This window comes from Canis lupus, chromosome 13 (assembly GCF_048164855.1).
Source record: "Canis lupus baileyi chromosome 13, mCanLup2.hap1, whole genome shotgun sequence".
Classification (NCBI taxonomy): Eukaryota; Metazoa; Chordata; class Mammalia; order Carnivora; family Canidae; genus Canis; species Canis lupus.
In genome coordinates, this window is record NC_132850.1 from 48,707,775 (window position 1) to 49,284,490 (window position 576,716).

General features: G+C 36.2%; 1 protein-coding gene and 1 pseudogene across 8 annotated transcripts; one reads left to right on the forward strand and one right to left on the reverse strand.

The window, feature by feature from the left end:
- Window positions 1-37,492: 37,492 nt before the first annotated feature.
- IQCM (IQ motif containing M) lies at window positions 37,493-466,204 on the reverse strand. Of its 8 annotated transcripts, none has more exons than XM_072773562.1 (15): window positions 465,918-466,204; window positions 421,079-421,112; window positions 404,174-404,279; window positions 403,530-403,615; window positions 395,084-395,166; window positions 392,994-393,261; window positions 353,889-353,979; window positions 349,402-349,496; window positions 302,707-302,822; window positions 276,450-276,508; window positions 251,323-251,521; window positions 239,548-239,692; window positions 226,884-227,018; window positions 131,482-131,643; window positions 65,563-65,903 (listed from the first exon to the last, which is right to left on the reverse strand). In XM_072773562.1, exons 4-15 carry the CDS (start codon window positions 403,546-403,548, stop codon window positions 65,803-65,805), a joined length of 1,473 nt encoding a protein of 490 aa, XP_072629663.1. In that variant the 5' UTR covers window positions 403,549-403,615; window positions 404,174-404,279; window positions 421,079-421,112; window positions 465,918-466,204; the 3' UTR covers window positions 65,563-65,802. The 8 variants fall into 8 exon arrangements, with proteins under 8 accessions (XP_072629668.1, XP_072629663.1, XP_072629665.1 ...); XM_072773564.1 differs by having other exon boundaries at window positions 421,079-421,228; XM_072773563.1 differs by lacking the exon at window positions 421,079-421,112 and adding an exon at window positions 445,800-445,934.
- Window positions 466,205-505,135: 38,931 nt separating this feature from the next.
- LOC140602230 (heterogeneous nuclear ribonucleoprotein M pseudogene) lies at window positions 505,136-506,994 on the forward strand (annotated as a pseudogene).
- Window positions 506,995-576,716: the final 69,722 nt, after the last annotated feature.

The window sequence follows — 576,716 nt, forward strand, 5'->3', positions numbered from 1 at the left end:
TGCTCCGTGTTCCCGTGTCTTGGCCTCGGGGTCCCCTTCTGATTCCAACTGACCCAACTAGTTGTAGTTCAAGTGCTCTGAGCGTGAATTACGAATGGCCTGCCTTGCCCATCCATCACCTGGACTCTGCAGGCCACCTGTATGTGTCAGAAGGAGGCAGGCTGCCCCTTGCGAGAGCCTGTAGAAAATAACACATCCAAGAAAAGGATGGCTTTCTCTGCATTTATTTTGTTCAGTCCGGTTCTGGGCTTTCTGTGGGCCCACATCGGGCCCAGACAGCTTTCCTTTCTTTCTAGCCAGTGGGGAAGTTTGGTAGTCAGAAATCCTCCGACAAACACAAAATGCAATGAGAGAAAAGAGTCAGAAGAAGTCTTGAGTCTGAGTTCTACTTGAGGATGTGAGCACATTTATGCAATCTGGACCTGCATATTCATCTAATGAATTCAGTTTGGAAATCTGGCTCCTACTGCTACTTCCTAAAAGAGATGGAGTGCCAAGAGGGTAGCAGCTGAGAGGGGAGGGACAGAAGGCTGGAGAGTGGGCGAGACTAATTGGTCTTGTCACATAACACAGATTAGATTATGTCTGCCTATAACTAGGAGGGGGAAGGGATGTTTAATCACTGTTTATACCAAAAAGATATAAAGCCGAGCAGCCTCAGAGAACCAGATGCAGGGATAGAAGCACAAGCTTCTTGACAAGAAAACAGGAAAAACTGAGTGCGAGAAAAAAAAAAAAATTAAAAGGTACCACATTTTGCTCTTCAACGAGATCAGGTAATCGAGAATCAGAAGAGCAGAGTATAGTCTGATGGGAATCATGGAAATTTTTGAGAATTCACCAAGGACAGAAATTTACCTTCCTAACCTAGTCAATAGATTTTTTTAACAGAGAGCAAGAGATGGCTGGAGTTGCAGAGGAGTATTCTAGCTCCAAAGATCAACCTTTCAAGGAAATGGAAGTAAATATTCTAATACAAATAACTAATCTAGTTGACTGTTAATGATTCCTCTCTGTCAATAGAGTAAGGTACCTCAGCATCTCTATTTCAGAATTACTATTGTAATTCAAGTTACTGGGTGCTCTGCAATGTAAAACTGTATTGTTTTGTTAAGATCTGTTTATTAGTTAATTTATTTATTTATTCATTCATTCATTCATGAGAGACACACACACACACAGAGAGAGGCAGAGACACAGGCAGAGGGAGAAGCAGGCTCCATGCAGGGAGCCCGATGTGGGACTCGATCCCAGGACCCCGGGATCCTGCCCTGAGCTGAAGGCAGATGCTCAACCACTGAGCACCCAGGTGCCCCAAACCGCGTTTTTTAAGACAGTACTCTGGAGATGAAGCTCAGAGGGTCCACCCTGAGCACTCCCTCACGTGTTCTCACTGCTTAAGGGACTACTGCATATTGGGTAAATGAACAGAATTCCTAAAAGAGGAAAGCTGAGGTATTTTTTGCTTACCCTTTCTTATCTATCTGTTCTCCCACCCCATTCTTTCCCTTCGATCTTTCTGACTCTCCTTTCCTCAGATAGTTTGTGCCTTTCTAGCAAATTCCAATTATTTTAATAAGAAAGCATGAAGAGGAAATAGAAAGTGTTGATCTGTGACTAAAAGTTTTCTTCAGATTAGTGTAGGTTCTATGACATAACCTCTTCCTAGACTGTGGGACTCGCATGAAATAGATATTTCCCACAGGTCATTCTCTGTGTTGCCTCTGGCCTCAGACCACAGTTAAATCAGCCCCCCTGGGTTTGTCTTACATACCACATCACATATCCCAACACCCCTCATTATTAAACCCAGCTGTGAGCTAACTAATATCACCAAAATAGATTCTTTTCTCTTTTTTTACTGTTGGGAAAACATACCCCAGAATCAGAGCTTCCTGTAAATATGTGAGCCTGTTCTGCCACTTTACTAAATATCTGTGGCTTTATCATGGGAAGTTTTTATTTAATTGTTGGAACTGGTTTGTCATATTGCATTGTGTCAAAGAACTTAAAGCTTTTTTCTATTTTTTTTTTTTTTTTTAAGGCTTGGAAGTGTTTTTTTCTACTCTATAAATCTTTCCAATCTTTTCTTTCTTTTTAACTCACGGTTGCTGGATATTCATTTTCTGTGAAATTATAATTAGTGATATATCTAGAAAGAATAACATTGAGTTTTGTATTGCACCTTTCACACTCGAGTTCTCTGCAGATGTTTTTCGCAAGATGAATGATAAGGTAACAAAATGACTGTGAAGGCAAAATGCATCAGCTCGTGAATGTTCAGAAATGGCTCACCTATGAGCTCAAACTGGAACACTTCTTTCTGAAAGGATATTGACCAGGAAACTCAAGCAAGGAAGATTATTATGTTTGCTTTTAGAAATAAAAGAGAGTAGCTCTAGCTTCTAAACTTACATTTATCAGGATGGGAGGAAGGGAGGGAATGTGTAGAGAAAGGAAAGGATTCTGAGGGTACTGTGGGAGGGTATTGGGCCTTTCCATTAGTTCCTGGAAAATCCTAGGTATGTCACAATAAAAAAAAATCCTCTAAAAGTTTTTGAAAATTATTGGAATTATTTTTTTCAGGCACAATGGCCAGACACTGATTTTAAAGACATCAGAGGAACACCTGGGTGACTCAGTGGGTGAGCATCTGCCTTTGGCTCAGGTCATGATCCTGGGGTCCTGGGATCAAGTCCCATCAAATCTCACATTGAGCTCCCCACGGGGAGCCTGCTTCTTCCCCTGCCTATGTCTCTGCCTCTCTCTCTATGTCTCTCATGAATTTAAAAAAATTCTTTCCAAAAAAAGGCATCAGAGTTGTCTCAGAGATCAGAGTTGAGGAGAAGTAAGCTTCCCTTTCCTTGTGGCCTTGTTGTCTACTAAATTTGGGGGCAGTATTTTAATCAATTGCTCTGATAGTTGCAGGTGAGTACAACATGAATAATACTGAAAGCCTGTGACCTGTGTGGTCCCTTAGACCTACAGTCATCTCTGTCATTAATCATGTAGAATCGTTTGTTTTATTTGTTCTTCTATGTGACATCTTTCCATTCCATTAAAATAAGTAAACAATGGCCTATGTCTTTTGATATTTAAAAACAATAGTGATTGCTGCTAATGTTATTGAACACTTATAATTGTGATAGTGAGGTATCTGTCTGCCTACCTACCTATTTTTCTATGTGCATATCCATCTATCATCTCATTTCATCCTCACCACACTTTTATGAAAGTAGGTGATAATATCTCTACAATAGTGAGGAAATTTAACGTTCAAGGGTTGAAAAACTCCCAGGGTCATAAGACAAGTATGAGATAGACCAAGATTTGAACCGTCATCCTCATCATTTTGACTATAAAGTCCATACAATGATCTTGCTCTCTTGCTATATAAATTGATTTCATGTTATTACATTGTCATCATTTGTGTCCAATAAGCAAAGGAGGCAGAAGTTACTAGAAATGTTGAAATGAGGTGAGCTGTCCTTTGTTTTACTATTATTCACTTGTCATTTCTCCATTTCTGGTCACTCATTTATGAGTAAATTCTTACCCTGGTAATTAAACCAGATAAGTTACCAATAGGGTCATAGGATTTTGCTTTGGTACTTTTTGTTTGCCTAGCATTCACATTATTCTCAGAGAAAATTTTATGAGTGCTCTGAGATCACCCTTCACAGATGTATCTTGTACAACTGAGTGCCAGGTTTTATTTGTCTGAAGAGAGAGAACTTCAGTCATGATAAAACTCATAAGAGTAGCTAGGAATATTTCCTCAAAGCAACAACCTAAAAGATTGAGCTCAAGGCCTCTAAATCACAATTTTGTGATGATACTGCATTGTGTATTTTTTCAACATTGAATTTATCTAAACCTTATTCTTTACAAAATGGCTTAAGGCAACTTATAGAAGAGACACAATAGCAAGCATAATAATTTGGGGGGAAAAAAAGAATCAGCAAATAAGATATAAGGAAACGAGATGAAGACAGGTAGTCTAAATAACAGGATTAACTCAATTATACAATAGAACTCCAAGTTCACCTCTGAGCTTCCTGGACACCACCAGGACAAGGAAGCATGATGAATGTCATTGTTATCTCTGGAAAGCATATGTTTTAGGTAATACAATTGAGTACATGTCAGCCTTATTATTAACTTTTCTTTATTTTTGCATCTTTATTATGTCCATTCCTTCATATTGGTTTTTCTAAGAAAACTGCTAGATATGGCTCCAACTTTTATAATCCCATATATTATGGGATTATGGGATTTGGAAAGAGCCCAAATTACTTGAATTTGCAGTAACAGGGGAGTTGTTACAAAATAAACATTCATTCTAAAAATAAATAAATGAATTTAAAGTATGAAGCTACATTTCTGATTAATTCTGTTGGGCCATCAATAATAGTAAAGCCCACTAAATACATGGTTAGAGATTATAAAAAGAGAAATATAGTCATCTATAAAATAATGTAAATGAGCTGATGAGGAAAATTTGACACACTGAGAAGTGGAAGCAATCTATATTGATTATTGACCAAATTTTTGCTCCCTCTTGGAGCAGTGTACCATAATATCAAACTTCACAGTTATCAAAAAATTATTTATAGTTCTGAAAAATGTCTCCATCTAGAACTGGATACCTCAGGTAGCCACTACAGACAACATGAAATATATTTAGAGAGACTGCCTTTCAGCTGTTTTCTACAGCTTTTTTTTTAAGTCAGAATTTTACTTGACACTGAGTTGTTACCAATCCAGATTCTAGCTGGCATTTTTGTAACCCTTGAACCATTAAATAAATCATAGTCTTGCTACATTAGAATCCAACACTTCAACAAAATGGTTCCTAGACTTTCCTGGTACATACTCTTTTTTTACATTTAATAACAACAACAACAAAATCTATAACAATTTTCTTTTTATATCATTTTATAATAATTCTGAAATTAAAATGTGTATTAACTTGTTCCTGATTTGTGGTATTATGGGTATTGTATGCAGAAAAAAATACTATTTTTTATGATTGAGAAGAAAATGACAGACAAGAGGAGTTCATGAAAAATCCAAAAAACACAGATATTTACTACAATCAGATAAATCAACTACTTGAAAGTAAGTCAGTAATTTTCTGCACAAAAATTTTTATAAATTTGCCTTCTAATTTCAAAATTTGAATTGTGTGTGATTGTACTTTACGTCTACTTATTTTTTTAATATTTTATTTATTTATTCACTCATGAGAGACACACAGAGAGAGAGGCAGAGACACAGGCAGAGGGAGAAGCAGGCTCCATTCAGGGAGCCCAACGCAGGACTCGATCCCGGGTCTCCATGATCACACCCTGGGCCAAAGGCAGGCACTAAACTGCTGAGCCACCCAGGGATCCCATGTCTACTTATTTTTAAGAACTATCATAGATTCACGTGTCTCTTGACACATGAAAAGATGCTCAACATCACTCATCATCAGGGAAATACAAATCAAAACTATAATGAGATATCACCTCATAACTGTCAGAATGGTTAAAATTAACAACACAGAAAACAACAGATGTTGGTGAGGATACAGAGAGAAAGGAACCCTCTTACAATGTTGGTGGGAATGCAGATGGGTGCAACCGCTCTGGAGAACAGTATAAAGCTTCCTCAAAAGGTTAAAAATAGAGCTACCCTATGACCCAGAAATTGCACTACTAGGTATTTACCCAAAGGATGCAAAAATATTGATTTGAAGGGCTCCATGCACCCTGATGTTTATAACAGCAATGTCTACAATAGCCAAATTATGGAAAGAGCTCAAATGTCCATTAACTGATGAATAGATAAAGGAGTTGTAGTGAATATACATACATATATATGTGTGTGTGTGTGTGTGTGTGTGTATACACACACACACACACACACAGGAATACTACTCAGCCATAAAAAGAATGAAATCTTTCCATTAACAATGATGTAGATGGAGCTAGAATGTATTATGATAAGTGAAATAAGTGAGAGAAAGATAAATGCCATATGATTTCACTCATATGTGGAATTTAGGAAACAAAACAGATGAACATAAGGGAAGAAAGAAAAAAAGAGAGGAAGGTAAACCATAAAACAGACTCTTAAAATAGAGAATAAACTGATGGTTGCTGGAGGGGAAGTGGGCAGAAGGATGGGTTAAATGGGTGATGGGTATTAAGGAAGGTACTTGTTATGAACACTGGGTGTTATATGTAAGTGATAAATTACTAAATTCTACTCCTAAAACCAATATTACACTATATATGAACTAACTAAAATTTGAATAAAACTTGGAAAAGATTAAACAAAAATTATTAATACAATCTTTGTTAATTTGGTGTCATACAAATAGGTGATGAATCTAATAAATGAACATGAAGCAATGGGGTATTCTTTGGAGCCAGAGTCATTTCCACATTGCTTTCGCACATAAGAAAACCAAGATTGTGGGTGGATATGTTGGACATTTCACTACATTCTTGGAGAACTCCATTTATATAAATGGTTTGATGGGAGAGAGAACTGGGAGGCTGCTTACCATGTAAGAGCTCTGTTAGTTATAGTTCCTCAAACTCCTCACTTTTCTTCCCTTTAAAACAAAGATAAAGATAACTTCCAAATTTAAAAAATACTTTATATGTATATGACATATATATGACTTATATGACTTTCTTGGCTCATAGAGCTAGTAAGTATGTTCAACTCCGTTATCTTTCTCTCTATATTGAGTTAAAATGGCCTCTTTATCTTCCACTTCATCATTCCAAATTTGCTCTCTGGAGCTACATTATATAAGCGTTACTGGAAAAAAAACTGTCATAAATGTATCCCCTATACAGTAAACAGAATTACATGTTTAATTGACATGTCCCTCAAGTTCTCAAACTAAAAGGATTTTTCATTCATTGTCAGGGATAATCCTCTATGTCTGCTCTAGGCAAATACACCAGAAAATTAGATGTATTTTCTGGATGTTTGCAGATGATGCAAAAATTGTATCAAGAGCACACCTACCTGTGACTTGAATTGCATTTTTAGCATCATTTCTTGATCACAAATGAAGGGGCAAAAGAAGATTCTAAAAAATCATCAAAAATGTTTTTTGCTCAGACATACTATCATGTATAAGTGATGCAAGATTTGATTTAGGTAGCCCAGTAAAATAGATTTAGGATAAATAAAGGGCTGTTAGGAAGAGACTGCTTTCAACTATCTACAAAATTGCTTTACATCGATAGCTTCATGAGGGCAGGAAAATCCTTTTTAGGCAGTGTATTCTAAGTACCTAGCAGGATGCCTGGAAAAATAATAATTTATTAATAATAGTTAAATAAAAGGAAGCAAGATTTTAGAAGGAGAAGAGAACTTCCTATTATGCCTTTTTCTCTGCAAAAGATATGCTCCCATTCAGAGACAGGTCAGGCTTGAAGTTTAGCTGAAAGATGCTTTCCAGGGAACTCAAGATGACCATTATGATATCTAACATATTGTTCAGATTAATGGTTGTCAAACTTTTCCTATAAAGATCAGATAGTAAGTTTTCTAGGCGCTGAAGCCCAGACAATACATTTCACAGCTATACCGCTGTGCTGTGATAGTACAAAAGCAGCCACAGACATTAAGTAAATGAATTGGTAGAACTGGATTTGGCTCATGGGTACACTATAGTTTGCCAACCTATGATCTAGTTATGTATTACTTTCTCCCTATTTCATTTAGCAATGTATCTTTTTAAATTAAAATTATTTTATTTTTTATTGTGGTAATGTACACATTATAAAAAAATTACCCTTTTAACCATTTTTAAGTGTGCAGTCAGTGGCATTAATACATTAACATTTTTGTGCAACTGTCACTGCTATCCATCTCCAGAGTTTTTACATCATCCCATATTGAAACTCTATACCCATTAGACAGTAATTCCCTTCCTCCCCTCCTCCAGCCCCTATAATGACTGCTCCACTTTCTGTCTCTATGAATCCAACTATTGCAGGTGCTTCAAATAAGTGGCCTCATACAATATTAGCCCCTTTGTGTCTGGCTTATTTCACTTAGCATAATCTCTTCAAGTTTCATCCATGTTGTAACATGTGTCAGATCGCATTCCTTTTTAAAGACTCTATTTTTTAAAGCAGTTTTAGGTTCACAGCAAAAATGAGAAGGAGGTACAGAAATTCCCCATATACTCCTGCCTCCTCACATGCATGGCCTCCCTCATTGTCAACATCCTCTATCAGAGTGGTGCATTTGTTACAACTGATGAGCAAGCCTACATTCAACATATCATCATCACCTGAAGTCCATGCTTTACATTAAGGGTCAGTCTTGGTATTACACATCTGATGTGTTTGATAAATGTTTGGGTGGCATGTACCTATCATTTTAGTATTATATAGATTATTTTTACTGTCCTAAAAATCCTCTGTGCTGCACCAATTCATTCCTCCCCCCTCAGTCCCTGGCAACCATTAATCTTTTTGCTATATCTTTAGTTTTGCCTTTTCTAGAATGTCATATGTTATGTATCCACGTACATCATACTTTATGTAGCCTTTTAATATTGGCTTCTTTAACTTAGCAATATGCATTTAAGGTTCCTCCATGGCTTGACATGGCTTGGTAGTTAATTTCATTTTAGTGCTGAATAATACTCTATTGACTTGGTATATCACATTTTATTTATCCAGTCACCTACTGGAGAACATTTTGGTCACTTCTAAGTTTTGGCAATTATTTTTTTTTTATATTTTATTTACTTATTCATGAGACACAGAGAGAGAGAGAGAGAGAGAAGCAGAGACACAGGCAGAGGGAGGAGCAGGCTCCATGCAGGGAGCCCGACGTGGGACTCGATCCTGGGTCTCCAGGATCACACCCTGGGCTGAAGTCGGCGCTAAACCACTGAGCCACCCGGGCTGCAGTTTTGGCAATTATTAATCAAGCTTCTATAAATATCTATGTGCAGTTTTTTTTTATGTGGAAATACATTTTCAACTCATTTGCCAGATTGTATGGTTAGAATATGTGTAGTTTTGTACGAAACCGAAACTGTCTTCCAAAGTGCCTGTACCATTTAGCATTCCCCCAAAAAATTGAATAAAAGTTCCTCTTGCTTCACATCCTCACCAACATGTGGTACTGCCAGTGTTTAAATTTGTTTTAGGGGAAGCCTGGGTGGCTCAGCAGTTTAGCACCACCTTCGGCCCGGGGCGTGATCCTGGAGACATGGGATCGAGTCCCACGTTGGGCTCCCTGCATGGAGCTTGCTTCTCCCTCTGTCTGTGTCTCTGCCTCTCTCTCTCTCTCTCTCTCTCTCTCTCTCTCTGTGTGTCTCATGAATAAATAAATAAAATCTTTTAAAAAGTATTAAATTTGTTTTAGGTTAGATTCTAATAAGTGTCTAGTGGTATCTCATTGTTTTAATTTGCATTTCCCTGATGACATGTGGTGTGGATCATCATTTCATATGCTTGTTTGACATCTGTAAATATTCCTTGGTAAGGTGTCTTTTAAGGTCTTTGGCCCATTTTTAATGTTTGTTTCTTATTATTGTTTTAATATTCATTCTTAATTCTTAATATTAATTCTTTAATTCTTTGTATATTTTGGAGAACAGTCTTTTATCAGTTGTATCTTTTGCAGATATTTTCTCCTTGTCTGTGGCTTGTCTTCTCATTCTCTTGGCCATGTACTTTTAATATATTTTTTTAAACATTCCAGTTATATCTCGAGGGTACCATAAGAAATTGAGGGAAGAATGCACTTCTGGTTAAGACTAGAGCAGCTCTTCCTGAGCCAGTATGGAGATATCAGTGACAACCAGTAAAAGATCACAAATGGAAATAGAAGTCACATGAGTAAATTGAGGCTATAAAGTCCAAGCATCACATTTCCCTAATACTAACTCTGAAGATTTCCCTTAGGTATTTCAGCACTTTTAACTGATTGCAAAGCGTTTACTGGGGTTCTGTTGTCTGGTAAGATGGAAAAAGCACATTCTGCCACTGAATGCATAACAAAACATGGACAGAATGCATGAGCAGCTATTTGAGAACTCTGAAAAGTAAATAGTAACAGGCAGATTGGGGCAGGGGGTGGTACATAATTCTAAGTGCCATAAATCACCAGTGATCTTACCATTTTTTGTCTTTGATATCTCCATACCTGGTCTCAATGTAGCCTGAAACCCAGAAGTGGACATTCTCACAGGCAGAGAGAGTTCCAGGAGAAGCTGTCAACATATGGCTTGCAGGATGGTAAAGAGATCTTTTAACAGTTAAAGATAGTGGGATAAAACCCCCTGTGGTATTGTGGTTTTTTTTCTTCTTTCTCTCCTCTCCTAATTCTCAAGCAATCCAGTGTGACTGGTGGTGGCAGTGGAAGCAACAGAAACCACGATGCCTAAGGGAAGCACAGTGAGGAAGTAGAAGCTTCCTTACAAATCAGAGGAGATTAGGCCCCATGAGAGTGGGGCAAGCACCTGCTGCTTTTTTTCTTGCTCCACCTTAATGCAGGAAATGATTACAATTGCAGGAAGTATATGACAGAACTGGGAAAATAAAGCCCCAGTTTTCTGGCTGAACTGAAAAGAAGAGCCCCAGAGAGCCCAAAAAGTTCTAGGGAGGTCACATAAAGAAAAAAGTTGGGACAGTGACCAGAAAAAGTAGTTTATGAACTTCTAGGAACACTCCCAAGATGTACTTGTATAGCTTTAATATGTAATAACATAATGTCAACTTTGAGAACTGAACTGCAAGGTAGACCAGCACCCAGGACTCAGAATGTCTGCAGGGTGGAACATACATAGAACAGATCCAAATAATACTACAAAGACACTAACAAAGGAAGTGACATTAAGACTACAACTCCCATAAGGCAACCTGAAACCAACCAGGTCAATTGTCAACTGAAAGATATCAACATTCTTCTGAGACTTAAGCAAGACCCAGAGAATCCTAGCATATATTCACAATGTCTAAGATACGATCCAAATTTGCATGGCATATGAAAGACCAAGAAAATATCAATTTGTATGAAATGGCAACAAACAGATGCCAACATTGAGATAACACAGATGTTGGAATTATCTAACAAAACTTTTAAAGCAAATATTATAAAAGTCTTCTAAGAAATAAGGTAATATTAAAATGAATGGGAAGAGATCAGTCTCACCAAAGAAATAAAAGATATAAATAAGAACCAGAGAATTTTAGAGCAGAAAAATAAATTTTGAAACTCACTGGATGGACTCCATAGCAGAATAGAAAGGACAAAACAAAGGGTGAACTTGAAGAAAGATTAATAAAAATTACCTAATATGAATGATTTTTAAATTATTGGCCAGAATCTCATGGACTTGTGGTACAATGCTAGAAACTTTAAAATGTGTGTCATTGAAGAAACAAAAGGAGAGGGAAAAGAGCATTATTCTGCTTAGTATTTGAAGAAATAGTAACAGAAAACTCCCCAAATTTGGAGAAAGACTTAAGCTTATGGATTTAAGAAGTACAGTCCACACACAGATGCTTTATAACTAGACTTCCCAAAACTAAGGGCAAAGATAAAGTCTTGAAAGAAACCAGGGGAAAACACTGCAATACTTATAGCGCAACAATGATGTGAATGCCCATACTGCTGATTAAAAAAACAAAATGGACTCTGGAAGGAACTAGAACAACAGCTTTAAAATGCTGGGAGGAAAAAAAAGGATTTTATCTCATGCAAAAATATCCTCCATAAATGAAAGTGAAATGAAGACATTAACAGATGAAGGGAACCTAAAAAATTTATTGCCAGTAGATCCAGACTAAAGAAGTTTCTAAAGGAAGTACATCAGAGAAAAGGAAATAATGCAAGAGGGACAGGGATGGTAAAGAATAAAGGAATCACAACAGAATGTAAATAACTGAGTAAATATACTTCTCTTCTTTACAGTTCTTTAAAATGTATATGATACAGAAAACAAAAATTATAACATTGTTAGATATGATTTTTAATGCATGTAGATGTCATAAATAACACTATAATATCATAAAGTGGGAGGGTTAAAGGGGCCTAAATGGTGTTAAGTTTCTACATTCTATTTAAAGTGGTAAATTACTGATTATAAGTTGACTGAGAAAAGTTAAGTATGTATATTCTAGCCACTAGAACAACCACTAAAATCCTGTACAAAGAAATAGAGTTGAAAAAGACAATAAACAGAATACTAAAAATATTGGTCAAATAACCCAACAGAAGGTAAGAAAGAAGGGCAGCCCAGGTGACTCAGCAGTTTAGTGCCACCTTCAGCCCAGGGCCTGATCCTGGAGACCTGGGGTTGAGTCCCACGTCAGGCTCCCTGCATGGAGGCTGCTTCTCCCTCTGTCTGTGTCTCTGTCTCTCTCTGTGTCTCTCATGAATAAATAAATAAAATTTTAGAAAAAGAAGGTAAGAAAGAAGACACAGAAGAACAAGTAAGAGAAGGAAAAAACACAAATCAGATACTTAAGTGATAGACCCAAGTCCAAACGTATCAAGAACTACATCCAACAAAAATGGCCTTAAAAAGCTAATAAAAGACAGAAATTATTAGAATGTATTTGAAAAGAAAAGATCCAATTCTACGCTGTGTAAAACAATCTACTACTTCAAATATAATTATATAAGCAGGCTAAAAGTAAAAGGATAGGAAAAGATATACCATACAAATATCAGTGTAAAGAAAGTTACAATGGCTATGTTGATATCAGATAAAACAGACTTCAGAGCAAATAAAATTATCAGGAACAAAAGTGAACATTATATAATGATAAGTAAATTTAGTAAGAACACATATTGATTCTAAATATTTATGCCACCCAGACCAAGCTTCAAATTTCATGAAGTAAAAAGTGACATAACCAAAGGGAGAATTAGACAAATTCACAATTGTAGTTGGAAATTGCAATATTCCCATCTCTGTAAGTGACAGAAAATTATCAAGGATAGAGAAAAACTGAAAAAACACCATCAACCAACTGGACCTTTTTTATAGTTATAAAACACACAGCTAACAACAGCAGAATACTCATTTTTTTTTCAAATGCATCTGGATTATTGACCAGGATAGATCATATCCTGGGTGATAAAACAAATTTTAACAAATACAAAATGATTGAAGCCAATTATGGTTGTGTAACCATAATTGAATTAGGTTAGAAGTAGATAACAGAAAGCTAACAGAAAAATTTTTAAACATTTGGATATTAAGTAAGATATTTCCAAATAATCCATGGGTCAAAGAGGAATCTTAAAAATATATTTGAACATATCAACGATTGTGAGAGGCAGCTAAATCAGTGCTTAGCTTTACATTTATGCATTCAGTGCTTATATTGAAAAGGAAGAAAGTCTTCAACTTAATAATAAGCTTCTACTTTAAGAAAAAGAACACAATATATCAAGCAGAAAGAATAAAATAAAAAGAAGAAATCAATGAAATTGAAAACAAAAGCCATAGAGAGGAAAAAATCAATGAAAAGACAGCAGGTTCTTTAGAAAAAAATCAATAAACTTGATATACCTCTATCAACTAACAAAGAAAGCACAGAGACACAAATTACCAATAAAGGAGTAAAAGAAGTTATATCACTACAGACTGTGAAGACATTAAGAGGACAGGGAAAGACTACTACAACAAATCTACGCATCTAAGTTTAAAAACTTAAAAGAAATACCGATCTTTGAAAACTACTAACTCCCAAAACTTACCAAGTAGAAAGAGATAAGCAGAATCACACTATAAATATTAAAGAGATTAAATTTATATTTTAAAACCTTTCAAAAAAGAGACCTCTGGGCTCAGTTTCCCAAGAGAATTTTACCATATATTTAAGAAAAAAATAAAACCAATGCTGTAATGCTGCATTATCTCTAAAAGAAAATAGAAAAGGTTAGAATAACCTCAACCCAATTTAAGAGACCAGCCCTCCCTGGTGTAATTAGAGGAAGACCAACAGGAAAAGGTAATTACAGACCAATAGTTCTTATTAACATAGATACAGAGATCCTCAACAACATATAAGCAATTTCAATCCAGCAATATTTCAAAAGAATAAATACCACAACCTAATGGAATTTATCCTGGGAGAGCAAGACAGTTTCAATATTCAAAAAGCAACTGATACAATCCACCATATTACAGTCTAGGAAGAAAAGCAATGTGATTATTAATTGATGAGGAAAAAACATTTGAAAAATTCCAGATTCATTTATGGTAAAAATCTCTCAGTGAATTAGGAATACATGGGAACTTTTCACTTGATGAAAAGCATCTATAAAATAACTACAGATAATTTCATACTTACAGATGAAAGATTGCTTTCCCACTAAGATTGAGAAGAAGGAAGATATTTCTACTCTCATCAGTCATAATCAGTATTAAACTGGAAGCCCTAATTAGTTCAATAATTCAAGAAAAAAATTGAAAGCCATACAAATCAAAAATGAAGAACTAAAACTGCCTTTATATTCAGGCAATGTGACTGTATACATTTAAAACCCTAAGGAATTCCTTAACCTCCTAAAAATAATGAGTTTAGCTAAGGTATGAGGTAGAAGGCAAACAAAAAGATCAATTGTGTTTCTATATTTAATAAACAAGTAATTAAAAATAATGCCAGGGACTGCAGCTTCAATAAATGAAATACTTAAATATAACCTAATGAAACTGTAGTGTATCTATCTATATGCTAAAAACTACCAAACACTGATGAAATAAAAAAAAAAAAAGACCTAATTAACAGAGAGACATTCTGTGGTCTTCAGTGAGAATTGACATAGGGGCACCTGGCTGGTTCAGACAGAAGAGCATGTGACTCTTGATCTCAGGGTCATGAGTTCAAGTCCCATGTTGGATGTAGAGATTTCTTAAACGATTTTTTTTTATAAAGAAGAATCAACATAGTAAGGGTGCCAAATTTCTCCAAACTGATCTATAGGTTTAACACAATTCCAATCAAGACCTCAGTAGGACTTTTGATAGATACAGACAAATTAATTCAAAAGTATATGTGGAAAGGCAAAGGAGCTAGAATATCCACAGCAATTTTGAAAAAGAAGGATAAAGTTGGGGGAATCATGGGAATCATACAACCTAATTTTAAGACTTACTATAAAGAGGCAGTAATCAAAGATGTGTTATTATTGAAAGGATAAACCTATAAATCAATGAGACGGGGTGGACAATATACAGACCAACATAAGTATGCTTACTTATAAATGTAATGCAATGAGGAAAGAACAGTGTTTTTAATAGTGTTAGAAGAATTGTATATCGAATGAAAAATAAATAAATAAAAGGACTCTACCTAAACCTTATACTTTAAACAAAAATTAGCATGTAATAGATTATAAATCTAAATATCAAACATAAAACTATAAGGTCTTTTTAGGATAAGATTTAGAAGAAAATCATGTGAGGCAAAATCATTTAGGCAGAGTTCTTAGACATGACACCAAAAACCTGATATATCAAAGAAAATATTGAAAAACAGAATTTCACCAAAATTAAAAATATTTCATTTGTATAAAAGAGACACTACTGAGAGAATGAAAGATAAACTACAGACTGGGAGAAAATATTTGTTAATTATATATCTGGAATATGATTTGGGTTCAGAATATGTAAAGAACTCTCCAAGCTCAACAGGAAAACAATTCAATTTAAAAATAGGCAAAAGAATGGAAGTAATACTTCGCCCCCAAAAATAGCCTTCCTGGAAAATTATTTGCCTGTTTCTTATAAGATTAAACATACCTTTACAATCTGAGTCATAAATCCCACTCCCGGGCATTTAACCTAGACAACTGAAAATTTATGTTCGTACAAAAACCTATACACAGATGCTTACAGTCCTTCTATTTATCACAGGCCCAAACTAGAAACAACCAAGATGTCTTGCAACTGATAAATAGATAACCAAGTGGTGGAACATTCATATAATGAAATGCTATTCCTAACAAAGAGGCATGAACCCTAAATACACAATACTTAGATGTATTTCAAAGGCATTATGTGGAGTAAAAAAAAAAAAAAAAGTCCCTATCAAAGGTTATATGTAGTATGATTCCATTTATATGACATTCTCAAAAACACAAACTACAGTCCTGGGAGAGGTTTTGACTACATAAGGATAACCTGCAAAATTTTTGCAGGTTTAGAACTACTCTATACCCTTATGGTGGTATAGAAGAGGAAAATAATCTTTTTCTCTACCCATCTTTGGTCCTCCAGGTGAAGCCCTATCAATTTGACTGGCCAAAGACATATTAACAAATATATTAACATGTACATAGTACATGTTCATGTGGGAACATCTAGTGATGAGTAACCCAAAGGGGTGGTTAGAAATGGGGGCTTAAACTCCATTTTAGGCTGAACAACGGAAATGGGGTTTGGGGCTTCTGAGCAGGGAAGCAATTCATGGGAAGGTGGTCAGGAAAAGTATGGTAAATGGGGGTTCTTTAGTAAGACTTGTTAAGCAGATGTTAGTCAGTGCCTTCTCCATCTGTAAGAGTTCTCCTTTGATGAGTTTTCTATTTTTTTATAGTTTATTTAAATTCCATTTGCCAATATATAGTATAATGCCCAGTGCTCATCCCAGCAAGTGCCCTCTTTAGTGTCCGTCACCTAGTTACCGCATCCCCCCACCTCCTTCCCCTTCTGCAACCCTTTGTTTGTTTCCCAGAGTTAGGAGTTTTTCATGGTTTGTCTTCCTCTCTAATGGTCCCTACTCAGTTTCCCTCATTTCCCTTATAGTCCCTTTCACTATTTCTTATATTCCCCATATGAGTGAGACTATATTGTCTTTCTCCAATTGTGGTAAGTCTTCTATTGATGAGAGTCCTCCTCTTCCTGCTATGGGAGGGAGAGATATCTTCTACAAAAGAAAATTTCCTGTATAAAGGTAAATTTCCTTAATAAAAGGAAAAGTTGTGCCCTATTTTTAGAGTTTTCCTGAACCTACTGGTTCTCAATGGCCATTAGCTCAAAGTAATCCATATGCCAAAGAGCCATATTTTGGGATGGCATATTCTGGTACCCTTCAAGGATGATGGTTCTATAAATCTATACTTATGTTAAAATTCAGAGACTTGTACACTCTATAAGAGTATATTTTTAAATATACTAGTATATGTTTTAGTTTGAGCAATAAAAAATATTTATAAATATGAAAAGCACATTAGGAAAAAGTAAACTTAAAATGTGAAAGCAATTTTGAGTCAGAAGTTCTTCATTCTAGATCGCCATCCAATAAATCACCTTCAAATAAATTCATTGTTAATTCTTCTGTTCCAAATCTGTTAAATGGGTATAATAATACCTAACCCAACTTTCTGGACAGTGTGGGTCTGTTTTTTTGTCTGGAGTCCCATTTGTGTTCTTAAAAAGCATTAAGAATGTCAAAGGATTTTCATTTATATGGGCTATGTTTAGTATTTACAATATTTAAAATTAAAATGAGGAACACATATCAATATTTATTAACTTATTTTAAAATAACAACAAATACATTATATATTAACACAAATAATACTTTTAATACAAATTATTTTCCAAATCAAAGAAAATAATAAGAAGAATAGAATTGTTTTAAATATTTCTAAATCTCAGCGCACCTGTGTAGCTCAGTCAGTTAAGTGTCTGCCTTCAGCTAAGGTTATAGGTCCTGGGATCCTATGATCAAGCCCCACATTGGGCTCCTTCCTAGGTGAGAAGTTTGCTTCTCTCTTTCATTCTGCCTCTCCCTCTGCTTGTGCTCTCTCTCTCTCCTACTCTCAGATAAATAAAATCTTAAAAGGATATATTTCCAAATTTCTTCATGTACAGCTTAATGGAAGACAGCTAGATTCTTAATAGTTTCTTGTCTCTGGGGCCTCTAGGATCTCAGACCATGCTCTGGGAACAACTGCTTTACAGAATAGGAGAAAGAAATACTCAATGAATCTTTATACACAAATAATTAATGTGTTTTAAACCGGTATGTGTTGTAGATTCCTAAACAGAATGGAAAGTCATTTGTTTCTATATGAATGAGAACACATGGAAATTGCCGTAGCCCAAAAAAACTAAAATCTTCTCTGACCCCAAATCCCATACACTTTCACTATACCACATTGCCTCTCAAGTGCCTTGCTAGGGACATTACAAATCTTGAATATTTTGCCCCACTCTGTACCGTATTGGAAGATATATTAAATACTTCTGGAATCATTCGATATTTTTACAGCCTAAAAATGCTATTCTTATTTAGCTTGTTGTTTTCCCATTTTCCTCTTAATTTTTTCCCCTAAATTAATGTCTTCCCAAATATTTTCTGAATTTTTCTGAATAACAACAGCTGTTCATTCCCAGGTTGGCTATGACCCCAAAGCAGCAATGGCACCAAGCCAATGTTCTCTCCTTGACAGCATCAAGAAAATTAACATTTTCTGGATTCTTCTTACTGCTAGGTCCTTTTCATATTTGAAATCACAGGAAATGTTAGAAGAGTGAAGTTAAATGAAAATAGTACACCTTCTGGACTTTTTGCTTTGGCATATTTAAGAATATTGGAATGTTCCAAATGTCATTAATAAAGAATATATCTGGAAAAAAAGAATAGTCTAAATGTTAATATATATTATAAAATTAAAGAATTTGAAATGTCCTTGAGAGACTATTTTATTACTGACGTGAAAATTGTATCAAATTGCTGCAAATATTTCTCATCAAAGGAGAAAATTCACAAACTTTCTAAGTAGCCCATTGTAATAGTTTTTGCTATATAACACCCTACTTCAAAATATATTTTTTTAGCTTATTATTCTGTGAGCCATCAATTTAGGCTAAGCTCAAATGACTTTTTTTTTTAAGATTTTATTTATTTATTCATGAGAGACACACAGAGAGGGCGGGGGAGCAGAGACACAGACAGAGGGAGAAGTAGGCTCCATGCAGGGAGCCTGACATGGGACTCGATCCCAGGTCTCCCAGATCAGGCCCTGGACTGAAGGCAGTGCTAAACCACTGAGCCACCCGGGCTGCCCTCAAATGATTGGTTCTTCTGGGCTCAGCTGGCCTCATGCATGTCCGATCAGGTGGGCAATTCATTTCTGCAACACTAGGTCTTCCTAGCATGTTAGCCCACCCACTGGGTAGTTAGAATTTTGCAATAGAAACAAAGCAAATCATCACAATTCACTTGTAGCCTAGACTTGTACACTGTCACTGATGCCATATTCTTTGGTCAGGGCCAGTCTATTAGCCAGAGCAATCTTCAGCCCAGATTAAAGGTGTAAGGGAGTGGAATCCATCTCTGAATGGAAAAAAAAAAACTGCTAAATAACATGGCAATGGTATGTTTATAGGAAGGAGCATAATACAACCAGTTTTTCAAATAATCTACCATACCCATTTTATGACATCCAGAAAGCTACTCTGTCAACTTTCAGCACAAGAAAGAGATCATAAAGATGTGGGGGCAAAAATAAGAAAATGTACGGGAAAATATCTAACTATATACAAGGAGGGACACTTTTGTTGGTGGTAACAGAAAGATGGGGAAAAAAAAGAAAAAAGATGGGAAAAGCTGAGTGCTAAGGAAAATAAACAGCACTTTGATCTCCATTGTGTAGTTACATAGGGTATAACTAGGAGTAATGGAGAGTGAAATTGAGAAAAAAGAAAACTTGAGCAGACATCTATACAAGTTCCAAGAGTAAAGATGATTATTATTCTATAGAATAATCTTGCAGACTAAGCAATGTTTTGTGCATTGCATAAGCACTTGAGGAAAGCCTGTAAAACCACACTTTTTAATTCTACAAGGAAGAAACTTGCTTTATAGACTGTGTGTGTGTTTCACCTTCTCCCATTCTGTACTTATCTGCTGATGTCACTGATTACAGGTCTGTGGACAGACCCTCATCAAGTCATACCTGGTATGCAACTCAGTCAGCCACCCTGCTTCTGTCCTTTCTCCTTCCTACAGCAATACTGAGAACTGAATTCCAAAAGTATCATCTTGGAATTACACTCTCCTGAACAGTTTAGTGTTTCATTGTCAGGCAATGATCATTAATTCAGCTCCTATCACATGCTAGGTGCTGGATAAAAACTGATTTGTTATATAAAATATCATCAACTTCTAACTTAATAGCTTCTTTTTAACCACTTCAAAGAAGTTTCTTATCTGTTAGTGAATTGAGTCTAGGAATTGGCTGCGCAGATATTGTCCTCTCCCTTCTATGCATGTGGATACTAAGGCACTGTAAAATATATGGAAGTGACTAAGGCCATGTAGCCAATTATATGTCCAGTTCCCCAAATTAGAAAAAACAAACAAAGAACAAAAATATTAAGACTATAAGGTCTGAGGCAGAGATGAAAAATATAACTTATGCTATTTGTTCCATTATACCTGGTCAAAATTGGATCTTCTAAATCATCTTTCACTTACAAAATACTTATGAATAGGGGAGCCTGGGTGGCTCAGTTGGTTAAGCCTCTGACTCTTGGTTTCAGCTCAGGCTCTGATCTCAGGGTTGTGAGGTCAAGCCCCGCAGAGCCTCAGCATGGAGTCTGCTTGAGATTCTCTCCTTTTCTTTCTCCTTCTCCCTCTGCCCCTCCCACCACTTATTGTCTCTCTAGCTCTCAAATAAGTAAATATGTAAAATCTTCAAAAATATACTTATGAATATGAACCATCCTCCCATGGAAAATGTGGTTCTTCCTTCTACAACTTTCTCCTCTCTTCAAGGTGGTCTTTAACACTCACCTCCACCAAGGAATTTCCTAGAGAATCCTTGGTTACAAAAAATATTTTACACTGATAGATTGAATTAAGAAAAAAAATGGTCCTATAGATTTTATTTGAACCTCACATGGTGGTTCTTGTGAGTGGTCATGTTTTAAAATAAACATCCTTTTCAGATGAAGGATTAAGTCTGACTCTGGAAAGTTAAGGGATTCTCAAGGATCATAGCTAGTGGAAGAGTCAGTATTATCATTGGAGAAACCAGGGAATTTCCTTCTACAGGTCACTCATTGTGGTTTCCCCTTGGGGCCTGTGAATCTTTCTATACATCATTGCATATTCCTTCTGTTTTTACAGCCTTTTATTGGAGCATGCTCTCATACCGCCTAGTACGGGCTTAATTGTGCTCCCACTCTTTGAATGTCAAAGTGACGGCCCTCAGTACCTCAATGTAACCATATTTGGAGATAAGCTCTTTAAAGAGGTGAATAAGTTAAAATGAGGTCCATAGAGTAGAACTCTAATCCAATATGACTGATGTCCTTATAGAAAGAGGGGGAGATAGCAGGGCTGTGCATGTGCAGAGGACACAGGGAGAAGGCCACCATCTTCAAGCCAAAAAGAGAGACATCAAGAGAAACCAAACCTGCCAACACTTTGATCTTAGACTTCTGGGCTCCAGAACTGTGAAGATGTACATATCTGTTGTTTAAGGCACCTAATCAGTGGTATTTTGTTATGGAAGCCTGAATGGACTCATATATCTCCTTAACCTGAGGATGGAGTCATGCTTCTTCCCACTCCTTAAATATGAGTATGCTACTTTTATGAGAGGACTTTTCTCATTTCCTGGCAGCTTTTGTCCCAGCATAAAAGTCTGAGGGCTTCCCAAGATCTTTAGAAGTCAGAAAGAAAATATATAAGCTTTTGCTATATTATTCTTTCTTCAAGATAAATCCGTCAAATGATCTCTGCACTAAATCAACTGTAAGAGGTTTTCAGGTAAGGAGAGAGAAAAAAAAAATGGAAATCTGATCAAAAGAGTGTTGTTTTTCATGACTTTCCTGTGGCTTAAGGCTCTCAGACTAACAGAGATGAAGATCTTAGGTGTCTTTTCAATATTTAAATGCTTATCTGGATCTAGGAAAGCGTTGCTGAGGTGGACTGCATCTGCTACGTGACTACAGTAACAAAATGTATTGCTGAAATAGAATCCGTTCTTTCCTCCCTATGTGCCTTTTCTCCTTCATCCTGGAGGCATGCGGTCTCACCAGCAGGTTAGCCTCCAACCGAACGACAGAATATGCAGGGTGAAATGCTTAGCCATGCCAGGTAAAGTCTCTGTGGTTCTTCTTGTTTTCTACCAGTGTCTTTATTGTTTCCTGATCATGTTTGAAGGGCAGCACTGACTTCTTTTTCCAGCCTTGGAAGGACTCGATCATTTTCCTAAAGAACGAGTTTTAGAAATACAGGGAACAGATGAGACATGGTGTAATGGTTCTTATGGTATCAGAGCTCTGGCAAGGGATTATAGGGGAAATAACTCAAACCAATGCCATTCACACCTGCCAGATTTTTGGTCAAGTAATGTGCCAAATATTTGACAGAATAGTGATGAATGAACAATGAGAATGTTTAGAAAATATTAAAAACTGCTTTATTTTGAGAGCCGCTCAGCACCCAGACAAAACATAACTTGATACGTTAGAGCCACAATTTAGGAAAAAGAAAATCATACACCTACTGCTCCTCAGGCAAATATTAGTAGCACAACAGATTGAAGTATAGGTACATTCCTTCTAAGGAACCTATGGAATTTTGGGCCTGTCACAGCTGCATTTCTGATCTGATGTGACACTCAATTCCAGGTCTCTTGTCAGAACTTCAGGGAAACAAAAATTACTTCAGAGGACTGGATCTGTAGGAGTTCTCTTTGGATCTGACTCTGCAAGAACTGGCCAAGATAAATCCTGTATTTTCTTGCAACAAACAAATTCCTCTCATGTGACATTATAATTGAAATGGACTTCTAGACTGCATAGGAATCAGGACCCTCTTCAGAACTTAGAATCAAATCCCAGACTTCCCCAAGGACCAAACCAGCCTCTAAGGCTGGTGGGTGGAGGTGGGTTGGAGGTGAAGCATATCTTTCAACCTATGCCAAAGCAGGAAAAAAAAAACCTCAGTCAAGAATCCATCCTACAAATACCTATAAATTTATTTTTCTATGCTGCATCACTACTAAACCCTAGAATGGCTAAACATTTGTCAGCTGAATTCACTTCTTTGCCCTTCATGGTTATCTTGTGGAGGTAACAGATAAGAAGGCATAGCATACCTTCCATCTGAAATCTAACATTCTTTCCGCTCTCTGCACCTCATCAATATGGAGAAGACTATGGTGTCAGACGGAGGATTATGATCTGAAGGGGAGGAAAATATGGAGCTTGCCCTCTCTGCCTTAAAGCTTCAAAGTGCATATAAATAATTCAAAACGTAGATTATTAACTTGTTCATAAAGTTAACTTTTGCTAGAAATCCAGTATGCCAGTATAAATGAAAGAACTTTTTCTCAAAGAGAATCAGAAAACATGGAAAACATAGAGCTCTATTTTCAGACTGATTTTCAGCAAAGAACTTTTAAAGCTTTTTAGCTACTTTTTATTATAAAAGTAATGCCTGCTTCCTATATAAAACAACATTTGAGACAATACAGAAGAATATACAGAACATATGATATTCTCCTTTCCCTCTGCTCTCGTTTTCTGAATTTAATTCTCTAGAGAAAAGAACTTTTAACAATCTGATGTATAGCCTTATGCAAATATTTGTGAGTTTAGAAATATACATCCCATACCTAGTTGAATTACAGTAGTTAGATTATACAACAGAGAACATCCTATTACCCTACTTAGTAATTCACCATGGACCTTTTATAAAACAGAATATATAGACCTACTTCATTATTTTTAATCACTGCATAATATTCTAGTACCTGAATTGTAGTAAAACTTATCTAACCAATCCCTAAAGACGAAAATTTAGGTTTTCCCACACTTACGCTTTTAAAAGAACATAAATACTATGCCCATGTACGCAAGCATGTGTTATATGCTGTTTTCTCCTACAATTCTTATTCCTAAAATTGGAATCCATAGTTAAAAGGGTACCAGTGATTAAAATGTTGACATATGTTGGGGAGCCTTGGTGGCTCAGCTGTTGAGCGTCTGCCTTCAGCTCAGGGCATGATCCCGGGGTCCTGGGATCGAGTCCCACATCGGGCTCCCAGGATGGAGCCTGCTTCTCCCTCTGCCTGTGTCTCTCCCTCTCTCTCTGTGTCTCATGAATAAATAAATAAAACCTTTTTAAAAAATATTGACATATGTTGACAAATTGCTCCAGAAAGTTGCACTGAACCCAGCAGTGCTGTATAAGAGTACCTAATGCCTTCATTCTCACCCACACTGGATAGTACCAGTCATTTTGTCTTTTGCCAGTCAAAGAGGTAAAAAGTTACATCTCCCGGTTATTTTAATTTGTCTTTGTTCCATGAAGTTGAACACATTTTATTTGATACTGTGTCTTTATATTTCCTGTTCTGTAAGTTGCCTGTACATATTCTTTGCCTCTTTAGAAAAATGTTTTTTTATTTCTATATCATACTGATATGTAAGAGTGAGCTCTTTCTACTTGAAGGATGTTAGCTTAAATTTTATGTACTATATCCTGTGAATAGATTTTGTTAATATTTTGGGAGTCTTTCTGTTCATTTACAAAATTTAAATTAGGATGTATTAAGTGTGAATCAGTTCCTTTCATTGTGACTTCCAGATTTTGTGTCAGGCTCAGGAAATTCTTCCAAGATTATCATAATATTCGTTTGCATCTCATCCCAATATTTCTATGATTGCATTTTTAAAAAGACATTTAAACCTTTAACTCATCTGGAATTCACTTGGGTGTTAAGCTTTGAGGTAGGGATCCAATTCTATTTTTAATAGCTATGTTACTGTTCAAACATTAGTGACTGAATAATCATATCTCAGGGATTTGCAATGCCATCTTTCTCACATAGTGTATTCTAATAAAGGTTTTAGCCTATTTATTCATTAGTCTGCACCACTGGATTATCTATTCTTTTATGGGTACCACATTATTTTAATTATTGTAGCTTTATAAAAACTTTAAAATCTGATATGAATATTTCCTCCTGACTATTCTTTCCAAATTTCTCATCTAAGTCTCAGATATTTATACATCTAGATGAAATTTATGAAGTTTAAAGGAAGCTATGTTATGATTCACACTGGGATTTCATTTGCTTTATAGATTAAGAAGAATTTATATCCTTAAATCTTCCTATGCAAGAATAAAGATAGTCTCCCCTTTAAAAGACATTTCTCACTCTTATAGTTTATCATTTTTTAAAAGAAGTGCTGTATATTTTTCTAATATTTCTAGAGGTTTTTTGTTATTATTTCTTTACCTGGAATATATTTATTCAAACATCTTTGATACCTGCTTATTGACATTTGTAAAGTAATTTTTAACTAGTTCTCAACTAAACTTCTAAAATAGAGTCCATACGGGGGTTTTTCCCCTCCTGGCATGCAGTCATAATATAATTTGCAAATAATCTACCTTCCTTGAATCTAAACTCCAAGAATGCAGCCCATCCATCTTTCCATGGCAGTATATCCTAAGAGCCATATTATATGGCTGACACCTAATAGGCTTTCAATCAACATTTGTGGAATAGAATGGATGAAATAATGTGTTCCCCTTTGTAGCAATGTTTTACATGTTTCTTCATTAATCTTAAACACTACCAATTATAGTGGGTATCACTGTTATATTTCTGACTTTAATTGTAATATATCAGCTGCTTCGTTCTTTATCATGACACTTGTAGTTGGCATACATATTTTTTCATGTGAAGGAAACTTCTATTTATTCCTATTTCTCTAAGAGTTTTTCTTCTTGAATCAGGAATGGGTAAAGAAATTTTTCAAATGTCATATCAGCATATGTTGAAACCATCATTTGTTTTTTTTCTCCTTTGACTTATTAATATGCTGAATATTAGTAATGCATTTTTAAATATTGAATCAGTTTGGATTTCTGGACTTAATCCCAATTGGCTATGGTGAATTATTCTTTTAATGTACTGCTGGATTCTATTTGCTAATATTTTATTTAGGAATTGCATCAATATTTCTAAGTAAGATTGGTCTTTAGTTTTCTTTTTTGTACTTTTTTTAGATCAGCATTATGGGCTTAGAATAGAAATAGAAAAGGAGTCAGTTTACTTCCTTTGTGTTGTAGAACATTTTAATAGTAACCAATCAATTCTGACTTGGAGGTCTCCTTCCCCCAGTTCTGCTTGTCTGAGGAAGAGTTACCCTCAATCCTTCTAGGGGAAATCTTCCCTTTCCAGGTTTGGGCTATTGTTCCAGTATCTGGTCCTTCCAGGTTTGGCAGTTTTTGTAGCTTCTGCCCTCCTTGATCAGAAAGCTTCTAGAATGTGTGTACTGTGTGTGTGTGTGTGTGTGTGTGTGTGTATTTGAGTACTAAAGACATTTTCCTTCCTTGTTTAGACCAAATTTGAATTTTGTCACATGATTCTCCATTCTGTGTTCCACATGTTTATTTTTATCACTCTTGTTGGTATAAACATGTACTGCATATTATAAAGATACTGATTAAATACTACGCTTTTGTTATAATTAAACATTTAAAGATATATCCACTGGAAAAGACTATCACTCAAGCTTTATTGTAATAATTTTGAAGCACTATTGGTTATCATTCGAGAGGGAGGTACAAGGTAAAATCAGAGTGGGATGATAAAAAGGTGCAGTTGTTAGTTTGCTCAAAATTCTGACATGGTCACAATATCTAGAGACACTGTTAAAGAGACCACACTGTTTAAATCTATGGTTTGGGACAAACTCTCCCCTATGGCATGCAGCAGGTAAGGTGATGCTGGTTTCTGGTATTTCATTATGTCAGAATACTGATGTGTCATTAATATCAAAAGAAGAGCACTTTTGTTGCTATAATACTATTTTGATTTTTTTTTATAAATCCAAAATCTAGATGATTTCTGCCTTAGAATGCCTCTAGAGAGTTATATATTACATGAAGTTTCACCTGCAAGCAAAAGTATATTCCTTCAAAAACATTCTTCATTGTTTAAAACATTTCCAGTGCATCTTACTGTTTTTATTCCAAGTATTTGCATTACCAATGAGACTGAGCATATTATACTTATTGTCTCTTTCCATTTTTTTGTGAGGCCAGTTTGGGTCCCTTCTACAATTAGAATTCCTTCCCAAAGAAGCCCACGGAAAGAGGATTTAGGAGAACAGTGTGGAGAAGGGATAAAAGGAGGGCTGCAGGGCCCAAATCAAGTCCTTCCCCTGATGCTTGACCATCTTTTCCCCCTAGAACTAGATTCTTTCTGCTACTCTTATTTTTTCCGTGAGGACTAGACCTAATCTCTAGGTCTCTCCCTTCCAATGATAATTTATTTTAACCAGGGCTTCTTTTTAATCATCCAACTGAGTTATACTCAGGCATGAAAGACAAAAGAAATTCAGCCCTAGACCCTGTGTTCCTTAGTGGAAATTGCTTCTGAGAAAGCAATATAGAAGACTATCACTATATAACTTCATCTTTTAAGGTAAGTATGAAAAGAGTAAGCTATTTTGTTCTCATATTAAAATCGCTAAACACTTTGATGGACAAGGCCAAGTATTAAGCCTTTTAAAAATTTCTCTTTCTTGGGATCCCTGGGTGGCTCAGCAGATTCAGAGACTGAATCCCACATCAGGCTCCCTGCATGAAGCCTGCTTCTCCCTCTGCCTGTGTCTCTGCCTCTCTCTCTCTCTCTCTCTCATGAATAAATAAATAAAATATTTTTTAAAAAGTTTATCTTTATTACATTCTCCAAACAGTCTATATTAATCAGTAAAATCCTACAGTGATTACAGTGAGTCTAAGAGCACTTTCGGAGGGTGTAAAATACTGTAGGCAAATGTAAGCACAAAAAAAGCAAGGGCCACAATATTAATATCAGACAAATGCGCTTAGCAAAAGAAACACATCTCTCCTGCAACTTTATTCATGGATGATGTGATCTAAATAGAAGATGTAACTGTTGTGTAACTTTAGTAAATCCTCAAGTGTAAATAAACAAATGAAACCAGAAGAACAGGACATGTAAAGTATGAGTGTTATCAGAACCAGGGACCATGGTGGGAAAAGAAAGGGAAGAAGGAGAGATTGCAATGATTTGAATGAGAGACAGCAGCATCAGTGGACTGAAAATTTTACTGGTCTGGTGACCAGTCCCAGCAGTATGTTGAAACCTCACAGGATACTGTCTGAACTTTATTCAGAGAAGAATGCAACTGTTTGTTCATATGTGTGATGAATGAGGATAAGTTGACCTGAGTATGAAAGGTAAGAGCTAGGAGAGGAGTAATATAGATGTTAGTGACAGTGGAAGGTTAATGGTTTGGAAATGACAAAGAGGAGCAATAGGAAAGGAAACCCCACCCCTCATGACCAAAAGGAAGTGAGAGAATAAAGTGCTACCACTTGAGATGTCACCTGCAGAAGCTAAGTCCTCGGGGTCGAGGCAGGTTTTTGGTGAGGCATAAGGAGAAGGAAGCACACAAAGAAACAGTTGAGATATGAGGAAAAACTGATAACTCTGGAAGGATAGTTTCAGGGGACACAGAAGAGGCCTGTGAGATTTGCAGAGACTTGGGACTAGATCCATAAAGCCTTATAGGAAGCAAAGGGTAATGGCTAATGTCATAGGAGTCAAAGTGACAAAATGACACAGAGGAAACATCTGTCAATTTAGTCTCATTTTGAGAGAGTGGAATCTGCCTGAGGCCAGAGGCTTTGGCATTTAAAAATATCCAGTGTCTGCCATAAACAAGATCACTTATTCAATATTAGTGACTTAAAATCATAATCATATGGAAAGCTAAAAGTATTTTCAACTAATTCCCTTTTACCCATGATTGACCCATTTGGTTTATAATAGGTATTGTGATATCATAGAAAGATATGTGGTCTCAGTTCCCAGCTCCTTTGTTCCCAAATACTAAAACCCTTGGAATTTCCTGAGCAATAAGAGTAACAGAATTGTCACATGTTCTAATGAGTCTGCCCTTGGCAGGCCTCTAGACAGCCTCAGGATGGGCACTAGTTACCAGAAACACTAATCCTTGATTGAAGTTTGGAACTTGCAAATCCATTCCCCAGCCTCGGGAAACAGGAGAGGGATTGGAGATTTAGTTTATCATCAATGGCCAATGACTTAATCAACCATGCTTACCTAATGAAATCTCCATAAAAAACCCTGTGTGACAGGGATCAGAAGGCTTTTGGGTTGCTGAATGCTTCCATGTGTGGGGCTGGTGGTACACCCTGGATCCACAAGGTCCTATGCTCTAGAGCCTTCCAGACATCACTCTTTGTACCTCATCCTCTGGTTTATTCGTATTCTTTTTAATAAACTGGTAAATGTAAGCAGAGGGTCTTCCTGAGTTCTGTGAGCTGTTTTGGCAAGTTATTGAACCTGAGAAGGGTCATGGGAACCTCTGACTTATAGCCAGTCTGGTCAGAAGTACAGGTGGCCCAGGACTTGTGGCTGACATCTGAAGTGGAGGCAGTCTTGAGGGGCTGAGCCCTTAGGCTATGGGCTCTAATTCCAGGTAACTAGTGTCAGAATTGAATTGACTTTTTGACACTGTGTTGGTGTCAGAGAGTTATAGAAGTGCTACTGAGAAACATCATATATTTGATGTCAGGAGGAAAAAAAGCAACTCTCAGTTACTCTTTTATTGTTAGCCTAAACAACACAGAATGAAGTAAAATGAAATTGAATTCCAACTCTACTGAGATATACTCTCAAGTATCTCCTACACTGAAATTCAGTCATATATTGTCATTCCAAAGTCAAATAGCAATAATTGTGACCACAACGGAAACCTAACTTTATGTGTGCCTCGTATTGTCTAAGAAACGACAATCTTCCTTTCTCTATATCCTCCAGATAATTTTTGAACTATTCCCAAGATTGGACTTTCTACTTAATTTAGCTTGTAAACTTCAGGATCATTTTGAGGTCAAGCTTGTTAGGATGCTCCTATTGAAATGAATAGCATTCCTAGACTGTGCTGTAATACTCCAAAATATTATGTGAGGAAAGAAGTTCAGGGTATGTGCCGACCATGTAAGCTGCACACGAAATAAATGTGTCATTGATTTTTATTGCAATTATGGGATGAATTTCAACTGATCAACAAGGATAGCTGTTTGAGACTTTGAACATCTTTCTGATAAGAATTTTAAAGGAATGAATCATCTCTTTATAGTCAAAAAATAAGACAATACAAAAATTACTTTTTCCCTCAGAATTTCTTTTTGTAGATTACACTATAGTTTTTCATTGGCATAGACGTATGCTATAGAAGTAAATAAATATCTCATCTTTGTCCTGTTTCAATTCAAATAAATATTCTGAACCAAGCATGATTCTCAGATACTTTATAGTAAAGAGTTCTGAAACATTCATCCATTCTTCTATCTCCCTTGAAAGTAAATAACATGATAGTTTTAACCTACATTGTTGATGTGAGATATTTTCCTCAATCTTTCCTATAGAGTAAATTTGGAAATAGAGGAAAATTTTGAATTTAGTATCTTCCAGTTACAACAAATTTATTAAATACAGCTGATAAATGCCGATGTGAATCTCTTAGGATTAATAGATGATTTTAGAAGACATCCAAAACTTAAATCTATTATAATCCTATATAATCAATGTGCTAACAAAAAGTTTCCCTATGACAAGCTAATTATAGAAACTAGAATTATTGAAAATAGAAACCTTTAGCATGAGTATCTTTAAATGATCAAAAATGTTTCTACTCGTGTTATTAACCAATAACATATACTGAATTATCTGAGCATTGTTAAGAATTAGTCAATGTAACCTTAGAAGAAAAAAATTATGCTCATTAGCGATGGTTTTACATTAAAGAAAGAGAACTGAGGTGCTGATATAACTTTCTTAATAAATAAGATACCTTTTCAATCTCTATCACCTATTTCTCCTCCCCTATTCTATACTGAATTTCAATCTGTAACATATGCACTTTAAATGTGATGCCAGAGATATGTGAATATGTGAATAAGTGAGCAGGTGTTGCTGTTAAAATTAGAAAAAGAAAATGGAAAAAAAAGGAAGAGTTTATCACATCTCAATTTACATTAGCATAAAAACACAATGACATTTATGTTTTATTTGAGGTGGAAGGGTCATATGGAAATTTGACTTATGACTGCATTGCTCACAACTATGTGAATTAGTAGAATTTAAAGCTTAATGTGTATCAATGGACACATACCAGTTTCACTGTGAAAAAGAAGAAAAGGTATTGGTATCTTCAAAGGTATCTTTAAAAAAAAGAACAACAGCAACAGAAAAGAAAAAGCTAACATCACAGCACAGTTTAAAACAGTAATTATCTCTCATTAGCAATTGATATTATATTACATCAGGAAGTGAATTAGACTCTCTGAAGCTCTCTAAAAATATTAACTTACTGAATTCAAGGTAATCCACAAACTGTTGGATATATGCCCAGGTGCTTTTGGAGGGCAGTAGAATTCTGAATGTAAGAAATAACAATGCAGTCATGGCAATTTAAAAAGCTGCAAGTTATGGGAATTTAAAATCAAATACGAATTTAAAACTAAACTAAAATTTTCTTTAAAATGTCACAATGTGAAACCTTTTATTTATTTTTTTTGCCAGCATATTGACATTTACATTTTCATATAAAATCATTTTCTCTACATAGTATGTTACTCTAAGCAGCTTTCAGATAAGGTGATCTCATTTTAAAATGCCCCATGTGGAACCCACAGAAATCCTATACTTTCATTAGTTTGCTTGAAGAAAATTAATTTAATAATTTCAATATACAAAAGGATACTGTTCTGCTTTTCACAGAGAATCTGATACAATTGGACAATAATATCAAGATAATCAGGATGGGCCAACTCAATGGAAGATAGTTGGTTGTGTTTTCTTTTAATATACAGGACTTCCATTGATACCAGATCCAGCAGCTTTTCAGAAATGCATGAAAAACTCGACAAATGTAAATCAGGTTTTCATATAGATCCCCATCAAGCTTGGACCGTGTCCAGAATTCAAGCTAGTATTAATGAATAAACTATACTGTATCTAACAGCAGACAGTCTTGCTCAGTCAAGCTTGCTGAATTTTTGTCTTATGCAAAATGTCAAAAATATATCTTTCCAATATGTGCCCACTTTATTAAATACTAGCTCAGGAGCGCTGACTCCTCTCAACCATTCCAATCACCAATCTCCAAGTCTTAAGACTTTATCAATCATGTTGAAATATTTTTTTGTTCAGTACTATTTTAGAACTTCTTCCAAAGGGTCAATTTGTTTTTCTTTCTTTTGGAGAGAGAAAGACTGGGGTGACCACAGAATGGTGAAGAAGAGCAAACAAACTTGTATTACCATATCCTATCAAACTTTATGAATATCTCCATGACACGACACAGAATAATAGATACTTTCAAAAGGTGGCATTTGCCTCCAGATAACACTATTTAAAACAGGATATCCTGGTCTCTCAGTCTCCTGACAAGAACTCTATTTGGATAAAATAGACCATATGTTTTCCAGGATGGAAAACAAAGACATAAAGGATTTGGTGGGAAGTTATTAGACATTCCTCACAAAGATGAAGGAAAGCAGCAGAAATGTCTTAGAGCTGCACCCTGAAGGAGCGTGTCACAACAGATTTAGGAAATGATAATCTGAGCCACAGAGAAATATTTAGCTAGTGGAAGGGAGAATGCATTTTCCAACCATGAAGCTATTTAACATTTAGTTCTGTGGAGCGAAAAGTTTATAGGGGAAATTCTTTGGCTTCCCTGCTAAGATAATTCCCTGAGGATGCCTCTTCAAGTCTTATCTTAAAATACACCACTGAATCTTGGAATAGTAATGATTTTCATTACTTTTATGGGTATTTGTCAATTTTTTTCAAGTTTGAGTATGTGAATTATTTATTACCCCCAAATAATGAGGGGAATATTCACAGATACTATTTAACAAGTATTCCTTCATTCTCAATTCATTTAGAATAAACATTTGCTTGGTACTATTGCATATGTAATCATGAAGAGGGATAATATTAGTAAATTAAAAATGACTTCTACATCCTGAGCATAAACATGATTGTACTAGTGATTCTCATTAGGTATTTTCATCTGATATTGGTAATGTACTTGTTATCATTACTAATCAATACCATAAGACCTTTATTTCTTAAGTAACAGTTATCAAATGACTTCTACCTATTGAGCACCATACGAGGCACTGAAGAAACAGAGTTGATCAAGTAAAATATCTATGAAATACAATATGTTTTATTTTTTTAAAAGATTTTATTTATTTATTCATGAGAGACACACACACACAGAGAGAGAGGCAGAGACACAGGCAGAGGGAGAAGCAGGCTCCATGCAGGGAGCCTGACGTGGGACTCGATCCCGGGTCTCCAGGATCATGCCCTGGGCCGAAGGCAGGCGCCAAACCGCTGAGCCACCCAGGCGTCCCTACAATATGTTTTAAAGAGCTAAAGGTGATAAATAATCTGTCTATAAGCAGACATTTATTAAGTACCTAATATGTTCCAGAAACTATGGCTAGATGCTAAGAATTTAAAAATGCATAAGAAAGAAAAATTGCTGCCCCACAGATCATACAGTATAGTTCAAGAGGAAATCAGTTAAGGATAATTGCAATGAAATATGATAAATTCTGACAAGGAGGTGACGATTACTAGTAGGAGCACATAACTGGCCAATCAACTTAAGGCAATCAAGGAGTAAAGGCCTCCAGGAGGAAGTGTCTATCTAGGTTGGGACCTAAAGAATTATTGGCAGTTACAAGGTTAAGGAAGAGTGGAAAGGGGAAAGGGAGCATAACAGGCAGAGAAACCATGTGTGAAGATCCAGAAGAGGAAGGATCTGAAAAAAGTGTACCATGCCAGAGTGTAGTCTTTAAGAGTGGAAGTGACAAAAATTGAGGATAGAGAGAAGCAGGGGCCAGATCCAAAGGACCTGGATCACTACCTTAATGGGATTGGTCTTCATTTTAACATCAATGAGGAATTATTTCAAGTTTTAAGTATAGGAACAATTCATCAAACTTACCCTTGGAAATATTACAGGGACTGCACTGTGGAGAATGGATTGAGTGAAAAGCAGAGAGATCAATTAGGCTTTTGTAACAGTAATTCAGGTAAGAATAATGATGGTCTGCATTAGGGCACTGTGGATGGAGGGGGAAAAAGACAAATTTAAAAGATAGAAGACGTGATGGCATTTCTGAGTGATAAATGTGGAGAGAGAGAGAGAGAGAGAGAGAGAGAGAACGTGAAAGAGGCAAGGCTAGAGTAACCCTAATTTTTTTTTTATTAAGGCCACCTTCCAGTAGGAAGGTGCCAATCATATATTCAAGGAATCCAGAAAGAGGAACCACTTTAGAAGGTGGGAAGGTGGGAGTTGAGTTTTGGATATGCTGAATTTCAGATGCATGTAAACCCTCTGTGTAATATCTAATAGGCAAATGGTCTAAAGAACATGTAGAGAAGCCTAATTTAGAAGAATGAACTTGACAGTCTAGTATTTCAATCCAGTAGAGTATGTGATCATAGAAGCCAAGACACAGGGACACCTGGGTTGCTCAGTGGTTGGGCATCTGCCTTTGGCTCAGGGCATGATCCCAGGATCCGGGATAGAGTCCCACATTGGGCTCCTTGCATGGAGCCTCCTTCTCCCTCTCCCTGTGACTCTGCCTCTCTCTGTGTGTCTCTCATGAATTCTTTAAAAAAAAAGAAGAAGAAAAGACACAAAAGTGCCTCAATAATAGTAATCATCAGAGACCTGCAATTCTCTCCCTGTGAGCTTCCCTTGCCCCTGCCCCTGGGCCTGTATGTAGGGCAACTCCAAGGTGTCAAAGAGGTAACATCCACCCAAAAAAAGTCTGTCAGCTGATGCTATATAGGAAACTGGTGGGTAAATACCCCAGTCTGCTTGTGCCTTTTTTGCAATCTGAGGTTTGCTCTACACACTGTCCCAATGTTCCCCAGTGGAATTAAGGTCTGGCCATTCATGGTGGCAACACACTTGTTAACTCACCCTTCATTGCTTCCCTCTCTGATTCACCTCCCCTCCCCTCCATTTGTGTTTTCTGAAATCACCTGCAAAATCAACTACTTCCACTCAGTTCCTTGCTCAGGATCTGCTCCTGAGGAACTAAAACTCAGATGGCTGGTACAAGAATTTGTCTTAGAAAACAGTGTCTCAATCACGGTATTCTGAAATTCCGTCATTTATCAACCAGATGGCAATTAAGAATACCATTGCCGGTCATGACATGGATGTAATTCCTGATATTGCTGTTGCACCATAATCACAAGGCTCTCATGTCAGGTGAATTGGAATGGGTACAGATATAAGAAAATGCACTGACTTATCCAATACCCCTAACCTCAAAAGATAGGGAGTCTATGGTGATTATCAGAAGTTTAAAGTATGTGGACTGTTACTAAATGCAATAGATTGCAACTCCATCCCCTACAAGTTTCTCATGCAAAAGTCAGAATTACAGTACCTGGTAGAGTTGCTGAAATTAGAACATTGTATGAATATGTTTGAGAAGCATGAACCTGCAGACTTCTGAAGTCACTGAACTGGCAGAAAAGGATTCTCATTTCTTTACTAGGGAACACCAGTCTCCCTTCATTACAGGACATGCAAATGCCTCACCTGATGGAGTTGCCTCACATGATGATGCTTGGCCCCTTGAAAATCTACCCCCTCCCCTGGGGTACTTCTGGACCAATAACTAGAATTAAGGCTCAGCATTACCAGGGCTGGGGGGTGAGGAGTAGTCCCTGATTTGGGTGGGAAAGGATTATCACCAAAGTAGCTTTGGGATCCGCCCAAAACATACTGGAAAAAAATAGGAGAATATGCCTGAGAACAGATATAGTGAATGATGGCCCAATGGGTGCAGATTAGAAGATTGATTAGTGGAGAGTTCACTGATGTGGGGCACTTTATCTTGACTCAACATTAATGACCAGACATGGTCATTTATAGCCAGTTCTAATAGCCTAGTGGTTTGATTCTTCCAAGAAAGAACAAATGATGGTAATTGAGGTAAGGTTATCAGAACCTCTCTGGCAGAGTATTAAGGAAGAGACCAAAAGGCTTAAAGAGGAGTGTATGCTAGAGTGGACTTATCCTAGAAGATACAGAGATGACTGCTTTCTACAGAACAGCTGAAGAGAGTATCCCTTTACTCAAATGATAAGAAATAGGTTAGTTGGGGGAGGAGGCGGCACCGGTATAATTAAGAAATCCAGTGGAGACTATCCCTTGTAGGACAGCTAAGTAATTGATACTTAAGGTACCAATGATGGTGATAGGACTCTGGGATAAGGGAGGCCAAGTAATATTATTTAATCATTGAAGGCAAAGTGGATATAACTGCCCTTATGTGCAGGAGATACCTACACATACCTACAGTTATGACAAGTAGACCATAGTGTTTTGAGAGGCAAAGGGCCTCTAACAAGGGTGTTGCTTAACTTTCAAAGCCAAGATATATCAAGAGCAGGTGAGCAAAGTCTGTGTCAGCCAACAGAATAGAATTGTACTAGCTACCAGACATGAATCAGACCCAATGAACATTGACTAAGGGGAGGCAGGGTCTCCTTCAGGAATTATCTTGCCCTGCTGGAATAAGTATGTACAGTATCTATTCTCCAATTCTTACCACCCCCCAACACACACACACACACACACACACACACACACACACACAAAAGACATACAGACATTTACCAGAGGAATTGTACCCATATATTTCAAGGATTGTTAAATAAAGGGTATGAGCTAATACTGGTAACAAGAGGATTCAAGAGATCCTCATGACTCCTTATCAGAGCTGGGTCTAGGGAGGTAAGGTGAAACATGGAGTCCATGAACCTGCTCAGGGGTTCATTTCCCTGGCATCTGAGTGCACAATCAGAATGGATATAATTAACAGTTTTCAGAACCCTCACATCGGTTCCCTAACCTGTAAATTAAGAACCATAGCAGCAGGTAGAAAAGCAGCCAGGTAAAAGACTCTGAAACAGCCCACGCCCCAGCTGACATCATAAATGAGAAGCAAAACAGACCTTCAGTGAAGTGTCAGAGATCATTGCCTCCTTCAAAGATTTTAAATAATGCAGAAGTAGTGGTCCCTATCATATCCCCCATTGAATTCAACAGTGTGGTGCTTTGAAAAAACAGATGGATCATGGCAAATAGCTAACAGCTGCAAACATAACTAAATAGTGGCCACAAATGTAGTTGCTGTGCAAACGTGATTTTGGATATAGCTCATAAAACACTTGGGAATGTTCCCCTGAACCATTTATCAAGTGATTCAGAATCTAGATAATCTATATGGGGCCCAGAGAAAAAGAAATTTCTGCAGCAGATACAATCTGCACTATATACAACCCTTCTCCTTGGCCACATGACACAGAAGATTCCACATTATTAGAGGGAGTATCCATGGTGGGTAAGGATGCCATGTGGATCTGCCAGCAAGCCCTGATAGCAAAGTCACAATGTACTCCCCAAGATTTCTGGATCAAAGCCATAATGCCTATATAGAAGAACTATCCAATGTTTAAAAAGTGACCTTAGCATGTATTATGCCTCAGTAGAGTGACTGTGGAATTGGAGCTTCACATATGAGCCAGACCCATCAGATTGATGGACACAGCAACAATCCATTATGCAATGAAAACATCATATTTGGGGTTGGATTTAAGCACAGAGGGCAGAAAAAAATCAGTTACATGAACAGGTGCCCACTCTCATGTAACTTACCTCAGTTGCACTTAACTCTTTCTCTTAACTCATACCCATGGCTTTGTCGAGGATTCCCTATGACTAGTTGATGGGAAGGGAAGGAAAGAAAACCCTAGTTTGTTTCACAGATAGACTGGCTTAATATGGCTGTGAGAACCAAAATTGGACCACAAATGCACTACACAGAACCCTACTCAGCAGTGGCCCTGAATAACAATGGTAAGAAACAGTATTCCAGTGGGCAGAGCTTCAAGAAGTATACTTGGTCTTCAGCTGTGTGAGTTGTGGATATACTTGAACTGCAGCAAATTGCTTGATGGGTTCATTCATCAGAAGCCCTGTGAGGAAAAAGATTGGAAAATCAGAGACAAGAAAGTCTAAGGAAGAAGCTTGTAAATGAACCTAGGGGAATACACATAGAATCTGCAGTTCTTTGTGTTTCACAATGATGCCTCCTAAACTTCTCTAAAGAGAAGGTACTAAGCAATCAGGTAGGCAAAATGACTTTTCCTATAGAAGTCATCCAGCCTTTGCTGTGGGCCACTTCAGTTTTTGTACAATGGACTTATTTTTTAAGATTTTTTATTTATTTATTCATTAATGACAGAGAGAGAGAGAGAGAGGGAGAAGCAGGCTCCACGCAGGGAGTCTGACGTGGGACTTTATCCTGGGACTCCAGGATCAGGCCCGGGGCTGAAGGCAGTGCTAAACCACTAAGCCACCTGGGCTGCCCCAGCACAATGGACTTATGAACAGAGTAACCATAGTGGCAGAACTGGACACTATGAATAGACCCAGTAGCATGGACTGCCCTTCACCAGACTAACCTGGTTACTGAGCAGCTGAATAGCCCACCTTTCAGTGACCAAGGCAAACACAAGCCTTCAATATCCCTCAAAGAAACCAAAGAATCACTTGGTGAAAAGTTGACTACTTTGAACCACTTTCTTCTCGGAAGGGGTACAGATTCAGAATGATTAAAATTAAGTTTCTGAGTATGAGTTTTTCTTCTTACCTTCACTGTCTTAGCCAGCCCTACTATCTAAGGATTCACAAATTATCTGATTTATTATCAAAGAGAAACATTAGCTTAGACCAATTCTGTGGGGAACAATGTGTGATAGTGGGAACATGAGTATGGAATCCCTTATTTTATGATGTGATGACCACATCACCCTGAAACAGCCAAATGCAAACATTTTGAAATAGTCTTCTAAAGGTACAGCTAAAATGCCAGCCCACAGATAACATCCTGGAAGGTTAGGGTCCTGTCCTTCAAGATGTAGCCTATATTTTAATGTAGCCATTACATGGTACTGCATCTTTGAAATATAGAGCATATGGGCTGGGAAACAGAGAGTGGAAATAAGAGCAGCTCCTGTCATCACTCTCCATGACCCACTAGCAGAGATTGAGTCTGGTTCTCAGAAGGAGGATATTTCCACAGGCAACAGATTAAAGACTCTACTAAATCATTTTCAGCTCCTCATGCCAATAGACCAAGTAAGTGAAGAGGAAAGTTACTGGACTGCCAGTGGTCTCCACTGTAATTATGTAAGACAGGGCTGCTACCTTATCATGTATCTGCAAAACAGTATATCTAGAAAGTATATGTAGAGGTTGGGAAATCCATTCACCAGGACCCTTGCATAGTAAGGAGATCTGCAGACCTTGAGTGGAATGAAAGAAGGAACAGTACATGACAAGGTCACGTGTTGGAGAATGGAGGCAGAATCATGGAAGGACCAAGGAGTATTCGATCCTTTACTCCTAGGGAAGATGCAGCCATTAGAGGACATTGAGCAGAACAGTGATATGGTGTGACTCACATTTTAAGGGGATCACTGTGGGAGCTATGTGGAACATGGGCTTTAGGGTGATGAGGGCAGAGGCAGCAAGACAAGGTAGGAGGCTACCGCATCCCTCAGACGAGAGGCTCTAGTAGTTGCACAGAGTGGTCAGTCATCAGATTCTAACAGACTCATTAATGAGGTGTAAAGCATTGGGCTTAGATCTAAGGCCACTCAGTTTTGTCACTGATTCTCCAATGGGAAGCCTTGTCACTGTTTCCAATAAAAGGACTTCTATTAGGGATTCACAGAATAAGCTACATTACGTCCCACTGCAGTTAGTTCCCAGACTAACTGATATTTATATTTATCATTTTTTATTCCCTGTCAGAATGGGTAAAATAAAAAAAAAAACTCAAGAAACAAGTGTTGGTGAGGATGTGGAGAATTGGAGCCCTCTTTCACTGTTGGTGGGAATGTAACCTGGTATAGCCACTGTAGAAAACAGTATGGACGCTCCTCAAAAAATTAAAAGTAGAACTACCTGTAAGCTAGTAACCAAGTATGTACTGGATACTTACTGAAAGAATACAAAAACACTGATCCAAAGGGATATAATACACATCTATGTTTATAGCAGCATTATTTGCAATAAGCAAATTATGGCAGCAGCCCATGTCCATCCATTGACTGAAGAATGGATAAAGAATATATATATATATATATATGTGTGTATGTGTATATATGTATATATATGTATAATGTATATATATACACAATGTATATATACACACACAATAAAATATTATATATTCTATATGTTACCATTGGCAACAATATGAGTGGACCTAGAGCATATTATGCTAAGTGAAATAAGCCAAAGAAAAACAAATAGCATATGATTTCACTCATATATATATAATATAAAAAATAAAACAAATGAGCAGAGGAGGAAAAAAGAGAAAGAGAGAGAGAGAGAGAGAAAGCCAAGCCAAGAAATAAACTCTTAACTATGGACTAGGACAAACTGAGCATTAACAGATGGGAAGTGGGTGTGGGATGGGCTTAATGGGTGATAGGGATTACGTAGGGCACTTGTGAGGAGCGCTGGTTGTTATACATAAGTAACGAACCACTAAATTCTACTCCTGAAACTAATATTACACTATATGTTAACTAACTGGAATTTAAATAAAAACTTAAAACTGAAAAAAGAGTACACTTGCCTTGATGAGCACTAAGTAATATATGAAAATATGAATATATGTAGAGTCACTATGTTGTACATCTGAAACTAATATAATATTGTAGTTTAACTACACTGTAATTAATTTTTTAAAAAAGCAATCAGAAGAAACAGTAAACTATTTGAAAGTGGTTGCCTCTGCGAAGCTGGAATCAGGGATGCAGTGGGAGTAGTCCCAAGGACTAATAAGTCTGTAGTTCTATGTAAAAAAAAAATGTATATGTATTATTTTGAAAAATATTATTTTGAGATTGCTGATATTTGTCAGTTTTGGCCTATAAAAATGGCAATTGCACATGGTTCAACTTAATTAAAATAAGATAGAAAAAAATTTAAATAAATAAGTAAATAAAACACTGAGCAGAATCATAATAGTTTTCAGAATCTTCCAAAAAAACTCTGCCTTAGTCTATCTTGTTTGTACCTTAAAAGTCATATAGAAATAGCGCTATTGTTTTAATTTAATCTATATTGTGTTCTTGTATAAAAACCTCATTTATAAGATTTGACCTCCGTTTATCACTTAAATTCAAGTAGAAACAAATTTGACCAAATGCCAACAGAAATATACAATTTCATTTTATTCTAGTTGAATTTTCTTTAGTCCAGTTATAAATATATTATTTTATTTAATCACCGTGATGCTTTCTGGTAACCCTACATTAGAAAATATCTGTTGAGTAAAAAACATTGCTTAGAGAAGTCTGCAAATGGCTTTGTTTCCTCCCAGTAAGAGTTCATTGTAAGATCAAAAAGTTAAAATATCTCTTTTTTATAAATATAAAAATTTGCTAATTAAAGCAGAGAATCTGTTGAGCCTCTGTTAGTCCCAGAAGAAAAGCTGAAAATGCCTGAGTTAATATACTGTGACTACGAAGCTTAGATACTATTAACAAGGAGGAAAATGAATATTATTTTAGGCCACCATCCATTTTTAGTAACTATATTTCTAGCTTTTATTTTCCTTATTGAAAATGTACGTTAGGATTTGATGTCCTGGCCATGGTGTACAGAATGCTAATACTTTCTAATTATAGACTGTTTCCTGAAAATCGGGTAGATGCTGCAAATACTGTCCAACAATCTGCACCTACAGCATAGCCCTATTAATTCAATATTGCTGAGAAGGCAAATGGTCAGTGGAGAATATCACTCAGCGTGGCTATTTTGTCTTACTTTTGATTTCCTTTTTAATAGATTCCTCTGACTGAACACTTTCAATTATTTTGTTCTCAAATTTCTTCAGATTCAGGTTTAAAGAACTTTTGAAAATTTAAGTATTAGAATCTTAGAATTATCTCTTCCTGAATATGAAAATCTCAATGGACATTCATAAGAAGCAAGAGTAAGAATGTAAATCAGATTAGATAAGGCTACGGATAGGCAAACTATTATGGCCAGGAAGCAATGAGCACAGTGGAAAAAGCAGAGGCTTTGGAGCCAGCCCATGAATTCAAACCCTACTTTGGGTACTTTAAGTTAAGCTACAGTTGCCTCATTTCTTGTAATGTTATTATAATAACAGCCTAACCCATAAGAATGTTGTGAGGAACAATGATATCATTTCCAGTACATCTCTGCACCTGGTAAGTTCTCAATGAACAGTAGCAATTAAGTAAATTATTCCATTAAGTTTACTTACATTTTTCTTTTAGATGACTTATGGTTTTCATCCTAAAATCAATAATTCAGTGGGACAAGAACATTAAAATTACACACAATAAACCTATCATGGTGGTGATAAACGTTTCTCTTGGTTGAATAAAACAAAACAAAATTCTGCTGAATTCTGTTGAAATTTTTACTGACCAAAAAGTTTTAAATGAGGTTTTGCAAAATGTTGCAAGTACCATGGGGCTATAGTGGAAAAGTAGCTTTAGCCTTAAGGTAAAACTGGCGCTGCCAAAGGAAATGGGAGGCAGACTGTCCCACAGAGGCTTTCTGGGGAGACATTCATTATGCCTGATTTCTGAATGGTGCAAGGGATGACCATCTAACTTTCATCCTCAGACATGTACTTGTTATGCATAAAATGTTTGAGAGTCACAATTGCTGAGATATAATTGTGGTAGCTGGTAGGGCTATTTTCTTTGAAAGTTGTCTTTACAACATTGCAGAACAAGTTGAGATGACTCTAATAGTCCATAATTTGTGTAGCTGACTTACTGTATCTTTGAAAGTTTCAATTCAGTTCTGGAAGAACTCTACAAAATTAGATGTATCTCCCTCCTTGTCTCCAAATCACTGTATATGACAGAAACATGATTTTATCCATCTTTCGAGGACAGACTCATATGAAGCAGTTCATGTATAAAATTGAGATGCCAATTTATTAATTTACAATGAATAATCTCTTCAATGAAGCTAAAATATTCAAAATCCTACATGTAGACCTACATGCAAGCCAAATGCATATTAGAAGTTTTCTTAGAAAGCAGAAATCAGACCAACAGTAGTTAGACTAGTGGAAATATACCATATGAATCCAATCTTTAGCAATAGGTTTCCTTGACTGCATATTTCCATTGACCTATTGCCCCAATGGCTCTGCTCTCTGCTCCCATCAGAGCCTTTAGAGGAGTTTCTAGAATTGTCACAGCTTGCTCTCTCCTCATCCTCTCATTCTTTCTTGAACCCACTCCAGTTAGGCCTCCATGTTGCCAAATCCAACAGTCAATTCTAGTCTACTCTAACTTGATCTTTCAAGGGTATAAAAACTATGTAAAACATAATGACGACATCCTCCTCTTCAAGCATTCCTGCACTGTTTTCCCAGCCATAACACTCCTGGCACCATACTCCCTTGGTTTTCCAACACCATGCTGATTCTCAAGGACTTTTTAAACTTCTATTTTGAAATAATTTTATATTTTCAGAAAAGTTGTGGAATAATATAAAGAACTTCTGTACACCTGTCACCCAGATTCACCAATTGCCAACATACTGCCACACTTTATCATATTCTCTCCCATTTATTTTTTTCCTCTGAACCATTTGAGTATAGATGAGAGACCACAAGTCTCTTAACTTCTTTACTTCTCTGTGTAAGACCTCAGAACCAAGATATATTTTAACATAATTATAGTATAATATTTAAAATCAGGAATTGTAATATTGATACAATACTATTCAGTATTCTACATTAGAATTAATCAAATTCACCAGTTTTCCCAATAATATTCTTTATAGTAATTTTTTTTTCTGGTCTGGGATGCAATCCAGGACCATGACTGTACTTATCTGTTATACCTTCTTTAATCGGGAACTCTTCCTTAGACATATTTGCCTTTCATGACATTGACTTTTTGAAGAATATCAATTACATTACAGAATGAGTTTTCCTCATGATTACATTTAGGTTTGCATGTTTGGTAGGATTGTTATGTAAATGGACTGTGTCATCTTCAGCACATCTCATGAGGAGATACACAGCATTGGCTTGTTCCATTAGTGAGAATATTCTCTCTGATTATTTGGCTAGAGTGATATCCTCCAAGTTTCTCCCTATAGAGTTACTACTTTTCTCTTTACCATTAATAAGTAATTAATAAGGAGATACTTTGAAACTCTGAATATAATCTGCTTCTCATTAACTTTCAACTTCTAGTCTTAGCATTTGTTGCTGATTCTTGCCTTAATCAATTATTACTATCATGGTTGCAAAATGGTGACTTTCTAGCTTCAACTACATTTATGAGTTGGCATGCAATTTGCTTTCAGGCAAAGCTTCCTATTTCCCCCCATCTCTTTAGTTAATCATTTTTATATCAGTATGGAATCATAATTCATACTGTATTTAATGAGTTCATTCAGTGGGTTTATCCAATCCACCATTTTCATAATTTGTTTGGCTGTTGAAATTGTTCCATCATTTGAGTCCCTTTTGGTAAGATTTTTTTTTTTTCTATTGTCTTGGCCTAGCCACACTGTGGTAATTTAGGGTTAGTCCACAGCTCTGGTTTCTCTTCTGTGTACTCATTCTGGGTAGTCTCATCTAATCCAATAGTTTAACCATCATCTTTACACTGAAGACCTTAAATTTATATTGCTAGCCCAACCCTGCCTCCTGAACTCTAGATTTGCATTTCCAATATCCTACTTCATTCTCTAATATCTAATAGGCATCGAATTTAAACTACTCTCCAAACCTGTGCACCACTCCCCTTGAGTTTATCCTATCTCAAGCAAGTACAATTCTCCTAACCAAAGCTCAAACTAAAATTCTTGGAGTTCTTCTTGACTCCTTTGTTTTCTTCACATCCCACATCTACCTATCAGCAAACCCTATTTAGCCTCCGGCTTCAGAGAACATCTACTACCTGTCTGCTTAGCATCACTTTAATTGCTCTCATACAAATCCAGGTAGTCATTATTTGCCACCTAGATTATTGCAGTAGGCTCCTGAATATTCTCTGTGCTTCCACTTTTACCTGCTTTCCACTATCTGTTCTTCAATTACGACAGAGATCATTTTAAAGTGTATATTCTGGCATTCCTGTGTTCAAAAGCTTCTTAATGGAATCATATTTGTTCAAATTGAAATTCAATAACATAATTATGGCCTGTAAGGTTCTGCATAATGTGCCTGGTGATTATCTGTTTGACTCATGCCTTTCACTCCTGTCTTTCCTCAGTACATTTCATCCATTCTTGTCTCCTTGCTCTTCCTCCACCTTTCCAAGACAGATCATGCCTCAGGACCTTTGCATGTGCTGTCTCCTCTGCCTATATGCTTTCTTTCAGATGTTTGCATGGTTTTACTTTTTTCCATCCTTTAAGTATTCACTCAGATGCCACCAAATAGGCTATTGCTGACAACTCATCAAAAATAGTACTCTTGGGCAGCCCAGGTGGCTCAGTGGTTTAGCGCTGCCTTCAGCCCAGGGCCTGATCCCTGGAGACCCGGGATCGAGTCCCACATCGGGATCCCTGCATGGAGCCTGCTTCTCCCTCTGTCTGTGTCTCTGCCTCTCTCTCTCTCTCTCTCTCTCTCTGTCTCTCATGGATAAATAAATAAAATCTTTAAAAAAATAGTACTCCTGTATCTATTCATTTGCTTTTTCCTTAGCACATTTCACCACATGATATATTTATTTGCTCATTTTTTCAAAACATTTGTCTTCCCCACTAGAATGTAAATTCTGAAAGCAGAGACTTATCTTACTTATCTTTATTTTTCAATGTTATGTTTTCTTGCCTATTGAAGAGTGTCTCACACATATTAGAAAATAAAAATGTGTTGAATTAATGAAAATGTTGATGTTATTCTGCTAAGATAGACTTATAAAACCCTTTTTAGAGATAGTCTTGCTAACATATCCAAAATTCCTGGTGTTTGCTGGTGCCAAGTCTTCTACCCCAGGACAGACTTGCGTGGCACTACCAAAATTATTTTCCTTCTTCTGTGCTTCTTGGGGCCCCCAAATTTCTGCCCCACTTCCTGAATGCATGGCACAATGTTCTCTAGACTGGCTGATACATTTAGTCAGGTTATAGTTTTGTCTTGCTGGCCTGACAGTCATTTGGTCTATAAAATGATTTTGCCCAACCATGGTCTGTGATCTTACACTTTAACTCTCAAAAGCTAACCTTGATGCCTGTTTTCCAAATTCCTGGTGACACCACATTATTGCTTTTTGTTCTCAAACTCACAAATTGTTCCTTGTGAACTTTGCTTACAGAATCATTTCTCACATAGAAGAACTTGGCGAATTTTCCTTATACGCAATAGCAGCTCTGGTTTGGATTTTGTTAGTTGGGTTGTGTTACATACTATCTAATGAGAATATCAGTATACATTGTTGGAATCATGACATTCAGAGTCATGTTCTTGATTTTCTTTTACCATAGATATAACAATCTTTACATATTATTTAGTGTCACTTATGACAATTATTATACTGTACTGTACTCTACATCATATACACTCATGTTTACATGTAAGACTCCAAAAACCTTGTGGAAAGAGTAAAAATTTCCACTTTTATAGATGAAGAAATGGAATCTTGGCAGGCATAAGTAATTTTTCCCAAGACCATTCAAATAGGACTATAAAAAAAAGGTCTACTTACATTCAAACCCCATTCATCAAACTCCAAAGCCTGTTCTTTTACTACTATATCATATTATTTCTCTCAACATACCGAGTAAAGAGCCCTGGCTCTTTATAACTGTGACCTCTACAAGCAACCTACCAAATATTCTCGTTGCAAAGTTGCTTTCTTTTGAGTGCCTTTAACAAGTGCCTGTGGATTCTTGTTAGATATGATTGAAGCACTTTACACTCTAAGCCAAGCAGAATGTATAATATATGTAAGCCTCAAATCTGCCAATAATTCTGGATAGGTTTAATCTTTATCTACTTCTGCTTTTCTTCTAATGGATTGATACAGAGCAGCAGTTCTCAGCAAGGGGTAATTTAGCTCCCCAAAGGATCTTGAACAATATTTGGAGACATTTTTGTTTATTACAACCACAACTACTGACACCTATTAGGTAGAAGACAGAGATGATGCTAAACATCCTATACACAGAACAACCCTCCATTATAAAGAATTATCTAGCCCAAAACATGGAAAGTATTGAGGCGAGAAACTTTTTGTTTTTTAATATTTTATTTATTTGTTCATGAGAGACACAGAGAAAAAGAGAGAGGCAGAGGGAGAAGCAGGCTCCACACAGGGAGCCCGATGTGGGACTCGATCCCGGGACCGCAGGATCATGCCCTGAGCCGAAGGCAGACACTCAACCGCTGAGCCACCCGGCATCCCGAGGCGAGAAACTTTAATCTAGGTCAGCCAAGATAACTCAAAAAGCCCAGATGTTAACAACAGGATTTGAAGTTCAGACTCTATTTACTAGCTTCCCTAGACATTAGCTATTTATCCACAAAATGAGAATAATAATATTTACCTGGCATAGATTACTGTGAGGTTTAAATGAGATAGTGTCATATAAACATCTAAGAATGCTGTCTGACATGGGGCAAACACTCCATATATATTCATTATTGTTACTACTGGTATGTATTCTTTTTACCTTTGTGCCAGACAAGTGAATGCTTCTGTTTTTCCTTGAAGGATGAAGGGGATAGCCTTGCCCCCCCCCCCCAAAAAAAATTGCTTCCTTTATTTAGGGAAAAACTGAATTTTGATGGTTAGTAGAAGTACTTCTTTTATACCACACCATGTCTGCTCCAAAAATTGAGCATCTGTGATCACTTTACACTTTTTCTGATCCTTTCTGTGAACTAGCAGATTGATTTTTAAGCTTATCCTGTTGACATTTTCAGTTCCTAGGAAGTAAGACATTTGTTTTTCTCTCAGCTTTGTCCCTGTGGATAACTCTACCCTGATGGCACCCATCTTTTAGGGATTTCAACAATCCCCCAAATAAACCTAAGTCCATATGCTAAAGGGCCTAAAAAGAGTCAGAAGTGTGATCAAAGGAAATTGAAACTTTTGGTCTCACCACTCCCTTTGGATTTTCTTTTTGTTTGGTTTTCTTGAAACTTCAAATTTGCCAGGGAACCAATTTTCTTTCCTTCAGGTTAATGCATGTGTTCTCAATAATATGAGAAATTGGAAGAAAAGGTTTGGGATAGAAAAGGTTATTACTGGAGAATGTGAGAGGATTAACTACAGTGAAGGAGAAAAGATACTTTAGCCTAAGGGATTTAAAAAAATTTTTCTCACTCTTATGTTTTAATGTGTGGGGAATCCCATTTTCCATGTGGGAAGATAATTTGACAGAAATTTAGGCACAGATTAGGCTGAGATTCGAATATTCCTAAATGTTTCCACTGTCTCAGTCTGGACTAATTGTATGGTCTAAGCCTCAATTAATTTCTTCACCATGTCATGAAGATAATAATATATTAATAAGATAATTTTGAGAACTAAGACCACCTTTCTGCACGGACCCAATGCATAGTAGGCATTCGACATTATTATTATTTTACTTTTCCAATATTCCTTTTTGCTCAGAGTTTCTGACTCTCTTTGGGAGGAGGAATCCCTGGAATGCTCCAACACAGAAACTTTATCAAAAAATTCTAATAGCTTAAATTCTGATGTGTCAGGTTTTGTTTTTTGGATTTTGTTTTTGCTTTGTTTAGTTTTTATTTGGTGGTTGTTCTTTTCTCACAGCTCTCTGATATAGAGCAAGATAAAAGATTTCTGTTGTTATTTTTCAAACTAACTCTTCTTACATACAAATATTTTAAAGAGAAAATTCTAGAAATAAATTTTAAGCATTTATTTGTGTGTTGGAGTCTAGACCAGATAGCACTGCAAGTCCATACTATAAACTACCCCATCTAATCAAAGCACACAGGAATGATAGAATATGTGAAAAACAGATTAACATCTTCCTGTACCAGCTGTTGAATAGCTACTCAGAGAAATCAAGGGCTGAGGTTATAAGCCTGCTGGGCTCTAAGCCCTGAAGGATGAAGAGGTCACTAAAATTTGACTTTGGAGGGGTAGCAGGAGCTAGAGTAGGGTGGACAAGCCTGTACTAGGAGACTGAAGAGCTTCAAGAGTCTTGTGTTGGGGGAAGGCACACACACCAATCCAACAACCCAGACTGGAGCTAACTAAGAATCGGTAAACAATTGGATCTGTGACTGCTCCAAGATCATTTATATTTTGCTGTCACTGTTAGTCCAAATTCTGTACCTGATGAAATGGAGGTCACGGTAGGCAATCAGAAAATAACCAATGACTAAGAAAGAGGGAGAAAAAGAAAAAGGAACAATAAACAGAAACAACTCCTACTAAGAAGAGTCTGCATAACACAACACACAGGAATGTATAGAGAGCTGATACTATGTAACAATCAACAAACTCAGTAATAAGGAGATGGATTAACTAGCAGAAACATTTTTTAAAAATTACTTGTTAGTGAGACAATAGGAAAATATAGCAAACATATTTTTAAAAATACTTTATGAAACAAATTAGGCTGGTGTGAATCAGTAATAAGTTGCGGGGGGAGAATAAACAGATATATAAAAGAACCTGTTGCATAAATTTGCAATTGAAATATGTTTATTAATTTTTTAAAATATTTTACTTATTTATTCACAAGACACAGAGAGAGACAGACAGAGACACAGGCAGAAAGAGAAGCAGGCTCCATGCAGGGAGCCTGATATGGGACTAGATCCCAGGACTCCGGGATCACTCCCTAGGCTGAAGGCAGATGCTCAAGCACTGAGCCACCCAGGCATCCCTATTAATTTTTTTTAATTCCATGGATAAAATAATACCCTAGAATGGAGGGGCAGTTATAATTACTAAATTGGAATATAGACCTGAGGAATTCTTTCAGAATACAGCTTTGGGAGATAAGAAAAGTAAAAGCACAACAGAGAAAGTAAGAGACACAAAGGGTACATGAGACACTAATAAATTGAGGTCTCATAAGTTTCCCAAAGGAGAGAATAGAGGGGATGACAGAGAGGCAATGTCTGTTCAATGTGGCCAAGATTTTTTCCACCTTTGAAGAAATATGAAAAATGTACACATAAAGCCAAGCCAGATAAATGAAAATAATTACTCTAAGACCATATCTCAATGAAAGTATTGAATACTGAGAACAAATAAAGAATCTGATGAGCCTTTGAGAAAAATAAAAATATTATCTACAAAGGAATGACAGATCTACAGCAATGATCTCATAAAAATAAATAAAAGGTAGAATATTATAGAATAAAATCTTCCAAGTACTGAAGGAAAATAAATACCAATTTCACATTCTAGACCCAGCTGAAGTACCACTCAAAGGAGAGAGAAGTTGAAGACATTTTCAGATATTCAGCACATAGAGAATTTATCACCCATAGGATTCCATTGGAGAAACTACTAATGGGTACAATTTAACCAGAATAAATGTTAATCCAGAAAGAAAAATATTACAGATGTTGACAAAATATATACCATGAAAATTACTGGTTTTTTGGTCAAAATATCTACAAATCTAGAATTCTAAAACTAAATTCTGCACAATGAAGAGTTAAATTTCTCATTCAGGAGAATAGAAGTAATGAAAACTCTAGACATATAAAAATGTATTGGAGTATATATGCTAATATATTAATAAACTAGTAATAAAACAAATTGATCAATCTAACAGAAGGCAGACAGGAGAAAAATCAGGAAAGGAAAAGTATGATAAGGGCAGCCCCAGTGGCACAGCGGTTTAGCGCTGCCTGCAGCCCAGGGCGTGATCCTGGAGACCCAGGATAGAGTCCCACGTTGGGCTCCCTACATGGAGCCTGCTTCTCCCTCTGCCAGTATCTCTGCCTCTCTGCCTGCCTCTCTCTCACTCTCTCTCTCTCTCTATCTCAAATAAATAAATAATTTTTAAAAAGTATGATAAATGGAAACACAAAATATTAGAAATAATTCCAAACTCAACAGTCTAAAATGTGAAGTGAGAGATTTTTAAAAATTATATCATACCTTTGAATACTACAATAATCTAAATATCATTAAATTAAAGATTAAAAATTAAAATTACAAAATATTTGCAATGAATAACAGAAATATTACATATCAAACCTAATAGACACAGCTAAACATTGGTTAGATAGAAATTTTAGACAAATGTAATTATTCCAAAAATGAGAGGTATTAAAAACAAATTAGCTACAAAAGCTATAAAAAAGAAACAAACAGATTATCCCTAAAGAAGGTAGAAATAAGGAAATAAAAGAGACAGGAGCAGAAAATAATGAAATAGAAAAAATATACATAATCACAAAAGTAATAGGATGTTGGTAAAAAGACTAATAAACAACCTCTAGCAAGGTTGATGTGAACACTTTAATTTGTTTAATCCTCATAGGAACTCTCTATGGTAGGTACTATTAAGACCTGGTACAAGTAAATATTAATATAGAAAGGAAAAGAAGAACATAGCTATAAATGCAAGAGGTACTTTACAAATAGTAGCAAATTCTGAGGACAATTTTTTTCAAGGACATTGAAAATTTGTCAATGTCAATTACCAAAAGTAATTTACAAAAAAAAAAAAAAAAAGACAAACCTCAATGCCTATTTTAAAAAATGAAACTGAGGTCTACAATACCTCGCTCAAAAAAGCCTTTAGTAAGCTGAGGCAACCTTACAGAATCATTTTATTAATTTCAAATCCTATCTTATATAAAAAGTTTTACATAATAGAGTTAGGGAGAGATTAACAAATTGGCGTCAGGAAGCTAATGTAACTTTGAAAATAAGACCTGATGGAGAACTTAAGAAAAACCAAAATTATAAATAATCGCATGTGGTAATATAGATGAAAAAGTCCTAAATATAATTTTTGTGAATCAAATCCAGCAGTGTTAAAAAATACCTTGTAGCCAAGGAGGATTTCTCATAGGAACTCAAGAATGATTCAACATCAGAAAATACTGCAGGAGTGCCTGGGTGACTTGGTTAGTTGAGTGCCCCGCTTTTGATTTGGGCTCAGGTCATGATCTCAGGGTCATGACATCGAGCCTCATGTCAGGCTCTGTACTGGGCATGGAGCCTACTTGCAATGCTCTCTCTCTCTCTCTCTCTCTCTCTCACACACACACACACACTCTCTCTCTCTCCTCCCCTTTGCCCCTCTCCACCTCTCGTGTACATGCATGCTCTCTCTCTAAAAAAAAAAAGGAAAAAGAAAATACTGCAATGTAATTCACACATTGACATTAACATGACAAATGAAAAACTAAGGAAAAATATGTACATATATATAGTAAAACTTAATATGCTCATTCTTCATGAATACAGTAGCATTGCCCATTATCACTCATCATTTATTATTATTCATCATTGTGCCAAAGTTCACAGTCAAGGAATGGCTCACAGAAAAATAAATGAGTAAAGAATAAATAAAACAATTATTTGTATACAGCATATTTATCAATAAAGAGGATATATGATTTCTAAACAAACAATTTAGAGCTCACAATAAAGTTCAGCAAGGTGGTTAGACAGAAGGCCAATATATAAAATCAAAAGGAATGGGCATGTTTTAATATATTAAATATGTAAAATAAAGAACCAATAACCAATTAAAATTATAACAAAATGATACTGATTATAATAGCCACAAAATTATAATGTACCTAAGAAAACACCTAACAAAAATATGTAAGCTTGTATTTATTTCCTGCGGCCACCTTAACAGAGTAGCATAAACTAAATGGCTTAAAATAACAGAAATTCCCAAGGATCCAGAGCCTAGTAGTCTGAAATCAACGTGTTGGCAAGGCCACACCGCCTTTAAACTCTCAAGGGGAGGATTCTTTGTCCAGCTCCTGGTAATCAGGCTGCTCCGTGGTTTGTGCTGCGTACCTCTAATCTCTGCCTCCATGTTCACGTGGTGCTTCCCCTAACTGTGTCTTCACGTGGTTGTCTTCTTATAAGAACAATCATACTGGATTACTGTCCCACTCTTTCTGTATGACTTTTTTTTTAACTAATTACATCTATTATGACTCTATTTCCAAGTGAGATCACATCTTGGGTACTTTGAAAATAAGAAGTTAAGATTAAGGGGGTTTAGATTTCACCAAATATTTGCAGGCACACAATTCAGCTTATAACAATCCCCAAATTCAAACTATTAATTTGTTTATGATTTATGTATTTATTTGTGAGAAAGAGAGCAGGAGGAGAAGGGACAGAGGGAGACAGAGAATCCTCAAGCAGACTCCCTGCTGCAAGGAGATCCCCAAAGACAGGGCTTGACCCCATGATTCTGAAATCATGACCTGAGCCAAAATCAGGAGTCAGCGCTTAACTGACTGAGCCACCCAGGTGTTCCTCAGACTATTATTTAAGGTAATGGAAGTCCCGCATCAAAGACCCAAATAAAGAGACCTTTAGAACAACCTGATTTCAAATTGACCGTCAATTCTCCTGATTACTTGGCTCAAGCAAGGAAAACTGCATGCTATGGGGAAGTGAGGAGGGGATGCATATGATGGCTTAGACAGGATTTGGGCTTGAATTGGTGATTTGGGAGGAAGCCTAAGGAAGTGAAGGTTTTCTCTGGACTGGATGATGTCAGAAAGCAGAGGTAATGGCTTAGGGATTGTGGTTTACTGGCGATCAACTTTATCTAAAAGGTGTGAAAAACAAGTAATTTTGTAACTGTCAAATAAGTAACATTCACACCGACCTGGGAGGGGGTGTTAGGTCATCTTTGTGGTTTGCGCGGTGTCCTTATTTTCATCTGTGTCATTACATAATTGCCTTGTTTTGGTCTTGTTCCATCACAGGCTCAGTGACCTCATGTGATGTGGTTCTGTGACATATTTGCCACCATCCAGCTGTCACCCACAGTCACCAGCTGATGGCTATTTTAAGCATCATTCCTTCATCTCACCTGAACTAGTGATGAACTGTACCATGATCATGAATGAGGATATTATAAAGATGTCAATTTTACCCAAATAATTGATGAAATTAACTTGGAGAACAAATAGACACAGTAAGGAGGACTATGGCAAATTGAAAAGTGCATGCTCCTGGCTAAGAGCATTAGCATTTTCAAAAGGACAAACAATTCATCCTTGGAATTGATTCAATCTCCATTCTATAATTAAGGTGACCACACATTCTAGTTTACTCGAAACAGTGCTGACTTATACCTATTGTCCTAGCTTCCAAATCAGTTAGCATTTTCCCCAGATTTTTCATTTTTTTACTGAAGAATTAATTTCAATAATTATATTAAAAATAAGCCAGAATGAGATTGGTAAACCTCCCCTGCACACTTCTGGCTTCTGTCATAGCTATCATCTGCCAGTATGTGATGTGTATGTGCAGCAAATAGTCTCATTCAATATGGGGTTAGTTCCGGAAGTCAGTCTTCAGTGCCCCATCTCTCTTTTCCAAACGTTTTTTCATAAGTAATACAATTTACATCTTCATTCAAGGACAACATGCAGAGTATTCCCCAATAAAGCAAAGTGTGTGCCAACAATGGCTGTTAGAGACAGCAACTTCTTTGGGTATCCAGTTACAGTAGGGAAAGGTTTGGGGGTGGGGAGGTTGAGTATATTTTTATTTACTAGGGATGCTCATCAGAGTGGAAGCTCCTACCATTAGTCTTACAGAAATGTAAATTAAACTCAGTTCATTAGTTTTAGCAATATCCTGGCTTTTAATATTATTTTCCTGCTTTATTGAGGTATGATTGACAAATGGAATTGTAATGTATTTAAAGTATACAACGTGATGATTTGGTATGTGTTTCCGCTGTGGAAGGTTTCCCACAATCTGGTGGGGCATATATCTGATGCCACCGCCTCTGCCAGCTACATGGTATACCAGACAGTTGTGCTCGAACCCCTGTCAGAGTTTCCAAGATGTACTGAATTTCCAGACCTTGAGTTGGTGGAGTCAAGTAAGAAATACAGCAAGCTACAGGTTAGGTGTGAAGTGAAGTATGTACAGGAAATGGAGACCAGTCACCAATAAAAAGTAGAGTGTAGCTTTATAACTTACACTTATTTTGGTAGCATATTTTCTCTCCCATTTTTTTATTCAATCACTTATATATTATTATGGATTCACAGAGGGTTTTTTTAGCCTTAGGGTTAAAATTCAATATTATTAGAGTTTGTTCTAGAATTTAGAATTTGTCATTCTAAAACATTACACTTTGCTTATTTGTAACTTCTAGGCAAGTGAGAAGCTTCACTCCCATGATCTGCAATGCATTTACCTCTTTGTTCATGCCTGAGTATACCTGTAAAATCATTTCGGAATTGTTAACCCATATCTTGTATAGTAACATTTTAATTTTGCAACAAACATATTTTCATAGCCATCAACTCAAGAAATCTTTAACATTCATCTACAAATTAAGGACTGAATTTATTTCTCAAAAAATTTTCTAGGAGTTATTTTAAGATTATACCCAAAGATGATTAACTTAAAATGTACAGACTCAGAAGATGCCTTTAAGTATAACACCATGAAGTAGGACATTTGTTTGAATTCATTACTAAATGGATTTTTGCTTATTTTCAAATCCAATGTTTCTTTCATATTATCTCCAAGTTAAGTGATATCTATTAATGTGCTAACTCTATCAGCAGAAAAAGACAATACACAAAGTGTATTATATTAATATAATCATATCCTATAAAGGGGAATATCATTTAAGGCAGTTGTAATGCTAGTATGATTTTTTTCATGTTTCATGGAATTACAGTGAAATGGGTTTTTTCTGGAATTCCATTCTCTTAAAGGTGAGGCATCTAGTATTTTTTTAAGTGCTTTAGTAAATTAAGTTAAAAAGTCCAATATTGAAAATACAGTTTTTATATTTGCAGTGATAACATCAATATAAATTTTATGAAGAATGGGATTATGGTAAAAACAATGCCCTTACAAAATTAAGAAATATTTGGGGCAGAAATATTCTAAGAATAGGTTGTAGTACACACACAATTCAGACTACATACCAATAATTGCCCCATTCTGAAATAGAAGCTGCAGTTGTGGAATTTCACACACACACACACACACACACACACACACACAGTGACCTGAGTTAGGGTTAACTATACTACAAAGTTTGCGGACAAAAACAAGATTGAAAAAAGCCATACTTCAGCATAACAGTATGTATTTTCTCTCACTGCTGCCCATCATCAACCTGATTTCAGAAATGTTTTGCTTTTAAAGAACTACTTTGTAAATCAACTCTGTGAGTCATCTAGATTTTCTTCATTTTCTTCAAAATCAATATGAAATCTTTACTAAAGACATTCAACAAAGGGAGTTATCAAAAGATGCTGTCTTTGAAAGATTTTATTGAATTGCACTATATCAGAAAACAATAGTAAACAAGAAGACACTGACATTTATTCATATAAAAGCAAGAGTAGCTTAAATGATATATAAGATTTAATGCTGAAATTCTATAGTTTTGCTTTGGAGTATCTCAACTGGTAGGAACATCACGTTATTGGAATTCTAACATATAATTGAAGAAGTTATGTTGTTGAATGCAATGAAACTGACAAAAATGCCTATGATTTTACACCATCTAAAGTTGATAAAACATTCAAAAATCATATTAACATATTTGATACACTTTCTTCATGTACAGATGTTAAAGAATGGACTCTAACTGGAGGCTAACTGAATATCTGCGAAAATATTGGGGTTGAAATATTTATATATGCTAATACAAAAAATTTTATGCTTGAGAATGTTCTCCATTTAGCAGAATTTGCTCTGAGCTTACCAGATACCTTGGCATTTTTAGTGTTCTCTCAATTAAAAATAATATAATCCACAGAGAAGTTTCAATGGAAGGTGTCCATTTTAAATTTCTTAACTGTAAAATGCAACTTAGAAGTCTATTCCAGGCAGTTTTATGGAAAAAATAATAAAAAGAATGAGACCACATTTGAGAGAAATACCAGTGGCATTGTATTAAAGAGCTACAGCTAATTCCTTAAGTATGTGATTTTAAAATGTGAATTAATTCTGAATGAGGATCCAGTCATTGCCCTGACTGACACCATTTTGCCTTCAATTTATTCTTCTTAATTGCTTTGTTTTCCCCTCCAGCTTACCTGTTAACTCTAGGAGGGACCCAGAGGACAAAACATCCAGCCATGGGAACTGAAACTGCCCCCTCAAGCAATAAGAGCTGCCCTGAAGCCATCAAGACCCTGTGTGATTGACCCCGAGACAATGATCAACCTAACCTTTGCTGCCCGGCTGCATATACGCATCCATCTTTGTTCCTCATTTTTCCTATATAAACTTAGCCATATTCACAGCACCTAGCTCTTAGGACACTAGTTTGCTGTCTTCTTGGCATTGGCCTCATGGAAATAAGTTGAATAAATCCCTTTTTTGTTTCACCACCACTCATCTTTCTGCCTTTAGATTTTGTCAGTGGCAAATGGTTGAACCTCATGTTTTTGGAATCTCTGGTGCCAGATACTCTTGCACCTGAGGGCTCTGGTATCAATACTAAGAACAATCATGGGGCATATCTTCTCTTTAAGGTTCAAATAATCAATTAAAAGGTGTTTTGGTATGTTGCATTAAGGCATGCAGACGTATGTTATTTTTAAGAAAGAATTTTAATTTTGAAAATAGTCTTTAGAAAATAGTCTTTAATAGAATTATCTTTTGGTCTAACAAAATTAGTTTGTGGGAAAATAAATAATTTTAGTTATTTTTGGTGCCCCTGTTACTATCACAATTGTCTCAATTTAGATAACACATTTTTTTCGTCAGCCTTTTTGTAGTTGGCTCCTGTCTATGTATTTGCCAGCGTTTGGTGTAGGATCAAAGTCTGAAGCCTTTCACATCTCAGTAAAACCCTTGCTAGCCTGTTCAGGTTGATTGGGCAGCCTGGTGTAAATTCTCTTAATTCAATGAACCTTTCTCAAAAACTTGTGCTAGATTTGGGGATGTGGTATAATCTTTGCTCTCAAGAGTCTTTTTTTTTTTTTTTTTTTTTTCTGGTGAGTTAAAAGTTAGGCACATGAGACAATTCATTGAGACCAGTAGAAATTAGTGCAAAATAACATTAGCAAGAACAAAAATACATGGTGCAAATTCATACTGGTAGAAAGGAATAAACGCCCTAAGGATGATGATTTTCTAGGAAAGGTTGAAAAGGGAGCTCTAGATGACTGGCTAAATTTTGAGCAGACAAGGAGACAATGGGAGAGGTGCCATGAACTAATGGAGGAGACTTTCTTTGGGTGGTCTCGGAGACAAGGCAGTAAGGTATTACAAGTAGCACAGAACACAAGGGTAAGGCTTGAACTTCAGCTGAGAGTCTGAAGAGTCAGGAGCAGGGGTGTATATATAAGACAGACCCGAGTAGGAGGGCCATGCATTGCTAGATGGATTGGAGAACAGGACACCATTTATTGCAGAAAAGTCAGAGACATATCAAGAAATCTAGATTAGAAGTGATGACGTCCTGACCTAGCAGAATGAATGAGAATGTGAAAAGGGACAAATCCCAAAGGTGTTTTGAAGAGAAGGTAACTGGCAAACAATCTTACATAAGAAATATGAGTTTTTTAAGAAATGCAATTCTTTCACCTTTGACTCCTAGACTTTGTGTCGGCTAGTCTTGGAGTCAAGATTAAACGAGGACTTTCCCTCTATTAAAACCTGAAATAATATGCTGTAGTGATAGAATCATCTAGTCACGATGTGTAATAGGAGGGTGGCTCACTTAATACCAGTCCTAACAGACACACAAAATAAAACTTCTAATAGGGTTTTTTTGTGTTCAATGAAGTTAGTAGTAAACCTTGACATAAATGTAATCAGGACGCCCCTCCACTGTTTTGCACAACATCTGAAGCTCCCAGCATTAGACACTCACAGGCAGTTGACAGGCCTAGTTAAAATGCAAACAAGGTAATGCATGAAGCCATTAGGATCCATTAACACCTTGAACCAATTTAATTGATCAAATTAGCTAACCTATTCTAAAGCGTGAAGAAAAGAAGGAAGCAAGCAAGGACAGCAGTGAGATTTTTTATGTGGGAGAGGAGGGAAGACCAGAGAAGTCAGAAGGCAGCATCTGTCATTTGAGATGTTGCCTGGTTTGAGGCTGCATTCTTTCTAGAAAATTATCTTCATTTTGTCTTCTGGGGTGGTAAGAAGGAATATGATAAAGAAGACTGGCTCAGACATTAAATTGCCCTGTGACCTCACTTAAACTTTTATTTTTAAAAATGAGAGCTCTAGACCATTTAAGTAATGCCCACTCCAGCTACTCAATTATTATTATTTTTTTAAGATTTAATTTATTTATTCATGAGAGACACAGAAATAGAGGCAGAGATATAGAGAGAGGGAGAGACAGGCTTCCCACAGGGAGCCTGATGCAGGACTCAATCCCAGGACCCTGTGATCAGGCCCTAAGCCGAAGGTAGATGCCCAACCACTGAGCCACCCAGGTGCCCCATCCAGCTACTCAATTCTATAAAATAGTTAGATTTTATCTTCACAGGATTTTTTGATTTGGTGATGTTTTCCTTTCAGTATAAGGGAGTGTTATAAATAAACTCATATTTTTATCAAGAATATCACCTATTTAAGATTCTGAAGTACCAATGATGTTTCAAAGACGTATTTTCAGATTCTTTTACAGATTAGCCTGATATCTTGGTTTATGATGAAAATCTATAGGACCTATAGTTGTATAAGGCAACATCAGTCTTTCTTAAAACCATATTTTACTTATTACAGAGTCCCAAAATTTCTGTTCCATTAGTCATCTAACTATATTCTACTTCCAGACCAACTATTACATCATCATCGAAACAGTACTACATTTACAAATAGTTTAGTCTTTAATATACATGTCAAAACGCAGAAAGATTAAATTGATAAATCTCCTCCTATTCCATCACTTTCCATTTTCGTGGATCATAAGCAACTGTCAAGCTTCTGGAGTTTCATCAAATTATCATCCTGCTATCAAAAATAAAGTTACCTTTCTGATATCCTTGGCTTTTCTTCTATAGAGAATTACTTATAGAAATACTATTTAAGATATCAAATATGTTTTCAACTAAGATGAAGCTGCAGTTATATGCAGGGGAAAAGTGGAACTGGGATTGCTTGGGACAATGTGACATGCTAGGAGATTGCATGTCTGGCATTTATGCCTATGTAGTACATCCAAAATGTTCATTTTGAAAAACTCATCTTAAGTTTTAAATACCTTTATATTTGACTAGCATTATTAAGAGGGAAAGAAGGAAGGAAGGAAGGAAGGAAGGAAGGAAGGAAGGAAGGAAGGAAGGAAGGAAGGGAGGGAGGGAGGGAGGGAGGGAGGGAGGGAGGGAAGGGAGGGAGGGAGGGAGGGAGGGAGGGAGGGAAGGAAGGAAGGAAGGAAGGAAGGAAGGAAGGAAGGAAGGAAGGAAGGAAGAAAGGAAGGAAGGAAGGAAAGAAAATATATGGGTCAGGGTTCTCAATTTCAGATGACAGGACAATAGGAGCTATATTAATCAGAACGAGATTTATTAAGAGAGATAGACAACTCAAAAAATTGTTGCTATTGCAGAAGAAACAGATTTCAGCAGTTTCGTGAGTCACTCTTTGTATCACCCCAGGAACAGGCTTGCCAAAATCAGGAAGTCTGAACCAGGAAGCTACCCTACAGTCACTGGCCTCAGTCCCACCAGGCCAGGTCACTGCTGTGAGTTATTCTAGCAGGATAAGTAAGTGCTTGGTACTTGCTCTTTGCCCCTACCCAACTCATTTTCAAAGCAAAATTTTGTATGGGAAGGCTTAAAATGTAGCTTTTGCATGATGATGATGATGATGATGATTACTACTATTACTGTTATTATGTTGGAAACGTATATTTCACAATGTAGAATACTAATCAAATGTGCAGAGACTGCTCGAAAAAATTGGAGGAAATACAAATTGGAGAGTCTAATGTGAAATATATTTAAGAACTCCAAAACTAGAATGTTTAAGTATTTATTCCAGAAAGAGATAACAATTTTGAAGGGAGGAGGCTTCAGCTAGGACTTTCGATTTTCAGCAAATCTATTCAGGATTTTGGTTCTTTACATTTTCTCTCTCCCTTTCCCTCAGCTGTTTAGAAATCTTTTAGAATTAGAATTTTCATTATTTCCCCTATTTTAGAGAGAGAGACAGAGACAGAGAATGTGATCAGGTGAGGAGGAGTGTGAAGGGCAGCAGAAGAGGGAAAGGGAGATAGAGAATCCCAAGGAGGCTCCAGGCCCCGCGCAGAGGCCAAAGTGGGCTGATCTCTCAACCCAAAATCAGACCCCAAGCAAAATCAAGAGTTGGATGCTTAACTGACTAAGACACCCAGACACCCCAGAATGCAAATTTTTATTTCTTCAATATTCTTACCATTGGAATAAAATAAATTACTTCTGCAATGATAAGTCAGTCCCACACCATTTTATTGGTTTTCTTTTCTTGATTATTTCTATAGAAAAGTTTGGAAATGGTACAATTCTGTGTCTCCCTCCATTGCTCTGCAAGTATTAGTTTCTGGTAGCTTGTTTCTCCAGACTGGAAGTGAGTGATCTTTTATATAAAAAGAAAGGTTCCTATCAATAAATTACTGAAAACTATTTACTTGACATGATTTTTATTTGAGTAACAAAACCCAAACAAAATAAAACTCCAAATTCTTCAACTTCAGGAAAGAAAAACACATACCTGAGGAATGAAAAAAAAGTTTTCCTTTTAAATTGATGCTAGATGCTTGCAGGATTCTTGATAAATTGCAAGATCAATATTGGGAAACAACAACAACAAAAAAAACTAGATTATTTGCATATCTTTATAATAGAATGTTAGACGAGAATGATGACAATTCACATTAAGCCATTTGAAATTTTTCTTGTTCCCTAAAATAATGAGGAATGCAATTTAATCCCTTTTCTTGGGAAGCCCTGGTGGCGCAGCGGTTTGTCACCGCCTGCAGCCCAGGGCGTGATCCTGGAGGCCCGGGATCGAGTCCCACATCGGGCTCCCTGCATGGAGCCTGCTTCTCCCTCTGCCTGAGTCTCTGCCTCTCTCTCTCTCTCTCTCTCACTCTCTCTCTTTTTCTCTCTCTGTGTGTCTCTCATGAATAAATAAATAAAATCTTTAAAAAAAATACTTTAAAAAAAATCCTTCTTTTTGGATATAGAATAGACTGGAATTCCTAGCCCCCTTGAATTTCAATGGGGCCAGGTAACAAGTTATCTCCAAAAGAATGTGAGAAGTGAGGTGTTCAAAGTTCAAACTGAAGAAGTTAAGAAGAGGGTATGCTTTCTCCATTTTCTTTCTTGTCTACTGGCTGGGTGTAAGACTGCAGTAGAGGCCCTAAAGAGTGGCAAAGCTATTAAGATGGAAAAAGCCTGAATCTCTGGAAGACTTCATGGGGCAGAGTCCCTGCTGACAGGCTGGCCAGTGAAGGAAGCAAAAAAGATATTATTACTTTAAGCCAATGGGATTTTTAGGATTGTTTTTCAAAGCTGATAACCTACCCTGACTGATACACTTCTTTGAACACAGTGTGCTTTGGGAGAAAGTAGTTAATATAAAAATTTGGTCTACCTACTGTTGAAATAAATTTCTAGGCCCAAGATGGAGCCACTCCTGCCTGGGGTGCCATGTCAGCAAACTGAAACTTAGATAACTTTCGTGTCCCTGTAAACGCTCCACTAGAGCAGAGAAACGCAGTGTATGCTGTCAGCCAGTCCCCAAATGCAAAGCCAACTCTGGGCTTTATACTTATTTCCTTGTCCTTTCTCACCCCCAACAAGGTTGACTATGTGGCCCCAGACAATATGCCTTATTTTTCTCTTCCTTGTTCTTTATTCTTTGTCCTGTAAACACCTCTCCCCTTCCACCCCATTTTATGGTTCTCTGAATGGAGATGATTCACTTCACGAAGGGCTTAAGTTTATATCAACTACATTGCCCTCTTTAAGCATTTTTTCACACTGATCAAGTTTCCACAGTTCATACTTAGGCAAAAGTATACTGCAAATACCAAAGCATTTTGCAAATTTAATAAATGCTTGTTATTAACAGCATTAATAAAAATAGGAATAGTTATGGAAAATTCCGTATTGTAGGTATGTGTTTTGGAGTGGAAGCTGGGGAAAGGAATGGATAGACCGAGAGGAATCCCCTGAAACCTGACTTTCCTGAGGTAGTCCATGCTGTAGGATCAGAGCTGCATTATTATTCTAGTAGCTGAACTTATTGAGAAAAATATAGACTCCTAAGAACGTGTAAAACATAAGACATAGACAACTTAAAAGACATAACAAACCTGAATCTTGACTTTTCATTGTTTCTGGATTTTTTTTTTCTTAATGCACTTTGATTTAATTTGGCTTAGCTATTTTAAAGATTGTATTACTCTAGTCAGAAACCGTGTTTTAGAACTCAGCTGGGTCACGGGGACTTTCTCACCACTCCATCCTCATTTGCAGTTTTGCTATAATAAAAGCCCTAAATATATTGCTACTGTCTAGACGTTTTATCTGAAACAAGTGTCCTTTGTAGTCTCAGAGGACTTTTCTATTTTATTTCCAGTAAATCAAAGTCTGTGAAGAGCTTCGGTTCTTATTAAGACATACCCTTCACAGTCCAGTGACTGCCAACAGTGGCAAGCCATTGACAGTTCATTTACATATAAGTGATGACTTCCATCAGGTAGTTGGCTCAAAAACACAATGGACATTTAGAGCATATCCAATATTTCTTGTTCTCTGATGAGCACCAAGTGCCAATTTTTATATGGAAACTGACTATTGAAAAGTGAAGGCTTCTTTTCCCTGACCTTACACTGTCTTCTGCAGCTCTAGAGTGACATATTGTCACCGAACTTTAATGTAGGATCATACCTCTAAAAGACATTCAGTAGCCCTACCTCCTTTTGCTAAAAATCAAGAATGAGAGTCAAATGTAGGAAATATGAGAGAAAAACGATCATCACATTTTATTAAAGGAAAACTAAACTTCTATATCCTGACCCCAATTGTCATAATCATAACTTAATTTCTATATTTTATTTTTATAAGGTAACTTTGATATTTTTGTATTAATTGCTTTCTCTTATAAATATATTTGCCATTTGAAATAGTGACACTCATTATGTAACACTCATTAGGAAATCCTGTATCCTAGGTGCCTTCATTGTAATTCCATGCCTTTGTTCCCCAATTTTTTTTTTTGAATAGTGGTAGCAGAAGGCTAGCCAAATTATTATCCTAATAATGCTATAAAAAGGAGCAGGCTGATGATCTGTTACCATGCTGGAATCAACTCATGTGTGATTTTTTTCCTTTTTTTTTCTTTATTCTGCACTTTTCAGCTTTTTTTCAGTATTGAAATAAAGAAAAAATGTTTTTCTTTAAAATGAAACCCTCTCAATTACCAACAGAGTAAATACGGATAATTTAATTTCACAAATACACTAATGTCTACATTTGAGCTCATAACTGCTTTTTTTCCCCCGTCAAATGTTTTACTGCAAACATTTTCTCGTTAGAGGATCAGCATGTTTTTTAATCGAGCTTGGTTCTGGTTTTGGTGGAGCCCTGACTTAACATGATTCTTGTAACTGGTTTTTCTAAAGATTTTATTCTAATAACTTCCATATGGATTCTACAGTAAATTGCATAAAGTAGCCTGAGAGAGATTTTGTTCTTAAACCAGAGTCGATTACAGAAGTAATAGATCAGCAGCTAGAACTGAAAAAATGAAGCACATGTAGCTCCTGCCTCTGTTCATGTCTAGTCTCCATGTTAGTTATAGGTTCTGTTCCTTCAGCTATCCTTCAATTGTTTCTTCAAACCCACTCATAGAAGGAGGGGGTGGGGGATGGAGGGATTGATGGATAAGTGATGGATAGGTAGATAAAATTAAATTCAAGATTCTTAGGAAACTAGTGTTAGTTGCTTTGCTTCAAATCTTTTCTTAACTAAGGCAGGTAACTTAGGAACACTATAGACAGACTTCCGGTTTTTCACTTGAGTAGGGAATGAGAATAGGGAAAAATAATACTATGAATACACTAAAAAAGTCATATAGTTGAAAAAACATTTTGAGGAGTCATTTCCAAAAACTGTAAGTGCATTTTTAGAAATCAAAGTCTTAAAGTTTCTTCGTGGCATTGATTGGTAATGGAACAAAAGAAATTAAAGTCCAATGAAAGGAATACTTGACACTATGTGGTTTCAACTTCAGTATGATAAAACGGTAGCTTTTAATGAAGAAGATCCAATGAATGGCTCATCCAAAGATATTTAGGAATTATAAATTGAGTTGTTGGAATCCTTCTTTTGATGTCCAAAGATGCTTGTCATTTTTTCCTGGTGATAATTAATCCATGGCTGATGTTAATGTATCTCTTTGGGTAGATAGGTTCAATTCTTAAGATATTAAAATTGTATTGAAACATTATTCTTCTTCTCACGATAAATGTTGTCTCATTTTCCTTTCTCTTATAGATCTGCATACTAACTTTCCAACAACCTGGATGTTAGCTCTTTTGAGTATTGGATGTCCATTCACTATAAAACAAATATATAATTGTATTAATAAATTTTTAATTAATATAACAATGTGCCATGTTTTTGAAATCATAAAAATCACAGGAAATAAATAATAGTTGTGCTAGAACATTGAAAAGGTATGACTTGGACACATTTCTTTCAGGTGTATTACAGTACCCTATATATCATGCCAGGATTCTCAGCAAGAGTTACTCTGAGACAAACAGCTGAGAGAAAGGATAGCAGAACCTGGATTCCATCAATATACAGCATATTGGGTTTTTTTTTTTTAAGATTTTATTTATTTAAGAGAGAGAGAGAGATAGGAACAGATGCAGGCAGAGGGAGAAGCAGGCTCCATGCAGGGAGCCTGATGTGGGACTTGATCCTGGGTCTCCAGGATCACACCCTGGGTTGAAGGCGGCGCTAAACTGCTGAGCCACCTGGGCTGCCCAATATACAGCATATTTGAAATAAATTAGATGAAACATGTATTTGACCATAAGAGCAACAGTATTGATTTTTTTTTTTGGCAATACAATATACTCAGTTCTGATACTGATATTCAAATCGATATAAACCACTGTTTGTACAGATTTCTTATTCTAGATCCATCTTTAGGTATAAAATGACTTTCCAAATGAGAAATAAAAGCCATAGATTTACTGTGTCCACCAATTATACACAGTGCTAATTTACAGATAGGGCAGTCCATTTTTGCCTGACCTACCATTATTATGAAACAAAAACATAACTAAAAAATAGTTTAAGTTATAAGAAGAACAATCCACATACCTAAAAGGAATTTAATGACCTGATGTGTTGTAAAAGAAAAATCAGGGCATTGTTGCTGTTTTTATGTTTAACTATATTGCCATTAGACAAATAGCAAGGCTTATAACAACAAAACTAAATTATACTGCATTCAGAGTATTTATAAAATAATTAGTAATTATCATTGCAACTGTGATCATTGGCAACCACAAACTGGTGTTCTTATCTAGTAGTTACACAAGATAAGCACGTTAATTCTAAAGATCAAATCTTAGGATAAAATGATTTCCTACTGTGATTTTTTAAAAATTATATACAATACCAAACACACATTTCTTCAGACAGAAGGTATTTTAAACAGGATTTCTCAAAGTAGGTAAAATAGAAAAAAAAAAAAAGTGAATATAATAGTCTAAGCTCTTCTTCTTATACATTTGTCAGTGAGTCCAGATTTAATACTTAATCTTAGTTTCCTTATTTTTGAAATGGGGATAATATCTATCTTGTTTGGTTGTTAAAAGGATCAAAAAAAAGATATATGTGTAATAATAATGTATTAATATTGACTCATCAGTTATAACAAATATACCATACTAATGCAGGCTGTTAATAATAGGGAATGGGAAAAGGAGGGTTGCAGGTGAGGGAGGATATGGGAACTTGCTTTACAGTCCATCACTATTTTTGAAAACCTAAAATTCCTCAAAAAAATAAAGTCTATTAGTTTATTTTTTAAAGTCTATTAGTTTAAAAAAGATATGCCTGACACTTCATAAATATTTAAAATATACTTGCTGTATTATTATTTATTTATTTTTAAATATTTTATTTATTTATCATGAGATACACACACAAAGAGAGAGAGAGAGAGGCAGAGACACAAGCAGAGGGAGAAACAGGCTCCATGCAGGGAATCTGATGTGGGACTCGATCTCGGGTCTCCAGGATCACGCCCCGGGCTGAAGGCAGCGCTGAACCGCTGAGCCACCCGGGCTGCCCCTTATTATTATTTATATCATGATATTATAATAGATAAGCTTTATAAAGGTATTTCACTAATAATTGTGTGAGATGATAGAAAAAACATATATGGGTCTCTGTCCCTGGTTCTTGACACAGAGCTCCTAAAACCCTTGTAATTTTGTAAGCGGTAAGAGCACTAGGAGCATTTCTTGGTCTAATATTCGGTCTTTGGCCCCATCCCTGACACAAAACTCCTAAAAGTCTTGTAAATTCTCAAGTGATAAGATCACTAGAAGCATCTTTTGTTCTAATGAGGTGACTCTAGATGAGCTCCTGAATGAGGAGTTGTCACTGGAAAGAATAAGCTGTGATTAGAAACTTGGAACTTTCAGTAACCCCTTCTGGAAGAAGGAAGAAAGAGGGTCTGAAAATGAAGTTAATGATAGATCATGCTTACTTGAGAAAGCCTCCATAAAAATCCCAATAGTAGGGCACCTTGAGGGCTCCTAGGTTGATGAACATGTCCACACCAGAGAGTGACTGTACCCCAACTCTGTAGGGACAGAGGCTCCTACATTCACAATCCTCTCAGATCTCATCCTATGTATCTCTTCATCTGGCTGTTCAACTGTGTCCCTTATCTATCCTTTAATAAACTGGTAAGCAGTGATCCCTGGGTGGTGCAGCGGTTTGGCGCCTGCCTTTGGCCCAGGGCGTGATCCTGGAGACCCAGGATCGAGTCCCACATCAGGCTCCCGGTGCATGGAGCCTGCTTCTCCCTCTGCCTGTGTCTCTGCCTCTCTCTCTCTCTCTCTCTGTGACTATCATAAATAAATAAAAAATTTAAAAAAATTCTAAAAAAAAATTCATTAAAAAAAATAATAAAAAAAATAAACTGATAAGCACAAGTGATTCCCCAGGGCCTGTGAGCTGCTCTACTAAATTAATCAAACCTAAGGAAAGGGTTGTGGGAAACTGATTTCTAGCCAAGTTGAACAAAAGTGGGTAACCTGGGAACATACTTCTTGCAATTTGCATCTGAAGTAGGGGGCAGTCTCTTGGGACTGAGCCCTTAACCTCTGGGATTTGATGCTATCTCCAGATAGATAATGTCAGAATTGAATTACCTTATGGGACACCCAGCTGGTGTCCATTAATTACTTGTTGGTGTGGGAGAAAGAAAAAAACTCAACACTGATAATCAGAAGAATATTGGTGATCAGAAGTTGGATTGGGAGCAGAATCCTAAATTGTACAACCCATTACTTCACAAATATTTCAATTAAATAAAGAATCATTTAATTTTAAAGAGAATAAAAATCTAAGTATATGTGATATATTTTTAATATTTCAAAGTAAATATTCTTGACCTTCATTTTTTCATGTGGCAGAGAACAATCCTTTTGATTAAAAAGAGTCAAATCCTGAATCAATTATTATATATATTTCAGCTGCATTGCTAAGCTGGCAGAGAAGGACGCCAAAAAACAAAGTAGAATCAGTAACCGTAGTAGATATTTGAGAGCCAAAATCAGTTTTGTTTTGTTTTGGTTTGTTTTCTTTTGGTCTGAGGTTTTCTGTAGAACCCTGGATACCTGAGATTCCTTCAGCCTTATGAGGGGAGTGGGGACAGGGGATAAAGCACAGGGTCCACCCAAAATAGAGAGTTCAGTGGGAGACCACAACCAAGTTCAGCTTGGACCCCAGAGGGATACAGTATCAGACTAGGCAGGGTGAGGTTAAGAGAGAGAGTAGAGGGAAGGGGAGGGAAGAGAAGGGGAGGAGAGGGGAGGGAAAAGAAGGGGAGAGCAGGGCAGAGGAGGAATGGGGAAGGGGAGGGAAAAACAGGGAAGTGTAGGGAATGGAAGAGAAGGGAAAGGAAGGGTAGGGGAGAGGCGGGGAGGTGAAGTGAAGGAAAAGGAAAAGAACGCTTCAAGGAAAAACTGCAAACAGCCTTTCTTATCTCTGAGGCTGAGCAGATAAAGAACCCCAAACCTGGCCCTGGTTTGATGTTCCAACTCATGTCACCTGTGTGTTCAAAAATATCTTGACAAATCTAGAGTTTGTTGGGCTCCAAGAATAAGAGAAAAACCTCTATAGAAGAAAACAACTTCAAACAAGGCTTTTAAAATATCTCACAAAAAGCAAAGTTTTTAAACACCTATATGTCACAATGTTGTTTTAAATGGAAAAGCTGATTATAAAGTAGTATCTACAATGTGATCCCAGGCTTTAAAAAAATTATGTGCATATTAAAATGCCTATAATAATAGAATATTAATAGCGAGTGAAATGATAATTTAGCTTTAGCTCTGTTCACCCATATTCTCAACAGTAGATATTATATATGTAAAAATAACAATGTTAGAGATTTTCAAGTTTCTATATTGAAATATATGGTATGAAGTCATTTTTTAATGTAGATAATGAATAAATAATCAGAAGTCAGATATCTTTGTTTACACTTCAACAATTTAAAGAAACGATTTCAAATTGGAAAAATATTCATATTAAAAAGATAGTATGCTAAAAACATGCATTTTGTGGACTGGATTTTCAGACAAGAATACTAAAATTTTATCACAGATTCAAAGTATGCTTTGTCCTCTCTTTTCTCTTCAACCACCTCTAGACTCTCATGCTCACAAGTCTATTTCATTATTTCTCATACAATCTCTCCGACCTCTTCAAGGTTATGTATTATTCTACACTATTGGCTACTTCTCATGAATGCTTCAAAATGAATCTTCATAGAGCAACTTGGAAAGAAAATGAATTGTGTTAAAAGTAAAATATACATTTAGGTCATTGAGTATCCGTGGAGCCCTATTTCCACAGGGTCATGCTAAGTGCTTGGATGTGACATAGAGGGCACCAGGTGAGACCTTTCTGAGTCTCCATTTCCTAACTGCAAACAAACCAAAAACAATAAACAAAACCCCCTGCAATTATTATGTTACTCGTAGAGATCTAGTTAGAAAAAAAAATGAAAGCAAGTTGGTATCATGGCCCTGCCCACCAGATGACTATCATAGTCAATAACATATAGCAAAAATAGAGTCCTAGATGACAAATAATTCAGGACTTACTTGACTAGTTATATTTGATGTCAGTATACAACACACGTCCAAGTGTGAAACTACATTTTGTGCACCGTAGGATTCAAACAGGAGTGTGTCCACAAGACTGTCAGAACAAATCCTCCATACATCTTTTTGCAAAGAAAGACCAAGAAATCCTCTTGGGGAAAAACTCTTAATTGAAGAAGAGTTAGCTATTTTCTTCTTTATCAAATAAGACAGTAGAAGCTGCCTGGGATGGGGGTTTTCACACACTCTGCCTTGCTTCTTGCTAAGATGATTTTGCTTTGACTCTCCACTCCCCTGTTCCCTATCCTCCCACCCAGGGAGACTCTGGCCTATAGATTTGTGAGAGCAAGACCCCAGGGAGAAAATGGCAGAGCTGAAAAAAGGTTTTCTTGCACCACATCCTAGGGTGCACAGGACCTTGGTGCTAAGAGGGAGGGGACAGTGGTACCCAGTCCAGGAGAGAAACTTTCTCCTTCAGCAGGTTAGAACCAGTACAGCAGGGCCTGAACAGGTGCTGATGGAAGGGCAGCAGGTAGACACCTTCACCAGGCTTCCTGCACTTCAGAGCGATGGCAGGATGGGGAATGCTGTTGCCGCCTATGGTGGCATGTGTATGAGCACACGTGAGATGTCCCAGAAATAACCACAGTAGGTGGACTGCCTTCAAAGAACCTAAAGGTTGCATAAAAGCAGATAGAAAATTCTGTGTGTGAATACATTTGTACATGTTACTTCACATATAGTAACCACATATACATATGTGTGCATGCACGTAGTTGGATATGATTTTGAAATATCAAAGGTTTGCTTCCCACTATTCACTGCTCCTAGCTCCCGCCTCTGCCATTCAGGCAACAGTGATGGCTTCCTGGAGGGTGACTGAAAGTAAATCACGTTTACTGACACTTATTGTTTCTGATACTTACCTATTCTGAAACAAGGAAACAGTTGTAAATAGCTAATAAATATTGCATTCTTAAATATTTGAACAGTCAAGTCCCTCTTTGTAATCTATAGGTGGAAAACGTATAGCTATTTACCAAACATCTATTTCAAATGAAGTGAGGAACTTTGCAACTCTCCACATATGCACTGCCCAACAGCAGAATAATCCTAGAACCAAAAGGACAGTGACATTTCAAGGAGGAGTTTTTATTTTTATTTTTATTTTTTATTTTTAAAGGGTTTTTAAAATTTATTCACGAGACACAGAGAGGCAGAGACATAGGCAGAAGGAGAAGCAGGGTCCCTAGAGGGAGCCCGATGCGGGACTAGATCCCAGGACCCTGGAATCATGACCTGAGCCAAAGGCAGAAGCTCAACCAGTGAGCCACTCAGGTGCCCCATCAAGGAGGAGGTTTTAAAACACAGAGTAAAAACAGTACTTTCAAAATAAAGGCTTCTACTTGGAAGAATACAACTTTGCTCAAAATGTACAGCATTTGGGATATCCACGACACCAGAATATGAAGATATTAGCACATGGAACCTTTTCCAATGTCCAGAGAATAGGAATTGGACTAGCAAACTGGGGGAAACAAAAGAGAAGCTACTGATGCTTTTCTGAGAAAGGGCCAGGCACCCTATCCCCTTGTACCTTGCCCTGAGGAAATGGAAAAAGGGAAATCTCAATGACACAAAGCACATAGTTTGTGGAAAGATTTAGGAGTAAAGGAGTTTTGTTGAAGGGGCTGCTATCCTTTTGAAGAAACCAAGTGGCCAATATGGTGGTGCAACAGTGGCTGTGGGGAGGGTCTGGGTGTTGGTTGGACAGCCTTACAGAACAAATAGCAGCCCACCATGGTGTAGGAGGGCTACTGAGATTGCTGAGGTTCCCACGTGGGCAGGGGACTTCGGAGAAGACTGGCTGGCCAAAGGAGGCAAGGTCAGGACAGGGAAGTGACCAAGCATATGCACTTCTATGGCAGAGACTAAGGCCAGATGCCAATGAATGATTCCCAAGGTCCAACAGGCAAGAGTTAGACCTAAGGAGGCCAGCAAAGAGCAGAGATCACACAGAGGAGGTCTCTCACAAGGTGAAAGATGGGACAGTAGCCCTCTAAAGTGGGGGCCTGGCACAGAGTAAATAAGAATCGAGGACACAATTTGATGGTAAATATAAGAAATAAGCACAGCAGAAAAACATGAAAGTTAGAGACGTAGCTCATAGAATACTAAGGAAAGCAGTCTGATTACTAATAGGAAAATCTTTTTTATGTGAAAGACTTGAGTATGAAACTCTTCTTACTGTGCAATCAGAAAATAGGAGTTTCACAGAAAATGATATCAACCCACTGAAGGGGGAGAGGGAAAAGGAGCTGCCCTAAGTAACTTGAGAAAACAATGTTTTGACTGGGAACTGGAGGCTAATGACAAAATGCAAATGGGTAGATGCAGATGGATACATACAGAAATAATTATGTTTACAAACTTGGCTTAGTACTCACATCTATATTTCCTAGATCTGCCTACTGATGGAGGCTGGAAACCTTAGCAACAATGAACACATTCAGTGCCCAGATTTGGGTTTCTAAAGACTCTTCTTCAATAAAAAGAACCAAGGGGTGGGGTGCCTGGGTGGCTTGGTCAGTTAAGCAGCAGACTCTTGATTTTAGCTCAGGTCATGATCTCAGGGTCCTGAGATGGAGCCCACTTAAGACTTTCTCTTTCCCTCCCCCTCTGCCCCTCACTCTTCTCTCTCCACACTCTTCCCCTAAAATAAAGGAACCGAGTCTTTGGAGAAATGTCTAGTTCTAAGGTCAGGGCAGGGGCAATACAAGATGAGTCTGCAGAATCTTGTAATGCCAGAAAGTAAGAAAGTGCTCAGATAACAAAAGGATAGGGGTATTTCAAAAGGACTGGAAATGAACTTGAAAGTACACCCAATGTCTAAAACTGGAACAACTTGAACAACAAAAACAAAGGAATGTAGTATTAGATTATAACTCAAAGTATAAAAGAAATATCATGAGTATATGTAAATAAATGATTGAATATATAGATGGGGGAGGAAAAAAACTTCATTACATAACAATTCTTCCTAAGTTATGTAGCTATCCCCATTTCCCAGAGGAAATGTTTCATTTCCCTCCCAGACCTCCTTGAGTGTGACCTGGATTTAGTTATGGGATTTCAGACAATAGACTGCAGAAAATGGGTGAGGGGAAAGTCACTAACAGTGAGTGGAGAAACCTGACAAACACTACCTTGGCCAGTTGATCAAGGTTTATATCACCAGGTTAATAAGGCATATTGCAGCATGTTCCTGCTAATATGGTGTGATGAGAAGGGCACTGCACCTGTGTGATACTCTCTCAAGATATGCATAACCTCAGCATTTAAAAAACAATAATAATGAGAACCAAAATAATAGTTTCCATTTAATGTACATTTATTCTTTGTCAGGCACCGTGCTGAGTGCTTTACTTATATTATGTTAATTTATCTTTCTACCAATGCTGGATGCTATCACATCATTATAGGACACTAAGACTCATAATACTAACATGTCTTATTGGGCGACAGCCAATTTTTGATCCACATATGAATATATATAACTATATAACTCAGTGAAAACCATAGCACTATTTAAATCACTCATTTTTAAAACAGCATACTAAATTTTTTAAAAGATTGACTGATTGATGATTGATTGATTGATTGATTTAGGTTGGGGGAGAGGTAGAGGGAGAGGGAAAGAGAATCCCAAGCAGGCTCTGCGCTGACCACAGAACCAGATGTGAGGCTTAATCTCATGACACTGGGATCATGATCTGAGCAGAAACCAAAAGTCCATTGCTTAACCGAGTGTACCACCCAGGCACCCCTGTTGCTTGCCTTTTTATATGCTTGTCCTGTAGCTTCAAAATATCGGTAATTCACTTCTTTGTGTCCCTGCATTATCTCTAAAAGAGTGTCTTGCAGATTAATGTGTTCAATAATTTTGATAATATTTTTGTTTTACAAAAATGACATTGTCTTATCCATATTTTGCTTTCTTCATTCAAGAAGAATTCGTGGAAATCTCTCCAAGCTAACTAGTATAGCTCTAATTCATTATTTTAAGTGGTGTGTAGTATTCTGTGATACGAATGCACCATAACATTGCTTTATGGTTTAGTGTATACTTTGTTTTTCAATTTTCCCAAATAAAAAATGCTTAAAATAAGCATGCTTGTTTATTTAGTAGTGCTTTCATTTCCATGTGATAGATTCCTCAAGATGTAGCATAGTCAAAAGTATGAATATTTTTAATTTTAATTGATATTGCTCACATGCTCTCTAAAATACTATGAAATTCATATTTCTACCAGCAACATGTGACATTACTTCTTTGCTCACAATCTAGCCAGCAATAGCAGTTATTATTTTATTTCACATTGTTTTAATTGTGGCCAGTCTAAAAGCTACTGATCTACTTACTCATTTACTAGAGACTTTGAGCAACTTCGCATATGTTAAATGGCTGTTGAATTTTTTTTTTTTGTGAATGGTTTCTCTACATCTTTTGTCTATTTTGTTATTAGATTATCCTCTTTTTTTATCATTTATTTATTTATTTGAGGGAAAGAGAGAGCATGCACCGGCAACGACACGTGCGTGGGTAGGGGGCAGACAGAAAGAATCTTGAGGCAGACTCTACACTGAGCACAGAGCCAGATCTGAGGCTCAATCCCATGATCATTGAGATCACAATCCCATGATCCATGAGATCATGATCCCATTCAAAAATCAAAAGTGGGTTGCTCGAGGACAGACCCAGCCAGGCACCCCAAATTTTCCTCTTTTGCTCAATTTTAAACAGCTCATCATATTAAACCTTTGTCTTGTAAAATGCAATTCCATTCCAAATCAATTTCTAAAATAGATTTGTTTTTCTCATATATTTTTTTAATTTTTAAAAAACAAAATCTTCTGCTTTAGAGTCTTTATTGAATATCTTTCCTGCTCCTAGCTTGAATACACAGTTCTCCAGATTTCCTTAAAGCTTGATTAACTGACTGACTGATTAGTTGATTGATTGATTTACACTGGTTGTTAAATTTTCTCAATTGCTTATTTTACTATCTATTGATAATACCATATAATTTTTCCCTAAATGTGTTTATATAATAAACTATAGGAATAGAATTCTGACTTCTTAGTATGGTGTCATCCTTATATTTGGAACAGAATGTGTTTGGACTTAGTGTGTTATCCTTTAACAGATGGCTGGGACAACTTCCCTTTTTCCAAGTATTCAAGCTTATAATGACTAAGATAAGGTATGCCAACCACTTCCACCTTGTTAGAAACTTTCTTTGGATCTTCCGGCCCAATAATAAGAAACCCTTCAGCCAGGCTCATATAATAGTGGCCAGGACTGCTTACCTGAATCTCACCCTCTGCCCAGTGGTAAGTTGATATAGCTTCAAAGCAAAGACATGAGAGATGAAAATACAAGAGCAATTTTAGACTTTTCAATTGGAAATTCTTTGCCATATTTTTTAAAGGTGATAGAAAAAGACAAAGTGATAAAAGCCAAAGACTATACAATCTGTGTAAAAGGCACAAATAAGAAATTTCTCAGGATCCCTGGGTGGCTCAGCGGTTTAGAGCCTGCCTTTGGCCCAGGGTGAGATCCTGGAGTCCCGGGATCGAGTCCCATGTCCAGCTCCCGGCATGGAGACTGCTTCTCCCTCCTCCTGTGTCTTTGCCTCTCTCTCTCTCTCTCTCTCATAAATAAATAAATAAATAAATAAATAAATAAATAAATAAATAAATCTTAAAAAAAAAAAAAAAAAGAAATTTCTCCAAGCCGAGGTAGATCATTTTTTTCTGGAGGAGTAATGGTGGGGAATAAAGGCAAGATCTTAATGTTCTGAATAACACGAGATTAACAATAAGGAGGAGGCCCACCCAGAAAACACATCTTAAAACCTAGAAAAAAACATGTACAAATTTATTTTACCCTAGATGTTTTCCATAACTCAGTACGTTCCTTGACCATAATTTGTTTTCCATCTCCTTACCAAAAGGAATGCTCCAAACCTGAGTGGCCACCACCAGCCACCAGTCTTCAGGAGACACTAGGCTCATCAGAGGCCCTCCCCTCCTGGCTGTAGCAAGCAGAAGCAGTTGGGGTCTTTTATATTAAATCAGCAAATCATCAAAAAAGAAGTTGAAAGAACCCCACTCTTTACTATCCAAGCCACACACAAGCCTTCCTGACACCCTGTAGCCATGGGCCTTGCACCAAGTTGAAAATAAACTCCAAGCATCCAACAAAACAAAACAAAAAATGAAAGTGGTATGGTATCACTATAATAATCTATGAGGAAAATACTCAAGTGTTTCTTTATTCATTTTAGTCTACATTAGGACAACAGCAAAGTGAAGATTCAAATCGCTGAATTGCCTCTGAGAAGAAACAATCACAATAAAATTAAAGTTTCCCAATATATGTGCACAATGGAAAAAGAGCAAAGAAGGTTCAAACCATGTGTTATAATCTATTACACTCTAATTGCAATCCAATTGATCTTAACAGGATTTAGATAAGGACATTCAATGGACAAACTTTTCAAAGCAGGATGGTCAATATCTCACCAAGAAGTGATAAAAATTCTTGTGACATTTTTAGTACAGAGCTAAGAGCATGAACTTTGGGATCAGAAAAACAAAAATTCAAATACTGGCAATTTTAACTTAGCACCTTGTGATCTTAAGAAAGATGAGTTTGCATTTCTTCATCAAAATGAAGATAGCAGTACCTACAGTACCTACTTCAAAGAAATAGTATAGAAATTTAATGAGAAAATACACATAAAGCACTTGATTCAGATTTAAATGTATCATAATTTCTTAAATTGTGTCTGTTATTATGCCCTTCTTTTCTTTTTTTTTTTTTGTCCTCCTCCACTGACTGAGATGGAGATTTTTTTCACCATCTGCCCTATCATATAGTTATTTATTTATTGGGTATTTTGTTGTTGTTGTTGTTAGTATTGTGTGCATTCCGTCTGAACGCCACTCCTAGCAAGCAAACAACCCTTTTCCAATGGACCACTATAGTATTTCCTCTAACTTTTTCCTACAGACATACTCTGTATTTACCACTGATGTGCCTACATTCTGATGTGAAAATCACTGAAAATATAATTCTTCCTTCATTCCTAATTCGTTTTCAGTACACAATGCTACCTCCCCCACGCACATACATACACCCATTAAATTCTGAGGAATATAAATTCTTCACTCTGTTCGTTCTTCTTATATAAATCAGATGATAAACCAAGAGGTCTAACAGAACAGCCCAATCTTCCCACTCTCTTACCACCTCTCCCTCTTACATGGGCATAACTCTGGAAATCTTGTCAAGACTCCTGATGGATCGCTTCAAATTTCCTTCTCCCAGACCTTGAAGCTAGGCAATGGCACATTCTGAGTAAGCATATTTATTGACTATATAATCTCCACTCTGGGTCTACAGCTGTGAAAAGGCTTAGAGTTGGGTAGGTTCAGAGTAAATATGCTCACAGTTATATTTTACCACTAGATGTCACTCTGTCACATCTAAGCAAATGTGGGGCCACTTCCCACTACCAAAATGCACTGCAGTCCAGGCACTTGTCCCATGCCTGAGAAATAGCTAATAGTAGCACTGACTTGGCTGCACTAGAAGCAAATAATAAAGATTACTTTCCAATGTAAGACCAAGGCTGGTTCTACGTATCCTCTGATGAGGACAGAACACACATATCTCCACCAACCATGACCTCATTTGATAGGTCTCCACTTCCAAAGGGCTGAGGTACACCGGCAGTGTTCCTCTCTCCAAGAGTGTTGAGCTTTCCAAGCACCATCATGCCAGAGGCTGATGGGATCACTTCTTTTATCCGATTGTATTGTATTGGTTTCACAAGCACCAACTCAGATGGGTGTCTGATTTTATAATGAAAACCAAGGTTCATCAATATATCTATACCATATAAAGCTGCTGCACAAACATGATCCAGTTGTTCCTCATTCTCTAAGATTCGTTCTACTGTTGCTGACAAACCATGGAAGCTAATTTTCAGGCTGAAAATCCAGCAACTATTCCTCAGTAAGCCACCTCAGAAAGAATTTTGTGGCACTGCGAATATGAAAACCCCCAGTTCTAAGCCTTCCAAATTCACATTTGCATTTCTGCTTCCAAAGATGGCCATGCCTAGACATTTAACAACATGTTCTACCATGACCAAGCCTTTTTCTCCATTTACACTTCTCATGAATTTCTCAAGTTTTTGTTTAATTGTAATTAATTATAATTAGTCTGAACCAATGATTAAAAGCAACAATAACAAAAATTTTCCTTAATTAAAAATTCCACAGCAGTGTGCACAATTTCACACTCTCAGAGATCCACATTTACCTGACATGAATATTCTCTGAACAGAAGGTATTTTTGTTTGTTTGTTTGTAAGTAGGCTCCACACCCAGTGTGGAGCAATGCAGGGCTCAAACTCATGACCCTGAGATCAAAGCCTGAGCTGAGATCAAGAGTCAGATGTTTAACCAACTGAGCCACTCAGATGCCCCTCAAAAGAAGAGTTTTTAAGTCCTTCAGAAACTAGGTCTTCATTGAGACTTAGTTAAAACTCATGTCCCATTGGAAATTTAATAAAGTACTTCTTTAGACTTCCTCAATTTAGTAAATTTATATGATGCTGAATAGATTTGCTTCTCTCTCAGGCATATCTTGTCTTGAGCATGGCATTCTAAACAAAATTATAATTGGCACAAATTTGGTTTTCTTGACATCCCTCTCCTTTATGCTATTTTTTTTATCAGAAAAATAAAAATGGTGAAATGTACTTTTGGCCCAAGTACAAAGTAATTTTAATGTTGAGTAGCAAGATGGATTGAAAATTCTAGGTTACAGAGCCCACAGTGTAACTCAAATATAAGCCAGGGATCCATGTGGTTACATTTCTGGCATAATCTAAGGTAATGATGAAGAATTCCAAATTTTACTCAGTCTCATAATAAAATGTCCCAAAGGTAGCTTCTTAAAATTATTTTAAAGTAATCTTTAAACATCTTTTTTACAGTGGACACTTTTACACATCCATTTGAAACTCCCTTTAAAAATGTACTCTCAAAAAAAAAAAAAAATGTACTCTCTCAGGGTGCTTGGGTGGCTCAGTCGATTGAGTGCCCAACTCTTGGGTTTGGTTCAGGTCATGATCCCAGGGTCCTAGAATCAAGCTTAGCGTTATGCTCAGAGTTCAGCACAGAGTCTGCTTTTTCCTCTCCCTTTCCCTCTGCTCCAACTCCCATCAGCTCACGAATACATGTGCAAACACACTCTCCCTCTCAAATAAATAAATGAATTCTTTAAAAAATATTCTCTTTGTGTGTTTCTCTACTCGACAGTGCTCCCCAACACCAATCCTATGAATCTTTTTGGTCACTATCTTCAAAATTTAACCACATATGGCAATTCCTAAAAAAAAAAAAAAAAAAAAAAAAAAAAAAAAAAAATCTATCCTTCTATCTCTCTTTCAACCAAACATCAATAAGTGTCCCCATGGTCATGATCTTTCCCTATTTCTCTTCTTCTATTCCCATGCTGTTAATGTATATATGCTTCTGATATGCTGTCCGTACCTTACAACTCTACCTCCTTCATGTATGTCTCCAGATGGCATTTTTCATCTACTATGATTGATTTTTTAGGCAATAATCAGTCTATTCCCTCCCCCATCTTGAATTTGGGAGAATAAAATACTCTTAACATTGTAATTGTAATTGCTAATGTTTTAATGGTTGTATAGATATGGAAACCCAGGCTTAGAGGGACAAAGTAACTTGCCCAATTAAGAGGTGGACTGTGAATTGAAAACTCAAGTCAGCATTACCTAGAAACCAACTCTGGGTTATAGTGTCTAGGTTCAAATCATCAATCTTTAGCATACCATCAGTGTGGCCTTGAAAGAATTTCTCTATGCTTCATTTTTTACATTTTTTTAAGTAAGGATAATGACCATATTGCTATTTATAATTGTTGTGATGGTTAAATGAATTAATGCATGAACAAAACACACATAGTAAATGAGTTAAATGAGTAAAATGCATAATAAATACTAAATTTATTATCATTAACCACTATACTGCATTGCTTTCAAATCCAAAAAATATTTTTAAAATAAATGTAAGTTTATTAATCAAAATAATATAAATGAGTAGTCTACAACTCAAGTTGTAAATAGGGAGATAATTTGGCTTATTTACCAAAGGAATAATTCACTAACCTCCCCTTCCATGTCAGACACTTTAGTAGTTAAACCCTCGATTGGAGTTTGAAATATGTAACAGATGCTTAATGATGATAATGATGATGATGCTAGCAGTAATTTCTAACATTTATTGAGACTTGCTGGGCACTAGGTGTTTATTTGATGCTATGGTAAGAACTTTAATCGTCCTCATTCACAAATGAGGAAGTTGAAGCTAATAGGTTGAGTAACTTGTTCAAGATCAAGAAGGTACTAAATAACAAAGTTTGGGCTTCAATCCATTGAGGTAATTACAGAGTTAACAGAGCTCAAAGCTCACAATCAAAATACAATTGAATACTACATAAATTTTCAGATAAATATGTTTCAATTATTTGTAAGTCTAACTGTATTTCTTTAATTTATCTTTACATTGCATTATATTTGATTTTCTAAACTGAAGTTGTACTATTGGTCATCAGGTCATAGAATCTGTTACTGATAAGCTTTAGGAACAAAAAAAATTATTTGATATAGAATGTTCCATGAATCTTAGAATAAAAGGAACTCCAGATGATGTGCCTGCTAAACCTATGGGCATGGAGAATATTATTATATAATATAAATTTAAATGTAATTTTGCCAGGAACTCTGTAACGAGGCTCCAGATTAGAATGGAGAACAGAGCCAGAAAGGTTAATAAGTCACACAGACAGATAAGTGGCAGAATGGAGATTTGAATGCAGGTTGGTTTTTCTGATCACAAATTTCCACGGAACCAACTAGCCTTCCAAAGTAGTTATTGTTGCTTAAATTTTCCAGTTATGACTTCAATTGTTTTTCTTATACACAAACCTAACTTTAATAAATCAATCTGTAATCATACCCTCAAATCATCTTTTTTCCTTGATTTATTCTATTGTCACAGTTCCCTGGTTTTGAGAAAGAAAATTAGTGGTGTTGCACCTAGAATTTTTATAAATCAGCATCTCCTGTATTGCTAGTGAAAAAATTACACATATTATCCATCAGATCATATCTGGATAGCATATGAATATTGTGTACCAGTCTAGACAGTTTCATACCCGAGACTATAATGCAATCTGTGTCTATAAGATACAATAAGCAGAGTAGGTTTATTCTGTTTCTTCTCAGAAGGACTGCAAAAACAAAGTCCTTGTGGTAAATCCTCAGAAAGAAAATGTTGACTAGACTGATAATGTAAAAGCAAATTCAATAACTAAATGTAAGATGTTTTCAAAAATATCCTGGATCTTATTTTGTGTCAGACACTGTTCTAAGCACTTTATGTGTACTATTTAATTTATTTCTTATCACAACTCCATGGGACAGGCACCAGTACAACTTCAATTTTATACAGGTGGAAACTGAGGCACAGAAATTTTAAATAAATTTCCCACAGTCACAAGGTTAGTAAATCCTACTTCTGCACTTCAAACCCAAGCAGTGGACGTGAGGGGACTGACTTTGATATGCAAGAACAATAGCACCAGCAGTAAGAGCATTGAGTCAGACACCTAGGTAAGCACTTTGCATGTATTTTTTCATTTATTCTTGATACCAACCCTATGAGATGCTACCATTATAATTCCTATTTCACAGATGAGAAAGCCACAGCAGTTAAATAAATGTACAGGATCACCTAATTACTAAATGATGAGATCAGGATTTAAATCTAGCTAGTCAATGGACTCTGTATTTTTGCCTTTTGTCTGAATGCTATCTACATACATATTTTATTGATACATACTTATATTTTATACAAATATTTTACATACATTATGATCTTAGCTCCAGGAATTTAAATATAAAGTAATTACACACAAGTATTTATAAATACTTTCTGTTCTTGGATATTGACTCTGCCATGGATATTGGAAACTGACTTCTCCCTTCAACCTTCCTTCTAGATTTAGAGCAACTGGAAATAAAAACTTTATTTCTGACATGTCCTTGAAACTAATACTCTGGGTGTTATCTTCTACCAATTAGCTACACTTTCACGGGATTTGGAAGGTAAAAAGGGTTGTGGAGATTTTTTTTTTCTGTTTTTTCACCTTCTGCTTGCAGATAAAGTTAAAAAAAAAAAAAAAAGAAAAGGTGAGTTGGTTCCACTGCAGTGTTCCAAAGATTATTATGTAGATTCCTGAGTGACCAGAAGAATTTAGAATGACAGCAGCAATATTCCTAATTTCACAACCTGGTTTCTGGAATAGCTACTGGATGTTCTTGAAGTCATAGCTCCAGCGGCACTGGTGGGTCAGGCCTTCATTGCTCTGAGAGCCATTCCTAGAAGTCCAAACTAAAATCCACCCCTTTACCCTCCAATGATTTCTACGGACTTAATTTATCGTATCAAATCTATTTCTTCTTAAAATATATGGAGTGCTTTCATTTCCTCTGCGGAGCCTTGACTGGTACAATATTCATTGTGTGAACTGTATGACTGCTCTCTAGAGCAGTTCTTAGAACCGATGCATTTTAGAGGTTGTGCTGCTACTGTACCTTACAGTTTTGTCTTTTCATGCATTCCAGTCCTTTGTCCATTCCAGTCCTTCGTCCTCACCTCATCCTACTCTCCTTAGTAACCCTGTTCATTCACTACTTCAAAATCAATTACAAAAACCCTTTGAAAGTTGGCCTAATATAGCCTCTGCTTCCAGTTCAGGAATGTTAATATCATTTTGAAAGAAAAAGAAAATTCAGGAAATAGAACATTCAAAATCAAATCGATTTTGATTTGTTTTAAGCCACTTAAAACAATGATGTTTCTGGGGCGCCTGGATGGCGTAGTAAGTTAAATGTCTGACTCTTGGTTTCAGGCTCAGGTCGTGGTCTCCGGGTCATGAGATCGAGCCCCCCCCCCATGCCCCCATGGGGCTCTGAGCAAAGTGCAGAGTCGGCTTGGGACTCTCTTTCTTTCTCCCTCTGCCTTTCCTGCCTCCCCACCCCTCAAATAAATAAATCTTTAAAAAGAAACACAATGTTTATGAGGAAAGGAAGTTTTATTTGTTTTTCTCTTTTCTGGTATATTTAAACTGGGAAATATGTCCTGGTACTTAACTCCCATCTCTTGCCATTTTTCACCATTGGTGCAGCACCCTTTGTTGCTGCTATTGTTACTGCTTCATCCTTGCCCTGAAAATTGTCCCAAAAAACACTATAGGTACTGTACTTGATGCTTGGTATTTGCCACAAAATATAAATGTCTTCAAGACGTGTATAAAAACTAGAGATCGAAATCATGCCAAGTCCCTTGCCTCTTCCACAATTTAACGCAAAATCCTTTGTGCAAAAACCCGTTTTGAAAATCCTGTCCATTTTTTTCTAGGATATTCTTTATTAGCAATAAAGTTTAGCCTAGCAGTTTAGCTCAGGAGTAGTCATTAAGAAAGTCCCAAATCCATTGAGTTAAAAAGCTCAATAACTTCATATCAAAGAATACTGGTACCAGAGCACCTTGCTGAATTTGTACTCGGCTGCACACTAAAATAAATACCATACATATTTATACGTGATGGTTGTTGGGAAGAATATCAGAAGGGTAAACAACATTTGGGAAAACCAACAGCCATTTGTTTCTTTGTACCTGACCAAAAATATGTTCAGCTGGTATTTGTGCTACTACATACATGGGCGCCTACAACCCATCTGATACTTCTGCTCTCATCCTCCTTCTCTGCAGAAGGGAAGGAGAAGACAGATCAGAAACTATACCCAAGTCCCAAAATGCCATAGCCAAAGCAGAAACGTATCCTAACAAAAAAGAAAGTCCCTGTCACTGGGACTTTTTGTTTCTAGATGGCAAATGGAGTGTTAGTTCCAACAGTGTTTTGGAGAAAAAACAAGTATTAAGTAAATACAATTCCCTTTCTCAAATTGTTTTAAACACTAGTTTGAAAGCTAATCAGGTTCATACACTTCTGTGAAAAGAACTGGGACTTTTTGAACTCTGGTTTCTTCCAGATCTTTGACAATTTTTTTTCTTTGACAAAAATTTAAATAAAATTCCTATTACCATTTTCTGGCTATTCCATTGTGTTTTTCCTACGTATTCTAATTCATTGATTTTTCCTCCCAGTTTATGTTTCTTCAAATTCAGATTGGAAGCATGGAACTTCTTCCTTAGTTATTTGATGCCACAGGATTATTTTAATTTTCATTTATTATAAATAATCATTCAATGAGACAAACAAATGTCTATTGTATTTTCAGTGATAAGGCCAGTAGGGGAATAGTTGAGTGTTTTGTTTCCAATGATTTATTTCTGAACATTCGCAAACATACTAAAAATGTGAAAGAATTACACAATTAAAACCAGTTAGGTTCTACAATTAATATTTTACTGTATTTTCTTTATTATGTATCTCTCTAGTTATCTGCCCTGTTTGAGGATTTTTGTAACTGGGTAATAAGAGGAATCAGCTGAAAAACATTGAAAAAGGGCATAACTTAATAGAAATCTCCCCACCCTTAATAATGTTTTCAACATTTTGACTTTGCTTTTTCCTTTCTAAAAATTACTATAAAAATTTGGATAATGTTTGAAGTGAATGCTGGGATTATGACTCATATCTCAAATGTTTTCTGCAGGTTTTCTCATGTTTTTCAATAAAGTTGAATTTGTTGAGCAGTAAAGGACAAAGGGTTATCACTGAGTATCAGACTAATATATAAAGCTCCTTACATGCCATCACACTGCCCTCGATTTTTAAATAATGGGATTTTATAAAAAGACTGAATAAAGGACTCTAAAGCGATAAACCACAGAGAGATACAAGATGCTATTGCCAAAAACAGATAGCACTCAATTAGTTTTTTTAAAGGCATTCTTATCACATCTTCTCCTAATATTAGCTTTCTCAATAAACAATAGCCTGCTGCAATATTGCCAGGGTTGCCCAGCTGAGATGACAATGTGCAATGACAGATGATCGGGACCATCGAATTGTTGATGTTATTCACAAATGGCACTCACTGGCCCTTCGGTTTTTAAGATTATTCTATGACTCTAACATGAAACCAGATTAATATTTATGTGGTAAGAGAGATGAAAAATGCACTTTCCTGCAATAAAAAGGGAACTAAAAATATTTTGTTGGTCCATTTTCAGCTACTAACTTTTATCTAATTGAGTTTGAGATGTACATAAAAAGCAACAAACAAATCTTTCTGCTTTTTTAAGTAGGCTTTAAATCTTGTATATCTATTCAAGAACTTAGTTAAGGTTTTCAGGTTGTGTTTGCTATAAACAAAGGAAAAATAGGCAGGGGAAAATACCTCTGCGATGTAATGTAATAATGCCACCATTCATACAAGCTTATGCCAGTCTGTTTTTTAAACATATGAATTAGCACATTAAACTACTAGTCAAATTAAAATTTAGAATATTATATAATGTGTTCTTTTTATCCAGAATATAGAAAACTTCTAGTTTTCAAACTTAAAAAAAGGTCATTATTTTAAACCATCTAACTAAAAAGTATATTTTCAAGATGTTTGGGCACATTGGCCAGTTTGACAGTATTGAATCATTTGACTTTCTGAAAGGAAATTTAAATTTTATTTAGATGCTACAAGTAAGACATGTAAATTTTTTTGTAACATTATAGTATCTCCAATTCAAGACAGAAAGCAATAACTAACTTATGATAAACAAAAAATTTATTAACATTATCTATAATGCCCTGAAAGGTGTGGCCCCTTCCTATCTTTCCAATCTCCTTTGGAATGATGTTCACAGAGTTTCTAGATGAGTCAGCTGTCTAGTTTTCTCCTATCTTAATGAACTGCTTCTTCTCAGCCTTTTAGGATTCTTCCTCCTTATCTTTGACTTGATATCATATTCTTTGCTTTGAACACTCTCTATCTTCAACCCCCTTTATGTCTTTATCCAATTCCCTGTCTTTGAATATCATAAATTTGTTAATGGCAATCAAACTTATATCACCAACCTCAATAGCTCCCTAAACTCCAGATTAGGTATGAAAAGGAGCTCTAAGGTCCACTACATATCGGGGGCTGGGGGGCAGGGAATGAACTCTTTCAGTGATGTGCTGGACTAGTAAGAACAGATTCTACATATCTCTTCCCAATTCCACATTCAGTGACATCCCATTAGTAGCCTGAAAATGGTCATATTGGGAATATTTCACTCACGAAAGCCAGCAAATGGTACAAATCCTCACCCCATCCAGAACTAGCTTAGCAGCACACAAGTGCCTGTGATATCCTAGAGAGCTGCAAGAAAATGAAGACCAAGAAAATGCTGAGTAATTAAAATGTCCTTTTAGTTTACATGTGTGGGGGGTGGGGAGATTGTTTTGGTTTTCTTTAAGATCATTTTCTAAATCTATTGCTTCAGTTTAAAATATCTCTACACATGCAAAGTTCCAAATCCTGATCAGCAACTAGATTTGGTGGTCTTGAGATGTTTAATCTATTTATAGAGATGAATGAACAAGGTTGGAGTAATAAATGAAGATAGGGGAAACAAATGTAATTAATTTGAGGAAGATTTTACTAGTAATTATTATCCAGATTGGGATCATATGGTATGGCTACCTCTAAGTCCCTCCCAGTGCAAATATTAGATCCAGGAGGAGACACTTAAGACAAGCTGCCAATCAAATTTTTTTATTCTAGACTTTGGAGGCCAGTTAGCAGCTCTTCATAGCCAAGTTGGAGAGTCATATTTATATATTCCATCTGACATTACTGCTGTGAAGAGCAATATGTTATAGAGTAGAAGAAATCACAAAGCAACAGGGAGAATAAGGCAAATATGTAAAGAGAAATAGTGCCAAGAAATCGCGTGGTCCAGGAAAGAGATGGCAACATGACATTTCATACCCCATAATCCCATGTAGCATGGCTATTCTCCCTGCAGTTGGGTTTTACGTGCTTCTGTTCTATTCTTTAAATAAACATTCTTTTAGCTTAGACATTCTGCTTATTAAAAATTGCTCTTTAAGATTTAGTTGAGAAAAAAATTTCATTAACATCCAGATAAGTTATTAAATTGACCTCTTGCAATCACCACTTAGATGTTTAATAATCATCTCAAAATTTGGGATCCCTGGGTGGCGCAGCGGTTTGGCGCCTGCCTTTGGCCCAGGGCACGATCCTGGAGACCCAGGATCGAATCCCATGTCGGGCTCCCGGTGCATGGAGCCTGCTTCTCCCTCTGCCTGTGTCTCTGCCTCTCTCTCTCTGTGTGACTATCATAAATAAATAAAAATTTATTAAAAAAAAATAATAATAATCATCTCAAAATTTACATGTAAAAGTGAACTCCTGAATTTCACCCAAAGCTGATTCATTCACATTTCAACTTCTTCAGCTCAGAAAATGTCTCCATCGTTTTTTAGTTGTTCAAGCTAAAAAACCATTAGATTTTGACTTTTCTCTCACATAACTATATCCAATCCTATAGCACGTCCTGCTGTCTCTATCTGCTGAATACATTCAAAATCTGAGTACTTCTCATCATCTCTATTGTCAACCAGCTCTTCCAAGCCATTATTCTCTCCTGCCTAGATTATTGCAATAGCGCCTAATAGTCCTTGCTTCTGTCTCTCTCCGCCTCCACTCTCCTCCAAGTCTATTTTCTACACAGCAGCCAGAGTAAATCACCCCACTCTTCAGATCAACACTACATTAAGCTTCCCATTTCCTTCAGGCTAAAAGCCAAAAAAGAAACATATAATGACCTCTCCCTCTTAGTTCTGTAACATCACCTCCAATATTCACCTCCTTATTTATTTCCTTCCAACTACACGTTCTCCTCTGATTTCCTAAAACATTCTAGACACCTTCCTTTCAGGTTCTTTGCCTTTATTGTTCCATTTGCTTCTTAGAATTTCTCCTCAATTATCTGGTCAGTTCAGTTCCTCACTAGCCTCACGTGTTTGCTCATATATCACCTTATGAATGAGATTTTCTTGGCCATTAGATTTAAACTGAAGTACCACCTTCCCCTAGGACATCTTATCCCCTTTCTAATCCCTTTTGCCATATAATTTATAAGCACATAACACAGTTTATGTTTAATTCATTTTGCTTACTTTGTTTCTCTCCACCAGAATATAAACTCCCTGCTAGCAGAAATTTTTGACTATTTAGATCACAGTTGCATCTCCGGTGCCTAGAAGGGTGCCTTATATATAGTAGATGCTCAATAAACCCTTGAATAAATGAATGAGCAAATTCAGATAATAAAAATACTTGTGTGGCTGAAATTGGGAGAATAGCTGAATTACACAAACTATTTGCCTCCACTGCCCTAATTCAATGGAATATTGCCAACTCTTTGTTTTGTTCTATTTAGATTCTGCATCTGTGTAGATTTCGTTTCCAAAATTTGTGGATGTATAGTAATTTAGTCAGGAAAAAAGTTGTTTCCATGGATGCCTGGTAAACTGATTACAATGAAATTGGCATTGAGTTCTGTAATATGACACCATGGCATATTATAATTCTAATTTACACTATAAAGTTTTTCTAGTGGCAGAATGGGTACTTTCCCAGGTCTTTTTTTTTTTTTTTTTTTTTTTTTTTAACAGAACTTAGATAAAAAGCCCATGTTGTATCTGGCATCTGATCACTCATAGCAATCTTCTCAGATAAAAACACAATGTCAGTGAGAAGAAAGGAAAAATATCCTGCAGAATAGAAGGGGATAATCCCTTGCAAAACTGTCTCTGGATGCTAATGAACCAACAATAAAGGACCTATTATTAAATTGTTTTGAGCGATATTGTTCACATTAAGTTTCAGTGATGCCAAAGGCAGAATCACCCTGAGGCTTGGATACATCAGTTAGGATGACACATATTTAAGCTCATCAATTTTAATAATGGTTGGTGCATCTAGTTTATATCAGAATGAAAAGTTGGAAATTGAGCTTTATTTTTAGTCTTATTTTGACAGTATTGATCATATTCTTGAGCAGAAAAAAAAGGAAAATTATACTGAGGCATCAATACCCTGAAATATTCCCCAACATATATCTTAATGAGACAATATCAGCATTTACAGTTTGTGGAGTTTCCCCACTCATCCCCAAGCTGAAAGAATAACATGTGTTTGTTTTGAATTTCTTGTGGCCTCATGCTCTAAGATTTTGAAGTCTGGTTAGATTCGTTATTGCTTCCATTGCCATATGTAGTCACTTTAAATAATGATGTAGGTGATAGGAACTGGAGACAAAATGCATAGTCAATATATTTTGACTTGCTCATAAATCTAGGAAATTTAGAGAATCTCTGGTCATTAAGTAATGTTTCAAATCATATGTGGATAATGAATTCCTCTATGGCCCTCCAAGGAAAATACAGACTCCAAATTAGACGCCAGAATTTTATACTACATAAATGTGATACTGAGATCAGATGGTCAACGTTTTGGCATATTTAATAAACCACATTTGACACAATTCAGTTTTTTAAATGTACAATTAAAGTTATGTCACAAACTGAGTAGATGATTTCAGAAAAATGTTAACTTTCCAGCTATAAAATTGAGTATTAAATTTAAACAGCTCGATCTTTTTGGCCAACTCTACTGAGGGGATGGGCTAACACTGTACATGATTAATACTCACATTCTTTGTAAAACATTCTAGAATATGTCCTATATTAGAAATTCTTAAAAGTTATAGTTTCTATGAATGTGAAGATCATGTAGGACAAATGATGAAAAGTGTGTCTTCTAATAAAATTTGAGACCTCAGAAGAACATTAGAGATTAACTTCGCTCAATTTTTTTTCATTTTACAGATAAGGAGCTCAATCCAGAAAAGTAAAGTAATAGTAATATGGATCCATATTAGTAGTTATTATTGCATTATGTGAATAAAGGGGATCTGAATATGCTGTCCCAAAATATATCAGTCTGGCAAAAGGATGGTTTTGAGCTGAAGGCAATTGAGAAGCAACAGATGCAGGAAGAACTCTGCTCTCCCACTTCCTGCCCAAAAGCAGAGCATAAGTTTTCTTTGTAAAGGTGTTCTCCTTCTGTCTCCTATAACTGGAAGAGGAGAATGACTTTCAAATAAATTCAAGTTTTTCTAGTTTTTCTGTCTACTGTAATTCAAAGTGCAGTCATCAACTACTTCTACTGTTGCATTACTTGAGCACTTAGAAACATGTTTGGAACACACTAAATGCTCAACAAATATATTTGAATAAATAAATGAGTTACCGAACTGGATTACTCTCATTCCTTTTGCTTACCCTCTAATCCATTTTCCAAGAAACACAGTGATCTTTTCAGTTCTCTAATATTATCATGTCATTCTCCTATTTAAAACCTTTACTGGCTTTCCATCACTTTTTGAAAAAAAATTAATAAGCCTTAAAAGGTCCTGCATGAATGGATTGGTTAATGCTCTATCTTGTACAAAACAAGATGAGAAATGTAAGTCTGTGCGCTTGTAATTTATTACCACCATATAGGATTTGCACTGTGATGTCAACCCCTGCACTGAATAATTGGGAACTGTGAGTGTGCCATACTTCAGTGGATGCAAAGAGAGAGAATATTGTGGGGAAGGTGATCCCACATGGCACACACTCTTTAAAATAAAATTAGGGGTTAAAAACATATTCACACAAATAGAAAGAATCTTTAAGTCCATATACTTATCACATTGATTTAATAATTTGTAAGTATTTTATTTCACATTCCTTGTTTGTAACTAAAGTATTTTAGGGAAATCCTAAACCTCAAGTCACACTTCAGTTCACACTTTTAATGGGTACCTTAACAATATGCACACTTCTTTGTACACTATAATGCCACTATTATATCTAATCAAAAATGTAAGAGTTCCTTGGCATTATCTGATTCAAAAGTTATACTTAAAAATTTATAACTTTCTTCAAAAAATGTCTTTTTTTTACATATGAGTTATTAGAATCAGGATCCAAATAAGATTCATACATTGTGCTTGGTTATGCCTCCTAAATCTCTTAATCTGAATTTTATTTTTAGATTCTTAGTGTGGAAAGGTAAATTGTTGATTTTTTGAGATCTTTCTTCTTTTTAAATATAGACATTAGCAGCTATAGGTCTCCCTCTAAACACTACTTTAGTTGCCCATTAGTTTTAGTATGTTGCTTTCATTTTAAGTCATCTCAAAGTATTTTCTAAAATTTCACTTGTGATTTCTTCTTTGGTACATTGGCTGTACCAATGTTGTTAGGAGGTGGTGTTTATTTTCCACATACTGTGAATTTCCCAAATTTTCTCAATGTTGATTTCTAATTTAATTACATTGTGGTCAAAGAACATACTTTGTATGATTTTAATACTTATGAATTCATTAAGTCTTGTTTTATGCCCTAGCATATTCTCTATCCTGGAGAATGTTCTCATTGCCCCAGAAAAGAATGAGTAATCTGCTGCTGTTGAGTGTTGTGTTCTACAGAAGTCCATAAAGTTTATTTGGCTTTTAGCCTCAAGTTTTCATTTCCATGTTGATCTGCCTACTTGTTCCATTCATTACTGAAAGTGGAAAATTAAAGCTTCCAATTATTATTGTTGAATTATCTTTATCACCCTTCAATTCTGTCACTTTTTGCTTCTTGCAATTTGGGGCTCTGTCAGCAGGTGAATATGTTATAGATGTTAGGCCAATGTTCTTGACAATCTCTTATTAGCTATCAGCTTGTTTTGCTAACTTAAAAGCATTGATTCTATTATTATTTTTTGCTAAGAGGTGCCTGGGCTGGCACAGTTGGTTAAGGGTCCAACTCTTGGTTTTTGCTCAGATTGTAATCTCTGGGTTGTGAGATTATGCCCCTAATTGGGCTCCACACTCACCTCAGAGTCTGAGATTTTCTCTCCCTCTCCCTCTGCCCCTCCTGCTCATGCTCTCGCTTTCTTTCTCTCTCAAAAAAATAAATAAACCTTTGAAAATATATATATTTCCTGTTCATCTGATAACTACTTTATTCCCAACTAATAAAAATCAGTGGAGTTTGGGATGCCTGGGTAGCTCAGTGGTTGAGCACCTGCCTTTGGTCCAGGGCATGATCTTGGAGTCCCAGGACTGAGTCCCAGGTCTGGCTCCCTGAATGGAGCCTACTTCTCTCTCTCTCTGCCTATGTCTCTGCCTCTCTCTGTGTGTGTCTCTCATGAATAAATAAGTAAAATCTTTTTTAAAAAATAGTGGAGTTTTACTGTACATGTAAGATTTCCGTTAGTAAATGGAGGAAATAAACCAATTCCTGACATACATAATGCTATATAGCTCAATTCAACCTTTCTCTTACAAAATAGATTCTTTAAAATATTCCAACTGACTTACATATATAAACCACCACCATGATATTTATTTTTTAAGGGTGATGCAGTGGGAAGAATAAAGACTATCAAATCTAAACATTAAAATGGCAAAAATCATGCAAAAATTAAATGCAGTCAAAAAGTGATCCCAGGGATCCCTGGGTGGCACAGCGGTTTGGCGCCTGCCTTTGGCCCAGGGTGCGATCCTGGAGACCCAGGATCGAATCCCACGTCAGGCTCCCGGTGCATGGAGCCTGCTTCTCCCTCTGCCTATGTCTCTGCCTCTCTCTCCCTCTCTCTGTATGACTATCATAAATAAATTTAAAAAAAAATTTAAAAAAAAAAAAAAGTGATCTCAAAATGAGGGATGGATCACCTTTAAAAGAAGTTCATGCTTGATAACTGATGCATAGGTTCTAAGAATATCTTACAAGTATATTCTACAAAACCTGAAATTCTGGAGAAGAGGAGAGGGTAGATAGAAGAAGGCCCCATGCAACCTAGAGATTCTATGACCCCCTATTAAAGTAATAAAAATGGATTTAGGACAAATATCAATAGGGAGATATAAACAAGAATGAAAGGCTGAAGAAAAAGCTATAGCTACTAAATGGTAATTTGTTAGTCTTTGTCATGTGTAACCAATATCCGCAGCTGTGCACAGAAGACAGGAGACAGGCCTTGATTTGCATAAGGCGAAGAGTTGGAATCATCTCCATAACATGTTCTATATATTATCTCCATATATAGTTCTACCACAGTGAAAGGATGGAATAGACAAAAATCTGTCCATGGGGAAAAAGAAAGGACATAGAAATATGTCTGATATAACCTGCACACTTGGCAGAAAAAAAAACTTCATTGAGAATTTATAACTATAGCTCTTTTCTCATGGGTTTAAAATTATAATTTATGCTAACTATATGGTTCCAGAAACTCCAAACTCAGGAATGAATTTATAGTTGCCCCATGAAAAGGGTGTCCCAGAAACTGGAAAGAAGCCATGGCAAATCTTTTCTAAGGGATTTATAGACTTATAATCCAAAATTTACATAATGACCCAAGAAATAGGCAGCTATCAGAGAAAGCGGAACAACACATTGCAGATTTTGACTCCCAAGAACTTCAAATTTTACAAATATATGAGATATAATGAAAATTAATTAAAGTTAAATGAAATAAGATTGAATTGAAAAGATGAACAAATAATAAAATATTATTAAAATATCAAGTGATGTGGAAAAGACCTAAGTGGATTGCTAGAGAGGAGAAATAAATTCATTGCAATTATAGACTTCCATGTTGGTTGAATTGCAAGTGGACATTGTTGAAGGAGAATCAGTGAACTAGAAGAAGAAATTGAGAAACTAAGCAAAACATGAAAGATAAGTTATGAGATGCAAGGAAAGAATGAGAAGTTCCAATATAAACCTAAAGGAGCTTTAAAAGGAAAATGTATAATGGAAAAGATGAAATGTTCTAAAGAACAGTGGGTGAGAATTTTTAAGAACATAAGAAAATATGGAAATTTAAGATTCTGGCATCCCAAACAAGACAAATAATTTATCTACATCTAAATACTTCTTAGTGAAACTGTAAGAAATCAAAGACCAAGAAAAGACTTTAAAAGAACAGGACAACATAGTTACATAAAAATAAGTGACAATATAAATGGCAGCAGAGAATGGTAGAGATGCTGATAGGAAATCACTATGGACCAAGAATTAAGTATATAGCTTACCTATCATCCATAACCAAAGTAGAAATAAAGATAATTTCAGTTAAATAAAAATGAAAACATTTACCATCAACATAGGTCCTAAAGGACATTCTAAAGGGTATATTTCTGGAAAGAGAAGATTTACAGAAAGAAGTCAGAGATGCAAGAAGAGTTGATGAGCTAAAGAAATTGGAAAAAACAAAAAATCTAAACAAATTCATGAGAGACACAGAAAGAGGCAGAGACAGAGGCAGAAGGAGAAGCAGGATCCCCACAGGGACCCCGATGTGGGACTCGATCCCAGAACCCTGGGATCACAACCTGAGCCGAAGGCAGATGCTCAACTACTGAGCCATTGAAGGATCCCTTGGGTGTTTTTTAATGTTCACTGTATTATCGGTTTCTAAGCAATGTTTTGGTTCTTTGTTGTTCTCAGCCTCAATTATGTACTTCCTTGTTTGTTCAGTCACATCTTCTGGGTCCTTAACTACTTATTTTATGAAAAGCTTTGGTGGGTCATCTCTGTTTTTTTCCTAGAACAAACAGATGTCTTGGCATCTCTTGCAAGGAGTTCAGGTTCCATGGCCTCCAGGGTGCATGCCAAGGTGGGAGTCCCTGCAGATTGGATGCCCAGGTTCCACTCAACTAGATCCAGTCCCATTATTTGCAAACTAATCTGAAGCTCCTGACCTCTGGCTTCCACAGCAGCAAATACATTACACCCTCTGAAGACTGAATTTGAAATATCTACTCTACATGGTTTTGTATATCTAAACTCCTCACCTTGAGAAAGGACTAATTTGGATACTTTTACCTAACTATTCATAGTTATGTCAAAAAAAAAAAAGGACTTAAATGAAATCTCTCTTCTAGAGAACTTGTAACTACACTGCCTTGAGGTCCATATCACTGTCTCCTGACAAGCTTATTTTGTTCTTTGTTGGCCTACAATTCAAATGACACAGAAAAATCTTAGAAAGAAATCCAATCAAATAAAACCTACTGAGAGAAAAGGAAGAGCACATGTCCACAATTAAGTATCTAAAGCTGCCCCAGTGAAATTTAAGAATCTTAAAAAGGCCAATTCAAATGGGAAAGATGTCACAAAGCAAAACATATAAACATATCTATAGCTAACATTTGTTTTGATCACACGTTCCTCTAGGAAACACATGGCAACTAGGAAGAAAATCTTATTTTCACTGCCAGCAGTAAAAGGACTAACCTGCCTTGGAATCCAAAGTATTAGGGGTGTTGTATGTGTTTTAAAACTCAGCAAGTGCCACTTTACAAGAATGGTAGAGATTCACATTTGCAGTAAGGATAACTATTTCTATTATAGAAATATCATTTGCTGAATCTAACTTTCAGGCAAAAAGACCAGTCTGTGAGTAGACTTCAGGTTCTAATTAAGTGCTGCTCTTTGGAGAATGGTTTACATATGGGTACCCTGGATTTAATGTTTTATTTAAGAATAGCTTGTTTTGTATAACAAAGCTTGGGAAATATAAAAGCAAAAACTGAAAGGTATCCCTAGGGGATATACATTGCTTCTCTTTAACCACTGGAGAATTGTACAACCCACCTGTCATGGGGTTGTCTGTTCTTTGCCAAAGAATGAGGGTGAATCTTAAATTATTCCAACTAGCTCATTCGATTTCCTACAACAATTTCTATCAGGAGACAGAAAAGTATTGGGGGAACAATAAAGTGCTATGCAAATGCAAGTTTTTATAATTAGTATAAAGACCTGTTCTCTATTCCCCGAAGGGGAAAATGACTAGACATTTTGCATCTTATAAAAAATTCTTGCATTCCTGCAAACACTAATATGTTATTCTTCAGCTCTCTCTATACAAATAAAACACACATTTTACTTTTTCCCTAATTAGCTTTCTCAGTCTTATTTCATTCTCCCTATTGGACAATTGCCAAACTTACCATGCCAGAAATATAAAACAAGTAGTATACTAGCAAAAACTGGGGTGTTTTTTGTTAAATTTTTGATATTTTTAACAGATAAAGGTCAACAACTAAACCAAGTCAATCATATCTAATATTTACATTTTAATTTTTTACTTTTAATTATGGATATTTTTAACATGAAAATTAAAAGAATACTACAAGGAATGTCTACATCACCAGACAGTCAATTTGATTCAACAATTCTTAGTTTTTTCTAATGGTTGAGTATCTTTCATACACTCACATTTACACATAAGCAATTTGCCGAATTATTTTAAAGTTGCAGATACTACCTAATAATAATGCAATTATCTCACCCAAAACTCCCAAAATCTCATGGGATGTCCAGTCCATGATCAAATTGTCATAGTTGTCCTGCAAATACTTTGCCCACAATCTCTATTTTATAGTTAATTAGTTTTTGGTTTAGCTGTCCAACTATTTACCAAAAAAAATCAGTATATATATATTATATATATTATATATATATATTATATATATATCAGTATAGTTGATACACAATGCTATATTAATTTCAGGTATACAACATAGTAATTCCACAGGTTTATACGTTATGCTATGCTCACCACAAGTGTAGCTCCCATCTGTCACCACGCAACTCTATTACAGTACCATTGACTATATATATATTATAATGTGAAAGGAAGCAGGCTGTATGCAAGTCTACATCTTCTTTTGTTCATTTAAATTGTATTCTTGTGATCTCTGTATATCAGTGTATACTGGTCATCTTCAATTCTCTAAACCTCATGAGTTTACTGTGTGTATGGGTTAAAATATGCAAAGTGCTTAGCACAATGCTCATAAAGTAGCAAGCTCTCCTTAAAAGCTAACTGCTATCCTATTAGAGAGATTATATAAGAATCCTGGAATTAGTGGAGAAAAACACTGTGTTGTTTTAGGAGAAAGGCATATATAAATACACACATATACATGTAAATTTACTCTAAAATATTTACTAATTTAATGAAATATGACAACAGATCTTGGATTGGCTATTAAAAAGCAGTAGCAACACCTTTCACTTTAGAGGCTGAAAACCTTACTACTCAACTCTCAGGCCTCCACTACAGCTAGTGATGTCAGGGAACATTAGTATGGTCATTGAGAGTAGGTGAGCATCCTGGAGCCTCTTATCCTATTAATAGACAAAATACCACTGGGAAACTTAAAATAAGGTTGTCTGTTTGTCTGTTTTGCTCCTTCCTTCATCTTTCTGCCTAGAACTCAACTGTATAGTCCCTAATGGTACATGCATTATCTTAAGACCTTAAGACAAAAAGCTTGAAGACAAAGTCTTATAAGTTAAAGATGGAAGAATGGAAAATAGGAAAAAAAAAAAAAGAAGAAGAAGAAGAAGAAGAACAAAACCTGAGTCCCTTATGGCACTGTAGAGCTGTGGCACTTATTCTATATTGTCTACAGATTTCATGTTATATGAGGCGAATTTATATTTTTTGGAAGCTACTTTTTGTCTGGCTTCTGCTTTTTTCAGCCAAATGCATTCTTAACAGATACAGATAAGAATCAAAATGAAAACCTTAACAGACTTTTTTGAAAACATAATGCTTTTACTTTAAATTCCAATTTTGATCATTTGTAGTTGAGAATATCAGAGTATTCAGAAAAAGAACGATGCAGAACATTAATACTACCAGCCTTTCTGTATATTAAGATACATTTTTATAAAAAGATTTTATTTATTTATTCATGAAAGACAGACAGAGAGAGAGGCAGAGACACAGGCAGAAGGAGAAGCAGGCTCCAATGTAGGGAGCCAGATGTAGGACTAGACCCCGGGACCCTGGGACCACGCACGCCCTGAGCCGAAGGCAGACCTCAACTGCTGAGTCACCCAGAAGTCCCTTAAGGTATGTTTGAAGCAAAAACAACTAAATTAGTTTATCACTGGGTGACAAATAAGTGATACATCAATGGAAGAGTATTAAGATTGATGAATATCTAAAAGTATAATACATGGCAAAGCAGGCATGACCAAACGATGAAGGGAAGGAGCATCTGATATTTTTTTTTAAATCATCATTTTGGAAAAAAAAGATATCTTCCCACAAATCTTCTCATGGAAAGCTTTACAAATTAATTCTTGTGGTAGATCACATTTACAAAGAGAAACCAATATGCCTTGTTCTGTGCTGTTGCTGCAAACTTTGCTCTAGAAATCTTCACATGTTAGAAGTGTTGATTGGTTTGTCTTTTAACACCAACTCCTAGAATACTACCTGAGGGCTCAATAAATGAACAATAAATAATTGAATGCCTACCTACTTAGGTGTTTTCAGTTGTGTCAAATATATATGAATAAGATACACCCACCCTCAGTATTGCTGCAACTAGTAGAGATATGAAAACATAACCCTCCAAAAAAAAGAAAGAAAGAATACAAGTAGAATGAGATAAATATCTTCAGGTGGATGCATACAAAATATTCTGTCAATGTACAGTATTCAAATGAAACCAAGAAAGAGGGAAATGTTTGCTTTTGTCAAATATGTGGGTGAATATAATTCCAAAACTCATGTATGATTCAAAATGGCTTTTGTCTTTTAATGAGTTATGGACTACTTTGAGATCCAACTCCTTACAATAAATACTCCTGTATACATAGACCAAAATTTTGCGCACAATTTCAGGAGATTCAAGGATTCCTTTGAGTTTGATCATGAGCATTTAATTAAGAACCCTTCATCCAGATACTTGTAGTTAGGATTTTATCACTATTTATGCAATACTCTGATTGTGACCCCATATAAACTAGCAAACATCATATAGAATTTTTTAAGATTTATTTATTTATTTATTTATTTATTTATTTATTTATTTATTTATTCTTGAGAGACACAGAAAGAGAGGCAGAGACACAGGCAGAGGGAGAAGCAGGCTCCCCACAGGGAGCCTGTTGCGGACAGGATCCTGGAACCCTGGGATCTTGCCCTGAACGGAAGGCAGATGCTCAACCACTGAGCCACCCAGGCATCCCCAGAAACATTTTTAATAGGACAGAAACAATGCTGTAGATCTATGATACAATAAATGTTATGTATTAAAATATAGGTCTTAAACATTATATTTCAATAGGTAAGCATTTTGCCTGCAAAACAGGTTAACAGAGTTATGTGATAAAATTATTTCTAGATGATTAATTTTCAGCCCTGCTAATGAAAATGACAAACTTTCCAACAATTACATCATGAAAACTTAGCATATTTAAAGGTTACTTTTATAAAGCTTGATAGTTTCCAGGATATTAAGAGTATTTTGCCCATGTGATTTTGATTGAACATTAATTATATTTTAATGCAAAATTATAAATGTTGAATTAGATCATGTGGAAATGGACTTAAAATATTTCTATGGAAGGGGGAGGCTGATGCATTAACAATTTGTGATTTTTCATGATGACTGTACACATAATTCAAGTCGAATAATCATCTGTGTTTGTCGTTGCTATGACTGCTGACGGGCACACGTATGCAGGTGCTGAAAGAATAGGAATACATCTTTGAAATTCAGGACTCACTCCGTGAATGTCATTAAGGCCAAACCAATATTCAGGTCTGTGGGTCCCTCCTCTCTCAGCTTTCCTTTTTCTATATTGCCTAGCAGAAAAATACCATTCTTACTGTGGGGTTCTGTGAAAACAGTTATTCCTCATGATCTTCTGCCCAGACCTTTGTAGCAGATCAAGGCAGAAGAAACAGAGAGAGAAGTATAAGGGCACAAAATATATACGGGAGTTTACGGTCAGTGGTGTTCAACTGAACATCAGGGCAGTGCGTCTCAGAAATTTGCGTTTACAGGTTCTATGCATCCTTTTCATAGGTATCTATTGGTTCTGAAATGTTTCTTTAAATATATATCCAGTATTAAACACTGGGCTGTCATTGGCTTTTTGGTCTATGAAGGTGAGGGAGGAGAGGCTTGGCTTACAGAGGAGCAAGCCACCAGCCAATGCTAGCTCCTCAAATTCAATAAAAAATGCTCCTTTCTTTTTTTCATGAAATAACCGTATGGGGATCTAGACACCATACATGAAAATGAGAAAATATCTGACAATGCTTCAATCAACACGTGGAACTATGTGGCTATAACATATTTCTTAGCTACTTACTAGGATCTTTCTTGATTCGGAGTATCCCGTGTTGTACAATTGAAAAGAATTATGCCCCTATCTGTATGGTGCCTCACAATTTATAAGGTATTTTCACAAACATAGTTTTCTCTAATCCTCTTAACTTTTGAGTAGTTCTCTCCATTTTATAAATGAGGAAAGCTAGGTTTTCCAATGACAAATGCCTAGAAACTGGCCAAGCCAGGACGTTAATCAAGGTCTTTCAACTCTCTCGCGCGCTATTTCCATTTCAACACGGTTACTTGCATTTCGTGATACATAAAATGTACTGTTTTTTTCATTTTTCATTATGAAATAATTTATCACAATTCTCAGAGGACATTCTTATTTGAAAATTCATCAAAAAATATATCCAGTATAAGCATTTTTAAGTGAATGGAATATTTTGATTATCTTACGCATTTTTATTTCTTGAGACCGAATTTAGTTGGTGTTTAGCTCTTCTTAAGAGAGATATTTATAGATCAAAACTACCTTTCCAGACTGCTGGTTTCTTTCCAAACAAAATTTCTTTTCACTTTTTTTTTCCTCTGGCACAAGTTTCTGCATGTAACAGCAGGAATACAAATTATGTCCAAAGCACTTACGTAGTTGGCAGAAGTATTTTCTCTTCTGCTATAAATTTATCAAACATTTTTCAAAACAGTAAATCCATGAAAACAAGGGCTGAATTCCAAATAGGATCATCATAGTTATGCCATTTACAATGTTTTAGTTAAGAGAATCTTCAATTATCTATTGTAAAGATCCTAAGTTTGAGAGCAATAACAATTTGCTATGGGTCTGAACTGGCAGACTAATTTTCAGCTTCAGCAACTCTATTTTTTTTTTTTTTTGAAACTTTAGGCCAATTTTTCACTATGGGAAATGCATTGCTAATTAGTGATCAGCTCTTGCACAGGTCTTTTTACACAACGTAGAAATATGCACGGCATTGCAGACAGCAGCAGCATCATCAGATCAGGAGCATAATGGGACAGATAGATGGAGGAGAAAGAAAGCTTTCAGGAGTCAGAAGACAAAATTGAGTGCGTACGACATCATTTATAATGTCCTTATGTGTGCAAATTCAATTAGAGGTAAAATATTGATTACGTAGCTGATGTCACAGATAATACATTACGGAAAAGTAATTAAACATTTTCAATTTTTTCATTTTTTAAATATTCACAACATTAGAGCAGAATTAAAGATGAGTTAGTTAGGAAGTAAATGGTGCTGATATGAGAAATGAGTCAAATATGGACAAACAGCCAAATGAGTATTTTTTGTTAATCGCAAAGTATTCAGCAAGCATTTTAAGTGCCTAATATTTGTTAGGCATTGTGTCAAGCTAAAAGGATATAATGATGGACATAAGGTAAGATACAGTTCCTTCCCACAAAGAACTCTCACCTCTTCATAGCAGTGGACTGACAGTAGTCCTTTGAAACACCTTGCACCATTGATCAAATTCACTCGAGGTTTATCTGGAGTTATGGACATAACTGGGTATGCTGAGGCAACTCCAGCTGCCACATCTCCATTGACCAACCAACGCAGAAAGTTTTTAGTATAGTAGTGCAAATGACCACCATCAAAGCATGGACTTATTAAGACCTTTCCAGATTCTGAATACTTGGCCTTTGTCCTTTATTTCTAAGCTGTGCTTGAAAATATTAAAAAGATGGAAACTCAGAGAAGAGTTTCTGGGCTCTTGACTGCTTATTAAAGGAAAGACCTCAAATAGAGGTTTGAATAATCTTAAAAACTGAATACTTAAATACCAAAAACACTGAAATACAAAGGAGGCGGAGATGTTATAAGAAGTTCCTATTTATGAATATAGAGGTGGAAGAGAACATAAGAAATGTGTATAGAGAAGGTAGTGTTTATTTCTTGGGGTACAAAATGAGGTCTAGCAGCTGGTGAAATCTCAGGTAAAAAATCAAATCAGATATGGCACAAAAATCAATACAGTGGGCAACCATAGAAGGGAAGGAGTTTGGATAATATAAAAGAAATAAAAGAATACAGTCTTCAAGGATAAGAAGAAAGAATGGTACAGGAAATATGAACACAAATATAGAGCTTTTCATAGCAGATTTTTATGAAAAAATATTAATTAACAAATTAACAGCAATGTGTTCTTCTATAGAAAAAGCAGAGAAATATACTTAACAGAAAGACATCCATCTATACTTTATATAGAAGAATAATTTGAATAACCTAACAAATTGAAATATTTTGCTAATGTTTCCTATTATGAAGAAGCAATAATTCAGGGCATCTGAGTGGTTCAGTGGTTGAATATCTGCCTTTGGCTCAGGTTATGATCCCAGGGTCCTGAAATAGAGTCCTGCATCAGGCTCCCTGCAGGGAGCCTGCTTCTCTGTCTGCCTGTGTCTCTGTCTCTGTGTGTCTCTCATGAACAAATAAGTAATATCTTTTAAAAAAAGAAGAAGAAGCAATAATTCAGGAAATATATAAATATAATCTGCCTTGAGACAGGAGAGTATGTTTTGGGATAAAATGACACATCATTCACTTAGGGGTTTCTGTCTGGCAGAGCTGCATGTTCAGAAGGAACATCAGGTCATAGGAGGAATGCAGCAGAAGGGGGAGAAAGATACTTCTAAGCAGCAAAAAAAAAAAAAAAAAAAAAATGATAGCAAGATTGCATAAAAGCACTACTCAAAAAACAGTTCCCAGGGAAGTGCCTGACACATTTATTGATCAGCGAATTAGTCAAAAAGGAACTTTTTTAGGCCTTCATTCTACAGCCACTTAGATTTTATTTTAAACACTTCTCTAGCTTTGTCCTCTGTTTTCTTAGCCCAAAAGAAATTAAGAGATGGAGATAAGTAACCTGACAAAAATCAGAAATAGCTGACCTCCAGACACTGAAGGAGGAAATAGGAAATAAAATCTGAAAAAGCCTCATGAAAACTCGAAATCAGTCACTTTGTTTGGAATACACCTCTGAAACAACTCTGGAGAAAATGAGGTGCAGGCAGAAATTGTTCCTTGCCATCATCATCTATTCTTCCAATATATCTTTATTGATCACCTACCTTAAGTGATCTACCTTCTCAATCTTTTTTTTCATCCTCACTCTGTAAGGAATCTGCCATTCCCCACCCCTGCCATGAAAATGTCATGACACAAATATACTATTTATCTTTTTATGTACTGTGGCCCTTTGGAGGGTCTCAAATCACAGTAATATCTCAGTTTTTTTCACCTCTCTAGAAGCAGGGTCTACCTTGAGCCAGGCACTGAAGTATGTAACGGGAACAAAATAGACACGTTTTCTGCCCCCGTGGAACTCACTGTCTAGAAGGAGATAATTAATATAAGTTCAGTATAGTAACAAATGCAGGCATATAGTTCTGAGCCCATATTACTAGTCAGCTACATAAGAAAAGACATCTTTGAGAAAGTGACACTTGAATTGAGATCTGAAGGATGGATAGGATTATCTAGTAAAGAAGGACCAAGGTTCTGTGGCAGGAGGGAGTATGATAAGAGCAAGAGATTTAAAAAAAAAAAAAACAATACAGATAGAGCAATGAGAATATCTGAAAATACAATGTACGATGAAGGCTGCCAAAGAAGGTGAGGACGTTACAGGCCATATTAAGGCTTGTCATCTCCCTTCTAAGAGCATGTTGAAAACAAATGGCCTTCAGCAGAAGCAGAATCTTTAATGAACCAGAGTCACAATAATCACATACATACAAGCTGAATTATGTTCAGACTATTCTGTTTATGAACACCTGGAATTATGGAAGTTGTAACATTTTCATTGGTTTCCATTAAAATGACTATGATTTAATAATTGATGCTTCTATGATGGTAGATTTCAATTATCTACAAAATTAAACTGCATGAAACAGTTAACTCTCAACAATGTCAGGAAAAGCAGGTATTTTTCTATTTAAAATTGGACCAACTCATTGTGACATATGGAGTAATAAAGAAAATGAATAATGAATGTGTGCAACAGATGATTATTATGTTTAAAGCATGACAAGTAGAATGGTTACAAAATAATTGATGAAGAATAAATGCTGATAAGAGGTATAAGATATGTCCTTCTAAAAGCTGTAAGAACCTCTCCTGAACTGATATACTACGCCATCCATACTTGAATAAACAAAAGAATTGCATCTCTTGCTTTTGAATACATTTGTTCCCTATCATATAAGAAATTCCCTTAGGAGCACCTGAGTGGCTCAGTCAGTTAAGTGTCTGCCTTTGGCTCAGGGCATGATCTCTGGGTCCTGGGATCGAGCTCCACATCTGCCTCTCCCTCTCCCTCTGTCCCTCCCTAAGGCTGTGCTCTCTCTTTCTCTCTCTCTCTCCCCCCCCCATCTCTCTCTCATAAATAAATAAAATTTAAAAAAAGAAATTCCCAATAGAAGCGATGTCATCTTAAGAAACAACTTTAACAGTCACTCAATTCCTATTTCTTTGGTGCTATAACAACAGAAGGGGAGTCTTAAGAGCTAAGAAATTTGTTTAAACTTAAGGTTACATTAAATTCCAAATACAGGACACCTGGGTGGCTCAGCGGTTGAACATCTGCCTTTGGCTCTGGTTGTGATCCCAGGGTCCTGGGATTGAGTCCTACATCAGTCTCCCCTCAGGGAACCTGCTTCTCCCTCTGCCTAAGTCTCTGCCCTCTCTCTGTGTCTCTCATGAATAAATAAAAATCTTAAAAAAGAAAAAAAAAGAAACGTTTAGAGAAATGCATCTGTTGTTATTTAAGAACAGACTGTGTGCCCCAACTGATGGCCTCAGGCTAACCAGGAAGTATGCAATACGAAAAAAAGGCAGGGGGGTGTAGAAGGTTGTTTTTTTGTTTTGTTTTGTTTTTTGTTCTGTTTTGTTTTGCTTTGTTTCATGCTGTTTTAGAAAAACCTCACCTTGCTCAACCTAGCTATTCAACACTTCGGTCAGATATGTGCACACAACACAACCTTTAACAAAAGTACTTCCTGTGCTGCTTTTATTTTCCAAATGAGGTAAAGTTATATGAAGTGATCAACAACCCTCCTGAAGATGACAGAAATATTGCTCCATGCCATTCTGGAATACGAAGATGTGCTCCCATACCAACAAAGATCCTGAGCCAATTCCAGGGCCGTTGGAAAAGATTCAGTGGGTGAGAAGCCAGATCAGAAAATATTTACCGAGAAGATTCACAAAAGGTCAGTGGAGATGGGGCCTCCCAGCACATTACAAATGACTCTAGGATGGGTGTGTGAATGAAGCACTGAAAGGCCTGGCAGGGGTCAGACTGTCACCCATGCCAGTCATCCCTCAGCCCAGAAATTCATGGCCTACACCAGAATGGCTCCACTCAGACATTCTGGCACTGCCTACGGCTGCACACTGAGTCATAGGATGTGGCAAATAGTCCAGCAATTATCATTCTGGCATCTCACAAAGTAAAACTCATGGGCTGCTTTTGTTCTATTTTGTGAAGGCCGAACTGACAAACAACAAAACAAAAGATGGCAGGAAACTTTTTAAAAGTTTCTTCACCAAATCCCTTTTTGAAGTCAATTAGAGATTTGTGTGGTGGCACAGAGTGTAACTGTTTTTAATACATAAAAGAAAGAGTAGTGTGTTAAAGGGTTTGTGAACAGCTCTGAGTGTTGCTTAATGTCTGGGATCCTGAAAATGTTCCTGTTCTTCCCTGGGGACCGTCTTTCCCCATTTATGAAGACCCTCCCCTCATGCTGAAGGAGTGCACATCTCTGTAATAGAGAGGTAACACCCAGAGGGCAAGTAGGCAGTAGCAACAGTCTTCCATCGGACTATACCTCCCCTGCTGGCTGGTCCTGTTCCCACTGCATCCTGCCCCATACCCAGGCACTCCAAGAGAACCAGCTCTACAGAGCTAAAATGCTCACATTTGCACCCTACCACTCCTTGAAATCACAATTTTAACTATTACATGTTATAGTACTATATTTATCTAGCATAGAATGTGGTCCTAAATTATTAAAATAAGCTTTCCCTCCTGTGGAGAAATTGCTTGTAAGCACATACCTATCTAGATGATAGATATAATATTTTCAGACATATCTTCCAGATATATTTCCCTATTATACATCATGTAATATGATATATATCATAATGTAGGAACATTCAATTTATATATGTAATTTTACATATATAAATGTAAATATATATACATATATGTATATGGTTGGTGACAGAAAATTTGTACTTTTATATTCTCGAATTCCAGACCAAGAAGATTAACAGTAGCATTCACATTATCACAATTTTTTTTTTTTTAGTAGGCAAATTGCTCGGGTATCTCTGCCTTTGTAGAGCTATTTTCAATGACATTTAGGCTAAAATTAGCAAAAGTCAGACTTTTATCTTTACCAGGCAATATCTGATGAAGATGAAATTTTGTGGCTTTAATTGACTGTCTTAAGGACCTGATCTTCCTGGCCAGTAGTCTCTGTAGACCAAGGACCTATTTCCAATTTCCCAATGCACCAGTCTTGATTGATTTCCCCTCACTATACTTAATTTTTATATTGGAACTGTGTATAATATCCTGTGAATAAGTGAGCGAAACCCTCCTTTACTGTTGTTTTAGAGCATGGGGAAAAAAGAAATAAAGAAAACTTAATTAATTATCTTTGTATGTTTCAGAAAACTAAGAGGTATCCTCCCCGTTACCATGGATATGCGCTTCCTGTTTATAATAATAGTCTTTTCAAAGAAATTGAAGCTCATTAAAATCACCAATTACACAGTAGCACTTCTATTGCAATGTCCCATTAAATTTATAAAATTTATGTACCCTCAATATTTTGCTTTCAATACTCTTTTGTAGCAGTTTTTTCCTACAATATGTTTTTCAACTGTCATTTTTAAATGATTAATATTTTAGTGTATTTTTAAACAAAATACAGATTCTATTCATTACAGTTCTGTTGGAGAAAACATAATTGTTTAACAGTTTAAAATATGTTTTTATTTTTACACATATTGTGTTCATGGAAAATAGGTTAAAATCTGTCAGCAAAAAAGTCAATTGTAGCTAACATTTTTTGAGTGCTCAGTATGCGTCAAGCCTTCTTTTAGGTGATCTGTATGTATTAACTAATCTGTATTTTGGGATTTAAATTTGTTTGGCAGCCTTAACAGAGGCTTAAGTAAGTAATATTGTTTTAACTATATAAAAAAATAAAATTTATTGATTAAACGTTCCACAGAGAAAAAGAGAAAAAAAGGAAAAGAATTAGTGAGATGTTTTTCCACTACACTAGTATGTTCTAGTTCACCTTAAGATCCATTAAGGTAGTTCTAGTTTTATTTTTTCGAGGAACCTCCATACAGTTTTCCACAGTGACTGCACCAGTTTGCATTCTCACCAACAGTGCAGGAGGGGAAGGGTAGTGAATGGATGAAATAGGTGATGGGGATTGAGGAGGGCACTTGTCATGATGAGCACTGTGATGTAGGAGAGTGCTGAATCACTATATTCTATACCTGAAATTAATATTACACTGTATGTTAACTAACTAGAATTTAAAAATTTTGAAAATCCATGTTACTCAGTTTAAGAAAGTAGTTAAGCTTACTAGGAAGTACAATAATGAAAGTCACCAACAATTACAAGGTTGTTTTGTTTTTTTTTCAGGCACTATACTATATTATGTAACTCCTTGCATGACTCAATCCACAAATACTCTTCAAAATTTTTATTTTATGTATAAGGAAACTGGTGCTGAGGGAAGTAAATAATTTGTCCCAAGACACACAACTAATAGTGATAGAGGTGAGATTGAACCCAAATTATTCTACTTCTCTACTCCAGAACCTAAGATCATAACTAACTAAATTATCTATTTCTATTGTTATATATAACAATATAAGATACATAGCCTTCCTTTATAATTTCATATTCTTATATTTTCATACATATCATTTATATATCTTAATACATATAAAATTTAGAAAAAATATATATATATATATATTTCAGTCCCTCACTCTGCAACCACTCTTAGGGAATAGAATAGGACCACAATGAAGGTGCCCACAGTGGGTGGGATGTCTAAAAGTTATGTCTTTGGGCTCTACGGCAAAAAAGGAAACTGTGAACCTGGATTATCCCAGGCCTAAAAAATTCCTCAAGACTTAAAAATAACAAGCCTAGTGAAGTTTTATTCACTAGAGCATTTAAATTATGTTTTTATTTATTGAGCATGTGAAATCCAACTATAGATACTTAGAGCTCTCTCAAGGGAACCTAACTCATATCTGCATTCTATCATCTTCTTGGAGTCAGCGTATATGGCTTGAACTTAAAGCTAGTGTTGGTTATAAGCAGTAGTAATATCTCTGTAATGCACACTCACATTTCTATTCACCTATCCAGAAGTATTTATGGAGCACCTGTGATGTGCCACAGTGTGCAAGTACTATGGATGCAAACATTAGTGAGAAGTGGCTCCCACCTTATGTAGCTCAAAGTAGAATTTGGGAGACACATACGTACGACCCAAATTATAATGTACTATGCTAAGTGTTTTCAAAATGTCTAAAAAAGGGCTATGGGAACTCAGGAGATGGAATGATTGTAGAAATTTTAATGTTTCATACCATAGTGCCAATGGATTTAGTTAATGTATCTGAAAGGAGTTTCCAATCAAGGGAGCAAGTCTTTTCTGTGCAAGGGAACGAATGCTAAGGCAGGTCCAGGGAAAGTAAAAAGGTTCAGAGTGCCAGGGAGGTAGAAGACCAGCAGGTAATGGGGTGGGGAAACGTATCTGAACCAAACTGTGAAGGAGCTTGCATTTTGTTTTCGAAGCTTGTGTTCTCTAAAATCTTTTATTGTGTACCTCTATTGTACCAGAATCCAAGATATGCATATTTACCTATGTATTGGTGAACTCACTTATGTTATTATAAAGCACACATGAAAAGTATAAATGCCAGAAGATATAAAAAATGAAATCAAATGGAGATCCTGAAATCTTCTCCCACCCCAATGGCTCATTCTTTGTCTATGCACCCCACTTTAGAAATTACTCCTTTAGGCAATGAACATTCAAGAGAGACTTGGAAACAAGGGAATGTTGCTATTGGCTTTGCATTTTTGAGAGACCAACTCAGGGAGAAGTGTGAAGAGTGGATTGAAAGAGATCAGGGGCCACCTACAGTGATGGTGCCAGAGAGCTGATGGGAACCTGAGTTGAACTGTGGCACAGCAAAGGGTATGATGGATCAGCTTCCTTGCTTAGGGGAGTGAAGGTGGAGATTGGGAGTGCTGGGCCCACTCTGAGGTTCTAGCTATCCCTCAGCCGAGGCTACTCAGAACCATATATACACAGTTCCTCAGGGAACTCTTTTTCTGCATGCTTTATATCATGATCTTATTAAGGGAAAATAAAGAAAAAGAAAAAATAAACAGAAGTATATAAACAAAGTTTTAAAAATTCTATCTGGATATGGGGTGCCTGGGTGGCGGAGTTGGTTAAGCAGCTGTGGCTCCTGGTTTCAACTCAGGTTGTGATCTCAGGTGAGATGGAGCCCCAAGTCTGGCTCTGTGCTCAGTGTGGAGTCCTGTTGGGACTCTCTCCCTCTCTGTCTCTTTCTCTCCCTCTGACCCTCCACCCTCTCTCTAAAATAAATAAATCTAAAAAGAAAATTTTATCTGGATAGTGAATAGATGAGTGCTCACTATATACGTTTCTGTATTTCTGTTTTTGAAATACTTTTAAATAAAAATGTAACTTATTCACATGCTTATTTTTTTCAATCAGCTTCATTAAGCAACAAAGAATTTTGATTTCTATGATTATTAAACATTACATTCTCCTTACAGAAATGAAGCAGTCTCTTAAATTCAGTGAAATGTTGACATGTGAGAATTTCTTACCTTAAAATGACTAAACATTTCATACATCTGCAGATAGGTGCAAAATTGCTATCAACTCCCCTCTTCTGTTACAAAATTAATGAGTGTTCAGTGAAGCCATAACAAAGAATTTTCCTCTAGGCATGTTATAAAAACATTTCTAGTTCTAGTATAAATGCAAAATCTTGACTGAAATCCAGTGATTTAAAATATGCACATTTTTGAAGATGATGAATGCCACACAAAGTAATTCTTTTGATTTTTCTCATATTTTAAAATCCCTGTCCTACCTTATCAAGTCATATCTTATAATGAATGTTTTTCTAAGAGAGGACTGAGGAACAATTAATGATTAAATTCAAGGCATTCTCATTTCATTCCTACTACTTAAGGATATGGAGCTCCAATAAATTCTAAATATCACTAAAGGATTCAATTGATATTACTGTATCTTCTTCCTAAAGGATGATTTTGCTCAAAACTGATACCTCAATTTATTTGAAGAGTAAGGTCTTTGCTTTCACTATGATAGTTTTTCTATGGTATATAAAAATGCTGGGGTCTAAATCTTAGTCTCTGATTCATGGTACTTTCATTTTAGTCTCAATATAAGAGAAAAGTAGTGTTGGAAAATGAGATAAAGTCTGTGAAATGGCATAGAGTCATACATTCATGAAATAAATAATCATTGACACATTCAGAGTTTGTCCATTATGTTCCTTATGATCAAAATTGAATACTTTTCATTTTCTCCCCCCTTTTTAAAAGTCCTCATGAGTATTTCCTATATTTTATAGATAATTTTCAATTGCATAATTAACACTTGTCACTAATCTATATAAGTGAAAAAATAACAATAGTATTAAACATTAAATATTAAAATTAGAATATTAAATATTTAAAAATAACAAAAGTATTAAATGAGGACTTCTCCTTCTACCATCAATAGTTTCACTCTCACATTTACAGATTAACAACCTGAGGTTTCAAATGTAAGATTTAATAAAATAGATGAAACATGGTAATGGATTCTCACAGGGCAGTAAGCCACATAGGGAAAAAAACCTGCAAATATCAGAATTATTAAAGCAAGAAAAAACCCTCAGTTTGGTGGATTCATGGAGAAAATTACATGCATCAGATTTAATAAAAATGTATTTTATAATATGGATTCAACAAGATGTATGTTTTATTTTATAATTCTAGTTTTTTTCCATTTATATTTCATAGTACTTGTATCTGGTTGAAAATAAACTCATTTTACACAACTTCTAAAACTGCCAATTATGTTGTTAAAAGAAATGGATACTTCAATTAAAAAGCCATCATGCCACATTTTCATCATATTTAAAAATGCATGCAGAAAAGGACAGCCTTGAACACTTGAAGTTTTGAGGTTACCTAGAAAAATTATACTGCAGTCATTGGTTTGTGAAGAAAGCTCAATCACCATATCTCGCTCATCATTCTTTGTAATTGATGATACTGCTCTATGAAAAGGAGACTACCATAAACTGACTAGAATCTTGGGGATAATTCCCTAAACCTCAGTTTTCTGCTCTGCAAAATGAAAAAAAAAAAGTCTACTTATATCTGTCTATCACCTATTACCTGCCTCAGTAAAATCACAGTCAACAGTGTGTTTTATAATGTTCTCTGTAAATCACACAACTGTAAATATTCACCAAGAGGAGAGCAGGAACATGAGGTCTGTCCTTGCCAGAACACTGAATGGCTGTTATGCTGCTTTGTGGCTCCTGATTTTTGAGGACAAGTTAAAGTGTTTTTCTACATTCCCCAACTTACCAGTCATGTTCATACTATGTCTACTGACATATTGCAACCAGACCAGGTACAGGAGGGGTCAGAAAAGGAAATGATGCTAGCATATTCCATTCTGGAATGCATAAGGTCATAGGTAAAGTAGCAGTAAATCCTGCAAGGGTAGCTTCAAACAAACCCCTCTATCAGTCAGAGATCTGGGAAGTAAGATTACTGGACTGGGTAAGAACCTGCTAGGAGAGTTAGTTTAGAAGCCTCCTAGTCAGATGACTGGCGGGGTCTGACCCATAAACAAGTGGTTAGCACTAGCACCAGACAGATATTTCCTCATCCAGGGATGAAAAAACCGGAAACATAATTGCTCTCTCTCTCTCTCTGTGTGTCTCTGTCTAGCAATAAATACTGCAAAATGAAAATCCTGAACTCTCAGAGGAAAACAAATTCCTGACAAATTATCTACTGTTATATTCAAAATAAAGTTCTTGGATATTTTGGTCCATGGCATCTATAAAGTAAGAGTGGAGGCTTCTCAGTTTAAATGAAAGGTTATTTAGTATCTTATGCATGCCAGGTGTTTTCATGAGGCAGTGATTCTCAATCTCTTGTATGCATTAGAATCATCTGGAAGGTCTGAATAAAATAAGTGATGCTTGGGCCCCACTCCAGACTGTATGATTCAGTGCTGTCCAGGTGATTCTAACATGTAGCTAGAGCTAACCACTTGGCTAGAACTGTAGGCTACAGCTTTGAACAGAGGGGCAAGGTTCCAGCTGTCAGGGAGCAATAGTTCTGGACGTTAGAGTTGCATCATAAACAGATAATATAATATTAGACAGTGATAAAAGCCATGATGAAAACAAAGCAATTTGCACTTGAGAGAGACTAGAGGGTATGAAGCAGGATATTTTTGATTGGGTAGTTAGGAAGACTTCCTTAAGGAAGTGACCTCTGAACTGAGACTTCATTATCAAGAAAAACCAGGCTTGCAAAATCTGGGGACAGAGCTTCACGAAACAGGCAATGGTTTGATTTTGATGGAGTTGAACAAAAGCAAGAAGGCTGGTGAGCCTAGGTGAGTGGTGTTATGAGATGAGAGAGTCAGGCCAGGGACAGATCAGAAAGGCCTCCTAGGCCTTGATAAGCATCATGGAGTTTTAGGGTTTTTTTTAAGATTTTTTAAAAAAGATTTTATTTATTTATTCATGAGAGACACAAAAAGAGAGAGGCAGAGACATAGGCAGAGGGAGAAGCAGCCTCCCCACAGGGAACCCGATGCGGGACTCGATTCTGGATCCCAGGATCATGTCCCGAGCTGAAGGCAGAGGCCCAACCACTGAGCCACCCAGGCATCCTGAGATTTTTTTTTAAAGATTGTATTTATTTATTCATGATAGACACACAGAAGGAGAAGCAGGTTCCCTCCAGGGAGCCTAACGCAGGACTCGATCCCACAATCCCAGGATCACAACCTGAACCAAAGGCAGATGCTCAACCACTGAGCCACGCAGACGCCTGCTCCTGGAATTTTTAACTTAAAGAGAAGGCATAGGAGATTTTAGGCAGGGGAACAGCATGATGTGATTTACACAGTTACAGATCATTTTAACTTTGTGTGGACAACAGACCATTGGGTGGGCAAGAGGAAGATTGTTAAGAGACTTTCAGTGGTCCAGACTCAAAGAATGTAACTTGAACAAGAAGGAAAGAAGTGGAAAGGGAGCAAGGAATGTTCTGAAACACTGCAAAGATCCTGGGAAGTGATGAAGATGGGTGATGAGGTTCACTAGGCAATTCTCTCCATGACTGTGTATGTTGAAAATCTCCGGAATAAAAAGTTGTCTAAACATAAAAGATGACAGGAATTGCTTTAGGCTTTTGCAGGAAAAGATTTTGACCTAGGTGTTTCATATGTATCCTAGTTTTATGACAGAGACAGAAAGACTTTCCCAGGTTTATGTGAGGACTTAAAGAATTTTCAAATTATTTCAGATAGACTTTAGCAGATGGAAAGAATAATCAAAACTAAACTCGAGAATGGAAAAGTTGTGTATTATAGGTTTTTCTTCATTCAGTTCAGGGCTCAGAATCAAGGGTCTTGTTGAATAACACTGTCAGAACACTCATGGAGCCTGATCTGACTTTTCCTTAGGAGTGTTCCTGTTTTTGCTGCTTCCTCTGTCAGGAAATATGCTTCTTAGGCCACATCCTTTAATCCACAATTTAGATGGAATTTCTTGTCGGGTTGATTATTGCTACAATCTTTTAGGTTTCTCCCTAAAATTTGGAGGAAGACTCCCTGCATAACTCCGTGCTTCTCTCCTTGCACACGGGTTATCCTCTGGTGCCAGCACAGGACTGCCACACTGCTTACACGCCAGTGGGCTTGGGCATCAGCCACCTTCTTGTTCTGGGCACTTTGGTTCCACTGGAACTGGTCCTGCCTGGAGATATTTCTGGGTGTTGCTGATCCTGTTAGCTTCAGTCCACTGGAATTTAATTTAGCAATCTTCTAATGTAACTAAATTAGAAACATAATTCATCATACATCACAGTGGATACTTTTGATAGATGTGTCACAGATTGGCACATAAAACCTGTTAGGCTCCATATCCACAATCTAGTACTTAACATGTACAGTTGAGTCATCCCATCTCTGCTCTACAGGAGGAAGGTGCATTTTATGGTCTCCTTTCTGGTGACTCACCCATTAGGCCAGACTATTCTAAGCTTCTGGGTATATCTTTAGATGCCAAATGCTAAGAAAGCATTTCCTAGTTCCTTTTTTTACTTTGTTTTGTATTGAAGGCACATTGAAGCTTGCAGAAATACAAACTTTAAGATTGTGGGAGTGTATCAATAGTAATTTAGGTTTGTGGAATGAGTGAGAGTCATTACCTATATACATTTGAGCCTAGTAAAGGCAATGATGAGTTCTCTTAGCTTCTAGAACTTTGCTAAATGGCTCAACTATTTACACTATTGGATACACTGCCATATTACTAATTTTTTCCTTGAACATAAGCAGAGGAGCATAGAGAAACAGGCCATTTTCTTTATAAAGAATTGTGATTGATGCTCTTCTGCCTCTTTTAAACTCAAGTTGAATGACCCAAATCACTCAGTTATTCAATCAAGAAAGATTACCACACTGTCCATAGCTAACAGTATCTTTCGATTGCTTTCTTCATTATCATCTTCCATTCAGACATGTGAATATTCCTGGCTTAATTATGATAAAAATCAATATATACAGATGTGTTTAACTTTATTAACATATGCAATTAGTAAAATGTCTTATAAGTCATTATACAATTAATAAAAATATGCAAAAATTAACAGTATTTCTAAATGCATTTTCTAAATTTTCCACAATGAGAATGCATTATTTTTATAATCCCCAAAACTGATTTTAAAGTTCCTGTGTGCATGTATAATTTATATATACCCTATCATTACAATTACAGTAGTCATCCCTATTCTGCAGCTTCATGTTGTGTAGTTTCAGTTACTTGCAGTTAACTATGGTCTAGAAACAGATGATCCTTCTGACATATCTCAGAAGGTCAATAGTAGCCTAATACTACATAAGAATGCCTACATCATTCATCTCATTTCCTCTCACCAGTTAACACATTTTAGCATTTCACATCATCACAAGGTGTACAGTAAAATAAGTTATTTTGAGAGCAACAGAAACAGACCACATTCACATAGCTTTTATTATAGTATACTATTATAATCATTTTATTTTGTTATTAGTTATTAGTTGTTAATCTCTTACTGAGTCTAACATATAAATTAAATTTCATCAGATACATATGTAGAGGAAAAATACAGTATTTAGAGTTTGGTATTATCTGCAGTTTCAAGCATCCACTGGGGATCTTGAAATGTATCCTCCATGGATAAAGGGGGACTAAGTATATATTTTTTTAAATAGTTCTTGGTATGAGCAAATATTGCATTATTCTTTTAAAAAATCAATATAATGTAACTTTGGTCATTGGTATTGGCCTATAAGAACTAATTTTGTCCTCCCATCAAAAAAGATTTTTTTGATTAGCAAGACTTACACTGCCAATAAAAATATTGTATCTATTTGCAATATATAAGGATTACCATCCAAATAATCATGTGTTGACCTTTTTTGGTATGTACGTATGTATGTATGTATGTATGTATGTATGAGAGAGAGAGAGTGAGTGAGAGGAGTGGGGGATGGAGGCAGAGAGAGAAGGAGACAGAATCGCAAGCAGACTCTGTGGAGCACAGGGTCGGATGTAAGGCTTGATTGATTCCAGGACCCTGAGATGATGACCTGAGCCACACCAAGAGTTGGATGCTGAACTGACATATCTACCCGGGCATTCCTTGGCTTTGTTTTTAAGCTATTGTTTGAATCTTTTATTCTGATCTATTTTTTTAGGTTACATGTTTAATATCCTACATCACTTTAAGTATATTGAAACCAAGGGCTGAAAAGTCAGGAGCCATAAGCTGATTTCATGTCATAACTCTACCACCTTCTAGTTACGCATTTTAGGTATATTGCCTCTTTGTGATTCATTGTCCTTAGGCATGTGGTCCATTGAATTACTCTGAGAATTAAATAGCATTGCTTACATAAATTTAGGTAAATCTTTTAGCACAGTGGTTTGTATATAGGAAATATTCAATACTCGTGAAATATAATTTTTGCTTCCCAATGATATAGTGTCTAGAGCACAGATGTTGATTTGCTTTGAAGAGTTGTGATTAACCTCGGAGCCAGAAACAAAAAATCACAAACACCATGCTATCCTTAAACAGTAAATGTGGAAGGATGCATTTAAGTATATCCTACTATGTGGGAGGACTGTTTTACTACCAACATGCATATGTTGTACATTATATAAGCACGTTCTTTAAAGATAGAAATAGTTCTCTTGGCTCCTGCCTATACCTATGACAATGTCCAGTGATGTTTTTGCAAATAAGTAGGCACCAGCATCCACTATAAAATTCCTCTCCCACCCATCTCTTCCACACTTTTCCCTCTTCTGCCTTTAAATTTTACTCTTAAAATTTCTTATAGGGATGTCTGGGTGGCTCCATGGTTGAGCATCTGCCCTTGGCTCAAATGATCTCGGGGTCCTGGGATTGAGTCCCGCATCGGGCTCCTCGCATGGAGCCTGCTTCTCCCTCTGCCTGTGTCTCTGCCTCTCTCTGTGTGTCTCTCATGAATAAGTAAATAAAATCTTTTTTTTTAAATATCTTATAAGTGCCCAGTAGACAGACTGTAAGGTGGAGGTTAATATGTGTAACCATGAAAAGCACAAATGTTTTATGATGCCAAAACAAGATGTGCTTTGCATATATTTTAGTTCTGAAGTCCTAGGAGTCCACCTAGATGTTGACTAGAAAGAAATCCACTCATGTTCAGCCTGTTCCATGATTCTGTTATGTTTCTCATTGCTGCAGGTTCCTAGCACAGAGTACCCCAGTATGCACTCCAGAATATTCATTGAATGAATGAATAAATGAAGTTTTGAGTCTTTCCTTTAAATATGATAGGATGGAATCATTCTTTTTTTTTTTTTTTTTTTTTTGCACAGACATTTGTCAAGCTTACTCTGAAAAAAAGAAAGCAAGACCGACCACCACAGAGTGGACAGTATATAAATACGATGTGAATGTTTAAAAGCATCTATATGGTACTCATGGTCACTGAGTCCTTTCCATGCATGAATAAAGGAAGTACAGTTAAAATTGTTGAAAGAACTCTATTATTTGCAGCATGCCACAAAGATCTTTTTTAAAATAAAATTATAAGTGGTTTGTATAAGTAAATGTCAATGTATTAATTAAATAACTATAGTATGCAGGTGTTTGCATACCAAATGAAACCTGGGAGCCTCCACATTTTTTTAATTTATCACTCACTACTTTCCCAAAATATATAGTTATAAGCTAAATAAGTTGTATTCATCAGTTGTTTTTAAATCTAAACTATCTGTATTTATGTAGAAATATCTGCTGCAAATTTTAAAGACTTTAAGAAGGAAAGACAACAATAGTTTCAGTACATGATTTCATACTTGTTTAAACTAATGTTAACATTAAAGGCATTTAAAATGTTCCAGGGTAAGCTTATTTAATGGGTTAATTTAGTCTAATATTATATAATCAAAACAAGGTTCAGGCAAACTATATTTGAACTGAGATTAACATAATGACATACCTTTAATAGAAAGTCTTATCAGCTCCCTACAATTATCAAATGTTCTAATTTAACTGACAGTCAAACAATACAGAGGACAATTATAAAAATTCCAAAGTATTGTGAAAACATTTTTACCTCATTATACTTCAGTCTTTGGGGGAAAAGTCATTACTCTACCCTAGGGATATTAAATAATTTTCAGCTTAAACAAAGTTTACATCTAATAAGGATCTGTTTCTGTTTCATGTGAGATTCATGATGAAGCACTATTTCCTACTGTTTAATATGTGTAGTTGGAAAAGGAAAGGAACTGAGCTAATAATAGCCATGCAAAACAAGACTTGACAAGCCAAAACTGCATGGTCAGAGCCTTTCAGAAAGGTTGGAACCCAACGTGTCCACAGGCAACAAGAGCTTTTGCAGCACCAGGTTACCTCAACCCCAGGCCTTTGCCTCACCTCCATTCTGAAAAGGGCAGTGAGCAGTATTGCTTTCAGTTTTTGCTTTAGAAAATATTCAAAGGACAAAACTAGCTGCCAATTTTTAAGCTTGAGGAAAACAGAAAAATAAAGACTAGTACAAAGACAGATGTAGTAATGCTTACTTTGTCCAGAAAAATTACTTTTCATAAAAAGCCAGGACAATTTGGGAGCATGTGTATGTGGTGGTGGAGGTTGGATAGCAATGGGCCTGATGAAACTGTGAACTTGAATCATCATCACAGTTGTGATTAAGGTTATGACCTTGAACAAGCCACTTAGCCTCTGCCCTCTGCTCAATTTAAATGATTCTTTTCCAATACCTTCTAACCGGTTGCCTGTAAAAATGAAAAGGAAATTGGTGAAATGACATGTAATGTCCCTTCCAGGGCTTAAATATTTTAGTTACAAGTGGTTTTACAAACTACTAGAAGAAAAGGTGCCAAAAAATATAGTTATATTAAAGAAAGTATTATTTCAATAATATTTTCTTTTTCACAATTTTGCAAATTATCTGTAATTCATCTTTATATTAAGTTCATATGTAAAAATATCAATGAATAGGACACTATGATTGATCACTCCATAGTGAAGCAATGCTTACTCCTTAGTAAACAAGTACACTATTTAAATTATTTTGGAGGGGCTAGTTACACACTATCAATGTTTTACTTGAGGGCACTCTTTTCCTGTGAGCGTGAAATAACTTAAAAGGCATCCTCACACTTCTCTCAAGCATCAGGGTGTCTCTCTCTTGTAAAACTCTTATTATGCCCAACCTTTCAAGACTGCTTAGCAGAACAAGTAAGAACACAACATGCACCTGTTTACATCTCTCATCACTTTATATCTTCTACTGTGGTTAATTATGTTTCTGTATCATTTCCCCAGCCTAACTCATAAACACAAGAGGAAAGCTGTTACATTTACTTTTGAATTCTCCTCATGTCTATCACAGAGTATTGAACACAAGGCACTCAATAAAGATTTGTGGAATGACTGGATATGCTCTTATTGCCTTGGACTTTTGCCCCCATTATGGTTAAATTATACTTTATTTATTAATAAAATTTTTAAATATTAAAGAACTGTGCTGCACTATGGTATAGCCATATCATGTTACAGTAATCTCTGAAGGAATACAGAGAGAGTAAACAAAAGCAAATTTAATATATTGATGGAAAAAAAGTATTTACCTTTAACATGAAAAACAAGAGCTTAAATGCTATGATAATACTTTATATATGCAATCATATGACAAATACTGCATACATACCTACTATGTGCAAAGAATTCTAGTGTGGGAATAAGAATAATTAAATAGAGTGTGTTCTCAAAGGGTTATAGAACTCTCAGAGGAAGAGATATTTCAAATAGGTATTATATTTCCATATCTAAAATGTAGTTTTAAATGCAAAACTATCTTAAATGGTTTTGTAAAATAAAATTAGAAAATGGTTTAATTCATTTCTTCATTGTTTGAAATGCTATATTTTATTTTTATATGATAGATATTCTTTTCACTATAGTTCAACACAACAAAATCAAAATAGTATAAAGATAAATTTATCAATGAAAAACAATGTAAACATAGATTAAACTTTTCGATTTTCAACATAAAGAATATAGCTTAAACATGAAGTTCAAAATTATATTTTCCAATTTCCTAATAATATTTTTATTATTGTTAAACAAGAAATGTCAAGTAAAACATGTAGAATATACAGAAAAAATAGAAAATGCAGGCATATTAGAATAGTTAGAGTCCGTGGATTAACATAAGATTAAATTTGCTTATTCTCACATTCCGTTGAAGCAACCATGTGAATATAATATACACATCATGCTATTACAAAAATGTGTATTTTTTAAATTTCCCTATAAGTAAATACTCAGTAACATAATTTTAATGGTCATATAGAATTCCATCTTATTCATGAACTAGAGTATATTTAATCATTTGACTATTACTGGGACTTTATATTGTCTCAACATGTGTTATAATTACAAGGTTGTAATTACTATTATACATACATCTATATACATTATTTCTTTAAGATAAATTTTTATACACTTGAATTCTGAAAGAATAATCATAATATTTTATTGAACATCTTTTGATGTTGAGCATCTTTTCATGTGCCCGTTGTCCAGGTGTATGTCTTTTTTTGGAAAAATGTCTATTCAAGCCTTCTGTCCATTTTTTAATCAGGTTGTTATTTCTGGGTCCTCTATTTTATTCCATTGATTTATGTGTCTGTTTTCATGGCAAAACCATACTGTTTTGATTATTATAGATTCGTAGTCCTTTTTGAAATTTTGAAGGCTTTTTACCTTCAGCTTTGTTCTTCTTTCTCAGTATTGTGTTGTCTATTTGGGGTCTTTTGTGGTTCAACACAAATATTGGGACTCTTTGTTCTACTTCTGTAAAAAATACACTGGTATTTTGATGGGGATTGCATTGAATTTGAAGATTGCTTTGAGTAGTATGGTCATTTTATCATTATCAGTATTAATTCTTCCAATCCATAAGTACTGAATATCTTTCCACCTATTTGTGTTTTATTTGATTTCTTTTATCAACATCTTGGAATTTTCTGAGTACAGATCTTCTACCTCCTTGGTTAATATTATTCCTAGGTATTGTATTCTTTTGGATGCAATTATAAATGGGATTGTTTTCTTAATTACTTTTTCTGATAGCTTGTTAATAGTGTATAGAAATGCAACTGATTTCTGGATGCAAATTTTGTATCCTGCAACTTTAGTGAATTGATTTATTAATCAAATAGTTTTTTGGTTGAGTCTTTACATTTTTCTCTATATAGTATCATATCATCTGCAAATAGTTTTACTTCATCTTTTCCAATTTTGACGCCTTTAATTTCTTTTTCTTGTCTACTCGCTCTGGCAAGGACTTCCAATATTATGTTGAAATAAGGTGGCAAGTGTAGATATCCTTGCAAAGCTCCTGATCTTAGGAAAACAGCTTTTTACCATTGGGTAAATGGTTAGCTGTGATTCTATCCTATATGATAGACTATATGATATCCTATGTGATATCTTAGGAAAACAGCTTTTTACCATTGGGTAAATGGTTAGCTGTGAGTCTATCCTATATGACCTTCTTATGTTAAGGTACAGTCCTATATGTGTTATGAGAGTTTTTATCTTACATGTGTTTTGAATTTTGTAAAATTCTTATTCTGTATCTATTGAGACAATGTAATTTTCACCTTTTGTTTTGTCAATGTATTGTATCATATTGATTGATCTGTGGAAATTGAACCATCCTTGCATCCCTAGAATAAATCCCACTGGATCATGCTGTATGATCCATTTAGTCTATTGTTGAATTTGGTTTGCTAATATTACATTGAGGATCTTTGCTTCTATGTTTGTCACGGATATTGGCCTATAATTTTTTTTAAAGATTTCATTTACTTATTCATGAGAGACACAGAGAGAGAGAGAGAGAGGCAGAGGAATAGGCAGAGGGAGAAGCAGGCTCCCTGCAGGGAGCCCGATGCAGGCCTCGGTCCTAGGACCCCACAATCATGATCTGAGCTAAAGGCAGACGTTCAACCACTGAGCCACCCAGGCATCCTTAATTTTTTTTGCACTTCTCTTTCTTTGTTTTTCTTTCTTTACTTTCTCTCTCTCTCTCTCTCTCTCTCTCTCTGGTATCTTTGTCTGGTTTTGTTATCAGGATAATGTTTGCCTCATAAAATGAATTTGGAAGTATTCATCAATAATTTGAGGGTAGTTACTAACTTTTCTTTAAATGTTTGGTAGAATTCATCTATGAAGCCATCTTGTCCTGGTCTTTTGTTTTTATGAGCTTTATATATTACTTATATATTTAAATGTGTATTTATTACCTAAATATTCATTAACATATGAGGAGAAATTGTTATATGTATACATGCATAATGTAGTCATAAACTATATTAACAAAATCTAAGCAGTGTAAGGGCATATATTTCTAAAAGGTTATTTTGTTATACTTGGTATTGTATACTATGTCACCAATTCATCAGACTTTATAAAAACACTGTTTTTTTTTCTTTCTCCATTTATTTATGATAGTCACAGAGAGAGAGAGAGAGAGAGGCAGAGACACAGGCAGAGGGAGAAGCAGGCTCCATGCACGGGAGCCCGACGTGGGATTCGATCCCGGGTCTCCAGGATCGCGCCCTGGGCCAAAGGCAGGCGCCAAACCACTGCGCCACCCAGGGATCCCAAAAACACTGTTTTAAAGAGTCTTTAGGAATACTTTTAAAAAAGGAGGGGGGTATTTCTTAGGACAAAGTTAGTCCCTACAACTAGCTCCCATGCTCTTCCCTTTGCCTATAACACTTTTTTCTGTTCTTTACTTATAAACTGTAACCTGCGCTGTAAGAACAATTCATATATCATCTTTATAAAGTCATCTCTCATGCTGCCAGATGTTGTCATTCCCTTTTCTTAGGCTCACAATTATACTTAATTTCTTCTGTTATATCAATTAACATGAAACCTTGATTTTTTTTCTTTATGTGCTTATTTAACAACATTTCTTCATACTCTTAAGAAAAGCCTAACAGTTTTACACCTATGGTAGTAAGTTAATACTACAACTTATTTTTAAACCTTTTTAACCAATCAATTATAGTTCTTTAACCATAGTGATAAGTAATGCCCAGAACAAGTTTTAAACCCTATTTTTAATCAATCAGTGATAGCTCAATTCACAAAAGATACTTCTGAAAACCAACCAATAGGTGAGAGGTCTTACTTTTGAAAGTTAACTAATAAACAAAAGTCTGCTTCTATTAATGCACATTTGAAGGCCAATCAATCAGCAACTTCATCTTCCCTGAGGAACCATACTCTAAATCTTATGTCATTTCACTTCCACTGCTAAAAGCCACTAATCACTAACTTGCATGTTGCATAACAAATTATCCCCAAATTAGAAACCTAAAACAGCATTTGTCTCACATAGTTTCTGAGAGTTAGGAATCAGAATGGATTTTCTAGGTGGGTTAGGCCACAGTCTCTCATGGGGTTGCAGTCATCTGAAGAACTGATAGGGTAGACACTCCACTACCATGTTCATTTCTCATACAGATGTCAGCTCCTCACTGGTTATTGGTATATGCCTTCAATTCATTAGCACAAAGACCTCTCAACAGATCTGCTGAAGACCTTTATCACATGGCAGCTAGTTTTCCTCATAGAAGCTTATCTAAAAGAGAGCAATGCAGGAGCCACAAAATCTTCCACAAAATCTTTTACGACTTAGCCTCAGAGGTAACATACCATCACTTTTCTTGTATTCTCTTGATAACAAAACAAAGACCAACCCAGATACAGTATGCATATTTCCACAAAATCATGGATCATTGGTTCCATCTTGGGGGCTAGTTACCACTCTTCTCCAAAACCCTATATAATACCAACAGCCTGCTTTGCCCAGAAAGACTGTTTAAGCAGCAAAACTCTTATTTATTTAGAAGGACAACAAACTGAACTTGCAGTTTTTACTTCAGATATTGAGTGTTGTTGTCATCCTATGTCATTTAGCGATGTTCTCCCAAGACTTTTTTTTTTTTTTTTTTGAGGGGGAGAGCTTTATTTGGTAGCATTTTGTTTGACACATAGATCAATAAAAGTGCTCACTGAGACTGACTAAACCACATTCTAGTGCTTTGGATCTGCTAGTCTGTGAGCATTTCTAGGGTAAGGATTATGTTAGTTATTTTTCAAGCTTTATTGCCAAGAACCTAGTTGATACTCATTTAGTGCTTGTTGAATAAATGGATGCAGAATTCAAATGATAAGACATTATTCCTATGATTTTAATTTTAAAAAGTTAAGAAGTATTGAGTGGTATATTATTGTAAATATGCAACTCACATTTCCTTTAGCTTGTAGATCTCATGCCACATATTAATGTCTTTCTCAAATAATTCCAACCTCCTTGGTGAAACTGGGTAAGTGGGAGACATATCTCTGATTTGATCAATGAAGTCCAAGAAAAAATGGAATTCACATAGGATATATTCATTCCATTAAATGAGCAAAATTCATCATCATAAAGAATTTGTAATAACTTGCCCATAGTTGAAAAACTTTCACCAGATACAATATAGCATTCATTTTTATATTTCCATGAATAATTTCTGTGAGTATGCTAAATGTTGAAAGTTTTAACCAAGGAAGTATCATCTAAAAATAAAGTACCTTTGTTCCACCAGCAATTGCCCTCACAAAAACACAGTCACATAATTTACCCTTGACAAAGAAAATCAAAGGGACTTTAAAGAACATGAAAGTGGAGAATCTGGCAGTTTATGGTTGGTAAAAAGGGAGATCAATGGGTAAATACCCAGACAACTTTATAAGTCCAAACTGAACATAAAATATAGTCTTAGTGATATTATTCTCCTCAAGCAAGCAGGTAATCCATAGGCTAATGAAGACATTGAACTAATAGTAGTACAATTAAACTTATCCAAACTATAATAGACCATTTCCTGTACTTGTGCATATGGAAGTCATATAAAATATGTGAATCTCCCTTCAAATCAGGATTTGAATTTTTCACTTTTCAATAATTAATCTTATGAACACCCCAAAGAGTAGGTTCAAAACTTAGTAAATGTCTATATATCTTAGCTATGTTAAAGATAATCAGGACAAGTCAGGATAGTAAGTTTAAGAAGGCAAAATAAATTATACACTTATCAATAATTAAAGGAAATATGTCTCAAAAAAAGGAGAGAATAATAATGGATAGAAATCCAAATGCTTGGGCAGCCTTGGTGGCTCAGTGGCTTAGCGCCGCCTTCAGCCCAGGGTGTGATCTTGGACACCCGGGATCAAGTCCCAAGTCAGGCTCCCTGCATGAAGCCTGCCTCTCCCTCTGCCTGCGTCTCTGCCTCTATCTCTCTCTCTCTGTCTCTTGTGAATAAATAAATAAAATCTTAAAAAAAAGAAATCCAAATGCTGAGGTGTGTATTTTAAAGATTATTTATTTATTTATTTATTTGAGGGTGGGGGGGGGACAAAGGAAGAGACTCTTCAAGCAGACTCCTGTCTGAGAGCAGAGCCCTACTTGGGCTCAATCCCACCACCGAGGAAATCATGACCTGAGCCAAAACCAAGAGTTGGATGTTTAACCAACTGAATCACCCCCAGGACCCCCTGAGATGTGTATTTTAAAAATCTAAATCAAGTACAAAGATACAAGCAGAACATGTAGTAGTTGGATTATATTCACAATAAATTAGATATACTGGATTATCGTATCTTCTTCTAAGTTCCATCACTTAAAAGAAATGAGAAAGTTTGAAAAATGTTTAGGGAGAAGTGCCAGAAGACATTAAGGATTAGAAAGAGGGCCTCTGAGGAATAATATTTTAAAAGACCTATCACAGAAAAATAAAGACTCTTATTAATCTATGTAGCCTTAATTTTGTGGATAGTGAAAAAGTTATAACTGTTGGAGCAATTGTAAGAAAAGAGTCTTATGCTGCAGAGTAGAAAGTTCTGAGAGAGATCATCATCAAAAATCAGACCTGACTGTCAAGGGCAATTATGTAATTGCCAGAGTATGTAAAGATGGAATTCTCATTTGGTTAATGTACATCAGGTCTTGCCTGAAGGCAATGGAATAAACTGAATAGCATAGAAGGTATCTTGTACTTTTATAATGGGTAACAAAACAGTGATTAGTTCAAGAAATCAGTTCCAGTATTAATTACATAACTTAAATAGCCATATGTTATAAGAGTAAGTAAAATTTACTATATGAAGGGCTGGAAATGATATATGGAAAAGAAGTCGTTGAACTGGAGGTCTTTGCTCATTATTCAGGATCTGAACTAATTAGAAACCTTACATTAATATATTAATATGATTTCAGTTAAGAATGCACCACTGGTTTGAGAAAGTAATTTAATCATTCATTTGTATTCTCTAAATGATTTTCTTGAAAGATAATGGCTAACCTACTCCTTTCAAGGTATTCCCATTAGAATTCCAAGAGTTCCTTAATATAATCTACAGCTTCCAGGTTGAGGATCCACCAAAGTCACAAAAACTTAATGAAGGTGAGAAACAAGTTCAGTGTGTCTATGACAGGCCACAAGACCCGGGAACTCAAGGACAGACAACTCATAAGGAAAGATAACAAAAGATACAAGCCTTCCAAAAGGCTTGTTAAACTTATTTTCTGAAAATAAGTTTGACAAAACATATGTTCCTGGAGAAAAATTTTTTATTTTTTTTTACTTCATTGATCTAAAATCATAAAATTATGATTCAGAAGAAATACTTTGTGTATATTAAGTAATTTGAAGTTATGACTTATGCAGCATTCCAGTGACACTCAAACTACTGTGATAGGAATTATGGGATGTAAAAACATGGATATAATGAATAATTTTAGAATATGTATGGTCCTAATACTACATAATTTTTTAGCAACCATGCCATTTATCGAGCATTCAGTAATTCTATTAACTACCCCTCAGTTCTTGCTGATGACACTTCTCTAAATCTACAGAGTGAAATCAATAAACAGAAGTGCCTACATAGTGGAGTATTATTAATGTTGGGACACATAATAAATTCCCAGAGCTATCCTCCCTAAAATGTTTCTAGTGGAGCAGATACTGAGTTTCAAAAAGTACTTCTATAATAGACTAATCTTTCTCAAGGCAAATACTACAAACTGTTTTGTCTATCAATTTAATAACAACTGTAATTCAAAAAGATGCAAGACCTCGGCCATTTACTTAAAAGGGAAAAGATAAGCTAAAACCTCAGAGGATGGAGTCTTTAACTTACAACATACTGCCTCTTGCAAATTTCCTTTATGCTTGTTTTATTTGTATCAAGTTCACAAATAGGCTATAAACAATGAACACAAATCTTTTAGAATGATATGGGTCGCATTGTGCTTATGTTCTGGTAGAAAATAGCAAAAAGAAGATAAATCTCAACCAGGGTCTTGATTCATCTTATAGAACCTAAAACCCTTATTATCTTTTTCATAATTTTCCTTCTCTTTCCCTCTTCTTCCTTTATTCTATCAGAAAAGAGCACTTAAGTATATACCATTATATGCACTAGCCCAATGGGAAGCAGTATATCTGTGGCTCCCCATAGACAAATTCTAAAATGCTGGTTTTAAAACTTAAAGAGAAACCATTTCTCAAAAATATTATCAAAATACAAATTGCACTATCTTGGTTCTTTAAATTTATGTTTTCAACTTTATTTTTATAGCTTTGTTGAGGTATAAATGAAAACTGCACATATTTAAAGTCTACTACTCGATGAATTTTGACATATGTATATATACATAAAAACATCACCCCAAAGTTTTGTAGATAATACAAAGATAATAAACATTTCCATCACCCCAAAATTTTGTAGCCCATCACATTTCACTTCCACTGCCCACCACCATCCCAGGTAAATATAAATTTGCTTCTGTTATAAGATTTAGTTTGCATTTTCTAAACAATTATATAAATGGATCATACTCTGTCCTCTTTTTTTGTCTGGTTTCTTTCACTAAGCATAATTCTTTCCAGCCATGTTGTTTTACATGTATCAATACTGTCAATAGCTTGTTCTTTTATATTGCTTAGTAAGTAGTATTCTGCATGGATATATCACAATTTGATTATCCTTTCACCTGTACATAGGTATTTGAGTTGTTTCTAGTTTGAGTCTTTTACAAAAAAGGAATCGATGAATATTCATGTACAAGTCTTTATATGGACATATATTTTCTTTTGTCTTGGGTAAATATCTAGGATTGGTATGGTGTGTTATAAAATAGGTATATGTTTAACTTTTTAAGAAAATATCAAACTATTTTGCAAAGCATTTTTACCATTTTACATTTGCAGTGAATGAATATTACTGTTAACATTGCTACCCATCCCTGCCAGCACTTGGTGTGTTCAGTCATTCTAATTTTAGCCATTACAATTAAGTGTATAGCGGTATTCCATTGTGTTTTTATTTACATTTCCCTAATTAATAATAATGATGAACATCTCTTTTGGACTTGTATGACATTCATATAAATTCTTTTTTTTTATTTTGTGCTTATTTCTAAAATTTTATTTACAGTAAAATTCACTGTTTTGGTAGTTCATTCTAACTAATTTCCAGAGTCATATAACTGCTATCATGACCAAGAGACAGAATAATTCCATCACCTTATGAACTCCCTCATGCTACCTCTTTGTAATCATACCCTCCTACCACCTGTAAGCCCTGGAAATCAATGGACTGATCTCTGCCCTTATAGTTTTGCTTTTTCCAAAGTGTCATTTAAGTAGAATCTAAATACAGCCTATGAATTTAGCTTCTTTCACTTAACATGATGCATGTGAAATTTACATTGTTGTGTGTATCAACAGTTCGTTCCCTTTTATAGTTGAAAATATTTCATTTTGAAGATATAACAAATTTTGTTTACCTACTCCCCAGGCAAAGAACATTTATGTTGTTTCCAGCTTTTGGCAATTATGACTAAAGCAACTGAATACAGTTATATATAAGTTTTTGGCAAACAAACACTTTCATTTCTCTTGGGTAATTACCCAGGAGTCAGATGGCTAGGTTTATGGTTAGAGTAGTTTAACTTCATAAGAAAGGTCCAAAATACTTAAAAATTGATTGTATCATTTTGCATTTACACCAGCAATGCAATATTTCAGTTGCTCTATATCCTTGCCAGACTTGGCATTGTCATATTTTCAAACTTTATTTTAGTGTGTCCAATAGGTGAGTCTTCTCACATTAGTGTGGGTTTAATTTATATTTTCCTTTTTTAAAAGATTTTATTTATTTATTCATGAGAAACACAGATAGAGGCAGAGACATAAGCAGAGGGAGAAGCAGACTCCATGCAGGGAGCCTGATGCAGGATTCTATCCAACACCCCGGGATCACATCCTGGGCCAAAGGCAGACACCCAACCGCTGAGCCATCCGGGCATCCCTAATTTGTATTTTCCTAACAACTAATGATATTGATCATCTTTTCGTGTGCTTATTTGCCATCTATATATCTTCTTAGTTTATTTGGTTTTGCCAAAATACAAAGTTAATTAATAGAAGGATAGTCTTTTCAACAAATAGCACTAGCACACTTGGATATCAACATGTTAAAAAAAAAAAAAAAACTTCAACCTATACCTTGAGTCAAGTACAAAAAAGAATGACTCTTCTTTTCAAATGACATTATTAAAAGATAGCAAAGACAAGACAGACTAAGAGAAAATATTTTCAAAGAATATATGGTAAAGGACTTATATTCAGAATATTTAAAGAACTTTCAACACTTACAAATAAAAATATATATATTAAAATTGATCAAAAGATTTTAACATACACTTCACCAATGATGATAACATAATGACAAACCCATGAAAATACACCAAATATCATTATCTACTAGAAAAATGTAAATGAAAATCAAAATGGAATACCTATACAGACCTATTAAAATGGCTAAAATTAGAAAAACTGATTATGCCAAGTATTGATGTAGCTGTAGAGTGCATGAATACAGCTCTCAGACCTCTGCTGATGGGGAATATGAAATGATATAACTACTTTGGAAGACAGTTTGGTTAAGAGAAATGCAAGCATTTGTCTGTACACAGTCATGTCAATGAATGTTCATTGTAACTTTCCTTGTAGTATCACGTTTTTGAAAGCAACACACATGTCCATCATCAGGTGAATGAAACAACACAGTGTGTTTCCACTATTCCCAAGGAGGTACCAAAGTGTAAAACAGCCACTCTTTAAACTGTAGGCACACTACTTAAGAACTGAAATGAATATTCTGTACAGCCTAGGAATTACCCAACATTCTGTTTGTGAGACTAGATCACTTCCTGGTCACTTCCTGTCACATCATCTAAGTGACAAGTAAGAGATATATAAAGAGTCATTTCTTCTATATTATAAAAAGAAATAATAAGATTCAGCATTTTACCTATATATCTATATCCTTCTTCCCCATTTACTATGGGTCTCAGCCAAGTTGACTTAAGTCGAACATTATTACGCACATGGGCACCTTGAGGAGGATAGAGCGTAAATAACATTTCAATTGCATTGAACTTCTTGATGAGTTCAGAATATTTGTCACGGTCTTCTGTAAAAAACAAAAGAACATTAAAACATTTTTAAATTTTAGATATTTTTACAGAATGTCTACTGTGTTTATGTAAAGGATGCAAATTAAAGACTAATAATTTGAATGCTAATGGCTATGTTGACAATGTGGGTTTTCTTTAGCCAAAGGTACTTCATCAACAATCTTACTGTTTAGATAATTCCTAGCAAAAATTTAGAAGTAAGGGGTTTACAAATATCATCTTCAAACACTGTAAGTTTAAAGCAGTATTGTTAATAGGTATGGGGAAAAGTAAGGTAACCAATGAACAGCATTCATGTTATACATGTAACCATGTATATTTTTAATTAACATTAAATAATGAAATCAGATTAATCTGACAAAAATGTTGACTAAGTGTAGAGTTCCCTAAAGCAAAATGACTGAATTAATATCTCTAGGCTATGATGTATAAGAAAATATAATGATATGTATGCAAATACTTATATACCACTTACTGTATGCAAGAAATTGTTCCAAGTGCTTTTAAACATTAATATACTTCATTTTCATAAATATCTATAAAGCGTATCTTATTGTTATTTCCATTTTACATAAAGAATTTGAGGCCCAGAAAAATTAAATAACTTGCCTAAATCTTGCAGTCTGTAAATGATGTAATTAGGCTTTGGCTTATCTAAGGAAGCTCTTATTTGCAAACAAATGATTATCAACCAAACATAACCTGCATTAACTAGTAGATGAGAAAACTAGAATTCAAAAATAATTTGAACCATAGAATGAAAATTCTTTGGTTATGGACCCTGGATCTCCTGCTGCAGCTTCAGTTTTTGTTTGATAAGCCAGTGCCTAAAACTCAGTAAGACAATCTCCTGAGCAATGAATTCAAAGTGACTCTACCTAGAAATATTTCAAAAGAAAAGAGAACTATCATATGATGTAAATCTTCATTTATAACCCTATTACATTTTCTTTCTTTCCTTCCTAATTTCCTTCTTTCTTCTTTCCTTTATTTTGTTAGATAGTATATTTTATGGTAAAGTAAGTATAAAGCAGTATGACATAACGCTTAAATGATTAAGAAAGCAGATCTGTTGGTGGGCTGTGTGCCAGGTATCAATCTATTACCTCACTCCCAATCCACCTTTCACTGTCCTGTTTGTGAGACTAGATCACTTCCTGGACATAAGGCACAATTTTAAGCATCTTCCATAAAGAGCAAAAAAGGGAACTAGATAATGAAGGGGCTCTTCCTGGATCTGGGTACTTCTCTCTGTTGGCTCTTACAGTGCACAGCAGCCAGCAGGGTAGGGCCCTTTCTGGGAGGTGTCTTAGAATCACCTCCCACCATATGCACACACACTGGGAGCTTCCTACCAAGTTCCATGGTGCAACACCTTCCCATGAGTGGGTTCCCAGTAGGTTCCATAGTGTGACAGCTCCCTATGGACAGTTCCCCAAAAACTCCAGAAAGTGGCTTTCTCATGAGTTCCCCTAGCTTGGTCTCTTAGTGAACTTCTCTGCCATTCACTGGGCCAGAGCTATGCCCTCTCCAAGACGTGGCTCCATGGAGGTGGGGGTGTGGTGGGGGTAGGTTCTTTAAAACTTGTTCTTTCCTTAGGTGCTCTGCCTCAGACCTAGGAATACCAGCCACTCTATATCTGATCTTCTCAAATTTTTAAAGTTAGTTTTACCCCTTAGTAGCAGATCATAATTAATAATTCTTTACATTAATCTCTTCCTGCTCAAATTACTATGTAGTTTCTATTTCATAAGTGGACCCTAGCTGACATAGTCAGACCTGGGCCCTAATATTCAAATCACTGTTAACAGGCTGTGAAATATTAGACAAATCAGTTTACCTTCAGGCGATTATACTGGCCTCATAGAATTATTGTTAGGATGATCCTAAGCTTTAAGTGACATAAGACACATAAAGTATTTATATGGCACCATGTCTATATGTACTAGATTAATGTATTGTCAGTCTTCATCTAGTATTATTTCAATAGTAATAGAAACAATGAGAGAGTCAGAAAACGATAAATAATATGTAATTGCATCTTTCAATTATACACGTCTTAAGTACTTTTCTGCCTCCTTTTAAAAGGGAAAATTCAAAATCATTCCCTTGTGACTAACAAACAAAATAAACAAAAACTCAGACATCCTCACATATGCTCGCATGTGTGAACAGATTACATATAGATTTTCTTTCAAGATTACACATAGATTTAGAATTATATAGGTGATATATATGCCAACGCCTGCCAACATCATCTGTCAACAGAAGAGAGGAAGCTGGAACTATAGTAAAGCGATGCTGAGGAGTGAACTTGCTTTACTTTTCCACGCAGCCATGCTTCTTCAAGAAGTGGAGAGGTGAGCTCCTCAGGCAGGAGGAGACTTCCTGAGTTGTAAGGGAAGCTAGGAATGCAGCATCAATCAGAAATCACACAGCTAAATAAAATACTGCGCTGAAGTTTTCCATGATGGACAAGATAAGGAAACAAAATAGATCAGAGTTTCTCTCTTTGAAACCATAAAGAAAATTAAAGTAGGAAAAACTAGCATAATTGCAGCTATTCAGGGTTAAAAGATAGAATTGCACTTAAGGTTTCTCCCATCCCTGACATTTATATCTTTCTAACTCCTTTAGTTTAAAAAAAAAATATTTAGCAACTTTATTTGATAGGATTGTGCTTGTTAGTTTCCATAAAGCACTGTATTTTTCATAAAAACAAATGTTTCCATGTCAAGCAAAATAAAATGCCCTCACTAAAATCTCAACAGTGGTAAATGTGGAGCTGCCACTTTTTCTTACTGGTGTATCCTGATTGAAGACTAACCAGAAACACATGAAGTCGGGGAAATGTTGCACTTGTTAGGATAATAAGGCACAGTGCTAACTCTAACAGAGATGCACATCGAAGGTTCCTAGCTCAGAGTCCTGCTACCGTCACCGTTTGCCATTAGGTAACACAAATGGAGGCCTGGAGCTTATATGAACAAGGTATTATGATTTTTGAACAATTCTACTTTTCCTTCATAATATCAAAGTTGATTACAGGTGAGCATTTTTAATTTTAGAAAACATATAGCTTACAAAACATGGTCTCTTTATTTTTAATTACATATGTCATTCCAAGATAAAAATAGGAATGTAAATTTTGTTGCTGATATTGATAATTTTTTTGTTATTTATGGAATATCTTCCTTCTAATGCACTGCTAAGCCGATATTGCCACATTGGATTCAGATGTTGTAATACTGTTCTCAGAACTCAGAATAAGAGCTCTTTCTTACCCCTTCCTCCCCAAGCCATATGTGTGTAGAAATTTGAAGATCTTCCATGTATGTGTCCTAGGTCTGGTTCTGTTGGCAAAAGCCTTCACAAAATTTCCATAATTCTCTATTGTTCCCAGGTCACCAAGGGGTTAATTATCTTCATTAGACATAGCAGTGGTTGATAGCAGAGGCTCTGGAGCTGCACTGCCTGGGTGTGAATCTGGACCTGCCATTTATGAGCTGTATGACTGAAGCAAGTTAGTTAACCTCTTTCCAGCTCAGTATTTTAGCAAAACTGTCTACATTATAGTGTTGTTATGAGGACTACATAGGTTGACGTAAGTCTTGAGAACACCTAGTCTATACCCAGTATTATTTAAGCATTAGTTATCACTATAATTATGATGACTTCCATGAACAGATGCTGGTATAGCCTTTATCCTATTTAGATAGCAGTTTCCTGTCTCTTCCTCCATCTTGCTGGCTCGTGGGTGGGTGGAAGAAAGGTCAGTTTTCTTGAAGCCATTGCCCTTTCTGGTCACTCTTACACTATTTTGGTTGTTTTAAGGCCCAGTGGTTCCTACTGGGTGTTGATCAGAATTTTTTATGAATTGGTCACTTGTGGGCTACTCATTGGTGTTATGGTGGTCTTCCTTGTTATTATTAGTGAAAACAATATTTTGTTAGATCTAAGACATTACAGATGTTGAGGGCCCCATCAATTTACACACCACTAAGAAATATAAAGGACTAGAAATTTAACTATGGCCTACCATTGATTATAAGACGTAACTTAATTTCAGAAACATTAAAATGCGAAAGTATATATCTTAGAGTTAACCAAATGTGGTGAATACCCAGTCAGCTAATTGAGAACTCCACCTGGCTAACAAACAGGTATCTCAAAGTCTATGTGCTGAAACCTGTCCTGTGCCAAGGATTCTTGTCTCCGTAAAATAGCATCTAGCTAATGGTAGAATATAGAAAAAAATATCACATATATCAACACAAACACTTTGGTCTCCTAGTCTTCTTGGCCTTTCCGATCTTATCTCTAAATAGCAGACATAATAATATTTTTAAATGTACTTTTTATACATTTCCCTATTTAATGGTTTCCTGATGTTTCTAAAATAATGCCAGCTCTTTACTATGTCCTAAAAGACTTCTGAACATCCCGGTCCCTGCCGCCTCCTCCATCTCTGACAATCTTGGATTTCTTTCAGTTTCATAAATACACCTTGCTTCCTCCTGTTTCAGAACCTTTGCACAAGATGTTCTTCCCTGCCTGGCATGTTCCCCTCTCCTTCCCTCCATTACCTTATAATTTCTATGCCTCCTTCATGTCTCTCCTGAGAGTATCCTGTGACTATCACCAAACTAGATCAAGTCTCTACATTACGCATTCCCAGAGTTGTTGTCCTCTGCACTTTTCCTCATCTATGCTTCCTGAAGATTGTAATTATATTATTTGTATTATTATTTGATTCAAATCTGTGTCCCTTACAAGACTTTGAGCTCCAGGCAAGCAAGGTCCGTGACTGTTTGCTAGCCCCTGTTTGTTTGCACTGTATCCCCTATCACCTAGGAGTGCCCGATACTCACAAAGGGTCAATAAAAGGCTTTTAAATTAAATAAATAAATCAGTAACTGATAGTATTTTTGGGAGTCTCATATGTCGATACTAGTGTACTAATAAGCAGATTACATGCATTAGCTGATTTAATCCTAAAAGCAAACATATTTAACTTGCTGACAACCCTGTGAATTTCATATTATTATACTCAAATCTCAGGGAGATAGAGGAAGGTTGCAGGGCATTGTCATGGCCTCATAGCTTATAAATAATGAAGCGAGGATCTACTTTTAATGGTCTCACTTCAAAGCCTGTCTTTTTAACAAGGATGCCACACTGTTTTAAATGTGGGGTTCTTGCTATTATGGAACTTTTAGTGGCTTCATGAGTTGCTAGTCACCTGGTGGCCTTTCCCCTGGTGGCCTCTCCTTTCTTCCCATCTTTTTAAGCCATCAGCTATCCCAGCATAGTCTGCTAGTCAGCACTGTGGCTTCTCTCACAGAGGCAGCAGCTCATAGCTCTTCCCAGGAAGTTTTCTGATGTTGGTCTTCTAAGAAGAACCTATTTTGTAGAGGATATTGATGATCTCTCAGGTCAACTCCAGTATTCTTTAAATGATTAAAACCCTCTTAGTTTGCTAAGGCTGTAAGCTAGCATAAAATCCCTGTGTGACTTCCTTAGCATCCTCCAGTATTCCCCTGCCTCTCAGACAAGTGAGGTTCCTTATGTTCAATGTTTATACTAGATGGTGAATTTTCAGAGAACCCCAAAATGTCCCTTTCCTTCCTCTCCCAAACAGGGCACTACATTATTGGGAGTTCGTTTCTTCCTTCTTGCAGAGCTTGAATCTGGATGCTTAAGGTAGCGGTTCCCAGAATTATGCACAGTGATTTAAAAAAAATTATAAATGGGATCTTATGGGAGTTTATTTGTGCTTGGCAAATATTCTGGCTTTGTGGTTATTTTAACATTATTTCATGGTTTTAAAAACATTATGTATTCACCATAGGAAACTTTGGAAATACAAAAAAGCATAAGGAATAATTATTACTTTCAGTATTTGCCAACTCTAATCCCATATGCTTAATTTTTATTCTCTTACAATCCCAAAGAAACCATAATAGGGCATAGGTAGTTAGTAGGACACTTGTTAGAAGATCACTCCTAGATCAAATAAATACTAAAATTTTTCTATTAAAAATAATAAGCTGAGCAGATAGTTTAAAAAAATAAAATATTAATAACTTTAGGTTGGTAAAAGACAAAAGATTTATGTTATCTGAAGAGAAACCAGAGTATAGCCCAAATGGCCCACAACTAATGAATGGATAAAGAGGATGTGGGGGAGATATATATATATAGATATATAGATATATATTCATATATATGTGAATATTACTATAGTAATATATATAGTATATATATATATAGGAATATTACTCAGCTATCAAAAGGAATGAAATCTTGCCATCTGCAACAACAACATGGATGGGGTTAGAGTGTATTATGCTAAGTATGCTAAGTGAAATAACCCAGTCAGAGAAAGACAAATACCATATGATCTCATTCATATGTGAAATTTAAGAAACAAAACAGATGAACATATGGGAAGGTGGCAAAGAAAAAAAAAGGGAAAGGAAAATAAGCCACATGAGACTCAGGATAGAGAACAAACTGAGGGTGGATGAAGGTGCGTGGGGGATAGGCTAGATGAGTGACAGGTATTAAAGAGGGCACTTGTGATGAGCACTGGCTGTTGTACGTCAGTGATGAATCACTGAAATCTATTCCTGAAACCAATATTGTCATTGTATGTTAAATACCTAAAATTTAAATTAAAAAATAATAAAAATTAAAGATCCCAGGGAGATAAAAAAAATTTTAATTGGGAAATAGACTTAAAGTCAGCTTTACATTAGAAGTCAGAATGAGGGCAGCCCCGGTGGCACAGCGGTTTAGCACCGCCTGTAGCCTGGGGTGTGATCCTGGAGACCTGAGATCGAGTGACACATTGGGCTCCCTGCATGGAGCCTGCTTCTCTCTCTGCCTGTGTCTCTGCCTCTCTCTCTCTCTCTGTCTGTGTGTGTGTGTCTCTCATGAATAAATACATAAAATCTTAAAAAAAGAAACTTAAAAGATTAGAAAAAAAAGAAGAGGAAGAAGTCAGAATGAAGGATACCTGGGTGGCTCAGCAGTTGAGAGCCTGCCTTCAGCTCAGGGCATGATCCCGGAGACCCAGGATCAAGTCCCACATCAGATTTCTTGCATGGAACTTGCTTCTCCTGCCTCTCTCTCTCTGTCTCTCTCTGTGTCTCTCATGAATATGTAAATAAAATCTTAAAAAAAAAGAATAATGATACAAACACAGCGATTTGAAAGGTATATGCCCCAATGTTTATAGGAGCAACGTCCACAAGAGCCAAATATAGAAAGACCTTTAATGTCCATCGACGGATTAATGGATAAAGAAGATGTGGTATATGCAATAGAATATTATTCTGCCATCAAAAGGAATGAAATCTTGCCATTTGCAATGACGTGGTGGAACTAGAGGGTATTATGCTAAGTGAAATAAGTCAGTGAAGGACAAAGACTATATAATTTCACTCATATGTGGAATTTAAGAAACAAAACAGATGAATCTATGTGAAGGGAAGGAAAAATAAGTTGAAAACAGAGAAAGAGGCAAACCATAAGAGAGTCTAACTACAGGAAACAAACTGAAGGTTGCTGGAGGGGATGTGGGTGGGGAGTTAAGGCAATTGTGCTATTGGATTAAAGGAGGTCAGTTTAAGTAATGAGCACTGGGTGTTATACCCAATTGAATCACTAAATTCTACCTCTGAAACTAAAAATATGGTATATGTTAATTAAAATGAATTGAATTAAATTTTTTTTTTGAATTTTAAAAAAATTTTAAAAAGAAGTAAGAATGATAAAAATAAAGACAACCTATTATCATAATTGTCCCTTTCTGGAATTATTATTAAAGGGTATTTTAACACTAAAAATGCAAGAGCAACACGATTTCAGATGAAAGAATAATATTTACTTTGAATGATGAGAACCTTCAGCTTCTAGGATTTTTGAAAATGTCAATTTCTTCCTAATGGGCCTATCCTCAACACAAATCCCAGCACAGACTCAATACTTAAATAGAGCATGTGTGTAAATCATTAAATTCAAGACAAGTCCTAAGTGTATCAGGGAGAGTTAGGAGGCTAACAAAGCTTCACTAGTGACCCTCAGTTATTAAACCAGAAAGGTGGACCTTGTTAAGAAGTTGATTATTAATAAGTAATTACAACTATGGGTAGAAGTAGCCAGTCCTTTACCTTTGCCCAGTTACTGCACTACTATGTAACTCAATTTATCACTAAGGTAAAAATATACTTTAAAGCCTTCCTACAAACACGAAGTTCACAAGCTAAAAGCAGTGGTGATGGTGGAGATTTTCTTCCATTGTCAACATTATTCACTCATTAAAATGCTAATTTATCTCTCATGTGCCACTGACCCGTCATGGGAGGTTTCAGTATGGGGTTATCAAATATGAATTTAAACTGGTGGTGGAATCAACTACAACCCACTCATTGTAAGTGACAAATTTCTAAATGTTGTCCATTTAATATCTTGTCACTGCCACAGGACTTATGATGCTTTCATTTCCTTTTATTTGAAATAAGTGAATGTTATAATTTTCTGTCATGCCATTTTTATATAAACTTTTTCTATTTATTAGTAAATTTAAGACAAGGATACCAATTCATAGCATAAAAATTATTTATGTCTTCAATGCCCTTATTCAAATCTAAAGCATCTACATTCTTAAATTAATAAAACTTTCTTAAATTTAATTTCTTTTAAGAAATACAAGATCTTAACGATAATTAACAAAGGAGCAAAACATTCAAAAGCAAAAGGCGAATGGTTGAAGGCAGCTACACTATGCCATTGGATGATTTAACCAGTAAAAATAAATGCAAGAACTGTTGATCTTTCACATCATAGTTAAATACTGTTATTACTCACTTTAAAGAAAAGCAAAAATGTTCACTAACACTTGACGGAGAGTAAAGAATACAAAATAAGGACATGCATCAATTAAAATTTTGTTAAAATCTAGGCAAATATTAATTTAAAAATTGTTAAAATATACAAATATTACTACTTTTAAATCCCCTCAGTTCATGTAAACAGGCACATATTGTGAATTTTGCCAGAATGTTCTTTACTATATAATTCAAAGGTTAAATATAAGAAAACTATGTCCTTGATACATCTTTATAAATCAAATAAAAATTCTATTATAAAATAGAAAGTTATGGAATTGTACTCATTAGATTACTCAATAATCAAAGTACAGTTATTTCAAAAGTTTCACTTCTGCAGTGGAACAGAGTTCATAAAGAAATATGCTAACATTTTCATTTTATTTCCGTTTTTATTTTTACTATTTAGACAAAAGCAAATTCAACACATTTTCAAGTACGTGATAAAGAAAGCTAAGTAATTTTTCCCTTTTTCTGTCTTTATGAAATTTAGATAAAACTGCAGATCTTACTACCATACCTAAATTATATAGCTAAGTAAAACAATAAAATAGCTTTGGTTAATAATTCCAATTGAATTATAAGGATTCCTTATGAGGGATATTTTTTTCTAAAAGCCTATATAAAAAAAAATGGTATGTTAAAACCTAAAATAAATTGCTAAAGAAAAGCTCAATGATAAATCTGTGTTTTCTTTTTAAAAGCATCATTGGAATTCAAAGAGAAAGATGGCAGAGGAGCAGGGTCACCTGTCCCCACCAACTCACCTAGATCACTTGCAGATCATCCTGAAAACAAGAGGGAACAGCCAGAAGGCTACAGAGAGAAGAGTTCCTGCTTCTAACAAGGTAGGAAGGTGGAAAAAATAATAAATAATAGATAAATAAATAAATAAATAAATAAATAAATAAATAATAAATATCCAGTTGGGGAGGGGCCCCTTGAGGAGCCGGGCTAAGGGGGGCGGCGAGAGCCTCCCGGACAGGAAAGCCCAACCCCAAGAAGCAGGAGCTTTAAAAATCCGCACTGGATTCTTCCCGGACAGAAAGGCGCTGGCAGGGAGCTCGGGCAGGATCCCAGGAGGGGCCGTGGAGCCCCCAGGCTCCCGGGGTCACTAACAGAGGAGGGGCGCCCGGGGGAGAGCGCCCCACACCCGCGGGACGAGCGCGGGAAAGGGCTGGAGCCTGGAGCGCCCCAGGGGAGCCTCGGGAGCAGCTCGGGGGGGCTCCTCGCGGAGGGGGCTGCGCGGCCCCGGGAGCGCGATTCCAGCAGCGAGCCCAGGGCGCCGGGGGACACAGCCCAGGATCCTGCTCTCCCCTCAGGACAGGCAGAGGCGGGGAGGGCCCGGGAGAGCGAGGACGCTCCTGCCGCCGGGAGCCCCCAACGGTGCAGGTCAGCGCCCCCCGCTCCCGGAGCATCCAGGCCCCTGCGGACTGGGAGCTGCGGTAGTTCCTGCGGGAGCGGACTCCAGGGCTGGAGAGCTGGCCGCCGCCAGTGCTGTTGTTCCTCCCGGTGTCGCCCTGAGAGGATCGGAGCCGCCGGGAACAGAGGCCTCACAGGGTCAACATCTCCCACCAAGCCGTGCACCTGGCAGGGGGCGGGGCGGGGCAGCTCCCCCAGGTGCACACACCCGAGAATGAGCGCAGCAGGCCCCACCCCCAGAAGACCAGCTGGAAGGACAGGGGAAGAGCAAGTTCTTGACCAAGCAAGTGCTGGAAAGCTCCAGGGGAAGTCAAGGGATTTACAGTATGTAGAACCAGAGGATACTGACCCTTGGGTTTTTCCAGTGTTTACTTGTTTGTTTTTTCTTTGTTTTTTTTTTTTCTTCCTTTTTCCAGTGAAACTCGTTTTTAGCCACTCTGCACTGAGCAAAATGACTAGAAAGTTTAAAGTCCACCCTGCTAAAAGATGAAAGGGTCAACCAGGAAATTAGAGAAGAATTCATGAAAACTAATGAAAATGGAGACACAAACGTTCAAAATCTTTGGGATATAGCAAAAGCAGTCCTAAGAGGGAAATACATCGCAATACAAGCATCCCTCAAAAAATTGGAAAAAACTCAAATACACAAGCTAACCTCACACCTGAAGGAACTGGATAAAGAACAGCAAATAAAACCTACACCAAGCAGAAGAAGAGAATTAATAAAGATTCGAGCAGAACTCAACGAAATTGAGACCAGAAGAACTGTGGAACAGATTCACAAAACCAGGAGTTGGTTCTTTGAAAGAATTAATAAGATAGATAAACCATTAGCCAGCCTTATGAAAAATAAAAAAGACTCAAATTAATAAAATAATGAATGAAAAAGAAGAGATCACCATGAACACCAAGGAAATACAAACGATTTTAAAAACATATTATGAGCAGCTATATGCCAATAAATTAGGCAATCTAGAAGAAATGGATGCATTTCTGGAAAACCACAAACTACCAAAACTGCAACAGGAAGAAATAGAAAACCTGAATAGGCCAATAACCAGGGAGGAAATTGAAGCAGTCATCAAAAACCTCCCAAGACACAAAAGTCCAGGGCCAGATGGTTTCCCAGGGGAATTCTATCAAACGTTTAAAGAAGAAACAAAACCTATTCTACTAAAGCTGTTCCGAAAGATAGAAAAGGACAAAATACTTACAAACTCGTTCTATGAGGCCCGCATCACCTTAATTCCAAAACAGACAAAGACCCCACCAGAACAGAGAATTATAGACCAATATCCCTGATGAACACAGATGCAAAAATTCTCAACAAGATACTAGCCAATAGGATCCAACAGTACATTAAGATGAGTATTCACCACAACTAAGTGGGATTTATCCCCAGGATGCAAAGCTGGTTCAACACTCGTAAAGCAATCAATGTGATAGATCATATCAACAAGAGAAAAAACGAGAACCATATGATCCTCTCAATAGATGCAGAGAAAACATTTGACAAAATACAGCATCCATTCCTGATCAAAACTCTTCAGAGTGTAGGGATAGAGGGAGCATTCCTCAGCATCTTAAAAACCATCTGTGAAAAGCCCACAGCAAATATCATTCTCAATGGAGAAACACTGGGAGCCTTTCCTCTAGGATCGGGAACAAGCCAGGGATGTCCACTCTCACCACTGCTATTCAACATAGTACTAGAAATCCTAGCCTCAGCAATCAGACAACAAAAAGAAATAAAAGGCATTCAAATTGGCAAAGAAGAAGTCAAACTCTCTTTCTCTGCAGATGACATGAAAGTGTACCTAGAAAACCCAAAAGACTCCACCCTAAGATTGCTGGAACTCATACATCAATTCGGCAGTGTGGCAGGATACAAAATCAATGCCCAGAAATCAGTGGGAATTTCTATACACTAACAATGAGACTGAAGAAAGAGAAATTAAGGAGTCAATCCCATTTACAATTGCACCCAAAAGCATAAGATACCTAGGAATAAACCTAACCAGAGAGGTAGAGAATCTATACCCTAAAAACTACAGAACACTTCTGAAAGAAATTGAAGAAGACACAAAAAGATGGAAAAATGTTCCATGCTTATGGATTGGAAGAATTAATATTGTGAAAATGTCAATGCTACCCAGGGCAATTGACACGTTCAATGCAATTCCTATCAAAATACCATGGACTTTCTTCAGAGAGTTGGAACAAATAATCATAAGATTTGTGTGGAATCTGAAAGACCCCAAATAGCCAGGGGAATATTGAAAAAGAAAAACAGAGCCGAGGGCATCACAATGCCGGATTTCAGGTTGTACTACAAAGCTGTGATCATCAAGACAGTGTGATACTGGCACAGAAACAGACACATAGATCAATGGAACAGCATAGAGAATCCAGTAATGGGCCCTCAACTCTATGGTCAACTAATATTTGACAAAGCAGGAAAGACTATCCACTGGAAAAAGGACAGTCTCCTCAATAAATGGTGCTGGGAAAATTGGACATCCACATGCAGAAGCATGAAACTAGACCATTGTCTTAAACCAGACACAAAGATAAACTCAAAATGGATGAAAGATCTAAATGTGAGACAAGAATCCATCAAAATCCTAGAGGAGAACATGGGCAACACCCATTTTGAACTTGACCACAGCAACTTCTTGCAAGATAAATCTATGAAGGCAAGGCAAACAAAAGCAAAAATGAAATATTGGGACTTAAGAGAAAAAGGTTCTGCACAGCAAAAGAAACAGTCAACAAAACTAAAAGACAACCTACAGAATGGGAGAAGATATTTGCAAATGACGTATCAGATAAAGGGCTAGTTTCCAAGATCTATAAAGAACTTCTTAAACTCAACAGCGAAGAAACAAACAATCTAATCATGAAATGGGCAAAAGACATGAAGAGAAATCTCACAGAGGAAGACATAGACATGGCCAACATGCACATGAGAAAATGCTCTGCATCACTTGCCATCAGGGAAATACAAATCAAAACCACAATGAGATACCACCTCACACCAGTGAGAATGGGGAAAATTAACAAGGCAGGAAACAACAAATGTTGGAGAGGATGTGGAGAAGGGGGAACCCTCTTGCACTGTTGGTAGGAATGGGAACTGGTACAGCCACTCTGGAAAACTGTGTGGAGGTTCCTCAGAGTTAACAATAGAGCTACCCTACTACCCAGCAATTGCATTGCTGAACATTTACCCCAAAGATACAGATACAATGAAACGCCAGGACACCTGCACCTCAATGTTCACAGCAGCAATGTCCCCAATAGCAAACTGTGGAAGGAGCCCCAGTGTCCATTGAAAGATGAATGGATAAAGAAGATGTGGTTTATGTATACAATGGAATATTACTCAGCCATTAGAAACAACAAATACCCATCATTTGCTTCGATGTGGATGGAACTGGAGGGTATTATGCTGAGTGAAGTAAGTCAATTGGAAAAGGACAAACATTATATGATCTCATTCATTTGGGGAACATAAAACTTAGTGAAAGGCAATAAAGGGAAAGGAGAGAAAATGAGTGAAAGTATCAGTGAGGGTGACACAACATGAGAGACACCTAACTCTGAGAAATGAACAAGGGGTAGTGGAAAGGGAGGTGGGGGGGGGTGACCTGGTGATGGGCACTGAGGGGGGCATTTGGCGGGATGAGCACTGGTGTTATGCCAAATGTTGGCAAATTGAACTCCAATAAAAAATTTTTTTAAATAATAAAAAAATAAAATAAAATAAAATAAAATAAAATAAAATAAATGACAAATATCCATCATTTGCTTTGACGTGGATAGAACTGGAGGGTATTATGCTGAGTGAAGTAAGTCAATCAGAGGACAAACATTATATGGTCTCATTCATTCAGGGAATATAAAAAAATAGTGAAAGGGATTAAAGGGGAAAGGAGAGAAATTGAGTGGGAAATATCAGAGGGTGACTGAACATGAGAGCCTCCTAACCCTGGGAAACGAACAAGGGGTAGTGGAAGGGGAGGTGGGTGGGGTTATGTGGGGTGGGGTGACTGGGTGACGGGCACTGAAGGGGGCACTTGATGGGATGAGCACTGGGTGTTATACTATATGTTGGCAAATCAAACTCCAATTTAAAAATATACAAAAAAAAAAAACCCTCCCAAAAAAAGCATCATTGTTATTAAGCAACAAAGAATAAACAGCTTCACAACTAAAAACCTGAAATAGAGTTAATAACATAAAAATTCAAAAGCATATTTAATACCTAAGGAAGAACAAAATTTTTTTTTCTTAAGGTTTATTTATTTATTAGAGAGAGAGAGAGACAGAGAGTATGAGTAGGGGAAGGGGCGGAGGGACAAGCAGTCCCAGACCCTGAGATCCTGACCTGTGTCAAAATCAGATATTTAACCAATTGAGCCACCCAGGCTCACCAAGGAGGAATAAGAATTTAAGCTGGCAATGAGATAGATCAAGTAAAATGTAAATTCTTTCAATAGATGTTGAAAAGGTATTTAATAAAAATTTTTAAAGACCCTCTTCATAAAGACATTCTAGTAAACTTGGAAGAGAAAAACTTAAAACAAGCATCATCAGTACATAATAACATTAAAATTAATGAAAAAGCAACAATGTCCATCTTTATCATTATCATCTAATGTCTTAAAAGTTTTAAACAATGCAAAAGTCAAGAAAAAGATACAAAGTCACATCCGAAATGATAGATGCATAATTATGAGAAGTATATTATCATTATTTTCAGGGGAACAATTACATAATAAAATTCAACAAGATCAGCTGAAAACTATTATAATCTTAGCAAAATATGGCTACAGTTTATAAAATAAACATATGATTAATAGTCTTAAGAAAAACTTGTCAGAATACATAACAGGAAAAGATGATTCAACAACAATTTTTTAAATGACGGTCAAAACAGCTGGAACAAAGGGCCTCTGATCCTTGTGTGTAAATATCTATGTACTAGAAGTAATGCAAAATAGTCTCATAAATGATTGGGGTAATCTGGTTAATTTTAAGCATTCCATTTTAAAAATATGCCTTTCATTTTTCTTTGAAGATCTGAGTCTCAGGATGGCCAGATTAAATCCATTAATGTAACTCTAATCTGGCTAAAGACAAGTGCTTCTCTCATCTTAGTCTGAATGTTCTTACTTTGAGAGAACACAACAGCACAAAAAACTTAAGAGCACAGGGGCAGTTTTTATTGAGCTCAATACATAATACATAATTCAAAAGATATTTCAAGTTAAAAAGAAAGTTACCCTATGACCCAGCAATTGCACTCTGGGGATTTACCCCAGAGATACAGATGCAGTGAAAGATCAAGACACCTGCACCCCGATGTTTCTAGCAGCAATGTCCACAATAGCCAAACTGTGGAAGGAGCCTCGGTGTCCACCGAAAGATGAATGGACAAAGAAGCTGTGGTCTATGTATACAGTGGAATATTCCTCAGCCATTAGAAATGACAAATACCCACCATTGCTTCGATGTGGACGGAACTAGAGGGTATTATGCCAAGTGAAGTAAGTCAATTGGAGGACAATCTTTATATGGTTTCACTCATACAGGGAATATAAAAAATAGTGGAAGGGGTTATAGGGGAGAGGAGAGAAAATGAGTGGGAAATATCAGAGAGGGTGACAAAACATAAGAGACTCCTAACTCTGGGAAACGAACAATGGGTAGTGGAAGGGAGTGCGGGGGGGATAGGGTGACCGGGTGATGGGCACTGAGGGGGGCACTTGACGAAATGAGCACTGGGTGTTATACTTTATGTTGGCAAATTCAACTCCAATAAAAAAATATACAAAAAATAAAAGGAAGTTAGAAGACAAGACGTAGATATGGCTGCAGCCTTGAGGGACAGAATTAAAACTCAAAGTCTCAGGACACCTGAATGGCTCAGCGGTCTGCCTTTGGCTCAGTTGGTGGTTCTGGAGTCCTGGGATCAAGTCCCACATCAGGCTCCCTGCAGGGAGCCTACTTTTCACTCTGTGTGTGTCTGCCTCTCTGTCTCTAATGAATAAATAAATAAAATCTTTAAAAAAGATATTTCTTTTCACTTTCTTAGGAAGAACATTTTAATAAAAAAATTTACCCCCTAGGCTGGAAGCACAGAAACTCTAAATAAGAATATCTACCTTAAATTATTATATTAAGTAATTAATTATATAATTAATTAATTATGAATTACCTAATTCCCTTGTTTTCCCTTTTTTTAAAGAGAGATTTATTTATTTCAGAGAGAGAGAGAGTGCACACGCATGAGCAGGGGGAGGGGGAGACAGAGAGGGAGAGAATCTCCACCAGATTCCCTGCTGAGAACAGAGCTTGATTTAGAGCTTGAGTTCACCACCCTGAGATCATGATCTGAGCCAAAATCAAGAGTTGGACGCTTAACCAAATGAGTCACCAGGCACCCCAAAACATTTTTTAAATATACCAAAATAGAAATATATTAACATCTTTAACGAGACATTAAAATTCCCACAACCTCTAGTAAATTTCAAGAATATTTGAAAGAAACAATGAAATTCAGACCTAAATGAGAAAGAATATCTAGAGCTGATACAAACTTCTTCAGATCTTGGGTTGAAAGGAAGAATCATGGTCCTCCATGACATTTTGAGGGAGTGACAAGACCTATCTGTATAGATGGAATAGGAGAAGCAGAAAAAACAACTGAGATACCCAGTTTCATTCCACACCTCAGAATGACACAGAGGTGGAGCCAAAGGAAAAGAGATTAATGTCTGTCTCACATGCAAAGCACATTCACCCCATCCCAATGCCCCTTAGGTTACAAGCACTGATGACATCAAGTCAAAGTCCAAAAATCTGATCACCTCAAAAGTCCCAAATCTCATCATCAAAATCATCTAAATTTGATATGAGCGATACTCTGGGTATAATCTATCTTAGGGCATAATCCCTCTCTATGTATAGAACTCTGAAATTTAAGAATATATTATCTGCTCCCAAACTACGAGAGTGGAACTAGTGTAAGATAACAGCTAACACAGCTTCATTCAAGAGAGAAAAAATAGGAGGATAAAAATAAGTGTTTTTGAAATCAAGCTGGATAAACTCCATTAGATTCCAAGGGCTGGAAATAATCCTCTGTAGTGTTCACCTCTGCCCTCTGAATCTTCTTTCCTTTCTCATGAAGGGTAGCATGGATTTATAGCTGAGTAGTTTTATCACTCTGTTTCTTGCCTATATAATTCTTGGTGTCCAGTAGCCTTCTTTCATTTCATACTATCTCTGTCCTTTTCAGTCCAAACTGCCCAGGTTCTGCTGATATAAAACTCTCAAGAATCTTGTGGTTCTCCCATGTATGTTAGAGAGATTCAGTACATTAAACAAGGGGCTTCTCCACACATCTTTCTTGGAAAATCTCACCCTGATTTGTGACTTCTGCATAGATAACTGAGAGTTTCTATGAATCGCACATTTTTTTCTCGCAAAAGAATCTTTTTGTAAATGAGTTGTCTTTTTTATCTTTCTGAGGTATTAGCAAAATGTTGTCCAGCCACACTCTTAGCTTTTCCTTTAAAGCATGTTTTCCTGATAGTGAACATCTTAGTTTTAGCATCTTTCACAATTTGAATGAGTTGAGAATTTCCCAAATCATCTATTTTTGGTTCCTTTCTATTTAGCAGTGTTTCTTTCAAATTATCCTCTTGCATTTTACCATAAGCTGCAAAAAAGTAACCAGGCTACACTTTCAGTTCTTTGGCTGGAAACCTCCTCAGCTGAATGTTCAAGCCATAGCGTACAAACTCTACTTTCTACATAACTGTAGGACACAATTCCACTGAGCTTTCCTTTCCCCTAATTTCTAATAATGTGTTCCTCATTTCCTTTTGAGCCTCGGTAGCAGTATCTTTAACTTCTATATTTCCACCAATAGTCTGTGATTTTAGGTATTCTCTCAGGTGATTTACATTTTCTCTACCATGCTCCTCACTTCCTTCTGAGTCTTTATTAGCAGAATCATTAACTTCCATAATTCTGTCTGTTCAAGGCAATCCAGACTTTCATTATCAGAGTCCTAAATATTTTTCTAGCTTCCACCTATTGTCGAATTCCATATTTTTAGATAGTCTTTATCAATCAGTGTTCAACTAGAGAGGCAGAACTAGTAGGAGATACAAATTGAGATGAGTTGCCTATACACTTGTGGGGACTTGGTAAACAAGTCTCAAATCCATATAGCAGGCCATTGAGAAAGGCAGGCTGGAATTCTTGGGCATTGCTTAAGATTATCCACAAGTAGAATTTCTTCAGGGAGGTCTCAGCTGTGTTTCAAGGTCTGCCATCTGATTGTATCAGGCCTGCCCAGATTACCTAGGATAATCTCCCTAACTAAAGTCCACCAATTATGTACTTCAGTCATATTTATAAAATACCTTTGTAGCAACGTCTACATTAGTGTTTGATTAAACAAGTGGGCACTGTAACATAGTCAAACTTACACATCAAAAAGACCATGACAAGTTTGATGAACTTTAGGATATACAAAGTAGCCTTTTAGAACCCAAATTATAAGGTGGTAATAGATGACTTCAGTTTTTCCAAAACAAAGGTTAACAAAGAAAGAAGAAAAACTTAAAAGTTCTGAGAGAAGGTGTAATCCAAGAGTTTTAAATAAAGCCAAGTATAAAGATACAAAAAACATTCTCAAGGAAATACAGCTTCCACAATCTCTTCCTGGAATAAAACGAAACAAAGCAATAAAATACCACAATTTGTTAAAATAAAGCCAAATACAATTGACTCAAAACAAAGAACTAAAGAATGGAGAAGCTCATGATTAAGGAAAGGAAGAAGGAAGGGAAATACTGAACCCATTTAAACATACAGAACCACAAGACCAAACAACTATAAGGTTTATAGAAAAGATACATATGTCAGAAATCTTGAAAACATTTTCAAAAATCATGATATATATTTTTGATTGGTAGATGTTTGAGAGAAGTAAAAGGAAGCTTAATTTTCTCATTTTTTGGGTTTGATATCAATAGAGGGTTTTGATAAATTGGGAAATACTTTGAGTATTTAAATTTTCTTAAAGTGTTCTTTAAAAGGACCAAAACCAATGCAGAATAATCTCTGATAAAGCTAAACTCCCAATGGGTAACATACATAGTGTTTTATCCTGACACACTGCTGCCTCTAATAATTTCGAGGTTTGGTTACCAATGAAAAGGATTGAAAGAACACACATGTATATATTTAACTGTCTTTCCCCATTCTCCAAATTAATTAAAGGCATTTGGAAAGAAATGCTCATGGGATACTTTTCCTGTAGCTACATAAATAGCACACTTTTTCTATAATATCATCTTACACTGTTTTCTAGGTCAGAGCAAACATTGATCAACCAGGTTATCTAATAATTGTATTTAGAAGAAAAGTTCTATGATTTTTAGATATTTTTCTGACATTTGAGATAGGATAAGCAGCAAAATTCCAATGTTTTGTGCGTGTTGTTTCTTGGAAATATAAGACAACTTGGGTTATTTCCCCTTGGGTTTTTCCAAAAGAGCAAGATTAATTGCTTGAATAAAGATAAGCTTATTACATAATTTATAAATGTGTATGCAATTCACTGTACTGTATTTAATTTCTTTCATAGGATAACAAGCTTAAAGGATAAAGTAAGTTAGAGACCTGCTATCTTTCTATTTTAATGGGGCTTTAAAGAAGATTTTATAAAAAATTATATGGAAACTAAAGAAAAACAGATTAGCAGGCACTAAGATCAAATGGATTGGCAGAAATAATAAACAGATTGTTTTAGTGGTCCATGGCAAATTGACAAGACATATTAGTTAAATTGATAACAAATATGAGCCTAACATATTGTATTATCTTGAAGTAAAAGGGAACAAGTTAATGTTACATAGTTCAGAAAATGCATTGGGATAATCTTCAGAAATAATACAAAGTAAAAAAGAAAAGATAGATGAATTTGACTACATTAAAATTAAAAACTATTGTTTATCAAAAGACCATCTTTCCCCTAAACATCCACAACCCCTTGGGGGTTGGAAATACTCTTTTTAAGTACCACTATGTATATTAATGTGGTACATAGTACACTGCAATAAGATCACGTTCACAATGTTCATTTCTTACCATTAACCTTAAAGTACAGTCAAGAGACGGTTTGTTGACAACTAGCTCCTCCCTGTAAATAATATAACCTGTAAACAGGCCTTCGGAGCACTTTTTTCCCATGCTTCAATGAAGTTTTCTTCTTGGCTCAAAAATTAGCATTAACTAGATATAGATGACTGAGACAATAGTGGCTAAAAGGTCACCATGGCTGTCAAGGTAGAATAAAATTGGCATTCCTGCAAAAGCTCATGTAGCTATGTATATATGTTTGTGTTTAAACATGTGTAGTCCTATAAATTTCTGAGTCTTAGTCTACTTAACAGAGGAAAGAGAGCATGTAAATAGCTATTTCTAACATACATTATCAAACTTTTTAGTTTGTACATATTTGATATTCCAGGTATCCAATTTCAAAATTAAAATTGAAATCAGTATTTTAAATGAGCCATCTGGTGGTTAAAAGTATGATCCTAATAAGAGAAAACAAGATAAAATATGTAGTCTCACTTTGGGGTCAAAATAATAATTTACAAGGGACCTATTTAATAGTCCTGTTAGGGATCCCTGGGTGGCGCAGCGGTTTGGCGCCTGCCTTTGGCCCAGGGCGCGATCCTGGAGACCCGGGATCGAATCCCACATCAGGCTCCCAGTGCATGGAGCCTGCTTCTCCCTCTGCCTGTGTCTCTGCCTCTCTCTCTCTCACTCTGTGCTTATCATAAATAAAATAAAAATAAAATTAAAAAAAAATAGTCCTGCTAAATATCATCTATGCGTAGGGCAATTATCAACATTGGATAGTCACACAAGAAGTTTTTTGAGTTCAGCATCTTAATCATATTATTACTCTCTGCATCCCTTTCATAACAGGCTAATAGCTGTATCTCTGATGACTTACCTAAAATTTTGGAGTTTAATTCAGATTCTAAAAGGAAGGATTACACTTCAAGCAGCATCAACATATTTTACCTAGGACGGCAGCTAGGGAATAAAAAGAAAATCCTCTTTCTTTCTTTTTTTTTTCTTCTAAGCAATACAGCTGCCCATCATTTAGGTTGTCACATAATCTGTTACTGATCTGGATTTAAAAATTGTTTTTCCCTTAAATGGACTCATGAAAAGATGCTCATCATTCATCATCAGGGAAATGCAAATCAAAACTACAATGAGATATCATCTCACACCTGTCAGAATGGCTAAAATAAAAAAATACAAGAAACAACAAATGTTGGCAAGGATGTGGTGAAAAAGAAACTCTTGAGCACTGTTAGTGGGAATGCAAACTGGTGTAGCCACTGTGGAAAACAGTACAGAAGTTATTCAAAAAATTAAAAATAGAGCTACCACATGATCCAGTAATTCCACTACTGGGCATTTACCCAAAGAATACAAAAACAGTAATTTGAAAAGATATATGTACCCCTGTGTTTATAGCAGCATTATTTACAATAGCCAAATTATTGAAGCAGTCCAAGTGTCCATCAATAGATGAGTGGATAAAGAATATGTGAGATAGAGAGATAGAAAGATAATGGGTAAAGAGTGGATATAAAACATGTGAGACATATATATATATATATATATATATATATATATATATATATATCATGGATGGATCTAGTAGGTGTATTTCATATAGCAAGTGAAATAATTTTTAGAGAAAGACAAATACTATTATTATTTCACTCATATGTGGAATTTAAGAAACAAAAAAAGAAACAAAGCAAAGAAAAAAAGGAGACAAAAGGAAAAACAGACTCAAATATAGAGAAAAAACTGATGGTTATCAAAGGAGAGGTGAGTGGGAGGATGGATAAAATAGGTGAAGGGATTAACAGTTCACTTATCATGATGAGCACTAAGTAATATATGAAATTGTTGAATCACTTTATTGGAAAAAAAAGAACCATACATGTAATTTTTATAAAGGATTAAATAAAATAATTCTTGTGAAACACTTAATATAGCAGCTGGTACTTTCCTAGCAAGCACTCAAAAATGTTAGATTTAGTGCCATGTTCTCATATCTATGTTTAAGTGGATAATGGATTTGAAATTACTTTTTTCTTTAACTTCCTCCAATTTAAAATATAAGTCCAAGGGTCTCTAATTTCCAAGAAATAAACTATTTTTTTGTAAGTAAAACCATGCAAAGTGCAGCACCATTAAAGAAAAATGTTTCCCCCTATACTTCTATGAAATTTAGATTATTACTGCAACTAAAGAATATTTTCTATTTATTCCTCAAAAGTGTTGGCATGTATGCATTTTCCCCCAAAAAACTTTTAACATTACTATATCTTCCAGAGAAATCACCAATAACTAAAAATAAATGTGATGATTATTGTATTCTGATATGTAATATTTTGGATAAAAATATATTACTGACTTAAAATACTAAAAATATATTTTGAGATTTTTTCTTTTATTATTTGTCATGAGAAATTTGGAATGAGCCATTCTCACTCTCTTACTTGGTGACTTGTATAATCCCTGAGATGTATTTATAAAAAAGCTGTCTTTATAAAGAAATGTATTTTTGTGCAATGAAGCAAACGATTCTTTGTGTCAAGCAGGCTGGCCCATGAAATAATTGAATCTATGATGCTAGGTCTTTCTAATATGTTCCATTCAAAAGAACTAGCTGGCTCAAAATGGATAATGATTAAATTTTTGAACAATAATAGAAATATCTGTCAATGATAGATTTGTTTTTTATAAAGTTTTTAAGATGCAAAGTGTCATTTTATTGGACAGTAAATTGTATAGGAAAGGGAAAATTTTGAGAAATTGTTATAGCAAACTGAAACATCAAATTTTTTGCATGGTACCAAGACCCTAATTTTAATAATCCTTGGACGTGGTTGAAGGAAATAATGGGTCTGACACTTATTAACTATTTAGTTATAAATTTCACATTAAAAATTCAAATGAAAGACATCATGCATTCTTTTAAATTGTACATATAAATGTATTTCTATGAACCATTCATTTTAGTAGAATATTTCATAAATAAATTTGAGAAACATATACTGCTTTAAATTTCCTTAAAATAAAGTCAGGCTAATCAGTAACAATTTCATAAAATCAGAATTATAATGCCTGAAGATGGTTTGTATTTTACATTTATTAGAGTGAAATTCAAATGTTGCCAAGAATGTTAATGTCCCAAAGTAAAAAGTTAACACATTATGTTAAAATAGCAAAACTCTGGGGCACCTGGGTGGCTCAGTAGGTTAAGTGTCTGACTCTTGGTTATGGCTCAAGTCATGATCTCAGGGTCATGAGATTGAGACCCACACTGGGCTCCATGCTTAGTGTGGGGTCTGATTAAGATTCTCTTTCTCCCTCATCCTCCCTCCATCCTTCCCATTGCTCACACTTGCTCTCTCTCTCTTTCTCAAACAAATAAGTAAATAGCAGAAATCTAAAATCACTTATTTTTTAATTGAGCAATTATTGCGTGCTAAACATTGTTCAAGGTATCAAAAATAAAAAGAGAGCAGAGTGGCACTTTCCTTCATGGACTTGATTATCAGGATATAAAATAAATAATAAAAAAGTAAATGAGCAAATACATGCAAATTATTACTCCTGTAACAAAGGGAAAAGACATAGTTTTGTGACAAAAAAAATCACAAAGATCTTATGCTTTTGTTGTTGTTTTTGTTGTTATTCCTATTTGAAGATATTTTAAAGGCTCAGGATGGTTACATTTGCAGAATGTCCCACAACTCTAAATGAGGTAGCTTTGGTTCCAAACTCAGATTTGTCTGACTTTATTTTTTTCTCTATGCCACAATAAAAAGAATACCAATCAACTTAGAATTGATACAATTCTTCCCTATCTCACTTGTTATGATTAAAGTTACTATGAAACATAGAAAAACTTTCTCTGCTCTTGGATTGCATTATAATTAGGACTTTCTAGAAAAGAAGTGTCCTATTTGTCCACCAAATGGATATACACTGGCCTTGGAAATCTTTTCTGTGATTATCTTCTCCAGCCTTCTGTTAGTTACTCTGGTTGCATTGTTAAAAGAACAAAGGCCGGGTGATATCAATGTGCCCTACAATAGAAAGGATAAACTGAACAGTGTGCTGCTCTCTTCAAGTGTGTATTTCCAGAACGGATCTTAGCAAAAGCTCATTCACCCTGGTATAGTTGATTTTTAAAATTTATAACATAATACTATGGAAAGTATTACCTGTTTTTTGCTATTAGCTTGATAAAAGGGGAAAAAAAACATGTATCAGAGATTGGCTGGCTGAAGGAAGAAAAAAAGATACAAAAGTGTTATCAAAATTGTATAACACTAATTTATGGAAAACGTGTACCACAATGCTAATACTGTGTTTTAGAAATTGAGCTAGGAATAAATTTTAAAATTCTGTTTCTATAACTTTAACATTTCCTATTGCAATCATGCTTCTCTTTAAAAATGAAAAGAAATGCATGTATGTTAAGAGGAAGAATGAAAACTCAGAAATTCATTTTGACTTGGCACTTTATTTCCTTTTCCTTTCATATCTAAGTTATAGTTAGTTGGTTCAGGAAATGCAAATTAAGCAATACCATATGCACATCAGCATGGTTAATCCCAGAGAGAAGAGGGGAAGGAGGACAAAGATGAACATAACATGAAGAAATATAAAATGGTATAGGAAGTAAAAGTCATACAAACAACTAATACAAAAGTTTTTTGTATTTTGTATTTTGTATTGTAGAGAAGACTTAAAAAAAATCTCAATGGGAAATAAAAAATGGAAGTGTCAGAAAATTTTTAATTTTGTGCTTGAAAGTGCTTAATCATTCAGGCATGTGGCTAATCACTTTACTTAAAATATCCTCCCCTGGGGTGCTTGTGTGATTCAGTCACTAAAGCATCTACCTTGGGCTCAGGTCAAGATTGGGGTCCTGGGAACCAGCCCAGCGTGGTAAAGCAGCTCAAGTCTGCTTTTCCCTCTCCCTCCACCCCTCCACCTTAACTCGTATATACTTTCTCTCTCTCTCCTCTCAAATAAATAAAATCTTTAAAAATAATAATAATCCTGGCCATCTGAGAAATACTGTGATTTCGTTAGATTAAAATAAGACCAATGAAGAATGTAAAGAAACTTCCTAAAGCACTACACAGTGTATTATGTTTAGTAAGTAAGTTTTAGTAAGTAAATTTTGAATACATAAACAAAATAAATTCAGAAAAAATAAATGACAAAACCTCTTATCTAAAGTGTATTAGCATACATATCCAACAAGTAAATTTAGGGGCCAAAATTAATGAAAGGCTGTATGAAATAAATGAAAATATTGAGAATACTTAAATGCTAATGTATAAGATTATTCTCTAATCTTCTTGGTGTCTTTTGACTTTTCTTAAAGGCCAGTCTTTTTCAACTAAGTAACCCTGCTGTGTGGTAAATTTTAATTCGTTAATATCTGGTTTATAAGAGAGAAAAATAATTTTGGAATTAATTTTCTTACAAAAAACATTAGAAGAGATTAAAACCAGTTTATCCAATGTTGTTCTTACAGACAAATTAATCTGGAGTCAAACATTTTGAAAGCTAATTCACAATTCAGTATTTTGGGGCAAAATCTTTTCTTCAAGTGGCCGGAAATAGAGAAATTTAATGACTGATTTATAGGTTTCAAATAAACAAATTCAACCTATTAAAACTAATTTCTATGGTCTTCCGCAAAGTACTAGGTTTGGGGATTATGCTTTATCACAGATTAGTTTATCATTTGGGTGCCCTAGGCAGCCATCCAGTCTAGAAAATGACTAACATAAGTCATAACAATAAAGCTAGATGGAGGATTTCTGTTATTGTTATTTTACTTTCAGCTCTGCTAGATTATAGTGCAGTGGGAATGTGAATCCCTGCCTGATGACTTGAAAATATTCCCCTATGTTTCATTGATCAGCCCTAGCTATCCTAAAACAAAAGGTCTAAATAGCTCAAGAAATTATACTCCTTATTCTAAAAGACTATTGTATGATCATATATTCAAGATGAATGTAAAATAATAGTTGGTTCTTTTATTTTGATGGGAGAAAACAAACACAGAATGAAAGTAAAGCTTGCTTTGTGTTGTGATTATTTATCACACCGTAACCCCATAGGGTCAGATACAGCATTCTCAGCCACTCACCTCTGTCTTGCCAACACCTGCTATTTAGTAGGTACTCAGTAAATGTTGGCTGTAAGATTAACTGAAAGGAAAACTATGAAGAAGTACTTGCAAAATCAAATTAATACCTCCCCATTTTTCTCTCTTAATTTCACAATCCAATGTTAACTTAGTTTCAAGGCTTTAGAAATTACTACATACATACATAGCATTTTTTAGCTGTATAAAATATCTACTTTATTTTTAAAATTTTATTCTTTTTTATTTTATTTTATTTTTTAAAGATTTTATTGATGTATTAATGAGAGACACAGAGAGGCAGAGACATAGGCAGAGACATAGGCAGAGGGAGAGGCAGGCTCCCTTCAGGGAGCCAGATGTGGGACTTGATCCCAGGACCCCAGGACCACAGGCTGAGCCAAAGGCAGACGCTCAACCACCGAGCCACCCAGGCATCTCAAATGTCCAATTTAGATTACCAAAAAAAGATTTGAATTATCCCAAGTGATATAATTATATTTCCTCATGTTAATAAGATCTCTGGGATCAAACATGAAATTGTTTTGGTATCTGATAGTGTGTCATCTAAGATAATCAATAGCAATATAATAGAAGAAGGAAGAAAGTGGAAAATGGAAGGAAGAAGGAAGAAGAAAAGTAGGACCAAATGACAGAGTGTAAAAATCAAACTAGTGGACGCAGAAAACTGTAATGCATTTTAATATTCACCATTGTCATGAAGACCAAAAAATACTGATAGTCATCAGAAAATCTTTACTTCATTATGGTCTCACTCACAAAGGGAATACAAGAAATAGTGAAAGGTATTATAGGGGAAAGGAGGGAAAATGAGTGGGAAAAATTAGAGAGGGAGACAACACGTGAGAGACTCCTAACTCTGGGAAATGAACAAGGAGTAGTGGCAGGGGGATAGGGTGACTGGGTGACCAGCACTGAGGGGGGCACTTGATGGGATGAGCACTGGGTGTTATATTCTATGTTGGCAAATCTAACTTCAATTAAAAAATATATATGGGGATCCCTGGGTGGCTCAGCCTGCCTTCGGCCCAGGGCATGATCCTATAGTCCCGGGATCGAGTCCTACATTGGGCTCCCTGCATGGAGCCTGCTTCTCCCTCTGCCTATGTCTCTGCCTCTATGTGTGTGTGTCTCTCATGAATAAATAAATAAAATATTTTTAAAAATAAAATTATATATATAAAATCAAATATTGATTTTGAAAATTCCTGCTGGACCCCTGGACATACTACCATCATACTAACTTTGAAAATTTCTCTGTTAAAAAGAAAAATCAATCTCAAAATATGTTAGTAAACTAGTGCTTCACTCCAAACAGGTAAAAGTCATTAGGAATGCTACTGTTCATGGTAAGGTAACATCTAATAACCTCTTTTACTATGTTGTGACATCAAGAATCTTATCTCCTTGATGAGAAAAAAAAATTATGCTTATGAACATATTTTTTTTTAATTTACTTCTGCCTAGATTAGAAGATGTTAAGAAAAAGAAACATGGAGAAAATATAATACTTTTGAAATCATTTCCAATTATGAAATTGATTTGGAAAAAAAGAAGATTCCAGTGTGACATGTTTTTTGTCAATGGCAACATGAAACCAATAAAACTGGAAGGATAACTTACACATATCCATCCTGATGCTATCCCCAGCATTGTGGATTATTTTCAAAAGAAGAAATGTCCATTAGAAAAGACTGAATTTCATCAAAACTTTGATTCATCCCAATGGAAATATTTTGTCTTGTATCGTCATATGAGGTTGCTTATTATATTGTCAAAGAAAAGAAGTGGTTAATGACTAAATATTGATGATAGACTGGAGAAACCATATACCCAGAATAAAAATGGTCAAAATAGCTGTCATGTGGATGGAAGTTAAATATGAGTTCCCTTAGAGCTACTTGGAGAAACCCAAATCTAAGCTCGAGTTAAGTAATAGAAGACTGAGAACCTTTAAGAGGCAAGCCTGTATCCCCGAAGAGCCTTCTTTTAAAATAAAATATTAGAAAATGAGAAAGTAAAGATTCTACACTATAAAAATCCGTTGTTTTTACAGACTTTATCTATTAATATATATTTTGTATCTCTCTAGATAAATTGTGTCTAAGAGATAAGTAATATTTATTAAGTCATCCATAAATTCTTTGGAGACCTTGTTGATGTTCTGTATATGTGTTACCCAAATGCACATCATGATTTGGCAGGGCTGGTATGGAGCTTGAGATTCTACATTTCTAACATTAGCTCAAGTAATATCAGTGTTGCTGATATCAATGAACATTGAGTGAAAAGGTTTCAGGGGCTGCCTAGCTAATGCAGGGGAAGAGTCTTTTTCAGAAATAGACCATAATCAGAATAATGACACTTCTTCAGAAAGAAAATAACTCAGTCAAAATAATGACAAATAACAGTACAGAATGACAGGCCAGTCTGTTGTCTCACTGTCCGTGTGTTTAATTGACTATTCTAAAGACATGGGAGGGAAAAGAAGGAGCATTGGAGGGATAGATGAAAAACTATTCATCTTTTCCCATCTCCACAATAGCACCTACCACCTACAGGCAGTACACTGAAGTTAATTTTCAATAAAACAATAGAACTGTTTCCTACTGTTTGAATTTCTGTCTTTTCTGTTCTTGTTTATCTTGCATATGTCTTTTTCTCCATTTTCCACTCGGAGCTCATTAGTTATCATGGAAACAATGACTCTAGTGTGCATGAGGAAAAGAGACATAAGTATTTTCAAGTGAGGCAAAGTGCCACAAATTACATTCAATTCTTAGAGCTGGGTTTACACCACAGTTGGACAGCAGTAAAATTAAATCAGAAATTAGACTGCTGAATTATTCTGGATTCAACTCTAGAAGACAGGCTGCTAGTCTCTGCAGGAGAACATATGAATTTGAGCTGCAGAGAATGATTAGGCAATGTACAACACACTGAGACAAAATGGATTTGTAGGAGGAAGGGATAAATAAAAGTTCTCCATCTTTTTTCTACAAACTTCAAAATATCCCAGTGGTGTGAGGAGTTGGAATTGCTGCATTAAAAAACCTGTTAATAAGACCCTAGAAAAATAGCATGATTTCCATCATTTAGAGGACAGCCTTTGGTTATGGAAAATAATAAAGACATTCACATTATATAAGAATTCTATCTATAAATGCAGGCAAGATGAAGACTACTAAGCTGGAGGTGTCCAATGAAAATCCAAACCTGATTCATTAAGTCATGAAGACAAATGAAAATCAAAAAGAGCACTTTAAAATTAACTGCCATAAACAACAGGAATACACCTTACCCCTGCTATTAGCCATAATTGGGTTTTGGAAGGAAACAGAAGCCGAATGCAATATAGGTAATTAAAGAACAAGCTTTTGTTAACACTGGCAATCATGTGCCTGTGATTTTACAGACTTGGAACCTATTAGGTACTCTGAAACTAGTCTATTTTTAAGTAAGTAGTGTATTTCTCTTTCTTACAACATTAAAGTATAATTCTGGCTAATAGACAGGTCGTTTTCTATTCAAACTATTTACTATCCATTTAGGGCAAAGATGAGCATTTTTAGAATCCAGAATTACCATGGAAACCATATTCTTAATCCCTGAGGGCTGGGGAACAATTGGTTATGAAATCATGATGTCTAAATTACAAGTCCCTAAATAATGCATTATTGTAACTACTATCTCAATACTAAGCCTATGGGTTTTTATTTTGTTTCCCTTTAAAAATGAACTCATTTTTTTTTATAAGATGGCTATAACATATTAATTAGGTAACTTAAAGTAAATATGGTATTTCAAAATATGATGGCTGAGAATCAAAATTAAAATCATAATGAATATAAAAGAATGATTGCAATTGTCATACCAGATGTTCAGCATTTTGGGAGAAATAACATAGACTTAGCTTTAAAAAAAAGTTCAAAAGTAAAATATGAAAATAACACCAGTAGACCCAGGAAGCATGTACCTTTTTAGAAAGTTCCTAGCCATGCTTCTCAGAAAGAAAACTTGAATCTCAAAGGAGTAACTCTTCAGAAAAGAAATTAGAATAAACTGCACATTTCTTTCTATGTTAGGTACAAAAATAGAATTATAAAGCTTTGTGGTATTCATCTTTTTCCTCTCCTATAGTATATGAAATATTGCTACTCAGTTAATTATAATGAACTGTTGATCTAAGACTTTCATCACCTACCATCTCACAGAAAGAACACTTAACTCTATCTCAGCATTGTGTTCTGCATCATATTCTTAATCAAGGGCAGTTTAATTGCTTTTAAATCAGCTTTATTCTAAGATTATAATCTAATTCCACTAATTGGATTCTAGACTAGGTCCTCATAAATAAACCTTACTCTTCATCTAAAAATCACTTCTAATCCAGATTCTTTTTTCCCTCTACCGCTACCAGAAATAAATTCTGAACAGTATCTTACATATTTCTAGTGTCATCTAGAATCAAAACCTAACCTCCTTTGATCTCGTTAGAGCTCTCTGGACTAGGCAGCCAGCTCCTAAATTCTCTCTCTGGCCAAATTTGTCTGATTTCCCTGTCTTGACATCTGATTATTGCCTGCTATCACATCCTCAGATGCCATACTTTTCTTAACTATGGCAAGCCACTGAGCCTTTCTCATGCAGACTTAACTTACCTAATTGTACTTGCAATGATTATATTTGATGAAACCTTTTGAGATTGCTTTGCCTAACCTAAGAGATCAACATTTTCTCTAGGTTCTAGTTCTACATCATCAGAGCTGCTTAATAGAACTTCCTGGGATGATGCAAATATTCTATTATTTGTACTGTCCAATATGGTAGCCATTAGCCACATATGGCTCTGGAGTACTTGAAATGTAGTTAGTGTGACTGAGGCACTGAATTTTTAATTTTCAAATTTTTAATTAGTGGTTACCATTTTGGATAACTCAGGTCCAAGTCCTCCTCCAATTTCTTGCTAGTTTACAAATAAAAATCATAATATAATGTTAAATGGGAGTAGTTATGAAGTCTAGATGTAGGGTATAGTACATATACGGATAGAAGAAAACCATGATATTATTATTTTGTTTTTGTCCTTCCCCCATTTCCATTATATCTGTGATACTAACCAGGCTGTGCAAGTACCCAAACCATCAATATAAGAATTGACAATACATTAAAGACGACATATAAACAAAAAAAAAAAAAGAGAGAAAGGATATTTACATACTAATCTTTATGCACTTTTTCACATGTTATTTGATATAGATAAGAAGGAAATTCAATGAAGAAACAGTTTTACATTTGATTTTTTTAATCAGTTACCTAAAAAAAAGGTGTGAAATATGTGGCTGGCAAGCATGGTTTATATATATAATAAACAAGCTTTTAATTGGTCTTCAAGCTTCATATAAACTCTTATGACATGGTCGCTAAAAATATCGGTTTCTGCATATAACAGGATGCTATTAGGAGCCAAAGGGCAAAATTAGTAACTAAGATTCACAAATGAGTACAAACAAGAGCTGATGTACCCCTAAGTCTAGAAAGCTACAAGCTGTTGAGGCTTCCTGAGAGATGTATGCTGTGGAACCAGCTCTAATTCCCCTCAATGCTCACCACATTGTACAACTGCCACCAGCACTGGGAGAAATAAAGCTGACTTTGAAAGAAGGCTACTGTAGGAAAGTTGTTCCTTCTCCTAACCTCCTTGTGGGAATTTCCCCAAAGTTAAATGAGAAAGATTCTGAAGGACTGGTTGTAAATAGTGGAGGTCCCTTGAAGAAGGGAAAATTGTCCTTTTGATTCCTAGCTGGCCATCTATTGGCACTATTTATAGATCTGCCTCTGTGCTACTGGAGCAAAGAAAGAACAATAAGGAAAGATGAAAAGCTACATGGTAGAGAATTTCCAAGCGCAAATGAAGGACTGCCTTCTTATATTCCCAGTTTCCATGAGATCAAGGCACATAGAGAGTTTCAGGAAATGAGGGGCAGGGGGGATATGATACCTGATTTCATCCCAAACCTACAAAATAATCATGAAAACAGACTTGACCTTGGAGGAATATAAGACACTAACAACTGAGAGATACCCAGAGTAGTCTAGCCTAGCAAAGGACCATCAATGCCTATGTGGACTACATGGATGTGAACCCTTCTGCAATGAGTCCTTTTAAAGCTCTCACCACAGATACTGAGTCTATGTACAATAATTTATAACAGCAGACACACAAACCAAACCTGACACAAACAGATAAATAAGGATATCACTTCCTTACATAGAATGTCTTCTGCCCAACATTAGGATAGTAACTGCCCAGAAGAAGGAATGGAGAAGTAAAAACACATTTCAAACCCTTGGAGCCACAGTCAACAGTGTGCAAGAAAAACAGGGTCTTAGTTTCTGTGATTGAAAGTATAAAATTAGTTTGTCAGAGTCTTACCAAACCAGAATGAGATGGTTTAAGAACTGAAGGTAACACAAAAATTATTGTATTATACTGAGACATAATATAAATGGATTTCCATCATAGAAAGGGATGTTGGTTGTTGATATTAGAGAGCTGGAGATTCTTACTAATATAAAATTATTTCATTTTACTTACAAATGAGATGACATCCTTTTGTAAATCACTAGAGCTAAATCAGAAAAAAATATATGTATATATAAGTACAGGTGTGCGTGTATGTGTGTATTACAGAAAATATGTACCCAAACAACAAGAAAAGCAACAACAAAAACAACAAAAAAAATAGAATTCTCAGAAAAGAATGTAAGGACATTTGGGAAACATGCAAAGGTCTAGCACATATGTAATGAAGTCTCAGAAGAAAAGAGAGAATGAGATGAAATTAATCAATTTTCCAAAAGTTATGAAAAAAATCAAACTAGTAATTCAGGAAGCACCAGGAAACCCAAGCGATATAAATACAATCATAGATAAGCATAGATAATGAATTTTCTAAAGAACAAAACCAAGATGTAAAAAAAATAATAATAATAATAACCCCCGAAAAACCCACAGGAAATGCATATTGACTATATAAAAATAATATTATATGAGATTTTTATAATTTAAAAAATTGCCACTCTAGGCCAAAAGGCAGATTGGAAGAATAAAATGGAGTTTGAAGGGTTCTAAAACATTACACTCTGAGAAGTGCTTAAAGAATCAATTTAGATTAAACATTAAAAGAAAATGTTCATGTTGTAATCTCTAAAATAACCACAGATAAAATGGAAAAGACAGTATAACTAACAAAGGATATGGAATAAAACTGAAAAAATTTTTTTAAATAATCATAAATATTTCAAGAATAGAGATAAAAATGAATGTAGAACAAGTGGAACAAATAGAAAATGAGTAATGAGAAGGTAGATTTAGATACAAACATATGGCAAGATAAATGAAATAGAAATAGCATAATTTATTCAGCTAACCAAGATTGTCAGACTGCATAAAAACAAAAGCAAATTTCAAGTCACTTACAAAAGCCACGACTCAAATATCAGGACATGCAAAGCTTAAAATAAAATATATGGAAAGAGATATACCATTCAGCAATGACCAAACACGCACGCACACACACACACACACACACACACAACTACTGTAACTGTAATTACAATAGAATGAGACAAAATAAATTTTTGGCAAGGAGTCTTCCAGAAATATGGTTGAAAAATTCATAATGACAAAAAAGATCAATCCATAAGTATGATATAACAATTCTAAATTTATTTGCTACAACTAAAATATAATATATAAAACAAAAATATTGACAAAACACAAAGAGAAACAGACGAATCCATAACCATAACAGATCTAAAGATATCTATCTCAATAACTGATAGAATATTTATATAAAAATTGGTAAGATTATGGAAGACCTAAAAACATAATTAACAAAGTTAATCTGAAATACACATTCTTTTCAAATTGTGCATAGTACATTTACCAAAAATAACCATATTCTAGGCTAGTAGGCAAATTTCACACATTTTAAAGTGATAAAATAATTCAAAGTATGTTTTCTGACCACAGAGAAATTAAGCTAGAAATCAATATATTAAAAAAAAAAAAAAAGCCAGTAAACCCACAAATGTTTGGGAATTAAGCAATGTGCTTCCAAATGACCCATCAGTAAAATAGGTAAATGATCAATAATAAATGATAGATAGATCTCAATAGAAATTAGAATGTCTTTTGAATTGAACTATAATGAAATTACAGCATATCAAATGATATACAAATAACAAAAAGAAAATATCTGCAAGCTATGTAGCAAAGAGTTAATCTATAGTAGTTACTAAGAGCTCTAACAAATTAATAAAAAAGACCAACAAATAGAGAAATAGTAAAGACTATCAGGAAATCAACTGAAGAAATACAAATGATTAATGAATATTTGAATAAGTCAATCTCACAAACCGAGACACACATTGAAACAACTGAAATATAGTTTTGCTCATCAGCTTTTCAAAAAAGTAAACCAATTGATAATATTGAATAAACTGGAATTAAAACCTAGGCTGACCCAATACTTCCTTTTCACTGCCACAAATATTGCCTCAGTGAATCAATTGCTTGAGGTAGCTATGGACAATGTTAATATGCACACTTCTATCATATCAGCTAGGACACATCGCCATCGTCACCCAGCTCCCTCCTACTGGACTGCAAGCCCCTTGAGTGAAAGAATTGTGTGACATGTATCATACAAGCTGAAGCAGTCCTTCCTCGGCTCTTAGCAAGTATAATAACAACAACAGGGGTGCAGCGCCTGGGAGGCACAGCCTGTTAAGTGTCTGACTCTCGGTTTCAGCTCAGGTGGAGATCTCAGGGTTGTGAGATCAACCCCTGCATCAGGCTCTGCACTCAGCATGGAGTCTGCTTGAAATTCACTCTCCCTCTGCCCCTCCCCCTGCTCATGCTTACTCTCACTCTCAAATAAATAAATAAATCTTTAAAAAAATAACAATAATGTTCAATTAATTAGTGCTGCAGTTTGCACTGACAGAATGCAATAATCTGATTAAAAGAAATGCCTGTTTTGTTTATTTCTGCATGGGTTGAAATGATATTTTCAATTCTATGCATTATACTTTTTTGTGGAATTTTTAAGAAGAGGAAGATGACCAAAGGAGGGCTCCATGGAATATTGTAGACTGCTTATTGAAAAAGAGCTAGAGATGCTTACCTTTAAGCAGAGTAAAAACACAGAAGGCCATATTAGCTATCTACAAATATTAGCTAGAGTACCATAGGGAAGGATAGGTGAGATTTCACCCTGTAACTCCAGAGGGTAGGATTACAAGAAAAAGATGTGAGCTTCAGAGAAAACATAATGATATATTATTTAACAATTAGTGATGTTTGAAAATGAAAACATTGTCACAGACAACCACCTTTCAGGAATGTTGACTAAGAGCAGATGTCCACAAAATCTCTTCCAACATTGATATGCTGTGATCTTAAATTTAGGAGAATATCTAAATAAAAGTATCGAGAACTACATTATTAGAGGAGGAGAAAAGGCATGATAAGAATCCTTAATTCGGGATCCCTGGGTGGCACAGCGGTTTGGCGCCTGCCTTTGGCCCAGGGCGCGATCCTGGAGACACAGGATCGAATCCCACGTCGGGCTCCCGGTGCATGGAGCCTGCTTCTCCCTCTGCCTGTGTCTCTGCCTCTCTCCCTCTCTCTGTGTGTGTGTGTGACTATCATAAATAAAAAAAAAATCCTTAATTCATTTGCTTATTCATGCTAACATCAAATACATGCTGAGTGTATACTATGTGCCAGGCACTGCTTTAAATTTTGGGGACGCCTCAGTGAATAAAACAGATAAAGATCACTGTTATGGGATACAGACAATAAATAACATGATAAATAAGTGTATTAGTATGTTTTTCAGTTAGAATCTCAGATAAGAAACAGATGACATACTTAATAAAAAGTTTAATAAAAAGACTACTTGAAAAAGGTAAGTTCAAGGCTTAGGGAAACCAACAAGAGCCAGTGTATAATCCTAGGGCTGACAATTTCAGGGAGGGGTTATACCCGTAGGCCTGATAGAACCAGCAAAAGGCATAGTTATCAAAACTGATAAAAGGTCATGTGACAAGAATTACAGATTTCAGTAGAGCAAAGAAGCCAATAGGTGGAAACAGCAGGGAAGTAGCTGGGGAAATAAATACCCCAGCCTCACTGCCCTTTTGCCCTCTGATCTAGTGCTGCTGCCTCTATTGATTACACACAACTGAAACCCAAAGGACCAGGGAGCCTGTTGATGCAGTTCATATATTTCATCATCCCAGGGAGCTAGAGCCAGGTAGAGAATGGCTCTGAGGGAGCAAATGAAAAATTACCAATATGGCATGTTAGAAGGTAGCAAGTATGGAAAGTAGTAATAAGACTGACAGGGAAGGGAAAGGGGGATAGGGAGGACAGAGATCAGGAGCGGGTGTTGCACAATAAAGTGGTCAGAGAAGGCACAATTCAGAAGATATCATTTGAACTAAGACTTGAAGGAAATAGGGACATTAGCCAGGTGACTATCTCGGTAGGACGTATCGCAGAAGAAGAAATGTTTGGTGTATGGCTGCTGTGTTCAAGAGAAAACAAGGGAGCCAGTGTGACAGGAGTTGTGTGAATGAGGAGGAAAGCAGTAAGAGATGGAGACAGAGTATTTCAGGGGGGCAGATAATACATGGTTTTAGTGATTATTGAAGGGGTTCTGGTCTTTACTGAGATGAGTTGGGAAACAAAGGAAAAATTTTGACCAGACTAAAGACAGAACCTGACATATTTTTAACAGATCATTCTGATTGCTGTGTCAGAAATAGACTGTGATGGGGAGAGGCAAGGGTAGCATCAGAGCAGTGTGCGAAGATGCTACTGCAATTATCCAAGTAAGAGGATGCTTTGACCAGGGTCTAGCACCAGAGACAAGTACTAGTCACATAGAATTGAAGGTACAGCCCAAAGGATTTTCTGACAAGATTATACGTGGGAGTGACAGAAAGAGAAGAGTCAAAGATGCTCCCAAAATTCAGAGCCTTAGAGCAAGGAAGATACAATGGCCATTAATAAAGATGGGAAGAACATAGGTAGGGCCAATTTGAACCTGAAGATCAGGAGTTTATTTGGATATGTTGAATCCAGAGAATCCATTAGACCTCTGAGTGGAGACATTGACTAGGTGGATACATAAACAGGCCTCAAACTGGGAGAGAGGTCTGGACTAGATACAGACGTTTAGGAGTGGTCAGCACACATGTGATATTTAAAGTCATGAGATGAAAGAGATGACAAAGATTGGAAGTAAAAACAGAGAAGGGAAGAGGACCAAGGAGAAGCTTGGGGAATTCCAACACTAAGGTGGTAGGGAGCAGACGAGGGATCAGCAAAGGAGACTGGTAAGGAAAAACCAGAGAGAGGAGGGAAACCAAGAGATATTTTTGAACAACAACTAAGTCCTTAAGGAGAAGGGAATTACCAGTTTTTTGAAAAGCTGCTGGTAGACCGAGTAAGATAACTAGATTTAGCAAAAGGAAGGTTATTGGTGGCTTTGACAAGAACAGGTTGGGTGGAGTAATGTGAGAAGGTATGAAAGCTTGACAATGGTGGATTTAAAAGAGAACAAGAGGAGAGGAATCAAAGACAGTAAGTGTAGACAACTCAAGAAATTTTGCTGTAAAAGTAGTAACTGACAGAGGGGATCCCTGGGTTGCTCAGCGGTTAAGCGTCTGACTTGGGCTCAGGGCGTGATCCTGGAGACCCGGCATCGAGTCCCGTGTCGGGCTCCCTGCATGGAGCCTGCTTCTGCCTCTGCCTGTCTCTCTTTCTCTCTCTATCTCTCTCTCTCGAATAAATTAAAAATCTTAAAAAAAAAAAAAGTAGTAACTGACAGAGAAAGAAAGCTTTCTGTTTATTTTGTTTGTTTAACCCCAGAGAAATAGCAGTATGTTTGAATACCGATGGGAAATGTTTTGTAAAAAAATAAAGATTGATCATTTAGAGAGAGAGATGGGAATTACTGGAGCACTGTCACCAAGAAGGCAAGATGGGGCTGGATCTCGGGTGCAATTCAACCGACCAATTTCATAGTGGAACATGAACCAAGTGGTATGTGCATCTCTGAGTAAGGGAGGGTAACTGATGGAAGTGACAGAGGCATAGACACTTCTCATGAGGAATGATGCATTAGCCTATTTGCTTGACATGAGGAAAAAATCCAAATCAATCTCCATTTCCTTACTTAATCTCCCTAAAATGCAGGAGGCACATAGGTTCTCTATTAAAAGTGAAGATTTATATTGCAATGTGAAAATAATTTGTGGGTAAACTGACTTTACCATGAAGTCAGAAAGTGATCAAAACACCACTAAGCCTTAAGTAACCAGCAGTAAGACTGGGCAGCGTGAATTCCAGCGTAGTCACTATCTGAGTCCACTCAACGGCAGGCAGAGTCTGGGTACTAGAAGTTTGATTCAGTGCATTCTTTCTAAACTGAAAAAAGAAGACCTTGCTAATTGTCTTGAAAGGTCCAAAAAGTCAGATTCCAGATATCTTCCATCAGACTAGATTTAGTCCAAACTGTAAGGAAAGAAATTTCCTTGTTTCCTTTAAATAAGTTATAGGAAACCTTATGAGCCAGAGACGGAAAGAAGCAAACTAAGAGGGTAGGCCTCCCTGCCCAGCAGACCCCAGGATCCGTCTCACACCAGTGGCTTTGAGTCCTACTGCTCTTTAATTATATTCCTATTAGTACAATAATGCAACCTTTCCCTTGAATAGCCTTTACCGTTTAAAAGGCTCTGTACCACATTAAATGAAATTTAAGCTGAAATGAGTCTGTCTTTAAGAGGAAAGACAGCACCTGGCCTCTGGGAAGACAGCTGGCTTCGTAGAAGCTTATATGCCATCAGCACTGCCCTATATTATATTTTCTTCATTTTCATTTAATCACATGTCATAGACAAGAGTTTCAGAGGAAAATAAACAGATCGTACACCTATCAAAAGACATTGTTTTTATGAAATATGGCTGTGTTCATAAAGTGAAAACTAGGAGTCTGAATGTCCTTCCTGCCATCTTTGATAAATCAATTGATGATATCCATGTGATACTTATCTTAGACCACTGTTTATTGGATTAGACTGCTTTCCATTATGGCTTTTTATTCATGTCTCCCCTAAACCTGAGCCAAAACTGACCTTTAGACATTTTCTGATGAACTGACAGGCTGTTATCTCCCAGAGGCCTACTAACAAGAGCTGATACGCACATGAGTAAAGGAGCCTGTAAGGAAGAAATGCCTCACCGGTGAGAAGGGGAAGAAATGTGAATAACTAGGAGGTAGAAACTTACTGAGTATTCGTGTCATACCAAACACAGTGCTGACAACTTAGGATTTATAAGGAAGCAAAGTAGACATAGGTGTGAGCAGCATGGTTAAATGACACAGAAAGTAAAATCTTTTATAAGAAGGATTTATGGTCTGCATGCAGAAGTGGGACGTCAGAAACATTTTAACCCCATATCCTGCTCTGAGTCTTCTGGCTCTTATGAAAACAAAGAGCCAATACTTGAAAAGGCTACAAAAGAACTGGCATCTTCAGGGGAGAGGCACGTTTATATTACAGCCAGGGTTAGACAGTTGGGGACCAGCAGTTCCCAGGGCACAGTGATGAATAATTTAGGCCATTGGAGAGTGAGAGGAGATGGATCATGGAAAGGGAAGTAAAATACTATTGGAATGAGACCTTATACTTTGCATGTTGACGGATGAAAAGATGGATTTATTCATTTACTTAACATTTTTACAAATATTAAGCATTCATAGGTTACAGAGCTTGAGGATCCAGGTGAGGAGGCCCTAAAGAATCAAGTCCTTCCCTTCACTGAGAAATAGACATTGAGTGATTAGTAGCATAGACGCTGGAGCCCAGCTGGATGAGTTTAAATTCTGGCTACAATTAGAAATGACAAATGCCCACCATTTGCTTCGACGTGGATGGAACTGGAGGGTATTATGCTGAGTGAAGTAAGTCAATCGGAGAAGGACAAACATTATGTGGTCTCATTCATTTGGGGAATATAAAAAATAGTGAAAGGGATTAAAGGGGAAAGGAGAGAAAATGAGTGGGAAATATCAGAGAGGGAGACAACATGAGAGACTCCTAACTCTGAGAAACAAACAAGGGGTGGTGGAAGGGGGCTTGGGGTGACTGGGTGATGGGCACTGAGGGAGGCACTTGACGGGATGAACACTGGGTGATATGCTATATGTTGGCAAATTGAACTCCAATAAAAAAATTCTGGCTACAATAGCTATTGGCTGTCTGACCTTGGGCAAGTTACTTGACCTAAGATTTGACTGTCTTATCTGTAAAATATAATACACCGTCCTAATAAGCTTGAGGATTGTGTAAGCTTGAGGATTCTGAAGCATTTAGGACATTCTCTGAAACATAGTAAATACTATATACAAGAAACAACAACAAAAATTGGTAAGCTTGATAATTCCAGATAGCAGAGGTGCTATGGAGAGATGAGAAAGAGAGAGAGAGAGAGAGATAGCGATGCAGAAAGCAAGGGGCTGCTCACTGAGATATTGAAGAACGGAGGGCTCTGGCATCTCATTGCCTGGGTGTAGGTCCTGACCCTGTGCCTTCAAATGTGTGATCATTGGCAAATTTCTTAAGCTGTGTGTCTCCATTTATTAATCTCTAAAATGAGAAAAAGAATAACACATCTCCTGGGGTTGTTTTGGAGAATTAGACAAGTGAACACCTGTAAGTTACTTTGCACAGTACCAAGAGTGGAATTAGTGTACGATAAGTATTCACCATTATTATTGTTATTTTACATAAAATGAAAAGCCTGGGGCCCATTCAGAGCACAGAGATAAGGCCATCGTGACTGAAAGTTAGGGAGTGAGAGTTTCAGTAGCCTTTGAGAAGAGATGGGCAGCAGCCCTAGTGGCCACAGAACTTGTCTTTCTTGTCTGGACACTGGCAGGTGCAAGATTGTATACACTCAAAATCTCGGATGTAGAAACCTGCAGATTCCTGCATCCTGACACTGTGCATCTGTTTTCCAGCCTAGAACCAGAGTAGGTGGACCTCTATACAGCAGAAGGCTGCAGAGCATCATGATGCACGGGCCACAAACCTGCAGCCTAAGTACCAGCTCCCAAGAATGTCGTGATACATAATTAGCAAGAGGGACAGTCTTCCTGTTAAAGCACAAAACACAAAATTCTGACTCAGACAAGTACCTCTTTAGTTCTGTAGCTTCAGACCACCAGGAGACACACTGTTGAGCAGTATCACAGAGAATACAGCAGCAAAGAATAGCACAATAGCCTGAGCTTCCTGTAGGGAGTTGAGAATGAAAGACAAATGCTCATATGCATGAGGATCCATAAAGTCCTTCTAGGGCTTCCTAGGAAAATGCTGGGTGAGGTTTCTTGAAAGTATGGAATTCCTTGGAATCAGGTCAGGTTACAATTAGGGGAAATTTGTGTATTGACATAAATATGACTTCTTTTTTTAAAAAGATTTTATTTATTTATTCATGAAAGACACAGTGAGAGAGACAGAGACACAGGCAGAGGGAGAAACAGGCTCCCCATGGGGAGCCCGATGTGGGACTTGATTCTAGGACCCTGGGATTATGACCTGAGCCAAAGGCAGACATTCAACCACTGAGCCACCCAGGTGTCCAACGCTAATATGATTTCATTTGTGCTTACAGATTAATGATGACTAGGGATATTTAAAACATATATACTTCTCATTTTTTTCTAAATACAGTGTAACCTCCCAGGGTGCAAGGACTGTGTTCCCTAACTCCTAATAAAAAAAGCCATTTGATAAATATTAGTTGATGATGATCAAGGTGAGTCTTAGTTTCAATAGAATCAAGTGACGCCAAGAATTCTAGATCTTAGAAGGGAAAAATAATGCAGTTTCATTCTGCCTCAAAATTCATGAACAAGCATTGCTGGAAAGAATATGTTACACCAAGAAAATAAAACTCTCTAGGGTATAACAGGAGTAATTAATATTTGAATCACTTACTGCCGACAACTGGTCACACTGACACTATTAGCTAAGTATGAAGTAGAAATGGCACACAATGAACTCTATTTTTCCTAAGTGTTCATCCCAAATAGTATGGTGTATAGGGGAAAAAACACTGCTCCAGGGGTAGATGTCATAGGTCCTGAATCTGCCACATGGCCTAAGTTATGGTATTTTGGGCATGTCACTTAAATTTTAAAATAATAATGATGGCTATAATTATAAACTTCTATTACTTAGGGGAATTTACTATATGCTAGTCACTGTTCTGAGAGCTTAACATCTATCAAACTCACTTGATCTTACTGGCAATTTTGAGAGGCATTGTTTATTTCCATTTAAGGAAGAAAATCCTAGGACACAGATGAGTAAAGTAACATTCACATATCATACCAAGCCACGTTAGAATCTAGGAAGTCCTTTCGACCAATGAATGGATAAAGAAGGTGTAGTATATATACACAATGGAATATTACTCAGCCATCAGAAAGGATGAAGTCTTGCCATTTACATCAATCTGGATGGATTAGAGGGTATTATGCTGAGCAAAATAAGTCAATCAGAGAAAGTCAATTATATGGTTTCACTCATGTAGAATATAAGAAACGGTACAGAGGATCATAGGGGAAGGGAGGGAAAACCAAAGGGGAAGTCATCAGAGAGGGAGAAAAACCATGAGAGACTCAACTATAGGAAATACAGTGGGGGTTTCTGGAGGGAAGGTTGGTGAGAGATGGGGTACTGGGTGACAGGCACTAAGGAGGGCATATGATGTGATGAGCACTGAGTGTTACACATAACTGATAAATTATTGACCACTACATCTGAAACTAATAATGGATGTACTATATGTTGGCTAATTGAATTTAAATCTAAAAAATAATCAAAGGAGTCCTCTCTTCTTTTTCTTCCTTTCCTTTCCTGAATAAGGCAGCCCTCAAGCTATTAGGTGAGAATGAGTATGGTAGGTATTTTCACCAGGCAGGGGGAGCCACAGTGCCCTGGTCTGTCATGGGGTGGTGGGGTAAAACCCTAGGTAGAACCAAGAAGATGTGCTCACACAGCAGCCTGGTGCAAGTTCCCAAGTAGAGGGAGCTCCAAATGAGGCCCAAGAAATTGTGCCAAACTTGACCTCAAACAGTGCCTCAATTCTGGAAAAACAATTGCCACAGATGAAACAAGATGATATCCAGAAAAATAAAATATACAGAAACATTGGATGATGTATAAAGTACAAACACCAATAGACCTGCAATTAAAGACCACTTTCAGATATTAAAGGATAATCTTTATATGACTATTAACACAGAAACGTATTTTGCTCAACCTTCATGAGCATTGTTAATATGCCATTGGTGAATCCACCTTTAATCACTGTGATTTAAAATTAGTAGTGTTCCTAAAAGATACTTGGATAAATATATAGGTTTTTTTGAAGAAATTTTTTCTTGATATTTATTTATTTATTTATTTATTTATTTATTTATTTATTTTCCTGACTGAAGTGGATTTTAGTTCTGCATCACACGCAATGTAAGGTTGATCTTTAAAGTGAGCTCTAGGGGATCCCTGGGTGGCTCAGCGGTTTGGCGCCTGCCTTTGGCCCAGGGTGTGATCCTGGAGTCCCGGGATCGAGTCCTGCGTCGAGCTCCCGGCATGGAGCCTGCTTCTCTCCCTCCTCCTGTGTCTCTGCCTCTCTCTCTCTCTCTCTCTCTCTCTCATATATAAGAGAGAGAGAGAGAGAGATCATGAATAAATAAATAAATCTTTAAAAAGATAAAGTGAGCTATAAGTGGTGAGGTGACTGACTCTCTTGCTCAAGAAGGCTGAAGCATCCTAAGCATCCTAAACATCCTAAACTCCCAGAGATCAGGTTGAGGTGTAAGTTGTGCAGAGTGTAGTCATAGTGCTGGAGATTCCTGTAGGTGGTGCTGCTGGTGGTCTAGGCAGGCTTGAGTGGGCTTTTTTGATGGATTTTGTTTCTTGGTATTCAGTAGCAGTCCCTTTTCACTCTTTCCTGAGGCTGCAGAGAGAGAAAGTATAGGATCAAGTCTTCCAAACATTCGTGCTTGTAGAAGCAGTCTTCAGCAGCCCAGACTGTCCTTGTCATGGCAGAAGCAAAGTGGCCTTGATGGGGACATGGGACAGACCCAATACTTGATTCATTTAATATATAAAACTCTTTGTATGAGTTTATTGGTATTGCTATAATATTAATTATTTCAGTGCCTGTATTGACATAGCGAAAAATATATGGTTAGCATGCAATATTTATCTACTACAAAGAAAAGCATTCAAAAATGCCAGAAATACTAATTTGCTTCACAAATATTTACCAATAATCCAGAACCGAAAGAAATACCCTGATTGTAAAACAGGCATTAAAGAAATGAAGGTTATGCTAAAATGAGCAAACTAATTTCAAGATGATGAAAGTTCTGTATCTTTTAACTTCTCAAAAATACATTCGGGATAGTCTAGGAAGCAGAAACAACCAACGTTTGAAATCTCTCAATTCATTTTCATATAAACAGCATTTCAGATCAAGAACATAAATGAAACGTTATGAAACAACATGAAAAATTGTCAACACAATCGTTCCAGATACATCATTGCCATCATAACAAACTCATACTGCTATTTTTGAAGTTGTACCTTAATTATAGACCATATAGACTGTCTTAGAGAGCATAAAGAGAAAGATGACATCTTTCTCCACAGGTACTGGAGAGATGCAGCTGTGACCCAAAAGGGCTGCATTCTATGGGCTACTCTGTGGTGTTTTATGAACTCTGTGAATTCTAGAAAGAAGGCAGAGGAGGCAGAGTACGTAGACTAACATAATTCACAAGAAGAGAAAAGGTAATGAGAAGACACTTTATCTCAAGAGGTAGCATCAGCTGGTAATGAATGGGGACACTTGGAAATGTGGGGAGTCTTTCTTCTACAGGACACTGAGAAGGTGGACCTTTGTATGGTATGAATGGCTACATAAAAACAGAGCAATAATTTGAAATATTTTTACTAAAACTATAAATCAAACAAATTCTAACAATTTATAATGAATGGCTCAAGATTTCATCCAGCTGAAAGACTTGGATGATCTAGCCCTCTCCAAATACATTTGGAATGGAGATTTAATTGGATGTTCTATTTAGAGTCTGTGCTATTGAAAAAGGCTTTTATCAACATCAAATGGGCATAGTAACATAATTCAACAAGCAAGCAAGTAATGGAATGAAATTAAACAAAGGAAAACATACACCCACAAAGGTGAACTTAGCGTTGGAGGGCTTCAACTACATTTTTTTTTTTTAATGCTGAATTAAACACAAAATGTCCAACATAGTCTTCACAGCAAGAACATTATTTGTTGGAAGCCAGAATGCGGCTTCAATGCATTCTGATTCCTTATTTTGTTACATAATAATATGCTTAAAAAGCAACACATTGTGAGCTTGGGAGCTGTTAGGCATTTATTTACCATGGTGGGTTAATCTCATTCAGTGAGGTATAGAAACTCAATAATGAGTGCTACAGTATATAAGCTAATTGCTAGGATAAAACCAAATGAATAATTACTTAACTCCAGAATGAGGCCTGCGGGAATTTTTCTTTAATAAAGGTTTAATTCACCAGTGATAATGAATGCAATCTCACATACTACTGAATAACACCATTAGCATAATGGCTGCGATACAAAAACTATAATTAGAACTAAACAGAAACGTTAATTACAACCACCAAGGTACTGAATGAAATACTGTTGTTTAAGAAATTGACCTGCTTTGCTGTCATGCTTTATGAGTTCAAGGATATCTCTGTAATTAAATATATATAAAAATAAATATATATGTGCATATATATAACCATCAAATAGAGTTTTTTTTAAATCATCCTACTGGAATCCTTTAAAGCATAATAAATATACTAATAAGAAACCGTCTAGAATTTGAAATACAAATTAAAACTAAAAGTGATTAAAACCGTTGCTTTTTATCTTGATTAAATGCAAACATCAATATTTGTGTTAAAAAAATCCAATATTAGAGAGAGTAGGAATCTCCAATTTTGCATTTTACTGATGTTAGCTCTGTGAAGGCTAGAAAAGCAGTAACTAAAAATGAACAGATTAATAAAGTGTGAAATATTACTATAATAACTTAGAAAAATAAGTTGCATAATCAATTTTAAAAAGTCAAAGTACTAAACTAATGGTTCTAAAAAGAGTCACTGTGATCCTTAAAATTATTTGAATTTCAATTGTGTAAAAATGTACCTAATGTTTTACTACACATATAATAAAGGATTTATGTATCTAGATAAATATATGTTGATAAGCATTTTGAGACCAAGTGTCACATTCTTTATTAAATATCAAATACAATAACTATAACCATAACAACCCTCTTATTATATACTTTCAATGGGATATGCTTAGAAATACTATCAAAAAGAGAAAGCCATATGCCTCAAATATGTTTATTGCCACCTCCAATGATATGAATTTTTCATAATCTTTATTTTTAAGATAGAACTTCATTAGAAAATAAAACTATCCTAGGAGCCAAATTAGTAATACTGGAAAAATACATACCTGGGCTACACTTTATCCCTTTCCTCCATTACTCAGTTTTAATGGAATGAATGTATCTCCCGCTATTTTTCTACAGTCCCTTCCCTCCATTACAATGCACTTTCCAATAGCCCAAAAGTATTTTTGAGGTCATACTTGTAGCATCTCCGGTAATGCATGTGGAAAGTGTCTCTCTTCTCACTATCAGCTAGCCCATAAAAACTCCATTCCTTAATGAAATATTACCTGGTAATAACTCATACAACAGGTATATTTATCCTTCATAGTACTTATTACAATTTTCTGTGACCTGGATGATTGCATACAAGTGGATTGCTAACCACTGCATCCACCCTGACAACAGCCCATGAGGGAACAGAAGGAAGAAAGCATTAGCTGAGATGTATCTTTTCCCATGCTACTTCATATCCTTGTAACTAATAAACTGTATGAGTAGAACTGATGGGTTTTGCAAGTTTCTCTTTTGCCATCTACCATCCTGTGGAAATATATGCCTAAAACAATTAACATCTGACTGGCCAGCTTTTGAACTCTGGACTCTTGTAGGAGGCTCCAATTGGTGACCATAACTCCTAAATAGGTCTTTGACCTAAGAAAGCTTCTTTTCTATCAGGGAATGTCATCTTCTTGCACACTTTTGGATGGGTTACAGAATGCGGGGGAAAAAGCGAGGAAAAGACTATGACCTAGTAAATTAGATGAGTCAAATCAACTCTGGCCCCAATGGCAGAAGTGATAGCCCTTATTACTAGGATATTTATCTAATTACCCGGTAGGCATCTCCAACCCAATGATTTGCAAACTAACCCCTGCTTAGTATTGGTCTGTACATATCTTCCTTCTATTCCTCACCTCAGTTAATAATTACACTATCAGCTCAATCACCCAAACAAGAAATCCAGAAGTTTTTCTCTACATTGTTAAATACAATTGACTAACAACGTTTAATCAACTTTTTCATCCTTAATAATGTTCTCTTTTTTTTCTCATTAAGAAGGGAAAGATAAAGAAGGGAATAATAGTTTTCTTCCAACAAAAACTTGAATGAGTTTTATTTTACCTTGAATTAAAAGAACTGTTTTTAGAACCATGAAAAACCAACATCAGGATTTTTAAAGTAAGCATATTATCATTTTTGGAAAATGTGTCACAATGATCACAAATGTGGATTAAATACCAGCAGTCCATCCAAGCATGCATCGAAACACTTGTTATCATATGTTAACTCCCTAAAGCATACATGTTGAAATTTCCTCTAAACTTAAAAAGGAAATTTCATGTTTCTCATAATAAGCAAGCCTACAATTTGCCTATCTTTCTAAAGGAAGAGAAAGAGGAGGATCCTAATGGCTTCCAGCAATCAGTACATTTACCCTTGGGTGATCTCTACAGCTTCAGAATGCATGCACAGTCTGAAAACATTCACCTTGCTATGGACCTTGAACCATTCTGCAAATACATAGAAAAATAAATTAAGTTAATTCAAGTGCTGTTGCTGCTGCGAACACTGTCCTTCACGAGGAGAAAAAAAAAAAAATAGGTGGGTGTGGGTAGTGAGTAGGACTATAGAGAAGGAAATTTGGAATTGGCACAAAAATCTACATTCTGCCTAGGGCTTACTGGCATATAAATTTCTTAAAAGGAGAATCATAATCAAACACAAACCATCTGTTTTGTTGTATAAAAATTAGCAACCATGGTTCCAGCATGTGGTTCTATCCAGATACAATGCTTTTCTTCTTTTTTTTTTTATTTTTTTGCATTTTCCACTTCATAACATATAAAAACTCCTGTCCAAACAGAGCCTGATACTACACCCACAATAAGAGTCAGCCTCCTCTGTATTTTTAATTAACTCAGGCCCAGCAGTCGTTTTTAACAGCTAACATTTTGTGTGAGTTACAGTGTGCACACTGCTGAGACATAAATGCAAAGTAATCACTCTAATAAGTAGATATAAACATTTACAATAATTGCAACAAGTCTCTGCAACAAATAGGAGGATAGGAAGAAAAATAACCAGTGGTAAGCCAGGAAACAAGTTTCAATACAACTGCATGAGTACAAATGTCATTCAAAGCTCTGATCTTTTGTTGTGTTTAGTCATTTCAATACCCCAAAGCCACTAATGAGCTTGTACTTTCAATGCCAAAAAATGAGTACCCTGATTAAGAAACAAAAACAAAAACCAAGACTTAGATTTTTATGTTTGTGCCAAAGACACCAACAGAGAACTCAAGGCATTTGGGTGACTGCATCATTTCCATAACACAGAGAAATTATAACACCTCAGTCCAGAACCAAACAGAGTATGCCTTCAGCACTCTTTTGCAAAGAACAAATAGGCTGTAAGGTGGAGAGAAGCTGGATATTGGGAAGAACAGAGAAAACACCAAAGGAGCAAGACAAGGTTGGAGAAGCAGGCAGTGTCAGGGTGTGGGAGTTTAGTAGGGCAGGATAAGGGGAACAGATATGCTAAGCACAATGAAAACATGAGAGGGTTTTAAGCAAGGTATGTCTTAAAAGGTTGCCATGACAGCAGGTTAAAGAAGGGGGCAAAAGTGAAAGCAAGAAAACTACCTATGGGCTATCACAGTAGGATGTTTGGTCTTCAGGAATAGGGCTACAGATAGAAACAGGAAGAACAAGTAGATTGAGGCCAGGTATTTAGAAAAGAAAATAAAGAAAAGGAACAAAGAATGAATCCAGATTGGGGCTTGGACCTATGGGAGAATAATGACACTTTCACAAAGACAGGGAATACAGGGACTACGAAAGAATGAAAGTTCATACAGCACAGAAGTCAACAATTTTCAGGGTTCTGATCTATACCAAGCACTGTCCACTATATACCATAGATATTGCCATTGCCTTTTCATTGACAACTTATAATCTGCTGTGACACAGAGACAAATATATATATGATCATTGGAAAAGAATAGCTAACATAAAATGTATTAAGTGTGGACTAAGCACTAATGTAAGTGCTTTATTCATTTAAATCTCACACAAATGCATTTTACAGGTAAGTAAACTGGGGTCCAGAGCAGTGGTAAAGTGGCAAGCCCACAGTCACCCAGCTGATAACTGTTAGAGCCAGAATTCAAACTGAGATAGTTTGCTTCCAAAGTCTATGCCCTTAACCTTTTATACCACACAACTTTCAAGACATACGCACACATACGTATGTGCACACACACTCACACACACACACAGTTCTATGGTAAAAGTATAATAGAATAAAGATTGATGTTAACTCTATGCATCTGAGAATGCAGAAAAGCTACTCTGAGGAATGCAATGCAGAACAAGCCCTGATGGCTACTGTTTCTGCAGAAAGGAAGAGCAGGGCAGCCCAGGTGGCTCAGCGGTTTCACGCTGCCTTCGGCCCAGGGCGTGATCCTGGAGACCTGGGATCGAGTCCCACGTCGGGCTCCCTGCATGGAGCCTGCTCCTCCCTCTGCCTGTGTCTCTGCCTCTCTCTCTCTCCTCTCTGTGTTTCTCGTGAATAAATAAAAAAAAAAAAAGAAAGGAAGAGAAGTGTGTGATTGTCAGCTAGGTAACGTCACCTTAGCCAGACAATCCAAAGAAAGCTTGAGAAATTACTTCCCCTCAGATATAATTTTGTTTAAGTCAAGATTTGCCTGAAAACAATTGACACCGAAAGTGAATGTCTCTTCTCGGGTGGTAGAGCAGTGTGAGAACTTGATCGCTTATTACTCACATGATCCCTGAGTAGCGAGTGTTTTACCATCTCAGAGGAGAAAGGGATAGTTAGCTGCTTGAGATTAAGCAAATAGATGTGAAGTTTCCCTACAGACCTTTGTACAGGGAAGTGGAAACATCTTTAAGGAATGGCCTGCAAGAGCTTTTCTAAAGCGACAGTCACATGGGGAGGGTAGAGGGGTTGTGGGGAGTTGATCACATCTTTTTTATCAAAGGGCATTTGGTTTGTTTCAATCCCTTGGCACTTGTGAGTAAAACCACAATGAACATGGGGGTGCAGATATCTCTTTGAGAGACTCATTTCATTTCCTTCAGATACGGAAGGGAGAGGGTTGCTGGATAACATGATACTTTTACTTTTAATTTTTTGAAGAAGCTCCATACTGACTCCCACCAACAGTGTATAAGGGTTCCCTTTTCTCCACATTCTCATCAACTTTATCATCACTCGCTTTTTTGATAATAGCTATCCTAACAGGTATGAGGTGACATCTCCCTGTGGTTTTGATTTATATTTCCCTGATGATTAGTGATGTAGAACACCTTTTCATGGGCCCATTGGCTATTTGTATGTCTTCTTTTAAAAAATGTCTATTCAGACCCATTAAATCAAGGTATTTTTTTCTTACTATTGAGTTGTTTGAGTTCCTTATCTATTTTGGTCATTAACCCCTTCTTAGATGTATAGTTTGCCAAACTTTTTCCACAGATTGTCTCTTTACTTTGTTGAATGTTTGCTGTGCAAAAGTTTATTTGTTTGGTAATGAAATCCTTTCTCCAATTTTGCTTTTGTTGCCTGTGCTTTTGGGGTCATATCCAAAATATCATTGCCCAGACTGATGTCAAGAAATTATTTCTCTGTGTTATCTTCTAGTAATTTTATAGCTTTGGGTCTTATATTTAATCCTTTAATTCATTTTGAGTTGATTTTTATATATGGTATGCATTGAGCTCAATTTCATCCTTCTGCATGTGGATATCCAGTTTTCCCAACATCATTTATTGAAGAGACTATCTTCTCCCCATTGTGTGCTCTTGACACCTTTGTTGAAAAGCAATTGACCATAATTGTGTAGATTTGTTTCTGGGCTCCCTATTCTGTTCCATTGATCTATACATCTGTTTTTATACTAGTACTGTACCAACTTGGCTATTAGAGCTGTGTACTATAATTTGAAATCAGGATGTGTGATGCCTTTAACTTTGTTCTTATTCTCAAGATTGCTCTTGCTATTTGGGGTCCTTTGTGATCCCATATGAATCTTAGGAAAGTTTTTTCTATTTCTGTGAAAAATGGAATTGTAATTTTGATAGGGTTTGCCTTGAATCTGTAGATCTCTTTGGGTAGTATGGACCTTTTAAAATATTTTTCTACTCCATGAGTACAGATTATCAATTTATTTTTATCTTCTTTAATTTCTTTTACCAATGTCTTATGTCTTACAGTTTTCAATGTACAATCTTTCACTTCCTTGGATAAATGTATTCCTAAGTATTTTATTTTTATGCTATTATAATTGGGATTATTTTTTGAATAGTTTGTTAGTATATAGAAATGCAATTGATTTTTTATATTTTTGTATCTCGCAACTTTACTCAATTCATTCATTAGTTCTAACAGTTTTTTGGTGGTGTCATTAGGGTTTTCTATATATAAGATCATTTCATCTGCAAACAAATAATTTTATTTCTTCCTTTCTTATTTGGATTTGTTTTATTCCTTATCTTGCCTAATTGCTATTACTAGAACATTGAACACAAGTGCTAAGAGTCAGTATCCTTGTCTTGTTCCTAATCCCAGAGGAAAAGTCTTTTAAATTTTACCACTGAATGGATGTTGGGGTTTGTCATATATGGTCTGTATTATAAGGTATATTCCTTCTATACTTAATTTGTTGAGAGTTTTTAATATGAAAAGATGTTGAATTTGTCAAATCCTTTTTCTTCATATAATGAAATGATCATATAATTTTTATCCTTCATTCTGTTAATGTAGTGTATCACATTTATTGATTTGTACATGCTGAACCTTCCGTGGATGGTGTATGATCCTTTTAATGTGCTCCAAATTTGGTTTGCTAGTATTTTGTTGAGGATTTTTATAGTTATGTTTAGAAGAAATGGATAAATCCTTAGAAATATAAAACTTATCAAGACTGAGTCATCAAGGAATAGAATATATGAACAGATCAATAAAAAGCAAGTATCTTGAATCATTAATCAAAGATCTTCAAATAAATAAAAGCCCAAGATCAAATATCTTTATGGGTGAATTTTACCAAGTATTTAAAGAAGAATTAATCTCAATCATTCTAAAACTCTTCCAAAAAATTTAAGACAAAGGAACACATCCAAGTTCATTTACCAGGTCAGTATTACCCTGATACCAAATCCAGACAAAAACACTACAAGAAAAGAAAATTACAGGTCAATATCCCTGATAACATTCATTCCTTTGTTCATTAAATATTTATCAAAACTCAAAGTCTACTAAGGCCTTCTTTGGGGTCTAAAATACAATAAAATATAATAAATATAATAATAAAATACAGAAACAAATGTGATAATATCTTTTAAGTGATGGAGTGGGGCAATAATAGGGAGAGAAAGAAAGAAAAGAAATTCTGCTGGTAGTAGGATGTAGGGAGGTGGTGGGCAGAAGTGTTGAGAGAGGCTTCATGGAATCTTTCTCCTCTGTCTCTTCTTTTGTCTTTTTTGTGAGGAAACAAGAAATTTTGAGTTTAAAAAAAAAAACACAAAACTATGAATTTGTCTCAGGGAGTTACAATAAGTATATTTACAAGAGACTATATCCCATTCTCCAGTCTTTCAGAGAATGGAATGCCAAGAGAGAAAATGAGTGATGGTGCCTACTACCTCCTTGGCTGTGTCCTGAGCTGCCTGGAAGGTGGTAGAAGAACCTCATAGAGGGCCTGGGCCTGAGAAGGATGAACAACAGAAAAGCCAAGGGACTTTTACACACAGGGATTCTCAGCAAAATTAATCCATCATTTCCTCCCCAGAGGCCAGATATTAGGGCAAAAATGACGCATATCCTTGAAGGTTTATTAAGGTAAAAAGTAATGCTATTTTTTTTTCACTTTTAAAAAGAAAACTACCAGGCAGCCTGGGTGGCTCAGCGGTTTGGCACCTGCCTTCGGCCCAGGGTGTGATCCCGGAGTCCCAGGATCGGTCCCACATCAGACTCCCTGCATGGAGCCTGCTTCTCCCTCTGCCCGTGTCTCTGCCTCTCTCTCTCTCTCTCTCTCTCTCCTCTCTGTGTTTCTCATGAATAAATAAATACAATCTTTAAAAAAAAACTACCAAAAAAGAAATCTTTATATTACTATCATTTGCAAGTTTGTTTGTATGCTCTGATTTATAACTTCTCTTTTAATTTTTTTCCTTTTGATTCACAAGTTGTCCACATAATACTGAATAACTTTTGTTCTACTGTCACCAAACAGAGGCCAATTACCCAGAGTTTAATATCATAGTTGCAATAAAACAGCACATTCTAAAGAGAATTCCTAAAAAGAAGTTAGAACTAGTCCATTATCCCACCCCTACTCCATATCTACCATGTTTAAACAGAACACTATTTAAACAGAGGGCTAGGATGTAAAGTAGAGTATCTGTAGTAGTGAGTCAGTAGTCTAGGGTAATTTGTTTTTCCTCTCCTCTCTCCACAAGGGAAGGGGGGTATATGCTCTTTCTAACAAGAGATGACCCATAAAAAATGGGTGAGGTTGCAAGAAAGAGAGATCAACATTCTATCTCTGATTATGTAACAAAATTGCTCTGTGACTATTGGACCAAAGAAAAGGGAATTGGGTAAGTAGCAGAAGAGGCAAGGGTCAACAGTGGGAGCTGCTACCACTTCCACATATTTGGTGTGGCAAGGATTTCACATTTCTAGCAGATCATATTTACCACAGAAAGTAGCCAGATTTGGGCTGTTTTGCAAGTATTTCAACCTGGAAGACTGCCTCCTGGGATCTCAGCAGCCAGAAGCTCTAAGCTGTACCATGGGGCAGGGTACCAAGAGGAGGCCATGCTGGAAACAATGCCCTGTCAAGAAACTAAAACAGGGATGACATCACAGGGTGCTGTGAAGGACACACACATCTCATGAGAGAACCAGTGATTAGAAGACACTTCAGTAAAAAATATATTCATGGCTTTTATTTAGTCCTCCCACTAGTTCTCCTACGCTTCACTGTGTCCTCCAACCCTGGTAAAGCTAGAAGAGAAAAAGAAGGGGGCACAGCTGGGAGGATGAAGGAATGGACTGGCTATGCTCACATTCATTCACGTTTCCAGCCAACATCTGCCTGGCCAGGTTGGAAGAGATGGGATATGTGGAAGAAACAAAACTAGTGGTGCCTGAGTGGCTTAGTTAGTTAAGCCTCTGACTTTTGATTTTGGCTCTGAGATCAAGACCCACCTTGGCTGCTCACTGGGTGGGTGGAGCCTGCTTAAGAGTGTCTCTCCTCCTTTTCCTCTGAACCTGTCCCAACCATGTGCACACACTTGAGTGTGTACTCTCTCCTTCCCTCTCTCTCAAAAACAAAATTAAACTAAAACTAAACTACAATTTTTCACTGGAATAAATGGCACTGGATTTAAAAAAAAAAAAGTATGTGAGAGGACAAGAAAACTATGGATCTGCTTGAGAAACTGTTAAGAGACAGAAGGCATATTTGAAGGGGGTAAAGTTAAAAAAAAATAGTTGTTTCCCTGCAAACTATTCAATAACTGGTATTTATCAGCATAGAGTATTTAGAAAACACCTTTTACATGTGATATCTGGCTAGAAATGAAGTTGGAAACATGATTTATCCCCTTCAAATCAGCATAGCAAATCACACATTTGATTCTCCCCAAGTTCCTAAAACACAAACACAATTTCAGGCTCCTAGGAAGCAGAGTAGGGCAAGCAGAGAATGTTTTACAGAGAACAGAAAATGTTGGGTGCACGTGTTTATCTAACCATCCTATATTATTCTGTAAAATATACACACTTAAATATATACCTGTTACTTTTTCTAGCAAGAAAATAGTACAATCACCAGTTTTATTTAGCTCCTTTAATTTTCTCAAAGAAACAATATTTTTTCATCAAAATATTAGGAAAGAAATAATTTGCCTCAGTAAAGGAGAGTGCAAACATAGTAACTCTAATTTGGAAAGATATTGAACCTATATTTATTGGCTAATCAAATATATTGTAAAACCAGAAAGACACAGCAATATTTAAAATCTAGCTGATTACTCTTTGGAGGCAGATGACTAACTGCTTACCTCAGCAAAGCAAAAATTGCTACCAGAGATTTTTTTATAGAAATGGTCCTTATTTATTATCTCAGTAACAGCTGGATACCCCATAGGCAAGATATGAAAGCTCTTAAAGGCATGATTTTTAAAAATCCAAACTTTATGTTACAGTAATGTGATGCTAATTAAAGTGGTGCCTTGGAAATAAATTCAAGATGTTTACTCCATAATCCACAGTAATGAAGAAAGGAAATGTAGATTGGCCAAAATAGTGGACAGAGAGTCGGTCCTAACCAAGAGAATAAAAAATATTGCCTCAGAAATTGCCTGCAGACCATTCAAGTTCTTGTGTCTGACCCTTCCTTGCTCAACAGCTTCCTGTAACTCAGTCCATCCGGAGAACACACTGCTCTTTCCCAGCTGACCAAAGGAACAGCCTAAGCTTAGCAGACCTTGCAAACCCTCTCTGGGGAAAAGGAGTTTAAATGAACAACCAATTAATAAGCTCCTGTTTAAAAAAAAAATAAAAGCTCCTGTTTTGTTCAAATCCAATTTGGTTAAGAAATTTTGTTTCATCCCATCAAGTGGCCCCCTCAGTGCCCATCACCCAGTCACCCCAACCCCCCGCCCACCTCCCTTTCCACCACCCCTTGTTCGTTTCCCAGAGTTAGGAGTCTCTCATATTCTGTCTCTGTCTCTGATATTTCCCACTTATTTTCTCTCCTCTCCCCTTTATTCCCTTTCACTATTTTTTATATTCCCCAAATTAATGGGATGAGCACTGGGTGATATGCTATATGTTGGCAAACTGAACTCCAATTAAAAAAACTAATTAAAAAAAAGAAATTTTGTTTCAATGACCTTTCTTTCAGTATTTCAAAGGTAAAGAATCCAAGATAACAGTAAAGAATGATTAAATGAAAAAGGTCTCAACTATCAATAAATGGAGATATCCCTGAAGAGTGAATGCTTTACATTTGGCCCCTGTAGAAGTCTGCATGATTATGTATGACTTAAGCCAGCAAAGTGTCAAATGACTTGCAGGATTAAGTTGGTATCTTTTAAGTAATATACATTCATTCTCTGTACTCATCTAAGAATGAAAGAAAACAATCTTCTGTTAGATGTAGAAAATTTAAACTTAACTGAGAAAAAGTTAAAAGAACTTTAAGTATAATAGATGACTGAATCAAAGACAGATGAAATCATCTTCAGCTATGAACACATTACCTTGAATGAACTTTCAGGAACCATACAAACTTATAAAGGTACCAAAAGATTAAGGCAAAAGGTATCTTGTCCTTTTTAAGGATGGATCCCAGGAACCATAGAAATGTTGACATCAATCTCAAGAGAAAATTTGAGGACAGGTTTTTAGGCTTCTATATATTTAGGAAAGAAAGGGCTGAAATCAAAGGAGTCCAACTAGAGTCCATAAGAAAATTCGAATAAAATCAATATTAGTTCCTTTTTTGATACTATTTCTGTATTAAAAGAGTAGAAGAATACTCCAGACATATGAGACCCTGAATTCATTAAAATATTCAACAAAATCACATGATATCATGGAATATAACATAGAAAGATACAAAAATGAAATGATATCAACTTGGAGTACTCTGCTATTCTACTGGGTTCGTTCCTTTGGCAATGTTGTTTCTCAGTGGCTTCAGAGAAAACATGGAAGTTATGATTGCCATTTTTAAAAGACAAAAATCTATTTAGACTTATTAACATGAATCACTTATAGTTCCTTCAATTTCATCCTTTGGCTTCTGCACAGGCTCTTACTTTTGTCTGCAATGATATTCCCCTGACCTCCCTGCTTTGTTCAACAGAAGAGCTCTTATATTTTCATCAAATCTGTTTGACTTCAAATTATACCCTCTAAGATGCCTTCTCCAAAGAGCTGCTGAAATAATTTCCCATGACTGAGTGATTGAACTCATCACATTGCATGGTAAACTAGTTGTTTATTTGCTATTCAGCCATCTAGATTGTGACTGTCCTGCAGAAAGGACATTATTCATCCTGGTATCCTCAGAGTCTGAAACATAACAGATATTCAATATTTGATGAATAAAACCAACTTGCATGATTCCAGAAAAAGTTAATCAAGATGGTGAGAAGCTTCTATCAAAAATTGCAGAAGAAACCACAGCTACCTAGTTGTTAGTAAAGAAAATTCCTAGTAACATGAAAGGCATTTACCTATTCATTGCTTCAGATTCCTACTGAAATGACACGGAGATTTTTAAAAAATAAAATTAAAATGGAAGGAAATTTAATCAACAATGAGAAGGGAACAGCAACATGACATAGTTGAATAAATTATACAAGATAAGATCATATTGAAGACAGGAAATAAGAAATGATTTCCAAACTCTCCTGTTGAGATGTTTCAAATCAGCATGAAGGAAGAAAATCCATGCAGAAACCTACTGCTGAGGGACGCTTGGGTCGCTCAGCGGTTTAGCACTGCCTTCAGCCCAGGCCATGATCCTAGAGTCCTGGGATCGAGTCCCATACTGGGCTCCACATGGAGCTTGTTTCTCCCTCTGCCTGTGTCTCTGCCTCTCTCTTTCTCTCTCTCTGTGTGTTTCTCACGAATAAATAAATAAAGTCTTAAAAAAAAAAAAAAGAAAGAAACCTACTGATGATCCCACTTAACTTTGAAGAGTAAATACTGAAGTCATGGACAGTGCATGGCCAATATGGAGCACCTGTTTAGATTCCTGTCTGCCACTAGGAAGTCAATGGTTCTGAAAGGTAGTACTTGGGCCACAGTGTCAGCAGGTAAGGCGAGCAGTGGTAGGATAAGAAGAGTGACCCAGGTGTGAGGCTAAGAGCCAAAAGAAGACACACCACCTAGAAGCCAGTTCCCAACAGTGGTTTTGTTAATAAAGAGATTCCTCTATAAGGAAGTTCCCTTGTTGGTTATAGGGGTAAGTCCTTATAATAAAGTTATATAACTTCCTATAACTTTAGTTCCCTTCCACTTCATCTTGGGCTGCTAGATCACTGGTTCTGGAAATTTAGTCCAATAGTCTAAAATCTCAAAATATGATAAAGGATTTTTACAGCTCAGTTTAGACAATAAGAACTCTTTAAACCATTTATGTGTAATTCCTAGCCCTGAGCAGACTTCTGTTGTTCAATGAATATTTTTAAAAGTAACTAAATATGTAAAGATATATAGATACAGATATATAGAGACCAGAATAGCTTAACCATTGAAAACAGAAGTAGGGGATCCCTGGGTGGCTCAGCGGTTTGGCGCCTGCCTTTGGCCCAGGGCGCGATCCTGGAGTCTCGGGATCGAGTCCCACATCGGGCTCCCGGTGCATGGAGCCTGCTTCTCCCTCTGCCTGTGTCTCTGCCTCTCTCTCTCTCTCTCTCTCTGTCTATCATAAATAAATAAATAAATCTTAAAAAAAAAGAAAGAAAACAAAAGTAAAGTTTGTAAATGTATCAAGTTTGTAATCATAATAAAATTCAAGGGAAATATGGATTCTGAAACTAGAGATAAACAATAAAATGGCAAAGCAATAGGCTGAGAAAAGAAAACAAAAGAGCCCACAAGGTGAGGGAATTTGAAAAACTGCAATTAGAGAATTAAAATACGCATCAGAAGCAATGAGTAGTAAAACTGGCACTATAGGAATTTTGAATTCATTACCTGAATCTGCATAACTGAAGGACTTACTAAAAAACTAAGAAAATTAATGCAGAAAAAAATACATAGCTATATGGCAATAGAATTTTAAATTCAGAGACAAAGACTCCTTAACCAACTCAGTTTGAAATAGTTCAAGGGGAGAGGGGAATCAAGATGGCTTCAGAATTTTTCCACTAAATATTAAATGCTAAAATGAAATGACATCTACACAATTTTTTTTATATCTACACAACTTTTAGAGAAAATAACTGTAACCCAAGATTTTGATATGCAACCAAATTGTAGATCACGTGTAAATGCAAAAGAAAGATTCCCTAAATACTAGAGGTCAGAACCTAAAATACTAGGTATTTTTTCTATAAGTATTATTGAAGACTTAAGCCAGTCAACCAAGAAGTGAACCACAGGGGAAAAAAAAACCTAAATGACCAACAAAATATCAAAATATAGAAAAGAATCTGTATCAGGCCAGAAACACTGAGGAACTGCAAAGTATCATATAGACTTCAGAACAGAAGCGCACACTCATTTCAAACCACTAAAACTTCAAATGGGTGCCTGGGTGGCTTAGTCAGTGAAGGGTCTGCCTTCAGCAGAGATCACGATTCTGGGGTCCTGGGCGACATCGCTGCTGGCTCCTTGCTCATCAAGGAACCTGCTTCTCTCTCTCCCTCTGCCACTCCCCCTGCTTGTGCTCTCTTGTTTTCTCTCTCTGTCAAATAAATAAATAAAATCTAAAAAAAAAAAAAAAAAAAGAACACTTTTAAAAAGTACTATCTTATTAAAAATAAACTGAGTTGGGAAAAAAACTGCATCTGGAATTTTGACAGAATAAGAACTATAGTACATAAAGAACATTTCCAAAGTATTAAGGAAAAGACGGCCACACCAATTAAACAAATTAGCAAATGACCCAAATGGACCATTAACAGAAGAATTTCAAATAGAGTATAAACTTATAAGAAAATATTCACTCTTACCAGCAATTGAATATGACAACTTAAAACACCACAATGAAATCATTTTTCATCTCTCAGGTTAGAGATAATGGAAAAGTATGATACTACCCCCAAATGGCCAGAATAAGAAGAAATGGACGTTCGCATACACAACTGGTGGTCATACGTGAAGTATTAATCTTTCTAGAGAGACACCTGACAACATGACTCAAAAGCCTAAAAAATGATTTATCCTGTGATTCAGCAATTCCACATTAAAATCATCAGTTGAAATGTTCTCATAATTGAATATGAGAATGATATAGGAAAATCATCTACTTATTCGTTCAACAACCTTTTATGGATTACCTATTGTACTACTCCATATGGGGAACTTTAGTAATAAACACGGCAGCTCAGGTCCCTAGTCTCATGGAGTTTATGTTGTAATGGGGGAAAAGGAGACAATAAGTACATCACCAAAAATTTTTAAACATATAACCTAAAAGGCACCTAGGAAAAAAAACAAATCCTGAAGTCATAGAACATCAGTGATTTAAATATAATTTAAAAATAATTTTTCTTTGACGTGTCTATTGAGGCAACATTTCCTAAAGATATGCCATTCTAAAAAGGGGAATTCTATTGTCATGTTGTACTGGCAAAGACTCTTGGGGATTCCTAATATATATTACCAAACTGAAGGTTCTAACAAGTTTTGAAAGCAAGATATCAGTATCAAGTTTCCCAGAACTTGTATTTTTTAAAATGTAGCTCTTTCGGTTTTAGATCATATAAAAAATCATTTGAAATACTATCATAGGGATGCCTGGTTGGCTCAGTGTTTGAGGGTCTGCCTTTGTCTCAGGGTGTCATCCCCAGGGTCCCAGGATCAAGTCCTGTATCAGGCTCCCTACAGGGAGCCCACTTCTCCCTCTGCCTGTGTCTCTGCCTTTTTCTGTGTCTCTCATGAATAAATAAATGAAATATTAAAAAAAGAAATACTATCATAAAGAATAGTATAAAAAGCAAATATAAAGCCTCTGAAACCACACTGTCCTGAAATAACCACCATAAGCATTTTGCTATTGATCTTCCTTTCTTTCATGTCTCCATGTCTATATAACCACACAGTCAAAATGTGTTTAAAGATTGTTCTAAAACCCTGTCCTTATTGTGGATCTATTTGATTTCTTTTACAATTTTCTTACCCCTCCATCTGCCATCCTGAAAACCAGTATTAAGAAACTGGTGGTTTAATGAGAAAAAAAAAAAAGAATCTGGTGGTTTCCATATTCATATAATTATGTACAATATTATCATGTAGCAGGATGTTAAGTGGGATTGCCTCTGGACTCGGAAAGTGGGAAACCCTAAGTAGAAGATGAGGTCTTAGACACATTTTCACATTCCCTACTCAGAAGGGGGACAAAATTGGGCCCATGAATCCTAGTTATCCCTCAACCTGAGCCTACGTATGAATTCTTATTTATACAAAGAAGCACTAGTTTAACAGAGAGTGAACCTGCGTTTCCTTCTCCCAATAGAGGAGGGAATGCTACCTTCCCCTTCACCAAACTAAGTGCAGGAGTGGGAAGTGGGGAGGGCAGCAATAAAATCCTTGGGAAGATGACAGGAGGCTTGCCGATAAGCCCTTGCCATGTTATTTTCTGATAGAATGCTTGTTGATCTAAGGAAACACACCAGTCCAACTAGTACTGCATTTCTGCTACAAAGAGTTCTCAAGAATATGCTATAGTCCTAAAAGAGTCTGGGGAAATACATCCTAAAAACAGAAGCTACTGGAATTTCCCTGACATCAGGAAAAGGAGGAAAGATTGCAACAGGAGTAAAGTACATTTCCATGGATGTGGGGCAAGAAAGTAAGTTTTCCACAAGTCAAGTGATAACATAAATGCAAGTAGGTTGGGGATCCCTGGGTGGCTCAGCGGCTCAGCGGTTTAGCGCCTGCCTTTGGCCCGGGGCGTGATCCTGGGGTCCCAGGATCGAGTCCCGCATCCGGCTCCTGGTATGGAGCCTGCTTCTGCCTCTGCCTGTGTCTCTGCCTCTCTTTCTCTCTCTGTGTCTATCATGAATAAATAAATAAAATCCTTTTTAAAAAAATGCAAGTAGGTTAAGGATGGCTTGAAAGGGTCCCTATTCAGGGCACCTGGCAGAAAGAGAGGACTCAAAATATCTGTTCTTTGCAAAGGAACTAAGAATTATGAAAAGAGAAACAAAAGTTGCATTACTCAAATTAGGATAAGGCAAAATATTTTAAAAATATATAAAATATAAATAAAAAATATTTAAAAAGCCACAGCACCAGAGCACCTGGGTGGCTCAGTCAGCTGAGCATCTGACTCTTAGTTTTGGCTCAGGTCATAATCTGAGGGTCCTGAGATCAAGCCCCATGACACTGGGCATGGAGCCTGCTCAAGAGTCTCTCTCTCCCTGACTCTCCCCCCACCCTAATACGTGTGTGCTTGCTCTCTCTATCTCTCTTACTCTCTATCTAAAAATAAATAAATAAATAAAGTCACTTTTTAAAAAGCCATGGCACCAGAATCTACAAATGCATTACTAAGAGAAGAAGCTGGCAGCAGTAAGACAGGTGTCACAACAGACAGCACACAGAAGCCAAGAAAGAACTCCAAACAGCGTCAACCTCTGCCTGCTTACCCCTCATCTCTCCTCCCTCCTCTGACACTGGAAGAATAAGCCACAGCAAGAAAGTGAGGAAACAAACAAGAAAAAGAATAGTGAACACAAAAAATGATACTGCATAACTACTCACCCCTGCCCCTCTCATCTTCCTTATGGCTTGTTTTGCAGAAGCAAAGATCCAGCCTGTGCTAGGGGTGAGGGAGAAGATTGGAACTGGTGGAGACACTGAAACTTTGGTATTAAGTTAGAGTGCATTTTTTATCTGGGAAAAAAAAAAAAAAAGACTGGAAAGTCAAGAGATTTGATATCAAGGTATAATCCAGGGACAAAGAAGGGATACTTGACAAAGTCTGTTTGGTCATCAGTAGAGAAAAGTAGAAGTTATTTCCTTATTGCATTCTCTCGAGACTATCACGCTTAATAAACATATTATATATATATATATATGTATATATATTTATATAAATCCTGCGTATCATTATGTCATTATTAAATTTATAAAATGCAATGATTTTTATATATGTTATATGCCTCTTCCTATCCTCCTCTTCTTATTTAATAATGCACCCTGGAAAGCCTCTCAAACTTAGTTCTAATTCATTCATAATGGTTACTTTTGAGTCCTTGGTAGTGATGTACCCATTTTTTTAACCATTCCCATACTATAGACTTACATTTATATATATTTTTTTCTGCTACAAGAAAAACCCTGAAATATGCATTTATTTTATACCAGCTTTTATTTTTATAATATTATTTTCCAGGAATCTTCTTGCTAAGAAAATACATGCATATTATATTCTAATATATTGCCAAAATGAATTCAACAAAGAATATGACAAAATTTCCACCAGCAATATATAAGAATGCCATTGGAATCTCCACTAACAGATATTTCCACTCTTTTTAATTTTTAACAACTTAATAGATGAAAAGAGCAATCCTGGTGTTATTTTAATTTAATTTAATTTTATATTATTTTATTTTATTCTTAGCAGGGTTGAGTATGTTTATTGGTCATGTGAATTCGCTCTTTTGGCAAATTCTTTGTAATACCATGTGCCTATTTTTCTAGTCAGCTATTTGTCCTTTTTTCTTATCAATAAAAAGGCTCTTTTTTAGTATAGAATTTAAATATTTATATCCAAAATGTTACAAGTATTATTTGCAAATCAATCCCATCTTAGCTATACATTATTTTTTTACTATTAAAATAGCCTTTTTAAATTTTTAAATAATTTTAGATTTATAGAAAAGTTATAGAAAAATAATAAAATAATATAATAAATAATAATATATATATATAATATAATAAAATAATAATAATAAAAAGTGCTTTTCCATGCCCCTCACCTAGTTTCAGTTTCTCGTGATACCATCTTCCATGATCACGGTACATTTGTCAAATCTAAGAGACCAATATCGGTATATTACCAATAAGAAAATTTTATACTTTATTTGAATTTCACACCTTTGCATTAATGTCCTCTTTCTGGTCCAGGATCTAATTCAGGATATCACATTGCATTTGTTTTTTTTTGTTTGTTTGTTTTTTATCTTTTTAGTATCTTCTGGTTTGTAATAGTTTCTCAATCTTTTTCTTGTTTTTCATGACCTTGAGAGTTTTATTTTTTTATTTTTTTTAAAGATTTTATTTTTTTTGTTGTTGTTATTGTTGTTTCTTTTTTTTTTTTAAGATTTATTTCCTTATTTATGATAGACACAGAGAGAGAGAGAGAGGCAGAGACACAGGCAGAGGGAGAAGCAGGCTCCATGCAGGGAACCCAACCCAGGACTCGATCCCCGGACTCCAGGATCAGGCCCCGGACCGCAGGCAGCGCTAAACTGCTGAGCCACCCGGGCTGACCCCTTGAGAGTTTTAAGGTGGAGGATTGGTCAAATATTTTATAGAATAACTCTCAATTAGGATCTGATGTTTTTCTTATGATTAAACTAAGGTGATGGGTTTTTGGAAACAGTAACACAGAGGTGCTCTTCTCATCAGTATCACGCAGCACCTGGTACCATGTGACATCACTGGTGATGGTAATTCCATCACTTGAGTACCACAGTGTTTGCCAGGTTTCTTCACTATCAAGTTCCATTTTTCTCTTTCTGTACTCTCTTCTTTGGAAGCAAGTCATTAATATCATACACTTTTTATAATCAAAGCATACTTTTCATTTAAACTTCTTGGTTTCCTACCTAGCCGTTTCATCGTAGCTCATGGAATAAAGTTCAGCCTCCACAACATGACTGGCAAATCCATGGGATATGACCCTTGTTCTCTTCCTCAGCCTCATTCACAGGCTTATTCTATTCTTTCTTTTTCTCCCTCATCTCTAGTTTCACTCAGTTAAGTCTCATTCTTCAGATATCAACTTACATATCACTTTTTTCACAATGTTGTTTCATGAGATCTTCAGTTTTGGTCTAGTGATGCATTTCTGTGCTCCCATGGCTGTCCCCTGTAACAGACTTTATTGTTCTGTGCTATAATCTTCTCTATCCTTCCATTAGATTATATATTACTATAGGACAGTGATAGTGTCTTCCCTCTTTCCTTTATGTGTCCAGTGTCTAGAATAGTGTCTGATACATAATGTGTACTCGATAAATGTCTGATGAATAAATAAATAATTTCCTTTTCAGAATACCACGGGCTTGACTTAGTAGTCCTCAAAAGTATTATTTATTGCTCTTAGTTTTCATTAATTCATTTAGCCAGTATTTATTATACACACCTTCTTTGTGTCAGATACATGCTAAGTGCTAGGTGCCTAGAGAATAAGACAGATTATAGCCTCTGTTCCTATGGTATTATAAACATGTATTGCGTGAAATCATAAAATTTTTTTTAAAACTAAGGCCATTTCCAAGACTCACTCATGGGCTACAAATTGTGATTGTCAACACTGACTGATCAACCCCTTAGTTTCTGGGGGAGCATAAGCTATACTCAACAGAAAATATTAATTAAATCATCTTATTCCAGTTGATCAACTCCCCTTAGAAAGAACAAGTAAGGGGCTTCTGGATGGTTCAGTGGCTGACTTGAACCTGAGCCTTCTGCTCAGGTCTTGATCCCGGGGTCCTGGGATCAAGTCCCACATCAGGTTCCCACAGGGAGCTGCTTGTCTCTGCCTCTCCCTCTGTGTCTATCATGAATAAATAAATAAAACCTTTAAAAACAAAAGGGAAAAAAAAGAAAGAACAAGTAAGTAGTTTATGAGGGTGGAGGAGGTGGGATTAGACTGGGGAGTAAAAAATGTGTAAGGAAGAGGGGAAATGATTTAGAAATTGGGAGATTTCTGCAGTATTTTGCAGTGATATCATGCAAAACCCTGATGTGCAAGTTTTATTTCAAGCTAAGAAATTTGGTAATAGAAATGGTAGTGGCATTTTTAAACCTTTTATTATAGGTATTTATTTGGCTTAACTTGAGAGAATTCACAAATATAAATTTTAATGGAGAGCTTTTGACCTTTCATATTAGGTTTAATTTGTTTCTCTTTTTAAATGTTTGAGTATTTTCATTTGATTCTGTGTTGTCAGTTGAATTATTCTACTAAGTCAGAGGTAAAGCTTACAATTATGAAATCCAAGCATACTTGTGACTTATGACCCAACCACCTCATATTACTGCTGACTGGGTGAACCCCAGACCTTCTAAAATATTAATTGTGTAATTTCCGCTGAGGCCCTTGCTATTTCTCATAAATATGTGTTTCAAAAAAAAAATGAAGTCACTACAGTCGTCCAGTGTTCCGAATAACTTTTATCTCATAAAGCTGAACTGAAGTGCTTTTAATAAAGATACCCTTAGCTTCCTACAGTTTGATTGCTGGGATTGCTATGTGAATATAGCCAAGAGGGATTTAATCTAAGTTTAAAATACCTTGTTTAGGTTTTTATTTCCTAGCCTATAAAATACCTCCAGTTATTCTGCTATATAAATAATGCAGCCATGTCCTAGATGCCATTCTCAAGTACAGAGCTAAGGTAGACTAATGAACTACATGTATCCCAGACCCACTCTAGCTAACCTGTGGACCATAAGTCTCAAGTTAGTAGGAAAGGTAAATCTGGTCTCTTTATTCTGGAGAGTATCTTTGAAAGATTTACAATTTCCATATTATATTTTGCTTCTAAAGGTATGGAATAATTTAAAACTTGGACAACATACTAAGCGAGGAGAGGAGTTGAATATTTCTTAGTATAATGAGCCAATTCCTGAAGGTGAATAAGAGTTCTGCAGTTAGTACACTCATCTTATTTATAGTGCCCAAGTTATCCTTATGTTTTTGTCAACATAGCTTTAAAAACTGTTATTCACTCCCTTAAAAAAAACACAAATACACAAAACAAATATTCCCTCCTAAAGAGCAAGTGTGCAATGAAAAGAAAGAAAAGAAGGGTCACATTTATCCATTTATTTATAATAAATAATGCAAGCTTTCCAAATGGAAGTACTAGAATAATTAAACTAATTTTCCAAAATTATTCTAGTGTATTCAATTATGGATTTTAATTATTTTAGAGAAGCAACTTGCAGTGTTAATGAACAAGACAGTAGTAAAAATCATGGTGGAGTTAGGCTTCATGTTTCTGCATTCTATAAGCTTTATTAGACAATGTTAATCAAATATTTGATGAATACTAAGAGCCTTTTGGGATAGTAAAATGAATATTACCATCATGACTCTGAGAACTAGGTTGAAGTATAATCACAGTCAGTTAAGGTAAGTGGATTTCACTGCCAAAGGGAACATTGGTTGAAAAGAGGCCTCTGGAGAACTGTTTGGTATTAAATAGAAATAATACTAAAATAAAAATTAAAACTTTCTGAGTTTATTATGTAAATTACAGGAAACCAAAAATCTTAAGATAATGTTGCTCTTCAATCTTCAACTCATAATGAATAAAAAGATTCAATAGGATATAAAAGAATAGAATAGAATTCTTATCATTTCATTTTCTACATTACATTTGTTTTTTGAGTCACCCAAATACATCTTCTACTTTTCTCTGTGTGGCATCTTTTAAGAAAGCAAGAAAAGAATAAGAGAACAACAACAACAAAAATGAAACCAGTGTTTATTGGACTACCTGCATCACAATAACCTGGGACTGATAGTTTAAAATACAGATTCCTGGAAGTCACCAAATCTAACAAATTGATTGCCAGGGCTAAAGACAGAGATTTGTTTTCTAAATGATCTAAGCAAGTGATTCTTAATCATATTAGAGTTTAAGATCTGCTGAATTAGATTGTTGAGTGAAAAGACAAGTTAAATGTCTATTTTGATTTCCCCCTTTTCCTCTAATGTTATCATGACAATCTTTATAAAGTAAATGAATTTTACCTCCCTTAATACATCTCACATACTGAAAAACTTTGCTTCTTTGAAGTTAAAAAAAATCTTCCAGAAACGTGTACTAGGGAACTATTTATAGCAATAAAACAAATAGCATAAAATATGAGGGACATAAAATGATAAGCATTTATTTACCTCTTATCTTTATAAGTATCAGTGATAAACATCTAATTGGCTCAAGTGAATCAGCTGGGAGTCCCCTAAACTAAGCCAGGCTTGTCTAGGCAGGTATAAGCTGCAGGTTGGTTTTTGGTCTGTTTGATGTCTCTTATCATCCTTGGATCAGAGGGCTAGTTGGGGCATATCTTCTCATAACAATGACATAGGCACAAGAAGACTAACTATCCAAGCACATATCAAGTGTGCTGGTACCACATTCACTAATATCCGATTGGCTAAAATAAGTCACATGGCTGAGTTGAAAGCCAAAGGGTAAGAAAGCACATTCCACCCACCCTGAGGCTAAAGCTAGTCACATGACCAAATCCAACATCAAGAGTGTAGGTAAGTGTACTCCCACCATGGAGACTGTAGGGAGGAAATGACTAACAAGTCTGAAAGTGATACTTTACCTTAATAAAATTAGTTCTCTGCTAACCTAGTGCTAACTGGCTAGATAAGGGAGACCAGGAAAGGGGTCTCCTACTCACCATCATCTGTCTCAAATGTCACTGTAAGTTTATTCCTCTGAGTTAAATTTCTATGATATGTAGAAATTTTCTGGTAAAACTCAAGCTTTCCAGAAAGGTGGCAATAAATTTTGAACAAAGCAATACATTTTTTATATCTTTTTCTTAAAATAAAAGAATATTTAAGGTACTGTCTCAGGAGCATATTCATAAGTTATATGGGTCAGATATAAGGTAGCAACCAAAAAAAAAAACAGGAAGGAAAGGAAGTCAGGGATACCATGAAAAGAAGAATCAAGAGAACACAAGTGATTGGATTGGATGGTGTAAGATAAATGGAAAGAACCACAACAGATTTTAGGTCCCAGTGGGTTGGAAATGGAAATGATCCATAGAATACTGGAAATGTTATAAGAGAGTTCAGCCAAGAAGTCAGACCAGAGAGAAAGAGGAAGGGAGGGAAGGAAGGAAGGAGAGAGAGCAAGGGAGGGAGAGAGAAGGAAGTAGAAGTCTTAAACATAGAAATGACAATGAAACTTGAGAAAGGTAATGAGGTTACCTAAGGAAAGCACTAGGGAAAAGTGTAGGAACTTAATTAAAGAAACAGTCTTGGGGAGTTCCTGCATTTAGGGAAAAATTAGGAAAGGAAACTGAGAATACCTCAATTAAGCTTCCTTGTCCAGGACACATTAACCATTCAATAAATAAGAGACAAAAGATCTCATCACTTGATCTAGAGATGATAGCAGAGAGATGACATTAGATCCCTATTTGTGATTTCTTGTCAAACACCGCAAGAGACCATTTACCAGGCATTATTGTTCTTTTGCTAGGTAAAAATCACATTCCTCAATTCAGTAAAAAATAAATAAGGCAACTTGATGCTATCTGTAACGTAGAGAAAGTATTATGGAAGCTTGTGATCAGTTTTCTACTAGTATTTAGAAACTATCATTTTGGAAAATTGGAAAATATATTCTAATTACCTTGCATGCAAAGATAGTGACATTTTCTTTTCTTTGATCAGACCATGCATTCGAATAGTGCTTTCTTAAAATTGTGCCATTTAATATATATGTCAGGCTTTTAAAACACTGTCACATTTGATACCTGTTAAACTATTTGTAGTAGACTCGGTTAAGACATTCCCACCAAATGGCAGTGGTATGGTAACAATGGTTAACGTTTGTAAAGCACTTAAGCACTTCCGTAAATGCCAGGCCGTGCTCAGAGTGCTTTCTGTATATTAACTAATTTTATCCACACCACAACCTTATAAAGTGGGTACCTTTATCATCTTCTTTGGCACATCAAAAAATCAGAGCACAGGGAGTTTGAGTAATGCACAGGCTCTCATAAATGGCATGTGCAGAACTCAAACTCATGCGATCTGGCTCCAGGGCTCAGCTGACAACACATCCCTCATTACCCAGAAGATTCACAGTTTTTCCTGTTGTTCCAATGTAATTATTAATGGCATGTTGTTTAATTCTTTAAGTATCCCATTTGGGATGATAAATTACATGACTAGCCTATCTATAGCCCAAACCCTTATCAACTACACAACGCTGCCTCTCTGGCAGAAAGCTGGCAGTGCTGAGGAAGAAAAAAGAAAAATGAAGAATATGCTGCTTGGAGCAGTAGGCATATTAGTTAAACCTCAAGAGACTAGAGAATTTATCAGGTTTCTTCTTCTTATGTATAGATATGTAATTTGAATGTTCCAGGTGTCACCAAGTTCATGGTATAAATAGTTTCATTAGCTTTAGTGCACAAATCCTAATTGCTCTTAAACCCATCTGTATGATTCTAAAACATCATGATTCCCACAGACTCCCCCAGTTATTTTAGAGTCTCCAAAATATATATTTCCCATGCCTATAGACACAATGTATTCATGCTCTTACATCATGCCTCCTCATTGGAAGTGTGATGTCCATTAGCTACTTAGCAGAGACATCTCTCCTATCCCATATACCCCATAAAAACACCACTTTCTCAAGTGTCCCAACTTTTTTTGCTGCTCTACTGGGCATAGCAGCTCTCTGCTGATCTAGCTACTACAGGGCTGCAGGATCTCAAGCTTCCCTTTGCTTTATGAGGAAGCAGAGCCAAGGGCAGAATGGCTCACTAACCCAATGTGGGCTGTTGCTTTTTCTTACATGGGCCCAAGTGTCACCAGGTTAATCATAAACAGTTCTTTTTGTTTATGCACATAACCCCTCCTTACACGAGGCCTCAAATCAACCTGTTAGTTGGAAAGCATGACATACCAGGGAATAATTTGTCATCTCAATTTTTTCTTTTTCCCATCTTTCTTAGCGCCTATATATATGTATATATATATGTATATATATATATATGTATATATATATATACATATTTAAAAAGAGAGAGAGAAAGAGAAGAATGAGGAGGAGAACAAGAAATGGAAAGAAGGAAAGAAGAAGGAAGGAAGAAAAAAACAAGAAAAAACCTTTCCCCTTATTTTTCCACCATGCAAATAATTATCTCACAATGCTCACAATTTCCATAAAGAATAAGTTTCTATCTCAGAGACAGAAAGAAAAATTATACTACTTTTTGTAATTGTTTAATTCTGTTTAAATATATGAATCTTTCAACCTCCCTCAGAGAGTCAGAGGTTTTAGGTCAAAATGCATTCATATGTCATTGAGTTGTAGAGTCTCAAAGTCAGTTGACCCTTTAGACAGTGATTTCACTAAGATTTTTAAAAATAGCTATTATTTTAATATCTTTAACAACAGCCTAAAAGGCTTCTCTGGACTAACTGGGTATGCCTGAGACAAACACTGAATTTCAGTGCCTCCATTTTCCAATTTGGGATAATACTTGAGGGTATTACGTGGGAGTAATACTTGAATCAATCAATTGGGTTACATTGGCACTCTGGACTCCTACTTGCCACCTTCCTCTGCCACTCCAGTCCAACTATTCGGAGCACTTGCTTTACTCTCCAGACTGGAGGGACTTGGAGAGTCTGAGGGATGCCAGTGGTTCCCTGAATTCCTCTGGGCTGAAAAAGAGATTGTAGCCTAAGGTGAAGAGTCCTGGGACAAGGATCAGAATACCACCCCTTACTCCAAGAGATAGGACCAGGAGTAATAAGACCCTTTGAAATAAAGGACTGCCTTTTCCAAAGAGCAAATACTAGTCTCATTTCATTGGAAGTGTTAAGGGGGGGCGGGGGGCTCAGATCTTCTGACAGTAGATGCTAAGAGAGCCTTTACTGTTAAGATCACCAGGGAGCAGTCACAGTTATTCGAGTTCTTTCTGGTGCCTTGCCAGCTATTGACAACTTGCCAGGCAGTCCTTGCCAAACTAGGGCAGACAGCTATTCCCCCCTACACTCTCCAGACTCTCACAACTTCAGGTAACCAACAGCTGGCCCTGGCCACCAAGAACCACACGCGTGCAAAAGAAAATAACTTTATAATCCAGGAATTCAAGAGCCAGACAGAAGAAGAAGAAATAGAACTCCCAGAATAGATGGCTCCTAATAGAATAGAATTGCTGATGGAAATATAAAACCACTTGAATAAAATAAGAAAATATAACTAAAAGTAAAAAAAAAAAAAAAAAAAAAAAAGACTTTTTAAAAAATATTTTATTTATTCATTTAAGAGAGAGCACAAGCAGGGGAGGAGCAAAGGGAGAGGGAGAGGGAGAGGGAGAAGCAGACTCTCTAGTAAGCAGGGAGCCTGATGTGGGGCGCCATCCCAGGACCCTGGAATCGTAACCTGTGCCTGTGACAATTCAGGCGCTTAACCGACTGAGACACCTAGGCACCCCCAAAAAAGACTTTCTATAACAACGACAAAAATACAGTTCTCTATTTTCATAATTCAGTTTGTAAATTGAAAAAGAGTATAATCACTACTAAGGCCTGATTAGCCTAGAAGATAGGACAAATTTTCACTTAAGAGATTAAAAAAAAAAAAGTGACTTAATAGAACTGCAGAAAAAATAGTGAAAAGGGAAAAAATGAAACATCAAAGATACATAATAAACATGATCTAGTTTACTGAAAATACAAAATCCAATTATATGTAATTTATTTTTAAAAAGAATTTTAAAAGTGATAGAGAAATCCTGAAAATAAAATTTGGACAAAGAGATAATAAGCAATACAAAAAAAAATCTGGACTAGCAATATTAATTTTTGATATGGTGACAATATTAAAACCACTAAACAGAATAAAAAGGGACAGAATGGCATGGCCAAGGGCAAGATTTATGAAGAAAATATAACTATGTATGTGTCAGACAATATAGCAGCTAAAGACATAAGGCAAAAAAAAGACATAAGGCAAAATCTATTAGAATTATAGAATAATTGTAGAATTACAGAATAATTCAATTGAAAACAAAAAGCAGAATCAGACCTATACATATAGAAACTACACACTTTCAGAACCAGATAGATCCAATAGACAAAAATAATTCCCAAAGGCATAACAAAATTGTGGTTAAAAAATAAACCAACTTGGATATAAATATTGCCCTATTTAAAAAAAAGAACTTTAAAAAAGCTTATATCTTATTTTTTTAATAATAAATTTATTTTTTATTGGTGTTCAATTTGCCAACATACAGAATAACACCCAGTGCTCATCCCGTCAAGTGTCCCCGTCAGTGCCCGTCACCCATTCACCCCCACCCCCTGCCCTCCTCCCCTTCCACCACCCCTAGTTCGTTTCCCAGAGTTAGGAGTCTTCATGTTCTGTCTCCCTTTCTGATATTTCCTACCCATTTCTTCTCCCTTCCCTTCTATTCCCTTTCACTATTATTTATATTCCCCAAATGAATGAGACCATATAATGTTTGTCCTTCTCCGATTGACTTATTTCACTCAGCATAATACCCTCCAGTTCCATCCACGTCGAAGCAAATGGTGGGTATTCATCGTTTCCAATGGCTGAGTAATATTCCATTGTACACATAGACCACAGCTTCTTTATCCATTCATCTTTCGATGGACACCGAGGCTCCTTCCACAGTTTGGCTATTGTGGCCATTGCTGCTAGAAACATCGGGGTGCAGGTGTCCCGGCGTTTCATTGCATCTGAATCTTTGGGGTAAATCCCCAGCAGTGCAATTGCTGGGTCGTAGGGCAGATCTATTTTTAACTCTTTGAGGAACCTCCACACAGTTTTCCAGAGTGGCTGCACCAGTTCACATTCCCACCAACAGTGTATGAGGGTTCCCTTTTCTCCACATCCTCTCCAACATTTGTGGTTTCCTGCCCTGTTAATTTTCCCCATTCTCACTGGGGTGAGGTGGTATCTCATTGTGGTTTTGATTTGTATTTCCCTAATGGCAAGGGATGCGGAGCATTTTCTCATGTGCTGTTGGCCATGTCTATGTCTTCCTCTGTGAGATTTCTGTTCATGTCTTTTGCCCATTTCATGATTGGATTGTTTGTTTCTTTGGTGTTGAGTTTAATAAGTAGTTTTATAGATCTTGGAAACTAGCCCTTTATCTGATACGTCATTTGCAAATATCTTCTCCCATTCTGTAGGTTGTCTTTTAGTTTTGTTGACTGTATCCTTGATGTGCAAAAGCTTCTTATCTTGATGAAGTCACAATAGTTCATTTTGCTTTTGTTTCTTTTGCCTTCGTGGATGTATCTTGCAAGAAGTTACTGTGGCCGAGTAAAAAGGGTGTTGCCTGTGTTCTCCTCTAGGATTTTGATGGAATCTTGTCTCACATTTAGATCTTTCATCCATTTTGAGTTTATCTTTGTGTATGGTGAAAGAGAGTGGTCTAGTTTCATTCTTCTGCATGTGGATGTCCAATTTTCCCAGCACCAAAAAGCTTATATTTTAAATATGTGCTGAATATAATCCAATTACATTGGAAATTAATATGAAGATGAATTAAAATACTTAATGATTCAAAATTAGTAATATACTTCTAAAGTAACTTTGAATCAATCCAGTCATTCCATTCCCTAAGTATATATGCTAAAGAAATAAATGCATGTTCATCAAAAATATGTTCATAACAGTTTGTGTATAATAACCTTAAACAAGAAATAAACCAAATTGCCACCAGTAAAAGAGTAAGTAAATCATGATATATTCATATGATGGAATTCCAAACAACAATAAAAAAGAATGAAATATTGTTAAACAAGACATGTATGACTCCTACAGATATTAAAAGTCAAGAAAGTCCGACACATAGAGTACATGCTGGATGATTCTGTTTATACAAATGTAAAACTTGTCTCTGATAATGCAAATCAATCTAGTGGTTATCTCTTGGAAGTGGTATATTGATGTGAAGGGACACAAGAGAACTCTGGGGTGATGTAAATGTTTTATATGTTGATTGTGGTTACACAGACATATGGCTATGTAAAATTCATCTAGAGGTATTAAAATTTGTGCATCTTAGAGTGTATAAGTTATGTCTTGTTAAATATTTAAAATAAAGGAACTGAAATAATTCAGTGCCTATAAAAATAAAAAAAATGAAATACTTCAAAAACAATTAGGACAAGATTAAATTTATAGCTTTGTATTCTTTCTTTGTTAAGGGGTAATAACTATAAATAAAGGAATTTAATATTGATCTTCAAATGTTGTAAAATGATAAAATAATAAAAAATTATCAGAGGTAAAAGTTAATAATGATAAAAAGAAATAAAAAGTAAAGGTATAAATCTGAAATTTGGTGGTTTGCAAACACTAATAACACAGAAACTCTTGTAAGCTTTCAAAGTAAAACAGGAGCAGAAATATGATGTAGAGAAAGGAGACAACCATTTCTAGTGAAAATATTTAAAGAAATTATAGGATAACATTAAAAACAATTTGATTGTAATATAGTTGTAAATCTAAAGAAATCAGTATTTTCCTAAAGCTAATATAAATCACCACTATTATTGTCCCCAAAAAGGGAAATTTTGAATAAAGCAATTACTTTAAAGTAGATTAAAACAGTGATTAATGATCCACTAAAGAAGCACCTGGACCAACTGTGCCATACCTAAGTTTTACCTAACCTTTAAAGAACAAAATTTGAAATATTTTAATTAAACTTTCCTGAACCATAGAACATGAAAGAAAAAAATCTTTATTTAATAAAACCAATATGACCTTATCCTCAAAACTGGATGAAGCTATTCCAAAATATCTACAGTTTAGTCTTATTTTTTTAAATAGCTGAAATAGTCTAAATAAAATATTACCAAATAGAACCAGCAAGATTCCCACTATTAAAAAGTATGAGTATTCTAGAAAAATCACTACAATGCCATACAGTCTATCAATAAAATGTATTGAATTATAATATTAAAACAAAAATGTAATCAATAGATACTGAATTGGCAATAGATTGAATCAAGCAGTCATTTATAAAAAAAAAAAAGCTTTAATACAATAGGCACATAAATCAATACAATAGCCTAAAAAGTCCTTCATTATACCTAAGTGTACATAGGAGATTAATATATAGAAAAGTATTTTCATTTAGTGGTCAGAGATAATTAACTCACTGAATGATGTTGATACAAATGAGTATCCATTTGGAAGGAAGTTGGACCCCTACTGACATCATATCCAGATGTAAATTCCAAATAATCATTTTTATATTTTTTTAAAGATTTTATTTATTTAAGAGAGAGAGCAAGCAAGAGAGAGTGAGAGAGCAGAAGCAAGGGGAGCAGCAGAGGGAGGGGGAGAAGCAGACTCTTCACTGAGCAGGGAGCCTGACTCAGGGCTCTCTCCCTGGACTCTGGGATCATGACCTGAAGGCAGATGCTTCATGGACTGAGCCACTCGGGCACCCTGTAGATTTCAGATAATTAAAGATATGTAAAATGTGTAAAATATAATAATAATTTTAGAAGGAACTTTAAGTAGGTTTTATGTATAATTTAGAGTTTAAAATACTTCTTTTAGGGCAGCCTGGGTTGCTCAGCGGGTAGCACCGCCTTCAGCCCAGGGTGTGATCCTGGAGACCCAGGATCAAGTCCCACATCTGGCTCCCTGCATGGAGCCTGCTTCTCCCTCTGCCTGTGTCTGTGCCTCTCTCTCTGTGTGTCTCTCATGAATAAATAAATAAAAATCTTTAAAAAATAATAAATAAAATACTTTTTTAACCAGAAAGATAAACCAAAGTCATAAAAATATATGTTGATTAGAGGGGGCACCAGGCTCACTCAGTCAGTAAAGCATGTGGGTCTTGATCTCAGGGTGGTGAGTTTGAGCCCTGTACTAGATGTAGAGAGAGAAATATAAAGTTTTTTGATCCCAAGGTCCTCGAATCAAGCCCCATGTCCAGGTCAGGCTCCCTGCTCAGTGGGGAGCCTGCTTCTCCCTCCCCCTCTGCCCTTACCCTCACTCCGGCTCTCTCCTGCTCTCTCTCACTCTCTCTCTCTCAAATAAATAAAACCTTTTCTTTAAAAAGAAATATAATGTTTTTGTATTACAAAAATATAACTTAAAAAAAGTTCATAATTAAACGACTGGAAACTGATTGTAAAATATATGGCAAGTGAAATTTGTATATATACAATAGAGTACAAAGCTCATTAAAATCAATAAGACAAACAACCAAAATGGACAAAAACTGTAAATAGACAAATCGTAGAACTGACAAATGTGAAGAGCAGTTAAATATCAAATATCACAGATAGATAAATGTAAATTAAAATAAGTTTAAATCATTTTCCCCTCACCAAATTGGCAAGTATACTTGCCACTGGGAATTGGATAAAAAGGATATATTCCAACTTTGCTGGTGTAAATCTGAATTGTTACAGCCTTTCTTGAAAAGCATTCTGTAAATACCAACCAAAATGTAAAATATTTATATCTTTTGATCCAACAATTTCACTTTTGGGAATCAAAAGCACCAACACAAAAAGATGTTTGTAATGGTCTCAAACTATAAACAATGTAAATTCTCATCAACAGGGGAATAACTAAACTGGTATGCATCCATATCATAAAATACAATGAAGACATTAAAAAGAGATAGAAGGTTCTCATGATGCATTGATAAATGAAAATAGATTTAGAGAAATGCATATAATATGATTCTGGTCTGTAAAATAAACACTAGCCATAAACAGGTACTTTCATATGCATATATAAGCAATACAGGCATAGAAGAAATTTCTTAAATTTTACAAGAATATATTATATCAAAAAAATTTTCTTCACTGTGAAAAAGTTCAACAGGCTATACAAATGTGAAAAAGTGGCTCCTCTTCAAATACTCTGCAGCCTGTTTCTATTACACAGATGAAAATAGAATCCACACAAAATGAAAACTATTTCTATGTAATGAGAGACTAATTCATGTTTAATTTATAAATAATTAAATAATACTCTGTTGGCAAAATGTCCTAAATAGACTTTTAACAATTTGATATTCTTTTTGACATTTTACACATTTGTAAACATTGGAACTAGGAAATTCTATGAAAATACATTTTTATGCTAATATCTTAAATATATAACTGAATATTAAGGATTAATATTCAGAACAAAAAATAAACATTCTGACTTACTTTTTATTTCTCTTATTTTTTTAAGGTTTCTCTTTATTTATTTGAGAGAGGGAGAGAGAGAAAGGGAGAGAGCATGAGGCTGCGGGGAGGGTGAGAGAGGGAGCCCAAAGAGGGCTCAATCCTGGGGCCCTGAGATAGTGACCTGAGCTGAAGGTAGACACTTAACCAACTGAGCTACTCAGATGCCCCACCTTTTTATTTATATACATTTTGTTTACTGGTGACTGATATATCCATTTTAGGGAAATCATTTGCTGGAATTTACAAATAACCAATTCTATTCTTTTTTAATAACTTCTCAGAAAAAGTAATTACACATAAGTTTGCTTATAGGACATTTACAGAGCAGCAAAGCAAGAACTCTAGTTTCATACCAAAGTTCTTTCCTATATGAATTGTGGTATTATGATTTCAGCAAGAACTAAATTATAATAGAGATACCAAACTGAGAACAGAGCTACCCTATGACCCAGCAATTGCTCTACTAAGTATTTACCCTGAAGCTAAAACTGTAGTGAACCATAGGGGCACCTGCAACCAATGTTCATGGCAGCGATGTCCACAATAGCCAAGTTGTGAAAGGAACCAAGATGTCCATCAACAAATGAATGGATAAAGAAAAGTATTTCATATATAATGAAATATTACTCAACCATCAGAAAGGATGAACATTTACCATCTACACTGACCTGGATAGAACTGGAGGGTATTATGCTGAATGAAATAAGTAGTCAGAGAAACACAATTATCATAGGATTTCACTTGTATGTAGAATATGAGAAACAGCACAGAGGACCATAGGGGAAGGGATGAAAACTGAATGGGAAGTCATCAGAGGGGGAGAAAAACCATGAGAGATTCTTAACTAGAGAAAATCAACTGAGTGTCGATAGGGAGGAGCAGGGTGGGGGGATGGGGAAATTAGGTGATGGGCATTCAGGAGGACATGTGATGTGATGAGCACTGGGTATTAGAGGCAACTGATAAATTATTGAACATTACATCTGAGACTAATGATGTACTATATGTTGCCTAATTGAATTTAAGTTAAAAAAAAGGAATCACCAGATAAACTTACTATAAAAAGATCATGATTATCACCACCATTAAGTAGGAAGCACTAGACTAAGCATGAGTTGGCCACAGTAACCAAAGCAGTTTTAATAGTTGAGTCCTTTCCCCAGAACAGAAAGAAGAAAAGATGCAAAGTAACTAATATTTATGAACCCGTAGATATGTTGCTTTATACATAATATGTATTCCTCTGTTGTTTTGGGCTGAATTTGAGCCCCTCAAACTCATATGTTGAAGCCCTAACCCTCAGTGTTATAGTATTAGAAAGTGGGGCCTTTGGGAGATAATTAGGTTTAGGTAGGATCATGAGGGTAGAGTTCCCATGATAGAATTAGTGCTCTTATTAAAAGAGAAAGAAGCACCAGAGATTGCTCTTACAATAACATGAGGATACCGTGAGAAGATAGCCATCTTGAAGCCAGCAAGAGGGTCCTCAGGAAGAACTGAATCTGCTAGTACTTTGATCTTGGGCTTCCCAGCCTCTAGAATTATGAGAAATAAATGTCTATTGTTTAAACCACCCAGTCTGTGGTATTTTGTTACGGCAGCCTGAGCTGATTAAGACATTAGATGTATTGGTGAAATAAATCTGTATTTTTAATTTCAATGCATTTGTCTTCAGAAGCTGCTACAAATAATAATTTCTTGGATATAAGCTGGCAGCTACCAGATTTTAAAATTCATTACATGCAGCACCAACAAAACTAGCCCCACAAAGGAGATTACATACTAGTTATCATTCTTATTTTTATTTTAACAATAAGAAAAATGCTCCCTTTTAATATTTAAACATTTGCTCTGATTAAACAGTCCATTTCTGCTGACTCATAACAGACACTGGCCTGGTACTGTTTATTAACTTTCCTATGAACATATTGTTTATAGCAGGTGTCTGATTAACATAACTGGTCACTGAAGGCTCATTGTTGGCCACATAAGAGAGTAGCTTTGCCTGGCAGCAGAGCCAGCTCCTTTATCACCTCGTGTATTTGAATCCTAATCAGATTTAATCCCCTCCTAACTTTCCCTTTTGTTGGGTGACTCATACTTGGCTGGCTACACAAGTGTGTCCTAAGTTCACCAGATCACTGCAAAAAACAATCTGAGTATGTCTCAACAGATATGGCCTTGGGATACATTAAATGTTTTCACCTTAAAAACCTTAAAAACAACATACAAACTAAATAAATACAACAGCAGCAAGATGTTCTTTTGGAGTCTGGTAAACAAAGCTGATGCTGGTATGACACCAGACCATCCTATAAGCCTACAAAGTGACACATTTGCAATAGATCTACAAGAGATGCCTCATGCTTTAAATCATATCCCCCAACAAATCAAACAGAATAATCATGAATAAGAAATTATTACCCGGGGAAGCCTATTGGATCTCCACAGGCTTGCCTCGCAAAAAGTTTTGGAAAGTCTGAGGGGAGCAGACTTTATCTGAAGGGTAATTTATTGGCTCCAAAACATGAGATAAGATAAGGTGACTGAATAATCTTACTTTTTATCATCTCTAGGACTGTATGGGCAGATGGTACTTTTTTCATTTTTTCCTACTCTTACCACCATTAGAGAAAAGTAGAGGAGAGTCTCCTTTCATGTCTCTTCCATTAGTACTGGCATGAATCCTTTATTCTGCTGTGGTTATAGATGTATTTCCCCTTCTTTGCATATAAATACAAGGTCTATCCTATGAACTGGATCATGGCAGTGAAAAGAAAGATATGATCTCTGTCATATTGAAAACTAACAGGCAGGTAGAGGAGATAGTAAACAAACAAACATACATTTGAATATAAACATGTCAAATATGTCAAAAATAAATATCAAAGAAATGGAGGACAGAGGGCAGAAGCCAGTGAGAAGAAAATGAGATACTTTAGAAAGGAAAATCAAGAAAGATCTTTCTAAGTAAATGATATATGAGTCAAAGTCTTACAAAGTAATCCATGAGGAAATAAAATTCTCAATAGAAGGAATAGAGAGTGCAAAGAATTAATTATATATAAATTAATATATATAAATATAAAAGTATATATAAAGTATATATAAGTATATATAAAAAGTATATATATAGATATAGATATATAAAAGTAAAGTCATGACTTTAGTACAGTAGTAGTCAGCCTGACTAGAGTAAGCAAGGAGAGAAGGGTAGGAATTGAGGTCAGAAAGATAGGAAATGTATCATTTATTAGGTATTTGAGATTTACTCTACATGTGATAGAAAAAACTAGAGACTTTTGATATTTTTAATGTTAAATATTTCAGACATATGATTAAAAAGTAACAGAAAAAGGAACATGTGTATCTAGCACCCAACTTAAGAAACATTACAGTCTTCCTTTATAACCTACAGAAACAAAAGAAATAAGATGCTTAGAAAAGAGTCTATTAAACAAGATGAGCAAGTTTTACAGATCTGGTGAACAACTGTACTGTACCGATAGTCAATGTAGATTATGATACTGATACTCTACTCAATGTAGAGTATGCTTGAGATTCTTTCCATCTCCTTCTGCTCCTCCCCCTGCTCGTGCTCTCTCTCTCTCTCAAATAAATAAATAAATAAATAAATAAATAAATAAATAAATAAAATATTTGTTTATATATCTGTTTTACATTATATGTATATAAAATAAAACAAAAAAGAAACAAGTCCAATAAAAACCCGTAAGATCTTCAGAGAAAAAATAAGTAAAACTATTGAAAATCAAAAAATATAGATATAAATATAAAATATATAATAAAAAATAAATTATAACACAAAACTTTAAAAATAAAAATAACCTATAGATAAGTAGAAAAATTTAATATCAAAAAGAAGTTATTTTCTACAAATTGTTTTGATATTCACTGCACTTTTAATGCAACTAGAAAGCCTAATTTTCCACACTTATATAGAAGTGAAAAAGTCCAAAAAGTTTCAAGATTTAAAAAAGTGATGGAACTTTCCTGTCAGGTAAAATGACTCACTATAAGGATATACCAATTGGGATACTGGCAGAGGAATATATCAAGAAAAAAAGCAGAACTGAACATCCAGAACACACCCAGATTTAGATAGAAATTTGATATATGTCAGAAGCAGCATTGCAAATTAGTGGTCAAAGAGGTCACTGATTTGATCAAAAAATCAACAAAGTATGATGGGATAAATGGTTATTTAAAGGAAAAAGACCATATAATGTTTGTCCTTCTCTGATTGACTTATTTCACTCAGCATAATACCCTCCAGTTCCATCCACGTGGAAGCAAATTAATTAATTAATAAAAGGAAAAAGAAAATAATAATACGTTACTCCCACTAAAAACCAATAAAAAATAAATTTATTAAAATAAATAAATAAATAAATAAATAAATAAATAAGAAAATAATAGTAGGGCACCTGGGTGGCTCAGTCAGTTGAGCACCTGACTCTTGGGTTTTGGTTCAGGTTGCGATCTCTTGGTAGTGGGACGGAGACCTGTGTGAGGAATCTGCTTCATATTCTTTCTTCCTTTCTCTCTTCCTTCTCCATCTGCCCCTCCTTGCTCATATATGTGTTTTCTCTCTCTCTTTCTCTCACTTAAATAAATAAATAAATCCATCTTTAAAAATAAATTAATTAATAAAAGGAAAAAGAAAATAATAATACGTTACTCCCACTAAAAACTGCAAAACAAACAAAAACATAACAAAACAAACAAACACTACCCAGGTATTTTATGGACTCCTTCTCAATTATATTCTTACTCTTTCCCTTCGTTCCCAGAGGTATTGGCTCCTCTCTCACCTGCTCACTAAGGTGACCTAGTGTGAGAGAGGAGACCATCCTCCTTATCCTCTTCTCTACTTCTTCCATCCCATACCCATAACCTTATACATAGCTCAGACTCAGCCAGGCCAGGGAGCTCTCCTTTTATGCAAAAAATCCCTTATTTCACCAGGAACTTCCAGAAGTTCCTTTCACATCGGCTAAATTCAGAAGCAATTCTATTGAGATATTAAGATGGAGATTTTAGTTTCACACTTGGTTTTTGAGAGGATATATCTCCTCTTTGAGAGGAGTCCAGTAATGCTGGACTCTTATCCTCTACCAATATTAGTCTCTCTTCTGTGACAGACTAGGGTTCCCTAACATGCCTAGACTCTGAATGAAGCTGTTTCATCCTTGATGAAGAAAAGTAAAAAAAGAGTTAACTGCTGTTCTGAATTTGTGGTTTCCCTTACCTCACTCACACTTTTATGCTTTTACTGCAAATAAATGTACTCTTAAATAATATAAAATATCATGTTGAAAACCTGCAATTTTTACATAAATTATGTGTCCTTTTGAAACTTTTCCTTTGTTCATAATTTTTTTGGAAAATATTTATCTATGTTGATACATGAACCATTAGTGTACTACCTGAGTAGTGTTTATTACATATTTCAGTGATTCTTTTTATATTTCTGAATTACTTCATAATACGTCTTAAAAAGAAAATGACAGATTGAGAAGTAAGAAGATAATAGTCTTTTCTAATTGTGTCTGCTACATCATTTTCATTAGAAATAAGTCATCAGCAAGGAGGGGGGAAGATGGCGGTATTGAGTCTGATAAGAACTGACTTATGTGAAATATTAATCTGAGAGAAGAGATTGAATTAACTCAAAAAAATGGAATGAAATTGCCTAGCAGTTCTAAGGGTCCACTTGACATTTGTGATCAGAAATTTAAAGTGAAATTAATCAGCACGGTTGTGTTTTTCTCTAGCCATGCCACGTTCATCTTCTTGACCTAAGCAAAGACGTGGCTCTCAGATTCAGTCTTTTGGAAATTAAGTTTGGGGAGAATAAGGAAGTCAGTATGTATTGTGAAAAACTGACATGACTGGAGCCATTTAAAATAGGGCTGGAGTGGCCACTGCGGAGAAAGTGGCTTACCTACTTTTGTTTGAACTGAGCCATACATAACCTGTGGACTGGGCAAAAGAGCAAGCAATTGACCGAGAAGTCCGTAGGAGAACAGATATCCTGATCACAAGACTGATGGTTATGAATTTTCTGAAGATAGAATAGAATCAGCAGTCAATCAGTGCATAACCCAGAGTAGTTTAGCTTGTTAACATCCATCAAAAACTTTTACTTTCCTTTCTTCAACTCATGTAATCACCCCTCTTCCTTTTCCTCATAAAAGCTCCTTGCTTTCACCCTATAAGTGAGACATTATTTGGATTTCTTCCTAAATCTATGCTCCCTGAATTGCAATTCTTTGATCCCAAGTAAAACACTTGTTGGCTTCTCATTACAGCTCTTAGTTTCAGGTTAACAGTGTGTGTGTGTGTGTGTGTGTGTGTGTGTGTGTGTGTGTGTTGGGGGGCGGGGGTACCATGGAATGAATCCAGGCTGAGTAAGGTGGAAGGTGGAAGACCCAAAGGGTTATGAATACTGTAAATATAGTCAAGTTAATGGACTGAATGCCCCCCTGTGCTGCAGATTTATTAATGGGGGAGAAGAGCCAGAAAGATGTCAGAGGCAGTCAGAGAGAAGGGGGCTTGAAAAACAGATGTTGGAGGCTTACAGTTACTGGGAATGACAAAATCCAGTTATGACCAAGGAAATCACTATAGGAATACAACCATTAGAAACGAGAATTAGGGCAGCCCAGGTGGCTCAGCGGTTTGGTGCCACCTTCAGCCCAGGGCCTGATCCTGGAGACCCTGGATCGAGTCCCACGTCAGGCTCCCTGCATGGAGCCTGCTTCTCCCTCTGCCTGTATCTCTGCCTCTATCTCTGTGTGTGTGTGTGTGTTTCTCATGAATTAATAAATAAATAAAATATTAAAGAAAAAAAAAGAAACGAGAATTAAAGGAAATGAGAGCCTGAGTTGCACTTGAAACTGCCATCAGCAAGCACCTCCAGAAAACTGAAGGAACACAGACAACTGGACATATACAGAACAAAAGTCCTCAAGTTACTATAAATACTTCAGTCCTACAAATGTTACAGTTAGGGAGTTAGTTATCATCTGCAGAATAGCAAACTTGGAATACGGTAGTTGGTGACAGGCCTCTTTGCCTTTCACTTCAATGAAAAAGATCACGGAGAACATGGTATTAGGAGTGTTTCTAACAATGATTGGTTCTGGGCAGCGACAGAAAACAAAAGTATGGCACAAGCAAGAGATTTACAGTAGTTACATGAGCAACCATCTTGTCCTTGAAAAGCAATACTACTCTTTACAATAATCAGAATTTTTTTTCAAGGGCAGATGAACAGATTAAGACTGACCTACTAGAAATTAGCCAACTGATATGAGCCATTAATACAAGACAGGAGTTTTGATTCTATTTCTGTCTATAGCCACTCAGGGGTGAGGTTCACCTGCATGGCACATGCACAGGGCCGGCCCTTGGGTGGAGTTCCCAGCACTCCAGTCGTAGCTCCATCCTTCTCTCTCAACAAAGTCTTTTTATAGCTCCAGTGAGTTAGAGTGATGTTACAGGGATTATTTTTAATCCATTCAAATTTCTTTCTTACTTTAAAAATTGAGGTACATTAACTTTCTTAGAATCAAATTATTTGGAACTTGCTTTACAACTTTATTTGTTTGTTTGTTTGTTTGTTTGTTTGTTTTAAGATTCTATTTATTTATTCATGAGAGACACGCAGAGAGAGGCAGAGACACAGGCCGAGGGAGAGGCAGGCTTCCTGCAGGGAACCTGATGGGGGATTTGATCCCAGGACCCTGGGATCACGCCCTGAATGAAAGGCAGATGCTCAACTACTGAGCCACCCAGATGTCCCTACAACTTATTTAAATGTATAAATATGGTAGGAGACTTAGTAAAGAGCCATTATTTTCAGTAATTGTTTAATGTTAGATGAAAATCTCAATCCTAGAAAATATGCACCATAAATTGTAGGTATATAGTCAATTTTGTCTTCTCCAATTAGCATTTTGAATTAAACTCCACAATGAATAAAGAGAATGAGAAGGTTCTGATATCTGCCTTTTTGGGCAATTAGTGGTAATGGGAGTTACGCATATGCTATGCAAATGTACTTACGTGTGTACTTGTTTTCACCTCAAAAGATGAGATGATAGTGCATACAAGGATGCAAATGAAAATCAAGTCCTCTATATCTAAACCACCAAGGATCATCAGCTGAAAGAATGCTGGTTGCTCATCATGCAAATATATATATGTATGTATATATGTGTGTAGATATATGTATGTATATATGTTCGTGTGTGTGTGTGTGTATGTGTATTCATGCATTGGTAGATAAAGAAGCAATGGAAAGAATATTTCTAAAGACTAGAAACCCAACATCTTTATGGTACAAACATGACATATTTACGTTAAAATGCCTGAGAAACTATGACCTAAAAGAAGCTTACTCTGTAAACAATCTTGCATAACAGGCCAACATGGCTCATAAAAAAAAAATGCATCTACAAAACAGTATTACCTGTGGATTTCAACATGGAAACAGTCACAGAATTTTAAATTTTGGAAATTGAAATACTAAAATGAAACTCATGAGTTTATCATGTCTCTAGAGGTAAACTTTAAAGAAACAAGCCTTTAGCATTAGCAACTGGCTTCTGTGATGCCAAATTGGCAGTTCCCAGGAAAAAAAAAAAAGTGTGGTTTTACAGATCTGAATCATTAACTTGCATTTCAGTACCATTTATAATTTATATAGACATGATAGAGACTTCACATGCTGGGAACACCATGGTGCCTTGTTGAGCAGAGCATAATATATTTTTCTTAAGTTTTTATTTAAATTCCAGGTAACATACAGTGTAATATTAGTTTCAGGTGTACAATATAGTGATTCAATACTAATATTTTTAAAACTTTTATTCAGAAAGGCTAGAATATGTGCATTTCTGAAGGTGACTTAAAAAGTGGACAGGGTGAGGTCTGCAAAACTCACTTGACTGTTAAGGGCTGAAAATTACTTTAATTCCTTTGGAAGTTTCACTTCATTGGGGAATTAATGGAGCTCTTGATCAAGTGGAAAACCAGAAAAAAACAAAGTTCTTTAATGCTATGACTGTGATGTTGGTATAATTATACTATACATAAAATTTTTCATTTCATAAGAATTTCAGATGAACTATTTTATCTTAATGTTTATTTGTCAGAAATTTGCTAGAAAGTTGTTCTGAATAGGGAGTTCATATTCCTAATATTATAGTAATTTAATCATATAAAACAAAGACTTGCTAGTGAATCTTTACATCATAAGAGTATGGGGAGTGTAATCTTAATAAACAGTGATCTAACAAAAGCAGCCTAAAGCCTTGCCCTCTAATAGACTTATGAAAGTAATTATACCTTTATTGAAGTTACACTACTCTCAAACCCCTGCTGTTCCTGCTGTTCTTGAAGATAGTTATTTTCTACTTAACAAAAACAGACAGGCTTTAGAAAAATAGCTAGTGGTAAGTAATATTACAAAATTTAATCAGTTTCTTCTATGTAGCTTATACAACAATGGTACAAATATTTCAACCCAAACAATAAAAGACTCAAAGGCTTAAAAAAAAAAAAAATCCCAGGACGGCTAATTAGAGTAACTTACTAATTGGAGTAACAACTCACATGACTGCAGGAAGACAGGAAAGAGGGGAAAGGGGAAAGTCTTTCACTGGCCGTGATCATTCCCAGGGCATATCATTAGCATAGGCTTTCACAGGCTTTGCACAGCCATAGCTTGGTGAAAGAAGGCATTAACAGAGTTAAATGATGAAAGATGAGACAAAATGTCAAGAACCATCTTTAAAAAGTGTTAGGGGAGAAAGCAGACAAAATTGTAGGAGCAGCTGCTTGGATTAGGTAGCTGAAGCAAGGTGATGACAGACAGATCTTTCAGGGTTGCTCTTTGCCCCTAGGGTCCAATCTCTAGTTTATGGAGGGGTATTCAAGCTTTAGGGGAAAATGCTTAAATAGCTCCTACTGACACAAGATTGATTTATAACCAAAATCTAATTTGCATTATGGATTTGAAAACATCCATTTCCAATAGGTAGATGTCAGGTGAATAAAGGATTAAAAATAAGAATTTATAAGCAAAAGCAACCACTGTCAACTAGATCTCAATGAATGATCTGGCATCGTTTAGCTAGAAATTTTAGTAAAATCGTGCCCTATCCAGTTATCCACCAGTGGACATAGATTTCTCCTATTTGCTGTTACCAGCTGACCGAAAAATTCTCATTTGTTTTGCATACAATCTCTCTTTTATGTGTGAAACTTCTTTCTTTTATGATCTAGTTAACTCATCCTAGAATGATTCACTCATCTCCAACATTCTCTATAACTCTTTTTGATTTTCAAACTTAAAGCATAGTATTTGTATCAGCTTAGTGTTCCATACTACTGTATAAGTATTTACAACATTGCATTTATCTAGTTATGTATGTGCATGTCTCTTCAGTTATTATGTGGATTTTGAGACCTTTGAACTACAATTTATTTCACAGCTCATATAAAGCACTCAAAATGCATTTGTTGAATATTTTTGCAACAACAATTTTATCAAAAAAGATTCTGGATTGCCACAACCAAGGAAGGAATTCATTTAGTACACTCTACTGCATTTCTTTTCACTCTATGACTTATTGCTAAAATCATCAATCAGAGAAGGAAATGTGTTTTTACCTTCCACGTAGCTGAAAGCATCAGCAAATATCTACTAAAATACCAGGGAAAAAAGTGGAGTCTTGCTATATAAGGGCTATAGGCACCACTGAAAAAACCTTTACATCTTCATAATGCATGGAAAAGGTCTACACATTCATGAGAGCTTTTCAGTAGACCCATTAGAGCAGGTGGGACAAACATCAAATACTTCCAAAGTGATCCAGTGTTCTGTAATACAAAAACATGAAATCTTGCTACAGAACTTCATAGCAAATCAATTCAGGCACTCTTTTCACTAGTGAGTGGAGGTGATAATAGAAGAAATATTCTCATTACATAGTCATTAGGATAGGTGCCAAAGTCCTAACTGGACTGTTAGGACAAAGTCCTAACAATGACCAGACACCTAAATCAGCTTCATTGTGTCATTTCAGATAATCTGATTTTGTGCTATGAATTCTATTCATTTACTTGCATCCATATTTTTTTAGCCTTTTGTCCTTCTCTAGTGAACAAACAAAACCCACTAGGTCATAATCTCTACTGAGCTGAATCATGACAAGAGTATGAAGACCCCAACTAGTATCAATCAATATGTCTAACATGAGGATTATTACTTTCCCCCCATAGCCAAACACCAACCAGTCAGGAAGCTAAACTGATTTGAAGAGGTAGGAAAAACTCAACATCCGTTGGCATTGCTAGTATATGCCATACACTTGATAAGAAATAAATGGAGAGAAGCTGCAGCTCTGTTGGCCCAAATTCAGTCTGAATTAGGGTGACCATAAGTAAGCCAAAAATTTGATAGGCAGATCTGGAAATGAGAAAGCCAGATAATGGCGTGATAACCACTATACACATCTCAAACTAACTGGAAAACAATAGGAATGAATAGGAAAGACCCAAGAGTGCCAGTGGAAGATAAAATATGAAGCAGATATAAAATATGAGCACATCTGAACACTGTGCTCCTAACCACACACAGATCCATAGGCAGAGGGTGGAAACCTTAAGGACTCAAGGCGTTTGAGTAAACACTTTGTCCAATCATACACTAAGTTATACAGAATCAGAGAGAGCCTTTTGAAAAGTCACTCTAAAAAATCAAAACAGTAACTGAGCAGAGATGTGAACAGCCAAACACCTTGGGGGGGAGACAGATCAGATTCCAGATATTAAGTCCAGACAAGTTACTAAATAAATAAACTCTTGGAGTGCAGAGGCCAGAATCCATAGTTACAACAACATAACATCTAAAATGTCCAGTATTCAACAAAGATAACAACAGAAACATTCAAATAAATAAGAAAGTGTGACCCATACTCAGGGAAAAATCAGTCAATAACAACTAACTCTGAGTGGACTTAGATTTATCAGACAAAGACCTCAAAAATGCTATTATAATTATGCTCAAATAATTGAAATAAATTACATTTAAAGAATTAAAGTAAAATATGATACTCAAATGGGCACTATCGAGATAAATAGAATATAAAAAGTAACTAAGTGGATTCTAGAATTAAAAAATATAACAATGACAAATTTACAAAATGGGGGTCGCAACAGATTTGAGAAGGCTGAAGGGAGAAAGTAAACTTGAAGATAGATCGGTAGATACTATCCACTTTTAAGAACAGAACAAAAATGGGAAAAAAGGTAAACACAGCCTCAGAGACCTCTGAAACACAGTAAGTGGTTTCACAGTAGTGTAATAAGAGTCTCAGAAGGAAAGAGAGGAAAATGTATGAAAAAATGGCTAAAAATTTGAAAATTTTGATGAAAAACATTAATCTATAGATCTAAGAAATTCAATGAACCCCAAGTATTTTAAACACAAAGTAATCCATGATCCACACCCATGTTTGTGGTATTTTGTTATGACAGCCCTAGCGAACAAATACACCAAGCAATGCCTATGGCAAAAGATGATACTGCAGATCAGTAGACACTCCATGAGCTATTCACTATATAAATGCCCTTCATCCTTATTTAGCCACAACCTCAGAAAAAAAAGGTTGAAAAGCCAGATTGACTGAAATTTATTTTGATGGATGGAAGCCAGAAATAAAAATTAACTTGTTATAGAAAAACAGTGAGTTCATGGACTGAGATTTGTACCCGCAACATAAATAGATAGTGTGATCAAAATTTTATTTTATAAGAATTGTCAGATATTCTCCCCAAATGTTAGTGGTCTACTAGTATAGACCCATATAGTACCTGTCTACCTATCTTACTGACTCCTAGTCAATAGCTTCATGTCATTCTGGAACATAAAATTGCTAGTATTTTTCTGCCAGTATTTCATCTTTTGTTTTTAATGTGTATTTTCAACATGTTTTATAATAAGTATGTGCTAAACTTTTAGAAGCTATTTAAGCTTTTGTGTCATGCTACCTCCAATACTTCTGCATTTTTTACCACCAGAATTTGCCAGTGTCTCACATTTCTTACATCCTGGAAACTTTCACTATCTTTTTAAATCCTCTTTAATCCCTTTCCTACATAATTAAAATTTTATTGTTAGAGTGCCTATTCATTTGAAAAAAAATTAAGGGAAAACCATTATATACGTTTCCCATTTAATAACGTAAAGTCTTTTCTTTAGAAAACAGAAAAAAATGCAGTGCTGTCTGTTTATGATGTCTGTGCTCCGAGGAGCAGGAGGCCCAGGATTTAGTTACAGTTTGCAACGAACTAGTCAGGGAGCCTGAAATAATTCACATTATATTTTTTTAGGTCACAATTTCTTCAGATGTATACAATATGTTAGGTTAAATAATATATAAGTAACTTCTATGTTTCTGATTTTAAGACTTTTATCTAGGACTCCATAGTGAAAATCGACTTGTCTTCATTGTTGTTTTCTGATCATTTTAACCGCAGAAAATAAACTAAAAGTTCTATTTACACCCTGGAAAAATACTGGAAAACCTTCAAACTTTAAATTTCTAAAAAATTAGGCATATACAAGAATAGATGCTATAAAATCACAATGTATTTCTCTCCTTACTTTCAGATATGCCATTCTATAGTTATTAGTTTCATTTATTGAGATTTAAATGAATAGCAAATAATATCATGTTTGCATAGTCTTCAGCTTTTAAGATTAGCACATACACGTAGCCTAAAGTTGCTTCATTTTCCGAAAGGAAGAATTTCAGACAAAAATCTTGTCCTCAGTCACAAATTTTTTTGTTACCATAGTGATGAGAATAAAGAATGGGGGGAAAAAAAGCTAAAAATACCTGAACACATACAGACAGTTTTAGGAATTTGACCTACTTGGTGTCGTACACTAAAGAAGTTAATCAATTGAATTAACTACATATGCGTTAGGTGAAATACTCTACTGGATGAAAAAATGCGTAGGTTGCACATCTGGAGCTATTATCCACAATCAAAGAAGTCAGTATGAATGAAGATGACTGACAAACTAAAATGCATAAAATCAGATTCTTTTAAAAATGGCATATATACCAGAAGCAGCTAGAAAACCATTAATTTAGCTTCATTTCCCATAAATTTTCTGTTTTTCTTCCATTAGTTAGGATATTTCCATTTCAAATGACAGCTTCTTATGCACCAAAGGAATCTTTTTAACTGGATGGAGCAACATAATTGGACATATATTTAAAATTATGTTAGAGTGGCTCCTTTCTATAAAAGAAAGCCTCCCAACTCTAGGCATTATAATAAAAACAATATGTCTTTAAAATAAATTTTCTTTTGAAAATTCTAGTTTTAATAAATTTAATCAACTCAATCATTTGCAGAAAAAACCTACCTTATCACAAGGCATTAAGGCTACCTTGTGAAAGATCAATAAAAGGCAGTACTTGCTGTCAAGAATTTTTAATCATCTGTCTAATTATGTTTCCATACACAGACTTTTAAAGATTGTCCACATAGTAAAATGGAAACAACCTGACTTGAAGAGACCAGGAATAAAGTTCCAACTCTACTTAATGAGCTTAGAAAAATCTCCTTCTAAGTCTCAGTCCTCTGTCTGTAAAATGAGCATAAATGAGCATATCATCACCTCTAGCACACACAGGTCATTATGATAAAAGAGAGTGGAAACCAACAGCAAACATTCAGTACATAAGCCCTATAAAATGAGTCAGTATACAAAATAGGCTCAACATTTAAACAATTTCAAAATAAAAATTATAAAAATAACTAAGTGTACTTGAGAATTATTTAAGAATAATAATAGCAAATTTTAATGAGCAGTTATATTGGGACACATTTTATATAAATCAGTTCATTTAAACTTCATAATTCCAGTTACTACTATATTCTTTTTATGGTTGAGAAAAATAAGGCATAGCATAGATGAATTGTTTGAAGACATACAGCTAGTGGTGGTGAAGCCAGGAATTAAACCCAGGAAAGCTAATTCTAGAGCCATGCTCTAAATCTAGGTCTTCTGATATACTCCAAAATAATAAATGGAGGGAAATATCTGTGAAACTATTAATTTGAAAAAAATATATTTTAAATTGCTAACTATAATCAGAATAAGTTTCTGAAATATCTAATTCATACTACTTTACTGAATTTAATTTTTCATTATTATTATCATAAAGAAAAAATAAAGCAATTTAAATGTACAACAGTAAACAACTCATAGAACTTCCATATGACAGATAATCACTCAGCCATTAATAATGTGGTATAATGAGGCTTGGAAACTTCTAAGTACTGATAAGGAAAAAAAGCAGATTTTCAAACATGTAGAAAATAATCTCAATTTTCATAAAACTAATGTCATATGTACAGAAAAAAATACCAGAAAGATAGACATAAAAATGCTTATAATTGTTACTTCTTAGCAGTTTTATATATTTCTAGATTCTCAAATTTTCTATAATAAGCATTCAAGATTTTTGTCATCAGGAAAAAAATGACTTAAACAATCTAGTCATGATTCCTAAAGCCCAAAGTGATTTCAATGCTTCTTTCAATCTGTGAACAGTTACTGAGCGTCTAGAAAACTGTTCTAAGCACTAAGGATACAACAGTGGCAAAGCAAAGCCCATAGGTAATAAATTAGATAAATTGAAACTACAAACTAAGAGAACTTCAAACCTATAAGGAAGCTTCAACCTTGTCAATCTGACCTTAATCACATCTTTCTACTGGCACTTGAGCTCCTTTATGCATGTATGTGTGCATGTATGTACATATATATTTATTTATTTGAGAGAGAGAGAGCACACAAGTTGGGGGAGGCAGAGGGAGAGGGAGAAGTAGGCTTCTCGCTGAGCAAGAAAGAATAAGGGAAGAAGGAAAGAAAGAAAGGGAATGGCAAAGAAAGGGAAAAGAAGACAAGAAATGGGAAACCACTCGCCTCTATGGACCAAGTCCCAAACCTCGTCAATTTGCTGCTGGGTTGGGAAATGACCACAGTCATTGAAGAATTTAAGGAGCTCACTTCTTTCTAATCCTTGCCAATCTTCTCTCTTAGCAAACATTGTTTCATAAACTAAAAGAAAGAGATAAAAGAGAATATTTTTGTTATAAATAATATGTCAAGAACAAACTACCAGAAAGTTTCATCTAAATTCAAAGAAGCCTTAACTCCAGTTTTATTTTTATGTCTAGTGATTAGAGTAGCACTGGGTCAGCCTCCTGGGGAAGGTTTGAAGGACATGGGGCATGCTTCTCCCTCCCACATTCCACAGCAGTCAGATTTGGACCTGTTTCCCTAAAGAGACTACTGGCATCCTCTGGCCCGATTTATATGACAATTGCCCATGGACCATGCATACGTCAATGCTCAAACTACATCATAAGACACAGCTTTGATGTCAGGGTTCTGGGGGCCTGACTTCTACTGACCCATCTTGATACTCCTTTTTAATTAGTTCCCCTAATTTTTTCATCTCTTTTTTACTTCTGTCTACCTTATAGCTACTTATATCAGTGATTGGGCTGCTTATTCTACTTCTGAACTTGCTCCTAAATGGAATGACATCTACTTTTGCCCCCTGACTTCATGTATTCCTCCTTCCTAGTTTAATTAAGGTCACTGGATGTGAGTGACCACAGAAAGTGATCTTGCCACTCCTGGCTCAAGATTTCTACAGAAAGCCACTTAGTGGGGCCATCTTTTACCTACCTTCCACACTCGGTAATAACAGGGGCTAGATAATAACCAAGAAAATGGATGGATACATTTTATAAGTGAAGTTCCCCCATAAACATCTTATTTTTTTTTCCAAAAAGGTGATACTGAGTCCCCACTCTGAAGTATGATGGAAGGTGATTGTTAATCAGCATTTAAGGATGACAGTCTGCCTCGATAAAGGCTGAGCTCTGAAGTATGGGCTCCATACGACAAAGGACACTAGAGCAGTTTCTAACACTCTAGTTATCCTGGCACTCAACCACATGGGCTTCGACTTTCCATTTATTCACTTATTTGTTCAGTTGAGGTGGACAGTGATGAGACATCAACAAATTCAAGAAATATTCAGTGACTAAATATAAGCCACTATTCCAGATGCTGAAACACAGCAGTAAAATAAGTTTATATTTGGAATATCAATGGCTTTTGCTCTCTTTTCAAATAAACAAACTAGAGCACTTGCTGTTGGTACCCCATCCATATTGCCTCGCCCCTTACATTGCTGTGCAAGCTGACCAGACTTTCACTTGCCAGCATCTCATTTCATTGCCTCAGGGCTCCCTCTGGCTACAGGACTCCACTCTGCCCACCTGTGCAGCAAACCAGAAGTGCCAGGGAATTCAGGCCCCTAATGCCATGGCCCTCAATCACTGGTTCTCCCTCAACTGGGAGTTGGGGGAAAATGGGCCAGCACTCAAGGAAAGTTGCCTACACTCTTCCCTAGAGGGATCTAGCTCCAGTTGATGGTAACCCGCCTAATCAAGCATTCTTTTTTGACTTCCATCCATCCTTTCCCTGTCTTACTTCATTCCACTATCAGTATTTACTGGGATCTACTTGCAAATAAATAAGTTATACTTCATGTTTTGTCCCAGGGTCTGATTTTGGAGAAACCCAAACTAGCACACAAAGAATGTAACTTTTAACTCTTCTGTTTAAGTAAATGTATTTTTCCTTGAAAAAGTGTATGTTACTCTTATTAGTTTTTCATTTAATTAATTTTAGATGCTTCTCACTAGATCAAACTGATACACATATGAATATTATAGCCATGTAATTACATTAATAGATGATAATGCACTTAATCAGTATATTATGCTTGAAAAACAAATGTTCACCAACACACTAGCAGAATTAATTTTCTAGGCAGGTTCAATTACAGTCAATATAAAATTCTAATCATAAAAATTAAATGAATTTTTTTAGTTATTGAGTATTAAAAATGTATGTAGATAGATACCTGCCAAATATTACCTAATTAACAATCCACATATGAAAGGGATGGAGAATTTTCTGAGGAACATAAAGGCAAATAAGAACTAGCAAACTCTATGGACTCTTGAGTTACTTTAGCCCTTAGTACAAATGGATGCCTTACTTGGTAATTCTTTAAATCATTCATTTAGCTAATTCTCTTCTACTGTTTAGGTCCTATATTGGACAAAGCATTGTCTGTCCCAACTGGACTCCTTTATGTACTTACCTCATGCCAGCCTACTCTCCACAAAACAGCCAGAGGGATGTGTTCAAGTAGAAGTTGCATCATAGCTCTCAGGTCACAGTCCTCTGTGGGCTTCCCAACCAACAGTCTATGAAGCCTGACACAGCCTACGCTCCCACTCCCTGCTACATCTCCCATCTCATTTTGTTCTCCTATTGCCCCATACCAATAATAGTAATAGCTTCCTCCAACACTAATAGCCTCCAACTTTCTGCCTTTGTGCTTGCAGCTCCCTCTGCCTAGAACATTCCATAGATCCACTTGGCTCCCCTCAGACTTTCTTTAAGACTTCAACTCAAAGTGCTTTTCAGCCAGAAACCACCAAAGTCCAGCCTGGAAAAATAAACCACGTTTTTTTTTTTTTCAAACTGTAAGATTAAGGTACAGTAAGAGTAAAATCTGCAGTTACAAATCAAAGAGGAGAAATTGTGGCAAGAAAGTAAAACAAAAAAATAAGCGAGATTCTATAAGGTTAAAAAAAATGAATTTAGTGATAGACTTGAGGATGAAGACAAGATTAACTGTAAAATAGTGGGAGTATTTTGGAAAGGATATATGATTTGGTAGTCAGTACCTAAAAAATAAAATAAGTGGAAAAAGCGTCCAATGTAATAACTGTAAGGTCCTAGTAATTATTTTTATAAAAGTATAATATTGTATATTCATACTTGATTACAAAACTTAAAATTATTAACCATAATAAGGTATTAATATCTTTATTAACTATAATGATACTATATTGCATATTTAAAAGTTGCTAAGGCAGTAAATGTTAAAAGTTCCCATGAAAGAAAAAAATTTTTTGTAACTATGTACGGTGACCAATGTTAACTAGACTTAGCTGTGGTGATCATTTTGCAATGTACACAAATATTGGATCATGTTGTACACCTGAAACTAATATAATGTTATATATCAACCCTTAGTAAAATCCTCAATTTTTTTTTAAAAAACTATCTTTCTGAATTTTGTACTAATGGGTACAGAGATAATGTATAAAAGTCCTAAAATCTGAATGCACGTGGGTATAATCTCTCTCTCTGACTTCTTTTTTAAAGGGCTTTTAGGTAAAAGGAGTCCCAGCAGCTACCTAATGAGAGAAAGGTTTTCTCTTTCTTTGCCTCTGTCCCTCATGTGCTTTCTTTTTCTCCCTTCTTCCCATCTTTTCATCTCCAACACTGCTCCTTTTTGCTTTTTTCTGTGGAAATCAAGCTGTTGGACTGGGTTACTTGATCTCGCTTAATTCTATAACTTGTATAGAATATCTCTCTTTGACTTCTTTCCTTAACCTCTAGCCACAGAAAAGGAGTCATTCTAATGTAAAGAATTCTGGTCCTCTGTAAATATCTTTTGACACATAATTTTAGCATAGGTAATAAACTTAAAGAAAACTATTAGCAAATATTTCTGAGCCCTTTCATAAGCCAGGCATTTAATGAATGGTTATTCATTAATGAATGTTAACAGACACAGCCCTTGTCTTCATGGAACTTACAGTCCTCGGTGAAATACATGTCTTATGATTAGATGAAACATTACCAAAAATGTAGCACTTTTACATTATAAAGCAGTAAGATGCTGATTTTAATTAAATATAATTCACCTGCATCAGTTTATTGTTTTTTGTTTATTATTTTCAAAGAATTTTTAAAAAGATTTTATTTATTTATTTGAGAGAAAAAGAGCATGCGGAGTGAGAGAGAGAGAACGTGAGCACAGGGAGGGGCAAAGGGAGAAGCTTCCCACTGAGCAGGGAGCTTGATCCCAGGACACTGGGATCATGACCTGAGCAGAAGGCAGGCACTTAACCAATGGAGCCTCTCAGGCGCCCCTACAGACAATTCTTTAAGAGAAGTTTTAAGTTCACAACAAAATAAAGAAGGTACAGAGATTTCTCATAAACCCATACATCCATATATGTATAGCCTCCTGTCATTATCAACATCACTCACGAAGTTATAGATTTGCTATCAAGGATGACACGTCATAATCACTAGGGCTCACACTCTACCCATAGTTCGCTGTTGGTGTTACACATTCTGTGGGTTTAGACAAATATATACTGACACATATCCATCTCTGCACTATTGTATCGCACAGTATTGTACAGAATAGATGCACTGCCTTAAATATCTTCTATATTTTGCCAATTCAATCCTCCCTCCTCACCCCATCTGGCAAATATAAATCTCTTTATTTTCTCCATAGTTTTGCCTTTTCTAGAATGTCATATGGTTGGAAGCATACAGTACATAGACTTTTCAGTTTAGCTTCTTTGGTTTAGTAATATTTAAGATTAATAGCATTTAAGATTCCTCTATGTCTTTTCCTAGTTTGATAGTTCATTTCTTCTTACTGTAAATATACTCCTTTGTCCAGATGCACCACAATTTGTTGATCTATTCATCTACTGAAGGACATCTTGGCTGCTACTGAGCTCTGGCAATTGTGAAAAAGCAGATATAGACATCCATGTGCAGGTTTTGTGTGGATATAAATTTTTTGATGCCTCCATACCATGAGCATGAATGCTGGATCATATGGCAACAGCATGTTTAGTTTTATAAGAAACCACCAAGATGTTTTCCAGAATGGCTGTATCACAGGCATCCTCATTAATAATGAATGATTGTTCCTGTTGCTCCACATCCTTACCAGCATATGATACTGACAGTGTTCTGGATTTCGGCCTTTCTAATAGCGGTGTAGTGTATATCACTGTTTTAATTTGCATTTCCCCAATAACATACAATATGGAGCATCATTCCAAATAGTTATCATCTGTATATCTTCTTTGGTGAGATCTTTGGCCTATTTTTTAACCAAGTTGTTCGTTTTATTAATCCTGAGTTGTTTTTATATATGTTCAATAGCAGTCTTTATCAGATGTGTCTTTTGCAAATATTTTTCCCAGCATGTGCTTCTCATTCTCTTAACATTGTTTTTTGCAAAGTAGAAGTTTCCAATTGTGTATAGTCCAGATTTTCAATTATTTCTTTAATGGATCATGTCTTTAGCGTTGTATTTAAAAAGGCACCATATCCCAGATCATATATATTTTCTCCTATGCTAATTTCTAGAAGTTTTATAGTTTTATGCTTAGGTCTACAATCCATTTTGATATAATTTTTGTGAAGGATGTGAGGTTTGTGTTCAGATTTTTTTTTTTTACATATGGATAGCCAGTTGTTCCAGAATCATTTTTGAAGTCCATCTTTGCTCTATTATATTTCTTTTGCTCCTTTGTCAAAGATCACTTGGCTATATTTAAGGGGGCCTGTTTCTGGGCTCTGTATTCCGTTCCATTGATCTATTTGTCTATTCTTTCACCGATACCAAACTGTTTTGATAACTGTAGATTTATAATAAGTCTTGAAGCTGGGTAGTACCAATCCTCCAACTTTGTTCTTCTCCTTCAATATTCTGTTGGCTATTCCGGTCTTTTGTCTTTCCATATAAACTTTGGAATCAGTTTGTCAAAATCCATAAAATAATTTGCTGGGATTCTGGATGAGATTGCATTGAATCTATAAATCAAATTAAGAACTGACTTCCTAATGATATTGAGACTTCCTAACCATCAACATGAAATATCTATCCTAATTTATTCATTTCTTTGATTGTATCAGAGTTTTGTAGTTTTCCTTATAGAGACCTTGTACATATTTTGCTACATGTATACCTAAGTACTTCATTCTGGACGTGTTAATGTAAATGTTATTGTTTAATTTCAAGTCCACTTGTTCATTGTTAGAATTTACAAAAACAGGGCAGCCCGGGTGGCTCAGCGGTTTAGCGCCGCCTTCAGCCCAGGGTGTGATCCTGGAGACCTGGGATCGAGTCCCACGTCGGGCTCCCTGCATGTAGCCTGCATCTCCCTCTGCCTGTCTCTCTCTCTCTCTGTGTCTCTCATGAATAAATAAATAAAATCTAAAAAAAAAAAGAATTTACAAAAACAATTAACTTTGGGATATTAATCTTGTATCCTGTATTGTTACTATAATCACTTATTAGTTATAGGAGGTTTTTTAGTCAATTCTTTCAGATTTTCCACACAGTACAATCATGTAAACAAAGATAACTTTATTTCTTCTTTTCCAATATGTATTCTTTTTATGTCCTTTTATTGCCTTATTGCATTATCAAGGACTTCTAGTATGGTATGAAAAGGAGTGGTGAGAGAAGACATTCTTGCTTTGTACCTGATCTTACTGAGAAAGGTGGAAGAGATGGAAAGTTACTTACCATCAAGTATAATATTTGCTGTAGGGTACCCTCAGTTTTCTGAGATCTTATGTTATAAATAGATATTGGATTTTGTCAAATGCTCTTTCTGTATCTATTGATATGACCATGTGATGTTTCATTTTCAGCCCATTGATATGATGGATTACATTAATTGATCTTCAAATATTGAACCAGCCTTGCATACCTTGGAGAAATCCCATTTGGCTGTGGTATATAATACTTTTTACTTTTTTGGATTTGATTTACTATAATTTTATTGAGGATTTTTATATCTATATTCAGAGAGATATTGGTCTGTAATATTCTTATAAGGTCTTTGACTAGTTGCTAGCCTCATAGAATGACTTAGGAAGTATTCCTTCTCCTTCTAACTACTGAAAAAGATTATAGAGAATTGGGGCACCTGGGTGGTTTAGTCAGTTAAGCATCTGGCTCTTGAATTTGGCTCAGGTCATGATCTCAGGGTCATTATATCAAGCTCCCAGTCAGGCTCCACAGTAGATATAGAGCCTGCTTAAGATGCTCTCTCTTGCTCTCCCTCTGCCCCTCCCCTCCTGTTCACATGCTTTCCCAGTAAATTAATTAATTTAAAAAATTAAAAAGATTATAGAGAATTAGTATAATTTCTTCCTTAAATGTTTGGTAGAATTCACCAGTGAATCCATCTGGGCCTAGTGCTTTTTGTTTTGGGAGGTTATTAATTATCAACTCAATTTCTTTAATAGATATAGGCCTATTCAGATTGTCTCTTCTTGTTTCAGTTTCAGCAGATTGTGTCCGTCAAGGAATTGATCCACTTCATCTAAGATATTAAATTTGTAAGCATAGAGTTGTTCATAGTATTCCTCATTTTCCTTTTAATGTCCAAAGGATCTTTTTTTTTAATTTTTATTTATTTATGATAGTCACAGAGAGAGAGAGAGAAAGAGAGAGAGAGGCAGAGACATAGGCAGAGGGAGAAGCAGGCTCCATGCACCGGGAGCCTGACGTGGGATTCAATCCCAGGTCTCCAGGATCGTGCCCTGGGCCAAAGGCAGGCGCTAAACCACTGCGCCACCCAGGGATCCCTGTCCAAAGGATCTATAGAAACATTTCCTCTTTCTGATTTCTGATATTAATAATGTGTGTTCTTGTTATTTTCTTCTTCATCAGTCTAGCTAGAGGTTTATAAATTTCATTGATCTTTTCAAAAGAGAAGCTATTACATCAGTTAATTTTTCTCTATTGATTTCAATTTCATTGATTTATCCTATTTCTTTTTTAAATTTTTTTTTTATTTAATAAAGAGAGTATGAGAGTGAGAGAGAAAGCACAAACAGGAGGAGGGATTTAAAGAGAAGCAGACTCCATGCTAAGCAGGGAGCCCAACGCGGGACTTGATCCCAGGATGCTAAAATCATGACCTGAACCAAAGGCAGATGCTTAACCAACGGAGCCAGGCAGGCACTGTATCTTATTTATTATTTCTTTTCTTCTGTTTACTTTGGGCTTAATTCATTCTACTTTTTTCCGGTTTCTTCAGGTGGAAAATTAGATTACTGATTTTAGATCTTTCTTTTTTACTACATGAATTCAATAATATAAGTTTCCTTGTAAGCACTGCTTTTGCTGCATCCCACAAATCTTGCTAAGTTGTTTTTTTCATTTTCATTTAATTCAAAATATTTTTAAGTTTCTCTTTAAATTTGTTTTTTGATGTATTATATAAAAGCAGGTTGTTTAATCTCCACATATCTTGGAATTTTCTAATTATCTTTCTATTACTAATTTCCTATTACATTTCACTGTGTTCTAAGAGCACACATTGTAGGTTTCTATTATTTAAACTTGTTAAGGTGTATTTATGGCCCAGAATATGATCTATCATGGTGAATATTCCATATGAGCTTGAGAAAAATATGTCTTCTACTGTTGATGGATGAAGAAGTCTAGAGATGTCAATTACGTCCAGTAGAATGATGGCATTGTTAGGTGAACTATGCCATTTCCTATCTTCTGCATGCTTTACCTGTCTATTTCTGAGAGTGGGGTATTGAATTCTCTAACTGTAAAAGTGGATTCTTCTATCTCTCCTCACAGTTCTATCTTTTGTCTCACATAGTTTGACACTCAATGTTAGGCACATACACAATTAGAATTGTATTGTCTTCTTGAAGAATTGACCCTTTTATCATTATGTAATGCCCTTCTTTACCCCTATAGCTGTCTTTATTTTCATGTCTTCTCTGTCTAAACTAAATACATCTACTCTTGCTTTCTTTTGATTAGCATCAGCATGGTATATTTTCTCCATTTATTTTTAATCTATAGATATCTTTATATTTAAAGTGGCTTTCTAATAGGCAATATACATAGGTCGTGTTTTTTAATCTACTCTAACAATTTCTGTCTTTTAATTGGTGCTTTTAGATCATTAACTTTCAAAGAGGTTATTGATACATTTGGAACAATATCCACTATATCTATTACTGTTTTCTATTTGTTGACTTTGTTCTTTGTTCTTATTTTTACCTTCCTTTTTCTTTGCCTTTTGTAGTTTTAATTGGGCATGCAAATGATTCCATTTTTTCTCCTTTCATACCATATCTGTTATACTTCTTTTCTGTTTTTGATTTTACTTGTTTTAGTGGTTTCCTTATAGTTTGCAATACACAATCAGAGTTAATCCATGTCCATTGTCAAATAACACTCTGCCACTTCATGGGTAGTGTAAATACCTTATACTAACAAAATAATACTAATACTTATTCCCCCATCCCCATATCTTGCTGTCATTCACTTCACTTATATATAAGCATACATAACCACACATATATTAGCATATATAAGCATATAAGCTATATTCATAAGCTGATGGAGACTAAGTACATTGTTAGTATTATTTGAAAAAACTGTCATTTGTTAGATCACTTTGGAATAAGAAAAATAAAAATTTTCATTTTACCTTCTTATTTCTTCTTCATTATTATTCTTTATGTAGATCTGAGTTTCTGACCTATATTATTTTCCTTCTCTTCTAAAGAACTTATAATATTTTTGCAAGGCAGACCTACTTGCAACAAACACCCTCAATATTTGTTTGTATGAGAAAGTCCTTCATTTTAAGGATAATTTTGCAGGCTACAGAATTCTAAGTTGTTGGGGTTTTTTTCTCTCATCACTTTAAATATTTCATTCCCTTCTTGCTTAAATAGTTTCAAATAGATTGAATGTAATTCTTATCTTTCTTCTTCTATAGGTAAAATGCTCTTTCCATCTGTTTTCTTTCAGGATTTTTTTTAATCTTTGATTTTCTGTAGTTGGAAGATGATATGCCCACACCAAAAATAAGTGTAGTTTTTGGAATGTATTCACTTAGTGTTGCCTAATCTGATTCCTAAATCTGTGGTTTGGTGTCCAAGAATAATTTGGAGAAATTCTCAGTCTTTATTGTTTTAAATATTTGTTCTGTCCTTTTCTTTCTTCTCCTTCTGGTATTCCCATTTTCCATATATTACTCCTTTTGTAGTTGTCCCATAGCCCCTGCATATTTTGCTCAGGGTTTTTTTGTTTGTTTATTTGTTTTCAATCTTTGTTAACTCTGCTTTTCAGTTTTTAAAGACTCTACTGATACATCCTCTAGCTCAGGGAGTCTTTCCTCAGCCATGTCCAATCTCTTAATAAGCCCATCAAAGCATCCCTCATTCCTATTACAGTGTTATTTCTAGCATTTCTTTTTGGATCTTTCTTAGTATTTCCATCTCTCTGCTTACATCACCCATCTTTTCTGCATGATGTCTACTTTACCCATTAGGCCTGTAGTATATTAATCATAGCTGTTTTAAATCTCTGGTTTGATAACTCCAACATATCTGGTTCCAATTTTTGCTTTGTCTATTCAGATTGTGCTTTTTGTCTTTTTGTATACTTTGTAATATTTTCTTCATAGCCAGACATGATATATCAGGTAAAAGGAACTGCTATAAACAGGCCTTTAGTAATGTGGTGGTAAAGTGTGGGAGGAAGTATTCTATAGACCTATGACTAGGTCTCACTCTCTTAGTGACCCTATGTCTCTGGACTGTGAACTATACAAGTACTTTTCAGTTTTTTTCCTCCCCCTTTATAAATGAGACAGGATGACAGAATGGACTGAAGTTGGGTGTTTCTCTTTATCAAGTCAGGTATGTCCTCAAATAACCTACCAGGTTAGGCTCTGATTAACTAATTTCCCCTGAAGGTAGGCCTTCTTGAGAAGAGTGTCCTCTGGCAAATTTTGAAATGGTTTCCTTTATCTGATATTTACTATGGGAATCTGGTCAAACTCCTGGAGGTCAATATCAAAATACTGTTATGGCCTTCTTATGACTGTGTCCTCCTGGAGCTTTTAACTCTCAAAATTGTTCACACCGAGCTTCTTGCTATTTGTTAATGATGGTTCATTTTAGCTATCTGGCATCGGTTTTTACACCAATTTTTTTTCTTTCTTAAATTTTATTTTAATTCCAGTATAATTAACATATAGTGTTACATCTGTTTCAGATATAGAATTGATTCTATATTCAACAATTCTATACATTACTCAGTGCTCATCATGATAAGTGTACTCTTGATCCTCTTCACCTATTTCACCCATCCCCCACACCCCTCCCTGCTCTGGTAACTATCAGTTTGTTTTCTAAAGAGTCTGGGTTTTGGTTTTTCACTTTTTTCTTTATTTCTTTGTTTTATTAAATTCCACATATGAGTGAAATCATAGTATTTGTCTTTCTTTGACTAATTACTTTATTTGACATTCATTCTAGATCCACCCATGTTGTTGAAAATGGCAAGATTTCATTCTTTTTTTAATGGCTGGGTAATATTCCATAGTATATATATACCACGTCTTCTTTACCCAGTAATTTATCAGTGGTCACTTGCTTTGCTTCTATAATTTGGCTATTGCAAATAATGCTACAATAAATATATGCATGCTTTTAACTTTTCAGATTTGTGTTTTGTATTATTTGGGTAATTACTGGATTGTAGGGTAGCTTTATTTTTAATTTTTTGAAGAATGTCCATGCTGTTTTCCACCCTGGCTGCACCAGTTTGCATTCCCACCAACAGTGCATAAGAGTTCCTTTTCCTCCACATCCTTGCCAACACTTGTTTCTTCCTACATCAATTTCTGCTCATGCGTCTCTGCTCTAATAAGCTGCAACTCTGTATTTGCACATTTGTCCTTTTAATTTGGGGGGAAGAAGTTTGCCCTGTATCTTCCCTTCTCTTATAGATCTATTAAAGAAGTTAATTTTTTACTCTATTCAGCTTTTTAATTTGTTGTTAAGATGGAGTGAATATTTCTAAGCTCCCTATATGTGGAACCAGAAACCAGAAGCCTTCTTTATTATATTTTTAATCAAGTAGTGGCTGTAATGTCCATTCTAATCCTAAGCAATGTAAATTAATTAAATATAATAGGAACCAGGCTCTCTGAAAGCTAAGATATAAATTGAGGAACTTGTTCTGTGGACAGAATTTCAACTCTAACATGCAACACATAATAGATATCTATTTAGTCTGCTTGGTGTCCATTAGCTATTCTTCTGTTAGCAATATGCAGTTTTCCTTTGGGGAACTAAAGGAAACTTAAGGGAACTGTAAGCAGTGGATAGAGCTTCTGTGCAACTCTCAAGAAAAGTTCTCTGCCCTCCCATTACAAAGTGTTGGACTCATGATTCAAATTAAATCAATCAGATGCTCTCTCTCTTTTAAATTTCCTTTTTGCTTTGATTAACCAAATGGGTTTTCTGTTGCTTATAAACAAAGGATCCTAATAAATTAAATCAAATATACAACATATCACTTCATTCATTCATTCATGTATTTATTTATAACATATCACTTTAAAATGCAAATAGCCACCAGGTGTTGGATGGTAGTATTAAACCATATTGTACACCTGAAACTGATATAAAACTGTATGTTAACTGGAATTTAAATAAAAACTTTAAAACGCTTTAAAAAATAAAATGCAAATAGCTGTCAGCCATATAAAATATGATTTAACTTTGGCTTTTATGGGTAATTATATGTAAATTATATATAAAATTTCAATGATCAAATCAGTTCCAAATTTAAAACCAAATGAGAAATGACTGTATCACTTACATTTTTTTCTGTCCATCCATTCTTCTAGCTCTGCAAAGTTAATAATTTGTCTTGTCCTCCAAAGGCCAAGACGATATTTAACACGATGGATCAGTCTATGATACATGTTTATAACTGCTCTCAAATTTGGTCCATGAGACAAAGCCTATAAAACAGTAATATAGACAGTAAAGCCCCATTTTTACATATTTCTTCTATATATATACATTTAATATGGTTTTGCCCTTCCCATTTCATCAATTTCACCCAGTTTATTAAATTATAGATGTATTTGCTGATGTTTATTGTCTAGGTTGGCTAAACACATGCACTGTAGAATGAGATAATCTCCTCGAAGTTCAGAGAGCTTCATTATGAGCTGCTTTGTCATCAAATACTCATAATTCCCATAGCATACAGTGTTCAATGATGGATACTTTCATGGTTTCCAGATTTCAATAATGTGTAACCCACTTGGCCAGAAATAAAAAGGTTTTATTAAGATATTATTCTGTATGATGATTCTTGCCTAAGCTATTCACTAGGGGTGCCCAAATCCTTGTTTATTTTCTTTATTTTGAAAATTGTATATTAGTGAATTTTACTTATTTTTTTACTGGATGTCTTCAGGTTTTTCATGTTGATTTGTAAAACTCTGTTAAATAAACTAATCCTTTTCAGCATATGTGCAAATTTTATCAGTTTACCTTTTAACTGTGACTATATTTTTCTATATATACATTTTCTATTTTATACTACAATAGCTTTAAAAATTAAAGTATAAAAATTAATTTATTTCAGGTTTTTTTTCTTAACCAAATAAAGTTCCATTTTATCAATGCAATTATTTTTACATTTTATATTTACTGGCTCATTAACTTATCTACTTATCTCTATTAATTCCTTTTTAAAGCAATATTTTCCTGTTCTTGACTTTCTGAATTAAAGACTTAATTCACCTATTTTCATTATTTTTTAAGACTGCAATTTTTTAAGACTGTATTTAAGTTCATAAATTCCCCTCTGAATCATCCTTCCTTTGATGTGTTTTGTATACCATTTTACAAGGAAAAAAACTGAAGCAAAAAATCTTTAAATAACTTTCCCAGTTATTGGGTGGTTAGTTGCAATAGCTAATAAGTTAGCAAGTTGCAGAATTGATTTTGAAACTGAAACAAGGACACTCCAGGGTCAACATTTTTAATTATATACTACATCCCTCTTAATTTATTTGAATTTACTGTTTTTTCATGCATTCTGTGAGGTTTTGGCTTCTTTCCTACTACATTTCTTTCAATATTTAAAAAAATTTCTCAATGTTTATTTTTAATCTGCCTTTTATTCAATAGGCTTTCGTAGCTTGTAGAAAAAATAATGAATTGGTTATACTAGTAACACTGGTAGAGCATTCCCTATTATATGAATTTTAGTAGGAGGCAGAACAAACCTCCCACAATTTGATATTAATGACCCAAGCTTCCTTTGTTGAAGTTTTGTTCATTATCTACATTAGTACCAGATTTTTAAATCAAAACTAGTAATGCTTTGGAGCAAAACAGAGGTAAATCTATTTGTGTGGTAGAGTAACTGTGGCAGTAATATCAATTTTTCAAGGACAGGAGTACCCAGGATTCAGTATCTGCATTAGACTCCTGTAAAGGCTGTGGTTGCAGTCCTGAGAGCTGCCTAACCCTCATCATCCTTTCACGTTTTTTTTTTTTTTTAAGATTTTATTTATTTATTTATTCATGAGACACACACACAGAGAGAGAGAGAGAGGCAGAAACGCAGGCAGACGAAGAAGCAGGCTCCACGCAGGGAGCTGGATGTGGGACTCGATCTCGGGTCTCTAGGATCACGCCCTGGGCTGAAGGCGGTGCCAAACCGCTGAGCCACCCGGGCTGCCCCCTTTCACGTTTTTGAACTTAGTTCTCCAAACCTCTGCCCAATATTCTACTCAATATCTTTCTGCTTAAATCTTTTGGTAGATTTCTTTTGCTTATAATTAAGAATCAAGCAATGTTTTCATTGTGCCTTTAGAATGTGAGCCAAAAGGATCCTGGTTGGAGAGTAGTTCCTAAATGGATGATGACATTTGCTAAGAGAGCAGGAGCACTGGGCAGCCATCAAATCCAACTGAAGTGTCTTCCCTCCAAACCTAATAAATCCATTTTTGGGGATACAACCTGTCTTGTAGGGGATCAGATCTGAGGCATTCAAAAAGTTACCTAGGTTTTCATGTTTAAGAAGTTGAGTCAGATAAATTTATAAGGGTCCATCTGCATGGTTCCTCCTACAGTGTGACTCGCTGCCAGTCTTCTGCATGAAAATATGCCTCCACTACAGTGCTATGTACATCTCAGTATGTAAACCTTTCACCATATTTCTAAACATTTCTCAAGATAAAATTTTTTAGAAAAATGTAAAAATTGATATTTACAAAAGCAATATTGGAATATAAAAGACTCACTGCAAATTAGTAATTATAATTTTCCAATCCTTGTTGACTTAAAGGGTAAATATATCATAGTTACCATATATCAATGTTTAAAATTCTTTCCAGTATGCACTTTCAGCTTCTCTTTTGTCTGATATTATCATGTCTTGTTTTTAAAAAGTAATGAGGGATGCCTGGGTGGCTAAGCTACTGAGCGTCTGTCTGCCTTAGGCCCAGGGCATGCTCCTGGAGTTCAGGGATCGAGTCCCACATCCGGCTCCCTGCATGGAGCCTGCTTCTCCCTCTGCCTATGTCTCTGCCTCTCTCTCTCTGAGTCTGTCATGAATAAATACATAAAAATAAAATAAAACATAATAAATAAATAAATAAGTAACACATGGATTGCTTGTTTGGAGAATTCCACTACATTATGACACTTACTGGGGCTTAATTTCTTTGATTACTAATTCGAGTGCTCTCCTTTCATATTTATTTGCCATTTATGCTTCTCATACAGTAAAGTACTATTTTGTGTCTTCTACTTATTTCTTCCATTATCATTAGAGTGTGTTTCTTATCAGTTTATAAAAGTCTTTACATATTGAGTTTTTTTTAACACTCAAGCTGTATCAAATGTTTCCACAATCTAACTTTTTAACTTTTAAAAATATTTAGACATATAAGCAGAAAACTTGCCTACAACTTGCCTACATGTATTAACTACAGTCTAACCTTATCTAAACACTTACATATGACATCCAAAAGGGCCTTTATACAAAAATCTTGTTAAAGCAGGAAAAGGGAAAAGGTTTTTAAAACTAAAACTAGACTTTTAAACCTACTTTAGACTTTTAAACCTAAAAAAACCCAATGAAACAAAAATGTAATATTCTGAATTGCTATCTTACACACACATACGTAAACACACAAGTGTACAAGCCACAAATAATGTTAAATGTGATTTATATATATAATATATAAAATATATATTATAAAATATATATAAAATATATATGTAATAAAAAAAAAATATATATATATAAATGTGACAAATATAAATTCACCTCCTCACCCACTAAAGAATTAGTAAAGCCCTTAGCCACACATAAGGTAGCACACATTTAGGTAGCTAAAGCAAATGTCTCTTTCCTGGGTTTGGTTCTTCTCTCACCAGGCCTCTTTTCTGTATCACCTGCCACTCACTTTGATATTGGTCAGAATGATTATTATATACCTGAAGCACATGCTTAATCCTTCTACTGCAAATTGCTTAGTATAAAGACTGTTAGTACATTCTTGGTACATTCAACTGTATCACTGAATCTTGTCTTCCTTCCATGTGCCTCTGCAAATTTAAGTAGCAGCTTCTGATTACTACACAACTTTTAACCTTTATATCAATATATCTGTGGCCCTCTGCATCATCTCCCTGATGTGAGCACACCCCAACTGGCTCTACAGTATCAGAAGGGAGTTTTAACCTAATTTTGGCAGGACACTCCAATGCTATGATCTGATCTGAGAAAAGACTCCACCATTTTGCAATGAGCATTGAATACTATTGTTACTAGAATAGTTTAATGTTTTAAAATGTCTGGAACCAGACAGACTTAGATGTGATGTTCAAATTTCAAGTATGCCACTGGCTGGATGTGCATCTTTAGACAAATGTCGTTAACTCTCTGTGCCTTACTTTCATAGCTAGTAAAGATAGCTAAACAACTTAGAGGAATGGTATCACTTCAATTCTTGATCACCAACTTCACCTGGGTTCTCAAGCGGTCTGAAAATTTACCTGTGTTTTTATATATATTTCTCTTTTTGCCATTTTCTGTAGGAATTCAATCTCCTCAAATATTCAAACTCACCTTCTAAATGCTCGCTCTTAGCAAATGACATTGTCCCATATTTTAACCAATGGGAAAACATTAGATTATTGTTATCTCAACTTCCTATCACCAAATCTAAACACTTAGCAACATTCTTTGGTCTTACAACAGAGAAATACATCTCTCTTCTCTAAGGCTAATCCTGTCAAGTGTCTTATAAACACACGCCTTCCAATATTTTTAGCCTATATGGATTATCTTTATCTCTCTTATACCATCAAACTTCCTTTCTTATTGGCTTTTATAATAAGCATTTAAATGTACTTAATTAAATATTTTCCATCATAAACTATCCTACCCTAAAACTTCATATTTATCTTCTCTAGATGTTTTCACTTCCTTGCTTTCCACACATCACTCCACTGAAACTTGCCAAGGTCATCCATGAATTAACTGTTGTAAAGATAGAAAATTCTGTCTAGACCTTCATTCCTAGCAGCATTGGAGACTAGTGACTCCACCTTCTTTCTTAAACTGCCTCTGAATTTCCTTGATCTAGCATATTCCAGTTTTCTTCTTTACCTCTCTGGCTATTACTTCACTATAACTGGATTCTTCATCTCCTGCTTTCCCCTTGAACATTGGCTTTTCCCTTTACATGCTTTTCTCCTTAATCTATATACTCTCCCTGGACAGCACATTGAATCTCATGGTTTCAGTTATTATCACTAATGATGACCTCAAATCTATGGATGGGGGCAGAGTACAGGAAGCCATCATTGGTCAGGGAGCTAATTCATAATATTTAGGAAAAAAAACTCAAACTTCACATCCTCTGACCCAAATATGCTATTATACATCCTCCATCATGTTGAAAATAATTTATTTTAACTTACATAATTTATCTAATTAATTAATTAGGAACCTAATATGTAGCAGGAATATTCTAGACTTTGTGAACAGATTACTGAACAGAAAAGGCAAAATTCTTGTCTCAAGGAGTTGCACTGTAATGGAAGGAACAACAATCCAATAAACAAATATATATGTGTTGGGTGTCAGTAAGAGGCTTGAAGTGTTTTAAATAGAATAGGAAGTGACCAGACTGGATGTTATTTTTCACAAGGTAGTATGGAGCAGGCTTTTTGATAATTAACAATGAGCACAGACCTGAATGAAGAGAGCCAACCAGTCACCTGAATAAAGAGCTTCCTCACAGATAACATGAGAATCACTCCTAATTGGGGCTACTTTCATGAGTGGGAATGTTTTATTGTCTTCCTCAAGTGTGTTAAGGTGGAAAAGAATTTAAGAACTACTGATGAATTCTAAATGTTTCCTCATGGCCCAATCTTCCTTCTGAGTTCTGGACCTATACTTTTTGCCTTGCAGACATCTCATAGATTTCCCATGGGTAGTTCAAAGTCAGTGTTGAAAACTGGACTCCTTTCCTTTCCTTCCCTCTCCTATCTGCTCTCCTCTTAAATCTTGTATTTCACAACCATCCACCAGGTAGCCCAATACAAAAAGCACAAAAACTGAGGAACTGTTCTTGACTCGTCTCTCTCTCTTATCTTTAAATCCATTCAAACCCAATGTCCTATCCTTTGCTCCATCTCTCCAGCCCTAACTCAAGCTATCATTATCACACACTGAATTATTGAAAAAGCATAGTGATTGTCTTCCCTCTAATTGTGTCACCTTCTTCCCCAATTCATTGCCCAGTCAGTAATTTTTCTAAAAGGTAAATCTATTAATGTCACTTATCTGCTTTAAAGTCATTCATTCCCATAAACTAAGTAAAAGCATAAACTCCTTAGCATGGTTTTTAAGGACATGCTTAATCTGACAGCCATCTCAGTTTCCTCTACTGCCAGTATCCTCCCAGCCAACTCTCAGCCTCTCATTGTTCTATCTCACCTGTGGTCACTGATATTGTCTTTCACTGTGCCTACAACTCTCTCAGTCTATGGGGGTCTATCTGACAAAATATAACTACTCCTGATTTTCTAGATTTCAATGTATTGGCACTATCCAAGCCCACACCAAACACAGCTGTTTGCCCACACCAGACACAGCTGTTTGAATTAAATACTCTTTCTAAGTTCTCCGATGGTACCTAACACTTCCTCAGTTATCTGCATGTCTCTCTAGACTAGATGCTCTATGAAATCACATAACAAATACGAAACTGGATTCAGTACATAGTAACTGTTATCAAAAATCTTTTTAAGTAATCTTAAATAAATGAACATAGTTCTCCTGGTAACTAGGAGCTAACACATTTATGTAATACATCTTTTCTGTTCCATGTCACCTGTGTCATGGGGTCACCTGTCCATGGATGGATTTCAGGATTTTCTTATTGTTTCTGTTTTGCATTTTGAGATAATAAGAGGAAATCCAGTCTTTATCAAATTTTCAAAGGCTTCTGTGACCTCCAAAAGGTTAAAGACCACTGGCCTATGCATGGGATATTGTTATGGTAACCTTAAAACTCAGATTTTTCCAGAATTATTCCGAGTTTATTTATTCAACAAATATTTATTCAGAGATAATTTTGAACACTTTCCTATTATAACTATCAGCTATTCAAATGCCCTAGAATTTCAGCATTTTTGGAAAAAGACTAGAATTTTAAAATTTAAATGATAAATATTGAAATTATGTAAAATCTTCAAGGCATCACAATGAGAAAAAAATGGGTTTTTTTTTTTTTTAGATCATTACTACTTATTCCAAAACACATGCAAACAAATAACACAGAGTTTTTAAAAGGCAAAGTACACTTTGAATGGTGGAAATAAATAATGCTAATAGTTAAATGCAGCAATCTCTATAGTACCTTTATGACTGATATGATAGTGCAGTGTTGCTTCATTATTTCTAAATAAACCCAAACTGGAGAATTTCATTGGAAATTATGGAAATTGTACAGTCTCTTGAGGTAGCTCAAAGTGACATTCTAGTAGACACTGTCTACAACTACAAGCTCTGAAGTAGCAGCCAAACAATTTGACTATGGAAATTTTCCAGCAGAGGGATCGCCAGGATACTGACAATTATCCAGTGACTTCTGTGCAGCCTCTAGAGCAGAAAGTCTATCAAGAATTCCCCCAACAACAACCCTGCACATAGACATGGCCCTGGAACCTGACAATGTGTGCATCACAGGCCTGCTGCATTAGCTGTTCAAAAGCAGGCAAGATAACATTAACCATATAAACATAGCAGCCATCCAACATACAAAGCACCATACCAGGGATAGAACAAAAAAGAAAAGCAATGACCATAGCAAATTTTATAACCAAATCAAAGTCAACAATCTAGTGTATATTGGCTCCAACTCTTTAAAAGTGCCTCCCATTCTTTTCATTTCAAATTCTATCTCTACATAGAAATACATTTTCCTTGTCAGTATCTCCTTTTTATCATGATCTTGGGCCCATTCTTTTTCTTTAAGTTTACTAGACTCATTTTTCTCCCAGAGGTGATGGATGACTTTATAGTTCCCTTCAGTAGCAGGAAATGCTATAATTTAACTAAATCATAATATAAATACATAATCATATGTATACATATGATATATAATATATATTTTATATGCTTACATATATACATATATATTATTTCTCTCCATATATAAATGTAAGTCATTAGAGTACCCTGGTGAATTTCTATAACTATATCTTGTTGAATTAAAACAGCCATTCAATAGATATTTGTTGAATACTTACCATGAACCAAGCACTATTCTAGGCATTTGAACACAGTAGCAAACAAAACAGAAACCATGTAAACATATACAAACAACTAAATAAACAAGAAAAAAGCAGACAATAAGTGCAGATATTTAAAATAATAGGATTGTATATTATGTGCCAAAACAGCAATGTGGTGCTATAAATATGAAAATAACATGTACTCCCTAATAGTTAACTTATTTGTATTGCTTATGACAGACATGTAAACAAAGATCACAATATAGATACCTGGGCACAATAATGACCAAAAGAATAGAGATAATTTTTGCTTGATGGACCAGGGACAATGTCTCAGTACATATATTTAAGAAAGATCTTGAAAGATGAGTTGGAGTTTATCAGAAGATTAAGAAGGAGGAGCATTCCAGCTTAAGAGAACAACATCAGAACATAAGATACAATAGGAAACAGTCATGGAATTAAAGAATTTGGGCTTTGCTAAAGCACAGGGTATGAGTGAGGAAGCATAATGGGATGAAGATGAACAGTGGGCAAATGCCATACCAGGGAGGTCATATGTATATCTTAGAGAATTCATACCATCTCCTACAGGCAAATAGGGCCACTAAAAGATTATGAGAAATGGAATAAGGTAATCAGAGTGCAATTTCCTTAATTGGATGTGACAGATTAGAAGGTATGTAGCAAGGACAATAATTAGGAGACAACTGTAGTTCTCCATGTGAGGGTTGATAAGTAGAAGTTGTGACAAGAAACAAAGAGAGGAAGAGCAACACAAGTAATTTACTGGTGATAATAAATTGAATATGGAAGTGAGGAAGTTAAAAGAGTCTAAGGAAACTCCAGGTATAGCTTGGACAATGGATGGTAGGATAGTTCATCAATACAGGTAGTATAGGGGGTGGTCTGAGATGGTGACATAGGAAGATCTTGAACTCACCTCTTCCCTCAAACACACCAAAACTACAGCTACATATGGACAATTCTCTCTGAAAAAGAAAACCAGTAGAACTGTTCCACTACAACAAGAGATAAAAGGATCATATCAAAATGAGTAGGGCCTACATTCAAGGGACACCGAGGGCTGTAGGGAAAAGAAATTCTCCTTCTAAAAGGCTCGCCTACAGTCTCACTCATCCCAGGACACAGCACAAAGGCAGCCATTTGAAAAGCACTTATACTATATGTGAAAGGGATTCCTTTGCTAATCTTACAGCATGCGCTGAAGGGGCAGGGGACAGGTGGGACTCTCTTCAGAGATGGAGACACTGGAAGATGCCACTTTTGCATTCTTCCCTCACCCAGCTAGCACAGGAAGGTATGTGCAGATTTAGTGCCATCCTGATGCCTTGCTAAGGCTGGTGGGGCTGGATGATGGTGGCACTGGCTGGGGCCCATGAATGTGAGCAGTCACAACATTCTCCTGGTCCTTTGCTAAAGCCTGTGAGCATGAATGGTTGAAGTTTTGCTCTACTCCTTGGCTGGGACCAGCAAGTGCAAGTGACCATGACATTCTCCCACTCTCTTGTTAAAGCAAGCAGGCACACACACACACACACACACACACAAAGTACTCCACCCAAATACTATTAGATTTAACAAATGAATTCAGTAAAGTTGTAAGCTAAAAAATCAATATAAAGAAATAAGCTATGTTTCTTTATAGTAATAACAAGATATCAGAAAGGTAATTAAGAAAACAATCCTATTTACAAGAGCATCCAAAAGAATAAAATACCTAGAAATAAATTTAACCAAGGAAATGAAAGAACTGTTCTTTGAAAACTATCAGACACTGATGAAAGAAATTGAAGATGACATGAATAAATGTAAAAACATATTATGCTCATAGATTAGAAGAATTATATTGTTAAGATGGCCATACCAGCCAAGGTAACCTACAAAATCATTGTAGTCGCTATCAAAATAGCCATAGCATTTTTCACAAATATAGAACAAATAATCCTAAAATTTCTACAGAACCAAACAACTCGAAATAACCAAAACAATCTTGTAAAAGAAGAACAAAGCTGGAGGTATCATGCTTCAGGATTTCAAACTATGCTACAAAACTGTAGAGATCAAAACATATAGATCAATGGAATAGAATAGACAGCCCAGAAATAATCCCACACTTATAAAGTCAAACAATCTATTAAAATGGAGGTAAGAATATAAAATGAGGAAAAGACAGTCTCTTCAATAAATTAATTGTTAAAACTGGACAGCTACATGCAAAAGAATGAAAGTGATTCACTTTCTTACAACATAAACAAAAATAAACTCAAAATGTATTAAAGGCTTAAATAAGATCTGAAGACATAAAACTAGAAGAAAGCACAGGTAGTAAGCTCTTGAGCATTGGTTTTAGCAGTAGTTTTTTAGATCTGTCTCCTTAGGCAATGACAACAGGAGAAAAATAAACAAATGGGACTACCTCCAATTAAAAAGCTTTTGCACAGCAAAGGAAACCATCAACAAAATGAAAAAGGAGAAACGAATAGGAGAAATTATTTGCAAATGACATATCAGATAAGGGTTAACATTCAAAATACATAAAGGACTCATACAACTCAATTTCAAAAAAAATCCAATTAAAATTTGGGCAGAATATATTTGAATAAATGTTTTCCCAAAGACATACAGATGGCTAATAGGTACATGAAAAGATGCTCAACTTTACTAACCATCAGGGAAAAGCAAATCAAAGCCATAATGAGGTATCACCTCACACCTGTCAGAATGGCTACTATCAAAAAGATAAGGAATAACAAGTATTAATGAGGATGTGGAGAAAAGGGAACCCTTATGCATTATTGGTAAGAATGTAAATTGGCACAGCTGCTTTAGAAAATAGTATGGAAAGTCCTCAAAAACTTAAAAACAGAACTACCCTACAATCCAACAATTCCACTTGTGGAATTTTTTGAAGAAAACTACAACACTAATTCAAATATCTGTGCATCTCTATGTTCAATGCAGCATCATTTACAATAGTCAAAATATAGAAGCCACCTAAATGTCCATCAATAGATAAGTGGATAAAGATGTGATTGATACATAGATGATGGATAGATGATAGATGATAGATAGATAGATGATAGATAGATACAATGGAATATTTATTCAGCCATTAGAAGGAATGCGATCTTGCCATTTTCAACAACATGGATGAATCCAGAGGGTATTATGCTATCTGAAATAAGTTAGGCAGAAAAAGACAAAAATATTGCATGATTTCACTTCTATGTGGAATCTACAACAAAACAAATGAACCAAAAAAACAAAGCATAAACATATTCATAGATACCAAGAATAAACTAATGGTTGCCAGACAAAATAGATCCTAGATAGTTATTTTGAAAGTCAAGATTGCTGCTTATGAAAGTTGCTCAGGTGTGTGGGTGTGTCTAGAGCTCTTTTTGAGTTAAATGTTTACACTATAAAGAGTATCCAGGAGTGTGGGAAGTGGAGCAAAGTTGTTTTATACAGACAATGAACAGATAACAAAACGGTGAAACAAAATTAATGCAAGAACAGACGGTGCCAGCCTTAGAATAAAAATGGTCCCAGAACTATTGAATTAAGGATTAAACCAGGCCTTTTGTTCAGATTCTCTAGTTTGACAAAATCTGAAACTGTCAGCAGAATAGATAATTCATAGCATTTTCTCAATGCAAAGAATGTAGTCAGAACTTTATTTAGAAAAACCATAGATATATTAACCAGGCAACTATTCAAAACTCTATTTGCTTAAAATCTACATAAGAAAATTTATATACATTATATTTAACCCATGCTTTACCTTGACCATTATTCTCTGGAATCTTTTGCGTTCAAGCCATCCTCTGACATAGGCCTGCATTAGGATGACCATTTTAACGACTTTTTTGATATTTACAAATTTGGTCCTTTCCCGGAACACTTGGAAGATTTCTATGTGTGGTCCAATTCTTTTAACTTTATTGTCAAGCTTCCCACTTTTACTTAGAATAGACTTTATCCTAAAAATAAAATATAAATATAAAACTTCCTTATTATAGTTAATAAGAAAAATAACCACTTCTTAAAAGTCTTAAATTCATTTTAATGCTAAATGTATTAAAATAGGAAATGTATTATAATTTGTATATAGGTTTCATGTATACATCACCTGAACATGTCAATAGGATTTTCCAAAGAAGTTTGAACATGCCAGAATTAATATAACATATATATAATGAAACTTCTGAAGAAAGGAAATCCAAAAGAAAGCAAATTTTTCAAAGCTTATCCATAACTATTTAAAAGAGTAATATAAAATATTTAAGGAACAAAATATTTTCATATGACAGAACAAGTTAGTCAAAATAACTTTACTATCCCAGAAGCTACTTTAAACTAAAGACTACTTCAAAATTATTTGGCACTGATACTCTGTTTACCAATCATCTGAAAAGTTATTTTATTCTCCAAACACTCTCAATCAAAAGGCATGATAGTGTATTGCTGAAGTCATGGACTACAGGATCACAGAAGTAAGCGACCATGATGGAAATCATGACAAGCCCTGACATCGGGCTGGTTCTTGAGAAATCCTGTTCTACTTTGTACAATGGGCATTATTTTTCTTCCCTTAGTGACTAAAATGTTGGGAGTCTAATTTTAATTATTTCACCCACACATCTAGTCTCTGTTGGGTGGTAGATGGTGGATGACAGGGAATCCCAGCTCAGTCTTTTTCATTTGTCTTTATTATAAGCCTTGAAGTTAATGATATTGCCTTATATTATATGTTGTTTGAACACCAGTATAGCTAAAAATATTTAAAAGACAATTTTGTTCCCACTAGAATGAAGATCAGCTCCACATCAAGAGACATTTATAACAAGTATTTCTTAGAGATCTTTTTTGACTCCCTTCCTACTCCCAAGTAGCCACAACTGATCAGTGAAATTTGCTCAGGCACAGAAAACTGTGTTCCATATTTACTTTTGACCTATGGTTAAAGATGTAGAACTAAGTCTGTTCATTCTCTTCATGCTTGTGTGTGTAAATGAAAAAAATTCTTACTCTCCTTGCAAGAGAAAAAAAGTTAGCTCGGTATAGTGTTCTCGTTACTACAGCTCTTTTGTATCTGTGACTGGTTCTTTCATTCCATTTCTTGAGAAAACTTTTTTACTTTTTTTTTTTTAAGATTTAATTTATTCATTCATGGGAGACACACACAGAGAGAGAGGCAGAGACACAGGCAGAGGGAGAAGCAGGTTCCATGCAGGGATCCCGATGTGGGACTCGATCCTGGGACTCCAGGATTACGCCCTGGGCCGAAGGCAGGCGCGAAACCACTGAGCCACCCAGGGATCCCCAAGAAAACTTTTTTATATTAATGAGTCAAAACTATATCATTTTGTGTTCTGGAGAAATACCCCATTTAGACAAAGCTATCCAGAAAAGATAAAGAAAATGAAGCAAATTTTTCAGTTTGTTTAAATTAACATTGATTTTGTATAGCTTAGAAGAGAGCTCTGCCTTCTAAGAGGATTTTTGTTTCATTAATATACCAATTTTTATGAATGGGCCTTGATATAGGAGATAAACTGGTAATGTAGATAAAATGTTAATGATTACTTCTGGCTGTCCAGAGTTTCAAGACCTGCAGTGAAATCTAAAGAATTCTAAGTTCCTGACTTCTTTCTTTCAGAAGAAATAAGAGGGTTTTTTTTTTAAGACTTTATTTATTTACTCATGAGAGACACAGAGAGAGGCAGGACATGGACACAGGGAGAAGCACGCTCCCTCCAAGGAGCCCGATGTGAGATTAGATCCTGGTCCCAGGACAAGCCCTGAGTTGAAGGCAGATGCCCAACTGCTGAGCCACCAAGGCATCCCAAGAAAAGTGTTATTGAAATACCCAAGTGAGCCAAGTTTATACCCTAAGTTCTTTACTCTAACAAGAAAAGAGAAATAAATCTTAAAGGGATGTATATGACTGTAAAGTGGTATGTGATATGTATTGTTGAAGCACAAGAGCTCTGCTGGTCTCTTAAGTTGCCTTGAATGTCACAGAGTTCTTAGTCAAAGTGTGTGAAAAGTGAAAAGTGTATGAGTGAAAAGGAGAGAATGAGAGAGAATTGAAATTAATTATTTTGATTAAAAGCTATAGTTAATATGAGTGATTAGAACTATATTAAGTAAAAGAATTATGAAGAATTGCAAACATTTATAAAATGATGGATTTTTTTTCTGTTTTTATCAACTTAAAAAGAAAAAAAATGTTATCTTAGGCCTTAGACATACAGACTTTGATCAATAGTATGCTTCTAAATAACTGGAACGCTAAAAATAATGGAAAGGGAAACTTGAGGCTGAAGAATAATTTATAGAGGGCTTGATGTAAAATGATTTATATGTACAAATAATAGATTTAAAAAGAAGCTATAAAATATATCAAATTTTGAACAAGTTAAGTCAATTTTGATGAGCTCAATCATAAAATAGAGAATGATCCTTGACTACAAAATGTTATTTAAGTTCTATACGAAAAGAGTAAGATTAGAATTTGATTTGCTTTCTGTTACATTGACAGCCTGAGTTTTGAATCCATACTCTGCTCTTTATTTAACAAAAAATCATTTAGTGCCTTCAATATAGTTTGCCTAGAAAACAAAAGCTATTTATACCACAAAAATATTCCCTTTATTGTAATTATTTTTTTGTTCTTTCTGATATACTTCTTGCAAAATCTGGTATTCCTAATATTTAATGTTGTTGTAGCTGTGTTACATTTTTTTTTTGTACTCTAAAGACATCTATGACTTTTGCTCATACTTTGGCTCTTCTAAGAACTCTTTCCAATACTGTTTTCCCAAAGTTCAAATCCCAAACTATTATGATGTATTTTAACCTATCTTTTGGGTGTCCCGGATGACTGCAAGACCATACCAAAGATTTTCTTCTTCGCTATCTAAAAGGAGGGATGCTTGAAATGGTAAAATATGTTTAACATAGTTCTATAAATAAACCAAAGATGACTCTTGTATAATGTTGTTTACTTCTTACATCAGGCTAGCACCATTAGCTTAAAAGCCTGCTGGATCCAAACTAAAAATTCTTAGGCATCCAATTCTTTTTTATATTGCCCCCAAAGACTATATTTTCAGCCTTTTAGAACCTTCCTGCTTTGCATATCACCCAAAACTGCAACCAACACCTGCTACCCATAGATAAGATAAACCTTAGGGCTGTAAAAGACCTCAATCCACTGCTGCTCTTCAGAACTCTCCGACCCAGAGACTCCCCATCTTGCTGCTGAGTGACAATACCCAGATAGGTAAGCCCTCTCCTTGACCCCCCTCTCCTGTGGGAGTTCCTTTTCCCTCTTCCCCTTCTGGGTAGTGTTTCTATGTCATTATCTCTGGAAGGTTTTCTGCTCTGAAGGACAACCCCTCTCATGCAAATCTGTCCATGTAATGCCCAAATATAGCTTGCTATGTGCTACTGCAACCTCATAGCCATCTTTTCCCTGATTAGCCCCAAGATCCTTGAACTCATTACAATCGTCCATAGTTTTATTTAACTAAGAGCTATATTGAGAGCTGCCCTTTTTATCGAAGTCCAAAATATGAAAAGAGATAACTAATTTTTAAAAAAGTTCCACCTCAAGTTAAATATATAGCAACTAAAATACTATTAATATAAATGTATTAGAAGCTCCCTGTGGTAAGTTGTTTGCATTGATGGCCAATTAAAGCTTCCTTATATCTCTATCTTCACAATGTAATTTTTACAGCTCCACTCATCAAGAGGTAGAATCTGTTTACCCACCTATGAATGTCAGCTGACACTGTGACTTGCTTTGACCAAAAGAATCCACTGGAAGCCATATTGTTCTAGTTTTTTTTGTTTGTTTGTTTGTTTAATTCATGATAGAGAGAGAGAGAGATAGAGAGAGAGAGAGGCAGAGGGAGAAGCAGGCTCCAAGCAGGGAGCTTGACGCAGGACTCGATCATGGGACTCCAGGATCAGACCCTGCCAAAGGCAGGTGCTAAACGCTGAGCCACCCAGGGTTTTCAGCATGTGCCTGAGAGGCCTCAAACAGTTCTATTCTCTGAACCTTATATCTACTGAGGAACAAACTAGCCAGCCTCTAAAGGTTCAGACAAGAACATGGAGAACAGACAAGTTGTACCTACTAAAGCAAACCTGGGCAGCATCAGCTGAATCTCACGAGAGATAATAGCTGTTGTTTTAAGTCTGGTGATGCTATCATAGCAGTAGATAACTAATATACATATTTAGAAAAAAATAATATACATATTTACATTTTCTACCCAAAGGCTAATATAATAACTGTCAAATCGATTTTTAAAATTATTTGTTTCAGAGGTAACTTGTCTCCATCAAGAAGTAATACTCATGATGAACATTTTATGGGATAAATTGTTTTAAAACTTGAAGTTTATCAGTGCCCTCATTGTGAATAATATGTTCTTATTTCACGGAGATCAATGATTGAGTCCTTATGGAATGAATGTGTATGTCCTCAATAGAGGATTCCATTCCTCTCCACTCTGAGATTGTTGGTTGTACATCAAGTATATACTAAACATAACCCTTTTAGTCATATCTTCAACAGGTGGCTTCTGACTTTCTCTCGTACTTGCCCAAAGCCCCTAATACAACTTATAGCTCATAAATTATGTCTTCTGCAAGAAATATCAAAATAATGATCGCCTTATAAGAAATGCATTTTCTTGGGGCAGCCCGGGTGGCTCAGCGGTTTAGTGCCACCTTCAGCCCAGGGCGCGATCCTGGAGACCCAGGATCGAGTCCCACATTGGGCTCCCTGCATGGGGTCTGCTTCTCCCTCTGCCTGTGTCTCTGCCTCCCTCTCTTCTGTGTCTCTCATGAATAAATAAATAAAATCTTTTTTTTTTTAAGTTGGGAATTTTTTTTTTAGATTTTATTTATTTATTCATGAGAGACAGAGACAGAGAGAGAGAGAGAAATTTTTTTTAAAAATAGAAATGCATTTTCCTAAAAATTTCTAGTAGAACGAAAAGACTTAATGACTTGAGGTTCTCAATTTAAACCAATATCATAAACATGAACCTCCTGTGTGTGGCTTTTTTCATCCACAAACAGACAACTTTATGTGGATCCAAGATCAGCAGAATATAATTATCTTGGACTGAATAAATGAATTATATTATGATAAATATTAATTTTTTATTAAAAATATGAGAAAATGCTTTCTTTCTTTATGAGGATCGACTTACAGATTTCAGCTTATTTGGCCATACTTGTACAAACTAGAATGAAACATCTGATTAATGGCATGTGACTGGTTCCTAACAACCCCTCAGAACTTCAGAGAAAAAAGTGCTAATGAAAATTTTAATGTAGATCTTAAGAAATCACCAGAAATAAGGGTGCCTGGGTGGTTCAGTAGGGTAAGTGTCTGACTCTCGATTTTGGCTCAGGTCTGATCTCAGGTCATGTGGTTGAGCCCACTTGGGCTCTGTCCCTCCCCCCGAATGCTCTTTCTCACTGAAATAGATAAATAAATCTTAAAAAATAAAGAAATCACCAGAAATAATACTATAGAAATTAAGAAGACATATTAATTTATTTTATCAACAAAATAACATAGCACAATAATCCAATACACACAAAATGTCTTTTTTATAGAAGTATTTATTTATAAAGTTTTAGTAAGAATCAATACTTTTTTTTTCCTACCACAATGTAATTGAAAAATCTAGTTTGTATCTCACTTTTCATACTAAACATCACATTTAAAGGCAAGTCATTTACTTAGGTGTGGTGGTTCCTACTCATGGGCATGGACTCTTATTATGTGAAAATTATTGCCATAAGTCCTAAATAATAAACAGCCTGGTACCTCTGCCACTGGCTATGAAATTCCCATCAGACAAAATAAACTTTTGGACAAACAAGGAATATTAAGAAAACATTAGATATTAACAAGAGAAAAAGGAAGCTTATACCATTATATATAATGTAGGTAAAACCTAGAAAAGGAAAATGGAAGGATTCCTGAATAACAACCTCAGTACAAAAATGATAAAGACAACAAAAACATTTCTGCCACATAAAATCACTTTAAAAGATGATAACACTAGGGAATCTGTCAATCTTCTTGACAGAAGTTACTAATGCCTTTGTATCATATGCTTGTAGTTTTGCTAACCATACAGTATAGACACTTTTTTTTTTTTTTTTTTTTATGATAGTCACAGAGAGAAAGAGAGAGAGAGGCAGAGACACAGGCAGAGGGAGAAGCAGGTTCCATGCACCGGGAGCCCGATGTGGGATTCGATCCCGCGTCTCCAGGATCGCGCCCTGGGCCAAAGGCAGGCGCCAAACCGCTGCACCACCCAGGGATCCCACAGTATAGACACTTTTATGCCTTAATCAACACTTCTTATTCCATCTTTGCTATCGAAGCTGGCCCAATAAAATACCAAGTTAATGATAGTGAATAAAAAGTGCCGTACAAATTTTTGTCAAAACCCTGACTGACTTATATGTGCAACCTGACCACAAAATAAGACTCAGAAGCAAACTGGCAACCCATCTTCCCCTCAATTGTACACATGCTGCCTTACACTCAGAAAAAGAAAAGCACCTTCTATCCTATGATAAACACAAGTACAAGCAGACTTTGGAGATAGTGGCAGGTTCAATTCAAGACCATCCCAATACAGTGAATATCAAAAAGTGAATATTGCAATAAAGCGAGTCAAATTAATTTGTTGGTTTCCAGGGCATATAAAAGTCATGTTTATACTATACTGTACTCTATTAAGTGTACCATAGCACTTTGTCTAAAAAAAGAAAAACCCAATGTGCATACCTTCCTTTAAAAATACCTTATTGCTTAGGGATGTCTGGGTGGCTCAGCGGTTGAGCACCTGTCTCTGGCTCAAGTCGTGATCCCGGGGTCCTAGGATCAGGTCCCACATCAGGCTCCCAACAGGGAGCCTGCTTCTCCCTCTGCCTATGTCTCTGCATCTCTCTGTATGTGTCTCATGAATAAATAAAATCTTTTAAGAAAATACTTTATTGCTTAAAAAATGCTAACCACCATCTGAAGTTTCTTTTTCTTTTTAAAAGACTTTATTCATTTATTCATGAGACACACACACACACACACACAGAGAGAGGCAGAGACACAAGCAGAGGGAGAAGCAAGCTCCATGCAGGGAGCCCGATGTGGGACTTGATCCCGGGACCCCAGGATCACATCCTGGGCAGAAGGCAGACGCTAAACCACTGAGCCACCCAGGGATCCCCCATCTGAAGTTTCTTTGGGTCGTAATCTTCTTGCTGGTGCTGAATTTTGCCTCCATGTTGATGGCTGCTGACTGATCAGTGTGGTAGCTGCTGAAGGCTGCATTTCTTAAAACAAGACAATGATAAAGTTTTTCTCATCGACTGATTCTTCCTTTAATGAACGATTTCACTGTAGCATGTGATGCCATTTGATAGCATTTTACCCACAGTAGAATTTCTTTCAAAATTGGAGTCAATCTCCTCAAACTGCTACTTTATCAAGTAAGTTTATGTAATATTTTAAATTCTGTCATTTCATCAATGTTCATAATATCTCCACCAGTATCAGATTCCTTTTCAAGAAACCACTTTCTTTGCATCCATGAGAAGGAACTTACCTGTTCAAGTTTTATCATAAGGTTGCAACAGTTCAGTCACAACTTCAGGTGCTACTTCTAATTTTAGTTTTCTTTCTGTTTCCACCACATCTGCAGTTACTTCCTCCACTGAAGTCTTGAGCTCCTCAAAGTCATCCATGAGGGTTGGCATCAACTTCTTCTAAACCCCTGTTTATGTCAATATTTTGACTTATTCCCATGAATCACAAATGCGGTTCATGGCACCTAGAGCAGTGAACTCTTACAAGAAGGTTTTCAGTTGACTTTGACCAGGTCCACCAGAGGAATCACTATCTGTGACAGTGACAGCCTCGCACATGTAATTCTTAAATAATAACACTCAAGGGTCTAAATTACTCCTTGACCCATGGGCTGCAGAACAGATGTTATATTAGCAGTCACAAAAATGACATTAATCTCTTTGTCCACCTCCACCAGAGGTCTTGGATGACAAGGTGCATTGTCAGTGAACGGTAATATTTTGAAAAGAACCTTTGAAAAGAAAACCTTCTAAGCAGTAGGTTTCAACAGTGGGCTTAAAATATTTAGTAAACCATGTTGTAAACAGATGTTCTGTTATCCAAGATCTATTGTTCCATTTGTAGAGCACAGGTGGGTAGATTTAACATCACTCCTAAAGGTCCTTAGATTTTGGGAATGGTAAATGAGCATTGCCTTCAACTTAAAGTCACTAACTGCATTCACCCCCAACAAGAGAGTCAAGCCTCTCCTTTGAAACTTTGAAGTCAGGAACTGATTTCTCTCTAGCTCTGAAAGTCCACGATGGCACTTTTTCCTGTATAAGGCTGTTTTATTTACAATGAAAATTTGTTCTTCACTGTAGCCACCTTCGTGAGTTATCTTAGCTGGATCTTCTGAATAACTTGCTGCAGCTTCTCCATCAGCATGTGCTACTTTATCTTGTACTTCTCTGTTACAGAGACGGCTTCTTTCCTTAAACCTCATGAACCAACCTCTGGTAGCTTCCAACTTTTCTTCTGCAGATTCTTCACCTTTCTCTCAGCCTTCACAGAATGGAAGAGATGTAGGGCTTCGCCCTGGCTAGATTATACTTTGGTTTAAGAGAATCTTGTGGCTGCTTTGATCCTCTATCCAGACCACTCAAACTTTCTCCATATCAGCAATTAGACTTTCGCTTCCTTATTCATGTATTCACTGAAGTAGCACTTTTAATTTCCTTCAAGAAAATTTTCTTTGCATTCAAAACATGGGTGTTTGGCACAAGTCAGCTTATCTGGACTTTCGACATGCCTTCCTCACTAAGCTTAATCATTTCTAACTTTTGGCTTAAAGTGAGGAATATGCAACCCTTCCTCTCACTTGGACACTTAGAGGCCATTGCAGGGTTATTGATGGGCTCAACCTCAGTATTGTGACTCAGGGAATAGAGAGGCTTAAGGAGAGGAGAGAGATGGGGGAACAGGCAGTTAGTAGGCAGTTAGAACACACGCATTTACGGATTATTCTTGCCATCCCAAATGGGTGTGGTTTGTAGTGCCCCAAAACAATTACAATAGTAACAATAAAAGTCACTGATCACAGAACCATAACAAATATAATAACTATGAAAAAGTTTGAAATGTTGTGAAAATCACCTAAATATGACAAAGACACACAAAGTGAGTAAATGCTGTTGGAAAAATGTTACTACTGGACTTACTCAATGCAGAGTTGCCACCAACCTTCATTTTGAAAAAAAAAAAATGCTACTATTGGCAAAGTGCAATAAAATGAAGCACAGCAAAACAAAGTATGCCTGCAATTCTCTCTAGACTGACCTCTAAAAGAAATAGAAATTGAGAAAAGTTGTGTGTATGAAAATATCAATCATAGTTTCATTTATGATGGGTGAAATCCAGAAACAAATATCTGAGTAAATTGTGTTATATCCAATCAATAAATTATGAGATCATAAAAATGATGTTTATGAAGATTATGCAATAATTTAAGAAAATGCTTACGATTCCAAAAAATGATATTAGGAGAATGAAGACATTAAATTATATGCATTATATGATTGCAACATTATTTTTAAATGACGTATATAAATAAGTCCAAAAAGAAGCATGCCAAAATATTATTAGTGATTGTATTAGTGCAGTTGTTCTAAATCAAGGGTGGCATCTAAGAAATTTTTTTAAGGAACTCCTGCTTTGGGCCTGTCCTCATAGATTCTGATTCATTAACTCCTCTAGTAAAATGAAAATCCATGATTAAACGTTAGGTTGTAAAGAAAAACTTAGGTTTAAAGAAAAATGCTTATGGTTGACCACTGAACAACATGGGTTTGAACTGTGCAGGTCCACTTATATGTGGATTTTTTTTGATACTTTACAGTTCTATAAATGTATTTTCCTTATGATTTGCTTAACATTTTCTTTTCTCTGGCTGACTTTATTGTAAAATATGGAATATAATAGATATAACATACAAAATGTGTGTCAGTTGACTTTTTATTACCAGTAAGGCTTCTGGTCAACAGTAGCTAAGCTTTGGGGGAGTCAAAAGTTATATCCAAATTTTTTATTGTGTGGAGGGTCAGCACTTCTAACCCCTATGTTGTACAATGGTCAACTCTATTTGTTTCTTGTTTTCTGCTTTGTTCAGACTTTCTGAAATTGACTGATGTGCATTGTACAACATAGAAGAAACAATAATTAAATCCATTAATAGCAATAGTAGCTGCAATTTTTTATGAAATATTTGTTTCAGATATATTTTATCCTTTAATCCTCAAAATAATTTTATTGGTTGGGACGCCTGGGTTGCTCAGCGGTTGAGCATCTGCCTTCAGCCCAGGGCCTGATCCTGGATACCCGGGATTGAGTCCCACATCGGGCTCCCTGCATGGAGCCTGCGTCTCCCTCTGCCTGTGTCTCTGCCTCTCTCTCTGTGTCTCCGCGAATAAATAAATAAAATCTTTTTAAAAATAATAATATTATTATTGGATATATGTTACTATTCTGATTTTATACATTGATGCAAAAGAAATTAGGTGACTGCCAAAGGTCATGAAGCTATAATTAGCATAGTCAGAATTCAAAGCCCTTCTTGCCTTTTATGTGATAAAATCAAAAGAAAACACAATCGTCATGACTTCAGAAGGTTTGGCCTTGGAAATCCCCAACCCCCAAATGGTTAGGATGATTTGGGTGACTGGCTTTAGGTTTATCTTCTTTTGTTTGTTTCAGCAGTACTGAAACAATACAGTCATACCACATACACTTAGATGGAGGAAATGCGTTGTGACTATCAAATATATGGAGGTTAAGTAACCTTGGATGAGAGAACCAGCCAGTAGGAATTATCTTTTGCTTACCCTCTAAGTGTTATTTTAAAATTTATTTTCTTTTACAATGTCTTACCACAATTCTGGTAGGGAGATAATTCTCATGTTTACAGATTCTTAACCACTACAGAGACTTTATAAAACTCCTCTAAAAAAATCTTAATGAAGATAAAAATGTGAGTCATAAGAAGCTAGATATAAAACCAGTTTCCACCACTGAAGAGACCACCTCCTTGGTCCTCAGGCCACCTCCTACTAAAGTCACCCTAAGAAAGCTTGAGAGAAAGACTAGTACTTACTGTATAGCTGAACTTGACTTTTTCACTTAAAGTTTGACAAATCTATGATCGAGATATGAAATCAAATTGTTTTCATTGAGAGAATAAATCATTAAGCAAGATTACATGTGAGAAAAGATACATAAGTTAATTAGTAAGTTAATCATGTCTGAACATTAGACACTGAGCTTGGCAAACATTTGAACAGGGAATTTCCTTTCAACTGTTAACGCTTATAGGGTAATATATATTAAACACTAAATCAGTTTTAGAGTTTGGTTCAGATATTGCTACTAATTAGTTTTGGCTGATATTGAAGTATTTTGTATGCTCCATTTATAAAAGCACTGCTTGCCCATCTGTTCATAGGTTGAAAGTGATTAAAGGATACTTATTTTGGCTGTTGTAAAAGCCAAATACTTTTTAAGCTGCAAATATGTGACAAAACCAGTTGAGGTTGCCAAGTTCAGAAATATATTAAAAGAGATTTGTGATGCCTCCCTCCCCCAATTCCTCTTCCAACCTACATTATGGAAAAGTAAATATCACTGTTTTCTCGATTAGACTAGCATGCCTCTTTGTCCAAATGCTTTGCAATTTCGTTATAATTTTCACAATTTGCCCTGATTTGGATCCACTGCTACCAAGCTGTGTTGGGGGCTTTCGTTTCCTGTATGTGCAGCCTTGAAGTAGAAACATGTGATGCCCTCATGCTTTGAATGCCAGATTTGAAAGCAACATGGATAATGAGCAAAATAAGTTTGCAGCCTACTTTAATCCCCTATATGAGGTCTGTTCAGTTTGAAAACAATGCATTAAGTTCAGCATGGAGTTTTTTTAAGAAAGAAAGAAAGAAAGAAAGAAAGAAAGAAAGAAAGAAAGAAAGAAAGAAAGAAAGAAAGATTTTTAAGAACAGGGATATACTACATTTCCCTGAATAATATAGCCTTTATACTATTTAATACTCCATTTCTGAGCCTTCCCAAGGATTTAGTACTTTATGCTAACAAAACCTGTACACATCAAAAATCAGAGGAGGGTCCCAGGACTTCTAAAAATAAGATACAGTCTCCTAAAGTGGAAGATAACACCATTTTAATTCAGGCAAAATGTCTAGTTTCAATATCTGAATGAAATGCAGTTCCTCCTTTTCCGTATACACTCCTTTTATACCTTGTGATCATTCGATCATTCCTCATGATGTCAACCTGCCCAACCCCTGAAAAACCATGTGGCCTCGTACTTTTGGCTGCTCCCAGTTCCACAGCAATGTCTTTAACTAGATCATATAAAAGAGTGGAAGTTGATATTCTATTAAAAGCCTCTTGGGGTATTTGCTTTAAACAGTTTACTACCTGAAGTTCTCTAACTAGTACCTATCCCAAAATGCAAGTGATATAGGATTTCAAAATCCTGAGAGGATTTTCTCTCCCTGGCCCCCTCACAACTGATTTTTCCCTTAAAGAAATTATCCCAGCCTATTATGTCATATCTATGGAAAGATGGGTTGTGTTATTACTGCTGCTGCTAATTGGTTTCAATTTATCAACAGCTTTTCCTCAAAACAATTTAGAAATATCTAAATTCCAAACTCAGTTCAAAAAACACAATTATTCTTTCACATATAAAAATTTTGGAGGAGCACAATTCATTGTGAATTAAAATGAAATTGTCATTTTACATAGTAGAAAAACAAAGTAGGAAGGAAATGCTATTTTTGTTCAAATTTAATTGATTCTGTTTTATGGTCAAGGTAATCTATGATGCACTTTCAGGGACTTCTCTTTAATACAAACATTGAAAATTCCTTTTTATTGTGCCTACATGTTTTATCTGTAGGGCACTGGGAAAAATTACCCTGAAGATGACTGAAATGACTAGGATGTTCATGCCAAAGGTGTAATAGGAGCTGATTTTTCTGTGGCATGGTGACCAGAGTTGTCAATTTTTCATGAGCTTATCTATGAAACAGGGAACATGAATTGTCTACTATTCCTCCCAATACAGTAATTTGCTTATTCCTCTTGGGGCAGCCCTCTGCTCCTGACCCGAGCTTCAGGCAGTCAGGGAGGAGAGTTGGCTCTACTCGTTGCCATCTGGCTCCCTCATCTCTGTAGAAAAAGGGCAGGCAATGAAGGCTGGTGCCTGTTCACAGATTCCTTGTCCCTAGAAGAGAATTCAGGTGACTCTAAAAACAGTGTCTGATATTATTCTCAATATTGCAGTCCCAACCACTTAATATATCATTGACAGGAATTTGGAGACCCTCATGCAGGCACACAGAGTGATGGCAGACTGTGGCAGGTCCGATTCTATTAGAAAAGCAGGAACTGTGGAGAGTCTTCTGCATAACCCAGAGGAGAAGAGAGGTGGTACTTTATAGTCCCCTCCCTATACTCTGCCTCCTTACTCTCCCTCTGTGAGTTCTACCATGGAAAAGTAATTGAAAATCTGATTTTCCATGCTTGAAACATTCATTCATCCCCATTCTGCTCGTGGGCATGATTACTGTGATTTAGAGATGAGAGTTTCTGTGTGGTTTTTTCCTCCTATTATTCTGCTTGTTGCTCCTTGCACATTTTCATTCTGATTCTATGTAGGAATCACACCTTCACAGAGTCTTCCCCTTTAATCAGACCCAGCCATCCTGCTTCACAGGTACTGATTCTGTATAGTCTGTTTCTTCCTTACTCACTGCTGCATGCCTCAGCAGACACTGGCGGAATTAGGAATATCCTATGCATATGAGACACAACGTAAACTCAAGACTTTTCTAGGATCTTAGCCATCTCTACTCCAGGGAAGAAAGCAGAAGTCCCCAGTTCAGCTTGTAGCTTAAGCCAATGTGCTCTAACTCTCTTTTACCAGAGAATCCAGCTATCAGAATTTGGTTACTCTGCATCTTCTTTGGCCTGCCTAGTGATGTGGTGTTTTTCCATCCAAGTGGGCAAGTTTGGAAAAAACAGATGGTACTGATCTAATGATCTTTGGTGACTGTCACCGATGCTGGATTCTGGACACATTCAGAGATCTAGGCTGCCAATGGTCTACTGCCAGTCTTGCTCCTGCTTGGGTGTACAGTGTTCTTGAGTAGAATTCTTACACAGGAAAATAAGTAATAAAAGGAAGACACCAAAGGTCCACAATTAACAACTAAGAAGAAGTTTCAAAATTCTTGGCGATAGTCATAAGCAAGGGATCAACAGTTCTTGAAGATTCAGAGTAAAGCAAGTATTCTAAAAGCCAGGGAAATAGTCATTAGCCAGGAAACCTAAGGTAGGTGGAGGATCAGCACAAAGAACAAACCTAGCACCTCAAAATGACATCAGGGAAAAGAAATTGATAACTGAGGCAATTATTTGACCTAGACTTAGCTACCTTTATCCTCTTTCTTGCACCACTAAGGAACGATCCTGAGGAAGGCAGGCCTGGAATACAGAACGTGCAGCTACGTGGTAGTATTTGACTTCAAGGTGTGTGAGTTTGGAGACGGTAGCATTTCCTAAGACATGCAGTTCTCTGGTAGCTATTTTTCTCAGATTTCTTCACAGTACAAATTTGGCACTGGAATACCATCAAGGTGATTTACCATAGCTCTCTCCATTAACATGATGACAGTAGCAGAGAGCAACTATGTCATCCCAGAAACCAACTGAGCTGGGAATCAAAGGGAACACTGGATATAGTCAGATATGCCCCCTAGCTTGCTACTCAAAATGTGGTCTGAGGACCAGCAGCATTGGCATCACTAGGAGTTTACTGGAACTGCGGTAACTCAGGCTGTACTGATTGTATGCTGCTCAAGAAGAATGGCCATCAGACTAAATACTCATAGGAGAAAACAGAAGCACAAACCAAGAAAAGATCTCATAAACAAAACTGAAGCTGTTCTTAGTTAAATTTTCTGGGCTCAGGCAAATAACTTTCCAGATTAATCTATTGATCTACTGTCTTTGAGAAACTGGACAATGAATGTGATGTGAGAATTCTGGAGAATGGTAAATGTCTTCACTTTCAAGGAGAAAAGAGTATAAGAATTACGAAGTTTGGACTAGTAAGTAAGTATGGACCAAATTTTATCAGTTATCAACTGGATGGTATGTAATTAAAGTAATAATGGTGTCAAGAGCCAGAATGTGCATAAAAAGAGTGTCATGCCATCTGGAATTTATTTCCCTTCTTTCATTCATTTTAATTTTATTATTATTATTGTTTTGTTTTTACCAGATTGCTATGCCAGGGAGTGATTTGGTTTTGGGTGAAAGGATAGATAGTATCATTACTATAGATAGATAGGGATAGAGAATATAGGAGAGAAGATTTGGAAAGAATACATAATGATTTCAGTTTTAAGAAATGGCTATGGGATATTCCAGGAAAGATACCAGAAAGCAGTATAAAGCTTGAAATAGAAGCTACACATGACTATAAAGGGAAGAAAATTCATTAGAAGAAAGGAAAGATTAAAAATGTAATTCATGCGTTGAACAAATATTCATTCATTCATTCATTCATTCATTCAGTGTATGATGCTTTTCTAGCACTGAGGATACACTAGTAAATAAAGCATAGAAACCTCCCTGTCCGCATTGGGCCTGTATTCTAGTGGGAAAGACAAACAGTAATCACAGTAAGCAACTTAACTACAGGATATGTTAGAAGGCATATGTGTTATGATAAAATAAATAAATAAATCAGGAAAGCAGTTCGGGAGTGCTAGCAGGGATGGAAGACATAATTTTAAATGTGTATCATGGTAGGTGTGGGACTCTTGAAAAGGTAATATGTGAGCTAATTATCTTAGGTAAATGTGGCAAGGAACTAAATCCAATGTTGGAATGTGATAGCTTTACTTGCAAAGCTCTGTAATTAGTTAATGTATATGACTGTGCAAATAATTCTGCTCAGACCTATGAAGATGCTTAGGTACCTTTCCTCCATCGCTGCAATTACGTTACTCTGTAATTATCTCTGGTTGTATCACCCCGCTATACTCTGAATTCCCTGAGAGCAACAATTTTTCCCCATGTGCTTGGCAATATATATAGGGAGGAAAAGAGGGGTAGAGAGAGAAAAAAAAAGGAGAGATGAAAGGAGAACAAAATGCAGACACATTAGAATATCTGAGGTCTCATTGTTTGCTTATTTAGGGTTTTGTTTATTTTTCAGTTTTAAATAAATCTGCATATTGCCTTTTAGAAACTGCCCACCAGAACTGACATAATAATGGGCTTCATGCGTTGGTCCCCAGCATTGACAGTTTGGTCCCACTCTACATTGTATAGATAAAATCCCATCTAAAATATTGTGTTTTTCCTAAGCAACATACTGTAGAAGGGATACTTTGGAGTGTGGTGGGCACCTGTTCCTTTCCTCTGTTTTATTCCTCCTCTCTTTTGTAGAACTGCACGTCTATCAGTCCACTCATGTGACTCCTACATGATTTGCCTAGGGCTGATCATGTTACTCATTCTAGAAGGTCTGCCGGAATAATTCCAGGGGAAGGAGGTGGTTAGTGGGTGTGCATATGTAATAAGAGGCTGTTCCTTTTGGTGAGAGAGGAAGTAATAATTGCAAACAGCTAGAAATCAGCCACTTTTTTCTACCATGGGGAGAAAATATGTTATAGGAGATATTAAAGCCAAGCAAGAGCAAGCAGACCTTAAATAAATGAAAAGAGAATCCATCTTAAAGACATTACATTTGGCCTCTGAACAACATGGGGGTTAGAGGCACTGACCCCCCCGAGCAATAAAAAAATTGTGTATAATTTTTACTTCCCAAAAAACTTAACTACTAATAACCTACTATTGACTAGAAGCCTTACTGATAATATCCACAATCAATTAACACATATTTTGTATGTTATATGTGTCTTATAATGAAGTAAGCTGGAAAAAAGAAAATGTTACCAAGAAAATCATAAGGAAGAGAAAATAGACTATACACTACACTGTAAAAATCCTCCTATAAGTGGACCCTTGCAGTCCAAACCCACATTGTTCCAATATGGGGCCAACTGTACTTGAGTCTGTTGGACCAGTTGAGCCTGAGATGTTAAACAAAGAATAGATGCCCACCATTCTCTATCTTCTTGGAATCTCCTCTTACGTGAGCATACTGATTGAAGCATCAGTTTGCTTAAACTAGGTTGAATTATCATTCCAATGAAGATGTTGCAAAAACATTATAATGAAGGGCTTAATCTAAAAAGAGAAGACTGTTAATTAGGGTGGTGGCTTCATGAAGACAAATCAGAACCAATGGGTACCAGCTCAAGCTAGATGGGTAATGAGCTTCACACAGAGAACTGTCTGAAAGTCAGAGCAGTCCTGAGAATTAAATGAAATGCCACTTGAAGACAGGCATTATGAATCCCTGGAGTTTTTAAGTAAAGTCTTTGTGGGCACCATGCTATAAAGATGCACCCTTTGGATAGAAGGTTTCAGTAGAAAATCTCTAAGGTTCCTTAATCTTTGAGATTCTATTATTCTTCAAAGAAAGGACACAAAAGTGGAAGTATCATTGGAGAAATATTATTCCCCATAAATTTATTTTCATAAATCCTTAGACTGAGTACTGACCCAGAAAAAAACTGTTCATGGAAGATATCCAACCATAAACAAGAAAAAGTTACATTATTAGGTAACAAAATTTCTGAAGAGATCAAAGGCATCAGGCAGTAAACTGTAAACTTTTTTTTTAAAGATTTATTTATTTATTCATGAAAGACACAAACAGAGAGAGAAGCATAGTCACAGGCAGAGGGAGAAGCAGGCTCCTCGCAGGATCCCCATGTGGGACCTGATCCCAGATCCTGGGATCACGACCAGAGCCTAAGGCAGATGCTTAACCACTGAGCCACCCAGGCATCCTGGTAAACTGTACACTTGGGTTGAGATAAAATAAGAGGGCTTGACCCCTTCCAGGAAAAAATGGTAATTTCAGAGTTATAAAGGAAACATTCAAGTACCCACCTAAATTTCCAGACTCTGAAATATGAACTTCATACATATATGGCAATAAATGCACTATATTCCATTATATCAAAAAAAGAGAAAATTTAGAATAGTGTGATTTTATGTTTTAGCAACATATTACTCATATCCTGCTACTACTCTCCTTTTAGTTCCAGTATGCTACAAAATAGTAAGGAAGAAGTATGTAATTATTCCACATCTACATATTTACATGAACTATCTGCACACTTAAAATACTAAAGAATTAAAAAAAAAAATAAGGAACTTAGGGGTTCCAAAATGGTACACTTTTTCATAGATGGTATATTCAAATAACATCTTGTCATCCAGAATTGAAACGGTTACTAAGAAGGTGAAACGCTGATGACTAACCTCTGAACTTATTACAACAAGAAAGTTAGTATTATGAATCAACAATAGAATGTTTTTCCTCTATGAATTACAGATCCATCAACTGTTCTGTTCTATACTTGCAAATCAGTCCATCATTTTGAAAAAAACAATTATGCGCTTTAGAAATACAACAAAAGGAAAATTTATCACTGAGGTCTTATGAATCTGGAAGAGATTAACAGCTCACTGCAGAAAGACATCAAAAGAAAATAAGTGTCTTATTCATGGAATATAATAGGTTATCTGAAGGAAAAACAAGAAATTTGCCATATGTTTAGAGGTACTAAACAAATTCAAGTAGCTCTCAAAGAAGACTATTTATATATATAAGATCTTACAGAAAATAAAGGTACACTGTCATCATAATAGTACAATAGATTACAATCAATTTAGCTCCTAGCTCACAATTTTCACTTAGATATTGAGAATGGATTCATGTACACTGAAGCAATATTTCCCTTTACTGAACAATATAAACTGCATTTGATACTTTAAAGATATCCTATAAAAATAAGAGAAAAAAGGTTAAGCATTAAGAAGTTAATGAAGAGATTTTCAAAAAGATGACGCTAGTAAAAGACAAGACCTCACTTCACTGAAAAATATCATGTCATCTTTACCTTTTTTGAGGTAAAAAATAAATACATATCCACAATTCTTGTACAAATTACTTTTTGTAAACTAAAAATTAAGAGTTACATCTATTTGTCTTTATTTCTGGTTTGGAAATCTTATATTAGGTACATTACTTTAAAAAACAATTAAACTCACAAAAATATTCCTTTGACAATTCTAATTTAACTGAGATGGCTTGACTTTCATTGAAATGATTAACTCAACCTTCCTTTAATAATGGTTTCAGGCTTTCTCAACTCTAGTTTATTTTATTTTATTTTATTTTATTTTATTTTATTTTATTTTATGATTGTATTTATTTGAGAGAGACTGTGTGTGTGTGTGTGAGAGAGAGAGAGAGAGAGAGAGAGTATGAGCAGGGGGAAGGGTCAGAGGAAGAAGCAGACTCCCCACTCAGCAGGGAGCCCAATGTGGGACTCGATCCCAGGACCTGAGATCATGAACTAAGCCAAAGGCAGACGCTTGACTGAGCCACCCAGGTGCTCAACCACAGTTTAATCTTATGGGTTTCTAACTATCTGAAACTTAGAGAATTTTAACAATTTGAAAATTTATTATTTAAATTAAAACATTGAAGAAACAAACCATTCAAAACTCAGTTTTATAAATGTTCATCTATGAAAACTATATGAATGAAATGAATATTTACAGCAGAATTAGAAAATCAAGGCAATAAGATCACCTCTCATAAAAATACACACATATATATATATTAAAGAATCCAAAAATAAAAGCAAATAGCCTCTTTTTGGAGTCTACAACCTACTAAATTCAACCTAAATGTCCTGGATTTGAAGATTACAGCTCCTCGTTTAGTAGTAATCCTAATGACAAGTCTTCTATATATCTGTACACATATTTGTATAGGCAAATGTACCTAAGCACTACTACCATGCCATTTTTCTTCTCTTTCTGAATTTTGAGATCTTCACAGTTGAAAAAAACAGGGAGATAAGGCCCAAAAAATAGAAATTTGAAAACTTATCTTTTATGCTTATGATCATTGAAGATTAGGACAGAAATAATCATGACTTTGCTTTATCGACCACCATTTATCTATTTAAGGCAACAGGTTCTACTCCCTCCCAAGAAAAGGAGTGGGTGTACAAATTTGCCTTGACTCCAAATCAAGTGCAGCAGCAGCATTATTTTTAGTTTACTTAACTTCCTAGCCCCACCATTTAACAGACAAGGGACTGTCTTCTTAAAAAATCCTGCTCAGTGGCTGCATAAACCAGTCCTATTTGCTAAATGTAGAGGGTTCCTGCAAAGCTTGTGGGTATGTGTCAATGAATTCCATCATTTTTTCTTTTTTTTTTTTTCTATAACTAAGAAGGGGGGGAAAACAATTCTTTTCTATTTACTGTAGCTTAGCGGTAATAATATATGTGTGACATATTTTTACCCTTGAAATGCAAAAGTACTTCAGAAATTGGCCAGTACTTTATTAAAGTTGCCCAATGACTGATGGAAGGTTATAACACACTCTGCTTCATGCAGACTCTAAAGAAACCTCTAACTGAAAATACATGGGAAATTCCTAACAAGAAAAACTCCTTCAAGCCAAGCTTATAGGGTCCCAACATTTGGATTTTAAAGTTTCATGGAATTTCTATGATAGAAGTGGTACAAGATTTCAAGTAAACAAAAAATATAAACATTGTTTCACTTAGATATAGTCAATGAAGTGTGTCTCTATGTGATACACTTACAGCTTTATATGGTTCCCCACTTTGCTTTATTTTCACATTGTTTTCCCTCTTCCTGGAATTCTGTCCTAGTGATACTTTTTAATCACTACAGCCACTCGAAGATTTGCTAACTCTTTAAGGTTTCAGTCTACTTCTCCAACCTAATGATCAGAAAGGTTGTTAACATTTAAGATACAAACAGCATAAGGCAGCATGAGAAATAAGAGCTGGATCCTCGTTAGCAGTTCTGTTTTCTTTTTTTTACTTTTGCGACCTTGAAGAAGTCACTTAATCTTTTTGAATCTGTTTTCTCAACTGGAAATTAAAAGAATTAATTCAAAAGACCTCTAAACTCCCCTTTAGCCACCATTCACTAAAATGTTTAAGATATCCCTGCAAGAATTAGCTAGATATCCCTGCAAAACTTTGCCAGAGCTCTTTATGCCTGCAACAGATGGTACAGGAAAATGTTTAGCATTCAGATTAGCTGGCTGGCTCCAGTAAAATAACTATAATAAACACTTATCTTTCAGATCGTATAATTTTTTAGTCATTGAAAGGGCTGGACCAGATTTTAATTTAGTGACACCTATGAGGAAAAAAGACTCCTAATACTAACCAGGTAAAGAATATTTTCAGGAAAAACACTTACATAAGATCAGCTGGTTTCAACAACATTAAATAGTTATTAAAAAAAAAAAAGACTTCCTTAAAGCAATTTTTGTGGAAACGTTTTTGATAACAAATTCCATTTCCTTAATAGACATGGGTTATCCAAATTTTCTATTTATTCTTGCGTCAGTTTAGTATGCTGTCTTTTTCAAAGACTTTGTCCACTTCATCTTAGTTGCATGTAGTCGGCATGAAGTTATTCCCAACTCTCACTTTTTTAATACTGAAATTTGTGTTTTATCTCTTCTTTTTCTTAACCAGTTTTGTTAGGACCTTACAAATTCTATTAATCTTTTCAAAGAACCAATTTTTGGCTTTGTTAACTTGCTATATTGTTTCTCTGCTATTTATTTCATTGCTTTCTTATCGCTATAATGAATGCTGTATGTGCACTTAAAATGAATGTATTTTATACAGTTGTTGAATGTAGCCTTCTATAAAGGTCAATTAGGTCAAATTAGTCCAGGGGCTTGTTCAAATCTGTGATATCACTATTTATTCTTTTTACTGATTTTCCTATTACTAAAAGAGGGATGGGAAATTTTTCCAGCCATAATTACAGAGTTATCATCCATTTTACTATTTAATCCTGTCAATTTTTGCTGTATTTATTTAGAATGTCTATTACTAAGCTATGTACATTTAGGGTTATTATCTAATTCTGATTAATTGATTCTTTCACAATTATGAAGTGTCTGTCCTCTTTATCTCTAGAAATAGTTCTTGAAGCCTACTTTGATTTTAAGACAGCCACTCTAACACTCTTCTGCTAGCTTTTTCCATTGTTTATCTTTTTCTACCCTTTTATTTCCAATTAATGTCTTTACGTTCATCTTTTATAGAGAGTAGAGAGTTGGCTCTTGCTTTTTCATCCAGCCTGACAAGCTTTTACATTTAAGTATATTATTTATTCTGTATATTTAATATAAATGTGGCTACAGTTGAATTTAGGTCTACCATTTTCTATTTATTTTTTTATTCACTCAATATGTTCCTTTTTACTGTCTTCTTGTGGGTTAACCCAATAGTTTTTGGTATTCCATTTCCATTTTCTACTGCCTTTTAGGCTTGTCTTTTTGTATTAGTGGTTGCTCTGGGAAATGTAATATGCTTTCTTAACTTACCACACTCTACTTAGAATTAATACTGCTACACATAAAATGAAAGAAACTGGCAAGAGAATAACTATTTCTTTCAGTATTATTGTCACACATATTTGCATCTACCTAACTTATAAGTAACATAATAATGTTATAATTTTGCCTTAAATGGTCAGTTTTAAAGAAATTTTTTTAAAAATATATTTTTGTGTTGATATATTCTCTATATTCAATCTTCCTTATTGCTTCTTGTAGATTCAAATTCTCATCAGGTATCATTTCCTTTCAACATGAAGAACTTCCTTTAACATTTTATGAAGTAAAGTACAGATCAGCTGGCAATAAAATCTCATTTCTTTAACTGAAAATTTTTTTCATCCTCCATGGTGTGAGATAGTTTCATTAGATACAAAATTATCAGTTGATATTTTTTCTTTCTGCTCTTTAAATACATAATTTCATTACCTTCTGTCCTCCATCATTTCTGATGAGAAAACATCCATAATTCTGAGAACTGTAACCCTCTGAATAATGTGTATTTTTTCCCTTCTGGTTATTTCCAAAGTTTGTTCTTTCCCTTTAATTCTCAACTCTGACTATGCTGTGCTTACATAAGGTTTTTCTTGAACTTATCTTGCTTGGATGTGATGATCTTGGATATGTAAAGATGCTCTTCACTACATTTAGGAAAAATTCAGCCATTATTTCTTCAACTATTTTTTTCTGCCTCTTCTTATTTCTCTTATCCTCCTGAGACTCAAACTCATATATGGTAGTCTGCTTGATATTAAATTATAGGTCAGTCAGGCTTTATTCATTTTTATTCTAATTACATGTTTCTTTGCTTCAGATGAGTCTGTATAGATCTACGAGTTTACCCATCTTATCTATTGCCTTTCCCACTATGCTACTCAACCCATCAATGCCATTTTCATATCAGATACTCTATTTCTCAGTTCCAAAATTTTTATTTGATTATTTTTTATAGTTTCTATTTTGACACTGGCATTCTCTGTTATTATGAACTTATTTTCCTTTAGGTCTTTGAACATTTGTAATAGCTGTTTTAAAGCCCTCGACTGCTAATTCCAACATCTGGGATACCATTTTCTTTGATACATGCCAGATTTTACTATTTCTTCATGTCTAGTATTTTATTTATTGTATATAAACATTGTACATTGTAGAGATTCTGGATTCTGTTATTGTTCTCAAAGGAATGTTGAGTTTTTTGTTCTAGGTTGTGGTTGAATTACTGGCTTATCATCTTTAATTTGTCAAGGCTTGGTTTTATGCTTTTGTTTAGGCAAATCAATTTGTTTTATCCTTAGTACTAAGGTGAATCCCTTAGTTCTGTGATTAGTCTTCACTCCTTAGGTATTGGCCTTCTAAGAATTCATTGGAAGACAGGTGCTCACTAAATCCTTATCACTTGGTAGGACTTAAATTCCAATTTCTGACTCTCACTATGGTGAACTGCAATCTGCCTAAGCTTTAAGTTCCATACATGTAAGGAGTCTGTTGTGTGCACTCTGTTCTTCGCACCTAAAATAGCAGGTGCTTAATGTTTGTTTTTAAGTGAATAAACTATCACTACTAAAATAATATTTGGTGGATTAATGAATGAATGTATTACCAGTGAATAAGAAAACACAAGCGTGAAACCTGTCCTTCTAAGAACTTCACTGTTACTTCACTTTTCACAATCTCTTCTTTCCATCTCACTGTCCAATCTACCTCATAAAATCAATAGTTTTCCACAAAAGTTTGTCAACAAATTTGTTGCATATAGTAACAAAACAATCTGAAGAATCACTCACAGAGTCATTGAAAGGCATACTTTTATCACAGTAAATTGTAGTATAGTGTTTCTAATACACAAAACCTTTGAAACATTATACAGCATTGTTACACTACTTTTCCCACTTACTATATAGTAAGCACCAGCCTGGTCTACTGAATGATCATTAATAACTCAAAAAAAAAAAAAAAAGAAAGAATTTTTTTTTTCTCCTTGCCTTAGTCGGATTAAATGGAAACACTGAGAAAGATATGTTAAAAACGTGAGCTTTTAACAACATACATTTCTTTAAACCTAGATACTTCAGTCAAGGTAACCCCAAGTAAGCACATTAATTTATACTTTTTCTGCTATCATATAAAAAGTATGCCTGGAGAAAAAAAAGAGATATACCTGGTTCCTGGCTTTGGTTCTGGTTTGATAGGCTGTTGCTCTTTCTTCATTACTGTTTTCTAGAATAAGAGAAAGAAGGATTGACATAGGTAGGAAAACAACTTCATTATCTGTAAAATTTTAATTTCATTAACATTCTATTATCAAAAGGAGAGAGAACCATTCCATTCTAATATATATTACAAACCTAAACACTGATGTAAATTTGTAAGTATACCATGAACAAAAACATCCAAAATGGAATCAGGAATGTCAAGGGCCCTAAGATGTTTGGAGCAAGGAGATCCCTGGAGAAATGCATGACCACACCTGTATGGAACATAAACTGCTACATGTCCCAAGCACAAACGGCTATATCCTGTTGCAGTTCTCAGAGTGAGGTCCACATCACTGAACTCCAACTTAGCACCTGGTATAGTAACTTATCCTAAATCAACCAACATTAATTATTTTTACCTACACCAAGTCAGAGTTCTTGCAAAACAACTTACATAAGCTCGCAGTTTTGCCTTTGTATACTTTGTCCTTGTCCTCCCTCCTTGGAGCATATCTTAGATTTCTCCTAAATCCATGTCTCCTGGATTGAAATTCCTAAAGACCCCAAATAAACTCCTGGTTTACTTTGCAGCCTAAGTAGTTTCCTGTAAGACAATACTCTGAGGAGTGTGATTATTGAACTCCCTCCAGCATCTTTTGGCACCCAGGAACACAATTCCTACTGATTGTTTCAATGAGCAAATATCTATACAAATCTGCTACAGATGAGAATTTATATATTTACTTATCTGTCCTCTGTCTTATAAAAAAGGTTCAAGGTAGTGTAAAAAAATGCAATATATATGAAAAAGGAAAATAAGAAAATCAGATTAAAGGTAGAATATGGATAGAAAAATAATGTCAAATATTTTCTGATATTACTTGATGTGTCACACAGATTTGATTCTCAAATTCCTAGCTATCAAAATGTTATGGACTGGGGCAGCTGGGTGGTTCAGTGGTTGAGTGTCTGCCTTTGGCTCAGGTCGTGATCCCGGGATCCTGAGATTGAGTTCCACATCAGGCTCCCCGCAGGGAGGCTGCTTGTCCCTCTGCTTGTGTCTCTGCCTCTCTGTGTCTCTCATGAATAAATAAATAAATTAATTAATTAATTAATTAATTAAATCTTTAAAAATAAAATTCAGAATGTTATGGACTGAATTGTGTTCCTCTAAAATTCATATTTTGAAGCCCTCATCCCCAGTGTGACTACATTTGGAAATAAAGTCTTATGGTTAAATGAGGTCATAAGGTGAAGCCTTAACCCAACAGAATTTGTGGCCTTATAAGAGGAAGAGATGCCAGGGTCATGTGTGCACAGACAAAAGGCCATGTGAAGACAACCAAGAAGCAGCCATCTATAAACCAAGGAGAGAGGACTCAGGAGAAACCAACTCTGCCAGCATCTTGATCTTAGACTTCCAGCCTCCAGAATTGTGAAAAAATTAATTTCCGTTGTATAAGCTACCCAGTCTATGGTATTTTATTATGGCAGGACTGGGAAAGTAATACACAAAGCAATGAAGAAAACACAGTAGTTCTAACATTCATAATGTCTGTAAGAGAAGCAAACTTACTTCTTGTGAAAATTTCTTCTATGAGTCCTTCAAAAGAAGCCTCATATAATTTGATGGTCAGCTTCAACAGCATCTCTTCAACAACTACACCAAAGTGTTTAATGTGGATTTTATTTACCATCCCTCAATATTGGTCAACAATAAAAGAACAACTCAGGAAGAGAATTCTACAAGACCTCAGAATAACTGGGTCATTCCCTCTCTAGTCATTCAGGGTGATCCAAAGGTGACACTTAGACCCAGAGGCGTTGATGAATTGCATATCTACTTTCTAATCTGCCATGATGATTATTTTGCACAAAAGAGCTTTTGAAAAAAATGTCTCAGATAAGAGGAATTTAAGGTAATCTTGATAAATGCGTAAAAAGCTAATGGATTTTGGATTATTGGTTTTGTCTTCTCCCTCAGACTCTATAAGAAGTCAGGGAGAGGAAACATTTTGGTTATTGTCATATGGTATGCTTATGATACCACAAAGAAAATTCTTACTTTAGTTTTTTTTTTTTAAGTTTCAAATATGTGTTTAACCACTATTTGACAACTGAAGCAAAAGAAGTCTCTTGTATGAAATCTCAAAATACATAAAGGATAAATGTAAAGATGAAATATGGAAGAAACTTGTGTTTATACTGCAAAAATACTTAGTATTAGGACATAAGAATGATTATTTTTAAGTATTTTAAACAAATTACAACTCTTTCTTTTATTTTTTTTTTTATTTTTTAAAACATTTTACTTATTTATTCATAGAGACACACACAGAGAGAGAGAGAGGCAGAGGGAGAAGCAGGCTCCATACAAGGAGCCCGACGTGGGACTCGATCGCAGGTCTCCAGGATCACGCTCTGGGCTGAAGGCAGCACTAAACCACTGAGCCACCCGGGCTGCCCATCTTTCTTTTAAAGTTAAGTTCATTCTGTCTCACACTGTTCTCTCATATGCAATATAATTTACATATATTAATTTGTATTTTATGCCATTCTTTTTAAGATCAAAGGTTAACTTTTCTTCAATAGTCATGTCAGAATGCCACAATAACCTTAAGGATTAGTTTGTAACATCTAAGTAACTATTTGTTACTTTTGAAATTCCCTGGTGATTTCTTCATTTTCAAAGTAAACAATCATCCTCAAGAATAATACTGTACTTTAAAAAATTTACATGCAACATATAGGTGATAATAAAACTGACGCAGCATCTATATATTTTAAATGTTGCCCTCAAGATGTTCCATGACATGTAATCATGGCTACAAAAATACTAATAACTACAAAAATTAACTTTAACCAATATATTCCATACTTTAGCACAAAATAATGTGCTTGGCTTAGAACACACTGTCCATGTGTGATACTACTATTTATGATTGCCAACTTAATATTTTTTTAACTGCTTCCTTCTTGGCCAGACTAACTGAATTGGAATGTTCTCCATGATGAAGGGTGTCAAATGTGAAGGCTGCTAAGTAAAACAGTCTCAGACAAACATTCTTGAGGATTTTTGTTACTAAGATAGTCTCTGATGCTTTTTCCAGTTACTTTCTCACAACTTCATTGACTTCACAACCTCCATTGTGTCTCTCTCTTCCTATTTAACATAATCAGAAACTGGTTTTTATCTTGGACTTTTGGGGGGCTAAGGGGAAGGTGGTCTCTTTTTTGTAACATAAACAAGCAGTACTTTTATTTACGTAGTCCTGTGAGGTTTTTTTTATAAGTCTTAGTTTCCTACATATTTATATATTCAAATTTCAAGTCCATTCTGCCTTAATGTTTCAACTCCATCCTCTCTCAAAATCTTCCCTCTTTCCACACATATTACCTGCTTCTTTAAACTATTTCAAGCTCGTAGTCACTTGATGACAATGCATTTGGAGTGACACATTCTAAATACGTGATGTAAGATGTAAGTCATTTATTAAACCCTCATATCAAAGCTTTCAAAAATTTTTAACAACCTATGTGTTATTTATTCCAAACCACTGTTCAGACTCCTTTGCCCCACATATTTCCCAAATCCCACAGTTTAACTGGTACCAAGCTTACTTCTGATAATTTACGCATTATTACACTTCCAGCTTCTTTTTATAAGTAACTGTCTAATCCATCAATTATCCTCTTCTTCCCATATCTCATCTGGATTTTTTTTCTTTTGACAATGTTGCTAATTTCTCTCATGGTATAATGATTAAATTCTTGATTAACCACAGATGAGATATGGAAGAAAGCCTTTCACTTTGGATATTAAATCTAAGACATATTTCTAATTACTAGTATTAGTGTGAAATTGTAGAATATGTTTGCTATAACAAAATAATCTATAACTGGCATATTACACCCCCAATACTTACCCCAAATGTGGTTAAAGGGTTATTTTCTAAGTAGCAAAGAATTTTCATAGTTTTAAACAGCTTTGTGACCCTACCAGATGTATATATAAACACATCATTAAAGGTAAAATGAAAGGTTTGTTTAAAAGTAGGTAACTGTGAAGAGAAAATCATTAATAGCATATACATATAAAATTACAATTACACATTAAAACATGTGAAATAAACTGAAAATCTTTCTCTGCCAGGCTTGACTATTAACACTTGTGTTTCCCCAGCAGAAGTCAGTCATGTCACTAGCACCTTCTGTGAAATAGCAGTGAGCTGCCTTTCTTATATTGCTCCTGTTTCTTGTACAAAAAGTGGTTTAAAGAGAAAAATGGCAATAAGCTTGTACTCATGCAGAACTAGCAGGCACCAAACACATCATTCTGGGATTTTTCACAAGTCAATATCTTTGCATTATTAAATTTTAGAGCTTTCCCAAACACACACAAACCACAGGAGGGTTTTCAAGCCATAGAATCATCCATGGGAAATTCTAATAGTTCCAGGAAACCCACAGAATCCCAAAATCTCCTCATGGAGACTGAAGCCTCCATTTTGGAAGATATTCTTAAATGTGGTATTTTCTTCACCTCTTCAGAAAAATGGAGTGATCTCAAAGATAATGCTGGCCACTCTATAGTGGCCATGGCTTCAAAAAGCTGTTCAACTTTCAGATTAGGGAATACTAGAGAAGGTGACCCAGCAAAACACAGGTCATCATTATCCAATCACTAGACAAAGTTTCTTAAACCTCTAAGGGAAATAAAAACTATATGAATTATTCTTTTATATGTAGGAATTTAAGTATAACATAGTAGATAATAAAAAGACTGATGACAAGAAGGGAGTAGGATAGAGTAGTTTACATCCCAATGTAAGCCTCTCTGAGGATTGAAATCTATTTATAAAAGACACAATAGGGCCTTTGTTTCTTTGAATATGTTCATAATAACAAATGACAGCATAAAACAATAATAAATTCTAAAAACAAAAAGTAAGATATTTTAATTGCATGATTAAGTGGATGGGAAATTAATAGATTTCCTTTCTGGTCAAATATGACAAGAAATGTTGAATTTACTATTGTATTAGATCGGGAGCCTATATTTACCTTGAGGATAGCATAGAAATTCCTGACAACCTTAACAACTTAGAGACTGGGTCTTTTTTTTTTTTTTTATGATAGTCACACAGAGAGAGAGAGAGAGAGAGGGAGGCAGAGACACAGGCAGAGGGAGAAGCAGGCTCCATGCACCGGGAGCCTGACGTGGGATTCAATCCCGGGTCTCCAGGATCGTGCCCTGGGCCAAAGGCAGGCGCCAAACCGCTGCGCCACCCAGGGATCCCGAGACTGGGTCTTAATGAGTTACATGCCTTGCAGTTGGAAGACAAATACACTGAAGCCAGAGAATGAAAGAATGTCAGAGTTGAGAATATGCCTCAAAAAACCTGAGTACTAGAAATGCAATATCCTTAGAGTATAAACTAGCAATAAATCATTTCCCAATAGAGAGAAAAAAAGGAGATACTATGAGACCCCCCTGTCTGTCATGATCTTGGCCCTGGGTAGCTCTGAGCTCCAGAACACTCCCCCTCTCCAATCCCACCTCCCCCCAAAAAAATGAAAGGCAAAAGTTTAGAATAAAGTTGTCTTAGGTTGGTAGTGCTCTAAAGCACCTGGTAAAAGAAGTGATCAGTCATTTTGAAAAGAAAGCAATTTGAACTCAGGTTTCAAGGAATTCTTACAATAAAAGAATCAAGAAAAATGAGCTCAAAATCAGAAATATCATTAAACGTAAGAAAAAAGCAATCAAGGAGTCAGAAGAAACAACAAACTACATATTCAGAGACTCAAAGACTGCAATATTATAATTAAGATATAAAGAACATAAAATAAGAGTTTTGATTTCTATATGCTTAGATAAATGGATGAAAAGAAATAAAAGAATATCAAAATTGACCAAGCTGATTTGGAAAATAATAAGTAGACATTCGAAAGATGAAAAATATAACAATTAAAATTGGTAATTCAATAAAAGGAGAACCAATCATCTAAAAGAGAAATCAGAGTGAAAAAGAAGACCTGGGATGTAGCAATGAGAGACAGAGATGGCAAGTATGAAAAAGAAGAGGCAAAGGCTGAAATTGAGTGAAAGGAGAAGAAGGGAAGGCAAAAAGCATTTGAAGAGATAATGACAGAAATATTTTTTTTCAGGATGCTGAAAAACACTGATTTTCACATTTAGGGATTTTCATATGTCGTTCAAGAAATAAAATTACCCTACTGGTCTGAGATGCTAAATATAATGGTAAGTAAGAAATAAATAAATAATATAAATATAAATATAAATATAAATATAAATATAAATAATAAAGGTAATCATGTAGATAAACCTAAATAATGAAGTATAAAAAAAATCCTGTCTTATTTGTGGGTTAAAAAAGGAGGAAAAGTACTGGGGAAAATGACAGCATAGGAAGACCCTGAGCTCACCCCATTCCACATTTACACTGAAGTATCCTCCACATCCATGTCAATAAACTGGAGAGCAAGTAAAGTTGGGCAGATCAAACTCCACAACTAAATATAGAGAAGTTGCATCAGAAAGGTCAGAAAGGTCAGAAAGGCAGAGGGAGACTGCCCAGGGGATGGGGGGCGGAGGAGCTGCATGCATGGAGAGGGCAGAGAAACACTCCCTCACACCAGGGAGCTCTTCTGGAGAAGACTAAACTCCATAATGTTTGGCTTTGAAAACCAGATGAGCTGAATTCCAGAAGTTTGTAAAACCAGTGGGACTTGGAGCCTGGAGCTTTAAACTCTCCTGAGTCAGCAGTGGGTGAGTGGTGAGGGACAGTGACAGCTGGGTCACTGACCTTAAAGAGACAGCCACCTGCATGAGGAAGCAACATAAAAGCAGCGGTTTATACAACGCCAGGGGCAAACGGGAGACACATCTGTACATTCTGCTTTTGGAGTGTGTTGAAAGACTTCTCTAAAAATGAGGGAAGCTGGCAGATGCCATTTTCTTCCACCACAATCCCACATAAACACACAGCCACCTGCAGGAGGTGGGGCTACACACACATTTGCTACTTCACCTGCTAGCAGTGTGCCTGGTCCAGGAGTTCTCCTAAGGACTCCCACACTCCAAGCCTGCTAGCATCAGCCCCTTGGGCTTAGTACAAATTTTATTAAAACTGCACACCCTGCCCAGCTGCCCCAGGGCACAGTTGCCTCAGTGTGCCCTGCTCAGCTACCATGCAGAGCCCAGCAGTGCATATCCCCAGCTACTATGGTGTATCAGGCTCAGCTACACCCAGCCAACATCATGAACTTACCGAGCCTCACACCCCTAGCCACCCGCAGTGTGCAGGCCACAGCTGCCAGTGATTTGAGGAATCTGGCATATTTTGCTAACACTGCTCTCCTGTTCCCAAGTTCCGTGGTGGGCACATTGCCTCAGACCTGGCCTCTCTGGGTCCTACTGACAGCACACAGGGCAAGTAGATCCCACAAAAGGCAGAGAGACAGTGTAAACAACTGCACTGAAAGGAAAAGTGAATCACACACAATACCAGAGCATTGGCAACACACATAGGATATTCTCCTAAAGTATCAGGTTCTGGAGAGCAAGGGACATTGCATTGCAGGATGCTACAGGACTTCTTTTTTATAAAGTCACTACTTCAAGAATGGAACACATAGCTGACTTTATCAACACAGAGAAACATAAACAGAGAGGCAGACAAAATGAGGAAACAGAAAAATATCCCAAATGAAAGAAAAAGACAATGCCACAGCCAGAAATCTAAGTAAACAGATATAAGTAATATGGCTGATAAGAAATTTAAAGCAATGATATGATCATAAGGATACTCACCAGACTTGAGAAAAGAGTGGGAGACTTGAGTGAGACACTTAACACAAAGATAAGGAATAACATAGCAGACATAAAGAGCTGAATAAATGAAATGAAGAAATGAATAGTAGGATGGAAGAAGCAGAGGAATGAATTAGTGACATAGTAGATAGAGTAATAGAAAGTAATCAATCTGGACAAAAGACAGAAAAAAGAATTACACAAAATAAGAATAGACTTAGGGGACTCAGTGACTCCATCAAATATAATAAGATTCATATTATAGGAGTCCCAGAAGAAGAGAGAAAAAGGGGACAGAACATTTATTTCAAGAAATAATAGCTGAAAACTTCCCTAATCTGGGGAAGGAAAAAGATATCCAGTTCCAGGAGCACAGAAAACTCTCATCAAAATCAGCAAAAGCAGATCTACACCACGACATACTGTAATTAAGTCAGCAAAACACAGTGATAAAGAAAAAAATTTTAAAGCAGCAAGACAAAAGAAATCAGTAAATTACAAGAGAAAACCCATTAGGCTAGCAGGAGATTTCTCAACAGAAACTTGGCAAGCCAAAAGAGAGTGGCAGGATATAGTCAATGAGCTGAATGGGAAAATATCTGCACTGAAGCCAAGAAATACTTTATCTGGCAAGGCTACCATTCAGAATAGAAGGAGAGATAAAGAACTTCCCAGACAAACAAAAACTAAAGGAGTTCATGACCACTAAACCAGCCCTGCAAGACATACTACAGCAGACTCCAAATGGAAAGGACAGACCAAAAGTGACACTATAAAAGTAGGAAACACAAAAGCAGTAAAAATGAATATTTCTATCCAAAAATCATTCAAGCAACTCACCAAAAAAAAAGGCTACAAAATATAATAGCATATACTAAAAACATTAGGAGTAGAGGAGAAAAGGCTAAGTTCAAACTTAAGCGACCATCAACTTAATATAGACTGCTATATGTAGAAGACATTATATACAAACATAATGGTAACCATGTATTAAAAACCACTAATAAACATGCAAATAATAAGAGAAAGAAATCCAAATGTATCATTAAAGAAAATCAACAAAGCATGAAAGATAGAAAAACAAGAAAGAATAAGAAAAAAATCTTCAGGGCAGCCCAGGTGGCTCAGCAGTTTAGCACCACCTTCGGCCCAGGGCCTGATCCTGGAGACCCAGGATCGAGTCCCTCATCGGGCTCCCTGTGTGGAGCCTGCTTCTCCCCCTGCCTGTGTCTCTGTCTCTCTCTGTCTCTCTCTCTCTCTCTGTCTCTCATGAATAAATAAAATCTTTTTAAAAAATCTTCAGAAACAACCACAATACAAGTAATAAAATGGCAATAGGGCAGACCGGGTGGCTCAGCGGTTTAGCGCTGCCTTCAGCCCAAGGCATGATCCTGGAGACCCAGGATCGAATCCCACATCGGGCTCCCTGCATGGAGCCTGCTTCTTCTCCCCCTGCCTATGTCTCTGCCTCTCTCTCTCTCTGGTCTATCATGAATAAATAAATAAAATATTTTTAAATGGCAATAAATACATATAACCTATCAATAACTACTCTGAATGTAAATGAACTAAATGCTGTAATCTAAAGACACAGAGTGACAGAATGGATTAAAAACAAGCTCCATCAATATGCTGCCTATAGGAGATTCATTTTAGACCTAAAGACAGCTGCAGAACAACACTATATAATAATAAAGACAACATTCCAACAAGAAGATATAATAATTATAAATATTTATGCACTCAACATAGAAACACCCAAATACATAAAACATTTAGTAACTAAATTAAAGGAACTAGTCAATAATAATACAAGGGGACTTTAATACCCACTTACATCAATGGACAAATTATTTAAACAGAAAATCAACAGGGAAACAAAAACTTTTTGAATTACACATTGAAATACACAAATTTAACAGAATTATAAACCATTCCATCCTAAAGCAGCAAAATATACATTCTTTTCAAGGGCAGATGGAATGTTCTCCCATAAAACCAGCTCAATAAATTCAAAAAAGATCAAAGTCCTAGCATGCATTTTTTTTACCACGATGCTATGAAACCAGAAGTCAAGTACAAAAAAAAGTCTGGAAAGAACAAAAATACATGAAGGCTAAATAATATGCAATTAAACAATCAATGGGTGAACTAGGAAAATAAAGAAGAAATTAAAAAGTACATGGAAACAAATGAAAATGAAAAACACAATAGTCTAAAACCTTTGGGATGCAGCAAAAGCACTCCTGAGAGGGAAGTTTATAGCAATATAGGCCTCTCTCAAGAAGCTAGAAAAATTTCAAATAAACAACCTGACCTTACGCCTAAAGAAGTAGAAAAAGAACAACAAACAAAACCTAAAACCAACAGAAGGAAGGAAATAATAAAGATCAGAGCAGAAATAGGGGTGCCTGAGTGGCTCAGTCATTTAAGCATACAACTCTGGATTTTGGCTCCGGTCATGATCTTGGGGTCATGAGAATGAGCCCTGCATCAGGTTCTGCACTGAGCATGGAGTCTGCTTCAGATTCTCTCTCTCCCTCTTTCTCTCCCCCTACCTTTCCCAGCTCACACACACTCTCTTTCTCTCTTAAAAAAAAAAAAAGAAAATTTTTTTAAATAAAAAAAGAGCAGAAATAAATGATATCGAGATTTTTTTTAAAAAACACCGAAACAAAAACAAAACGAAACAAAACAAAAAAAAACAATAGAACACATCAATGAAACCAGGAGCTGATTCTGTGAGAGAAAAAAAATCAATAAAATTAATAAACTTCTAGGCAGACTTATCTAGAAAAAAAAGAGAAAAGGTGTTAAAAAATAAAATTACAAATGAGAGAGGAGAAATAATTACCAACACCACAGAAATACAAATCATTGTAAGAGAATATTATGAAAAACTATATGCCAACAGAGAAGAAAACCTAGAAGAAATGGATAAATTCCTAGAAACATATAAACTACCAAAACTGAAACAGAAATAAATAAAAAAAAAAATTGAACAGACTGATAACCAGCAAGAAATTGAATCAGAAATCAAAGAATTCCCCCCAAAAAAACAAAATTCCAGGACCAGATAGCTTAATAGGTGAATTGACCAAATATTTAAAGAAAAGTTAATATCTATTCTTAAATATTCCAATAAATAGAAAAGTAAGGAAAACTTCCAAATTCACTTTATGAGGCCAGCATTATGCTGATACCAAAACCAGCTGAAGACACCACTAGAAAAGAAAAATACAGGCCACTATCCACACTGAACATAGATGCAAAAATCCTCCGTAAAATACCAGCAAATTCAATTCACCAATACATTAAAAAAAAAAAATCATTCACCATGATCAAATAGGATTTACTCCTGGGTGCAAGAGTGGTTCGATATCTGTAAATCAATCAATATGATACATTACATCAATAAGAGAAAGGATAAGAACTATATGATCATTTCAATAGAGAAAAAAGCATTTGACAAACTTCAAACTTAATTCATGATAAAAATTGTCAACAAAGTAGGTTTAGAGGGAATATACCCAACACAATAAAGGTCATACATGAGAAATCCACAGCTAACATACTCAATGAGGAAAAACTGATAGCTGGCACAAAAAATGGACACATGGCTCAATGTAACAGAATAGAAAACATAGTAATAAATTCATAATTATGTGGTCAATTAATCATCAACAAAGCAGGAAAGAATATCCAATGGGAATATCCAATGGGACAATCTCTTTAACAAATGGTATTGGGAAAATTGGACAGCAATATGCAAAAGAAAGAAACTGGACCACTCCTCCACACCACACACCAAAATAAATTCAAAATGGGTGAAAGATTTAAATGTGAGAAAGGAAACAATCAAAATACTAGAAAACACAGGCTGTAACCTCTTTGACATTGGCCAGAGCAACCCTTTTCTAGGTTGCCATATATGTCTCCTGAGGCAAAGGAAACAAAAGCAAAAGTAAACTATTGGTACTAAACCAAAATAAAAATTGTCAGCATAGTGAAGGAAACAATCAATAAAACTAAAAGGCAACCTATGGAATGAGAGAAGATATTTGCAAATGACATATCCAGTGAAGTGTTAATAACCATAATATATAAAGAACTTATAAAACTCAACACCCAAAACATGTAATCCAATTTAAAAATGAAAAGACATGAACAGACATTTCTCCAAGGAAGATATACAGATGGCCAACAGATATATGAAAAGATGTTCATCATCACTTACCATCAAGGAAGTGCAAATCAAAACTACAGGGAGATATCACCTGACACTCGTCAGAATAACTAAAATCAACAACACAAAAACAAGTGTTGGCAAGGATGTGGAGAAAAAGGAACACTCATGCACTGTAGGTAGAAATGCAAACTGGTGCAGCCACTGTGGAAAGCAGTATGGAGGTTCCTCAAAAAGTTAAAAATAGAACTACCATACCCAACAACTGGGTATTTTCTCAAAGAATACAAAAACATTAATTCAAAAAGATATGTGCACCTCTGTTTATAGCAGCATGATTTACAATATGCAAAATATGGAAGCAGCCCAAGTGTTCATCAATTGATGAACGGGAAAAGAAGAGGTGGCATATATACAATGGAATACTATTGGGCCATAAAAAAGAATGAAATCTTGCCATTTGCAATGACATGGATTGGAGCTAGAAAGTATTACACTAAGTGAAATAAGTCAGTTGGAGAAAGACAAATACCATATGATTTCATTCATATGTGGAATTTCAGAAACAAATGAGCAAAGGAGGAAAAGAGAGAGAGAGAGAGAGAAAGACAAGCCAAGAAACAGATTCTTAACTATAGAGAACATACTGATGATTACCAGAGGGGAGGTGGGTAGGGGGATGGGTGAAAAAGGTGATGGGGATTAAGGAGTGCACTTGTCTGTGATGAGCCACCAGGTGATGTATGAAATTGTTGAATCACTATATTGTACACTTGAAACTAATATTACACCGTATGCTAACTATATTGGAATTAAAATAAAAACTTAAAAAACTAAGAGACAACTAAACTTTGTTAAGGAAATCTAAGATTTCTGCATGAGATGAGAAGTGGGTAAAAATACTTTATGTCGTGGGTATATGAGAATCTATAGGTTAACCACTTACAAAAGTAAGAACAAGAATATAAATGTCAAGCTAGTATAAGGAAAACTAGTACAATGACAAACTAGTACTAGGAAAAATGGAACAAGAGGGAAAAATATGTCAATCAATTTCCAAAAAAAATGTCTTTTTTCAACAAAGGAGTTGGGAAAAAGAGGGAAATGGAAAGAATAAAGAGCACAAAATAAAAGAGGTAGAATTGCATCTAAATACACTTTCTAAAATACAACAGTATGACATTTACAAAGAAGAAATAATGGTGGCCTAGAAATATGTGAAAAATTCTCAGCCTTATTTGTCACTAGAAAAATGCAAATTAAAATCACAAAGAAATATTTCATGCCCGACAAATTGGCAAAGGTTACAATTTTGACATATTAAGTATTGCCAAGTATATGAAGGGATGAGGACTCTCATAAGCTTCTGCTGGGAGTGGAACAGTGTTTGCTAGTGCCTGGTAAAACTAAACATATGCCCACTGGCCAGAACAACCGTTCAACTGGAGGCGATCAATTATGCATGGAGTCAATAATTAGCTCTTGAGCTCCCATTGCCCAGGCCCTGCCCACCTGCCTCAAGGGCTAAAGGAATCATATCCCAGCATCTATAAACTTATTCTTGATGCAGAAGGATGTAGGTTCACATTGATGCTGGGAATTCTTGCCCTAGAGAAACTCTTGCACATATACTTCAGAAGGCATATGAAAGAACATCGCAGAATTGTTCATAATAGGAAATAACTAAGGGGGAACAAATATCTCTCAGCAACAGAAAGAATAATCAAGTTGTAGTGTAATCATTCAATGGGATGTTGTGCATCCATGAAAATGAAGGAAACACAGGGGCACACATAGACATTTATGAAGATTGATCTAAAAAATAGAGCGTTAAGCAAGAAGAAAAACAAGACATTATGATTCCATATACATAATGTTAAAAAACAAGCAAAAGTAAACAAAATGCTAAATAGAGATATGTGTATATTCATTAAAATTCTGAAGAAAAGCAAGAAAATAATGAGCATAAAGTTGAGATTGGTTTCTAAGAAGACAAAGGGGTGACTGAGTGGCTCTGCTGATTAAGCATCTGCCTTCAGTTCAGGTCATGATCCTGGGGTCCTGGCATCAAACCCCACATCAGGCTCCATACTTAGTGGAGAGTCTGCTTCTCCCTTTCCCTCTGCCCCTCCTCCCAACTCATGTTCTCTCATTCTCTTTCTCAAATAAATAAATTAAAAACTGTTCTTTAAAAAAAAAGGATATGAAGACAAAGACACAGTTATTAAGTTCTCTAAGTATTTACTTTAGTATTATTCTTTAAGATACATAGATATGTAGATAAGTATAATGTGCTGTTGTGTATAATTGACATATAAAACAATAGAAATTTTTCAAATAACATGGTAGAAAAATTCCTTGAGCTTATGATGAGAGTCTCTCCCCTGGAAAAAGAGAAGAATGAAAAAACCTTGGGAACTCATAATTTTTTTCAGGTATACCACTTCCTAGGACATGATGTGGTTCCAAATATCTCCTGTGGTTTGGATGTTTTCTTGAAAACTTGAAAATTCAAGAATGCCAAAGGACAGAATGAGCTGTTTCATTATCAAGTCTTAAACTATATGAATCTGTAAACACATGTGACTGTTTTTTGTAAGCTGGAATTAAAAAGACAAAATAAGAAAATGAGTTTCCATTTTACAATTTGGGGGCATTCTAACATGCTTGTGTTCACACTGATGTTGAAGTTGATGCTTAAATAGTTATAAGGTACTTATTTGACTTTGAGTATGTTTCCCCCTTTGGGTTTAAACTAACCTCCCAAATAGTTAATTTATTACCAAAAACAATCAATTACAAACTAAACAGTGTTTTAAATTTTTGAATTCGATCCTTTTCATTTGCCCCTTTGTTTGGGATTTATTGGAATGTGAAACCACTGTAAATGTGAGTTTGGTCATCATCATGAGATTTATGTACTATATGTTAGACCTGGAACTAGAACCTATTATGTGCTTTATGTACATTTTCTCCAATCTTCACCAAGACTCTGCAAAATAAATATTTTAATTCCCATTTTGCTTAGGAAATTGAGACACTTAATATCTTTATTACAGAAGTAAGAGGTGGCTTGGATTTAGACTCAATACACTACTCTCTTCAAAAAGTGAAACTGGTGACACAAGCAGATTTTTAATCACTGCAAAAGGTCAGGATATAGTGAACAAAGACAGCATTGGGGTTTGTTAGGTTTTTAATTTGATTGACACTCAGCAATTTTGTTTCACACTTTTATTTCTTTTAGAAAAGATCCCATGGTTTTGTAGGGAGTCAGTAGGACTTAATCATAACGGGATTCAGAGCTGCCAATCAAATGCATTAAGGTCAAAGGCTGCCCAGCCCCCTAACTGCAACCTGACTACCATTCCTTATTTGGAGGACTTTTATAGGGAGTTACATTAAAAAGTTCTCCTCAAACCTTAATGTGCTCATAAATCACTAGAGACTTGGGATACACTTGGACAAATATATCAGTTTATTGAAATTACCCAGATTAATCCATTTGGGTGAAAGCTCTAATTATCAAAATATCTGGCATATTTTCCCAGACCAATTTTGACATTCAGTGTAGTTCTATTTCATTATTTGAGAATATGCTTCTATTAGCTCTGATTGGTTATAATCTCACTCCTCGACTTCCCAAGAAAATACATTCCTGTTCCACCACGTGACTCTAAATTCAACCCAGCATAGCTGCACTTCAAGTATTTGTCAAGAAAAAAAATAATTACTTTGTATACACTGTCACTACCTACCAAAGCTCGTTAAAAGAATATCATGGGGAATGATCTAAAGCAATGTTTCTAAAACTTTAATACGCTTATCAATCACTACTGATATTGTTCAAACACAAGATTCTGATTCAACAGACCTGGGGTGGGATCCTAGACTCTACATTTGTAACAAGTTCCTAGATGAAAACAATGCTATTGAGTCATGGAATGGGAAGATCTAAACAATATTCCTTCACTCCTCAAGATTTCCTAAAATCTACCCATGATTTAAATTAGTGCCACAGAGAACTGGATACTGTGTTACCTAGTAACCTAGGTTACCCGGAGGGTCTTTTAATGAGTGTTGGAGGAGGTAAGAAAAAAGAAAGAGAACCCAACAATGAGAACTTCCTGACAAAATGACAATGAGTCCAGAAAAGGGGAATGGGGGAAAAGTATATTTCAGAACAAAGAATCAATAATTGCACAACTCATTTTGGTCAATGCATAAAAAATATAATAATTACAGTAAGATTGATGCAACATCTTTAAATAATTTTTTTTCTTTGTCCTCTCTCTAATATTATCATGGCTGTGTCTTTCACTGCCTTGGGAACTTGGGTCTCTTTTGTGTTCCTTTTAGAGAAAATTTCAAACAAACTGTTATTCATTTATTCAGCAAATATTTTCTGAATGTTTACCTTATGAAAGTATTACTCTAGGCACCAGGGCTGCATCAGTGATCTTAAAAGTCAACAGCCTTATGGAGCCTACACTTAGAAAGGAAGGCCAGAGGTAAACTAATAAAGAGATCCACAATATACTATCATGTCATAGTATCTTGTATGATGAAAATAAAGGCAGTGGTGCTCTTTTAGGTGGGGGTTAGCAAATGGTTCTTACAGGAGGCGGCATCTATCCACAAGATAAAATCACATCTGCCTAATTCTGCCATTAGGAATCATATAAACATGGGCAATCCAAAATTAATCCCAGGTAATCCAAAATTAATTCTTGCGCCAAGAAATCAAGAACAATGAATATATGATCTCAATATTTTCTTTCATAATATGTGTAGGTGTTTACATATAAATGTGTGTATATGTCTGTCGTTATCTATCTTCCCTATCTACCTTCATCTACTACTATTACTACTACTACTATTACTACTACTACTACTACTATGACTACTACTGCTACTACCACCACCATAGGTCTATGATTCCTAATCTGAGACTCAGAAATCCAAAAAGCTTTGAAAACCAACAAATTTCTTATAACTCATTTGGAGGAACACTCAACTCATCTGACCGTTGGTGGCAAAGCCTGACCTAAACCAACTTTAAAAGGCCTATATAGTGGCCTCTCATTCTGGCTTAATGAGAATATCCATATGCTTTAGTGAAAAATATTAATATGTTTTCATTACAGTTTTCACTGCAGACCCACTTATCTTCTTACCTTTCTTAAGTTTGAAATTCTCTGAATTTCTAAGAATATCTGGCCCCAAAGTTTTGAATAAAGGATTATGGATCTGTGCAACTACTACAAAGTCCAACTATTAACTACTGTTTTTGCATGTGCTACAAAACTTTACCTTCGAGTAGCTCTGTATTTATTACTCCAAATCATTCCATCTCATTAGCTGAAGCCTGAAAAGAAAACTTTGCAACTAATCCACCTATAGTTTAATGAATACATTTGACTTTTAAACTTTTTTTCTGATCATTTAAGAAAGTAAATTATAGCAAATCTAACTCAATGCAATATTAACAGTCATGGCAATATCCAAGCCTGGATACCAGCATTTTGTATGTCTACTCATACTTTCTATGTCTACTTACTATTACTACTGAAGTTTTCATTCATATTCAACATCCATGTCTGGTGCATTTTGTTTGATGAAAACAGCTAATTAGTGTTGAACCTTCCCTAGTTCATAAATTTATTCCTAAGAACATTAAAAGGAAGTCAAGTGAGACATGTTCAGTAACAGATGTTTGCCTTTTTTGGCTGCCTTTTTACAGTTTGTTCTCTTTCATTACTTTTTAAGAAATTTAGTTAATGTTCCTTTTACAAGAGAACAAGCGTACCTAGCTTCCCAGCAGATGGGGGGTGCAGGGAGATTCCCCAGGGCAGGCACAGTCTGTTCATTCCCATAACCTAATATCTGCCCAAATGCTCTCTGCATTCAACTTTCATTCTTTCATCCAGACCTTGGTAAGAATCACACTCCAGCCTAAAAAAGAATGCATATGTTGACTGGAAACTGTAGAACTAGAATTACTGTGGGCACTATTACCAACATACATGGGTCTAGTTCCTCTCAAATATCTTTCCCACATGGAGATATCTCAGAATAAAGGATCAATAAGATTGAGAATTTGGTTGAATCTTCTGGCTTCTACAATAAAGATTGTGAAATGGCTTCCAAAACTAAAATCCAATGGTCTTTTATAATAAATGAGAAATGTAGATTAAGATTTTTCTCTATTAAATTAGATTGCTCCAAAAATACAAATTTAAAATTAGCCTATTTATTTACCTAGCCCTCCAGTTTTGAATATTGTTTAGTCTGGATTCGATTGTGATGTGGTTTAAATGATAATACACTGGAACTCTAAGTAACATTGCAATCCAGATCTTGTACTCACCAAGAGTGCTTTCTTTTAAAACTTTGTGAAAATAGTTGAATATAAGTCTTGACCAATTTATTGTGACTATTCCTCTTGACCTATTCATTGCTAAGGGAATTTTGCATGGAGCACCTCCTATATTTTTCTCAATAACTAATATTTTAACTAGGATGACAGTAGGAAATTTTATCTAGAAAGAAAGATTCAATAAAATAAAATAAATGATGACTATAAAAATATACTTCAGCCAAAATAATACTGCTGCAAAGCACCATAACTATTGAAATGTTTAATGTTTAACCTACAACTGTGTAAATTTAAAATTTACTTCATTCTATCATAAAGATTAAAAACTTTAGAGATTAATGATTGCCAGGGGCCAAGAGAAGGAAGGAATGGGGAAACTGCTAATGGGTATGGGGTTTCTTTTGGGGGCTGTGAAAATATTCTGAAAGAGGTAGTAGTGATGCCTGTACAACTTTGTGAAAATATTAAAAATAACTGAATCATATATTTTGAAATATTGAATTCTATGAGTTATATCTCAACAAAGCTTTTATTTTAAAAAGATTAAAGACTTTAATATTTCCTAGGAAAAGAAATATGCATCAAAATGAAAATACTAAGGTTGAAGATAATGGACACAAGTCATCACTACTCCTTGTAGTATGACCAAAACAAATAAACTAAAAAGTACACAGATAAGAGTGAACTACTGGAATGCTATTTGAAATGTTCAAAAATCATAGTCACTTAACTTTTAACTCATTGTCTAAATTAATCCTAAGACTAATTTAGTTACTTTCAAAAAGTAACTTTATTTCCACCCAAAATGACAAAAAAATAATTAGGAAATTATTTGAACAAATAGAAAATTTAAATTTAGTAGTTGTGATGATTTGTGCTAATTCTTACAGATATCAAAAAATCAGGGACACCTGGGTGGCTCAGCAGCTAAGTGCCTGCCTTTGGCTAGAGCATGATCCTGGAGTCCCTGGGATTGAGTCCCACATCAGGCTCCCCACACAGAGCCCGCTTCTCCCTCTGCCTGTGTCTTTGCTTCTCTCTCTGGGTCTCTCATGAATAAATAAATAAATAAAATCTTTTTTAAAAAATCAGAAAATAAAATCACATGACCTATTTTTTTTTTAAATCAAATGCAACCCACCGGGGAGAAAATCATGAGTATGAAAATAATTAAAACACCTCCTCAAATGTTTTGGAGAAGAGAAGGAGAAGGTCAAAAGAAATTGGGATGGGGGAAAAAAGAAATGCGTAAAGATGCCTTACATGTTAACTTAACTGATTTTTATTATGTAATAAAATCCTTCGAGTGAATGCCCATAGTCTTCTGACAGTACAATTTGGTAAAGATCACAAAAAAAGGTATCTAAATTTCCAAGCTAAAGGAAGAATATCTCCCTAGATTCTTACATTTTTTTCTTTTACCAAAATGGCTCAAGAAAATTCTCCAGAAAAAAAGTAACTAGAAAGTTCATATTAGAATACAGTCAACTCATTTTATGGTCAAAATTAAGTTTGTGTGGATTAAAAGCAATACCACCGCAAAAATTTGGCAGCAGAGTAGGAGGATCCTAGGCTCATCTCATCCCATGAACACAACTAAGTAACTATCAAATCATCCTAAATACATGACAGAATAAACTACACGCTAACGGGAAAGAAGAAGCCATATCGAGGAAGGTAGGAAGTGCAGAGATGTGGTTTAAGGGAGAAACAGATCTTAGCTGCTGAAAAGGGGAGGGAGCTGTGGTCATGAAGATGGGTGACAGAGAGAAGAGCACAGAGGAGAACACATAAGGAAAATGTTTCCCCAAAGCTATTGGTTTGGAACAGTAGAAGGGCTAAGTTTTATGAGTTCTTGCAACCAGCGGGGTTGAAAGCCTGAGTTTTAAAGGTCAGCAGCCTTGGCTGGGATAGAGCCAGGAGGCCACTGTGCTGTTCCTAGAGAGAAAGCAGGCAAACCTGGGTGCAGATAGCATGGAAAGCATCCGGGGCATACAGGGAGAGTTAGTCACTATTCTAGGAGCAATTCCCTGAGAGACAACATTCAAGAGGATGCCTCTCTGGGAACAAAGGAGCTGGCTGGCACCATTTCCCTCCCCGGCTCCTCAGCATAAACACAGAGCTGCCCAAGGGAAGTAGTTCAGCACAGACACTAGCTGCCTAACTTGCTTATACCAAACGTCAACCCCCAGCACTCACGCAGGACTGCCCTTTCAGTTAAGCTTGCCTCAGTCCCAGCAAGGTGGACCCCTCCCGCAGAAGACCAGTGCAGGCCCCTGCCCACACCATGTCTCCTGACCAGAGAGTTCTGCAGGGCCTCAGTTCTGGTGGAGTTGGTGTCAAGTCTCACTTCACAAGCAGAACACACCTAGTTGAAACTTGCTACAGGGACCAAACTCTGCCCACCGCAGGCAAGGAGAGCCTATGCAGACATTTGGCCTGAAGGATGGAGTGGCCAAAACACAACAGCAAAGTGCAACAGCACACACTTCAGATACCCTCTGAAGTACCAGACCCTGGACACTACATGATCTCTTCTTCATAAGGCCAACACTTTAAGGAGCAGGAGACATAACTGGCTTTTCTAACATGAGAAGGCAGAGACCTAGACAAAATGCCAAAACAGGGGAGTTTATCCCAAATGAAAGAACAAGATAAGTCCATAGCCAGAGATCTAAGTGAAACAGTAACATGCCTGATGGAGAATTTAAAGAACAATCATAAGGATACTCACTGAGCTTGAGAAAAGAACAGAAGACATCACTGAAAACTCTTACCTCAGAAATGAAAGAGTTAAAAAAAAATCAATCAGAGATGAATACAATAAATGAGATGAAAATAGGTTTGATGCAATGAATTGGCTGGAAGAAACAGAGAAATGAATTAGTAACCTAGAAGACAAAATAGTGGGAAATAATGAAGCTCAACAAAAGGGAGAAAGTATTATGCAACATGAGAACAGACAGGAAACTCGGTGACATCATCATACAATAACATTCTTATTACAGGATTCCCAGCAGAAGATGTGAGAAAAGGGGTAGAAATTTTATTTCAAGAAATAATAGCTGAAAACTTCCCTAATCTGGGAAAGGCAGCAGACATCCAGCTTTAGGAGGCAAAGAGAACTTCCATCAAAATCAACAAAAATAGGTCAACACCAAGACATATTGTAATTAAATTTACAAAATATAGCAATGAAGAAAAAAGTCATAAAAGCAGCAAAACAAAAGAAGTCCTTAACTTCCAACGGAAAACCATAAGGTTAGCAGGAGATTTCTCAACAGAAATTTGGCAAGTCTAAAGGGAGTGGCATGATATATTCAAAGTGTTGAATGGAAAAAAATCTGCAGCCAAGGAATATTCTATCAGGGCCTCTCTGGGAGATATTCTATTCATTCAGAATAGAAAAACAGATAGAGTGTCCCAGACAAACAAAAACTAAAGGAGTTCATGACTACTAAACCAACTCTATAAGAAATATTAAAGGGGACCCTGAGTGCAAAGGAGAGACTAAAAGTGACAAATAAGAAAGGATCAGAGAAAATCTCCAGAAATAATAACCAATAAAATGGCAAAAATACATATCTATCAATAATTACTCTGAATGTAAATGGATTAAATACTCCAATCAAAAGACATGGGGTGTCAGAATGGACAAGACTACAAGACCCATCTATATGTTGCCTACAAGAGACTCATTTTAGACCTAAAGACACCTACAGATTAAAAGTGAGGGGGTAGAAAAGTATTTATCACACAAATGGACATCAAAAGAAAGAGTAGCTATACTTATACTGGACAAACTAGACTTTTTTGTTCTTGTATTGTTCTTACCCTGCTTTGGTATCAGGATAGTCCTGGCCTCATAGAATGATTTTGAATGTGTTTGCTCTGTTCCATTCTTTGTAAGATTTTGATAATGATTGTCATTAATTTTTTTTACATGTTTGGTAGAATTCACCAATGAAACCATGTAGTCTTGGGTTTTTCTGTGCTAGGGGATTTTTGATTCCTAACTCGACTTTCATTCTTGTTATTCGTCTGACTTCCTATTTGTTGGATTTAAGATTCATAATTCAATCACGGTAACTTATGCATTTTCAAGAATTATCTTTTTTTTTTCCTTAAATTTTCTGATTTGTTAGAATATAATTATTTATAGGAATCTGTTATTACACTATGTATTCTGTGATTACTTGTATATTGTTTTCTCTTCCATTTCTCATTTTAGTTTTTGAGTCTTCACTCTTTTTCCTCTTAATGTCATTAAACCACTGCATTGTTATTTAGAAAAAAATGGTCATTATATTCAATGTTATGTTATTGTTTATTTTGCTATTTTATTTATTTCTAATTTTTCTTATTTCCTTCTACTAAATTTCAACCCAGTTTCTTCTTTTTCTAGTTTCTTATGGTGTAAGGTTGTTTATTTGAACTTTTTTGCTTAACACAAACATTTACAGTATAAATTTAACTCTAACATCTACGTTGCTGCATCCCATAGGTTTTGGAATATTGTGTTTTATTTTTCTTTTGTTTGGAGACATATTCTGATTTGCTATTTGATTTCTTATTTGGCCTATTGTGTAGTACTGTGTTATATAATATTTATATATTAAATATTTAATATTTACATTGTAGACTTTCTAGCTTTTTTTTATTGTTGATCTTTAGTTTTGCACCACTGTGGTTGGAAAACATACTTGGTATGATTTCAGTCTTCTTAAGCTTGTAATATTTGTTACCTCTTTTTATGTGATTTAATCAGGGGATTCTTCTGGGTGTACTTGAAGAAAATGTGTATTCTATTTTTCTTGGATGGAATGTTTTATATATATATATCTTTTAGAACCATAAATTCTGAAACATGCTCCAAGTAAAATATGTTCTGGTTGAAAAAAATATTAACCTTAACTGGGGGTAGCCATTTAAAATAAAGTATCTCAAAGGGGAAGTGGGGAGGATGAGTGAAACAGGTGATGGAGATTAAGAGTACACTTATGATGAGCACTGAGTAATGATGTGTAGAATTATAGAATTGGTGAATCACTGTATTGTACACCTAAAATTAACAAAATACTGTATGTTAACTATATTGAAATTAAAATTTTAAAACTTAATAAAAAATAAAAAACAAAATTAAGCTTATGTGAAGAATGATAAGGTTATATTTGAAATTTCTTTTTTCATTTCTAAAAGATATGTTTCTATAAAACTAATGAATTTAGTTTATGAGATGAAACTATAAGTATGTTAAAAAATATGACCAGCGAATTATTTTCTTCTCTTATGTAGGATGTGTTCTCCTAAAGAAGAGGGGGCGTGGCATGGAGGAGAATGAAGCCAAATGTCCAGAGGACTAACTCACAGTTTGTTCTCTGAAACACAAAACAATTTATAATGCAACCAGTTATTAAACCGAATTATATTTGCATGTAATCCCTTACATCCAAGTGTCAAGGTTAGGCAAGTTCTTTGCAACCAGGGTTAAGAAGCAAAGGTGACTGACAGTCTTCAGACACGGCACTTGATGATAACAGGGACTTGCTTATCACTGCAGTTTCATTTCTTACCACTGGCCCCTTCAAACACTGTACTTTTGCCACAATGAACTTCTTTCAATTCCTGAAATGCACCCTACTCTCCCACCTCAGACAACCACAACTGCTCTTTCTTCTCTATTCTGCTACCCTGAACCCTATCACCATCACAACATGGACACACGTGCATGCTCTTGGCATCCCCTCACTTGTCACTTCATCCTTATTCTAGGGTATGACCAAATGGCATATGTCCCCTCAGGGAGAGCACTGCAACATAGTTAATAACCACTCACTGAGGAAAGGTTTGCTTTACTAACAACTAATGAAAAAAAATTATTTCACTTTTTCCTGTGTTTCCAAATTTCAGCTAGAAATCAACTATTTTATGAATTTCTGTCAATATTGTTTTTATCCTAGCAATTTTTATGAGCCCTATTGATAAATACATTAATTTTTCCATCTCAGAATTTTTATAAATACCAAGGTTGTTTTCTAAAACTACAGTCCTTCAGGTTGTAGGTTTCAAGATTCATGTGTTATTATAAAGTTAGCAAACTTTTTTTTTCTTTTTAAAGATTTTATTTTATTTATTTGCAAAAGAGAGTGCACACAACTGTGTGTGCACAGGCAGGTGAGCAGGAGGAGGAGCAGAGGGAGAAATTCTCAAGCAGATTCCCTGCCAAGTGAGGAGCATGACTGGGGCTGATCCTAGGGTCTATGATATTATGACCTGAGCCACAATTAATAGCCATATGTGTTCCTAATTTCCCACTCAGCAATGTACAAATACTCCCAGTTTTGTATTTGGAGCTCTCCACAATCAATTCTACTTGTGCTAGATATATTCCCCAAAGAAATATATTTAAATGTAGTTTGTCACACAGCTGGGAGCAGTCTTTACATTTGTATTTAGTGTAAAACAGGGTAGAGCTGGAAGGCTTAGAAACAGCAGTTCATTTTTTTACCTTTACTTGGAAATAGTAAAAACAGCCTTCCATGGGTATTGCTTCTGTTAAAGACATCATATTATGGTCCTTAATGATATTCACATAATTTCCTTGTCTAAAACAGTGTTTAGCTTCAGTAAATTCACTCACAAATTTATCAACGTAAGTTAAATCTGATATGATTCAAAAATTTTAGTTTATAGGAAAAATATAAAAACTCAATTTTTTTAATTGTAGATGAACTATTCAATAGACAGGAAAAATAATTTTTCAATATATTTCAGTTGACAAACAGTGGTATAGACTTAATTATGTCACCTCAAAATCCATTTGTTAAAGCCCTCACCCCCAAAGTTACTATATTTGGAGCCAGGGTCTTTAAAGAAGTCATTAGGTTCAATGAGGTCATCAGAGTAGGACCCTCCTTCAATATGACAGTGTCCTCCTAAGAAGAGACAGACACTAGGGACACATACAGGAAAGGCCATGTGAGGACACAGCAAGGAGCCAGCTATCTTCAAGCCAAGAAGAAAGAGGCCCCAGGAGAAACCAGCCCTGCTGGCACCTTGATCTTGGACTTCCAACCTTCAGAACTTTGAGAAATACATTTCTGTTGTTTAAGCCACCCAATCTGTGCTATTTTGTTATGACAGCCCAAGCACACTAATACAAATGACAAGTCAAGAAGAAAAATAATTAGTGATATGAAAAGAGAGAAAAAAATCAGAGATAGGATGAGAAAGACACATTCACACCCAGAATAGAACACATAGAAGATGTAAGAAACCTAGATATATTTTTATATAGGTACATGAGTTTCCTCTACTAATTACACTTGCCCTGATGAATTGTGAAGCCCAGAAACCATTTTCAAGTCACATTTTCCCATGTTTCTGTTTAGAGAGCCCTCATTCAGAAAACCATCATTGTGTGGTTATGAAATTGCCCTTGGATTTTTTCATCTTCTGTTACACACTTCTAAGAGATGTCTTCCTGCTCCATTGGCTTCCATTCTATTTACTTGATAGTCTAGGTACCATTACAAAAATAGTTACTATCACATTTCAGGCAAACTATTATGATGATCTTTGGCTATTATTACTCTTCAAATAAAAATTAATACACATATTTAGGAGTTAAGGTGGTCTACACAATGCAAGATTTACCCAAGACGTGATACACAAACTAAAAGGAAAAAGACATATTTCAATGAAGAATCATTTTAAGACTGAAATAGGTCCATAGTAAAATTTCACATATCAAAACTAACCCAGTAATCTGCCAGAAAGAAATGGTGATTCAACTCTATGTCCACTTTCACAAATACTCACAGAACAGTAATCCTGAAACACTGATGATGACCCATACAAACTAGGCCAGCTGGAGTGAGGAGCCAAACGGGAAGTCTTTGTTGACACAATTCCTCTCCAATCGGAGAATGTTTTGTCTGTTAGAAATATCAATGTAGGTTAAAACAATATTTATCCAAGAAAAGTACACACTGATCATACTGCTTAATGTTACAAAGAGGAAAGTGAATCATCTTTATGGCCCCATTATTCTGTATTAAAATTGCATCTTGTCATCTAATCAGAGAGAGGTAGAAGCAATAGCACTGCACAGAGAGGCCTCAGTTAATTGGCTCCCTCATACAGCAAAGCTCTCGTGTTTTTATTGCGAACATTGTGCCCATCAGAAAACTAATAGATTTATTCTTTTGACTCTCTTCTCTTCAAGAACATTGACTTCTTTTTTTAAAGGAGGCTTAAAGCAAAATCATATTTGTGAGTAGCAGTTACAAAAATAAAAGGAAAACTCCTTTCCCTGTTACATCAATACTTTAAAAGAAAATTCAGAATTATGATGAAGGCACATGTTTTGAAATTGCAAAGTAAGTGAAATTATTAAAAATGCTTAAAATAAATAGGTTGAAAGAGCAAAAGTTCAGCCAACATATATCCACATATTTCTTCTGTCTCATGGCAGTTGTTACTAGGAATTTCTGCAAAGAAATTTTTTTTAAAGATGAGGAGATTTAAGATTTATTTGTTTATTTTTCAGAAACATTAATCATTTAAAAGAAGGAAAAATTCAGTTCTCTCCTGCCATCCAAAATGAATCAAACTGTTTCCACATTTCAAATTTTCTTTCTAATACCTATTTATATACATATATTCTTTCCCACAACTTTCAACTTAATAGAGTCATCTCTGGACTGGCTAATTTCATAAAAATATAGAGAAAACTCAGAAGTAATAAATTCTCTCATTTCATTGCTTCAATTTATTTACAGGATCATAAGTTAAGTGTCCCATAGGGAGGCAGAATAGGAACATAAAACAATAAAAAATGTAATGTTACCTCAGAGACATCCCAATCAATAATATGCACACATCCTACCCCATTCTAATTTTATATGTATATAGCTTCTCCCATTTCAGTCAAAAAGAATCTTTGTCCTCTATCAAGAAGGAAAGTCTCTAGAAGAAGCAACATAATAAATCATATATTTCAATCACAACTCAATATGAATAAATAAAATCCTTTAGTGGAAGCAAATGCCAATAATGGAAAGATTATAAAGAACAGAACATATTAGTAACTGGAAAGGAAAGGCCATACACATTGTACTTTAACAGAGGACTTTTATAAACCCGTGGGGATATGAAAGGACAGCATAAGGGTTATTAGAGATGCATAAGCCCCCACATTTCTTATGAAGCTTTCTTGAGTACTTTGAAGCATTCCTCAACTCACTATCATTATCTTTGGCCCACCTACTTCCCTTAATGAACTTCTACTAAGTGTAATCACATTTTAGATAATTGGGCATCTCTTTCCAATCCCCTTTTTAAATTTATAAATCTCCAAGACAAAGACAGTATCTTGGTTGGAGTTGCTCTGTGCTTCTGGTTTATCAGCAATGCAATTGAGGTAGCAATGCAAACCCTGCTGAACAAGAATTAGCCTTTGAAGGTGAGATCTCATAGGCAAAGGGAGTCTTCCTAATCACTGAACAGCCCAACCCGAAATGAAACTAAATGCTATACAAATTATTTTTCCAAGACAGTCCAGAGCATGTCAAATATTTTATCTTGTTTACCCACAAAACAGACTCATGCAGTTGAGAAGGCCATGCATTATTTTCTCCAGTATACAGATATCAAACTAGAAAATATAGCTATAACTTTTCCACTTCAAGAAGCAGTAAACTCTCCACTAAAATCCTCAAGGTAATCATTCACACACTGATGTATGCTAATGACTCCTCCTCAGAAGCCAGGCACAGAAGGTGACATGCAACAAATTCCGTTTATTCCACAAAGTCAGTCAAAAGTTATAAACTGATAGTTTGAAGACCAAAGTCATACATCAGACTAAATGTTCACAAACCCTCACGGAGCCAACAATCTTCACAGATGGCGCCACAGAGGAACAAAGATTCTGAATGCTGGGATGGGAGTGAGCAAGAGTAGGCTGTATATTGACAGGTGGAAAAATAAGAAATATTTTTGGTAATCCCAGTTTAACAGCCAGGAGGATAGAAGAAAATATTCTGATATTAAATAAACCTGGGGAAAATGTAATATGAAAGTTTGGAAAGAAACCAAAAAGCTTCCTATCAGGTTAGCAAGGAGTCATTAAATGAACAGAAGCTAACTTGGAACCTAAAAATTTTGTTAAATAAGTACCCATACTGATGTCCTCCTGCCTTTGTATTTCTTCAATACTTATTTGGACTCTCTTTGAATAATATTATACATTTAACCCATGTTACTTTATTGTCTTCTGCATATCTTTTCCCATCTAAACTCAAAAAGTCTTTTACTCGCTTTGTATTTTCCATAAAGCTGAATATAATGCTGTGCCCCAAGCACATGTTCAATATATGCTCCTGGACTTCTTTGGCGTTGACTGCAAGGCTAATCAGCAAAACTGTTAAGAGTGAAACGCCCCATATAATGCAACTGATATAAATATCTGAAGAAATGGAAATGAATTTTAAGTAGGTTTTTAAAATTCTATTTTTTTCAGGACCAAATATTTTCCACTAGATTATTTTCCCACTTTCTAGCATTACCTTGACATTTATAATGTTAATACTTTTTAAATATAGTTCAGTTGAGGGTTTTTTTAATTTAATTTCTCATTTTTATTTCAACTTACATAGTTAACAATGAGCCAATTATTTACACAGGTGAGAGTATTAAAATCTAATAAGCATGGTTATTTTAGAAACTAAAATTACTGAAAGGACTCACAGAAAACTAGTAAGATTCTATACTACAGTGATATTGCCAAAAGAAGGAAGGGAGGGACGGAAGGAGGGAGGGAGGGAGGGAGGGAGGGAGGGAAGGAGGGAGGAAGGAAAGAAGGAAGAAGGAAAGAAGGAAGAAGGAAAGGCAGAAAGAAAGAAAGAAAGAAAGAAAGAAAGAAAGAAAGAAAGAAAGAAAGAAAGAAAGAGAGAAAGAAAGAGAGAGAAAGAGAGAGAGAAAGAGAAAGAGGAAGAGGAGGGGAATTCCTAGCTAGCCAAAACATTCACCACTTCTACAATCTTTGTAGTCACAAACATTGCCTTCAGATGGCAAATGGATAGTTTTGTTCAAGTCACCTGAATCTGAATATCAGCAAAGATCCAAAGACAGTAGAAGTTCAAAGTTTTCAAATTGACTATTTCAGTCAAACATGAAAGAAGAAATAAAAAATAGTCTATAACAATAATAATATATAATATAGTAATAAAAATAGTTCATAAGAAATAGTCTAAAAAAAGAAATAGTTTATGCAGCTGCTTCCAACAGAGCTGAAATCAAAATGGAAGTACGAAATATCTTTAAGAGGACATGATAGAGCCCAAGACACTGGTGGGTTCAAGTGGTCCTGTGTCCCTAGAGCCTTTTTTATGCCAAACTTGTTCTGTTTCCCTTTTATCAATTCCCTTGTATCAATTAATTCTTTGAGTTAATTGCACATGCAGTTTTAATCTGTGGGTAATTACAAACAATTAATAGTTAGGAGACAGAATTAGCAGTTCTTAGTTTGATTATCTATATAATTAAAAGGGGTGGTAAACTAGAGTTGACAAATAGCATCTTAATCACTTGAATAATCAAATCCCAGAAGCTTGCTTGGGCAGCTGAATTCCATCTGTTATATTAGTTCAAATTTTAGAATCAATGACTGAAATGTCCATTTAAATCAATCATATTGTTAATTTATAGTAAAAAATGAACAATATGTATTTTCAAACTGCTAAAGCTATTTACCTTCTTTCATTTGCTTAAAGGAGCTGTTTCCAAAGCATTCAATAAAAATAAAGATTCAACAGATTAACTTATGTATATAATGAATACCAGTTAATAGTCATGGATCCCAAATCTTATATTATAAAACATCTAAGAAATATGTATAAGCTCTTTTTGTACTAGATTCTAATTAACATTTTATTTAAGTGAGTGCTGAGAGACAGCAAATGAAACATACCAATAATCTTTTTTTGGCTTCTGATGATATCAGTTGTCTATAGACACAGAGCAAATACTAAGAAGCAGGATAAACTTACAATGAGTTAGAAAAATATATGAAAACTTCATTCTTATTGGGATGTACTATAATACAGATTAGTGGCATCACTGTTGCATATGTTTCTGAACTGCCAAGTATTTTAACAAGGTTGGCAAATACTTTCATGCTAAAAGTGAATTTTAAAAATGTTCAAAAAGACCCATTTCTGGTTCAATATGTCTTCATGACTTTTGGCTGTGAGGTAGTCCCTTTTACAGTCCCACTAAAATACTGTAATAATAAGGAAAAGATGAAAAATCTCAAGGTCACAAAAAATGAAGTCCAACCATTCGCAATTTGCAAATGAGGAAAAATTTTTTCTTTAATTAAGATGACAAAAGTGAATTGAGGAAAGCAATTACTGACCTTTACATAATAATAAAACTCCTAACACACCTGAAAGATGTTAGAAAAAGGTTTACTATTTCCCAAGAAAAAGATATATAGAAAAAAAATTTTTCTCTACAACGTGAGTGTTGTTTTTAAAGAACCCTTCACTTTCCATCCCCTACCAGGAATCCACTTGGACACTACAACTCTAAGGAAACAACTAGGAGAGGGAGCAATCCTGACTGGAGCACCAGGATTTAACACAGTCCTCACATAATGAAAGAGCTCTGTGCAAAGGATGGGGTGGACAGGCTTGATAACAATGCATAATGGGGATTCTAATTTTCACACACTGAAGAGTTAAAAATAATAAAGAATGAAAGTGTGGAGTAGGGAAGGCCCCATCTCAGTAAAGCCAGAGTGTTCCAGATGGACATCTCCAGGTTACTGAGAATAAGGCAGAGAAGTAGGCATTGATACCTGTTCTCAGCTATAGAACTAAGAAAAGTAACTGACACATCCAAGCAAACATGGAACAAAGTAGAGAAAAATCCGTATGTTCTCTCTGTCATCACTCAATGTGCACAGAGCTATTTCTCTTTATTCAGAGCAGAATAAACATACTGGGGCCTATACTCATCATGGTAATGCTAGTTAACATTCATTGAGGACCAAGATTGCTAAATACTTTACATCCATTACCTGACCTAATCTGCACAATAACCTTAGTTTAACAGAGGAGAAAACAAATTAAGTCACCTGCTCAAGTTCAGACAATGAGTAAGCAGGTGTGTAAACCCAGGTCATTCTGAATTTGAAGCCCAAGTGACAGTGACACAAGAGGAAAGGTCCCAGTGGAAGACTGAAAAATGGCACCAAAGGTATTCACATCCCTTTCATAATCTATAAATGTTAGTTTACAGGGAAAGAGGGATTTTGCAGATATGATTAAATTACGAATCCTGAGGATTGGCTCAGTTGTTAAGCATCAGACATGATCTTGATTTCAGCTCAGTTCATGATCTCAGGGTCATGAGATGAGTCCTGTGTTGGGCTCTACACAGGGTGTGGATTCCGCTTGGGATTCTCTTCTTCTCCCTCTTCCCATTCCTCTCCTCCCCCTGGCTTGTGTGCATGCTCTCACAAGCTTGCTCTCTGAAAGAAAGAAAGAAAGAAAGAAAGAAAGAAAGAAAGAAAGAAAGAAAGAAAAAAGAGAAAGAAAGAAAGAAAGAAAGAAAGAAAGAAAGAAAGAAAGAAAGAAAGAAAGAAAGAAAGAAAGAAAGAAAGAAAGAAAGAAAGAAAGAAGAAAGAGAAGAAAGAAAGAAAGAAAGAAAGAAAGAAAGAAAGAAAGAAAGAAAGAAAGAAAGAAAGAAAGAAAGAAAGAAAGAAAGAAAGAAAGAAAGAAAGAAAGAAAGAAAGAAAGAAAGAAAGAAATCCTGAGAGGGGAGGATTATCAGAGATATCCCAATGGGCCTTATCTGTACTCAACAAGGGTCCTCACTTGCCTACAGAAGAGGAAAAGGAAATGTGATGACAGAAGCAAGAGATTGAAGTGATTTGGGGAACAGGTCACTGGCTAAGGAATGTGAATAGGCTTCAAAAGCAGAAAAAGCACAGAAACATTCTTGCCTAGAGTCTCAAGAAAAAGTCAGCCCGGGGGAACATCTGACTCAGCCCAGTGAAATTGATTTCGGGTTTCTAGCCTCTAGATCTGTTAGAGAATGCATTTGTGTTGTTTTAAGCTACAAAATTTTTGGAGTACATTGTTAGAATAGCCCTGAGAAATTAATACAGTCTGTAATTCTAAGACTTAAATTCTTCTTAAATTCTAGTCTAAGAGTTTAAGTCAAAAATATTCTACTAGACCCAGAAGAAAATTTTAGAATAATATTGGCCTTCCATTGTACTATAACAAGTCAAACTCTTTAAAATAAAAGCCAAAAGCAACAAGGAGAGAATAAGATTTTAAACAATAGTTGCAAAGTAAATAAAAATGGAAATGAATCAGTTTTAAAAGGCAAGAAATACAAGGAAACCAAAGATGTAATGGACAGAATTAAAATGTACTTCACACTTAGTAGGAGTGTAAGAGAAAGTGCAGAATATCAAATGACTGGATTTAGCAAAGTGTTCCTAGAATACAGAAGTGTCTAAAGAGGAAAATTATGAGAGAGAAGATTATAGATTAAAGAGGACAAAAAATAAATATCCATCAAAGGAGTCATACACATTACTGAAGATGAAACCAGAACAATCAGAAATAGAGAAAACATACACTACTGAATAATAATTTCCTGAGCTGAAAAAAAAGATGAATCTTCCAAGTGTTGCAGCTTATCATGTATCAGGAAAAAATAATTAAAAGAGATTTGTATGCAAGTACATTGGGCAAAATTACAGGAATAAAGAAAATTTAAGCTACTAAAAAAATCATACACATTTAGAAAGAAAAAACATCTCAAAGTTGTAAAACACAGGTTGTTATCAAATGTCTTCTGTGAAACAACAAAAGAACCAATAAATAATAGAACACCACAAATATAATTTCCAGGAAAAAGAAAAGGTGTGAAATTTTATAACCAAATTGTCTTCGATTTATAAGGGCCAGGGAAAAAAAATCATTCTCCAATATACTAACACCCTGAAAGTGTACTGAGAAAAGTCCTGTGTTTTTGTTAAAAAAAAAAAAAAAAAAAAAAAAATCTATCTCCAGGGTGCCTGAGTGGCTCAGTCCGGTTAAGCTTCTGCCTTGGGGGGTCCTGGGATCAAGCCCTGTGTTGGGCTCCCTGTTCAGCCAGAGTTTCCCTCTCCCTCTCCTCTGCCCTCCTCCCCTGCTCTCAAACAAACAAACAAAAAAAATTTTTTTTTAATCTGAAGACCAAGAAATGAACTAAAATTAGTTTATTTTCTGCTTTGTTCTACTTTCTTAGGAATGAAACAATTTGTTTCCTAGGATATAAACTGTGAACTCACTCACAGTTCAAATGACACATTCTTTTCAAAAGGAATCTTGTTCTATGATTATTAAAAACGATAATCAATGACCAACATTGGTCCGTCATGCACTTACAATGGCTAAAAGTTTGGGACATGCACCCAGAGACCCAGTAAATAAGACCAGAATAACAAAGAACAATATAATAGTTATTTTCATTTGCACAGAAATTAAATAATGACTTTTCTCCTTCTTAAAACTTCAAATAGAATCACCTAAGTTATGACATCGCCTCTCAGGAAGCGCCTCCTTATGTCGTGAGAACAACCTCTGAATATTCCAATGGTATTCTGTTAAGGGGAAAAAATATACCTGGAAAACGGATTGTAGGAAATACAACAGAATTTCACAAGAGTACCTCTGGGTGATAGAATAATAAAGAATTATCTTTTTTGTGATAGTGTTCTGTATCCTCCACATTTTCTGCAATCAATTATAACCAATTGCAATGTTAGAGAGAACATATTTAAAATAAGGCTATATAATTTTATGTAAAAATAGGCAAAAATTATGTTTAAAAAACTATGAACAAAAAAAAAATAAAATAAAAAATAAAAAAAAATAAAAAACTATGAACAAAAGCAAAATCTAGAGAAATCATTACAGAACTTTAGGAACATTTTCTAGGGAGACATTTTACTCCTTTTTTTCTAACAAGCATGTTTTGTACTTATAAAGACAAAAAGACTATTTGTTTAAATGCTATAACAAGCATACCCACAAAAATAAATGCTTCCTTTAAATTTGCCCTCAATGGCCACAACATTTTGGGGGGAAGAGATACTATGTCTTTAAAGAGACAAAACTCATACTCTCCTCCAAGGAAGTAAGAGAGATAATCTGCTGTGCTGTAGTAGCTTTGGGAAAGTTTGGTCTTAGGCTTAGAAAACACTCTTGATTAACTAAAGCGGAAGCCCAGGCACTAGGTCTGTCACAGATTTGCTTCTGCGATACAAGGGCAGCTATCTGAATACATGATCTACTTCTTGATGACAGCTCACATGTCATTTTTGCCAAGAAGTACTATGACAAATACAGCTCATGCTGGCAGCATATTGCAAAATCCAAGTGGACAGAAGTTGTGTCTTATACACTGTTTTATCCTCTACACAACCACAATGCCTAGTACAGAATAGGTACTCATAGTTTTGGACAAATGGATGTTACAAGGAACTGGATGATGCTTGTTTTACAGATGGCAAGATGTCATAGACTTCTAGGGAGAAAAAAAAAGACAAGAGTTCCAGGAGAAAAGTGGATGTTAGGTGGTAATTCAGTGGGAGTATTCTTAATGGACCCTGCCTAACCCCCACAAAAAGAAGCAACAATTAAGTAGCCATTTTAATGTGTCATATAATCCTAATTTTTAAAATTAAGTCTTCCAGGTTTACTATGTACTGATGTTTGGACAACATGGATCCTACTGATTTTAGTCAAGGCTTTGGTGCCAAGTATACCTGAGTTGGACATGAGGGGGTATGCACACCAAACATATTTGGCTCAAATTCTGCCCAGTTTGGTCTCTGCACCACATGGAAACAATCTGACACAGTCAAATTTTAACAGTTTAAATGCTAAATGAGGAAAAATGAGTAGTTTGTTAACTGAGAGATGAAGCAACTCCTTTACTTGTCTCTGAGGAATGGTGATAATCTCAATGTTAAACAATCTATAATCTAGAATGACTGTGAAGTTGAGGGAATGGCCTTCCATGATGCCTTCACATATATGCAGCAGTCAAAAAAATTTCACATGCCACCCCCCTTCCGGTTATTAGGAGGTCGACCTGAAAATGTAGCTTTCCAAAAGTTCTGAGATGATGATATGGTTGTAATATACAAGGATGATTAAGTTTATTTAAAAAAAATATCTACAAAATGTTTTGTCACAAATCTTTGGTATTTTATTTATTCACAGGTTATGCATGAGCTAAAATAACTGTGCAAATTCTGGAATGAGCAGGCCTTTTTGGAAAACAAAAACAAGAATCTAATCCCCTAAGAAAGATTGTTAATTTTTAGTTATTTCCATCTGTCTTTGATGATGGGCTTGTCAGAAGATTGAAGTTCATTAATGTATCATTATCTTTACTAAATCATTAAAGCAATATATTCAAGGCAGGAAAAAGATTCTGGTGACAAAACACAAAACACAAAAGATAATTACAGAACAGCATTTTAGCCCTGCTTATGTCGGTATTTTTATTCAGTGTTTCACTCTATTCTTTTTTTCCTCTCCTAGTCACAGCTAGGAGAGAGTTAGTCTGTCACCTTGTGAGGTACAGACCATGTATGACTAGTGGAAATATAACCAAGTTGCAGGCAGAGTATTACAGAAAATTATGGACAAAGCCTAAGTCTATAAAGCTATAGCAAATATCACACATAAATCTAACTAACAGTATTAGTTAAATAAGCTAACAAAAGAACTTTTTATTATTATGATAAAAATTACAATTATTGGGCTTAAGAGTTAGCCAATTTCTACTCATCTTTTTCAGTCTTTTCAATCATCATCAAAAAGGAGATAAAGATAAAATATAAATCAATGTTTCTAGTTGTTAGAAATAAAAGTAATAGTCTCAGGTCTGGGTAGATGATGAAAATTCTGGATTTTAAGGTGTTAAATATTATCTATAAAGCTCAGTAGCCATGTGGACCCTGTTTCCATTATCACTAATAAATGAAAATTGACTGTACTAATAAAATATTTCACAGATGCTCTGTCTTCTTACTCCTACACAGCAACAGATCAAATTCAACAAAATTTGGTTCTTCTGAGAAACATAATATGTATCATTTTAGCAGCAACTTTAAGAATAAATGAGAACAAAATTAAGTTTATTTCTTAATTTACCTTAGTGGTTTTATTAACAATTATATCAATATATGAATCCTTCTAGTTAAAGTGCTATTCTTGCCTTAATCTAAAAAAGTACTGAAGTCCACTCATTTGCCTATGCCATGGTCTCCATTTCTGATGGTTAATTTTGTGTCAACTTGTCTAAAATATGGTGGCCAGATATTAGATCAAACATACCTGGATGTTGCTATAAAGGTATTTTAGATGAGATTAAAATTTATATCTCCTTTGAGTAAAGCAGATTGCTCTGCATAACATGGGTGGGCCTCATCCAATCAGTTGAAGGCATTAAGAAAAAGACTGACCTCCCTCCCCCCAAAAAGATAATTCTGCCAGAAGACTACCTCCAGATTCAAAGTTTGGACTTGTTGACCTCTATAATTGCATGAGCTAATTCCTTAAAATAAATCTCTCCATCTGTGGAGTCAAAAAGAGAAAGAGATTTAAGGGATTACATAGGAAGAATTAGAGAGAGGATATCTATCATGTATCTATCTATCTATCTAACTACACCCCTATCTATCTAGACCTCTCTATAAAAATATAGATAAATAAGTAAATATAGATAAAGATTGAGGTATATCTATATCAAAAGATAGAGAAAGAGAGGGGGGATCCTATTAGTTCTGTTTCTATGGAGAACCCTGACTACTATACCCCCATAAGACATACCAACCAGTCTCCACCATCCCAAAGCATACCCAACTTTCAAGGCCAAATTTTCAAGGCCCATTATCTTTTTCTCTCCATTCAAAGAAGCATATTGGAAGTCAATGGAATCTGACTGGCATGATTACAAATATAAGCCTCAATCCATTCTAATTATTGAAAATTTAAATAATTTTCAAAGTTTTGTCTTTTCAGTATTAAGAAAAATGTGCCTTGCAACCACCTCACCGATAAGATATAACAAAGTGAATGGTCATGGAGCCTGAGATCACTCATCTCCACCATTGGGACAGAACGTAACTCACCGCCTTTTCCCCACTGTGGGTTACCTTTTAACGTGTTTTAACTCAGCCACAAGTCCGTAAATTCTTTTTTTTTTTAATTTATTCATGAGAAATGCAGAGTGAGAGATAGAAAGGCAGAGACACAGGCAGAGGGAGAAGCAGGCTCCACACAGGGAGCCTGATGTGGGACTCATTCCTGGGACTCCTGGACCACGCCCTGTGCCCAAGGCAGGCACTAAACCGCTGAGCCACCCAGGGATCCCCCCATAAATTCTTTATAAGACATGGCTGATATCTAAAATTTATTTTTGTCCCTATACACCACATACACAGCTTTTTGTATGGTCAGTTTTCAAAAAGTTAAGAAAAAAACTTCAATCAACATCATTTTGCCTTCAAAGTTCAGACGATACCTTCACTTCCATTATGGTTACTTATATAAACATGTCTTTACCTCTGTAATAGATAGAAGCAAAAATTATATAACAACTCCCATCTCTACTTGAATGAAGCCTCTATCAAAATATGATAAAAAATATAGAATTTGAACAATTACTAGACATTGATATTAAGTTATTATTACTTTTTAGATGAAGATAATGATATTTTGTGTTTTAAAAAGAGATTCCTTATATTTTATACTAAAACTAAAAAATATTTATGGAAAGATATCAAGGAATTTGCTTTAAATAGCCCAAGTCGGGAAGGGAACTGAGTGGGTACATGGATGAAATAATACTGGCCATGAATTTATAATTATTGAAGCTGGGTGATGGGTACTTGTGGGTTTATCATCCTACTCTCCTTATTTTTGTATATATTTAGATTTTCCATAATAAAATGCTGCTTTATCTGTTTATTCCAAAGTGCATAAACTTTTCAAATGCCAAGAAAAGTTTGAATTAAATAGCTAATCATCAGGAAAAAAGAGCAGACCACAGAGCAAAACATGAATAACAATACTTTTCTATCTGGCAGGATCTAGTTTGAAAAAGGAAGAATAGAACTGCACAATAAGGTGCAAGAAAGCTCAGCCAAGCAAAATCCCCACCAAGTCCTCACATGGTGGCTTTGTTGAAAATATTGTAAAATCATAGGCTGGAACCTCCCTCAGGGAGAGAAGTGCATAGGAAATGTTTATTGTCTGTATTCTCCAATAGAATATAAGTATTACAAGGTCAATAGCTTTTGTCATGCTCACCAAGGTCTCTCTAGCAACAAGCAAAGCATCCACAGTAGGTGCTCAATAGATATCCATTAATTACTCCTCTATATAAAATACGTTCTGTGCTAGCACAAAACCATGAACTATTAATTATAAGTTTTAAACTATTAGAATAAAAATTCATTTCAGAGGTTCAAGTTTTAATTATATATGCATCTTTCCGAAAATTATTTTATCAGTAACTCACATCTATTTAGCATGTTAAGATAAACTTCTACATACACCATCTCAGTTTAGCTTCATCCAAAGGTGGATAGATAAAATTGGGATTACCTCTCCCATTTAAAAAAAAAAAAAGAAAAAAACTGAAGCTTAGAATATTTTTATCTGCTGAGATTCAGCCCTGGATTTTTACTCATGATCCTTCATTCTTTCAATTGGAAAACCATCTGTATGTTATTTTTAATTTAGGATACCTCTAATTAATCAAGCATTTTTGCTCGGTGCTATTAATTCTAAAAGAGAAAACATCCTGAAGTCGAGCCCAGAGTCAAAGGATGAGAGACAGAAATTCAAACCTATTATGTGGGCTTTTAGATACAATATTAAGGAGTATCATCTCAAATCTTAAAAGATATGTAGATTTCACCTTTCACTTTAAAGATGGAAAGCCACACATACAAAAAAAAAAATTCCACTCTAGCAATGAGAACAAGACAGTTTATAAAACAATAATTTTTTAGCTGATATGAGAGCTGAGGTCATGAGGCAACCTAATGAACAGGTTGACAAGCTCCTCCAGAAGAAACAGAATACAACCCACCTTGGACAGACTATGGGAAGAAGTGATGACCATCATAGAACCGTGCAAGAAAAAAACAACTGAAATTTTTTATAAACCTTTAAAAGCCAAATGTGGACTGACTTGGTAGTACAGAATTCTTAGAAGCCAAATAGGGCATCAGCATCCATCCTTCTACTCTTTTCTAAAGACTTCTGCTGAATCTGATGGGAAAGAACAGGATAAGGCAGGAGTTCTGAGAGAGACCTCCTCTGTGATGCAGGTGTGTGGATCAAGCCTTAGCTTACAGGTGGAGCAGAAGAACTTAGAGAAGCCTGTCTCCAGAAGAGACAATGCCTTGAGAACAAGATGGTGGTTGGCTGCTGCAAGAGGAAACTCAACTAAGTTTATGAAGCCATTAAAACCCTGATAGCAAAGCCAGACAAGGATATTACAAGAAATAAAAACAGACCAATGTCCTTGAGAAATATAGATGTAAAATCCTTAATAAAATATTAGCAAATCAAATCCATCAGTATATGAAAAGCATAATATATCATGATCAATTACATATAGCCAAAGAATGTAATTGGTTCTATATATGAAAATTAATAGAGTAAGTCACTACAACAAAACACTGAGAGAAAAATCAATAATCATTAAAGTACACATACAAAAATATTTCACAAAATTCAACAAACTTTTATGATTCAAAAAAAAATTTTACAGCAAACTAGGAAAAAGGGAAATCTCCTAATCCTGATAAAGTGAACCTACAAAGAACTAAAGCTAATATTATACATGATGGTGATATATTGATGCCATCTACCTAAGATTTGAAACAAGACATGATGTCTGTAATCACTGCTTCTATTTAGCATTGTGCTAGAGTTTCTAACAAGTGCAATAAAACAGGACAGAGGTGAAAAACATACAATTTGGAACGAAAAATGTAAAAATATCTTTATTCATAATGACATGACTGTGTATGTGGAAAATTCTAATGAATTGAAAAGAAAACTAATAGAACTAGTTAGCAAATTTAGCAATGTTGCAGTATACAAAATCAGTTAAAACTAATTGTATTCTATACAGCAGCATGAACAATCAGAAAAAAAAATCCGTTAAAAATACATTCAACAAATAGCATGTAAAACCTTACATAAATATAAAATATATATTTTACAAATACAAAATATTGCTGAGAGATTAAAGACTTATATAAATGAAGAGATACACTATGTTGATGGATTGAAGACTTAATGTTGATTGTTGTTTTATATCCCTCATGTGATATATAGATTCAAAGCAAAGCCAATTATAATCACAGCCAGCACTTTTTCTGGAAATTGACAAGATAACTTTAAAATTTTGTTTGGAAAAGTAAAGGAACAAGAATAGTTACAAAAGCCTTGAAAAGAAACAAAATTAGAGGATGTATATCAGATAATTTTAAGACTTACTATAAAGCTACAGTAATAAGATAATGTGGTATTGGCAAAAGGATATATAAATAGACCAATGAAACAGAGTAGAGAGTTCTGAAATAGACACACAAAAACACAGAGATTTCTGACAAAGGTACCAAAGCAATTCAATGGAAAAAAGAAAAAGCTCTTCAACAAATGGTGCTACCTTAAGTCATACACAAAAATTAATTTTGAAATGGATTGTAGGTTAAAGTGTAAAAGCTGAAACAACAAAGTTAGCAGGAAAAAAAGTATAGAAGATCTCCACAGTGTTGGGACCAGCAATGGCTTTTAAAGAAGACACAAAGCACAAGTCACAAAGGAGAAAATGAAAAACGGCTTCATCAAAAATAAAACCTGCTCATAAGAAAAGGCAAGAAGAAGAAAAACAAGTTATATACTATGAGTAAATATTCACAACACATGACAAGGACCTAAATCCAGAATATATAGACTCTTACAATTCAGCAACAAAAAGACAAATCACTATTTTAAAAATGGGCAAAAGACAGGCACTTCACAAAAGATATACAAATGAAAAATATGCAAGTGAGGATGCGCTCAGCATCAGGCAAAGGAATGCAAATTGAAACCCCAAAGAACTACCCCCACTGAAATGGCCAAAATGAAAGAGATCAACAATAACAAATGTTGGAGAATGTGGGGCAACCAGAAAACCAGAACACATATACACAGCTGATGAGAATGCAAAATGGTTATCACCACTTTGTAAGACCCACTTTCCTTCTTAAATAGTTTAACACACATCTATTCTGTAACTCAGCAATTGCAAATCCAGGTATTAATCCCAAAAAAATTAAAACATAGGCCTACACAAATACTTGCACCAAATGTTACTGAAACTTTATTCATAACAGCTGAAAACTGGATATAACTCAGATGTCCATGAACAGGAGGATGGATAACTACACTGTGGTATTATCAAACGATAGCAATAAAAAGAATGATCTCTCTCCTCTACCTCACCCCCAAAAAAGGGTAGGGGGCATCTGGGTGGCTCAGTCCGTTAAGTGGCCAACTCTTGATTTCAGCTCAGGTCATAATCTCAGGGTTGTGAGATTGAGCCCCATGACAGGCTCTGTGCTGGGTGTGGAGCCTGCTTAAGATTCTCTCTCCCTTCTCCCTTTGACCCTTCCCTCTCCCTGAAAAAGAATGAACGGATACATGCAACAACATGGATACATCTCAAAAACATTATACTATATGAAAAAACATCACACAAGAAAACATACATGCTATTCCCTTTATATGAAATTCCCAAATCAGCAAAACTAAATTATGGCAATAGAGATCAGGTCAGTGTTTACTTCTACAGGCAGAGAGTAAAGAGAGCAGGAGTTGATTGATTGGAAACAGAAACTTTCCGGAGTGATGGAAATGCTGTGTCTTGATATCCATTAAGAGCATTTCACTAAATTTAAGTTATATTTCAATAAAAAATAAAGATAAATATTCTATGTGCCTTCTATTCATATCTTCACATAAGCAATTTATATTACTCATGTTACGGTGCCAAATCAAATTTAAATTATAATCCTAAAAGATTAAAAGCTCCTCCCAAATACTTCAAAAAGTACTTTCTAATTCAAAGTTCATCTTCAGAATAAATCAGTCACAAAACAAAACATTTCAAAATCTAAATAGCCAAGTAGTTTTTCTGGGAATAAGCTCTTGTTCTTTCACTGGCAAATGCACTAAATTTAAAAATCATTTTTAAGTGTTGCATTGAAGTGGTTTTCTGTTAAAGAGAATCAGAATTTCTGTATGTATTTTATATGAGCATGAGACTTTTTTAACTTCAGAATTTCAGCAACATTATCAAGTTATTAATATTCCATTCTAAAAGTAGTAATCAAAGTTCAGCACTTCACAGTGTATACTTAACTTCTACATAAACAATCTTGTCTGATTCTCATATTTATTATGATAGTAGATAAACGAGTAATTTTCTTACCCATTAGAATTAAAACAAAACATCCATTTTCTCTTCTTTTACTGTTTTTCCTGATCTTGCTTGAAATTCTTCTTTAACTAAATTTCTTCTTTGATTCCTTACATTCTAACCATGTTTTCTACCTCTAGCATCTCCATTTAAGGTTTTGTCCTTGATTAATATCCTCACTTTTCTTAAATGAATTATTCTTTTTATCCAAGCTTTTTTTTTTTAATTTTGAGGTCAAATTTTTAATACTAAGGCAATTTTAATAATGCCAAAAATATATTAAAAGTTTTCCAGCAACTAAACAGCTTTGATGTATCCCTCAGAAAATACTTGTTCTCATTTTCATTGATAATTAAAACCTAACTCTGACAAAACAATAGAAAAACAGAAAATTAAAGAGTAATGAGTGAATAACTATAATTTTATTCAGTCATTTTACTTATTTTTCTCTACATCAACTTATTAATTCTAATGGAACTTGTTTTTAAAGACCTGTAGTATTAGAATACACACAATCTACTTTTAATTATGTATTATTTCAGAAGCACTAAAAACTGAAAAATATAAAGATTGTTTTAAAAATCTGTTCTACAGATTAATTGTGGAAAACTACTTTAATTCACATACAATTAAATGAAAATAATTAGAAGACAATTAAGATCATGAAAAACATAAGAATTCTTTTTAGAAGTCTTTGGGTTTTCCCAATTTTGTAAATGGGAGATAAATGGTCTCATTTTTTAAACCACAATAAGAGAAAAATGTACCAGTCATTTAAACATTTTTCAATACATTTCTAAACCAAATTTTGCCCCAAGGAGGAATTTAAGACAAAAATTAGAAACCAAGGAAAAGACTTTATAACATACTCATTTTCATGCATTAGCCTTTCATTTTTTAAGTCAGATAAGCTTGCAAAATTTTCTTTCAAAAAAAAAAGATTTTATTTATTTATTTGATAGAGAGAGCACAAGCAAAGGGAGTTACAGGTAGAGGGAGAGGGAGAAACAGGCTTCCTGCTAAGCAGGGAGCCTGATGAGGGGCCCTATCCCAGGACCCAGAGATCATGACCTGAGCCGAAGGCAGACGCTCAACCGAGTGCAAAATTTTCTATAGCGCACATGGTCATGAATTATTAATCCTTATTTTTAAAATTTATGCCAGAGAAGCTACACCCCTTAGCTATAAAATGGGATTGTAAATCTGGTTGGAAAATCTACCTGAAAAACAGGCAAATTAAGGAATAAGATCTTGCTTTTTGTATTCTAAAAAATAGTTCAAAAGTCATTGTGAATAAATTAACCAATTTTAAAATTTTGGCTATCAAGGACAAAGTTAAATTCTCAGTGTATATATTCAGGAAGAAAAACTCCAAACAATGAGGTGAAAGAAAGAGAAAATTGAAAAGCAAACAAACAAAAACCACCTTCAGAAAATGCTCTCACAGAGGTTTGCCCTACACGGACTGATGGTACAAGTAATTAGTATGACAATTAATAAGTAACACTTTGAAGAATTGCTAAACTCCAGTAAACCTTTAAGTCAAACCATCTTGGCTTTTATTTGTTTTTGAGCAACTGAATTATAGTTTGCCATCATAGTTTCACTACCTCATGTTTTAAAGATTCGTATGTATGAAATGCTTGAAAGAAACATCCCTTATATACACTGTATTTCCCAGTGGACATAGCTTAGCACAAACTGATAAAAATGAAGGGTCATAAAATAGAAAATCCATTTTCATACTCATTGGTGTGTAATTGAATAGATTCTTTGAATAGTTGCTATAAATTAATTCCAACTTAAAAGCAATGAAATATTTTACCTTTTGCAAAGCAGTCAGGAATGACAAAACTATTCTTTTCCCCCTTTAGCAAAGAAAGGATATTCTGTGATTTCAACAGTTATTGCCTTCATCTATCTAAAGTATAAACCCATCTCACGGACTGCACAGGAAAATTTGGAGCTCCTTCAAAGCTCAATCATCCAAATACAACAGAGATCCTCATTGGTTTAAAGTATATTTTAGAACACTAAGATATTGTTCCAGGATATTAAATTTGAAGAATGACTGACTGTGGTTTCCTTATGAGTTAGGACATGGTAATGAATAGTTCTCCTCAGATTTAGGATAGATTCAAAAATATATTTAGGGACACAAATAGGTCTACTGGTCCATAAAATTTGTATCAGCCTTTGCCATATGTATTAGAGAGAAAAACACATCAGTTATCTTTCTTAATGAGGAATAATACATGTGGTTACCTAACCACATAACAGAACTCACACACAACATAGTATCTACCACAGAGAGGTTTATGTTCTAAGACATTTACATTCAGCAAGACTAGCTACAGATCAGTGCTTTTTTTTTTTTTTTTACTTTTTTTCTTATACCTCTTTTTTTCATCAGAAGTGTTATTTAGCCCTGTAGCATGCAATCAGGCAAGCAATACTTACTAAACCTTAGGAATAATAAGAATGTAGTATGGCTTTCTCTAGAGCTAAATAAATTGTTATACCTAATAGTTCAGTTCAAAACATGGTTCTCTTGTCTACAATCCCAGGAGGTACTTCATGTTTACTAGGTACAGCTAAAACCAAATGCTTACTATGTACCAGGCGTGTGCTAAGGGTTGAGAATACACAACCCCTTGAGAATGAACAAGACACAGCCCCAGGCCTTGAGAAATACACATTCTAACAGGGAAAAGTAAATAAAGACAACTTGCTGCCACTTTGTGGTACATGTTTACTAGGTGTGCATCATGGAAGCTCACCCAGAGACAAAGCAATGCTACCTGAGGGTCCAGGGATAGCTTCACAGCTCACAGTGGGACACCTACTTAAGCTACATACTAAAGGATGATGAGTAGCTTGAGCAGGAGTTGGAGGAGTTTCAATCTCACAGATGAAGATAGCAATATAAATGAGGAGTTAGGATTCTGAGTCCTACATTCCCAGGGCACTCAAATGCTCTTGGTGATCCCTTAGTACACAGTACTTGAGACTAGTACAGCTGTTTAGCCAGAATAGAGGGTGTGAGAGAACTTAGTCAAAATCCGTAAGTTGCCCATGACATCCAGAGAGGCTGACCAGGCAGGACAAGACTGGCAGTTAGGAGTTCTTAAGAAGCCTATCTGCTGGGGAGGGAGAGGCCTGGGTGGCTCAGTCGGTTGCACATCGGACTCTCAGTCTGGACTCAGGTCACGATCTCAGGGTTGCAAAACAAGACCCATGTCAGGCTCTGTGCTCAGTGCAGAGTCCACTCAATAGTCTCTCTCCCTCTCCCTCCCCCATGAGCCCTCCCCCCACTCGGACTCCCTTTCTCTCTCTCTCTCTCTCTCTCTCTCTCTCTCTTAAATTTAAAAAAAAAAAAAAAAAAAAAACCTAACTGATGGTTTGACAATGTGGCCTTTTGCTAGATGCTAGAACTAGAAACTCCAAATAAATCTCTCCAATGGATTAACTTTAGATTCCTATTTAAACCCTGTGTTTACTCTGCCTTCCTACTGTTATATTTCCTAGCATAATTTTGTAATAACTGATGAGATGTTCAAGACTTATCCTTCATATTTAATGGCCTCTCTGGTAGTAAAGTTGTACGGCGGTGTAGATGCACAGTCACCAACCAACTCAGCTTGCACAAGACTGCCTCTATTTTAGCTCTGAGAGTCACAAAAGCCTCCTCAGCCCAGGGCTTACTGGGCCAGTTGATCACTCTAAGACTTTGCCTCCCAAGGCTCCAGCCAACTAGGTACACAGCATGCCTTTTCATAGTGAATTTTTTTTCTTTTAAAAATCCACTATTTTAAAAGGTAGCGTACAGCATAGATAGAAGCACATAAATTATGTGTGCAGTTTTTCACAAATAGTTAAGTCTTGTCTGTGTACAGTTTTTAACAAGTAGACCACTTAGTACCAGACACAATATATATGCCAGCACCCCAGAACCCTTCTTTCCCAAAGTGTTTTTCCTCCCCCAAGAATTAACTCCTTTCCTGAATTTTCTTGTAAATGTTCGTTTGTCCTTTAAAACAAATTTGTCAATGATATTAACCTGTAAAACTTAGCTTTACCTTTTCATTTGAGTTTCATCTACCAAAATGCTTTTATGTTCTGCTTTTAGTGCTCAGCATTATGTTTATAAAACTCATGGACGTTGCTACAGGTAGATGTAGGCTGTCCCCTTTCTTGCTGTATACTCTGCCCTTGGATGTATTTACCATAACTTACTCATCATTGTATTGTTGATGACATTTCAGTTGTTTCCAGTTCCAGATTATTGCAGACTATGCTGTTATGAATATTCTTGTATGTACATTCTGGTGCAATGTGTGCAAGAGATTCTCTAGGGCTGGTCAATGAATTAGCGAATCATCATCACGTGGGAGCTTGATAGGTATGCAGAGGCTCAAGTCCTAACCCAGATCTGCTGAATCAGAATCTCCATTTTAACAAGATTCATTTGCACATTATGCAAATAATATGCAGCACAGCGTGAGAAGTACTGCTCTAGAGCAGAAGCTAAGGAGTGGAGTCACTGCAACTAAGCTTTACCTGACACCAGCAGGGTGAGAGTTCCCAGCTTTCCACATCCTCACCAACGCTTTGTACTGTGAGTCTTTTAGATCTAAAATGATCTGGTGGGGGTGATCTGGAATCTCCTAGATTTCCTTTGCCTATACCTAATTACTAATGAGGCTGAGCATCTATTTATAAGTTAGTAAGAGATTTGGATATCCTCATTTCAAATTTCCTTTTCTGGTCTTTTGTTCTAGGTTTCTACTGGTTTGTTTTTCATTTTCTCCTTGTTGTTTTTCATTTTTCATTTTTTCATTTTTCTCCTAGCAAAAATTTGCTATATACGCTGTGTTTTAGGGAATTGGTAGTTATATGTATCGGAATTATTTCTCCCACTGTGTGCATTATCTTTTTACTCTTTAAGGTGCATTTGATGAATAGAATCTCTTAATTTTGATATAGGTAAGCTACACAGTTTTTTCACTTATGTTTGGTGACTTAGTATATTATATAAGAAATCCTTTTATATTCCGAGTTCCTGGAGGTATTCCCTTATACTTTTCATGAAAAAAAAATCAATTTCTTAACTTCTTATTGAAATAAAAGTCATGCAGAAAACTGAACATGAGAATTCAGCTTAATAAATTTTCTCCAACATTCTTGTGAATGATGATGAGTTCTAGCAAATAGAAACACCTCTGATGTTCCTTCTTTAGTCACTACTCCTCAGTAATAAGATGATATGAAATAATTGTTCAATTTTGCCTTTTTCTATGGAGATAATTAATTTTTATAGCATAATGTATTGGAAAGTCACTACTATTTCCACTCATATGCGATGCCACCTCTTTAGTATTTCAGATACACATGTGAGGTACAGATCCCTTGGCAAACTCAGCCCCCTCTGGCCTGGCAGTCACTTTCCACCATCTTTGCAATAGAGAGATCACACTCCAGACCTTCTGGCAGCACTGGCCCCAACACCCTCCGCTCATCTATCCTCTCCCCATGTGGGCACCAAGCATTCCAGTCCTCCACCCACACAGGGCTGCCCCTGCATGGGGCTCATGTGCAACCTAGACAGTTGCTTCCTGCTTGACCATCTCTGACCCTGGTACACAGTGAACTTCTCTACCTTCCAGCAAGCTGCGACTACGTCTTTCCAGTATAGGTGCAGGAGGCCCCTTCAAAGTCTTTCCAGTCCTGGATGATCTCCCTCAGCCTTGGGATATGCTGTACAATTCTTTACATCTCTTTTATCATGGCTTAATAACTCTTTACATCAAATATCCCTTGTTTAAATCACTGTGTACTCCATGTTGCCTGATTGGACCTAGACTAAAATAAATCCTCTATATTTTCAAAATATAAACTTTTAGCATCCTCTGAAATATGAAATTAGAGCTTTTTATTCTTTGAATGTTTGGTAGAAATTGACAGTGAGGCCATCTGCCCTGGCAGTTTTTGTGGAAGATTTTTCACAAAGAGTTACTTGTTCTTTTTTTAAGATTTTTATTTATTTATTTAGAGAGAGAGAGCACGAGTGGAGGAGGAGCAGAGAGAGAGACTCTCAAGCAGATTCCGAGCTGAGCCAGAGCCCAATGTTGGGCTCAATCCCACAACCCAGAGATCATGATTTGAGCCAAAAAGAGAGTCAGATGCTAAACTGACTGAGCCATAAAAACATATTCCTCACCTTTTATATTCTTAACATTGGTAAAAGGATTGAAATATGTATACTATGCTAACAGGGAGCAAAAGAGGGCTGAGAAAACTTTCACTTCAACTTTCTATAGTCTATGTTTTAAATGTATCTCATACATTGCATTGAGTTGACTTTTACCCCTACACTCTAAAATTCTTTGACTTTTAACCACAGTATTTCTTTTCATTTCTTTTCTTTTCTTTTTTTTTTCTTCTTTTTAAGATTTCATTTATTTATTTGACACAGAGAGAGAGAGTGCACAAGCAGGCAGAGTAGCAGAGGGAGAGGGAGAAGTAGGCTCCCTGCTAAGCAGAGAGCCCGATGTGGGGCTCAATCTCAGGATCCTGGGATCATGAGATATTTAACAGACTGAGCCACTCAGGAGCCCCATCTTTTCATTTATTTTCAGTGAATAATATTTCTTTGTATCTATCTCATTTTTGTTTCCTATTTTTTCTAAGATTTTATTTATTTATTCATGAGAGACACAGAGAGAGAGAGAGAGGCAGATACATAGGCAGAGGGAGAAGCAGACTCCATGCAGGGAGCCTGATGTGGGACTTGATCCCGGGACTACAGGATCACACCCTGGGCCAAAAGCAGGTGCTAAACCGCTGAGCCACCCAGGGATCCCCTTGTTTCCTATTTTGTCACTTATTCTTTTTTTCCCACCTCTTCCCTCATATGTGCTAAGTACTTTTTATTATGCTATTTTTGATCCTCCACCAGTTTGAATAATGTTATACGCTTTTGAAAATGGTATGCTAGGTACTAAAAATGCATGCTAACAAAAACTTTATCCTTTTCTTGGATAAACCAAATTCCCTACAATACTTTAACTTTATGTTAATTTAAAGAAAATAGAATATAATCACTATTTAATATTTTAATTATATTTTCTAAACCCACTCTACATTATTACTGCTATTGCATATCATCAGTTTATTTTCCCATAGATATTTATGACTTTGTAAATCTTTATTTTCCAGGGCACTTGGATGGCTTAGCCTTTGGCTAAATTTTCCCAGGGTCCTGAGACTGAGCTCCACATCCTGCTCAACAGGGAATGTTTCTCCCTCTCCCTCTGTCCTTCCCCTGCTTATGTTCTCTCTCACTATCTCTATCTCAAATAAATAAAAGAAAATCTTTTTAAAAATTAATCTATATTTTCCCTTGAATTTCAGTTCTCCTTTTTCAGATCACTTTTCTTGTTCTGAAGTACATCTTTAGTAATTCCTTCATGAGATTCAGTTGGTCATAAACACTCTCAGTTTTTCTTTATTTAATTATGTCCTCATTTAACCTCTTTTTTAAAAAGATTTTATTTTTTGAGAGAGAGAGAGAGAGAGCACACAGAGGGAGAAGGAGAAGCAGACTCCCCATTGACCCGAGCCAAAGGTCAGTGTTTAACCAACTGAGCTACCCAGGTACCCCACCCCCATTTAACCTCTTGAAAAATATTTACTATGCCTATAGGCTTTTGGACTAGTAGGTATAGCTGTAAGCATGCTAAGGTTATTTTTTCACTATCTTTAGGATTTCACTGTCACTGTTGAGAAATCAGTTATTTTACAGCTCTTATAGAAATACTTTTTGGGATCCCTGGGTGGCCCAGCGTTTTGGCGCCTGCCTTTGGCCCAGGGCACGATCCTGGAGACCCGGGATCGAATCCCACATCGGGATCCCGGTGCATGGAGCCTGCTTCTCCCGCTGCCTGTGTCTCTGCCTCTCTCTCTCTCTCTCTCTCTCTCTCTCTCTCTGTGACTATCATAAATAAATAAAAATTTTAAAAAATGATAAACCTCATTTAAAAAAAAGAAATACTTTTTCTCTCTTTTCCTTTTTCTTTCTTTCTTTCTTTCTTTCTGGCTGGCTTTTAAAAATAATAAGTTCTTTTTGTTTGGTTTTATCCTCCCCATGATTTCAAAGTGTTTATTTCTTTTTATTTATCCAACTTAGGGCTTATTAGTCTTCTTAAACCTGAAGATTGGTGTCTTCCATTAGTTCTGGAATAATCTCAGCCATTACTCCTTACATACTGCCTTTACCATATCCCTAGGATGCAATATGCTCTCCTCCCTGGACTCTGATATGTACATTCAATCCTTTCACAGTATTTTCACAGAATCATTCTTGCCTTTTCTTCTGTATTTTGCTACTTGTCTTTCTGTGTTGAATTCTGGGTAATTTATTCTAACCTTTTTGTCAGTTCACTAGTTATCTCTTCGGCTGCATCCAACAGGCTACCAAATATGTTCACTGCCAATACAATTATTGTGTTTCTGTTTTCTAGAATTTCTACTCTTTCTATTCTAAATTTATGTCACTTTCATAACCTATTTTCTACAAATATCTTCAACTTTTCATTTATTCCTTTTAAACACACTGGTATAATTGTTTTAATGTTTGAATCTGAAAATTATAATATCTGAATCAGAAGGAGTCTTTTACTATTGTTCTTTTTTTTCATTTGGTTCTTATGCCTTTTCAATTGTTTTCTCATGTGCCTAGCTTTTATTGACTCATTGACTGATTTTTAAGGACAAAGTTTTTGTCCTTAAAAATAATTAAATTTCCCCTTAGTCAGTAGGGTTTTGCATTTCGTTCTACCACTTACTTAAACTACTAAGTCATAACTTGTGGATCCCTCACTAAGGTAGACTATGTGCACATGAGGTACAAATCCATTCAAGACCCTGTATGTGACCACAACTCAAGAGAATTTTTTTTCAAATTTTTATTGTCTGTTTGGCAATGAGGCAACTTTTAAAAAGCAAAAACAAACAAAACAGTTCCTATAATTGATGGAGAAGAAATGAGTTTCATTCTACTTTGCTCTTACCCTTGCTTAATGTGAGGTTTTTTTTTGCAAAAACCTCCAACATAGACAGATTCTAAGTCTTGACACAGTCTTCTTTACCCATATGGTTGCTTTTCCCACTATGCAGCATCAACAATGCTTTCATGGCATAAACAGGTTTGACATTCCAATATTCTGCTTCCCACTCAGTTATAGATGGTCAAAGAAAAATTGACCTGTGGCATTCCCCATTATCTTTTCAGTTCTTCAGTGATTTTTAATATAGTTTTTTAAAACATAATTTATCTAACATATTTTATTATTTCAAAAGAGATATTTTATCCAAATAATATTTCTTCATCCCATTAAGTGAAGTAAGTGCTTCATCAAAATTGTCAAATTATTAAAATCAAAGTTTAATAGATTTCATTTATCCACAATCTAAAACAGGATGCTATTCTGATGTCCACATTCCCTTGGCTACATGGTAACATATTTTATAGTCTTATATACATATTTATCTGTCCATGAGTAGATGACTAAGTAACATTGAACTACATTTATATCTCCTCCTAATATTAATCACTGGCAGGTCTCTAAACACCTTTTTCTCAATACAGGAATGATATAAATATAAACATGGCAGTAAAATAAGGAAATCAATATGTCTCAATAGTTCAATAAAACTGTCATAAAATGCACAATGTTTGTGTTTTTTTAAGAATACTTTAGAGTTGTTTCACAACAACCTTGCTTATCTACTAAAAAAATAATGAGTTAGAACAAGCAGCTAATCCATTATCTATTAAAAGGTACTACTCATTCTGCTCTAGGTTGAATTTTGCCCCTCAAAAATATAAGTTGAATCCCTAACCCCCAGTACCTCAGAATGTGACCTTTCTTTGGAAACAAAGGCCATTGCAAATATAACTAGTTAAATTAAGATGAGGTCATATTAAAGCATAGTGGGCCCTTATTTCATTATGACTCATGTCCTCATAAAAAAAGGAGAAACACACATACATACAGGAAGACAGGGATATAAAATCAGGGGCAAAGACTGGCATTATGCTGCCACAAGACAAGTAGTACCAAGGGATATCACAAACTGGAAGACAGAAGAAAGTATCCCCTCTCAAGAGTGAACATGACCCTGCCAACACCTTGGTTTCAGATTTCTGGCCTCCAGAACCGGGAGACAATAATTATTATTTCTGTTGTTTTAAGCCATCTAGTTTGCAGTAATTTGTTACAGCAGTACTAACAAACTGATAAACTCTATTGAAATGTTATTGTAAATTTTTTATCTTATCAGTAACTTTTGAGGAATTATTAGACTATCATTTAACATAAAAGTACAGTAATAATATGCTTTGTGTTCAAGATTAATGCATGAATTATAATTCTCTCCGGGAGGTTTACTTGTTGGTATTTGCTTGAGCTTCTCAAAACATTATCACACCTTCTGGTTTGTAAATTGTGTAGTAAAAACAATCTTTGCCCCTTCCTCTCTTGGAAATAATCCAAAGCCAATAATAAAAATTGAACATCAGAAAAGCAAATTCCTTTGATGAAGTCAGAAGCCATCTAAAACCTAGAAGCACATTATATGAGAGAACTTCCAAATATAATTAAAAGTTACATGGAAGTGCAAGAAGAGGAAATTAAAGACATCACAGTTGCTGATCTCCAGTAATACAGACAATAATTCTCCAAAGTAAGTAGCCGCATCTTGGGGAGCAAATCCCTTTGGGGGAAAATGGAAATAAGGTGTCTTTTCTGATAACAGAGTGCCCTGGACCGCATTTTCATGAGGTCTCAAGAAGTCAGGAAGGTGGGACTGAATGAGAAATCACATAGATGAGGCCTATTTTCAGGACTCAAGCTCCAGTTGAACTGGGGTTAGGTAAGGATAGACATTCAGCAATGTGAGCTTTCCTTCAGAATGGAAATAAAATGGCTGGGGAGAATCAAAGGCTAAGAGAACTTATGCACACCACATTCATGTTTAATATTAAAGGTGTTTTCCATTAACCTGGAAAACTGTACTGGCCACTTCTATCTGCAAACTGCCTACAAATGGCTGGTCCTGGAAGAACTTACCCATTCAAAGTGAGTAATGATGAGAATAGTAATAATAATAATAATATACTAGCATAAAATATATTTAAAAATACTGCAGAAACAAACAAAACGGAAAATATATTTTTAAAAATAACATGTGAATACCATGAGAAAAGTGTTGCCAGGAGTAAAAAAAAAGATGAAAAATACTGCCAATAAGATAAACATTTTGACCAAACATATGGTCTAAAAACGGTTTTGGAGGAAAAAAAGCCATTGTTTCTATTTAAAGAACATTCAAAGAAGGGATATAAAAGCTGAAGAAAGATAGGGTGAAACAATAGAGATCTTTGCTTGAGTTGATGGAGCCCAAAAAGAAGTAAAGAGAAAAAAATTAAATCATTTGCAGAAATGAAGACAGAGTGTGGGGCACTGAAAATAGGATTGATGAAAGTGAACATGAAACATAATAAAGAAAGTTTAAAGGGATTACAAGAAAAATGATACACATAAGAAACAGTCAAAAGAAGAAAAGAAACAAAGTAATAAAATAAAAATATATTAAAAATATAGTTTAAGAAATAATCATTGAAATAAAATAAGATTAGAACTTCAAATTGAAGGACATATGTTATATCAGGAAAAAAATCATAATAGCATAATTCTCACCAAAACATATCTCAGAAATATTACAAGAATTCAGAAATAAAATATCCTTTGTATAGCCAGCCACAAAGAACAATATGTCTATAAAAAGCAAAGCTGCAAGCTAGAAGGCAGTAGAAAAATGCCTACAAAAAATGAGCATGACTAAGAATTTCCATCCTAGCCTAGATGACACAATCAAAATTTTGAAAAGGAAAAGAAGTTGGTAAATGAAGTAAGTAGCTGATTTCAACATCTTTTATAGTCAAGGAGAAAAATTCTCATTTGAAATCAGTAAATCACTTGGTATAAAAATAAGTATATTTAAAGTATGAATACCATATATAGTTCACCATGTATCCTAGGGATGTTTTGTGAGGAAAAATGAACATACAGTGTAATATTGTTTCAGGTGAACAATATAGTGATTCTGCACTTCCCTAAATCACCTGGTGCTCATCACCACAAGTGTCCTCCTTAATCCCTATCACCTATTTAACCCTTCCCCCCACCAACCTCATCCCTGGTAACTATGAGTTTAGTCTCTATGGTTAAGAGTCTGTTTCTTGGTTTGCCTCTCTCCCTCTCTTTTTACCCTTTGTTCATTTCTTTTATTAGATTCTACATATGAGTGAAATCATTATCATGTATGCTCTTAATATATACCTACGCAATAGGAAAAAAAATAGCTATATAATTGGGTGGTAGATAAAGGAGAGAGGAAGAAAGAATAAATAGATATAAACATAAATTCTATTATCATTCATGAGAGTCATAGTTATATATAAAGAAAATATGTCTTCCATTTTTAAAATATTAATGCTATGGGAATTGTCCTGTAAGAAACAGCTAAAAATTATAGTTATTATAAATATATGGTAATTAGAAGCATGTGGTAGTCTTCTAGGACTAGACAAACAGATCAATGGAACAGAATAAGACATAGTAACGAACCCATGCATATGTGGACATTTAGTATATGACAGAGGTGGCCAAGAAGAGCACTGAGTAAAGACAGACTTTTCAATAAATATGTCTAGGACAACTGAGTGTCACTATGGCAGAAAAAGGTGGGTAGAATAGGGAGGGAATAAAACTGGACCCTTCCCTCACGCCTTGTACAAAAAACAGACTTCAAGAAAAGCTTAAATCCTAAATATAAATGTTAAAAATTATAATAACTTAGGGATCCCTGGGTGGCACAGCGGTTTAGCGCCTGCCTTTGGCCCAGGGCGCAATCCTGGAGACCCGGGATTGAATCCCACTCGGGCTCCCGGTGCATGAAGCCTGCTTCTCCCTCTGCCTGTGTCTCTGCCTCTCTCTCTGCCTGTGTCTCTGCCTCTCTCTCTCTCTCTCTCTGTGACTATCATAAATAAATAAATAATTTTAAAAAATTATAATAACTTAGAAGACATTAATGGACATTAATTTAATGACCTTTAGGTAGTGAAGGTTCTACACTAAAGTTTACAAGCAAGATACAAAAAGAAATAGTCATAAAGGATACTGATGAATTCAATTTCTATTTAGCAAGACACCATAAAAGAGTATATGAAGACAAGCTAAGAAGATGAAGTTTTTTTCAACACATGCAACTGATGGGATCCCTGGGTGGCACAGCGGTTTGGCGCCTGCCTTTGGCCCAGGGTGCGATCCTGGAGACCCAGGATCGAATCCCACGTCAGGCTCCCGGTGCATGGAGCCTGCTTCTCCCTCTGCCTATGTCTCTGCCTCCCTCTCCCTCTCTCTGTATGACTATCATAAATAAATTTAAAAAAAAATTTAAAAAAAAAAAAAAACACATGCAACTGACAAAAGATGCAGTTTATGAAATTTATAAGAAATTTTTAAAATCCAATAAGAAAAAGGCAACAACTCAAAAGAAGAATGGAAAAAAATAATCAAACATGATTTTTTATTTTTTTATTTAAATTCAATTGCCAACATATAGTATAACACTCAGTGTTCATTGCATGATGTGCCCTTCTTGATGATCATCACCCAATTACACCATTCCTTCACCCACCTTCCTTTCAGCAACCCTCCATTTGTTTCCCAGAGTCAAGAGTCTCTCATGGTTTGTCTTCCTCTCTAATTTTTCCCCATTGAGTTTCCCCTCCTTCCCTTATTTTCCCTTTCATTATTTCTTATATTCCATACGAGTAAAACCATATGGGAACTGTCTTTCTCCAATTGACTTATTTCATTCAGCATAATACCCTCCAGTTCCATCCATATCAATGAATTTCATCCTTTCTGATGGCTAATAGTCCATTTGTATATATAGACCACATCTTCTTTATCCTTTCATCTATTGAAGGACATCTCAGCTCCTTCCATTTTGGCTATTGTGGACATTGCTGCTATTAATATTGGGGTACAGATGTCCCATTATTTCACTACATCTGTATCTTTGGGGTAAATACCCAGTAGTGTAATTGCTGGGTCATAGGGTAGCTCTAGTTTTCCCTTGAAGAACCTCCACACTGTTTTCCAGAGCGGCTGCACCAGCTTGCATTCTCACCAACAGTGCAAGAGGGTTCCCCTTTCTCCACATCCTCTCCAACATTTGTTGTTTCCCGTCTTGTTAATTTTAGCCATTTTGACTGGTGTAAGATGATATCTCATTTTACTTTTGATTTTTATTTCCCTGATGACAAGTGATGTTGAGCATTTTTTCATGTGCTTCTTGGCCATGTGTAGATCTTCTTTGCTTCTTTGGAGAAATGTCTGTTCATGTCTTCTGCCCATTTCTTGACTGGATTGTTTGGTTTTTGGACTTTGAGTTTGATAAGTTTGATAACTTCTTGGATACTAGCCCTTTATCTGATATGTCATTTGCAAATATCTTCTCCCGTTCTCCTCCGTTTTAGTTTTATTGACTATTTCCTTTGCTGTGCAGAATCTTTTTATCTTGATGAAGTCCAAAGAGTTCATTTTTGTTTTTGTTTCCCTTGTCTTTAGAGATGTCTTGTAAGAAGTTGTTGCCGCCAAGTTCCAAAGGTTGCTGCCTATGTTCTCCTCTAGGATTTTGATGGATTAGTGTCTCACATTTAGATCTTTCATCCATTTTGAGTTTATCTTTGTGTCTGGTGTAAGAGAATGGTCTGGTTTCATTCTTCTGCATGTAGCTGTCCAATTTTCCCAACACCATTTATTGAAGAGACTCTCTTTTTTCCACTGGATATTCTTTCCTGCTTTGTCAAAGATAGTTTACCATAGAGTTGAGGGTCTATTTCTGGTTCTCTATTCTGTTCCATCAATCTATGTGTCTGTTTTTGTGCCAGTACCATGCTATCCTGATTATCACAGATTTGTAATATAATTTGAAGTCAGGCATTGTAATATTTCCAGCTTTGGTTTTCTTTTACAACATTCCTCTGGCTATTTGGGGTCTCTTCTGGTTCCATACAAATCTTAGGATTATTTGTTCCAACCCTGTGAAAAAACTCCATGATATTTTGATAGGAATTGCATTGAATGTGTAAAATGTTCTGGATAGCATAAACATTTTCACAATATTTATTCTTCTAAGAATAATATTCTATTCTTCCATGAGCATGGAATGTTTGGTGTTTTTTTTAAACAGGAATCCAAGTAGCCAAGAAGCATAGGATTACAGGGTTCAATTTCAACAATTATCAGAGAAATGCAAATTTAAAAAAAAAATTAAAGATCTATCTTTCTAGAGAGAGAAAAGAGGCAGAAGGGAAAAACAGAAAGAGAATATCAAGAAGACTCCCTACTGAGCATGGAGCCCCGTGCAGGGCTCGATCCCACAAACCTGAGATCATGACCAGAGTTGAAATCAAGAGCCAGATGCTTACCCAACTGAACCGCTTAGGCAATCCAGAAATTTAAAATTTTTTAAACACTGAAATCCAATTGATTGACACAAATTTATAATTTTAATAATTTCAAATCCTGAAGAAGATATGAAACAATGAGATTGTTCATTTCCTGCAGCTGTGGACATGAGTTAGTACCAGCCTTGGAATACTGTCATTATTGAGAAGTTTAAGGTATATAAAACTCATGAGCCAGAAAATTCTTTCCTTGGCATATACCCTAGAGAACCCCTTGCAGATGCACAACAGAAGACAAGCACAGTAGTACTGATACAGCCCTAAAGTGAAAACAATTTAAATGTCCATTAAGAATAGACTAAATATTACATGATATATTCATGTATACTACACATTACTGAAAATGAACAAGCTAGAGTAGTCCATAACAGCATGGAAAAATTGTGTGGTGCAATTTAATTTATATAAATTTTTTAAATAGGCACAAATAATTATCAGTCTGGGTGGTAAAACTAGAGAGAAAAGCATGGAAATTGTTATCACAAAACTAAAGCTGGTGGTAAACACTGAGGGCAAGTAAGGGTGCTTGTAACTGAGAAAAGAACAAGTGCTGACAATATTCCATTTTATGACCTGTATAGTGCTCACACAGAGTTAACTTTATAATTATTCATCACATCATACCAGATTTTCATTTATTCATTGGTCTCTTTCAGTCTGTCATGGTGGTTTTTATTTGCAACATCCTATTGTGCTCTCTTGAGCATGAGAACACTTGCTGGGTGAGTGAAGAGCCTCAAGTGTGGAGGCTACACTCATTCTCCAGACCCTTCTTGCAAATGGGACAAAGGGTATCTGCAATCATTGGGTTGGAACCTGGGAGTGGGTGATCAAGTCCATCCTGGGAAGAGGTGGGCAGGTAGGGAGGCGGGAGGTGAGACCACTTGTGAATTAAGTTTCCATGCTTGTTCTATTATCCTATCAGACTCACAAACTACAGATTTAAAGGTAAGTTACTGGGAAGTTCAATATGGCAACCACAGAACATTGATCCCCAGAACTGATACCCTTCTGAGGGCAGAGTCCTGTGTGACTGCAGGGTGGCATGCCCATGAAGCCAGCCACTCACCATACATATATCTTTTCTGCACATTTCTGCATGTACATTGCATTGTGTATGTGAGAACAGAGGAAAGAAAAGAACAGATCATGCTTCTATTTCTTGCTGCAAGTCCCTGAGTCCTTGCTGCTCAGAAGGGAAATGAGAAGATCTGAAGTGATTATGCCATTAACTTTTTTTAAAGATTTTATTTATTTATTCATGTGAAACAGAGAGAGAGAGAGAGAAGCAGAGACATAGGCAGAGAGAGAGAGAGCAGGCTCCATGCAGGGAGCCCGATGTGGGACTCGATCCTGGGTCTCCAGGATCCCACCCTGGTTGAAGGCAGCACTAAACTGCTGAGCCACCCGGGCTGCCTGCCATTAACTTTTTAAATTATCTATCAGACTGAAGATTATTTACCAAAATGTTCATATAACTGAATGTAGACCTGTGGGTTTAAAGAATGTTTTATAAATTAAATATTAAATATTTATAATTAATATCATGGGCAATTAATTCCACAGCATGATAAGCAATTTAACATAATTATCCTTAGCTATAATCTTGATGCCAAGAACCTCCTACTCTGATTGTAGTTCCTTTCAGTCCACTCACTTTAACTGAAAAAATGTAATGTTTGGTGGGGCAATTTATAAGATCTAATAAAAGTGGATACAATTGATTATGTTGTCTAATATAGGACAATTTGGACTTCAGAAGGGAAATGGGATGGAAGGAAACCAAGAGGGTTCTCTACCTTTGTTACTCTTATTTAATTTTTGCACAATAATACTGAAAGGCACATACAAATATCTCATTTTCACAAAACAACACTGAGGTTAGGAAGGGTAAATATCCTTCCCAATGTCATCTATCTAGTAAGTGGATATATATATATAGTATGACCAGACTACAATCTTCTATAACCTTTCTCTACTACCTTTTTTCTTTTCTTTAAACATTTACATTTCAAAGACAGTAAAAATAAAAGTGGAATATATAATATGGTACTAATAATTTTTCATATTGATTACATATTAAATAAATTTTACATATATTATGTGCCAGAGCATGAGGGATCAATGTCCACTGGAGCCCAAAATGCAAGGCTGTGTTCTCAATATGGTAATGTGTTGCTATGAGTACTTGAAATGTGGCTAGTATGACTTGAGTTGTGCTATATGCTAAATTATACACCAGATTTCCAAGACTTAGAAAAAATAAAAATGGAATGTAAAATATGATATTAATAATTTTTCATATTGATTACATATTAGTGATAAATTTAATATATATTAGGTTAAATTAAATGTTTAAAATTTATTTCATCTGTTTCTCTTGTTTAATGTGGCTACTAGAAGATTTAAATTATGTCTCACAATTTATTTCTATTGTACACAATTTTTCTAAAGATGCCCTTCAATCTTGCTTAGGATATATAAATTACCTATTTGTAATTTTTAAATGTTATATTTCAAGATTATTTTGAATAAGAAATATCTGTAATCCACTATGGAATGTATCTTCCTGCCACTATCAACTTTTATAGACAATATATTTAATAACTTGAAATTTCAGTAATTAGCTTAACTAAACTAGCTAAACTACCTGTTGGTTTTCCTTTTATTGACAGGACATACAATGAACAGAGAGACACCTGGATTCAAGGCACAGGTATTCTTGTAATGGAATGAAAAGAGCTTTTTCACATTACTCAAGTATCTCTTAGAGATTTGCTGAGCACTTTTAATATCATGGTATGCATTTCTCCCAGCATGAAAATTTTTATTATTTAGAATTTGGTACGTTAAAAATACTTTTTTTACATTTTCCTAAAGAAGATGAGGCGAGGTGCATTTTCAGACAATAAAACACTTGTGTTTTTATGAAAGGTCTATTAATGTGAACAGTGGGGAATAATGCAAGAAAGCTATCTTTCCTAATATATTGTTACATACTGAGACAGCAATATAAACTAATTTATAATTCAACATAAAGGTTAACACTCTAACATGCATAGGATATAGTAACATTATTAGTAAACTTGTAAGACTGACTCAAAATGTACTTCTAAAGAGTATGTACACTAGTGAGAAACACCATATTTAGACTATATTTGATCAGATGGAGAAAAACTCTCAAAAATCACATAAATGTACACTACCCTTTAGTTCATAACATTGTATGCACTATCAAATACTCATTTTATAAGCCCAACCTATATTGAATCACTCTGTTTTACTATGAAATATATCTTTAAAATATCCCAATATTGGGGGCACCTGGCTCGCTTAAGTATACAGTGCTTGATCTTAAGGTCACGAGTTCAAGCCCCACGTTGGGTGTAGAGCTTACTTAAAAAAAGAAAAGATATTGAAGAAAATATTCCAATTTTATATTTAAAGGGCAAAATATTCATAGATATATTCATATTATGTATATGAATTAATAAATGTATAATTAATAAAATTGTATTAGAACTGGAAATCAGAAGCCTATTATTTGTGAGATTTGAGATACTTGCAAACTTTTTAATACTTAGTTTCTTCATCTGAACAATAGGAAAAGTTAGGTCAGTCATGCCTGAATATCCCATGACAATCAAGGACACAACATGTAAAAAGAAACTTATTAACCGTAAGGAGTAATACAATTATGTTATTATTACATAAAGAACAAATTTATTTTATTATTTTATTATAAACATCTATCCTTCAATTAATGTTTTAGTAGCCATTGTAGCATTTAAATTAAATTTAATTAATTAATTAATTAAATTCTAAATATCTTAAGTTTCAGCTTTTTCAAATCATTTTTGGAATCGCCTTGGTATAAAATAATAACTGACATTACATCAATAAATGAAAATATTTATGAAAAGGTACTTGATGATTACAGTAGAATTGGGAGAGATAGCTTGACCACAAAATCAAAAAGGCAAATAGTGACAGTCTAAATAAATGTACACAAGGCAAGCATCATCTTCCTTCCACTCTACCTGTTATAATATAGTCGATTCCTGAATAAAACTAAATCTATTTGGAATGTTTAGAATTTATTATTTTGGGGCAAGAACAAGCATCTAATGAAAACAACAAAAAGAAACCAAGAAGAAAGTGATTGATCCATTTTCTAAGAATGATTGATATAAAAGGACCAGCTTTGTTCGACATAAGAAATATTGGAAAAACACTAGTCACAATAATTCAAGGAACCCAAATCACATATGATGGCCTCAAGTGTCCTGTTTTTGAAGTGAGCCTTGCTGACCTGTGGAATGATAAAGTTGTGTTTAGAAAATTCAAGATAATTACTAAGGATGTTCAGGGCAAAACTACCTGACTGATTTCCATGGTACGATCTTCCCTGTGACAAAATGTGCTCCATGGTCAAAAAATGGAAGACCATGATTGAAGTTCACATTGATGTCAAGATTACAGATGGTTATTTGCTTCATCCATTTTGTATTATTTTTACCAAAAAAGAATCAAACAATCAGATTCAGAAGACCTCTTACACTCAGCACCAGCAGGACCACCAAATTCAGAAAAGGATGATGGAAATCCATGACCTGAGAGGTGCAAACAAATGATTCAAAATAAGTGATCAATAAATTGATTCCAGACAGCATCAGAAAAGACATAGAAAAGACTTGGCAGTCTATCCACTCCGGGATGTCTTTGTCAGGAAAGTAAAAATTCTCAAGAAGCCCAAGTTTGAATTGAGAAAATTCATGGAGCTTTACAGTGAAGGTAAATAGTTCTGGAAAAGCTACTGGAGCAGGGGAGGCCTGGGTGGCTCAGTCAGTTGGTCATCTGCCTCTGGCTCAGGTCATGGTCTCAGGGTCCTGGGATCAAGTCCTGCATTGGGCTCCCTGCTCAGGGGGAGCCTGCTTCTCTCTCTCACACCCTAGCCCCACTCATGCTCAGTCTTGCTCTCTTTCTCTCTCTCTCAAACAAATAAATAATTTTTTTAAAAAGCTACTGAGGATAAGTACAGTGCTAAAGTTGAATGAGCTAATGGATATGAGCTGTTTAAATTGTTTAAAATTCAGACATTTAATAGTGACAAAAAGTCTTATAGGTGATGTTAAAAAGAAGAATTTATTATTTTTAAAAATCTATTTTCCACTTCTACAATGAGTTGAAAATGCCTATCTCCCTCCCTTCCTAACATCAGCTGGCTTCACATAATGTCAGGAGGCAGGAACAAAGAATATGGCTTTTCCTCCTCGGGTACAGTGAGTGCTAGGGACTGAGGGTGGGGCCCTCATGATGCGATTAGTGCCCCTATAAGATAGACCAGAGAGCTCTCTTTCTGAATGTGTGCTCTCAGAAAGGGCCATATGACAAAACAGACAGAAGGCACCATCTGCAAGCCAGGAAGAGAGCTCGGATCAGAACCTGAACATGCAGGCACTCCAATCTCAGACTTTCCACCTCCAGAACTGTGAGAAAAGATTTCTGCAATTTCAGCCACCCAGTCTATGCTATTTTGTTACAGCAACCCAAGCTAACTAGTACCTGAGTAACCTCTGATGCTGTAAGAAGCTCTGGAGAGTTTGCCTCACTGTTATATGGGGGAGAATTCCCTTATAGTTGTTGAGAGAAAATAAAATGGATGCTTATGTCCAATTAATGAAAGGAAACTATTATATTAGACTCAACTAGAAAAAAAAATTTAAGTATTGCCACTAGGATGGCACCTGGGTAGCTCAGTGGTTGAGCATCTGCCTTTGGCTCAGGTCATGATCCCGGGGTCCCAGGATCAAGTCCCACATCAGGCTCCCTGAGGGTAGCCTGCTTCTCCCTCTGCCTATGTCTCTGCTTCTCTCTGTCTCTCATGAAGAAATAGATAAAATCTTAAAAAAAAAAAAAGTATTGCCACTAGGTTTTAAAAAGATGCAAAGGAACAAAATTGGAAGAAAATAAACCAACTTATTAAGCATGGCTGGGAGAGGAAGGCAGCATCAATGGACAAGGTTTTCCCTTTTTCCAAGTTGTTCTTTAATACAGTTGTTGTTTTTATAATAGAAAAAAATGAAATCTAACATTTGGCTAGTGATCTCAATATATTATGAATCTAATGGCAAGGGTTTTGTTTATTTTAAGCTATCTTCACAGGGGAACAAAAGCTATTTATAAAGTACTTTTTTGGGTCACCAAATGTCTACCAGTCTATTGGCTATTTCTAAAGGGGAAGTACTGTCCTCCTCAAACTCATCCCTTTTATTGAGAGAAGGTTCTGTCACATTGAGAATAATACTATATATAACCATATTTAGAAAATGTTCATTGTAATAAGTAAATGCTGAAGGAAAATCAAATAATAAATATTAGGGTCTCACTCAGAGTGAGAAAAGTGAGAAAGTGCTCACTCAGAGCTAACAGGAAGAGCAAGAAACTATAATGATTAATAGAAATTCTTGAAGTAGAAAGCAATGCACTATTAAGAAAATCAGGAAAGCTAAAAGTTGTTTCTTTTAAAAAAACGATAAAGTTGACAGACCCTTCAGCACAACTGATCCAAGAGAAAAAAAAGAAGGGAAGGAGAGAGAGAAAATCTAGGTAATTAATATAGAAAATTTAAAAGGAGACATTAATATAAATGTTATTATGGACAGCTTATGGCAATAATTTTGACAATTTAAACATGTTTCTATAAACATAACTTATAAAAAATGACAGAAAATTAAAATAATTTCATAGGCCCTAATTTTATTAAAAGACATTTAATCTGTGATTTTAAAATTCCATATAAAGAAATGTCCAGGCCAGGTGGCATCTATAGTGATTCTCCTCTAACATGTAAGAAAAAAATACCACAATCTTACACAAATTCTTCCAGACAAATGAACAAAGAAGGAATAATTTCTAACCCATTGTATAATGTCATTACCTCAGTGCCAAATCCCAACAAAAACATTATAAACAAGGAAAATTACAGGTCATTTCTCTTTTCAATGAAAGTTTAAAAATCCTCAAAATAATACCAGCAAATTAAATTCAAGTTAGGTTTATTCCAAGGTTGAAGATTAGTTTAACATCTGAAAATCAATGGGCATAATTCATTTCATTAAGAGAACAAAGGAGAGAAATCGTATCATCATCTTAGGAAATAAAAATAAAATCATCTGATAAAATTCAACCTTGACTCATAATAAAACCTCTTAAGTAGGAACTTTTTAAAATAACATACAGAAGGTTTAACAAATACTATACATTATACTCAATGCTAATATATATAATAATTCCTTCTGTGGTAGGAAATGAGAAAAGAAAGCTGCTCACCATTTCTGTGTCACATTGTGCAGGAGGGTTTAACAAATGTAATAACGTAAGAAAAAATAAAGAAAAGGTCTAGAATAGGAAGAAAAGAACAAAAAACTGTCATCATTCATGGACAACGTGATTGTGTATTTAAAAATCTAGAAGGATCAACAGATAAACCAGATAAACTACTGGAAGTTATCTTAATTTATAAAGTCCGTAAGATGTAAGGTCCATGTAAAAAAAAGATTAATTGTACTTCTATACTGCAGAAAGGCAGTAGGGGCTGAAATAAAATTTTAAATAGCATTTAAAATAGCACCAGAAACATCAAATGCATAGGAATAAATATTTTAAAATATGCAGAAAACTATAAAATATTATTGAGACTTTTATTTTTTTGAGACTTTTAAAAGGCCTAAATAAAAGGAAAGATATATCATTTCTATCTGTATTTCATTCTGAAAAATTGTAAGTTTCTTTCAATTCTTGATCTACCTGGAGGCAGGTAAATGTAAACAACCATCATCTTTATAAAATAATAACTATTATGGTATGGCTTATGAGATTTAAGTTAAAAAAAGACAAAATTGAAATAATGGGCAATGATGGTAAGAAATTCAGAACAAAGAAAGAACAAACCTACAAGTATTTTATGGTCATTTTATTGTCCCATAGAAGGTAATATTTTTGTTAAATTTTACTTTATTTAAATCAGTATTGTTTATCAAAGACACCTTAAAGAAAGTAAATAGACTAGTCACAATATAACTAACAAGGATTAGTATCAAAAATTTGATAGAACTCCTCCAAATCTAGGAATCTAGGGTGGAAGCAAAAAGGTAGGATTTGGGAAGGGCACACAAGTAGACGTCAGTTGCTATCAGTACTATAAAAAATAAAATAAAAGAGGGCCATCCATGAATAAATGATAATGCATCATAAAAAAAGGAATTCTATTAATCTAATTCAGAATTCCTGAGCCTAATAAACACATGTATACATATATATATGATTGGTTGATTGATAGGAAAAGAAAGAGAAGTGATATCAATGTTTTGTCGTTTAACTAGGAAAGTTCTAAGCTACCAGAAATGGGTATGAGCCCTAAATACAAATTACTCTAAATAATATTAAACCTTTATGGAACTTATGGAATCAGACTTTCTTCTATTTTCTGGTTTTATTATTTTCATACTTTCCTGCAGCTCAGCCAAGTTTTTAATCTTATCTTTTAATATTTAACGAGCATTTTTTGGTGTTCTGTACTCAGAAGTCTCTTTGCATAATTGTTCACCATGTTTTCAGAAACACACACACACACACAAAGAGCTATATTTTTTCAGCTATATTTTTTATTCAAAATGAAAACAATGTATCTGAGCTCCATGGGTGAAGGTATTTATTCTAATAAATTAGATAAATTTCTTCATTAAATAGAAAAAAGAAATATGAAAATTGGTACCACTCTTTTGGAAAATAAAATAGTATCTTCACTCATTCAATAAAATATAGTGAGCACTTCCTATGTGCCAAGAATGATTCTGGATCCAAGGGATCTAGTAGTGAATAAATCAGTCAAAACTATCTGCCTTCTTGGAGTTTACATTCTAGCAGGAGGAGGTAGACAGAATCGGATAAATAAAAGAAGCAACATGTCCTGAGTCCTCAAGTGATCAGAGTAAAGCAGGAGAGGTAAACGGGGCTGGCAGGTATGGCAGCTGCTATAATATGTTGGCAGGGAATGCCCTCACTGATAAGGAGGCATTTGGACAAAGCCCAAAAGCAGTCAAGGAGTGATGCTTGTGACATCTAAGGGAAGAGCTTGCCAAGTAAAGAGAACAACACCTACAACGTTTCTGAGTTGGACTCATTAGGTTTGAAGTGTCGTTAAAAAAATCAAGTAGAAATGCTGATTAAGCTGTTGAATGTGAGCTGTAGTTCAGGAGAATAACAACACTGGAGGTATGTTTGGAGGCATCAGCATATAAATGATAGCTAAAGCCACAGACTGGATAAAATTACCGAGGGAATGAGTATATCTAGAGAAGAAATTCAAAAATTTGCAGTCAGGCCTCTATGAGCACTGGGGGCCCCAAGACTCTCAATGGGAGTTAAATATACTGTTAAGAGTTTAAAAGGTGATCTGGTTGTATGGTAGTGCTCTTCAGTCAGGTTTGGGAAATATTTAAAAGATATAACTATTGGAGAATATATGTAGTATAATGGTAGGCAAAAGTCACTGAAGGACAAGAGCTCAAGAAATGGAAAAGCCAATGAATCAGAGAGCTTACTTACTTGGACACTGAAATCAGAGTTATTACAAGACTGGCACTAGAGAAAATCACAAGGATCCACAGGCTAAATTCTTTAAGATGCGAGAGAATGGATACAAATAAATAGACTACTGTAAGAAGAAGAGACAATGGAGGATATCCTTTGCTGACATGGGATTCAAAGCTGGGCATGTTAGGAAAGAGGTAGGGAGAACAGTTTGGAAACAACGTGTGGAATAAGGAAGTCACTTCTCCATCTTCAATCCCAGATGGGGGAGGCGTGGAAGAGAAGACCATCACCACCTGAGAGAGGGGCAGAGGAAGAAATGTCCTTGGGGCTGGGGACAGAGCACAGATTTCAGTAAGACCAGGAAGCGAAGGGAACACTTAGCAGAGGGTAAAGATTTAGGGTTTTTGCTGGTTACTGGCTATGAGTTCAGGGAGAAGAGTAAACATGTTTCAAGAGCAAAAATGGTGTAGGATGAGGTCATGAAAAAAGACATGCAGAATTAGAGAGAGGGGGGGGGGGGCTTTCGCAATAAGAGGCTACCTAGAAGTCCTAGGTATCTTGTGGACACTGATGTAGACAGAATTAAAGGTCATATTTAATGAGATTTATCCCAAGGGTCTCAAGGCTGTGAACCCAGACAGTAGGATGAGGTAAGAAATATTGCCAAGAGCAGAGTCTGGGGGTTGGTCCTCTTCTCTCCAGTCAATGATTACGTAAAGATATTTTAATATCTGAGAAGCAACCATACAGGAAAAGGAGATTTTCTAACCTTTCACTCCTTTCATTGAAGGCAGTTCCATTCTTTCCTTGAAGACTACAGATGATGGAACTAAAGCCCAGAGAACTGAAGGGACTCACATCAGGCCACACTTTCAGTTGGATATCATGTAAATCAGGGTGGGCTTTTTGGACACATTTCCCTTCTTCCCAGAACTTTATTTTGAAAAATTCTATTAAAGAGTTCCTATCATGAGTCTATTCCCCTAGATACATAAGAAATGGAGAAAAAGCTTTGAAATTACTGGTGTAAGGGGTGCTTGAGGAATATCAGCTTCAGTGTGACCTACCAAGTTTATTGAAATAGCAGAGTCAACAGGCAGATTCAAGGTCTAGAACAGGATGCCAAAAATGACAATGACAAAATAGTTGAATCTAGGAAAGGCCACAGGTACTGCCTTTATACAATAACAGTAAACCTTTCTTCCTGAGTTCTGTTCTGTGAGAGTGTAAGTTAGTGTGGTGAAGAGGTGTGTCTTGTGCTTCTAAGTAATATATCCTTTAGGATAGGGTCAAAGCTAGGTCACTGAACATCACGTTCTCAAGTCTATTGTTTTACTATTTATATCTGGGAAATTGTAGCTAATAGTCAAAACTCAATTTTAATTAGGCACTGGGATATATGTTGTAATACTTTACAAGGATAATCTAAAAACTTCGAGGTTGGTATTGTTATTATTCCCCCATTTCATCAGTGAGAAAACTGAGTCAGAGAGTGATCAAGTAACTTGGATGAGGTTTCCCAGCTAGAAACTGGCAGAGCCAGAATTCTAACCTCATTAGAATGACTAGATTAACTTCAGTGCCAGCACTACTATGCTATATAGGAGTTGTCCTTTTCAGAACTTTCATTTTCTGTAGTTTCAGTTATCCGTGGTCAGCCAGGATCTAGAAGCTGATGATCCTCTTCCTGACATACTATCTGAAGGTCAATAGAAGCCTAATGCTATATCATGATCTCTACATCATGCACTTCAATTCCTTTTATCTGTAGACATTTTATCATCTCATTTCATCACAAAAGAAAGATGAGTACAATACAATATTTTGAGAGAGAGAAGGAGAGACCACATTCACATAACTTGTATTACAGTATATAATTGTTCTGCTATTATTAGTTGTGGTCTCTTACTATGCCTAATTTGTAAATTAAACTATACCATAAATATGTATGTACAGGGAAACACATAACATATATAGGGTTCAGTACTGTCTGCAGTTTCCAGCATCCACTGGGGGTCTTGGAATATATCCCCCTGCACATAAAGGGAGACTACTGTACCACTTTAAAAGGCAAGGCTTCAAGTATTATAAAGTATATACATTTATATGCAATATAACATAATGATTATATATCATATATAATAATATTTATAGGTCAAATGAATAGAAATTATAACTTTGTCTTAACCCCCATGTTCTCATTTCTTTTCCTTTATCCTTTAATAAGAACAATTTATTTATTCTAAAAAAGAATTGGGCAATTTTAATTTAAGAGCCCAGTAAATTACCATACACCCCTGAGAAAAGCACAAGATCTGCATCCTCTCACAATTTAAGCTATATTCTCTTATTAAGTATACCTCAGTGACTGTTTCAGAAATTCAGTGAATCTGTATCCTACTAAACTGTGTTAATAATGGTGTGGAGAAACAGCTTTGTCAGATAAATTTGTAGACTAACACCATAAAATAAACTAAAAAATTAACATGAATTCTAAAAAGGATTCATAAAGTATTCATTAGTTTTCACTCAAGGCACAAAGCCAGGACCACAGCTAGGTTATTCAAAAAGAAAATCAACATTTTTCTTATTTCTCTAATAGCTTAAATAAAGTAAGTTGTTGGCCACAAATTTCAGATATTTCTGCCTTATTAAAAAAATATTGCTATTATAAAAGAGTGGCTTGGCTGAAAATAAAGCAAAGTTAAACAAAACTTCATATACAACAAAGCAATAATGAAGTTCCCATTCTTATTTGATTAAAAATACATTTCTTTTTAAGGAACAAATAACATCTACCCTATAGCATTTGGAAATAATAATTTTATTAAAATTTTCTACACCTCCGGCATGTTCAACCTTCCAACTCCCCATGAAGTTATATGAGTAGTGAGAGACTTATAAAACTAATAATCTGCCCAACAATTTGGTTTTAAAGCATATATGCAAAATGCTTAACATTTTACTTATTTTTATGGTATCTCTACAGTCTATACATAATCAGTATAAACCAGAATTATAAAAAAATAAAAAGTGTCCGGTGCCATTCTTTTGCATGTTTATATCCATTGTTGTTTTTTGTATTTTACTTACCCAAATTCATTTTTTCTTTTAGCAGTTACCAAATTTTAGCCTAATATGCAGAAACAGACACACAGATTCATAGAAATATATCCCACTTGGATGGCTTCTTTTAATTTGTTTTCATCCACCCATTCATTCATTCAACAAATGTTTATTAATGCCCAGTATGTGCCAGTCAGTGTGATAAGTACAGAGAATCTTTAGCTTCTATGAAACTATGGCTCTATTTGTAAATATTTCAGATATTTCAGGAGAACATTTTTGCATGGACACAACCTTTAGCAAACTTCAAAACACATCCTGTAGGTGACTGCCCCACTCTGCTGGCCTTCCACTCATAATTTCACAATAATCTGTAGCTAGTAACTGAGATTCTCTCAACAAATGTTTTAGAAAGAGTTTCTGTCTTCTCTTTAGCACTAAACAAACAGTAGCCAAGCCCGTGTACAGTAAGCTCCATGTATATGGAAAAATACTTAAATCTCTACATTCGGAGTAAAGCCATGAGAATTACTGAACCCTTGAATGAGCTAAGAGGCAGCTTTGCAAGGGGAAAAAAAAATATGTGATTTATCTGAGCTCAATAGTATTTGAAAATAGAGGCTTTTATCAATACTTAGTACGATTCTAAACAAACTCTAAATGTCACAGAACTTTCACTTTAGAGGTAGTTAGGGGCTGCAAACCTCAGCTTTCAGTGTTATCAGATCTCAAGATTATTATCTATTAAAACTATTTTACCCATTAGATCCTATGCGTTATGAAGAACTTTTTACAATATTTACTTCTTCATATTCACATCCAATTCTAGATTCAATAGAGACCCACACATTATTTATACTACCTGGGGCCTCAAACTATCTGATCAAGCCTTAAAAGAATGTAAGCTATGGACCAATTCAACATTCAAAAATTTTAAACATTTACATGTGTTAAGATTCTGACATCTTATTCATAATATTAAAAGTTTGGGTGAATATTGGTTCGATTAATAAAAATGTGTTACTTGAGCCTCTGATGATTGATTTCCTCTCATAATCCAGACAGAGAAATGCTGGTAAAATTGTACCTGGATAAAGGAAATTTTATGCAAGAGTGCCTTAAGAACTCAAGGAGGAGTTTCTTCAGCAAGTTTTCAAAAATTTCTTCCAAAATCAATCAAAGTCCCACTCTACAAGATGAGTTTTCTCTTAATGACAGCCTGAAGCCCAAGAACATGAGTAACAAGTTAAAAGAGGTAAACTACAAAATAGTTTCTTCGAATCAATAGCCCCCTAGGTCTTCAAGTAACTCACCAAGTTCCAGAGATTTTCTCAATCATACTTAAGGGACTTTAAAGAATTATCTGTATTTTCTTTTGGAGAATTGTGTATTTTTTAAAACAACAATAACTGAAGTATAGAGAGACTTTTAAAATTATAAGAATTCATACTTAAAATTTCCTAAAACTTTTAATATTCACACACATTAAAAACATCCAATCTCTCAAGATCAAATAAAAGAGCTGAAAATTAGTTATTAGTAGTTGTTTCTGAAATCTCTTTATCTTTTGACACAGTATTCAAAGGAAATACTAGCTGTTTGACACTGCATTTTAAATGAATGCAAAATAATGAAAATCTCTGTGTTGCTATTAATACTTAAGCAATGAGACTCACCATATTCTTTCAGAAGCCCCATGGAAGAGGAGGTCATGGGTTGTAATGGCAAGTGAAGATTGATGACTGGGGTGGGAAATGGTGAGACCAAGAATCTGTTTCCAAAATGTAAAGTTAGAGCTTTGAGTCATTTACAGACCCTGTTTTGTAATACAATCTTTCTAGACCAATGTTATAAGATTAGATGCTAGTCACAAAGAGAAAACCACTTGTCTCCTATCAGTAAAGTCTATACATGTTGTACCTGCAGTGCTCATGCATCAGGCCCTCTATAACTATTATTGAAAATACATAAATATTTATATCATTATATTACATAATAAATATATAATATTTGTTGAATGAAGACAAAATAATACCAAATTTTGCTGGCTCTGAGCATGGATAACTAATAGGAACATTTGCTTTCCAAATGAAAACAAAAATCAGAAAACTGAACAAGTACCATATCTATTGATTTTCTGTTTTGCAAGATTTTAAGTAACATGTTTTCCTATCATGACTTGGTGAGCTTCAACCAAGTCAGGTGAATCAAAACTGTATCACCACATAGAAGAAATTTTAGAAAATATACATAAGCAAAAGGAAGAAAATAAAAATTACCCCTAATTCACCACCCTAATATTTTAGGCATAAGTATAAACCCTTAAATGCTTCATAGGGGCCAGGCACTATTCTAAACCCTATCTGTGTCTTACTGCATTTAATCCTCACAAGATGACTCTGGGTTTTTACTATTGTTACACCCATTTTATAAATGAAGACACTAAGGCATTCAGGAGTTAAGTAGTATATAGTTCAAATTATCCCAGCTAGAACTGGGTGGAGCCAGAATTTGAATATGGACAGTGGGAGTTTAAGAACTGAACTCCTTATTACTATTTTATACTAACTCCATTTGTCATAATTAACATGTGTCATATAGTTCATATCTTCTCTATGTTTATGTGCACGTAAAATGTACATGAACTTTTTAGATTATTTTATGCACTTAATAAACCACAAATATCTTTCTTTATGAACCTACAAAGATGTACATTGTCATTCTGACCTATTACAAAGCATTCCACTATATGGATTTAACATACTGATGGCTTATTTACCAATCTTCTTTTGCCAGATATTTGGATTGCTTCCACTTTTTTGGTATTTATAAACAAGGATGAAAATCTTTCAACATTCATATTTGTGAACCTGTCCAATTCTTTTCTTATTATAAATGCCTAGAAATGTAATTGCTAATTCAAGTGTTATTGAAATTTTTAAGATTTTAAAACATTTGCCTATCAAAAACTAGAGTCTATGAGGGATGAGTCTGAGCTCTCCTGTTCCAATTTTTACATTTGACATAGAGTAGAAACTCAGTAAATAATGACTGACTTGGCATCCTGGGTGGCTCAGCGGTTTAGCGCTGCCTTCAGCCCAGGGAGTGATCCTGGAGACCCGGAATCCAGTCCCACATCGGGCTCCCTGCATGGAGCCTGCTTCTCCCTCTGCCTGTGTCTCTGCCTCTCTCTCTGCATCTCTCTGTGTCTCTCATGGATAAATAAATAAAATCTTAAAAAGAAAATAATGACTGACTTAAAGGATTAATTAGTCTAGCTGTTTACTCATGTGATCACATGAGTAAGAGAACTGAGGTATTGCTAGTGTGACAAAATCATATTGTGAAGGAAAAATATGAAAGTCAGCTTTGCAAAACTCCATTTCAGATTCTAGAAATTATTTCTATGTCACCCACAATGGGGCCATGATACAACTAATTAATCACAATTTTTTTTTTTGCTCTCTTTCATCTTGCCTATGGTTAAATATTTAAGTCTCCAAATTAGAACTATTGCATTGTTTAATGATTTCCTATTAACAGATATAGACTACAATTCATCCACTTAAGCAAAATATTTTACAAACATTCAGATGAAATGGCAGGATCATTTCAACATAAATGTGAAAGTGGTGAGAGATTCTATCATTATTTTATAATCTCATTTTATTATTAAATTAATCAGAATAGCCTAAATACAAATTGCCATGTAACACATAAGAAACTCCCAGTGATCACAAAGCTAGGGGAAGAAGTCTAGGCTTACTTGCCTGAATTACAGAATTGCATTTACAGAAATACAGTTGTCATAACTTTAAATGCACCAAATATTATAAACTAAAAGAAATTGCTCTAATAAAATAAAAGTGCATAGTAAATTAATTTCCTTGATGGAAAAATAACATTTAGAATGCATTCACACTGATCATTATGTCATAAAACATACTTTCTTAAGTATGCTAATTATGGTGATCTTTGAAATTAGAATTCAAAGTACAATGAAGAACTTCATGTCCTTAAACTTAAATCTGAAAATGCAGAACTAGTCAATTTTGTTTTCCCTCTACAAATCAAACATAGAGAAGTATGGGAAAAGGAAATCATACATTTATAAGATTGTATTTCTTCCTATATTGTCCAAAGAAATTTCTTTTATTGAGCCAATATTTTTATGGTCTACCTAAAAATATTATGTGTCACCTTAGAAATTAGTATTTTCCCAGGCATCTTCAGGGGGAATTTTGAGTAGTTTATGCACACCTTCCCTCACAGGGATCTATTTGTATTGAACAGAAGTCTTCCAAAAGTCTCACAAAGAGTGGGGCAATTCATGCTAATTAGTGCTAGAGCCTCTCCCTAATTGTTAACAGTCCCCTACCCGACTTCTCACTGATTCTATTTTTCTTTCTGTTGCTTATATCCTCATTGCTAAGTTTCCTTATGTTTATTATGTGTTGAACTAGATTTCAATAAAAATCTCACTCTAATGACATCTTATTTGTCTAGTTAAACACAGGTTTTCAAATACCCTGAGTCACCACGTCCCAGAACACTTATTTGTCTTTCCTTCTGTATTCCCATCACACTTCTAACATTAAGGAAATGAAGCTAACTGCTAAGGTAGGAAACACGTTACTGTCATAAACTAGCTGTAAATAAAGACAAAGCAACCCTGGTGGATTGAAGTTCAGGCTTTATGTGCCCCAGGCTGTCACTGGAAATACATGTACTTGCTCTTAATTTCAGAGGGTGTTGATCTTCCTCATTAAGTAGGACATGTTTTCATTAAAAATGGGATGTTAGGGTGTCAAGAGACCTTTATCTTCCACCAGTTGCAGAAGAAACAATTCTTTAAGAAATACTCAACTCTCTTGAGAACGACATACTGAGAGATATTCTATCTGATAAGATTTATTATTAATGAGTGTTCCACTTGTCCTGAAGTCATTATTCTTTCTTGAATTATTAGCCCCATCTCAATATACTGAAAATGATAGGTTTTCTAATTAACTCAGTTAATTTTTCTAGTTTATTAAAAGCTTACCTGAAATTCTAAATTATATTTGGTTAAATTGGTCTGTTCACTACTCTTTCAGCAGTTACCACTCTGCTAGACCAAACCTGAGTCTTGACTTAAGTAAAGGCCAAAAGTAAATTTTTACAAAACTGGCAAATTCCCAAATACAACCATTTATTTTCCTTTGCAATTAGTCTTCCCCTACCATGGATAAAACCAAACCCTCAGTATTAGAACTGTACATACATTCCATTCTCCCAAATTTGAATATCCTATATACTTAAGCCAAGGAAGTGGCTCCTTGTGAGCATGAATCTTTTACTGTTAAGCATAGTTTGCCAGATAAATGTTGGAAGGTCCACTATATTCTTAATAGCCAGGGCAATATTTTCTCAAATTTTTATTGTTTACCATTGTGCCAATTACCCCAAATTTCTGACAAGGTTACATTGTGAAGTAATGTAAAACAAGCCACTGAAAAATACATTTTAACAGAGCAGTATTTACATTCTACCAGTATAAATGTTCCTACAAAATGTGTTGAAGGGCCTTTAAAGGTTCTGTAGCCCTAGGATCAACAGTTATGTACACGATGGTAAAGTGATCTTGAAGATGATGATGCTCTTTACTGGAATAATCCAGAAAAGTAACTGACCCATTTCCACACACCTTTGGGAAGCAGAAGCAATGTTCAAAATGCCTGTTCTGAATCTTTACTCTATAGGATCAGCCTCACCTTCTGTTAGAAAAAGACTAACTTTAAATTATTAAATTAAAAAAGAAAAATTATAATTTAACTCTGCTCCATAATTACTGCAGATGAGTTATTAAAATTCCAAACTTATGTAATATTATCATAAAATATGTCATTTTTCTCAAGAAAGCCACAAATTGGATTTGAGCTTATGCACTGTAAAACCCAGATGGTTTGCTTAACTACTCAGACATCCCCCAGTTCAAAAGTTAATTGAACTGAAAACTAAAATTTTGATAATTGATAGGCTTTAAGGGACTCAAGCAGAAGGATAAATTAGCCTCATGCATGGGGTGTTAATAGACTTGAGAAATCATGACAATTGGTCAGGAAATATTGGCACAGTAGAATAAAACTATACATTTTCTATAGGTTAACTAATCACACATTACCTGGACTTCCCATGGTGCTGATGCTTTTCTTTCTCCATTTTTTTACCCACGGATTCAATATTAGTTACTATTTTACCCAGTTTAACTTGTTCTGGAATTTAAAAAAAATTAATTGTATACTATTTGTTTTCAAGTTCTAAGTGCATTTTTTGAATTAAGTTGCAAATCACAGATCTTTTTAATAACAAAAGGTACAATATTTTTCAAACAAATTGCTAACACAAAGATATCTAAAAACACATTTGAGTGGTTTTTTTCACCCCATGCTCCTCAGACGTTTTGCAATTACTAAAATTTAGCACTGATGGTATAGAGTAAATGAACTGCATATATCAGAAAGGAGATCGTTCCCCAAGAAATGTCTGCAATAGTACAGCACATACTAATGAATACCAGTCTCATTTATACATGGCATTATTATCATCATTATCATCATAAGGCTTAGCTTTTATAGGAGAGTCTGCTATTTTAAAATAATTTAGCAATCATTAGTTAATGTGAATGGGAACACTCATCAATTTGATAGAGTAAGACTGAAGTTCAGAAAAGGCAAAGTTCTGCTCAAAAAAATAATCTAATTCTAAGAGTCTAAAGAGAAATTTACATAAATATTTTTAAATCTTTCTATTTTGTACATATAATAGGATGAACATAATTTGAAACATTATACCAAAATATTAAGTTAATATCCATGTACCTTCTAGCTACCAGCTCAGGTATGTTAAAGATATATTAAAGTTACAGGGAATTTATGAAATGAAATCCTCTGTTTTAACAGGAAATACTTACAAATCTGGTTGGTGTGTCAATGCTAACAAATAGAAGAACACAGTTGACCACATTATGTGAATTTAGATTTAAGATATATAACAGAGAATATAAAAATTGGGGAGAAATGGAAAACAGAATGTTAAAAATTTATTGACTATTTATAATATGCCAGGGATGTTGCTTAGCATTCCCTATAAATCATCTCACACTTAAGGCTTAGAACCAGTTTTTAGCATTTTCATTTGTTTGTTTTTGGTGAGGCACAGTGATTACTCTTTTACATGGGAGGAAAGCAGCCACCCAAGATCTGATAAGTTAAAAGATGCAGAGCCAGGGCTCCACCCTGTATCCCTCTGACTGTAAGTTCCTTCATCACTACTGCCCCAGGGTTCAGGGAGCCTCAGGTGCCTAATCAGGGAAAGAGGGTCATTTCTGCCTTGCTTATTACTTTGGAAGGTGACTATAGAGCTTAAAAGACACTTTATGTAAAGAAATATGGTAGATTGAGAAACATACTAAAATGGAGTAGAGAAGGAATTTGTAAGTTTGAGTCTTAAAAATATTTGCCATATGCTAAGTGTACTAATTGCTATACATGGGTTATCATATTTTATTCTCACAAGTACACCATAAGTTAGATTCTATTATTCTCCCCATTCTACAGATGAGGAAATTGAAGCAGAGAAACAGAGAGTAACTTCCTCCAGGTTATAAAGCTGCAGGTAGTGTCAATATTCAAACCCAGACAGGCACTCTTTGGAGCCTGCATTGTTAATCACTGTGATACTCAATATGCATATTTATTTTGTTTATTTCAAGAATATCTATTCAGTGAAAATTAATTATGCTACTCCTAGAGAGGGGAGATGTAGGATATAAAATTAATAAAATATGATTGCCACTTTCAATGAACAGCATGACTAGCAGCAAAAATCATTACAGAAAAACAAAGGAGAAAAAGGATAGGGAGAAAAGGTCATGAGATGTGTGATCCAGAGATCTAAGGAGTAAATTTCACAGTGATGCTAAAGAAAGTAAGTTTGTGTTACTATAATAATTAAGAAAGCAAAAAATATGCCCATTTTGTTGAGGTTTTTTTTTTTTTTTTTAAGCTTACTTTTTTTTAGTAATCTCTACACCCAATGTGGGGCTTGAACCTACAACCCTGAGATCAAGAGTTGCATGCTCTCCTGAGCCAGCCACTCACCCTTATATGCCCATTTTGAAAAAAAAAAATCTGTTAAAAATTTGGCCATCATCCATTTAAATGCTAAACTAAAAGCCCTCTATGGTAACATTTAACTAAATCATTTTAGGACTGCATCCAAAATAAATTTTTTAAAGTATAGTTATATATCTTTAAAAAAAGAGATTTCTAGGAAGGCGGTTAAAGCATATAAGATATCTAACATTACTTCTAATTAGTTTACTAAACCTTTGGGTGGGTAACCAGACTTACTGTGTGACTTTGGGCAAATTATATCATCTCAGAGTTCATAACTATTCCCTTTATGTAAAATCTAGTCTCTTAACCAATTACATCAAACTCTAGAATTCAGTTCTGGAATATAAATTATAAATTACCTCTGGTTAGAATAATTGATAAATAAGAGCCAAACAGAGAGACTGGGAAAAGAAAATACAGGCAAAATAATAAATATTTGAGGCTTCTGTAATGAAATCAAACATAATGGAGCATAAGGCATTAGAACTGTCAACCAAAGGACTCTAGTCCTTAACACTATTTACCATGCTTTCCTCAGAATTCAGCTAGATTTGACCATTTGTTCAACTGGAATCATTCAGTCATTCAATTTCCTTTACTTATGTCTATTTCACCTGTCTCCTTTGTGGATTCATTTTGCTTTGACCACCTCCAGCTGTTGTGTATGCCCCACGGCTCTTTCCTTGGCTGCCTTCTAACCCTTTACTTGAATGATCCCGTCCATGCCCATGGCTAAATTTATCATCTAAATGTAGATGCCTCACAAAATCTATGTATCTTTCCCAGAATGTTCTCAAGTGCCAAATTTGAATAACCAACTGTCTCTATATACAAGTCACAAAGATATCCCAATTAACATTTCTCTCTCACAATTAATGACACTACCATCCATCCATGTACCTGGAAGTTACTTATACTAATTCCCCCTCAACATTCTTCATATAATCAGTCATTAAATCCCACATACTGTTTCAAAGCAGACCTTTGTCATCTCTCCTCTGAACACTAATAACTTCCTCCCTTAAATTCCCACTTCCAACCCTAATACCCTCAAATGCATCCTCCTTACTTTCCATAAGTCATCTTTGATTTTCAAATTATGGGATTTTGAATTATCATTGTCATTGTTTTTAAATGTAATTTCACTGTAGTCAGAGAACATAATATACAATTCCAAATTCTTTGAAGTTTATTGGCAGTATGTAGTCAATTTTGTTCAGTCAATAATGTTCCATATTTGTCTGAAAATTTATATCCTCTCATTGTTCTACATTCATCTAATAAATTAAACTTTTAATGTAGTTGTTTAAATCAAACTTAATAACTGCTAATATGCCTATGCACACACATACATGTATATGTGCATACATATATGAATATAAATAATTTATTTTTTGCTGGACCATTTGAAAGTAAGCTACAAACAGTATAACATTTCACCTTTAAATATTTAATCACATAGTTCCTAAGAACAAGTACATATCCTACACATTCACTATACAATATTATATGTATAAATACACTCTGAATTTCTAAGATTTACTACAAAAATGTAATATATCTAATTAAAATATTATATTAATTGTTTAATAGTATTTTCATATATTGAATTAAATAAAATATATCACTGAAATTAATTTCACTTGTTTCCCTTTAGCTTTTTTTAATGTGGCCACCAGAAAATTTTAAATTGTATTATCTTTCAAAAGGACATCACTGACCTAAAACATTCCTCCTACCCTTTTTCATCTTTCTTAACATTCTTGAAGGCAATCTGAATTCTTCCCACTGCTTCTTTATGACTAGATTAAAATTAAGTATTTTTGACAGGAATAGAACTGAAGTGGTATGATATCCTTCCTATTATATCACAACAAAAGGTGTTATAAATTTGATTATTTGAGTAAGGTGGCAACTGTCAAATATTTCCATTATAAACATATGTTTTTCCCTTTGCAATTACTAAACAATTTCTGGCTAATACTTTGGCTGTTCCCCAATCATCTTTCAGCACCCACTAATAACTCTCATAACAGTCATTACAGCAGTAATTGCAAAATAATGCTTTTTAAAAAATAATTGTTTGTTTTCTTCTATATTTATAAACCAACATTAATCTGTAAAGGAGAGATTTTCCTCTTTTTCTTTCTCCTTTTTGGGACACATCCTTTTTTTTTTTTTTTTTTTTACTTAGTGTGTTATAATCTACTCCCACCATTATTCTTTTTGATGCTCATAATACCAAAATCAGCCAGTCTGTTCCTGTACTACTTCAACATATCTTCATTAGTCTTTGAACATTTGTTCCTTTCTGCGAAAGTAACAGTTCCAGGCTCACTTTTTCCTTTCCCTATCCCAGACCAGAAATTATATCTCCAAGGAGTAGTGGTCATAATCGCTTCCATAATTATCATTCTCCCCAATCTCTAGTGTTTATTAGAAAATTTGGATTACAATTTTGTTATAAGTTCTCAATATACTCCCTAGAGCTTTTAATCTTTCATATTGTCCATCTCTTTGTAATTCTTTTTGTAAATTTCTTAAGAGACTCATTCTAGTTTGCTAATTCTATCTTTAGCTCTGTTAAATCTGTATTTAAAAATTTATTAACTTTCCTATTTGTTATTATATATTTATTTCTAGAAGTTCCTTAACTGCTTTATAAAATCTTCCTGAACACTTTTATTATCTTTAGTTCATTCATATTTTTATACTTCATTTTTTAACATTTTAAACATACTTATTCTCTATCCTGTATCTGACAATTCTATTATCTATGGTCTTTGTAAGTCTAATTTCATTTTGGGGAAACTGGAGTACTAAATTTCTCACCAGAGTGACTAATTTCTTCATGTATTTAAAAAATTTTTTTAATTGCAAATTCATATTCCATAGGATGGAAATTATTTGCAACCTGGGATTAAGATTGATTCCTCAAGAAATCATTTGCTTTTCCTCCAGGCAACTTTGAACTTTCAATTCATAATAACACTGAACTACTCTCTCATTTAGGGATTTATGAGATACTGGCAATATGCATTTTGATTCCATCACAGTTGAGCTTGTTTGTAGTCATAAATCATAAGAAGAAATTTTTTATATTTTCTTCTATCAGAGCCAAGGCTGAGATAGTTAAGTTTCTTGCCATTTTCTTCTTACAAAGGAAGGTTTTTTAATCCTTGTTTAGTCTTTCATTGACAGTATCACCTTTTAAGGAGACTCAGATTTGGGGAGTCTCTGACCTGACTTCCATCTTGCAAGCGCGATACTTATTTGTGTGCCTTCCTTGCCCATGCAAGGTCCAATGGTAGCCTTGAACTACCAGAAATATGCAGAAACTAGCAGGAACAGAAGTTGGACTCTGCCCTAAGTTTAGATTTGTTGTACTGAATTTTTTGTGGGGTTTTTTTTTCATTTTGTATTCTCAAGTGCTCTACAAAAACGTGTTTAATGAAGGAATGCCTGATATTCATATTTCAAGACTCAGATCTTTGATTTATCTTAACACTGAAACAAATTTGCAACACTCATTGTTTACTTGGCCCACCTCCTCATTATTAGTCTGCAAACTCTGTAATGACGTGGACTGAATTTATTCCCTTTGAATCCTTTCAGCATTTCATTAGAATATTCCACACATTCATCAAACACTTGTTATGAATCAATAAGTAAAATATTTAACATCTCTTATTCAGTTACCTAAAATTTTTAATATTACTAATTTATGTTTGCCAATGTCAAGGATTCATTTATTTCAACTTTTTTCTCAGATATGATAGACGCTACACATTGTTCCTTCAACTGATCCCTACTTCCCTCCAAACTTTCATACAGACTCTCTATTTCTTCTTCTTCTATAAAAACAAACAAACAAACAGACCCAGGAGCTCTAATTCAGGTGGCCAAAAGCAGCCAATCTTAAACAGTTAAGCTAGATCAATGGAAGTTACTAGGAATTAGTTTTTCTTGATTTAGAGCTTTAATAATTCAGAAATTGGGTACTGTAAAAGGAATGTGCTCCCCATAACAGGTGTTTCCTGGTAGAGACTGGACAGGAACTTTCCAGAAAATATCAATTAAGGAATTTTATATAATGAAAATAGTTGGGCTAGAACAATAATAAGGCCTCTTCAACACAAAGACTTAATGATACTTAAGAGTTTCACACAGGTTGAATCCAGATCCTATTCATTCAAAAAATGAGATTTCAGATTTTGTATATTGAGTGATAACAAAATGCTTTTTTCACCCTTCTCTCTTTTTAAGACCCACTATTGAAATTATATTCAATTTCATATGAATTGTAATACAATTTTAAACTTAATGTTGCAAATTTATAGACAGATTCATTAGTCAAGAATGACAGATTGCAATTTACTGACATTTCACATTCTAGTGTGTGGGCTGGTGGATGTCATATGATTTTCTACTGTTGGAATTTCTAGCACATGTGTGTTATATAGAATGCCAGTTCCTCCCTAGATTGTGAACTCTTTCATGGTCTCTTGAGGACAGGGAACGTGTTTTTATCCAACATCCACTTATTCAATCATTCATTCAACAAATATTTACCAAATGCCTCTAATGTGACAGGCAGTCTTCTAGGCACCAGGGAAGCAGGATATAATGTGGGGATTATGAAGCCTATATCCTAGGGAATTCAATTAACTAAATAATTAATTATGCAAATAATTGAATAATTCCAATTGCAGTGTTATGAAAATCTATTTCCTTTATCTCATAAATTTAAGACAAGAATGAAATGTATCCTTTAGCTTTTGTAATTATGAGGCTATTGGTGGACAGTTAAAGGGAAAGATGGAAATGGAAGCAAGATTTCACTGCTTTGAAGGAATAAAGTTATTGGAGATAGTAAATGTAGATTCTCCTTTTAAAAAGTATAGTTTGAAGGGGAGGAGAGGGATGAAATGACCATCACAGGGACATAAGTTTAAAAGAATATTTTAGTGTCGATACACTTTTAAGATGGGGAGACTTTAGGATGCTTACATATTATAGGAAAGGAGAAAGTAGAGACATAAAATAAAGAAACATCTATTACATATTACAATATTACATATTACAGCTATTATATGTAATAAATGAGGTAAGTTCCCTGCAAGAATGGAAGGGATGGGATAGAATTTAGACATAATCTAGAAAAAAAAATAGGTATTTTCTTCTAAAAGTAGGTAGATAAGGTTTTAGGTAGCTATGAATAAGTTTCTGGAGAGTTCACCACCAAGACTTTAATTTTCTCATGAAATAGGAGGCGATGTCATTTACTGGAAAAGTGATATAGAAGTTTAGTGTACAAGTATAGAAGAAGTCTTCAAGACAGTGGCAAAGATTTGAGATAAACAGTAAATGGGGTGGGTAAACAAGTTGACCAAGGTGAAATAAAAGGCTTTAACTCTGATTACCTCCAATGCAGTCATCTTCACAGCTATCATTTAAAAACAAAACAAACTAAACCTGCTCTTTGCTTTATAGGAAAATGTTTAAACTAACCATCTACACGTACTGTTTGTGCTTCCTCACCCCACTTACCCTCTGGTCCACTCCCAATACTGTTTGCACAGTCACTGTATCAAGGACACAATTATTTCCTCGTTATCATGCCCCCTGGATAAATCTGTCTGCTTCTTACTGGGCCTTCAGCAGTACACAATGGCAATGATGACTATCTCATAAAGGGATTACGTGACACTTTCTTCTGGTTTTACTCTTATGATAACCACCAGGTTGCTCATTTTCAATCTCCTTTGCAGACTCATCCTCTTTTATCAAATCTCTAGAAAATGGAGTGCCTTGGGCCTCTATCATAAGCCCTTTTATGTTAACTTCACTTGTTCCTTAGAAGACTTCATCCAACTCCTTAGACAAATTATATCCACATACGAATGGCTAAAACTTTATTCAGTATACCATACCTGTGCTCAGAATTTCACTCAAGTATACAATTGTCTTACATGCAAACTTGCATGTAATAAATATCTCAAATATATTTAACAGAATTTTTGATTTTCTCTCCCAAACTGTTCTTTCTTGTATTTCTCATGTCTGTAAATGATATCATCATACAGCCGCCCACTTAAATCAGAAAGTTATTACCTATCACTGAGATATATCTCACATTTGCCCATTTTTCTCCAATTTCATTAATACCATGACAATTGCCACCATGATGCTGCATTATAAAACAAACCAAAAACTAGTGGATTATAAATTTAGAGCTTTCTTGCTCACAGTTCCTCAAATTGGCTGGAGCAGCTGAGTCAGCTGGCTTAGATGGGCCAGGCTAGAGGGTGCATCATGATAGCCTGGGGCACAGTCTTTTCTGGCAGATTGAGGAGTATAAAAGACAAGTTAAACCACTAATACATTTAAAGATATTGCTTGCATCATGTCTTCTTACCTTCTGTTGGCCAAAGCAAGCACAGAGCCATCTCACAGTGGGTTAGGGAAGCATACTCTTCCAAGGTGGAAGAGGAAGAGAGTGAATATGTGTTGAACAGTAAACCAATCTAAGCCAACATTATCTTTTGCCTGGACTGAAAAATAGCTTTCTGGTTAGTCTACTTACTTCCCTCTAGCCTCTATGACTTCACTTTACACATAAAGGTTAACATATCTTGTTAAAATGGAAATCTTATCATAACTCTTGCCTTAAAACCATCCAATCACTTTCCACCATTCTTAAAACAAAAATCTGTTCATTGCCATTACCTACAGGGCCGTACATGATCTGATTTCTGGTCATTTCTCTCACATGATTTTACATCACTATCCTTATTTTCTTTACCATCACTCTACATCCCCAGTGGTTCCCTTTCAGGAAACCATTCCTTTCAATAAGTCAATTCCTGTCCCCTCTCAAGGCTTTTTAACTGCTTGGATTTCTCTTCATATCGCTACTAGTAATGTGCTGCAGCAGACTCGTATGAGCTTTCAATGGTTAATTGTTAAATTTTCAGAAATTTTTGCAATCTCGATGTTAAACCCTTGGTAGCCTGAAATTAGCCACAGTGGGAATATTTACACCATGAAAGTCAGGACATGTTAAATGGGGCTTTTTTTTTTTTTTTTCCAGAGCACCAGTTTACCAGCACACTACTAGTCTTCCTGTCCTTGAGATACCAGATCAAATACGTGTTCCTCAGAGCTGCCTTCATGACATTTGCATCTAAATGTGTCCCTACAGTCTATTATAATCACTCTATTTCCTTCATTGTAATCTTTGTGTTTTGTGATTATCTTACCTGCTTGTATGCTTTTTGCCAATCCTCCCCCAGCCAACTGTAAGCTCCAGTTTCACAACTATACCATAGGTGTCAAGAAGAGTGGCTGGCACATAATAGATGTTTAATAAATAATGAATGAATGAATGAATGAATGAATGAATTTTTTCTGTTATGTTATGAGCTATTAATAAATGGAAACAATTTATCCCCTTTCTAACTCACACATAGCATTATAAGTCAGAAGATCAATAAATATTAATTGGACAGGGGTGCCTAGGTGGCTCAAGTCATGATCCTGAGGTTCTGGGATGGAGCCCTGAGTCAGGATCCCTGCTCAGTGGGGAGTCTGCTTCTCCCTTTGCCCCTCCTCCACTCAACCTCTCTCCTCTCTCTCTCAATCTCTCTCTCGTGCTCTCTCTCATAAATAAAACCTTTAAAAAATATTAATTGAATAAATGAAATAATTTTCAATGCATTTACTAGGTACAGATATGAATTTTTAGTCAATAAGGGAAATATGCTAGACAAGTTGTCTGAGTACTTCAGATTTCACTGTATATTTTTGTACTCCACCCTCCTGTATTATTATCCTCAATATAATATCATTCAACTAATAAATGGTAACAGACCATCTCCTTCAGCCATGTGCCAGAGCCCATAGAGGTTATAAGAAACGGGGAAAATGTCATAACTACTTTCCAAAAGTCTATATTCTATTAACCCCACAGTAAAGATAATCATTCATTCATTTATTAAACAAATACCCAAGTGCCTGGCCTAGCATGTGTTAGGTACTCAGTAAATACTGAATGAACAAACAAAACTCAGCAAAGAACCAAGAGCAGATTGAATTAAATGCAAGAAAATGTAAAATTCTCTATGACAGGAATAATACTGGAAATTAGTACATGTTTTGTCAGTACACTGTAATTCCACTGTGACACCTCAGTGTATAAAATTGTGCAAAATGTACTAAAACAACAAATAAATATTTTCAGAAATCTAAAAATATATGTAATAGTAATGAAAAAGAAGACAGAGATTATACAACTCCAATAAAGTTTAGGACAGTTTACTCAAAAATAACCAATCCAATACCTACTAGGAACAAACTATTAAGTTAACTGATATGATATTTTAAGAATCTGAATTCCATCCTCTAGGTGGGTATGCTGTGTTTATCAGGGATCACACAGAGAAGTAGTTAAGATGGCAAAGAAACTTGAAGGAATATAAATTTGAACTCATCACCAGTATGAGCCTCAGGAAGTTATATCATGTCTCAGTTCATTTTCTTCATTTGTAAAAATGTTATGATGACAACAGGTTACCATGAGAATTGGTGAATAATACATACAAAATACTGAGCATGATGCCTGGTACATAGTGTATGCTCAATAAAATTAGCAGTGGTAATGGTTATAATAACATGACATTGATTACAATCCATACAGGGGAGGAGGCAGACAGAGAACATGTTATAAAATAGGGGCTACCTATGCTGTAAAATAAAGTGCTACCAAAAATTATATCAACATAAACTTTTAGTAATAGCACAAATATTGAAAACAAACACAAAGTCGTATTATGCTAAATAAATATTCTTATACCTAAAACTTTTCTATCAAGAATTCATTTCTCTCTTATCTAGTCATAAAATACAACAGTACTCATTAAGCCTTTGGCAAATCAGGTGGCATACACTCTTCCCCCAAAAGCAAAATAATGCCGGATATCCCCTAGTGAAATAGCTGTGTCTCTACCAAGTAAATATCATTGCCAAAGGCTTTTTAAAAATATCCAGAAGAAATGTGTTTATATTAATCTTCTTGGGCCACCCTGTCCTACAAAAAAATAAAACAAATGACTAAAAAAAACAACAAAAACCAAAGAGGTGGCTCCAATTAAAATGACTCTTGCAAACCCGAACCTTTGCCCAGGCTTTCTGGGCTCTGGTCCAACTGATGGAAAAAGACTGGTGTATATCCCCAGTCAGCCCATCTTGATCTTTCTCTTAAACAAAATTAAAACAGGTGTCAGGAGATAATTCTCCATGAATATTTTTACATTTGTGCACTGTCAGGGCTTTCTGAGCAACAAATTCTTGCACCTGGGTTAAAGGATGCTTGAATGGCAAACAAGCCATGGATGTTAAAGATAGAGGCTCAGGAGAGATTTAGAGGCACCTCTCCTCCAGCCATTTATTTACATTCCAAAGAGTAATAGATATAGGGTCCTTCATTTCACCTCCTTCTCCCAGAGTGGATTTACTTAACATTTATAAAGCACCTGTGCACTTGCTTGTCGTCTTGCACTCCCCGCCCTCTCTCCAGGGAAGGAAGGGCAAACGTGCCCCCAGATAAGCTCCAAGATTCATAATCTCAGAGTTTGTCTTCTGTGGTACTAACTCCACTGTACATGAAGCATGGGGAAAGTGAGGCAAGGTGTTCTCTGAGTAATTAATTCTGTCTCTGATCCAGAAATCTCACAATTCTTATCAAGACAGATAGATGTGGATGGACAGGTGGATGTATGGGTGAAGAGATGGACGGGTGGGTAGATAGGTAGATAAAGAAAGATATTAAACTTGGGATGCCTGGGTGGCTCAGTGGTTGAGCATCTGCCTTTGGCTCAGGTTATGATCTCAGGGTCCTGGGATCAAGTCCCGCATCAGGCTCCCGACAGGGAGCCTACTTCTCCCTCTGCCTGCGTCTCTGCTTCTGTGTGTGTGTGTGTGTGTGTGTGTGTGTGTGTGATGAATAAATAAATAAAATCTTTAAAAAAAATAAAGAAACAAGAGCAGGGTTGACACACTCCTTTCCTTCACAAGTAATCCACATTGAAGTAAAGAACTAGGTTGCAGATGTGTGAGTGTTCTATCCAGCTCTCTCAGGTCACCACCTTTCGTACCTGTTCCCCATGCTCCCTCCTCACTCTGCAACAAAGTCCATCTTTGGGTTTGGTTTTGAAAACCTCAGCACTATTCTCCTTTACCTTACTGCTGGGCACCTACTGAACTCTTCAGGACTAATCATTCTGTTCCAATATCTCGCAAGAGTTTTTGAAAATATGTTAAAAACTCCCCCTTCAGGAAATGCATCATACCAGAGAGTGTGAGATACTTAAAGGGAACAGCACAGGGACAGGCATGTGAGTCAACAGCCTGAGGCGGCTGTTCCCCACTGGCCCCGGGTAAGCCACTTAACCTCTCTTAAAATTAGGAAATGACACACCCGAGCATTATAAATTAGACTCTAACGCGTTAAATAAATTGTAAACTATCTGCACAGAAAGCACTGAGTTTATAAGCATCAGGAAATAGGGATCTGTTGCTGCTGTCATCAATGTTTGTATTGTCTCTTCTGCTTTTCACAGAAACAAAACATCAATTCCCCAAGCATTTGCTTACCTAACAGGACTCCTGTACCACTAAGGACATCACCAGGGGGAACTCATCTTTCCTTCCCACTGTGTCTAACTTGGAGAATAAAGGAGACTTCGCTAATAACCCCCAATCCCTCTGAGCATGTTTCCAAAAAGTGAGCCATAAAAATTCACAAACTGAGCCTCAGAAGCAAGTAAATACATAAGGACACTGTAGCATAGGCCCTGAATTCGATTTTGAGGACTCAAAGATCCTATTTCACCCTACCTAGAACACTGTCTGAAGAAACCTGAACAGGGAATAATCATCAGGAGTAGGAGACAGATATAAAAACAATCCAATGTAAGGTTAAATTCGCACGCTAGGAAAAAAAAAAATACAAGCATTCATGGAGAAACCCAAACTACTACAGGCCTTAATCATAATGTAGTAACCTTGACATGGCAAGGAGGATATTCATTTATAATCTTACTTCCCCCAGCAGATATTCTTGGGGTGAGAAGGGTGTAATCACTCGGGCAGGGCTGCTAAATATAGAAGGTGGTAACTTTGAGGCATTAGGGAATGTTTGCAAATGGAGATCGCTTTATTTATTAATTTTTGTAGCATTGATCATGTTGCATCTTGCAATGGTGTTGTCATTTCTCTTGCATGCACACACTGAATTACTGAGCAGTGCTATGCAATGTGTCTCACACGCTCTGGCACTTCCATTTCATACTTCACAGTTTTAGTGTCACTTTGAGGTTTGAAATGTTTCACAGTTATTTGCTATATGTAGGTGCCAAAAAAAAAAAAAAAAAGCCAGCCTATATCACTGAAAAAGATACTGCAAGAATAGAAAATGGTTAGAGTCAGATGGGAATGTTTGTCCCATTAACATTCAGAACTTTATCAAGAATCAATTTACTTTTTATCAAAATCTAATTTGTGCTTCACAGATGCATGGGTGCATACAATTATTTTGCTCACCACACACACTTCCTACAAAGTTAAATATAAACTTTTATTGATGCAGATAAGATTCTATAATTAGAAGGAAATCGAAAACACCATATATCCATACATTTTTTTCTAGCCTACAACTTGCCCATATGCTTTAACATAACAAACCCCATATCCTCAATCCAGTCACCTGATCTAATCCAGTATAAACATTGAGTGAATTTCTATGTTTATATCTTGACACATGTTTCCATGCTAAAGTCAATCTATTTAAACAAAGATAGAATGACATATCTGCCATAAATATACATGTGTTAAGACTGATCCATAGGCATTTTCCTATCAATTTTTGCAAAGCACTAACACACTTGATGACTTCCTATTTCTGCCTATACACTCTTACTGAAGACTCCCTTATTTTATATATACCTTACAGCACTTTGGCATGTGACCACCCAAATACCACATAGATATTTTTATTAACATAACCTGTCTAGTTGCCAATCACAAAATTAAACAAACAAATAATAAACATGTTAAGACACAAAAAGGAAGCTTTTCACACAAGAGAAGTATCTAGAAGTATCAAACATGAGAGAACAAATCAAGCACTAAGAAAAGGTATGTCCTCTTCCTGTCTTTGTCTTTCCAACCACACAAGACGCCTCCTCCAGTTTAAGCGTCTGGTTTGTTTCATTACAAATAGAATCTGAAAGCCTGGTAAGCATGAGAAGAAAGCAAAAGAGAGAAATAAGCAAATACAGATGGAAACTCAAGTCATGACACATGTAGGCAGGCTCTGAATACTGTTTAAAAGATATTTTTCCCTCATAGGAAAAAGGAGATTATACCTATAATGTGGCTATCTGAAAGATTATAAATTAATTGCTAGAAAGTAAAAGTAACTTTTCCATATGGTCCTTAACAGAAAAACAACAGATGACTAACAATACTGACATGTTGCCAGCACTACAAAAGGTCAATGGGGTCTATTCTAGATTCAAATGTTCCAACAGGAATCCAGGGTAATCCTGAAACTGGGTATGCAGAGTTAAAGCCAATCTCCACAAAATGGACAATGGGCACAAGAAAAGCTGATCACCGCACAATCCTATCACGACCTTCTTCATGTTCCCAACTTAAACTAAGCTCCAACTTGGCAAGGCCACACTAAACATGCAAAACTGTCTGTATTTATTATATTTTACATTTGCAACTTTTCCTCTAAATGCATCCACAAATAAATGCATAGCAGCAGCAGCAACAAAACTGAAAAGGTACAATTTATTATTTTATTAGATAAAAGCAGGCTACTAGAAAGCAACAGTTAATGTTTAAGAGGTTTTGATTGGTCATTTCTCTTACCTTCCTATATTGGATATTCTGATCCTGGATTTACCATTGCCCCAAAGTACTGACATTGTATCAAAGAGCCTCATGATATTAACAAAAATATTCTCACAATAAACCAATTGCAATTCATGTTAAAATTAACATTTCCCGTTGGCATGTTTAGAACTAGGTGGGGAGATGTAGAATAAATAGATCACAAAATACCACAAAGTGCCAGAAGTTTGTTAACTATCACAACTTCCTAAGAAAGGATAGACAAGTATTAGTTGAGACAATAGGCCAAGGCCTCTAACTATGGTCTCTAAAGAGACTGATAGGATTTTCAGTCAGTTATATTTTGTTTTGCACTTCAGCTATAAACATGTTGCTTTTGTGTATCGAACTTTCTGTCAGATGCTGTGAAGTTAACAAAAGTGATAAAATATATGGTCTGAACCATCATCAAAACTAGAGAACAGGGATCCCTGGGTGGCTCAGCGGTTTAGCGCCGCCTTCAGCCCAGGGCGTGATCCTGGAGTCCCGGGATCGAATCCCACGTCGGGCTCCCTGCATGGAGCCTGCTTCTCCCTCTGCCTGTGTCTCTGCCTCTCTCTCTCTCTCTCTCTCTTTCTCTCTGTGTGTGTGTATGTGTCTCATGAATAAATAAATAAAATCTTAAAAAAAAAACTAGAGAACTCCTTATACAGAATAAGAGGTCATTTTAACAATATTTATGAAATAATAATTCAGGGTATTCTTGAGACTGCTAAGGAGAAAATGAGTACTATTAATGGGAAAATCAGATTAATTAACTATTGAATAGCTGAGGCAGTTCTGATTAAAATGTTAGAATATAAGAGAGAAAATTCATAAGATCCTAACATTCTCTAGAACCCTTCCTCTATTTCACAACTCCACATACCGCTCCTTATACTAACAATGCCTTTCTTGTTGTATAAGCAAAATAGAGGCATATCCCAAATGCATGGTGTTTGTGAAGAACAAGCAAAGTTGGAGTAGATGTCTCTTTTTTGCACTCTACTATCAGTACAAATTTTTTTTAAGATTTTATTTTATTTATTCATGAGAGATACAGACAGAGAGGCAGAGACACACGCAGAGCTAGAAGCAAGCTCCCCAGAGGGATCCTGATGCAAGACTCAATCCCAGGATCCCAGGATTAAATCCTGAGCTAAAGGCAGATGCTCAACTGCTGAGACACCCAGGGGTCCCAGTACAAAATTTTTTGAGCAGGGGTTCCAATATATGTTAAGTTGTTTTATCTATAAATTACATTCATATTCAATTTTATTAACATATGTACATTATAAAACAAACAAAAATAGACATTTTAATCATAAGATACAGAAAAACATAAACAGGAGCTTCTTCCTCTACTATCGGATATTATCTTGCTCAATCTTTGGAGTAAGCACTCCCCATTATTACAGCATAAACAGATTGGAGTAGGGATTGGCAAATCATGGCCAGGACCAAATTTAGCCCATCACCTATTTCTATAAAGTTTTATTGCAACACACCCACACCCACATGTTTACCTGCTGTTTATGGCCACTTTTGTGCTACAAAAGCAGAGATCGGTCAGTTATGACAGGCACCATCTGGGCCACAAAGCCAAAGAGTTGTACTATCTCAACTTTTACAGAAAAAGTTTGTTCCCTGCCCCCAGATCAGGATTAATTTCAAAGTACCTAAGAAGGGAGAGTTCTGCAGATAGAGCAGTAAGACTGAGCGTCTGAAACGGAGGGAAAGAAAAAGGCACAAGCAACAAATCTGCTAAGGATGCCAACCAAGATGCAAAAAAAAAAGGCACAGGAGAGGAATCCCTAGCAGAATAAAACTGTTAAGGTAAGCCAGACAAGAGCATCACACAGTACGAAAACAGAACTCAAACATTGGTGAAAACATACAGGGAGAGTTTATTTTTCAAAACTGGTATATTTCATAATACCTCAATCAGAAGGTAGATATCTCTCTCCACTTCAGCTCCACCTAAGTTGGTATACTTTTTATATCTATGTCAACACTTGCCACAAATTTTAGGCCAGGGGCCAACAAAATATTTAAGATACCGATGGTCAGAAACTGTGGTTTACCATGAAGAATGAATAGCACAGATTCCAATTCAATATTTCTTTCCTACATACACATGCACACACTTAATTCTGGTATTGTCATCCCCTAGCAAATATCATAATATTCCTTTGGCTATCAATGGGGGTTCTCTTATTTTTTTTAAAGATATTATTTATTTATTCATGAGAGACACAGAGAAAGAGGCAGAGCACAGGCAGAGAGAGAAGCAGGCTCCATGCAGGGAACCCGACATGGGACTCGATCCCACATCTCCAGACTCACGCCTTAAGCCAAAGGCAGTGGCTCAACCTCTGGCGCCCCTGATGGGGGGTTCTCTTAAATATGCTACTAAAGACAATTGTTAGAATACAGAGAGTTAAAGCTTTCAATTCCCCAGTGAATCTCCCTCTCTGAAGTTTTCTTAAAGTCAGTGCCAAAGATCCTAACAATCACTTATTCTGTAACAGTAGTTTTGACTTTCCCAACAGAGAAGACAGAAATGAAAAAACAAAGATCTGGTATGTTTTAGTACGCTTCATGTCACTTAGCATGGGCCTGGGGTGATACACCCAATAATTATTGATTGATTCATGAGAGGTTATCTGCAAAATGTATTGCTCCATGTTAAATCTGATTTTCTTATCACTTTTATTACAAAACTGAATACTCTTTTTAAAAAAGCATTTGAAGATAGGAAACCTGGGTGACTCAGTCCGTTAAGCGTTCAACTCTTGTTTCGAGCTCAGATCATGACCTCAAGGTGATGGGATGAAGCCCAGTGTTGGGCTCCACGCTCTGTTCCTCCCCCTACTCTCTCTCTTCCTCATTCTCTCTTTCTCATTCTCAAATAAGTAAAAAAACTTTTTTAAAAAATGTTTCAAGATGAAATAGAAAGAACACTGGACTAGGAGTCTTAGAAATTTGGTTCTAGTCGCAGTTGGTGTGACAAACAAGCTTTATTGATTTGAGTCAATAAAGTCACTGAACCTCTTTTGTTTCTTTCAGCATAATGATGAGCCACAGCAGCTGACAATACCTTATACAGCTCTAAAAGCCTGTGACAAGATCACATCTAAAGATACAGCAAATCATTTAAAACAATGTTATTCAAGTCAGGTGTTATAAAATGGTAGCTGGAGGGTCAAATCCAGAAGCAAACATACCCTGGGGTACAGGGGGTATACAACGTTCAAGATGTTGAATCCGAGTGTGTCTGGATGGGTGTGCTTTCTCTAGCTTGCCGTAGACTCCATTCCTCCCATTGATCACACAGGCTATTTCACAGTTACCTGCTGATCTTAGAAGAGCATTTAAGTTTGTAACCCATGATTTAAAGGAATTATAATTATGTTGTCATTTCAATACCTGAGATGATTTCCCTGTACATGAAAAACAGAAGTACTACTGTTACCAAACAGAACTTCAAAACGCATAATGAGAAGGCACTAAGCTTCGACCAATATCCTTGAATTCTTTTTCACTCAGGATACAGTGTGGTGCATTGACAAAAACACTGCATTTTAAATACAAAAAAAACTTGAGTTCAGCTCTTCTGTTTACCACTAATAAGACCTTTGACCTTGAGTGGCAATTCACTGGGGCTCTCTGGACCTCTGCCTTCTTACTCATAAAATGGAGGTGGGGTGGTTAGACTAAATTGCATCTGATGTACATTTTATCTCTGCAATTCTGCAATTCTATGAACAGTCAATTTCATTGTTTTGACCTTATTTCCTAGAACTTTGGGGAAGCTACAGGCCTTTAGAAATAGATTTATCTAGGCTAACGGGAGAAAAAGATGGAGGAACATTCTAGCCTGATAAAATCAAAATGCAGCAATAGATGAACAAAAAGAGTAGTCATTTCCTGCAATGTACACAGCAGTAAATAAAATAATGGAAAAGTCCTCACTAAAACATGGAGCCAACATAGCCTGAAAATTCTTTCGCAGTAATCCAAAATAGTCTAATGGTAGTAACATTAGGCTATGAATTAAAAAACACTGTGTTATAGCCCCTGCTGTGCCATTTATTTGTGACTTTAGCTTCTTATTTAAACACATTGAGCCTCAAATTGCTTATTTGCTAAAAAGAGAGAATATAATGCTTTGAAACTACAAATATACGTGCACAGAATTTATGCATGTTACAATAGACACATATTGTTTGTAAGATAATTGTCTCAAGTTCCTAAGGGTTAGAAGAGGCAAGACACCATGGGTCCTAAACCCCCCTGATAATTGTAGTAGGTGCCAAGAATGCCAGATTCTAACAGTTCTTTGCTGTTTACCCAGACTATTTCTCAGGGTTGTGTTTGCAGCAAGCCAACCTTGAGGGGGTAATGCCTCTTCCCAAGGCGAGAGCACACTTTCTCTAAAAGCCATAGGTTCGCCCAAGGTCACATCTGTCAGCTGTAACACAAACCCACCACATGGACAACATCCATCTGAGCCCTCCGTGTGGCCGCCATGGGACTTGGGGGGCAACTGGGCAGTGCCACGGGCATGAAGCTCAGCCTGCGTGCTGCACCATGAGTAACAAAGTCCTTGTCTCTGACAGGTCCTGATTCCATCTCCCGCCTGTGTCCATGGAACTGCAGCAGGCTCAGGCTACCTTGTTAGCTTGTCAATAGGGGGACATCTCAGACCTTTCAGAGACTCCGTGTAGATGCTCAGTAGATGCATGATTGCTGGATGAATGCAAATTAGGCCCTTCATGCATTTCATTTCCTTTTCTTAGTAGAAACCTGAGGTAAGTTTGTTGACTATTCTTAGGAGAATAAAGAGTCCTATATTCCAATCTAGAACCAGGAAGAGAATTCATGTGGTGTTTGTGACCTTCCTTCTTCCTGGTTCTCACAAATTGTCATCTGTTAGGAATTCACTGCGTTACCATCAACATCCCGTCCTGGCAACCACTCAACAGCACTGATGACAAACGCCAGCACCTCACCTCCTTTCTTCTTTCGTCGGTCAACATTTTTCCTGCCCTCAAAGCAAAGATCTTATAGCCTCACTACTAAGGGTCTGATCCTGAGCTTATCCTAGAGCTGTTACGCTAATTATAGAGCAAGTTATTGTAATGTTATCTAGCACCAATACCCAAAATATATTCTCTTTGTGGAAACTTTACAAATGATATTTCTGTGCCTTAATTGCACTTGAAATTGTTACAGAAAATAGGCATAGCTGAAAAGACCATAAAATTGCTCAGGATTGTAGACAGGAACTTAGAGATTTAAGTGCCACCTCTACTATATTTTGTCACAATGTAAATATAATTGCAGGTGCTTAGAAAAAAAAAAAAGAGACAAGTATACCAATAAAAATCTTACATGCTGAACGCCAGGAAAGCAATAACACTTCTATTATAAGCCATTTTATGTGATAATTGCCTTTTGAGAAATAGGGATAGGGATATTATCACTAACAAAAAGGCTTTAAAGAAATGCAAATTCCTGATTAGGATCATTTTCAAGTGAGGTAAACAGTTACTTGTAAATGATTATTTCTTTCTTTGTTTTCTCACCAGCTCTTAGCTTCCCTCACATTTTATACCATTACTTGTTTCAGGTAAAATATTTCAAACACCTTGACATACTTTCTCACCTTGCAGTAGGAGTCATATTTTTCCTGTGCCTAAGTCTATGTGAAAGGACAAAGGATGCGCGCCAAACCATGATACGCTGTTTGTCCTCAAATGGATTTGGCAGTCTTTTTGTTGTTTATCTACACAGCCTTGCCAATGGTATTAAACCACCAGACAGAACAGGATTCTGACTCATTTGCAGCCAATCACGAGGCTCTAGGCTGTAAAGCTGACCAGTTTTGCAACTCGTTGCAGAAGCAGAAACCAAGGTGAAAGAGAGGATGGAACCTGGCCCCAATCCTAATTAAGACATTTCTGCTAAAAACGCTATTTCCCAGTACATTTGATGCCAACAACATTTGTCACAGTTGCTCCCTAGCAGTTTATTAAGTAGTTAACGTTTTATTAACTCTTGAAAACCACATGATACACGAAACTCTACAACTAGATGATACACTTGGGCACCAATGTAGCTTGGCACCAACATAGCTTGAACACATTTACGTAAAACTAGAACATTAGTTTTCCAATAAGCAGCAGGTAAATGTATCATACTAAGCTTTAGATTTCCTACCAAGTGTAATGTTTTAATATGATCCATTGACTGAGGGGAATTAAAGGAAGAGAGGGAACACAGCCAACCCATTCATATTTCCAAGAAAATTTTCTTTTTGCAAAAATGCTTTGTAATTCCTCTGCAATGATAAGTCAGCCATCGGCTCTTCTACATCAGCGTATATGTTCTTTCCCTATATGAGTCCTTCAATGAGCCTTTAATAACATGCCTAGTATTTTATAGTTTATGTTTTCACACAGAAATCTTATTTGATTCTCACAGCAATCTAGTCAGTGCTCATTTTTATCACCACCATTTAACAGAATGGAAACTAAGGATGCAATGTGTGAAATAATATGGCCAGGACCATGCAGCAAGAGAACCAGACTCCTAACTCCAGGAAACAAACAAAGGGTTGCAGAAAGGGAGGAGGGTGAAGAGATGGGGTAACTGGGTGACTGGGACTAAGGAGGGCACTTGGGATGGGCACTGGGTGTTATACTATATGTTGGAAAATTGAATTAAATAAAATATTTTTTAAAAAAAGAGAGAGAGAGATTGGGCAGCCCAGGTGGTTCAGCGGTTTAGCGCCACCTTCAGCCCAGGGCCTGATCCTGGAGTCCCGGGATCGAGTCCCACGTCAGGCTCCCTGCATGGAGCCTGCTTCTCCCTCTGCCTGTCTCTGCCTTTCTCTTTCTCTCTCTCTCTCTCTCTGTATCTCTCATGAATAAATAAATAAAATCTTTAAAAAATTAAATTAAAAAAATAAAAATAAAAATAAATTTAAAAAGAGAAAGAACCAGACCTTGATTTTTTATTTTCTTTCTGATTCTCAGATTCTTTCCCAGGCACACACAGGTTAGACTCCCATTATCAGCCATGTGCAGACCATCACTCTGGACTACTTTCGGAGTACAGAACCACAGCTGTGAGGCCTTCTTGTCCCACCTTCTCCAACCACAGAAGTTGCTCCTTTAAGCAGTGCAAAGATTTCCTCATGGACAGGATGTTTATATCAGGGCTGCAAACACAGGGACAAATCTAGGAAGATGTGAAATTCACTCTAGGTTTAAGAGAATAAAATTTGAAATCCGACCACAAAAAGAGTGCAACTTCTAGTTAACAGTGAAAATCAAGACTTGAAAAACATTCCTTTGTCAAGAGAAAAGAGACCAAATCTATAGACCCGGACAATTAAAATTTCTGTAGGGAATAGGGGTGGCCTGGGTGGCTCAGTTGGTTAAGCTCCAACTCTTGACTGCAGCTCGGGTCATGATCTCAGTGTCATGAGATCCAGCCCCATGTCACGATCCAAACTGGGTGTGGGGCTTGCTTAAGATTCTCTCTCTCCCTCTCCTTCTGTCCTTCCCCACCCTCTCTAAAGTAAACAAATAAAAAGAAAAATGTTAACAAAATAAAAATAAAATTTCTGTAGGAAATAAATTAGAAAAAGTATACACTCATTTGATTTTACTGCTGATAAAATAAACCTTTTTCTAAATGTAATTATGTCCATAAGTAAATAAAATCAACTGCAAAAGGCAGATTTGAGCAAACTGGGATTTCAGCTATCGTGATTTTCTGTTTCTTAAACCAGACAAAAGCACTATGTACAAATTAAAATCAGACTTCAGGGCAGCCCGGGTGGCTCAGCAGTTTAGCGCTGCCTTCAGCCCAGGGCCTGATCCTGGAGACCTGGGATTGAGTCCCGCATCAGGCTCCCTGCATGGAGTCTGCTTCTCCCTCTGCCTGTGTCTCTCCTCTCTCTATGTGTCTCTCATGAATAAATAAATAAAATCTTTAAAAATAAAGTAAAATCAGACTTCATTTAAAAACCAGGCAAAGATATATATGCCTGATAGTTCTAGTGCTGGGTCCTAGAATTATAAACATTATAGTGTCATTGCTAACTTCTAACTACTTACATAACAATTTTACCTATGAAACTGTCTAGGGACATTAAGAACACCTTTATAGCCATTTGGGGCCATTCATTATTGTTGGCCCAGCAAAGTAATCACGCCCTTACCTCTTTTACAGAGACAGTCAATCCTTCCCCATATTCTTGCTGGTCCTCCCACTCAAGGAATCCATCTGTGCTTTCTATTAATGAATGTGGTATTGTCAAAAAGGATTTTCTGAGTAGATGTAGAAACAGTCACCATTTTCACAAAAGAAAAAAAGAAACTGCCAAAGCTCATCCCAAAGCTAATATCTTAACCTTTAAAATAGCTGGTTTTTTTTCATTTTTACTAGCAAAAATTGATTCATTTCCTGGGATTTCTTGAGCTCTCCAATACATTGCACAATACCGCCCCCCTCCCCATTGTCATTTCTTTTCCTGGTGAAATTTCTCAAATGCACCAGGTCTCTGCGGCTTTGGTCAGACAGGAAGGTGAATGCAGCAGCAGTACTGGAATATTTCATTACGGATCCATATAATCAGTGCTGAGTTACCTCGTGGTCACTGCCTGGCATTCTTTGTCTTCATCTACAGGATGCCTCTGTGAGTCCTATTAAAAACGATGCTGCCCCTTGGGAACATCTTTGGAAGAACCAGGAAAGCCTTTGATTGCTACAGGACATAAATGACAATGGCATCGTTTTCATTATTATCTAAGATGAGTTTGGGCACTTTAAATGTCACCCATCTTTTGAAAGATCATAGCTCTGCATGAAAATAGAATAGCCCTCCAAAGCAGCAAAGATTAGATCCTTTTTATGAGACAAACTGAGATACAGAGAAAAGTGACTTACTCGAGGTATACAATAAATTAGGAGGAGAGTTAGCACTGCTCCCACACTCCCAGAGCACTTGGGAGACCCTTGTTCCTCTGAATAGCCTAAATTGCCCCTCACGCTGCTGAGAAAAAGGATGTAGCACACGTGTAAAAGTGGCAAGAGTGCCAACTTTAGAGTCAGAATCTTAGTTCTGACATTTCTATCCATGACAGCAGCTTGGGCATGTCTCTCCGAGCCTGTTTTCTTATCTAGGAATGCAACTAATGGCATGCCTATCTTGCAAGACTTTGGATAATACATAGCTTAGTACAGTGTCTAATAAGTAGTAGTTGTTCAATACGTGCTATTTTTTTAGCTCCTCTGTCCTATCCTCCATTAATTGGTTTCCAATAGAAGAATGGTAGAAACATTTTCCGTTTCTTAAAACCAAAAATCAGCTTGTAGAGATAGAGATTTCCAAACTTTCACTGAGAAATAAAAAGGCAAAGGTCATTTATTTACAGTGCTACAACCGCATATCTCGGTCTGTTTTTAAAATGCTACTTTAAGGCAATGCTTAGTGGGTTGGTGTAGCTGGAAACCAAGAACTTAAGTAGAAACTGCCATTGACTTACCCACATTGAAATACTTAGGAGCACCTATTAAATATGTGATGATAACACATTATATGTCTTCATGAATGTCTCTACAGTGACTGCATGGAACACTTCTTAGATCCATCCTAAGTATGGTCAGAGTACTCACTGGACTTCTGGAATAGTTAAAAAAATAATAAAGTGTCTCTAAAATAATGTTTTGATTCATTAAGTGCAATGGGATCAAAACCAGATGGATTTGGCAGCAGACTTGTTCCCCTGGTTCTCAGGCTGTTTCAGAGCAGTGCCAGCTCCAAGAGGAGATGATCAATGTCACACATTCTACACTTCAGGCACTAATAGATCCTTGGCTCCAGGTTTCCCAGTGTTCAGAGGGAATGCCAGAACACACATGCTGAGACAGAATCATTTTGGAAGCATCCATGCAGACCAGAGAAATGAATAACTGCCTTGGGCACTGAATAGCTCAGGCAACAGCTGTTTCACACCGGACAGTGATTAGGATCCATCTCTCTATTCTGTACAGCGACTGTCACGCTTCACAAACACACGCACATACACGTTAGGGCTTCCAAAGGTATAACACAGGGATCAGAACCTCGTGACAGAAGTATCCGCTCAATGGTAACATGGGATCGTTTGAAAAACCCTCAGGCTTGCCTAAGCTGGTTAGCAATTTACACACACACTCACTCACACCCATCATTCCATTTTCCAACAAACATGTAGAGACTACCTTTCAGCTTCTGAATGTGAACATCATTCTGCTGTTCTGGCACTGAGGACATAAATGCAAACAAGATGGAGAAGGCTGCCCCTTCTGCCCACTAAAGGCTTCCTTTCTAGCAGGGAATATACAGAGCAGTAGTGGGCAAACCAGTCTGTTGGGAGATGTTCCTGGGGCTACATAGTCTGGAGGAGGACCTGACACCCCTCTAAAATGATAATTAAAAACTATATCCACTCATCTTGGAACACTGTTGATGTGTTGTGAAGCTACTGCCCAGTCCTCCTTACACAGCCTGCTTACTCAACCCCTCTGCAGTAGGAAAGTTATGAAGAAAGACTTCTGTTTTATTTTAAAACTGGTAGGCCTGAAAAATAACTTATCCTGGTATATTCTGGTACAAGTTAACTGACTAGGTCAAGGCATAAATAAATGGCCTTATCAGAAGAAAGGGAAAGAAGTTTATAAAGATATTCACTGGCCAAGGCTTGCTAGTACTCATGGGAACTAGCAAAATAGCCAATATTAAGTAAATAATAGGATTAGCTTCTACTGAACTTCTGCAAAAACCAAAGATAAAATTCCAGTAGCTTGGGATCCCTGGGTGGTGCAGCGGTTTGGTGCCTGCCTTTGGCCCAGGGCACGATCCTGGAGACCTGGGATCGAATCCCATGTCGGGCTCCCGGTGCATGGAGCCTGCTTCTCCCTCTGCCTGTGTCTCTGCCTCTCTCTCTCTCTGTGTGACTATCATAAATAAATAAAAATTTAAAAAAAAAAAATTCCAGTAGCTTAAAAAATATTCTTACAACTGCAAGAATTTTTTTGCTTAATACAGACAAGTCTGCTTTTTTCTACCCAATCCCCTTCCTCACACAAAGATGACTTGTTTGGGGTTGTCCATCCCATGAAGCCCGTGTCGCCCAGACCTCTCTCTCGTATACCGTTTTTACTAAGAGGTTCAGCCTAAATGGCTATAATGGTATCTTACCACCATCACTTCTGTCCTGACTGTGGCTTTGGGATCACCTAACCCAACCTAGGCCTAACATATCTCTCACCCAGAAATACCAGCTTTAAGAAAATGAGTTAGATATGTAGTGCAAAGGAAAAGTTCACATGGACTTAGGCCATGAGGCAACCATGTTGGTCTGTGTGTATGATGAGAAGGAGAAGAGACTTATCTGTGAAGAAAAGCAGAGGAGAGCAGTTCCACCAGGAGAAGCAGGAAGAGAGACCAAGCAGACAGACAGAGTGTGCACCTCACTTTGTGCTGGACTCTCAGTTCTCAGGAGGCCCAGCTGTATAGCGAGGTCTGAAACTTGAAATAAATTGCCTTTATTTGAGCTAGTCTGCAGGGGTCTTTCTCCTGTGCACCCCACAAATGTATAAGGACAAGCACAGTTGCTAATTAAAATTTGACGGAGAATGACTTACTTTCATCTCCAAGCTTATAGTCAATTTTTTCTCTGAATTCTTCAGAAATGTTTATTAAGTATCTGTCAGGCGGTATGGGTCATAGAAAGTTGAAAGAAACCACTGTCTACCTTCAAGGAGCCTTCCACCGTGTCCCCATTCACATCCTGGTCCCCCTCATTACCAATCATGACTGCTTGATGACCTCCATTTGAAGCATCTGACTCTTCAATCACCAATTTATTTTTTTTTCAGGTTATTCTCTATTGACAACAATTTTTGGATCCTACCAGGACCCAACAGCATTCACTGATGCTTCCTTGCTCCCTTCATACCTTAACCAGCTGAAATTCCAAAGTCTATCCCTATGTTCATTCTTTCTCACAGACTCTCCGAGATTTCGTCTCGCATACTTTGTCATCTTCATCTGAGTAAACACAAAACCCTACCTGAATCAAAGTCTCCACCTAATCCATGATATTTGCATCTAGCATGACTGATGTGAGAGGAGAAATTGAAAACATGATTGGCCCCATTTCACATTCACGAACAAGAACCCAAGGAGGCTAATGTATCCAGTAATCCCAGTACAACTCCTTATTCCATTCACTCTCCCTTCTCTATTTCACATTTTCTACTCTCACCTCAAACTTTCAAAACTTCCCTTGACCTTACTTTCAGCTGATAACTTTGCTTTTAATTTCACTGAGAAAACAAAAGCAATCTGGGACACCTGGGTGGCTCAGTGGTTGAGCATCTGCCTTCAGCTCAGGGCATGATCCCTGAATCCCAGGATTGAGTCCCACATCAGGCTTTCTGCGTGGAACCTGCTTCTCCCTCTGCCTGTGTCTCTGCCTCTCTCTCTCTCTGTGTCTTTCATAAATAAACAAAATCATTAAAAAAAAATCAAAAGCAATCAAAGACAACACCAAAGCTACCCTCCTGGCAACATCTATACCCATACACTCCGTGCCCTTTGCTTATTGCAGGTGAAAATAACCACTTTCCAATGTAAGGCCAACTTCTCTACTTATCCAATAGTTCTCCATTCTCACCTTCCCAAGGACATTGCCTCAGCGATTCCCTTCTCCTTCCTTTATTATAATTTTTCCCTCTCCTCTTGAATGTTCTCATCAGAAATGTCATCTCTCATCTAAAAAAAACAAGTAAATAAAAACACTACTGTCTCCCAAACTCACCTCCCCGCCACAAGCACTCAGCTTCTGTGTTTCCTTTATAATATAATTCCTTGAAATAGTTCTCATACTTATCTAATTTCTCTCTTGAATTGACCACTCTACTAAAGTAAACAGTGGGTATTGAGGCCATCACTGACCTTCACATTGCTAATCCACAGTCAATTTTCAGTCCTCATTTTACTTGATCTATAAGCACAATTTGACACAGTTATCAATTACTCCCTTCTTGAAACACTCTCTTCACTCAATTTTCAGCAAGCCAGGTCTCCTTTTGGGGATTTGTTTGCTTCTGTTTTTAATTCCTCCACTAGCTGCTCCTTTCTCAGACAACTTTGCTAGTTTCTCATTTATCTAACCTCTAAATACTCCAGGGCTTAGTTTTTGGGCTTCTTAACTCACTCCTATGGCCATATCATGTAGCCTTCAGGCATTAAATACTGTCTATAAGCTGAGGTATCCCAAAGTGGTATCTGAGCCTATTCCTCTTCCATGAACTCCAAAACTCAGATACCAACTTTCTGTTCAATACCTCCACCTAGAAGTCTATCAGACATCTCAGACTTTATATGACTAAAGCTGAATTTTTGGTCATAAGAGTCAAATATGTTCCTCCCATAGACTGCCCCATCTTGGTAAATGGTGATTCTATTCTCAGTAACTTGGGGGCAAAAACCTTTAGGTTTCAGATTGGTTTGAAGTAGAACCTTCAACAGCATTTGCTGATGCACTGGTCATCTTTGACTCTTCTCTCTCTCTCCAATAACATCCAGTAACCAACTCATTAGCAAATCCTGTTGAAGGTTTTACCTTCAAACCATACCTAAAACCTAAACACTTGCCATCATCCTAACCAAGTCACCGTTTCACTATTTCTAGTTTATGACAGTAGCTTCTGATTTTCCTACTTAACTTTGGTTCACTGAAAGTTAGTGGAGATAAAGGATACTTTGGGGACTGAAACTCATAAAACTTGTAGGGACATACAAAAGAAAGTATCTGTAAAAGCATAAATACAAAATGAGGTGTGAATGTGAATATTTAGAATTAGAGAAGGTTGTCACCATAAATAACAAATTCTTAAAAACTGACAAGTAATCACAACATTACAAACTCCAGACAAATAACAGTATTTTTGTTAATTAACTACCAGAGATACCTCTGTAATACTTTTGCCTCTTTTTGGCTCTGTACTCTTTGATTACATCTTCATACAACAAAAATTTCATAGATTCCATAATAAGAATATAAAGATAATTCACTCTTTCTTCTATTGTGATTGATCAAACATTTAGAAAATATTTATATGTGGGGAGACACCAGGGTAGCTCAGTCAGTTAAGCATCTGACTCTTGATCTCAACTCAGGTCTTATCTCAGGGTCATGAGTTCAAGCCGCACACTGGGTGTGGATCGTACTTAAAAAAAAAATTAATGATTGGGATGCATAAAATATATAATTTTACCTGTTATCTTGTAGGCTCTGGGAAACATTGAAGGACTTTAGAAAAAAGAGAATATAGGATCTGTGTTTACAAAAATCTCTCTACCATAAGTTTGTTTAAAGATTGAGACAGGTTTAGAACAGAGGCAGGGAGACAAGTTAGGGGAGCATGTTAATAATGTAGTCTCAAAATGACAAAATTCTGTCTTACTTAAAGTGGGTTACTGTCTTAACAGCATTCTTTAGTTTATGTGGAAGTCGTTGGAAAAAAAAACCTCCATTTCAAAATTAGTAAAAAGTCAATTAAGTAAGCCTCTGCTTGTTTCTTTTATACAAACATTTATCAATCTCAGAAAGGTGTTGCCTCAGAAAGACAACCAAGATCTTAACTTAAAAAGTTCAGCCTCAAATGTTCAAAATTAGCTTTACTTGATTTATTAATTAGCAAGTGATCAGATCTGTGCCTGAAACATGTTAGTGGTTGGAGCTGACCAACTTCCACACAGTAGGACAGAAATAATAATTGGTCCCTTGGCTACATATAAATCACTGAGGGGAAGTGTTTCATGACTTATTTTTTTTAAATGTCCCAAAGTGTCCAACTGTGCTAGGAGAAAATTACATGCCACTCAGTACAAGATTTAATTATCCTAATACACAGCTTCTGGCTGTTTCGTTTCCAAACTCTCCAAAAGCTATGTAAGCCTCAGACCACAGGCAAATCCGGCAAGTGTTTAGTAACATGGTGGCCTCTGATGATATGGATCTATATCACCAGGGGGAGCACACATATATTTATTTTTTCCCTTGGTTCAGAAATACCAGAGCGACAAGGATATGGCTAGACAGAAAGGTTCATGGCTTGGGTTTGGGAGAGGACAAAGCCTGCCTCACCCTGCCCCCTTCCTCACTCTGACTAGAAGAGCCAAGCTGGGTTTTGCCCTTTCAGAGTTCTCCAGTCTGCTGGCATGGAAGAGCAAATACAATCTCCTCTACACTTTAAGGTTTAGTTAGAGGGCAGGTGCAGCTTTGTGCAGAAAGCAGGAGAGGAAGGATTGCTGCTGGCAAGGTCTGCCTATGGCTAGGATGGTGAGTCTAATTCTGGAAGAGGATTAACAAGCCACAGAGCTATTTATCCAGAGCCATCTTCTCTCATCAGCTTTCTCTGTAACAAAATGAACATTTTAATCTCCATTTGTCCAATTCCTGTGTCTTATTTCTCAACTCAATCGGTTCTAAATTCAGTAGAGAAAAGGCAGTATTACTCTTAACCCTGGCCTCTCACCTCCACCCTCCTCGCAAGAAAACTCTGCAATATCTATATTTTTAAGAGAAAGAGAAAGGGAAAGTAATTAGTGCTAAACTGAAAGCTTCATAAGGGTAGGGACCATTGGTACTCGTTATCTGATTACCTGATTTTTAAAGAGAATCTTAAAAAAAACTTCTGAATAAACATATGAGGAAATGAAAGTTGAAACAATTGGCCTATTGATCACATTTCTGCACTCACTATAACAAAGAAAAATTAATTAATTAATTAATTAATTAATTAATTTATTTATTTATTTATGAGAGACAGAGAGAGAGAGAGAGCATGAGTGGGAGAAGGGCAGAGGGAGAGAGAGGCAGGCTTCCTGCTCAGCAGGGCTCAGTGTAGGGATCATGACCTGACCTGTGTAAAATGCTTAATCAACTGAACCACCCAAGTACCCCAAGAAAAAAAATTTTTTAAGGATGTCTGGAATTGAAACTTACTTTTGGAAGGACATTATGTTAGTTTCACATGACCATTGTAACAAATTACCGAAAGCTTGGTGGCTTAAAACAATGGAAATTTATCCTGTCACAGTTTTGGAGGCCAGAAGTCCAAAATAACAGAACACAGATGGTAAAAACAATGCCTTTTAATTATATCTAAATCCTTTATACTGTTTAATAATTTTTATATTTAAGATACTATTACTTTATTAAAAGTTAATGAACTTTATGATTACTTCAATGTGGTAAACCATGTTACTACAGAAGAAATGAGTCTCCTCTTTTAGGGTCCCCACCCTGCATCTTCCTATTTCAGAACTTACCAGGTCGGTATGAAAAAAGAAAAAGTGCAAGGAAGAAAGAACTGTTTTCAAGACAATTGTCATTCAGAAAAATAGCTTGCTAATCTTAATTCTGTTTAAGTTCTTTTTTCAGGAGCATAGGTGGGCAAAAGAAAATTACTGACAAGAAATGGGAAGAAATAGCAATCTAAACCAGAAAGAAATTAAGAGAAGCAGCTGCAAAATTCTGTGATTATCCCAAATTTATTCCCTCATTTAGAAATTCCTCAAGTAGAGTCTGTTTTTATACATGGAAGAAGATTAGTATGCTTCAAATTCCAAAGCTTTAAAGCTCAAATTATTTTGTAAAATCAAATTCAATATAGTTTTCCACCACATTAAAAAAAATCTTAGTTTCCATGTCTCATATAAATTGTTATGGAACTTGGTCTTCCAAATAATTTTGTGGGAATGAGTAAACAACAATTTTAATATGTTTGTTAATATCAAATATATACTTAAAATTATTAAAATAGGAGATGAAAGATTTTATATATATTGTTGATTAAAAACTGGTGAGTTTTCATCACTGGGCAAAAATAAATAAATAAACATAGCCCGAAGTCATTTTTCCTGATAGATTTCTCCAGTGCTTTGTAGCCACATAGTCATTTCAAAGCATTATTAAAACTCATTATGCCTTCGTTTTATATTTAAAGGAAGATTTGTGTTTGGAGACGAAAGAATACATATACACATGGAAACACAAACACACACGTCTATTCCTTTCTAAACTGGTTAAGGAATAATGCAATATTGACCCTAAGTATATTTGCTTGACATGAATATCAGGATATCTCATTGAGTTTAATTAAAATCTATTTCCAAATTTAAATGACTCAAAATTAAACTGAAGTATTTTTTGTTCCCAAGGGAATACATAATACATGAATACTATATACTATGTAGTAACTATAATCTAATACTTAATATGTATTACAAAAACAGATTTTTATGTTTGATTTCAAATTATCAAGATCCATAAATTGTCTAGCCTGACAATAGAAACTGGTTAAGCAGTACTGTAGATGTCCATATATTCAAAGAGGAAATCATTTCGTATTTTCTCTGATTTTGCTCTATTAAGAAAAATACGGACATGTATTATATGTAAGCACAAAGAATATTTACTAAAGATATTTGATATTATAATTGTTAGAGTGTATTTTTGAAGTTGATATCCTTGGATCAAATTCGAGGAATGTTTGGCCTATTCTCATATAGATGTTTAGCTTATAGCAGATAATGTAGCTGATTTGTCAGCACAGCATGAGCTAAAGGTACATATATCATACACACAGGACTCACTTCTCTTTCTAATCTCAGAAACTTTAATCAAGTTCTGGAATTAATACCCCTGATATCGCAGATCATGCTTCCATTCACACTGAAGTGAATACTGGGAATATGTTGAAAAAATAGGTCCAAGTTACAGACTTAATATATGCTTTTTGAGATAAGAACTTTGAGAAATGAATTCCAATTTTAATTCAAATATAAACTCGAAGATCAGCACTTCACAGCTGTCTGGTGGGACACATGCAAAGGCTCCCACTAAAATGTCTCTGACTTCAACAAAGCCTATAATAGGATTTTCAGAAGAACTGCTGTCCTTCCTTGTGCTTTTGAGAAAATCTTCACTCCTTTCTCACACCCCCTACCTCCAACATCCAGGGCCTCCTGATTACAAACCACTAAAGAAAACAACCCCCAAAAGGAGACTACCATTAGAATGAATGACCCACCTTCTATAAAAAACCCTGAGAACTAGTCTTCTCACTCTCTCTGCTGTTGACCTTAATCTCCACAGACTCTCATTTTTTTCCTTCCTTGAATCAGCTCCCCAAACCCTTTACTGTACCCTAAAAACCCCAGATCTTTCATCAGATAAACTGATATTCTAGCTATGTTCTCTCTTTATTCTTGTTCTAACAACCCTTTTGATTGAAATATGAGTAAAATGGGGCACCTGGGAGGCTCAGTTGGTTAAGCATCTGATTCTTGGTTTGGTCTCAGGTCATGATCTCAGGATCATGGTTTCATGGGGCTCCATGCTCAGCTGGAAGTCTGGTTGAGATTCTCCCTCTACCTCTGCCCCTCCACCCTCCCTGCTCACATGCTTTCAAGGGCATACTCTATCTCTCTCTCTCTCTTAAATAAATAAATCTTTAAAAATTTAAACAAAAAAATATGAGTAACATATTTCACACACTCCTGATTTCCCCGTAGCTGATTTCCACTTATTTTGCTGGGTACTCCTCTTCTTCCCCTCTAAATGTTGGAAACCTCCAAGACTTAGTCCTTGGATTTTTTTCTCATCTCATCTACATTATTTTTAGATGATCTTATCTAAGTTTACAATTGTAAATAAAATTGATATCTATACTGTTCAATACAGTAGCCACTAGCCAACTGTGGACTGTGCACTTGAAATGTGGCTAGTATAATTTCTAAAATATACACTGGATTTTAGGGACTTAGTATGAAAAAAATGTAAAATACTAACAATTTTTATATTGGCTATTTTTTATATATTAGGTTAAGTAAATCTATTATTAAAATTAATTTTCCCATTTTTTTAAGTTCACTAATTTTTTAAAATCTCAGTATTTTTTTTAAAGATTTTTATTTATTTATTCATGAGACACACACACACACACACACACACACACACACACAGAGGCAGAGACAGAAGCAGGCTCCATGCAGGGAGCCTGATGTGGGACTTGATCCTGGGTCCCTGGGCAGAAGGCAGCGCTAAACCGCTGAGCCACCCGGGCTGCCCAAGTTCACTAATTTTTTATTTAAGTAATCTCCATACCCAATGTGGGGCTTGAACTCACAGCCCCAAGATCAAGAGTCACATGCTCTTTTGACTGAGTCAGCCAGGTGCCTCTTATCTGTTTCTTTTTATCTTCTAAAGTGGCCACTAGAAAATTCTCAATCACATTTGTGGTTCATATTATATTCCTTTTAGACAATATTGATCTATACCTGAGTGACCCCAACCTTTCTTTCCTTTGAGCCCACACTTACATTACACATTACCTATTTGACATTTTCATTTGTATATATAATTGGCATATTAAACATAATGTTTTCAAATCTCAACTCTAGGCTTCTGCCCATTGAAAACTGCATGTTTCTCTCCTCCCTGTCACAGAAAATGGCAGTTTCTACCTTCCAGTTCATCAGGTCTAAAGCCAGAGAATCATCCTTCCTCAACTCTCCCTTTCTCTCACACTCCACACCCAGTCTTTCAGCAAGTATTGACAACTCACCATCAAAATATTTACAAGAGAGTATTTTAAGGAAGAAAGAAAGCAAGAAACAAAAAGTTCATCTAAGAGTCCTTTTTGAGTTGGTCATCACTACAGGATACTGATCGGATATCAGTATCAGAGAAGCTTTATAGAGTGTCACTGAGACCCTTCTGCCCAGGGAAAGAAAGGAAGAAACATTTATCCATTAGTCTTATCCTCCCTTTCTGATTGCTCATGTGTCAGTGCTGAGCCCATTTCTATTAGTGTCCCAAGCTAGGAAGGCATCAGGAAAGCCTGGAGAAGGAAGCAGCCTCTACAGTGGTAGCTGGAATAAGAAGTGAGTCTGAGAGGATTTCAAGTGAGATATGAAAGGTGTTTGCCACAACTCTCAGAACAGACCATGAGCACCTCTTCCCAACTTCTGTAATCAGTGACGTAACATTGATAGCTTGAATTGGTTACATCACAGTATTTACACCATGGAAACAGGCAAAACCTATAAACCAGGCCTCCTCCCTCTTCCCCACCATAGCTAGTGAGTAAACTTTTGCTAGCACAGCACTGACTACAAGGTTCTGTTTTTCAGATAGCTATAGTTTACCCCTCTTCTGCTCCTTCTCAGAACTGCAGCCACATTTGTTCTTTTTGTACTTCTTTGAAATCACTTCTGTGAGTCCTTCCTTTGGGCCATTACAAATGGTTATCCCAATCCTAGAACTCCAAGGAGGAGTTAACTTCTTGACCAAGTAATTCCTCCTCATCTTTCATAGCTTAGCTCAATTGTCATTTCCTCTAGAAAGACTTTGCTGACCCCCAGTCCAGGTCCCATTCATTTGTCATATACTCTCAACTGCATGTAAGTGATTATTTAATTGATATCTGTTTCTGCAGGTAGACTACAAGTTCCATGAAGGAGCAAGTCATCAGCATTTTTCTCACTTTTGCATTTCCCATATTGAGTTTGTATATTTACTGAATATCTCAACAGAAATTATTTAATCAACGTCTATTAAAAACTCTTTTACCATTTTCCCATCAGTGAAATTGCAGTTGTTTTAAGAGTAATGAAAGAGAGTCCTTATACTTGAAAATGTAGGGAACCATGTTAGGAGGAGAACAAAAGACATTTTTTGGATGGGCATCACTTCCAGCTATAATCCACTGAGCTGGATTCCAGTCACATAGCTCTGCCTAATTGTAAGGGACATGAGAAATATATGTTAGCCAAGTGCCCAAGAAGAAAGGATAAAGTAATAAGTTTGATAAACATCTAGCCAATCCCTGTCACAGACTGCCCTTTTGGACATCAAATATCTATCCATTCTTATTCCCTGACAAATCACACTCTTCCTCTCCCCAAAAAAGATAACCTAAAGTTGAAGCAAAGTACTACATCCAGCTAAGAGTCCAGGATCTCTGGCTGTTTGCAGTCTTTTCCACCAGGTCCAGGTGTGGCTCACTGTGGTCTGGTAATAATGTGTACCAAACATAAAAAAAAATATTTCCACCTTTCCTCAGAAACATACAACATCCAGGAATAGGGGCAGGTATAGGATAGCTTCAGTAAAAACTCCATTAGTGAAAGCAAAAAAGAGAAGACACACAGCAATCACCATGCCAAAGAAGTTATAAAATCTGCTGGGGAGTCACTGAGAAGCCCCCTACCCTGGAGATGGGGCAGTTCTTTGAGTATACAGTGATTCTGTTCTGGGAGTACACTCCCTTATCCATTTTGGGGGGCCCCTGGATCCACTCTGGTAAGTGTTTTCCTGGCTTGTTGGCCACATCTTGCTATTATCCTCCTCGGGGACTGTACAACTTTTGTGGGTCACCTCCAAATAAGGCCACATATTTTACTTTTGAACATTCAGTTAAATCAAGGTTCATGGTTTCTTCAGCAATAAAAATTCTCTAAAATGTTTGGTAGATTTTTTAATCTATTTTCTTCTAATTAATTCTTCATGACAATAACCACATCCCAAGTTCTTTTTTTTTTTTTTAAGCATAGTTTTACAATCTCTTTGTATCTTCTCTTCTTTACCCCTTCCCTTAGTCTTTCAATTTAATGGTAAGTGCCTGGGGGTGATCTAAGATAATGGGCTGGGTTAGGAAGAACATACTCTTAATCTGATTCTTGCTGCAATGATAAATTTTAGGCATTTTCTCAAAACCGAGCACCCAGATACCTGGTATTGCTCTACACCCTTTCATTTCTGCTTGCAAACCAGCCAATACTTTTGTTAGTTTGTCTCTTTTTTATATAACTCCCCAAAGGCATCCAAAACCACTAACATACTTCAATAAACGCTATTTCCCAACTTCACCACCTAGAACAACAAAGCTTAGTAGGTACATGGTCTAAATTCCAACTGGTTGCTGGTGGCAGTTTTACCATTACATAAGATGCATCTCCAACCCTTTAATATGACACATCTGTTTCCATGCTGCCCTCAGTTCTGTCCCCAGGGGGTGCTACCTTAATTCAAGTCATCCTTTCTCATATAAATTAGTCCCCTCATTGGTAGACTCTGAGCCTCCAAAAAATCATCACACCTCATCTCTGCTACCAGAAATGTTCTAAAATGCCAATGAGATCACTGCAACTTTTCATTAAAACATCTGGATGAGTCTTATTGTTTTGGGGTTAAAATTCAAAGTTCTCTGGTATCTAGTCTCATCTCTAATTACTCTTCAATGCTCATTTCAGTTACATAAAATCATTTTAGCTCCCGCAGATACACCACAATCACTTTCTCAGATATCCATTATCCTAAGAGATTAGACCATCTAACTAGATAGAACCTTTCTTTCTTGAGTAAACTTACTCATCCTTCAAGATGTACAGAGTCTTTAAATCTCTGAAGAATCCATCCCTAATTACTATATTTTTTTAAGATTTTATTCATTTATTCATTAAAAACCCACAGACAAAGGCAGAGGGAGAAGCAGGCTCCTGAACTCAATCCCAGGACCCCAGGATCATGGCTTGAGGCAAAAGCAGAGCTCAACCACTGCACCACTGAGAGGCCAACTCTCCCCCTATTACTATATCTGAATTAGGTATCCTTCCTATTGATTCCAAAGCAGTAGAGCTTGTTTTTATTACATTATGGGTCACACTATTTTGTAATTGTCTATTTATCCTTCTTCATCCAACCACATACAAATTACATATATCAAGTTTGAACTTCTTGAGGGCAAGTAGCATATCTTTTGTCTCCATACATCTCACATAATAAATAAATGCTGGTTGAACAAATGCATGACCCCCAAAATTATGGCATGGCAGTGACCCCCCCAACATCAATCTTCAATCTTCACCTCTCTCTCTCTTAACTGCCAGATCTCCAATTCCAACTTCTTAATGACTGTCTCCCTCTATGTATCTACTTAGCTGATCTAAAACTGAATTCATTGTCTTTCCCATCCCCTTCTTCACTTGCCTAAAATCCATTTATCCCTCTGACTTCAGATCTCAAAATGTTATCTATCTACCCAGTTTTCCAGTCTAGAAACTTCAATCTCTTTCTTTAGAAAATCTTTGCTCAAATGAATTGGTGATAGCCGGGTTAAAAACAGCAGAGTTCTTTTCTGCAGCATATCACAGAATTTTCAATATATTAATGCTCAATATGTATCTCAACCAGGAAATGTACTTTTTAAAACTTAATGAACCAGAGATGCTTTTTGCTGAAGTGACTCCCTCAAAACTAATGTTCAGAAGACTGCATTTTGAGAAATGCTTCTGTAAACCCCTCCCTCACCGTCTCCCAGGCATTCATCCCCACCATTACTCTATGAGCCTTTTCATCTTTGTTTCTCCAGCTCCTATGTGGTGTCTACCACAGAGAAGGCACTCATTGGATGAAAAAAAATTCCCATGAAAAAATAACATAACAAGAAATAACAAAAGAGGAATAATGGAGATGAAGTTATGAAGGCTTAAACAGAAATGTGTCTTAAAAAGGCATTCATTTCAGCCACTAGTCTCAGGAAAACAGTATCATTTTGTGTAAATAGACTTCCAGGTTCCATCTTAACCAAGTTCCTGATGGAAAATAAACCTTCACTGTAATTTGTCTTAAAGGAAAATCCCTGGGGTTTTGGGGGAACAGACTCAGAGTTTGCCTACCCTATGTACCCTGCTCAACAATAGAATTCAAATCCATAAACCTCTAACTGTTTTATTAACTGTGAATTACATAGTCTGAGGTTCTTATATTATAAGAAATATCTTTCTGTTGGAAGATGTGGCTAACCAATTTTGTCCCAATAAATTTCTCTTTCCCATTAGTGTACTTTCGTCTTAATTTCGGGTGGCCCCAGAGCTTAGTAACTCTTTTAATCATACCTCCTCACCTTCCATTGCTAAGATTTAAAGTGTGAGCTTTGGTTCCAACAAGGAAATTCCATTAAAAGCACACCTGAAGCAAAAGGTTTTGCCTGTTGGTTTGTTGAACTTCTTTGCTACACTAAACACTTACCTTTTGCAATTATATCCATAGAGTCTTTGAATTTTTCCTTTACGCTAAAAATATATGGCTCCTTGAAAGAAGTTCCCTGTGAGGGTTCCTTAAAATGCTCACTTTTGAACAGGTGTTTGGGAAAACAAATATTTTTGTGTGCTGTCTGAAGTTCTTGAACCATATCAGGTGTTTCCTTTTTTTTAATCACCAAAGGTATGAATTTGGCAGATTTTGGTTTTTGATGTTTATTTTTAAAAACATTTATAGAAGTACCTTGAACTTTATTCTGTGAGTAAAACAGAAATAAATTTGATAAAATTTAATTTTAATATTAATCATATAATAAAATTATATAATACATTTTATTAATAAGTTAATAAAATTATATCCAATAAATGCATTTTACAAAGTACCTTACTATATAAGATATTTACTATAAAGCACATGGCGGTAAACAGAGCAGATGTTATCCTTTATAGTTCTTCAAAAGCCCTTAACAAGAATAAGGGCTATATGCCACTTCAAAAAAAAAAAAAAAAGGAAATTCTTCAATAGTAATTTTCTACTCACATGTGATATTTTCAAATGCAGCTTAAAGTCTATTTTAAAAGAGAAGTTTTCAAATGGTAGGCATAGAAGAATTTAATAATTTTCAAGCATCTTTTAAGAATTTTCAACTGTCCATAAAATGCTAACTCTCAAACTTCTTTGTTAAATGTAAGAAATTACAGCTCATATACAGAAGTAGGTTCTCAAGAAAAAGATATCAATAATCAGATATGTATTTCAGATCCTTTCAATCACTTAATTCCTTCTTAATTTTGACTACCTTGAACGATAGAAAAATAACTCAGTTCCAGGTCTCTGACAGGTAATTATCCAAACAATTATAATTTTTCTATTCTAGTCATTCTTTTGACCTATAGATAGAGTTATAATTTCCTGCCCTTATCACTCCCCTCCAAAAAAAAAAAAAAAGGTTAGACAAATTCAAATTATTGCCAACTGACACCAATAAGTAGGCTTTAATATGCTAGTACTATGTTTTGCCGAGCAATCAAAGATGGAAGAGTAAAATTCTTTAAAAAAATCAAGGTTCTAAAGTACATCTATCTAACTCTTTAGACTGAAGTTTTCATCCCATGTGCCTACTAGTGAAATCAATATAATTTAAAATTATTTTCAATCGGTTAGAGGAAAAAAATTAAAGTGTTAACAATGTTGATTATAAAATTAAAACCACCTATTATCAGTCTCATTATAGAAGACCATTCAAATGAAACATATGTAACAATTATAATCCCTCTCCCCTACACAGCTTTGAAAAATATTTAAAATCATTATCTAAAATTCAGTTTAAAAAAAATGTTCAAAAGGGGATAGTATAGTGTGGCACACAGGAAGCCATCCTAAGATTCCTTTCCCTCACTTGTCTCCTCAAAGACTCATTTGTCACAATAGCTGATGGTCACCCAAATTTCCCATCTCCTCTGCAGATGCTTTCCTCTAAAATTTCAGCCTGTGTTGACTCTCCTCTTTGCTGACCCATTCCCTTATATTCCTTCTCACCTTCCAAATCTATGCCATTCAGCAAATATTTATTGAGCCAGCCACAAAGCTTGTTGCTGCAGACACAATAGTCAAAAAGAGAGTCACTGCCCTTGGGGACAGATCAGACTAGTGAAGGGCTCCTTACATATGCAAAGTGATATGTAAGGAGATACAAGGAAGCATAACACGCTGGGGGCATGGGAAAGACACAGCTCACAGCATATTTTCTAGTTTAGCTTTATCTAATAGTGTTTAAAGAGGGATATTTATTTGAGATACGTAATTCAAATTTTTCTGTTAAAATTCTTCAAAAGAAAACATTAAAATTGGATTAAATGTACAAATTAAATATGCATGTAATTAAATAATAGGTATAGCTATAAAATCTTATGTTTAAATGCAATCTAAAATCCATTTTTATAGCTAGTAAAGATTTCATTTTCTCTTCTATTCACAATCTATTAGGGCTCATGCAACCATTTGGAACAATCATTGTCATATACAAAAATAGTTATTAGTTTCCTAAAAAATAAGTTAAATAAATGCAAAGCATTAACCTCATTTATTTTCTCATAATGTTGGGCAATGAGAGTTTTTGCTTCTTGAAAAAAATCTTGTCTGGTGATCTCTAATATAGGACCTAAGAGATAAACACAAAATGTTTTATTTTTTAATGTAGTTAGTATAATTTCTTAATCACAAATGGCAAAACTATGAGATTAAAATTTGGGCAGTGATGAATTTTGCAGGACATTATAAAAGGTAAGTGTTACAAGTAGATGTTAATGGATGCAAAAGAAGTTCATGTTATGCTCCTTCAATGTAATATTTTACTTTAAGACACATCAGCCTGCAACAGTGAGAGTGCTAATGTAGATCATGCTTATTTATTAAAGTCTAGGGGAACCAAATAAAGTACACAAAATCAAAATCCCATTTACCTCTTAAAGTTCTTTAAATGTTACTATACAGAAGATATAACATGACTTGAGCACAAAAATGAACAAATCTAAGTGTGTTTTATATACCTGATGACTAATTCACATGGCTGTACATTTATTTCTTTATGAATATTTACCTTAAAACTGGTTGTTAAACTTATAACTGCAAAATAAACTCAATAGGTTCCTTAGGTAGGAATAGCTTTGAAATAAAAAATACTCAAGTGGGTAACATTATACTAATTCTTATCTCATTTATATTTTCTTATGATTCTTATTCTTTTTATCCAGAGCCACATATAAAATTCTATAGCATAGACTACATCATTCTCATTTACTCTTGTCTAGGTTTTTCTCCTCAAGTATTTCATTATTAGTTGATTCTGACATTTATAAGTGTTCTTTGCTTCCTCTCCTTAACCTGGATTCAGTAAAATTTAAATAGATTACCAAATTATTGATTCAAATTGGCTCTTCAGTTTGGCCAGTATGCCTCCCATTCCTATAACTCTATCTCCTTTAATATTCTAAGGACCAAGATTTTCTCTCTTCTTTTCACCTTCTCAAATTTTAAGCAATTAAAAATTTTGTCTTGGGTGTCTGGGTAGCTCAGTCAGTGAGGTGTCTGCCTTCGGTTCAGGTCATGATTTCAGGGTCCTGGGATCAAGTCATGCATTGGGCTCCCTGCCCAGCAGGGAGTCTGCTTGTCCCTCACCCTCTGCTCCTCCTCATCCCTGCTCATGCTCTCTTTCTCACTCTCAAATAAATAAATAAAATCTTAAAAAAATAAAAATAAGTTAAAAATTCATCTTCATGGAAATCAAAACCATAATGAGATACTGTCTTAGTCCATTTGGGCTGCTATAACAAAACACCACAGGCTGGGGACTTAGAAACGGACATTTATTTCTCACAGTTCTGGAGGCTAGAAGTGCAGGATCCGGACACCAGCATGGTCAGATGATGGCCCTGTCTCAGGTTCCAGGCATCTAGTTGTATCCTCACATGGTAGAAGAGACTAGGGAACTCTCTGGGACCCTCCTATAAGAGCACTAATCCCTTTGATAAGGGTTCCAGTCTTATGACCTACTCATCTCCCAAAGGCCCTACCTCCTAATACCATCACCTTTGGGGTTTGGAATTTCAACATTCCAATTTGGGAGGGGACACCCAAACATTCAGATTCTCATAGCAGATACCATCACATACCCACCAGAATGGCTAAAATTTAAAACACTGATAACACCCAATATTGATGACAGTGTGGAGCAATTGGAACACTCACATGTCACTGGTAGAAATGCAAAACAAGATAATCGGTTTGGAAAAATTATAGCAATTTCTTAAAAAATTAATAGACACCTATCCTGTGATCTTGCAATCCCACTCCTAGTAATTATCAAAGAGAATGAAACATACATTTATAAAAGAGTTGTACAGAAATGCTCATAGAAGCTTTATGCATAATAGTTCTAAATTGGAAATAGCCAAGATGTGTATCAACAAGAGAAGAGCAAACTAACTGTGGTATATTCACAAATGAAATACCACTCACCAATAAAAAAGAATCAAGCTACTGACATACACAACATGGATGAATTTTAAAATTATTATACAAAGTAAGCATCCTTACAGACACAAACATCAACATAATGCTTTATGCTTCCACTTATATGAAGTTCTAGTGCAAACACAGCTAATATATTGGAGATAGAAAAGAAATGTGATTTTTCTGGTCAGGGATGGTATAGATGAGTGAGAAGGGACATGAAGGAAATTTCTGGAGTAATGATAATGTTCCATATTTTGATGCACAGTGGTTCACACAGGCATATATAATTATCATTACTCAGTGAATATATACCTAAGATTTTGGCATTTTGTTGTCATACATTTTATATCAATAGAAGAAAAGTACAAACATGAATTTTGACTAATGATACGCATATTGATGGATACATAGGAAATAAGTCAAATACAGTAAAATATTCATGGTAAGAACTGGGTGGTAGGTCTGTGGGTGTTAATTTAAAATTCTGTCCAGCTTGCTGTATCTTTGAAATTTTCATAACAAAATACTGGGGACAAGTTCTCTCTTCATTCCTTCACAAAATTTCCACTGGCTTTTCTCCATGTAGACTCGGGAGTCACAAGCAGCTGTTACTTTGGGGCTATGCCATCCTGAAGACTGAAGCCTAGGGAACACCCTGGCAAAAAAGGAGAGATAACTGGACCCCAACGCCCCCCCCCCCCCCCACCATCCCTTAAAATGCTGGATTAGGAGAAAAAGCCTCTACTAAGATGTTCCATCACTGGGCACTGGAATTGCTGCTCTGCAATCATTCTGGAAAAAAACACCTTTTCTTGCTCCCAAGCTTCTTCCTTCCTTCCACTCTTACCTATGGAAAGTATGTAAGTCATTGACAAACCCAAATCTCCCTGTCCGCCCACACTTGCCACTGTTTCTCCCCACATTCAGAGCTATCTACATATTTCTAAGGATATAGATTGGTGGATTTTTTTCTTCCCTCTAATAAAAAAATACTTGTCAAGATTTCATGCACGTGCTTCAAGAAGTATACATGTTCCTTGTATAGATCAGAGCACAAAGTCACACGTCAATCATAAAATGGTTCATATAAAGTCACGACTCAGAGCCATATGATGCACGGTCCTCACATGGAAGAGACAGGAGTTCAGGAATTAAAACTGTCTCTTTCATCAGATTTCAACTAAAATCTAAATCTACTTTGAGGGGCTTCTAACCAGACCATGTACTCCCCAGAGAAAAAGCAATAATGTACTCTGAGGTGTGATGCCAAAATCTCTCCACTGTTTCTTCCTCTCATGACAATCTTTCCTTCTTTGATTCCCTTCTTCTGACTACTTCCCTTAGAATTACTTATACTTACAGTATTGCCGTGTGTCATACACATGATAAACAATACAACTTATTCATATATGAAATGATTAAGTCATTGGTTTTTGGTGAAAATGTAGCCTTATAAAAACTACCATGTCTTCATTCCGAATGATCTAGTCTTCATTTATAGGCAAAGCTCTGACACGAAGAGGGCCTGAATACCTTCCAAAGTCAGCCGTGCTGGAAGCCCACACAGGAGCTGGTCTCCCAAGCTGCTTCCTGCATTTTTTTACATATCTGCTGCTTTTCCTAATGCCATGTACTTACTCCTTGTGAGTACTGGAAACTCCTCTGAGATTTGCCTGGTCACTCTAGTGAAATACTTGCATTTCATCACCACTTTCTGCTATGGACTGAAGATACATATTCTCCCAAAATTCATATGTTGAAACCTAATGCCCGGTATGATGGTATTAGGAAGAGGGTTTTTTGGAAAGTGATTAGGTCATAAGGGCTCCACCCTCATGCCCTGTTAAAGAAGCCTCCAGAGAGCTAGACGGTCCCTTCTACCCTATGAACCTACAGTGAGAAGACATCCATCAGTGAGGAATCAGGCCTCACCAGACACCAAATCTACTGGCACAATTATCTTGCACTTCTCAGTCTCCAGACCTGTGAGAAATAGATTTCTTTTGCTTATAAGCCACTAAGATTATGACATTTTGTTACAGCAGCCCAAACAGTTCAAACTGCCAATCCTGAGCCCTCACTATAATTTAGTGGGCTGAAAAAGTTGTTCTGATTTTCCCTTCTTTAACTGGCCTTAGAGGAATTAAATTCCCAAGACAGCATTTTACTTCTATCTGGGCTCTTGGATGACCAGTGTGTCTGATTTTCCCCATCACCAAGAGCCACCTGTCATTTGTGAACTGCAGGAGCTGGTATACACTCTGACAATCATAATGGCCCTCTTGGAACCAGAAAGTTTCTGACTCCTCTAGGGACTACCACAGTGAACCTATACAGTCAAGCTATGAAGTGCTTGAATAGGACAAGGCCTGGGATTGTTCTTCAAGGGGCAGAGAAAGGCAGCCACCACCAGAAGAGAGCAATTTCTTACAGATCCTAAAATGGCTCCAACTGAAGGCATGTTGACACACTGACTCCAAGTTGGCATTTAAACCCAAGCTTCACTGGCATTTAAGATGCTGAGGCAGCTGTTCTGATTTTCTCCTGTAACTAAAAATTAGCCTTTGAACCAAAAAGTTAAATTCTCAAGGTTGCACAAGAAAATTCATATCTCAGTGCCTTAGGAAAGGCAAATGGCTGGTGCCAGTTTGTCCCAGAAAAGAAAAAAAAGGCAAAGATAATGTACATTATTTTTATAATTTGAATTGAATATATATATATATATATATATATATATATATATATATATATTCAACAAAAGAGTCTAGAGTTAGGAGAAATTAAACAACTTTGATGTTAAAAATCCATCCAGTTAATCTTTGAGGTTTCTGTTTCTTTGTTCATGATAAGTATACAAGCATGCAGCTTTTAGATATTCGAGTGCACACTGGAACTTCAATTATTAAGAAGTTGTCAAGGTCTGCTCCTCTTAAAAAATCTATAATTAAGGCTTTATTGATTTGTAAATATGTATCCATAGCATGTAGAATGACTTTTAAGAGCCCTCATTCCTGAGTCACACTGTTTTGGTCTTGAATTACAATTTCCTCATGAATCTTATTTTATTGTCTTAAGCCTTCATTTTCTTATTTGTAAGATGAGGATAATAATAACAGTATATCTTGCACAGAGTTGTGAGGATTCAATTGGACTTAGTTACAAAGCACTTAGCACAGCGCCTGGCACATAAAAAGCTTTCAATAAATATGAGCAATTATTACTGCAGTTATTGTATTATTACTATCATTGAGCTAAACTTTTCTCTAACCATGTTTATATAATTAATCTCATTAGTCAATCTTCATTTCTTCAGTAGCACAAAGATAAATTTCAACTTTCTAAATTGTTTTGAATAAATCTGGTCTTATTATAGTTCTTTTTATCCAAAACTAATTAATTAATAGATTTGCAAATAATAAAATTCATTATACTTTGGATTCTTCAAGTGACTAAACCCCCCAAAGCAATAAAAAATCATTAAAAGCAACAACAACTATTTTATGATAAAGTTCATGAAGAGATTGAAATACTTATACTACTTACATAAAACATGAGTGCAAATATTAACATTTCCGTGGGGAAAGATAATGAATTTCTAATGCCAAACAATTTCACTAGCCTAAAATATTTTCTCACATTTGTTTTATATTTTTAAGAAAATACTCTTCGTATATCATCAGTTTAATGGTATTATGATTGGTAGTTCATAAAACTTCAGATTTCTCTTAATCCTTTAGAGGTTCTGTGTAATTGTTCTAGTAAATCTCTGAAGTGAAGACACCAGAAGAAGACCTAATTATGGAAGCTATAACAAGGAATAAGCCATTGGCTATTTCTTGATTATATCACTGAGCAAATTTTTTCTTCCCTAGAAAGACCTTGGGACTTACAAACATGTATTTTTAATAACCCTAACAAAAATAACTGGCCTTACTAAGAGGCTTTCTATCCTTCCTACAAACAGGCTGCATTCTTCAGAGACCTCACAAAAATTTACTAAGAAGTTATCCCGAACAAAAATGTACGGCTACACTGCTAAGGCCTTCTTTGCCTATACAGTCAAAGTAAGTGCCTGTGTGTTTGATTTCACAGGTGTTAGAAAATCCATATTAAATCATGAGATTTAGTTTAGTATATGTTCATTAAGCACCTACTAAGTCCCAGATGCTAAAGGTGCTGAACTTGGTGCTAAATGTGCTGAAATAAATAGGGCATTAGGTCTCCCCACCTTCCAGGTACTTAGAGCCTAATGCCAGGAAAACAATTGTAAATAAATGCTGTGGCATTCAGCATGATACATACGCTATGACAGAGGCCAATGTAAGTCACCAAAACCCTCTACTGCCAGCCCACTAATGCATGAATTTCCCCTTAAAGATATAAGACTTCGCATTGTATTATTAGAGATAAGGTTTAAAACAGAAATATCCCAAGAAAATAAAACTGAATCAAATCCAGACTAAGGTAGTGGTTTTAAAACTGTGCTTCATCAATTTCATGTGCGTTCAGGGCTCTTCCTTCTTTCAATCAGAATAGCTCAGACCTGTTTTGTTCTGTTTAACATATTTGAGATATTCCTAAATTTTGTCAGAAATACTCCTTGGAGGGAATCCCTGGGTGGCTCAGCAGTTTAGCGCCTGTCTTCGGCCCAGGGCATGATCCCGGACACCCAGGATTGAGTCCCACATGAGACTCCCTGCATGGAGCCTGCTTCTCCCTCTGCCTGTGTCTCTGCCTCTCTCTCTCTCTCTCTCTTTCTCTGTGTCTCTCATGAATTAATAAATAAAATCTTAAAAAAAAAAAAAAAAGGAAATACTCCTTGGCTAAAAATAACAAACACACAGCAAATCATTAAAAAGCAAATTAACAAAGGATTGAATATTACTGTCTGTGCCGAAAGATCTCCTTCTAAAAGTAGGTTCAGAGGAAGGGCAGGGTTAGGTTAGGAGAGGGGAGAAGCTTGGGGATGAGGTGCAGAAGAGGGAAGCTGGAAGGTGGTTTAATTCTTTCCAGGGCAAAGAGTTGTGGAAACTAGGAAGTGAAGTGAAGCCCTTGAAGAGAAATCTCAACTAAAATAGTTTATACTCAATTTCATTACATATAAGTGAGAAAAATATAATTTGTCTAATTTCTTTTCAAAAAGTTCAAAAACCAAGTGAAACCCAAATTCCAAGTGGCATATGGCCTTCATCTCCTAAAACCTATATTCAACCATCTGATCATTCCACAACACATTTTTCATTAAGATCCAACTCTTTAGTTCCAAGGTAACAGCATTCTGTTGAGCTGTCTCTTCCAGTTTTCCTCACTTCCCCACTTTCTTTATTCCTTCTTTAGAAAAGTCGTTTATTGCCTTTGTAACAGTAAGTGATTAATAGGTTTCCTGCCTACCTCAGGGAGATTTTACAGTGCAGCTCCCCTCAAAAAAAGAAAAAAAAAATCTCTATGTTAATCTTCCTCAGAGTGGGATTTGGTTGCTAAGGAGACACAGAGGAATTCTCAGCTCTCAATATCAAGTCTTCAAATATAATTTACGTAATTGTGGGCATGACCCAAAGGCAAAATGGAACTAGAGAACATTCCTCCTCCACTTTATGGATCTTCTTCCCTTTCTGCCCTTTCCATCTAAAAATGTGCTGTGTTATCCAAATCGAGAGTTACAGTAATCCACGTGGAGCCTAGAATAGACGCCTGCTGGACTGTACCATATACTTCCTGGGGTCACAAGAGCCAAAGGAAAGTTGTTTAACCAGAAATCCCAACCCTCTATGCAGCACTCTATGTTTCTCAATCAGGCTATCAAAGCCTAAATTCAAGATTACCTGAAGGGTTCCCAAGTCTAGATCAGCTCTGTAAGAAATACAATGTGAGCCACATACGTAATTTAAAATTTTCTAGTAGTCATATTTTTTAAAAGTGAAAAGAGATGAAGTTAATTTTAATAACACATAGTGACCAATTGCTATAGATTTTATTTAAACTATATCCAAATATTATCATTTCAACATTAACCAATATTAAAAATTAATGAGATAATTTTCAAAATCTTGTGTGTATTTTGCATTTATACACCTCTCAATTCAGATGCTGGCCTTTAATCAAAAATACTCAATCTGTATTTAGATTTTCTATACTATCCACTTGCAAAAATATATTCACATACTCAAGTTGCTCCAAATATGGTTAAAAGTTTTCCAATAACTGAATTATCAGTTTTGTATTGAAATTAAAATGAATTAAAATTAAATGGTTCTTTAGTTTCACTGGTAACACTCCAAGCACTGAATAGCCATATGTGGCTAGTAGATACCATATTGGACAGGACACTAAATTAAAAGTTGCTATAGATATCTCAAAAGTTGGTTATATTTAAATAAAAGGAATGAGATGAATTCTTACAAGGTACACCAATAACAGTAGTGTTCCTAGGATTAATAATTAAAAGTTTCCTCAAAGCTGTTGGATTATCACGCATTATGCACTGAGTCATCACGGAAGTGTGATACTCACATTCTGCTTTATCAGACATAGCCTCTGCAGCAATCAAGATGGGAAGTTAGGGTGATCTTCTTTTTTGAAAGTTGGGCTCCAAGTCCCTAAACACAATTACATTAAATAATGTATTCATGATAAATATTTATTTTTAGCTTTTTCACTCACTCAGAAAAAAAAACTGGATGAATTATTAACACTTTTTATACATCTCTCTTCTCCTCTAAAATCTTTAATGCCTGCCTCTCCAAAAGAGACTAATAACAACAGCCACCACTGAATGGGGCTCTGTAGTTTACCAAGTGTTTATATACATATTACATTACTGGTTCTGAACAACCTGACAGGAACTATTTGGCAAATGTGGAAACCAGAACTCAGAGATGTGAAACAACTTGTCAATGTAAGATGTTATTTAGTGTCATATACAGAACTCAAATCCACATATTTGTGTGCAACTCCCTAGGCAGGTCCCTCTGATTTCTTACTATTTTCCAAATAATATCCAGTTAATACTGGGCACATACCTTACACATCCTTGCCTTGAACTTACACACTTGAGTTTAGGTTGATGCTAGCCTCCTACTCAGACTGCTCTGTTTTCAAACTTTTTTTTTTAATATATGTCCTACCCATCCTTACAGCATAGGTTCAAATCCTACCTCCTTCATGATCACCCCGGCCTCTAGGGATCTGTTCTTGTAAACACAGTAGTTATGTTGTCCATGCTTCTCACTTGAAACTTATCATATACTTCTGTGTGAGGAGCTAAAAAACAGAGTGATAGATATCAACAGAAGTCCTATATTCCCAATTAAACTTCAAGTGCCCTGAAAACCAAACTATACTTCATACCAGGGGCTCCTCAAACCTGACTGTCTATTAGAATTGCCTGGTGGGAAGGGATTAAAAATATATCAGTCTAGAGTGGGATGGAGGCATCTGCATTTTTTAGCCTTCCCCAAAGATTCAAATGTTCAGCTGGAAGAGCAAACTCCTGCCTTTTGCCTTGACTTTCAGGGTTCCCAGCTCAGTGCATCACATTCTGGAGGTACTCAATAAAGGGCTGATTAATGTGTTTATTGAGCTGAGCCCTTATTCCTACATTTGAAATTATCATTACTTCCAAAGGATTATCCAAAATGCATCAAATGTTGCCTCTACAGCCAGGGAGTCAGTTACACCGGTGCATACTACTGTGTGCTCACATTGCTTTATAATTAGAAATAGCAATATTAAATGCTTTACAGAGCCTCATGGAGCCTCTTGTTCTAAAAGTCTACGTATAATTTCAGTTAGCTGACTAGAGCATCAAACTGTGGTGAAGCATTCAAGACCTGTTAAATAATTTGGGGCTTATTTGAGATAATCCACAAGCCACCATGGGCCTATGGAAGTCATGACTCTATAGCCACAAGCTATTAGATGAAGGCTACAACACTTTTCCTCAGTTTCTAACCAGAGGGGGAAAAATATTATAGTTACGGTTTCAAAATAACAAATCTGGAACATCCAAAAATGATTAATTCTCAAATTGTCAGCATTATACCATGGGCAAGAGCACAGACCATGTACCTCATCTCCCTAGTTCTACAAAGGAACTGGGACAAATTAAAATACTGCACCTCTCCCTTAGCAATTAATAATCAGAACTCATCTTCTAGTCTGGCTTAATTACTGTCATTCCATTTAAATATAAGAAGAAAATAAAGGTGTTTTGTGCTCTGTCATTTTCTTGTTTTAATCTCCATAGAAATGGACTCTTCTCTGGGGCTTTTGGCTCCTCCACCTTAATTCAGTGTGCCAGGAGTGTCAGCCTGCATTAAATTGGCTGGCAAGCAAGACATCCCACAGCCCTTTTAATGCACAAAACTAGCCAAGCATCCTAAGGGGTGCTGGCATGATAATGCCCCCGCAAACTCGAGTGATAAGGGATGCTGAGATAGGAGGTGGGGGTGGAAGAGGCCCTGGAGGATGGACTTGCCTAAAGATAAGCAGCACACTGACAGGAATATCAGTAGATAGGGCCCCTCTCCATTTTCATCCCAAGGAGATAGTTAAGAAATGCTGAGTCCCTCCTGATACATGATCAATTAATAAGTATAAATCTAATATCTGGGTTGTACAAGGGTTGTAAGCCATCTATTTTGGAAGAAAAGGCAAATACATAAGTCAAAATTTTAAATAAAATACAAACAACTATATACCAGATGTCAAAGGAAGTTTACGAGCTAAGGTACCTGGCTGGCTTAATCAATAGAGCGTCCAACTCTTGATCTTGGGATTGTGAGTTTAAGCCCCATGCTGGGTTTAAAGATGATTTAAATTTTAAAAAAAAGAAAGTCTATGAGCTCTGTAAATAAGTGATATAAACCCATGAGTGCCATGAGTTCAAATGAAGATGGGATCCCTGAAGGCTGAAGGTTGAGAAAACGACCTAAGAAAAGTGTTGAAGGGAGACTGAGCAGGATGGAAAGGTGGGTGAGGGATAGTAGTGATAGTCTGAACAACTGGGTTAGCACAGGCATCAACTAGTTAGAACTGGGTGCTGGACAACACACCTATATGGTACTAAATATCAGTCCTTAGCAGGTCAGATTGGCTGATGTCAGAGAAACAGAGAGAAGCAAGTGCGAGGTGAGAATGCACATGGTTTGGGAGACAGCAAGTATAGCTCTGTTTGATTTAAGCAGGGGGTTGGATTATACACTGCTGAAATAGGCAACAAACCGTTTTAATATGTGGAAGCAGGCACTGACATAAGTAGTGTTCTGGAATGTGACTTCTGTAAGGAAGGGCTTTGTTTTCTTCCCTTCTATAGTCCCAGCACCTTAAAAAAAGGACCTGACATATACAAGGATTTCAAAACCTGTTTGTAAAATGAGTAATTAACGGCAACAGCAGGCTGGACAGGGATGCCCTAGCTTCTCATGTCTTTTCAGGCACATCCTCCCTTTCTCTTCCAGTAGACGCAACTCAAGGATCTTGTATTGGGTTAACAGGAATGCTAAGGGTTTCTAATTCCATTACTATATGGATAAAAAAGCAAACAAAAATGGAAAGAGTATTTCCCTTCCTTATCTCTTTAGCTTGTCCTTCCAAAGCAGATGACTGATAAGACTTTATCATGGTAATTAAGGATTCTGATGACAAAAAAGCTGCCCAATGGTATGCAGCAGAACTTGGACATGTCATGATCCACGGATCTAGACAGGCAGTTTTAACAGTTGATAGAAAGGTGAATCAGAGAAATTCTCCTAATCTCCAATCAAAAGATATTTCCTTCCCATTTCTCCATGTCTACCCAGTTGGTCAAGACATAAAATGTTGAGTCCTCCTATATTTTACCTACTACCTCCAATCCATCAAGTCTTCAACATTTTTTAAATATTTATTTATTTATCTATCTATCTATTTGAGAGCAAGAGAATAAACAGAGGAGGAGGGGCAGAGGGGGAGACAGAGAGAGAGAGAGAGAGAGAGAGAGAGAGAGAGAAAGGAAAGCAGGCAGGCTCCCTGCTGAACAGGAAGCCAATGAAGGGTTTGATCCCATGACCTGAGCCGAAGGCAGACACTTAGCTAACTGAGCCACTCAGGCGCCCCAAGTCTTCTACATTTTAACTTCAAAATACTTCTGCTTCTCCTCATTTTCCCTCTCCCAGTCACAATCATTTAGTTCTTGGAATGCTGAAACAGCCTCCTAACTGCTCTCTTGATTCGTACTCTTATCCTATTCCAATTCCTTCTCCACACAGCAGGAGTTATCTTCTTAAATGTGTATCTGAGCATATCATTTCCTTTCCATGACTTCCAAACACATGTAGAATAAAACCTAGCTCCTTGCCTTGGGCTTTTCTCTCTCTTGCAACCGCGTAAATATGGATGAAAAATATAGGACTGATATCCCACAGCTCCACTGAGAACTGAGCCAAGGGGCTTGCTTTGACTTTTCTTAGCCTTTAGTTTCCTCATTTGCAAAATAAAACTATTGGGCAAGAAGATCTCAAAGGCCCCATTACTTTCTAAAATCTATTATTACATTGCTTGTGTAATGTATGCAATTCTAACTGGTCCCAAGTTTCAAAAACAGCACGGTTAAGAGTTCATGTCTCCCTCCTGTCCTTCTCCACTTTTCTTTGTTCTCTGGAATGTGGGAGCAGAATACCCAAGAAAGTGGCCTAGGCCTGACCTCTTTCCATCATGTCCCTGGCTGCAACCCTCCTCATGTGCCTCTCAACCCTTGGCCAACAGAATCACCCTCTCAGGTTTCATCCTATCATTTGTCCTGTTTCATTCTCTGGTAAGTGTGAGCCCTCCTCCCCTTTTTCTCTTTCAAGTCAACAAGGACCGTCAGGTCATTTTCCAGACTTGCTTCCTGACTTCTCTCTACCACGTCTCCTTGTCCCTCTGACCAGACTTCAGATATGCTGGCACCAAACAACAGGAATGAGAAAACAGAAAAGAGTGCAGGGAAAGAAAACAATACAATATTAACAGAGCCAAATTTAGGCATCTCTAATGGGTAAAAAAGTATAACAGACAATAGGAGAATAAAAACTTTACAACTGCATAATTAAAATTATGAACCAAATTAGTCAGATGGCCATAAAATGAGTTGGAAAGAAGATACTTCATGAATTCATGATCATTAATATCAGCTAAGCTGGGATCCTGGGGAACACGTGTAACAGTGGCAAGCACACTCCTTTCCTGACGCAGAAACCTCCCTCTGATTCTCTAATTAACTTGGGTAAATAAATTTCTCAGAGCCAGGAAGTGGGAAGGAAAAGGACATAATTGAGTCATTAGGATATTGCTCCAGCTGACACAAACATCGAGTCAGAGAGCACTGCAGAGAGAGCAAAGTTGGATTTCAGTCCTTACTCTGCCATTGCCAAAATGTGTGATCTTGGCCAAACCACTTAACCTCACTGAATTCCACCTCCTTCCTGAATTCCTAGCTACAAATGAAGGATTTAAAATAGACACACAATTTTTAAAAGAGCAGCTTCAACCTATGTTTAAAGGAACACTTCCTCAGAAGCCAATGAGAACGACAGATGAAAGCCTTGCTCTTCTGACTGAAGAGGGTCTCAGAGCTTCTCCCAGCATGACTGTCACTGCCACCAACCCCAATTCCAACACTAAAGGATCAGAGACACCCAGTCTATGATTCCACAGGTGCCTTCTGGATGTAAGGTTCGACTTCATAAAACAGGGACCATGCTCTATTTCCTTGTGGGCTTGCATGGACACTGACACTAATTAAGAGATCCCAAATATTCCTGGTTTACATAAAATATATGTCTTTAAGTCACAAAAGAAAGCTTTAATTTCATTTCAATTCTGAAGTCATTAAAAAGGAGATGCTAAACTGGGAGGACTTGCACATGATTCTTTTAAAATACTCTTCAGCTAAAACATACGAATTCTTTCCCATTTGGTCTCAATGTGTAAAACTGGTCCTTCTGAGCCATATTCAGTTAGCTATAGATTTTTTCTGTGATCTTATCTTAGGGATAAGATAAGATAAGATATAGGGATGTATAAAGTAGGATTTGGCAATACATGAACATGTACATTGAAGGCTACCGAGAATCAAACCTTACTGACAGAAGATGATGGGCTGGAGTTGGTGAGATAAGATTATCACTCCTTGGTGGTTAGGTGCAGCAACTTGGGAGAAAGGCAAGCAAATAATGTCACATGGAGCCGTACCTCAGTAAAGAGATCAACTACTAGAGGGAATTGAAAAACTGACCTTTAGTCCCTGTACTTTCCAAAATTACAAGCACAAAAATAACATTTGCAAAGTAAATGACTTTTACAAGCCAAAGAAAGAGACAATCTAATATACAAGTCAGCAAATGATTGCAATAGACACTTTGCAAACAGAGTTTTCAAATGGGAAATCAGTATGCTAAAAGTTGCTCAAAACTCATTGGTCATTAAGGAAACACAAAGTCAAATCACAACTACCGTGCAGCCAAACGAATGGCTTTCACAAAATCCTAAGTGTTGGCAAGGATATAGAGCTACCGAAATATTCATTTACTGCCTGTCAGGAGTGTAAATTGGTAATCTTTGGAAAACTATTTGATGGAATCTTCAAAACCTAAATCTATATCTAAGTATGGCTCAGCCCTCCCACTCCCAACAGAAACATGTTATAATATGAAAGACACATGTAAGAATGATCACTGCACCACTATTCTGTAATAGGTGAAAACTGGAAGCAGCCCAAGTGTCCTCTGAGAGCAGAATAGATAAATCACAACATATTCATACCACTGAATGTGTCACAGCAGCGAGAATGAAGCACTATACACAGACATAACTGATCCTCACACACATAATCTTGAGAGAAAGCATAAAGAGGACACGGCCCCATTCATATAAAGTTCAAAAGCAGGCAAAACATCAATGGTAATAGAAAACAGAGTAATGGTGACCCTTGGAGAGAGGGTGCAGTGGCTGATGGGGCACAAGGAAAGCCTCTAGGGTGCCAGTAATGTTTATTTATCAGATGGTGGTTATGCAGGCAGGTTTACTTTGTGAATATTTCTCGAGCTGTACACTTAGGAATTATGCACTTTTCTGATTATATGTTATACATCAATTTAAATTTAACAATACATTTCAAGTTTTTTAAGATTTTATTTACTTGAGAGGAAAAAAGAGAGAGCATGGGTCAGAGTTGGGGGTTGGGAGGGGGAGAAGCAGGCTCCCCGATGAGCAGGAATGGATCCCAGGGCTCCAGGACTATGCCAGAGCCTAAGGCAGATGCTTAACTGACTGAGCCACCCAGGTCCCCAAATTTTAAGTTTTAATTATTAGTTTTTCGAAGTAACCTAGTAAAACTCTGAAAACACTACTCTCATCATCACAGATCGTTTTATTTCTCCTCTTCTCTTTCCCAAAAGAAAAATGAGGCATAGAGCTTTCATAAAAGCCAACAATATCTGTGCTAGATGGTAAGCCTAACTAGGGAAAGAACTAGTTTTTATTTCTTTTGTGTATTCCATAAGACTGAGCACATGGCTAGCCAAGCAATAAGTAACTCATAAAAAGCAGTTGATTTGAATTCCTGCAAGAAATCTTCAATCATTATAATCTGCTTAGTTTTCAGCATTACTAATATCTATTTAGAAATCTGACTACTGCTAAATTTTCCCATGTAATTTGTCATAACTTTTTGCAGTGTGTCTAATGGACTTTATTTTTTTAATGAAGTTGATGGTGTCTAGTGGGTCACATGGTGCTCAGACCAAATATAGTAGAGGAGGCCAGCCAAAGTCCCACAGGGTGGCCATTAGGAAAGGCTTTCTGGAAAAAGTGGCATTTGTGAAATAATGGCTGAAGTGTAAAACAGGAGTTTCCTAGGCAAAAGGGGAGGAGGAGGAGGTGCATTCATACATGTTTATACCTTCCAGCAGCTACAGGAAGTAGTTATGATTTCATTTCACTGGTTCAGGAAAGTTTGACCAACTTCTCCAAGTTCCCATAGCTAAGATGGGGATTAAAGAATGTCCTTGTCATGATGAGCACTGGGTGATGTATGGGATTGTTTAATTTTATGCACCTACTTACCTTGATAGGAAAACCACAATTATCCAAATGAGAAAAGGAGCTAATTGCTTTGGCCCAAATTGAGCAGTAATCATACACACACACACACACACACACACACACACACACACACACAAGTTTCAGAAAAACTGGCACTATTCCACATTTTTCTTGCCTCAAATCTATTCACTCTTTGAATTCAACCTTAAGACACTGATAGAATGGGGTGGGGGAGGAGGCAATAAGGAAAGTACAATTTCTTGAATGAAGTGTTAAAAATACTGGACGTTATATCTTATAAATTTTATTTTGGTGAAATTTTAGTTAGAAACATGTCAGATATGATATATGTGTCCAAGAACAACAAAAACACCATAATGCCTTACTTCTTAGTACTCTATTTTATCTGAAACGCTTTCAAAATACCTTAGGAAGATTCACATGTCAATACATGCAGTTATGCCTTCAATAATAATTGTGGCATGTTATGTCTCTGTTTTTCTTGTGATTTTCACAGATTAAAACTGTGCTGTTATAAAAGTACGTTCTCTCAGCTATTAATCACACATGCCTTAAATAGAAGATATTAACGTTTTATAAATAACAATAAAGAGTGAAAACCAGATTTATAAAGCAGCTCCTGCTGAGATGTTTGGGACATTATATAAACAATTAAAGACAACAATGAAAACACCATAAAGTTAATTACCACAAATTAAATAAAATAAATTAAAGGCCAAACTGTTAAACCGTTTAAATGGAATTTGGCTATGCTCAGAAATACTAGTTGATGTTAAAGAGCTAGATCTAGAAATTTGGGCAAAATCCTAAAATACTATAAATCCTGGCATCTATTTTCAGACTTCTTTCTCGATTACCTTATAAAAATATTTAAGGCTATGAAATGGTTTTGGAGTTTATTTTATTTTGAAAACAATCTTAGCAGTTGCCTCCTTCTTGTTAGCCCTTCATTTTGTGGGTGAGGACACAGCAGTATGAGGATGTAAGTGATTTGTCCAACGCAAACTGGATTTGTTGATAAACCGGAACCAGAATTCTGGTCTCTTAAGTCCTGCCAAAGCACAATTTTTCCTAATAAAATTCCTTCCAGGAAACAGTATACTCCTTTCATGAATTCTTTCATCCCTTTACCTTCTATCTCCTGTCTGCATCAGTCCTTTTTTTCCTACTTTGTTCTAATGGAGACAGTATACCATGGGGGTGAAGAGCAAAGATCTTAGGCTCCAGGGGGCCTAGGTTCAAGCCAAGGGCTTTGCCACTTCCTAGTCATTGACCTCAGACCTCAGGGGACCAATTTGTCCCAGTTTGCCACGTACTTTCCTGTTTTAAAACCAGAGGTCCTGAGTCCTGACAGCCACCTCTGTCCCAGGAAAATTAGGTTAGCTACTTATTTAACTCCATAAGTTTGAGCTCTTTTACCTGTAAAATATGAATAATACTCATTCCTATGTCTCATAGTGCTGCTAGGAGGTCAAATAAATGAATAAATGTATGAAAACATTCAGCAAAGCTCCTAAGCCTGGCCCTTGTAAGCCCTCATTAAGTTAGCCCATGTCACTTCCTCTTCTGTCTCTTCCTGTTAGAGATGTAGATTTGAAAATCTCTAAGACTCAGGTGATATATAAAGCCAAGAGAGAGAATGGGTTTTCTGAGAAACAAGACAAGCAGTTGATTTGTGGAGAGTGGGAAAAACACAGAAATAGAGTCCGTTAAGAAGGAAGGAGAGTGTCTCAAGGCCATATTGGTCAACATAATCAGATAAGAAACAAAGGAATTTCAGGACCAGGGCATGCATGGAAGAGCTTAGTAATAAATTCTACTCTTGAGTCTCTAAATAGATGCAGATTATTTTTTTATGATTTTATCCATTTATTCATGAGAGACACAGAGAGAGAGGCAGAGACATAGGCAGAGGGAGAAGCAGGCTCTCTGCGGGGAGCCCAATGCAGGACTTGATCCCAGGGCCCCAGGATCATACCATGAGCCAAAGGCATTCGCTCAACCACTGAGCCACCCAGGTGCCCTGGATGCAGATTATATAAAGGATTTTTCAGAAGTAAGTAAGAAAGGAAGTGAGGGTAAGGGATAAATAGGTATAATACTTTGTCTACTATATGAGATAACTTTAGAAACACAAAGAATCATCAAAAGAGCAAAAATATCTATAATTACTGCATTATTGATACATGCAGTATCATATCTAGCATTTATATCTTTCTAGAAAAAAATTTCTAAGAGGAATAACATATTGAACTACAAATATCAAAACATGTATCTTTTTATCAGCAATATCTGAAGGCTTTTCCCTAAGGAACGAGGCATTTATAAATAAGGTAGGAATCTTCAGGAACCATAAATAGAAAATAAATGCACAGTGGTGATGGGATAAAAGCTGAGAATGCTGTCCCAGCTCCTGGATGTAGGCAGAGGCTACCTGGAGTTCACCTCCAGTGGGAGGTGAAACAATTCCCACACTATATATGTGATCAGGGCCAGGCCCTGCTAAAAAAAAAAAAAATTAAAAAAAAAAAAAAAAAAAACTAGATGAGAGGAGGCAGAAAATAAAACTTCCAAACCACTGCTTGGAGCAAGGACTTATCAAAAGCTCGATAGCTGTGGAGGCAGAAGGTACACAGGTTTCACTCCCAGGAGGACCTAGCCACACCAGCCACAGAGACAGGATTTGAAATATCATCAATATCACGAGAGCAGGAGCCCCAAGGAGCCAATATAAGACCTGGTTCTGGAATGGGAAACACTGGGTCAACTATAGTACTGTGAACCAGAATGTGATGGGTGTAGAAGCAAATAAGATATAAAAATATAATAAAACTTCTACTCCACATAAGCCTGAAAAATATTATAAAATAATTTCAAAATTAGAAAACACATGTCCAAAAGTAACACCAAGAAAGATATTCAATAAAATCAACAACTAGAATAGCAATTCACTCCATAGGAAATGAAAATGATAAACAAATAAGAAAAATAACTTTAAAAAGTAGGTTAACACTCCACCAAGAGGGGCACCTGAGTGGCTCAGTCAGTTAAGCATTTGCCTTTGGCTCAGGTCATAATCCCAGGGTCTTGAGATCGAGACCATGTCGGGGTCCATGCTCAGAAGGGAGTCTGCTTCTCCTTCTGCCCCCTCCTTGCCTGTGCTCTCTCTTTCTCTCTCTCAAGTAAATAAAATCTTAAAAAAAAAAAAAAGACTCTACCACGAGACAGAGGAGGAAATAATGTTCTTTAAAAAATATATGAAAATATGAAACAAAGCAGAAATAAAGACCAAAAAAAAACACAGATCCCTTGAAATAAGAACATATTCTTTGAAAAAAACTTATAATAAAAATAATAAAATCTAGATTAGATACAGTATAAGAGAATCAATTAGTTAAAAAGATAATACTAAGGAATTCCCCAGAACATAACAAAAAGAGACATAGATAATAAAAGATGAAGCAACAATTAAAACATATAAAACATAGGTTGAAAGATCCCAACATGTGTTAAAAGAAGTTCCAGAAAAAAAAAGAAAGAAAGAAATGAAGAAAAAGCGATGTTTCAAGTGCCAGTATTAAAAGATGACATGAATCTTGAATTGAAACTACACTCTGGATTCCAAGCAAGAAGAATAAAAATAAATCCACATCCAGACATGTCGTAGTGAGCAACAGGAATGAAGAGGAAAAGTCATCTGTGCTCATCGTCTTTGATTTCTGTCTTCCCATGCTTTTTTGAACGTACTTTCAAAAGTGGGCTTTTGCATCCACCACTCCATCTAAACTGCTTCTAAGGGAGTCTGTGATATGCCAGGCAGAGCCTCACAGAGAACTTCCTCCCCTGCTGCTGGACACGCACCCCAAGAAAGCTCTCGATTATGGCCTTTCCTCAGATTGCACTGGCTAAGGAATCGCTGTGCCCAAAACCATGCCCCTTCCAGGACAGCCCACTCCCAGTGACTAGTCAACAAGAGATCTGTGCAGGCCCAGACACCTCGCCTATCTCAACATTAGAGCTCCCCAGGGGGTTTGTTGCAACTGTCACTAGACTGCCTCAGAGCCAAACTTCCCCTAATTCCTGCTTCCTTCCCTCCCCTTCCATAGATGGTAATTCCAGAAGCACATCCTAATAACCTTTTGCTCATCTCCACCTCAGAGTCTGTTTCCAGGGGAACATAACCTACCAGCCATTCCTTCTGTCAAGGTCAACTGATGTCCTTCATGCTATTAAATCTAATTCCCAATTCTCAGTCTTTATCTCAGTTCACCTATTAAGTGCATTTTATATATTTCATCACTGACTCATTCTTGACATATTTTCTGCATTTGTCTCCTGGGAATCCCCACTGTCCTAGATCTTCTCTTACTTTCTCCTACCTCAGAGTCTTTTGCTGGCTCCTCCTCGTCTCACTGACCTCAAAATAGTATATTGTCCCAAAGCTCAGACCTGAAATCTCTTTAAAAAATAAAAAGATTTTATTTATTTATTCATGAGAGACACAGAGAGAAAGAGACACAGAGACATAGGCAGGGGGAGAAGCAGGTTCCTCTCAGGGAGCCTGACATGGGACTCCATCCCTAGACTGGGATCATGCCCTGAGTCAAAGGCAGACACCGAGCCACCCAGTGATCCCCTGAAATCTTTTCCACCACATATATTTACTTTGTTATTTTGTCCAGCCTTGTGGCCATAAATACTATCTCTGTGTTTATGATTCACAAAGATGTATTTTCAGCCTGGTCCTCTCTCCTTGGCTATTTCACATTCCCATTTGAGCAGCATGGAGGCATCTCAAATTTTATGTATTGAAACAGAGTTCCTAATCTTCCTCTGATCATTTTCCAAACCTCAGAAAATAATATCTCTATTCTTCTAGTTACTAAGGCTGAACAACCATCCCTGATTCCATCCCTGATGTACATCCCACATCTGGTCCATTCCTTTTTTTGTACATCCCACATCTGATCCCACATCCCACATCTAAGCCAGCAATATTTTCAAAATATATTCAGAATTTGATAGCTTCACACCACCTACACCATAAGCACTCTAGTCTAAACCATCACCATTTCTCACGTGGATTATTAGAGTAACCTCTAACTGGCCTGATTCTCTTCCCTACTCCTGTCCTACTATCTCTTCTCAACCCAGCAACCAGAGCTATCCCGCTAAAACCTAAGTCAGATCATGCCCATGCCTTCCACTCAAAACCCACTGATGGCTCACACAGCCCTACATTATCACTTACCTCATTGACCTAATATTTACTCCAACCCGTTGTTCGCTTGCCCCCAACCTCAAAACATTTGCATTTGCTATTTGCTATGCCTGAAATGTTCTTCCTTCAGACAGATCTCTACAAGGCAACAACCCCTCACTTCTTCATAGGTGTACACTCAAAGGTACCCTTCTAAGTAAGGACTTCAGCAGCCACCCGTGTACAACTGGGATCCCACCTCCTGCAACCCTCCTGGCCCCCTCGTTGAGTAGTTTCCTCCTTAGCACTAACACTATTTAGTATACCATGCGTTTTACTCATGGCATGGCAAGAACTAACTGCTGATTCCCAAACGTGTTTTCTTTTCCTCCTAGGCTCACAGCTGCACTACCTTCCCCAGGCACCTTTGAAGTTAAATATGTACAAGTGACTGCATCCTCACCATGAGAATATGGGCCAACGTGGTAAGTGCCACCTCCAGGCCTAGTCCTTAAAAACCTCCATGCTCTTTTCCCTCTCTGGCTGCTAGAACTTTGGTGGCTGCAGGACAGCATCAAAACTGAATGTTAGAGATGACAGAGACACAAAGTAGAAAAAGCCTGTACCTTGAGAGTTTGTTAACTAGAAACAGCCTTAAGAGACAGTATGAAAGGGACGCCTGGGTGGCTCAGGGGTTGAGCATCTGCCTTCGGCTCACAGCATGATCCCAGGAGTCCTGGGATCGAGTCCCACATTGGGCTCCCCAGAAGAAGCCTGCTTCTACTTCTGTCTATGTCTCTGCCTCTCTCTGTCTCTCATGAATAAATAAAATCTTAAAAAAAAAAAAGAGATAGTATGAAAAATAAAATCTCAAAGCATTAAGCCAGTGATAATCAGGGGCTTAATTTATTACAGTGGTAGCTTTAGCTTAGCTAATATATTCACTCATTAGACTGTAAGATCTATGAGTGCACGGATATTTATACTGCTTTGTACACTGATGAAAACCCAGTGTCTACAGGACTAGTTGTCAATCAATAAATATTTGAAGGATAATGAATAAAGGAATAAAAAACCCCGTAAATTCCAACATAGAGAAAAGATAGGCTATATAGAAAGGAATGACAACTTTGGCAAAATCTCTCATCAGCAATGACAGTTGACAGAAGACATTATCTTAGAACATCAGAGGAAAAATAACAAGAAACAAAATTCAAAATCAATCTAAACTATCATGTAAAAGTGAGAACAAAATAAGGGCTTTTAGAAATACTAAGTCTAAGAAATCTTGACACACACACACACACACACACAAGCACACACAGATCTCCCCAAAATGAGTGGTTAATAGACATACTTCAGGAAGAAGAAAGTGAGCCCGAAAGGAATGAATAAAATGCAAGAAAAAAGATATAAGCACAGAAATGTGATAATGTTTATAAATTTAAATAGCTCTATCTACAAAAACCTATGCGTAGTCAATATGGATTTTTTTCATGTGAAACTAAATTTTTAAATATAATAACCAGGAAGGGGGTAGGCAAGATCCAAAAGGGAGCGGTTTTCAACAGATTAAAGGTTCAGGGCCTTTGTCTTGTTTAAGAAGAAAATAAATGCACTAAGTAAGTTAAAAAAAAATAGAGACAAATATTTTCACTAACATGCTAAGGATGACTTCTAACAGAATGGCAATACAATGTATAGCTCTGAAACTATCAGAGGAATCTTATAATAATTAATGGAAATTCTATCAAGTCAAAAGAAGGTAAGAGAAGGAAAAAAAAAGCAAAGAAAAAATAGAATTTAAATAGAAACCTAAATAAACTTATAAGTGTCATAAATACAGATTATATCTATTAATAGACAAAGATTATAGAATAAACCAATACAAATAAAATTCAATGAAAGGGTTAGTTGTAAAAGATAGACTTAGGGCAACCCAGGTGGCTCAGCAGTTTAGCACTGCCTTCAGCCCAGGGTGTGATTCTGGAGGCCGGGGATGGAGTCCCACGTCGAGCTCCCTGCTTCGAGCCTGCTTCTCCCTCTGCCTGTGTCTCTGCCTCTCTCTCTGTCTCCGTGTCTCTCATGAATAAATAAATAAAATCTTTAAAAAAGAAAAGATACACTTAAAACCAAAGAACACAGAAAGATTAGAAATTCATGAAAAAATATTTACCAAAAAAATAATAACAAAAAAAGCTGGTGTAATACTAGTGCTACCAGGCAAAAACAGATATTAGATCAAAATTATTAATAGGAATGAAGAGGCACACTAAATTATGGTTAAAGAGGGACGCCTGGGTGGCTCAGTGGTTGAGCATCTGCCTTCCACCCAGGGCATGATCCTGGAGTCCTGGGATCAAATCTCATATCAGGCTCCTTGCATAGAGCCTGCTTCTCCCTCTGCCTGGGTCTCTGCCTCTCTGTGTGTGTGTTTCTCATGAATAAATAAATTAAAATCTTTAATTAAATAAATAAACAAATTATGGTTAAAGAAACAATGCTTCAAGATGTTAGGACAATCATTAATTTGTATAAACCTAACAAAATAGCTCCAAATTTTCAATTAATAGAATTACACAGAAAAAGTGTTAAAACAATTGGAGAGGGAGATTTTAGCATACCACTATTAGAAACATGGATCAAAAAAAAAAAAAAAACATGGATCAAGTACGTACAAAATAATATGGATATAAATTTAACGTTAGATGCTTGTTGTAATATATATTTTTAGAATCCTGCACAAGTTAAAAATACATATTTTAAGCACATATGGAGCATTAAAAATTTTTCCATATACTCAGTCACCTGAAATGTCCCAATAAATGTTAAATATTTGAATAATACAATTTTTAGAAATCAACAGTGAAGATTGTTTTTTAAAGTGTACTCCTGAATGACTAAGTGATTAAAGAGTAGATCAAAATGGAAATTATGAAATATTTAGAACAGGGAGCAAATGCAAACACAGCAAACTTATGGAATACAAAGTAGCATCAAGAAGTAAATTTATTGCCCTACACGTATTTATTAAATGAAATACATATTTAAAATATTCAACTTTAACACATATAAAGCAAAAATTATTAAATCCAAAGAAAGTAGAAGGAAGAAACTAATAAAGACAAGAGCAAAAATGAATGTAATCAAAACAACTGCAAAAAACAAAACTGTAGAGACTGTCAACAAAACAAAAAAAACAAGTCCTTTGTGAAAATTGATGAGATGTACAAGCCTCTATGTGCCACAAAGAGAGAGAAAGGCGTGGGAGGGAGGCAGAAGAGGAAAAAGACGAGGAAACAGAGGAAGGAGGGAGGAAGCGAGAGAGGGAAGTGGGAAAGGAGGACAGACGGACAAATAAGCAGTATTAGGTACAAAAGGAAAAGCTGAAGAGGATGCAAAGGGAAGTCTAGACTTGTCAGGGTGCTGGAGGAACCACACAGGCCCAGGTAAGGCAGGAAAGTGAGGAAGGCTCAAATGTCCAAGAGCAGCATGAAGGCACTGAATCCTACATGGAAGAAGAAATCACAGAAAATAGGGGGAAAAAGACAACAGAGAAGAGCATGAAATGCACTAAAGGAAGAAGCAAGTGAAGAGCAGCATAAGGTAACCATATGCTAGCTCTTCAAGTATTTTCCTTTCTAAGTAAAAAACTTGTATTACATAAAATAAAATCAATTTAGAAAATGACTTTATTAAGAACTATTTATACAAAATTATAATAATATAGCAGAAGGCTGAGATGAACTTAATTGTTCTTTTATACATCTGAGTAGTTCATTAACAGAAATCAAGGTATTCATTAAAAAAGAACAGCTGATCTTCCTCCAGAGAAAAATCCCAAATCCAACTACCAACTAAGAGTCTGGTTCCTGATTTCATGTGCTAGGAAACATCTTTTAGGTCATTTTGTTTCATTTTTATTAAATAAAAATAATATAAAACCACCAGTGAACTCAGTGTGTTGTATTTATATATTTTATTTATATGTATGTATGCATTTATTTATATTTGACATTCCCGAGGTATATCAAAACAGTAGGTTAGGTAAAATTGCGAAGTCAGTCAAAAAAATAAAAATCAGTGTTTGCCTAGCTATTCTTCCAGAAATGTTCTTCCCCTTTGGAGATATCCTCTCCCTGCATATGTTCTTGAACTATATCCAGAGGCCTTTATATTTTAACAGGGGAAAATACATCAAGTATTGATCATGTGCTTTAAAGGAACGGGTATAAGAAAATATTAGATATTAGCAGACAGAGGATTTTGTTAAGTCTTTGTAAAAACAAGTTTCCTAGTATCCCTAAAATCACAAGATACAAAACTATTACTATTCTGTCAATTTCCTGGACCTATGCCTATGTCAATTCCTAAGCCTATGATATATAGGCCAGGATGTGAAAATGAGTAAGTGTTTAGAGCCAAATAATACACTAATTCAGCTCTTCCTTCACACATAGCCTTATTACTCAACATCAAAAAGAAAAAAAATATATGACGATCTCTCTCAATCATGGATCTACAGTAGTTCCCCCACCTTTATCCATGGAGGACACTTCTATGTTCCGTAGTGGATGCCTGAAACAGTGGATAGTACAAACCCTACAATACTATGCTTTTTCCTATATAAACACATTTATGATAAAGTTTCATTACAAATTAGGCACAATAAGAGATTAAGCAACAACGATGATAAAATAGAATAATTATAACAATATACTGTAATAAAAGTTAGGTGAATGTGACCACTCAAAATATCTTATTGTACTGTACTTACTGTCTTCTTGTGATGATGTGAGATGATGAAATGTCTATGAAGTGATGAGATGAAGTCAGATGAATGACGTAGGCATTGTGATGTAGCATTAGGTACTACTGACCTTCTGATGATAAATCAGAAGGAGAATCATCTGCTTCCAGACCATAGCTGACCACCAGTAAGTGAAAGCACAGAAAGCAAAATTGGGATAAAGGGAGACTATCAGGGGTGCCTGGGTGGCTCAGCACTTTGGGTATCTGACTCTTGGTTTCAGTTCAGGTGATGATCTCAGGGTCATGGGATCAAGTCCCACATGGAGCTCCAGCTCAGCATGGAATCTGTTAGAGATTCTCTTCCTCTCCCTCTATCCCTCCCCCTGCTCACACACATACACATAGTCACTCTCTCTCAAAAATAAATAAATAAAATCTTTTGTTAAAAAAGAGAAACTATCATATTCATGATCCTCTTTTGATCAAAGTGTCAGTGTTTATAAAATAATATGGTAATAAATAACCCAAAGCCATAAGTACAACTCTAAGTCTCCATGCTCTCATTTACACATGGCCAGCAAGCTCCCCATTTCCTATTCCCACCACAAGCACCTTTGCTTTCCTCTTTCCTTAGTTGCTTGTTCTGTTCTTGCCATCTGGATATCAACTTCCCTACTTTCCAAAGAATAAACAATCCTGGTTTCCCTTTGAGGAACATATCATAGGCCTCCTCCTGCACAAAGTTTTCTCTTATCCTCCACATTGGAAGTCTTCCTTGTCTCTTCAGAATCCCATAGCCCTTACACTATCTCTCATTTATGACACTGTCCTTTTAAATCTTGTGTTACGTTTATTTGTGTGCAAATATCATTTCCTATATTACACTGCAAGTGTCTTAAGGATATTTCTGTCTGAATTATAATATCCCTCACAGATCCTAGGAAAATTCTCTAAATACAGTGTTCAAAAATTATTTGTAAAACAATTCATTGTAGCAATTAATTACAGCAGTTTATTTAGTAGTACAAAAAGCCAGTTCCCCAGAAATACATGTACCAAAACTAGGTTTAGCTTCTGACTTCTTGAATGATATAACTTGTTTTCTGGGACCTCAATTTTCCAAACGAATAGCATTAATTAAAAATGAAAAACAGTTTTTAACTTACAAAATTTATGAAAAAAGTTACCAGCTATATAAAGTGAAAATTAAGTACCTTAGAACTAAAGGAGATGTTATTATAAGTACTCACAAAAGAAGCAATCTGGTAGCTTACAGTAAGAAACAGGAATTGGTCTTCATTAACAAGGCTTAATTATCAACTGGGACAATATATACAGGTAAGAAGATAGCAATTTAAGAAAGTAAAAGACACAAGAGCAAGACCTCACAATTTTTTAAAAAGTGATAATAGAAGGTATAAGTTTCCCAAAATAAACTTCATGATTAAAGAATAAAAGATCTAGGCATGGTTCTTTAGGAGGAAAAAAAAAAGACTAAGGCAGCATAAAGGCTGTCAAATTTAACGACAGATGACAAAACTAATCAGTCTAGCCAAATAAGAAGTAATTACAATGGCATTTTTTACAGAAATGGAATAAACAACCCTAAAATTGTGAAACCACAAAAGACCCCAGATAGCCAAAACAATCTTGAAAAAGAAGAACAAACCTGGAAGCATCATGCTTCCTGATTTCAAACTATGCTACAAAGCTATAGCAATCAAAATAGTATGATATTGGCATAAAAACTGACACATAGACCAATGGAACAGAATAGAGATCCCAGAAATAAACCCATGCATATGGGGCCAATTAATTTACAAGAAAGGAGGCAAGAATATACAATGGATAAAGGACAGTCTCTTAATAAATGGTGTTGGGAAAATTGGACAGCTACACACAGAAGAATGAGATTGGACCACTATGTTACATTGGACACAAAAATTAACACAAAATGGATCAAAGACTTGAATGTAAGATGTGAAATCATAAAACTCCTAGAAGAAAACATAAGCAATATCTCTTTGACATTGGTCTTGGCCATGATTTTTTAAAATGACATCAAAAGCAAAGGCAACAGAAGCAAAAATCAACAACTAGAGGCTACATCAACTAAAAAGTTTGTGCAGAGCAAAGAAAATCATCAACAAAATGAAAAGACTATCTAGTGATTGGGATAAAATTTTTGCAAATAATATACCTAATAAGGGATTATGTTCAAAATGTATAAAGAACTCAAAAACCTCAAGAGCAATAAAACAAATACTGGCTTAAAAAAATGGGCAGAGGAGCTGAATAGATAGGAGACATATAGATGGCCAACAGGTACATAGAAAGGTATACACCATCACTAATCATCAGGGAAATGCAAATCAAAAGTATCATGAGGGATCACCTCACATCTGTTAGAATGGCTATTGCTATTATAAAATAAATAAATAAATACCAAGTATTAGGATATGGAGAAAAAGGAACCCTTGTGCACTGTTGGTGGGAATATAAACTGGTGCAGTCACTATGGAAAACAGTACAGAAGTTCGTCAAAAAATTTAAAATAGCACTACCATATGACCCAACGATTCCACTTTTGAGTATTAACCTAAAGAAAATTAAAACACTAACTCAAAAAGAAATATACAACTCTACATTCACTGCAGCATTAGCCAAGACATGAAAGCAATCTAAGTGTCCATTGATAGGTGAATGGATAAAGAAAACATTATATATATATATATGATAAGTGAAATAAGTCAGAAAAAGACAAATATTTTATGACCTCACTTACATGTGGAATCAAAAAAAAAAAAAACAAGCAAAACTGAACTCACAGATATAAAGAACAGATTGGTGGTTGTCAGAGGCAAGGAGTGGGGAGGGGTAAAATGGATGAAGGGAGTCAAAAGCTTCAAGATTCCAGCTGCCAAATAAAAAAGGCTTGGGTATCCCCCTGCAGCATGGGACATGCAACATACAGCATGGTGACTATAGTTAATAATAGTGTATTGTGTTTTTGCAAGTTGTTAAGAAAGTAGATCTTCAATGTCCTCATTACAAGAAAAAAACTGTGTATGTATTCTTGAGGGATGTTAAATTAGACTTACTACGATCATTTTGCAATATATACAAGTATCGACTCATATTGTGCACCTGAAACTAATATAATGTGATGTGTCAATTATATCTCAATCTAAAAAAAGAAGTTAAGCTACCTTATAATAATTTTAAGTAAAATATCAAGAAAAACTGTATGGTAATTTTTAAAATTGTATCTCATATCTTAAATAACACAACAGGTTGCTCAATGATGAAGAAATTTAGAAATATGTGAGTTAAAAAATAATGAACATAATAAGATTATATTTGGAGAATCATCCTTCTAAATCAGCTTTACAAGCTCCTCTTCAGTGACAAGGGGATGGAGGGATGAAGAGTGTCTTAAAAGATAACAGGGGGATCCAGTCTGGGACAAAAGTTACCTCCTTCTAGGCTTCATATTCAAATCACCAGTAGTTACAGCATTGTGCTTCACAACAAACCGTATCAATCTCTTGATAAAAAGTTACCCAGCATTTTATTTCTTCTTCTGTGAGGTAGCACCAAATGCTAATTGAAAAGGACATTCTTATTTCATTAAGATGGGAGCACTGAGGACAAAGCCTGCAGTATTTCTTTATTACAAAGGCATCTTGATCCTGTAGGTTCTGTTCATCTGGCCCTCTCTACAAGGCAATCAATGCTGCCTGTAGGAAAATTTAATTGCCTTGTTATTTAATAAGTTTTAGGCATAGTTTCACATGAGGGAGTAGAAAAATAATTTCTAGTTCCGATTAATTTATTAAAAACCTATTCAGTTATAATTCAATGATAAGGTTCTCCACAGATCTCTACAACCTCTAACAGACAAATCCCCAAATACTTTTTTATTTAAATCACCTTTACTAATTACTCTTACTAGGGGATCCCAAAGATGTTAATCTCTGTCCCATGCAGCAATTTTCAGTAGCAGCTTTAGTAAAAATTTTAGATTTAAATACATATTAAACATGAAGTGCTGCTCTGCACACACACACACACACACACACACATCATGCCCATATTCTGCTAACACCATCTAAAGTGAAATCACAAAGTCTATTGAGTATTCAATGAGTGAAGTTTAAATATAATTAAATTTTATTAATATTGGCCTTTATCCTAAAAATATGGTGGCTTCCTACTTATACAGAGTCCATCACCTTCACTCTCATCATCAGAAAGCAGGAAGATGGACAATACATTGTGCTGGTGTGCTGTATAGCAGGATTTATACAACACCAGAAAGAATAAACATTTGCAATTGTTGCAGAGTGTTATATTTTTGCATGTTGAGTTTAGTGTACCTATGAAAATACATGGAAGAGGTGAGATATTAAGAGGCTCCAAAGGGAGGAAAAGAGGCTTAGAGAAGTACAAGAGCCAAGGTGCTTCTTCCCTAAACTGGAACATCAGAGAGACTCTCATAGAGGTCTTAAAGTAAGAGTAATTGGTATGTGAAGCCCCCAGGGTGCCATCTTCACTATGCCAACCTTTTAAATCATGGCTTTATTGAAGATCCATGACATTGCTCTGCACTTAGTACTGATCATATCAATTTCTGAGATAAGGACACTAGGGCTTAGAGAAGTCCAGTAACTTCTTCAAAGCCAAAGAGCTTCAGGAGGCAGAGCCAGGATTCAACCCAGGATCCACTGGCTTAAAAACTCAAGCTCTTAACCATTGAGCTTATAGCCTCTTGCTATGAAAGGAATGAAGAGAAACTCCCACAGAAAGATGCCATGCCTGAAGAATCTGGAACTCATTTCTTCAATATAGAAGATTCTCTGCAATGGAGAAAAGTAGGTAAGAGCACAAAGCACTTGGTCGTATCTGTTGTAGACTTGAGCAATGTGCCCTATTTGTCAGGGAAAGGACATATTTTCCTCAAAAAACAAAACAAAACAAAAAATCCAAATTTATCCAAAGGGGGTGTTTAAATGAGGATGATGCTGTGCAGAAACAGGCACCATAAGCATCATAGCTGGATAAAAGCTCTACATCCTACAAGTGATGTCTTAACAAAAATGACAAGTCTCAAGCCACATATCTCCTATCAGCTATGATTTAAATTATTTACCTGAAATTTTATAATTAACTTTTTACTATAGTAACCTTAGTTCAAACTCAACAGAGGCATTGCTTTAATGTTCATTTCAAATGAATATTACAGAAAGCAGGAAAGAACAGAGTAAAGGGGCCAAAGGGGCCGTGGAGTAAGATGTGAGTCTGCCACCAACCTGGAAAATGATAAAAATGAAGGCAGTTGACAGCTGCTAAACATAGGGACACATTTTCCTCTACCTAACCACTCTACAACCACTTTACACATATGAAGTACTCCCCAAAATATTACTCCATGAAATGTTCTAGTAAAATTTAGATCTGCAACTAAAACTTATGAATCTTATATGATGGCAAATACTGGGATCATGGGAACCAAGAAAAGAAAGTCAGTCTTTCTGGAAAAGTGTTCTCCTACACGAAGTGCTTGTAAGGCACAATAAAGAATAAAAATGGCTTTGTTATGAAGTAAGATGAAGCAGATACTGACCAGGTAAGACAGTGTGAGAACTACAAGAGAAAAATCAAAGATGAAGTACTTTTGAGAATGAGAAGAAAAAAGATAAAGAGCTGTGTGTTATTCACTATTTTAAAAATTTCTATGATTTAAGAGAGACAGAACATGAGAGACTCCTAACTCTGGGACACGAACAAGGGGTGGTAGAAAGGGAGGTGGGCGGCGGGGTGGGGGTGACTGGGTGACGGGCACTGAGGGGGTCACTTGATGGGATGAGCACTGGGTGTTATTCTATATGTTGGCAAATTGAACACCAATAAAAAAATAAATTAAAAAAATTTGCCTATGATATATATATATATATACATATATTTATATATATTATATTATATATAATATATATATTTAATATATATATTAAATATATATATATATTTAGCAAATCATAGGCAAATTTTTTTAATTTATTTTTTTATTGGTGTTCAAAAAAATTGACTGGGGTCAATATATATATATATTGACCCCAGTGTAGTAATCACATTTTTTTGTTATTTTACCTAAGGCTAATTAAAACATATTAACCTAATGATATTATTATCAAAAACAAGTATTAGGTTCAAAATAATATTGACCATATTTTATTAAAAAAATAAAAATAAATTTGATGCAATTTCATAATCTTTATTTTTATTTTCTAATTTTCCTAAAAACACGCATGCATTACTCATAATTTTTAAGGCAGAATAGGAAGAAGTAAAAGCTAATGAGATGATTTTCATTAAACAAAGTAACTATCACCAAAATGACAATTTATCCATTTCTTATAGTAACTGTCATGAAGATCTCCACAGCGGCAGACGTTGCTCTTGCCTGAGAAACCTTGGCACACAGATTTTCGTGATTTTGTTGAAATTCGTATTCTGTAACTCTGACTCTTCAAAGATCCAAGACCTTTATTCATTTCAAAATACCTCTAATAGATTTTTTCTTTCATTATACTTAATTATAACTTAGTATGGTTTGTTCCTGGTGTCATATTCAGCTTGTGTCATTTCAAAATTACACTAGCTGAGTCACTTCTAAGAGAGATGGCTGTAAATAGCAAATTCCATCCATGCACGGTGTTAGCATCAGTTTTAAAGGATAATATTACCTGAACTTGACCCTAGTTTCAAGAGTACATCTTGTTTGAGGGTCTGTGGTCTTTTTTCCACTGATTTTGTTGATTACAATAAAAGTTTCAGTATTGTAACTGCATGCTTTAGCTCTGAATATTAATTAAATGGTCTGTTGAGCTGTGCTATCATCATTGCAGATCATTAGTCTCTGTCATTAAGATGACAAGTTAAACTGGCTTTTGAAGAACTGTGTAAATATTGGTTTGAAAAATAAGAAGAGAATGAATGGCAGTGTAAGAGGCACTATAGATACACTTAAGAAAGAGCCAACATAAGATGGGTTTTTATAAACAGTATGTACTAAGGGGATCTGCTTTAGATTTTAGAGTATATAGTACTTTTATCTTATACACCTGATCTAATTTTAGTTACATGGGCCAAGATAACTCTATATAAAATGAGTGGGACTACTAGTCAATGTCTCAAGGAAAGTAACTCACAGCCCTGATGTAAGAAATTTTATCACCTCTCTAAATTCCTAGAAAGATAACTCAACAGGAGATGAGGTTCTTTTCACACATCTTGCATTTTGCTTCAAATTAAACTTGTATTTCACACACAAAAAATGTGAGGAGGTGAGTAGATTAAACTGTTAGTAATCATGCCTTCAGCAGAGACATAATTTCACAATCACTGTGAAGCCTTTTACAATTTGAAGACTGGATTAACTGCAACACCAGGAAGCAGAATGACCTTGCCCACTTCACAATCTCTATGATAACAAAACCAGGGTTAGAAATTGAAAAGTTTATTCATTAGATAAATCATAATGAATCATCTGATTTTCTAGCCTGTCTTTGGATTGTTACAGGCATAATAAATTACACCAATAGCAAACAGAGTCAACAAGAAAAAAATTAAGTAGAGATAGAATATCAAATGTCATTGCATCACTTAAAAATTTCTAGACAAGTGCATTTTAAAGTTAAAATAAAATCCTATTTAGGATCAATTGTCTGAACAGCCCACACACCCTCTCTTACTTGAACATCTGCTGCCAAGAGTTCTAACATGCAGAATCCAGCCTGTGACATTTCTGTCTGCAATGAGATTATCCCAATATTTTTCCCCATCCCAATCAGGGTAAGGTTACTCAGCAAGCGTAGCACTTAAAGAGAGATCAAGGGTCATTAAGGAAAATACTCATAAGACTTGGCAATTTAATCATATATTTACTGAAAGCTTAAGATATGTAAATCCTCTGCAGTATCACTTGGCACTTAGATTATGAGCAAAACAGCTGATGAGCTTGAGCCTTTGGGCAGTTTATATAACTTGCTCACCAGGACAACTGAATTCTTTGCAGCCTCTGAGACTAAATTTACAAAAACATTTATAGATAATTTAAACTATTTAGGGTATTACATTTAGATCAAGCACTTTAGAAGGAATATTAAAATCTCCACAGATCTAGAGTGAAATATCCAAACAATTCTCCATAATAAAGGATTCACTATCATTTGCATTTAACAATTCATACATATAAGAAACTTTCATTACCATAAGTATCCCTAGTAAATTAGAATTTACCTAAACTACAGATTCTTTCTCAGTAAATATCCGTGCATCTAAGGTTTTCATTCTTGGTCTTTCTCTCATTCTAAATAGCTTTCTTAGAGGAATTCATTTATACGCATTAATTCAAGTACCTCCCAGGGACTGATATCGCCTGAGTTCTATAGCCATACTTTTTAACTGCCTGCTGGACATAGGCCCCAAGGTGGTTATCCAGAATCACAAACTCAACCAGATAAAACCTATGATCTTGGGCAGTCAAGGTCGCTCAGCACTTTAGTGCCGCCCTCAGCCCAGAGCGTGATCCTGCAGACCCGGGATCGAGTCCCGCATCGGGCTTCCTGCATGGAGCCTGCTTCTCTCTCCCACACACCCGCCCCCCCGCCCCAGTGTGTGTCTCTAATGAATAAATAAGTAAAAATATTTAAAACAAAAAAAACATAATCTTTTAAATCCAAAATATGTCCTTCTCCATATCCTTTCAAATAAAACTATCAACCATTGAGACCCAGCATTTTAATGGGGCAAAATGGAGGAGAAAAGACACAGGCCAGGTCCCCTAAGAGTGCAAAATGAGACCAGAGACCCACCGTGTAAAACATAAAACCCAAAAATGTGTGGTGCTCAATAGCTAAAAGAAGTTCAAAGTAAAAGGATAGACTTTTGGGACACCTGGGTGGCTCAGTGATTGAGCATCTGCCTTAGGTCCAGGGTCTCAGATCAGTCCCACATCAGGCTCCCCCTGTAGGGAGCCTGCTTCTCACTCAGCCTCTCTCTGTGTCTCTCATGAATAAATATATAAAATCTTTAAAAAAAAAAAAAAAAGAAAGAAAGGTTAGACTTTTCTACACTTAGCAAAAGAAGCTAGAGTGGTTATGTTAATATTAAAGAAATTAGATTTCAGAGCAAAGAATATTACAAGGAATAAAGAAAAGCACTTCATAGTGATAAGGAGGTCTTAATCCTAAAGGTTTATGAACCTACTGACAGAACTTAACACTATACAACGTAAAAAACTGATAGAACTGCAAAGAGAAATAAATATACAATTATAGTTGGAGACTTCAATATCCCTCTTTCAATAATTGATAGACAAAATAGATAGAAAAAAGCTAAGGATAAAGAAGATTTAAATAACACTATTAAAAGAATAGCAAATGAGACCTAGAGGAAGCAAAATAAAAAACCAGAAAAGAAATCAAAAAGAGAAAACAACAACAACAAAGTCAGTAACTTCAAAAGCTAGTTTGTTGAAAAAAAAACAATAAAATTGATAAACTTCTATTCAGACTGATAAGGAAAAAGAAAGTGTGGACAGAAATTCATTACAAATATCAGTAATGAAAGAAATCACATCAATGCAATTCTGCAGAAAGTAAAATAATAATAAAGGCATATTAGCAACAATTTTATGCCCACAAATTCAACAACTTAGATAAAATGGTATTCTTGAAAGATACAAGCTCCCAAAGCTAACTCAAGAAAAAAACAGATAACCTGACTAGCTCTATATCAATTTTTAAAACTGAATGTGTAATTAAAACTTTTCCATAAAGAAAACCCCAGGCTCAGATGGCTTCATTGGTGAATTTTACCAAATTTTTGAAGGAGACATATCAGTAACCGACAGTTCTTCCAGACAATTGAAAAAAGGAAAAAATACTCCCCAACTCCTTCAATTAGTCAAACACTAAGTCAAATCAGACAGATCAAGAAAAAACAAAATAAAACCTATAGATATATCCCTCACAGATCATACATAAGAAAATTCCACACAATATATTAGTAAAATACATGTGGTAATATACAGAAAGGATAATATATCCTAACAAAATAAAGTTTATCCCAGCAAAACAAGAATAATTTAACAATCAAATATCAATAAATGTAATTTACCATATTAACAAATGCAAAGAGAAAAACTATATGATCATTTCAAAAGATTCAGAAAAAAATTTTTTTGACAAAATCCAACACCCATTCTTTAATCATCATCACTATCATTATCATCATCATCATCATCATCATCATTTGTCAACAGGCTATGAAAAGAATAGAATAGAAATTTCCTTGACCTGACAAACAGCACCTGTGAAAAATGTACAGCTAACATCATACATAATGGTAGAAGACTGAACAACTTTCTCCCAAGGGCGGTAACAAGGCAAGGATGCTTGCTCTCATCACTGCTCTATAGCATTATAGTGGAAGTTCTAATCAACGGAATAATGCAAAGAAAATAAAATGAAAGTATCCAGATTGGAAAAGAAGACAAATTGCCTTTACTTGTCCAGTGTTCTTCCTACTACACATTTATTTTTATTATTTATATTTTCATCATTTTTTTGGTTAAGTTCATTCCCAGATATTTTTTTATTTTAGGTGTGATTGTGAATGAAATTGTTTTCTTAATATCTTTTTCCTAGTTAATTATTAATGTATAGAAATGCAACAGATTTCTGTATATTAATTTTGTGCCCTGAAACTTTAGTGCATTCATTTATTAGTTCCAGCAGTTTTTTTGGTGGAGTCTTTAGGGTTTTCTATGTACAGTGTCGTGTATTCTACATGATTCTCTTTATCTCTTGCTTACCAATGCGGATGCTTTTCATTTCTTTTTTTCTAATTGCTATAGTAGAAATTCCAGCACTGTATTGAATAAACATAGATCCTAATTCTTTCTACATATATTATAAAGAGTAAAACAAAAGTTCTACAAATAAATTATAATTAGAACAAGAACATTCATCAGTGATTATGTAATTCCTATAAAGAACACAATTTTTTTTTGGTCAAACGACCCCAGGAAACTTCTGTTAAATACACTGAATATCACTGTGTGCCAAGAATGCTCATGGCAACCACTTTAAAATCTGCTGAGGTTTTTTTTAATGTCTTATTTAATTTTCATCATAGAATTAGCATTTAAATATCTGCCCCTGTCAAACATAATGCTTTATCAAGGTATAGAAGTAAAATGAAGGCAAAAGAATAAAGAGTAAAGACAAAGACTGCCTTAAAATAGTTGTGTCATATTTAAATGTCATATTGTCTCTTAAAGTGTCCTCTTATTACAAGGCAATGAATCTATTTGCTTTCAGTATGAAAGTTATCTCTTCAAAATAGTCCATAGTAGAGTATAATTTCTTTCACATTCTATTTGGGAAATTAAGATGGACTAATAAAAGTTCTTTCATCTTTTATTATTTTATATACTTGTTGGTTGATTACTTAGTTCAGGCTTCCTCTTCACAATAATGCTTTGAAATGCATTACATTCAGATCTATAATTTTATGCAGTTACATTATAGGTCTTAAATTGTGTGTGCATGTATGTGCAATTTCTAATCCTCACTGTAGTTATACATTCATTCATAAACAGACCTCTGATGAATAAAAAAGCATAAATTCTTGTGCTTAATAATGAACTGTTATGACAATACACTTTTATTACCTTTAGTAAAAATCAGCCATGCAAAGAGATTTTAGAAATTCTAATGGGGGTAACATTGGAGGAATTTTACTTTAAAAGGAAAAATCATTTTTTTCAACATTCCTCTGGCTATTTGGGGTATTTACTGTTCCATACAAATTTTAAGATTATTTGTTCCAGCTCTGTGAAAAATGTCAATGGTGTTTTAATAGGAATTGCATTGAATGTCTAGATTGCTCTGGGTAGCACAGACATTTTAACAATATTTATTTGTCCAATCCATGAGCATGGAGTGTTTTTCCATCATTTTTTGTCTTCCTTAATTTCTTTCATAAGTGTTCTGTAGTCTTAAGAGTACAGATTCTTTACTCTTTGGTTGGGTTTATTCCTAAATATCTTATTCCTAGGTGCAATTGTAAATGGGATTGATTCTTTAATTTCTCTTTCTTCAGTCTTATTATTGTTGTATAGAAATGCAACTGATTTCTGTGTATTGATTTTATATCCTGCCACATTGCTGAATTCCTGTATGAGTCCTAGGAATTTTCAGTGGAGGTTTTTGGGTTTTCCACATAAAGTATCATGCCATCTGCGAAGAGTGAGAGTTTGACTTCTTGGGCAATTTGAATGCTTTTTATTTCTTTTTGTTGTTTGATTGCTGAGGCTAGGACTTCTAGTACTATGTTGAACAACAGTGGTGATAGTGGATATCCCTGCCATGTTCCTGACCTTCAGGGAAAAGCTCTCAGTTTTTCTCCATCAAGAATGATATTCTTCATGGGCTTTTCATAGATGGCTCTTATGATAATGAGTTACATTCCCTCTATCCCTACACTGTGAAGTTTTAATCAAGAAAGAGTGCCGTATTCCGTCAAATGCCTTTTCTGTATCAATTGAGAGAATCATATGGTTCTTGTCCTTTCTTTTATTAATGTGATGCATCACATTGATTGACTTGTGAATGCTGAACCACTCTTGCAGACCCAGAATAAATCCTATTTGCTCGTGGTGGGTCATGGTGAAAAATCCTTTTAATGTACTGTTAGATCCTATTGGCTAGGCTTGGTGAGAATTTTGGCATTGATCTTCACTAGGGATATTGGCCTGTAATTCTCCTTTTTGGTAAAGTCTTTGTCTGGTTTGAGGATCAAGGTAATGGTGGCCTCATAGAATGAGTTTGGAAGTTTTCCTTCCATCTTTTTAAAACAGCTTCAGAAAAATCGTTATTAGTTCTTTAAATGTTTGGTAGAATTTACCTGGGAAGCCATCCAACCCTGGACTCTAGTTTGTTGGGAGACTTTTGATTACTGAATCAATTTCCTTGCTGGGTCTATTCAGGTTTTCTATTTCATCCTGTTTCAGTTTTGGTAGTTTGTAAGTTTTTAGGAATGCATCCTGGTGGCATGATAATGCCAGACTACAAGCTATATTACAAAACTATATTATCATCATGACAATATGATACTTGCACAAAAAAAAAAACATATAGATCAATGGAACAGAATAGACAACCCAGAAATGGACCCTCAGCTCTATGGTCAACTAATCTTTTACAAAGCAGGAAAGAATATCCAATGGAAAAAGACAGTTTCCTCAACAAATGATATCAGGAAAATTGGACAGCCACATGTGGAAGAATGAAACTGGACCATTTTCTTAAACCGTACGCACAGATAAACGCAAAATGGATGAAAGACCTAAACGTGAGATAGGAATCTATCAAAATCCTAGAGGAGAACACAGGCAGCAACCTCTTCAACCTCAGCTGCAGCAACTTATTGCTAGAAACATCTCCAAAAGCAAGGGAAACAAATGCAAAAAAGAACTTTTGGGACTTCGTCAAAATAAAAAGCTTCTGCACAGCAAAGGAAACAGTCCACAAAATTAAAAGGCAACCTATAGAATGGGGGATGATATTTGCAAATGCATTATCAGATGAAGGGCTAGGTATCCAAGATCTCCAAGGAACTTATCAAACTTAACACCAAAAAACAAATAATCCAATAAAGAAATGAGCAGAAGACATGAATGGATATTTCTCCAAAAAAGGCATACAAATGGCCAAGAGACACATGAAAAAATGCTTCACATCACTTGGCATCAGGGTAATACAAATCAAAAGCACAATATCACCTCACAGCAGTCAGAATGGCTAGAATTAACAAGTCAAGGAACAACAAATGTTGGCCAGAATGCAGAGAACGGGGAATCCTCTTAGACTATTGGTGGGAAAGCAAGCTGGTGCAGCCACTCTGGAATACAATATGGAAGTTCATCAAGAAGTTAAAAATAGAGTTACTCTAAGACCCAGCAAATGCACTACTAGGTATTTACCCCAAAGGTACAAATGTAGTGATCTGAAGGGGCATCTACCCCAATGTTTATAGCAGCAATGTCCACAAGAGCCAAATTGTAGAAAGAGTCATGATGTCCACTGGCAGATGAATGGATAAAGAAGATGTGGTAAATATACACAATGGAATATCACTCAGCTATCACAAAGGATGCATACTCACCATTTACAACTATGTGAATGTAATTAGAGGGTATTATGCTGAGCAAAATAAGTCAATCAGAGAAAGACAATTATCGTACAATTTCACTCATTTGTGGGATATAAGAAACAACATAGGATAATAGTGTAAGGGAGGGAAAACTGAATGGGAAGCCATCAGAGAGGGAGAAAAACCATGAGAGACTCTTAACTAGAGGAAACAAACTGAGAGTTGATGGAGAAGAGGTGGGTTGGGGATGGGAAAACTGGGTGATGGGTCTTAAGGAGGGCACATGATATGATAAACGCTAGGTATTGCATACAACTGATGAATTATTGAACACTACATCTGAAACTAACGATGTACTACATGTTGGCCAGCTGAATTTAAAAATAAATAAAAATAAAAGGAAATAAGCCCATTTTCTTTTAGTAGGATGACCCTATGCTCCATTTCAATCACTCCAATCTTTGAATCTGTTGCTCCAGTTCTGTCCATTTGAGCATTTGTTCTGGTAAAAGTGTCCTGGTTTAGATAAACTGCATGGTTCCCCTATCATTTAGAGATTACTCTGAGACTTAAGAAATGTTCAAATCTTTTGATCTAATAATTCCCCAAGAAATCTATTCAAAAAAATAATCACAGATGCAGAGATGTACATTTGTATATAAACATGCTCATTATGGAATTATTCATGCTCACAAAAATGTAAACAACCTGAAGGGCAACAACTGAAGAACTGGTAGATAAAATAATGATTCATAAATAAATGGAATACTATGCAGCATGTAAACATTTGTCTCTAAAAATAATTCAGCCCCACCAAAAAGGAGAATTATAGACAATATCCCTGATGAACACAGATGCAAAAATTCTCAAAAAGATACTAGCCAATAGGATCCAACAGCACATTAAGAAGATTATTCACCACAACCAAGTCGGATTTATCCCCGGAATGCAAGGCTGGTTCAACACTCATAAAGCAATCAACATGATAGATCATATCAACAAGAGAAAACACAAGAACCGTATGATCCTCTCAATATATGCAGAGAAAGCATTTGACAAAATACAGCATCCATTCCTGATCAAAACTCTTCAGAGTGTAGGGATAGAGGGAACATTCCTCAGCATCTTAAAAGCCATCTATGAAAAGCCCACAGCAAATATCATTCTCAGTGGAGAAACACTGGGAGCCTTTCCCCTAAGATCAGGAACACGACAGGGATGTCCACTCTCACCCCTGCTATTCAACATACTGCTAGAAGTACTAGCCTCAGCAATCAGACAACAAAAAGAAATAAAAGGCATTCAAATTGGCAAAGAAGTCAAACTCTCCCTCTTTGCAGATGACATGATAGTGTACATAGAAAACCCAAAAGACTCTACCCCAAGATTGCTAGAACTCATACAGCAATTCGGCAGTGGGGCAGGATACAAAAATCAATGCCCAGAAATCAGTGGCATTTCTATGCACTAACAATGAGACTGAAGAAAGAGAAATTAAGGAGTCCATTGCACCCAAAAGCATAAAATACCTAGGAATAAACCTAACCAAAGAGTAAAGGATCTATACCCTAAAAACTACAGAACACTTCTGAAAGAAATTGAGGAAGACACAAAGGGATGGAAAAACATTCCACGCTCATGGATTGGAAGAATTAATATTGTAAAAATGTCAGTGTTACCCAGGGCAATTTACACATTTAATGCAATCTGTATCAAAATACCATGGACTTTCTTCAGAGAGTTGGAACAAATCATCTTAAGATTTGTATGGAATCAGAAAAGACCCTGAATTAGCCAGGGGATTGCTGAAAAAGAAAACCAGAGCATCACAATGCCAGATTTCAGGTTGTACTACAAAGCTGTCGTCATCAAGACAGTGTGGTACTGGCACAAAAACAAACACATAGATCAATAGAACAGAATAGAGAACCCAGAAATGGGTCCTCAACTCTATGATCAACTAATATTCAGCAAAGCAGGAAAGACTATCCACTGGAAAAAGGACAGTCTCTTCAATAAATGGTGCTGGGAAAATTGGACATCCACATGCAGAAGAATGAAGCTAGACCTTTCTCTTACATCAGACACAAAGATAAACTCAAAATGGATGAAAGATCTAAACATGAGACAAGATTCCATCAAAGTCCTAGAGGAGAACACAGGCAACACCCTTTTTGAACTTGGTCACAGGAACTTCTTGCAAGATATATCCATGAAGGCAAGAGAAACAAAAGCAAAAATGAATTATTGGGACTTCATCACGATAAAAAGCTTCTGCACAGCAAAGGATACAGTCAACAAAACTCAAAAACAACCTACAAAATGGGAGAAGATATTTGCAAATGACGTATCAGATAAAGGGCTAGTATCCAAGATCTATAAAGAACTTATTAAACTCAACAGCAAAGGAATAGACAATCCAATCATGAAATGGGCAAACAACATGAACAGAAATTTCACAGAGGAAGACATAGACATGGCCAACAAGCACATGAGAAAATGCTCCGCATCCCTTGCCATCAGGGAAATACAAATCAAAACCACAATGAGATACCACCTCACCCCAGTGAGAATGGGGAAAATTAACAAGGCAGGAAACCACAAAAGTTGGAGAGTATGTGGAGAAAGGGGAACCCTCTTGCACTGTTGGTGGGAATGTGAACTGGTACACCACTCTGGAAAACTGTGTGGAGGTTCCTCAAAGAGTTAAAAATAGAGCTACCCTATGACCCAGCAATTGCATTGCTGGGGATTTACCCCAAAGATACAGATGCAGTGAGACACGGGAACACCTGCACCCCAATGTTTATAGCAGCAATGTCCACAATAGCCAAACTGTGAAAGAAGCCTCGGTGTCCATCAAAAGATGCTGGGTAAAGAAGATGTCGTCTATGTATATAATGGAATATTCCTCAGCCATTAGAAATGACAAATACCCACCATTTGCTTTGATGTGAATGGAACTGAGGGTATTATGTTAAGTGAAGTAAGTCAGTTGGAGATGGACAAACATTATATGGTCTCATTCATTTGGGGAATATAAAAAATAGTGAAAGTGAATAAAGGGGAAAGGAGAGAAAATGAGTGGGAAATATCAGTGAGGGAGACAGAAAATGAGAGATTCCTAACTCTGGGAATCGAACAGGGGTGGTGGAAAGGGAGGTGTGTGGGGTGATGGGGTGACTGGGTGACAGGCACTGAGGGGGGCACTTGACAGGATGAGCACTGGGTGTTATGCTCTATGTTGGCAAATCGAACTCCAATAAAAAATATACAAAAAATAAATAAAATAAAATAAAAATAATTCAGTGAGGAAGCTCAAAATATAAGTTTAACAGAAAAAAGTAAAAAATGTATTTATGATATAATCCCTTCCCTATTCCATATATTTCGTACATACACACACACTATTTATAATAATAGAAATACCCAAAATGATGAATGGTTGTCTCTGGATAATGATTTTGAAGATGAATAATATTTGTCCTCAAATTTTGCTGTATTTTTTAATTTTTTAATAATTTTATAATAAGAAAAAAATACACATTACTTTGAGCTCAAGAAAGAGAATCAGAATGATGAAAGATCTACCACTTTGGAGTTCAGGCAGTGGAGAGACCAGTTTGAGTAAGCAAATGAAGCATAAAGGAAGAACCATTTTTAAAAACAACATGGTAACATTGGTTAGTAACATGGACCACTTTCTGTGAAAAGGACTTTCTGTCCTTTTTAAGCGTTACTAATTCCAACAGTAATTCAAACAGAAAAAGTGTCTGAAACTGAGGTAGTAGAGAGTCTTTCTTAAACTTAAAACAACCCAATGTTACCTTGAGTATTATTACATTGTGCGCACTTTAAAAAGAAGCATTTTTTTAATGGAATATACTTAGAGGACAGCAACTACGATAATTTTTTTTTTAAACTTGAATGTCTTAAAAAAAAAAAAACTTGAATGTCTTATGAAGAACATGTAAGTACAGTGGGAATGCTTATCCTAAGAAAGAAAAGCAAACACGGGTTTTGTGTCATCTAGTGAAGAAAAGAGCTAATGGTCAGAGCTAACTAAAGATGAATGGGATTTTTCCTCCCGCAGTAAGTTCTTCCTTTCTGCTCACTTGGGGACTGCTATCCATTCATTAAATACATGTAAGGTCACTGGGCAAAAGAATCTACTTGATAACCACTTTGGAATCTGCTGTTGTTTGTAAAGATGTCCTTCTTAACCTTGTTTTAGAAAAACTCAGCATCAGGTGGGTATTTAGACCAAGTGTTCTCTAATGACCCCTCCAAATTGGCATAACATAGCTTTAGGTGTTCTAAGATCAATCCCGATCTGGTGGCAGGGGGTTCCCACACACATAACACCAAGCAATTCTTCAACACCAGTAGGGTGTCCAAGAATTCAACTCAATTCTGACACTACCTACACTGGAGAAACCACAGATTGCACAGGCTAAGGATTCAGTCCCGCCAGACTATACCCCACAACTCTCACTTTAGATGCCAGTTGCAAGCCCCAGGCTGTTTACTTGTGCTTCCAATTGACCAGCTACAGATTGGAGGTTCCAACAATCTCCTCCTTTGGTTCAATTATTTGCTAGATGGGCTCACTTACGTAGGTTTACAAGTTTATTAAAGGATATTATAAAAAATACAAATCAACAGCCTAATGAAGAGATAATTAGGGCAAGATCTCAAAGGAGCTTCTTTCCTCATGGAGCTTGGGACCTGGCTTGGTAGCACATGGAAGCATTCTGGTTCCCCAAGCATGGAAGCTCTCAGAAAAAAAAAAAAAAAAAAAAAAAAGTTTAAAAAGCTGTTATTTTGGATTTTTATGAAGGCCTCATAACAGTCCTGATTGCTCAAGTCTTTGGTTATTGGCCGATTCAGCCTGTAGTCCATATCGCCTCCTTCATGGTCAGGCAGTCAGTTTGAAGGCTCTAACCTTCTACTCACATAGTTGGTCCTCCTGGCAACGAGCCCCTGCCCTTGAGTGGGGTCCAAAAGCCACTTTCATTAATAAAAAGACACTCATTTCACTTTTATGGCTCTGGAGCATATTCAGGAACTATAAATGAAGACCAAGTACACCTGAGAAACATATTTTGATCATCTGCATGGCCCATGTGAAAGAAGATTCAAAAGGAAGTATAAGCATTGCTAAGAGAGTCACTCAAAATCGTCAAAAGGACATTGAGGAAGTAGGGCCTATGCACACAGTTTAGTTTGTCTCCAGTTTCAATTTCCATGTTCCATTATCTATTTTAGTCCAGAATAGAAGGTTGTATTCTAGGAAGCGGTGGAGTTGCAACTGACAAAAGTCAGAAGTTCATGCGTGCAACACTGGTAGCTAAATAGCCAATTGTGTTATTAGGCAGGCAGTTTAAACTCTGCGAGCATCAATCATAATTCTTTCAAAACAAGTTATATAACCTTATGGGTTTTGCCTTCATAAGCCTGCACTCCAGCTCACAATTCAGAGCACACTTTTAACTTCAGCTGACTCTTGTTTCTCTCAGATGGCAACCCTAGGACCCCAACTAAGTGCTCTCGGTTGCTTTACAACTTCTTCTTAGTCAATACCAATTATGTATTTCTTATAAATCGTTATATTGCATATGATGTTAATATCCCTGAGATGTGATCCACATCACTCACATTTAGTTTTATAGCAAACTGTTAAGACACAGCTGATGTTCCATGATGTTCCATCATTTACTAGTCAGTTAGCGATTATTCTCAGCCACTTCACTACTCATTAGCACTCCCACTATAGGTGGAGGAGGCGGAGAGAAGTTCATTCAAATGAGTTGACTCTTGTGCATGTTAAAAGTTAAAATGAAAGACTTCATGTAAGAGTTTAATATTAATAACACTGGACAAAGTGGTAAATGAGTATTGTGAGCGTGCTTCCTTAACCACTTTATCCCGATTATCTATCTCCCTTTGCATGAGGTGTTTTCCATTTGCTAACTAAGCACACCATTAAGGATATAGGATATAATTGTCATCTCCACTTCCCTGAAATGCCAAATCAGTAACAATAATAACATGATCATGCTGAGTTGATCTAGCTAACTCAGAGTTCTGATTTTATTACAATTAATTATACATTTTCCAAATGACTGGTCTTTTATCCTGCTCTATCACGACTTCATTTTAAAAAAAAAAAAATTTGATTGATTGATTGATTGATTTGAGAGAGAGAGAGAAAGACAGCATGCCCAAGCATGAGGATGGTGAGGGGGCAGAGAGGGAACCCAAATAGTCTCCACGTTGAGCAGGAGCTGGATGTGGGGCTCCATCCCATCACTCCAAGATCATGACCTCAGCTGAAACCAAGAGTTGGATGCTTCACCCACTGAGCCACCCAGGCACCCCTCTATCATGACTTCCAAGGTAAACATCATTCACTCTAAGAGAATGGGCCATAAATATCCTTAAGCTTCATTAGTGTAGATTTCTGGGTAAGTTTCTCATCTAAAAAGTGTATTTACAGAAAACAGGCTACATTGACCAGGTAGAATTTCCTTCTATTAACTATTGTGGTTAAAAACAACAACAACAACAACAACATAAAACATATCATCTTAACCTTTTTAAGCACACAGTTCAGTAGTGTTAAGTATACTCACATTGTTGCAAAAGAGATCTCCAGAACTTTCTCATCTTGCAGAACTGAAACTCTATACACATTAAACCATATTCCCTTTCCCTGGTAACCACCATTCTACTTTGCATTTAAGAATTTACTTTTTGGGCAGCCCAGGTGGCTCAGCAGTTTAGCGTCTGCCTTCAGCCCAGGGCATGATCCTGGAGACCCAGGATCAAGTCCCACGTCGGGCTCCCTGCATGGAGCCTGCTTCTCCTTCTGCCTGTGTCTCTGCTTCTCTATCTAACTCTCTCTGTCTCTCATGAATAAATAAATAAAATCTTTAAAATAATAATAATAATTTACTTTTTGTATATATTTTTCCAATCTGCATTTCTTTATATTTGTGAAGACAAGGGGAAAATGCACACTGTTTCATCTCACATCTTTTAAAAATAAATCACAGTCATTATTCAAATATTAGGTTTCTCTAAGTGTCATAGTATATACTGTTTTAATGCTACTGTAACTTTAAAAGCAATTTGAAAGTAATGGGCATTTTTTCTTATCATACCTAAAAAGTGACTGTTACCAAAAAAAATGCAAAACACATTTAAGCAGTTTTTCTCCTTAGTTCTGTTCAAATATAGCAAGAGTATAATTAGCTGGACAAGCTGCCTAACTCTGTAATATCCGTCACCTCCACAACTTACAAACCTGTAGCAGTAACAAGCTTTGCAGTATTTTAAAATCTCCACTTCCTTAAAAAAAATTATATTCAGAAAGATGAAGTAAACACCAATTTTCTCTTTCCCAAGAGTGAAGTATTTATAAGGGTGAGGTTAGAATTTTCTTTCAATTTTTTTTTTTTATTTAGCAAGTTAAGATGCTGCAATAATGAGGAGACATTCATTTTTCTCACCCACCAAGTAATCACTTCCACATTATTGGATAGCTTATGGGTCTCACTGATTCATTGCATTTAATGATCCTAGAAAAAAGACTACATTTTTCTTGGGTTCTTTCTGAAAAAAAAAATCCAAGAAGTTACTCTGGCAACGCAGCAACTCAAGTATTTCACTTTGGATTATTCCTCCTTTTTTTGTCAACATTTAAAAGATAAATTGCTTTCTTTCATTTTATCCTAAATTCAAAGTTTCTAAGATAGATCTCTTGATTTTATCCATGTTCTTGAAGTGATTAAATACAAAATGTTCTCTAAAGCAAGTATCTGAATGCTGCGTCTCCAAAACCAAATGCTTCAAGGCATAACCCAGAATATGTATTTCTCAGCTCGGAGTAAGGAAATAATGCCTAAAGTTTTCAAGATCTACAGAGAGGAAGCTAGTAATAACCTAGCAAGTCCTGCATAGAAGCTCAACAGAACCTTGAATCTGCTGATAAAAAAATAAGAAAATGGATCCCTAAAACTATTCAACCTATTAGAGAATGTGAGATAATCTATCATCTCTTCATTTCTGATCTAATGATGTTCTTTTCAGGAGTTCTATTTGTCAGCACAGGTCACAGACTCACTATGTCTTTTACAAGTCTTTTAACCAAATTAATGATTCTAAAAGCATATTTTCCAGTTCATTGCAGATACATCTCTGAATTACACTTGGCTCCCAAGTTGTAAAAAGCAGTATATTATATAGCTGTAAGTTCCACCCACTCAACCTATTTCGAGTTCTGATATCAGCCAAGGTAATAATACTCATCACTAAAAAACTACCACAGGTTTCAATACCTATTAAAAATATTTATTAATTCAAGGATTAAGAGCCCTAAGTGAAAGGCACTGGGCTAGGTGTTGTAGGTGACACAAAGCTGGAAAACTATGGTTACCCTCGGTCAGTTTTCAGTCTACCCGGAAAACAGGTATAAAGAAAGTAACAATGACATTTTGGATGACAAAATCTATGATTCAAACTAGGACACTTTTAAGTGTCCTTACAAAAAATAAGCTAAGATCACAGACATAAACAAATCTGTCCAGAAAAACTGGGACATATAGCCACCCTAACTATGGTATTCAATATTTTGCAGTTTAAATGTTTTCAAAAATGTTATTTCATTTTCTACCTAGAAACAAAGCTATGAGATAAATAATATAATACTATCCCCACTTTCAGATGGGAAAACGAAGGCTCAGAGAAAGTAAATGATTTACCTAGGTTTACACAGCTAATAAATGATGGGTCTAAAGCCTGTGCTGAAATTTTCTAATTCTACATCTAATGTTCTTCCATTATAACACACTGTCTCATCAATAGCTATAACTACTAGATAAATTCTATAACCACAACCCGAGGGAAGCACTGTTCTTCTAATTCCCGTATTAGAAATACAGGGAGACAACATTTACCAATTTGACAGTATTTGTGCTTTCATGGTAAAAATTATGTGGATAAATGAGGACAGGTTAATCAAAGGCAACTACATGACACAGAGTTGACCTAAAAAAAAAAAATAATAAGAGTTAAAGCAGTTTCAAGTAAAATTAGAACCTAAAGAGGGATCTTCTCATCACTGCTATTCAAAATTGTCCAGTAAGTTGTAATGGATAAATACTGGATAAAAAGAGATAAAAACCATCTCCTTTTGCAAATAAGACTGTTATAATAATAGTGACTATGACCAGAATTTTAAAAATTGGTTAGATGGTTAGATTCAAGATAAATATTTTAAAACTTTGTGGTATTTGTGCCTTCCAGCAATAAATTCCCCCTCCTACCAATCCCAAGCTCCTCTGGACCACTTCTCATTCCATATAGACTTCTGCTCAGTCATATCAGATTTTTACAGTCTTGAACAGAATACCTAACATCCTACTCAGAAGTGTCTTGTTTGGATTATTTCCCCAAATTCCAGAGCTACCAACAGAACAATGATTTATCTTATATCTGTGACCAATAGGACTTAGTAACCTATTCCCTTTCAAGAAAAAAGACTGCCTCTAAGACAAAATTCTACTTAGTCTTAGAGCCCCCGGCAGCAAATTCCTGGACATTTTAAAATTGCAAATTTCTTTCTAGTCTTCAAAGATGCATAACTGCTGACATCCTATATCAGAACATTCAATGCAGACAAGGAAAAAAAAAGTCAATGATTAAAAGATGTATATGAGGTTTGTTTTTTTTTAACTCCCTAACAAACTGATATAGCCCAGTTCATATGCCTCTTTCAGCCACTACAATCTCCTTATTTCTAAAATGACAGAAGTTTCTACAAAATTCAAAACCTAATTCATTTATCAATGAGATTTTTATGTTGTCCTTTTAACAAAAAATGGTAACATTAAAAGAATTTTTATGTCATTGTTGTGTTGAGATTTATTCTTTGGCACCCTGCATCTCTGTGTCTGTAATAGGTAGTTGTGACTCTCCTTGTGTGCTTGATGAAGTAAGCAGCCATATGAAGAAGCCCACATGGCAAAGAACTGCAATAGCCTCTAGGAACTGCATGTGGCTTCTAGGATCTGAGTGAATTTCAGCTAATAGTCAGGAAGATATTGGACCCCCTTAGTTATACAATCATAAGGAAATGGATTCTGGCAACCACCTCAAAGAGCGTGGAGATGGATTCTTCCCCATTCGAGTCTCTAGTTGAGAAAGCAGCCTGGCCAGTATAGTGAATAAAACCTTGTGAGACCTTGAAGCATTCAAGCCATGCCCAGAATCCTGGCCCATAGAAACTGTGAGATAATAAATGTGTATGTTGTTTTAAGCCACTTAATTTGTGATTGTTTGTTCCACAGCAACAGGAAACTAATATTTCTTCCAATGTCCTTCCTTAGAGTAAAACCCCAAGTCATTTTCACAATTTAGCCACCTGCTACCCACTCTAATTTCATCTTCTTCCATTTCACCATTGCAAACTTCACTGTAGCTACAATGGCTTCTTTGCTTGTCAAATAAGACAGACTTGCCATATTTCCATTTAACAGACTGGCTCAGCATCTTCAATACTCTGTCAGGAATGCTGTTCCCCAATACCTGCTTAGCTCACAATTCACTTTCTTCAGGTGCCTATTCAAAGATTACTTTGTTGGAGACATTTTCTCCTGGGAAAAAAAGAAGGAATTCTTACCCCCAGCTCAACATGCACTGCTAGCATCTGACTGCTTGGTTTTCTCCAAATAATATATTTTTTCTAATCATGGGAATTAGACTAACTCCATACTTACACTTCACAAGCAATTTCCAGAAGACAATGGAGCAATGAATAAAATATTCTATGAGAAAGAGAGTATGACTTTAATATTTTATATTCATTCAAATTTTCTTTTGAGATTCAGGCAACTGACTTTATTAAGCACACAAAGTCATAAGAAATATAATTTCCACAATAGCTTTATAAAAATTGATATCCTACCAGTCAAGAAATGGATGAAATAAGGGATTCAGAAATGGAAAAGCAAGAATGAATAAAATAAGTGTTGGTGGACATTGGATCAATTTAAATAAATCTATTTAAACAACTACAGTAATTTGTTAGAACATATAATTTAAATGTTTTAAACTTTGACAAAGGGAAATAATATTACTGACAAAGCTGGTGGAGAGGTGGCAAGAGAAAGTAAAAGAGTATTCCTTCATAATTCACACCAGGGAGAAAATTTATATTATCTCAAAAATTGAAGCATGAAATTTTTTAAATAACACAATCAACTAATTTATCCTTTGTAATAATTTTAGTAACCTTCAATCTTTAAGGAATTTTTTTTACAAATCTTTTCTGTAGATTGGCACCAAGTAAATATTTAGGCTTTGTGGGTTGCACACAATCTCTGTTGTGTTTTTATTTCTTTCTTTTATAGCTCTTTAAAAATTTAAAGATCAACCTTAGCTCCCAAGCGGTACAAAGAACAAAAGGCCTTGGGCTAAAATTTGACCTGCTTGCTATATTTTGTTGACTTCTGGCTAAATAAATTGAGCCAAAATTCTGTTGTTCTTTCATTTTCACTCTAGAATCCCTGATTCTGTTAAATGTAAGCAAAACTAATTGTGGTATTTTGTATTTAAAACCATATGATAATTTACAGGACTTCTACTTCTGGTCAAGATATGCACAGCAAGTATAATTCACAATGTTTGACATCCAATCAAAAGTTATCAACCATGCAAAAAAGTAGGCCAATATTACCCATAATGAGGAAAAAGAAACTGAATCAAAACCAACCTGGGATTACACAGATGATAAAATTTATAGACAAGAACATTAGAATAGTTATTACAGCTGTATTCCATATAGTCAACTAGCTAGTGGAAAGACTGAGCATGTTATGCAAAAACCTAGAAGATATTTAAGACTTAAATATAACTTCTAGAAATGAAACTACAATGATAAAAAAAAAAGAAAGAAATACATCGAATGGGATTAACAGAGATAAACATTGCAAGAGGAAAGATTAGAAAATTTGAAAGTGTAACAATAGAAATCATCCAAACTGAAACACATAAAGAAAAAAGTCTTGGGGGCACCTGGATGGCTCAATAGGTTAAGCATCTGCCTTCACCTCAGGTCATGATCTCAATATTCTAGGACTGAGCCTTGCTCAGCAGGGAGTCTGAAAATTTATGTCCATACAAAAGTCTGTACAAGGATATTTATAGCAATTTTATTCATAATTCCCAAAACTTGGAAGCAACCAATATGTCCTTCAGTAGATGCATGGGTAAATCAACTGTGATATACCCAGACAATGGAATATTATTCAGTGCAAAAAAGAAAAGACCAAGCCATGAAAAGACACAGGGAAACTTAAATGTGTACTACTACTATATGCTTCTCACTATATGGCATTCTGGAAAAGGCAAAATTGTGAAGACAAAAAATTCAGTGGTTTCCAGGGGGCAAGGAAACATAGGCAGATAAGAATCTTTTTTAGGGTAGTGAAAATACTCAGTAGGATATAAAATGATGATAGATATATGCCATTATATATTTTTCCAAACCCATACATGGTACAATGCCAAAAGTAAACCCTAAGATGAACTATGGATTTAGGGTGATCATGATGTGCCAGTTTAGGTTCATCCTTGGTAAAAAAAATGTACCATTCTGGTAAGTAATGTTCATAATTGAAAGACTATGCATGTGTAGGGGCAAGAGACATATAGGGAATCTATCTCTTCCTCTCAATTTTATTGTAAACCTAAAACTGCTCTAAAAAAATAAGGCCTTAAAAAAAGTATGACTTATTAATGACCAATAAGTACATGAAAAGATGCTCAGCCTCATTAGTCATTAATGAAATGCAAATCAAAACCAAAATGATTTACTACATCACTCCCACTAGAATGGCTACAATTAAAAACAGACAGTAACAAGTGTCAACAAGGATCTGAAAAAATAGGAACCCTCATACACTGCTAATGCGAGCATAAAATGGTGTGTTTGCTTTAAAAAATAGTTTTGCAGTTTCTCAAAATTTTAAATACAGAATAACCACACCACCCAGCAATTCAACTCTTGGATCTACCAGAAGAAATGAAAACATGTTCACACAAAGTCTGACATGCAAATGTTTAGAGCAGCTTTATTCAGAATAGCAAAAAAGTGGAAACAACCCAGATGTCCATCAACTGATGAATGGATAAACAAAATGTGTTTACATTCATACAACAGAATTTTATTTAGTGATTTATAAAATCAACAAAGTCAGAGTACCTGGGTGGCTCAGTCAGTTAAGCATCTCATCCTTGGTTTCAGCTCAGGTCATGCTCTCATAGTCATGAGTTGGAGCCCCGTGTCAGGGAGGAGTCTGCTTAAAGATTCTCTCCCTCTGCCCCTCACCCTGCTCGCTCTCCTCTCTCTGTCTCTATCAAATAAATAAATCTCAAAATTTTAAAAAGGCAATGAAGTCCCAATACTACAACATGAAATAATGTCAAAAATATTTTACTTAATGAAAGAAGACAAACACAAATGAACCCATATTGTATTATCCTGGCTATGTGAAATGCCCAGAAAAAACAAATCTGTAGTGACAGAAAGTAGATTAGTGATTGCTGGGGGAATGAATGAGGAATAAGTACAAATGGACATAAGATTTCTTCTTGGGGGATCCCTGGGTGGCGCAGCGGTTTAGCACCTGCCTTTGGCCCAGGGCGTGATCCTGGAGACCCAGGATCGAATCCCACATCAGGCTCCCGGTGCACGGAGCCTGCTTCTTCCTCTGCCTGTGTCTCTGCCTGTCTCTCTCACTGTGTGCCTATCACAAATAAAAAAATAAAAAAATAAATATTTAAAAAAAAAAGATTTCTTCTTGGGATGATGGAAATGTTCTAAAATTAGACTGTGGAGATAGTTGCACAACTCTGCAAATATGCTAAAAATCACTGAATTGTATACTTAAAATGGATATATGGTATTTTAATGGAATCTTACCTAAGCTGTTTAAAGGAACACAAAAGTGAAATAAAGACCTTTTCAGACATATAAACACAGAAAAAGCTTATCACCATCAAACCTACACTATAATAAATGTTAAATAAGGCATTCAGGCAAATGAAAACTGATATAATTAGAAACCTGGGTGGGAATGAGGAAACAGACAATGATAACTAGTGGGTAAATATAAAAGACTTAATCATTATTTAAATGTCTTTAAAGGAATTGTTTAAATTAAAAATATTAACAATGTATTGTGGCATATATAATATGGAATAGATGATGGGGATTAATGAGTACACTTGTGATGAGCACTGGGTGTTGTAAATCTATAGTGTACACCCAAAACTAATATTATATTATATGTTAACTAATTGGAATTTAAATAAAAACTTCAAAAAAAGGTAAAATAAATAAAAATAGTACACACTCCAGGAGAAACAAAGTGGAAGCAAACTTGTAAGTTACCTATATTATTCATGAAGTAGTATAATATTGAGGTAAAATGTATTAAAGGTGTAAACTATAAACCTAGAGCAATTACTGGGATAACACAACAAAGAGTTATAGCTGATAAAACAATGAAGGAGGTAAAATGGAATAAAAAATAGAACCCAAAACTCAGTAGAAATAAAGGAAAAAGAGAACAAAAAATAGGGAAAAATAGGAAACAAATATCAAGATGGTAGCTTTAAACCCATACATTTCAATAATAATATTAAACATAAATGGCATAAATGCCCCTAATTTAAAAGCTTTTTTCAAAGATTTTTTTTAATTCATGAGAGACACACAGAGAGAGAGGCAGAGACACAGGCAGAGGGAGAAGCAGGCTCCATGCAGGGAGCCCGAAGTGGGACTCGATCCTGGGTCTCCAGATCATGCTGGGCCGAAGGCAGGAGCTAAACCGCTAAGCCATCCAGAGATCCCCAATTTAAAAGCATTTTAAAAAAGCATTGGGTTATAAAGGAAGAATCAAGTATATGCTGCCCATAAGAAACCCATTTAAAATATTAAGAGAAATAGATTAAAAGAAAAAGAATGGAAAAGATATGCCATACTAACACTAATCAAATAATGCTGAAGTGGTTGTATTAATATCAGACAAAATAGATTTTATGGCAAAAAATATCACCAAAGATAAAGTTATTTCATACTGATGAAGAACTTATTTACCTAATAACAGGGCTCTAAAATACATTAAGCAAAAAAATGGCGGTGCTAGAAGGAGAAACCAATAAAATTAAAATTGTAGTCAGAGATTTCAACACCCTTACCTTACTAATTAGGAGAATAAATTGGCAGAAAATCAGTAAGGATATACAACACTTTTACAATACTGTCAACCAACTTAATCTAATTGACATTTATAGATTTTTCCACCTAACAACAGATAAATACACATTCTTTTCAAGTACAGCACATTTGGGATAATAAAACCAATCTCAATAAACTTAAAAGAATACAAATTATATAAGTATGTTTTCTGAAACAATAACACTAAATCAGAAAGCGTTAATAGAACAGGAAGATTTCTAATGTTTGGAAACTAAGTGACACTCTTCTGAATAACTGAAAACTCAGAGAAGAAACCAAAAGAGAAATTAGAAAACATTATGAACCAAATAAAATTAACAACACAACATACTAAAACTTATGGGATTCAGTTTACTAGTATCTACAAAGAAACATAGTACTAAACATCTGTATTAGGAAAAAAAAAGTTTTCAAAACAATAACCGTAGCTTCCAGCCGTAGTAAAAAAAAAAAGAAAAAGAAAAAGAAAAAGCAAGAATAATGAGTTAAATCCATAGTAAGCAAAAGAAAACAACAATAAAAATCATAGTGAAAATCAATGATATAGAAAACAGGAAAAAGAAATAGAGAAAAATAAGGCACCTGAGTGGTTCAGTGGTTGAGCATCTGCGTTTGGCTCAGGTTGTGATCCTGAGGTTCCAGGATCGAGTCCTGCATTGGGCTCCCACGGAGGAGCCTGCCTCTCCCTCTGCCATTTTCTGTCTCTCATGAATAAATAAATAAAATTTTTTTAAGAATTTGAGAAAAATCAATGAAATCCAAAGCTAGTTCTTTTGAGATCAATAAAACTGATAAACTTCTAGCCAGATTAATCAGCAAAAAAAGAAAAAAGGACAAAAAAGAGATAAAACATAATTTACCAATATTAGCACTGAGGGTAATGACAACACATAAATTTCCACAGAAATTAAAATAAGAGAATATTAACAACTTTATACCAATAAATTAAACAATTTAGATGAAATGAACAAATTCCTTAAAAGACACAACTATCAAAGCTCATTCAAAACCAAAAAAAAAGATCTTTTGATTTTTATCTTCTATCACTGTTCAATATTTACCATTTACTAATTTTGTATACCTGCCCTCCATAAACAAAGAAAACTGAATCTCTTTCTGTAGCAGGTTTCAGAGAGCAAAGTGAAACTTATGGTCAACAAAAGGGAAATGCATTGGCTCATGAAATTTAAACAGTGACACATTTCAGGAAAGGCTGGATCCAGGGGCTTAAAATTTCATCTGGACTCATTTTCCCTCTTTTGATCTCCCAGCCCTTACCTACGTTGGCTTCAACTTCAGCAAGATCCCAAATACAATGAAAAATGGCTTCCAACAGTTCTAGGTTTACTTTGTATCAGTATCTTAATTTTAGCAAAGGTCCATAGTTACCACTCACTCTGAACCCTCAGTTTGGGCCACATGTTCTCTTTGTTCAGTAGAGATTTTACCCTCCCCTGAAAATGTACCCAAACTACATGGACTGAAAATAGATGGCATGTAGTTCTATAAGGAACATCAGAAAAACATTATTAAAAGATGGTAGGGGGAGATTATTTGGTACCAGAAACTTAGATTTTTACTATCCAAAGCTAATAGCCATATCATAAACAGATCAAACTGTTTCCTCTACAAAAATACCATGATACTAATATCCTTTCTGTTTTGGGCTATCTGGAATTCATGTGTTAAAATAACCACCAGAAACCACCATGTCCCTATCTGATAAAATGTGTCAGAAGAAAACAAAAATAAAAAACCAGGTTCCTTATCAAAACATTCCATGTTAAACAGTACTAAACTGAAGGAGAGGTGGGAAAAAAAAGAGAAAATCTTGTTCAGATTCAGACCTATTTGCTGCAGCAGCCCAGTGAGTAGCTTAAGGCAATATAAAAGTATCTGATACAAGCAAAGAGCAAAAGAAAACAATTGGAAAACAAAACCAAGTAACACTCTTACTGATTGAAACAGAAAATCAGTTTAGGAAGAGGTCTGCTATTATGATGACTCACTCCGTCATCCTTCTAATTCTTAAATCTGAGGCCTATTCTCCCCCAACTACAAGATCAGTTCCACAGCAAGAATTCTATTTCTGAAAAATTTAAAGACCCTAGATGATCAATCCTGTTATTGACTTTGTTCCCTGGGCCTAATAACTGGATTCCTGCTACTTTCCTCAAAATGAAAACCCCACTTATATTGCAATTCCAAGGCCTTGGTGTTCTTGAGTTTCTTTTCCTGTATGACCCCAACCCTAAATCAGCTCCATTTCATTCATTCATTTTTTTCAATAAATTTTTACTTAGCTCCTGCTAGTTTCTACACACTCAGCTAGGCACTTTGGATACAGCATCATCACTATAGTCCTATTGCAACTACTGCCTTCTCAGACTTCTCTAATCCCATGCTTTCCCCATCCACTGGGGGGAGAGTGCCTTTCCACTATCCCTGCTAGCAACTATCACCTGAATGCCTGCCTTCATGAGAGGACTAGAGAGCACAAACAACAACCAGGGGTCAGATGTACTGTCTTTGTGCCCTCTCTCTATCTGCCATAATAGAGTCTGCCTAAAAATTAATAAATAAAATTAATTAATAAATAAATGATGTGTTCATGCACTTTTCAACCCCCCAGCACAAAATTGAGAAGAAAAACTATTAGGAGATCTATGACTTCCTCTTACTCCCTTTGGGATGTTCTGATGTTCTGATGTTATCTCTATCTGGTAACTTCCCCCCCTTCAAACTTCTAGGCCTGGAATTCACCCCTACCATAAAGAATGCCTTTTTAGTTATCAAGATTATGTCATCACATGCCTGTTTAGAAATGAATCTGCTCTTTACCAGGAGGGAATTTGAGATGTCAGAAAGAAAGCTATCTACTGTCCATCAAATTGGGTGATAATAGACCAATTACATTGGATTGATACTGAATATCAAGCTATGGCTTATAAAAATGCCTGACATACAGCACTTTATAGTTCTAGAAAGGACATTCATACATATTATGCAGCTAGAAAATCTCAGAGAACATCACAAAAAGGTTAGCAAGTTACAAGCAAAGAGGGAACAAAAACCCAACTAGAGGGCTCTTTGCAAGTGGACTCAGTAGAAGTTGATAATGAAAATGTCCACATATCTAAGGGGTCTCAGCTGCATGATGTCATCAGTGCTTACATCCATTAATCACAAATCTAATCATGCCATTGGCTGATTTAAACCCTTCATGGCTTCCCATTGTTCTTGATATAAAGGGGAAAAAAACCCACTTTTTAAAAATCACCTATATTACTTTGCACCTTTCCCCAGATTCCCAAAACTATACCCCCTCAGTTTTCTTCTTCACCTCAAGTGTCCTGCCCTATATTTTTATCACTAAGGCATCATGCTTTCTCCTTCCACAGTTTCTTTGCACTTGTTCTTCCTTCTGAAATGCTCTTCCATCATTGCTCAGGAATCAATTCCTATTCTTCCCATCTGAGCTCAAGCTTATTCAGTTAATACTACTCAGGCCAAAAATGTTGTGTCCTCTTCCTTCAGAGCATTTATCACAGTTGTAGGCTTACTTTCAATATTAATATAATATTTGGGCATTATCAATCTTCTCCAATGAGGCTGTGAACTTAAGAAGAGGAGGAACTATGTTTATTTTTACCCACAACGGAATCTGCAGAACCAACTTATTACAGCTTACTGTCTTTTTAGGGAGTTGGCATGTTAGTGGTTGAAAGCAAAGTCTTTGGAGTCAGAAAGACCTAGCTTCAAATTCAATTTTCACATGTGACTAGCCCATATAACTTTGGGCTGGTTACCTACTCCCTTAAATCTTAATTTCTTCATTTTATAGTAGGAATAATAATAACCTAACCTTACCTTAGATTAATTGTGGAGATTTTAAAAAATCACATAGTAGGCAAATACAAATGAGTATTTCCTTCCCAAGTTCCTCCACTATTCTAGTATACAATTTATATTTGGAAAGAAAGTGAATGATGCTTTGAATTTAATTAAAGAGTCCTGTCAAAATTATTTAAGTATAACCTTTACTATGGATCAGGTATCATTAAAGGATAAACTCAAATGAAATGTGTTCTTTGATGCAAGAAATCCTGAAGTGTTAGTGGGATGAATAACTCACATGGTATAACTTGTGGGGGTAATTAGACAATGACAATCTGGGCTCTAAATTAAAAGATAAATTAAAGACTAAAGGAGAGTCATTGCATAATTAAGAATGAAATCCTCCCTATAACATAGGTTGAAATTGTAATATAATATCAAAAATGACAGTGAAACAGCACAACTGAGCAACTATAAATTACACTCTCAGATAACCCAGGGGTCAGGCCATATGTCAGGGAAAAACACTCATATGCACACTCGCTTCCCTCTAGTATCAATTAAATAGATGCCAAATCCAGCTCTTATACATTTATGCTAATAAATGATTTGAAGTAGTAGTCATCCAATTTTAATGGCCTTTCTCTTTTAAATTTATCACCTCAATATTAACATAAAGATAAATATTATGAATTTATACTCCTTAATATTCTCTTATATGTTAGATTATTGACTTCATTTTAGAAAGAGCAATGGTTATTTTAGATAATCAAACTTTCAGTAATTAAAAAGCAAGGCAATATAAAGTGAGAATAATTTTATTCAGGCACCAAAATTTCTAATAAAAGGATTAATAATGAGATTTATGCTTCATATTTCATTACACATAAATAGCCCTTGTAGGTAACATTACTTACAGACTAAATTTTATTACTATCTTTTGTTGTTTTTCTCCATCTTTCTTTCATTGACTCTAATTATCCTTTTTATCTAGAAAATGTTTAATGCGCATTCTGCGGTCATGCTATTAAATGGCTGAAATTTCTAAAAGGCTCATTCTACATCAGAAACATAATCATACTTCATACTATGTCCTTATTTTTCACCATGTAGATGTTTAAATGAAGAGGCTATCATAGAATCAGAGGCAAAATTCCAGAATCCCATTCAGTTACTTGGAAATTGACATCACTGCAAACAGTACACTTTAAAACTATCACACTGGAATCCTAAATCTTAAACTCAACATAGAGATTAATTATCAGTAGAAAAATAAATATGGGTTGAGAAATAAGGTTGTTTTTTCTTCCACAACATGAGGAGAGTACATATACAACTGACATCAAGAACAGGCTAACCAGAGACTAAACAGATGCAAACAGGATGCCAAGCAAAACTGAGCTTTCTGCCAAAGGTTTTCCCCAAGAGGTGAATAACATTTTCCATAAGTCTATGGAAATTGCAGAATTGGTTTTGTAATGAAATACTCTTAGCCACTTTTTCATGTATGATTTAACATTTCTGTTCTCTACTGAATAGTATAGGTTGTATTAATTACATCAGAGGGAACCCCATATTTATTATTCAATGAAAAGATAACAATATTTTAATTTACTTGAGAAAGTCTTACCAATGTAAAAATGAAAATGTGCATTTTTAAACTTACTTTTTTGATGGTATAAGACTACATACACTTAGAGTGTAATGCTGCAAGATCGAAATTAAATATAATTTAATTTTAATCCAGAGGAGCACTCTGGATCATGTGATGCTAATTGCAAAGTATTATAATTTAAAAAGCCATATTGTAATTTTCATAAAAGCTACATGTTTGGGTCACTTGGAAGGTTAGATAACCATATAAGGGAAGTTGATTTTTTAAAAATATTTTCTGTCCAATTGTTCATAGGTGCATCATAGGTGATTTTCAAACAACAGAAAAATGTGACATATCAGTAATACCTATTTTTGTCTTTGACCAATTGTCAGTTATCTACTTCTATTATTATTGGTGCTCAATAAGTATATAAACAGAAGCCAAAACTGGCTACTGTGCTTACTGTTTTTATTTTCCTAGATTATTTCCAGAGATTAGACAAGCAAACAATCAAACCAAGTTATGAAAAATAACGAAATCCTGCAACATTGTTGTGAGTCAGGCAGTAATGCACCTGACTAGTCTCCAAAGTGTTCAGAGAAACAAAAGCTTTCAGAAGTTTACAACCATGGCATAAAAGCAGGCTCTATGCCTGGCCCTGTGCATTTCAGCACTAGAGCAATGGTCACATGTCATACAGAGTATCCTACAAAGATACATAAATTGTCTGTATCCTTGACTGGGCACCTGTGACTTTGGAAAATTAAATTTCACATTCATTATTTATGAGGTCAGCACAAATCCCTTGATGGAATTTCAGCCTAATTAGGAAGTGTTAAGAAAGGTTTGGATCTCCGAACTAGTTCACATAAATGCTCCACTGGTATAAAAAGTAGACAGCTACCTTATGACTGAGGACAAGCCATGAATCCATATTATTTATACCCAAGATCATCTAGAGAAACTCCAATTTGTTTTTTATTGTCACAGTTGTGAATTTTATATGTTCAGGGCTACCTCCAAATTTCTTCCATGCCAAAGGAAGCAGGAGACAGGAGACCAGATATTTTCCTTTTTCACTCTGTCTTTCCGTACCTCTTTCCTCATTGTCTGTCAGTTCTTTTACTTTACTCCTCCTTGTGCCCCTTTGCTCTAATAATTTCACCAGCTTCGAACCCACTCCCTATATTCTTTCCTGGCTCCCAGCTATAAAATCAGGTAAAACTAGAGATTATTTTAAGTAAAACTCATCTAAAACATATACCGTTTTACACATGGATGTTATACGTTGGTTTTTAGTTTTTCTACTTTTCCCAGAACACAAATTTGCCACCACAAAATTTTCACATGTTTTGTTACAATACCTCATCAAGGTTTCATGTTAGTAGGTCTTGAGAATCAGTCATTCAACTTTTTTTACTGGATCTGTGCAGTATTCAGTCCATGACAGAATTTATATGGGATAAAAGAGAGGCAGGGGACAGGAAAACACTTGAACCTTTCATTGTTCCTAAAATTCTTTAAAAACAAACAAACAAAAAAAACAACAAAAGCATAAGTACTTAAATAACGACATAATGTTCAAAATGCATGCTATTACTGAGGCAAGATGGCAACCTGAACACAAGTATTTTGCTTTCTTCCTTTCAAATCACACTGAAATGAATCTAAAAATGCAGAAAAGGGAATAAAATGGCAAAAGTGAATGAATTTGGAAAGCAGGGCAGACAGTAAGTTCTGAGTGGCCTGCAATGTTTCATGAATTTAGAGAAGACAGGATGCAGATGGGATTATCGGGGTAACAATATGTGTAAAGACAAAGCCAGTGATTGCAGATGAGGACTGAGGAGAAGGAAGGTCTATTTTGCCTGAGAGGACCCAGAAAGGTTCTAACAATGCAACCTGGAAGCATGGAAGGCAAAAACAGGCTGTATAATTTTAGAGGGTATTTGAATGAAGGGTTAACTAGTCCCTCCTGCTTTCACTTTCAGACAACTGACAGAAATAGCACACAATACAGCCTATCCCTAAAGAATTTAGAAGGTTTTTTTTTTCTTGGAAGGCTTATCTTCCAAAGGAAAGTATCAGAACTGTCCATTATACAGTACACATCTTAAATTCAAGCATATCTACCAGTCAACGTGCCCCCTCAAATACACATAGTTTATACTCAGGGGGACATAGAGGTATACAATGGCAAAGGAAAGCTACACCAGTGAGTTATGTTAATAAAACTTCCCAATTAACAAGTATGAATGATCAACCATGCATCATCAGACATTTGAAGAAACTCAACAGCACAAGAGAAGTCTAAGAAATATTGCAACAATATAATAAAAATAGACTTCTATGGTGGAAAAAGGAGTAATTTGAGAATAAGATTTTAAGGGAAATTCAAAATATAATTACTGAAATGTAACTTGTGTCAACTATACTCAAAATTTTTTTAAAAGCATAATTACCAAAATTAAAATTCAATGAAAGAACTCTAAGATAAAATCAAGAAAACACGGAGTAAAAAGAAAAAAGATAATAAATTAAAAGGTTAAGCTATATATAGATGTAGACATTTCAAACTTCATTGTACTTTAATAAACAATATACAAGACGTAATTTTTTATAACTATAAAATATGCAAAGAGACAAGAAACTCATAATCAAGAGAATATATACATATTTTCCTTGATGGGGTTACATCCCAATAAACCCAACATACATTGAAAATACCTTAAGTTGAAAATGTCTTTAATACACCTAACCTACCAAATATTATATCTCAGCCTAGCCTACCTTAAACATGCTCAGAACACTTACATTAGCCTACAGGTGAGCAAAATCATCTAACACAAAGCCTATTTAATAGTAAAGTGTTGACTATATCATGTAATTTATTGAATACTGTACTGAAAGTAAGAAACAGAACAGTTGTGTGGGTACAGAACAGTTGTAAATTGTGTGTTGATTGTTTATCCTGGTGATCATGTAGCTGACTGGGAGCTGCCACAGTGCAGCATCATAAGAGAGTATAATACTGCATATCAGTAGCCTGGGAAAAGATCAAAATCTGAAGTATAGTTTCTAGTGACTAGTATCATTATAAAGTTAAAAGAACTGTAAGCAGAACCATCAAAAGCTAGGAAACATCTATATTCAATTCAAGCAAGATACAATGAATGCAAAAATGTAGTACTCAGAAGATAAATGGAAATTCTAAAAAAAGAACTGAAGGGAAATTCTAAGACTGAAAAATACAATATGTGAAATTTAAAAATTCTTTGGATGGACTTAATTTCTGGATTGCACACTGCAGAAGAAAGAGTATTAAACTTGAAGAGAGGTCAAAAGTGATAAAATTTAAACTGAACATAGATAAAGAACAAATGGATAACACTTTAATTATTTTAATCATCACTTTTCACTCTCAAAATTATCTTGATTTAGATTTGATAATAAATCATAGTTACCCTATTACATATGAAGTTGTAGCTTCTGATCTTCCAGGTTTGATTTTGTCCAACTGCTATGAATGAGATCATTTATTTCTTTATAGATAATACATTAGTAATTAAGATAAAAACTCAAAAGTGGTAGGTGGCATCTTAACTCTAGTATAGCTGTCAGCTCCCATCGATGTGATTAGCCAAGACTATAAGTTAGCTTGCTTTTCTACTCACATATGCTATTTCATAAGAAGCCCAATAATTCCTAAAATAGATTATATTTCAAAAGCTTAACAATTTAGAGCAGCTTTAAAAAAAAAGAAACATCTGTTTAAACTAAAATATTGTTCAACCCTACCAAAGACACAACTACATTGAATTATCCCTGCTACATAGCAAAACACAAAGAAAGAAAATACATTTCTGAAGGAAATATTTCTTTCAATCAAAGAGTTGCTGAACTGATCTCCTGAAAAATTCTGGTATCTCTGCTTTGCTTTTGACCATTAGTCTCATAACCCTGATTATTTATTCCTTTAAGTTTAAAATAAAAACGGTTTCATTAAATTGCTTTCCTCTAGTTAATGGAAGTTTAATGAAAAATGTTTAATTGAATTAAACATTTGTTTATACATTAAACAATTATTTAATAAATAAAATATAATAAAAACCATATATGTTTTATGGCATATTTCTAATAATTTTTATTTTTAATTATTTTTTAAGGGTCTACATTCTCTTTCCCCAAACATTAAGGCATATATATTACACAAAATGTAACATATTCCAAGCAAAACTACAAAGCCATTGCTCCATAGTATCCAATAATATTAACTTAAAGGCTTGTATCATAGAAAACACACTGGCCCACAATACTTCAAAGTTCAAAGTTTGTCTTTGTCATTGTCCCATTACTCTTTCTTAACTCATCTCCTAGCTCCTGGGGTTCACCTTCCTAATCCCAGTATCCCGTGCCTGCATGCTGCCCTTGAGATGTCAAGTGAGCCCACTTCAGTGCCCTCTTTCAGGCTTGCCTTATAATGTAGAACTCCGGGGACTAAATTACTTCCTTTTCTCTCTTTCTGACCGCCCATCAAAGCCTCCATTAACTAGAGAAAAGCAACTTAATTAAACCAATCCATATTGAATTATAAATGATTGATTAACAGACTACTCAACTCTCCCCAGGATATTTTTACTTAAAAGAGAGAGAGAGAGAGAGAGAGAGAGAGAGAGAGAGAAAGAGAGAGACTGTAATCTAGGTAAATCTGTAATTGACAGAAATTGAAACAGTTCAAAAAAGCAGGGGGAAATATATAGGTTTCTGCCAGGGAGATATGTTTGGAGAGAAGGGCCTTCTGAGGGTCCTTAAATGATCCCTGTTGGGGGCCACCTAACTCAGCCTCAATTCCTGACTGGGAGAATAAAGCATTGACTGAAATGCCCTTTTCCAGTTTTATAAGTGAGCAGCAAAGTACTCTCAAAGGAAGACATTTGACTTTGAAACAGACTTCAGAAGTTGAAGTATGGTTTATTACTCCTCTGGGTGAACTGAGAAATATAAATGCTTCTTTTAACTTGGAGTCAAATTCCCAAGAGCCATCCTTAAACACCAAGTATCACTGTGACAAAGGTCAAATCCTCTGTCACGTGGGAATGACCCTACAGATACTCTTTTTAGATTAATCCCATATTTTTTTAACTTTTAATTGAAGGATGGGAGTGAACACCAGAAATATATGATATAACCACATATTACGGAAACACAAATGAGAATATAATGGCAGAGGAGCCTCTACAAACTTCAAGGTAAAGTTCAGCCTCTCACCTCATCTATCTTACCTTCTAGATCATCTACACACATACACACACACACAAACACACATACGCACACACACTCAAGTGATGGTAAAAATTACCATTTTCCAAATATTATTTACAGAGTATCCTCTTAAAATTCAGTGTAAATACGGCCTAAACACTTTCAAGTAACACTGATAAAAATGCTAACATATCTTTATTGTTGAAAAAATAGGTTAGAAGTAATTACAACTCCCCTTTTCCTTTGTTTGACAGTGTATTTTTTTTCCTGCCTTATTTGAGGCATAAAATACAAAGAGAAGAAACCATTTCCTTTTTACCTCCAGTTTGATCTATGTAAATTAAAGCTGATCCTCCACTCTGGCTAATTATAAATTTTGCCCTCCTCTACAACAAGGTGACAACACAGACCTCTGTGGTCATGATAAAAGTCTTTAGCATTTTACTTTGTTATAACAGTTGTAAAAATCAACAACTTGACCCTCATTATGAGTCAACTGCATTAATATCTTTGGCTTCAAGATCCTTTCTGCAGAAATGTCAGGCTATACCTATACCTATTCTTTGGTGAATTTTTTCACTGAATAAAAATATTATACTTTGTCTTAATTTTCAAAATTCACACGGTTGGCTGGACTTAAAAAAAAACTACCACACAAGAAGGAGATAGTTGCAATTATCTATACCCTGAACAAGAATATTTTTAATTGATATTTTTTCCTTTTAGCTCAAAAACTAAATCCTTCTAAGCAAACTTTCTACACCAAACCCTGTGTACCATTAATTTAAGATCTGCCTTCTGAAAGCTTCCTATCCAAAGATACACTTAGAATAGGGGGGGATCTCTGGGTGGCTCAGTGGTTTAGCACTTGCCTTTAGTCCAGGGCATGATCCTGGAGTCCCAGGATCGAGCCTTACATCGGGCTCCCTGCATGGAGCCTGCTTCTCCCTCTGCCTGTGTGTCTTCCTCTCTCTGTGTGTGTGTCTTTCATGAATAAATAAATAAAATCTTTTTTTAAAAAAAAAAAAAAAGAATAGGGTGTTCCAGGGCAAGACAGCATACTTAACCAATGTATCTAATGTGACCTCTTTTTTTAAAACATGAACCCACTAAGAAGAGGAAGACCAGGAGAGAAAACAGTAGCCGCTAATTTTGGAAGGTAGAAATCAGGTACATGAGCAGTAATTGAATTATCAGACCCCCGAAAGTTCAATTTAAAGTGGCAATGGGCATAGCCAAGAAATAACTAGTTACACAACAGATTCCCCAAAATGTTCAGCAACTGGTAGCACTAGTTTCTCTAGAACTCAGGGTAAAGTGGGGCAGGCAGGTAAAAACCTGAAATTAGAAGGATTGGATAAAATGATATGAAAAGTGGTTAGATACCTACATGTCTTCTACTCCACTTCACTGAGTTATGCCCCTCACCCCTGCTCACTTCCACCTCCACCACTCCCACTGAAGCCTGGAAAGAGTAAAACAGTTCTTTAAATTGGGGGGAATCCCAAGCAACTGAGGACATGGGAAACTTAACTGAAAGCAACGAGATTAAGTAACTGTGCCTATAGAATGCAAGGTCCTGAGACATCTGCCTTCCACCCCCACAGCCCCTTTTTTAGTGTCAGATGGCTGACAGCTAGAACTTTTCCCTCCAGAAAGATTAGAACACATTTCTCTAGGAAGTTTGATCAACCCAATCAATGACCCACTCTTGTCTCTCACAGTAAAACTTAAAATTTGACATTGCTAAAATGCTTGGAGCTTCCAAGAAGCTTTTCAGTCCCCTACTTAGAGAACATAAACCAAAACAAACATTTTATTTAAGAAGTAACTTGTCAGACACAGGGGCTATTCAGGGAAAAAAAAAAATTCAAAAAAATCAGAACAAATCAAAATATCTCATCCATGACACGGGGATCCAAATGTTACAAATAAGAATCATTCAAAGAACAACCATAAAAAGAACTATTAGAAACTAAAATGCATGATTTAAAAATCAATATAAGGGATAGAAGATAAAATTGGAGCAATCTCCCAGAAAGTAGATCAAAAGGATAAAAAGATGTGAAAAAGAGGAGGGAGGAAAAATACAAAAGATAAGAGTTTAGGTCAATGACTATAAAGCAGGATTTCCAGGAAGACAAAACAGAGGAGAGAAAATCATCAACAAAGCAATTTAAGAATTTTTCATCTTTCCAACCAGAGCAATTGAAGTTTGAGAAAGAATTGAGTTGGGTGCTCGTTAGTGAAGTTTCTCCACGTTTCAGTAGGAAACAAATCAAGGTAGCATCAAATATCTAAGCCAAATAGAACATTTTTCACTTATATTATTAGAATTTATTTGACTCATTTTTTTTTTAATTTTTATTTATTTATGATAGTCACAGAAAGAAAGAGAGAGAGGCAGAGACATAGGCAGAGGGAGAAGCAGGCTCCATGCACCGGGAGCCCGATGTGGGATTCGATCCTGGGTCTCCAGAATCGCGCCCTGGGCCAAAGGCAGGCGCCAAACCGCTGCGCCACCCAGGGATCCCTTGACTCATTTTTATACTGAGCTGGAGCAAACTGACCCATATCTTAATAAGGAGTATCTTTAAAGAACTCTCATTGGTTAGTGCTCAACAATGTCCCCCTCTCCCTAGAAAAACAAAGAAACCAGCAGGTGGTGAAATTATTATTCCAGAGTCTTAAGCACAGATTGCCTCTTCTCACAATTTGACAAAGTACGAAAGTTGTTCTGACCCATTTAGAATCCCAAAGCTTCATTATAAACCTCCCAAAATTTGGAAACCTGCAGTTCATTAGAAACATGCTGGGATTCAGGGCTTCATGAAGGAGTTGCCTAAATTGTATGAGGCAGTTGAAAAGAATCTTCTGAATTCCTTCACATTTCTAAAAATAAACAGGAGACTCTCTGGATAAGCTTAAGATACAGAAAATCAAACACACTCAGGATCCTAGGTTCTTTCATGCTCATCAGAATAAAACACTTCTCATACTACGTAAACTTCTCAAATACAGAGAATTATGTTTAAAAACTGCAAGACATTCCAAGAGGAAATAAAGAAGAGCAAATTTCCATCAGATATAGATCAAGTAATTTCATTCCAAAATAATTTATGTTGGTATTCCCATATTATAAATCATAGTAGAAGCCTATAACTTCCTCTCCTTGAAAATATATAACTGGCTATGCTGTATTGGAAACAGCTCTAGAAAATGATGATCTCTTATCACTAGGATTGTATTCACAACCTGTTCCAAAAGAACCACCCAGTCTCTATCAAGTCAATTGTCTTATGTTGATAAGGTAATTTCTTTTTTTTTAAAGATATTTATTTATTTATTAATGAGAGACACAAAGAGATAGGCAGAGACATAGGCAGAGAGAGAAGCAGGCTCCCTGTGGGGACCCCAATGCGGGACTCAATCCCAGGACCCGGGATCACTCCCTGAGCATGAAGGCAGACGCTCAACTACTGAGCCACCCAGGTGCCCCAATAAGGTAAACATGGACAAAGTGATGTTTCTCTACTTTATCACTAGTAAAGTGTAAACATAGTATCTTTGAGTCTGTTTTCAGAACTCCATGACAGATTTTTTCATAGCAAATCACAAATACCAACCAGGGCTCCAGAATGTTAACTCTGGTTATTCTAACAATCACTATTCACCTCTGTCTCACTTCACTTAGAAACAATTGAGAATAATTTCTCTGATCTATCTCTTTGGTCTATCATTAGCATGTGATCCAATGGACAGAGACCATCAATTATAAAAAAAAAAAATGTATAATGCTCAAGTAGATCCTATGTATTACCACTTTAGAATCTAAATTAAAAAAAAATGTATAATGCTCAAGTAGATCCTATGTATTACCACTTTAGAATCTAAATCACATTATCACAGTTAAAATCTGGGATTTTGTCATGCCTTGTTCAGTAAAAATCTTTCTGGAGATCAACTATGTCTGTGCCCAAGTATACCCCAAAATCTATATCTAAACAACATGTATTGTTTAATGATGGAACTGACTTTCAAAGGAAAGCAAGAAAAATAAATGTCCTATTCTTCAAAAAATGGCATTATTTTATTTTCTCAAAGAACTATTGGTCTCTATTGATAACAGTTAAAACAGCTCAGTATCAACGTTAAATGTATTTAATTTGACAAAATTCTTTTGATTCTTTTCACTTTTAAGTGAAAATTTGTAAGTACCCCCAAATAAATAAGTCAACTCACAAGGTTGCATGGGGATATAGTTTATAACTGAGTTGGCATGAAGATGCAATGCTACCTAAAATCAGACTTTGGCCAGAGGTCTTAATTGTCTTCATACACAATGTGGTCTATTAGTAACCTCCACTTAAAACTTTTTCCTTTGGAGGCCATTTGCTCTCCCCTTCTTATAAGGCAAAAAACTCTAAGAACTAACTGACAACATTTTTTCATCTTATAAAACAGAAAACATTGTTGACAATATATCTCAACATCTCTAAGCAAAAAAAACTCTATCAATATAATTTTGTCAAATCCTAAAAAAAATATACTTCTTTGGACAAATTCCATGGCCATAAAAAGGGCCTTACAAAATAATTTAAAAGCTTTAAAAAAATACAAATAATTAATATTACTTACCCCAACTGATACTGCTTAACTATGTACCTTTGCCTTAGCTTCAATGAATCTTATAGAAAAAAACTCATTGCCCCAAGGTGATAATGATCTCAGTTGCTTGATGGTACCTGATCCCTATACTCTTCCTTTATTCTTCTTTTAATCTATAATTATACAACTTTAAAATTTTTGTTTAAAATTTTTAAAACCAATTCCAAATAAGTCATGAATGATTTAAACAGTTCTTTAGATCCTGACAATACTGTGGTTATTTCCTACTTTTCACATATGTCTGCTTTCATTAGACACCCGAAGAATTCTAGAACCAGAATATTTCCTTGTGATGTACTAGATGATAATTTGCTGTTACTGTAAAACTACTTCTATCAAGGTGAGCCCTTCTGCTCCAAACAAAAATACAGGCTAACTTCCTTGGTGAAGAACAGCAAATCTGACCAAAGAAAAGAGTAAAATGCCTCACAGAAGGAAGACTCCACTTTCAACATACAAGTTTTAGAAGAATCAATAAAAGTTAACTGAAGATTGAACATTCCTTATTTTTCATTTCTTAAAATATTTACCATCATGTAACCATAAAATTACAGTTGTCCATGATGATTAAAACTTCAGTATTTATAAATGCCAAGTATTAAGTTACATCAAAAAACTTGATCATTCTCAATGTTGTATTCAACATCAGATGCAAAATTATCAAATGTTACACAGTTGCCAGATCTAGAAAATTGAAATAACACTGCAACGACCACTTATTGGTTTAAAGTTATAAGGGTTATCTCAGCTTGACTGTGCTCAATAGCAAATGGTTTAAATACTGTGATTTGCATCTTATTTTAATACACACCCCAGTGGATTAAAGACGGATACCTTCTTGAGCATCATTTTTCTCTCTTTTCTGCAACATGAACACCAAACAGTGGTCCTCAGTCAGGGGTGATCTTTACTCCCAGGTTGGGAGAACATTTGACAATGGCTGGAGAAATTGTTCATTATCACCTGTGTATAGTGTGACCAGCATCTAGATAGCTACAATGCACAGGACAACTCCTCTGCCCCCTACAAATACTCAGCCCCAAATTACTATTCTGTGAAGGCTGAGAAACCCAGCTACAAGGACTAAACACTCAAAAGCTCCTATTAGGTGCTATACCTCAGGTTGAAATAAGGAAGGAGAAAGAACTCAGGCTGACATATAACTTCTTCTATGGTCAGGTTAACCCTGGAATTTATTCTACATTTTGGCACTCAAAGTCCATATCATTAAGTTCTAATTCTAGTCACATCCTTTGATTCAATCAAGAATCTTCTTTATGTCTTTCCAGACCAATGCTGGAAGATTCCTCTGTAAAATTAAAATTGAATATAATTTTTAATAAAAACCCTCACAGTTATGTCTGTTTTGAATAAAAGCTCAAAGAGAAGCTCAAATAGAATGCATTTTACCAATCCCTAGTTTTTCAATGTCCTCCCTTTAAACCATTTAACTTTTACTCTCCAAATAAAGTTGATTGTTCATCTATAATTTTCATGTCTTTATTAGAGTTCTGACAGTTCTTAGAAACTTCCGCGTTGATCACAAAGAAAGATGCTCTAAAATGCAAATCAAATGTCTCCCCTATATTAAAAACTGAATCGTCTCACAACAGAAATAAAAGAAGTTGAAGTCCTCTGATCTGATGCTTTCTATAAAATATGAAATACTAGACAAACTTTAAGCTATGCTTCAAATTTATATGCTTCCAAGCTATTCAAATATAAAACAAGCACTAACAAATGGGCAACCTTGTCCATTGCAAGGCTAATAAATCAAAATCACCAAGGTAAGTTAACTGCATTTCCAGTGGATGCAGATTTATCATCAGAGACCTGATAATCATGCAACCACTAGAAAAAGCAATGTGTTTGCCATGACCTTGGTCATAATTCACCACCAACACTGACTTGTAACTTTTCAATATTATGTCACACTGGGCACATTCTAAAAAAGATTTCAGGATTTTGAGACTTCTGGATGAAGAACGTGTGTGTTCATCTGACTTTTTTCTTACATTAGAACTCAGTATAAAAACTATAAACATCTGATACTTGAAAAATAGAACAGTGTATAAGAAAACTGCAGGAAAGCAGTACTTAAATGCCTTGGAATTTTTCTGAAAATGACAGGCTGACTGGTAGTTTCAATTGGTCCAAATGCAGAAGCCTCCAAACTTCACTTTTTCAGCAATTACTATATTTCTTACATCTGGTGATTCTTTTAGTTGAATTCCCCACACCCAACTGGTAATAAAACAAGCAGGAATGTCATCAAGGTTGAAATAAAGTCAGAGAAGCTTTCAAGCATTCCATTCTACAAGTAGTTTTATTTTGATCTCTTCAAGTGGAGAAAGGCCTGGCTGCAACAAATGTTTCCAAGACAGGGAAAGCGGTTAAGAGATGCTGATATCTTTCTAGGCTTTTCAGAGATTAATCAAAAGTCTAGCAAATCCCTTCAAGAACAGAAGATGTGGGAAACAAGGAATAAGTTGTTACAACAACGGGCAACAAGTCAAGGTAATAATATATTTACCAAACTTGCACCTTGGCTTCCAAACTAAGAATGAGAGAGAATAGGAATGATGAGATATTTTAAAAATATTTAAATAGAGAGGTTTTTGTTTTGTTTGTTATCTTAGGACAACAGACCTAGTATCCAGAGGATAAAATGCTGAAGAAGCACACTATTTGAAGAATTGCTTAAAACTGAAAGCCTGAATTGGAATCCTGATTGGAATTCTTGCTGGATGTATAACTTTAGGCTATCTTGTAATCACTCAGAGCCACTAGTCTTTGCTGTTGTTTGTTTTGTTTTAAATTGTTTTTAAGATTTTATTTTTTATTCATGAGAGACACATAGAGAGACAGAGGGAGACAGAGACAGACTCCATGCAGGGAGCCCGATGTGGGAATCGATCCCAGGACTCCAGGGTCAAGCCCTGGGCCGAAGGCAGGCGCTACACTGCAGAGCCACCCAGTGATTCCCCTTGCTTTGTTTTAATCTTGATTTTTGTTTTGGTTCTAAGCTATAAAATAGAGATTATAAAATCTATCTTCTGGAAGGATTATATGGGCCAATATGGGCAAACAGTCTGAAACATGTGTTATATAAGAAAGTGTATGGCATGATTAACTCTAACAAAGTTAAGTATGGATCTCTTTTTTTTTAAGATTTTATTTATTTATTCATAAGTGACACAGAGAGCGGGGATGGGGGGCAGTGGGCAGAGAAATAGGCAGAGGGGAGAAGCAGGCTCCAGGCAGGGAGCCTGATGTGGGACTCGATCCTGGGACTCCAGGACCACGCCCTAGGCCAAAGGCAGGAGCTAAACTGCTAAGCCATCCAGGGATCCCCAAGTATGGATCTCTATGCCAGAAGACAAAGAGTAAAGATAGAAATTGGGCAGGAGCCAGCATATTGGGCCCCACAGGCCTTGCTGTCTCTGAGTTCTGAATAGAGAGCCCAGAGAGCAACCACTATGCTTTTCTGACTGGTTGGTGGGAAATGAGTCTATTGGAAAACTCAAGATTCTAATATTAGTAGCTAATATGCCAGACACAACAATCCAATTAAGGTGGTTTTATTACTCTTTATTAGTATTCTCATTTTATAACTGCAGGAACTAAAGGTCAAAGAAATTTAAGAACTTGACCAGGTTACAGGCAGAAAATTAGAGGCATAGTACCTAGAGATGTACCAGAAACAAAAGCAAGCCCAAGAATAAGCTTCAATGGGCATACAGTACTGAATTCTGGCTTCCCATTAAGAGCTTGCAAGGTGGGGCTAACCATTTTTCTAGAGATACCTTCTCTTTAGTACCTTACCCTGCTTCACTGGGTCGGTATCTGATTCTCCAAGAATGGGTTTGGGAGTAAACCAAAGTTTTAGCAAGGAAGCAAAGATGAATAGCAGAATTAGGTTCCAGGAAAGCCAAGCTTGAATAAGTGGGATGGCCAAAGCAAGTATACAACACCAAAACAATATCTGGAATTGTTTTTGTTTTTTTTTTTCCATTCAATATCTGAGAATGGAAAGAATTGAAACTGAAGAAGCCAATTTTCACATTAGCTGGAAGGGCAACCACAGGTCTGGAAACCAAAGCCCAGAAATCAGGAACTAAATACACTCAGGTATGATTTAGAAAACCAGGAGCAAAATCAGAAAATGAAAAGATACAGATAATTTGCCCTAACCAGGGGGGCTTAGGTTTACCAATGAGTGGAGAGGAGTCAACATCCCAGAGGTCAACTCTCAACCAGTGGGTAATGGAAGCCCATGGTTTCTGCTCCAGTATCCTGCTCTTAGGGTAGACAATCCTAAGAAGGACTCTGCATACTTCTCAGAGGTTCAGATGAAAAAGTGCCCCCACTGCCTATAGAAGCAACCTTAATAACACATCCTTATATTGTTGGGGGGTTTTTTCTCTTTCTCTGCCCTACTTTCTCCACTTTCATTCTACAGATATGAAATTTGTGTCTATATGTTCCCTAAGACCATAATTTTTGCTGGTAAGAAAAACCTTTTTAAAAAGAGACCATAACTCCTATGTTGCCAAACATCCCCATTCCTTGGTATGGTAGGCTTATAGAGTCTGCAGAAAGTTAGCAAAAAGGGACAGAAAACCCTACCATCATCGACCCTGTCCCAGAGGAAGGCACACTGCTCTGGGCAACTCAAGATCACTGCAAATGACATCAAAGCTCAGTCCTAATATGGTTAGTGTATATACTCTACTTGGCATTGCACTGATGAGCAGATAAAAAAGAGGGAGTCATTGTGGCTTCTTTTAATATCCTGCAATTTCTGTATTACTACAATAAACTAGAATTTAGAGTTCTATCAAAATAACATAGGATCTTACCTGAAGATGGAAGGCCTTCCCAAAATTAGCAAGCCCTTGGATAGGCCATTCTTTTGAGACAAAGAAGAGGGAGACTGGCACCATAGAGGCATTAGAGTGGAAGAAGGAAAATAGATACAGAGCTCTACGGGTCTGATGACCAAGTTCTGTCCTCCGGATCACGCCAAATGCCATTAGAATCCAGGCCTAATGCCTCCCAGTTTGCAGAAAGTTGAGGTTGAGAGGATGCATCGTTATAAGAATAGTATCAGAAGGCTTTCTCTAACCTTGCCTCACCTTGACCTTCAGCTGAGTGGTGGTAGGCCCTCTTCTCTCGACATAACAGGCATCCCTAAGTGCTATTCAACAGCAGTAGCAGATTTGGCAAAAAGGGCAGGAGATGAACAGCCCAAGGAGAACTCTTATCTCCTTAAAATTGTCCAGCCAGAGGATTCTCTCACAGTTTGGACTCTGGTGTCTGGGATTCTACAAGAGAATATTGGGGCATGGCACCTATGATCTCCACTAAATATACACTTGGTTTGTTTTATACCTGCTGCAAACATATTCTGCATATATCTTTTTAAATTTCTTCAAATGAAATAAAGTATTTATTATCAAATTTTAAGCACTTTAAACTATATTTATCAAATATCATTATATTGGAGGTAATTTGTAAAGATATATATGGCCAAAGGACAAAAATGAGAGGAAATCAGGTCAGAGTAAAATGGAAGACAAGAAGACAAAACAAATATAATAGATAAACCACCAGCTAGCCTAATATTTTTAAGGAATAAAGGGAATATCCACAAAATTAGGGGCAAACACTGATGCAGTGTTTATATTATATAAAGTTATAAATATATAATATATATGTAATATGTATTATATTATGTATATTCATATAATGTCAGTCACTATTCTAAGCACTTTTCCCATATACTATCTCATTTCATCTTCACCACAATCCTATGAGGTCGGAACCATTTTCTTCTCCATATTATAGTTGGAGAGGCAGGAGAAATAAAGGAATATACCCAAGGTCATACAGCTTGTAAACAGTGAAGCTAGGATTCAAATCCAGGCAGTGTGGCTCCTACGTCCATACTCTCCTCTATTAACATGCCATCTCCTGACCCAGAAAAGGAAGGAACCAGAAACACAAAGATTTTGAAAAGAATATAAGAAACTACTTTGAACAATAGCATGCCTAGGGATATTCATACAGGAAAATGCACACTACTAAAATTGACCACTTTTTTTTTTAAGTTTTTATTTATTCATGAGAGACACAGGCAGAGGGAAAAGCAGGCTCCCTGCAGGAAGCCCAAAGTGAGACTCAATCCCAAAACCCCAAGATGATGACCTGAGCAAAAGGCAGATGCTCAACTGCTGAGCCATCTAGGTGCCCCTAAAATTGACCACTTAAAGGAGAGAAATAAAACTAAAACTATGGGGGAAAGATAAGGAAGTTGTCACAGACCTAGCCTCAAGAAAAGTGCCAGACCAGTGTTTTCTTACATTAATTATTTCATTTTTTTAAGGAAGCTATAATTAAGATATTGTTTCAAAAATTCCAGAGCATAGAAGAAAAAAAAGATATGTAAATTTATTTTCTGAGTCAGGCATAAACTTGTTATCAAAACCTGGCAAAAAGATGACAAAGGCAGAAAACAATGTGTAAGTCTTGCTTAGAAACATTAAATGTAGGCATCCTATGTAAAATGTTAAAAATTCATATCCAGTGGCTTACTTATGAATAACATCAAAAGCAGGTAGTCTTTATATACTAAGAATGCAAAAAAGGTTGAACAGTAGGCTATCTATCGATAAAAATCATTACAGTGCAAGACTAAGTAAGGAAAGCAATGGGGTCATTCCAATAAATCCTGAAAAACGCATTTGAAAAAAATTGACATCCACAATGATATACTGTTTAAAGCTTTTATTAAAGACAGAAATTCCTTCAACATGATCATTTTTAAATAAATACAAACAAATATCCTTAATGATGAAGCACTAGACTCATTCTCATAGGAGATAGAAGTGATCAAATCTCTTATTCTACTATAAACATGTAAAATAGAGAACAGAAAATCCTGATAGATCTACACATAGTAGGGAACTAAGTAGAAGATAAAAGGATAATTCCAAATAAGTAGGAAAGAATGAATTATGAAACAAATATAATTGTGACAATTACCCTCTAATCAGAAAAAAAAGAATACTACCTCCCATCACAATACGCAAAAATAAATTCCAGAAGCAATAAAATTTTCTGTGTTAGATCCAATAGTATATTTAAAATATTACAATATTGGGGCACCTGGCTTGGCTGGCTCATTCAATAAAGCATGCAACTATTGATCTCCGGGTTGTGGGTCTGGGTCCCACATTGAATGTAGAAGTTACTTAAAAATAAAATCTTAGGAAAGAATTTTTAAATAATAAAAACTACAATAATTTTATCTTGAGAGTATTCTTTCTAAGGATGAACTGAAATTGAGAAATCATAAAGGAGAATATTGCAAGATTTTACATGTAGGTGTGCCTGGGTGGTTCAATAGGTTAAGCGTCTGACGGTTGATTTCATTTTAGGTCATGATCTCAGGGTTGTAAAATCCAGCCGTGTCAGGCTCTACATTGGGTATGGAGCCTGCTTAAGATTCTCTCTCTTCCCCTCCCCTATCCTCTCTCTCTCTCTCTCTCTCTATTTCCCTTTCAAAAAAAAAAATTTTTTTTACATGTAAATATTACAATTTCTATTCAAGAAAATGCACCATAAACAAAACTGAAAAACAAAGAAATTATTAGGGAAAATATTTGTAGTAGACTGACAAACAGTTAATATCTTTAGTCAATAAAGGATTTTAAATCTATTTAAAAATATAAATACTATAGTTTAAAAATTAAAAGACCTGGAGGGCAGCTCCGGTAGCGCACTGGTTTGGCACCGCCTGCAGCCCGGGGCGTGATCCTGGAGACCCGGGATCGAGTCCCACGTTGGGCTCCCTGCATGGAGCCTGCTTCTTTCTCTGCCTGTGTCTCGGTCTCTCTGTGTTGCTCATGAATAAATAAAATATTTTTAAAAAATAAAAAAAATTAAAATTAAAAGATATAGAGACAATTTATGCAGGCAAAGCAAATGACAATAACTATAAGAAAAAATACTCGATCTTACTAATGATCAAAAGATAATCCTAAAACAATAATCTAATAATCATCAATCTGTAAAAAATCAATATGATTGTCAGTGAGCAGTGTTGGTGGGAGAAGTTACAGACTGATAATGGGCATGTAAATTGGTATAACCTTTATGGAAAGAAATCTGCAATCTGTATCAAATTTAAAAATGTACATGAAACTTGGCAATCCTGCTAGGAATGTTTCTAAGGAACTAATCTAACAAGCATTCAATGAATTATATACAAAGATATTCCTGAAGAATTACTTAAAACAATGGCTTTTTAAATTTAATTTAATTTGTTCCCAGCTTTAGTCAGACATTGACATATCAGGCACATAAGTTTGAGATATTCAATATGATAATTAGATACATGTATATATTGCAAAATGATTACCACAATAAGATTAACATTTCATCTCCATTCTTTTACATAATTAAAAGTGTGTGTGTGTGTGTGCGCGTGCGGTAACGACATTTAAGATCTATTCCTTTAAAAACTTTCAAGTATGAAAAAATAAATAAATAAATAAATAAATAAAAACTTTCAAGTATGTAATACAATATTGTTAATTACTGTCATGCTGTGCCAAACAATGGCGTATTTAAAACAACATAAAGAGGGAGGAGCAAGATGGCGGAGGAGTAGGGTCTCCAAATCACCTGTCTCCACCAAACTACCTAGAAAACCTTCAAATTATCCTGAAAATCTATGAATTCGGCCTGAGATTTAAAGAGAGAACACCTGGAATGCTACAGTGAGAAGAGTTCGCGCTTCTATCAAGGTAGGAAGACGGGGAAAAAGAAATAAAGACACAAAAGGCCTCCAAGGGGGAGGGGCCCAGGAGGAGCCGGGCTGAGGCCGGGGCGAGTGTCCCCAGGACAGGAGAGCCCCGTCCCGGAGGAGCAGGAGCTGCACCAACCTTCCCGGGCGGAAAGGGGCTCGCGGGGAGTTGGAGCAGGACCCAGGAGGGCGGGGATGCCCTCGGGCTCCCGGGGACAGTAACAGCAACTGCGCGCCCAGGAGAGTGCGCCGAGCTCCCTAAGGGCTGCAGCGCGCACGGCGGGACCCGGCGGGACCCGGAGCAGCTGAAGGGGCTCGGGCGGCGGCTCCGCGGAGGGGGCTGCGCGGCCCCGGGAGCAGCTCGGAGGGGCTCGGGCAGAGGAAGAGGCTCCGTGCGGAGGGGGCTGCGCGGTTCCAGGAGCAGCTCGAAGAGACTTGGGCGGTGGCTCCGCGGAGGGGGCTGCGCGGCCCGGGAGCGCGAATCCACCAGCGCAGGCTCCGGAGCACAGGGCGCCGGGACACAGCCCAGGATCCGGCCTCCCCCGGGACAGGCAGAGGCCGGGAGGGCCCAGGACAGCAAGGACGCTCCTGCCCCAGCTGAGCACATCAGCGGCCCCGCCCCGGAGCCTCCAGGCCCTGCAGACGGAGTTCCTGCCGGAGCTGAATCCAGGTTTCCAGAGCTGCCCCGCCACTGGGGCTGTTCCTCCTGCGGCCTCACGGGGTAAACAACCCCCACTGAGCCCTGCACCAGGCAGGGGCACAGCAGCTCCCCCAAGTGCTAACACCTGAAAATCAGCACAACAGGCCCCTCCCCCAGAACACCAGCTAGACGGACAACTTCCAGGAGAAGCCAAGGGACTTAAAGTACACAGAATCAGAAGATACTCCCCGGTGGTTCTTCTTCTTTTTTTTTTTTTTGTTTTGTTTTGTTTTGTTTTGTTTTGCTTTTTGATTTGTTTCCTTCTCCCACCCCCTTTTTTTTCTCCTTTCTTTTTCTTTCTCTTTTTCTTCTCTCTTTTTTTTTCTTTTCGTTTTTTTTTCTTCCCTTGTTTTTCCTCTTTCTCTTTTCTTTCCTTCTTTCTCTCCTCTCTTTTTCTCTTTTTCCCAATACAACTTGCTTTTGGCCACTCTGCACTGAGCAAAATGACTAGAAGGAAAACCTCACCTCAAAAGAAAGAATCAGAAACAGTCCTCTCTCCCACAGAGTTACAAAATCTGGATTACAATTCAATGTCAGAAAGCCAATTCAGAAGCACTATTATACAGCTACTGGTGGCTCTAGAAAAAAGTATAAAGGACTCAAGAGACTTCATGACTGCAGAATTTAGAGCTAATCAGGCAGAAATTAAAAATCAATTGAATGAGATGCAATCCAAACTAGAAGTCCTAACGACGAGGGTTAACGAGGTGGAAGAACGAGTGAGTGACCTAGAAGACAAGTTGATAGCAAAGAGGGAAACTGAGGAAAAAAGAGACAAACAATTAAAAGACCATGAAGATAGATTAAGGGAAATAAACGACAGCCTGAGGAAGAAAAACCTACGTTTAATTGGGGTTCCCGAGGGCGCCGAAAGGGACAGAGGGCCAGAATATGTATTTGAACAAATTCTAGCTGAAAACTTTCCTAATCTGGGAAGGGAAACAGGCATTCAGATCCAGGAAATAGAGAGATCCCCCCCTAAAATCAATAAAAACCGTTCAACACCTCGACATTTAATTGTGAAGCTTGCAAATTCCAAAGCTAAAGAGAAGATCCTTAAAGCAGCAAGAGACAAGAAATCCCTGACTTTTATGGGGAGGAGTATTAGGGTAACAGCAGACCTCTCCACAGAGACCTGGCAGGCCAGAAAGGGCTGGCAGGATATATTCAGGGTCCTAAATGAGAAGAACATGCAACCAAGAATACTTTATCCAGCAAGGCTCTCATTCAAAATGGAAGGAGAGATAAAGAGCTTCCAAGACAGGCAGCAACTGAAAGAATATGTGACCTCCAAACCAGCTCTGCAAGAAATTTTAAGGGGGCCTCTTAAAATTCCCCTTTAAGAAGAAGTTCAGTGGAACAGTCCACAAAAACAAAGACTGAATAGATATCATGATGACACTAAACTCATATCTCTCAATAGTAACTCTGAATGTGAACGGGCTTAATGACCCCATCAAAAGGCGCAGGGTTTCAGACTGGATAAAAAAGCAGGACCCATCTATTTGCTGTCTACAAGAGACTCATTTTAGACAGAAGGACACCTACAGCCTGAAAATAAAAGGTTGGAGAACCATGTACCATTCGAATGGTCCTCAAAAGAAAGCAGGGGTAGCCATCCTTATATCAGATAAACTAAAATTTACCCCAAAGACTGTAGTGAGAGATGAAGAGGGACACTATATCATACTTAAAGGATCTATTCAACAAGAGGACTTAACAATCCTCAATATATATGCTCCGAATGTGGGAGCTGCCAAATATATAAATCAATTATTAACCAAAGTGAAGAAATACTTAGATAATAATACACTTATACTTGGTGACTTCAATCTAGCTCTTTCTATACTCGATAGGTCTTCTAAGCACAACATCTCCAAAGAAACGAGAGCTTTAAATGATACACTGGACCAGATGGATTTCACAGATATCTACAGAACTTTACATCCAAACTCAACTGAATACACATTCTTCTCAAGCGCACATGGAACTTTCTCCAGAATAGACCACATATTGGGTCACAAATCGGGTCTGAACCGATACCAAAAGATTGGGATTGTCCCCTGCATATTCTCGGACCATAATGCCTTGAAATTAGAACTAAATCACAACAAGAAGTTTGGAAGGACCTCAAACACATGGAGGTTAAGGACCATCCTGCTAAAAGATAAAAGGGTCAACCAGGAAATTAAGGAAGAATTAAAAAGATTCATGGAAACTAATGAGAATGAAGATACAACCGTTCAAAATCTTTGGGATGCAGCAAAAGCAGTCCTAAGGGGGAAATACATCGCAATACAAGCATCCATTCAAAAACTGGAAAGAACTCAAATACAAAAGCTAACCTTACACATAAAGGAGCTAGAGAAAAAACAGCAAATAGATCCTACACCCAAAAGAAGAAGGGAGTTAATAAAGATTCGAGCAGAACTCAACGAAATCGAGACCAGAAGAACTGTGGAACAGATCAACAGAACCAGGAGTTGGTTCTTTGAAAGAATTAATAAGATAGATAAACCATTAGCCAGCCTTATTAAAAAGAAGAGAGAGAAGACTCAAATTAATAAAATCATGAATGAGAAAGGAGAGATCACTACCAACACCAAGGAAATACAAACGATTTTAAAAAACATATTATGAACAGCTATACGCCAATAAATTAGGCAATCTAGAAGAAATGGACGCATTCCTGGAAAGCCACAAACTACCAAAACTGGAACAGGAAGAAATAGAAAACCTGAACAGGCCAATAACCAGGGAGGAAATTGAAGCAGTCATCAAAAACCTCCCAAGACACAAGAGTCCAGGGCCAGATGGCTTCCCAGGAGAATTTTATCAAACGTTTAAAGAAGAAATCATACCTATTCTCCTAAAGCTGTTTGGAAAGATAGAAAGAGATGGAGTACTTCCAAATTCGTTCTATGAAGCCAGCATCACCTTAATTCCAAAGCCAGACAAAGACCCCGCCAAAAAGGAGAATTACAGACCAATATCCCTGATGAACATGGATGCAAAAATTCTCAACAAGATACTGGCCAATAGGATCCAACAGTACATTAAGAAAATTATTCACCATGACCAAGTAGGATTTATCCCTGGGACACAAGGCTGGTTCAACACCCGTAAAACAATCAATGTGATTCATCATATCAGCAAGAGAAAAACCAAGAACCATATGATCCTCTCATTGGATGCAGAGAAAGCATTTGACAAAATACAGCATCCATTCCTGATCAAAACTCTTCAGAGTGTAGGGATAGAGGGAACATTCCTCGACATCTTAAAAGCCATCTATGAAAAGCCCACAGCAAATATCATTCTCAATGGGGAAGCACTGGGAGCCTTTCCCCTAAGATCAGGAACAAGACAGGGATGTCCACTCTCACCACTGCTATTCAACATAGTACTGGAAGTCCTAGCCTCAGCAATCAGACAACAAAAAGACATTAAAGGCATTCAAATTGGCAAAGAAGAAGTCAAACTCTCCCTCTTCGCCGATGACATGATACTCTACATAGAAAACCCAAAAGTCTCCACCCCAAGATTGCTAGAACTCATACAGCAATTCGGTAGCGTGGCAGGATACAAAATCAATGCCCAGAAGTCAGTGGCATTTCTATACACAAACAATGAGACTGAAGAAAGAGAAATTAAGGAGTCAATCCCATTTACAATTGCACCCAAAAGCATAAGATACCTAGGAATAAACCTCACCAAAGATGTAAAGGATCTATACCCTCAAAACTATAGAACACTTCTGAAAGAAATTGAGGAAGACACAAAGAGATGGAAAAATATTCCATGCTCATGGATTGGCAGAATTAATATTGTGAAAATGTCAATGTTACCCAGGGCAATATACACATTTAATGCAATCCCTATCAAAATACCATGGACTTTCTTCAGAGAGTTAGAACAAATTATTTTAAGATTTATGTGGAATCAGAAAAGACCCCGAATAGCCAGGGGAATTTTAAAAAAGAAAACCATATCTGGGGGCATCACAATGCCAGATTTCAGGTTGTACTACAAAGCTGTGGTCATCAAGACAGTGTGGTACTGGCACAAAAACAGACACATAGATCAGTGGAACAGAATAGAGAATCCAGAAGTGGACCCTGAACTTTATGGGCAACTAATATTCGATAAAGGAGGAAAGACTATCCATTGGAAGAAAGACAGTCTCTTCAATAAATGGTGCTTGGAAAATTGGACATCCACATGCAGAAGAATGAAACTAGACCACTCTCTTTCACCATACACAAAGATAAACTCCAAATGGATGAAAGATCTAAATGTGAGACAAGATTCCATCAAAATCCTAGAGAAGAACACAGGCAACACCCTTTTTGAACTCGGCCATAGTAACTTCTTGCAAGATACATCCACGAAGGCAAAAGAAACAAAAGCAAAAATGAACTATTGGGACTTCATCAAGATAAGAAGCTTTTGCACAGCAAAGGATACAGTCAACAAAACTCAAAGACAACCTACAGAATGGGAGAAGATATTTGCAAATGACATATCAGATAAAGGGCTAGTTTCCAAGATCTATAAAGAACTTATTAAACTCAACACCAAAGAAACAAACAATCCAATCATGAAATGGGCAAAAGACATGAACAGAAATCTCACAGAGGAAGACATAGACATGGCCAACATGCATATGAGAAAATGCTCTGCATCACTTGCCATCAGGGAAATACAAATCAAAACTACAATGAGATACCACCTCACACCAGTGAGAATGGGGAAAATTAACAAGGCAGGAAACAACAAATGTTGGAGAGGATGCGGAGAAAAGGGAACCCTCTTACACTGTTGGTGGGAATGTGAACTGGTGCAGCCACTCTGGAAAACTGTGTGGAGGTTCCTCAAACAGTTAAAAATATACCTGCCCTACGACCCAGCAATTGCACTGTTGGGGATTTACCCCAAAGATACAAATGCAATGAAACGCCGGGACACCTGCACCCCGATGTTTCTAGCAGCAATGGCCACTATAGCCAAACTGTGGAAGGAGCCTCGGTGTCCAACGAAAGATGAATGGATAAAGAAGATGTGGTTTATGTATACAATGGAATATTACTCAGCTATTAGAAATGACAAATACCCACCATTTGCTTCAACGTGGATGGAACTGGAGGGTATTATGCTGAGTGAAGTAAGTCAGTCGGAGAAGGACAAACATTATATGTTCTCATTCATTTGGGGAATATAAATAATAGTGAAAGGGAAAATAAGGGAAGGGAGAAGAAAGGGGTGGGAAATATCAGAAAGGGAGACAGAACGTAAAGACTGCTAACTCTGGGAAACGAACTAGGGGTGGTAGAAGGGGAGGAGGGCGGGGGGTGGGAGTGAATGGGTGACGGGCACTGGGTGTTATTCTGTATGTTAGTAAATTGAACACCAATAAAAAATAAAAAATAAAAAAATAAAAAAATAAATAAAAAAAAAATAAAGAAATACTAAGATAAAAAAATAAAAAATAAAAAAAAAAAAATAAAACAACATAAATATCCCTCAATTTATTGGTCAAATTATAGTGTAGAAATTTATTCATTTGTTTAGAAAAATAAAGTGGATCAAAATTTAGAAATATGTTCATGACATACTTGATTAAAGTAGGCTGGGAAATAATTATTAATAACATAATACATTTCATATGTAACTAAGTGCATTTTTTAAAAGTCTGGAATGGTGTAACCAAAAAAGAAGAAAAGAGCTTGGGTGAATTTAAACCAAGGTTTATATAAACATGGTTGTCTATAAATGGTTGGATTATGAATATTTTTTGTTTTCTTCCTTTTGTTTCCATAGTTCCTGAATTTTCTTTAATAAATGTGTTTTGACCTTATAGTAATTATTTAAATTTCTTACAATAAAAGAATCTAGATTAAAATATCAAACTATTTTAATAGACCCATGAACATTAATTACAGAAAACCAATCTGTTTTTATATCAGAAGACTGGATTTTTTTGCTACTAGAGCAAAATACACATAGCTTTCCTAGTATTTTTTCACATTTAGGATAATTGATTAGTCACTTCTAAAAACATAAAATCAAGGGACATAGCTAATACAAAATACTTAGCCTAGCCCTTATGACTTTAGGTTTTTTACAAAATAAAATTGTAAGTTTCTCCACACATCTATTTGTTTTTCAAGTGACATGGGTAACTCAATGTTGGTGTCCAACATATGCTGTTGATTGGCTGCCTCCTGTTCTACAATGTAGAAAATTGTCATTATCTACTAGCATACTAAAATATGAGGAGAAATGAATTATTTACTGGATGAACTATAATTACAGAAAACAAAAATAAACAGAAGGGAAATAAAGAATCCTGAAATTGACCATATTCAAGAATTTTGTGTAAATGTGGAAGACAATAGGTTTTTCTCTTCACAGATAATATTTGAATACTTCTGCAATTAATTTTTAAAGTCTCAATCGTGTCCTGGAATCACTCAGTATCAAAACAAATTTGTTATTTTAGTCTCCATACTCATTGAGTCTTTCTCCAAAGAAGCTGCCAAACTCAGCACCAGCTGGCCCCTTGGGAACAAGATGAGGCTAACTACAGATATTTCTTTTTGAACTCAAAATAGATATTAAAAAGACAGCATTGAACTAATCCAACCCGTTAATCTAAACTAAACTAATCTAGTAAGGATTTACCATCAAGAGACTTTGAATTGTACAGTGAATATTTAAAACATTTCCAGTTTCTTCCCCATAAATCCTTATCTCTTTCAAGTGTTCTGGTTTCTCTTAAACATTAATTGTAGATAAGGTGCCCAGCAATATTCCTGCTCCCTTCTGCCTGGCTCTCCACACGGTATCAGAGAAGCTCTTGGAAGCATTAGTGAAACTTGGATAAAAACAGACACAGCAGCCTCAAGTACACAAGCCCCACTTCCTTACCTATCTTGCTGGACTCCATCTACAATGAAATTTACAGAGATTCAAGTTAATAGAGAAAAAATAGTCAAAGTATATGGCTGCTAGAATGCTAGGGTTCCAACCTATCCACAGAGCAACACGTAGCAACACTCTTTAAAATCTTCATGCTCTTTGGTAATTCCCCAGGACTATTTATATTCAACTAGGCTCAGCACAGCATTATTTGAGTAATAATAAACTCACTCTTTTGCCAGATCTTTTCTAACTTTGGTCAGGTGGTACTCTCATCCAAAATATACTCGCTCGTCCGGAAACAACAATGTTAGAGCCACAGTAGACTGGGCAACACTTCAGCCTAGTGATCGCCTATGATCCTCAACCAGGGTCCCAAGGGTTGTTGGGAAATGTGGAGAATGTGTGATAGTCCTAGTGAGTAGGGCCAGCGATGCTACATGGCTGCATCACCTGGGCCATTTCCACCTACCAAGCAATTGTCCTGCCCGAAATACTAGTAGTAGAAGCTGCTATTTTGCCCAGAGCCCCTCTTCAAGGCCAGTCCCCCAGTGGCTGGGAATATTGTCTGCTTATGGTTCACAGCTATGTCCCTCAATGAGCATTGCTCAAGGTTACGGCACCTCCCAGGAGGAACCCATTGGTGATATCTGTCAGATAAAGAATACAAAGGCCTGATTCCTCTGCCTCCACTTGGGACAATTCCATGGAGGCCTTCCTTTCTTTGGGGCTCCCTGTAGGATTGGCTGAAACCTCATTTGCTATCCTATTGCAACTAAGTTTCCCTCTGCCCCATTCTGCCTTCCTAATTTCATACGGAGTAGCTTTTGCAAATATCTACCAATAAAACTTGTGCACTCAAGTTTCCCTCTGAGAGTCAGCTTACATAAAACCTGATTTATGATAACCCCCTCCGAGATACACTGCTTTAGTTCATCTCCTTATTTTCCAGATGAGTAAAGAAGGGTCTAGAGAGGGTAAAAATCACATTCAAGGCACAGAGGTGGCTAGTTCAACACTCACTGCATATACTACACATTAAAAACTGTGAGAAGCTTGAAAAATGGGAAGAGAACAGAAAGACAAGGAAAAAATATGTTAAAATCTTTATTGTGGGTGAGGCGCCTGGTTGGCTTAGTCAGAAGAGTGTGAGACTGTTGATCTCAGAGTCATGACTTTGAGCCCCATGTTGGGTGTACAGATTACTTTAAAAAATTTAAAAATCTAGAAATAAATCTTTATTATGGGAAATCTTAATTAAGAATTTTTAGAAAGCAGTTAGATTTAAGTATTTGAAGAGGCACTGGGATGGCTCAGTTGGTTAAGCATCTAACTCTTGATTTCAGCTCAGATAATGATCTCAGGGTCCTGAGACTGAGCCCCACTTTGGGCTCTGTGCTCAATGGGGAATCTGCTTGACATTCTCTCTCTCTCCCTCTGCCCATCCCCACCTTCCACGTGCTCTCTCTAAAGAAAGAAAGAAATCTTTTAAAAAACACTCAGATTTAACTATATGGAGAAGTTTTTAATAATGTTAGAGTCTGAGAATCAATTCACTACAATAACAGAAATCAAAAGAAGACTGCCCAAATATCTCAGTTTGGGGAAAACTACTTACAGGATTCCCTAACTACTATCAGTCTGCCTAAACTATTCGTATTTAGTGTGCATCACTATTATGGAGCCAAAAATTAATAATTAGAAATTTTCCTCTTAAAAGCAAACAGCTGAAAAGATATGAAGAGTATCCATTCAGGTGAGAGTGAACAAACATGAATAGTAAATCAAATCTCCCTCATTTCTAACTTTTATTCCTCTTTCCTCTGAAAATATCTAAACACCCACTATCCACCAAAAAAGTTTTTTATATCCCCAGTGCTCTCTTCTAAGCCATCTGTCCATCTTGAAAGACAGGTCTCTATCATAGCCAGCCAATTCCTCCACTCCTATTTTAACATAGTTTTTAAGTATGGCATTATAAGATTTTCACCCTACAACTTTTATACTTACAACATCTTTGTTCTGTTCCAGTGAAGAAATTTCCCCTATTATTTTCAAGAATTATGTAGACAGAATGACAATATTGTTTAACGTTCCAATTCTAGCCTAACAATTACCTGCTAACCCCTACAAAAAAAGAAAAATAAAATATACAGGTTTGAAAGATCTTTTATAATGTAACACTTGGAATGCCAAACTAAGTTGAAAATTAATATTTTTTAATTTCTTTTAGTGAAAGAAAAAATGTCTTTATCATACACTAACTGCCTTAATTTTCTCAGAATCAAAATTATTATTTAAAAAGTCAGGAAATACAGCACCTGAGTGGCTCAGTCAGTTAAATCTCGGAATCTTGATTTTGGCTCAGATCACTATCTCAAGGTCATCAGATCGAGCTCTGCATGGGGCTCCATGCTGGGTATGGAGCCTGCTTAAGATTCTCTCTCTCCCCCTCCACCCCTGCCCCTACCCCACGTGTGTGTGCATAAGCAGGCTCTCTCATAAGTAAATAAGTAAATAAATAAACAAACAAATGGAATGAATGAATGAAATTATTACCAAAGCCAACATGACCAAAATAATTTTCCTCAAACCCTCAGTTGAAAAGAATTTGATATTTTAATGCAAAAACTCACAGAAGTCCTTGTGTTCAACTAAGCATCTCAAAATATTGTGCCAAATATTCAACATATACTTTAAAACACTTTGAATGGTACTTTTACCATATACATGTCCCAAAATAACCCTGAAAATGATATTTTTCTAACACATAATAAAAAACTTCCTGCCTTTCAAAATCTGAGAAATAGCAAGCATAATATACTAGATTCCTGTTTATTAGCTCATATGGAAAGAATTTTGTCCAATAGCTTCAGGGAAAATTTTGTCCAATAGCTTCTAGAATTTACTATTAATAATGTTTTCATTGTCTTGATCATCTACATGAAGTACAATAGGAAGTAGTTAGACTTAACTCTTTAAAGTTGAAATTTGACAAGCGTTATTGCCAGACCCCACTCTGTTACATAAATTCTGGTCTTACATCAAAGAGCACCATGATATTATTTTAGTCATCCTCTGATTCAATGGCCACACTCTCTTCATATTGCATAGAACAATCATATGTTTAATTAAATCTGGAAAAAGTAATAAGCATTCTACATTTGGGGGTTAGCAATATGGGCCTCCTCCTGTGTTAAACATGTCCCAGTTTATAGCTCAGTTGACAATTCAAAGGCTAAACCAGAAAAGTCAGGACAGCTTGACTTTGTTGGTTTCCCAATTGTACAGCTTGCAATCTCTCTATTTCATCGAGGTAGCAGGGCACCATAACAGGAACAGATTGTTCCATCAGCAGAACAAAAATTGAACTGACAGCAGCCTTCTCCAAAACTGTGACTGTTTTCCAAATGTGCATGCTCTAGTTAGGGCTAAGGTTATTTATTCAAATGCTAATAGAAGTTATTGTGGCCACTGGCTTTGTAAGTTGAATTTAGAAACTAATGCTTCTCTCTCTCTCCTGCCTAAAAGATTTGGTCACATTCCGAGATCTTTTTCCTGGCTGTTAGGCTCTGAACCAAATATCTTCTTATGTCTGTGTGAAACTGTGATCTGATGTTGATCACTGTTTAGCTTGGCATCATTCCACAAACACTCATACAGTTAGAAAATAACTTCTTTGATACCCTTATAATTATGATTTAGTTCTACTCTACTAGTTCACTTTTAAGACCAGATCTAAGATGAAAGCAACAAAAAAACTAGAAACCTTTGGATCATGGAAACAGCTTTCTGATAGATATTCTCTGTTAAATCTCTATTAAAGCTCTCCTGGCTTTCCATTGTCCTTGTGATAAAATCCAAACTACTTAATTTCGCTTACAAGCTCTCCCCCATCTGCCTTCTGTTACTCTTCCAAGACCTCATTTCCCCCCTTGAATTCTAGCCTCAGCTTCAGGAAACTTCTTCCCATTCTGGAAGGTACCATGCTCCTCCCTGCCTTGGAATCTTCACACATTCTTCTCTCTACCTAAATACTCTTGCTGAAGTATTCTGACCCCTTTTGCCTGCCTACCTACCTTCTCATCCTATTTCCCCCTCTCTTGCTCTCTCTCTCTCCGATTAGATAGATAGATAGATAGATAGATAGATAGATAGATGATAGATTATAGATATCTATCTATATATATATATGGAATTTACATGCATTTATGGAATTAATCAGTTTCTGAAAGAATCAGTGATACGATCAAGAGACTTACCTGCCTCAAAACATCTCTCTTCCTACACATTCTTGTAAAGATGCAAATACTAATTTTTAGAGAATTGACAAAGAATTATTTGCATCTAATTAATTTAGTACAGTTAATAATATGATGTGCTATGTGAATATGCCAGGTAGAGAACAAAACTCCAAAGTAAGAAATAGGGCCTGGATAGGGAGCCCCCTTAGAAGTCCAGGTCATCTATATTAGCACTATCAAACAGAGGACCACAGGTCCGTCATTGTCTATGAACTCTTTGCTATCAGATAGTGAGGAGTTAGGAGCTTGCACTAGAATTTATATCAACACATTGCTTCTTCCTTCATTGAGAAAGTCTTGCTGCCAAAAAAAAAAAAAAAAAAAAAAAGTTAGCTGAATTAAATAGTGTGTATAGTGACTTTATATACCACGATCTACAGTGAAATCTGAAGATCCTAGAAAAATAACTAAACAAAATAGAAACAACCATAAAAGCAAGAATAAACTTTTAACTAAATAAAAGTTTTGCATCTGTCAATTCTATTTAATGCCAGGCTTTAAATTACATCTATAACTGCATTCTTTGTTTTCTCTTATCTCTGGCACACTAGACCTAGCTATGATACTAACTAGGAAGTGACGAAAAGCTTCCTAATTCAGATAACATCAGTAAGACATTATCTTACCACTCCCGTACCCAGGTACGGGATACCCAGGTAGTATTGGCAATATTGAGGAATCTTTGATTGTCACAGCTGAAACTGGGTGGGGAAGGGGGAGGGGCAAATGGACTATTCGCATTTAGTGGATAGAGACCAGGGCTACTGGTAAATGCCCTACAATGCACAACAAGACTGTACTTCCCCAAACAAAAACCATCCAGTCCAAAATGCTATGACTGTTGAAGCTAAGAAATCCTGCACACTCGATGGTCTCTAAAAGCCCCCTTCATCTCTCACATTCTCTGATTCTTTATTATGATGTTCACAAGACTTGTATTCGTATTAGTGACCTAATGACAGTGGGCAAAAGTGACTTATTTATCTGATGTCAATTTCTGCAGTGAAATATATTTAGGATATAAAGAGAATAGGAGGGGTGCCTGCGTAGCTCAGTCGGTTAAGCATCTGCCTTTGGCTCAAGTTGTGATCCCAACACCCTGGGATTGAGCCCCACATAGGGCTCCCTGCTCAGTGGGGAGCCTGCTTCTCCCTCTCTCTCTGCTACTCTTTCATGCTCTCGCTCTCGCTCTCTCTTAAATAAGTAAATAAAATCTTATTTAAAGATCATTTAAAAAGACAAATAAGTTCTAAAAAAAAGAATTAAAAAATAAAGAGAATAGGATAATATGATTTCAGTATACATTCAAAAACTGAAACAGTTATAATGCTCAGCAAACTTCCATAATGTTATTTATTCTGAGTAAAAAATAATAATAATAAGAGGGAAAACTGCCAGAAACTTCTGCCTAAAATGACTTAATTTTCTCTATCAGCTATTTGTTTAATCCAGCTGTATAAGAAGCTAAAAGACATTCAAGAAACCTAGATTCAGTCAGCGCCTCCGTCCTGATCTATTACAAAGCCTCAAGCAGGGTTCTATATGCCAGGCTTTAGTTTTTTGTTTCTATTGGAAAACAGAAATACTACTCAAAGGCTAAAACCAAGAATGTTTGGCACAAAAATAACATGGTTTGTTGTATTCCTTGAGGCCTTTGTTTAAACTTTTCCGCAGTTAAAGAAAAATAACTACCATGAAATAAGTTTCATTCCGACATTCTTATGAGTACCCTACAAACTCTCTAACTCTAAATAGAATGACTATTCCTTTTAGATACATTTTATGGTGTATGGTAAATTTTCTTTTTTTTCAATTAGGTTAAAACAACTATGTTCAGAAGAACATATATCTTATTGCATATAAAAATTATTTCCTGATGATTTCTAGTGCCTGCTTGCTTAATGATATCATTGTGTCTGTACGAGTCACCAGACGTCATATTTAGAGCCACTATGCTTTGGTGAAAGACCAAAGATTCTCACAAAGGATGTCAGTTGTGCCCCTGGAATTACACCCTTCTATTTGATCTGTTCCAGCTTTCTCAGCTGGCACGTGCATACTTGAAAAGAAAAAAAAAAAAAGAAAAAAGAAAACCTCAAGTTCCCAGGATGGTCTTTTGTCTTTGGTCCTTTTTTGCAGAGAGAAGTAATCTTGTCTCTGCAGCTTCCACTATAGTTTTGTCGAGTGTTTCCAAAAGCACTTATCCCTAAATACTTGGATACTGCTCTTAAGTGTTCTTCAAAGTCATTAGATCTTTTATGTTCACAGCCATAAACAGATAGGGTTTTGTAAGCCTTATATAAATATTAATGACTACATGCTAAGCATCAAATGCAAAATGGGCAATCAGGATTTTTATTTAAATTTAAAGGTGCAGGATAGAAATGTCAGGCCCATGAGCAAAAAAACTGTAGACTAGATCTCAAAAGGCAAAATGGATAACTGGAACAGTTACAGATAAGTTTCCAAGTGTCTCAGAATGAGTAACAAAATCAAAATAAAATACTGGCATACTTACAAAACAATAACCTTGTTTTGACCTATTATTAGAAAGTATTTTAGAGCAAAGTCTCTAAAGCCCTAGCTCTGCCTATGAGATATGTGAGCAACTTAATCTCTGTACATTTTGATTTCCTTATCTGTAAAACAGGATTTTAAAAGTACTTACTTCATAGAGTTAGTGTACTAAATGAGTCCACATGTTAAAGTGTTTGCCGAGCTCCTGACACAGAGCATGCAGTTGATATACATTAACTATTATTCAGAAAAATGATATAGAAATGACTCAAAGATCTAGATCAAGGGTTGGCAAACTACAGTCTAGCTCACAAGCCAAGTCCAGGGGATGCCTGGGTGGCTCAGCGGTTTAGCGCCTGCCTTTGGCCCAGGGTGCGATCCTGGAGTCCCGGGATCGAGTCCCACATCAGGCTCCCGGCATGGAGCCTGCTTCTCCCTCCTCCTGTGTCTCTGCCTCTCTCTCTCTCTCTGTCCATCATAAATAAATAAATAAATCTTAAAAATAAAAAAGCCAAGTCCAGCTGACCACCCATTTTTGTAAACAGTTTTCCTGGAACACAGCCATGCCCCATTCATTTATGCATTGTCTAGGGCTGCTTTCACCCAACAACAGCAAAGTTGAGATCTTGTGACAGAGATCATATGGCCTGCAAAGCCTAATATGTATTCTTTAGACCTTACTGTGTCTAAGGATCTACTATCCTGAAAAAAATGACAATGAACATGCTGATAATCACCAAGAAGCTGCACACAATACCCCCCTGCTTACACATAGCCAAAGCTTTCTGGAAGTTCTACCCCTTAAAGGTTTTGATTTGAAAGGGGAAATGGGGATACGACTGGTCAGGGAGAGAGAACGAGGACATCCTACAAGGGTAAGGGCAAAAAAGGTTTTCTTCTTCTGATGCTGGATTCTTGAGATTAAATGGCTTTCAATCTCAAGAATCCAGAATTAGAAAAAGTGACTGTTGTCTCTTTTAGGGGGTTTAAAATAAGATAACGTTTTGAAAGTGTTCTTTAGAAACTACAAAGACTTGTGGTTAAGAGCACAAACACTAGCTAGGTTTCTTTGGTTCAAATTCTGGTTCTACCATTAACTAGCTGTGTGACCTTAGCAAATTAACGAATCTCTCTGTGGTAAGGATTAAATAAATTACTGAAAGCAGCTCCTACTTAACATCAGCAATCCATTCCTAAGATAGAATGTTGTACGCACAAATGCTCATCAGACTTCATTATTTTTAAATGAGAAAATCCCTATGTGGGTCCCACCTCACACACCCCACCCACCATACACACCTACACAACTACTATGTCCTGACGTCTTAAACCAGTTATGCACAACACTAACACTTCCTCTGCGCGTGCCAGTCCTAGCAAGGGCTTTTGGCACAATGCTGCCACCTTCCTAAAAAGAAACTAAAGCGATAAAACTGCTTATTCATAATTATCAAAGTATCATCTTAGAATTTAGATGTTCAAAACATCTTTCTGATCACTAACATTAACAATTTGTTAAAGAAAAAAAAAACAGTTGGCTTTGTACGAAGTAACATCTTCTTCTCCATTTAATTGCTTTTCTCAGTTGCTCTGCTATTTCACTATTTTCTTCAACACTTTCTCATTGTACAGTTTTAGGCCACAACCCAATGACAGGTTCGCGTGCTGTGCACAAGGCAGGGGGGCCCCTCCTGGAACCTGCAGCCTCCTAGATGCCCAACATTTTGGCTGTGCAAGACGTCTGCTCGAAATTCTGATTTTCTAGCACTTTGGATTAACTCCAGACTTCTTTTGCACATCCTTTGGCTTAAAAGGTGAGTTTTGCAAATAGATATTTTTCCCATAGAAACACTGCCTGAAGAGTATGTCTCCTCTACAAAGTTTAAGTATTAAAAACCAAAATATACGACCCCAAACCATCCCCCAACTCTGGCCCAAATCCTCCTGCCACTCCGGCCGCGCTCACCTGGGACTCCTGGTGCTCTGCTGGACTGCACCTTGGGCCTCCTGGACCTCGGGCTCCTTCAACCCAGCACCCCTCTCCCTGCTTGCCCCCCTTGCCCTGGGGACCTCTATCCTCTGGCGCCTCCCCGGGGGGTGCAGAGGCCAGCTGGCGCTTCCCAGGGCGCACTCAAGCCCGCACCTGCACCTGTGCTTCTAGGCCTTGATGGAGCTCCTGCAGACACCAGCCAGTGCCCTCAGGCCATAAATGGGTGCAAGGTGAGGCAAAGAAGCATCCCCAGGCATTTGAAGAGGTACAGCTACACCTAAAACTGTGGCCACTGCCAACCCTAGACTAAGTCTTAGTTAGCAGAAATTACGGACAGACATCGTCACCAACTTCCCAAGCAGACCAGGTGTTTCCAAAGGTTTTATAGGCCTGCGGCCTCCTACTCTGTGGCCCAGGACCACTGGAAAATGGATGCGAAGAATCTAGGTAACTGCTGGAAACAGAAACCACAGAGCTGTGTGTCCCCTCCTGGGACTGCTCCCCACTGGGGGCCACCTAGGAAGAGATGAGCCCAGAAGCTGCTGAAGGAACATTCTGGTGCCTCCCAGCTCTGTGATGCTGTGTTCTCCACCTGTGGGCAGAAAGAAAGCCAACTCAAAGGAAGTTAGTAAATGCTTTATTCCTTACTGAGGATGTAGCCCAGGAGATAGTCTTTCAGATTGCTCTCAAGAGCTGCTCTGAAGCATGTTTACTACAAGAGATGATAGATACGAAAGGGGGCTGGGGTACGTGTGCTTGCAAGCAGTGCTCCAGACACTTGTGCGGCTGAGGCATAATTTGTTACCATTGTAAAAATTAAGGTTTTCTGATTTCCATAGAGACAGGAGAAAGACCCTTAATGTAACCAAGCCAAGAAGAGTTCCTCCACCCGATGTACCCCTAGCAATAAAATCAATCAATTAATTAATCAATAAAAATTTTAAAAACACACTAATAAAAACTGGCATGGAGCTTTTGCAGTGAATTAGGCCATTTATTGACGTGGCACCACCCAGGGGAACTGGGAGTCAATGACCAAAAGTTCCTAACTCGGAGATGGCTTTCAAATGAGGGTTTTCATGGGCAAAATTGAGGGCAGGGGTCTTCTGAGAGGGTGGACACCTAATTAGAGGCCCATGAAGTCATGTTAACAGGTGTTACTCAGTTGTTTCCGGTGCCATTCTGTCTCATGCCACGGTTTGTTTCATCTCAAAAGACTTGGAATCTGGAAACTATCTTTGTTACCTTCCTTTCAAGATGTCATTAGGTGTGCCTGGTACCTGTGCATCCAGGATCAGACTGACTAGCTGTCTGGAAGGGTTCAAACTAAGTACCTGTATATGTGTAAGCTAGTGGAGTTGCATTTCTTTATGTTCCTTTGAATGATAAACAAGCATTCCTACCTCCTGGGCCTGGGTCTACATGTTCCCTGGCCAGGCCACATGTGCCTGGGATGATACAACCTCTAGTATTCATTCTCTCATCTGAACTAACAAGGTGGATGCTGTTTCATTAGGTCATCTTTTTGGTTATTATTATTTAAATTCGATTAATCAACATAAAGCGTATTGCTAGTTTCAGAGGTGGAATTTCCTGATTCATCAATGACATACAACACCCAGTGCTCATTATGTCAAGTGCCCTCCTTAATGCCCATCACCCAGTTACCCCATTCCCCCAGCCCCACCCATCCAGCGACCCTCAATTCTTTTCCTATAGTTAAGAGTCGTTCATGGTTTGTCTTTCTGATTTCATTTTATTTTATTTTCCATTCCTTCCACTATGATCCTCTGTTTTGTTTCTTAAATTCCACATGTGAATGAAACCATATGATAACTATCTTTCTCTGATTGACTTGTATCGCTCAGTGCAATACTGTCTAGCTCCAGCCACATCAGTGCAAATGGTAAAATTTCATAATTTTTGATGGCTGCGTAATATTCCATTTTATATATGTATATATATATGTATACTGTGTATATATACATAATATGCTACATTTTTTTTATCCATTTATCTGCTAATGGAAATCTGATCTCTTTCCATATTTTGGCTGTTATGGACATTGCTGCTATAGACATTTTATTAGGTCATCTTAATGCATTATGTTTCTATCATATCAGATTATTTAAAAATATTGCTTAAGTGTCTCTGTTTACCTGGTTTTGGTTCTTCCCATTTTTAATTTCTCCTTGAGGTCACTTCATACAGAACAGGAAGCTGAAATCAGTCACCTGCTGACAGTTAGAGTAGACATGCCTCAATAGTCAACTTCTTAGTGATGGGAAAGTTAGAGCAAACACCTTTTCTCATTGCTCTGGGTACTCCAAGTTCCAGTTTTTCAGGGCATATTTTCAATACCCTCTCACACATCCCACCTGCTACTTACAAACAACATATCTGCTATAGCCTGATTTCCCAGTAACCAGTTACACATAGCACTAATTCTTCTTATATGTGTGCCAGTCTCAGCTAGAGCCATCAGCACAATGCTTTCTCCTAAAAATGAGTTTTTGAAAGTTGGGAATACAAAATTAGATTTGTATATTAAAAGGATATATATAGGGATGTCTGAGTGGCTCAGCAGTTGACCATCTACCTTTGGCCCAAGGCGTGATCCTGGGGTCCCTGGATCGAGTACCACATCAGGCTCCCTGCATGGGGCCTGCTTCTCCCTCTGCCTGTGTCTCTGCCTCTATCTCTCTGTGTGTCTCATGAATAAATAAATAAAATCTTTTAAAAAATATGGGATCCCTAGGTGGCGCAGCGGTTTGGCGCCTGCCTTCGGCCTAGGGCGCGATCCTGGAGACCCAGGATCGAATCCCACATCGGGCTCCCAGTGCATGGAGCCTGCTTCTCCCTCTGCCTGTGTCTCTGACTCTCTCTCTCTCTCTCTGTGACTATCATAAATAAATAAAAATTAAAAAAATAAAAAATAAATAAATTAATTAATTAATTAATAATAAAAGGTTATATATACATATTTATTTGAAATGATGGAATGACAGTACTGAAAACATACAGTCTGGGAGCCACATGGTCTATGCCATCTCTTATTGGTCTAGAGTCAAAACAGAAGTGAGAGAAAAACCTATCAGAAGATAATGGAGTCAGACTAGCAGTACTGGGGAGTTGGGGGTGGGGTGGAGTATGCTACCTAGATTTGGTGGCATTCAGAACATTCAGCAAAGGAAAACATCAGTGTCCAGGCAATTGGAAAACCCTGGACCACTAAAGTAGGGCCAACCTCTCTTCAGTCTCTTACCATGAGCCTCATCTCCATTGGGAAAAGGTATCACTTTGCTCATGGCTCCCTGCCACCCTCCACCATTACCATTCCCTGCCTATTCCCACACCAATAAACTTAGTCCCAAAATCTGATTAAGTATTAGCCTACAAGCCTTAGAGCTGGGATATGTTTCGTCTCCCAAAAACCCAATGCCTACATGAAGAAGGGAAGAAATAGGAGAAGACCTAGAATTTACCCCATATTCTGATTGCCACAAAGGTTACCTTTTGCCGCTTTTGAGAACATTCCCAATAGGAAGTGAAAAGTGAAATGAAACAAAAATTTCTTTTTGTTCACAAAGAGCATTTTTCATGAAATATTTGTGGTACTAAAAATTTCCATTTAGTAAAATGATTTTGTTCTTGCTGTGAAAATAAATGCCTAATCCAAAGAGTGCGATATTTTCACAAAACTTTTAGTATCCCAGTAATCTTTTTAAAGCATTTCTAGGCCAAAAAGAAATAACCTAACAGTTTTGTTCATTAAGTAGTTAGGTCTGAATAACTTAACAGGTACTTATACACTAAAAACTTAGTAGCCTCTGAAAAAATAATAAACATAAATTAAGCAAAAATATTTCGTTCTTAAATTACAACAATTGCTAATGGGGTGTGCGAGCCTTTTGGGCACACAGGATTCTCAAATTTTAGAATCATATTGTACATCCCACCTTCCTTTCCTATTCCATATTGATTTTTATGTGGGTAATTTTTTTTCCTCAAAGGAACCACCCAAAACCCAGTGTTGTGAAGCTATGGCATCACTGAAAGGAGTGTAGCACTAATATTGAAACTGTGAACTACGTCAAGCTAATAGTCCGAAGTTTCTAATAGATGGTAAGTATCACTGTGTTTCCTTGGATATTTTAAATATCCTGCAGTGACCTTGTGAGTTACTTCCAGTGCTTCAGGGTATGTCAGCCCATGGCTTGAGAACAAGGAGTTTAAATTCTGTGTAATGAAGCATAATATCATGACACTGTGAACCAATTTGTGGAGCAGGAGAGTATGTGTGCATCCGAGTGTGTGCAGTTACATTTATGTTTACATCTTTGGGTGCCATGAGATTATGGGAGCAATTCTTATAAAGCTGACACGCTCAGAGTAAAATGTTCATCATCCACCATAATGCATACATGTTTTAGATCCAAGAGTTTTTATTCGTCCAAGCAGGCACAATTTCTAGGTCCCAGGTCTCGTTTTCTGACTCTCTCAGTTTACTTGAGGAGAAGAATATCAAGGAGAGATAGTATTAATTACTAGATACAAGGTTACTCCTTGCATATATCTAGAATGTGGGATTGTTTTGTCATTTGTGCCAGTCAGTCTGAATTATCAAATTAAAACAATGTCACGATGTCAAAAGCTGATTTTAGAATTCTGACACAGATTATTTTGAAGAGAACCTTGAAAGTAGAATAAATATATGAGCATATTTATTAATTCTGAATTATATACATCCCTAGGCATATGTGATTATGTAAGTTTGAATGCCTTGTGCATAAAGAGGAAAGATCAAATTTATTTTACACTGTACCTCAGAGGATAACATGCAATAGTTCTTCATGCTGTGATCATCCACACACTCAAAAAATGCGTTACCACTTTTCAGAGACACCAAGCATATTTAAATGAAACAAGCATATATTATGACTGGATAATACAAAGCTAAGTCATTAAGTAATTCAAAGTGGGCCTAAGTTTCTTGTCTCAGAGTTGACCCAATCACAACTGTGTTTTAATAAATAAGACTTTACACAGCTGTGCTAAAGGCTTGTATTTCTTCTCATTCTTCCACATGATCTTTTGGAGCATTTGCTGATTGATAGAGCAAACAAATTTTATATTTAATTTCACTTCAGATCAAGCTTGAACAGGATTGTTTTTCTGTTTACTCTCCAATATTACTCTAGCTCTAACTAGTACTAACTCTATAAACAAATAAATAATCCAATTGTGTAAGTACCAGTTTTCTATATGTAGAAAAATATAACAGAATTTGTCAGTAGACTTGTATGCAGTTCTGAAATCTGACATCGGTAGAATCTGTATTTTTAAGCATTTTATGGAAGACAGGTGAAGGAATGTTTACTAATATGATCCTCCTTGCTGTAACCATCTTTAAGCCTTTTGAGATTCTTTTCTGATCTCTTATTTTTGCCTCCAAAACTACTGCATGTTGAGCTTGCCTGTCTCACACTGGTCAGGAACTGGAGGCCTCTCAGAGACCATGCTACATAAGAATGGAAACACGTATTCGGCTCAATCCTATCTTATTTCTTTTTTTTTAAGATTTTATTTATTTATTTCACAGAGAATGAGAGAGAGCACACAAGCAGGCAGAGCAGTAGGTAGAAGGAGAGGGAGAAGCAGACTGCTGAGCAGAGAACTCTACGCAGGGCTCCATCCCAGGTCCCCAGGATCATGACCTGAGCCAAAGGCAGATGTTTAACTGACTGAGCCACCCAGGTGGCCCAATCCATAATTTTATGTTATTTCTAACATAAAATCAGAAGGGCAAAATGTGTTTGGAAGATTCCCCAAGCACATTCCATTTCTTAAATTAAAAAAAAAAAAAGTACAGAGCAGCAACAACGAAAACAAACTAAAAAAAAAAGAGAGAGAGGGGGAGAAATAAGAGGTGTTCTGCCTATAAATGCTCCAGCAGGAAACTTTCTATAAACTTCTTAGAACAGTGTCTGGCACTAAGTAACTATTGACTGTTATTTTGTTATTGTTATTGCTGGCTGAGTCCTTCCCATCTTGAATGAAAAGCTGAGATGGCAAGAATTAAGAGAAATGGAAAATACCTGGAATTGTTTCAAAATAGTATCCCTGCTTCTGCAGATAATGGTGGAAGGAAGACAAGAGTAAGCTAGGAAAGAAAGCTGTTCTATATGCTCTCCTGACAGCCTACTTGTACTCCTTTATAAAGTTCACTGTCTATTCTAGTAATTATTTGCCAGTTGCTGAGAAAGAGCACAATCATTCAGTTGATACACCTGTATACTTAGTTCTTCAGCAGTGGGACCCAAGAAGCAGTCACACCATGAATTCAACTTTTTTGTATTGCTCCCATCCCTAGCATCTCAGTCATAGTGTGAGATGAAAAACAGATCAGTATCTCACCCTGTGTCTTCCCCACAATCTCTCCACTGTCACCCCCATCTCGAGTATACTACTCATTCACCAAAGACCTCTTCAGAGTAAAAGTTTCCCCTCTGTATTTCATAGTGACTCCTTTATCTACAGGTTAGAAGTCCTTTACATACCCTCAAGATCAAAGGACACTGGATAAGACTTGAAAAAATACACAGGCCAACTTTCCTGTGTAAGATGTTGGTAGTCCCATCCTCATCCCCTGAATCACTACCTCACTGTCCTCTCTTTCCCAGGAGGTCAGGACTACTGCCCAACAAATCTCACCTGGGTAGGGGTCTTTTTATCCAGCTCTGATTCCTATCAACTTAGATCAGTAGTTGATCAGTGTTGACTAACAATTGAGAGTTATTATTTTAGCAAGTCTTCTAGATTTATTTTGTCTTGTTTTGGGCACTGTCCTTATTGGTGGGTGGTAATAGAAGAGTAGCATTCCACTACTTTACTGGGTAGACCTAAAATCACAATGCCATTTGTCCCCTTCTTTAGCTATTAGAAAAACACTTTATATCTGAGTGGTAATTTGCCTGTCCATATCACTGTGAGAAACAGTAATGTCAAACCCAGTGGTTGCCTACCTTTTGGTATTAAGAGTTCCTTATACTCTAAAAATATTGTGTACCCTCAAGACTTTTATTTATGTGGATTATATCTATATATTTATCATATTATCAATTAAAACTGAGAACTCTTTGAAATACAATAAAACACAAGCAGACATTCCATTAGCCACCACAGCAATGACATCATCACTTCACCCTAATGAAGAAAAGCACTAAGAGTTTTGGGACTGCTCTCATAGCTAAAACTTTGACACATCCCCTATATATAATGAACAAAAATGGTTGACCTTTTCAGATATCTTTAGGAATAAATATAAACATAAAATCACTTTCCATGTGTCCCTCGTCTCCTAATATACATTAAGGTATTATGGAGAAATTATAATGTTTGGAAAATTCTAGTAAGACTGCAAACTTAAGGCTCTTGCCTCATGATTACTTTCCAAGAGCTTGAAGCCCACCTGCAAAAATCTCTCCAAATCCAACTCTTATCTAAATTTATTGGTATCTATCAAGCCAGACATGATCTCTAAAACTCCCCATATTCCATGAGCCAGTTCTCTAATAAAGACACTGACACTGTCCTGATTTTAGGCCTTCTTCCAGTATTTTCAGGGTCTGAGGTAAAAGGATATTTGGAGACGCTAGTTCCATGACCCACTGCCCTTCTTCCCACTTACAGCTTTTTCTTGAAATGTATGGAGCCTCAAACACATCCATATGCATGCTACAATCCACAAAGCCAACCCTCATTGACACCTCTCTAGACAATCATCTTTTATGGTCACTCCTTAAGTATAAGGGTGTACAGGCCAGTAGCATGGTCTGCCATTGGAACACCTGGGACAAAGACTATGCTGGCTCTGGAAGCAGGCTTGGAGTCATTTGGACAAGGAATTCTAGTATAACCCAAGTGTAGTGTAGAGTAAAGGGCAGAGAGGCTCTGGTTAAGCACATGTCCTTGTGCTACAGCTCCTCACCCTGTGGGGAGGGTCCACAGAGGAGGTCCAGAATGGGGTCCCCCAAACCTTGAGGCCCTGAGTAGGAGCCTGGTTGCCCAATTTTAAGGAAATTTTTGCTAAAGAGCAATGGTTCTACTTCTCTTAGTAGGAGTACTGGTTGTAGATATATATTGCATAAGGATCATAAAAATCCTGGAAGAGATCCCAAAATTAATGAAAGCATCCTTGAAGCTCTGTTCACTCTTAAAGACCATATTTTGGTAATGATATTTCTCAATAAACTAGCGGAAACTAGTTTTTCCCAAAATTTCCTTCAATTTTTCTGGAGTTCACAAAAGATTGCATCATATATGCCCACATATCCATTTGTCACTGAAATCAATTTCTGTCTCCAACTGGACAATGTCCACTACCCATGAAGCCAGGAAGAGAGGGTCCACTGTTCATGCTGTCTGTCCTTGGAACTTCAAAGTCCAAGCCAAGGGTGCTAACTACAGAGACTTTTACTACTTCTAACCTTTGGGGTCTCAGACTTATTCTGGGATCCTTGTAAAAGACAAGACAAAAAAAAAAAAAAAAAAGAAAGAAAAAGACAAAAAAAAAAAAAAAAAAGACAAGACAATGACATCCTGTCCAACTTTTGTCACATTTTGTCTCCTGCATAACCCAACAGCTCTGTTTATGCCCTGAATTTCAAAATAGTCTCTTTTGTATAGTTCGGCAAATTTCTGGACCTCTCTTTTCTGACCAAAGAGCTCAAATGCAATGTTACACGTTAAAATAGGAGCAGATGCCACACTATATGCCCCAGTATGTTCATTTTAACCCCTCATGTCTCTTATAAAGCAAAACCTGCATTCAAGTGAATGGATGTGAACAGATATAAGATTCAATGAGTGAAGTAAATAGATGTGTGCCCTGTTATAAAGGTATTAAGGAGCACAATTTGAAGCCTGGTTTTGGATAAATTGAACTATTACAATATATAATAACAACAAAATAAAAGCCATGTGTCCAAGTATTTTAGGCTTGAAGAGGTAAGAATGTGCAGATGTAAAGAGACAGCTAACCAAATAGCTCCTGGGGTTTCTTCTTTGTATCCAAATTCTATCACTTCTACTTCTGTTAGTGCTCCTGTCACCACGGATTCCAGGCATATTAACTCCCCTTAAAATACCCTAGCCCACATGTGGACAAAACCTTCAAAAGCACATGCCAAGACATGACTAGATATACAAGAGATTTACTGGGGGAGAAGCTGGTGAGGAAGAATGGAAAGGATCTTGAAAGAAGCCAGGAGAGCCTCAGATATTGGTACAGGTTTGACTACTGTGAAGGAGAGCAAGAAGGAACAAAGGAATTACTGTCCCTCAAACCACCTCCTCATGCCGCCCCATCCCCAGGCATATAATATTACTAGTGGAGCCTGACCATTTTTTGATTCAATCTTGTCTCTGTAGATGGATTCTCTTATATCTATACTCTGAAATTTATTTTCTCCTCTGGAACCTTCACTCTTGGTCACTTTCCTGACTCCTGACTGAGATTTACAGAAATCCTACAGATCTTTCTCCGCAGCAGGGGAAGAGCAAACATGGATGTTTTCAATACAGTAAAATAGAAGGAAGAAAGATAAATTGACTTCCAACTACACAATGACATACAACTTACTAATACCAACTAAGTCACTTTTGGATGGATCTCCAATTTAGATTATCTGAGACTTTATGTCCTTCCCATTTCCAATAATAAAACAGCTAATTAGAGCAAATATAATAAAACGTCCTTGGTCTCCTTTACACTAAATTGAATGCTCCATACAGTATGATCACTGATGGTCAGTACATTGGAATCAATATGGCAATTAAAACTTAGAACCATTTCATATAATGTGTGTCAAGGTAAGAACAATAGTAATCAGCAGTGAATCACTGGTTCCGAATTAGAAAAAAAAAAAAAACAAAGTATAATACTGCTTAATTTTTAGTGCTTGAATACAGCCAAACATTCAACAGTGAAATGGTAAATAGATTATAGTGGTTGGTCACTCTTTAATAGGTGAGTAACTTTGTTATTAGAAAAATCAAGTCAGGGATCCCTGGGTGGCGCAGCGGTTTGGCGCCTGCCTTTGGCCCAGGGCGCGATCCTGGAGACCCGGGATCGAATCCCACGTCGGGCTCCCGGTGCATGGAGCCTGCTTCTCCCTCTGCCTAGGTCTCTGCCTCTCTCTCTCTCTCTCTCTCTCTCTGTGTGTGACTATCATAAATAAATAAAAATTTAAAAAAAAAAAAAAAGAAAAGAAAAATCAAGTCACTGGAGCACCTGGGAGGCTCAGTAGGTGAAGCATCCAACTCTTGATTTAGGTTCAGGCCATGACGTCAGGGTCCTGATTAGGAGTCCTATATCTTCGGGCTCCCTGCTCAGGGGGCAGTCAGCTTCCCTTCTCCCTCTCCCTCTGCCCCTCACTCACTCACACACTGTCTCTCTTAAATAAATAAGTACATTTTAAAAAAATTAAGTCACCTTAGCATTTCATAATGTATAGAATTGTCCAATCACTGTGTCTTCTACCTGAAACTAATATTGCATCAACTATACTTCAATAAAAAAGGAAAGAAAAGAGAAATATCAAGTCATCTTTTGGAACATAAGTTCCAAAAAAGTCCTGGACATAAACATCTTGGATCTACTTCTTTTATATGAACTTGCAGAGCCCCTTTTAAGGAAAATGAATTAAAATGACTATGAAGAAGTGGAAAAATGGAAAATTTCTGTTGAAACTGTATAATTTGCCTATTACTATAAGTGAGCATCCAAAAAATTACATCTCTTGGAGGCACCTGGCTGGCTCAATCGGTTAAGCATCTGCCTTTGGCTGGGGCCATGATCCCAGGGTAGTGGGATCAAACCCTACAATGGACTCCCTGGTCAGCAAAGAGCTTGCTTCTCCCTCTACCCCTGTTTGTGCTCTCTCTCTTTCTCTCTTTCCCCCTCCATCCATAAAATGAATAAATAGAATCTTTTTTAAAAAAAATTACATCTCTCAACAGTGATTATAAAACAAAAATGAAAGAAAGATGAATAAACCACACATTTTTAACAGCCAGGACAAAAAACTTCCTACACCTGATTTTGGATGAAGTCACTGTTGTACTACACAAGATGGAAAGAAAATCCAAAGTGAAAACTTTTGATTCTGTAAAACATGTTGTATGGAAAACAGGTTCTTACTGCATTTTGCAACAGAGAAAAATATTCTTATATTTACTCATGTGTTGAAGCACATATATATGTTCTCTTGGTCTGAATATTGTCATCTTTATTTTTGTACCACTTTTAATACATTTAATTGAACAGTAAGCAATAATGCCTACAAAATGTCTATAAACCAAATCTTCGGGACTCCTGAGTGGCTCAGTGGTTGGGCATCTGCCTTTAGTTCAGGGCGTGATCCTGGAGTCCCCGTATCAAGTCCCACGTCAGGCTCCCTGCATGAGGCCTGCTTCTCCCTCTGCCTGTGTCTCTGACTCTCTCTCTCTCTCTCTCTCTGTCTGTCTCTCATGAATAAATAAATAAAATATTTTAAAAATAAAATAAACCAAATTTCACTTTTTAAAAAATAATTTAGCATTTTAATAAAAATACATTTTCGGGGCACCTATGTGGCCCAGTCAGCTGTGTCTGACTCTTGATTTCAGCTCAGGTCATGATCTCAGGGTTGTGAGATGGAGTCCTGCATCAGACTCCTCAATCAGCACAGAGTCTCCCTGAGATTCCTTCTCTCCCTCTGCCTCTCTCTGCCTCTAAAAAACAAAAAGTAGGTTTTCATGAATCACTTAAAACTCATAATATAAACAGTGAGTCTATTTTATACTTATAATTTTTACCATTGCACTCTACAGACAATTCCTCAGGGGAAAAAATTAACTATTTACTTTCATTTTACTATTTTACTAAGATTTATTTTCCACTTACAAACCCTTGCATATTATTTTTTTCCTCCAATTCTGACTTACTCCATAATCCTACAGCTACTCTAATACTTGCCCAGGGACAGGACCATGTTGATCAGCATAAGTTCCTGGAAAACCTTCTAGGTAACTCTTTGAATCTATAGAGCTTAAGAAGAACCAAAAGTAGCCTTGAAAGATAAAAGTCAGAGGACTCCCAGCCTTAAGATAGCAGAACAAAAACATCATTGAGGCTGTTTCCCTGCAAACCACCTGCAAACAACAAAGAATGAGAAACAGAAATAGATGGGAAATGCCACGGTATATTTGAGTAAATGTTGAGTAAATATAGTAAATGTTGTAGTAAATTTTGAACCAAAATACAAAAGGATGCTGAGAAAGGACACATAAAATATATGTGAAAATACTAAAAGAAAAAGGAGAAAGAAACATGCATAAATAGAAGGTAGAGTAAGAATGCACACCAGAAAGTTTTCCCATGAAGCCAGTAAACATTCTGCCAAACTATTCTTTAGCAAGTATAAATATCAGAAATGGCCTGTATGATATAAAAGTTCAAAGCACATAAAAGGATTCAAGGGAGAAATAAGACAAAAGAAGGGGTTTTTTTCTTAATAAGCTAAAATAAATCAGGAAAGAAATGAGAAAGAAAAAAATCATAAAATTTAAAGCCACAAGATGTGAAAACATAAAGCAAATTTATTAGAATGGTTTGGTAATGGATAGTATAGATAGTCCAGAAATAGACCCATATATGTCAATTGTTTATTACTCAATAAAGTGGCATTTCAAATTAGTAGGTAAAGAGGAATTATTTAATAAATGGTGTTGAAAAAACCGGATAGTCACCTGGAAAAAAATTGTATCCTTACCTCACTCTTAATGCTATAATATAGTAGGTTAACTATTGAAGCATAAAAGTAAAGTAAAAACCATACATTTACCAGAAAAAAATATTTTTAAACTGTTCCAGAGGAGGGTGATATACAAAATTCATAAACATTACTTTATAAAATAAGCTTTAAATTTTAACACAACAAAAATAATGCCCCAGAAGCAATATCAAGCAAGAAATGACCAATTAGAAATATGCAAGTAAATATGATAGTTAATAGGATCATTTCCTTAATTTATAAGTACTTACTAATCATTAAGAAAAAAATCAATGATCCAATACCAGAAAAAAGACAAAGTCATGAATAAATAGTTAATTTAAAAAGAAATACTATGTAACACTGTATGGTACAACACTGGAATTAAAATTTCAAAAAATACTAATGCCATTTACACATATCAAAAATATGTAAACCTAATCAAAATTCAAGGAATAAAATTAAAACATTGACAGATGATTTCTTATTCTCTAATGTGGTAATTTGATAACACCGTGTCAACCAGTACATAGAGAAACAGTTACTCTTGTATGTTCTTAAGAATATATAACTGAAATAATTTCTCTGAGGAAAAAACTTGACAACTATCAAATTTTAATAAACATTCATAGACCACAAATACCACTTCTAGGAATCTATCTTATAGATACACATATCTATGTTTGCAAAGATATAAACAAGAGTGTTCCTGCAAAATTATTTATAGTTTTAAGAAAAAGTTTTGGAGGGGCACCTGAGTGGCACAATCAGTTAAGCCTCTCTTGCTTTTGGCTCAAGTCATGATCTCGGTGACCTGAGATCAAGCCCCACATTGGGCTCAGCAGACAGTAGATTGGAGATTCTCTCCGCCCCCCCCACATTTACCCCTCTACATGCTCATGCCTATGCATGCACACTCTCTCTTTCTTGCTCTCTCCAAAAATAAATAAATCATTTTAAAAATGGGGGTGGGGGTGGGGAGGTGTTGTAAACAATCTAAGTGTCCACCCTGCCAGACATGTATGCATATACAGATTGATATGCAAATGGTAATATCTATAATAGTGCTCTGCATATTTCTATTTTTCTTAAAAATATATCTTGGAGACAAAGCCCAGAAGTGGAGAAAATGGCAGCAGGGGTCAAAGCCCTGGAAAAGGTGGTGATGACAGAGACCAAAATGGAAAAGGAGAGTGGCATGCTGGTATGCCAACAGGCAATGGGGCTCCTGGCCAAAGGGCGAATGAGAGCGACCTACTCAGAATGAGAAGAGGAAGAAGAAAAATATAAAAAAAGGAGGCAATCGCTTTGAGCCATAGGCTAATCCAACTAAAAGTCACAGAGCCTTCATTACAAACATATCTTTTGCTGTGAAATGGCATTCACTTAAAGGGCTGGTTAAAGAAAAAGTTGGTGAGGTAACATACATGGAGCTCTTAGTGGACTCTGAAGGAAAGTATATGCCGTAGTTGAATTCAAGATGAAAGAAAGCATTTAAAAAGCTGCAGAAGTTCTAAAAAAGCATAGTCTGAGTGGAAGACCACTGAAAGTCAAGGAAGATTCTGACAGTGAACATGCCAGGAGAGCAATGCAAAAGGCTGGGACACTTGGAAACACAGTATTTGTAGCAAATCTGGATTATAAAGATGGCCAGAAGAAGACCATGTCTACTTCAAGGTGGTCCAAGCAGACATTCTTGAGGATAAAGATGAAAAAAGTCATGGAATAGGCACTATTACTTTTGAGCAGTCCATTGAAGCTGTGTAAGCTCTATCGATGTATAATGGTCAACTACTATTTGATAGACCAATGCATGTGAAAATGGATGAAAGGGACCAAAGAGACCAAAGAGAAATTTTTTTCTTCCTGAGCATCCACAGCAACTTTTCCTGAGCATCCACAGCAACTTCCCCAGGGACTTCATGGTATTGTCTGGGGGTTAGATGCAGGAGGACAGCCTACTGATGACAATCACCTGAATAAAGGCATTGGCATGGGAAACCGAACCCACAGGAATGGGAATGGATGGCATAGGATTTGAATGGAAGGCATAGGATTTGAAATAATTTGGTGGCTAGAAAGCATGGATCGATTTGGATCTGGGATGAACATGGGCAGAATAAACAATGGAGATGGAGGCAGTGTCCCTGGGATCAAGAGAATGGGCCCTAGCATTAACCACAGGCGGGGGGGGGGGAGGATGGAGCACATGGGCACAGGCCTGGGCTATGCCATGGGTCGTGTGAGCTCTGAGATTGAGCACATGGGCCTGGTCATGGACTGTGTGGGATTAGTTGAACACATGGGCTCCAGCACTCTCAACCACATGGCCTCCAGCATCAAGCACATGGGCCAGACCATGGAGTGCATCCGCTCTGGTGTGGAGTGCATGGGCCTGAGCATGGAGTACATAGTGCCCCCAGCACGGAGACTGGCCTGCAATGCATGGGCCCCATGGTGGATCGCATGGCCACTGGCCTGGAGCACATGGGCACCAACAACCTGGAGCGCATGGGCCTGCAGCAAATAGGCACCAACAGTCTCAAGTGCTTGGGCCTGGAGCACATGAGTCCTGCCATAGGTCCAGCCCTAGATGCTGGGATTGAGCATATGGGCCTGGCCATGGGTGGCAGTGGCAGCGGCAGTGCTAGCTTTGACCGTGCCATCAAGATGGAGCATAGCAATAGCAATCTTGGAGGAAACTCTGCAGGTTCCTTTGGCAGAGCTGGAGGCCATGCTCCTTGGGTGTGCAGGAAGGCCTGCCAGATATTTGTGAGAAATCTCCCATTTGATTTTACATGGAAGATGCTAAAAGACAAATTCAATGAATGTGGTCACATGCTGTATGGTGACACCAAGATGGAGAATGGGAAGTCTAAAGGGTGCGGTGTGGTTCAGTTTGAGTCAACAGAGGTGATTGAGAGAGCCTACTGGATGATGAATGGTATGAAACTGAATGACCTAGAGATTGATGTTCGAATCAATTGAAAAGCTTAAGCAGTTTTCTTTTTTAAACATCAGCACCAGACCTCTGAATTTGTATTTTTTTCTTTTTAACCATTTTAATCTGTTGGCTGGCTGTATAAAGATGTTTTAAAAAAATCAAGTGCTTTTGGTGGTAATTTGAATTACTTTTTTAATGACTGGGGTTCCATTTTGCATTGAGATTGCAACGTGAGCAATATTTTTTATAGTTGTGGCATCTTGTTGACATGGAAAATGACTTTGATAATAAATACCAGTTCCTGAAAAGAAAAAAAAATACATACACACACATATATATGTGTGTATATATATATATATCACAGATTGTTTCCTTTTAGTATGTACAGATCTGCTATATTCATTTTATTCACTTATTCATTTTAACAACTACATAAACCATCCTTCCTGTTTCAGATACTTTCTGTTTGTATTTCTCAAACTGTTTCATGCTACTATGTCGAAACTCTCTCCGCCATTGAAAAAAGGAAAAAAGAAAGAAAGAAATCCCTCATTTACCCTTCATTGCTCTTCATTGGAAGCCCTATCTCTCTCTTCTCATACATGCATAACTCAAGAGAGTTCACGTAGTTCACATACTTCAACAACAACAACCCGTTCTTCAAACCTCTTATCTGTTTTTGGTCTCATCCTTTCAACAAAACAGCTCTAAATAAGATCATCAATATCGTTCATAAGTCTGGACACAAATGACGTTTTCTCTCCAACTAGAGATCTTTTTTGTCTTGCTTACCACACAGTGTGCTCTCCCCGAGTTCTGTGATTGAAGGCATTCCTGGTTTTTCTTCTGCTTTGATAACTCTTTTTCTCTGCCTTCTGCCTTGCCATTAGGTCTTAGAGTTCCTCAAGTCTCAGTTTTAGGCTGTCTCCTGTCCTCACTCTGCTCTCTCCCTAAGAGGAAATACACTACAGTGTCAGTTATCCCCCATAGCCTAATGAGCCTCTTCCATGCCAAGCCCACACTTGTCTAGATTTGCCTATCCAGCTGCCCATTTAACCAGCATCTCTCCTTAACCACCATCTTTTGGAAGTTTTGAAAGCACTTTAAATCCAGCATATCCAAAGTTACCTCATAATCTTCCCCCAAAAAATCTAAGCTTCGTCTCCAGTGTTCCCTATGTCATAAATGCTACCATAATTTATCCTGTGGAAAAAGCCAGATACCTCAAAATCATTTTTGATGCTTTCCTCTCTCTCCCTGAATCCATCACAAAAATCATAACCTCTTAAATGTCTTTCAAATATGTCTGTGCCTTCCTATCTCCACCACAGCCAAAAAATGCCATGACACCCTCGTCTCTCATATGTATGATTACAGTCATCTGCTAAGTGCTCTATCTCCATCCACCCTCACCAGCCTCCCCAATCCAGTCTCACACAGCAGCTAGTGATCTGTTCATTATGAACACCAGGCATGTCACATCTCAATGTAGGAACATTAGTGGTGCTCCTGGAATAGAGACAAAATGCTTTATGTGGCTTATGTGTTCCTTTCCTCTTATTGTCAAGCAACAGCTCCTACACTTTCAATGCCCTGGCCATGCCTTCCTCCTTTAATTCCTTCATTGTGTCATGTTACCTCTTACCAAGGTTCTTTTCACAAACTATCCCTCTGATGAGAATATCCTTCCCCCTCTTCTTTGTCTAATTAATGCCTATTTATCATGTCATACAGATATATCTTCATATCTTCATATCCTCAAGAACCTCTTCCTGATCAAAATCTCTCTGTTAAGACATATCTCTGCTACATGGTACTAGTCACAGTAGCAATTTTACATTGATTTATAAAATTATTTTATTAACATCTATTTCTTCTTTAGACTATGAGCTGAGATAGATATATGTTATTTTTCATTATGAAGAATGTTTTCCAGTATTTTCTGATATATGGCAAATGCTAATAAATAACTATGTAATTGGGGCATCTGGGTGGCCTGTCGGTTAAGCGTCTGCCTTCAGTTCAGGTCATGATCCTGAAGTACTGGCATCGAGCCCCACATCAGGCTCCCTGCTCAGCAGGAAGTCTGCTTCTCCCTCTGCCTCTCCCCCTGCACACACTCTCTCAAATAAATAAATAACCTTTTTTAAAAGAAACATAATTTTGGGACGGGAGGTGGGAAAAGAAACATAATTCTAAAATAAATAAATGTTTAATGAATCCTGGAAATTGGTTATACACAATAAAGCAGCGGTCACTATAATTCAGTTCTGCTGAATAGGAGAAAGAATGAGATTCACAAAAATAGTGAGATTTTTCTGGATATGAGGAACAATGTCTTTGAAAGAGACAAAAGATTTCTTGAATTTTTCAAGGATGAATAACCAGAAAAAGAATGGGGCCAGTAATTGATAAATGCATATTTTGAGGGTATCAACTTAAAATAGGACAATGGGTTTTAGTTTATTGAGTCAGAGGTTGTGGTAACATCTACCACAGCTGACACTTCTAGAGATAAATACTCCTGGCTGCTTCTAAGGAAGTGCTCAAGCTGCAAGCCACAATTTCTAACTGCTCTGATTACAATGTGTCTACCTCTCAGTCCTAATTGCAAGTCCTGGCTAGCTCTTCTATAATTCATTCAGCATGCCTTCATTGCCACTCTTTGGCAGCCTCCGCACAAGCTTCCAGATACATTTCACATTTTACTTACATCCTTCTCTGTTCTTAGAGTCCTAAGGGGATCACTCAGAAAGTTTCACCTCCACCCCTCACCACCACCCTTAATTCTCCCAACCTGTAGGCACAGCACAGACTAGCATTCAATCTTAATTAGGAATACACAAGACAGGCAAGTGGAGATGTCTAGCAGCCTGGCAAGGATATGACATTCACCAGGAGGAAGATTTATTTGGTAACTGAAGTTGTGGAAATGGCGGAGTTTGGGATCCCTGGGTGGCGCAGTGGTTTAGCGCCTGCCTTTGGCCCAGGGCGCGATCTGGAGACCCGGGATCGAATCCCACGTCGGGCTCCCGGTGCATGGAGCCTGCTTCTCCTTCTGCCTCTGTCTCTGCCTCTCTCTCTCTCTCTCTCTCTCTGTGTGTGTGACTATCATAAATAAATAAAAATTAAAAAAAAAAAAAAGGAAATGGCTGAGTTTGCCAAAAGTACAGAACAAAACCAGAGGTCAGACAACTCAACCTTCAGAAATAGCCACTTTCAGGGATCAAGTAGAAGACCGACGGCCATTGTCTATAAATTAATTCTCTACATAGATAGTAAACAAGTCAATCTCTGAAGAAGAATTCATCAAGCATTTTGAGTCCCTACTAAGTAACTGAACTGACAAGGACCACCTATATTAAAGAAGATAAGAATAAGTCATAGTAATTCAATATTGGTGTTTTTAAGTTGAAGTCCTTGGGAAGCAGACTCTGAGATGGAGATTTGTATGGAGAAGGTATATTGAGGAATGTTATTTAGAACAGTACTGTAAAAGAGTAAGGAAAACTGAGGTGTGACACCATTCCAGTTGGTCCCGGGAGTAGCTCTGGAACTGAGATGACCCTTCAGATGTGTCCTCAATGATGGCAGGGGCATCTGGCCTTTAGACTCCCACCTCCCACCTTGCTCCATCATGGGATGTGGACTAGGATGCTTGGGATGAGGTGCAACCTTAAAGAAGTAGTTTCATCAAGTGAAGCAATTCCCAGAGAGAGACTTTTGCTCTGGGCCACCAGCAATCTGATACCCTGAGCAGCTGGGAGAAAAAAATCTTTCTGACTTTCAAGTGTGGTCCTGAGTACTCATCTCAGCATCCACCACAGAGAAAGATCTAGCGGTATCTTTTCTTCCTTGGTGGGGAATGACTGAATCCCTTTAACAGCAGAGTGGAGGTTTTGTTTTTGTTCTTTGTAAAACAGTATTATTAAAATATAATTCACATACAATACAATTCACCATTTTAAAGTGTAAAATTCAGTTGCTTTTAATGGTGTTAACAGGTTGTACACCCATCACCACAGCCAATTTTAGAACATTTTTATTACCCCAAAAAGAAACTCCATACTCTTTAGCCATCACCCTTCTAATCACCCATGGTCTTCCCCAGTGCTAGGCAACCACTATTTCCTGCTGCTATAGAGTTGCCTATTCTAAACATTTCATGTAAACGGAACCATACAATATTTGGTCCTTTGTGAATGGCTTCTTTCATTTAGCATCATGTTTTCAATGTTAATCTATGCTTTAGCTTAAATCAGTATTTCAATTCTTCTTATTGTCAAATAATATTCTGTTGTATAGATATATCACATTTTATTTGTCCATTCATCAGTTGATGGACACTGAGGCTGTTTCCACTTTTTGGCTAATATGATTAATGCTGCTAAGAACATTCATGAACAGTTGTTTCTATGAAAATATTTCTCATAGATATATACCTAGGAGTAGAATTTCTGGATCATATGGTAACTCTATGTTTAAACATTTGAGAAACTGCCAAACTGTTTTCTAAGCAGCTGTGCCATGTTACATTCCCACTACTAGTTTATGAGGGTTTCAAATTCTCCAAATTCTTGCCAACACTTGTTATTATCTCTTTTTATTACATATAGCCGTTTCAGTGGTAAGTGGGTAAAGCTGTGTCTTATTGTGGTTTTGATTTGCATTTCCCTGATGACTAATGATGTTGAGCATCCCTTCATATGCCATTTGTATCCCTGCTTTGAAGAAATGTTTAGTCGAAACTTTTCAGTTGTGTTACTTGTCTTTTAATTATTGAATTATAAGCATCTTTTATGTGTTTTAGATACAAGTCCTTATCAGATATGATTTGCAAAAAAAAATTCTCCCATTCTGTGGATTGCCTCACTTTTTGATGGTGTCCTTTGAAGCACACAAGTTTTTAATTTTGATGATGTCCAGTTGATTTATTTTTTCTTTTATTGCTTGCGTTTTGGTGTCATATCTAAGAAACCATTACCCAACTAAAAATCACGAAGATTACAATAGTACCTTTTTCAACAGACATGTAAGGTGGTGGAGAGGGAAAGTACAGATACCGGGTAAGATCCGGCCTGGAGAGAGAAAATTCAAAATTCCACTTGGGAAGTTTTACCTCAAGTCAAGTCATGTAAACATGCATTTTATTTTATGGCCACAAGAGCTCATTATTAAGTAATAGAGATACGTATATACTCAGGAAACATTTTAAAAATGGGTCCATAATCAAAGTGCTCACCTATTAGAAGTCAGATGAAAAGGCAATACATTGGAACTAGAAATTGATTGAGGTTTAAAAACTAGAACTGGAGCTGTATCTTGTCAGGTAGGTAGGATCTAAAACAGAGAAAAAAAGAAGCCCTTTCCAAGTCAGGTGAATAGCAAGAAAAAGAAAAATTACAGAGGAGAGAATGGTCACATCATGTGAGAAGATCAGCCAGGTGGGAACAGCAACAGTAGTTCCGGAGGTGGGAGAAGAGAGATACTACAAAACCTAAAAATGAGTTTGCAACACAGAGTGCAAGAGCAAAATAAACTTACATATCATTCAGGCAAACCTCAGAACTAAAATTGATCCACAAGACAAGACACGGTGACAAGAGTCTGCGGCAGTTCTGTGAGAGTCATCGGGAATTGTGTGTGGTTCTGGGAGACGTCTGCATTTATCACAGGGGAGAAAAACGCCAGTAACTGAGACTAAATAATACAACCCCCCAAGGTAACAAGAGTAGGAAGAACTATGTGGATTGGAGAGCAGAGCAGCGTCTTCAATCCTCAAAGGAAACAATAGTATCATGCAAAATAACTGGCTGGTGTAGGGCATGGGGTAGAGGTAGAAACTCAGTGCACGTGCAATGATGTGATGCGAGGGATAATTAAAGAACTTCGGAGGGCTTGTCTAGGTGTCCCAGGTCTTGGGGTCTGGTAGGCAAAAGGACTTCATTCTTTTTTTTTTTTTTAATTTCAGCTTTAGCAAGGTGTAATTGACAAGTAAAGTTGTAAGATAGCTGAAGTGTACATCACAGTGATTTGATAGACACAATAAGACTTAATGTTAAATCCTGATCTGATGATGGTGCTAAAACTGCTGATAAATCTACAGGTCACATGAGGTCTGTATAAAACATGGAATAGCCTTCATCTACAGTCTAGCCCCTGTAGTTGTACCCACCGATCCATCAGTGGGTGGGAAGAGCAACCGATCCATCAATGGGTACAGCTACAGGGGCTACACTAAACAGAAACAGGAGGACCACCTTCCAGACACTAGTAGTACAAAGTGAGAAATATGGTCACATGGAGCCATACCCTGGAGGATTTTTAAAAGTAGGCCAAGAAATCCCGACTTGACTCAGGATTAAGAATCATTATATGTTAATAAGCCATTATATGTTAATAATCCTAACAGCACTGTGGTACCATAACAATATGATGGAAGCAGCATCCAAAAGGATTAATTTCAGTTTCATTCCACTATTTCACATTTTAATTATCCGCTTTTAAGTGCTCTTTAAAGTGAAAATACCCATTCCTTTAGCTTTTGCATCCATGCGTATTCCCCTACCACATTCATTTTCTCGTACAGTTTCTTTCAAAGCACAGGAACCTACCTAATTAAGATAAAAATCACCCAGCTCCCAAGTCCAAGAGAGTATTTCTTACTTAAAAAGGCCAGTTACACCAAAACCATAATTATGTCAGAGAATTCATTTGATTGAAGGTCCCAAGTTTCAAACTGACTTCTTTGTTACAGCTGGCGGCTGCTTTGCATGAGGTGATGGATTAAGGAGTTTGAAAAGTTCAAGTTATGTCCATCACTACTAGCCTTATCTCTAAATAATCTACCACAGCAGGTCTGCTGACTACTCAGTGAAAGTGCTTCTACCTCTGACTGATGTCAATGAAGGCAATGGTGACATCTGTACCTAAATTAGATTCTAGATTTCTTTTCCTCCCAAATCTGCTCCTCCCAAGTCTTCACTTCACATCTCAGTAAATATTATCATTTTTCACCTGGGAAGCAGGATAAAAATGTGGAAACCATCTCTATTTAATAATAACAAATCCATTATTAAGATCTTGTTCCCTCTCTCTCTCTTTTTTTTAATATCATAAATCTGATGATTTCTTACTACTATTGTCTATTACCTTAGTCTAAGTTCTATCATCTTTACATGGTTCCTAAAATAGCCTGCAAATGTGACCCCTTGTTTGCAGTCTTTACCCCAGTGGCAGACACTGCTAGTTGTCTATGCAGTATCCATTCCCCCCTTCTTTCTTACTAATGGAACCCTGATTCTGTTCAGGGATACAGAGTAAAGCAGCTCAGTATTTGGCTTCTGAGATGCTCTCATTCTTAAAGGTAACCATTTGACCCAGTTCTGGTCAAGGAGAAGTAATCAGAATAATCCTAAGCAGAACTTCCAAAAGAGCTTTCAGAAAGAGCAGACTAATAACCACACACTTTCCACACTTTGCTCTTCTCCTCCTACCAAGACTGTGGTCATGGTATCCAAACATGAAACAGCCATATTGCAACTGAGAGATAAAAGCCACATCCTAAGGGTAGGGCACAGGAAAGTGGAATAAGCCTAGATCCTTGCTGATATCATTGAACAGATTTGGACTGGCAAGGCGCGGTCAGTGTTCTTATTGCATAAGGCAAATAAAACTCCTGTCTTATTTTAGCCATTGTTTATAGGGTTCTCTGTTGTTTTCAGTTGAAAGCATTTTTTTATGATAATAACATTTATTATTTATTTTTTTAAAAATATGTCATGCAGTGATATTTTGATATTTTTCTGAAACTCCTAGGATCAAAAAAATTTTTATTTTATTCTATGATGGATTTATAATGAAGTAAAGTTGATATATAACATTATATTAGTTTCAGGTGTGCAATATAGTAATTCTACATTAATTCTACATTTGCATACAATACAAAGTGATCACCACAGTAAATCTAGTTACCATTGTCACTGATTTCCTTCCCTGTCCTCTAAGTTAAGCATTTAAACCTATAAATTATCTTTTTTAACACTTTTTATTTTTTTATTTAAATTCAATTAATTAACATATAATGTATTATTATTAGTTTCGGATGTAGAGATCAGTGATATATCAGTTGCATTTAACACCCAGTGCTCATTACATCACGTGTCCTTCTTAATGCCCAGCACCCAGTTACCCCATGCCCCCATTCCCCTCCCCTCCAGAAACCCTCAGTTTGTTTCCTCTGGTTAAGAGCTGAATGCATTCTTTTTCTCTTCAGATTTTATTTATTTATTTGAGAGTGAATGAGAGAGAGTATGCACAGCAGGGAATGAGGCAGAGGGAGAGGGAGAAACAGACTCCTCACTGAGTGGGAGCCCAATTTGGGGCTCAGTCCCAGGACCCTGGGATCATGAACCCAGCCAAAGACAGAACTTAACCAACTGAGCCACCCAGGCACCCCGAGAGCTGAATACATTCTTAATAGATGAACCCCCTTTGGTTAAAGTTTTTAGGTAATAGCCAACATGAGCTTCACAAAGACTGGCTTCCCATCAAAGTCAGAAAAAAATTCAATTTACTTATGTGGCTTGAAAGGCACTTTGTTATTTGTCCCCTGCCTTGCTTTCCAAACTCAACTCCTATCACTTCTCACTTCGGCACACTAGCCTTTCTGCCAGTTAAAAATGTATAGGAATACCTTATTTTATTTCACTTCATAGATACTGCATTCTCTACAAATTGAAGTTTTGTGGTAATTTTGCATTGAGCAAATCTATCAGCACCATTTTCCCAAAAGCATTTGCCCGCTTTGTGTCTCTTTGTCACATTTTGGTAGTTCTCGTAACATTTCAAAATTTTTCTTTATTCTTATATTTGTTACAGTGATCTGTTAGCAGTGATCTCAGATGTTACTATTATAGCTGTTTTGGGGTGCCATGTACCACACCCATGTAAGATAGTGAAATAACTGATAAATGTTGTGTCTGTTCTGACTGTTCCATTAACCAACCATTCCTCCTTGTCTCTGTTCCTTTCCTCAGGTCTCCCTATTCCCTAAAACACAACAATACTGAAATTAGGCCAATTAAGAATCCTGCAATGGCCTTTAAGCATTCAAGTGAAAGGAAGAGTCACACATCTCTCATTTAAAATCAAAGGCTAGAAATGATTAAGCATAGAAAGGAAGACATGTCAAAAGCCAACATAGGTGGAAAGCTAGGCCTCTTGCACCAGTTAGCTGAGTTGTGAGTGCAGAGGAAAAGTTCTTGAAAGAAATTAAAAGTGCTGCTCCAATGAACACACAAATGGCAAGAAAGCACAAGAGTCTCATTGCTGATATGAAGAAAGTTTGAGTGGTCTGGATAGAAGATCAAACCAGTCACAATATTCTCTTAAACCAGAGCCTAATCCAGACCAGGCACCCTAACTCTCTTCAATTCTGTGAAGGCTGAGAGAGGTGAGGAAGCTGCAGAAGAAAAGTTGGAAGCTATCAGAGGTTTATTCATGGGGTCTAAGGAAAGAAGCTGTCTCTATCACATAAGCATGCAAGATGAAACATCAAGTGTTGATGTAGAAGCTGCAGCAAGTTATCCAGAAGATCAGGCTAAGATAATTAATGAAGGTGGCTACAATGAACAACAGATTTTCCATGTAAATGAAACAGCCTTCTACTGAAAGAAGATCCTATCTAGTACTTTCACAGCTAAAGAAGAGAAATCAATGCCTGGTTCAAAGTTTCAAAGGTCAAGCTGAGTTTCTTGATAGGTGCTAAAGCAGCTGGTGATTTTAAGTTGAAGCCAATGCTCAATCCGAGGCTCTTAAAAATTATGCAAAAAATTATGCAAAATCTACTCTGCCTGTGCTCTGTAAATAGAACAATAAATCTTGGATGACAGCACATCCATATACAACATGGTTTACTGAATATTTTAAGCCTACTGTTGAGACCTGTTGCTCAGAAATAAAAATTTATTTAAAATTATGACTGCTCTTGGACAATGCACCAAGAGCTCTAATGAGGATGGACAATGACATTACATTTCCATGTCTACTAGCACTATACCCATTCTTCAGCCCATGGATCAAGGAGTAACTCTGACTTTCAAATCTTATTAATTAAAAAATACATTTCATAAAATTATAGCTTCCATAGATACTGATTCTTCAAATGGATCTGAGCAACACAAATTAAAAACCTTCTGGAAAAGATTCACCATTCTAGATGCCATTATGAACATTCATGATTCATGGGAAGGGGTCAAAATACCAACATTAACAATAGTTTGGTAGAAGCTGGTTCCAAACCCCCATGGATGACTTTGAAGAGCTCAAGACTTCAGTAGACGAGGTAACTGCAGATGTGGTGGGGGAAGCTAGAGAACTAGAATTAGAAGTGGAGCCTGAAGGAAAGAGCAAACTGCTGCAATCTCAGAGTAAAACTTGAACAAATGAGTTGTTGCTTCAAACACTGAGCAAAGAAAGTGGTTTCTTGACATGGAATCTACCCCTGATGAGGATGCTGGGAAGATTGTTGAAATGACAACAAAAAGGATTTAGAATATTATACAGATTTAGCAGATAAAGCAGGGTTTGAAAGAATCAACTCCAATCGTGAAAAACATTCTCCTGTGGGTAAAATGCTATTCAATAGCATCACATGTTCCAGAGAAATTGTTCATGACCAGAAGAGTCAACTAATGCAGCAAACCTCATTATTGTCTTATTTTAAGAAATCATCACAGCCACCTTGACCTTCAGCAGACACCACCCAGATCAGTCAGCAGCCATCAACAATGAGGCAAGACCCTCCACCAGCAAAAGGATTCTGACTCACTGAAAGCTCAGATGATGGTTAGCATTTTTAGCAGTAAAGTACCTTTAAAAGTACCTTCAACCACAGAGCCAGGGAAGGGGCGTCAGCAGGGAGGACTCAGGTACTTCAAGCTGCCCCTCTCTCCCTGACGTCCGTGGCCTGGAGAAGCTTCACAGGATGTTCAATGGGTAATGAGTTTTGAGTCCTCAGGGGTGTATGCTGTGCCCAGTGGGGCAGTGATCACCTGGGCCCCTTCTGCTGTGAGCAGACACCCAGGCCTGGTCTAGAAGTGTTTGTTAGCTGGCCCCCACCAGGGGAAGCACAGTTCTCTGCCTCACCTCGGGTGACCTCTTAGAAAGCTCTGATTCTAAACCTTAACTCTGAAGAGTCCATTTGAATTTGGTATCTTTTTTTTTTTTTAAATAAAAAAACCTAGCTAAGACATAAAATAATAATAATAATAATAAGATAGGTACGTTGTTTTTTCTAAGACATAATCTATTACACATAATATACTACAATATAGTGTAAATATAACTTATTTATGCACTGAAAAAAAAACAAGAAATTCATTTGACTCATTTTATTGCAATATTCCAGCTACCCAATATCTTAACATATTTAATTGTATAAAATACAAGGTATCTCGGCAGGACTTCATGGATTTAGCCTCCTATCCCAACCTTTCCACCATTTGTTTCAAGATAGGCCTAGATCACTACGAACTTAATCTTTGGCAGAATTAACATTTGTCCCATACTCTATATGGACTCTTGCTGTCCACCAGCAGTGAAATGAACAGCATGAAATTGCATCCAGAGGTTGATTTACAGTGTCAATAAATTTGTTATCTCCAGGGAACTCCTGACCACAAAATCATTATCTAATTAAATTAAAGGGTAAAAGCACAAAAGGCTTCCTAATTCAGGTCACAATAATCCCGGCAATGAAAAGAGCAATGGCAGTCCATTAACTATCTTACCAGGAAAAACAAAACAAAACAACCAAATCTTAGGTCCTTGGCTGCTCTGATAAGATAGCCCCAAAGCCCTTAGTATATTGTTCTGGACTTACAATGTTTGCTTCTTACTATGGGAAAGATTTTATTTCCAAAACAACCCATCAAAATGTGAATAATTAAATTTCCATATGAAAAATTCATTTGGAAATAGTTTTGTTGCCTATCACAATAGAAGGGACATTTCTTCAGGTATGGAAGGACATTCTGAAAGCCCTCTTTTAAAATGTTAATTTAGAAACTTAAAACCTAAATCTTGAAGTATGTACCTGGACATTAACTTATATGCTTATAGTCCCTAAGCATGAAGTATAAATACAGAAGAGTTTGATTCATGACTTCTTTTACATCATAAGATCCTAAAAAGACATAATATTCTGTTAAAAATTATAAACACAATTTTCTTAAGGAAATCTATAAAAGTCTGACCAAGTATTCACAAAGGAGAGACTAATTAAAATGAATTAATGCATATAAAGGGAGGACTTTAAATTATAATTTATTTAAAACTTAACATATGGAAAACTCTAGTTCTTTTGACAAAATTCATTTTAAAATTTTGCTACTCCATTCTGATGAAATAAAATAATACAGAGCCAAGGAAATTACAGTACCACTATGAACATAACAAAAATTCTTACTAGTATACACTGATAAAAGTTAAGAAAAACTTTTTAAATATATACCAGGATGATAACAGCTTACATGTGAAAGCTGCCAAACAAATTTCTCTGTAGTGTTAGTTTTCAAAAACCTCCAGAGACATCAAGCAGAGAAAATCTTTTAAAATTAAACATAACACACAGCTAAGAACCATTTGTGATGTGTCATTAATGGCCCTTAAAAATAAAAGAGAAAAAAAAATAAAAAAAATAAAAGAGAGAGAGTATAGAATGAATTTGCCAGCTTTGCTAAAAGTATATGATAAAATAATCCTAATTATCCTAATAATAATTCATAGGAGTTATCACCAATAGCTACCTGGAACATCTATATTTTCAGGAGAGATTTTCTGAAAAACAAATGTGAATACATTATATTTCTGGAGTTGAAGAGCTTCTAGCAACAAATTTTGTATGACAAGTTTAACCTATCCACGTTTGCTTATGATTTGAAAAGCACACAAGGGCAGTTCTAAGTGGAACACAAAGGCCATGGAGAAATGATCAATAACATGAAATGATGGAAACATTAGAAGGACATGAATATAGAGAAATATTCACTGGATTTGCCAAAGAGGAGACCATCAGTGACCTCAGAGAGGGAAGTGGGAATGGAAGCCAGTCTATGAGGAACTGACTTGAGTGGGTATTGAGAAATTCAGGCAGTAATAGATTTAAGAATGGCCAAGAAAGGTAGATTGGGAAAGGAAAATATTAGGCTAAAATGACTGCTTAAAGGGATTATAAACCATGTATAAAGTTTGCAACCATTTAGAAGAGAGAGTAGAAAAGAACCATTCATTTTACAAAGCAAGAAATTTTGCCTCCAGTGTTTCCTTTATAAATAAGTCACAATAGGAGACAGAAGGCTTTCATATCAAAGAAGACATGTAGAGATATCTGTGCCGATGTGACATAGACCATATTCTTAGCTTTTGAAAATCTGTCTCTGAGTCACTGGCCAAGAGGGCAAGAGCAGAGATATTGCAAAGATACATATTGCCTTACTAAACAACACAAGTAATATCACAGGTCTGCTACTTCTCAAGTAATACTTTCCTTCATACTTTCAATTTAACACTTTAACATGTTTTTCAAAAAATAGATTCTATATAAAGTTATTGGATGATACAAAATATTTAGAATATGACTATATTAAGTCAAAAGACTTATATAAAGCCAAACTTTGGTCACCAAAATGGCCAGATGACTGACAGCATATCCGCCATTCAGCATTCATGAAGTTATCTCCATAAAAAGAATTCACTCTCTTAAACTCAGCAGCAGTCAAAATGAAATTAAAATAAAGTGTAATAATCCCAAACACATGCAGTTTACCGACTGGCCCTCACTATTTCATAAATAGAGGGTGCTTGAAACCTGCCCTTCAGTTGTTAATAATAGCCTGCCAAGAGCTTCTAAAGCAAGTAGGAAGGAATGGGGGAGTGAATTTGTGATCTGAGGAGGAGATACTGTATATTTGGAAAATTCCATTTAAATAACCCAATTGTAACAAATCCCCTCCTCGGATCCCCATTCTAGGAGACTGAAAAGCAGTAATTAGAATGGGTGGGCCGAGAAAGTCAACTAAACACAGATTGACAGATAGGCCTACCAGAAGAGGCATCCCATGAACTTCATTATTCCAACAAGAATGTCTTTATTTACATAGCAAAGTGGGTATATTGTGTTCAGCAAAGCTTTTCAATAAGCAGAAACATGCTGCTAAAAGAATAGCCCACCACCACCGAGAACTTCTAATTTAAAGATACAAAAACCAGTGTGACAATTATTCCTGTAATCCCCACAGAAAACAGTGAAATAGCTTTCTTCATGAGCCTTGCAAATCACAACCATAGCAACTTAACATGTGCAGTCCCATATGGGTCCACTGCTTCCAAAATGAGGCCAAGAACTTGGGAATTCAAACTTTACATCAGAACTAGAGAAAAACTGGACATAAAATAGTTTCGTATTGAAGTTAAATTTTAGAAATTCTAAAAGCAAATCTCAAATAATAATTGTGTATATTCTTGCATCTTGTTATACTGTTTATATGGGCGTAGTTAGATTTTCTGATCTGTTCTATATCCCCACAATGATGATCAAAGGACTCACTTTGACAATGGTCATTGCAAGTGTGCATGTGGTTATATGTGGGTATGTGTGTTTTATTTGAGGGGTTTTTTTCATTGATTCTGAATTAAGGAGAATTTTCAAAAAGAAATTTCTCTTGCTATGAATAGCCACTCAATAAGGGTAACACTGGCTGTGGAAAAGGACTATTTCCATGGTCTACTGGTTTACAATACACACTCTGATAAATCAAAAAGTGCTGATGTACTACCAGAAGTCAATAATGTAGGACTGGGTCCCTTTTAATTAAAGATTCTTGATGGGTCTTATTTTTCTCATATATCATATGACAGACTGAACTAGATAGGCTCAAATCCTGGTTCTACCACTTAATTTCTATACTTTTTTTTAATTTCTATACTTTCAAACAAATTACTTAACTTCTCTATGCCTCAGTTTCCCTATCTGCAAAATGAGGATAATAATAGTGAGTACCTCATGGAATAAATTAATAAATAAAAGCAACCAAAACAGTACTGGTCTGGTAGTAACTGCTCAGTAACTGTTCTCTGTAATGTGTTCTGTGTTGATCAAGAGACCACTATACAGCACCTCTTAGCTGCTCCCAAACCTGTGACTGCATGAAAAGTGTACCAGTGTGTTGTATTGCCTTATTTAAGAATTAAACATTAGGGCTAAAAATTCCAACGAAATATCACTTTCCTAATATTTAGTGCCAACCTACTGGTAAGGCAATAAATTAGAATATTTATCTGGTATTTTTAAATCAGTACCTTGTGATCAAAACTATACTCTTAAAATAAACCCAAATGTTATTTCCATTAGAAAAAAAAAGTAAAACCATATTTGGAGCTTACCTTCCTTCCTTATCACTACCCTTTTGTGGCTTGTATATCTTTTCTGAGTTTCTATAACTGGAACTCTAGAGTGATTCAAGAGTATAAGTTGGAAACATCCTAACAATGATTACTCAAGAAGGTATAAGAAGCCTACAAAGGAATTAGAGTAAAGAACCTAGCAGCTGAGCCTCTTTTAAGGACCTCAACACTTTTAGGGAAAAAAAAGAGAGAAACATTTTTATGCATTTCAAATTAATCCACAATTCATTCATTGAATAAATATCTATTGGAAATGCTACACACTATTCTAGAAACCACAGGTCCACATGTAAATATGCCCCTACCCTTAAGGAGCTTATACTTTAGTGGGAAGACAGTCTGGTAAACCAACAATTACAATACAGTATGACAACAGAACTATTAGAGGTATGTACAAGATACAAGAGAACATAAAAGAAACAGGACTCAATGTCTACCTGGAGGTGTCTGAGAAAAATTCACAAAGGAAAAAAATAAATGGAAAAGAGATTTTCTTAGCCTGGGAAGGATGAAACAGTATTCCAGGCAAATGGAATGGCATCTGGTCAAATCCAAAAGCATGAAAATACCTGCTTGATGTGCTTCAAAGAGATTGATATTGCTAACAGGTGAACTATGAGTGGAGAGTCAGAGCTAGGAGAAAAAACTGGGCCGGTTGATAGGAAACAGATCAGTCATATCTGTCTACAAAATTCAGGCTTTATTCTACAGGTGATACACAAGGAACTATGACAAAGAGACCAATACTAGTTTCAAGTTTGCAAAGGTCACTCTAGCCACAAAACAAAGTCTAGATCAGAAGAGAAGCAGAGTAAGAACCCTATGCTGGAGATGTTAAGTGCCTAGTATAAATCAGTAGTCACAATAAATTGAAATGCAGGTTTGCTCAAATAACCTATTTAGGAACACAAACTTACAGAATTTGGTAATTTATAGGATAAAGCTTGAGAAAGAGGCAAGAATAACGCCAAAGCTTCTATCTTGATTTAAACAGGTGAAAGATCCGGGCAGAAAGAAGAGATTTGTGACTCCAGGTTAGGACACATGAGGCGTTTGTGGAATTTGCAGATAAAAATGTTGGATTTGCAGGTGCAGATGTTAGATCTGGAAGTCAGGAGAGAGATTTGGGCTAAAGATAGAGATTTGGATATGAAGACAGAAAGCACAGTTCAAGTGATGAACATGAATGGGTTTGCCCAGCTAACGGGTAGATGATAGAAGAAAGGACCCATGCTGTATGAGAGGTGAGCCAAGTCAACAAAATTCCTAAGGAGAGATGGAAGCCATGGAGACCACAGAGAGAGGGAACAAGTGGTTGTTGGTACCAAACGTTGCTGCTGGGACATGAAAAAGCACAGGAGGGAAAAGTTTACAGAATTGGATTACTAAGGAGCCATTAGTGCCTTTCAGAGGAGTGGGGAGGGAGAGCAGCTGAGTAGTGTGGGTTGTTTGTGAGCCTCAAACAGGATGTAAGCAAAGAGAGGTAGCAAATCCAGCTCTCTCTAGATGAACACACATTATCTTATGCACGTGGCAAATACACACTCACACTTTCAGCCCATGTGTTAAAACCATGCTAGGCTTGAGTAGATGGTTATGGTAAGCTGCCATCTATGCGATATGCCAAGAAGCCCCTTTCCCCCTGCAAAGACCTTTCCATCAATTGACCAATGCCTGAAAAATCTGATAGAACACAAAGCCTTTCTTCATACAATAATTAGAAATAAAACTTATAACTTACCTTAGAGGAGGTAAAACATGGGCACGTTTCAGTTTAAGCTGGACATTACCTTTGCTAACCCTTATCTGAGAGAAGGTTTGGGCAGGGTAAGGAGCCAGGAAGAATCTGAGAACCCTGGGAGAGAGGACAGAAAGGAAAGCCCAAAGTTACTGAAAATAAATTTTACCTGTCCAAAATTGTATTTAGTTCTACCCCTGTCTTCCATGGTTTTAGAGGTCACATTGTCATAAGCACAAAGATGCAGATTCCTAACCACTGGGAGAAGAATTCTTTCCCCTGGTTGCCAGAGAAGAGAATTACACTGACTAGTAATTTCACATTGTCTAAATTCCAGATAGCTTTAAATAAAAAGTCTACCCTTATTCTTCAACCCACATACTCATTTTCAGGTTCTACCTAATAATCTTGACACATTTCATTTGGTTTTACGGGGTTTTTTTTAAATATCTCTTTAGCATTAGTTAATTTTTTAATTGCCAAGAAAAGTTTTTAAAATCTATTATGGGTATTATGATATGGAACTATTAAGCTTGAACATATATACTGACTTTCAGATCTTTTTGAAACCTGTCATAAAGTCTTAACTTTTTTAAATACTCTGCTACTTTCATGAGCCTTCTAAAAAACCACTCATCAGAGCCATTTAGAAAGAAATATGACATTAAAAGGAGGCAAATTTTCCATGTATTATACTGCGATTTAGTAGTGCTCTCCCATTAACTCTAAATGTGTCTTCCAACCAGTGTGAAGTAGTCATGGTTTATTTGAGCCTGATGGAAAAGGTCTATTAAAACAATAACTTGAAAATAATCTTCATAGCTAACGTGTCACTCATTGAAGAGATTAAGGCAGGAATTCCACAGAAGGCTGTGGCTCCATCTGTATCAAGGAAACGAACAACCAAAGGGAATAACGATGTTTGACTTTTTGTGCACAGAGAACCTCTCTCTCAGGGGGTCTCGGAGAACTAGGGGAGACTTGGAAACAGTCCATGGAGGAAAAGGTCTCAGAGCCTGTGCCTGCCACAGGCTGTGAACCGCCCGCATAGACTGGCTCTGCATTTAAAAAGAGAAATGTTGGCAGTTGGATACGGAAAACAAAAGGAACAGCTTTAAATTCTTTAAAATAATATCCAGCAGAGTTGCCTATAATACAGCTTGCTGGCAAACAGATTAAGACGTTCTGAAGATCAGATTCATGTCCCCCAAGTCATAACTGTTGTGTTCATTAGTTCAAGCCCAGAAGACACAGCTATAAGGAGGGTTTTCGTTATGACATCTTCCGGACTCTTTCGTAGCTTTTGCAGGGTTAAGGCTTTTGGTGCTTGAGTCCAACTCCTTTCACCAGAGGTCCTCCCTTTCTATTGCCCTACACCTATTTTATCAACAAACTTCTCAGAGGCAAGTTCTATCCTCACTATCTACTTTTACTCAGTATAAGTATATTCCTCAATCACCATTGCCTCATCACGCACCCCCCCCCCTACAAAACTGCTCTAATTAGAGTAACCAGTCACCTTCCAATTGCCAGTCCAACTCTATTTCTCTTTGCCTCTCCTGCTCTTCTGCAGCATTTATGTTGTTAATTGTCTCTTCCATTGCTCTCCAGGCCCCTCTTTGCTCCTGCTTCTCCTCCTCCTGCTCTGATCATTTTCTTTCCTAACTGGCCTCTACCTCTACTCTTAGTGGTTCTCATGTTGGCATATTGAGTCCTCTTCTCCATTCACACCACCTCCTCTCCCCTTATGATCTCAGCTACCATCTATACAAGGCATGAATTTCAAATCTTCATCTCTGGGCACTCGGGTGGCTCAGCGGTTGAGCATCTGCCTTCAGCTCAGGTTGTGATCCCCGGGTCCTGGGATCGAGTCCTGCATCAGGCTGCCCATGGGGAATCCTGCTTCTCCCTCTGCCTGTGTCTCTGCCTCTTTCTGTGTGTCTCTCATGAAAAAAATAAATAATTTCTTTTAAAAAAAAAATCCTCCTCTCCAGCTCCAGTCTCTCTCAAGATCCAGACACACAGGTCTATCTTTATGTTTCATAGGTTCTTCTCACATACTATGACTAAAACTTATATTAGTTTCGTCCCACCCCAACCCTCTTCAAAACCTATTCTATTTTTGTTTTGTTTTGTTTTGTTTCTATTTTTCTTTATCTTAGTTAATGGTGATACTCCAAATGTAAAATCCTAGGAATGTTTTGTCTTTCCTCCCTTCCTCTCACCCCTGATACTCCAAAGAGTCACCAAAACTCATTAGTTCTATCGCAGAAAAGATTCACAAATCAGCACTCTCCTAGTGCTGCCTCTAGCTTAGACCAACCACTCTTGTCTGTCAAATAGATTGATGAAATAACCTCTTAGCTGGTCTTCTGCCTGCAATGTCTCCCCATCCTGGAAGCATCCATATAACTGAACCTATAAGCAACTACTGGTCCTGTCACCCCCTAGTATAAAGATTCCCACTGTTGCCTTCAGATGTAGTTCAAGCACCTTAAAAAGGCACACAAGACCCTCAGTCTGGCCCCAGCCTACTTCTCCAGTCTTAACTGCTGAACAAAGTATTTACATGTAGTCACATAGGCCTTCTCATTTACTCCCTTTGAAATCTTAAACAAATCCCTTCACTGAAGGACCAACACCTTCTAACTGTCCACCTTATTCACTACCTTAGCATAGTGTATCTAATTCTTTATTATCACTAAAACCTCTGGTCCCTCCATAACACCCCCTCCCCATTTATTTCCAAACTATTAGTTGCCTTTTTTTTTTATTAGTTGCCTTTTGAGCTAGAGGCTCATACCTATATGCCTTCGGTTAAGTCCTCAATATTTCCTCACCTCTCTTGCCCTCCTGGTCTTATTTATTCTATAAAACCCAACTCTGGATCAATCCAAATATATGAATTCTTTGCTCTTATTCCCTAGGGGTAATCACCCTTATCAGTTCTGTTCTCAGAAATAAATCCATTAAATTTTATGGAAATAGCTTATAATAGCAGTAGGTGTCATTATACTACATGAGAAATTAATGAAAGGGATGATACTTAGAATATTCTCTGATGCTGCTACAAAACTTTGAGCTTTTTGTTGGGAAAAAAAAGCACCTATGATTTGTCCAAGAAAGGCTTTGTCTTAGGCAATGCAAAGTTTGAGCCCAGATTCAGGATTTTAGGCAAGTTGGCTCTCTTTCCAGCCAGCCTACATGCAAGTCTCATTAGATCAAATCCTATGTACCAACATTTTCAGATGAGTTTCTAATTAATTGATTGAAACTAATAGTGATTAAATAATTGCAGAAAGTTACATCCTTCTTTTGGTTCTCTGGTATGAAGATGAAAAACATTATTCTTTGAATAGCAAATTCACTTACAGAGAAAGAAGACTGCATTCCTTTCTTTCATGTAGGTGATATCTTGTTAAGATTCATTACCAATTTCACCTAGTACAGAGTAGGCCAACCTAGATTCCAGGTGAGGGTCCTACTTGAGGTGAACCAAAAGCCAAAGAGTGTTAGTATATTTGTGATTCTGTTGAAATAAGAAAGCCAAGGAGTAAGCACAAGGAATCATAAAGAGAACAAGCACCTACCACAGAACCCTCAGGGACAAAAACAGAAGCAAAACTGTTGTAAGCAACAGAAACAAATTTCAAAGGGTAGCTGGGACACTTCAACCCAAATTTCAACAGCTGGGATTCCAGAGTCAGAATCAGGCGGTGGAAGATCCCATCCCTGTTTCAGGTAGGTAGCCTAGAAGAATCAAGTATGGCCTTGGAAACTTCATGAAGCTCTCATCTCATATTCACTATACCAGGCAATCTCTGAACACCTCTGTTTGATCACTATCCCCACAGTTGGCTTTAGCAGTTCCCAGTCATCTATATTTGTGTGGAGTACCAAAAGATAAGGACTCATTTCCTTGCCTCCTCAGAAGATGTTGAGGTTATTTTTTTTTCCAGCAAATAGTACATAAATCTTGAATCACCATCACCAAAACTAAGGAATCTTAAGTTTTATTTCCTCCTGCCAATATCTGTGTTAGCGTGTCAGGCCAGTTTAAAAAAAAAAAAATAGCCTTGTTTTCACACATGATCATTCAGTACTATTTTGAAAGTCCCAGTTGCAGTCTCCCTTTAGAAGGCCTTAAGACATGGCCTTCCAGAGAGAGAGGAAAAGGAAAGGAAGGGTAACAGAGGGACCACTGCATGCCAGAGAGATAGAGAAAAGAAGGAAGTCATTCATCTGACTCATTTTCCTGGCAGCATTAATTCATGATTCTTGGAAACTTTTGTCAGGAAAGTGGGAGGAAACAGTTCAAGAATTCATAGAATCATTTTAAAAAAAAAAAAAAGAAGAAGAAGGAAGAATAGGGATATACATTGCATCCAATGTCCAGTTCTATCATTTCATAGATTCTGAAGAAAAGACAATGAAGAAAAGGAAAGGGGAAAGAGGATAACATTTACTGCAATCCTGGTCTTAGCCAATTATTTTATATATTTGTCATTTCATTCATCCTTTTTAAAAAAAGCTATGAACTAATGACATTTCCATTTTACAAAGATGGAAACTAAGGATCAGCAAGGTTAAGTACCTGTTCTAAGGGCACACAGCTAGTGAATGAAAGAGCCAAGATTTCAGATTTTTCTGGATCCAAAGCCTCTTTCCACAAAGTGGTACTGGAAGGTTAAAAGACTGTCTTAGACAACATAACCAGTTAAGGGAGGGCAGCCAGGTCTCCTGACTCCCCACCTCATAGTCTGGTAATACTGCAATTTCCTTTTTTTTTAAGTGAGGACAAACAACACTGTGAATTAAATACACCATTCAGCATGGTGAACACCATTCAGCATGGTGAACATCTATCAGTTTTTGCCTGCCCAACCCTGCTTCTCCCACCTTCTCTCCAGCCCCTGCTTCATGTCTGCCCCAAATTCACCTTTGTGCTGGACAACTCACTGACCCTAACTTGACAATTTCCCTTCTCATTTCCTCCCCTCTCAAAGTATGGGTCCTTTCTCTCATTCTCTGTGGATCAGGTGTCTTCTAAGGAACTGATACATTCATTTAAGGAATATGTTAACTAATAAAGGCTTAATGCTTTGATGTATTGTAACCACACAGCCATCATTCACATGGTAATATCCAGCTACACTGTAGTAGCTCAAGGGATTCAAGTGTAGGGAATATCAAGCCTGAAGGATATCCAATGAAGGGTACTACATTCAAAGGCTTGGGAGCTTTTTAATCAGAAATTTTAGACTTATGCTAGTACCTTCTTCCCCCAAACCTGGCTTCTAAAGTAAAATGCATTGTCAATCAATATGTATTTCTTGACTACCTAAAGTGTGCTTAGCACTGTGCTAGCACTCTAGAGAGATGACAGGTGAAAATGAAAGATTTTAGGCACCATTCCTCATGTTAAGTGGCTCCCACAAAAATATTCATGAATCAAGCATGTTGGCATCCAATAACCTACTAGATATCCTGAAACCATCTCAGACTCAACATTTCCTCCCTTTTCCAGTAAAAGCTCCACATTATGCATATGTGAAAACCTGCATGTGTAAATTGGCTCGTGAGCACCATCCTCCCAATAACCTAGATACAACAACTCTGCTCTTTTCTCAGCCATTCAGTTGTCTGTCCTGTCCGTTCTAGCTCAGCCATGTCAATTAACCATCCTCCTCTTTCTTTTCTCACTTGCTGCAATTTTCTCACTTGCTGCAATTGTGATCATCTCTTTGCTCAACTGTTAAACTGATCTCCTCATTTACAGTCTCTTCCTCTCTTTACTAGCCTACTTACACCCTGGTTTAGTTTAACCTTCCTTAAGTGCATCTCTGTCTGCGTCACTACTCTGATGAACAGTTTACAACTAAATTCTGTGCCTGGCACTCAGAACCCTTCATGATTTGGCCCAGGCCTATCTTTCTAGTCCTAGCCACCATTCACTTCCCTTTGATAAACTTTGTTACACTGTATTCATTGAGCCAATTCATGTTTCTTACAGGACAGGAATTCCTGCTCATGTGCCTCAGTCTATCCCTTACCCAGGGAGGCTTTCCTTCCTCCTCTTCACGGCACATCTCCTCCCAAATTGTATCCATTCCTCAAGGGTCTATTACCATTTCCACAGAAGCCACTGCTCTGTCTTTACATGCTCATAGGACTTTATCTGATTATCTAAAAGGATATGCCAAACAACCACTACTTAGTCTCATAGTTATTAGCGTATATGTCTCATCTTTTTGCTGGCCTGGAAGCTCCTTAAAATGCAAGACTAAAATTTAATGCAGATAGAGTCAAATGCTTTGGTGGTGGAGAGGAGATCGATATTGCTTTCTATCTGGAGAAGTCTGGGACAAAAATAAAGAAGGGGTAGATTTGAATTGATCCTTAAAGAATGAAGAAAATCTGAATGTATGAAGACTGAAAAGGTCTGTTCATGAGAAGGGACAATGGGGTGGGGGGGCAATTTTGAAATAAGGCTAACTTATATATGATGTTTATAAAGAAAAGAGTTGTGTAGTTTGTTTAGAGTAAGTGAAAATTTGCTTTCTAGCTCACCAAAGTGCTATCAGAATATTTAACTCTTTAAGCATAACATTTTAACTTGGGTTGCTTTTAAACACAAGTAGTTAAGAGAGTGGATCTTGAGGTGTTTAAACAAACACCTCAGATAGAGTACTTTGACTAGTGATCTGTAGACTGTGTTATCCCCCTAGCACTTTTCAAGATTGGCCTGGAGAAGGAAAGAAAGGGAGTGAGAATAGCCAGTAACATTGGCTCATGGCCATGTCTAGGCAACATTGTCTAGTGACTTGCCAGCCAAACAATCCTTGCAGTCTACTAGAAGAAACGGTGAGCAAAGAATAATAAACTCATCAGTGAGAAGATGCAAAAGATCTAAATTGGCCTTAATTCACATCTGAAGATTCAATTATTAAGCTTGTACAGCAGGTTATTAACTCGTGTCATATTGCCACACATTTTTCTATAAATTGTCTTTGGTTGAATTATGAACACAAAGAATCTTCATGAAATATTTTTAAAACATCCATTGCATTTTTTTAAAAGATTCCACTTATTTATTCATGAGAGACACAGAGGGAGAGAGGCAGACACAGGCAGAGGGAGAAGCAGGCTCCATGCAGGGAGTCCGATGTGGGACTCGATCCTGGGACTCCGGGATCAGGCCCAGAGCCAACAGCAGACATTCAATGGGTGAGCCACCCAGGTGCCTCATCCATTACATTTTAAAAGTATGTATGCTGCCTCACTGCTTTTGTGTTACTTCTATTATTTCAAATAAAATGAAAGAAGAAAAATGATCTGTTTGGAAAATTCCATTGAGGAAATTCGATCATATCTTCATTCAACAAACATTTATTGCATACTTCCTTTATGTCAGGCACTTTTTTTCTAGGCACTGAAAGTGCAGCAATTAATAAAACAGACAAAAATTCCTGCCCTGGTAAAGTTTACATTCTCGTATAGAGACACAAGCAATAAACAAAATCAGTAGGTAAGTTATGTAGTTAGAAGGTGGTTAGTGCTATGGAGAAGAATAAAATGGAAAAAGGGGAGGGAATAGCAATTCCAAATAGGATGATGAGGGAAGTCCTCACAGAGAAAGTAACATTAGAACAAAAAAGATTTGGGAGCCCTAAGCAAATTGGGCATGTGATTATCAGGTGGCAAACATTCCAGACAGAGAAAATGACAATTACAAAAATCTTGATATGTCCAGTTAGGAAATGAATAAGTCATAAGGACATAATATACAGCATGGTGACTATAATTAATAAAACTGAATTTATTGCATTTTTGAAAGTAGCCAAGAGAGTGGATCTTGAAGGTTCTCATCACCAGAAAAAAAATTGTAACTATGTATGGGGACAGATGTTACTGGACTTATTATGGTGATCATTTTGTAATATATACAATTATTGCATCATTACATCATATACCTGAAATTAATGTTATCTCAATTATATCCCAATTAAGAAAAGATTTTGAAACAGAAGCAGATAATTGAGGAAATATAAGAAGGTCACCATGACTATTGCTGTCACTGGGGATTTGAGGCAGTAAGGAATACCTCTGGTACAATATACAAAGATGCCACAGATGGGGGAATATGTAGTTCAGACTGATGGGATTGGGGGTGAAAAAAAACCCAGGTATAATGATATGGAGTGACTCTTTCTATCAAATAATAGCCAAGAGAGGAGTTGGCCTCAGGAGAGAGGGGAGCGCTACCTAAAATGAAATTACAGGCTTCCTGCTACAAGAGCCACAGGATTTAGGGAGCAGGTTAACGAGCATAGAGGGCAGCACCCAGCAGTACAAGGGTTGAAGGCTTTGACTTCCACCACTGGAGAGGCCCTCTTACTCTCCCACACTGGTCTCTCCCTTTTGCATGTGAGCTCCATGGAGATCATATGCACACAAGCACACATTGAGAAAGGGGTTTTATAAGAGTGCTGGCATTAACATGCAGTCTGCATGCTTCATCTTTAGCAAGGCTGGTTATGTTTTCTCTAATAGTTTAATCTTTCTCAAAAATTTGGCAGAAGGACAGACAGACAACTTGGGTTGGAAGACTGTTCCATATAGAAGGTATTCTGAGAAATGCTGAGAGGAGAGTGGTATCCCAATAAAAAGCAGTATACCTAAATCTAGGAAACTGAAGAGACCTGGGGGAAGACTGTACTTGAAATGAGTAAAATATAACAGTGTGGGGACGCCTGGGTGGCTCAGTTTGTTAAGTGCCCGCCTTCAGCTCAGGTCATGATCCCCCGGCCTGGGATGGAGCCCCGCACCAGGTTCTCTGCTCAGTGGGGAGCCAGCTTCTCCTCCCCCTACCTGCGGCTCCACTTGCTTGTGCTCTCTATCAAATGAATCAATAAAAATCTTTTTAAAAATGTGAACAAAATCTTGACTTTACAAAGGCCCTTACAACTGGTTGCATTCTTGAACAATATTCTTCTAGCATGTCGATAAATAAACAACAAACCACAAATTTAACTTCATATCTTAAGCCCAGTATAAGCATTTAACTCATTAAATGTTTTAAGATAGAACAAAAACCGAATTATTAAATTCCATTACCAAGTGTTAAAGATAATCTGTCTAAAGCCCATTAAAATATACATGCTTGAATGCTCCTTCATTTCAACGAGTTGGAAAACAAAAAAAATGAAAAACTTTGCTTCACTAAAAATATCCATGCCAAATTGAAAATATGTATGGGGAAGTTGTCACTTAATAATAGCCAGGCAAATTCTTTCAAAATACCAGAAACCAATATAACAATAATTATTATTCACTTGAAAGCTCTGAGCTTAGCATGACTTCTACACTTGTGTTAGCGTTAGGTGATCACATTTGATTCTGTCGCATTTCACAGTAAAGCAATGTCATGTATAATGATATTATCAACGTCAGAAAAACATAACTATTGTAACAGGATATCTTAATCCTGCTAAATTAGTGGTTTGTCACTAATTTGCTACAGCACTAATTTTATCAAAGTACAAACACCTTGTACAGCAATCCACCTGCATTTACTAGGATTAAAATCTAACCCTTTTCTTCAACAACACTGCCACCTTCTGTTTAGTGTGGACTTTACTTTTATTTCTATGCCTTAAAGAGCCGTGAAATTCACCTGATTCATATATACTTAAAGTTAACCATTAGAAGACCATAAAAATATCTAATTGAGTCCTCACATTCTAGAGATGAGGGAACTGAAGCCCAAAAGTAGTAAGTCTTACAGACATTCTACTCAAATTAGAACTCACAAATTATTGATTCTCTTCTGGTTCTCATCACGGAGACATATCTATTATTAAATCAGAGTGGAGATGTTTTATCAAGACCTTAATAATGGTTTTCTCCAAGCATGGGATTGGTTTATTTTATATTACATAAATGTTGTACCATGAGCAAACATTATGCTTTCAATTATAAAAGATTTGTATGTTTTCTGTATCTGGCCTTAAATAGAAAAATTATTCTAAACCAGTAAAGCAGGTGATAACTAAAAAAAAAGAAAGAAAAAAGAAAAATTATTCTTTTACTTTTCTTTCACTTCTCAGTTACTAAAACTTCTGTCAAATAAGGCACAATTCCAGTGTAATGAAAAGGTTCTAGAAAAACAAGGGACAAGAAATATATATATTTAGGAATAACTAAACAAGAATTGTTATGGTATTTTATAAGTTGGTAAACCTATAGCTATATATAAAAGTAAGTAACTTTATATATAACAAACTCATTTAGCAGGGTTGGGGGTATTTTTGTTTTGTTTTATACAAATTTGAATGTCTCATTTAGCTAGGTTGAGTATAAACAGGATTTGTATTTCCAGTATAAGCCCCCCCCCAGTGAGCATATTACATATTTATTAATATTTTATTAAGGAATTTTGCATCTGTGCTCATGAAATTATATTGATCAGTTTTCTTTTCTTGTAATGTTGTCTGGTTTTGATATCAGAGTAAAACTGGCCTCATAAAAGGAGGTTAACCTCCTCTTCTGTTTTCCAAAAGAAGTTTAGCAAGATTTAGAATATTTCCTTTCATAAGTTTTATAGGATTCACAGGTGAAACTATCTGGGTCTGAAGTTTTTTCTGAAGCAAGGCTTCTATTTATGAATTCAAGTTCTTTAATTGATTTAGATATAGATCTATTCTGATTTTCCATTTCTTTTTTTAGTTCATTTTAGTAATTGGTATCTTTCAAGGATTCGTCCATTGCATCTAAGTTGTCACATCTATTGGCATAAAATTGCTCCTAAGTGTCCTCTGTTATCTTCTCAAAGTCTATAGAATCTGTAGTAATAGCCTCTCTTTCAATCTTGCTATTGGTGATTTATCTCACTTTTTTATTAGTCTGGTCAGAGATTTATTGATTGTATTGTCTTTTCAAAAAACTAGACTTTGGTTTTAGTATCTAATACTTATCTGATTTTTATTTTATTAATTTCTTCTCATTATTTTCTTCCCTCTACTTACTTTTGATTTTTCTTTTTCTAGCTTCTAATAGTGAACATAGAGATCATTGAACTTAAACCTCTTTAAATGTCAGCATTTAAAGGTAATTGTATGCCTAAACTCTGCTTTAGCTGCATTTCACAAATTTTGATACATTGTATTTTCATTACATTTCAGTTCTATTTGCTTTTACTTCTTGGACCCATGTGATTTTTTTATTAAGATTTTATTTATTTATTCATGAGAGACACACAGAGAGAGAGAGAGAGAGAGAGGCAGAGACACAGGCAGAGGGAGAAGTAGGCTCCGTGCAGGGAGCCCGACGAGGGACTCGATCCCCAGTCTCCAGGATTATACCCTGGGCTGAAGGTGGTACTAAACCGCTGAGCCACCGGGGCTGCCCAGACCCATGTGATTTTTGAGGGTCTATGGCTTAATTTCCAAATATTTGAAGATTCTTAAAATGTTTTTGTTACTGATAACCTATTTAATTCAGTTGTGATCATAGAACAAATTGCATAATTTTAATCCTTTAAAAGCAGTTGAGCATTTTCTTATAGCCCAGCAGAAGGTCTCTTAGAGAATGTTCCATGTGCACTTGAAAAGAGTGCTTGTTCTCCCATTGTTTAAAGTATTCTGTTAATGACATTTAGATCAAATTGGTTTACTTGTTTTTTTATATCAACCAAGCCAATACTCGAGGATATATTTACTTTTTAAATTTTGTTTTCATAAATTTTAGATCACTGAACTCACCCTGGAATGTTACCCTATCAGAGCTGAATATCATTACCTAAGGTAATAAATCAGTTTGAAAGCTAGAGACCACATGATTTCTTAATGTCCCTTATTATTCTGAAATTTTATGATTAAGTTTAACATTAGACAATGTAGAATAGAAATCTTTATTGAATGGTCACTGGAAATTTGTTCTAAAATAAAAGATTAATAAAACTAAAAGGTAAAACTAAGAATTATTTATAATTTTATTATTTATAATTTAAATTATTTATAATTTTATAAGAAGTACTTATAATTTTAGATATAACTATAATTAAAGTAGAATAAAAGTGAACTTATACAGTGGTCAATGCATTTAGCCTATGGGCTTCATTTTAATTAACCTAAGTTACATGAAACAAAATTAAAGAGGCTTTGCCCCCAAACAATGGATTATGTTGCTTTGCTTCATTTTTCTAAAGCCTACTCATCTTTAATTTCTTTATTTATGCTATAGTTTCTTGCATAGAGTATGTCATAAAATCTAGACTGTAAATACAATTAGAAGTTAGTGGGCCTCTCTGAGATAATATGGAAACTGAATTGGGTACCCCACTGGAAAAATGTCTTCATTTCAAGGTCACAGCTTTACTTAGCTATTCTAATTTACTTCCTTTTCTACAGTCACCAATCATGGAAGGAAGGCCTGACATAGCAAAAGGGTACTTCTCTTCTAACCTCTAGCCCACCAGTCCAATCCTCCAACTGGATATAATGTGTTGGTGTTTAAGACATCTCTGTAATATAGCTTATCTTCCAAATTATGAAAATAAAGATCAGAAAGTGTCGCTATATTTCCCAAACAGACTTTAGCAATTTATTTTAACCATCTCAAGCTACCTAAAACTATTCAAAAAAAAAAAAAAAAGTTTGTATTATTACCTGAATTCTACAATGCATGGTCCTAAGTCCTACAGTTTCCATTGCTCTTTCAGCAACCAGTCACTTGCATTTAGACTTATGGTGATGATACAGGTGATAGTAATCAGTAGATATTAGTTAAGTGTGTCTTTTAGTAGTAAGAAGTGGGAAGTATTTACTTCTAGACTTTAAATGCATTTTGATCAAACAAATGAGGTAAAAAAAAATGCATTTTGATCAAATTAGTTGCACACTAATGAATTACTACAGAATCAAAGTATATGAATATTCCAAATATTCTTCCTATGAAGGCAATCCTATTTGTAAGACTTTATTTCTAAAGGGAAGTTCCTCATTGCTTAATAGATCAAACATTTTGCTGAGAAGCTTTTTACCTCCTAATATATAATGATGAACACATTTTGACAATTGATTGCAGATCAATAGAAATTGTTGCTGGCTCTTAGCAGCAATTCAAAGGGAAAATACACACACATGCACAGTAAAGATCCATATGACAGTATGCAGCAGCTTTTGCCATTTTTTATTTCACAGCTGAGGGGAGAACTTGTCTCCAAACCTCCAAGATTTCTTGGTACAGCAATAATCACTTTTTGCTGGGAATTGGTGTGTCCTAATTAATAGAAATAGTTTGGGGTAATTAAGCTTTACCACATAATGACATAGAGAAATTACCAACTTTTAAACAAGTCGAATACAGTAAAAAACACTTAACACCAAAACTACTAAAGAAATTTAATTTTTCTCTGGATGCTTAAGGAGCTTCATATCTTGTGCTTCTATGTCATCTTATGAAAGCAATAATCATTAAATTATACATAAAGAAGGGATTAGAGATTCTATAGTAACTCAATTTGTTAATCATGGTGCCTGCCATGCTAGCAGCCCCTTCAAATGGAAAGTGCCTGGGCCAACAGCCTCTGTACAGTGGCAGCCTACAGCTGCTATTTTTTTTAATTTAAATTTTGTTAGATAACATATAGTGCAAAATTGGTTTCTGGAGTAGAATTCAGTGACTTATCACTCATATACAACACCCAGTGCTCACTACAAGAAGTGCCCTCATTAATACTCATCACCTATCCTGCCATCCCCCATCCACTTCCTTCCATCAACCCTCAATTTGTTCTCTATCACTAAGAGTCACTTATGACTTGTTTCCCGCTCCTTTTTTCTTTCCCCGTTCCTATATGTTCATCTGTTTTCTTTCTTAAATTCCACATATGAATGAGATCATATGGTACTTGTCTTTCCTCTGACTGATTTATGTCACTTAACATAATACACGCTAGCTCCATCCATGTTGTTACAAATTGCAAGATTTCATTCTTTCTGGTGGCTGAGTGATATTCCACGGTATATATATATATATATATATATATATATATATATATATATATACCACGTCTTCTTTATCCATTCATCAGTCAATAGACATTCGGGCTCTCTCCATAGTTTGGCTATTGTTGATAATGCTGCTATATATATCTGGGTGCATTTACCCCTTTGAATCTGTATTTTTGTATTCTTTGGGTAAATACCGAATAGTGCAATTGCACTTCATAGGGAAGTTATATTTTTAACTTTTTGAGGAACCTCCAAACTGTACTCCAGAGTGGCTGCACGAGTTTGCATTCTCACCAACAGTGCAAGAGGGTTCCCCTTTCTCCAGATACTCACCTATTGTTTCTTGTGTTGTTAATTTTAGCCATTTTGACAGGTGTGAGGTGGTATCTCATCCCAATTTTGATTTGTATTTCCCTGATGATGAGTGATGTTGAGCATCTTTTCATGTGTCTGTTGGCCATCTGGATGTCTTCTTTCAAAAGAATGTCTCTTCATGTCTTCTGCCATTTCTTCACTGGATTATTTTTGTGGTATTGAGTTTGGCAAGTTCTTTATAGATTTTGGATACTAACCCTTTATCAGATATGTCATTTCAAATATCTTCCCCCATTCCACAGGATGCCATTTAGTTTTGTTGATTGTTTCCTTCCCTGCCAGAAGCCTTTTATCTTGATGAAGTCCCAGTAGTTCATTTTTGCTTTTGTTTCCCTTGCCTCCAGCAACATGTCTAATAAGTTGCTATGGCTGCAGTCAAAGAGGTTTCTGCCTGTGTTCTCCTCTAGCATTTTGATGGATCCCTGTCTCACATTTAGGTCTTTCATCCATTTTGAATTTATGTTTATGTGTGGTGAAAGAAAGTGGCCCAGTTTCATTCTTCTGCATGTTGCTGTCCAGTTTTCTCAGCACCATTTGTTGAAGAGACTTTTTTCCATTGGCTATTCTTTCCTGCTTTGTCAAAAATTAGTTGACCATAGAGTTGAGGGTCCATTTCTGGATTTCCTAATCTGTTCCATTGATCTATGTGTCTGTGTTGTGCCAGTACCACACTGTCTTGCAACAACTCTGTAATAGAGCTTGGAATCCAGAATTGTGATGTCTCCAGTTTTGCTTTCCTTTTTCAGAATTGCTTTCATTATTCAGGGTCTTTTGGGGTTTCATAAAAATTTTAGGATTGTTTGTTCTAGTTCCATGAAAAACACTGGTGGTATTTTGATAGGGATTGCATTAAATGTGTAGATTGCTTTGAGTAGTATAGATATTTTTTAAATGTTTGTTCTTCTGATCCATGAGCATAAATAAAATGCTTTTCCATTTCTTTGTGTCCTCTTCAATTTCTTTCATAAGTGTTCTATAGTTTTCAGAATACAGATCTTTTACTACTTTAGTTAGATTTATTCTTATGTATCTTATTTTTTTTTTGGTGCAATTGCAAATGGAATCAATTCCTTGATTTCTTTTTCTGCTGCTTCATTATTGATGTATAGAAATGCACCAGATTTCTGCACACTAATTTCATTTTCTGTGACTTTGCTGGACTCATGGATGAGCTTTAGCAATTTTTTGGTGGAGTCCTTTAGGCTTTCTGGATAGAGTATCATGTCATCTGCAAATAGTGAAAGTCTGACTTCTTCCTAAGGTAGCTATATTACAAAAAGTTAGGGCAACACCTGTTCATTGAACCAAAATGATCATTTGATCCATAAGAAGCCAATCCGCAATCTAGCCAGCAATCTATAATGTGTTTTGACATGAAAAAAACCAGCGCCTATCTTAGGGAATTTAAACTTGTAAAAAATATATATATTATAGCCGTCAGAGAAAGCCAGTGAAGACTCGTGGATAAATAGAGGGTGTCGGAAACTGACAGCGCAATTTATGAGTAAACCAAAATCATGAGTAAGCAGAAAGAAGAAAGTAGAGAAAAGATATACAGAGAATAGAAAGTGAAGAATATAGTCAAGAGAGTGAGCAGAGATATGAAAAATAGCTGTTACTCTGAGAACAGTCGGTAGCGGGGTGCAAAAATGCAAAGCAATAAAACCTTTAACTTGGAGAAGCAAAACCATACTCCAAGGAAGCATCATCAGCGTCACCACCGGCAGCAACACCACCGCCACCAAAACCTGCAAATGGGCAACAAGCCAGCAGCCAAAATGAAGCCTTGCCTATTGACTTGAAGAATTTCAGGAAACCGGGAGAGAAGAGCTTCACCCAACCTAAGCCAGCTCTTTGTGGGCAATCTCCCTCCGGAGATCACTGAGGAAGAGATGAAAAAACTATTTGAGAAACATGGGAAAGCAGGCGAAGGCTTCATTTAAAAATATATATATATATTTTATTTATTTATTCATGAGAGACAGAGAGAGAGAGAGAGAGGCAGAGACCCAGGCAGAGGGAGAAGCAGGCTCCGTGCAGGGAGCCCGACGCGGGACTCGATCCCGGGACCCCAGGACCAGGCCCCGGCACTAAACCGCTGAGCCACCGGGCTGCCCCGAAGGCTTGGTTCCTAAGGATTAGGGCTTTGGCTCAGTCCGCTGGGAAACACGAAGCCTAGCGGAGACGGCCAAAGGGCACTGGACCACGTGCCACTCGGTGGAAAGCTGCTGCGTGTCGGGCAGCCCCCGCGGTCGAACCCGTCGTCGCTGCGCGTCCAGGGCACTGCGGGAGGAGGCCTTCTCCGCGTGTGGCCAGGCCGCGAGGCTGCGTCGCCGGGGATGGCGGAGGAAGGCCCCAGGAGGCGGTGCTGGGAAAGCTCGGGCAGGCGCAGCGCAGGCTCCTCCCCGCGGAGGGGGCCCCCCGAGCCACTGCTCGCAGAGACCCGGCGCGTAGGCGGTGCGCGGGGGCTCAGCCTGCGGTGGGGAAGACGCCGGCCCAGGGAGCCCGCGGGAGCTGGAGGAGCTGGAGGAGCTGGAGGAGCTGGAGGAGCTGGAGGCTGCTGGCCAGGAGCCCCAGGTCATGCTGATGAGACGGGATTTGATGAGGCGTCAAGAAGAGCCTAGGAGTGCGGTGCCCGAGATCGCGAATCCGAGAAACCACCGAGGAGAGGAGCCGACTCCGATGCAAACGCACGAGGGCTTATTGCTCGAGCTCGGGCCCAAGTGCACCCCACCCGGCGGAGCAGGGACTCGGACCCCGGGCTCAGGGGCGGAGCAGCTTTATAGGGACCAGTGGCCAATGGGATCCGCAGAAAGTTGCACAGTCATGTCGGTCCACACGCTGGTGGCCCATTGAATTACATTTTACCCTACAGTATCCGTTTGAACTGGCCTCTCGCCGAGCCGATTTCCGATTTCCGATTAGGGTGTGCCCTGGGCTTGGCTAGGGCAGGGCAGCGCCCTAAGCAAGAAGCAGGTCGGCACAAGGCGGGGGCGGCACAAAAGGGAGTCAGTCCCGCTCTGCTTGTCCAGGGGTAGGGGGTTCTTGTTCAATTCCCTGGGTCCCACAGGAGGAGGGATTGCTGCACCACCAAGAAGCGCAAAAGCAAAAGCAACTGGAGCCCAGGCAGGAGGAGGGCGCAGGTGCCGAGGCGAAGAGACGCGGCGACAGCAGGAAGGACTCAAGGGAACAGCCCCTGATGCGGGAGAACAGGAGCCAGGGACGGGCCAGATGGCTGTGGGCGTAAACAACAGAGGCGCCCTGCCCCCTGCTCCAGGGCCAGCTGGTAGCCCAGCTCCTCCAGGACCTGCCACCACGAGGCCAGATGGAACCCTGGGATTGACCCCACCGACAACTGACCGCTTTGGTCAGGCTGCTGCAATGGAAGGAACTGGGGCAATTGGGGGAACCCCGCCTGCATTCCACCGTGCAGCTCCTGGAGCTGAATTTGCTCCAAACAAACATCGCCGATACTACTAAAAATGTCAGTGTCTAGTTTCCCAGAAACCCTTAAAAGATGGACCCTTTTTGGGCTATCCAGAATGTTGCCCTGGAGAAGTGTCAGGGATTCCTCCCGGTAGTTGGGTGGTCCTTGCCTGTACTACTCTGAGGGAGTTTACTGGAGGCTGAGCGCAAGGGAGGGGCGACAGTTAACAAATCAGGTCTGTGTTTAACTAATTGATTCTGCGTGGTGCACTCCTGAAGTCTCCTGTGATTGTTGAGGGCCTTGGGGGGTGGAAACATGGCAAAATGGAACCAGTTAGAGCCCCCATTAATCTTGATCATTCCATTCTTGACCATCCTGTTCTTTTTGCTTTCTCATTCTTATATCCTCCAACCCCATAGACACTGCCACATGCGACACAAAAACAAACATCCCCCAATGACCTTAGCCCCATTCCATTCACTCACAGGTGGGAATTCAGACAAATGTCCACAGAGGTCACAGACAACACATACGATTCTGTTATATACCATATATTACCCCTTCATGTCCTAAGGAAGATCTTTCTCTTAGAGATTTTCATTTTAGTGTATCTTTTAAAAATCTTATGTTAAGTTGCCTCCATCTTTTTTCTTGGTAAGGACAACCCAGGAATGGCCCTTTTATGTCTATGATGCTGTTCACAGCCTTTCTTGATAGGCCTAGTACAATCTTGGGAACAGCGTTGCTGTATGCTGAAGGTCAGACAGTAGCTCTTAGCCTTACCCTATCTTAGGCAGTTATGCTGTGCATTTTTTTTTTTATTGGTGTACCATGTTTGATTTGTCCCTGATACCTTGGAGTTTTTCTGAGAAATGGAGCAGTAATGCAGCATCAACTTATTAAAATACATTTTATGCCTTTTTAAAAGAGAGAGAGAGATGAAAAATAACAATCTCATTGATAGTACAGTCCCTGTCTCAAAATCCACAGACTCCTGTTGTCCAAATCCTTGGAACTGCCTGGGATTCTGAGCTGACAACTAGTTTTGGTTTCCTTTTGATTCTTTTTTTTTTTTTTTTAAGGGGTCAAGGTAAAACAAATTTCTCTGGGGGAATAATTTTCTTTAAAAGCAGATCTCTATTATTAGGAGACAAAAAGAAACACTGTGCTGAAATCATGTGCCCTGGTCTGGAGGGCCACAAGCCCACCTATGCTCTGCTATGGGCTCTGGTCTCAGTAGCCAGACCCAGGTAAGCCTAGAAGAAAGATGAGCCGCCACCGGCACACAATGCCATCAGAGACAATGATACCCCATGACAAGGCTCTTTCTGTATTATCTCCTTACTGCAAGGTAAGGCAGGTGCACCCGACCAAAGTTTTGATTCTCATATCTCACTTGTGTCAATCTCATCCCAAATTGCTGATATAAATTAATCTTCACATCTTTTCAATCAAATCAATATGCAAAAATAAAAAGATTAAACTGTCTACGGCTTCCCTGGCATTCTTAATTGCCTTGGATAATCCTCTGATGGCAGTTTATCTATTGAGGGTATCTATTGATCTTCCCTTCGTAGAAGATTAGTATAGTAATAGGAATAACATTTGTTTTTATTACTGTTTGGGGGGATTTCATTTTAAGTAGTGTGTAGACTCTCTGTGAAGGGCAGATTGAATCCAGAAATACAAAATGTAGAATGAGAATCAAGGTAAACTCTCCACGTAGACCACAGCCAGTTCCATAAAGGGAGGAATTTCAAGTACTATTATTAAAACTATTTTTGAAAAATTCAGATACCATTGGTCTTAGATTTTCAGAAAAAAAAAAGAAATAAAATTTGTGTCAATTTTTATACATAGTTGTATGTTAAGCTCTCGAATCCCGAAATCCAGTAAACAAAATGAAAATGGAGAAATCTAATGAAATTGGAAACAGGTGCAATATATGAATTACCAAATTTGAGAAATAAATAAGGTAAGATAAATATGGCACAAATACCAAGAGAGGAGAGAGAAGGGGGATAAAGAGCAATGGAGAGAAAAAATTCTAGAGGTTAAAATTCTGATCCAAAATCTATATACAAATACATTTTAGGGTCCACAAGTAAAATTGCATAGTTATACCTAGAGAAAAGGCAGGCTGAAGAAAGGAGAAGATTAATGCTTCATTCATCCTTTAGCCTCCTAGACTTCTTTACGAATAAGGCAGTAAAAGTTTGTGTTCTGTAGCCCAATGATATAACAGATTTGGCTATAAAGAGAAATTAAAAAGGCTTTTCTGGTCAATATTGAAAATAGAAACCTGTTACTCATGGAACCCTAACTACATTTTTGTTAAATTATGTTAAGGCATTTATATATTTACAGTATATCTAAAAAATCCTTGACCTATATTACACTCTTTTCTAATTTTCACAACTGGAGGTTCCAATGTGGCTTCGGTTTTTTCCAAAGATATCTATTTCACCAGATATGTGATGTTGCAATCCATATAAATAACAAATAAGATCACCTCAAGATTATATGTAGCTAGTTGTGACTAACTCAGATTCTGACTCTAGGTGGCCTTCACCACTATCCCTTCACATTGGAGTCCAAGGTCATTCAATAGGGAGATGTCACTGATAGGCCTTGCCCACCCTACCTCATAACCATCATTACTACCAGATCTCAAAATGTAGTGCTAATGTAAGCGATGTAATCGATGGCTGTTAGACACAATGATATAGACTGACATTAGGACTGAATAGGCTTTAATGAAACATAACCACCACCCACTTTGTTATTATAGGGAAATGCATTCTATACCCTAGTCAATGAGCCAACATTTCAACTTCTGGAAGGTGCAAGTTGGGGACTGCATGCATATGGCCATCTGTGTATAAAATGTAAGAAAGACAAAGATTTTCCCAGGGGATATATGAGAGCTTTTAAAAAACTTAAAGGGGAAAAACATTAATGTGTTTAGCTTTTCTTCACTCAGAAACATTGCATTAACACATCTGTTTTGAGAAGTCAAAGATTTTACCCCAGAGAAATGCTTCTTTATACATTGCCTTAAGATGAGTCCAAAATAAAAAGTATCAAGTGTTCGTGTCATTTTAAATGTTAAAAGTTTCTGTAATCTATTATAAAGTTTAAAAGAGTAAATAAACTTTTTAATGGCAACAGAAAAAAACTGAACTCACTTTTCTGGGAGCCTATTAAATTACAGTGATTTTTAGAACACTCTGCATTCTCCTTGCTTCAAAGAGAAATAATAATTCAGAGACCAGCCCTTTTTTATTCCTCTGAGAGGCATAAAGAACAATGACTGAAATGACTTTGAGAGGAGAAAAAGAACCGACAGCCAGCAGGGAGAATGGATACTGCTGTGAAAAAAGGAATTGGAAGGAAAAAAATACATCTTGAGTAAAGGAGTCAAAATCTAGTGGAAAATGGAGAAACAAGCACAAAAGAATGGATGGGTCAGGGGAAATCAAAAACGCTACACATGTTTTGCATTCAAAACATAAAATATAATGGGCACAACATTGGCCAGAAATAAAAAGTCTCCTTTATTTCAAAACAAAACCTACCAAAACCTACCAAAACTTATATTACTTCTAGTGCCTATAAAATATGTTCATATTATGAAATTCTGTTTTATTAGTATACCAAGTGTTTCCAAATCTAGAATCATGCTAGATAAATTGTCATATTGCTGTATTTATTACTTACCCTTAATTACAAAAATCTCCATGTTGCATTTCATTAAGGGAAAGTAATTAAATGGGAAACAGAGTCTGGACCTCTTTAAGAAAATATACTTGTTTCTTTTTCAATTGCACTGCGAGAATAATTTCATGAACAAATTATCAAACCTTGTGGGTTTCCTTTTTAAACTTCTATAATATTAGAGCCAATTCCCAAAGAAAAATTTGGAAGTTAATTAGCTGCCCTCATCTGAACATGTTTCTCCTCTTTGGTGAAGTAAACTGAGAGCAGCAAATACCAAATACAAGTTTTTTGTAAAATACAATCTTAACAAGCCCCACTATATATATATATATATATATATATATATATATATATATATATATATTCCTGTACTAACAGGAATCCCAAAATTCAGCCCAATAATACAGTTAATCTTTAACTAATTTTAAAGAAAGTATATCTTCATTGGAACGACTCCTTTCTTTCCTCAGAACCTTACAATGCAGGTACCTGTTTGCAGCATTAAACACCGTTATATAGTGCATATCCAGAGAAGCACCATTCACTGTGGAGCTCATATAAATTGTGCTTCTTGGAGTTGTGTAGTTTATAGGCCATTAGACAGTACATGAAAGCTCTAGCAGTATTTATATCTATCATAGTCATTTCTCTTAGAAGCTTGTATCATGCATCGCAATTTCAAAAAGTAACATCAATAAAATTTACTACTTATTATCAAAACTGACCCTCAGTCCTTGTTATAGATTTCTTAGTACGAAGTAAAAACAAAAAAACACCAATTTCCCTCAGACACATGTGGTTTAAATCTCAAATCTGCCACTCACTACACATGAGATTTTATACAAGTTATCTAGCCCCTAGTTGGGATTAGCCAACTCTCACAGGATTATTATAGGCATTAAATATAAAAACATAAGTCAACTTCCTGACACAGAATAGTTACCAATAAATATTAGTCGTTGTTATCATGCCACCAACATACTAAATCTGACATGTTTCGATAATAAAATATTCCAGGGATCCCAGGGTGGCTCAGCGGTTTAGCGCCTGCCTTGGACCCAGGGCATGATCCTGGAGACCCGGGATCAAGTCTCCAGGCTCCCTGCATGGAGCCTGCTTCTCCCTCTGCCTGTGTCTCTGCCTCTCAATCTCTCTGTGTGTCTCATGAATAAATAAATAAATAAATAAATAAATAAATAAATAAATAAATAATCAAAATAATAATAATAAAATAAAATATTCCAAAAGCTAAAGCATTCAGGATTTACATAAGTGCATAGAATTTAAAATCGTGCCCCTGGTTAGATACTTGTCATAAATTATATGTATGGCATTAAACTTTTTTTATTTAAGTTAGAGTTGTGTCATGGAGAAATTGGTACATTTTCATACTCACATAAGTAATCCTCTGTAATGTATATAAATTTAAATGGAAGGATATTAGTAAATATAACAATAGTTATTAAAAGAATATGTTTAATCACAAAAAAAATACAACCCTGGGCTCAGATGCCTTTATAAGGAAGAAGTAAGTTACACCAAATATTTGCAGAACAGATATTCTAATTTTATACAAATTGTTTCACTAATTGAAGAGGAGAGTGGTAGTGCTGGTACTTAATTCATTTAATGAATCTAACAGTGACTTTTATACAAAAATCAAGATATTTTGAAAAACTAAAATTACAGATTAATTTTATTTATAAGCATGGACACAAATCCTAAACAAAATATCAATCCAAATCTAGCAATGTATTTTTTAAATTGTATTTTATTTATAATAGCAATATAAGTATGATTAAATGATAAAATGCATTTATTTAATTGACTACAAGATTAAAGAGAAATTATGGGGCAGCCCAGGTGGCTCAGCGGTTTAGCCGCCTTCAGCCCAGGGTGTGACCCTGGGGAGCCGGGATCGAGTCCCACATCAGGCTCCCTTCAAGGAGCCTGCTTCTCCTTCTGCCTCTGTCTCTGCCTCTCTTTCTCTTTGTGTCTCTCAGGAATAAATAAATAAAATCTTAAAAAATAAAATAAAATAAAATAAAATAAAATAAAATAAAATAATAAAATAGAATAAAATAAAATAAAATAAAATAAAATAAAATAAAATAAAATAAAATAAAATGAAATTATGTGGTGTACCTGGCTGGCTCAGTCAGTGCAGCATGCAACTCTTGATCTCAGGGTCATGAGTTTGAACCCCATATCAGTCATGGAGCCTACTTAAAAAGAGTACATAAACAAATAAAAAAATTTTCAAAAAAGAAAAGTTATGTGATCATCTCAATAGGTAGAAGAGGGAAAAGCATTAGATAACATTCATCCTACCAATGACAAAAAATGAATAAATAAAAACATAAAAAAAAACCTCAGCCAAATAGTGCTATTAAAAAAAAAAAAAAGAAAAGAAAAAAGCTTAGCTAACTCAAAAAGTATACATACCTAAAAGGTTAGAATAGCCATTACACTCCCTAATGGGAAGCTGAAGCTTTTCCTTTAAAGTCAAACATAGGAGAGTGGTTCACTTAGTTATATTTTGAAAAGTCCTAACCAATCAGTAAAAGAAAATAAAAATTTAAGAATTTGGAAAGGAGTAAGCATAGGTTTCATTACTTTATAGATAATAGGATTTTTAGCCTAGAAAACTCTAGAAGAATCTCTAGACAAATTATAATAAGAGAGTCCAGCAGAATTGTGAGGTGAAAAAAGAACAATATATAATCTGTAGCATCCCACATACCAGAAACAATTAGAAAGTGTAATTTTTTAAAAACCCCATTTACAACAACAAACAAAAACTGCAAAATACACAGAAATATTTTTTAATTGGTTAGCGTTAATATGGAGAAAATTTCCAAAATTTTATTGGAAGGTAGAAAAGGTTGGCAAAAGTAAAAGAGGAAATATGTGATGTTCAAGGAGAGAAAGAATCAAACTGTAAAAATTTCATTTTGGTCAAAGTCATATATTAACTACTGTAATTTCAATAGAAATACCAACAGAGATTTCTGTAGAACTTGAAAAACCGATCCTAAAATTTAGAAAAGCAATGAAACAATAAAGCTGAGGCAATTTTGAAAACAAAGAACAAGCTGGGAGTAACTTGACAGAGTCATAAGTAATCAACCCTCATTACAAAACTCTAATAGTTAAGACAATGGGTTCTTGGCACATTAGCCCAATGGAAAACAAATAAATTGGGCTACCATTTACAAAGGTGGTTTGTAGTTTAAAAGATCAAAACAATTAAAAAACAAAAATGTAAAACATTTATAAGAAGGGGCAACAATCTTTATGTCTGCAGGGTAGAAAATTATTTCTGAAACAAGATGCCAAAGTAAAAACAAAGAAAATATTTATACTACCAACTACATTTTTTTTGAAGATTTTATTTATTTATTCATGAGAGACACAGAGAGAGAGAGAGGCAGAGACACAGGCAGAGGAAGAAGCAGGCTCCATGCAGGGAGCTCGACGTGGGACTTGATCCTGGGTCTCCAGGATCACTCCCTGGGCCGAAGGCAGGTGCTAAACCACTGAGCCACCCAGGGATCCACCCAACTACATTTTAAAAATAAAACTTGCACACAGCAAAAGACAACTTAAAAAGAAAAGACAGATTACAGACCAGGAGAAGATTCTTACCACAAAAATAACTACCAATGGATGGCATCCAGAATTTACCAAGAAGTCTGAAAAATAAGAAGTTAAAAAAAAAAAAATTCAATAGAAAAAAGGCCAAAGGATATACAGAGGCAAGTCAAAGAGGAAGAAACATGAATGACTAAGAAAGAAATGAAAAGATGTTCAACCTAACCAGTAATCTAGAAAATGCAAATTAAAACCACCAGTATAGGAGGCACCTGGGGGACTCAGGTTGTGATCTCAGGGTCATGAGATGGAGCCCCATGTGGGGCTCCAAGCTCAGTGTGGAGTCCGCTTGGGTTTCTCTCTCCCTTTCCCACTGCCCCTCCCCTCCATTTCTCAAACAGATAAATAAATATTTTTTAAAATAAACAAATGAATAAAACCACAGTGTGGGACCATTTCATGACCATCAGGTTAACAGTAAATTTAAAGTACTAGCTGTTGGCAAGAATATGGAACAATGAACTCTCATAAACTGCCGATGGAGGTAGTTACAAATTGGTATATCCTTTGAGAAGAATGTGGCCATATCTAAAAGGATTGAAGATAAGCATACATTTCTGTCTCTGCAGTTCCACTTCTAGGTTCATATCCTAAAGAAACTCTTGTAAGATAACCAAAGATACTTGCATGCAATATTTTTGTACTGCTACCTATGATACCAAAATAGTGAAAATAACCTAAATACCTATCAATAGAAAAATGGACTATAAAAAGTGTTATGTGGTTAACTAGAATAATATTTTTGTCACATTAGTCTATGGAGTTTTTTTGTATATTTGCATTATTTCCAATTTTTAAAACAAGCAAGAAGAAGGTAAATAGTTATATTTTAAAAAGGAAATAGGAAATACTTCTGATATTCCAAATCTATGAACCATGCTAAAAAAATACTGCCAGAAGAAATAATTACACAATAAATTTACAAACACCTTGAAGGCATCAGAATATATGATCTATAAGGAACAGGTCTCATCAGACTCACCTAATTTTGTAATAAGGCTGAATAATGGATCTGGCAGGTCAAGAGGAAACGATAAATGCAATGTCCCGACTTTAGCAAGAATTCTTATCTTGTGCCATATGGAATTCTCATTAAAAAGAGGGGAGGGGAGAAAATTTATATAGAAAGTGGGAATAGCATAGTCTAGAGCTAGATTCCAGTCCATAGAATAAAATTACACAGCACACAAGAAGATGGATAATTTTTCTTCCTTAAAGACCATTGTCAACCTCTGGGAGCAAAGCTAGAGGCAGTCCTAAGTTCACATATCTCTCGGCTTCAAGGGTAAAATAAAGACTATAAAGACCTTAATGTGTCATTAACCTCTGTCTAAGAGGGACAAGAAGTCTTTCATATGGAGATGTATTTATTAAATTAAGAAAGTGGTCAAGACCAATCTAACATTTTAAGAGAGGATACCAAAAACGTACATCTCAGGAAGAGAAATTGATATTCTGTATATAAAATATGAAAAATAACTGAAGCTCTAACTGGGAAGCACAGTTCACAGTCCTCCACATGAAAAACAACTTTGGCAAGGAAAGTGGTGATTTTCCATCGAGCAATTAATTTGATGAGAGACACAAGATAGCAAGGGAGGGACTGGCTTCTCCACAGCTGTGTCTCCATGCTGTCTGATGAGGCAAATCCACCCTAGTGACCAATCGTGTGGGCGACCAACCAGATGGTCTCACATGCTGAGACTGATCAGTTGAGAGCAGAAATCAATTTAGAGGTCAGCTTGGACATCAAATTGACTTATAAACATCAACATGTCCCTGAGACCTAAAAATCAATTCTAACGATGGGATACAGAAATAGGAGCCCTGTCCCGAGGGTGAGTCAAATTATCCTCCCCTTTTGCTCCAAGGGTGTCCACTTTGGTCTCCACCACTTAAAAGAAATGTAAAGGTATAAAATAGGTGAGGAGACTCTTCAAAATCAGCAAGTACGCCAATGAGAAAAACTATTTTAAAATTCATATTTTCAGGGACTTTTAGTCATTTCACAACTATGGTTTCTTCCTTACTCAGAATGTTATTCCCAGCTGTTCTTCATCTTAGAAAAAAAGAAAATAAGGGTTTAGATTACAACATGAGATACTTAGGTCGAGGTTAAAAACAACTTTCTGACAGAGACCAGCTGATAAACTTTAGAAGGGGTCTGTATGAGAAGCTGTAGAATTTCCTTTTAAGGAGCTATTCTTTGATAACGTGTATTCTATTCTGCCTTGGAAAATACCATCAAATTTCTCTCAGTCCTCAAATAAGAATCTTCCTAGAAATAGCGCCTCCCCACCCTGTAAAAAATCACTAAAAACCATTTGAGGAAATATTTCAAAGGAAAAAAAAAGTCATTATAAAATAAGTACTTGGCAAAGTAAACTGTGCATTGTGCAGTGAAGGTGTTTTACCTTAAATTATACACCCACATTCTACAAGAAAGATCAGCATTAATGTTTTTAAAACAACTAATGCTTTACAGAAAAAATATATAATTTCAGAAACCATCTGCCCACGAGTCATATTTTCTTTGTTATTTCCTTGTGTTTTCTTAACCACTTTGTTAATATTTGCATAGAAGCAGGACCTCTCTCTCATGAAAGCACAGATATTTAATTGGTGTTTATAATATTACACAATTGTTGAAATTACACTGAAAAGAAACGCATATGTAGTTCTGAGGAGTTCACATGCTGGAAGTGTGAGCATTCCCAGAATAAATAATATATCTGTATTCAACACCATAATTGCTGGTGTTTCTGTATTCTCTAGTGTTTGTATTTCATTTGACAAATGGACTCGACCCTTTCCCTCCTAGTGTGGAGTGGCCAAGAGGAGAAAGGGGAGAGGAGAATATGTGTGTGCACAGGGGGAGGGGAGAGTACCTCTCTCTGTGTGATCCTACCCTTTCTCTCTTAAAAGAACCAGGGCTGGTCACCGCTGCACACACACAGTCGAATTGCTATGGAGGGACTGAGATTGGGGTGGGCACCGAGCATCCTGATGCCATAGACCAAGAATACACAAAAGCAGGAAAGTGCTCTGAGTTTAGGATGTCATCTATCTTCTGTAACCTGAAGAGTCAAAAAAAACCCAAGAAGACTAAATTTCATCTTTAAGCAGAACAGAAAATAGTGACACCACCAAGGAAGCCACAACAAGCCTCTTCCCCTTTCCCCAAAGCCGAGCCTGGGCAGAGGAAGAACTGCCCATGCTGGGCACAGGACTCAGGAGAAAAGAGCCTGTATCACGTAGATTCTGTTAGTTGCAAACAACAGAAACTGATTCTAGCTAGCTGAAGGGGACAAGAATGTTTTATCATAATAGGAGGTTGCTCATAGATTTGAAGTAAAAGCAAGGAGCAAAAAAAAAAAAAAAGATTTCTTTAGAAAAGGCTAGAATCCCATCAGGTCTAGGAATTTAGTTAAACACAATTCCTTCTCGACCACCACAACCACATCACTATGGTGAGGAATGCATTGTTTGCCCCTGTGCCACTCAGGACAAAATTCACATCCAGAAGAAAGGACCTGATCTTGAGTTCACGCTCACCCCTCTGTCAGGAGTTGAGATAGGTACCTTGCCTGACAGTCTTTTGAAACTGCATTCAACAGGAAAGGGCCATTCCCCGAAGAAAAACTAAGCTGCCATTAGAACAAGTAGGAATGCATGATGGGTGGACAAAATCATTGGAAGTAGAGGCACCAACCAGCCAGAGCAGGTGGGTGGTGGACAAGAGAAGGAGGACAAAAAGTGTGTGCATAGGCACACAGTAGATGACAATGCCAAAAAGTCCACAGGTTCCAGAGACAAGAGGTTTCCTGGACCCCTCTTGTGTGGCTCTTAGCAATCTAGAACATTAATTAGCATGCAAGAATTTTACTTGTCTATCATTCTGTTTTTAGCCATTTCTATTTCAGCTGTTTCTGATCCTCAGGCCCAAAACCTCATTTCAGTGATAGATTGATAAGGACTTCTTCATCTCACACCCTCCTTCCAATGAAAACGTACAGACATTTTAAGTATTATCATTAATTCACTCATTCATTCATTCAACAACAGCTGTTTTACCCAGAAAGTGCCGCTTAGAGTCCAGTACTGGCCCTCCAGCATCAGCAACCATGTCCTTGAGGCATAACTCTAGGAGTTGATATAAGCTATTGATACAAATGTGCACACAAAGCCCTTTCTAAAGACTCCTCAAAAGTAAACATGGTTATGAAGCACATGTTAGTCTTTGAGGCCCTTCATCAATTCCAGACCCAGCCAAACATCACATTAAAAGCAAGAGTTCTAAGGGGAGGACGGGGGGGGGTGTGGGTGACTGGGTGACAGGCACTGAGGTGGGCACTTGACGGGATAAGCACTGGGTGTTATTCTATATGTTGACAAATTGAACACCAATAAAAAATAAATTTATAAAAAAATAAGATAAAAGCAAGAGTTCTAAGGCATTCAAAACAAGAAAACACTTAAAATTTTTGAAAATGACAACTCTAGAAATGAATATATGTGTTTATGACATTTTCAAATGTACCCCAAATTGAATGTCATCATAAAAGGTGCATTATTAAGTCATTGCTTATATGTAAATATGGATGTCAGCACTATACATACAGTCTCTTGGTTATAAGCAGCACCCACCTCTAACAGAACACCCCAGTTCTATCTTTTCTGGCTCCTGTTTCTACGTAGGAAGAGATGCATGTCCATACACACATATACAGGTACTTACACATTCACCTACATAACATCCTACATATTCTTACACTTGAGGTGGAGACTCTATGCATTTAGCATATTTATAAATAATTATAAATAAATGATTTCCTGAGTAATAAAATCTCCTTTACCTTTTCTGAGCTTAGAGAGCATTAAGCAGTCAAAGGAAAAAAAGAAAAGGAAGAAAAACACACAGGGACTTGGCAAAAAGCTAAAAATAACAAGGGCTAAAAATAAGAAGATATTTGAAGAGAAAATTATAAAAGTGTGGTTCAAAGGAAATAAAATTTTCCCAACAGCAGAGGAAAGATGCATTTCTTCCTTCGGTTTCCAAATGTAAATTAAGTAGGCAGGCAAACGTGAAGAACAGTGCCTCAACTTATAGCAGCTAAGAATGGAGTGAACCCTGGACAGGCTGCCAGCTAGAAAGTCTACTCTGGAATAGAGAAAGAGATATTCCTAATGAAACTTCAGTACTCTCAAATATCTATAATAATCCCAGAAGGCCAACAAATGGTTAATATGGAGAACGTGGATTTAATGAAAAGATAAACAGGATTTCTTATCTAGCCCTGAAATATTCTCATTGCATATAAAGCATAGCAAATACAAGTTAGATTTTTTTAAGTATAACCTGCCACACTATTTTTTTAAGCTTAATCACAGAAAATCTATAGCATACATGCTCTAAATCCACATTCTAATGTATTCAGACATTCAGAATCACAAATGTTTCAAAATTGTGCCAAAAAGATACCAGCTATTTTCAATTTGCAAGAGCTTATGAAGCACCATATTTCCCCACCCGCAGCCCTTGGTCCACTACCATCACGAATAAAAATTTCCCCAAAATATCAGGGCAATTGTGAGAGGGATGTCAGGGCTTGTTCCTCCCTTCCTCAGAGCTGATGTTGTTGATTAGCTGTCAGAAGAACAGGAGGCATAGTGGTTGCTACAGTCAAGGTATAATTTAGCCCTAATTGAGGAGAGAGCTCTGTGAAGCTGAAATGGGTAAGGTGTGTGCTTTAATTCATATTAAGTACCGGTTTAATGGTTCAAATAACCTTTTATTTCTATAGAACCACTTTTACTCCTGAACATTTTTTCTGGGCGAAATTGGTCTTCTGCTTTTTAACACTAAGTTGTGTTGGTCAAATCCAATTAAAAATGGCTTCCAAGTGCAGAAATTGGCTTTAATTGACTAATATGCAGAAATATTATATTTATTTTTCACACAAATCTATGATTTCCTGTTTTACTTTTTGGGTTTTTTTTTTCTTTTTGTTGTAATAATATATATATATATAAGATAAAATTCATTTTAATCATTTTTAAGTGTATAATTCAGTGGTATTATTTATAATACACCATGTTTTACAATCATCACTGTATCTATTTCCAAACCTTTTTTAAAGATTTATTTATTTATTTGAGAGAGAGAGAATGAAAGCACAGGGAGGGGCAAAGGGAGAGGGAGAATGAAAATCCCAGAGACTCGGTGCTGAGCACAGAGCCCTCAATAGGGCTTGATCTCATGACTGCAAGATCATGGCCTGACCCAAAACCCAGAGTCAAATGTTCAAATGACTGAGCCACCCAGGTGCCCCCAAAACTTTTTCATCATCCTCAAAAAATCTATACCCATTAAGCAAGAAGCCTCCCATTTCCCCTTTACCCTCATCCCTAGTTCCCTCTAATACAGTTTCTGTCTATGAATTTGCCTACTTTAGACATTTTATATCAGTGGAATTATACAATATTTGTCCATTTGTGCCTGGCTTATTTCACTTAGCATAGTGTTGTTAAGGTTCATCTGTGTTGTACCATGCATTAAAATTTCATACCTTTTTACAGTTGAATATTTCATCATATGAATATACCACATTTTGTTTATCCTTTCATCTGTTGATGGATATTTCAGTTGTTTCCACTTTTGGTTATTGTAAATAATGCTACAGTGGGGATGGGCTGACTGGATGATGGGCACCAAGGAGGGCATTTGATGGGATGAGCACTGGGTGTTATACTATATGTGGCAAATTGAATTTAAATAAAACATTTTTTTTAATGCTACAGTAAACATTGGCCCTCAACTCTCTGTACCTGTTTTCAATCCCTTTGGGTTTATACCTAGAACTAGAATTGTTGGGTCATGTGTTATTCTGTTTAACTTTCAGAGGAACCACCAAACTATTTTCCATAGAGGCTGTATCATTTTGCATTCCTACAAGAATTGTTTTCCTTTTTTCAAGCAACTTTTTCTTAAGCCTCAGAATAGAAAAAAAAAGAAAAGGAAGAAATAAAGAACTGGCCTGTATTTCAAGGACCCAACCTGCAGAACCTTTCATCTTGTCATGCTGTCCTGCAGATTTTTATAAATGGACTGTAAAATGGCACTCATTTTAACACTTGGTTTTATTTTTATTTTTTTTCCTATTACACAATAATGAGTAATTAAGTACATATTTCTCCCTTTCATTCACTGGCCCATATTATTTCCATTTTCCATGCTAAGGCTGTAGGAAAGCATTATTTTGGTTGAATGGAAGGAAGCATGTCCAAGACCTATTATTACATTACCCTGTATATATGCAAAGAGTTTTCTCTGGTCCCCTAAACACCCAGATCCTTCCACCTCACCAGACTGCAGTTACACTTTCCAGTCTTTTTCCTCCCGTTACCAACTTTCCCCGTGTCATTTCCCAGAGCAATTGCAGGCTGCTCTTCCTGCTTCTGGCAGATTGATTGTCTCATTGAGTGGTGTGGTTTTGCTTTGCAAATAGAAAGAATTTCTTCTGCATTAATATTTTGTCTTAACATTTTAGGAATAACCCCACTAAGTATACAATTTAATGGTTACCAGAAATGTGAAATGCACATGATTGCAACCAAAAGAACCACAGATGGCATTTTTGAAAACTGCACTCCATACATCTTTTTGGTCCATTATGTGCCCCAAGCAGAGGGGTTTCAACCGACTGATATATTAAGTTCTCAGAAGGCAAGAATCCTACCAGAGGGTGCATTCTCAATGTGCAACTAAAGGTAGATCTTCTCCTATTACTGGTTAGGCAGCAGGTAGGAATCACAAAGTGTTATAGAGTGGCTAACAGTGAGGCACTCTCCTTGGGTACAAAACTTAATGGGTGCCAGAAATCTCGGTAATCAAGATAAATAATATTTTAATGCAATATTTTCCAAAAAAAATTTCATACAAAAATATTCATGATGAACAATACATTAAAATTTTAAATAAAGATAGGATTAGTATTACTGATTTTTCCTTTTGCCTCTGGCTCCATGTGGTTCCATACAACACTGGTGGCTAAAAAGGTTTTTATTATGAGTATGATAAAAGAAAGCAGAATCACTATAATATTCCTGTGGTTCCATTATTCCACTTCCTTACATTTCTGTCTCATAGAAATCACTCGCCCAGAGCTGTGGGCAAAACTGTGAACCAAGTAAAAGCTATCCTCAGTGGCTTCCATCTTCTTTTTCCTCCATACCCACCCACAGATTCCCAGTGATCTCATGGTGTCCCCCAACTTCTGAGGGCCTCCCACTTGAGCATCTTAGCTAGACCTACTGTCCCACAAAAGGCCACACACATCACCTCTTGTAGCTTTTATGTAGCCCCAAAGCTAAAAGAATCTACCCCAAAGAAAAAGAAAGTTTGATATCAACAAAAGCCAAAAAAAAAAAGCCAAAGATTCTTGAGAGAGAAATTCATCTTAAATAGAATCATACAATTAGAATGAGATCACAGGGATCCACCAAATGAATTCTTTTTGTTTTACAAATAAAGTAACAAGCCCAAAGAGGTTAGGAATAGCTTGTCCATTGAGTTGGACTAGAGGCAGAGCAAGGACTAGACCCAGGTCTACTCACCTACACAATTGACAGAGCTTAATCTTTTCTCTGTTTCTGTCATTTGTAGCAGAACATGAAAAAAAATCAGAAGTCACTGAGACATGAAACTACTCAATTTCTTTCTGAGAGTTTATTGCACAATCACCATCATTAATGACTTCAGATATTTATCGGGGATGACTTTTTGTCTAGGATACTGTGCTGCAAACTTGAAGGACTGAATTGACTTTTCTTGACATAGGAGGTAACAATTCAGATAATCATTCAATAACTAAAAGAGCTTATAGAGAAAAGAAAATGGGCAGAAACAAATGGGGAGATTGAGCAAAATGAGCAGTAGGTATGTTTGGTGCAATAAATTTTTCTTAAAGAGCCAGCATTTAAGTGAGTTACAAAATGTGATGTTAGAAATCTTTCTCAGGGGTAGCCCAGGTGGTTCAGCGCTAAACCGGGCGTGATCCTGAAGACCTGGGATCGAGTCCCACGTCTGGGTCCCTGCATGGAGCCTGCTTTTCCCTCTGCCTGTGTCTCTGCCTCTCTCTGTGTTTCTCTCATGAATAAATAAATAAAATCTTAAAAAAAAAAAAGAAATCTTTCTCAGATATTTCAGTAACCTGATTATCTTCAAGGTTTGGCCCAAGAATGCAGATGGATTTTCTAACAAGAATATCCATTGTACCAAAGGAATCACAGCTTCAGACTTCTTTCTCTTCTAAGCAGTTTCTCATTATTCTCTAATGTGATATATAAAATATGTTTACATATATCAATGTCAAATAAAAAGCAAACACCAACCATTAGCTAGAAAATGTGTATCACTGCATTTCAGTACAATAAACAATTTGGGAAGCATGGGGAGTGGGGAGCTGAGTAGACCCAATCCCATATGATGAAAAATATATCAAACACAGTTTATGGATTGGGGGATGGGGAGTGGGCATTGTTCTTATCTTTCTGGGGTTCTTTCTGAAAATGAATACTCTAAATCCAGGAATTTTAATTGGCTTTTCTTCTGTCCTATAATACTGGTGATTTTTTTCCCCATTCAAATGGTTTCTTATTTTCTGAAAACTATCAAAAGCTGGAGGATTCTACATTTTTTGACCATGGAAGTGTCTGATCCATTCTTTATCTTTAAAATATTTAAAAGTAAATAGCACTTTTTATTTTATTGCCTCAAATTATCCTTCTAGATTTAATATGATGATAATAATTATTGAAGCTATCTCAAATAGTATATATAAACAAATAAAATGACGAGATCTGTGAAGAAGTCTAAGCCAACAAACGATGTATATGTTGAAATCCACCTCTCCATCCCAAATCACCCCCGCCCATTCCCACCAAAAATTGCCAGGGCTTTCTCTTCCCACTCCATGGTTTCATTACATTTTCAAATTTTCCAAAAAGTCTATATTTCTATCCATAATTTAGCTAATGAATACAAAGCAATTATCATGTCTTCGGATATTTTGTTTTACAATTTTACGCAGCACATTTGTCCTAGCTGCTACCCTGGCTCCAACCCAGTATTTCCCTTGATAGTAATTTTACCTGTGCTTCTTCAAGTGTCAGTATAACATTATTAAAGCTTATCCATGGTCAGTTTCTACATTTCTTACTAGAAAAATGACAATACCATGCAGATGCTACATAGCAGGACCATTGTTTGCTAAATTGGCATTTCAGGGAACAAGGAGAAAATATCACATACCAGCCTCAAAATGTCACATTAAGCTTGGAAATAGAGTTTATCATTCAACCTGACTTTCAAATATTTGATTTTGTACTTGGTGGGCAGGCATTTCTAATCAATATTATTGATAAACACTAGGCGAGTGGTGAGGTGGAACTAAATGTACTATCGTTACACGCAGAACAGTGCTACCAAACAATGAAGTGTTGAGTTAATGCAAAATTGCTTCACATTTCATTACTCACTTAAAGCAAAAATGTTAAAAGATGGCTCAGTGATTGTTTCCTAGAGTCAACATTCTCTAAACTGTACTCTAGTAAACAGAAATTGTGAGGTCAGTTCAAGCATACTTTAAGGGGACTAAAAGCATTATATAAAACTAACATAAAAAACAAGTTTTTTATTTTTTGTATTCACTATGGCTGACATGCCAATTAGTTCTTCTTCAAACAAAATATTCCTGAAAGTTTCTTTCCAGATACTTCACAAATTAAATATTGCAGTACTTAAGTGGTCTCTTCTGATAACACTGTTAAATGCTAAAATAAAATGAAGTTTGAGTATATCAAATAAAAGATGGAAATGCTTGGACATAAAGGATTTCCGTTTTTTCTCTTTTAAGCAAACTATATCGTGAATATATTTGTCTCCAATCTGACCAAAGCTGAAGAAATGTTGTATGAAGTGAAAGTAACAACAATCTTGGAATTATGATTATCATGCTTGAGTTTGTGAAAGCCAAAAATAGTCATTGAGATTTTTATCTTAGATTTTTTTAATGTATTCATTGTACTCTTCTATTTACTTCCAAAAAATAATTCATGTAGACAAAAGCCTGAATAGAAAATTTTACAAAATCAAGTAAAATGAGAGGAGGTATACTGCTATGCCATATTTAGAGTTAAGTTTACTAGCCTCTTGGGAAACTTGAGGATGAGGACCTACCCCATGGGCCACATCTAACCCAGTAACTGCCACCTGCAAGCTTTCCTCCACCTTCTCTGAGAATCTGCCAGAAGACCTCTCATCACCAGAGATGTTTTGTCCTAGAGACTGACTCACCTAATCAGACCTCTCTCAGGAATCTGAATCCATGACATATATAAAGTGTTGGTGACTGTGAGTGAGGGCAAAACCCAAGAGACAACATTAAACCAAGACCAGAGGTCAGTAAAAAGTATTAATGCTAGTAATTCAAGTGATTACATTTAAGGTCAAATAAAAATGACTCTATTTAGTTGCATCACCCACCCTACATGATAGAAAATCTTATCACCTTTTTCTAGTATACTTTGGGAAATTGAGTTTTCTCTCCTGCCTAGAGCTGATTCAGCCTTCCTCACTACCCCCTGGCTTCTTAACCATTGCTCTCAAATCACTGGAGATCTCTGCTTAAGCATGCTGTTGTTCCAGACTGGAACCCCTACCTTTACCAAATACCCTAAACTAAGGTCATTGTGTATGCCATATATTTGGTAAATGCTAAGGATTATGGAGGCTAAAATTTTTAAATAAGTTTAAACTATATGTTAATTACCAATTTCTCTAGCAATTCATTGGACTTTCGTTGTCCATAGGTAATTCCACTGGAATTCCACTGGCCATTTCCCTAGGTAAGCCCTGTCCTTTCTTTGGCCCACCAAGGAAGCTTTCTCTCCAGGTTCACATACAGAAGGGTACAAGGCAGGTAAAATAAGGAACAAAAGGAAAGCAAATATAGTAATAGTTTTTATTTCCACAATGAAAAAAAATTTAAACATAGGGCTTTGTCAATCTTTTATTTCCCAAATTTTTATCTCATTCTTTTTTTAAAAAGTAGGCTCTATGCTCAGTGTGGAGTCCCCAAATTTTTATCTCATTCTTTTTTTTTAATATTTTATTTATTTATTCATGAGAGACACAGAGAGAGAGAGAGAGGCGGAGACACAGGCAGAGGGAGAAACAGTCTCCATGCAGGGAGCCCGACAGGGGACTCCATCCCAGGTCTCCAGGATCAGGCCCTGGGCTGAAGGCGGCGCTAAACCGCTGAGCCACCCGGGCTGCCCCATTTTATCTCGTTCTTAAAGCTACTGTTAAGAAAACTTATTTATGCATTTGTACGTATATGTTGGTGATACGAAATAGTAACTGGTTTTGACCTTATCTCCCGGTAAATATGGGACGGTGAGCATGAGAACAAATGAGGGAGTGCTTCCCCTTCTAAAGGAGACCTCTCTCTAGCTCCAACCTTTTTGCCAAGTCGAATGCCAGCCCAGTGCTTCTAGATTTTCAGACTTTTCAAGAAAAACCAGAAATCCAGAATGTAGAAATTTTCCTAATTTTAAAAATTCTGAATACTAATTTAATTTTTTGTAAATACTATGTGAGTCATACAAAATCCATATGCAGTGCCAAATTCAGCCACAGGAAGACTCTGTCACTCATCTCACATTCTAGAGTTTTTCTCCACCATCTGAGTTGCCAATGGGCAACTCTAAAATTACTATTTTAAAATACTGAAGTGATACCATTCGAACTAGTTTAGGAAAGGAAAATTTACTTAATATATCTTATGGGTCCCAAGCTGAGGAATGTGACCAGGTCTTAGGATCATTGGGTCCAGGAACTTAAACTCCACCAGAACTCGTGGTTGTAGTGGCCACTTCTCTCTGTAAAGATGTTCCATCTCTCGGTCTCTCTGCCTATCCCTCTGTCTCTGCCTCTGCTTCTCTCTCTGTCTCTCTCCCACTCTTCAATTGATTTTATTCATGTCTTCTGCCTACATAGCCAGAGCCATGGACAACTCCCCAGCTTTTCATTTTAACTCTCCTAAAAAGAGTTATCCCCTTCTCTCTCTCAATTTCCAAAATTTCCAGGTAATGACATTTGTCCAGCTTGGGTCAGGTTAGCAACCTTGAACCAATCAAATATGACCAAAGTGGGGTCTCATTATTGGTGATATATTATGAGAAGAGGCAGAAATGGTAGAGAACATTGCACAGAAAAAAAAAAAGAAAATAGTTGTCTCTATGCAAACATATATCGCAAACACACTCCTACATTCATAAACCTTTAGATAACAGTACAAAGGAGCCCATAATTAAATGCTCAGATGTGTGATACAAGCAGCTTATGCTACCAGACTTAAAAAAAAGATTTAATGTAGCTTGGAGTTAGTAGAGGAAAACTTTCTGAGGGAGGAGTGATATGAGCTGTTCTCTGAAGTTTTGTTTGCAGAGGGCCAAAGACTCAAAATGATGAACAGTCATAAAGACCTAATACATTCAAATCAGTTCAACTGAACTTTATCAGAGACCTGTGGAACCAAGGACCAACGATGATCACAAAGGGTTAAGGAGTCGTGTAATCATTCTGACTGCATTGTACTTGTTTGAAAAACGTGCTTGAAGAATATTGATAAATTTTTGTCAATATTAAAGGAAGTCCCTAGTTGCACTTTATAGAATAATACACTCAACCATGACTCTTAAACACTTTATCAACTTGAAAGAAGGCATTTAAAGATGGTTACAAAATGCCAAGAATATATAATTTGAGAAAATTTAATAAATCAAGAATATCTTAAAAAGCTAAAATAATAGCTCGCACAAGCATAATAAAATTTAATAGGAATCAGTATGAAATACTACACCAAGGATCAAAATGAAGACTGGCTTGAGGCTCAGAATGTGGCAAACCTGGCAAAATAGCAATTGTGTGGGAAAACAAAAAAAAAATTGATGACCTTTTGTTAATTGCAACATTGCTGTAAACCTTCTGACAAGGCACTAACTTATCAGATGCAATCTTTTGCAGAAGTAATAGACTTATTGTGCCTAGACAAGAGCGTCAGTAATGCCACTATTGGACCTGATTACATATAGATCATTGTGTTCAACTCTGGATTCTGCATTTAAGGGACACATTGACAGACACTTGTAAGGAAGAGGACCAGAAAGTAGAATGTCTAAAAACAATGTTATAAAGAATAACTGAAGGGGTCTGGGGGTAAAGGGGAACAAATAAAGAAAGAGTTTCATGAAAATAAGAATATAGACTAATCTTGAGGCTCTCTAGCAGGTAGAACTATTACTAATGGAAGGAAGTCACCAAGAGGCAATGTTGGGTTTACTTTGAGAAAGAAGTCAATAACAATTACTTCTTTCCCACAGAAGATGGATTGCTTTCGAACATAGTGATCTGGACAAATATTTGCCAAGACTTGTGGACCATATTCTTGCAGAGGGAAGGAGCTTGGGCTCAATGACCTAACAATCTCTTCTAACATTCTATATTCTATTAGCCTATTTTTCTTTACAAATTTATATATAAAGTTGGTGGTGGGAGCTCTTTTGGCCATGCTGAATAAAGGAATCAGCCTATGTCCTTAACTTTCATCACATTTAGAATTTAAAAACTAATAGCTTGGACAAGATGTTAGGCAAATTTGTTTTATTAGAAAAAACTCAAATTTATCCAGAAAATAGATGTAATAAATGTAATATCAGTTAATGGACTACTTGGGTACGAGTGAACTTAGGGGAGCCAAATGTAACATTTTCTTCCTGAATATCAAAATTGTACCAGTGTCTACAACTCATTTCTTTTTTTTTTTCTTAAAGACTTTATAATTTATTCATGTGAGACACACACAGAGAGAGAGGCAGAGACACAGGCAGAGGGAGAAGCAGGCTCCATGCAGGGAGCCCAACGCGGGACTCGACCCCGGGTCTCCAGGATCAGGCCCTGGGCTGAAGGCGGCGCTAAACCACTGAGCCACCCGGGCTGCCCTACAACTCAATTCAAGACAAAATGAGCACTCCTACATACTTTTCTATGAAACTTCCATATGCTGCTGGCAAGAGACTCTTCCAGTAGAAACCAGACTTAAGTACTAGCTATGTTACTTACACAAGTTGTGTTAACTTAGGCAAGTCATTAGCCTATTTAAAGTCCAACTTTTCATCTTTAAAATAAAGCTATCAATGCAGTAATGCCTCCTACATACCTTTTGGAGAATGCATACAAATCAAACTAGATAGTATATGTGAATATGTTTATAAATTATAAATATTAGCTATCATATACAGAGGAAAAGCAGCATATATTCAATTAAAATCTTCTGCAGCTGGGATTTCTTGCACTGAAACATTTTTAATGTTCCATAAAAATCCCTGCTACTATTTGCAAGGTTGCCTGGTTTTACTATACTGAGCTACATTTTTAAGATATAACATTTTCCTAATTACAGTTGTTTCCTATATCACAAGATTAACTGTTACACTTGAGTGCTGAGTTTAGCAGCTGGTTCAACTTTAATGCTTTTTGACTCAGACCACACACTGTGGTATAATATCCTTTCATTTTATTCTACTGTCTCACATGAATTTTATACTTCTTAATTGTCCTTTACAGTATTTTTGTCTTAAAAAATATATATGGAGTCAGAAGAAACGTATCTCGGGACCAGGGGCCACGACACAGTCAGAACCTCAACTTTTCCTAATGAGTCACTCAACGATTTTTAGAAAGGATAAATTTTATAAAAGCTAATAAGATTGCTCAGTGCCAAAGCTGGGGTTTTAATCTACGTTATTTATAAAGCAGAAAGAAAGGATTAGATATTGCTTAAACAAAAGGATTTTGCACTTGCAGTTATTTTAAATGATTTTACATGCACAGTATGTTTTTAAAAGTTTACTGATCCCACATTTAGTAATAAACTCCATGGGATGTCTGGCAGAAATTCCCCGCCAGAACAGTTTACATCAACCATCTGTGTGCAAGAAGCTTCCAGATATTCCGCCACCTGATTCACTGTCCCAACTCTTCTCACTTCTATTCACAGGCTTCTTTTCATTTTCGTCGTATACTATATCTGCCCTGAGAGGAAGAAAATATTACCAAAACAATACAGTGTTACATATTCTGAAACCAAAATAAGATTGAAGAGCTTTTAACAACCAATTCCATTTGTAATGGATTGGTGAGTCTCTTGCTCTTTAGAACGAGGATGCCTCAGCACTAGGGAATATTCACAGAAGGAAAGGTTTTTAGAGATGGTTTGGTCCACTGCCTTCCTTTGACAGATAAGGAAACTGAGGCCCAGAATGTCAGAGGCTCGCCTGAGGCCCCACGAGCTGATCTTGTTGAGCCGGGAGAGAACTGGAGTGCAGCCACCTCCCGCCAGGGCCCTTAGTAGCACATCACTCCAAGGATCCTCCGTGAGTAGTGACTTTGCTTATCCCAATCCAAGGAGCAGCCTCTGAGTGACCACGTGGCTTGAGAGAGTAGACCTTCCTGCTAAGAAGGAGTACATTTCCAAATAGGGCAAGGATGGCTAGGTACCCTCAAAGCCTCTTTTCACCAACCCCATGGCCCTGTCTCCGGTCACTCAGTATCCTAAACTCTTTTTATTGAGGTATAATTGACATATTTTATTAATTTCAAGTATCTAACATAATGATTCGACATTTGTATATATTGTGAAATGATTTCCATGATAAGTTTAATCAGCCTTCATAACCTCACATAGTTACAATTTTTTTTTTCTTACAATGAGAACTTCTAAGATTTATTCTCTTAGCAGTTTTCAAATATACAAGACAGTATTAACTCTAGTCACCATGCTACTCTATCTTGCATCTCCGGGACTTGACAGAGCAGTGGAAAGAACACTTCGGAGTCAAGACACTGGGGACTCAAGTCTCAGTCCTGCTACCCTTGAGCATTTGTTAGCCTTTGCCTCCAGCTCCTGCTCTCTAGAATGGGTTCATTATACCCAACCCTTGGGGGTCTGTGAGATTTTAATGATATATTTTTGATATCTTTTTGGGTTTTTTTTTTCCAACTTTATTGAGATATAATTGACATATAACATTGTTTAGGTATACAACAGGACTCGATAAATGTGTATATTGCAAAATGATTACCACAATAAATTTAGTTAACCTCTATCACTTCACATAGTTAGGACTTTTTTTCTCATGAGAATTTTCAAGATCTGCTCTCTTAGCAACTCTCTAATATATGATACAATATTGTTAACTTTAGTCACAGTGCCATACATTTCACTCCCAGAATTTTAATTTAATTTCATTTTTGGGGGTGTCTCATATGTAGGCATTTAAATTTCTTACAGTGGTTTTAATGGAACCACAAGATTGAAATGGACATTAAGAAAGTGTCTGACTCAACTCTACAAAGAGAGTTCTAAAAGTCTACCAAGTCTCTCACTCCTCACACAAAGAGACAATTCTGGAATTTCACATTGTCTTCTCACTACTTACTACTCTCTAATCCACCATTATACAGGTCCACTGTGCCCATATATCAGTTTGGAAAAATAATGATCCATTGCAACACTGCTTTCACTGATCATGATCTCCACGTAAGAAGAGCAGAATAAGTCAATACATTCATTAATGTCTCTCATCTGTTCACAACCTAGATATTTGCCAGGGTACTCAAATCATTATAGGCCCTTGGAAAGCCTCAGTTATTGCAGATTGTTCAAGTCTATCCTAGGACCATGCATATGAGAAGGAGAGTCTATAACTTCTCTATGTAATACAGACTGAAGTCTGAAAATACTTCATTATAAATATCTGAGAAGCCATGAGAAGGGGAAAAAGTGGTAATTGCTAGGGAAGTAACTTTTATCTCAACCTGCCTGTACTCACAATAAATCTCACCCTATCACCACCACCCATTTTAAAACTCTAGCATTCCATCTTAAGGTACATGGGTGCCTACAGATTTAAGGGGAGCCAGATGTTAAGAGAAAGTTGGGTTTGGAAATAACCAGTTAGTATCTTCCTCACACAGAAGGTATATTAAACATAGTTTAACACACTTCTAACATTCTGCCGTCTTGAACTTTATAGGTCCCTGGGTTTATTGATTAAGATTTAGCCACTCTGAAAAATGTGGCAATGGTTGTAACAATTCCAAATTAAATTAATACAAACACAGTAAAGAGAATTGGAGAGTTATTTAGCTAATGAATAATTTTATAAAGTGTCAAAAACAACTGACAAGAAAATAGTAATATTAATTAATACCAACTGGCTTCTCAAAAAATATCTAGCAGCCCCTCTCAGGAAATGTGATTACTAGGTCATAGTCCACAGATTCATGTGGCATTTGGAGTAAGTCCTGCAGCTCTCAACATTCTGGACTGTGAAGAGCCTTCAGATGGAGCAGTGATCTCACTGAGCATAAATTGTGCCAGGCCTTGGGTAACTCCTCATCTTGTACTCCCTAGAGAGATACTGCTTCCCCAAAAAACTGCAAGATATAACATATTAATGTCTCAGGAGGTGGGGGTGGGGGCACACTCAGGTTTTCTGCGTTGAGATGTTAATATGAATTTAAATGTTTAAAGAAAGATAATCAGGACTTTCAGAGCACGTTAATTATCTTTTTTAAATTATCTTTCTAAAATAACTTCTTTAATTGCAAAAGTAATGATTATTTATTGCATAGAACTTGGAGGTGATAGGAAGTCACAAAGAAAAGAAATTAAATCCAGTAATAATCCCGTCCATCCTGAAATGACCACTGTAACAATTATTTGTCAATTTTGCAATTTGGATGAATTAGGACTATGGTGGGAAAGGGGTAACTTTAGCTGAGCCTGATTTGCAATGATGTTCAGAACAAGAAAAACAGGGGTTTAGAGATGCCTGGGTGGCTCAGCAGTTGAGCATCTGCCTTTGGCTCAGGGCATTATCACCGAGTCCCAGGATCAAGTCCCCGCATCGGGCTCCCTGCAGGGAACTGCTTCTCTCTCTGCCTATGTCTCTGCCTCTCTCTCTGTGTCTCTCATGAATAAATAAAATCTTTAAAAATGAAAAAAGAAAAAAGGGGGTTAAAAAAGTTTTTTTAAGAAAACAAAACTTTAAGATTATTTGACAAAAACTAAATAGAACACTGCAAGAGATTTTCACACCCTGACTCAGCCAGCTCATGGGACAGAGACTGAAACATTCCCACTTGTATCCTTAGCCCCCAGCACACCTGCAAAGAAGGAGGAAAGGAAATTCTTGCTCTTCCTCATGTTGGAGGGAGGACTTGCCTGAAACAGAAAATCCTGCCTCTGGGATTTTCCAGTTAAGATTCATATTCTACATCATTTTTGCTTTCTTGGTCCGGAGCATCTTAATACATAGCATGTCTGTCCTTAGAGTAGTCTCACTGCCATCCAGCCCTCATTTGCAGATGACATCTCTCTCTGAGGTATTCCCAGAGCCCTCCCCACAGTTGAATGTTGCATACATCACATACTCCCTATTTTAAGTCAGAAAATCATAAACGTACTCCAAAGTTGGGAAATACTTGTCCAGCCATTTCTCACAGTATCATAGCAAAGAGAGAGAAATAGATAATGGTGGTTGAGTTCAGTTCAGTGCAACAAATATTGATTATGTACCATGTGCCAGCAACTGTCCTAGTATGAGTATATAAAAATAAATGCATTCTCCCAAACTATTTGCATTCTCCCAAATATCCATTAGCTGATGAATGGATTAAAAAGATGTGGTATATGTATACAATGGAATATTAGCCATCAAAAAGAATGAAATTTTTCCTTTTGCAAACCATGTATGGAGCTAGAGTGTACTACGTCAACTGAAATAAGTTAGTCAAAGAAACTTATGATTTCACTCATATAGAGTTTAGGAAAGAAAACAGATGAACATACAGGAAAAGGGAAAAGAAAAAGAGAAGAGAGAGAAACAAACCATAAGAGACTCAACAATAGAGAACAAATTGAGGATTGATGGAGGGAGGTGGGTGTGTGATGGGTTAAGTGGATGATGGGCATTAAAGAGGGCACTTGTGGTGAGCACTGGGTGTTGTATATAAGTGATGAATCACTGAATTCTACTCCTGAAACCAATATTGCACTGTATGTTAACTAACTAAAATCTAAATAAAAATAAATGTATCCTCCCTGTCCTTGAAAATCTCATAATCTTAAAAAGGGGGGTAGGAACAGAAATTATTTTTGTATAAGTATGTATTAAGTGCAAGTGTTTCTGGTACATGGACAGGAAAAGGCCATTGTATTAACTTCTTTCAGTTAGCTTTCTCCTATTTATGAAACTTACTCCTTGATTACTTTGGTTTTAGACTTTTGGTTTGAAATTACGTTTAATTCATTAAGTACTTATTATATATGGTGGGCATTTTATTAAGTGTTTCATAGACATTCTGTCTCAACAATCCTGTGCAATAAACATTACTTCCATGTTTTAAAGATGAAGAAACTGAAACTCAGAGATTAGGTAACTTGTCCTAAATAAGTATTCCAAACAGAGATACTAGAGTTTAGAAAAGTTGTCAAGATACCAGAAAAAAAGATGAAAATGTCCTGGCAAATCTTAACAAAGAAATAAAAGAAGAAAGTAAACCACCATGGAAATGAAGACTTGCTTTGAGACAATAAGACACTGCTGGAAATATAGTAAGGAACTTAGAAGACAGGAATAAGAAAAACAAGGCGGGTGTGGGGGGGAGCTGCCAAAGGAAAAAAAAAATAGAATTGAGAGAAAATGGCTGATATTAAAGACAAAAGAGATCTACCATCAGTTTTTGATGCCTGCCTCTAAATAAGAGAAATGAATTATTTTTTTTTATTGAGGTTCGATTTGCCAACATATAATAAAACACCCAGTGCTCATCCCATCAAGTGCTCTCCTCAGTGCCCCTCACTCAGCTATTCCATCCCCCTGCTCACCTCCCCTTCTGCAACCCTTTGTTCATTTCCAGGAGTTAGGAGTCTCTCATGGTTTGTCACCTTCTCTGATTTTTCCTACTCATTTTCTCTCCTTTCCCCTATAATCCCTTCCACTATTTCTTATATTACCTATATGAGTGAGACCATATGATTGTCCTTCTTCAATTGACTTACTTCACTCAGCATAATACCCTCCAGTTCCATCCATGTTGAAGCAAATGGTGGGTATTTGTCGTTTCTAATGGCTGAGTAATATTCCATTGTATACATAAACCACATCTTCTTTATCCATTCATCTTTCTATGGACACTGAGGCTCCTTCCACAGTTTGGCTATTGTGGACATTGCTGCTAGAAACATCGGGGTGCAGGTGTCCCGGCGTTTCATTGCATCTGAATCTTTGGGGTAAATCCCCAACAGTGCAATTGCTGGGTCGTAGTGCAGGTCTATTTTTAACTCTTTGAGGAACCTCCACACAGTTTTCCAGAGTGGCTGCACCAGTTCACATTCCTACCAACAGTGCAAGAGGGTTCCCCTTTCTCCATATCCTCTCCAACATTTGTTATTTTCTGTCTTGTTAATTTTCCCCATTCTCACTGGTGTGAGGTGGATCTCATTGTGGTTTTGATTTGTATTTCCCTGATGGCAAGGGATGTGGAGCATTTTCTTATGTGCTTGTTGGCCTGAATTAATTTTTTCAAAGTTTTAAGTCAAAAACAATGAATTAATCAAAGAAGATTTAAATCTAAAAACTGAAAGATATACTCTACCTAGGAAAAATTAACATATAAATCTTAACACTCAAAATGTCCAAGTAAAATGAAAGGACTTCAAATAAAGAATTCTTCAGGCAGAAAAGAACAAGCCGTGTATAGGGAAAAATCCAGGTTCAATTTAGACTTCTCCTCAGCAACGTTCAACACAAATACATGATTGGGAACTACCTGCAAAATCCTCAAGAAAGAAAACATAACCCCAGGATTTAATCCCAGCCAAATAAGCCTCAAATAGAAAGATAACAGAAAACTCAAAGAATACATTTCTCCCTGAGCCCTTCTGAAAGATGCAATTAGAGAACAAACTGCAACCAAGTGAGAGATGAATAAAGAATATCCAGGGTCCCCTGGGTGGTTCAGTTGGTTAGTTTAAAAAGTAGCAAGCTAAACAACATGAAAACCTTTCAAATTATCAAAAGAAACACTTAGAAAATGAGGACAGACCATTTCTGAATATTTAGGCTATAGAAACAGAGAGTGAAAAATAAAACAAAGAACAGAACTAATACATCCAATAAGGAAACTCATTTAAAAAAAAACAAAACAGGGATCCCTGGGTGGCGCAGCGGTTTGGTGCCTGCCTTTGGCCCAGGGCGCGATCCTGGAGACCCGGGATCGAATCCCACGTCGGGCTCCCAGTGCATGGAGCCTGCTTCTCCCTCTGCCTGTGTCTCTGCCTCTCTCTCTCTCACTGTGTGCCTATCATAAATAAATAAAAATTAAAAAAAAAAAAACAAACAAACAAACAAACAAAAAAAACAGACGAAAAAATCTGATTGGACTCAACAGTATGCTGAGAGATAAGAGACACAATTTAAAAGTGATTCAAGGAATGCCTGGGTGGCTCAGTGGTTGAGGGACGCCTTCAGCCCAGAGTGGGATCCTGAAGTTCCGGGATTGAGTCCCACATCAGGCTCCTTGCATGGAACCTGCTTCTCCCTCTGCCTGTGTCTCTGCCTCTCTTTCTCTCTCTCTTTGTCTCTCATGAATAAATAAATAAATAAATCCTTTTTAAAAGGCGATTCAAAATGGCTGGGAGTAAAATAATGGACAAAATATGCCAGATATTTTCAAATATCCATGGAACAATCGCATTAAAAACAAAATAAAACCAAAAATCCCTACAATAGGCCACAGAAAAAAAGTGAATATATCCCAAGGGAAAAAAAAGTATAAATAGTGTTCTCTGATCATGTGATACAAAACTAGAAATGAAAATACAATAGTGTATTCCTGGCATATGAAGAGAAGAACAGAAAATGAAATAGAATACAATGTCCAAAATTAAACCCAATATATACAAAAATTAACAAAGTGGCATTTTAAAAGAGTGAATTAAAATGAATTACTTAATAAGTACTATTGGAACAAAAGGATAGCCATCTAGAAAATAAATAAAATAGAGCCTGTGGCATAGACTACCAGTTATCCCTCAATATCTATTCTTCTTTCTCATTATGAACAGACAGTTTATACAAAAAGAAATGTTGATAACTTAAAATATGATAACCTATGAAAAGCTGCTCAGTCTTTTAATAAGAGAAATACAAATTAAAGTATCATTTAGATTGACCAAAATTAAAAACTGTGATAATATATTCTTTATGTAGGATTTTGAAGAGTAGGTAGTTACATATTGCTAAGTATAAATTAATACAACTCATACTGAGAGCAGTCCAACAATATATATCAAAAGTACAAATGTACACACCTTTGACTCAGAAATTCCCCTTCCAGAAATTTCTTTTACATGTGAACATTTGCTACATGATGCAGGAAAGAAGGATATTCATTGTTGTATTATTTAGAAAGATTGGAAAGAAACTAAATGATCATCACTTAGAACTGGTTAAGTCAATACAGTATATTTACACACTGGAATCATACACAGCTGTTAAAAAGAGCTCCCTATGTACTGTTAGCGAGTGCAAAGAAATACACTGTTGGGTCAAGGAGTGCAGAAAAATATGTATATTATAATTCTTTTTGTGTTTGAAAAAGCAAAGGATATGTATGTATATGTAAATGTATACATTTGTTTCTATAACAAATATTTTTTGAAGTATACACAAAAAAATGCGTTAACACAGTTTGCCTCCAGGGTGAAGAATCTGGCTAGAAAGAAGTAGGGGAGAATTACTCTTATAATTCACATCTCTGTGCATGTTTTTAACATTTCAACTGTTCCTATATTGCCTAGTCAAATTAAATTTTTAATTAGGTTTGAATGGAATAGAGAAAAAAGGGAATTCTCACACAATGAAAAAAGATTCAAAAATATACTTTATAATCTCTATTTACGTGTATCATCTGGGCTAACATAAAGGATATTTGAAAGGATATTTAGACTTTCAATCTCAGGCAATATCCCAGATAAAGAGTTGAAAGATTTAAATTAGATAACTCTATAAGATGAATCGTTTCAACAAACCAAATGTTAAGATAATGTATTAATAATTGAAATTTAAAATAAAGGAGTGATAAAAATAAAACAATTCAGCAATAAAAATAAAATGAAGGCATGATGTTCATTTCATTATATAAAAGCAATTCCAAACAGTCTCATTGTGCTTTCCTTTAAAGAAAATCAGTAAATTTCATGAAAGCACCTTCTACATTCTGTTTCTGGCCATGCCCCAGAGCCTGCGACAGGAGCTGACCCAGCACAGGGGCATAACATGTATTTACAGAATAAATTAAAGATTTAAATGGAATTATAACTTAAAAAATACCAAAAAAGTAATATTATAATGTACCATTGAAATTCATTGTACATCACTTCAGGCCTTAGTATTAATCCAAGTTCCTGCTATTGAGTTTCATGATGTCTAGGGTCTCCAGGACTTTCTACCTGGCACGTTCGCTGTACTGCTAGCTCTGGAGAACAGACTGTAAGGTTTACGATTTCTTGGGCAAATTTTCATGTTGTGGCACTAGCTCTCTTTTCACACACACACACACACACACACTTCTCAATTTTACTGTTGTCAGGCTGCTCACTTCTCATACCAGCTGCTCCTCCCACCTGCTCCCCCAAAACATAATGTAAAGCCTCCATCTGATGCACAGAAGGGACACCAACTAAGATAAGAGTAAATTTCTGAGTATGGTTCTATTCTCGATTGAGGCAGAGGGTGTTAAAAGACCTCAGAAGTTAGGTAGCAGGCAGATAATACGATTTCAGTTCAGACACAAAAATAGAAACACTCTGGCATCAATCAGAAAGTAAAGGAAGCTGTAATCTTTGAGGAGGATTTTTCCTTTTTGGCTGAACTTCAAAATCCCAAGTCCCTTCCTTAGAATGAAGGCATGTAGTGATGAGGACTTGAGCCTTTTCTGAAAAAGCCACAAGATTGCTGATAAGAATTCTTCCCTTAACTTCAGTGATTCCAGCTAGTGAGGAGATTTAATAAGGACATTTTAGGCATATGTCTCATCACATAAATTGACTCAGAGAATTTGGGCACTCTAAGGTCCTTAGAGAATATGATGTCACTGTAGATATTTTTTCTAGAGAAACTTCCAAAAGTTGCCCACAAGTAAAGTAGATTTGTCAAGCGTCAAACTGGAGCCTGGAAGTGAAAAAGTAATATGTGTATTTTTTAAATTGTGTTTAATTAAGGTGAAGTTACTGATACAAAATTATGCTAGGATCTGCTGCTTCTTGTTTTTCTTTTGTAGGAATATAGCTTTTTTTGTTCAATTAAATTATTTCTATCTTAATTGGAACTCATCTGCTATGAGAATTTAAAGCAGAAGAGATTAGAAGGAAAATCCAGTCAAGTCAGTGACAATGACAGAAGCCATTGCTAAGAATTAAAGCAGCAGAATTCGGGAGAAACCAAGTTAAGCAGCTAAAATCAGAGGCAAAAGTTATGGCAGAGAATCAGGTTGCCACAGAACCAATAAAATCATCTTCTACAGAGCTGAAGCCTAAGGCCTAGTCAAATAAATATAATAACATGAAAAGAATCCTATTAAAAGCACCGTGAATATAAGCACAGAGGTATTTTTTTCAAATGCATCACTATCAAAGGGAGGAAAAAGGAACTGCAATTGTACATCCACTCCTGGCTCCGAGGAGTTTCATTCATACGTTACCCAACAGATACTAATTCATGACATTCTCTGTGCAAAACACAATGCTGAGTGGGGCGGGTGGCTGGCTAGCTTAGTCAGTGAAGCATGCTACTCTTGCTCTCAGGGTTGTAAGTTCAAGCTCCATGTTAGGCATAAAGATTACTTAACTTAAAAAACATACACAAAAGAAAGCCGGAGTAGCAATACTTACATCAGAAAAACTAGAAAAAAAAAAAAAAAAAAAAAAAACATACACACACACACACACACACACACACACACACGTTGTGCTGAGGACTAGAGTGAAAAAAAACAAACATGGTCTCTAACCTCACAGAGCTCACATTATGACAGGGAGGCAGGAGGAAGGCAAATCAAATAAACAAGTGACCTGAAGAAAAAGTAAGCAAATAAAATATTGAAGATTATAATACTACAATGGAGGAAACAAGCAGGATGCTGAAAGGTAGAACAGGGAGGGAGGGGACCTATTTTAGAAAAAGTAGCCAGGAAAGACTGCCTAATGGGACACTGCACTAAGGGGTGAAGGAGGCGAAGGAGCCAGCTATGAGGAAAATTGAAAAAGAGATTTCTGGACAAAAGGCCCAGCAAGTACAAAGATCCAGAGCTAAGAAAAGCTCAGCCTATTCAAAAAACTGCAAGAAAATCCATGTGGCTGCAAACTGCTGCTCTCCATCACCATTTATCCCACAGCTCACAGCCGTCTTGAAATTGCTCCCTGGAATATCTAAATTATTCCTCCTCTTTCATTGCTCCTTGAGAAAGTCTGCCTAAATCATGACCTCAAGCTGCTAATAAATAGGAAGGAAATGTTCTTCAAAAGTTGTTTTTTGTTTTGTTTTAGTATAATGATATACTTCAAATACTGAAAAACACCAGGAAGTTTTCTAATCAACGCATATGCATTTGTATGTGTCTCTACAAAGGCCCACCCACCTAACTCAGAATCCCGGCCCTCCTTCATGAGGTTACCATGACATCCATCTTCATAGAGTACACAGCTCGCTTACCATCTAGCTGTGTTTCCCCCATAAGTATCAGTGGGAAAAAGTCTCTTTAGAGAGCCGCACAGCTAGGGAGAGTCAGCAGGTAGTCTAGACCTGATGAGAGAACAAAATATGCAAGATTAAGTTAATCGTGTGGTCTCGAGTTCACTCCTCCGTTGCACTGGTTTGTGGTAATGCTAATATTAAGAAAATAAGTTTTTTTATTTTTTAATAAGTTATTTTAGATATGAAAAATGCTTGAATCTTGATTCACAACCAGGAATACAAGAAATGTCACATTTCTTTATTTCCTTTCTATGAACCCAAATAAAACTCAATCTCTGTCTGTAGGTGGTAGGGAATTTAATTCTAGTCATTTTTCTCCTACGCACAGCCACCTCCAACTTAAGGTCACACAAAGGTCTCCCGATCTCATTTAGAGAGGTCCAAAATGACATTTTTTGAAGGCTCCGAAACCATATTACCTAGATT

Bases quoted from the DNA above. Each gene is read 5' to 3' on its own strand.
- IQCM (XM_072773561.1), bottom strand. The intron at 393,262-395,083 runs GTTAATGCTTTG...TTTTACTCACAG, and splicing joins ATTATGAGAAAATAAATGAG to AATAAAGTTCAAGGTACTTC. The intron at 227,019-239,547 runs GTAAGTGATACA...TCTTTCTTTTAG, and splicing joins ATGGATGGACAGAAAAAAAT to TTTATGAAACAATGTTTGCT.